General features: G+C 44.4%; 14 protein-coding genes and 1 long non-coding RNA gene across 46 annotated transcripts; 9 read left to right on the forward strand and 6 right to left on the reverse strand.

The window, feature by feature from the left end:
* The first annotated feature begins 222 nt into the window (after window positions 1-222).
* Window positions 223-21,361, forward strand: MRI1 (methylthioribose-1-phosphate isomerase 1). The gene is made up of 6 exons (XM_033925569.1): window positions 223-365; window positions 10,772-11,007; window positions 15,227-15,396; window positions 15,728-15,904; window positions 16,589-16,813; window positions 20,072-21,361. Exons 1-6 carry the CDS (start codon window positions 234-236, stop codon window positions 20,227-20,229), a joined length of 1,098 nt encoding a protein of 365 aa, XP_033781460.1. The 5' UTR covers window positions 223-233; the 3' UTR covers window positions 20,230-21,361.
* Window positions 21,362-27,032: 5,671 nt separating this feature from the next.
* On the reverse strand, window positions 27,033-30,466 carry C16H19orf53 (chromosome 16 C19orf53 homolog). Its single transcript, XM_033924683.1, has 3 exons — window positions 30,320-30,466; window positions 29,168-29,223; window positions 27,033-28,887 (listed from the first exon to the last, which is right to left on the reverse strand). The coding sequence occupies exons 1-3, from the start codon at window positions 30,396-30,398 to the stop codon at window positions 28,750-28,752; spliced, it is 273 nt and encodes a 90-aa protein (XP_033780574.1). The 5' UTR covers window positions 30,399-30,466; the 3' UTR covers window positions 27,033-28,749.
* Window positions 30,467-30,496: 30 nt separating this feature from the next.
* ZSWIM4 (zinc finger SWIM-type containing 4) lies at window positions 30,497-70,080 on the forward strand. 6 transcript variants are annotated; one of them, XM_033924678.1, is made up of 14 exons: window positions 30,608-31,147; window positions 46,376-46,577; window positions 54,787-55,143; window positions 55,427-55,575; window positions 55,748-55,898; window positions 56,088-56,267; window positions 56,717-57,031; window positions 60,209-60,346; window positions 60,585-60,845; window positions 64,843-64,978; window positions 65,235-65,392; window positions 66,662-66,825; window positions 67,513-67,594; window positions 68,340-69,187. In XM_033924678.1, the coding sequence occupies exons 2-14, from the start codon at window positions 46,463-46,465 to the stop codon at window positions 69,185-69,187; spliced, it is 3,054 nt and encodes a 1,017-aa protein (XP_033780569.1). In that variant the 5' UTR covers window positions 30,608-31,147; window positions 46,376-46,462. The 6 variants fall into 6 exon arrangements, with proteins under 6 accessions (XP_033780568.1, XP_033780569.1, XP_033780571.1 ...); XM_033924679.1 differs by having other exon boundaries at window positions 30,727-30,859; XM_033924676.1 differs by lacking the exon at window positions 30,608-31,147 and adding an exon at window positions 35,839-35,961 and having other exon boundaries at window positions 68,340-70,080.
* Window positions 70,081-162,876: 92,796 nt separating this feature from the next.
* LOC117350403 lies at window positions 162,877-194,030 on the reverse strand. Its single transcript, XR_004537267.1, has 4 exons — window positions 193,894-194,030; window positions 191,575-192,243; window positions 168,343-168,409; window positions 162,877-163,598 (listed from the first exon to the last, which is right to left on the reverse strand). It is a non-coding gene; the product is annotated as an uncharacterized LOC117350403 (long non-coding RNA).
* A 494-nt stretch (window positions 194,031-194,524) lies between these two features.
* CC2D1A (coiled-coil and C2 domain containing 1A) lies at window positions 194,525-214,479 on the forward strand. 2 transcript variants are annotated; one of them, XM_033923961.1, is made up of 29 exons: window positions 194,525-194,701; window positions 196,564-196,708; window positions 197,472-197,581; window positions 197,685-197,750; window positions 200,681-200,818; window positions 200,895-201,174; window positions 201,677-201,801; window positions 201,880-201,952; window positions 202,136-202,204; window positions 202,293-202,429; window positions 202,563-202,635; window positions 202,742-202,848; window positions 202,950-203,055; window positions 203,212-203,384; window positions 203,470-203,592; window positions 204,203-204,261; window positions 204,346-204,462; window positions 205,403-205,476; window positions 205,942-206,000; window positions 206,293-206,344; window positions 206,623-206,722; window positions 207,255-207,345; window positions 208,331-208,462; window positions 209,349-209,404; window positions 211,380-211,443; window positions 211,633-211,759; window positions 213,660-213,736; window positions 213,829-213,876; window positions 213,961-214,479. In XM_033923961.1, exons 1-29 carry the CDS (start codon window positions 194,648-194,650, stop codon window positions 213,979-213,981), a joined length of 2,856 nt encoding a protein of 951 aa, XP_033779852.1. In that variant the 5' UTR covers window positions 194,525-194,647; the 3' UTR covers window positions 213,982-214,479. The 2 variants fall into 2 exon arrangements, with proteins under 2 accessions (XP_033779852.1, XP_033779854.1); XM_033923963.1 differs by lacking the exons at window positions 211,380-211,443; window positions 211,633-211,759; window positions 213,660-213,736; window positions 213,829-213,876; window positions 213,961-214,479 and adding an exon at window positions 210,002-211,369.
* A 1,868-nt stretch (window positions 214,480-216,347) lies between these two features.
* DCAF15 (DDB1 and CUL4 associated factor 15) lies at window positions 216,348-224,167 on the forward strand. The gene is made up of 13 exons (XM_033923969.1): window positions 216,348-216,728; window positions 220,400-220,497; window positions 220,585-220,726; window positions 220,963-221,069; window positions 221,274-221,404; window positions 221,485-221,655; window positions 221,746-222,219; window positions 222,479-222,570; window positions 222,779-222,907; window positions 223,055-223,140; window positions 223,244-223,348; window positions 223,456-223,571; window positions 223,657-224,167. The coding sequence occupies exons 1-13, from the start codon at window positions 216,636-216,638 to the stop codon at window positions 223,710-223,712; spliced, it is 1,800 nt and encodes a 599-aa protein (XP_033779860.1). The 5' UTR covers window positions 216,348-216,635; the 3' UTR covers window positions 223,713-224,167.
* Window positions 224,168-224,211: 44 nt separating this feature from the next.
* On the reverse strand, window positions 224,212-379,486 carry RFX1 (regulatory factor X1). 10 transcript variants are annotated; one of them, XM_033923951.1, is made up of 23 exons: window positions 379,039-379,486; window positions 374,465-374,565; window positions 357,517-357,655; window positions 320,802-321,050; window positions 289,989-290,098; window positions 288,712-288,807; window positions 288,279-288,359; window positions 288,016-288,111; window positions 275,492-275,854; window positions 275,256-275,350; window positions 267,776-268,091; window positions 267,408-267,589; window positions 267,177-267,296; window positions 264,773-264,888; window positions 263,360-263,478; window positions 255,558-255,670; window positions 253,539-253,690; window positions 253,271-253,368; window positions 246,505-246,654; window positions 245,484-245,692; window positions 245,241-245,394; window positions 232,701-232,746; window positions 224,212-225,728 (listed from the first exon to the last, which is right to left on the reverse strand). In XM_033923951.1, the coding sequence occupies exons 4-23, from the start codon at window positions 321,013-321,015 to the stop codon at window positions 225,571-225,573; spliced, it is 2,988 nt and encodes a 995-aa protein (XP_033779842.1). In that variant the 5' UTR covers window positions 321,016-321,050; window positions 357,517-357,655; window positions 374,465-374,565; window positions 379,039-379,486; the 3' UTR covers window positions 224,212-225,570. The 10 variants fall into 10 exon arrangements, with proteins under 10 accessions (XP_033779842.1, XP_033779844.1, XP_033779850.1 ...); XM_033923953.1 differs by lacking the exon at window positions 379,039-379,486 and adding an exon at window positions 378,920-378,938; XM_033923959.1 differs by lacking the exon at window positions 374,465-374,565 and having other exon boundaries at window positions 268,001-268,091.
* Window positions 379,487-379,660: 174 nt separating this feature from the next.
* IL27RA (interleukin 27 receptor subunit alpha) lies at window positions 379,661-392,089 on the forward strand. 5 transcript variants are annotated; one of them, XM_033923964.1, is made up of 15 exons: window positions 379,664-379,790; window positions 380,700-380,906; window positions 382,074-382,206; window positions 382,298-382,467; window positions 383,457-383,608; window positions 383,695-383,848; window positions 383,948-384,018; window positions 384,897-385,101; window positions 385,495-385,677; window positions 385,914-386,015; window positions 386,618-386,776; window positions 388,949-389,071; window positions 389,289-389,373; window positions 390,075-390,171; window positions 390,499-392,089. In XM_033923964.1, exons 2-15 carry the CDS (start codon window positions 380,840-380,842, stop codon window positions 390,811-390,813), a joined length of 2,016 nt encoding a protein of 671 aa, XP_033779855.1. In that variant the 5' UTR covers window positions 379,664-379,790; window positions 380,700-380,839; the 3' UTR covers window positions 390,814-392,089. The 5 variants fall into 5 exon arrangements, with proteins under 5 accessions (XP_033779858.1, XP_033779855.1, XP_033779857.1 ...); XM_033923966.1 differs by having other exon boundaries at window positions 380,705-380,906; XM_033923965.1 differs by lacking the exon at window positions 379,664-379,790 and adding an exon at window positions 380,210-380,487.
* Window positions 392,090-393,186: 1,097 nt separating this feature from the next.
* PALM3 (paralemmin 3) lies at window positions 393,187-474,637 on the reverse strand. 4 transcript variants are annotated; one of them, XM_033923942.1, is made up of 10 exons: window positions 474,579-474,637; window positions 467,236-467,339; window positions 417,858-417,934; window positions 416,483-416,534; window positions 405,858-405,938; window positions 405,436-405,563; window positions 405,032-405,089; window positions 401,978-402,002; window positions 397,421-397,492; window positions 393,187-397,079 (listed from the first exon to the last, which is right to left on the reverse strand). In XM_033923942.1, the coding sequence occupies exons 2-10, from the start codon at window positions 467,335-467,337 to the stop codon at window positions 393,565-393,567; spliced, it is 4,110 nt and encodes a 1,369-aa protein (XP_033779833.1). In that variant the 5' UTR covers window positions 467,338-467,339; window positions 474,579-474,637; the 3' UTR covers window positions 393,187-393,564. The 4 variants fall into 4 exon arrangements, with proteins under 4 accessions (XP_033779833.1, XP_033779835.1, XP_033779834.1 ...); XM_033923944.1 differs by lacking the exons at window positions 467,236-467,339; window positions 474,579-474,637 and adding an exon at window positions 432,185-432,469; XM_033923943.1 differs by lacking the exons at window positions 417,858-417,934; window positions 474,579-474,637 and having other exon boundaries at window positions 467,236-467,312.
* On the forward strand, window positions 433,853-479,691 carry MISP3 (MISP family member 3). Of its 4 annotated transcripts, none has more exons than XM_033923947.1 (10): window positions 433,886-433,966; window positions 443,136-443,200; window positions 443,281-445,574; window positions 448,750-448,832; window positions 473,310-473,411; window positions 474,007-474,078; window positions 474,596-474,692; window positions 477,912-478,099; window positions 478,723-478,828; window positions 479,126-479,691. In XM_033923947.1, the coding sequence occupies exons 3-10, from the start codon at window positions 443,327-443,329 to the stop codon at window positions 479,290-479,292; spliced, it is 3,063 nt and encodes a 1,020-aa protein (XP_033779838.1). In that variant the 5' UTR covers window positions 433,886-433,966; window positions 443,136-443,200; window positions 443,281-443,326; the 3' UTR covers window positions 479,293-479,691. The 4 variants fall into 4 exon arrangements, with proteins under 4 accessions (XP_033779840.1, XP_033779838.1, XP_033779837.1 ...); XM_033923946.1 differs by lacking the exon at window positions 433,886-433,966 and adding an exon at window positions 434,428-434,761; XM_033923949.1 differs by lacking the exon at window positions 443,136-443,200 and having other exon boundaries at window positions 433,853-433,966.
* A 4,027-nt stretch (window positions 479,692-483,718) lies between these two features.
* GTF2F1 (general transcription factor IIF subunit 1) lies at window positions 483,719-499,011 on the forward strand. 5 transcript variants are annotated; one of them, XM_033924831.1, is made up of 14 exons: window positions 483,719-483,957; window positions 488,417-488,537; window positions 492,899-492,945; window positions 493,547-493,619; window positions 493,866-494,059; window positions 494,209-494,379; window positions 494,507-494,703; window positions 494,783-494,936; window positions 495,482-495,540; window positions 496,624-496,752; window positions 496,991-497,064; window positions 497,487-497,625; window positions 497,789-497,915; window positions 498,688-499,011. In XM_033924831.1, exons 2-14 carry the CDS (start codon window positions 488,475-488,477, stop codon window positions 498,890-498,892), a joined length of 1,632 nt encoding a protein of 543 aa, XP_033780722.1. In that variant the 5' UTR covers window positions 483,719-483,957; window positions 488,417-488,474; the 3' UTR covers window positions 498,893-499,011. The 5 variants fall into 5 exon arrangements, with proteins under 5 accessions (XP_033780722.1, XP_033780721.1, XP_033780723.1 ...); XM_033924830.1 differs by having other exon boundaries at window positions 483,721-483,957; window positions 495,479-495,540; XM_033924833.1 differs by lacking the exon at window positions 488,417-488,537 and having other exon boundaries at window positions 483,763-483,806; window positions 483,901-483,957; window positions 495,479-495,540.
* A 35,689-nt stretch (window positions 499,012-534,700) lies between these two features.
* LOC117349871 (artemin-like) lies at window positions 534,701-539,832 on the forward strand. Its single transcript, XM_033923522.1, has 2 exons — window positions 534,701-534,807; window positions 538,863-539,832. Exons 1-2 carry the CDS (start codon window positions 534,765-534,767, stop codon window positions 539,294-539,296), a joined length of 477 nt encoding a protein of 158 aa, XP_033779413.1. The 5' UTR covers window positions 534,701-534,764; the 3' UTR covers window positions 539,297-539,832.
* Window positions 539,833-546,017: 6,185 nt separating this feature from the next.
* Window positions 546,018-563,221, reverse strand: LOC117350000 (afadin- and alpha-actinin-binding protein-like). Of its 3 annotated transcripts, none has more exons than XR_004537222.1 (10): window positions 563,123-563,221; window positions 561,471-561,591; window positions 560,921-560,990; window positions 560,580-560,739; window positions 558,981-559,095; window positions 558,293-558,429; window positions 558,035-558,208; window positions 549,900-550,073; window positions 548,969-549,049; window positions 546,018-546,915 (listed from the first exon to the last, which is right to left on the reverse strand). XR_004537222.1 is itself a non-coding variant. In XM_033923854.1 (10 exons), the coding sequence occupies exons 2-10, from the start codon at window positions 561,535-561,537 to the stop codon at window positions 546,744-546,746; spliced, it is 1,194 nt and encodes a 397-aa protein (XP_033779745.1). In that variant the 5' UTR covers window positions 561,538-561,591; window positions 563,123-563,221; the 3' UTR covers window positions 546,018-546,743. The 3 variants fall into 3 exon arrangements, 2 of the variants coding, with proteins under 2 accessions (XP_033779745.1, XP_033779743.1); XM_033923854.1 differs by having other exon boundaries at window positions 548,969-549,093; XM_033923852.1 differs by lacking the exons at window positions 546,018-546,915; window positions 548,969-549,049; window positions 549,900-550,073 and adding exons at window positions 556,168-556,785; window positions 557,070-557,238; window positions 557,316-557,415.
* A 4-nt stretch (window positions 563,222-563,225) lies between these two features.
* CCDC130 (coiled-coil domain containing 130) lies at window positions 563,226-571,040 on the forward strand. Its single transcript, XM_033923855.1, has 9 exons — window positions 563,226-563,370; window positions 567,616-567,669; window positions 567,959-568,041; window positions 568,261-568,316; window positions 568,516-568,576; window positions 569,168-569,310; window positions 569,424-569,596; window positions 569,790-569,928; window positions 570,249-571,040. Exons 1-9 carry the CDS (start codon window positions 563,368-563,370, stop codon window positions 570,593-570,595), a joined length of 1,059 nt encoding a protein of 352 aa, XP_033779746.1. The 5' UTR covers window positions 563,226-563,367; the 3' UTR covers window positions 570,596-571,040.
* A 440-nt stretch (window positions 571,041-571,480) lies between these two features.
* Window positions 571,481-576,060, reverse strand: LOC117350002 (surfeit locus protein 4-like). Its single transcript, XM_033923856.1, has 6 exons — window positions 576,010-576,060; window positions 574,106-574,292; window positions 573,830-573,906; window positions 572,994-573,037; window positions 572,310-572,496; window positions 571,481-571,863 (listed from the first exon to the last, which is right to left on the reverse strand). The coding sequence occupies exons 1-6, from the start codon at window positions 576,058-576,060 to the stop codon at window positions 571,597-571,599; spliced, it is 813 nt and encodes a 270-aa protein (XP_033779747.1). The 3' UTR covers window positions 571,481-571,596.
* Between the last annotated feature and the right edge of the window lie 656 nt (window positions 576,061-576,716).

A 576,716-nucleotide genomic window follows, 5' to 3' on the forward strand; every position in this document is an offset into this window, starting at 1 on the left:
ATTATTAAACATTGCAGAAAAACAGAGGGGTAGCTAGAACCGAAATTCTTGCTAAACTAACGGCATCGATCATGGGAGGGGGGTGGGATGGAGACATCAGAAGCAAGAAGGAGCCCTTTAACCAATGCCCTATTGAAACAACGCATGCGCACTGCAAGCTCCTCCCTCTCACGGACTACCCGATGTCTCTGCTGGAGGCTCTTCCGGTCACGTGCAAAGGGAGCGAGTGGAGAATGAGTTTGGAGTCGGTGCGCTACAGCCGGGGCTCCCTGGCGGTGCTGAATCAGCTGCTTCTGCCTCACGAGAGTCGCTATGAGCCGGTAGCCAGCGTGAAGGAGGCCTGGGAAGTTATTCGCTCTATGAAGGTGAGAAGAGCCTAGACCCCCAGCTCTCCCTTGCTGCCCCCCAACCACACAATCAGCTCCTCACTACCCCCAGATCATCTTCTGCCCCCCAACCACACAATCAGCTCCTTCTCACTACCCCCAGATCATCATCTGCCCCCCCCACCACACAATCAGCTCCTCACTACCCCCAGATCATCTTCTGCCCCCCAACCACACAATCAGCTCCTTCTCACTACCCCCAGATCATCATCTGCCCCCCCCACCACACAATCAGCTCCTCACTACCCCCAGATCATCTTCTGCCCCCCAACCACACAATCAGCTCCTTCTCACTACCCCCAGATCATCATCTGCCCCCCCCCATCACACAATCAGCTCCTCACTACCCCCAGATCATCTGCCCCTCAACCACACAATCAGCTCCTACTCACTTCCCTCAGATCATCTGCCCCCCCAACCACACAATCAGCTCCTTCTCACTACCCCCAGATCATCATCTGCCCCCCCAACCACACAATCAGCTCCTCACTACCCCCAGATCATCTTCTGCCCCTCAACCACACAATCAGCTCCTACTCACTTCCCTCAGATCATCTGACCCCCCAACCACACAATCAGCTCCTTCTCACTACCCCCAGATCATCATCTCCCCCAATCACACAATCAGCTCTTACTCACTAACCCCCAGATCATCATCTGCCCCCCAACCACACAATCAGCTCCTCACTACCCCCAGATCATCATCTGCCCCCCAACCACACAATCAGCTCCTACTCACTTCCCTCAGATCATCTGCCCCCCCAACCACACAATCAGCTCCTTCTCACTACCCCCAGATCATCATCTAACCACACAATCAGCTCCTTCTCACTACCCCCAGATCATCATCTGCCTAGCTCCTTCTCACTACCCCCAGATCGTCATCTGCCCCCAACCACACAGTCAGCTCCTACTCACTACCCCCAGATCATCATCTGCCCCCCAACCACACAATCAGCTCCTTCTCACTACCCCCAGATCATCATCTGCCCCCCAACCAATCAGCTCCTTCTCACTACCCCCAGATCATCATCTGCCCCCCAACCAATCAGCTCCTTCTCACTACCCCCAGATCATCATCTGCCCCCCAACCAATCAGCTCCTTCTCACTACCCCCAGATCATCATCTGCCCCCAACCACACAATCAGCTCCTTCTCACTACCCCCAGATCATCATCTGCCCCCAACCACACAATCAGCTCCTTCTCACTATCCCCAGATCATCATCTCCCCCCAACCACACACTCAGCTCGTTCTCACTACCCCAGATTATGTCTTCCCCCAACCACACAATCAGCTTCTTCTCACTACCCCCAGATCATCTCTTTCCCCAACCACACAATCAGCTTCTTCTCACTACCCCCAGATCATCATCTCTCCCCAGCCAATCAGCTCCTTTTCACTACCCTCAGATCATCTCCCCTCCCACCCATACACCCAGTTCCCCTCTCACTGCCCTCGATCATCTCCTTCAACCACACAACTGGCTCCCTCTCACTGCCCCTCCCTCAATCCTGTCCACCCACACACCCAGTTCCCTCTCATTGCCCCCAGATTATCTCCTCCACCACCCACACAATCGGGTTCGTCTCTCTGCCCCCCCTTTTATTTCTAGTGCTGAAAGGTGTATGCAGCGCTGTACATTTTAATATGCAATAGACCAGGGGTGCCTAAAAGATTGATCACAAAGGCAACGCAGATGACGATTAAGGAGCCCATCCCGGGCTCTGCGATAGACTCACGTTGCCTTTGCGTTCTCTCTGTTCCCCGGTGCAACAGGCCAGCAGCAACTATGGAAGTGCCGGGCAAGCCAGTCTCCCCCTCCCCCCACCCACCCTGACATCAATTCTGACATCAGAGAGGAAGTTCCGGGCCAGCCAATCGCTGCCTGGCTGGTCTGGAACTCCCTCTCTGACGTCGGGGGGAAGGCTGCAGCTTCGGGAAACAGGGAGAACTCTGCAGCAACGGCGGCGGTGGCTTGGGGGCCTATTTCCAGAGGACAGCCTCGGTGGTGGCTTGGGGAGAAAAAAAAGGGAAATAGAGAGGCAAAACGGGGAGAGAGAAAGACAGACAGGGAGACACATACACAGGGAGGCAGAACGGGGAGGGGGTAAGGAGAGAGGAAGGAAAAGGAGGAGGGAATGGAGTATGGCAGGGGGCAGGTAGGGAGAGAGGAAGAAAAAGTTGGACTCATGGAAGGACAGAGATGTTGGTGGGGAATGGAATGAAGTCTGGAGGAGGCGAAGCATGTAGGAGGCAGATAGGAGGGAAGAAATATTGGATGCACAGTCAGAAGAAGAAAGTGCAACCAGAGACTCATGAAATTACCAGACAACATAGGTAGGAAAAATGATTTTATTTTAAATTTAGTGATCAAAATGTGTCCATTTTGAGAATTTATATCCTTTTACTAAACCCTTTTACTAAACCGCAGTAGCGGATTTTAACACAGGGAGCCTAAGAGCTTCGAGAGCAGTGCGGGGTATTCAGCGTAGCTCCCTGTGCTAAAAACTGCTATTGTGGTTTAGTAAAAAGGGAGGGGGTATATTTGTCTATTTTTGTATAGTTGTTACTGAGGTGACATTGCATATTTTAAAGTCATCTGCCTTGACCACTGAAATAAACCCTGAATATAAATTATAATTAACATTTTCTCTGTGTTCAGTGTGCTTTGTGTTTTTTAAAATTTTATTGTTGGTAGATCATTTTGACTTGGTCATTTTAAAAGTAGCTCGCAAGCCAAAAAAGTGTGGGCATCCCTGCAATAGACAGTCCCTGTTTAGAAGAGCTTACAATCTAATTTAGACAGGATATTTCAGGGTTGGTGAGATTATGGTAGAGGAAATGATACAGTGGGTATAGGTATCTAACAGCAGTGAGTATTTGGAAATGAAAGGGGAGCCAATGAAGTGACTTGAGGAGAGGGATAATTATGAGAATAGCAGCTCTCATGGAATATGAGTCGTGCAGCAGAATTTTTAACGGATTGAAGAGGTGAGAGATGGGTGCATGGGAGGCCCGAGAGAAGTACGTTGCAGTAGTCTAAGCGCGAGGTGATGAGAGCTTCCCCTTCATAACTGGGTCCCTCTCACTGCCCCACAGCCAGCTCACACCCTCTTCCGCCTGCACCCTGCAAGTCAGCTCTCTTTCATTGGTCCAGTTTCTCCCCTCTGCCACCCCACCCATCCTCCCATAGCAATCAGCCCTCGTCTTCGCCACAAACCCTTTTACTTTTCTGTTGTGCCTTTTACTCTGGCAGGTAGAAGTCTTTAGCAAAATAGAAGACATGAAACCTGCTAGTAAAATCTATTGCACTCAGTTACAAGATTAAATAAAAAAAATTATTGCAGCAGTAAAAAGAGGCCTAAGTTAGGAAATTATGCTATTGAAGCGGATGTAGGTACAGAAATCCAAATTGTTTCAGAAGTGCTAAGGATCTGTTTCAGAACTGTGATTTACACTTTAGTTTCTGAAGCTTGTTTGTTGTGCCATACTTAACGTCTTCTCAATGTGTCCTCACCGCTAACTCCACCTTCACTTTCTCCCCAGACCATGGCTGAGTACTTCCACAACAAAGTTAAGAAGATTAACCTTGAGTTCTCAACCTAATCGCCTCTGCCTCTCTCACCTGCCCCACTGACTTTCCATCAACCCATACTGACTTTACTACCTTCTCTGAAATCACAGAGAAGACGACTGCACATTTTCTCTCCTCCTCCAAACTCACCACCTTTTCTTCCGAGCCCATGCACTCCCATCTACTATATCATCCCTGCTATCTACCATATTCTCAAACTATCCCTTTTGATTGCAACTGTACCCGAGGTCTTCAAATAGTTACGCCACTTCTCAAAAATTCTTCACTGGATCCTACCTGCCCCCCATCTCCCTTCTTATCCAAGCTACCTCATATGAGTGGAGTTCCATCCCTATTATCATTTTGATCGCTCTTCTTTGAACCTTTTCTAGTTCCGCTATAACTTTTTTTGAGAAACGGCAGCCAGAACTGAATGCAATACTCAAGGTGAAGTTACATCATGGAGCCATACAGAGGCATTAAAACATTCTTTATTGTCCCTCCAGACCAGCACAGAAACTGATGGGTAATAGCTCACCATGACCAGCAGGTGGAGACTAACACAAACTTTTGGCTGTAGTTCAAGTGGGCTGTGCAGTCCCACGTTCAATCTGTCTGCACTCAGTCTCCAGCAGGTAAAGGTGGTAAGCCTGTGCAGTCTTTACCTAGGTTAGTGTAGGGCTGTTGGATTTTGTTTGATTTGGCCTTCTTGTGGTGCCGAATTGAGCTTGGGAGACCCTTTTGGGTGTCTGGGTGACTTCAAGGGTGCCACACTGGACTGGTCAAGTCCCCCCCCCCCCCCAGTTTCCCCCACCTCCCCAAATTTTTTTCTTAACAGGTGCCTCAACTATAAGTCTTGCCACCAACTATCGGCAAAGCATATGGCTTAGAGAGCCAGTGGGGTCTGTTCAAATATAACAAAGTTATACTATATTGAAAAAAAAAAAAAATCTTGAGGCAGTGCCGGTCTGAAGGGAAGCCTTCAATTAAGGTAAATTGATTTTAATTGCTAACTGGCACTTTGTTTTTTCCCTAGGAGTGGTTTTTGCAATGAGCACTTTTAAGCTGATAAAGTGCTCCAGGTGCACAGTCGATGTGGCCGGCGTGTGCACAAAACACTGGCAGCTGCAAAGAGGAATCCTTATTGGCAAACTAAACTCTGTCAAAACAAAGTTTTTTGTGGCGACCTCTAGTAAAATTCCCTTTGAACCTTCCATTAGCATAAATTTAACTCTGTACATAATTCATCCAACGATTAAAATTTTGGGAGTTATTCTAGACCAGCATCTCACAATGCAAGCTTAGATAGATGCTGTAGTATGGAAATTGTGAACAATTAGATCTTTTTTCAAATCTACTGCTTTTAGACTACTAGTTCAATTATTATTACTGAGTCTTCTCAATTACTGTAATATCATCTATTTGACAGTCACTAAGAAAGAATTAGCAAGACTTATAATAATACAGAATACAGCGGTCAGAATGATTTACTCTCTTCCCTCTCCCCCTGAGCATGACATTTCTCCTTCCCTCCTTTCTGCCCTCCCCATTCATCTCTCTCTCACCATGAATCCAACACTTTCTGCCTCCTGCACGCTTCTTCTCCTCCAAACCTCATTCCCTTCCCCAACCAACATCTCTCTCTGTCCCTCCACGAGTTCTTCCTCTCTCCTCTACCCCTATTGGCAACAAGTCTCCCTCTCTCACTGTCTATCTGTCTTGAGCGATCTAGGCATCTCTCCTACCCCCTCTACTGACACATCCAACATTTCGCCCTCTCTCATCCCCCGGATCCTGTGCAGCATTTTTCACCACTGCCCACCAACCCCATGTCTCCTTTTCCTTCTATCACCCCTCTCCAGCACAATGTCACATCTCTTCCTCCATCACTATATCCAACATTCATCTCCCTTGCATCCCCTTCAATCTGTCTCTCTGTTCCCTCTCCACCACCATATCCAACATTTCTCCTTCTCATCCTTCGCTTCTCCTCTCTATGACCAATTTTCCTTTCTTCCTTTCCCCATGTGCCACCGTCTTTTCCTCTCACTCACACATTCATACCCTACAATTCTCCCTTTCTATTCCCTCCCTATGTCCCAAGTTAGTGCCCCCTTCCTTCCTTCTGTGTTCCATGTTCATGCCACCTCCCTTCCTTCTGTGTTGAGTTTGTGCCTCCCCTCCCCTGCACTTAAGTAGCTGCACATAAGTAGCCACCTGTCCGTAGAAGCTGCCACCGCCGAGGATCCCCTCTCCCCCCAGAAGCTGACCCAGTTCTTGTTTGAGCCGCACTCGCTCCTGTCTTCAGCGGCACTCCTTGCAGGGACGGCACAAGCATCGATTCATATGCTGCATGTGGCTGATCCACATCGGAAAGAAGATTTCCAGGTCAGCTACTTACGTGCAGCATGGAAATCATTGCCTGCATCATCCCTGCAAGGAGTGCTGCTAAAGACTAAAGGAGCGAGTGCAGCTTGAATAAGAACTGAGTTGGCTTCAGTAGGGGACAGGCAGGGAGAGAGGGATCCCCAGCTATTGCAGGGGGCGGGCAGGAAGACAAGATGCCCGCCTGCGGCTTCTACAGCCTGGCAGGAATATCTTCCTCGGCGGCCAGGCCGCGTACCCCCAACAAGCGGCCAATGTACCCCTAAGGATATGCATACCGCGTGTTAAGAAACACTGGTTTATGTCAATCGTTGGGGGGGGGAACCAAGGCTCGCCCAAATCATACTTGACAGCTATTCATACCTCCCCTTCAGAAAAAAGCTCAAAACTCTACTTTTTAACGGACCAAATCCCTAACGCTCCCCTCTTCCGCCGTAACGTTACCCCCTCTCCACCTTAGAAAACTGATGGAACCCCTCCTTTGCAACAGACCTATCCCTTAGCCCCCCCTTCCCCCATCTAAACCCTCCTCTCCCCTCTCCCCCCTTACTTTCCCACCCCCCCTCCAAGTTGGTTGCCCCCCCCCCTGTTTCCATCTAATATGCTCTTATCTAATTTCCTCTCTTAAACTCTATTGTATCCTACTGCAGCACTCTGTATGTATCCCGTATTGTATCCTACTGCAGCACACTGTATGTATCCCGTATTTAGCCCTTCCCCCTCCTAAATCGTTTATGTAAACGAGTTCGTCCCCACGATTGCCTTGTTATGTTCTTCTTTTTTCGAATCGCACTGTATGTAATTCATCTACCTGTTGTGAACCGCCTTGAACTCCCTGGGTATGGCGGTATACAAAATAAAATATTATTATTATTATTATTATTATTAGTGGTGCAGGAGGTTTCTCTGCTCATGGCTTGGACGGAGATTCATCTTCTCAGCGTCTCGCATAGCGGGAATGGAGAATGTCCAGGCGGATTTCCTCAGTTATCACATGCTGGATCCCAGCGAGTGGGGTCTAGGTCCGTGGCCTTCTAGTTGATAGTGCAGGCTTGGGGGATAGCCGGTCATGGGTCTGATAGCCATGAGTGCCAGCGCCAAGGTTCTTCAGTTGGCGCAGAGATTATCAGGCCAAGGGGCAGGATGCTCTGTTGCAGCCTTGGCTGATGGAGGTCCTCCTGTATGTTTTTTCCCCCATGGCTAATAGTGGGCAGAGTTCTCTGCATTGCTCGTCACATCAGCCACATGATCTTGGTGGCTCCAGTCGCCCGTAGTATGCAGATCTGGTTTGTCTTCTCATGGCAGATCCTCTTCCGCTGCCCCTGATGCAGGGTCCCATTCCAGTGTTTGATCTGGGTCCCTTTTGTCTTACGGCTTGGCTCTTGAAAGGGAACACCTAAGTAAAAAAGGTTATTCATATAAGGTGATCTCCACCCTCTTGGGTTCCCGGAGAATTTTAACTCTTGCGAGTATGGGCAAGTTTGGTATCTGTTTGAGGAGTGGTTCCCCTTTGTGCTTTTTTGCCTCACATCTTGGAGTTCTTGCAGGATGGTCTGGACAGGGGCCTTGCCTGGTCCTCTGGGTTCAGCTTGCATGTTGCATGGTCGGTGTTTGGTCTCTTCTCAGGATATGGTTCAGTTTTTGAGGGTGGCAAAATTGCTCCATCCCCAATGCGGCCTTTGGTTCCTGCCTGGGATCTCAATCTGGTCCTTTCCATGCTTGTGCGCCGTCCTTTTGAGCCTCTTGGCTCGTGCACATTTTTAATTTTTTTATTATTTATATACCACTTATATCCTAAGTGGATTACATTCAGGTACTTTATCATATTTCCCTATCTGTCTTGGTGGGCTCAAACTCTATCTAATGTACCTGGGGCAACAAAGTGATTAAGTGACTTGCCCAGGGTCATAAGGAGCAGCAAGGGATTTGAACCCACAGCCTCAGGGTGCTGAGACTGTAACTCTAACCCCTGCACCACACACTCCCACATTGAAGGATCTTACTCTTAAGGCAGTCTTCCTGGTGGCCATTACTTCTGCGAGATGCATTTCTGAACTGCAGGCCTTTTCGTGTAGGCCTCCTTTCCTGGAGTTCCCATTATTATACTGTTGCCCAATTCTCCAGCTTTCCTAATCTCGGAAAACATTTCTTCATCTGTCTGCTCATTTTGTCTCGGGGGACAGCCTTTATATTCCTTCCCTTCACACATGCAATTTCTATCCATAAGGATTCCACACTGTTATCTGTGTCATACAGAATGTTTATTTGATTTGATTCATAAGAACATAAGTTGCCTCCGCTGAGGCAGACCAGAGGTCCATCTCGCCCAGCGGTCCGTTCCCGCGGCGGCCCATCAGGCCTATTGCCTGAGCAGTAGTCCCTGACTATTTCTATAACCTACCTCTACTCCTATCTGTACCCCTCAATCCCTTTGTCCTCTAGGAACCTATCTAAACCTTCTTTGAAGCCCTGTAACGTGCTCCTGCCTACCACAGCCTCCGGAAGTGCGTTCCATGTATCTACCACCCTCTGGGTGAAAAAGAACTTCCTAGCGTTTGTTCTAAACCTGTCCCCTTTCAATTTCTCCGAGTGCCCCCTTTTACTTGTGGTTCCCCATAATTTGAAAAATCTGTCCCTGTCTACTTTTTCTATGCCCTTCAGGATCTTGAAGGTTTCTATCATGTCTCCTCTAAGTCTCCGCTTCTCCAGGGAGAACAGCCCCAACTTTTTTAGTCTGTCAGTATTTGAGAGATTTTCCATACCCTTTATCAGCTTAGTTGCTCTTCTCTGGACTCCTTCAAGTACTGCCATGTCCTTCTTGAGGTACGGCGACCAGTACTGGACACAGTATTCCAGATGCGGGCGCACCATTGCACGATACAGTGGCAGGATGACTTCCTTCATCCTGGTCGTGATACCCTTCTTAATGATATCCAACATTTTGTTTGCTTTCCTTGAGGCTGTGGCGCACTGTGCCGACGCCTTCAATGTTGTGTCTACCATCACTCCCAGGTCTCTTTCAAGGTTACTTACCCCTAGCAGTGATTCCCCCCATTTTGTAAGTGAATATCGGGTTCTTTTTCCCTACATGCATGACCTTGCATTTCCCTATGTTGAAGCTCATTTGCCACTTTTTGGCCCACTCTTCCAGTGTCATCAGATCCTTTTGGAGATCTTCGCAGTCTGCCGTGGTTTTAACCCTGCTGTATAGTTTGGTGTCATCCGCAAATTTAATGACCTCACATTTTGTTCCCGCCTCCAGGTCTTAATGAATATATTGAACAGGAGCGGTCCCAGCACCGACCCCTGCGGAACTCCGCTCGTGACTCATTGCCAGTCTGAGGCCCTTTACTCCAACCCTCTGTTTCCTGTCTGCCAGCCAGTTTTTGATCCATCGATGGACCTCCCCTTGCACCCCGTGGTTCCATAGCTTCTTAAGCAGTCTTTCGTGTGGTACCTTGTCGAAGGTTTTTTGGAAGTCAAGGTAAATGATCTCTTTCATCATTATTGTACTTCTTTGAGGGGGTAAATAGCCAGGTGGATAAAGGGGAACCTTTATCCACCTGGCTGTTTAGCCCCTCAAAGAAGTACAATAAGTTTGTGAGGCATGACCTACCCTTGCAGAAGCCATGCTGACTCGACTTTAGCTGTCCATTGTTCACAGATGCTGTCCTTAATCAGCGCTTCCATCATCTTTCCCGGGACCGAGGTCAAGCTCACCGGCCTGTAGTTTCCTGGGTCACCCCTTGAACCTTTCTTGAAGATGGGCGTGACATTTGCTATTTTCCAGTCCTCCGGGATCTCTCCAGTTTTTAATGATAGGTTGCATATTTGTCGAAGTGGCTCTTTAACATATAGCGCAAGCCCCTCCAATTTGATCTATGCTATCCTTGTGATATAATTTGTACCCAGGTAATACAGTGACCCATTGATTGTCCTCCTTCTACCAGGTCTCTGAATTGCCTATCTACCTCATCATTCAGTGCTATATACTTCAACTCTGCTATTTTATTTTTTAGGCTTCTAGCATTTGTATACAGACACTTGAAATTGTGTTTTTTCCTTGTAACCACATGCTGTTGAGAAGACAGGGAAAATTTGAGTCTTTTACTCTGCCTTCCTCTCAAACCCTCTAGGGTTTCTTTCATCATTATTGGAACCTCTCTACCGGGATTTCTTTTGCTAGACCTGTAAATTCAATGTATACTTATTTTTTGGGGTTTGGTTTTACACAAGCCTTATGAAAAGGAACATTTAGGTAGGTCAAAGCTACATGTTACTACATACCATGGGTTCAGCCGTAGCTTCCACCTTTCTTTTTATAGTGCCTGGAGGGAAGTGTGAGGGACTGTAACTGCGGAGATCATCAGAAGTTTGTCAGGATGACAAGCCCTCTCTGACATTGTGACCTGGGACCTTACAGGTGCGAGGGGCCCCGGCCATTGCCATTGTGGGTTGCCTAAGCCTGGCTGTGGAGTTAGAGAGCAATGAAGTGAAGGAGAAGGACCAGCTGGTGATGTTTATTCTGGAGTCCCTCGAGTTCCTTGTCACCTCCCGACCAACAGCCGTCAACATGGCCAAAGCAGCAGAACAGCTTTCAGCGTTTGTGCACCAGGAAGCAGTGCGGGCCAATGCCACCTCTGAGAGCATCCGGAAGAGGTAAGAAAGGAAATAATTATGTTTTGTAGCTCTAACAGAGCCACCAGTGCTGCTTTAGAACTGCATACAGTAATCAAGGTGCAATCATAGACATAATTATATTCCCCGTTTTTCTCTCTTACTTTCATATCATTCCTAACTTTCTCTTTGCCCTCTTTTACTATTCTCCACTGAGCAGAGATCACAACACATTGTCCATAGTGAGGCCAAATCCTTTTCCTGGCTAATTCTGAAACCAGTACTGTATAAGAATAGTTAGCATTGTATTTCCCCTGTGTATCACTTTGAACTTGTGTGCATTCAATTTCATCTGCCATTTAATTTTAATTTAGAAATGAACATTCCACATTTTATGCTCACTAGACTGTCCAAAGCAGATTGCAAAGCTCCTCACAATCTACTCATAATGTAAAAACTCTGAATAAATTTGATCACCTCGCTCACTGTTACATCCATGTCTAGATTAATGAAAATGTTAAAAAGCACTGATCTTGGTACAGATCCCTGAGGCAGTCGGCCATTTACTTTTCTTCATGGACAAGCAGGATGAATTAACTCTCCTAGAGCTCAAAAGGGGCATTTGCAGCCATACCCTAGCACAGAACCTGCCTGTTTCCACTCCAGGCTGCTCTATCTCAGCAGCCAGATAGACGGATTCACCTGCTTTCTTCTTCTTCTCCCCTTGAGATTCTACGAATTAACACTACAAAGATGCTTGTAATATTTCCATGGGACAAACTGAAGGCTGTCCTTGGAGAACAAAGGGCAAACTTCTCACACAGGTGATCTTCCCTCTGCTGAGCTTTCCCCAGAAGTTTTCAGCACTGCTGCCATCTATGGTATGCCTACTTCCCCCATAGAAATGGGCTCTTCCTTGAGCCCCAACCCCTCCTCTATAGTCAATAAATTTTATTGAATTTTTATAATTGGTGCAACAAAATGTTAATTAAATTGGAACTAGAGAGTTGCGCGGGGACAGAAATCCCACCCATCCCCGCCAGGATACCTCTCCGTCCCCATCAGGATTCTCTCCTTCCCCACCCATCCCCGCAAGGAATTACCTCCATCCCCGCCCGTCCCCATAAAAAGCAGCAATTACTTCTGACAGGATCATCAATTCCACAGTTTCTTTTCTGTTTGTGTTGCTGTTTTCCTTGTGGAATCTCTTTGGTCGAACCCTTTTTTTGTTTTCTGTTCAGGTAATTAACTTATAAACCCCCTCTTTTACTAAGACTGACGTGTCCATTATATTATATGGACGAACCCTGCTTCCAAACCCTTCCATCCCTATGGGAGTCCCGTGGACCAGAGGGGGGTCCCCGTGGGAGTCCTGTGGGTTAGTGGGGATTCCCACGGGATCCCCGCGATCCCCGTACCCGTGCAGACCTCTAATTGGAACATCCATTCTTGGCAACAGGCCTGCCTTTCATTTTTCAGAACTCCAACATGCCATCCAGTCCTGGTGATTTGCTGCCCTTTAGTTTGTCAATTTGCCCTATTACATTCTCTGAGTTTCTCTATGCCATCACTTTCAAACATGTTTTGGGCACAGTAAACACTGAAGCAAAGATTTTATTTGTGTTTCTTTAGCACTCTCCAGACCAGTAGAGGTTAATCTTTACAAATGGGTATATATCCAATAATGACCAGCAGGTGCAGACTGAAAACAAAACTGTGGGACAGTATATAATATACACCCTTCTCTATTTACCTCAGTCTTCTTTCAGTCTCCAGCAGGTGTTGAGTGATCTGTACCCATCTCCCTTGGTAGGATCTGGTGAGGCATCTGGTGGCGGATCCTCTTCCTCTGCCTCTCTTGGACGATCTTCCTACGCAGGGTCCCATTCCCATGTTCGACCCGTCTCCCTTCTGTCTTACGGCTTGCCTCTTGAAAGGGGTCGCCTTAGTAAGAAGGGGTATTCAAATAAGGTGATCTCTACGCTCTTAGGGTCCCGGAGGCTTCTACCTCTCGGGCTTATGTGCGGGTTTGGCATCTCTTTGAGGGGTGGTGCCGGGCGCGGGGAGTGGTCTCTTTTCGCGCTTTCCTGCCTACCATTCTAGAGTTCTTGCAGGATGGCCTGGATAGAGGCCTGGCTTGGTCTTCTTTCCGGATTCAGCTTGCGGCCCTGTCGGCTTTTCGAGGGTTAGTGACAGGTCAGCGCTTATCAGCCATTCTTGATATGATTCGCTTTTTGCGGGCGGCCAAGTTGCTCAGGCCTCCCGTACGGCCCTCTGTTCCATCTTGGGATCTCAATCTGGTTCTCTCTGTTTTGGAGCGCCCGCCTTTCGAGCCGTTGGGCGGCTGCTCTTTGAAGGACCTTACTCTGAAGGCGGTCTTTTTGGTGGCCATTACTTCCACTCGGCGTATTTCTGAGCTACAGGCTTTCTCTTGTAGGGCTCCCTTCTTGGAGTTTTCTAGGGAGCGGGTTGTCTTGAGGCCTGTTCCTTCCTTTCTGCCGAAAGTAGTTTCTCCTTTTCATGTCAATCAATCTGTAGTCCTCCCGGTCTTGTGTAGTCGGGAGGGCTCTTCTGAGCAACGGCAGATGCACAAGTTGGACGTCAGTCGGGTCCTTCGCTCTTATGTGCAACGGACCCAGGAAGTCCGGAAATCCGATCATCTCTTTGTCCTTCTGGCAGGTTCTCGTCGGGGAGCTGGCGCTTCTAAGGCTACTATTGCGCGCTGGATCAAGGAGACGATTGCTTCCGCTTCGAACTTCACGGTATAGCGGTATATAAGAAATAAATTATTATCTTCTGAGGCAGAAGCCCATTCCGGAGTTTCTCAAGGCTCATTCCACTCGAGGTCAGGCAGCTTCTTGGGCTGAGTCGTCGCTCGTGCCTCCAGTGAATATTTGTAAGGCTGCGGTTTGGTCTTCCTTGCTTCCTTTGTTAGACATTATCGGGTAGATGTTCAGGCGCGTCGGGACGCGGTGTTCGGTGAGCATGTTCTGGTATCGGCCCTGCGGGGGTCCCACCCATGAGAGGGACTGCTTTGGTACGTCCCATTTGTAAAGATTAACCTCTACTGGTCTGGAGAGTGCTAAAGAAGGAGAAATTAGGTTCTTACCTGCTAATTTACTTTCTTTTAGCTTCTCCAGACCAGTAGAGGTCCCCACCCTGTTTGTTGTTGTTGTTGTGTTGTTGGGGCTGTTTCGCGGGCAATTTTTGTTTTTTGCTGCGGGTTCTAGTATTTTTCTAGGGCCGGGGAGAATTAAAGAACAGCGGCTGTGGCTCGGCTGGCTTAGCTGGCGAGCTGTGGGGACATTTTCCTTCTGGTATTTCTCCTCTGCATTTTCCAACAGCATTTGGGTATGTTAGTTGTTACTCCTGTTCGGAGTATTGTTTTCTTTCGGGTTTCCAGTTCTTGGTTCTGCTTGGCTATTCGGCAGACTGAGGTAAATAGAGAAGGGTGTATATTATATACTGTCCCACAGTTTTGTTTTCAGTCTCCACCTGCTGGTCATGATTGGATATATACCCATTTGTAAAGATTAACCTCTACTGGTCTATAGAAGCTAAAAGAAAGTAAATTAGCAGGTAAGAACCTAATTTCTCCTTTTTTCTGCTGTGGCCTTGTCCTCTCTGAGTACTTCTTTGCCCTTTACATACAGGTTGCTGTGGGTTTCTGCCCCCTTGGGAAGCTTCTTTATAGATTTGTTTTTGACCTGCAAAAGAAGTGATTGCTTGCCATCTCTGGTACCTCCTGATTATTGATCATTTCATTAAACAAATCCTAATTCCCCTAATATGTGCTTCTGCTGATGGCTCAGTAGCTGCGCACAAGGCTGGGATTTGATTCCCAAGTTCCAATTGGGTGCATGTATAACAGCTTCCAGATAGAGCTGCAGTCTGTGGTTGAGAACTGTTTCTACAATTAGTATATTAGACTGCAAGGAATTAAAATTGCAGATGTTTCTAAATGAAAATGCAACCAAGGGAGCAGAAAAAAAGTACAAAGTCAAGCGTGAACGTTTCCAGTCAAGTGCAGATTGACTATGCAGAGGTCAGAGCCTGGCACCGGGTCCTTTCCGACAGATTGCATGTTGACAAGAAATAACACGTGAGTGACATTTAGGAACTCATGATGGCCAGAGCAGATAAGGTAGATAAGGTGTAACTAGTCTTTCTACCTGTTGGCTTTTCCTTGCTGCACAGGGGATGGGACTGGTTGGAGAAAGATATCATTGCTTCATTGGTAATATCTTTGTTCACTTCTTAGCGTGATCGAGTGGGCAGAGGATCTTCTGAGAAAGGATGTGGAGGACAATAAGAAGATTGGAGACTGTGGAGCTCAGCATCTCCTCCAGAAGGTTCCAGGGCACCCAATCACCATCCTGACTCATTGTAACACTGGTTCACTGGCAACTGCTGGCTATGGCACAGCACTGGGTGAGGAGCGAGCTGTGAAACAGTATTGGGTTGGGTTGGGAGGGGCAGGGTAGAAGAGAAATCATGGTGAAGGGTCCAGGCAGTAAAGGACTATGGCCTTCTGGGTGATTAGTAAATATCTGTGACCCTTTGGTATCACTTTTGTACAGGTGTGGACAGAATGGCTATTTGTGCTAAGTCACACAATCTAGTGGTCAAAGATTACTGAGGAGCGGGAGTTATGTTTAAGTCACAGGTCAAGTCCTTGTACAATATCACACGTGCGATACATTGTGTGAAGATCTGTAGGAAGGAGCTGCTTTTTACCTTGTCCTTAATATTGATTGTCCAGGTGTGATTCGTTCTCTGCACTCGATGGGCCGTTTGGCACATGTTTACTGCACAGAAACCAGACCCTATAACCAAGGCGCAAGACTCACTGCATATGAACTGGTATATGAGAAGATTCCTGCCACACTCATCGCTGACAGCATGGCCTCCATAGCTATGAAGGAGAAGGGTGTGTCAGGTGTGTCACCAGCAGCATGGTCACCGTACAGGACAACTTAGTATATCTCGGGACATAAGAATTACCACAGTGGGTCTATCTAGCCCAGTATCCTGTTTCCACAGTGGCCAATCCAGGTCACAAGTACCCGACAGAAACCCAAATAGTAGCAACATCCCTGGGTCTACTTTTACAGTTAGTGGACTTAACTGGTGCTTAATAAGGATTAGGGTATTTGATATACCACCTCTTTTTGGTACAACCAAAGTCGTTTATACATATAGAGATACTTCCTCTATCCCTTGTCAGTGGAATTTGACTTCTCTGGTTCTCAGTCCACTGCACTAACCATTAGATCACTCATTGTTAATGATCAGAAAGATAAATGATGGTCTGTCCACAGCTGCCCAGCTGTTCCAAATTCTACAGCTAATTATTGCCTGCTCTTATTTTGGGATCTGAAAGTTAGAGGTATTTGTTTTAAAGCATAAGTCTGGATGGGAAAAGCCTAGTGAAAATTGTGTCTTGGTTCTGAGAATTCTGCTGTAGTGGTTCTCAGATCCAGCAGCTGGTTAAACACTGTTAAAGTCAAGAGGTGTTAACTGGTGTGAAATTACACCAGATCAAGCTCCTGAACCTTTGTGGGTCTCTGTTTGCTAATCTGTAACCTGCTCTTGAGTCCTTCCCTTTTTCATTGGCTTTTAGCTGTTGTCGTAGGAGCAGATAGAGTTGTGGCAAATGGAGACACGGCAAACAAGGTTGGCACCTATCAGCTGGCCATCGCTGCCAAGCACCATGGCATTCCGTTCTACGTGGCAGCCCCCAGCACATCGTGTGACCTGAGGCTAGCAGATGGGGGACACATTGTGATTGAGGAGAGACCCAGTCAAGAGCTGACCGATGTGAACGGAAAACGGATCACCGCCCAGGGTAAGGGAGGATGTTGGTTAGTATGCTTTGTGCTCTACATGTGCCTACTTCGTGAGTCATGATAAGAGATTAAAAATGTCCTCTAGGAGGTGCAGTGCTTGCAAGTGATTAACTGCACTTAGCTTGTGCTACTTCCATTTCTTGACCGGAGGACTGGCACTTGTATTCCCAGCTGGTGCAGTTCTTATAACCCCTGATCCCGGTTCAGAATTCTGTCCCCCTGCAGTCAATCACCCCTCCAGAGCATAGAGCCAATGCCTCTCAGTCCTCTTCCACAAAGCACAGAGCAATCCCCCTGTTTTCTCTTTTCCTCCACATTCCCCCCCCACCAGCTTGGGCAAACCTTCTCAAGCCTTCTCTTCCAGACCTCTCTTAGCTTTGTCTCTTCTGGGCTGAAGAGTCCCAGCCTGTTTACTCTCTTCATAAAGGAGTTCTTTTGTCTTCTTTCATTTTTGTCGCCCTTCTCTAAACCTTTTTTAATTCCAATATACCTTTGAAGATGGGCGATATGGATCATTTTACATTTGCTAATTCAAGACGTTTATCCCATATTTTACTTTATTTGCTTTTCCATCTGCAAAACATTCATACAAAAGATATTTCTCAACGACTATTGTCATTCCAGGCTGCTATCTGAGACAAAAGACTTTTGCTGCTTGATAGTTAGCTTTGTTTCTGATCAAATTTTAGGAAATTTTATTTATTTAAAAATTTATATGCCACATAACTATGCGGTTTACAAAATTACATGCATACATATTAAACGAATGCTAAACATGAACGAACACAGGAAGACATTAACAGACGGTATCATTTTCAAAATCTTTAGATTCATCCTGCAGGAAATTGTTGAAAACTTACCTAATTGTACAATTTTTGGAAGTCTGATGCTTTGTATTTCACTGTGATTAGTCTTCTTTTATTCTGTTAACGGCAAAGAACTGTAAGAGTTTCCCGTATATAAACACATTTTTGTGTTATTGCCTCAAATGAGGGAATTTTTCAGGTTTTTTTTTGAAAATATAGATATACCATATTCCGACTCACTTGAAAAATGTAGTAATTTATAGGGCAAAATCCATGTTGGCTCTGCCACAGATGTTTAGATGGCCTATAATGTTTTATCCCAGGAGAGCAGGCAGATATTCTTAACTGATGGGTGACGGCACCGATGGAGCCCCGGTACGGACAATTTTAGAGTGATTGCACTCTAAGAACTTAGAAAGTTCCAGTAGGCCGCACCGCGCATGCGCGAGTGCCTTCCCGCCCAACGGAGGCGCGCGGTCCCTAGTTTCTTAGTTTCCGCGGAGCTAAGAAGATGTGTTTTTTTTCAACGGCTGTTAAAAATCTTTCTTGCCTTCCCGCTCGCACGTTTTTTTGTGTGGAAGTTTTCTCTTCCTCGTTTTCTTTTAGTTTAGTCTTGTTTTTTAAAAAAAAAATAAAAATAATAATTTCTTTTTTGTTCGTTTCTTCGCCTCGCCCCGGCGGGGCCTGTTGGCACAATCGAAGCCTCCACCTTCGATTTAGCAGAGGCCGTGTTCACCTTCATGCCCCCGCAGCCGGGATTCAAGAAGTGTCAGCGGTGTGCGCGGCCCATCTCTTTACCGACCCCCACAACTGGTGCCTTCAGTGCCAGGGTCTGGATCATAACGCTTCCTCTTGCACCCGTTGTGCTTCTCTTAAAAAGCGCACCTTGAAGAACCGGCAAATACAACAACGACTTCTCTTCGGTGCCGTGATGGAACCATCGACATCCACTCCGACATCGGCTGCCCCCTCTAAATCGGCACCGACTCTCTCGACACCGCCTGAGCTTCCTCTGGTGTCGCATCCCCCAGGTAAGCCGGCTAAGAAGCCTTCCTCTTCCCTGGAGCGTCGTCCGGCCGATCCTGCAGTGAGCCCAGTCCTGCCGGTCTCGAGGCGCCCCCGTAAGCGCTCCGCTCCCATTGAGGTGAGTGCCACATCATCGGCCTCCTTATAGAACAAAGAAAAGGCAAGAGGGATGTCCTCCCAACCAAATAGTATTTATTCTTTAAAACATGTATCGTCTCAACAAGGATCCAAGTTTCAGCATGCAGGTATGCCTTCCTCAGGGGACACTGAGCTCTACTGCAATTGAAATAAAATTTGATGTATCTGTTGAAAGATGCTGCCCTTTTTTTCCAGTACCAGTCAGGTTCATTGACATATAGTTCCCTGGACCACCATGTTAGCCTCGGGGTTCTCAACACAGTCCTCGGGACACACCTAGGCAGTCAGGGTTTCAGGACATCCACAGTGAGTATGCAGGAGAGAACTGGATACGTTCTTCCTGTATTCAGATCTCTTGTGTATATTCATGGTAGATTATCCTGAAATGCAAATAAAGGAGTCGTGAGACAACAGATGTTGCGTACTCAGCGAAGGGCTATCCAAAATATTCTTTATTGGTAAACAATACGATGTAAACAGGTGGACTCAACACTGACAGTGTTTTGGCAATCCTGCCTTTGTCAAGAGTTTCAAAATACTGTCCATTGCCCATTTAGTGCTTTTTACCAAAGGGTATTTTAGTGGCAACTTGAACACTATGAAAATCCTCTTGTGGCGATGGATAACCTCCAAGTCACTGCGTTAGAATTGCCACTAAAATACCTTTTGGTAAAAAGCACTATGTGGTCAATGGACAGTATTTTGAGACTCTTTTGACAAAGGCAGGATTGCCAAAACACTCTCAGTGTCGAGTCCACTTGTTTACATCGTGTTGTCTACCAATAAAGAATATTTTGGATAGCCCATTGCTGAGTACGCGACATCTTTTGTTTCACAACTCCTTCATTTGCATTGCCGTCCTGGGTGAGACCTGGCTGACTAGGTGTGTCTGACTCTATTAAGAGCTGCTGCTCTATTTCCCCCTCCCCCCCTGTTCTTTAAATGTTATGGAGGTTTTTCTGCTATGATAGTGTTACCTGACTGCTTGTTTGCTCTTCTGTCATCTAGTGCTTAAACTTCCTCCGCTTTAACCTTCTTGCTTCAAAAATACTTGAATAAAAAGATTTTGTTTTGGGTGTTTGTCTCTTTGGCTTGCCTTAGCTTAACTTATACTTTTTCAGGTGTTTTAGAGCCATGACATTAATAACAACATTATGTTTGCTGATTGCTATAAACTCTATATTTATATCAAGCAAGCGAATGTTATTAAAATATCATGAGTTGTATTACCAGGGTGTTTGCCCACCCATGGCATTAATCTTGCACTTTTTTTAAATTTCTTCTCAGGTATTGGAGTATGGAACCCTGCTTTTGACGTTACCCCCTGTGACCTCATCACAGGGGGAATTATCACTGAACATGGAGTCTTTTCCCCTCAAGAGCTGCAGGCAGCACTCACCAAGGTGATGAAAGAAGAGGGAAAGAGGCAGAAGCATGAGGCTTAAAAGTTTCTCTCAGACTCATTTCAGCTGCTGCCAGAGATAGAATGGCATCTCTTCCTGGTTTCAGAGCCAGGACTAGTCTTTGTGTATTGTATATATGGTGCAACGGATGGAAAGTGACACAGGTCAGCTAAATCAGTATTATAATAATGTAGTTGTACTCTTCATTTATAAAGGTCCAACAAGGATCAATTACTCAACATGTTTAGCCAACACCTACCTTGGCTAAACTACTTAAAATGAGTAAGATGCTGAAAGCCAGACAACCCAAAAGCCCACTTTGGCCTCGGTCCTCCAAAGGAAGAATACACTCCCCTTAATCTTTGATTTTACCTCAGTTGCTTGCTGATATGGGGATGAGCATGTCCGATTGTGTAGCCAGCTACTAGCACTGGGAATGATGCAAGATCATAGTGCTACCTCTTCTTTTTTTTTTTTTTTTTTTTAAGAGCGGACAAGACCTGCTTCTCTGGCTAATGAACTAGTGGACTTTTGTTTGCTTCTTTTTCAACATCTTAAACTCGTTTTTTATGTAAGACCTCTGAGGCAGGTGTTAGACAACTGACCCATATTGGAACTTTCTGAATGAAGAATATGATGCTGTTTTTAATGTTTTCTGATCGCGAGGGCCCTGAATGTTTTTGGAGATGGCCTTGCTTGGTTATGGTAGCTTTGCAGATGTTATGAAACATGATAAGAGAATCTAGATCTGGGAGTCAGTTTAAGTTTAAAGAGTGATGGGGCTTAGAATGGCCACTGCTTGCAGTGAAAACTGAACAAACTCAGATTAATTATGGAAGGTAGCTGAGCAAGGTCTTCCGAAATGAGTTGCATTTGTTACAGTAGGGCTAATGTTCTTATGTATTCTCTGGCCAGTTCTCTTGAAGCTACCTCTCAGCTTACAGCCATACAATATGACCATTGACAAGGTACCTAACCTAAGGCTGATGTTTAGGCATACTGGGGCCCAAGACTGAAATAAAGGAAGAGCCCCTTGCTGTCATCCCACAAGAACTTTAAATAATAATAATAACAACTTTATTTTTATATTCCGCCATCCCACAAACAGTTCTAAGCGGTTTACAAGGGAAGAGACTGTATACGGACAGCGACATTACAGAGAACTTTCAAAATTACATTGGCATGCTAAGTTTAGTCAGATTTATCTGGAAGTACATCAGGTTGAAGTGGGGTCAAAGAGATAAGTTTTGATTGACTTCCTAAATGTTTGGTATGAAAGTGCGTTTGAGATGAAGTTGGTTAGACATTTGTTCCATTTGCCTGCTTGGAATGATAGTGTTCTATCGAGCCCTTTAGGGATGGAAAAGTATTAGTTGTGCCTGGGAATTCGAATTGGTGAGACAGATAGGATGGGGATGAACCTGTCATGGTTTTGAAGCAAAGGCAAGCAAACTTAAAAATAACCCTAGCATCCACAGGCAGCCAGTGTAGGTTTTTGTAATATGGGCTTACATGGTCTGATTTCTTGAGACCATAAATGAGAAGTTTGATGGTTTTCTTGAGAGATCCCAAGTATATAACATTGCAGTAGTCTAAGGTACTTAAGATCAGGGATTGAACCAGCAGTCAAAAGGAAAAGAAATCAAAGTATTGTTTAATGACACGAAGTTGCCATAGAGTGAGAAAGCATTTTTTGACTTGAGCATTAGTGTGATCTTCAAATGTCAGGCTTCAGTCCAGGGTGACGCCAAGGATTTTGGTTGTGGGATTAATTGGGTAGTCTGATCTAGAGAGTTGCGCGGGGACAGAAATCCCACCCGTCCCCGTGAGAACTCCCACCCGTCCATGCGAGGAATCCCCTCCGTCCCTATAAACTTCAGAAATAGATATTTCATTTAATTATGCTACTGAATTAAAGGCTCTGGTAGAAACCCATTTAAAAATAAGCAAAAAGACTTTATTTTTGGAAATATTAATTGGAAAGAATACATACTTTGTAAACGGGTTTCTACCAGAACCTCTAATGTTTACAAATTTTTATCAACACAACTAATATACTACTTTATCCTGAAGGAAAAAAAAAAAAAAGAAATGGAAATGAATGGAATGGAATTTTTTTCCTATCTTTGTTGCCTGGTTTCTGCTTTCCTCATGTTTGCATTCAATTCCTTCCATCCACTATCTCTCTTCTCTCTGCGTCTTCCATTTGCTCTGTTACTGTGCCTCTCCCTTTCTCTCCCCTTCCAAATTGGTCTGGCACCCATCTTTTTCCCTCCGCTCCCCCCATAGTCTGGCACCTCTGTCTTCTTCCCTGCCAGCGTCTTCTCCCCACTCCCTCTTCCCCATTTCCTTTCAGTGTCCTTCTCCCCCCCCCCCCCATCTTCCCCATGTCCTGTCAGGCAGCATCCTTCTCCCCCCTCTGCCTTCCCCATGTCCTTTCAGCAGCCTTCTCCCCCCTCTGTCTTCCCCATGTCCTTTCAGCATCCTTCTCCCCCCTCTGTTTTCCCCATGTCCTTACAGCGTCCTTCTCCACCCCTGTCTTCCCCAGTGCTTTCAGCGGCCTTCTCCCCCCTCAGTTTTACCCATTTCCCTTAAGCGTCTTTTCTTCTCCACTCCACCTTTCCTCCCTCCCTGCCCCTTACCTTTGTGGCGCTTCCCCACCCGACTGACAACAGAACAGGCCCGGTCGTTCAAATCTCCCTGTCCTGTAGCCGCGAATCTAAATTACCTTCTTACAGCAGCTGGAGTATTGAAGCTGCTGTAAGAGGTAATTTAGATTCGCGGCTACAGGGCAGGGAGGTGTCAGCCGGTCCTGTTGTCGGTCGATCGGGGGACCTTACCGGCTGTGCACACTCCCTGGGGTGGACCGCCCCCCTCCTCTTTCGTACGCCATTGCCTTCTTCCTACCTGCCCTGCTGCACACAGCCGACCGGAAGTCTTCCCGATGTCAGCGCTGACGTCGGAGGAGGGGAGGGCTTTGCTTAAGCCCTCCCTCCGATGTCAGCGCTGACATCGGGAAGACTTCCGTTCGGCTGTGTGCTGCGGCAGGGCAGGTACGGAGACTAGCCTCGCGGCTCGAGTGCACTGCGATCCAACCCCGCGACCCTCAGAGGCGTCCCCACAGGATCCCCGTGACCCAAGGGGGGAACCCGCAGGTCCCGCGGGATTCCCGTCATCCCCATTCAGCTCTCTAGTCTGATCCATTTAGTCTCAAGGAGGTGTTCACAATCTTGTTATTGGGACTTGCCAAGAAAATCTTGTTTTTTTCGGGATTCAGTTTTAGTTTGGAGGGCATAGTCCAATGTTATACTTTGGTAAGGATGGATGAGATGAATTGTTCTGTCTCTTGGGTCAATGAGGTTATGGGAATAAAAATTGTTATATCATCCGCGTATATGTATGATTTCAGTTTTAAATCAGATAACATATTTCCCAGTGAAGCCATGTAGATATTGAAAAGTGAGGGGGAGAGTGAGGAGCCCTGTGGCACTCCGCAGGGATTGGACCAAGCTTGAGAGTTAGCTCCTTTGCTGTAGAACAGGTGTCTCAAAGTCCCTCCTTGAGGGCCGCAATCCAGTCGGGTTTTCAGGATTTCCCCAATGACTATGCATGAGATCTTTGTTCATGCACTGCTTTCAATGCATATTCATTGGGGAAATCCTGAAAACCCGACTGGATTGCGGCCCTCAAGGAGGGACTTTGAGATCCCTGCTGTACATAGACCTTCACCAAATACAGAACAAGCGACCGCAAATTAGAACTAGACATATGAAGGGAAAAACTGAACTAGGAACCCCAAGAAGTTAAACTCAACAAGCACTGCAACACTGGAGAAACTTGTGTTTTGTTTGATTATGTATGTATTGTTGTTATCTGCATAAATGGTTGATATGCGGGCTACAACTGTTTTAAATAAATAAATAAAACCAGAATTTCCTTTGTACTGAATACAATAAAACAAACACTGTACATATTTTCTAAAACTAAAATGTTATTTACCTTTTGTTGGCTGTAATTGATTTCAGTTTCTCTTTTCTGCTTTCCTGTTCGATTCTAATTCTTCTAAAGGCTGTTGTCTTTTTGCCTCTCTCCTCACTTGTTCCTTTCCCTCATTACATCTGCCTCTAACTTACTGATCTTTCTTTTAGCTCTGTTCTGCTCTTTTTACTTTTCATTTTATTCTCTCATACCCTAATTTTTCCATTTCACTCATTCCCTGGTCTTACTTCTTATCAAAAACACTCGGATATTGTGAAAACTATTGATGATAAACAAAACATTATCACAATGATGGAAAACAAAGATGGTATACCAATAATCTTAAAGCATAAGCACAGCAGAGACCAGTCTAGGCGGAGGAAAAAGCCTCAGACTGGGGCCCCCCCACCTCCACAAAGGTGGAAAATTGGTGTTAGAGCGATCACTTCACTGGCTGAAAACCTCCTGTGAAAGATTTGGATTTTTGAGATACGGCTGGCGTCCGAACTAAAGTGCGATTGGATACGTTACACCCTGAGGCAGCTTAATAGTGAAACGCTGGCCACCGTTGGTGTACCGATCTCAGAAAAAGATAAGTTGATTTTTCATGTCTTACACAATAAGTTTTTCAAAGCAATTATTAACAAGAGCACATTGCTTGGACCATCTTTCACATGAGGTTTTCAGCCAGTGAAGTGATCGCTCTAACACCAATTTTCCACCTTTGCGGAGGTGGGCGGGCCCCTGTCTGAGGCTTTTTCCTCCGTCTAGACTGGTCTCTGCTGTGCTTATGCTTTAATATTATTGGCATACCATCTTACTTCTTATTATCACATCTTTAGCCTATGTACTCTCTAATCTCTCATATCTTGCCACCATCCCTTGGCATCTCCCACTGGTTCTACTACTTCCAGCTGCCCCCTTGTCTGTTCTTCCCTCCGCTCTTATAGCCTAGCATCTGCTTTCCTTTGCCTCCCTTTCCATGGCCCACAATCTCTCCTTTCTTTCTCTCCCTCCCCATTTTTTTTGTTGTAATAAATTTTAGTGAATTTATATTAAAGTATAACAAAACATTGATGAAATCAGAATGACCAAAATATCCAATGAGAATTATAAGTACAGTTTTATATTTGTGTGCATTCTTTCCCCCATGCATGACTTTGCACTTGTTCACATTGTCATCTGCCAGCCCATCCTAAACCGAATTGCCATATAAGGGACACATTGTGCAAGTCTGCCAATACGAGCCTTAGTTCTTTAATTTATACCATGCATATTCTAATTTGGGATCCTATGTGTTCATCCCATGCTTTTCTAAATTCTATCACCGTTTTCCTCTCCACCAACTCCCGCGGGAGTACAGTCCAGGCATCAACACTCTCTCAATGAAATTGAATTTCCTAACTTTACTGCTAAGTCTATCACCCCAAACCTCAATTGATGGCTGCTAGTTTTACCATTTCCCCTTCTCTGGCAAAGTTGCAAATCAATGAAATGAGAGCAGGGCATGCTGGGAGTTTGAAGGGCATAAACAGGTGCATGGCAATTACTATAATGTATAAGATGAAAAACACAGATCTAGTCTGTTAAACATTTAAAATGCAGAGCAATGTCGTTTGTGCTTTCAAGGACGTAACTGAGTAATTTACTGTAGGTAAAGCCATTTCATTTTTTTTTCTCTTCTGCTATATACTGTTTATTTATTTATTGGGATTTATTAGGCAGGTATAATTCAACATAAAACTAGTTAATGTAAACCAATCCATGATTATTTTAGTGATAAATGCATGACAATTAACTCGTCTTAAGATAGATGACCTGACTTTGACTACCTGGAACCAGGGTACTCTGGGCTGGCTTGAAAGACCTCAGTTCAGGTTTGTTTCAGTGCAATAAAAAGTCCATTAACCCAGTCTCTGGCCTCAAAGAGCCACCTGGCAAGAGCAACAGAGCCCAGTCGGAGATTGCTGCCTTGTTGCTCAATCCTGGGCTTCGACGTGCCTCATTATCCTGGCATGCTCTCGTCTGCTATAAGTCAGCTTTTTTTGTTGTTATTGTTAATAAATTTATTGCACTTTGCCTACGGTTTCTTCTCCCAGCACGCCCCGCTTCCTGCCTCTCATTTTCCCAGCATGCTCTTCTCTACTGTAATCAGTCTCCCAGAATGCCCTGCTCGCCTCCTTTTCCTAGGCAGCCATCAGACAATTCTAGAAGCAGGAGTTGGGGGAGAGATGGGAAGAGGTGAATCATCCATGGAAGATCCTGGCAGTGTAGAAGAGTCACTCAGGTGAAAGATAGCTACACAGGAGGCACACCAAGAAAAAGGACAGAGCTTTGCACACACCTTTCCAGGTACCTTGAGGAGGAAGGGGGGGAGACAGAATTTTGAATTGGCTCAGTCCCTAGCAGTATTTAAATCTAGGCTAAAAGCTCACTTTTTCAAGGCTGCTTTTAATTCCTAACCCCCTACTTGTCCTGTTTTTGTCAGTTTGATTAGGTTGTAAGCTCTATGGAGCAGGGACTGTCTCTTGAATGTTTTAATGTACAGTACTGCAGAAATGATGAGAAGTACTTGTAGTAGTAACTATCCAGCAGACAGAATAAATAACTACTGGCCCCTAGAAAACTACATTGTTTAGGGTCTTCCAGCTGCAGCTATACATACATTGAACTGGCTAAAGTTTAGCAAGTATTTTTGTGTCGGAAAATCCTACGGTGGGCTGATCATGCCTTATTTCCTCTGCTTCATTGTAATTTCTCTTCTAGGTAAAATATGAGTGACTGTATAGGGCCATTGTATTTGATAGCCTGATCAGGTAATAAGGCTTTAGTTTGCTTCTCCTACAGAATGTGGTTACCACCATGACCTGGTATATTCCTACTGCATGTGTGTCTCAACAAAAATTATCCTCTTTCTATGCAAAACAAACCACAATATCAGGGGGAAGATGGGTTCTAGCGTTCATTCAATTTTTATGCTTTACAGAGGCACCGGTTGCAAAGATTCAGTGAGAAGTGTACTTGCAAGTTGTTGAACCACTGTTTCACACTTATTATATTCTGACATTTCCAGTATCCCCTAAATTCATAATAACAGTTCCTGCTTCATTTTCTGTCCTCTTCTTCATCCAGCCGATAAGACCCTGATGATATATTCCTGTAATGAGGTGTTTAAAGATGTACTTGCCTCCTGATCTTCATTAAGTCGCATTTCAGTTTTAGCCAGCCTATGGGTCACATTCAGCTATTTCACTCTGCAAGTTGGCTGCCCTATATACGGTTCTGATCAGACCACCTTTAGATCTATCTTAATCTCTTTCCAACTGATGTAATTCCACCATAGGCTCTGGTAACGTAAGCAGTGTGGATGATCTCCCCGTGTTTTGCTTTTAGCATCGCTTTTGTGGCCACAATCTGGTTAAGTGCACAGGGCATCAGCTGCTTGCTGATAAGCAAATGAATCCAGGCTTAAAAGTGCTGCCACCACAGACATTCTTTGTGACCGTCCCCTGGCTTAGGTAAGCCTTCTAGGGAGAGGGATAGACCTCAATACACCTCTGGTGCAGTTTTGGAAACTTTACAATCTACAGTGAATGAGCGAGTGGTGTGAATGGAGGACATTTTAACATTGCAAACAGAAAAACAAGGACAAAAACAAATCTCAAAATTTGGTGTCCACGCAGTGTGTAATTCAGCTGTTGAATCAGTTGCAGGAGACAAGGTAACAAACCCAATGGGATTCAAAAGAGATCAAGACACATTCCTAAAGGAAAAGTCCATAAATCATTAACAGTTACCCTGGCAACAGAAAGTAGATTACTAATTGTGATCTGCCAGGTCCCTAGGAACCAGTCTGACCTGTTGAGACAGGATGCCAAGCTCAGTGGACCTTGATCTATCTTAGAGGGCTTTCTTTACCTTATGTTAATGTGCTGGTTTTATCTTTAGTAAATCACATAGGACTGCAGGTCATATATAAACTTATGTTATACAGAAAATGAGCACAAGAAATCGTATGTCCTTCCGGTAAATTAACTGGATTACAGTTCCCTCTCCCCCCACCCCCATCACAAAGATAGGGCAACTGGGTATTCTGGATAGAATACAGAAGTTAAACTTCAAGCTAGCAATTTTCACAGTTACTGCTTTTAAACTACATTGCATACCTGACTCTTATCCTGCAATGTTTAGGTTTCAATGAATCAGTCTATATGGTGGCATTAACTTCCCTATTTCATACACTGACTGCACTATGTAAAAACAGAAGCAAGATTAATTTCCTATTTCCAGCACCTGTGTCACTGCACCCTAAAGAGGGATGCGGTACACATGAAACAATGGCAGCACCACCACAATACGGAAAGCAAACACCATCTAACGAATGGGATATAATGCTCAGAGCCTGAGGTTAAAGGGAAGTGCAGATCCATGTGCGGAAGTCTGAAAGATTCCACACAGGAGGCTGAGCCATTATGGTACACAGCCCTCATGTTCTCTTCTCAATGCACAAGGATGAGTTTTTCTGTGTTCGGGAGATAATCCGGTATTACTCAGCAGATAGGACCATCCTGGTTACTCTTTCCTTCAGTTTCTGGGCTCCACTGCTGCACCTTTCTTACCAGTCTTTGGTGCTTTCACAATATTCAACTTTTTGGGCATCTTGACACTTGCTTTCATTGTCACATCATGTTCAATCTTGTTCCGGATGGCAACTTCCAGGTTCTGAGAAGGAACCACAGCACGCGAGAGACATAATAGAAAACACAAAGGAAAATCAGCCTGAGCTTACATAAAATACTGTCATATGCGGGTTTCTGCATTTACTTATTTTGGGGTTCACAGGACAGAGTACGATTGATTTGGGGGAAATACAAAATTCCTTTCCTTGCTCAATTTCTGCACTGTACCCCTGGCCTGCGTGTAAGTTTTTCAAGTAACCCCAACTGTTTCCAAACAGCCACCCTCCCCCATCCCATGATTGGCTGTGCTGGGTACTACTCACCTTTTTCAGCTTCTGCTGATGAATCACATGAGATTTTTTGGGTGCAATTACTCGACCTGGAAAATAATATACATATATACTTTGTTTTTCAATTGCTCATCTCATTCTGCCTTGGCTCTCTTTACTGGCGTATACTGATACTACTACTTAACATTTCTATAGTGCTGCCAATCTAATTAAAACAGACAAACAGGACAAAAAAAGAGAAGGACAGTCAGTTTGAGGCAGTGATTTCTTCTAGATCCAGCTACCTTTGGAGCAGAGGCAGGTTGCAGCACATTTTTAGCAGAGGTCAGTGAGGAATTAGGGGGGCGGGGGAATCTTTAAAACTTGGTTTTTTTCAGGTTTGTGCCCCTTCCCTTAAGCTTCCTCACCTCTAAAATCGCCAAGTTATTTTAGTTAAAGCCTTTTGGAGCTGTTTTTGTGCCATCAGGCTGCAACAGCAGTTTTAAGGAAACCTCCCCCCCCCCCCATTTTTCCTCATAGGCTATAAAAGCTTTACCCACTGTGAACTGTCCTGAAAATGCTGCAGCTTGCCTCAGCTCCGAAGAAAGCTGGATCTGGGAGAATAAATCACTGTCTCAAATGGACATCTGTTCAGAATAACACACCTATTGCACTAGATTAGGGGTTAGGGAATGATGAAACAGACATGGGTACTTTACAATTGAATGGGAGTTAAGCGTTAAAAGCAGCTTGAAAAAAATGGGCTTTTAGCCTAGATCTGAATACTTTTATGGTAGGGATGCCAGAAGCTATGACAATAATTTGCTCTTTATATCCAGAGACAGCATTCTGACAAAAGTCTAGAAAAGGGGAAAGAACTGTCCGAGAATGGGGGGTGATATCCAGAGAGAGGGAGTGCGCAGGAGCTCCCCTCTAGCCCAAGGGACATGTTGGGAGGGGGGGGGGGGGAGAGAAACCAGCAGAGCAAATCCGAGGTTCCCATGAAGCGCGGGAAGAGGAGAAAAGTGAAATTACTATTTTGGACAGTGTCAAATTTAGGGGAAAGTCCACCCTCCATTGCTAGAGATCCCAAACAGATGAATCGATTTCATGGGTGCCCTTTGCCATCTGATCCGGAAGCCGACAAGCTCGTGGCCGCCGCCTTTGTATCCCAGGCAACAGGGCTAAGCTTTCCAGACGTCCTACCTCCTTTCTTCGGTCCTTTCTTCCGCGACAGTGGCGGCGCTTTTGGCGGCGCCTTAAACTTCTTCTTCCCCTGCGCCATCTTGGGAGCGGAGCATGCCGGGAGGGGGCGGAAGCGCGTGAAGGGATCGGAAATGACGGCATTAATTGCAGGGGGACATTTTTCTGCCTAAATGTCGTGGTTTAGTGGGTAAAAGGCTGAACTTTCAAGATATGTCTATACAGTATTTATGTTGGTATACAGATCGCTTTCTGGGGAAAAATACTGTGGGGGTGACGTGTTTTTTCTATAGATGAAGCTGCTTGACCAATTGTGTGAAAGTTGGGGAATGATGTCACCAAGAGCACCTGGGCTGTCATTGATGTAACAATGCCTCCAAGGAAACCTAAGGCAATCAAAGGCTACAAAAATGAAACACCAGCCTAGACAAGAAAATCCCAAGAAGAGGAATACAAGACTTGTGAGCTGCTACATCCAGCAGCAAGAGGCTCGACTACAAGAGAGAGCTGCTACATCTAAAGCTTCAGAGACAGTACAGCAGCGTGAGGCCAATTTTATTTCTTTTCCTGCCTAATAGAAGATTAGAACAAATACCCAAGCAACAGCTGGGAAATCAGCTAGTAGTATAAAACTGTTGAAGCCGCCACCTGCAGCCCCTCCTCTGTGCTAGATTCACAGGATCCTTGGTCACTTTACTGCTATGTGATGCTAATGCTTTCAGATATATGATTACCCTATGAGCTGCCACACTTCTTCTGCCTTGAAACTGATGGTGTGGGTTAAACGGGGGCAAGATCTGTGACTGAAAATTCAAAAGTGCTGCTTTAAGGGTGAGAATTGGCCTAAGCTTAGGATCCAGAGTGATAATGTATGCTGTGTCTCTAATAATCTGTCCCAGTCCCCTACTTGTCATGTTTCTCTGCTAAGTAGATTGTAAACTCTTAAATGTTCTAATGTACAGTGCTGCATACATCTAGCACTACTTTAGATATGATAAGTAGTAGTGGTTATAGGAGAATGTCAGGTGCCTTCCTTTCCCTATTCCGATTAGTTGGTTTCTTTCTAAGGCCTATTCTAATGGGGGTGTCTTGTGCTGCCCTTCTTCAGAAGTCCAATGGGAGGGAGAGGGAAGCTCAAGTGTAGCATGGATAACTGAACATGGCACTCCAGTAACAAGCAGGAAAAGCAGGCACCATATGGCTCATGTCATTCTTTTCCACCTTTAAGAATATAACACTATTTTATCTGACCTAGGACGTAATGGGTTTGGTATGTAAGGAGTGGTAGCCAATCTTTTCATTGGTTTGGAAAGAATAATAAAATGAAACAGCGTGATAATAGATCTAATCATTATATGCAGATTTTGAAGGATGGATTTTACAGTATATAGAGCTTTAGGACCTAATTTTTAGCCCCTGCATTTTGAAGGGAATAATTACTGATTGTAGACTATTGACACATCCAGCCAGTCTGATTGTCACAATAAATTAGGGCTGAATTTTGATTTAGTTTTTAATTGCGATTAATTATGTGTCCCCCCCCTTGTATCTCTATGTGATTCAACCCAAAAAAACACACAGAAGTAGAGGTGGACCAGTATTGAATATAAAGCACTGACAGATAAAAGACCTGACATGAGGTCCTGTTTTAGTGGATAATCTGCCTGCTTCAGGCATCACAAATACTCTGTCGAATATGTTATGTCAAAAGATGTCAGAGCAGAGTCTGCATCCAATTGTACCCAGAACCAGGGCTGTAAGCTGACAGTTTGGTTTTCTTGTCTTTCTCTTTAGTAGCATACCTTTAATTGCATGATTAGTTGTGCTTTAAAATTATAATTGAAATAAAGAACAAAAGGTAATTTCAAGAAAAGATTAAAGAATCCAGGAAAGTCTGCAGAATATCTATAACCCGCCTCACAATTTTCAGTCTGTTTCAGAAAAGCAAGCAAGCCTAGAATAAATTCACGCGAGGAGGAATTGCCTCTGCTGCATCATTTATATGCAGATTTGTACATATTCATTATGAATATTCTGAAAATTAGACTGGCAGGAGCTGTCTCAACCTCTGGGTTCATCACTTAATGATTCTGTGCTGTGGAAGTTGGAATTGCTCCTCTAGAAATGCATTGGGGCATTTTATGGAGAGGATTTATTTCTCAGGAGCTCCTGCTCTCATCTGCCCATCTTAAACTATCTTTTCACTGTTCCTCTCCCCCCCCCCCCCCCAACAACAATAACAAAAATTGGTCCTGTTCCATGAATTTTACCCCCTGGACAGACAGACATTCCTAACTCCTCTAGATTTTCTTTCCAACATCCATATCCTTAATTAGGATTTTTTTAAAATTGTAAAGAAATTCACCCAAGGTGTAACCTAGACAATAAATAATTACAACAGTCAACATTCAAATAACATAGAAATAATATGGCAGATAAAGGCCAAATGGCCCATCCAGTCTGCCCACCCATAGAACCCACTATCATCTCCTCTCTCTAAGAGATCCCACGTGCCTACCCCAGGCTTTCTTGAATTCAGACACAGTCTCTGTCTCCACCACCTCTTCTGGGAGACTGTTCCACGCATCTACCACCCTTTCTGTAAAAAAGTATTTCCTTAGATTACTCCGGAGCCTGTCACCTCTTAACTTCATCCTTTGCCCTCTCATTCCAGAGCTTCCTTTCAAATAACAGTACGCATTAGGAGGGGGCTCTGATAACTTGTTGCTTCCAGGTTTGGGTTTTATGAATTGACTGTTGTCTAGCCTTTTCTTGAGTCGGAATGGGATTTTGTGAGGCCTATGGTAGATGTAGGGAGTAGATTATGTTTATATTCTGCCTTTTCCCAGGGTAAAAGGATAGATTTACCTAATTATTGGGGGAGGGGTATGAAATCATAATCCACATAAATGCAGTACTGCAAAAAGAGATTTTATTATAAATATTTGTTAGAAAGTGAATAACCACACACACACACAAAAATCAACTGGGCATCTTAAGATACTCCTAGAAAGGCTAATTTTCCCAGCTCCAGCTCCCGTTTTTAGTTTGGCCTCTACAAGTTCGTCTTTCTCTTTTATTATAAATCACCTTGACCCATTCATCAGAGAAGGTGGTATAGTAAGTTTTATCAGACATTTAGAACAGTCCTGGATTTCTGATCACCCCATCCTGGTGCATTATGGTTCCTGCAGAACTGATTTCAAAAGGCAGGATCAGGAGCTACAAATCCCACACTGCTTTGGGATGTAAGTTCAAAACCAGAACTGGTCAAAAGATAACGAGGCAATGCACCTCTGTACTCAGTCACCATAATAACAATATGGTGTGGTATAATTCCTCATAGGTCCACTTTTGTACTTGAGAAAAATTGTGTTTTCTATCTCAATAATCAGTTGTGTTTCCACTGTTACAACATCCATTAAATAAAGACTGTAACTTAACTTATTAAATATGAATCTGTATGTTTTTATAATGGAGGAGTAGCCTAACATAGTAAACGACAGCAGATAAAGACCTGAACCATCCATCCAGACTTCCCGATATTTACTAGAGCAGCAGTCGGGAAGGAGGGGGGGGGGCACTGTTTCAAATTCCACTGCAGTTCTTAGTAGCCTTGGGCAAATCAATTAACTCTCTATTGGCTGTACATAAACTGAAAGTTCTCCAGGGACAGAAAGATAACCTACTACACCTGAATGTACACTAACTTGTAGGCAGTATGCAAAAAAAAAAAAATATATATATATAATATATATATATATCATTCCCCTAATGACCAATGTCCTGCTTACCCTGATTAAGCTCTTTCTCTTACTGGTAGAGCTAAAGGAAATAGAGAACATGGGAGAGGTTAAAGATTAGTAAATACAAATCAGAGGTGATGAGCATTCATATGATTCAATATGAGATTCAGAGAGTCAAACAAAGTTTCTTTTTCGGTGGGTGGAGGAGAAAATAACACCTGGGAGTGAAAATAAGAAACTGGAAGGACCTGTTTAGGGCAAACCTTGTCCCGCTATCAACCTTGCAACAAAAGGATCTTTGCAAAACAGAGAGATGAAATTTCCAGGATAAGGAGAACAAACGTGTTAATATGTATGTTTCATGAAGTTTATGCTGTCTGGTGCAGTCTCAACTAAGGGCCTCATTTTTTCTTGATTCTGAGACCAAGAAAAGGACTTGTCCTACACAATTCCCCAATCCTTGTGCAATTGTTGCAAGAGATTGTGGGCTTGTCCAAGCAATATTAGCAGTGCTCCACTTCCTCCCTCTGTGAGAGCCCAATCACTAAAGAAGAGGTCAGTGGCAAAGCAGGCGTGTGGCACTTTCAATATAGCAGGACAACAGACTCCAGACAAAAGCTAGGGAAGGATGTAGCATGAAGGGCTGTGCTATTATCCTACCTCTCCCCATTAGGGTGAATGAGAGGATCCAATGAGGCGGTAAAAGAGCAAGGAAGGCAAATGTGGGCAGGCAGTGATGAGATTCAGAATATAACTTTCTGGACAATCTGTGTGGACTGAAGGTGGCAGATAAGGGAAAAGGGGAATCAGAGAGGTATGAGGAATTAATTATTTCTCTCCTAATCCCCTTCCCAAGACAGGATCCCTCTTTCTCAGATTAAGGACAGGATATAATTTATAAAGTAGTAGTAACAATGGTAAAATTAAATTACAGTCTACAAAAAGGAAAACAAGAAAGGTGATTTCCACCGCATTTTACATTTGTTGTATACAAGTCAGGCCACATTTCTTGCCTTTTTCCCCCAACTCTCCATGATCCTCCTCCCCTCTTTCCTTTGCCCTCACTTTCATCTGATTCATCCTTCTTCCTATCCAGTAATCCTCTGCTAGTCTGTTTCCATCTGAGATCATATTCACTATCTCCCTTTCCACCATCAATCACTCAGATCAAGAAAGTTTGGTACAAATAAGCAGGATCCTTAAAGGTGTGAGAAGGAGTAGAGGGCATGGATGGGCAGACTAGATAAGCCATAGGATCATTACCTGCCATTTGAACCAGTGGATATATAGTGCTGGATGTGGCAACCAATAATCCTCCAGAGCTAGGAAGTTAGCTTAGCCAAAACCTCTAATAAATATTTGCACGAGTAACTATCACAGTGGTAACGGTGTACAATTGTCAATAAAGTTATGTCATTCAGCAGCTCCTCTTCATTGAAAGCAACTTCACAGATACTATGAATGACCAGCTTTGCCCCACCTTTATTGCCTAATATGGGAGCACCCGCGAGGGTTGCGCGAGCACTCCTCTCAACCGATTGGGTGCTTCTGACCTTTAGTTGACGTTCACATTCTTGTCTGGAACAGACACCGTGCTGGATTGATAGTGGCTCTTATCCAATGAAGAGAGTCGCGTGGGCGGCGGCTCCACCAATGACAGCATGGTGTGGGTGGGCCAGGCGGCAAGCCGAATAAAGCGTTGCGCCGATCATTGTTGCGGAGATTTAAAGGGACCGCGACGGCAGCGGCGGAAGAAGAGAGGAACCGGCGTCAGACATGGAACCCGCACCGCCCCCGTCCAAACGCCGTTGCACCGGACCCGGACTCAGCCTGAGCCGTCCGCAGACGCTGCTGGACCTGAGCGCACGGAGAGTAGCCGAAAGCTGGGCCTATGAGCAGGTGAGACACAGAGAGACTCCCCTGAGCACCACCGAGACCCCCCCAACTCAGGGACACTCTAAACTCAGAGACACCCTGGAGACATTTAGACCCCCCCCAATCTAAGGGACACTCTAAACTCAGAGACACCCTGGAGACATTAACCCCCCCCCCAATCTAAGGGACACTCTAAACTCAGAGACACCCTGGAGACATTAAGACCCCCCCAACTCAGGGACACTCTAAACTCAGAGACACCCTGGAGACATTTAGACCCCCCCCAACTCAGGGACACTCTAAACTCAGAGACACCCTGGAGACATTAAGACCCCCCCAACTCAGGGACACTCTAAACTCAGAGACACCCTGGAGACATTAAGACCCCCCCCAACTCAGGGACACTCTAAACTCAGAGACACCCTGGAGACATTAAGACCCCCCCAACTCAGGGACACTCTAAACTCAGAGACACCCTGGAGACATTAAGACCCCCCCAACTCAGGGACACTCTAAACTCAGAGACACCCTGGAGACATTAAGACCCCCCCCAACTCAGGGACACTCTAAACTCAGAGACACCCTGGAGACATTAAGACTCCCCCCAACTCAGGGACACTCTAAACTCAGAGACACCCTGGAGACATTAAGACTCCCCCCAACTCAGGGACACTCTAAACTCAGAGACACCCTGGAGACATTAAGACCCCCCCCCAACTCAGGGACACTCTAAACTCAGAGACACCCTGGAGACATTAAGACCCCCCCCAACTCAGGGACACTCTAAACTCAGAGACACCCTGGAGACATTAAGACCCCCCCAACTCAGGGACACTCTAAACTCAGAGACACCCTGGAGACATTAAGACCCCCCCCCAACTCAGGGACACTCTAAACTCAGAGACACCCTGGAGACATTAAGACCCCCCCGATCTAAGGGACACTCTAAACTCAGAGACACCCTGGAGACATTAAGACCCCCCCCAACTCAGGGACACTCTAAACTCAGAGACACCCTGGAGACATTAAGACCCCCCCAATCTAAGGGACACTCTAAACTCAGAGACACCCTGGAGACACTAAGACTCCCCCCAACTCAGGGACACTCTAAACTCAGAGACACCCTGGAGACATTAAGACTCCCCCCAACTCAGGGACACTCTAAACTCAGAGACACCCTGGAGACATTAAACCCCCCCCCCAATCTAAGGGACACTCTAAACTCAGAGACACCCTGGAGACATTAAGACCCCCCCCGATCTAAGGGACACTCTAAACTCAGAGACACCCTGGAGACATTAAGACCCCCCCCCAACTCAGGGACACTCTAAACTCAGAGACACCCTGGAGACATTAAGACCCCCCCCAACTCAGGGACACTCTAAACTCAGAGACACCCTGGAGACATTAAGACCCCCCCAACTCAGGGACACTCTAAACTCAGAGACACCCTGGAGACATTAAGACCCCCCCCAACTCAGGGACACTCTAAACTCAGAGACACCCTGGAGACATTAAGACCCCCCCCAACTCAGGGACACTCTAAACTCAGAGACACCCTGGAGACATTAAGACCCCCCCCCAACTCAGGGACACTCTAAACTCAGAGACACCCTGGAGACATTAAGACCCCCCCCCAACTCAGGGACACTCTAAACTCAGAGACACCCTGGAGACATTAAGACCCCCCCCAACTCAGGGACACTCTAAACTCAGAGACACCCTGGAGACATTAAGACCCCCCCAATCTAAGGGACACTCTAAACTCAGAGACACCCTGGAGACATTAAGACTCCCCCCAACTCAGGGACACTCTAAACTCAGAGACACCCTGGAGACATTAAGACCCCCCCAACTCAGGGACACTCTAAACTCAGAGACACCCTGGAGACATTAAGACCCCCCCAATCTAAGGGACACTCTAAACTCAGAGACACCCTGGAGACATTAAGACCCCCCCCCCGATCTAAGGGACACTCTAAACTCAGAGACACCCTGGAGACATTAAGACCCCCCCCCCAACTCAGGGACACTCTAAACTCAGAGACACCCTGGAGACATTAAGACCCCCCCGATCTAAGGGACACTCTAAACTCAGAGACACCCTGGAGACATTAAGACCCCCCCGATCTAAGGGACACTCTAAACTCAGAGACACCCTGGAGACATTAAGACCCCCCCCAACTCAGGGACACTCTAAACTCAGAGACACCCTGGAGACATTAAGACCCCCCCAATCTAAGGGACACTCTAAACTCAGAGACACCCTGGAGACATTAAAACCCCCCCCCCAATCTAAGGGACACTCTAAACTCAGAGACACCCTGGAGACATTAAGACCCCCCCCCCCCCGATCTAAGGGACACTCTAAACTCAGAGACACCCTGGAGACATTAAGACCCCCCCCCAACTCAGGGACACTCTAAACTCAGAGACACCCTGGAGACATTAAGACCCCCCCGATCTAAGGGACACTCTAAACTCAGAGACACCCTGGAGACATTAAGACCCCCCCGATCTAAGGGACACTCTAAACTCAGAGACACCCTGGAGACATTAAGACCCCCCCCCAACTCAGGGACACTCTAAACTCAGAGACACCCTGGAGACATTAAGACCCCCCCCGATCTAAGGGACACTCTAAACTCAGAGACACCCTGGAGACATTAAGACCCCCTCCCCAACTCAGGGACACTCTAAACTCAGAGACACCCTGGAGACATTAAGACCCCCCCGATCTAAGGGACACTCTAAACTCAGAGACACCCTGGAGACATTAAGACCCCCCCAATCTAAGGGACACTCTAAACTCAGAGACACCCTGGAGACATTAAGACCCCCCCAATCTAAGGGACACTCTAAACTCAGAGACACCCTGGAGACATTAAGACCCCCCCAATCTAAGGGACACTCTAAATTCAGAGACACCCTGGAGACATTTAGACCCCCCCGATCTAAGGGACACTCTAAACTCAGAGATACCCTAAGACATTAAGACCCCCCCTAACTCAGGGACACTCTAAACTCAGACACCCTGGAGACATTAAGACCCCCCCAACTCAGGGACACTCTAAACTCAGAGACACCCTGGAGACATTAAGACCCCCCCCAACTCAGGGACACTCTAAACTCAGAGACACCCAGGAGACATTTAGACCCCCCCAATCTAAGGGACACTCTAAACTCAGAGACACCCTGGAGATATTAAGACCCCCCCCAACTCAGGGACACTCTAAACTCAGAGACACCCTGGAGACATTAAGACCCCCCCAACTCAGGGACACTCTAAACTCAGAGACACCCTGAAGACATTTAGACCCCCCCCCCCCCAATCTAAGGGACACTCTAAACTCAGAGACACCCTGGAGACATTAAGACCCCCCCACAACTCAGGGACACTCTAAACTCAGAGACACCCTGAAGACATTTAGACCCCCCCCAACTCAGGGACACTCTAAACTCAGAGACACCCTGAAGACATTTAGACCCCCCCCAATCTAAGGGACACTAAACTCAGAGACACCCTGGAGACATTAAGACCCCCCAATCTAAGGGACACCCTAAACTCAGAGACACCCTGAAGACATTTAGACCCCCCCCAACTCAGGGATACTCTAAACTCAGAGACATCCTGGAGACATTTAGACCCCCCCCCAACTCAGGGACACTCTAAACTCAGAGACACCCTGAAGACATTTAGACCCCCCCCAATCTAAGGGACACTCTAAACTCAGAGACACCCTGGAGACATTTAGACCCCCCCCCAACTCAGGGACACTCTAAACTCAGAGACATCCTGGAGACATTTAGACCCCCCCCAATCTAAGGGACACTCTAAACTCAGAGACACCCTGGAGACATTAAGACCCCCCCCCCAACTCAGGGACACTCTAAACTCAGAGACACCCTGAAGACATTTAGACCCCCCCCCCTAACTCAGGGACACTCTAAACTCAGAGACACCCTGAAGACATTTAGACCACCCCCCCCTAACTCAGGGACACTCTAAACTCAGAGACACCCTGAAGACATTTAGACCCCCCCCCCAACTCAGGGACCCTCTAAACTCAGAGACACCCTGAAGACATTTAGACCCCCCCCCAATCTAAGGGACACTCTAAACTCAGAGACACCCTGGAGACATTTAGACCCCCCCCCCAATCTAAGGGACACTCTAAACTCAGAGACACCCTCGAGACATTTAGACCCCCATCAATCTAAGGGACACTCTAAACTCAGAGACACCTTGGAGACATTTAGACCCCCCCCCAATCTAAGGGACACTCTAAACTCAGAGACACCCTGGAGACATTTAGACCCCCCCATCTAAGGGACACTCTAAACTCAGAGACACCCTGGAGACATTTAGACCCCCCCAACTCAGGGACACTCTAAACTCAGAGACACCCTGGAGACATTAACCCCCCCCCCAATCTAAGGGACACTCTAAACTCAGAGACACCCTGGAGACATTAAGACCCCCCCCAACTCAGGGACACTCTAAACTCAGAGACACCCTGGAGACATTAACCCCCCCCCAATCTAAGGGACACTCTAAACTCAGAGACACCCTGGAGACATTAAGACCCCCCCAACTCAGGGACACTCTAAACTCAGAGACACCCTGGAGACATTAAGACCCCCCCCAACTCAGGGACACTCTAAACTCAGAGACACCCTGGAGACATTAAGACCCCCCCCAACTCAGGGACACTCTAAACTCAGAGACACCCTGGAGACATTAAGACCCCCCCCCAACTCAGGGACACTCTAAACTCAGAGACACCCTGGACACATTAAGACCCCCCCCAACTCAGGGACACTCTAAACTCAGAGACACCCTGGAGACATTAAGACCCCCCCCCCCAACTCAGGGACACTCTAAACTCAGAGACACCCTGGAGACATTAAGACCCCCCCCAACTCAGGGACACTCTAAACTCAGAGACACCCTGGAGACATTAAGACCCCCCCCAACTCAGGGACACTCTAAACTCAGAGACACCCTGGACACATTAAGACCCCCCCCAACTCAGGGACACTCTAAACTCAGAGACACCCTGGAGACATTAAGACCCCCCCAATCTAAGGGACACTCTAAACTCAGAGACACCCTGGAGACATTAAGACCCCCCCCAACTCAGGGACACTCTAAACTCAGAGACAACCTGAAGACATTTAGACCCCCCCAATCTAAGGGACACTCTAAACTCAGAGACACCCTGGAGACATTAAGACCCCCCCCCAACTCAGGGACACTCTAAACTCAGAGACATCCTGAAGACATTTAGACCCCCCCAACTCAGGGACACTCTAAACTCAGAGACACCCTGGAGACATTTAGACCCCCCCCAATCTAAGGGACACTCTAAACTCAGAGACACCCTGGAGACATTAAGACCCCCCCCAACTCAGGGACACTCTAAACTCAGAGACACCCTGGAGACATTAAGACCCCCCCCAACTCAGGGACACTCTAAACTCAGAGACACCCTGGAGACATTAAGACCCCCCCAACTCAGGGACACTCTAAACTCAGAGACACCCTGGAGACATTAAGACCCCCCCCAACTCAGGGACACTCTAAACTCAGAGACACCCTGGAGACATTAAGACCCCCCCAATCTAAGGGACACTCTAAACTCAGAGACACCCTGGAGACATTAAGACCCCCCCCAACTCAGGGACACTCTAAACTCAGAGACAACCTGAAGACATTTAGACCCCCCCAATCTAAGGGACACTCTAAACTCAGAGACACCCTGGAGACATTAAGACCCCCCCCCCCCAACTCAGGAACACTCTAAACTCAGAGACATCCTGAAGACATTTAGACCCCCCCAACTCAGGGACACTCTAAACTCAGAGACACCCTGGAGACATTTAGACCCCCCCCCAATCTAAGGGACACTCTAAACTCAGAGACACCCTGGAGACATTAAGACCCCCCCCCCCAACTCAGGGACACTCTAAACTCAGAGACATCCTGGAGACATTAAGACCCCCCCAACTGAGGGACACTCTAAACTCAGAGACACCCTGAAGACATTTAGACCCCCCCCCCAACTCAGGGACACTCTAAACTCAGAGACATCCTGGAGACATTAAGACCCCCCCAACTGAGGGACACTTTAAACTCAGAGACACCCTGGAGACATTTAGACCCCCCCCCAATCTAAGGGACACTTTAAACTCAGAGACACCCTGGAGACATTTAGACCCCCACAATGTAAGGGACACTTTAAACTCAGAGACACCCTGGAGACATTTAGACCCCCCCCATTCTAAGGGACACTCTAAACTCAGAGACACCCTGGAGACATTTAGACCCCCCCAATCTAAGGGACACTCTAAACTCAGAGACATCCTGGAGACATTAAGACCCCCCCAATCTAAGGAACACTCTAAACTCTGAGACACCCTCGAGACATTAAGACCCCCCCAATCTAAGGGACACTCTAAACTCAGAGACACCCTGGAGACATTTAGACCCCCCCAATCTAAGGGACACTCTAAACTCTGAGACACCCTCGAGACATTAAGACCCCCCCTAATCTAAGGGACACTCTAAACTCAGAGACACCCTCGAGACATTAAGACCCCCCCCCAATCTCAGGGACACTCTAAACTCAGAGACACCCTCGAGACATTAAGAGCCCCCCAATCTAAGGGACACTCTAAATTCAGAGACACCCTCGAGTCATTAAGACCCCCCCAATGTAAGGGACACTCTAAACTCAGAGACACCCCAGACACCCTCAAGACATTAAGACCCCCCCAATCTAAGGAACACTCTAAACTCAGAGACACCCCAGAGGCCAACAACATGGACACACTATGACATCCCAACTCAGAAAGACAGCTTAGAGATACCCTCGAGACATTAAGACCCCAACAATCTAAAGGACTCTTTATTCTCAGAGACCCCCAGGAGACTGCCAACTTGGAGACACTGAGACATCCAACTCAGACACACAGAGACACTCTCGAGACATTAAAACCCCCCAATCTAAATTCAGAAATACCCCGGAGGCCCACAAAATGGACACACTGAGACATCCCAACTCAGAAAGACACCCCAGAGACACTCTCGAGAAATTAAGACCCCCCCAATCTGAGGGACACTCTATACTCAGACACTCCAGAGGCCATCAACATGGACACACTATGACATCCCAACTGAGAAAGACACCCCAGAGATACTCTCGAGACATTAAGATCCCCACAATCTAAGGGACTCTCTAATCTCAGAGACACCCTGAGACATCCCAATTCAGACAGACACTCAGAGACACCTCCCCATATCAGGAAGACTGGACCCCCCCCAATCTAAGAGACATTCCAAACTCAAGAGACATCCAGGAGACTACCAACTTGGAGACACTGAAACATCCCAACTGAGAAAGACACCCCAGAGACTCACCTTCCCATCTCAGGGAGACTGAACACCCCAGAGACACTAAGACCCCCCCCAAGAGACACTCTAAACTCAGAGACACACCAGAGACCGTCAACTTAGAGACACTGTGACATCCCAACTCAGAATGATACCCACAGAGACACCCAATCTCTGAAACACTGAGACGTCGCAACTGATAAACACTGACACCCCCCATCTCTGAGGTAGAGACCCCCAATTAAGAGATGCTCAGACCTCCCAACTCAGAAACACTGAGACACTCCAGACACCCCACACGCTCAGAGACATTGAGGCCCCTTAGAGAAGCAGCCATGATATTAAGGAACTTGACGAAGATGATTTAAATCTAGGAGTGAAGAAAAAAAAGCACAATTGAGCATAAATCACTGAGAGAAAAGATCACTAAGGAATATCAAAGGAGCTAAAATTTATATTGGAAACAAGCATTAACACCATGGAATAAGATAGAAGTCATTAATCATCTGGCAATGCCTGCAATCTCATACTGCTGTGGAGCTTTAGATTGGTCCCATGAAAATCCTGAAGAACAAGAAAACTCCTCCATGCCCACAAAGTCATGTATAAGAACCAGAATATGCCAAGGCTGTATATTTTCCAGCTGGAGGAAGAATGGGTTTCACCTGTTGAGCTACTCTCATAGGCCTCCAACTTGCTTAACAGCGCCATCAGATGTTGAAATAATGAAAGCAAATGTCCAGAATTCATCTCCATCATAAAACTTGGATAAGAGAAAGGAATTGGATCTTGTATACCATCTTTTTTGTAGTTCTACAACCATACTGAAAGTGGTTAACATACAGGTACTTCAAGCATTTTCCCTGTCTGTCTAATGTACTTGGCGCAATGGAGGATTAAGTGACTTGCCCAGTCGCAAGGAGCAGCACGGGGTTTGAACCCACAACCTCAGGGTGCTGAGGCTGTAGCTCTAACCACTACGCCACCCTCTCCTCCATGAATAGAAGGAATGAGAGAGCATCCAATAAGAAGACTGACATTCTGATGAAAGGCACAATAAGGTGGCAGGTCTCATCCATTGGCAACTTTGCAAACATTACAAAATGGCTGTACCAGAAAAGCCCAAAGAGGTTGTGATTTATCTGGGACAACCCCATTCTGGATGCAAGGAAACTGGATAGTGGAGAAACATAGGAACTGCATTGATAATAGAGGTGGCAGTGCCAAGTGATTTTCTGTGTTACCGTGTGGAGAGAGAGAAGATCCTGATTGAAAGGCACAATTGGATAGTTTGACAGTGTTACATCTTAGGGACTGCAGAGGGAAACACTTTTTTATTTTTTTCCCTCCAGAAAGACTTCATCCCACTCACCAAGCACCTCCACCTCACCCATGCACTGATACACAATACTTCTCCCACCTCCCTCTACTGAGGCACTTTAGATTTCCCTTCTAAGACACCTTTGTCCCCCATCAACACAAGACAAATCCCCTCGTAAAACCTCCCAGACAGACCCAAGACACCCCACTCCCCCACTGAAAACCTCTGCCTCACCCTTCACAGAGACACACTAGTTGCATTCATTATTTTGTATTCTGCCTTTCCCAATCAAGCTACCAAGTTGTTTACGCCAAGCTAAAACAATTACAATACAGACTCAATAATCTTGTGGTCTATAGAAAACAGTTCAATCAATATAAAATAGAAATAACTACGCCTTAGCACTGCTTCCAAAGAGCATTTTTATGATTATTTTTTAAAATCTAAGGGTCTTGTGGTCCACAAAGAAAGAAGGAGCAACAGAAGACCTGCAGCTAAACCTGTGGCAAGGAGCATAATTGTCAACCAGGAATAAAGTAGGAAAAGCGAGATGATGGATGCACAGAAACCTGCTGGTTAGACATCAAAGATAAGACCTCTCCTGAAATGCCTCCCCCTAAAAACACTTCTAAGATACCTTTAGACTGACTCTGTGAGAAGCCTAATTGCTCCCACCCAGTGTCATGTCTTGCCCTAAAGATTTCTATAAGAAGAAAGGCAATAGAGCAAATTCAGAAGTAACATAAGCCAAAAATACAACAGTCGCTATTTCAGGAGGATCCGACATTAGAGGAGTGTATTGGCCAATATTGAAAGCCCTGGCGGTTGGTTGTCCTTTCACAACATATCGGCATGTGTCTGAATTCAAAAGGGCCTGGGATAGGCACGTGGGATCTCTTGGAGAGAGAAAGAGATCATGGTTACTGCGGATGGGCAGACTAGATGGGCCATTTGGCCTTTATCTGCCATCAGGTTTCTGTTTGTCATACATATTGGCACTTTCAGGAATGCTGCTCAATGCAGTTTACACAAAAACACAGGAGCTAAAGGGGCAGATGGAGAGGGAGGTCTTGGTGTAGAGGTGGATGGGTTCACATAGGGACTGATGAGCAATGCTATAACCTGGATGTGAGTCCCTGCAACATGTTTTTATGGTTAAATTGTCTAAAAATTGCTCCCATTTATCACTGAGTGCACTTAGCTTTAACTCTATTTAGAGGTGGCAGCCTGGAGAAATGTATACTGTAGATTTCTTTTAAATCTGTACCTGTTTTCCATGAAGAGAAAGCATTTGTACAATCATATACCACAGGAAGCTAGAAAGTCAAATGTGATGAAAAGTGCCAGACTTGGCTTCATCACTGCCACTTCAGGACCATTTCTGTACTGTGATAACTCATCGTGAAATGTGCCTTTCGGTTCATTAACTGAGGAAGAACTGGTCCTGCGCTGTGGCAGGGTCAGTTCACTCTGCAATGAGATAAGTTTATATTTAATGCTTGCTACTATGGAGAGGTTCTCCGAGTGCACAGAACAGGAGGTAAAATCAGACTGGACCCCAGCAGTGAAGCATGAGCTGTCTCTTCACAGACCAGGCACATAGGGAGGGGGTGTTTGTTAGTACTTAACCCCTGGCCCCCGTCAGGGTGAAGCCGAGTTTATTTGTAATACAGAAGATTGAATGTATCGCATTTCCTCTCTCCCCCCCCTCCTACTTGTAGGTAGAAGAACGCTTTTCTCGTGTCCCTGAGCCGGTGCAGAAGCAGATCGTGTTCTGGTCGTTCCCTCGGAGCGAGCGTGAGATATGTATGTACTCCTCTCTGGGGTACCAGGCCCCTGAGGGAGAGCGAGACTCCCGTGTGCCTTTCAACAGAGGGCTGCAGCTGCTGCAGGTGGGAGCAGTCGACAAAGTGCTACAAGTGGGTGAGTAGTGAAGGTTTATTAGTCCCCCAAGTTTGATTGAAGAGGAGAAACACTGGGAGATCAGACAGTTCTTCTCCCCCTGACATTAGGAACAGCCACAGAACACTTATTTCCTGATTGCTTCCTATCAGATGGATAATAGCTAGTTGGAGGGACATGGCTAGCAGGGCTTGGAGTGGGGGCTCTGGCGAGTGAGGCTGGGATGTCCACGGCTAAAGTCCAGATCAACCAAAACAGTCTTTATTGATCACAGCAAATGTAGGTGCCAAAGCAATTGATGAGCGAATGCAGGCTCGACACTGACAGCCTTTGTCAGGAATCTGTTTTGCAATAAAACATCAACCGCTGAAAATGTTGAACAAAGAAAAACAGCTGAAGATAAAAGTACACCCTTTGGATCACCAGTGGGGCTTGGGATGGTAATTATTTAGCCAAGGACAGGGAACAGAGCTGGGCTTTGAGCAGGCAGGACAGGACGGCTGTTTCTGAATCCCTGCCTTATGAGGCAGTGTGCCGGAAGTCAGGGTGTTAGCAGATAAGGTATTTTTATCTTTGTAATGCTGGGTGGTTTCTGAGTCACTGGTAAGATTGGTTCTGATTGCTTGGAATGCGCTTTTTGGACTTGCCTGGGCAGATTCTTGCCTTTCTGCCGTGTTTCGTACTAACAAAGTGACAGGTGGCTCCACTCCTCCCATCCATAAAGCGGGAAGAGAGATGTTGGTCCCTGCGTGCTAGCTTCGGGCTTCTTTCTGAGCGCCTCCCTCAGACTCTGTTCTGTTTCTTTTTTGCAAATCAGTAGAAGTACAAAGTGCAGAGTCTAAAGAAGGCACAATTGTTTGGCAAAGTGATGTCTACAGTTTGGGTTTTGATGGTGGTTAATAAGAACATAAGAGTTGCCGCTGCTGGGTCAGACCAGTGGTCCATCGCGCCCACGGCGGCCCCTAGGTCAAAGACCAGCGCCCTAACTGAGACTAGCCCTACCAGCGAACGTTCCGGTTCAGCAGGAACTTGTCTAACTTTGTCTTGAATCCCTGGAGGGTGTTTTCCCCTATGAAGCACTTTTTTTTAATGAACATGCATTGTTGAATTCTAGGTTGGATTAGGGGAACATCATTGACTTGAGACAGGGCTGCAGTTCTTAAAGAATACTGCAAGAACATAAATTAGCATACCACAGTTGGTCACGAGTGTTATATCGATGGACTCAAGAGCATTTGGGGGGGGGTTGGCACCACTGTTCTAGAATGAGATGTTCAGAAAGTTAAGATTTTGGTTTTTAAGCGGGATCTATATGGATATTGTGCCTTAGGGATTCTGCAAATGTAACATATAATTGTAATTGCTTTATGGTACGAGTGTTGCCAAGCTCTTCTTCTTTCCCATTGTAACTCCTTTCTTTTGTAACTCCTGTAAACCGTGTCGAGCTCTACTTCTGTGGAGATGATGCGGTATACAAACTTAAGGTTTAGTTTAGTTTAGTTTAGTTGTCTTTGGCCCAGGTTAGGCTTTCCTTTAATTATGATTGTTTTGTACTAAATAGGAAAAGCGCTATATTAAGCTTCATCAATAATTAAGACATATTATTTAAAAGGATGTCTCGCGCCTGACAAAACAGTGGCATCCCAGGGACATGACGGCCTTTTTCATAGATGAAAAGCCTCCTACAACTCCTCATTTAACAAGTTTTACTTCATTGGGGTGTTTTTGTTTTTTTTTACTATGTTAAATGTTGAAAAAGCATTTTAGAGCTAATGTTATTAGCACTTAAAAGCAAAATGAAAACAGAAAACACTCACCTTGAAACGCAACAGGGGCTGATGTTTCATCTCACAGCTTCTTCAGGAGCAAAACCAACTGGGCTGTTTCTGTAAAATACATGCATTGTGTTTTAATATCAAACAAATGCACTCATATACTCCTATACCTATGTACTCGTATAATGACAGAAACCACATTGTCAGCCCACTTGCAAAGAGAATAACAGGACGTCGTCATATGTGTTACCTTAAATAAACAAACCCAACAATCTTCATTAACTTATAAGCTATTTCAGGTGAAAAATTACAAAAATGCTGCCCATTCTCTACTTAATGTTGCAAACTTTTCACACTGTTCTCCCCCGCTAAGCTTCTTTCTCTGTATATCAGATCTGTGTTCGTTCATGTGGATATTACATGCTCTAAAGTAATAATGTTCAACCGAGGACATAAATCACTAAATCAGATTTACAGCTCGTAAAATAATGCCATGCATATATGTCTGTTGTAAAGTCATCTCATACATTTTTGAGAGAATCACATATATAATACCCAGTGATTTTATCAGTCTGTCAAGAAAATGCTTCCCTAAGCTCAGTACTGTATGTGCAAACAGGCCTTCCACTGCTTTCTCAATGTTGCATCCACAGGTCTGTATCTTCTCTATGGCAATTGTACTTTTCTTGTTATATTTTTCTGTTTAATGGGCTTTTTTTTTTTCCAAACACCATCTGAATAACTTCTTTCCTTCAGCTTGCTGGTTGTTTGAAATCTCTCTTAAAAATTTCAAATATGCTAGGATTCAAAGTCCGCTTTTAGGCTTTTCCCATCACTTTCTCTACCTGTTTGGCCACTTTAAGGATGGCGGGGTGTAATCACCCTTTTACTGTACCATTCCATTGGTTGGTTTTTTTTTTTTTAATTATTTATCACTATTTACGGTACTTACTATACTGCCATTTCTTTGGCCAAAGGAGTTTACAATCTTAAAAACAAACAACTCCATAAATTCATAAGCTCCATAAAATTAGATTCAAGTAAAATAGAGAACAATCATACAGAGTCTAGAAGATTGTACTATATATCTCCTACAGGACTCCGCTGGGACATCTCAAATCATATCGTATCACTGCTATTAATTATTTCTATAGCGCTAACAGATGCACACAGCAAAAGATTGTTTTTTTTTTTTAAAAAATAGGTCTTCAACGTTCTTTTGAAAGCTGAGAAAACTATGATGTTCCGAACATGTGGAAGGAGATCATTCCATAACTTAGGGGCAATAAAGTAAAAGGCAGAATGTCTAGTAGACTCATAATGAGCTTTTGCATCTAAAGAACACAGTGATCTTGAGGGTGGATCTGAAAAGTACGATGTCTCGAGAACCCTTATGAGCCAAACAGTGGCGTACCTAGCATATGTGACACACGGGGCCCATCATTTTTTTGACACCCCTCTCATCTATATGAAAAATATGATTTTTAGTAACAATCCACATATCGCACAACAACAGTGTACCTAGGAAAAGGCAGCATCTTAAACACTGCAGTGAGCACTAGAACACCAACACATACATTGTAAAACTAAACAAGCCAGATCCCGCACAGTCAATTGGTCCTGTACAGTCGATGCTATCAGAAAGCCATGTTCCTTTCATACACACAGACAGATACACCCTCGCCCAATATGGAATAATCACAAACTAAAAATAGAAATATGTAGACAAAAGTTAAACTGAACTGCCAAGAAACCAGACTTTGCATACAATGGAACACCACAGCGTCACAAAAACAGTAATACATGTCCTCTAATACTGTGCAAAATATAAAGACAGTAGATGTAAATTTGAAAAAACTGATACATAACAATCACTACTTTACAAATTAACAAATAAAAATAAAACAAATAATGAGAAATAAGAAAATACCATTTTATTGGACTAATCCCCGTAAGCTCGGTCCCCATCCCCGCAAACCACCTGATTCCATCAACACAAGCCTTGAATTGTTTTATATTGAACTTATTATATTAAAGTATAAAGAGAAACAATATTCTGTACAATTGTCAATTTATAAATCAGCGTCTTCTCCCCACTGTATCTTCCCCATTTCCCTTCAGCGTCCTCAGCCCACTCTCTTTCCACTTTCCTTCAGCGCACGCACATAAAAACAAGCAAGTAATTTTATATCATTTTCATTCTATTCATTCATAGAAATTAAAGTCTAAATAATGCCAGTCACATAACAAAACATGATTTTACAAAAATAATTCCCTGCACAGTCAAGCCTGCAAGGATTACTAGATGTCTTTCAGCAGCTCCCCTCCCTCCCTCCCCCTTACCTTTGTGGCCAAGTCAAAATGATCTACCAACAATAAAATTTTAAAAACACAAAGCACGCTGTACGCAGAGAAAATGTTAATTATCATTTATATTCCGCGGGTTTTCAAAGAGGTCAAGGCAGATGACTTTATGCAATGTCACCTAAATAACAACTATACAAAAATAGACAAATATATCCCCTCCCTTTTTACTAAACTGTGATAGCGGTTTTTAGCGCAGGGAGCTGCACTGAATGCCCCACACTGCTCTTGATAATCATAGGCTCCCTGCGCTAAAAACCGCTATTGCGGTTTAGTAAAAGGAGGCCATAGTGCAAAATATAGACAGCATATATAAATTCTCAAAATGGACACATTTTGATCACTAAATTGAAAATAAAATCATTTTTCCTACCTTTGGTAATTTCATCAGTCTCTGGTTGCACTTTATTCTTCTGACTGTGCATCCAATATTTCTTCCCTTCTTTCAGCCTCCTGTACGCTTCCTCTCCTCCAGACCTTATTCCCTCCCCAAACTTCTTCTTTCTTTCACCCTGCCCCTTTCTTTCTTTCTCTCTCCATGCCACCTTTCTTTCTCTCTCTATGTCCCCTTTCTTTCTCTGTCTGTCTCTCTCTCTTTCTCCATGCCCCATTTCTTTCTTTCACCCTGCCCCCTTCTTTCTTTCTCTCTCCATGTCCCCTTTCTTTCTCTATGTCTTTCTCTCTCTCTCTCTCTCTCCATGCCCCATTTCTTTCTTTCACCCTGCCCCCTTCTTTCTTTCTCTCTCCATGTCCCCTTTCTTTCTCTCTCTCTCTCCATGCCCCATTTCTTTCTTTCATCCTGCCTTCTTTCTTTCTCTCTCCATGCCCCCTTTCTTTCTCTATGTCTGTCTCTCTCTGTGCCCCATTTCTTTCTTTCACCCTGCTCCCTTCTTTCTTTCTCTCTCTCTCCATGCCCCCTTTCTTTCTCTGTCTGTCTGTCTCTGTGCCCCATTTCTTTCTTTCTTTCACCCAGCTCCCTTCTTTCTTTCTCTCTCCATGCCCCCTTTCTTTCTCTATGTCTGTCTCCAATCCCCAGGAGTGATTCCTGGGGATTGGAGGAGAGCGGATGTGGTCCCTATTCATAAAAGTGGTCACAGGGATGAAGCAGGAAACAGGCTGGTGAGCCTCACTTCAGTTATTGGAAAAATAATGGAAGTGTTGCTGAAAGAAAAGATAGTTAATTTCCTTGAATCTAATGGGTTACAGGATCCAAGGCAATATGGCATTACAAAAGGTAAATCGTGCTAAACGAACCTGATTGAATTTTTTGATTGGGTGACCAGAGAGCTGGATCGAGGACATATGCTAGATGTAATTTACTTGGATTTCAGCAAAGCCTTTGATACAGTTCCTCATAGAAGGCTGTTGAACAAACTTGAAGAGCTGAAGTTAGGACCCAAAGTGGTGAACTGGGTCAGAAATTGGCTGTCGGACAGACGCCAGAGGGTGGTGGTTAATGGAAGTCGCTCGAAGGAAGGAAAGGTGAGTAGTGGAGTCCCTCAGGGTTCGGTGCTGGGGCCAATCCTATTCAATATGTTTGTGAGTGACATTGCTGAAGGGTTAGAAGGAAAAGTGTGCCTTTTTGCAGATGATACCAAGATTTGTAACAGAGTAGACACCGAAGAGGGAGTGGAAAATATGAAAAAGGATCTGCAAAAGTTAGAGGATTGGTCTAATGCCTGGCAACTAAAATTCAATGCAAAGAAATGCAGAGTAATGCATTTGGGGATTAATAATAGGAAGGAACTGTATATGCTGGGAGGAGAGAAGCTGATATGCACGGATGGGGAGAGGGACCTTGGGGTGATAGTGTCCGAAGATCTAAAGGCGAAAAAACAGTGTGACAAGGCAGTGGCTGCTGCCAGAAGGATGCTGGGCTGTATAAAGAGAGGCGTAGTCTGTAGAAGGAAGAAGGTGTTGATACCCCTGTACAGGTCATTGGTAAGGCCCCTCTTGGAGTATTGTGTTCAGTTTTGGAGACCGTATCTGGCGAAGGACGTAAGAAGACTTGAGGCGGTCCAGAGGAGGGCAACGAAAATGATAGGAGGCTTGTGCCAGAAGACGTATGAGGAGAGACTGGAAGCCCTGAATATGTATACTCTAGAGCAGGGCTGCCCAAGTCCGGTCCTCAAGATCTACTGTCAGGCCAGGTTTTCAGGATATCCACAATGAATATGCATGAGAGAGATTTGCTTGCACTGCCTTCTTGGTATTCAAATCTCTCTCATGCATATTCATAGTGGATATCCTGAAAACCTGGCCTGCCAGTAGATCTCGAGGACCGGACTTGGGCAGCCCTGCCCTAGAGGAAAGGAGAGACAGGGGAGATATGATTCAGACATTCAAATACTTGAAGGGTATTAGCGTAGAACAAAATCTTTTCCAGAGAAAGGAAACTTGTAAAACCAGAGGACATAATTTGAGGTTGAGGGGTGGTAGATTCAGGGGCAATGTTAGGAAATTCTACTTTATGGAGAGGGTGGTGGATGCCTGGAATGCGCTCCCGAGAGAGGTGGTGGAGAGGAAAACGGTGACTGAGTTCAAAGAAGCGTGGGATGAACACAAAGGATTTAGAATCAGAAAATAATATTAAATATTTGAACTAAGGCCAGTACTGGGCAGACTTGCACGGTCTGTGTCTGTATATGGCCGTTTGGTGGAGGATGGGCTGGGGAGGGCTTCAATGGCTGGGAGGGTATAGATGGGCTGGAGTAAGTCTTAACAGAGATTTTGGCAGTTGGAACCCAAACACAGTACACGGTAAAGCTTTGGATTCTTGCCCAGAAATAGCTAAGAAGAAAAAATTTAAAAATTTAAATTGAATCAGGTTGGGCAGACTGGATGGACCATTCGGGTCTTTATCTGCCGTCATCTACTATGTATGTTACTATGTCTCTCTCTTTCTCTCTCTCTCTCCGTGTCCCATTTCTTTCTTTCACCCTGCCCCCTTCTTTCTTTCTCTCTCCATGCCTCCTTTCTTTCTCTATGTCTTTCTCTCTCTCTGTGCCCCATTTCTTTCTTTCTCTCTCCATGCCCCCTTTCTTTCTCTATGTCTTTGTCTGTCTTTCTCTCTCTCTCTCTCTGTGCCCCATTTTTTCTTTTTCTTTGTTTCACCCTGCCCCCTTTCTTTCTGGCTCCCTGTCCCCCCTTTCTTTCTTTCTTTCTCCCTCCCCTCCCCCATGCCACCACCATTGGGAATAGGCTGCCATTGCTGCCATCGGGAACAGGCCGGCGCCGAGATCGCCCTGCTTCTCTACCCCGCGGGGTCTCTCTCATATCTCCCCTCTCCCTCCTTTCTTCCAAAGTATACATATTGAGATCCTTGTCCCCAAATGTTTTATATCGAAGACTATAGTAGCCGCCCTCTGGCCCAACTCTGTCCTATTTATTTCTTTTTGAAGGTGCAATCTCCACTTACAATACTGTGTCCAGTCCCAAATGTGCTTTGTTTCAGATGTATAGTCTAATTTCTGTTTGACTTACTATTAATCATTTCTCTAGCACTGAAAAGCTGTACAGTCGACACACAATAGACTCTTACAGTCTAATTGGATAGACAGAGGACATATAGGGGTTGGGGAGAGAATGATAGGATGGTGAGTGGGAGTTAGGAGTTGAAGGCAGCATCAGAAAAGTAGGCTTTTAGCTTGGATTTGAATACTTAGGAAAATGTATGAGCTCCTGTTTTGTATTTTCTGCAGAATATGCTTGTAAGGCCTTTGATTTACAGTAAGTCTTTAGCAGGATTGGGTTGCACAGATGCCTTGGTGCTTTCATGTGTTACCTGGGCAGAAGGCCTCCCTGGTGATGGATTTTGGAACACTGCACACGCTGCTTGAAGTTTGGAAGTATTGGGTGTCTGTGCAGGTCCTCTTCCTGGGGCTTTTAATTACTTGGAAATCCAAGCAACATACTATCACCTTCCCCAGTACAGATAGATATGAAACTGCCCCAAAGTGACTAGTTCCAGTCCGGAGGCTGAGTTGGACTGTCACTGACATAGGGTGGAGTGCATTCCTCTCTTATGATGCTTCACTACAGAGGAGTTTCACATTGATTTCTCTCCCTGTGCCTTGCCATTTCTTCTCCAGGATTTCACCTGAGTGGGACTGTCACAGAGCCGCCAGGTCCCGGTGAGCAGGAGAAGAGTTACCAGGTGTCGATCAGCTTTGATCGCTGTAAGATCACCTCAGTCAGCTGTGCTTGTGACAACAGAGACCTCTTCTACTGCGGACACGTGGTGGCACTCTCACTGCACCGTATTCGCAATCCTCGACTGGTGGAGCTGCGGCTTCCCATTTCAGAGACTCTCTCACAGATGAACCGTGACCAGTTGCAGAAGTTTGTCCAGTACCTGATAAGTGCCCATCACACAGAAGTGCTACCAACGGCCCAGCGACTAGCTGACCAGATTCTTATGCTGGGCTCCGAGATCAACAGAGTGCATGGTGAGTTACCACTCCAGTCCCAATCTAGTCACATTGGAGTCTCTGGAGACTTGAGGTGGTTCACCTTGCTGATTCAATCCCCTGCTGCCTTTTTCCCTCGGTTTCTTTCTTAATCATTTCCAGGGCTCCAGTCACTGTACTGCCTGGGCCTAGCCATGTGGCCTGAGCTGCTCCCAGGGAGAGGTGGAGAAGGCTCAATTTCTTCCCACTAGCACCTTCTCAGTGAGTGATTTGGAGGCTTTGATTGCTGTAATAAGCGACTGGGCTGTGTCTCCTGCTTCAGGTGCTCCTGACCCTACAGCAGGCGCTGGCATTGAGGATGACAACTGCTGGCATCTGGATGGAGAACAGATCCAGGAGCAAGTGAAACAGCTCCTCTCCAACGGAGGCTACTATGGAGCCAGTAAACAACTACAGTCTATGTTTAACAAGGTAATGGCCTGGCTCGGCTTGGGTGGGACCTGAATAACAGGGCAATGCTTGACATAACCTGATCAAGGCCCCCCCTCCCTTTTTGCTTACTGTGTTCACTCTCCATACTAGTCGCATGATGGTGCACTTTTAATCCTGCCCAGCCCTCATGTATCTGCTTGTCCAACTACAGGTGCGTGAGATGCTACGTATGAGAGATTCAAATGGTGCCCGGATGCTGATTCTCATGACAGAGCAGTTCCTGGAGGACCCGCGACTTGCACTCTGGAGACAGCAGGGAGCAGGAATGACGGACAAGTGTCGCCAGTTGTGGGATGAGCTGGGTAGGTATATCTTTGGGCTCTGGAGGCTGCAGGTTGGTCAAGGGGTTGGGCTCTAAGCTGGCGACATCTAGCTTGTGACTTGTTTAGGTTGTGAAGTGGTGGAACTTGATTGGCTCTGGGTTGTGTTGATGTAGCATTTGTTTATTTGTTGTTGTTTGGTTTTTTTTTGTTCTGTTGCTGCCCTGCCAGGTGCCCTCTGGGTTTGTGTTGTGTTGAACCCACATTGTAAACCAGAGGAGCGGAATACCTGGTTGGAATTGCTGAGGAAGTGGAACAATATGGACGTCTGTCCCCTAGAGGAGGGTAACTATTCCTTCGATACTCCAGGAGCCACGCCAGGGCCACAGCCTCCCTCCAGCCAGAGTCAAGGTGGGTGAACTCTACTTCTGTAGAGAGGAAGCTTCAGTCTAATAGTTCCCAGAAGGTTACTGCAGGGAAAAGATAGTCTCTTTACCATTCTCTGACCATCCCATAGATTTTACATTGACTTTGGTTCCTCTCCAGTGTTTCTCCCTGTCAGGTTTTCCCCAATGAATATGCATCAACTTGATTCTTTCATGCATATTCATTGTGGAGATCCTGATTGGCAAGGGGGTACTCCAGGACTGAGTTGAGAAAAGCTGCAAAAAGTGACTGAAGTGGATCCATCTATGAGTGTGCCACGTAGAGCTCAGTCTGACAGGCAAAACACAGGGCTTTTGTTGAGAGAAGACCAGTTTGAAAAATGATCCGGGATGCAGTCTGTCTGCCCTGGGGGCTCTTCTTCCCTCTTTCCTGGGTGCAGTGCATGACTTGAAGTCTGGGTTTTGTTTTGATAGCTGCCTTCCGACGAACAGTCTTTGGACGTGCCATAAAGGCAGGAGAGCTGCACTGGGGAGACCCGCACCTGCAGAAGATACTTAGCAGTGACTTCTACAGTGGCAGCAAGAGGGACGTTGGTGACAAGCTCTTCTTTGACCTTCAGGGCCGCCCACTCTGGCTTGGGGACAGCTTCCCCACTGCCTGTGCCCGGGTAGATGCGCTGCGTTCTCATGGCTATCCCCGAGAGGCGCTGAGGCTGGCTGTGGCAGTGGTGAACACCATGAGGGTACAGTATGTTCACCAGCTGGAAGCCTATAAGCAGCAGAAAAAAGGTGAGTGGTAGTTTGGTAGGTGAGAGTTTGAAGGGCAAAGCATTGCGAGGGGATGGCAGGGGGCACGGGGTAGCCTGAGAAGGGAGTAAGAAGCCAGGAAAGTGAGACCAGTGGTGACTGTCAGCTGTATCAAGCCAGGCCACTGCCTGGAACTTTAGTGACCTACAGCAGATCCACTTTATACAGATTTGCTGTGGCTCAAGGTTCTGGAAGCAGGAGAAAAGTACCCACCTAAAGGAAGTCTTAGGCTTTTCAGAACCAGAGGGCTGCCCTGTCCTCATGAGAATATGTTGATATCTAGCCCGTGGAATTACTGTGTAGGAATGGGGCAGGTGCTGGAGCTAATCCAGTAAGGAATGGGGGGGGGGGGAAAGTCTGGCATTCTCTTCCATCTCATACGCATGCTGCAAGTTCCACTTAAATGCAAAACATGGTGGTTCCAAATGGATTTTTCTACCTCCTAGACCTTCAATGCAAGGCTGGGTGTCAATAGCGGTCCCCAGAGACCTCTTTGGCGGTCCTCGTGTGTTTTGGGGTTTTGTTTTTGTTTTTCTGCATCTCTACCCCGACTCAGAACAGAAAGGGAAAACTAGATGGGTGAGGAGTACATGCTTGAAAGACAACGTTACAGTTTCAGTTAGTTTATTTGATATACTGCATTTCTTCTTTTTTTTTTTCCAAATTCTTTATTCATTTTTCATCTTACATCAAGTACACAATATTACATCAGTTAAAACTTGTATACTTCACTTGAATTTCCTTCTAATATCATCATAAATACACCCATCCTTCCCACAAATATTTTAATCAAAAATATCATATAAATATTATATTCTTATCTATTGCTTAAACCTTTAATAGAATTTTATACCCTCCCCCCCCCATGTATAAAAGTACTTTCAGTGGAAAATGGTGTCTCATCATTGCAATAGTTTGTCAATGGTCCCCAAATCTTTTTAAAATTATTATCATTTTTGTAAGGCAATTGTTTTGTAAGGCAATTTAGTCCCTTTTTGTAAGGCAATTGTTCTTTCCATTTTGTAAATGTGGCATAACGAATTCCACCAGAAGGTATAGTTAAGTCTACTGTAAGTTTTCCAATTACTGGTGATATGTTGTATGGCAACTCCTGTCATAATTTGATATACTGTATTTCTTAACAATTGATGTCAAATCAAAGCGGTTAACAAAGCAGTAGACAAAGAATGCCTTTAGAAATGCTCACAACTTTTTTGAGGGTACACACCAATGAAGCTTGAAGGTGGACTGTGGAGATTGACGTCGTTGACATACACTGGTCAGCAGTGTCGTGGCTCTCCTTCAGCTCGTTAGAACATAGTATAACATTGTAATTATAAACCGCATAACCGTAAGTTCAACGCGGTTAACAAAATATTAATAATAAAATAACATAGAAATCATTTAGTTTAATTTGCCAGATACTTTGAAAAAAAGATAAGTTTTCAATTGCGTTCTAAAGTATTTATAAGAACAAGTACTACGCAACAATGGTCGAAATTCCCTATCATAGAAAGCAGCCTGGAATGCTAATATATTTTCCAAAGATTTCTTACTCTTACATCCTTGAACCGATGGAAAAATAAACAAAGTATGTGATCCTCTTCTATGAGGAATCTATAGATTGGAGCAATGCCATACACAACTTTGTAACAAAGAACATAAGAAATGCCTCCACTGGGTCAGACCCGAGATCCATCGTACCCAGTAGTCCGCTCATGCGGCGGCCCAACAGGTCCAGGACCTGCGCAGTAGCCCCCTATCTATACCCCTCTATCCCTTTTTCCAGCAGGAAATTGTCCAATCCTTTCTTGAACTCCAGTACCGTACTCTGTCCTATTACGTCCTCTGGAAGTGCATTCCAGGTGTCCACCACAAGCTGGGTAAAGAAAAACTTCCTAGCATTTGTTTTGAATCTGTCCCCTTCCAATTTTTCCGAATGCCCTCTTGTTGTTATATGTTTTGAAAGTTTGAAGAATCTATCCCTCTCTACTTTCTCTATGCCCTTCATGATCTTGTAGGTCTCTATCATGTCTCCTCTGAGTCTCCGCTTTTCCAGGGAGAAGAGCCACAGTCTCTCCAATCTTTCAGTGTATGAAAGGTTTTCCATGCCCTTAATCATTTGTGTCGCTCTCCTCTGGACCCTCTCAAGTATTGCCATATCCTTCTTAAGGTACGGTGACCAATACTGAAACACAGTACTCCAGGTGCGGACGCACCATTGCCCGATACAACGGCAGGATGACTTCTTTTGTTCTGGTCGTAATACCCTTCTTAATAATACCCAACATTCTGTTTGCCTTCTTCGCGGCTGCTGCGCATTGTGCCGTTAACTTCATTGTTGTGTCCACCAGTACACCCAAATCTCTTTCAAGGTTACTTCCCTCTAATACTAATTCCCCCCATTTGGTAGCTGAACATCGGGTTCTTTCTCCCTATATGCATGACCTTGCATTTCCCTACATTGAAGTTCATCTGCCATTTATTCACCCACTCCTCCAGTTTGTTTAGGTCCCTTTGTAGGTCCTCACACTCTTCCGTAGTTCTAACCCTTCTACAGAGTTTAGTATCATCTGCAAATTTTATAACTTCACATTCGTCCCCATTTCCAGGTCATTAATAAATACATTGAACAGCAGCGGTCCGAGTACAGACCCCTGCGGAACTCCGCTCGTGACCCAAAGTTAATGAAGACCACTGTCCTAGACAGTCATGGGGATGTGTCTTTCCTGTCCTTCAACCCTTTGCTTTACTCTCACTCCTCTTGCCTGTCTCGTTTTACCTATGACCTTTTTGCCCATTTTTAGATATTTTGTAGTAAACCACCTTGCTATGCCTTTCCCTTTAAAGGCAGTATACCAAAAATGTGCAAATAAATAAACAAGTTCTGGGAGCCTGGTGGAGGGATGGGATGGCAGGTGGTCAGCAAAGGCTCCCCCACTGTCCCCTGAGTAAAACTAAAGGGCACTGGGGAGGGGGTGAAGAAGAAGGTACCCAAGGTTGAGGAGGAGGTTGGGAAGAGGCAGCTGGTGGGATAGGGATGTTTTGTCAGCGGTTACTGGGAGGGTGTACCTATGTCAGGTTGCTAGTCCTCTGCCATTTGGATAGCCTTACAGCAGTGACGAGAGATATATAATAGGTTTTGTGTTTCACCTCCAGAGTTGCTACAGAAAGCCACAACAACCATCAGCAATTTGGAAGGCTGGGTGGGCCACCCCTTGGACCCCATTGGTTGTCTCTGTCGCACTTTTCTGGAGGCGTGTCGGGCAGATGAGGAAGGACTGTTGCCAACTGCAGGTAAGTTGGGTAAAGGGATTCTCTGTAGATACCCAGGGTGGGGATTGACCTGGAGGCTGAAACTCCCAGGAGACGGTCCTTGGCAGGACTGGTGGGATAATGACTGAGTCTCACTGAGCTAATTGTCTGTTTGGTAGTCCTTATTCTCGGTGCACTTGCTGTAGATTTTGTTTTACTGGCCTGGTCCATGTTCCAGATTTTAAGCTGGTGGATGAATTGCTTTGATCTTTCTCTTCAGATTACACTACTGAAGCAAGGAAGGCTGGATACCAGCATGCCCCGGTGTCTGGCAGCTATGGCTCGGTGGAGTTCTATTGCATGCTAGCCCTAGAGGTGGCGCTGTTGGGTTTAGGGCAGCAGCGGGCCATGCCAGAAGGACTGTATGCCCAGGATAAAATGGTGCGCAATGAAGAGCAGATTATCGGGCTCCTGACAGAGGTGCAACTAGATGAGAAGATGGCTCAGGTCCTGCGGAAGCAGGTGCAGCTACTACTAGAAGGTAGGTTTTATATATCTGCTCTGTCAGAAGAGAGAGATGAGTATTGTCTCATAGTCTGTCTTTTTGTTGAATTAGGAACATAACATGGAGCCATTGCTGAAAGGGGTTATTATTATGGTTGAACTTTTGGTTTTGCTCTAGTTGACTGGTACTATCTCCTTGGAAAAGATGCTAGGTATTGGGCTGTGATGAGTTGGTTGGTTGGAGCAGAAAGCTGTGGTTGCAGCAGAGGTGATCCATTTACAAAAAAGGATATAGTACGTAGGTAGATGCGTGGAATAGTCTTCAAGAAAGCGTGGGACAGGCATGTGGGATCTCTTAAGGAAAGGAGGAGGTAGTGGATGCTGCGGTTGGGCCATGAGGCCTTTATCGGCCGTATGACCTCACAATGCAAGTGTTAAGAGCCTTAGCCTATAGGAAGAGGAAGAGATAGTGGATGGGCAGTTTGGCCTTTATTTTCCATCATGTTTCTAATATTGGTTTTGCAGTTCTGGATGAATTTACACGGTCTTAGAACTAACTTTTATACTAATATTCACATTTTGGTGTCTTCGTGGGGAAGATTTGGTTCAATCTCTGTTGCTATTTAAATGAGTTTGACTGGGATTGCAAAGTGATTTGTCAATCTTTTATTTTTTGTGTAATCCTGCAACAAATTTTTAGGTGTTGGCTTGTATATTGTTTCCTTGGGACTAGAAATTGCAGTGTTCAGTTCATGCCAGAGAAACAGACCTAATGTGACAGAGCAAAATCCCTTGTAAACTTTGATTTGTAAAGGAAGCTACGAGCATTTGATATCACTAAGACTGCAGCTTGCCTGTTGATGAAATGTCCACGATGCCACCCTGTGACTCCAGTTCATTAGCAAAGGCAGTTTAAGGTCTTGTAGGGGGAGGAGGGCAGAAACCTGGGCTTTCCAAGGTGATGGCTCAAGTGCTTCATTTAAAGAGATGAAGAAGACAGGGATTCATTTATGTGCCTTCTTCAGAGTGGAATAGTTTTCCCACAGACATAAGGCTGGGACACCAGTTTTTGTCCCTTTAGAAGAAATTAAACACTTGCTGGTTCATATTCAAAATGACTTAACTGACTGGTTCAGGGCTATTTAACTGATTATTGCTGCTGAACATTAGCAGTTGTGCCTAAGTGCAGATAAATCACGGTCCATCTGTTTATAGTTGCTTAAGTTCAGAATATCAATTAAACCGGCTCTGCATGAACTAGACACAGCCCAGCATGAATACCTGGAATTAAATTTGCCTCTGTCTCTGTCCCTGCGGGAAACCATCCCCATGTCATTCTTTAAGGCCAAAATTCCTCCTGCTGCAGGCTAAATGTTGAGCCCTTGGTTAAGGTTTGAAGAAAGTGTGGATGCAGAGGTGCTCTGATTCTTTGTATTTGGGGGCAGTTTTATGCGTTTACTGTACGTATAACTCTGCTTAAAAAGAACAGGTATTCCCAGCCAGTCGAGGTCCATTCCTGTTGCTCACTCCTCACAATAAGCAGAAACCTCCCCAAGTCTACTAAGTCTACCTCCTGCCCCTCTACTAATATCTCCCCAATGACCCTATCAAGTAACCAACCCTGAACTACATCTTCCCTACTTTTAATCCTCAATTCTCCTGCCTTCCTCAATTTCTTCCCTCTGCCTCTACTATTTAAAGTCCCCTAAATTGTAACTTCCTGGAAATGTCCAGCTATCTTCTACTGTAATCCGCTTAGAACTGCAAGGAACAGGCGGAATAGAAGTCACTAATGTAATATAATGTAACTTCAGTCTGACCTCGAATTCTAGAGACCAGTTACTTGGCTTAATTTTGTACCTACTGGAAAACTTCTTTCTCTGGTTTCTTATGAATATGAAATTCATAAGGTTTCATGAGATGTCCCCATCAGAAAGGAGAAATTCTTTTCTAATTACTGCTACTTATCATTTCTGTAGCGGTGCTAGGCGTACGCAATGTTGTAGAGTACTTCCCCCAAATTTGTGAATTTTGAGAAACAATGAAGACGGTTTTTCAGCTGATCGAAGGCAGGAGAGGGCAGCTGGGGCTCCGGCGGGTGCTTAAATTGTACTTGCAAAGCTGGGCATAATTTCCAACCACCTCTTCTTGGTACTAAAGTCATGGTTACACCAATCAGGAGCTGCTTTGATACGCCAGAATGCATGTCAAAGCAGCTTCTGATTGGTGTAACCATGACTTTAGTACCAGGAAGAGGTGGTTGGAAAATACCGCAAATTACTGAGTCTGCGATTTGCGAACCACAAATTTGCAGGGATTTACTCTACATTAAGACCCTGCTCAGACCTTATTTTGTAGACCTTTATCAGACATCTCTTTCCTAGTCTAAAGAGCTGTAACCTACTGATCTCTGGATTTAGGTGACTTGCATTTAAGTCCAGTAGATAGGTTCAAGTCTAAGGGCCTTCCTTTACTAATGAGTGCACATAAAATAATGCCAAAGTAGTTGTGGCCGATTTGGACCTGAGGCCTTTTTCCTTGTAGGAAAGCCATTGTATCTGTATCACTTTGGCCACCCTTCCTTGAACCTTTTGAACCTGATTCTCAAAAACGAGCATCCCGATGGCAGGCAGCGGTAGACATCCAACCATCATCGGGCACCTAATCGGGATGCATGTTTAAAAAATCCTCCCCCGAGGCAGGACACCCACATTGTGGACCTCCAGAGCACGTCTTCGAAGACGTGATGTTTAAGCATGCCTAAGGTAGGGCATGGGTGTGGCTTCACCCGAACTGCATACACATCTCCATAGATAGGAGACAGATGCCTGAAATGTAGGCCTGCATTTCAGGCGTCTGTCCAGGAGTATAGGCATGATTCTACATAGGACACCGGTGCATGATTGATACGAATTGGTGGCTGCTTCTTAGGCATCTGCCAATACCGGGATCCTATACAGAATCGGACCCTTCTAGCTCATCTATATCGCATTTGAGATGCAGTGACCAGAACTTCCCATGGTACTCAAGGTGCTTCAGACACCCAGTGTCCCAAGATTCTCCTGCAGGTTTTGCACAATCCTTATGTAAATAACTTTTTGTCATCTGATTGACTTCTTGTGTGTTGCTCCCTTTTGCAAATTTATGAATATTTTTTAACAAGCTGAACTCGGTTTATGCCCCTTTAGTTTCATGTTCTTAATTTGTGCCTTATTTTCAACCCATTTAATGAGTCTGAGTTTATAGCTGAAAATATATCTTCATTTAGGAGTTTAGAAGTTATTCAGCCAGTGATGGTCATTTTTGTGTTCTAACTGGATATTCAATATCTGGGTTTCTTCCAGTTAATGTGATTTCCAGCACTTAACCGCCCAAGCAAAACAAATAAAGATAGATCTGAGTTTTATGTGGTACAATTTGGTCCAGTTAACTTAGGTGGTTAAATGCACTCTCCGTGAGCTATGGCTTTTCTGCTTAGTGCTGAAATTCAGGAGATGGACCCATAGAAGCAATTTAATAGAACAGGAGCCTCTCCTGCCCAGTTAAATTGCTTTGAATATTGATACATTTAGGATCACCGTTTGTGAGCCCAATGCTGAAAATCAGTGCTAAGCTCCCAACTTTTGGTTTTCCCTTGCCCTAACCCTAGCAAATTTTCAAAGAAGTCAGTTTAGAAGCCTAACTGTCAAAGTTAGGAGGATAAATTGTTTGAATATTGGGCCACATGAAATGGATCTTTGAGTAAACTGTTTCCTGTCTTTTAATCAGTTGTCAAGCAATGACAGACAGGACATTGCCTCCTGTCCCCTGACTTTTAATATCCTCAGGAAAATGCAAATATATTATATGTTCCAGCTCACGGTTTAAAAAAATATTTAAACTCTGTTAGACAAGTCAGCACTGCTTCCATTTCTGTACCTAGTAATTCTGTTAAGAGCTTCTCCGACCAGTGGCTGTGGCTGTCTAGATCTTCACTGGCTCCTTTCCAGTCTCCAAGCACTATCTGCACTGGGTTTTGTTTTTTATTTTTACAGGGGGGCCCTTCAGTGGTCTGGGTGAGGTAGTATTTAGGGAGAGTGTTCCCATGCACACCTTCGCCTGTTTCCTGTTTACTGCTCTGCTGCCGTACAACACCGAGCTGGCATACCGAACGGGCCTGAGAGCTATGAGGTGCGTGGATGGGAGAGGTTGGGGCTGTAGTGGAAAGAGCAGGGCCATTTGATGAGAGAGAGAGAGGATGGTGGGTGCATGTTGGACGGAAGATGGAAGGAGGGGTTGATGTGGCAGATGCATTTTGGGGAGGAGACTTGATGCTGATGGGCGCAAAGAATGCGTGATACTTACTTGGCCTCTGTGTAGGATGAATGGGGCTACACATCGGCCAATTTCACATATCCCTCACCGGTTCTTGTTTCCTATGTCTTAGGTTACCAGTGTTGGAGACGGTGCTGTCAGCTACAGATCTCCTACAACAGAACTTGTTGGACTCTATGATGGCTCATCGCTTCCCCCGCTGGTTCATCCTGGGGCATCTGGAGACGAGGCAGTGTGAGTTGGCCTCTGCCATGCTCATCACAGCCAAAGGTAAAGCACATGGCCTGAAGCCAGACACTATAGGGGAGGTGGATGTCCTACTCATTCAGTAACTCATTCATTGGGGAGGGGGGAGGTTATTCACCACCAAGGTGGTGTGCTGCGGGTACAGTTTTAACATAACTTCCAATTTTCATTATAGCTTCATAAATGTGAAATGACCAAATTTAGGCAAAATGAATCTACAAATAGGTATCAGAAATGCAATCATTGAACAGTACAAATGATACCATAATGAATGGCACGGAAGAACATTCACATAACATAGATATAATACAGTAGGATGTCGGCACCTAATAAGCACACATCAGAATATTCAGATAACGTACAAACATATGATGCTAATGCTGTTCCTACATCACCACAGAACACCTTAATAGGTAGCCAAGGGGGAAAATGCAGATAGATAGATAGAGATACGAGGGGTGGAGTGAGAACAGGAGCTGGCTTGTGGCTATCTTATCATGTAGTTTCTTCCAGACTGTAGAGGGTTGACCTTGAAAGTCAAACATAGAGGGTCTTTTTATCAAAGATTAGCGTTTTCTGCAACAGGAGTCAGAGGAACAAAATGGGTCTTGTGGAAGACAACATGCACTAATGTTTAGTCAAAGAAAAGTGATATTTTTATACATCTCCATTGCATTTATATTAGTGCAGATCAGCATTCTCATATCGTATAATATCACTATTATGGGACTTGGAAGAAAAGTGTGATGATGCTCCCAATTTGTTTTCCCTATCGGTTTGCAACTGGTAGAAGCACTTTTCACTATTATTATTAATAATCAACCAGTAATTTAATACACAATATGCTGCATAATTGTTAGTAAAAGTTAGAGCTTTAGATTTAGTCCAGTAAGGCACTGGCAGCCTGTGTGGATTTTGCAGGAAACACCTAAATATGCCCAAGGTAGGTTTATAGAAACACTCATTTGTGACGGAGACACAGGCAGCACAAAATCGGGTCACTGAGAAGTAGGAGCTTCAGGAAGAGCCTGCAAGGCAGCAAAGCCGTAAATGCTGGAAGACGCCTACAGATAGGAATCTAATATCAGCCAAGGGTGTGACAGGCCTTTGAACTCTATCAATCATAGTAAGGGCATCTGGAAAAATCATATCTTATATCCCTGCAGGGAGCACTGGGGCTGGGGGAAGTGGGAAGAATAGGCTGTGAAGAGTTAAGACTCCTCCAAAGAGCCTAGGAGAAGCCCACTCTCCCTGCAGGAGCCCTGAACTCATTTTTTTTTCTCTTTCTTGCAGGAGACCCTGAGTGGTTGCACGCTGTGCTGGCATCGATTCAGCAGAACATCCACTCGCCAGCGCTGCTGTTTAAGCTCGCGCAGGATGCTTGTAAGATAGCTACGCCTGCCAACGCCCCACCAGACAGCACCCTACTGAATCTCTCCCTGGAGCTGGGCCTGCAGGTAAGACCTGGAGCAAGAGCAGAAAATCTGATATACTGTATAAGGTCATGAGGTTTGATTTCTCCCCCCCCCCCCTTGCAGCAGCTAAATTACATTTGCATAACTCAAAAAGTACATAAGTCTAGAGGGGGGCTGGAGGTGTCCTTGATGTGCTGATAAGTTTGTGCATTCAGTGCTGGAACGCTGCATTCACCATGTACCATTAGGCACATAATTATAGCCTGTCCTGAGTCATTTGAATAAGTTACCCGTTTGTTACCCCACTCCCTCCACGTCTGGCTGCACATAAAATCCAGGGAGGTGATAAGTTGTCTGGCTAAAACTAACTCTGGTCATGCCCAACACCCGTTTTAAAACAAAGTGGTTATCTTCATGCGGTCAGATTTATTCCCCTTTACCTAGGTTAAGGCTACTGAGTTTTGTCCAGCAAGATTCACCTGGATATTCAGTGGCATTTACTTCAGATTAAAATTGGACTGGCTGGAAATATAGAAAAGTTAAGGCAGCTGAACAAATCTGCCCATCCATGCCATCTGCTTTCCCTGTCCATGAAATTTTCTTCCCCACTTTGAAGACAGTGGGATGTGGGTGGCACAAGGACGTTCACATTTTGGTGGTATAGTGTGGCTTGAGGTGGGAAATACTGTTTAATGCACAGACTATGTGGGGTGTCTTTTTCTCTTACAGGTAGTGCGAATGACACTGACCACCATGACCTGGCGGCGACGGGAGATGGTCCGGTGGCTTGTCAGCTGTGCCACAGAGATCGGTAAGAGCTGAAAGGGCTCCTGTAGGGACATCCACCGTCCTCATCCATCCGTGGCTTCCTGCAGTCTTGTGCTGAAGCTCTTCCTGGTATCGTAAATACCCCCACAGTCAAACTGGAATTAGACCATATACAGACCTGTTCATAAGAGGCAACGTGGGCCAGTGTGTTTGTGTGATGGTCCTACAAGTGTCTTGTCTTCTTTCACAGAACTGAGGACAGTGGTGGAGATTTTCAGTTACATTTAATAAAATTCTTAACCTCCAGAACTGCTGAATAGAAAAGAGAAGGAACTGATGATTTTAGATATTGGCATGATGACACTTTCACATCTCTACTCTCGTTGAGCATTAGTGAAAAACGAATGCAGATATAATGGGTCATACTAAGAGATTTAAGTTAATCTGAGGCCCTTTAATATCTTTTATGGATGCGTTGTAATTGTTTTTGGGTTTTTTCCCCTTTGATCCTGTTGGTATATTGCACACACACCCAGGGGGAGGGAGGGTGGGAGAGATATTTATTCTCTTGCAAAATATTGGTTGTGGGGGGGGGGTTATCACGCTATGGGGATTTTGATTGATTATAAATGCATATATGAATAATGCTGTTTGTGTAGATACTGTACTGCATTTTGAATTGAGCATTAGTGAAAGAAAACGGCATAGAAAGGGTTCATGCCTCTTTAAGACTCACGCTGCCTTAACCTGGATGCCTTTGGTTCATCTTTCTTGCTGTTTCTTTGCAGGAGTCCAGGCTTTGATGAACATTATGCAGAACTGGTACTCGCTCTTTACCCCCATTGAAGCTACGACGATAGTGGCTGCTACAGGTACCACTCATGCCACCTTACTGCGGCTGAATCTAGACTTTGCACAACGAGAGGAGCTCTGCAGCTGTGCCCGAACTGTTGCCCTACAATGCGCAATGAAGGACCCTCAGAACTGTGCTCTGCCTGCCCTGACGTTATGTGAGAAGAATCACGCTACCTTCGAGGCTGCTTACCAGATTGTGCTTGACTCGGCAAATGCTGGCATGGGCTACTCCCACCTCTTCACAGTGGCACGATACATGGAGCACCGTGGACTACTTCTGCGTGCCTACAAACTAGCCACACTAGCACTCGCCCACCTCAATATAGCCTTCAACCAGGACACACATCCAGCTGTGAATGATGTGCTATGGGCCTGTTCCCTTAGCCAGTCACTGGGCAAGAGTGAGCTGGCCGCACTAGTGCCACTGGTGATCCAAAGTGTGCAGTGTGCGCCGGTGCTCTCGGACATCCTGCGACGCTGGACCCTGCCTTCTTTACCCAGCCGCCGGAGCGCTGGCAAGATTCTGAGCACGGACAAAGCCCCACTCTGCCAGCTGTTAGATGCCGCTATCGCTGCCTACATCAGTACCACCCACTCACGGCTCACTCACATCAGCCCACGGCACTACACAGATTTCATTGATTTCCTGTGCAAAGCCCATGAGACTTTCCTACTGGCTCCCAGTGGCCACTTGCAGTTCAGCCAGTTCTTGGAGAACTTGAAGCAGACTTATAAGGGCAAAAAGAAGTTACTGCTGTTGGTCCGAGAGCGCTTTGGTTGAGCTCCCCTCCTTTTATCAGTAACCTTTATTCTATGGGTTTTATTAATTATCTACTATTTATTTATTTAAATGACCTGAAGAAGGGTGCAGCGAACTTAGATTTTATTTTACTTATTTTTAAACTGCAGTGTGAAATCTTCAGTGTTAACTCGCCACAGGATACTTCAACAATTTGAAGGAGCACAAAGGAGGCAAAAAAGCAGGGAACCCTGGTCTCTGGGGAATTCCAGCAGGAGGAATCGCCCACCCTCCTCGGCAGCTGCGATCAAGAGGTCATCTCTGCCCAAGTGCAGTCCTCTGCCCTGTTGCCCTCAAGCAATAAAATGTCTTTTCCTCGGAGGGCGAGGGGTCGGCAGAATCTTTGATTAATGTTCATAACATGACGTTTATTATCCTAAGCATAGCAGTGTGTATGTATGAAGAAAGATGTGAATTCTCCCATGTCCTCCATTCCTTTTCTCTCTGTCTTCGCCCCACGAGCAAACTCCCCCAGCCACCCCCCCTCCACTTTCCCACCTGGGATTCTGGAGAGAGTCCAGTTTCAACAGTACACCTCACTCCCTTGGGCCCTCCAGCTTATACCTCATGCTTCAGCAAGCCGGAGGACCCTGGGCCCCAACACCCTGCCTCTCAGCCTGTACTCAGGAACATTGCTCGGCTTTTGACTCTTCCCATCGTCTTGATCGATGGAGGATCTGACATTAGAGCATCTAATGAAATAGGAAGAAAATGTCATTTGATACTTGGAAGTGTTTGGGTTTGTGTGCTGTTTGGAAAATCTGCTGGCCGGTTTTATTTTCTGCTTTTGGTTTCTGATTCCAATAGAATGCGTTTTGGTTTTCTATTTAATTTTTGTGTTTTTGTAAAGTATAAGATAAAGATGCTTTCTGGAACTTTTCTGGTGTGTTGTATTGCACTGAACAGTCTTATTCTTCATTCAGGTGTTGGTGACAGCAGACAGGTGTCCCTCCCCAGCGCAAGACAGCATGCATGTGTGATAATCTATATTAGATACCACTGACTTCAAAGCAGGTGGCGATGGGGCCTTAACAAGATGCTTCCACATAGGCCAAAATCCTTTCAGTTGATGAAAAATGGGATGTGTTGGATGTTGTCTCACTTCTGAAACTGTTGTTGGAGAGTCTCTTTTATCCATCCTAGGCACTGGGAAATGGGAGGGGGCTCCCCATGAAATGACAAGGAATTTTCAGTTTTTGTATGGGTTAGATTTCCCTATGAAAAGCCAGTGGTTGGCTGGGGTGTGGTTTTTATCTAAACTTTTCGGCTACAGGGCAGTTTCTTTTACATTGAAGCAGTTATAGGTGCCACTTAAGTATTAAATGAATTATAAAAATACTTGCATTCCACCAATTCCCCTAATCAGGTTCAAAGCAGATCACAAAGTTCAATTATACAACAGACCAAGGAAAACTAAATTCTACAGTAAGAACTTCTTAAACAGTTATGATTTCAGCTGTCCGATTCCTTCTTATTTAAAATTCACAATCTTATTTTAAGAACATAAGACATAAGAAATGCTGCTGCTGGATCAGACCAGTGGTCCATCATGCCCAGCAGTCCGCTCACGCGGTGGCCCTTTTGGTGAAAGACCAGCGCCCTAACTGAGACTAGTTCTCTGTACCTTGGAGAGGGTGAACAACCTGTCCTTATCTACTAAGTGTATCCCCTTCAGTATCTTGAATGTTTCGATCATGTCCCCTCTCAATTTCCTCTGTTCGAGGGAGAAGAGGCCCAGTTTCTCTAATCTTTCGCTGTGCGGCAGCTCCTCCAACCCCTCCAACCCCTTAGTCACTCTTCACTAGACCCTCTCGAGTAGTATCATGTCCTTCTTTATGTACGGCGACCAGTGCTGTACGCAGTACTCCAGGTGAGGGTGCATCAAGGCCCGGTACAGTGGCATGATCTGTTCGTGATCCTCTTCTTTATCATTCCTAGCATTCTGTTTGCCCTTTTCGCCACCACCACACATTGCGTGGATGGCTTCATCGACTTGTCGATCAGAACTTCCAAGTCCCTTTCCTGGGAGGTCTCTCCAAGTACCGCCCCGGACATCCTGTATTCGTGCATGAGATTTTTGTTATCGACATGCATCACTTTACATTTATCCACATTGAACCTCATCTGCCCATTCCTTGAGCCTGATTATGTCACATTGTAGATCTTCGCAATCCCCCTACGTCTTCACTACTCTGAATAACTTCGTATCGTCTGCAAATTTAATCACCTCGCTCGTCGTACCAATGTCATCGTTTATAAAGATGTTGAAGAGCACGGGGCAAGCATCGAGCCCTGCGGCACCCCACTGGTGACACTTTTCCAGTCTGAGTACTGCCCATTAACCCCCACTCTGTTTCCTATGATCCAGCCAGTTTTTAATCCACGTGAGTATTTCACCCTTGATTCCATGGCTCGCAATTTTCCGAAGTAGTCGTTCATGTGGAACCTTGTCGAATGTCTTCTGAAAGTCCAGATATACAATATCGACCGGGTCGCCCTTGTCTATCTGCTTGTTTACTCCCTCGAAGAAGTGCAACAAGTTTGTCAAACAAGGTCTGCCTTTGCTGATTGGTCCTCATCAGACCGTGTACATCAAGGCGATCAAAGATTGCGGACCTTTATCAGCGCCTCTACCACCTTTGTCTGTACCGAGGTCAGACTCACCGGTCTGTAGTTTCCTGGGTCTCCCCTTGAACCTTTTTTTGAAGATCGGCATAACATTCGCCACCTTCCAGTCCTCCGGAATCTTTCCTGTTTTGATCTACAGATTGGCTATTAGTTGAAGCAGTTCAGCTATGGTCCCTTTTAGTTCAGCTAGGGTCCTTGATGACCCTTGGATGGATGCCATCCGGTCCCGGGGATTTATCGCTCTTAAGCCTATCGATCTGCCTGTATACCTCTTCTAGACTGACTGTATGGAAATGAAATAAGAGCACAATTTTTTTATATTTAACCCCAGCAAAGAAAATAAACCTTCAGATGTCAAAGGCCATTACAGACATGAAATGAAATATTCAGGAGTGGTTCCATCAAACATCTTCTATACCAGTGGTCTCAAACCCAAACCCTTGGCAGGGCCACTTGGAGGGCCTGATAAAAAATAGTTAATGTCTTATTAAAGAAATGACAATTTTGCATGAGGTAAAAACTTTTTATAATTTATAAATCTTTCCTTTTAGCTAAGTCTTAATAATAATATTGTAATTTATAGCTAAAAAAACATATGATCAAGAAACTGTTTTTGATTTTACTTTTGTGATTATGATAAACATACCGAGGGCCTCAAAATAATACCTGGCGGGCTGCGAGTTTGAGACCACTGTCCTATACATATAACTTAAAAATAATATGTGCCTTAATTTGCAACCAGTGTAATTTTACTAGGCCAGGCATAGCTTGATCTGATCTTTTGGATTTAAAGAATGTGTAACAATCAGATAAATATACCGACAGCTTTGACCCATGAACAAAAGATTTACAAGAAATAGACATCTTTCTAATGTCACCAGTCAGGGTATGGAAATAGAGGAAAGATATTCCCAGCTAGTAATCGTACAATAATCTCCCAGCATGAGCCAAATCAGGAACAGTTCCACTGGAAGAATGACGAGGATGCCATCTAAGAGAGCTCTCTGTAATGAACAGTGTGTGGGGGTGATTCAATGCACTTTGAGCCCTTTTAGTTAAATGTGAGTTGTTTTTAACTTTTAGTACTCTCTTTCCTGATATGCCCCCCCTCCCTTTCACTAAGCTGCATGGCAATAGCCCTGAAGTCCTTAACATCCCTATGGGCTTCCGGACAGTTAGCACAGCGGCTCGAGCTAAGCAGCTTTGTAAAAAGGCCCATAATGAGAAGAGCTGTAAGTAGGTAAATGTAAAGCCTCATCCTTCTCTTTAAGCTGTGCTCTTTCCTTCTTACACAATTAATAGTTCATCTTGTACAATCCTTTTGAAAAGCAAACGGCACCCTTTATTTAGCTGTTTATTAAAATGTATTTACTGCCTGTTTGAAGCTATTCACCTAAGGTGGCAGACAGCAAGGACAGTATATTACTTAGTGTTGACACAATACAGAATAAAACACCATAACAGCAGAGGTGGAACATACTGTACACACAGATAGGATATCGTAACTGCAGTTAAAAAATAAAGGGACTAATTTAAAGAAATTTGCACATGAAGTCAGAAAGGTACATGACGAAAAAGACAACCGTCGTTGATTTCTCAACCCACTTGGAGGTGAAAAGAATATCGGAAAGTGATTTGTTTTTTGATCTCTAATAATGCAGAGAAATCTAAATCTAAAAATGATTGCCTACCTCGTACAACCTCTAAAGAACCGTAAAAATATGACCATTAAGTGGCAGACGACAATCCATTAGAATTTAACACGAATACTGCCTCAATATTCACCGACTCCTGATCTTAAAAAAACAAATCCAGTGTGGATGCAAATTAAAATCCATAAGCATGATAGTTGCAGTACAGGTCTGAAGGGGAGGACCGGGGGTGGGCAGTGCATTGTATTTTTGATAATCTGAGATGTAACGTGAGAATCAGTTAAGCTCTATTTGGATGTTTTGAACAGCTCAATAAAAATTATTAGAATATAATTAGTAGTAGAAATATCCTAGGACAAGTAGGCAGCATATTCTCACATGAGTGATGGCATTCCCGGAGCCCCGGCACGGACAGTGAAAAAGGGGTGCAAATCAAAGCAGCAGCTGCCACATGAGAAAACCAAGACAGACATTTAGGGCTAAATGCACTAAAGATACCGACTTGATCACTGTTGGCCGATTCTCCAGCAGCAACTGATGTGCTACCAAATTTGCAAGCAAATGATTTGCACAGACAATTGGCTCAGATGCCTCAGGCCCCTCCCCTTGGCTCATTCAAGCCAATCAGGGCCTTAAGCTTCTCCCCCTTGTGTCTGGGATACAGAGGAAAGAGCCTAAGGAAATCCGTGATTGGCTCAGATGCTTAAGACTCCTCCCAAGGGGAGGGGCCTGAGGTATCTGAGCCAATCATGGCCTTAGGCCCCTCCCTGTGCATCACATGATGCACTGGGAGGGGAAGGCCCAGCATTGTAGACTTGGCAGCCTCAGAGAAGGAGGGACTGAGTACCCCTCCTGCTCCCAACTTAAAAGGTAAGGGGGGCAAAGGGGGGGACCTCTGATGGCAGGAGGGAGTAGGCATCCTTCCTACCTTTTTGGGGAGGGAGGGGGGTGATTGGCACAGGGGACCTTTATGGTAGGAGGGAGTGGGCATCCCTCCTGCCATTTGTTTTGGGGGAGGGGGAACGGGGGTCGGAGACTTTTTTCATTTTATTTTAATGGGACAGATATTTTGTGTGTGTAACATGCAAAATATCTGTGCCATTGGGGAAAAAAAAACCCTGGCAGACCTCTGGTAACTGTGTCTAACCCAGTTGGTTTTTACAATCACTAAAACCCCATTTGGAATAGCCAAGCGATGTTAGTGCATCAATCGCTTGGCTATTTTGCAGGGGGGGGGGATCAAAAAATGAGCTATTGGGGGAAAACCATGCTGTGGGCCATTTTGGCAATTGGTAACAGCGATTGTCGCTAAAGCTGTGAAAACAGGTTTAGCGACGATCGCTGACTTTTGTTCATCTAGCCCTTAAACTCTGTCTGTTTATTGCTCGCCATTATCCAGAGCGAGCTACATGTTAACATACAAAATAAAACAACATTTATCGTACAAATCGCATCAAGAAAACACTATGACTAACATCATTATAGCAAATAAAAGAGACCAGACGCCATTGAAAACCTCCGTGATCAGTCATCACTCCTTCCCCCTCAGCCAAACTCAGACCATATTATTTGGCCATAAAAGTAATTCATCCATATCCCAAATGTGAGAAAATGCCAAATCAGATTTAAATATCGCCAAAATCTCTGTGTGATTAATGGAGAGCTGCTCTATATTTACGTTCAAACAGTTTTTTTATTGAAAAGACATAACACAGCAACAACAAAATGTTCAATAAAACAGATCAGCTAGAATTACAGCAAGCTCTGCCATACTACAAGAGATATACATTCCCAACCAACAGTCCACAGTAATACAAGAACAGCCAAGCAAACCATACATAGGGAAATCCCAACAGGGATAGAATTCCCAGGGCCTTGGGCTAGATTTCACTAATACCACGGATTGGATCTGATCCGTGGCTGGGGGGCTGATTCACGAATTGCCCTCATGCAAATGAGGGCGATCGGAATCACACCCCCAACCGACCGCATGGATCACTCTCCAGTGATTCTGACACATGCGCAGACCATCTGTAGATAGGAAGAGAGGCAGAGAGCAGGGCAGTCGGAAAGGGCCTGAGCGACTGGTCCTCAGCAGTCACTTATTTTTTGATTGGCCAGCTCAGTCGGTGTCCCTATTTTTTTTTTTTTGTGAACCGCTGCCTGGCTATATTTGCATGCCATTCCCCCTCATTTGCATGTGCAGATTGGATCTGGAGTAAGGTTAGTGAATCGGGTCAGGGTCGCTAAGGGGTTGGGATTTGATCGGTGGGCTTAGTGAATCTAGCTCCTTGTGTCTTAGGATCCTGGCTGCTCTATATTTTATTTATTAATTGACTGGGATTCATTAACTGTCTTTATGAAGAGATTCACCCAAGACGGTGTACAGGAAGGTTGAGAGAACTGTGACTAAACAGTTGAGAGCCTATTTAAACAATTCTGCTTTTCTGCATTATTCTCAAGTCAGGATTTCATGAGAATTATAGTACTGAAACCATTTTAAAGTTTGGCAACATTACAGGCAGAAGGCAGATTATTGCTAAGTAAAGGACAGAGCACAGTTGTGCCCCAATTTGACCTGTCAAGTGCATTTGCTATGGTGGATAATTATTTGTTTACTATCTATCTTGAGAGAATTTGGAATAATGTGCTCATCTGGTTTACTGAGTTGGGTTTTTTTTTATTTTTAGAACATATAAAGTTTTAATAATTCCTTTTCTGATATGTGGAAAAAGAGGTGGGATCCTACAATTTTCTCCATTGTCCCAAATGCTGTTTAATATTCTTGTGTCTGTATTTGGGACGTTATTAGAAAATGCAGGTCACAGAATTTTTAGCTATGCAGATGATGTTTCTATTCTTTTGCAGATTTATAAATCAGCAGAGGAAACTACAATCCAAAAAAGAGATGGGATTCAAGTATGAATCCATCGTTTTCAAACTTAAATTTCTTCTGTTAGCCAGTTTTTGATCCAGGTGAGTATTTCACCATCTATTCCATGACTCACAATCTTCCAAAGTAGTCATTCATGTGGAACCTTGTCGATCGCCTTCTGAAAATCCAGATAAACAATGTTGACTAGGTCGTCCTTGTCTATCCGCCTGTTTACTCCCTTGAAGTGCAGCAAGTTCATCAGACAAGATCTGCCTTTGCTGAAGCCGTGTTGGCTGGTCCTCATCAGACCATGTCCGTCAAGGTGATCAATGATGCAGCCTCTGTTATAGTGTGGCAGATTTGTTCTATAGGATCTGAGTTTTGTATTAGGTTAGAGTGCCTGGTCATGAAAAATGTTTTTGTGGTTTACTGAGATGATGCGGAAACTTGAATCCTTAGTCAATCTTTTGCCTTCAAGCTGGTAGAGACGTGGAATGGACTTCCTGACTCCATTAGACTGATAGGCTAGCTACAACAATTTCGTTTACACAAAACTTAAATGGCTTAACTATAGTATCAAAGAACTGACGATAATCCAGGTGTTTTTTTTTTTGCTCTATGCTCTTTCTTATGTACTCTAGTCTTAATTACATGTAACTTTCACAATAATAACACAAACACAGAGGACTGTTTTACGGTGCTTGTTAAAGTTAGCTGGCTAGATTTAAGCAAAGTCACAGATATGCTTAGGTTGGCTTCCTGAATTTCATTTCTTGACCTAGCCTCACCCTGTGGAAGAGGTATCTAAATTTAGTCTCCAAGTCTGTGTTTTTAAGAGCGATAGTTCAGCAAAGCCTTAGGGATCTTGTGTGTGGTCCAGTGGGGAGGAAAACATCCCTATTCTTTCTTTTTCTCCTCACTAGAGGGCATAGTTGATTTAATAAATGACAGTGGCTCTTTGCATCTGGGTTTGATTTGGGGGAACGTCTGTCTGCCTGAGCAGCTCCATGAGTGCATGTCAGGTACCTATGTGGGTAGAAAGCAGAGCTGGTTTCATAGTGCTAGTTTCGTTCATGCTGTGACCTTTTTTAGACTCAAAAACTCATCTCAAATCAATATAACATTTCCAATTGATAATATTTAAAACACACCTTCCTCCTTCACATCTCTATTTAAAAAAAATGTACAGCCTGCAATTAGTCTACAATTTGAGATGGTTTACCTAATGTACATATTAAATCATGACATTAAAACATTATCTACCCCACCTTCACACTAAAATGGCAGGTCTTTACTTTCTTCCTGAACACGCAGTAGTCCACTTCCTTACAGATGGCTCCTGCTTCTAAGCTCCAACATGTGGGCTCCTGCTACGAATACCCTGGCCTTTGAATGTTTTACAAATGTATCGCTCACAGTGGAAGTAATGTCACCCCCCCATTTGGGAAGAATGCAATATCTTTTCTAGCTTGGTCAGCAACACAGACTGATATACAGCGCCAGCGTTAGGTTAAACACAACTTCAACCAAATTTGCTTCTGTTGTGATAACCAACGATGAGCTGCCACTCATGGTAACTTGTATCTTCTGCATGGGCATGTTAAAATCCTGGCTGCTGTATTTTGTACAATTTGCATCCTATCCAGTTGATTCCTGCAAAGGCTGCAGTACAGTGAATTACAGTAATTCAGTTTAGACACAGAGTAAAGCATAGGCAGATGCCAGATGGCAAGTGGGGGAGTAGGAGGGGCACACTTTAGCAAGATCTATGAAATACAACTCCAGCATGAAGTGATTGCTTTAGCTGCTTCCATACTGATGCAAAAAGACCTGGAGTAAAAGGAGATGGATTCGAGGAAGAGACTTATGAGAATCTTCAAAATTGATGAGCATGGCCTATCCCTAGATCTGAAGGGAAAGCCAGGGATTAACGGGGGTTGATGGGAACTGGAGAGACCAGATGGAGCTGTCATACTCTATGGCACTGTTTAGAGCTGGTCCTAAGGGAAGGTGGCTGTTGGTGTTGGGGATCTGGTGAGAGCAGCCAGAAATGCACTGTGCTTTATGCTTATAAGAGAAGGTTTTCAGGGATGGCTGGACTTGGGGTGGGGTAGGATCATGTTCTCAGGGATCACTGGGCACAGGATGGTGCTGGGCTGTGCATTACATATGCTTGAAGGATTGTCTTTGGATCAGGGTGGAGATTAACAGCTTGTATGCAGAGCTAATGCTTGAAGGGTCAGGTTTTACAGGGCAGTCTAACTTTGGGCAGGGATAGTTTGGCTCTAATAGTGGGTGAGGCGTTCAGGATTGGATTGTAAAGGCTGGCCAAGGTGTACTTACAGCTTGTTTTCATGGAGTCAGATCTTCAGGGATGGCTGGGGAAGGGAGTATTTGTAGGTTTATTTGGTGTATCAGGTGTGCAAGGACGATATTTTATCATTTCATTGGATCAATGCCTGGGGTACCGCAGAGTTCCCCCCTTTCCCCTACCTTGTTTAATATTTATCTTGTTTCTCTGGGAAATTTTTTTCAAAGTTTAAAGCTTAAATTCTATATTTATGCAGACGATATTACTATTACATTACATTACATGACATTAGGGATTTCTATTCCGCCATTACCTTGTGGTTCAAGTAGTCATCCCACTTATTTGTCTGTCATCTGAATTTACAAACTTTCTTACAACTATTATAAACCAGATTGAGCTTTGGATGACGGTGTTCAAATTGAAATTGAATAAGGAAAATACTAAATTATTTCTGGCAACTCCTAATGATAAGCTCAGAGAAACAATGATCTGTGTGAATGGGTTGGATTACAATATAGAACAATCCATTAAATATTAGGGGTAACGCTGGATAAACACCTTACATTGGAGAAACACACCGATTTACTTATTAAGAAATGTTTTTCAGTGCTCTGGAGGTTTCGTACCATCAAGAAATATTTTGATGAAGTCTCTTTTCGGTTGTTAGTGCAATCTTCCATTTTAAGTATACTGGACTAGTGCAATATTGTATATATATAGGGTCTTATTTGAAAATTCTTAAGAGATTAAGAGTAGTCCAGAACACTGCTGTTTGCCTCATTTTTGGCTTCAAAAAATGGGAGCATATCACTCCCTCCTATCACAAACTGCACTAGCTACCGGTGGAGTCTAGAGCAGTGTTCTTCAACCTTTTGACCGGCGGAACTAAAATAATTATTTTGTGAACCAGCACCGGTCCGCGGACTGGCAGTTGAAGATCACTGGGCTAAGTCGTGCCCATCTCCACCCAATCTCCGCCCCCATAATAGTACTAAGTTTTTCCATTTATTTTTCATATATATACACACACACACACACACACAATACAATCGTATTAACAACACATAATGGTTAACCACAAAATTAAAATACACAAAGCACACTGTATGCTTCTCAACATTCATTCCTACCAGAAAACAGATGCAGGAGCAAAATCTAAAAGTACTAATATTTAGAAACAAACCCTAAGATGCAAGACTCTGCAAGCAGTACAACCCCAGAGGAAAAGAAACAAATGCATTTCTTCCTGAACAGACAAATCAATCACTAAATTAAAAAATAAAATCATTCCCCCTACCGTTGTTGTTTCCCTCCCTCCATGCCCCTGGTGTTATCTTCGGGCCAGCTCCCTCTTCCTGAGTGCTGCAGTGTAGAAAGCTGTGGGCAGCAGCTCCTCGCACGTCCCGTGCCTCATCTGGAAGCCTTCCCTCTAATGTTGCGATGTCAGAGAGAAGGCTTCTGGATCAGGCGCAGGATGCACTTAGGAGCCTCTTCCCATGGCTTTGTGCACTGCAGCACTCAGGAAGAGGGAGCCGGCCCGAACACAACACCACGTTGATCGCACCGTGGACTGGTGGCTGAAGAACATTGTCTTGGGCCTGATGCACGTGCCCGCCCTATGGACCGGTAGGAAATTTCTGCGGACTGGCACCGGTCCACAGACCGATGGTTGAAGAACGCTGGTCTAGAGTATTGTTTAAATTTTCTTGCATTTGTTACAAAGTAGCACTTGGTCTGGCACCAGATTATCTCCTTTCTCATTTTTCTTGGAGTCATTTTAATAAAAATACAGAGAGTGCAGTTATTTACTTATCCTTCTATAAAATTTTGCCGCTATAAGAGGTTCCTTGAGAAAACGTTCTCTTTTCAGGCCGCTAAAATGAATACATGGCTCGGAAAAATGATGTTAGAAGCTTCTTCTTATTTAGATTTTAGGAAATTACTAAAGACTCAATTATTTAATAGGCTGACACCATAATGGTTTTACCTTTTCTCCTATTTCAACCATGTTTGCATTCTATTTTTATGTTTCTTACCTGCATGGTTTGCTTTTTCATCTTGATCAATTTTACTGAAATGTATATACTGCCTTTTATTGTATTTTATCGTGATTTTTATTGAAAACGTATGTATGTATGTATTGTTTTTCTCATGCTGTGAGCCGCTTAGAACCTCCCCGGTATGGCAGCATATAAATAAATAATTATTATTATTGGAAGGTTAGGGGATGGCTGGGTTTGAGGTGGCCTGGCTTGAGCTGGGCTTTATTTGGGCTTCAGTTGGTGAGATGGGAGTAGCTGGGCTTCTGCAGGATCAGATTTTTTTTTTTAGCAGACTCATTTTCCGGTCTAGATATTTTTAGCTGATGTTTCAGATCAAAATGCTCGAGACAGACCAGAACTTCCTGAAACTTTGCCACTGTGCGCCCTACCTCACTCTGTCTCTACATCCTTTCTACGCTCTGTACTGCCAGCTTGTAGAGAGGGCTGCTGTGGGGGGAGGGGATTCCCACCCCTTCCTGTGTCTTATAGACGTGCAGGAAAACGCTGTGGCTGCTTTTGACATGCAGGCAAGCCAAAGAAGCTGCTGCTCTGTAGCACACAGGGCCTGCATCCATTTACATCTGTCTATCCCAGTGGTATTTGCTTGTGCTGTCTCTGTATTTCATAATTTGGGGGGGGGGGGGGAGGAGTAATATTCTGCTGATACAATTAGGTGGTGTGCAGGGGAAAAATGTTCATTCTGGTCAGACACTCGGTATATTCAGTTTCTAATAAAATGTATGTCCCTAAGGTTAAGGAAGCAAGACCCTTTCCGTTTGCACAGAGCTGAAGTTTTTGTTGTCAGGTCTAGGAAGTGAGTAAATTCAAAGTAGCGGCTTGCAGCAATGGCACAGAGCAGACGGTGCGCTCTTGAAACTGTTTTGAGGTCGATGGTTGGTTAGACTGGAACCAGACTTATCCATCCAAGCTCTTACAGCAAATGTACTGTAATTCCTGCCAGGGAACTTGAATATATAGATACACCCTTTTAGTCCGTTGCCCGTGTTTGCTTTTGAACCAAGAAACCATTCTGCCTGGGCCGGAAAGCAGCACAGGACTCTTGTCACCACTTACACTGAATGGCTGCTGGCAATTTATGATTCTTCAGCTTTGGCATCAAGAGGGTGCCACTGAAAACCGGCAGGGCAGAGCAAGGGCATACAGTGGGGATTTACTCAGCCATTCTCAAGCCTTTCATTAAGACTGTCCTAAATCAGACCGCATTGCTCTACAGTACACACCATCGAGTCAGTGCTGTCATCTGTCCCTCTAGCAGCACTGAATTTAGGTATTTTTTTTAATGCCCTGGTGGCAATTCTTTTTTCTGTTGTTTATTTCAAAACAAGACTTTCCTTTTAGTGAGAAATTAGGAAGGGCCATAGGGACTCTGGTGCACTCCTGTCCTGGGTCTAAATGTCAGCTTCTACCTTTCAGCTGCGTTTAGACCATGGAGCGAAAACAACACCTGGTGGTTGTATTTAAAAAGTCAAGGACAATTTTGTAAGGCAAACGGGGGTAAATCTATAAATTAGATTTATTCTTGCTCGGGTGAAAAATAAGGAAGTGCCCCCTCGTTCCCTTTGAAAATGCTATCCATCAACACAATGTGGGAACAGGGAGACCTATCTGCATATTCTGGTCAGCTGTGTATGATTTGCATGTTCCTCCTTTCTCCTGGCAATTTATTACAACCCCCCCCCCCCCAAACATTGCATCACAACCCTCACCTGCATAAAGTCAGAGAGTTTTAACACAAGAAAACATGTTTAACCATTGCTTCCAACCTATTCCATCAAATGTTCCATGCTGAATATCAAAGGACAAGTTTTGGCGGGCTTGTGCCCTTTCCCTTCCCCCCTTTCACAGTTACAGCCCTGCGACAGAGAGCAAAAGGGACACAACATGTAGCTGCTTCTTCTAACAATACAGTGCAAGTACTAAGGGAAGACCCTTGCCAATGTTAGTCCTGGACCTTTTCCTTTTGATACAAGGCTGAGATTAGTGCTTCCTTTACAGAAGTTTCCAAGTTTATTCTATGTTTGATATACCGACCATCAACAAGTATCTGGTCAGTTTAGGTCTCAGTAAGGAGCATCCGACTCCTGTTCCTGCTGAACTGAGCCAGTTTTTACACAGTGACTGCCTTTCAGTTCAGTAGGCACGGGAGGCAGAGCCCAAGCAGGGGCTCCTGCTCCCCTTTCTGGCTGAGGCGACTACAGCTGGATGTACTTCCTGTCACTGCTGCTGGCTTCCACCAGGCTGCGCTCTAGTCTTTGGAAGAGCAGGGAAAGAGACCCACCGGTGCGGAACTTAGCCACTGTGAACACGATAAATCTCACTGTTCACGTGTGAACTAAGTCCTGCAGCCCAGAGTCAAGTGAAAGACAGGAAAGGGTCATTGCATCCTAAGCTGAAATATGTCCCAAATTCAGACATGTTGGTCTCTGTATTTCAGTTGCATCCAGGGAAAGGTCACAGGCTTCTTGTCCCTCCTGTGTCAGTATTTCCACTGAGGCTCCACTGCAGCTCTAGGAGAATAGCTCTCGGCCCCTGCAATGTGCTGCTTGCTGGTAATTGGAAATCCCTGGCAATGTGATTTTCAGTGGTGAAAGAAATCGCATCACCAGGAACCCCAGCCACCTGCAGCAGAAGGGAGTCAGGAACCCAGTGAGGGCATGAAGAGCCTCCGCTGTCCTCCACATTTCAATAAGTAGCAAGGGATGGGTGGGGGTAGTGTATCTGCAACACAGGAGAGAAAAGAAAGGTGTTAGAAAAATAGAATAGGATCTTCTGTCCTGTTGCATTGTCTATGCTACAACTGGACAGAAGGCTCTAGGGCTTTCATTTCCAATAGCTGAAAAGGGGTCCTGGATCATGACAGAAAGATCACACTTTGTAAGTATTTCACAGTGGCAGGAATGACATCTCTTTTGTGGCAAGTGGGGTGAAGAATGATGCTGGCCTTTAGCCTTTAATCCTTATGAGCTTGTTTGCGGGTTGACCCCCTCCTGAAAGAGCTAATCCTGCCTTAGAGGCACAAGATGCGCCAATTCTGCCCTAGCCCCGCCTCCTGCTGCTTGCTCTGGTCGGGCAGAAGGGCATCTGTGCGTGCGGTCATCGCATTGCCCTCCTGACTGATGGTGATTTTGAGGCTTTTCAAAACCCGGACAAAGTGCTGGGTTTTTTAAAAGCTGTCCAAACCCCTCAAAAGGACATGTCCGGGGAAATCCGGACAGCCGGTACCTCTAAGGAAGCAGCAGGCATGCTCCATCTGTGAGCACCACTATTTACTTTAAGCCCTATTCTTTAAATAAAATTAATTCTACACTAGGTCCCAAAAGAGAGAAAAGGGACTGCCTTTAAGCAAAAATCTGCTTTTCTAGCTTTCTGCCCTCAGCAGCCTCGGAGCCTTGGGTTCAGCAGAGCTAGGGTGCTAGACAATGCTGGACCTTGGTTGCTCAGTTTGGTGTAAAGGAATGGAGTTGTGCTCTTGATGCAACCTAAAAGAGAAATGAAATGTTGCTGAGTGCTCAGTCCGTCAGATGGAGCTTGAACACAAAAAGCTGTCTGCTAGTAGTCAATATCCCTCTGAAAGGCATAGTGTTACTTCATCATTCCTTTCTCCTGGTTTCAGGTGTGGTCCCGGCAGAAGGCTGGTAACTACCTTAAAGCATCTAAAGTGGGGTGGGGTGATTTTCAGGGTCCCTCTCCTTGGAGTAGATCACTAACAGGAAAAAATAAGCCAGGCCTGCCTGATATTGCAGAAGGTCTCCCCCGCTTTCTGCTAAGATGGGGTTTAGCCTGCCCCAGTGTAAAAGGAAGCAGAGAAGACCAAAGGCCCGTTGGCTGGATATCATCAAGAATGACAGAGGAATGAAAATCTAGCAACTGCAAGAAGCCATGGAAAACAGGGAAGTGTGGTGAGGCCTGGCCTACAGAACATCCAAGAGTTGGACACCACTGAAGGACAAAGGGGACTGTTTTTGTTTTGGCCAGCTACTTGTAACAAGACAAGATACTGGGCTAGATAGAGCATTGGTCTGACCCAGTAAGGCTATTCTTATGTTCTTATTACCTCCTCACCTCCACCAATGCAGAGGGATTAGCAACAATTAATAATTATCCCCCCTACTCCTAAAAGCAGTTAAGCTCCTTGCCATCAGAAAGGACAGCCTCCTCCCCTGCCCCTGCCCCTGCCCCAAGGTCCTTGCGGTGTTTATAGGGGGAGAGCAGAGGAGTCAGTTTGTACCAAGCAGCCCCATCCACTAAGGATAATGTAGAGTGCCAGCCCTGAAGCTTGAAAGCTGTGTTCTAGAGCAGAAAGCAGGGGAGAAGGACAGCAGATCCTGGCCCATGCCACCCCTTCATCAGCTTCCTGCAGAGAGAGAGAGAGGCAGAAAGAGTAGGAAAAAAGGAGGTGTTGATCTGCCCCCACCTGACGTACCGAGTTCAGTTTTTGAGGCCCACTCTCTCCAAGGTCTTGAGGCACTCCAGAGGAAATTGACAAAAATGCAAAAGAAGAGACTGGGAGACCTGAATATGCATAGAGGAGGAGCGAGAGAAAATGGCTGTAGAATATACAAACAAACCTCTTCCAGAGATATGGAGGTGACAGAACTAGGGGACATGAATGGAGGTTGCAGGGTGTTAGACTAACGGGTAATGTCAGGAAACACTTTTTCACAGAGTGGGTAGTAGATGCCTGGAACGCCTTTGCAGTACAAAAACAATGAAGGAAGTCGGTTATAGCTTTACTTCTCCACCTACCTCCTCCTGACTGCTGTAATTTTAAATGAACAGGAAGTTGCAGCAGAATGAAGACCTGCTCGTTGACACTACACGATGGCTGCCTGAAGATTTTAAATTACAGTGACTGGGGGGAGTTGGGAGCTGGAGAGGTTGTGTTGCAGGATCCTGCTGGGGTGAGGGCAGAGCTCCCCCCCATTTCAGAGAATAGTTAAGCTCTGGAACGCAATGCCAGAGGTTGTGGTAAGAGCAGATAGCGTGGTCATTATAACTAGTGCAGTAAGGGCTTCAGTCACTGTATGGGTCCATGCCCCAAAGCTGCTACTGCGAGGTCTGGCTCATGATATCTGCACTTCTCCCTCACTGTAACAGTTTTGGTCCAGTCCAGGATGCAAAAGCCCAGTCAGAATGTTTTGACTCCATTTCTTAAGTGATGAAGACCATGAGAAAGGGATTGAATCCATCCTGTGAAGAAGTGACCAGGACAGGAAATACAACAAGGTTAAAGAAGATTCCCAGACTAACCCCACTTCTATCAAAGGGACAGAGCACCACCTTGAACTTATTCTCCAGTACATGTTACTACTGCAAGATCCGAAATGAGACCAACTGTGCACAGCTCAAGGGGAGTTCCTTCTATCTCAACCCCCTCGGTACATAGCATCATCACACACACAGTAATACCGCAAGGCTGCCACTCCCATCACAACCCCAACCCTACAAAGCAACATCACGACCATGGCAGAACCAGTAGTGTCCCAATACAATAGAAAAGATAGGAGCTGATTGCCACTCATTGCCTCCACTAACTATAACGAAGATTCTGACTTATCAAATTACTGCAGAGTCATCCACAGGCCTCAGCTTTTGCTCCTTCCTACTGTGTAAAGAACAAAAGTCTAGTATATATATATATAAAGTCTGCAGAGCGAGTAAAGACATTTTCCCAACTTGGTGCACATCCTCAGAAGACAGAGCCATCCCTCAGCTGCTTCCTTTTACTCTAAATGGGTGTAGGTACTTGACATTTACCATTGGGGATAGTTGTTTTTTTAATTAAATTTATTTATTTAATTAATTCATTTTCTATCCCGTTTTCCCCAAGGAGCTCAGAACGTGTTACAGGTTAAACATACATAAAATATATTCTGACTAGATTCCACTTCACGAAAAGCAGACTGCAAGCGTAAGATCCATGTCACCTTCTGACTGAGAACAGGTCTGAGCGATGGGTCCTCAAGAGCAGCGAGCCATCCTGTAACCAATGACATACAAACTGCTGGCAGATAAAGACCATACAGCTTATCCAGTCTGTCCATCCACAGCAACTAATAACCGCTACTATCCCTTCCTGTTTCTCAGAGATCCTCTGTGCTTGCTGTATACTTTCTTGAATTTAGGTACAGTCCTCGTTCCATACATCTACTGCCCTTTTCATAATGTATTTTCTTAGATAACTCCTATCCTCTCTCCCACCTAAATTCCAACACATATTGAGATCTTTTAGTCTGTTCTCATATGCTTTATCTTACAGGAAGACATCTAATCGGTTCATTTTGTCTGTGAGGTTATTCATGATATTAGTCAACAAGGACTAATCAGTTTTCAACATGGAATAGTTTCTAATTGATGCAAGATGTGTCTCATGCAAGGCAAACAGGATGCTGCCACTAGAGTGCACAAGCCTCCCACTGATCCAGCCACTCCAAGTGCACGAACATCAGAAACACTCTGCGTCTCCTCATCACAACCCATCACCTATCTTTTGGGGGGGGGGGGGTGCAGACATAGAAAATCGGTTATAACCACTCCCAGTAACTGTGACTGGATGTTCATTGGACATCTCACCTACCCAGGTCTAATCTGAACCTAACCAGTTGAATGTGACTGGGTGCTTACTGGTCCATTTTTGTCAAGATCCCTGTGCAAGGTCTATGATTCACAGTTTCACAGATTCTTAAGGTATAAGCTACTCCAGAAGACCATGAATCTAGATGGGGCTGGTATAAGGAGAAACATTTGGAAAGAATCCTGATAGACACTAATGTTTAGGATTTTAGTTAACCACGTTTCTGAGGTGTAAAACTTTTAGATGTTTGAAGCTTCTATTTCGCCGTGATTCTCAGTCCTCTTATCTTGTAAACCGCATAGAACTTCAAAGCAATAAATGGCACAGCCCCCTAAACAACCACCTGTACCAAAACCTCACCACTAGGCAAAGAAGAACTACCCCCCACTCAAAGGCACCCAGCGCAAGAAGATATTTGACAGTCTGCTGGCGACGCATGCAGCGAAACTGGACCACACCATCTCCAACCTGCTGATAACAACAAACGACTACAAATATTTTCGCAAAGAAATCAAAACCCACCTATTCAAAAAATTTATACAGATGGCTTAACCCTAACCTGGACCCCCCTCAGCGCAACTCCCCCTTCCTCCCTCCTTCACCAGTTCCCTTCTCTTCAAAGCCTCAAGCATGTCAACTGCCTTCCCAACTCTATATATACTGGATCTGCACTATTTCCTATTTGTGCAGCATCTTGAAATATACAGCTCCATTATTCTTGTAACTTCATCTGGAAATATCCAGAATTCTCTCTGTAATTATCTTGGAAATGTCCAGTTGTCTCTTTTGTAATCCGCCCAGAGTTGCAAGGTTGAGGCGGAATTGAAATCAGTAATGTAATGTAACTTCAAGGTTTTGCGGTATATAATACGTTTTAATGTTATGTACATCTGAAGATGTTGGAAGCATGGAGAGCTGAGACCAACTTAAAAGATTTTGGATATTTAATTGCATTCAGGTAGGACAGAACCGAGCAAGCTTCACAGCAAACAATTCTAATGCACATTAAGTGCCTGTACATGCTCTGAGAAGGTACTATGCAACTGAATCCCTCTACAGGGCTGTGGTGCAGCAGTAGAAATATGCAAATCCATGTTCCAATGCTGGCCTGACCCAAAATTCAGCATAATTTCCCAGTAAGTCACAATGACAAACCTTAAGAGCATCTTACAAACCGACAAAAGGCTATGAATGGCCTTCCAGAGGCCACGCCACCCTTCTGTGGACAAAGAAACATATGGATTAATATCACCCCTCTGTGCACACACCTGAGCCTAGGTGTGGTAAGCAAACTGAAGACGGAAGTGCTCTCTGTCATAACATGGTTTCGATAAAGGATTTCCATTCTCCATGGCCCTAATTAACCTACTGTCTCAGCATTAATCATTTTGGTACACATAATGTACGTCATTATGCCTTTCTTGAGAATATCCATCACCTATGTCCACTGAACTCAGCAAGGCTTATTCAGCAGTCTAGACTGTAAAATTCCTGAGCTGCAGAAAGAGCTGACTAGCTGGAGGTATTTGCAGGCCCTGGCTCGGGAGAAATTCTGCTCTGTAGTTATATGATAGCCAATCTGTTAATAAAGATTTAGAGCCTTGATCTAATTGTTTACAGCTGTAGGAACTGATTTGTTCTCTGCTTTGAAAAGTAGGTTCTAAGTAAATGATTATATGCCATGTCTGTTACAAGTTTTGCCCCTCACCAACCACACCTTTTCAGACACCAGCTGACTGTAGACTGCATGTCTGGTCAGCACCAAGACCCTTCAAGGATCTGCAGGAAGGCCACCAAGACACCTCTCTCCTGTCCTGTTTCTCTCATCCACAACTGACCCAACATGGCTCTGAGCTTAGCCTGAGCCATGGGGCCTACCCATGAAGGCATGTGGGGAGAAAGAAATTAAACCTCTCATTGCACCTAGAGCTTGCAAGCACAAGATGCCCACCTTACTTTCTATATGCCCTATACCTGCTTCCATCTGGTGACAGATGCTTCCAAAGCCTTCCTTAACAAGTTCCAGCAGAGCCTAGTGCTCTTCTGGATATACTCTGCAATCTGTAAATTAGCATAAAGCAATTGCTTGATATTGCTTGATACAGGTGAGAGTGAGGTAGGGAGGCATGGGCATCCGACTCCCTCATTACCTCAGATGGTTATTAGTTAGGGAGGGACAGGCTCACCCCAGCGCCTGTCCTATAGTTTCGTTTCTCCTGGATTATCTCTGTCCTCAGTCCATATTGTACATACAGTTGGCGCAGTGGCTTACATGAGCTGCTCAAGTACTTTCTCAGTAACGTGGCTGGGGGCTCCAGGATCTTGCAGCAAACATAATGAAAATGGAAGGGAATTGAGAGGTAATCTCTTCTCTCTCATGTGCCTTCATGTAGATGGAGACATAAGAACAGCTTTACTGAATCAGACCAAAGGTCCATCAAGCCCAGCAGCCTGTTCTCACAGTGCCCAATCCAGGTCACTAGTACCTGGCCAAAACCCAAGGAGTAGCAACATTCCATGCTACCGATCCAGGGCAAGCAGTGGCTTCTCCCATGTCTTTCTCAATAATCAACTATGGACTTATCCTCCAGGAAATTGTCCAAACCTTTCTTAAAACCAGCTACGCTATCCGCTCTTACCACAACCTCTGGCAATGCGGTCCAGAGCTTATCCTCTGAGTGAAAAAATATTTCCTTTTATTGGTTTTAAAAGTATTTGCCTGTAACTTAATTGAGTCTCCCCTAGTTTTGTAATTTTTGACGGAGTGAAAAATTGATCCATTTGTACTCAATTCTAATCCACTCAGGATTTTGTAGACTTCGATCATATCTACCCTCAGCTGTCTCTTTTCCAAGTTCAAAAGTCCTAACCTTTTTAGTCTTTCCTCATATGAGAGGAGTTCCATCCCTTTCATCATCTTGGTCGCTCTTCTTTGAAAAAAGATGGAGTCAGTCCAGAAGAAGGCTACTAAAATGGTGCATGGTCTTCATCATGAGGCATATGGGGACAGACTGAAAGATCTCAGTCTGTATACTTTGGAGGAAAGGCGGGAGAGGGGAGATATGATAGAGACGTTTAAATACCTATGTGGCGTAAATGTGCATGAGTTGAGTCTCTTTCATTTGAAAGGAAACTCTGCAATGAGAGGGCATAGGATGAAGTTAAAAGGTGATAAGCTCCAGAGTATTCTAAGGAAATACTTTTTTACAGAAAGGGTGGTACATGCGTGGAGCAGTCTCCTGGAAGAGGTAGTGGAGACAGAGACTTTGTCTGAATTCAAGAGGGCCTGGGATATTCAAGATGGACTCTCTCAGAGAGAGAAAGATAATAGTTATTGTGGATGGGCAGATTGGATGGTCCATTTGGCCTTTATCTGTCATCCTGTTTCTATGTTTCTATATGATCTGAAATGTGGCAGCTAAAATTTAATGCTAAGAAATGCAAGGTCATGCATTTCGGCTGCAAAAACCCAAGTGAATGGTACAGTTTAGGGAGTGAAGAACTTATGTGCATGACAGAAGAGCGGGACTTGGGTGTGATTGTATGTGATGATCTATGTTTCTTTTCTAGTGCCACTATATCTTTCTTGAGATAAGGAGATCAGAACTGAACGCAATACTCCAGATGAGGTTGCACCATGGAGCGATAAACATGGGTATTATAACATTCTTAGTCTTGTTAACCATCCTTTTTAAATAATTCTTAGAATCTTGTTTGCTTTTTTGGCCACGGTGGCACATTGGGTGGAAGGTTTCATCGTATTGTCTACGAAGACACACTTCAAAGCACTGTCAGTGTCAAATATATTCTATTGCTCCAACCCCAGTACTTCTGACCCCCATGCTGACCCAGACTAGCTCCTCTGTGCAAGAACCAGTCACTGACTATTGTCCCTGAAGATCTCACCTCCCCCCCCCCCCCCCAATTCTTTGCACACCTTTGGTGTTGTAGCAATCTTCATGAACCAAATTTCTATGAAAGACTATAAACCATGGAGGGACTGTACATGTTTTTCCTATCAGGTCAAGAAATGTGGAGAAGCCTCCATGACAGAATCAAGGCCAAATGTTCACACCAGTCTATTTTAGTTCCTCCTGGAACCCAGCTAACATCATCACCTCTCAGCAACACTTTTCAAAGTGATGTACTTCTGTTATAAATATACAAGTCCTATATCCACCCTGGTCCCACTGATGTGCTGGCAGCCAGGCTTCTCTGGAGGTTGCAAAGTCTTTCAGGTAACCAACATGGAGTCACCGTGAAACTCACAGGCAGAATTTCTCCACAGTATCTCAGTCAAAGATAAGATCTGAGCTATTTCCTGCCCTTACGTTCAATGTGCTGACACAGATTCACCACACTTGGTGGTGGCACATCCTACAGAAGGATTTGGGTTTGATTTTCATCTCAGGTTCACCAAATTTGTGGAAGATACACTCAAAGCCCCTGGGGGCACAGGATTCATAGCCCATGTGCAATGGTGACACCCAGTGGCTGGATTTATGGCCTATAGTTGCAGGATTCCAGGAGTCTTGATATATGATGCCCATCAGTGGCTGAATTCTCTCCCACTCCCCCACTGACAGATGAGGCAGCTCCCCCAACACGTCCCTTAGACAGACTTGCATCACTTGGGGGCTTTGTGGGCTCCCAAATTGCATGTGCTCAGGGCTTCCAGTGATACACTCTCATAATATGGCATCCTGCTTACCATCTCACCCTATCCTAAAACCACCCCAGGTGCGAGTTCCCCAGCCAAGGAGTTCCATTATTATTAAAGTTAGGAGAACATACAAAGGCAGAAGAAACCTCAGCAAAGGAATCTGTGGATCCGGCCTCAGTTGCAACTGAATGAGAAACCCAAAATGAGCAGAAGTCCAGATTAAATCAGATCTCTTCTGACCCAAAGGAAAGGGAAGATTTCTAGCTGCACCTAACATGGACCAGTGACACCCAGACAGTGCGAGTCAGCACAGTGCCTGGGGATTAAAGGTGGAGTTGTGAAGATGAAAACAGAGAGGCTTTCCCTAGAGATGAGCATGAGAAGCAATGTTCCCACCTCACTTTCAGAGCTCTTCTCCAGAGAATGACATGGGCACACATTTGTCCTCATCCCCGCAGAATCTCAATATCCCTGTCCAGTCCCCATGAGTTCTGTCCCTGTCCCATTCCTGCAAGCTCTGCCTTAATTGCACAAGCTTTGATCACTTCTTGTGCAGACGATGACAGAGCTTGCAGGAATGGGGCATAGGATAAGGATAGAGAGATCCCGCAGGGATGGGGAAAATTTGTCCCCGTGTCATTCTCAACACTCCCAGCAAAAATACCAGTGAGGAAGTCACCAAGGGCTTTATGACGGTGTGTGGCACATGGTCTTGTACTGCCCCTCAGCCATGGTCACACTGGGATGTCTTATAAGTGTTGCACAACCAGTGGCCTTTGAGTCTCCCTTATCGAACTGGTTAAAGTGACAAGAACTGAGGCAACCAGCAGACTAGGCCACTCTGGGAAGCTTCTCCTTTCAAAAAGAAGATTGGGAGTTACTTTTGCTGCCCTTTCCAAACTAGTTCCAAGCCAAAGGCCTTCATCTTCCCTGAAAAAGAGCCATCGGCCCCCACTTTGAGGACTTTGAGGAATGATTGTACATTTCTAGTTCACTATATGCCACCCACATTGAGCTAGTACCCTGCCACACCCCGAACATCCACCCCCACATCATAGGGCACTGGGAAGAAAGTCTTAGAAGCTCTTTGAATCTCTTAATCCTTTCCTGGATAGATCAGGAGGGAGGAGAGAGGTGGGGAGGGGGCCATATTCTGGGGCTCTGGCAGTCTCTCCCTCCTTTTCTGGATAGACCAGGAGAGAGGGGAGCCGTAGGGAGCCATGTTCTGAAACTTTGGAAGTGTCTCCCTCCTTTTCTGAATGGATCAGGAAGGGAAAGAGAAGTAGGGAGCCACGCTATGGGGCTCTGAAAGCCTCTCCTTCCTTTTCTGGATAGACCAGGAGAGAGAAGCAAAGTGTGTGTGTAGGGGGGGAGGGGGGCACGTTCTGGAACTCTGGAAATTTTTCCCTTTTTTAATGGATAGATTAGAGGGATTGGAGAGGTGCAAAGCACTGCAGTCTGAGGCTCCGGGAGTCTCTCCCTCCCTCCCTGGATGACAGCGAGGAGGGAGGTGGAAGACTGTCACAGGGCTGTGGCTCTGGCTTGTGCACCAAAGACTAAAGGTTGTGTCAGAGCCCCCAGCTGACAGCTGAGAACTAAACTTTAGGAGAGTGAGACCTGAAGATTTGCCCTTTCCCAGGTGCCCCCTCCTCCAATTTCTGCTCTAAATAACGTCAGTTAAATGCTCACTACATCCGTCTATCTGTGCCCAGTACTTACCCGCAGCTCGGGACATCTGGAAGCCTCGCAAATGTTTTCTGCTACATATCCAGGGAGTACAAGAGCCGAGAACTTTAGCTGGCAGACTGGATGCCTTGTAGTGAAGGGAAATCCTTTTAAAGACAATCCTCTCCCACCCTGTAATTACAGACTGAGCTCGGTGGGGCGGAGCCGGGCAGCGCCCGTACTACTGTGTATAGCAGGGCAATGCTGAACTCTGCCCCTCTCTCCATCCCCAGTCCCGTTCCTCTCCTCCTCCCCTCTCTCTCTTCTCCTTCCCTCCTCTTTCCATCCCTACACTAACCCCCTCCTCCATCCCCTTCCTCTCCTTCTCTAACCCCCTCCCTCTCCAGTCTTTCTCTCCTCTTTTTTCATCCCTGCACTACCCCGTCCTTCTCCATCCCCAGTCCCCTTCCTCTCTTCCTCCCCTTCTCTAACCCCCTCCCTCTCCAGTCTCTTTCTTCTCATTCCCTCCTTCTTTTCCATCTCCATCCCTACACTATACCCTTCTTCTCTATCCCCAGTCCCTTTCCTCTCCTCCTCCCCTTCTCTAACCTCTCTCTCTCTCTTCTTTTCCCCTCCTCTTTCCATCCCTAATGTGAACAAATGCAAAGTGATGCACATTGAGAAGAATAACCTGAATCACAGTTACCAGATGCTAGGGACCACCTTGGGGGTTAGCGCCCAAGAAAAGAATCTGGGTATCATTGTAGACAATATGATGAAACCTTCTGTCCAATGTGCGGAGGCGGCCAAAAAAGCAAACAGGATGCTGGGAATTATTTAAAAAGGCATGGTTAACAATAATGCCCCATATCGCTCCATGGTGCGACCTCATTTGGAGTATTGCGTTCAATTCTGGCTCCTTATCTCAAGAAAGATATAGTGGCGCTAGAAAAGATTCAAAGAAGAGTGACCAAGATGGTAAAGGGGATGGAACTCCTCTCGTATGAGGAAAGACTAAAAAGGTTAGGGCTCTTCAGCTTAGAAAGGAGATGGCTGAGGGGAGATATGATTGAAGTCTACAAAATCCTGAGCAGAATAGAACAGGTACAAGTGGATTGATTTTTTCACTTCGTCAAAAACTACAAAGACTAGGGAACACTCGATAAAGTTACTTGGAAATACTTTTAAAATCAATAGGAGGAAATATTTTTTCACTCAGAGAATAGTTAAGCTCTGGAATGCGATGCTAGAGGATGTGGTAACAGCAAATAGCATTGCTGGTTTTAGAAAGGTTTGGACAAGTTCCTGGAAGAAAAGTCCATAGTCTGTTATTGAGAAAGACATGGGGGAAGCCACTGCTTGCCCTATATTGGTAGCATGGAATCTTGATACCCCTTGGATTTTGGCCAGGTACTAGTGACCTGGATTGGCCACTGTGAGAACAGGCTACTGGGCTTGATGGACCATTGGTCTGACCCAGTAAGACTATTCTTATGTTCTTATGTACACTAACCCCCTCCTTCTCCATCCCCAGTCCCTTTCCTCTCCATTTTCTCTAACCCCCCTCCCTCTCCAGTTTCTCTTTTCTCCTTCCCTCCTCCTTTTACATCTCCATCCCTGCACTACTCCCTCCTCCATCCCCTCCCTCTACAGTCTCTCTTCTCCTTCCCTACTCCTTTTCCATCTTCATCCCTGCACTACCCCCTCCTTCTCCTTCTCCATCCCCAGTCCCTTTCTTCCCCTTCTCCCCTTTCCTTCTACAGTCTCTCTCTTCTCCTTCCCTCCTCTTTCCATCTTTGCACTAACCCCCTCCTTCTCCATCCCTGTCCCTTTCCTTCTCCCCCTCTAACCCCTCCCCCTTTTCCATCTCCATTCCTGCCCGAATCCCCTGCACTACCCCTCCTTCTCCATTTCCAGTCTCTTTCCTCTCTTTCCCCTTCCCTCTTCCTTACCTCCTCCTTTTCCATCTCCATCCATTTCCTCATCCCCTGCATTAACTCCCTCCTCCATCCTCACTCTCCTCACCTCCTCCCCTTCTCCACCCCCTCATCTTCAGTTCATCTCCATCCTCAAATCCAACCCTTCTCTCCAATCCCAGTTCCTCTCCTTTTCTCCCTATCATCCCAGACCACTCTCCTTCTCAGTCCCCAGCTCCTCTATAGTCCCAGCTCCTCTTTTCTACTCTTAATCCTCCCCTTTTCCATTCTCAACCCTTCTCCCTTCCTCTGATCTCTTTCCATCCTCACCTTCCACCCTCAAGCCCTCTGTGATTTAAGAGTGGCCTAATGATTAGAGCAGCAGACCAAGGGCAAGGGAAATCAGGGTTCAATTCCTACCATAGCTCCTTGTGATTTTGGGCAAGTCACTTATCCCTCAATTGCCTCAGCTTAAACCTTAAGCATTCTGGGGACAGGAAAATACCTACTGTAGCTGAATGTAACTGCCTTGAGCTACTAGTGAAAAGGCCCGAGCTAAATCCAAAATAAATGGATACCATCATACCTCTCCATAACTATTATCCTTCTCTTCCACTAGCTATTCTCCCATCCATAACTCCTCTACCTCTCCATAACCACTTGCCTCTGCTAATATCCTTTCCCTCTATTTCTCCTCGTTCCACTTTCCATTTCTTCTTTGCACCTTCCTATAACTACTGTACTCTCTTCCAGTCACTGAACTATTTGTCAACGACTGCTCTCCATTCAGTTTTCCATCCCTGGTTCTTCTCCCCTTACACCCTAACATTTCCTGTTTCTCAGCCTGCTCTTATTCAGAGTTATGAATGAAGGAGTAGAGAGGGCCTGAACTGCTATCATGAATTCCTGACAGGCAAAGGCAATATTCTTTTTCTTATTGGTATGTATTTATCCATTTACAGATACTATACAGAATTATTTATGGTTGTAAATCTGAGCTGCATTAAGACAGAGGAGTGAGAGCACATTGCATGGAAGGGAAACCATACAATGCTCAAGGTCACAATGGAGGGTTTGCAGAAACTGGACTGACAGCTAGGTCTGCAGGTGGGATTAGGTGTCAGGTCTGTGGATCTGGGTCTGCAGGTGTCAGATCTCTGACAGAGTGTCTGCTGAAGGAATTAACTATCTTCCTGTCTTTCTGGGTACAGTACTTACATAAACTCTTGCACCCTATGAAGTCTTTACACAAGAGTAAGAGTAAGGGGAGACAAACAGCAACCAAGCTTTGAGTTTTCAAAGCATCAGAAGCATGTTCCTCCCTGGCATGGCTTGAAGCATGGGATGGGTTGTGGATATTAGGATTTGTACGGCAGCGTTGGGTTCCTCTTCCGCCTTAGACACTCCTCTGCAATTCAGTCTTTACTGGGACAGTATACAGACAACAGACCAAAACAGTAGCTGAAGACAACAGTGCCTCCAGGCTGGGCAGACAACACGCCCAAACATCACATACTTCTTAACAAGTAAAACAGAACAGTGGTTCCCCAGCAACCCAGCAATACAAACTCAGCAAAATCCACTCTGAGAAAGGAAGCAACCCTGCTGAAAGTGTGAGGGCTCCTTTACACCGATGAGGTCAGTGCAGAGATGGTGATGCCCATATCGATACAGAGGCACAGCTAAGAGTGCATCTGGGATCATTCACTTTTCCACCCAGCAGCAGCAGCCCTGCCACTTGAAGACATCCTCCGTCACACTATCGGTGGCCACACTCCCAGTCACTGGCATAGGCACCCCATGCATGCTTAGTTCTTGCATATGCTCAGTTCATACGTGAGAACTGAGCAAGCGTAGAATGCTGGCGTCAGCCACAGTGGATTCCCATGGGGAATGGCAGCTGGCAGGGTTTGGTGATCCCATCAGCCAAGGTATTATTTTTTAATATTTGGAGGGGGTTAGAGAGGAAATATATGCACCCATCCATTCTATCCATGAGCCCACCCAGAACTTGCCTTCTGGCTATGCCACTACTTCAGTAGAGACTGGTATGTACTGGAAAGATCATACAGTAGTCCTATCTGGAAAATTCATATCAATTCAGTCAGAATACAGAGTAGAACAGTTCTGGCTAATAGAAATCCACCCCGATAACAAAGATATTTCCCAGGCTGGTTGGGTGGTCTCGGAGTCTGACTGCTGCCAACTCTAGAGCCTCTGCTTTATTCGTCTTGCCCCTATCGTAATGTTGGTGTGAGTGGTGAAGTGGTGAGTGGTGAAGTTCAACATCTTCATAAGGGACTTGGCTGAGGGGCTTCAGGGTAAATTAACGTTATTCGCCGATGACGCCAAATTATGCAATATAGTAGACAAGAACACAACGGGACCTGACAACAAATCTAAGACCGATAGTATGGCACACGACCTCCTCCTACTGGAGAATTGGTCCAGGACCTGGCAACTAAACTTCAATGCCAAAAAATGCAAGGTCATGCACCTTGGCAACAAAAATCCATGTAAGACTTACACTCTTAATGGTGAGATCCTAGAGACAACTGTAGCGGAACGAGACTTAGGGGTAATCATCAGTGAGGACATGAAGACTGCAACTCAGGTGGAGAAAGCTTCATCTAAAGCCAGACAAATCATGGGTTGCATACGAAGGAGTTTCGTTAGCCGTAAGCCCGAAGTCATAATGCCATTATATAGGTCCATGGTGAGACCCCATCTGGAATACTGTGTGCAATTCTGGAGACCACATTACCGCAAAGATGTGCTGAGACTTGAATCGGTCCAGCGAATGGCCACACGGATGGTCACGGGGCTCAGGGATCTCCCGTATGAGGAACGGCTGAATAAATTGCAGCTCTACTCCCTAGAGGAACGCAGGGAGAGGGGGGACATGATCGAGACATTCAAGTACCTCACGCGCCGTATCGAGGTGGGGGAGGATATCTTCTTCTTCAAGGAACCCACGTCAACACGAGGGCATCCATGGAAAATCAGGGGAGGGACATTGCATGGCGACACCAGGAAATACTTCTTCACCAAGAGGGTGGTGGATCGATGGAATGGTCTTCCGATGCAGGTGATTGAGGCCAGCAGTGTGCCTGATTTTAAAGCTAAATGGGATCGAAAGGTGGGATCTCTTCGCAAAGGGAGGTAGGGGAGGGTCATTGGTGTGGGCAGACTTGATGGGCCTTGGCCCTTATCTGCCGTCACTTTCTATGTTTCTATAAGTGTAGACTCAGTGTGGCTGATACTGTCCTGTCAACATTTCTAGTTCCTTTCTTGTATTTAAACTGTAGATTCTGAATCGGCCACTGTAGTTAAAGGTAATATAGTAAACTCAAATAAAATAAATAATCCCGAGAGATCAATAGTCGGACACTTAAAAGAGTACATATACATGATACACCAAGCATCGATGGAGAGGCTTTGTGTTCCCTCCTTGGACACTGACCAGGGACGGTCATTTTGCACTTGTTGGACACCTTTTTGGGACACTTTAACGCCTAGAGCACGTAGTCATATACTGAATGTTTAAACTTATATGTAGGAACTGCACTGGATTGAATGTATGTTTTGTTTCAGTAGGGTTTGGGGATTGGGGTTGGGAGGGTGGGATGGGGGGAGGGAGACAGTTTTGGTTTATGGTAAAGTTGTGATGGAAATTGGTAATCACACTGTACTGTTGTACACTATTGCATTTCTGTGAGTTTGTATTTCTAATTGAAAAAGCAATAAAATATATATGAAAAAAAAAAAGAGTACATATATCAGCATTATTATTTGGATGGAAGACAGCACAGAATATACACAAAAGTAGTCACTGCAAATGGCTATTTATTTATTAGGATTTATTTACTGCTTTTTTGAAGAAATTCACTCAAGGCCGTGTACAAGTCAAACATATATAATACAAAGCAATACAAATATTCAAATTACAATCAAAGTATGGCATAATATGCTACATTACAATGTCGACAATACATACTAAAACATTTTAATAGACAACATAAGTTGGGTGTAGCAAAGATGGAGCATACAGATGGATAAGATGTTAAACACACCAAGGCCCAGATGCACTAAAGCAGGGGTCTCAAAGTCCCTCTTTGAGGGCCACAATCCAGTCGGGTTTTCAGGATTTCCCCCAATGAATATGCATGAGATCTATGTGCATGCACTGCTTTCAATGCATATTAATTGGGAAATCCTGAAAACCCGACTGGATTGCGGTCCTCAAGGAGGGACTTTGAGATCCCTGCACTAAAACCAGCGATCATCACTAAACCTGTTTTGACAGCTTTAGCGACGATTGCTTTTGCCAACCCGATGCAGAAAATAGCTCACTGAATGGTTTTCTACACGATCGCTCATTCTCTGATCCGACCATGCAAATAAGCTCGTTAATACTGAAATGCCTTATAAACTAGTAGAGCGACTAAAGCTCTAACATGGCTTTCCGATGCACAAAAAAAAGTGATCGCTTTTAGCAATCCAAAAAAAGGGTCTGATCAAGACCAGTCGCTTACCTGTCTGACCATAGTTTAGTCCTTTTTTTAATGTTACACATGCACAATATCTGCTCCATTAAAAAAAAAAACAAACCTCCCCACCCACCGATGACGGCACTCCCTGATGTCCCCTCCAACGAACTGGCACCAGGAATTGACCTCCCCCCCCGTGGCAGCAAAAACAACAGGAGGAATGCCCACTCCCTCCTGCCATGGTGACCACCTCCCCCCGCAGCAGTAAAATGGCAGGAGGGATGCCCACTCCCGCACCAGGTGCTCCCACACCCTACCCTCCCCCTTCCACCCTCCCCGTATCTTTTTTCAAAGATGGAAGCAGGAGAGAAGCACGGTCCCTCCACCTTCATGGCCCACCGATCCAAAATGGCGGGCTTTCCCTCCTTGGGGCATCATGTGAAGCAAGGGGAGCGGCCTCGGGCTCCTCCCTCTGTAGCCCGTGTAATACATAGGTAAGGAGCCTATGGCGGGCATGTGTTAGAGTTGCTCTCACAGTGGTGAATCAGTCGGGGATTATGAGAAACCTCTTTGTGAATCATTTGCATGAATAGTTTAATCCACCCCAAAATAGTAGAACATCTAAAGTAAAATATGATTGGGAGCTGTTGAGGCTCCTCTTGTTCAACACTGGATTGACCAACAACACAACACTGAAGACTTTATATAATGATGTTCAGCCACCATACTGTAACTACATTAAACACTTAACTACACAGTATACTGTAGGTATAATGAGTGGAACACCCTCCTTCGTAATTCCACCCTGCCCCTATCTAGATAGAAGTACAGCAAACAACAGAGGGGTTGACAAAACAGCATCGGTAGTGTTCTTTGACTCAATACATGCTGTGTTTTGGCTGCTTCAGAAGGCTAAAGCTTAAATCAAGCAATGTAAGAAAAATGGTGTCCCATATGAAACTTCTCTCTAATCCAAGGGAGATGATCACATTTGAAACTACATATCACCCGTAATTATGTCAACAATCACCACCAAGTGTATGCGCAGTATGGGCTGGAGGTTGCATGGGTGATGTCACAGACTGCACAGTATGGGCTGTGGCATATATCTGTGATATCTTAACGCTTTCTGAGGCTAACTGCTATCCTATAATTACCCAGTTTGACCTTGAAATGGTTGCATAAGTTTTCCCATATAATGGCTCTGCTGGCACTATTCCTCATTGGGAGAGAAGGTTCCTGTAATTTTCCCTAAATAGCACAAAGTTAGACGTGTGCAGGACACACATAACTACAAACAGACAGTCGGCACCCAGTGTTTGCATGTGATTTGTTTCCATGGCAGCAGCGGGATTGTAGGAGGAGGTTGTCAGAGTAGAAGTGGGAGGATGGACAGGCAGCCCAAGGCAAGGGCAGTATTTCCTCTAGACATAGATGAGGGGATACCCGGGAACTCCTTCCCTGAAAGCAACTGACGATCCCAGCACTCCCCCTTCAGTCTCTCTGACTTAAACTTTCCATAGTGCAGGTCACAACAGGTACAGGAAACACTCAAACGTACACCCACACATGGACTCAAACAAATGCATGATGATCTACCACCAGAGCAACCAGAAACAGAGTCGATGGGAAGCAGCGATGCCCCAGCACGTCACTGTGGTTTATTCAACTCCACATTACCAGGGCTGAGCTACAGGAGGTTCCCAGTATAGGATCTTGGCACGTCCTTACCATCTAAAGAATGCTGCCCATCAGGACATAGGCACCAACATTTCAAAACCTACAAATGATCCCTCTCTTCTCAATATGGGGGATGCTCAGCACCTACAGAGCTGGGTCCTATGTGCTGGGGCACAGATTTCTTGCTTTCATGTCAAGCACATTTTAAGAACCTTCACCAAATTTCATGGAGAGAGATCTGAGATCTGCGCATCTTATAAAAAGGATTTATTATAAAGAGGGAACCCAAGGAGACTAAGAGCTGTGATTGCTACTGCTACGGTAGATTAGAGGAGACAGAAACCTCTGACACAGTCTGTCTGTTTCTGTTACAGACTGGCATCTCTTGTTCAGTTTCCCTCAAATGCATTCTGTGCGCTTTTTCCTCACTGATTGAATCCAGCTTATAAGGAAGTGGTTAGAAAAATTTTCTGAGGCAGTTTAAAGAAAAAAAAAAAAAAAAAGCAAGCTTCTGCTGAGCTCCAAAAAGCCATTCCTACAAACTCTGGCTGCAGCCCAGGGCAAGTCCTGCTTTCATGGAATGGAAAGGTACTTAACTCCGCCAAGGTCAGACACACAGTCTGTTCAGAAGCACTCCTTTCTTTCAGTTACCAAACTCTCACTCTCTGATGCTTGTCTCTCCCTCTCTCCACCAGTTACCATTCCAGTTCTGAATGTTCCCAGGCATTAAACATCTGGATCCATCTCTAATGCTCTCTTCCTGTTGGCTCATAGAAGATGAGAGTTGGAGGTAAAAATAAAAATACTGCCTTGGAAAAGTTACTGTGGACAGACCACATTTTCCCGAGAGCCTGTACTGTTGCAGAGACATGTGCTAGCACTTAGTATTGCCTTACTTTCCATTTACTAGTTTTTAAAAAAAATATATTTATATACCGGTATATATAAAAGCACACATTCTGTCACACAGATCTATACAAACACTTAAATACCAATCACACACATTCAAAGATACCAGAAAGGCTGGGAAGGGGCAGTGGCACAGAGAAACAGAGAAACTTAATGGCAGATAAAGGCCAAATGGCCCATCCAGTCTGCCCATCCACAGCATTCAATATCTCCTCCTCTCCCCTAAGAGATCCCTCACTTTCTTGAATTCAGACACAGTCTTTGTTTCCACTCCTTCTGCCGAAAGACTATTCGACACATCTACCACCCTTTTTGTAAAAAAGTATTTCCTAGATTACCCCTGAGTCTATCACCTCTTAACTTCATTCCATGCCCTCTCACTCTGGAGTTTCTCTTCAATTGAAAGAGACTTGTCTCATACATATTTATGCTATGTAGATATTTAAACATCTCTATCATATCTCTAAACTCAGGATCTACACTGGATATCAACAAGATGTCCAAGATCCTTGACTCCACCCTATCATACGAATCTCAAGTATCCCTCAGAAATGACGGAGGTGATCATTGGAGTGCCACAGGGCCCGACCCTATTCAACATCTTTATAAGAGACTTGGCAGAAGGGCTTCGAGGTAAAATAGCATTATTCGCTGATGACGCCAAACTAAGTAATATAGTGGGCAAATGCACAACGGACAAAGATTCAATGCCCAACAACATGATGCACGACCTACTCCTACTGGAGCGCTGGTCTAGGACCTGGCAACTTAGCTTCAATGCCAAAAAATGCAAAGTCATGCACCTAGGCAACCATAATCCATATAAGACTTATACCCTTAATGGTGAGATTCTAACAAGAACGGTAGCAGAACGAGACTTGGGGGTGATCGTCAGTGAGGACATGAAGGCTGCCAGTCAGGTGGAGCAGGCCTTATCCAAGGCAAGACAGATCCTAGGTTGCATACGCAGGGGTTTCGTCAGCCGTAAGCCGGAAGTCATTATGCCATTGTATAGATCCATGGTGAGGCCCCACCTGGAATACTGTGTGCAATTCTGGAGGCCACATTATCGCAAAGATGTGCTGAGATTGGAGTCGGTTCAGAGAATGGCCACCCGGATGGTCTTGGGACTCAAAGATCTCCCATACGAAGAACGGTTAGACAAACTGAAGCTATACTCGCTCGAGGAGCGCAGAGAGAGGGGGGATATGATCGAGACGTTCAAGTATCTCACGGGCCGCATCGAAGCGGAAGAAGATATCTTCTTTTTCAAGGGACCCACGGCAACAAGAGGGCATCCGTGGAAAATCAGAGGCGGGAAACTACGAGGTGACACCAGGAAATTCTTTTTCACTGAAAGGGTGGTTGATCGTTGGAATAGTCTTCCACTGCAGGTGATTGAGGCCAGCAGCGTGCCTGATTTTAAGGCCAAATAGGATCGACACGTGGGTTCTATTCGCTAAGTAAAGGTAGGGGAGGGTCATTAGGGTGGGCAGACTAGATGGGCCGTGGCCCTTATCTGCCGTCTATTTCTATGTTTCAACTTAAGAAAGAAAACCTTCTACAATATGAGAAGACTAATATCAGACCCTTTTTTCTAGAGTGCCACTTTGCCATACTAATACAAATGCTTATACTGTTCCAGCTGGATTACTGCAAGTCTCTCTATGTGGGTCTAAACCAGCGGTCTCAAACACGCGGCCCCCCAGGGACTATTTTGCGGCCTGCGATCTGTCCTCGCCTAAAGCAGGGGTCCCCAATCTGCTTCCCTTCCCACTGCCCTCCCCCAAGCCACCGCAATTGGGGAATAGGCCGGCGCCCGAGGACTTAGCTCTCCCTGCATATCTTCCCCAGCTCGGAGCCGACCAATTCTCGCCACCCGTCAATTCTAACGTCAGGGAGGAAGTTCCGGACCAGCCAATTGCTGCCTGGCTGGCCCGGAAGTTCCTCCCCAACGTTAGAATTGACGTCGGGTGGCGTGAATTGGTCGGCCCCGCACTTGGGAAGATAAGCAGGGAGAGTTAAGACCTCGGCGCTGGTCTGTTTCCCAATTGTGGTGGCGGCAGCCTGTTCCCCAATTGCGGCGGTGGCGGCCTGTTACCTGATTGCAGTGGTGGCGGCCTGTTCCCCAATGGTGGTGGCTTGGGGGAGGGCAGGGAAAAGTAAAGAAAGAAAGGGGGGGGACAGGTAGACAGAAAGAAAGAAGGGAAACGGGACACAGACAGAAAGGGGCATGGAGAGAGGAAGACAGAAAGAAAGGGCGGGTATGGAGAAAGAAAAAAAGAAAGAAAGGGGGCACGGAGAGAGAGAGAAAGACAGACATATAGAAAGAATGGGGGCATGGATAGAGAGAGAAAGAAATAAAAAGTTGGGGGAGGGAAGGAGACAGATGCCAGACCAGGGGAAAGGAAGGAAGGAGGGAGGGAGAGAGAGAGAGAAAGGAAAGAAAGAGATGTCAGACCATGGAAATAGGGACAGAAGAAGAGAGAGATAGAAGGGAAGGGAAGACATGGAAACGTAGATTTTGAAAAGAAAGCAGAAAAATTGAATATTAAGTTAATGCCAAAGATGGATGCAAGGCAGAAAGTGAAGATGGAGAGAAAAATAGTCAAAGGACAAGAAGGCCCTGGAAACATAGTTAAAAGCACAGAAAAATAAAGTCACCAGCCAACAAAGGTAGGGAAAATGATTTTATTTTCAATATAGTGATTGAAATGTGTCAGTTTTGAGAAAGGAAAGATATTAAACTTTAAATGTGAGGGCTGCAGAAAAAATAGGGTACTTGGAGGACCGCAGAAAAAAATAGTTAATGACAATTTTGCATAAGGTAGAACTCTTTATAGTTTATAAATCTTTCCTTTAACTGTTAAAGGAAAGATTTATAAACTACTAGTGTTAAAGCCCGTTACATTAACGGGTGCTAGAAAGCAGCCCCCTTTCCCTCTCCCCCTCAAGTTCCTCCCTGACTGTATCTCTGTGGCCCCCTTCTGTCTCCCCCCCCCAAGCAAAGCTGTCTGCCTCCCAACACACCCCTCCCCCCAAAGCAGCCTCCTTTCCCTCTCCGCCTCCAGTTCCTCCCTGACTGTCTCTCCGTGGTTCCCCTTCTGTCTTCCCCCCCAAGCAAAGCTGTCTGCCTCTCAGCACACCCTTTCCCCAAAGCAGCCCCCTTTCCCTCTCCCCCTCCAGTTCCTCCCTGGCTGCCTCTCCATGGCCCCCCTTCTGTCTTCCCGCCCCCCCAAGCAAAGATGTCTGCCTCCCAGCACACCCCTCCCCCAAAGCAGCCCCCTTTCCCTCTCCCCCTCCAGTTCCTCCCTGACTGTGTCTCCGTGGTCCCCCTTCTGTCTTCCCCCCCAAGTAAAGCTGTCTGCCTCCCAGCACACCCCTCCCCTAAAGCAGCCCCCTTTCCCTCTCCCCTTCCAGTTCCTCCCTGACTCTCTCTCCGTGGCCCCTGTCTTCCCGCCCCTCCCCAAGCAAAGCTGTCTGCCTCCCAGCACGCCACTCCCCCAAAGCAGCCCCCTTTCCCTACCATCCAACCCTCCCTTCCCGCGGTGTGACCGGCTCCCTTAGTCCCTTGCCGCCTCCTTCTTGTGGTCCCGACAAACGTCCTGACTCCAGCAGCGGCCGCAGCACTCTAAACACGCTGCTTCGTGGCCTTCTACTGGCCTGATTTGCTCTGCCGTGTTGGGCAGAGCAAATCAGGGCAGTAGCAGGCCGCGAAGCAGCGTGTTTAGAGTCCTGCGGCTGCTGCTGGAGTCAGGACGTTTGTCGGGACCGCGGGAAGAGAAGAGGAGCGGCGGCAAGGGACTAAGGGAGCCGAAGGGAGGGTCGGATGGGAGGCTGAACGGGGGTTCGGGTGTGCCGGGGAAAGGGGCAAAGACGACGACGACGACGACCTTTACAATTGGGGCCTTGACTCCCTTAGTTCTGACCAGTTAGTTTTAAGTTCTAAGCCGCGGCAGCAGCTTCTCTCACGATCCCTGCCTGCGTCGGAAGCCTTCTCCGATGCAGGTGCGGCTTGTGAGAGGAGCCGCCGCCGTGGCTTAGAACTTAAAACTAACTTTGGTCAGAACATTACCTTGGGTTCCGCGATCGGGTCTTGTTTGGTCTGCCACTGCCTGGAGGAGCTGAAGAGCGGCCGACATCCGCCTCGGGGGGGAGGAGGGGGAGAGAGAGCTTCGCGCACATGCGCACTCCTACCTGCGGTGCCCTACAGCGCACGGAATACAGAACATGCAGATGGAGTACGCATGCGCGGCTAGCATTTTATTATATTAGATAAAGAGTTTTACCTCATGCAAAGTTGTCATTTCTTTAATAAGAAATTAACTATTTTTTCTGCGGCCCTCCAAGTACCTACAAATCCAAAATGTGGCCTCACTAAGGGTTTGAGTTTGAGAACACTGGTCTAAACTCTACTCTCCTGAACAAATTGCAGATGATACAAATCACGGCAATCAGACTAATTAATATTCAAACGAAAAAAAATTGACTCTGTCTCACCTTACTATAAGAACTACACTGGCTACCCGTCAAAACTCTTATCACCTTCAAACTATCATAATTTTTCTTTTTTAAAAACTCTTTATAATTTTAACAATTGACAATCTATAAAAGTCAACAAAGCAAAAACAGCCTGTATATCAAAAGGATATCAATACAAAATATCTCATATTACAGGAAATAAAGAAAAATAGTATAGATTGTAATTAGTTCACCGTATATATAAAGAAGGTTCACCATATATATAAAGAAGGAGCTGAAATTAAGCTGAGATTAGCATGAACAAATACATTTTAAAGGAAAACTAAAGATGAGGTGATACAGGTCCCAAACTTTTCTTTCTTTTCGAGCTAACATACTGAATCATAACTCAGGAAGCTTCTATTGGTTGTACTTTGGCGGAAATAAATTTATATAATTGCTGCGGTTCATAAAAAACATATCTGTTTCCATTAAACACCACCAGACACTTGCAGCGATATCTCAAAACAAAGGTTGCTCCCAAATGAATGACCTTCGGTCTCATAATCAAAAATTGTTTCCTTCTCTTTTGGGTAGGGTGAGACATATCTGGATATATTCTTATACCATTAGACAAAAAGGGAACATCGCTATATTTGAAAACCAACTTAAGCATCCATTCCCTATCTGAATCTATAGCAAATTGTACCAATAATGTAGCTGAAGTCTGGACCTCCATATCCGACTTCTCCAGGAAATTAGATAAGTCCAAACTATCAGCAGATAAATTCTGCTGGTTAGGACTTTGAGCTTTAATTCATCTAGGTAAGTAGTATATTTTGGAGATAGGTGGATATGAGGTCTCTGGTACCTTAAGAACTTCATTCAAGTATCTTTTAAACATAACTAAAGCAGTTGTCAGAAATATTTTTGGGAAATTAATAATCCGGCGATTACATCTCCTAATGGAATTTTCCACCATTTCTTGTTTAAAGTGCAAACTTCCACTGTCTTTAACCCAAGTCAATGTCTGGGCCTCCAGAGTCTTTATCCTAGTAACCGCATCATCTGCTTTATTTCCCAAACTCAGTACTTTAGTCTTAAGTTATAAATTTTCTGAAAACACCATGGTACACTTTAAGGAAAATTGCTCAATTTGATTTCCCAAGGAAATTTGTAAGTTGGATATCGCCTCTCATAATGATTCCATATTATAGACCTTGGGTCTAATCAAAGGGGCAATCTCAGTTCTGGGCCCTGCAGTGGAAACCAAAGTACTTTTTGCTGCAGTAGAAATCGTTGCATTTTTCTGGGCTTCTTCCAGTCTCCCCGTCGGCTGTAGTGTTATTAAAGAGAACTCCTCCTGCTTTCGTTCATGCACAGCCATTCTGTCCTATTGGGCCGGCAGAAGAACGTCCCAAGTTGGTCCAGCCAACAACAGCTTCTCCGATACCACAGGACGAGTCAGCGGGCTCCACTCGTCCGGGGATAGGGTGGCTCCCTCAAAAGAGAAGTTGCGTGCCTCAGCTTGTGCGCCCTCTCCAGCCGAGGTTTCATCCTCCGGATGTGTTGTTTGGGAGCTTCGCTCAACGAAGAGATCCATCAGCCTGATCTGATCAACAGCTGATTTGTCCAGGAAAACCTGAACCTTTGATTTTCTCATCATCATTAGGCAGAAAAAAAGAAAATTTTTCAAAAAGACCACAACAGCATCTCCCAGCTGAGCTCATGCCGCCATCTTGGATAAGCTCCTCCTTTATCATGTATAATTTTTCAAATCCTATATGCAAAAAACGCTGAACCACTCATAAACTTAATTGTCAATTCATGGTCAGCATCAACCATAAAAATGGAATTGCTTCAACTACTATATTCCTTCCATCTCCCAAAGGAGTTAAATACATACACACATTCGACTTGCTCTTCACTTATCTTGACACCAAGACCTGGAACAACCTCCCAATTGACATCAGGATGGAAACATTATACAACAGATTATTAAAAAAATTAAAAACTCTCTTCTTTGAAAGCATACACACTATACTCAAAATATCTAGTGTCACTAAATCCCATACTCAGTTCAAGTGTTATACCAGTGCAGCCATAGAACCTCTATTCTCCTTTCCCCATTATTCCGTTCATAACTCTATCCTCCTCAAACTACTATAATGTAGCATATACATTGTTATTCTTTATATTGTAAGTCACCTTTACTCAAAAATACTGGATTAGATTAGATCTCCCTTCTCTTGCCTTTCCTCCATAGTATACATATTGAGATTTTTAAGTTTGACCTCATATGCTGTCCTCTGAACCGACTCTATCCTGTTTATATCTTTTTGAAGGTTTGGTCTCCAGAATTATAAACAATATTCTAAATGAGGTCTCACCAGAGCATCAATACCTCCTTTTCCTTAATGGCCATACCTCTTCCTATGCACCCAAGATGGGAAGGAGCAGATGAGTAGGAGGCAGTGGTACAGGAGAGCATGGGAAGAGGACGAAGAGACAGAAAAGCTACACAAGAGATGCACAATGTATTTTTCTTGGTTAAAGCAACTGTATTTATGAAGAAGAGTATTTCTGTCCTGAGGCAATAATCCCTTCTCTGTCATGTTCTACACTGATTGATAACCCTGGGGAGACAGACAAAGCTCTATAAATCCTTCCGTCTATATTTTGGCATAGAAATATCTTGCACTATCATATATCTTATTATGAAATTAGAATTCAGACTGACAAGAGTCATCGAAATTCACACATCCTCATACTTCCCACTGTACATAACACAAGGCACTTTTCTCTGCCATTATTGGGTAAATATGATATAGACATGCAATGGTGTCTCACTCCTCACCGTTCCCAGCCTATCTCACCTCCCTGTCCTTACAACTACTCAATCTGGTCTCTTTAAGCATCATATTTAGCTGCAAGGAGACATTTGTTTTATTCCATCCTATTGGTTTCTGGTTTTATGATTTTTCCCTGCACAGTGCTGGCTATGTGGGAAATGAGACAACCACGCTCTCTTTATATACATCTCCAATCTCCTGGATTCAGGGTCTCCATCAAGCTTGAGCTGTGCTTTATGACTGTACTTATAATGTTACCAGACAGACAATTTGGGATTTCTAGCCCAGGTGCTCCCTCTCCAAATGCTACATAAGTGTCCCCGATTTTAACTATCTTTCCTTCCCTCTGTTGCTGTGGTGGATTCCTTTCGCTAATTTTGCCATGTGAAGCTTCTTCTCACTATCTGTTTCTGCTCTGTTGGTGTCGTGGTTGTGGTGGTGGTGGTGCTATCCTGAAAGTGCTGCCTCTGCCATTAGAATGACCCTCTCCCCTCCCACCTTTTGCAATCTCTCCATTCTTCCCTCCTTTCAAGATGGCTTTGGCTATTTTAAACTCTGCTGGCCTTTGTGCATCTCATTCTTACCCCCTTTCCTCACCCTGCATGTTCTGTACCCCAGGTGTTCTAAAGGCCCTTGTGACCACCCCCGACATGAGGGAAGGGCTTGATGGCAGATGGCATCATGGGTATGGACAAGGTAACTGCTTGTAACTATTACATTCATCCTTCTCCATGGTATCCTTTCAAACCTTAAAAATCTTATTAGTTTCAAAATATCATGCATAAAGTACCACATCTTAAATGCAAGCTCAGCAACACCTCTCACCAACTTCTTCATCAATTCTCTATCCAACTCATAGAAACATAGAAACTGACGGCAGAAAAGGGCCACGGCCCATCCAGTCTGCCCACAACAATGACCCACCCCTACCTTCCTCTATGAAGAGATCCCATGTGCCAATCCCATTTTTTCTTAAAATCTGGCACGCTGCTGGCCTCAATTATCTGCAGTGGAAGATCATTCCAGCGATCAATCACTCTTTCAGTGAATAAATATTTTCTGGTGTCACCATGAAATTTCCCACCCTTGAGTTTCAGCGGATGCCCTCTCGTTGCCGTGGGCCCCCTGAGAAAAAAGATATCTTCTTCCACCTCGATACGGCCCGTGACATATTTGAACGTCTCAATCATGTCTCCCCTCTCTCTGCGTTCCTTGAGTGAGTAGAGCTACAACTTGTCCAGCCGTTCCTCATACGGGAGATTCTTGAGTCCTGAGACCATCCGAGTGGCCATTCGCTGGACCGACTCAACTCTCAGCACATCTTTGCGGTAATGTGGCCTCCAGAATTGTACACAGTATTCCAGATGGAGTTGTACAACGGCATTATGACCTCGGGCTTACGGCTGACGAAACCTCTGCGGATACAACCTATGATTTGTCTAGCCTTGGATGAAGTTTTCTCCACTTGATTGGCAGTCTTCATGTCTTCACTAATGATTACCCCCAAGTCATGTTCTGCTACAGTCCTTGCTAGGGTCTCTCCATTTAGGGAGTAAGTCTGACATGGATTTTTGCTGCCAAGGTGCATGACCTTGCATTTTTTGGCATTGAAACTTAGTTGCCAAGTCCTGGACCATTGTTCCAGTAGGAGTAGGTTGTGCGTCATACTGTCGGGCATTGAGCTTATGTTAGGTACTGTGCTTTGGTCTGTTGTGCTCTTGCCTACTATGTTGCATAATTTGGTGTCATCGGCAAATAACGTAATTTTGCCTCGAAGCCCCTTAGCCAAGTCTCTTATAAAGATGTTGAATAGGATCGGGCCCAGTACTGAGCCCTGCGGCACTCTGCTGATCACCTCCGCTGCTTCGGAGGGGGTGCCGTTTACCACCACCCTCTGAATTCTGCCTCTGAGCCAGTCCTTAACCCATGTAGTTAACGTGTCACCTAATCCCATCGAACTCATTTTGCTCAGCAACCTGCAGTGTGGGACGCTATCAAATGCTTTACTGAAGTCCAGGTACACGATGTCTAGGAACTCCCCTATATCCAGCTTTCTTGTAACCCAGTCAAAGAAGCTGATCAGATTGGATTGGCAGGACCTTCCCTTTGTAAATCCGTGTTGATGGGGATCTCGTAGATTCTCCTTGTTCAGGATCGTATCCAATTGGCGCTTGATTAGAGTCTCCATAAGTTTGCTCACTATCGATGTGAGACTCACCGGTCTGTAGTTTGCAGCCTTCGTCCTGCATCCTTTTTTGTGGAGTGTAATGACGTTAGCCGTTTTCCAGTCCAACGGGACTCCTTATCCTTCCATCCCCTGGCCTAAAGGAGTAAAATACTATAGAAACACATATTCAGCACACTTATTACCTTCCTTGGCGCAAAAACCTGGAACAACCTCCCAGCAAATATCAAAACCAAACCCAATTATTTCACTCTTCTCTTCGGGGCAACACAGTGTACACGGACTGAATCTCCACTATGTTCAATGCAAATTGTAGCGCTAATCCCCCTTCTACTTCATCCTAGTACACCTTCCTCCTCCCATCTCTTCTTCTCTCCTCCCTCTTCCTTTCTGCCTCTCTCAAATTGTATATTGTCTTGAACCTATTTATGCATAGAGGGACTCACAAAGCGTAGATTACCGGTAGATTAGAAAATAAAAATGTGTTTGCATAAAAATACCTGACTCAGCCATGTTTCACCTTATGCCCGCATCAGGAGTAAATACAAAGGCATAAAATATTTGATATAACTATGTCTATCACTTATAAAATGCCAGTGTGCATTGGAGATCAAATAAAAATGCCAGTGTGCATTGGGTGGGGGGGGGGGGGGAATTAGAACTTTTAGATTTGTTTAAGGATCCGAACATTTTTAGAATAATTTTTGAGGTGTGGTATATAAATGTTAAAAGAAAACTTTATATGAGTTACTTTTTGTTTGTTTAAAATGTATGCTTGTGATACATTAAAGTTAGTATAGAGCAGGGCCGAGCGGGGGTTCGTGGGGGGCGATCGTGGGCTTGGGCTCCCTCCTGCCTGATCTGATCTGGGGGGGGGGGGGGGATTGCGGCAGGAGAGATTGGCTATCTCTCCTGCCATGATAGCGATCCCAAGTGCCGCGGTTGGCGTCACTTCAGGATCGTTATCGTGGCAGGGGAGATGAGCCATCTCTCATGCTGCGATGGTTGCGGTGGAGGGTGGGCAGGCTGCCGGGGCCTCTGAGCTGATCGCAATAGCCGTGATCAGCTCAGTGGCCCCTTTTTCAGCACTTATACCTGTTTTGACTTAGTATACGTTTTGACTTAGAAGTGCTAACTAGGCAACCTGTCAAATGTTTTGGTTATACTTACTATACAACTATGTCTAGGTCAGCCCACCTCCCGCCCTTTCCCCTACTCTAAAAACGCCTCTTTTCGCTCTATGCGTTTAGAGGCAGGAGAAAGGCCTAAGCTGGTTTTAGATAAAACCAGCTTTGGTTTTTGGTACTTGGACGATCAGGCTTTTTGATCGTCCAAGTACCCATTTAGGCTACTTTGTAGATGTTTTGGGTTTTTTATTAAGAGCCCCATAGGTTTTAAAACCAAATAAAAGACAAATAAACATAATCAAATCCTCAGAAAATCAGCAATCAGGAAAAATCAATGCCTAAAAAAAGGCATTTACAAACAATTGTGTTTTAAGTAGTTTCCAAAATCTACCTCTGTTACCACATTTCCATATTTGCCCTACAAGTGAGTTCCACAATTTTACCCCTGCACAACAAAAAGTCATTGTGCTGGTTTCAACATATTTTGGATTGACATTCGCCTTTAAGAGATGTGTGTTCATAAAATTTGGCTGTAAGTATTTGTTTATAGTCTTAAAGGTGCAACCAAAATATTCATTTTTACAACTGACATATATTATTCCATAACTAATATATCTATTTAAATTGAATATTTTTAGGAGTTTTACCCTTGATGTAGGCATAAGCTGAAACATGGCCAGGTCATGTGGTTTTATGTAATTGTATTTTTTATTTTAACTAATAAACAGTAGATATTCATTTTCTTACAAATGCTTAGGATGTTAGTAAGCTGACAGTGGCCCAGAGCAATAAATGCTTTGATGCTGCTCTGACGCTCATAGAATTGCATTTAGCACTCTGGGCCGCAGTAGAAACATCTACCGTGGCTCAGTAAAAGGCCTAAGGGAGCAGGAGACAAAGCAGAGATGCTAATGATAACATTATAAGATAGATTCCTGAAGATAAGAAGATAATTACTGCCACAAACCCTGCTTTTATTGTAACATTGTATTTTGCTCATTTCGCACTAATGCTAATGGTAAATGTGAGTAATCCAATTTTTTTTTTTTAATATATTCTACTCTAGAGGATAAACCAAAGACAGTTGGCCAAAAACTGGAAGAACAAGTTAAAATAGCAAAAGAATTTGGAAAGTTTCAAGTACAAAATAATGCAATCAGAGACCAGAGGCAGAAAGATAAAAAAAATAATAAATGTGGCCTGTCTTAACTGCTCCCTCTGAACGGCACAAGGAAGCTCTCTTTGGCACATTGCAAGAATGACCAGTGAACCTGAGAGACTGAGTTCATACGTACGTACGTACGCCATATGCCCTGGCTTAGGAATGAGGTATTTTACTGTCGTGGTAGGTCTAAAAGAAACCCTTCTGAGACCCTGTCCCTGAGAACCAACATTTTGAAATATTCTCAGCCAACCCATGCAAAATCTGTAAAGTACACTTACATTCTCTCGAATGTGCACCTTTGTACGTTGGTGGAGATACACAGCAAGGACTAAAGATTGATTTACTGCTCACAAGCAGTAGAAAAGGGCTAAGAGGTGTGTACCGTGCACGCCATGTGTTCATTCATTCATCCATCGTGCTTTCTCGGTCATCAAAACTCCGTAAGAGATAAGAGAAGAAATAGCCTTAAAACAATTGAAAATGTTCTAAAACCTTTGGTAAAAAATTAGTTCATACCAGAAGCAGTCATAGGATGTCTGAAATGTGCACCTTGGATTGCAAGACAAGCAAAACATTTGATTCAATTTTAACTTGATATACAAGCAAAGTCTTGCAATGCGAGTACACGCAGTATACACGCGTCACGTCATCACAACTGAGCCAATGGTTCTCTCTCTGTACTGACGAGGTCTTGCAATACAAGTATGTACTGTACAGTATTTTGTGGAACGAATCTTCTGAGTTTCCATTATTTCCTTTGATATACTAGTGCTTCTGGAACAAATTATGCTCGCAAACCAAGGTATGTGATATTCAGTGAAAACAAATTCTTATGTTGACCAGAATTCTTGAAAATAAAAACACGCAATTATTTAGAGAACAGCATTTTGTACTTATTTATCTATTTAATTTGTTTTCTATCCCAGTGTCCCCAAAGAACTCAGAATGGGTTACAGGTTAAACATACATCATTTTAGTACAAGTTTTTATCCTAACTTGACACACATGGACAGTTCACAGGTCAGATTTGCCATAGCTACAATACAAGTTTTCCTTAAAAACACCCATTGGCTCCCTATTCCTCACCGTATCACCTTCAAAATTACCCTACTTACCTTTCAAACATTCATATCTAGACAGACAGCCTTCATGGATAAATTACTTATTCCACACGCCCCCTCTAGAAACCTAAGAACTTCTTCTCAAAACGTACTCTTTGTCCTCTCCCTCAAGACCCTCCTTATGCATCGTACGACTCCACTAATCTGGGACTCCCTGCCCTCCCATCTCAGGGAAGAATCAAATATTGATAAATTCAAAGGAGCTTTAAAAAAGCTTCATTGACTGACTTGGTCTTCTCCTCAGATTCCCTTTTGTGCTATCCTTCACTGCGATCTTTTCTGATTATATTGTACTTCACCCCCAGCCCTCTTGTTTCTGTCCATGTTTTGGCTTTTGTTAATCATTTTAAATTTGTATTCCCTCCTTTTTAACTGTGTTGTACATCGCCCAGAATGTTGATAGGCGATTAATCAAATTTGTAATAAACTTTGAAACCATATGGCTCCAGAAAAAGGAGGACAGATTGAGACATCCGGGTTTTCATTCCATTGCTTTCAATGGAAGTAAAACCCGGATGTCTCAATCTCTGGAGCCATATGGTAATCCTAATGATTGGAGAGTTCCTCCCCCTGAGGTCGAGGGCGAACCACTGAATTTCTGGGTTAGACGCTTTCCATTCCAAACTCAAACCCACCTTCTAAGCACCAATATCTGTCTAATCATTCTCTCTGTAATTCTCTAAAACCATAAGAAGTTGTGCAACTTTCTCTCTTTTGCAGCAGACCGAGTGCCACTACACTGGCACAATCTGAGTGACAGTCCACATGGACTTCCAATCTGCTACAGCCCAGAAATAGAACCATATGGTCCCTGAGCCTTCGCTCAGGGCCTATAAATACTTGTTTCAGACAGAGAGCCCCAGAAGTGGCTAGCCTGGCACCAGGCCTTGCTCTCAGATGCACCGATGCCCTTTCTAGCTAATTAGGGCTCAGCAGACAGTAGGGTCTTCTGAGCTGGCTCTGTACCCAGTACACCCACACACCCAGACGGGACACATTCCAGTTGCAGAGAGACTTATTGTTTTGACTATTATGGGATGCACTAAAGTAGTGAAGAAGTGTGCGTTTTTTGCTAGACGGAGGAAGAAAAATATTTCAGGGTGTTTGGGGTGAGGTCTGCTTGGCTGTCATCACAGAAGAGCTTCATAAGAACATAAGAAATGCCTGCACCGGATCAGACCTGGGTCCATCTAGTCCGGTGATCCGCACAAGTGGAGGCTCAGCCAGGCATACCCCGGCGAATATCTTAGTCACTCGTATCTCTCAATGTGTCCTGCAAGAAGATGTGCATCCAATTTTTCCTTAAATCCTAGAATGGTGGTTTCCTCCACCACTTCTTCCGGGAGAGAGTTCCAGGCGTTCACCACTCGCTGTGCGAAGTAGAACTTTCTGACATTTGTCCTGGCCGTGTCCCCTCTCAGCTTCAGTCCATGACCTCTTGTCCGAGTCACATTTGACAGTATGAATAACGTTGTTACTTGCTCACCATCCTTTCCCCCTGCTGGACAGGTTAAGGGGGTGACTTTGTGCATGTATGAGTCTGTTTGTGTCTGTGCAGTGCAGACATGTAACATGTCTCTGTGCCCTCTCAATATATAGGTTGGCAGGATCTGTGCAAGGCTATTAGGATCTCTCAATTAACTATCAGTCCCCCCAGAATTTCCTTTTCCCCAATGAACCCGTACTAGCATAGCACTGGACATTCCACCTGTAGATGTAGTCCGCAAGGGCTAGATGATCGGGGCTCCACTAGTATTCTCTGAGCAGCGCATCCTTCATAGAATACTTTCTGAAGCTGTATTTCCCGCCTAACGTTGGGAGCAAGAATTTACTGCCAATTGATTGTTATCACCTAGTTGCTAACATGGAATCTGTGCCCAGATTTGGACCACCGCAGGAAGCATTTCAATTGCCCCCAGATGCCACAACCTTCTAACTAAATTATCTATCTTGGAATGACCCTGAAACAATGTCCCCTGAAGTAACCTGCTCTCCTGGAAATGTCCAGATAACCTCTTATGTAATCCGCCTTGAACTGCAAGGTAATGGCGGAATAAAAAATCACTAATGTAATGTAATGGAAATGGGCTAGCAGTGAAAACATGCCACATTCCCCATGGCTCCTTGGAAAGGATGATCACTTGTTTTGATAGACTCAATGGATAGAAAGGTGGAAGAATGACAACTCTTCGCTACAGGCTTCATATTATTAGTGTTGCGATGTTGGACAGGGTTTGATGGTCTGTTTATAAGTTTACTTATATTATTTGTTTTTACTTTGTACTTTTCTCAGAGCTATACTGGATGGGTGTTCAGATAAAAATAAGTCACCGCAAGATTCGGGAAAGGGGTCTCGTTTGGCCTCAGTGCATGGAACCTGTCTCCAGTTAGCTCCTCTCTCTGTGGCTGAATGAAGGCGCTCTCTCCATGTCGCTTTCACTGAGAGTGCCCAATTCTGTCACACGCTGGATAGAAGAGAGCTGTCTCCATGCAGCTCTAGACAAGGGCTCTCACTTGGGAAAGGATTTCAAACATTTACTTATTGTTTGGTTTGAAGAACACTCCTTTGCCTTTCCCTCTCTGAGGTAGGCAGCCTCAGAAATGATATCTGGGAGTAAATTGAAAGCAACAATACCAAAATCCATTGACAAAGAACCAAGGTAGAGCCATATCTGTTCAGGTTATTAAGTAAATCCAGACGTATATTTTCATGCAATAGGTAAGGGGGTGAAATACAATAATTGATAGGATAGTAAGACACGAGGGAGGGAATGATTTCATCTATTCAGTTAAAAGTTGTTGGAAGATTATAAATCGAATGAATCTTTAAATAAGAACATAAGAATAGCCTTACTGGGTCATACCAATGGTCCATCAAGCCCAGTAGCCAATCCAGGTCATTAATACCTGGCCAAAACCCAAGGAGTAGCAATATTCCATGCTACCGATTCAGGGTAAGCAGTGGCTTCCCCATGTCTTTCTTAATAAGAGACTATGGACTTTTCCTCCAGGAACTTGTCCACACCTGTCTTAAAACCAGCTACGCTATTCGCTCTTACCACATCCTCTGGCAACGCGTTCCAGAGCTTAACTATTCTCTGAGTGAAAAAATATTTCCTCCTATTGGTTTTAAAAGTATTTCCCTGTAACTTCATTGAGTGTCCCCTAGTCTTTGTCATTTTTGCCGGAGTGAAAAATCGATCCACTTATACCCATTCTACTCCACTCAGGATTTTGTAGACTTCATCATATCTCCCCTTAGCCGTCTCTTTTCCAAGCTGATGAACCCTAACCTTTTTAGTCTTTCCTCATATGAGAGGAGTTCCATCCCCTTTACTATCTTGGTCGCTCTTCTTTGAACCTTTTCTAGTTCCACTATATCCTTCTTGAGATAAGGAGACCAGAATTGAACACAATACTCCAGGTGAGGTCGCACCATGGAGCGATATAGAGGCATTATAACATTCTTAACGTTTTTAGGTTCAATTTTAATCGATCCAGAGAAGATTCCTCTTGAAGATGTGATGGCAGAGCGTTCCATAAGGGGGCATTTACAGAGAAAATCAATTTACGAGTAGTATTGTAAACAATATGTCGTAATGAGGATATGACTAGCTTATTTTAGATCTGCTATTGGGTTTAGGACATGCATAAATGTCTAAATCCCAATTTTATAAAGCCAGGATCTAAAATATGCATATGAAGACAGGGCCTGCCAAGGAGGGGTCTTGTTCTAGGTTATATGTTTATTCCTCATTTCAGAAAGGGAATGCATGACTCTGTTTAAAAAGAATGACATTGAGATTTACAGCTGCTATCTGGGATGTCCAGGCTGTTTCAGCTCAAGGCAAGAACCAGGTGAGACACTGGCTCAGGCAGCCAAAAGCTTACCTCACCGGCTCAGCCTTCACAATGGTTTTCTCTTACCGCTGGGCTTTCTTTGCACTTCTCACGGCAGCACCACAAGTTTAAAACTGAGAACAGTTACTTTGTGTTCTTGCATTGAAACCTGGGGTAGTACCGGCAGTCGAGTGTGAGAGTAGAGCAACTGGCTCTTGACACTGTAAAAGAGCAGCCATCAAGGTAGAGAAGGTGTTGTTGCCAATGGGGAAGACACCAGAGCACCATGTCTAGGTTTGAGAAAAGTGCTCTCATTGAGCACCACTGCACTGAAGGGATATGGGGACATTGCCTCTTAATTCCCCAATGGTCGATGCCCCCTCTCCCACCAAGAAAGCAAAACTGGCAAGAGATACCCCGGCTCTGTGACAGCCTCAGGAAAAATAGACATGTATGCTTCCAAAATGCTACTATTTCAGACTCCAAATGTGTATGTGCCGATATATATCATTCATGGTTTTTGCACCCACATTCAGCCCTTGATACTTTAGACATTTACAAGACTAAAATGGATGCTATTCTCATAATAACCAGCACATGAATGTCCACTTCACCAGGTATTTCATAACATCAGCAGGCCCTGTCCTAACTTGGACGTTTCAGTTCAAATTTGTCCTTGCTAAAATCCACCTTATTTTCAAAGGACAAACCTCTTTCCTCAGGCTGAAGGCCTCCCTTTAGGTATCCAGAGGTGCCTGCAAACAGCTAAATGTGGCAAGAACATGCGTGAAATATATTCTGTAAGTTCCGCAGATACGTGAGAGCCCTGTTCATGTTCCACCCATGCTCCACTCCCTTGCAAATATATGCTACATAAGTTGAGCGGTATTTGCAAAATAATGCAAAGCAGACACCCTGATGGCACTTACACAGCACTGTACACATATGTGCTAGCTTTCTAAATATGCAGGCACCTAGGTTCCTCAGCAAAAGACGACAAGATCAGTATTCCAGCGACAGCTTCAAGGGGAAAGTAGAGGTGGTGTTGATGAAGGGGAAATAGTGAGAGTGGCCAAGCGGTATAATTTATAGTTTATAATATGATAGGAAACACAGATCTTTCTTAAGTCGTTTCTCAATAGTTGCAATGTATCTTATACTTGATCAGAAGGTTTGGGGCCTCCTTCCAGGTTGATATTGGCATGCAGTCATTCTTCTGGTTCTCTCTCTTGTGAAATCATTTTGGTATGTGTCAAAAGCCTTTTCATACATTGTGTGTGATAGCTGAAATTCTCTTTTATAATGCAAAGATAATTAAAGGGTGGGAACAGTCACTTGGCTAGCAATGGAGAAGACATTATAACAACTGAAGATGTGTGAAGGGTTTTCTCCAGGGCATAAAAGAACCCAGGAGATTGATACACAATCTACAATTGTTAAAGGAGGAGTGACAGTAGATTAATGGACTACTACTGTAGCTCCTCCTTATGACTCTGGGCACATCACTTAACCCTTGATTTAGAGCCCACTAGAGACCAAGAAAGCTTTGATTGTACCAGAGAAAGTCAGTACTTTACCCACCCCCTAATCAAAGGCATGCAAAGCAAAAAAATATATGATGGACTACTAGCCACCAGAGCAGCGAGACTAGACCGCCACCTCTCAAATCTGCTGACCATGACGCCCAACTACAAAACATTCAGGAAAAGAACTGAAAACTATACTATTCAAGAAATTTGCCAAATAATCTAACCAAACCATATCGACCCTTCCCAGATCCCGGCACATATTATATCTATCAACCTTGCAATCTCCCTGGGAATGCCCATGCCAATTCTTGTTGCAAACCGCCTAGAACTGAAAGGTATTGGTGGGATAGAAGGCACTAATGTAACTAATGCCTTATCCTTACTCCTAAAGGAGAGACAAGTTCCAAATCACAGTGATCCTTATAGGTCATTCCAGAGCTCACTTTCTATGAAGGGCAGTGGTGATGTCCTGGCTTATTGGCCTGTGCTGTTAGCTGTCGCTGGTAGACTTTCTGCATAGCTGTAAACCACAAAGACACACACCTGTATTCTCTGGCATTGTACGATGGGGGAAATCTACATCTAAATTTAATTTTGTTCCAGTTTTAAGCTTATTGCTCAATGTATTTCTTTGACAACACATGTAAAATTGGCATAAATTATTTGAACCTGAAACTTCTCAGAAAACATATACAGTATATCAACTTATATGTCTCTAGAAAATACAGTGTGGAAGAAGATATGGGTGATGTCATGATGAGTGAAGAAACACTTGGGTAAGGTGCTACTGGCAGAGTTTGGCATAGGAGCAAAGTTTTCAAAATGATTGGGGGGTGATAAATCCAATTAAAAAATTACCCCTTTCTATCAAAGAAATGGAGTTTTCTCATTTTTGGGGGTGCTCAAGCACCTGCAGAGTTGGCTTCTAAGGAGTTTGGTGATATCACATCAAGGAGAGAGACACTGTTGGGAACGGCACTGCTGATAGAATTTGGTGATGTCATGTTGAGTGAAGAAACATTAGCTCCCAATACAAGCAAGAATACAATTCAAATTTTACTGTCTACTATTTAAAGCAATGAATGGAGACAGCCCAGCCTACTTGAACAACCGCCTTATCCAAACTGCCACAACCAGGCTAAGGAGAGCCCAGACACCATTCACGCACCCCCCAATCAGAGACGGCAAATGCAAAAAAATGTACGATAGCCTACTGGCCACGCAGGTAGCGAAACTTGACCACCAACTATCCAATCTACTGATCACGACACCAGACTACAAAATTTTCAGAAAAGAAATAAAAACCCTGCTATTCAAGAAATCCATCAAGACAAACTAACTCCACAGGAAGCATTTCAATCCCCCAAAATAACCCGCTCAACTATGTAACTCTTCTGGAATTATCCAGATAACATCTTTTGTAATCTGCCTTGAACCGCAAGGCAGATTGTTAAAATAAAAGTCACTTGGTGATATTATGTTGATGGAGATACACTATTGGGTAGGAGGTGTTAGTAGGGTTTGGTGATGTCATGCTGAAGAGAGATACATTGTTGCCTATGGCTCAGCTTACAGAATTGAGGGGAGATGTCCTGTTGATTAAGGGGCTGCTGGCAGAGTTTGATGATTTGTTGAGGGAACATCTATTGTTAGGTAAGTTGCTAGTGCCAGACATGTCTTGGAGGGTGCACTGCTGATAGTGTTAAGATCTTAAAAAATGTGTTTTTGATCACTGATCTAGAGAACGTATAACTGTCAACATTACACTGTAAGACGCATGGCAGGTAGTGTTAACATTACAAGATGCACTATTGACTTTAAAGAATGCATCGCTGCTAATTGCAGTATTTTGTTAGTTTTTAAATACATCTCTCTGACAGTGTTAGCTTTGGAAGCTCTACGATGGACTATGGTATGTTCAGAAGACATGGTGTTGTTAATGTTCACTCTGGATGATACACTCTTGACTTTGGAAGAGTCTGGAAATACTGGCTTTAGAAAACATGCAGTCAGTACTGCATTCAGAAGATGCAGCATTGTCTAGTCTTGCTTTGGAGGCTGCAATGCTGCTAGTGTTACAGCGTTACTTATGGAAGATGTCTCATTAGTAGTCTTAACTTTGTGGACAATGCAACATTCAGAAGACATACCCCCTTCTTCTACGAAACTGCACTAGCAGTTTTTAGTGCAGTGAGCTGCGCTGAATGGCCCGTGTTGGGAGCAGTGCGGTTCTGCGCAGTTTAATAGAAGAGGGGGTTAGTGTTGCTGAAGCTGGTTTTAGTAACATTTCATAAACTGTAATTGGCTTTAAAAAATGCTTCATGAAACGTAATTGTATTGATCATATTAACTCTGAAGATTATACTGTATGCAATTATATTTCTGTGTTTGTTTCATGCTAGCCTAACAACTTATATAGATTCTGCATGGACTGATACAGTATTAATACATTTGTTGGATCTCTTTTAAGGGTCAAGGAAGCAAAGATAAATGCTTCCCTTTATACTGTATTTGTATTCTAATCGCTGACATTTTCTACAGGGTTCATGAGAACAGAACATGGGGCAGAGGTAGAAGCCCAAAGAAATAGGAAGAATCTCTTAGACCCCCCCAAAAAATGTTAAAAAGCACATATCACTGTCTTAAAGTAATGGAACAATTGAAGTGTTTAGCCTCTACCTCCCTTCACCAAAACCAATCAAAATGGATAAAGGATTGGGACTTGTATACTGCCTTTTTTTGTAGTTACACAACCACGTTCAAAGCGATTTACATACAGGTACTTCAAACATTGTCCCTATCTGTCCCGGTGAGCTCACAATCTGGGTGCAGTGGAGGATTAAGTGACTTGCCCAGGGTCACAAGAAGCAGCATAGGGTTTGAACCCACAACCTCAGGGTGCTGAGGCTGTAGCTCTAACCACTGCACCACAATCTCCTCCGATGAAGCATCTCTTTAGAGATCGGTAGGTCAAAACCAACTAAGCCTAAAGAAAAGACATATTCTCCATGGACAAGCACTATCAGTGGTGACGTCATCCGATGAGCCCAAAGCACGGATTTTCTCTCTCAGAGGGAAGCTCTTGGAGCCTCCCCCAGGGCATGTGCTAGCCCCCTCTACATATCCCCTTGCAGAAGCCCCTTACCTCAGATTACTTTATCCGCCCAGCCCCAATGCTCGGATACAAACTGCTCTCCAAGAAAAAACTTTAAAGAACCAGTATAAAAAAACATAAACTAGCTTCCAATCTCTATTTGTAAAGGTAGACAGGTGGTGGTGCCAGGGCTGCCAGTCTCCTGTAATTCTCCCCCCAGGGTGGCTGTGTGGTTTCAGCTTAAACTGTATCATATAGCAGGGCGAAAAGAGAGACACCCACAAGCAGGGTGTGTTTACTTGAAGATTCTGCCTTCCACCCACCATGTGTGACAGGGAGGAATGAGGGTCCCATGGTGCCTGCTGAGACAGAAAGAAAATGGGAGATGGAAGGACCCTTTCCTTCTATCTGATTCTTGACAATACGGAGGACATTGTTTTTTTTTTTCCTGTTATTGAGAAATAAAGCATTTAAAAACATCTGACATATACAATTGTATACAAAGCATTACATTAATACATTATATATCTAATATAATATATCTCAACCCTCCCATCCCTCCCTTCTAACCCCAGTGGGAGGATGTGTGCAGGAGATTCAATGGGACTATCATTTGGGGAATTTATCCAAGTTTCGTATGTACTCCAAATAGTGTTATAATTCTGTATCTGGTTTCTCCTAAGAGCAGTTAACTTAGACATCTGCTGTATATATTGAACTTTAACCAATAATACTCTTAGCACTGGTAATTCTGACTATTTCCAAGCGGATGCAAGGACAAGTTGTCCTGCTGTCATTATCAAACTTATCCATTTCTGATGTTTCAAAGGCCCTTTATTCAACAGACAACACTCCATATTTTTAGGGATCGGGATACCTAATACTGCCTCAATAAAGGAAGTTCTTTTATCCCAATAATTCTGTGCTTTGATACAATGCCACCAAATATGTTCAAAGGTGCCTGCTTCTTCATATCCTCTCCAGCATTTATCCAATCCATTCCCATACATAGCTCGCAATCGTACTGGTGTATAATATCAACAAAAAAGCATCTGATATCCATTCTCTATCATATTACTAGCTATAGTGCCATATAAAAGAGAATGCAATATTTTAGTCCATTCTTTATCAGAATATGTTTTACCAATAATCTTTTCCCATCGGAGGGGGGGTGACAATGCTCCAATTGTGCATTATATAATCTAGTGATGCTTCCTCTCCCACTTTCTTTTATCATAGCCTTCCCTAAGTCTGATTGTTGAGCAGTAATTCATTCTTTAAGAACCACTTTTCTAATAAAGCTATCAATTTGTCTATAATAAAACAATTCTCCTGATTCAAGACCATATTCTTCTCTCAATTGCTCGAAGGGGACAATTTTGCCATCTTCCAACAATTGGCCTAATGTTTTTAGACCTTTCTTCCCCCAATGTTGGAAGGCCACATCAACTTTCCCTGGTATAAAATTGGGTATTTGAATACATTTTTTAATACATAACTAAAATAAATAAACTAGTAAGTTGAATACCGTCAGCAATACTTGCCCCCTCTTCTACGAAACTGCAATAGCAGTTTCTAGTGTGGGGAGCCGCGCTGAATGGCCAGCGCTGCTCCCGACGCTCATAGAAATTTAGCGCGGCTCTCCATGCTAGAAACTGCTATTGTAGTTTTGTAGAAGAGGGGGTTGGAGTCTTAGTTATAATCACTTATCATCCCTATCATCTTTGGCTGCATACATGGCTGGCATTTTTTTGCTACTTCAGCTCTTTGCTCACATGTTTAAAGACAATAGACTGTTTTCAGCCCAATTCTTTATATGTGAGTTTGCAAACCATTGGACCAAAACACGGACTGTGTAAGGTCCGGTTGGATTTTTATCACAGTATTTTTTATCATTGTACTTTTTAAATTGAATTTTCATGGTTTTATATGCCCAAGTGTTGAATAAATTATCTCCAGAACATCTGTATCCAGTTTTTGTTTTCATCGGTGGATCATTGGGTCTCCCCATTTTTCTTTGTTGTGGAGACTTGACAAGCAGCATTTGGGCCTGCAGAGAGAGGCCCACCATGTTGGGCAGGCATGAGCCCCCTTCAACTTTGGGTTTTGAATCGGTTAAGAGGAGCCCCAATTCAACTTTGGGGTTTCTTTCTTCCATAGTGACACTGAGTTACAGGTTAAGGGCTCATATGTGAACCAGATTTAAGTTCTTTCTTTTCAGTCTGTTTTGAAGATTCCTTTCAGGATGGATCTTACACTCGCTTCTTTGGGAAAGGTTTTTTCTCCTTTTGTGGTTTGTTGGTGTTCCCTCCTCTCCAGTCAGCCTCGCGGTGAGCTCAGCAGTTGTGCTGCAGCATCCAGGGCAGAGAAATGGAAACTCTGCGTAATCCCAAGACTCTAGGCAGAGAGAAACTGCCCGAGAATGTATGAAAATATAGAGGAAGATGGAAAAGGGCCTTATATAACCAACGTATCTTGGTAACTGCTGATAGCAGCACATGCTGTCCCCTCTCTACACCACCAAGAGATGTTATCAGTTAATAAGGACCTGCCTGGTTGCTCAACAGAAGTGACTGAAAAAGGATCCAATTCATGTATGTTGCAGCTACAGGCAGAGAATTCACACAACCACTTTCCTGTTAATGGGAAGTTTTCAGTTTCTTTATAAAACTTTCCCTTGCCTGTCTGTGTATGTCCAAGCATGCATGTCAGTGCTCCTGGGTGGATTTGCGAGTGCTTGCATATTTATCTATTTACTTACATAAGTTTTATTCCGTACTATTATAGTAAATGATGGCAGATAAAGACCCATGTGGTCCATCCAGTCTGCCCAAGTCTATTTTTTTTTCTTTGATATTTTGACTGTTGTCCTGTATTTAGCATGTTTAATTTTACTTATTAAGGTCAGTAGAAGAAGTTATGTGCTGTGATACACGTGGAAACCAAACTGTGTAGGGTGAAGACAGGAGAATTTATTAATGTAGGCTGCGAGTTCAGTGCAGACTAGAGTTTTGAGTAGTTTGGTTAATAGGGAATGCCAGCAATTGGTCTGAAGTTTGATAATGCGAATAAATCTGCTCCTTGGGTTTTAGGAATTGGTGTGTGAGTGATAGGGCCCATTCATTTAGGTAGTTGGTCAGCAACTAGAAGGTTTTTGAATAGTATGACTAGCCATGGCGTTATTGATTTGGGGATAAACGTGAAGGACATATGTCCAATGCATAGCTTTATTTGGATAATCTTTTCAGTTGCGAGTATGTTTCATCTAGGGTGAGGGGTTCAAATTGGTTCCAAATTGTTAATGGGTTCTGGTTGGATTTCATGAGTTGCAATGATTTTTTCTTTATTTATATCACTTTGTACTCCCTTGATCTTAGGAAAAAATCTACTCTTGCCTGTGCATTTGGTTTTGCGTTTGTGTCTGCAGTGCCTGGCGTGGGGGTGTAATGGAAGTGCTTATTAGTTGGAATAGTTTCTTGATGACAAATGTTTTGTTGTTGATTTTCTGGGCAAAGAAAGATTTCTTAGCTTCATTTATATGGTGTTTGTACGGTGCAGGTTTTTACAGCTGATTTCCATAGTATTTTGTGGTCTAGACTCTAGAGAACAACTTTTCTGCTATTGTCTTTCTAAGTGACAGCATGCTTGTTTTTATGTCTTTAGGTTCCCATTTTACCAGGATGAGGGTTTGAAAGTTCTGACATTGCAGAGATGTTTGTGTGTGTGTGTGTGGGGGGGGGTGGATAGTGTTTACTGATTGTAAGATTGTATTATTCCAGTTTTTTACTTTTTCAGTGGCATCGGTTAGTGGCCATCTCAGTTAATCAGATACTCTGGTCCAGAATTGGTTGGGGTCTATTTTCCCTCTGCTTAGTATTTTTGTTTTGTTGGTTTTGGTTTTGCTCTTCATGTATAGGAAGAGATTAAATGATAATAGAGAGTGATCAGATCAGGAGTCTGCTGGCTATTCGGTGTCCATGACCAGGTAGGCTAGGTTAGTTGCTATGAAGTCAAGGGTATGACCTTTCTCATGGGTTAGACTAACAGGAATTTTTTTTTTTAAATCAAGGACTGTAGGACAATCAGAAGATTCCAGAGGAATATTTATGCCGCCTAAAATGATGATTCTAGTCAATTGGCAAGATGCTTCATATTATTTCTTATAATGATTTTGGAAGACAGTATATTAGTAGGAGGCCTATAGAGCTAGGGTAGTTGTTTCATCTAGTGCTTTGCATACCAAGTATCCTAATTCAGGAGCCATGTCAGTTATGGATATTTGGAAAAAAATTGATATTCCAGAGCAAGTCCACCTCCTCTTCCTCTAATCTGAGTGAATAAAGGATGCTATACCTGGGATAGCTGAGGGCTATTACTCTCTTTAAGCTATGTTTTGGATAAGAATGATAGATTTACATGTTTAAAGGAGATTAGTTCATTGAGCAATAATTGTTTGCTGGAAATACAGACTGGTTCAAGATCAAAAGGGTACAAGACAAGAATGCAACCTCTCTCCTTTTCTTTTCAACCTTATGGAGAAATAATCATGAGGAAGCTGGACTTAGATGATTCGAGTGTTGGGGTGAAAATAGGCGAAAGAACCATCAGCAATGTGAGATACGAAGATTATACTACCCTTCTGGCAGAGAGTAAGAAGGACCTCAAAAAGTTGATCCTGAAGCTGAAAGAAGAAAGTGGAAAGATGGGACTTACCTGAACATCAAGAAGACCAAAATCATGACTACTGCCATCAAGAAAGTCCACATAAAGATTGACAATGAAGAAACATAAGTGGTTGACAGCTTTGTTTTCCTTGGGGCCCTCATTGATCACAGTGGCAGTTCAACAGCAGAGAACAAGCGTCAATTAATGCTGGGGTGTGCAGCCATGGTGAGCAGCCATGGTGAGCAGCCATGGTGAGCATGGACCAAATATGAGAGTGCAAGGACATCTCAAACAAAGACTGATCACTACCATTGTATTCCCAATTGTGACATATGACTGCAAGATATGGATACTCACAAAAGCAGAGAGAAGAAAAATCGACACCTTTGAGCTTTGGTGCTGGAAAAGACTACTATGAATCCCATGAACAGCTAGGATCCTCTCTGCTGGAGAAAACTACTATGAATCCCATGGATGCAATTGGGAACACAATGGTAGTGATCAGTCTTTGTTTGATGGTGACTGAGACATCCTTGCATTCCCATATTTAGTCCATGCTCACCATGGCTGCAAGCCCCAGCACTAATCAGCGCTTGATCTCTGCTGTCGAACTGCCACTGTGATCAATGAGGACCCAAGGTAAACAAAGATATTCTTGATCATATACACCCAGAGTTGTCCCTGGAAGGCAAGATTACCAGACAGAAACTGACATATTTTGGACATATGATGAGGGTAAATTCACTAGAAAAGGAGGTGCTACTCGGAATAGTAAGTGGTAATAGGAAGCAGAGGAGACCAAAGGCCCATTGGCTCGATACCATCAAGAATGACAAGGGAATGAACATCAAGCAATTGAAAGAAGCTGTGGAAAACAGGGAAGCATGGCAAAGACTGGCCTACAGAGTATCCAAGGGTTGAACATGACTGAATGGATATAAGAACATAAGAATAGCCTTACTGGGTTAGACCAATGGTCCATCAAGCCCAATAGCTCATTCTCACAGTGGCCAATCCAGGTCACTAGTACCTGGCCAAAACCCAAAGCGTAGCAACATTCCATGCTACCGATCCACAGCAAGCAGTGGCTTGCCCCATGTTTTTCTCAATAACAGACTTTTCCTCCAGGAACTTGTCCAAATCCTTCTTAAAACCAGCTACGTTATCTGCTCTTACCATAACCTCTGGCAGCATGTTCCAGAGCTTAACTATACTCTGAGTGAAAAAAATATTTCCTCCTATTGGTTTTAAAAGTATTTCCCTTTAACTTCATCGAGTGTCACCTAGTCTTTGTAATTTTTGACGGAGTGAAAACTCGATCCACTGATCTGGTGTTGATATATAAATATGGGATGAGGGTGGTTGATCAGTATAGTCTTCTGTCAATTAATAACATTGATTACCCAGTCAATACAGTAATTAGGATTTTAGGTATGCATTTTTATAGGAATTTATCATTGGAATCTCATGTTAATTTACTGATATAAAAGTATTTTGTGTTGTTCTGGAAGTGGAGGAGAATCAGAAAGTATTTTGATCAATATAATTTTTGATTGTTAGTTCAATCTTTGTTTCTGTCTTGAATAGCTTATTGTAACATCATTTATTTAAATCGCCCAAAATCAGTGTCATGTAAACTGCAAACTTTACAAAATACTGCAATTCGGATGATTTTGGGGTTAAAAAAAAGGAGATAAGAGTTATACTATATTTGACAAAGCTTCATTGGCTTCCAATAAAAGCCAGAATATGGTATAAATGTTTTTGTATGCTGTTTAAAATATACCAAGGAGAAGCACCATCTGATGTCTTTTTTGTCATGCTATTCTGAGGAAGGTCTGCATAGCTTAAGACAAAATTTTCCATTTCGATTTCCAGTATATTAGATTGTTTACTTTCACAGTTGCCTATCAAGCTGCTAAATTGTGGAAAAATTTACCAGATCATGTCACTTCAGTGAATAATTCTAAAAGTTTTAAAAGGGCTTTCTTGGTTTAGTGAATACATGTTAAAGGAGTAGTGAATTTTATGTGGATTTTAATTTTGTAAATCTGGACACTGTCTCATAAGAACATAAGAATTGCCGCTGCTGGGTCATCGTGCCCAGCTGTCTGCTTCCGCAGCGGCCCTTAGGTCAGTGCCCTAACTGAGACTAGCTTTACCTGTGTACGTTCTGGTTCAGCAGGAACTTGTCTAACTTTGTCTTGAATCCATGGAGGGTGTTTTCCCCTATAACAGCCTCCGGAAGAGCACTCCAATTTTCCACCACTCTCTGGGTGAAGAACTTCCTTACGTTTGTACGGAATCTATCCCCTTTTAACTTTAGAGAGTGCCCTGGAGAGAGACCTGGAGAGAGACCTGGGAGTGATGGTAGATGCAACACTGAAGGCATCGGCGCAATGCGCCACAGCCTCTAGGAAAGCAAACAGAATGCTGGGTATCATTAAGAAGGGTATTACAACCAGGACGAAGGAAGTTATCATGCCGCTGTATCGTGCAATGGTACGGCCGCATCTGGAGTACTGTGTCCAGTACTGGTCGCCATACCTCAAGAAGGACATGGCGGTACTTGAGGGAGTACAAAGAAGAGCAACCAAACTGATAAAGGGAATGGAAAATCTCCCATATACCGACAGATTGAAGCAGTTGGGACTTTTCTCCCTGGAGAAGCGAAGACTTAGAGGAGACATGATAGAAACCTTCAAGATCCTGAAGGGCATAGAAAAAGTAGACAGGGACAGATTTTTCAAATTAAGGGGCACCACAAGCACAAGGGGGCATTGGGGGAAATTGAAAGGGGACAGGTTTAGAACAAACGCTAGGAAGTACTTTTTCACTCAGAGGGTGGTAGATACATGGAACGCGCTCCCAGAGGCTGTTGTAGACAAGAAAACACTAAATGGTTTCAAAGAAGGTTTGGATAGATTCCTAGAAGAAAAAGGGATTGGGGGGTATAGATAGGTATAGACCATTGCTCAGTCAATGGGCCTGATGGGCCGCCGCGGGAGCGGACCGCTGAGCAGGATGGACCTATGGTCTGCCTCAGCGGAGGCAACTTCTTATGTTCTTATGTTCTCTACCTTGGAGAGAGTGAACAACCTGTCTTTATCTACTAAGTCTATTCCCTTCATTATCTTGAATGTTTCGATCATGTCCCCTCTCAGTCTCCTCTTTTCAAGGGAGAAGAGGCCCAGTTTCTCTAATTTCTCACTGTATGGCAACTCCTCCAACCCCTTAACCATCTTAGTCACTTTTCTCTGGACTCTTTCGAGTAGTACCGTGTCCTTCTTCAAGTACGGTGACCAGTGCTGGACGCAGTACTCCAGGTGAGGGCGCACCATGGCCCAGTACAGCGGCATGATAACCTTCTCCGATCTGTTCATGATCCCCTTCTTAATCATTCCTAGCATTCTGTTCGCCCTTTTCGCCACTGCCACACATTGCGCGGACGGCTTCATCGACTTGTCGATCAGAACTCCCAAGTCCTTTTCCTGGGAGGTCTCTTCAAGTACCGTCCTGGACATCCTGTATTTGTGCATAAGATTTTTGTTACCGACATGCATCACTTTACACTTATCCACGTTGAACCTCATCTGCCATGTCGATGCCCATTTCTCGAGCCTGATTATGTCACATTGAAGATCTTTAAAATCCCCGTGTCTTCACTACTCTGAATAACTTCGTATCGTCTGCAAATTTAATCACCTCACTCGTCATACCAATGTCCAGATCATTTATAAAGATGTTGAAGAGCATGGGTCCAAGCACTGAGCCCTGCGGCACCTAACTGGTGATGCTCTTCCAGTCCAAGTATTGTCCATTTACCCCCACTCTCTGTTTCCTATTTTCCAGCCAGTTTTTAATCCACATGAGTATTTCACTCTCGATTCCATGGCTCGCAATTTTCCAAAGTAGTCGTTCATGTGGAACCTTGTTAAACACCTTCTGAAAATCCAGATATACTATGTTGACCGGGTCGCCCTTGTCTGTCTACCTGTTTACTCCCTCGAAGAAGTGCAGCAAATTTGTCAAACAAGATCTGCCTTTGCTGAAGTGCTGGCTGGTCCTCATTAAACCGTGTCCGTCAAGGTGATCAATGATGTGGTCCTTTATCAGCGCCTCTACCATCTTTCCCGGTACTGAGGTCAGACTCACCAGTCTGCAGTTTCCCGGATCTCCCCTCAAACCTTTTTTGAAGATCAGCGTAACATTCGCCACGTTCCAGTCTTCTGGAATCTTTTGCGATTTGATCAACAGATTGGCTATTAGTTGAAGCAGTTCAGCTATAGTCCCTTTCAGTTCCTTGATGACCCTTGGATGGATGCCATCCGATCCCGGGGATTTATCGCTCTTAAGCCTATCGATCTGCCTGCATACCTCTTCTAGACTACCTGTCAGTTTCCAGTCTTCGTTTCCAGCATATAGCCTTCTTATCATTTGTAAACCGCAATGAACTTTGTTAAGGTATTTGCGGTATATAAATAAATGTTGTATTGTATTGTCTAGTAGTGAATGGTAGTAGGTTTGAGTGTTTCCTGGTGCTTGTGGATTTGTTGTTCTTTCTGCTGTTGGTTCTGTTGCCATAGATGATGGATATGTGGATGTAGAGGGAGTTAGGGTAATCAACAGGTCTCTGTCTTGTTGGTATGATGTTTGTTCTTGCTTTGGGGTTTCTATAAGTTGTGTGTTGCACTGGAATGTGGTCTTGTTTTTGGTGATCCTCTCCTGGATTTGCTAGATCTAGGAGTGCTAGACATAGTAAATAAAGCCAGGTCATGGTTGCAGTTTAAGTGTATGTGGTATATATAATACTTGTGAATGTATCCTTGGTTTGAGGGTTCAGTAATTGCTGAAGTTTCAGTGTTATAGGCAGGGCTTGGTTACTAGTGTACCACATTGCCCATATATATGGAGGTAGTGAGGGTTGAGGAACTTCTTGTCTGTTAGCTTGTGCAATGTAGAATACTATCCCCTCCTTTTACAAAACTGTAGTGCATTTTTTAATGCCAGCTGCGGCAGTAATAGCTCCGACGCTCATAGGAACCGAACTATGGATTTGTAAAAAGGGGGTGGGGGGTATGATAAGGCATTATGAAAAGAGCTAGTTTCTAAGTTACACTCTAACAATTGTATCATGCTTCAGGGAAGTATTTGTATAGTTAAGGACTTCTGTTAGTGTCATTTTTTAAAAGTAAAAATTAAAGAAAAAAAAATTATAACCCACCTTTTGCAAATTTAAGCTCAAGGCAAATTAAATTTTGGGACATCAGTTATTTCCCTTCCCAAGTGAACTCACAATCTAAGCTGTACTTGAGGCAATGGAGGATGAAGTGACCTGGCCAAAGTCACAAAGGGCTGGATTCATTAAGGCCATGGATCGGATCTGATCCGTGAGCGATCCGATCTGATCCATGGCCGGGGGGCCTGATTCACAAAGTGCCCTCATGCAAATGAGGGCGTTTGGAATCATGCCCCCAACCGACCGCCTGGATCGCTCTCCAGCAATACAGACGCATGTGGAGACCATCTATAGATGGTCTGCGCATGCGCTGGCCCTCTATCCCCGCAGAACTTTTTTTTTTAACTTTTTCACGAGCCCGTGGTTTTAACCCGTGGGTTAAAACCATGGGCTTGCACTGCGGGGAAGGCGATCGGTGCAAAGTGTTGGAAAGTTGGGGGTAAAGAGCAGCAGAGTTGGGACAGAAGCAGGTCGGCGATCGGAGCAGACAGTGCTGGAAAGTCGGGGGGGGAGAGAGCAGGAGAGTCGGGGCAGAAGCAGGGCAGCAATCGGGGCAGAGCTGGAAAGTAGGGGCAGAAGCAGTGCGGCGATTGGGGCAAACAGAGCTGGAAAGTCGAGGCAGAAGCAGGGTGGCAATCTGGGCAGACAGTACTGGAAAGTCGGGGGGGGGGGGAGAGAGCCGGAGAGTCAGGGCAGAAGCAGGGAGGCAATCGGGGCAGAGCTGGAAAGTCGGGGCAGAAGCAGGGTGGATATCGGGGCAGACAGAGCTGGAAAGTCAGGGAGAGAGCAGGAGATGCAGTCGGAAATATATGAGCGACTGATCCTCAGCAGTCACTTGTTTTGGGATCGGCCGGCCCAGTCGGTGTGCCTCATTTTTTTTAGTGAATTGCTGCCTGCCTATATTTGCATGCCGTTCTCTCTCATTTGCATGCGCGGATCGGAGGATGATTGGGACAGAAATTAGTGAATCAGGCCGATGGAAAATCGGGTCGCAAAGGGGTCGCTAAGTGATTGTGACTTGATCGGTGGGCTTAGTGAATCTAGCCCAAAGAGTGTCCTAGGAAGCAGTAGGATCTAAAGGCTGGCTTGCAGCCTGCTTCTCTTACCATTAAGCCTGTTTCTCTGGGTGTAAATGTTTGTTTGTGTTTTTGTACACAGCTTTATTTATATGTGTGAACACACAGCAGGGTTGTACATATCTCTGTGGTTTGATTTAGTGAGCAGACAGACTCAGCCTTCAAAGCTGCCAAAGAGACAGTTCAAAGCAGCTGAAAGGGAAGAGGATGACTCATTTCTGTCTGATGCAAAACATAGAAATCTTGCATTAACAATGCACTCCCCTCTGTGGCTCTGGAAAAAGGAGGGCTGAGTAGAAAGAAAAGAGAGTAGAGAGCCTTGCTACCTGTGGCTCTGGAACAAGGAGGATTGAGAGCACAAACGAGAGAGCAGAGCGAACTCTGCTTTCTGCGGCTCTGGAAAAAAGAAGGTCTGAGAGCACAAAGCAGAGACAAGAGAAAACAAAGGGAGCATCATTGTCTGCAGCTCTGGAAAAAGGAAGACTAACAGCACAGCTCAGAGAGAGGGGAGAACAGAGGGAGCCCTTCTGTCTCTGGAAAAAGGAGGGCTGAGAGAAGAGAAGCAGAGGAATTATCCTGTTTTCCACAGCTTTGATATTGCTATTTATTTATTCAAAATATTTATTAGCCACCTAAAACCTAGGCGGCTTACAACAAAAAACATACAAACATATTTAAGATACACAATGGCATCCCAAAAATTAACCAATAGCCAGGCTGAACAACATCATGGGGATATTCTGATAAGAGTAAGGAGACAGATGGAGAGAGAGAGGTCCACTTCAATCATTAAATTACTGATACTCATTTGTTCCTAAAAAAATATTCAGAGATGGAGTAGGAAAGAGCTTGGAATGCGATATTAGGAAGAAAAACTGATTAACTGACATACAGGGCCTCAAAGGGGTCAGATTTTCATCTTAAACATATTAATTAAGAATCGCCCTACTGGGACAGACCAAAGGTCCATCAAGCCCTGTATCCTGTTTCCAACAGTGGCCAACCCAGGTCCCAAGCACCTAGCTAGATCCCAAGTAGCAAAACAGATTTGATGCTGCTTATCCTAGGAATAAGCAGTGGAATTCCCCCAGCCATCTCAAGAATGGCCTATGGACATCTCTTTTAGGAAATAAGAACATAACATAAGAATAGCCTTACTGGGTCAGACCAATGGTCCATCAAGCTCAGTAGCCCATTCTCATGGTGGCCAATCCAAGTCACTAGTACCTGGCCAAAACCCAAAGAGTAGCAACATTAAATTCTACCGTTCCAGGGCAAGCAGTGGTTTGCCCCATGTCTTTCTCAATAACAGACTATGGACTTTTCCTCCAGGAACTTGTCCAAACCTTTCTTAAAACCAGCTACGCTATCCACTCTCACCACAACCTTGGCAATGCGTTCCAGAGCTTAACTATTCTTTGAGTGAAAAAATATTTTCTCCTATTGGTTTTAAAAGTATTTCCCTGTAACTTCATTGAGTGTCCTCTAGTCTTTGTAATTTTAGACGGAGTGAAAAATCGATCCACTTATACCCGTTCTACTCCACTCAGGATTTTGTAGAATTCAATCATATATCTCCCCTCAGTCATCTCTTTTCCAAGCTGAAGAGCGCTAACTTTCCTCATATGAGTTCCATCCCCTTTAACATCTTGGTCGCTCTTCTTTGAACCTTTTCTACTGCCGCTATATCTTTCTTAAGATAAGGAGACCAGAATTGAACGCAATACTCCAGGTGATGTCGCACCGTTGAGCGATACAGAAGCATTATAACAGGGCTTGCGTGGGGTGCCGCAGGACTAGGTGTATAAACGATCTGGACATAGGTATGATGAGCGAGGTGATTAAATTTGCAGATGATATGTAGTTATTCAGAGTAGTAAAGATGCAGGGGGATTGCGAAGATCTGCAAAGTGGCATAATCAGGTTTGAGGAATGGGCATCGACATGGCAGATGAGGTTCAATGTGGATAAGTGTAAAGTGATGCATGTAGGTAACAAAAATCTCATGCATGAATACAGGATGTCCGGGGTGGTACTTGGAAAGGGACTTGGGAGTTATGATCGACAAGTCGATGAAGCCATCCACGCAATGTGCGGCGGTGGCAACAAAGGCAAACAGAATGCTAGGAAGGATAAAGAAGGGGATTACGAACAGATCAGAGAAGTTTATCATGCTGCTGTACCGCGCCATGGTGCGCCCTCACCTGGAGAACTGCGTCTAGCACTGGTCGCCGTACATGAAGAAGGACATGGTACTACTCGAAATAGTCCAGAGAAGAGCAACTAAGATGGTTATGGGGTTGGAGGAGCTGCCGTACAGCGAAAGATTAGAGAAACTGGGCCGTTTCTCCCTCGAACAGAGGAGATTGAGAGGGGACATGATCGAAACATTCAAGGTACTGAAGGGAATAGACTTAGTAGATAAGGACAGGTTGTTCACCCTCTCCAAGGTAGGGAGAACGAGAGGGCACTCTCTAAAGTTGAAAGGGGATAGATTCCATACAAACGTTAAGGAAGTTCTTCTTCACCCAGAGAGTGGTAGAAAACTGGAACGCTCTTCCGGAATCTGTCATAGGGGAAAACACCCTCCAAGGATTCAAGACAAAGTTAGACAAGTTCCTGCTGAACAAGAACGGGTGCTGGTAGGGCTTGTCTCAGTTAGGGTGCTGGTCTTTGACATGCCCTTTTGGCTGAAGCCAGTTCACGTCAACTAAATAAGAACTCTTTAAATATTAGGTCGAATGTGTCTAATGTTTTCTGACGTAGTTTTACTGATTTGCATTTGTTATATTTGTCATATAAAAATGTGGAGTTAACTATCTTATCTACCCTTATCACTAAAAATTGTTGAATCAAAACACAAGACACATTTCTTCAAAATTTGTTTGCATAAAATTATGTAGAGTTATATTTTATTATATTTGAATTGTGTTTTAGTTGGCTATTCCTCCTGAGGAAGCAACAGGCAAAAGCCAGATCTGAGTAGTGGGGAGCCTTTGTTTCACTAATGTTCAAAATAATCATCACATTCACAAGGGAATAACATGTTGTGTGAGAATTGAAGGAACGAGATTGACCACCTGGATTCTGATAAAGATAAGTTCTGATTAATTTTACTATTATTATACATTTGGAATGAGGATGGTATTATGATTCCTTTCTAACTCTTTCATATTTATGCAAGTGGGTTAAGAGTCTGAGCACATTATAATTTCATAAGAAATGTGTCCCGTGTTTTCATTGAACAGTGTGTCATATATATTAATTATTATTTTTTTTTTTTTTATTAGTTTAGTTTAAATGCATTCTGTTATTGTACATGATTCGCACTGAGCTTATCTTGTGTGGCGCAGTGGTTGAAGCTACAGCTTCAGCACCCTGGGGTTGTGGGTTCAAACCCTGCATTGCTCCTTGTAACCCTTGGCAAGTCACTTAATCCTCCATAGCCCCAGGTATGTTAGATAGATTGTGAGCCCACCGGTACAGATAGGGAAAATGCTTGAGTACCTGATTGCAAAACCGCTCACATAACCTTGATTGGCGGTATATAAAATCCTAATAAAACTTGAAAAAGGTAGAATATGGGCTTTAGATGAATTTGGCATACTGCTTCAGACCCTGTAACCTCCTAGTTCACAATACTCTCCTTGCCTTTTCCTCGGTAGAGTCGCTACTTAAGATGACGTGGCCTTAGGAACTGCCCTTCTGGAACCATGCCTGTCTCCCTAGTAGCTGTCAAGAAAGAGAGCTCCCTTACTCTCTTATAATGAGAAAGACAGACAGAGGGAAGCGGAGAAAGAAAATGAGAAAACAGGGAAAGCAGTGAGAGGGGACAGAATAATAACATGGCAGCAAAGAGAACATGTGTTTATTTTTTACTGCTGGTTAGCTGGGATTTTTGTTGCTGGGCTACGCTCTGTTTGTTAATATTGGGAGAGCGTCAGTGTGTGCGAGTGACTCATATCAGGATGACTCAGAAGGACCAGAAGGACTCCAGCTCTGGCTTGGTGCCAGCAGTCACCAGCCTCTTCCCATCACCCAGAGAGGTTCAGTAGCAAACTCCAACACAGCATACCCCTCACCTTTAGGCCCTTTCCAGCCCAGCCTCTTGACGTGATGGAAGAAAACGCAATAGCTCGCGCCCACCTCCAAAAAAGTGATTTAAATTACAAGCATACACACAACCTACATCTTGCAAAGAAGCAGTGAAAAATTCTGGGTACTTCTTTTGTGACACTCAGAATATTACTGTTTTAAGAAAATCTCAAGACTGAATTTATACAGTTCAAAAACTAACTTAAAAAAACACATTTCAGCAGGAAGCAGATACAGGCTGTATGTAATTGTTCTGAATGAGGAAAGAAGCAGCTCACTACCAACACCACCTTCCCTCTCTAAGCTCTTTTACACTATCCAGCCTCCCTCCCCTCCCCAATTATGCCTCAAAAAATACCAAAGTCTTACCACCACACCACGCTGGGTGCTGGGTAAGCATACCAGCTCTGTCTGTGGCTATACCATTTGCCCTTTCTTCTCAAACAGTCATTATGCTTAGCCTTTTGCCTCACTCTTTTCCAACTGGCTCTCATCAGGGAAACCAGGCTGGGCCTACAGAGCTTTTCCTCATATTCTCCAACGACTCAAGGATGAGATGAGAAAGAGGAAAGGCTGCAACCAGTGTTTGCAATTTTTACTTACTGCAGCCAGCGCATGCAGTGTTCTCTTGCTTCAGCCAGCACATGCAGTGTTCTCTTGCTTCAGCCAGTCATGCAGTGTTCTCTTGCTGCAGCCAGCGCTTGCAGTGTTCTCTTGCTGCAGCCAGTGCTTGCAGTGTTCTCTTGCTTCAGCCGGCACATGCATTGTTCTCTTGCTACAGCCAGCACTCAGAGTTCTCTTTTTGCAGCCAGCACAGTGTTTTCTTGTTACAGCCAGCGCTGCAGTGTTCTACTGCTACAGTCAGCGCATGCAGTGTTCTCTTGCTACAGCCAACATTGCAGTGTTCTCTTGCTACAGCCAGCACTGCAGTGTTCTCTTGCTGCAGCCAGCGCATGCATTGTTCTCTTGCTTCAGCCAGCGCTCAGTGTTCTTTTATTGCAGCCAGTGCTTGCAGTGTTCTCTTGCTTCAGCTAGCGCTCAGTGTTCTTTTGCTGCAGCCAGCACTCAAAGTGTTCTCTTAATGCAGCCAGTGCTCGCAGTGTTCTCTTGCTTCAGCCAGCGCTCGCAGTGTTCTCTTGCTTCAGCCAGCACTCAGTGATCTCTTGCTACAGCCAGCACTGCAGTGTTCTCCTGCTGCAGCCAGCACTCAGTGTTCTCTTGCTACAGCCAGCGCTGCAGTGTTCTCCTGCTGCATCCAGTGCTCACAGTGTTCTCTTGCTGCAGCCAACGCATGCAGTGTTCTCTTGCTTCAGCCAGCGTTTGCAGTGTTCTCTTGCTACAGCCAGCGCTTTGTTCTTTTGTTGCAGCCAGTGCTTGCAGTGTTCTCTTGCTGCAGCCAGCATTCAGTGTTCTCTTGCTTCAGCCAGCGCTCAGAGTGTTCTCTTGCTACAGCCAGCGCTTAGTGTTCTTTTGTTGCAGCCAGTGCTTGCAGTGTTGTCTTGCTGCAGCCAGCACTCAAAGTGTTCTCTTGCTACAGCCAGTGCTTGCAATGTTCTATTGCTGCAACCAGCGCATGCAGTGTTCTCTTGCTTCAGCCAGCACTGCAGTGTTCTCTTGCTGCAGCCAGCGCATACATTGTTCTCTTGCTGCAACCAGCGCATGCAGTGTTCTCTTGCTTCAGCCAGCACTGCAGTGTTCTCTTGCTACAGCCAGCACTCAGTGTTCTTTTGTTGCAGCCAGTGTTTGCAGTGTTCTCTTGCTGCAGCCAGCGCTCACAGTGTTCTCTTGCTGCAGCCAGTACTCGCAATGTTCTCCTGCTGCAGTCAGTGCATGTAGTGTTCTCTTGCTTCAGCCAGCGCTCAGAGTGTTCTCTTGCTGCAGCCAGCGCTCACAATGTTCTCTTGCTACAGCCAGCACTGCAGTGTTCTCCTGCTGCAGCCAGTACTCAGTGTTCTCCTGCTGCAGCCAGCACTGCAGTATTTTCCTGCTGTAGCCAGTACTCACAGTGTTCTCTTGCTGCAGTCAGCACATGCATTATTCTCTTGCTTCAGCCAGCACTCAGAGTGTTCTCTTGCTACAGCCAGCGCTCAGTGTTCTTTTGTTGCAGCCAGTGATTGCAGTGTTCTCTTGCTGTAGCCAGTGAGTTTACAGGCTGAGCAGGGATTACGAGTCATTGAAGAAACAGAAGAGGTGATGGGGAGTGGGATTTGGTCTCCTTTTATTGATACTCTACAAGGATCTGGGCAGCAGCAGATGGGCAATGTTGGAGGTGGAGGATTGCATTTAATGCAACAAAGGTATCAACATCAAATTTATACTGCACAGAAGAATGGCCTGGCAATCTACTTCTGTATTCTGCCAAGAAAACTTAATGATGATGATGATAAGACATAAAGAGTCGAAGTATAGTGCTGGAATATGGTCCTCTAGTTTGGAAGGCACTCCGCTACTAGGGAAGAGCCGATCATCATCCAGAGTACGCCCAGTGTTTGTGAAGTTGATGGATCAAAGCCACCAGGACGTTGTGATGCTGATGTTGCTGGAAGGGAGATCAGATGCTGTAAAGATATTCTCAACATAGGAACATGGAATGAACGAAGCATGAATCAAGAACATTGGAAATTGTTAAAGATCAAATGGAAAAAAGCAAAATTGATTTACATAGTAACATAACATAGTAAAAGACGGCAGATAAAGACTTGAACGATCCCTCCAGTCTGCCCATTAGTTATTCTCATTAAAATAATATCAAAATTAAATTGACTACATCTGCATAGGACAGAGATGGAAAGCAACCATGAGCTTTTGACATGTAAGATCAAAGTAAAGCTTGGCAAGAATAAGATCATTAGAGACTTCCCAAAATATGACATTGAAAATATTCCATCAGTCTATTGGATAAATCTAGACAACATATTTGCTTATCTTATTACAGGAGATAGAGAGCCTGAAGAGTTATGGAAATGACATCAAAACCGTAATTAGTTATGAAGTTTAAAAAATCACTCCAGAAGAGAAGGAAAGCCAAGAAATCACCTTGGATCTCAGAAGAAAACAGAAAAGTAGCAGAACAAAGAAGACAAGCAAAACTTTCCGGTGAAAGAGAAAAAGTATCACAAATGAACCGAGTATTTCAATGTCAAGTTCGGCACGACAAAGAACGATAGCTAAAGGATATTTTTCAGAAAACTGAATCGGAACATGTATGTGAAAAACTGGATTAGCATATCAGGACCTTAAGAGATTGTGGCAGAAATTCCAGCCTCGATTGGGGATGCTTAATGGAATGACATTGAATGATCCAGAAATAATTAAAAAGAGATGGAACATTTATACAAAAAAAGCAATGAGGATAACACTGGGGAAATTGAACTGGAAACTGACACCAAAGAAAAAAACAGATATTTTAAAAGAAGAAGTAATAGCAGCAATTAAAGCTTTATCGAAAAACAAGTCACCTGGTATCGACGGTATTCCAATGGAATTGATCAACGGCTCAGAAGGTGCTATCATGGCCTTCACTCGACTGTGTCAACAGATTTGTAAAGAAAAAACATGGCCAACCAATTGGAGATCACTGAAAAAAGGTGACGCCAAGGACTATAACAACTACAGAACAATTGCATTAATTCCACATGCCAACAAAATATTGCTAAAAATAATACCATAAAGGCTGCAATCATACGTTGAGCAAGAACTACCCGGAGTTCAGGCTGGTTTCAGAAAAGGTTGAGAAACAAGAGACATTATTGCCAATGTTAGATGGATATTGGAGAAGAGCAAAGAATACCAAAAGCCCTATACTTTTGCTTCATCAACTACAGCAAAGCTTTTGACTGTGTGGATCAGGGGTTTTCAAAGTCCCTCCTTGAGGGCCGCAATCCAGTCGGGTTTTCAGGATTTCCCTAATGAATATGCACTGAAAGCAGTGCATGCACATAGATCTCATGCATATTCACTGGGGAAATCCTGAAAACCCAACTGGATTGCGGCCCTCAAGGAGGGACTTTGAAGACCCCTGGTGTGGATCGTGATAAACTATGGAGAACTCTAGCACAAATGGGAATACCCAACACACATAACTCAGCTGATAAAGAGCCTCCATGAAAATCTAGAATATGCTGTGAGAACTGAATATGGCAACACTGATTGGCTTCCAATAAAACATGATGTCAGGCAAGGTTGCATCTTGTCACCTTACCTGTTCAACCTTTACAGCAAAGCCATCTTCAGAAAAGCAAATTAGGAACAAGAGAGCATTGGTTTCAAAGTTGGTGGCCGAAATAAAAACAACATTCATCATCAGCAGCAAAGAAGACATGCTTTATCTACTGACAAAAGTCCTAACATGGGATTAGAACTGAGCATAAATAAGATGAAGATCATGAACACGGAAAATTATGAAGATTTTGAGCTTGAAGGCAATATAAGTTGTAAAGGATTTCAATCTCCTGGGATCTTTCGCAAACAAAGAAGCAACTAGCAGGGAAGAAATACTCCACATACTAGACTTGATCGCTTTTCAATGAAGGCTCTTGACAAAATATTCAAAAGCAAGGAAATAACACTCCAAATGAAGATCAGACTTGTCCACACACTCATTTTCTCAATGGTCAATTATGGATGCGAAGGCAGGACACTACGGAAACAAGACAGAAAGAACATAAGAGTTGCCTCCGCTGAGGCAGACCATAGGTCCATCTTGCTCAGCGGTCCGCACCCGCGGCGGCCCATCAGGCCTATTGCCTGAAACAGTGGTCCCTGACTAATTTTATAACTTACCTCTACCTCCATTCTTATCTGTACCCTTCTATCCCTTTGTCCTCCAAGTACCTATCCAAAGCTTCTTTGAAGCCCTGTAGCATGCTCCTGCTTACTACATCCTCTGGCAGCGCATTCCATGTATCCACCACCCTCTGTGTGAAGAAGAACTTCCTGGCGTTTGATTTAAACCTCTCCCCTTTCAATTTCTCTGAGTGCCCCCTTATACGTGTGGTTCCCCTTAATTTGAAAAGTCTGTCCCTGTCTATTTTTTTCTATACCCTTCATGATCTTGAAGGTTTCTATCATGTCTCCTCTAAGTCTCTGCTTTTCCAGGGAGAAAAGCCCCAACTTTTTCAGTCTGTCAGTATATGAGAGGTCCTCCATGCCCTTTATTAGTTTAGTTGCTCTTCTCTGGACTTTCTCAAGCACTGCCATGTCCTTCTTGAGGTGCGGCGACCAGTACTGAACACAGTACTCCAGGTGCGGTCGCACCATTGCACGATACAGTGGCAGGATAACTTCCTTCGTCCTGGTCGTGATACCCTTTTTAAAGATACCCAACATTTTGTTTGCTTTCCTTGAGGCTGAGGCGCACTGCGCCGACGCCTTTAATGTTGTGTCCACCATCACTCCCAGGTCTCTTTCAAGGTTGCTTACCCCTAGCGGCGAACCCCCCATTTTGTAAGTGAACATCGGGTTCTTTTTCCCTATATGCATGACCTTGCATTTCCCTATGTTGAAGCTCATTTGCCACTTTTCGGCCCATTTTTCCAGTGTTATCAGATCTTTTTGGAGATCTTCGCAGTCCTCCATGTTATTGACCTTGCTATATAGCTTGGTGTCGTCTGCAAATTTAATAACCTCACATTTTGTTCCTGTCTCCAGGTCGTTAATAAATATATTGAACAGGAGCGGTCCCAGTACCAACCCCTGCGGAACTCCGCTCGTGACCCATTGCCAGTCTGAGTAATGGCCCTTTACTCCAACCCTCTGCTTCCTGTCCGCCAGCCAGTTTTTGATCCATCGGTGGACCTCCCCTTGTATCCCGTGGTTCCATAGCTTCCTTAGCAGTCTTTTGTGTGGCACCTTGTCAAAGGCTTTTTGGAAGTCAAGGTAAATGATGTCTATGGATTCCCCTTTATCCACCTGGCTTGTTACCCCCTCAAAGAAGTATAATAAGTTTGTGAGGCATGACCTGCCCTTGCAGAAGCCATGCTGGCTCGACTTTAGCTGCCCATTTGAGTTTTGGTGCTGGAAAAGGATTTTATGCATGCCTTGGACCATCAGAAGAACTAACAAATCGATTCTGGAAGAGACCAAACCAGCTATGTCACTCAAAACCCAAATGATGAAGTCATAACTGTAACTCATTAATGTGCTGAGATTCAAGCATGAGTCAATGGCACCTAACAACACAAGGATCATTATGGCAGGCAATCTTCAAAGTTTGCTTATCATGGACTGTCACAGATATTCTGTTCTACTCTGTGAGGAAGCACACTGAAGTTTGATTCCCAAGTCAGGTTTCAGCTCTTGACTGAGGTGGATGAGGGGGCCGTGGAGTTGGCATTCACACTCTTTCTCAGCCATTGCACAGTGGTGATACAGTGAGGGGTGGAGGAGTAGCCTAATGATTAATGCAGCAGACTGTGATTTTGGGGAACTGGGTTCAATTTTACGGGAGGAGAAAGTGTTTGGGAAATTTAAAAGCGAATTAAAAACTTTTTTGTTTAAAGACGCATTTGCAAATTAATTAAATTTTATTACACAGTGTTACTCTAGTTAATTATTTTTTACCCATTTTTTAATCTCCTTATGTGTTCTCCCTGTAAGTTCTTTCTTTACTATAAAAAATGTATTTCTTTCCCTCTTACCCTTTGTTTACGTTATAATTGAAATTGTATGTAATGTTGTTGTTTCCTTACATGTATATTTTATTGTACATCGCTTAGAAATCTGATTAAGCGATTTAACAAGCAACCTAATAAACTTGAAACTTGAATTCCCACTGCAGTTTCTTGTAACCCTGAGCAAGTCACCTAACTCTCCATTGCCCCAGGTACAAAAACTTAGATTGTAATGTATACTGCGCTGCATACATCCAGTAGCGCTATAGAAGTGGCAATAGTAGTAGATACAGTGGCCAGACTTTAGAGTGCACATATTAGGGCTGAGGATGTGGGCCATGCTGCAGTGGCTGGGCTAGATGGAGGTGTTGGGTGGTTGTAGATAAAGGTTCATATGCCACAGGATCCTCTCCCCAGGCAGGCCAGTTCTGTTGGAGAGAGAAGTTCAAATAAGAACATAAGACTAGCCTTACTGGGTCAGACCAATGGTCCATCAAGCCCAGTAGCCCGTTCTCACGGTGGCCAATCCAGGTCACTACCCAAGGCCAATCCTGGCCAAAACCCAAGGTGTAGCAATATTCCATGCTACCAATACAGTTTTTAAAGGTAACCACGTATGAAAGATCATACGTGGTTGTATTTAACTAGGCCAGATGGAGGGATTTAGTCACATCATTTCTGATTATTGGACAAATGCCACCAGTGAAACCAGCATATACAGATACCTGAGCTGTGGCGGAAGATTCTGCCTTTGAAAACTTTGTCAAAAAATGTATTAATTTACCGTTTGATAAAAAGTAGTCACTCTAACAGGGCAACCACACTATTTTAACCAGCATATACGGACATGGACCAGTAGGGTGTGAAATGAAGTTACAAGCTGATCTTTCAGGGTTTGTCAAGGGCAGGATAGTGACTTCAAGGTCATTTTTCAGCAAAATGAAAGCAAAGTCCGCCCCCACACACACATACTCACATACATTTACAAAGGAGTGCTCATTTCTCCTGTCTTGCTACAGTCACTTATTCTGATTGACAGCACATGTCTGCCGATGCCCAAAACAAGCAAACATGAGCTGAAACTTATGTAGACAGGCAAGGCGAATCAACCTCAGCTAGGGTATTACACCAACTTCTCCGTGCGGCACTGAAAGGAGGGTGGAGTAGAGTCTGTCGAATGCCACAGCTGTGCTTTTGTTCTTTTCTTTTTTGTTTTATTTCTATTAATTATCTTTAAAGTGGACTAATACGGCCACTATCCTAATTTATCCACAGCTGTGCTTGGCAGCACTGGAATGAAAGGGTTAACCAGCACTAATGCATCTGTGGAGTGTTTGAACTGGCAGGGCCACCTGGTGCTGGCATAGCCTGCCTTTGGAAGGGGTGCAGAGAGGGGGATGTCTTGCTTGCCAGTGAGTCAGACCCGAGCAATGTGGGACTGACTCACCAGCTGGGTGGGGTCCTACTGCCAGGATTCCCGCTCCAGTTACACAAAAGTGCTTTGATACAGGGTGCAGCAGTGAAGTCTCTACTCCTCCCTACACACCACACATCTTACTGCCTTTCTTTTCAATGGTCCTCGTCCCACTGCACCTCTGCACTCTGACTCTTATGTGGAGCTCTCTGTGAAAACACAACATGAGGGCATTAAATGCTGCCCACAAATCCAGGGGGGGGGAGATGGTAGCTAGGACTCAGTACCACGTGTTTCCACTTATAGTGCTCGGAGAGGGCCAAGCAATGATTGTCTTTCTAAGAAACTGAGGCACTGGGACAAAATACCTGGTCTGATACTAGAACCACAGAAGAGTGAAACCACAAAGCTGACTGTTTATGCCACCAAAGAAATATATGGCAGAGGATAAACCACTGAGAGTGCAGAGAGAACGGTAATAAACCTAGCAGAGGGAAGACAGCACTGAGGAGGTGCAGATGTGGGATGCAGAGAGCACTGGAGGGACACAGATCTGGGGATGCAGAAAGAATAGTAATAAACCCAAAAGAGGGAAGGGGAGAGCACTAGAGAGATGCTGATTTGGGGGACCAGACAGAACAGTAAAAGAAGGGAAGAAAACACTGAGGAGATATAGATCTATCTGCAAGGAAACAGTGATCATAACATGATAAAATTTGAGCTGATATCTGATGTGATGTCCTAAAGAAATCTACTGTAGCAGGGAAAAATTCTTGAGTACCTGAATAAATTAATGTAAACCGTTCTGAGCTCCCCTGGGAGAACGGTATAGAAAATTGAATAAATAAATAAAAATTTAATTTTCAAAAGGGACCATAATAAAATGAGGAAATTGGTTAAAAAAAGCTTAAAGGATCAGTGGCAAAGGTTAGGACTGTAAACCAGGCATGGACGTTATTGAAAAAATTACATCGTGGAAGCCCAGATCAGATGTATTCCTGGGACAGACGATTTTAGCAACAGGTTACAGATCACTAACAGCAGATCAGCAATTTCATGTTTGAATACTTTCAGTACCCTGGGATGTATACCATCCAGTCCAGGTGATTTATCACTCTTTAACTTATCAGTTTGGCTTAGTACATCTTCCAGATTCACCGAGATTTCTTTCAATTCCTCTGCATCATTACCCTTGAAAATCATTTCTGGTTCAAGAATATCTCTTTCATCTTCTTCCATAAAGACCAAAGCAAATAATTAACTCAGTCTCTCCGTTATGGCCTTATCCTCCCTGACTGCCCTTTTTGCTCCTTTATCATCCATCAGTCCTACAGATTCCTTCACGAGTTTCTGATTCTGAGGTACCAAAAAAAACCTGTTACTATTAGTTGTTGCTTCTTTGGGTACTGAAGAAACTCAAACATGAAATTGCTGATCTTCTGTAAGTGATCTGTAACCCATTGCTAAAATTGTCCATAGTACCTAAAGATTGGAGGGTGGTCAATTTTTAAAAGGGTTCCAGGGATGAGCTGGGAAATTACAGACCGGTAAGCCTGACTTCACTGCCAGGCAAAATGGTAGAAACTATTATAAAAAATAAAATTATGAACATATAGACAAATATGGTTTAATGCAGCGGTCTCAAACACGTGGCCCGCGGGCCGCATGTGGCTCTCCAGGTTTTATTTGCGGCCCGCAGTCTGGACGCGATCAACAGCATTTCTCTTCCCCTTTCCCTTCCTTTTGGAGCAGTAGCATGTCTGGCTGGCTCGCTCCGTTCAAAGCCGCGGGTTGGCGGCTCCTCGCGCTATCCACTCCTGCATCGGAAGCCTCTCTGACGTCACAACATCAAAGAGGCTTCAGACGCAGGTGCGGATCTTGCAAGGAGCCGCTACCCACGGCTTTGAATGGAACGAGCCGGCCAGACACGCTGCTGCTCCACAAAGAAGAGAACGGAAGGGGAGGGGAAAGAGAAGTGCTTCTGCTACATCGGAAAGGGGGACCTTAGGGAAATGCTGCTGCTGCTGTACAGGGAAAGGGAGAGGGAGGGAAAGGGGAAGAGAAATGCCTCTCCTGCACAGGAAAGAGGGAAGGGAAATGCTGCTTCTGTTGCTGCTGCACCCAATTGGGGAAAGAGAGGGAAAGAAGGAGAAGGAAGAGGAGAGGAACAAGAGAAGAAGCCAAGTTCATGGGAGGGAGGGAGGGAAGGAAAGGAGATATCAGACCTTGGAGGGGGAGGGAGAGATGCCAGGGCATGGGGGAAGGGAAGGAGACAGATGTCAAACCAGGGGAAAGGAAGGAGGGAGGGAGAGAAAGGAAGGAAAGAGATGCCAGACCATGGAAATAGGATGGAAGAAGAGAGAGATAGGAAGGGAAGGTAAGACATGGAAACGTAGATTTTGAAAAGAAAGCAGAAAAATTGAACATTAAGTTAATGCCAAAGATGGATGCAAGGCAGAAAGTGAAGACGGAGAGAAAAACAGTCAAAGGACAAGAAAGCTCTGGAAACATAGTTGAAAGCACAGAAAAATAAAGTCACCAGACAACAAAAGTAGGGGAAATGATTTTATTTTCAATATAATGATTGAAATGTGCCAGTTTTGAGAAAGAAAAGATATTAAACTTTAAATGTGAGGGCTGCAGAAAAAATAGAGTACTTGGAGGGCTGCAGAAAAAATAGTTAATGTCTTATTAAAGAAATGACAATTTTGCATGAGGTAAAACTCTTTATAGTTTATATATCTTTCCTTTTAACTGTTAAAGGAAAGTTTTATAAACTATAAAGAGTTTTACCACATGCAAAAATGTCATTTCTTTAATAAGACATTAACTATTATGTCTGCAGCCCTCCAAGTACCTACAAATCCAAAATGTGGCCCCGTAAAGGGTTTGAGTTTGAGACCACTGGTTTAATGGGACAAAGCATAGTTTTAGCTAAGGAAGGTCGTGCCTCACCAATTTGCTGCATTTCTTTGAATGGGTAAATACACATGTGGCTAAAGGAGAGCCAGCTGACATAGTGTATCTAGACCAGTGGTTCCCAACCCTGTCCTGCAGGACCACCAGCCAGCCAGGTTTTCAGGAAAGCCCTAATGAATATGCATGGAGCAGATTTGCATGCCTTTCACCTCCATTATATACAAATCTCTCTCATGCATATTCATTAGGGTTATCCCAAAAACCCATCTGGCTGGTGGTTCTCCAGGACAGGGTTGGGAAACACTGATCTAGACCAGTGTTCTTCAACCACCGGTCCATGGACCGGTGCCGGTCCACAGAGCCAGCACGTGCATCAGGCCCAAAACAGTGTTCTTCAACCGCCGGACCATGGTGCGATCGATGCGGCGTTATCTTTGAGCCAGCTCCCTCTTCCTAACTGATTCAGTGGACAAAGCCACTGGCAGCAGCTCCTACGGGCATCCTGCGCCTGAACCGGAAGCCTTCTCTCTGATATTGCAACGTCAGATGGAAGGCTTCCAGATGAGGCACAGGACATGCAAGGTGCAATTAGTACTATTATGGGGGTGGGGTCTGGGGTGGAGATTGGGTAAAGATGGGCTGGGTTTGGCCCACGACTTAGCCCAGTGTTCTTCAACCGCCGGTCCACGGACCGATGCCAGTCGACAGAATAATTATTTTATTTCTGCCGGTCCATAGGTGTAAAAAGGTTGAAAAACACTGATCTAGACTATGTTCTTATTCAGAAAAGGAGGAAGATATAGGCCTAAGGGTGCAGAGAAACTGGTAATAAACTCAGAATAGGGAGGATAAGAGATCTGGTGAGGTATAGAAATACAGGCCTGCTCCAGAAAGGACACAGATGGACATTGTTACGTACTTCCTGCACACACAGGATGAATGAGACAGCGAGACTCACCAGACCTTCCTCATTTCACTTCTCCTTATTATCAGCTGCCTTCGGCTGGAGTGCTGCTTCTCAGCACTGGGAAACACACCTTTTCTAACTTCCAAAGTAGAAATATTCATAGACAATGATGGCAGATTAAAACCATGCAACCTATCAGTTTGCCCATCCACACCAACTACTAATCTCTAATCTCTATAATCCCTTCCTCTCCCTCAGAGACCCTCTGTACACAGAAACATAGAAAACTAGTGTTTAAGCCCGTTCTTTCTTTCTTCAGTGGCAGCGTTGTAAACAGGCTGTTTGAGGCCAGCCCCGACAGGGCCTTTCCTCTACCGCATCCAAAGTGATGTGGCAGAAGAAAGGCCCTGCCAGTACTTGCCGTGAACAGCCTTTATACAGTGTTGCCACTGCTGCTTTGGGTAAGGAATGGGGGGGGGGGGTGGCACTGCCCTGAGACGCTTCCATGCTCGGCAGTCCCACCTCGCTGAGACGCTTCCCTGCTTGGCGGTCCCTGCTGCCACTGCGTTGAGATGCTTCCCTTGCTCGGCGGTTCCTCCCTGCTTGGCTGTTCTGTTCTACTGCGCATGTGGAGGCACGGAGTTTCAAGTGTGCATGTGTGGCTAGGGTTTTATTAACACCGCGCACGCGCTGAAAACCGCCACCCGTGCATGCGCCACTACTACCATGTCTCTGCCTACTCTGCCACAGAGCTACGGACCACGGAGGTAGGAGTGCGCATGCGTGCTTAGGGTTTTATTATTATTATTGATGACACAAAGACCCTACAGCCTATCCAGTCACCTATCTGCTCCAACTACTAATCTCTACAATCCCTTCCTCTCCTTCAGAGATTCTCTGTACATAGAAACATAGAAAATGACATCAAGACCATACGACCTATCTGTACCCACTACTACAGTTTATTGTAGACTTGATATACCACCTAGCCAGATAGGATTCAGGTGGTTTACAATTTAAACTAATAATACAAAACATAAAAAAAAATAACTCTACATCATTGACACGAAAAGTATAACTCACACATCAATACCTTACTACTTGATTAATAAAAACATTAATTAAAATAATACAGCCCCAAATGTACAAGTGTGCTAATGGACTTTGAAATCCCCCCTAGAGTGAAGAACAAACGCCTGCTCAAAAAATATGTTTTCTTTTTTTTTTTGTTGTTGATTTTCCAAACTGCAATAGTGCAACATACAGATATATAACATACAATTCATCAACAAAAGCACATTCAACTTACAAATATACATAACCAAATCATTTTCTCCCACCCACCCAATGATTATTCAATACAACACAGAAACATAGATTTTCCCAACAACCTTAACCTATACAAATTAATAATGCTCTTCCATCCTCCCCAAATGTAAATACTCAAGAGTATCGGCATTCATTTTTTCATATCTATAGCTGGATCACAAATTTGCCCAATACAATTGTACTTTAAAATCCACTCTCCCCATATAATCCATGGCAAATTATTCCATAATACCAGAGCAATCCAAGCAAATGCATTAGCTCTCGTAACAGCCCTCTGAGCAGAAGAAACTTTGCAATAATCTTGTGTTGAGCATAAGGCTCTGGGAGGAACATATAGAGCAGCCAATTTACACAAATAGCAAGGTTAATGATCATAAAACACCTTCTCTGCCAACACTAGGATTTTAAATCTAGACCTAGAAAAATGGCAACCAATCATAGCTTAAAAAATTGGTGTAATCTTTTTCTTTCCATTTTAATTTACCTTTTTGATTATTATGTTAACAATGGTTGAGACTGGTATTGGAATATTTCTTTGAATTGACTATTTATTATGTCAAACTATAAAATTAAATAAAGAATTTAAAAAAAAAAAAAATTGGTGTGATATTGCAACATTTTTTTCTAGGTTGCATGTTCAGAATGCTGAAGTTAGACCCATATTGGGCCTGGAGAAGTTTGACCACATCACTCCTTTTTATCGAGAATCGCACTGGTTGCCTGTTGAGGCACGTACTATTTTTAAGTTGGGTTGTGTTGATTAGAAAGTCTCTATGGGTCAAGCACCGTCTTACTTAACCGACTCCTTTCTTGTTCAAACTCAAAAGCATTCCTGGAGATCTCGTTAGGGGCTGTAAATTCAAAAAGTACCATGAACATGTACTTTCTTATCAGGAAGCAACTTGGGACAAGGATTTTAAGCCAATTGAAAACTTGTTTGTTCTCTGGGTTCATACCCGTCACTGTCTCCTATTTCTATATTCAGCTGTAGGTTATTATTTCATCTTTTGTAACCATGTAGAACTTTACGGTTATGCGGTCTAGAAACTGAGTTTTATGTTTATGTTATATTTTTTCACTTCCTCCAACAATCTTAAAGCCATATTTTGTGCTTTCTGCAAACATTTTAGTGTAGAACAAAGTAACCCAACATAGACCATGTTACCATAGTCTAATCAGTAAGTCACTAATGCATAAAGATTTAAATTCTTCTTCCTCAAACAGTTGATCTTAAATGTCAAAGAACAACAACAAAAAAACCACATTTCTTCAAAAGGGATGACACTTGATCTAAAAATGTTAATTTATCATATCATATGAGTTTTGACCCATATTTGCATAGCTGATTGGAGGCTGCTACAAAGCACGGAAAAGACCATGGTGACCATTATGAGCATCGATAGGTAAAATACTTTGATGCTAAACCAGTTTGCACTGGTTTATCATCAATTGTTAAAGGCAGGGTAAGTTTAGAACATTTGGGGTCCTAGTGCTGACTCTCTGCCCCTGAAATCCCCACAAAATAGCTGGTTTTCATTAGGCCCTAACCAGATATTTTCAATCGACAAAGGGCTGCTGAAAATGACTGGTTAGCTCCGAACTTTCAATGTAACCATCAGGGAGCCATTCCCCAGTAAATGTTTCAGAGACACAGCACACTGCTACTAGAGAGTATGTGCAAGAAACCTTGTCTGCAACATGGAGGAAAAGTCCGTAGTCTGTTATTGAGAAAGACATAGGGGAAGCCACTGCTTGCCCTGGATCGGTAGCATGGAATATTGCTACACCTTGGGTTATGGCCAGGTACTAGGGACCTGGATTGGCCACTGTGAGAATGGGCTACTGGGCTCGATGGACCATTGGTTTTATGTTCTTATCACTGGGGGCCTCCCAAGCTCAGTCAACAAAAATTAAAGTAAAGAAAAACCCCCAAGGTAAAAAATGAATAAAAGTGATAAGAGATCTCTGCACAGAGCATCTTCCCCCATCCACCATGAAAACATGGATAAAAAGAGAACAATCCCAAAGCTGCACACAACAAACTCTGTACCCCTTCTCTAATAAATGGATGGGGCAGATCTCTACATGCTCCCTCCCCCACTAGATACTGAAAGCACCTCTGTCCTTCCAATGAAAGGAAAAGAGTGGGATGGAGAAAGACCTCTGTTCTCTCCCTCATTCTCTCACTTTCTACTCATGTAGGACTCAGCGCTATAACTACATTGCTGATGCTCATGCATTTTGAGTTGTGTTAATTCTAGGATTTTTTTTCCTGTAAGTGTGACCACCATGTGTCCAGTATAAGAGGGAAGTGGGGAACCGCCCAGGCCTGGAAACAGGATGAGGTGAAACATTTCCTGAGAACACATTTCTTATCCGTCCATTGCTATAGCAGGGTTGTCTGTCCATCTGTCAGCCACCCACCTCTGGAAAATTCCACACAGGCTGTGCAGGAAATGCTGCTTACAGGGTGGCTGAAAGCTCACCACCTCAGTCTCTGCCAGGACAAGGCAAAGCGCCACTCCGTCTAAAAGAACAAAACATGGTTTGAAAGGAACAGGACTGGCCCAACCATTCAGCAAGACTAGGCCATTGCCTAGAGCAGCTGCTTCTTGGGAAGGACAAAGAGCAGATGTAGTGAAAGCAAAAGAATAGATCTTTACAGCCATACAAATTCAAAGAAGCAACAGCACATGCTTTCAGTACATTTTCTTATTGTCCAGCTAGACCAGTCCACACAGTGGGTTATATCTCACGACCAGCAGATGAAGCTATAGAAACACAGACAAATTTAAATTACATCACCAGTATAATAGCAGGTATAGCCTTGAGATACTTAGATACAACAGAAGAGCGGGACTTGAGGGTGATTGCATGCGATGATCTTAAGGTGGCCAAACAGGTTGAAAAGGTGACGGCGAAAGCTAGAAGGATACTATGGTGCATAGGGAGAAGTATGGCTAGTAGGAAAAAGGAGGTATTGATGCCTCTGTATAAGACTCTGGTGAGACCTCATTTAGAATATTGTGTACAATTCTGGAGGCCGCACCTTCAAAAAGATATAAAAAGGATGGAGTTGGTCCAGAGGAAGGCTACTAAAATGGTGTGTGGTCTTCGTGATAAGGCGTATGGGGACAGACTTAAAGACCTCAATCTGTATAATTTGGAAGAAAGGCGGGAGAGGGGAGATATGATAGAGATGTTTAAATACCTACGTAATGTAAATGCGCATGACTCGAGTCTCTTTAATTTGAAAGGAAACTGCAATGAGAGGGCATAGGATGAAGTTAAGAGGTGAGAGGCTCCGGAGTAATCTAAGGAAATACTTTTTTACAGAAAGGGTGGTAGATGCGTGGATTACATAAGAGGTTATCTGGACATTTCCAGAAGAGTTACATAGTTCAGCGGGTTACTTCGGGGGATTGAAATGCTTCATGTGGAGTTAGTTTGTCTTGATGGATTTCTTAAATAGCAGGGTTTTTATTTCTTTTCTGAAAGATCTGTAGTCTGGTGTTGTGATCAGTAGATTGGATAGTTGGTGGTCACGTTTTGCTGCCTGCGTGGCCAGTAGGCCATCGTACAATTTTTTTTTGCGTTTGACATCTCTGATTGGGGGGTTCGTGAATGGTGTCTGGGTTCTCCTTTGCCTGGTTGTGGTAGTTCGGATAAGGCGGTTGTTCAGGTAGGTTGGGCTGTCTCCATTCATGGCTTTAAATAATAGACAGTAAAATTTGAATTGGATTCTTGCTTGTATTGGGAGCCAGTGTGAGTTGAGGTATGCGGCGGTGATGTGGTCATAAGAACATAAGAATTGCCGCTGCTGGGTCAGTCCCGGGGTCCATCGTGCCCAGCATCCGCTCATGCGGCGGCCCTTGGTCAAAGACCAGCGCCCTAACTGAGACTAGCCCTACCTGCGTACGTTCTGGTTCAGCAAGAACTTATCTAACTTTGTCTTGAATCCCTGGAGGGTGTTTTCCCCTACGTTCCAGTTTTCTACCACTCTCTGGGTGAAGAAGAACTTCCTTATGTTTCAAGTTTAATAACATTTTGATATACCACCTTATCATTTATTTCAAGGTGGTTATACATTTTAAAATAGGGCAGAAACAGATAATATAATTTAACATAACTTTAACAAAATAAACATACACGATTAGATAAAAACAATGACATACACGACTGGACCAACAGGTACGAGTGGAAAAGAAGGGGCGAACTACAATGATGAAAGAAAAGTAGGATATTAAAGGCCAATCAGACCTTAGACTTAGTAGGGATGGGCGGACCCGCTATGCCTAAGGCCTGATTGGTCCAGGCTTCTAGAGCCTGGGCCAATCAGGCCTTAGGCTTCGGCGGGATGGGCCGGGAAGGGGCGGGCCCGCCTCATTTCGACGAGGCGTGCCTGTTTGCTCGACGTGCAAGACCCATCTGTAAGAACAGGTTTGGTGGAGTGGGGGTTGTTAGCGCCGGGGGGGGGGGGTGCGTCTTCGGGCAGGAGGGATTGGGCACCCTCCTGCCAGCGACCGATATTGTCGGGGGGGGGGGGGGATCGGTAATGTCAGGGGGGGGCCGGTCGGTAGTGTCGGGGGGGGGCGGTCGGTAGTGTCGGGGAAGGGGGTGCGTCTTCGGGCAGGAGGGTTGGGCACCCTCCTGCCAGTGATCGGTCAGGGGGCCACGGCCCGCTATACTTACAATGTAGACCAGCATTTTGCTGGCCTACATTTTTAAGCTTCTCATCTACTAGGGAGACGCGTAGGGCCGCCTAGGTTCAGCCTAAGGCCCGCCTAAGGCCCTTAGACGAGCTTAGGCATCTTGCGGGTCTCCCTAGGCTCCCGGAGGCGCCTTCAGGCCTGCCTGGGGAGCATTTTTTTTTTAAAAACGTGCATCCCGATTGGCTGATTAGACAGCTGTAGGACGTCTACAGCTGCCTAAAATCGGGACGCACTTTTAGAGAATCAGGGCCACAATGTCTACCAGGTCGCCCTTGTCTATCTGTCTGTTTACTCCCTCAAAGAAGTGCAGCAAGTTCGTCAAACATGATCTGCCTTTGCTAAAACCGTGCTGACTGGTCCTTATCAGCCCATGTCCGTCAAGGTGATCAATGATGTGGTCCTTTATCAGCGACTCTACCATCTTTCCCAGTACCGAAGTCAGACTCACCATTTTGTTGTTTCCCGGATCTCCCCTCGAACCTTACTTGAAGATCGGCGTAACATTCGCCACCTTCCAGTCTTCCGGAATCTTTTCCGATTCGATCGACAGATTGGCTATTAGTTGAAGCAGTTCAGCTATAGTCCCTTTCAGTTCCTTGATGACCCTCGGATGGATGCCATCCGGTTACGAGGATTTATCATTCTTAAGCCTATCAATCTGCCTACACACCTCCTCTAGACTGACCGTCAATCCTGTTAGCTTTTCGTCTTCATTTCCAACATATAGCCTGATGGGTTCCAGTATGCTGTGTATATTATCTTTGGTAAATACAGACGCAAAAAATTTGTTCAGTTTGTCGGGGATTGCTTTGTCCTCCTTTAGCACTCCCTTTATTCCATGGTCATCCAACGGTCCCATCGCTTCCTTCGCAGATAGTTTCCCCTTAATATATCGAAAGAACGGCTTGAAGTTCTTCGCTTCCTTGGCTATTTGTTCCTCGTAGTTCTTTTTGGCCCCTTTTACTGCCTAATGGCACCTGCGTTGATGTTGTTTGTGCCTGTTCCAGTTTTCGTCCATTTTTGACCTTTTCCATTCCTTGAACGAAGTTTTCTTGTCTCTGATCGCTTCTTTCACCTCTACAGTGAGCCACGCCGGTTCTTTGTTCTTAAGGGAATAGATCAGTCTCAGGGTTGTGTTTTGTACTGTTTGTAGTTGTTTTATCATGACTGCAGAGCAGGGGAGATAGAGGATGTTGCAGTAGTGAACAGAAGTGTTCCAATCGGCCTGTGGGCCCACTTGACTAGGGCCTAGTCCACTTCCTGGATGGAGGTCCAGGCTGTTTCTCTGGAGGACATTAATTGAGCACTGACATTAATTGAGTCCTCTCTTTATTCCTTTGTGAAGCATTATAAATTAGATCTGTAGCCAAGAGGTGATAGCGCCTTTGGCATGGCGGTTGTAGAAGGAGCGTTGATCTTCCTTCCTCCTGGATGTATGAGCTTTGATATATCCCCACTGTTGTGGACTGGTCTAGCTAGAGGATAAGAAAATGAAATCTATTCTTACTTCTCAATCTCCTTTCCTTGAATCCCGCTAGACCAGTTCACCTTCCTGATCAGAAAACTAGGGGATGAGAGTACCAATTTTTTGCTTGAGGGCATGGTAATCCCAGTCTGCTTCTCTCAGAGCTCCTGTACATTAAGTGTACCTAATTCTGCCTAATTCTCAATTTTATTGTTAAACCACATCGAACCATTTATTTTGGTATTTGTGGGATATAAACTTCTCTACTGTATTGCATTGATATTGGAGGACTTCACCTTCTTTTTCTACTCACTTTGATGCTGTGCTGTTCATTCCCTCTTCTTTTGTACTACTGATTCTGTTTTTGGACAGAGGATGGATAGAACAATTCAATGTGTCCAAAGATCTCCATCTCCATGAGAAGAAGTGCTATTTATAATCTAATCTAGTATTTGTGAGTCGCGCATACCTAAACCATCTCTAGGCGACTTGAGGAAAGGAAGGGGAAAAGGGTTAGGGTGGAAGGAGCGGAGGGGACAGGAAACATAAACTTAGGCAAAATTAAATAAGGTCAGGTGCTTAAGAAGATCTTAGAAGAATTAACTGTCAAAGAGTGAAGTTTTCAGTTTCTTTCAGAATAGGGTATGCTTGGTTTCCGTTCTTTTAGTCTCTGTGAGATCGTTCCAAATTTTGACTCCGAGGAAGGTGAGCATGGACTGGAAGGTTCTTCTTTACTTGAGATTTCAGCTAAATGATGGGTATCTTCTCAACTGAATTCTATCAAAACTGGTAGCCTATCTTAGTGTATATAAGCCCTGTGCCTCTAACTGAAAACATGTCTTCTGGAAGCTGAAGGTGTGCATCAGAAGAGACATTCACTCACTCCCCACTGTGCTGCTTGGGACACTACAGAACATCCAGTGGAGAATATCAGCCAGACTGCTTTGTCATACAATAAACTCCCTGTGCTGTCCATATTTGTAAATTTTAACTATAATTTATGTATTTTATTGTACTGTACACCGCCTAGAAGCCTAATTAGACGGTATAACAAATTTTAAATAAACTTGGAAACTTGAGGGCCTGTATATTATAGGAAGCAATTCTGAAATCCCGTACTGGGCCAGCAAGTATATTTTAACAATGGAAATATCCCACAGAGTTTCTCTTTTTAAAATTCAGGGATGACTAAGTTACAGATGCTTAGTAGCCAGGAATTTTGTGCCTGCTCTTCAAAAGGGACTGTCTGTGACTGAAGTTATCTGTAGGGTTCTTATACTGATACCTGTTGTCCAGTGCTGCCTTCCTGCCACCCTTAGACTTGTTCTTTTCCATCCCAGTAATAAGACCCCTTGCCAAGAAACAGTGTGGCTACTTTTACCCATGGGAGTGGGGGAGAGGAGCAATTGGTCACTGTTTAATCAAATCATCTCAGTCAAATTCTTTGAAAGTTACCTTCTCCATAGACTCATGTCAGTTGAGATGACCCAAGAAGAATCAAACAGAGCATCTGTGCCTTTATTACAGTAAGCATGGCTTGCTCTCCGGTTATGCAACCCATTTGGCACAAGGAGATGCCACCTTGCTGCCTTCTCCTCACCCTTTATACTATGGGAACAGGAGAAAGAATGGGAAGTCAGTTACAGGAAGGGAGAAAACGGGATACTGTGCTGGGGCTGCCCCCATGAAAAGAGGGGGGAAGGATACCAATTTCAGATTTTGTACAGGCTGCAGGGAAACCTAGAGCAATCTCTGGAGTAAATGCACTGACTTACGGATTGCCTATGTCCATTCCTGCTCCTTTTCTCACACTCATCTAGAAAGTTTGTTTGCGCAGGCTGCACTATGATGGACACACCTGTAGAAAACACCGGTTATGAATGAAGATTTGGAAAGTCATCGGTATGAAAATTTTTATGGGTTGGCAAATCTGTTTCAAAATCCTGCACCATCAGCACAAAAGTCTAGTTCTAACTAAAAGCACTTGACAAAGCTCCACTCCGTGTGCACCCAGCGCCTGGCATGATAATTAGCAGCGGCTGGAGGAAGAAAGCCATGGTTCCTGCTCCTTTAACAGGGCGTCTGTGGCTGCTGAAGATGAGTCACTTCAGAATAATGCCAGAGACGAGGAGCCTCTGGCCTTTCAGATCTGTCACGCCATCAGCAGTTCTCAGATCTTCCATTTCTGGAAAGCGGACAAGATTCACCCACAACTCTCCCCTCCCCTGTGATTCACACACAACTGCTGCCTGGGCTCTAAAGCACTATACACAGACAGGCACTACCTCTTCTGAATAGATCAGAGATCACTGTGCCATGAGGAGGGGAGAGAAAATCCCGCCACAGGACACCCATGTGGAAAGTCTAAACGGGTGTCCACTCTATAAAAGCACCAGAGACACACATAGGCCTTTTATAAAACAGACTCCCAAAGCAAGCCAAATCACGCCCAAATATCCACATGTGAATTTACACCTGTGTGGTTTTGATCGTCCTTGTATATAGCACAGGCATCTATAATGTTATGCACACATGTGGTTTTGATCTTCCCTGTAAATAGCACAGGAGTCTATAGTGCTATACATACGCTTGGATTTTATCTTCCCTGTATATAACAGAGGAATCTATAGTGCTATATGCACATTAATACCCTGTTTTCAGAAACTAGAAGCTCTGGCTGAGGTGAAACCGCCTCATCTGTACAGACACCCTGAATGAAGCAAGACGCCACCTTGTGGGGGTGGGGAAGCCTACAGTCCTGACTCAAAAAGCACCTCTCCCCTGAAGTTCCTGGAAGAAGACAGCACACCTCTCCCCCGTTCCTGTGATACACCTCCTTTGAATAAGACGGCACAAAGAAGGCGATGGACTGATGCAGCAGTGGGAATGAGATGCTCCTGTTTTGGCCTTGATTTACATTAGGAGAGAACTGTGTCATTCCGAGTGGAGAAACATAGCTTGTGCCGGCTCTTTATCTGGGAATCCTCCTCACTTAAGAAGGATAAAAATCCATAAATCTCTTTTACTACAATAAAGGGCCAGTCCCTGAGAGGAGGAGGGTGTGGGAATTGTAGCATTTCTTTCCAGGATTACATAGAGTGGGAGGAGCGCCCTATGTAGATCTGCCATGGGACCTCTGTGTCCTTAAAAGCCTTCTTTATTCCAGTATTCCCCAGGGCTGCCCATTCAAATCAGAGAATATGGAAAAAGCAGTAAAAACAGATGGACAGAGAGAAAGAGAGAGAGAGACTGCTACTGAAGACGACACATGCCAGTACCCAGAAGCATTACAGAGAAAATGCGATAGTGGAAGGTCTAGTCAACCAAAAATTACTTCTCATTCTAATGGCACAGACCATATTCTCTTTAGCTATCTGCAGTGCTGCTTAAAAATGTGCATTCAGAGATCAGCTGTACTCACTCACACACAGAAGAATCATACACAAAAAGCAGAAAGCAGAACCTTTTGTCTGGGAAGTACAAACAAAACATACAAAGAGAAAGAGGCAAAACCATCACAAACACAAGTAAACATGCTGAACTGAATATACGAACAGCTGTACATATAAATATACACTCAGACAAAAGGAACAGGCAGACACATCAAACTGTAAATATTACAAGAGAGGGAAGCTAGAAGTTATGCTATGCATAAAAAGAAAAGATCTCCATTTGGAACTGCTGTAAAACAAAAAGGTCAAAGGACCAGAAAGCTGAATTTAGAGCATCAAAAAGAAAGTCCCCAGATTGTAAAGAGTCCCTGCCCAGCTTGGTTGAATCAGGGCCCTAATTCAATCATTCCTTTTTCATTGATAATTCGAGGTGAGTTACATTCAGACAGGTGCCTGTTCCTGGAGGACATACAATTTAAGTCTGTACCTGAAGCAAAGGAGGGTTAAGTGACTTGCCAAAGGTCACAAAGAGCAGCAGTGGAAACTGAACTCTGGCTTCCTGTTACCACATTTTGGAGAGAAATATTAACAGGGAAATGTTCACAAAGGCAAATATTCAGAGATAGATCTTGTCTCCCAGATTTTGGAGGAAAATGTTCACAAATGGATCCTGTCTTCTGCATTTAGGGAGGACATGTTATTGTTCACAGACAGATTCTGCCTTCCAGGTTTCAGAAGAAATATTCACAGAGGAATTCTGCCTTCTGCATTTTGGAGAGAAATATTCACAGATGGATTCAACATTTTGGAAAAAAAAGTATATCCAGATGGATCCTGTGTCCAACATTTCATAGGGAAATGCTCACAGAAAGATTCTGCCTTCCACATTTTGGAGGGAAATATTCGCAGATGGATTAGTTGTGGAATTTGTTGCTGAAAAACAAGTTGAAACTAGTTAACATTTAAGTTTAGAAAGAGTTAAATTTATGTTCCCAGAGAAGTCTTATGTTTAAATATATTTATTAAAGTTTTTCAATAAAGTGCCAGAAAATGCAAACAGTGTTCTCACATATGTGCACAAACAATCCCCCCAAGTCCCATATTGAGATGATGGTCCAAGAGCACACAAAGTAACATATGATCAAGATCACAAATTCAGTAATCTACTGCAACATGAGGAGTAGGATCCATTCAGAAACGTTCCCAAGTCTGACAAAAACGACAGCCAGGTCCCATTTCAAGATCCCCAACTTGTCTCCGTTCCAAGGAGGCGTGCACCATCATCGGCGATCTCCATTGACTGTAAGAGAGCAGGTCACTGTCAAGATGGCTTTCTTGCCCAGGAGCAGCACCCGTGTCACAAAGCTGTCATACCTTTTGGCTTCGGTGATGCAATATTATAGTATCCAAAAAGCACTCTTGGCGCAGGAGTCTATCGCCGGCCCCATATAGTATATTGACTTAGGCAACACCAAGACTGTAAAATGCGGGGACAGGTCCAAAGCATATGTCCCGGAGAAGTCTTAAATCATTATTAGCCAGCTAGACTTGTGGCAGACTCCTCCCATCAGATAAAGGAGCAGAGGGGGTATAGATGTCTATGTGGGAATAAAGAGGTGTCTGCCAGGGTAGGGATCAGGGGAGCACACTCCATTCCTCCCCTTTCCGTTTGCTACACACTAGACAAAATTCAGACTAAGAGGAGGAAACATACAACCTACCTCCAGCAGTGTTGCTGTTCTGCCTCCCCATTTGGCCAGTCAGTTCACCTGGATAAGTTGAATGAAGGACAGAGGTTAAGTCCTAGGCTACCTTCTGCTTACTGGGACAAGGCTTACTTTTTTTTCTATGCCTTCTCTTTTTATCTTGAATTAATACAAGCCTTAAACGTGTGACTACTAACACCAAAATGTGACATAAATATGTTTGATAAATAAGTCAGACCAAGTTTTAAAAATAAATAAACGCAAGCTAGATTTAAAGTAATGCTTCCACTACTTCAAGAGGAGGTTCTTCCTTGGAAGGAGGAATGATGCTAGCTGGCAGGGAGAGCAGGGGAATTAGACAGCTATCATCTCTCTTGCACGCGAGAGAGAGAGAGAGAGAGAGGAAGGAAGGTACCAGGCGCCACCTGCTGGGCAATCACAATACTGTATTCTTGCAGCTCATTAAAACATTGATAGCTCAGGGCTTCCCAAACCTGTCTTGTTGACCCTACAGGAGGTTGATTTTCAGGAGATTCAAGTGATTAAGGATGTGACACATTTGCACATACTAAATTCATGCTATATATACAATCATCTCAGGCATATTCAGTTGAAAATTTGACAGTCTGTGAGGTCACCAGGAGAGGCTGAGGAAGTTGCTAATATGTATGTCAGACTTTACTCTCAAGGACCTTCTGCTCTTGGTCCAGGCCTTAGTACATTTTCTTTATTTTTCCATTGGGGAGGCTGCTCTGTGCATCAAGATTATTCAAATTTTTGATTAATCGCCTATCATGGTTTCTAGGCGATGCCCTTCCTGGGAAGAAATATTTCCTTTGTTTATATTACTCCACATTCAGCTTCACTTAAACTTTTAACGTAGAAGTTCATCTTCACTGAAAAAGATTTGCATTTTGTGTCTGATTTATATGTTTGGAGCCAGGCTCAGTATTAGACAGATTTGATCCAGGGCTGAAACTGGAGACAGACATCATGAAACTCGGAGCAATTACTTTGCTTGCTCCCATCACCTCTCTTTACACCCAAGCATCTCGAGGGCATTTCCAGGGAGAGCTGCACAGTGAATGTTCCCCTACCAGAGGTGCTGAAATCTTTATAATATCCTTCTGACTCCCAAAGAAAAGCAAGAATGCCAGTGAAAGCACATGTATGTCCCTGGAAAGATAGTGAAAGAAAGATTTCGACTGATGAGACAAATCAGAGCTCTGTTCTTCACATCCAGTGTCCAGGGGCTCTAGTCCTATCCTACCACGGGCAGCTCTTTAGCAGCAGTCAGGAGCCCTGATGATTCCAGTCTGGGGACATACAATTATCTTCAAGGTGGCTGCTTGAAACACTACACACAATGCAGAAATCAAAATGCAAACTGCAAGCTGTGACATGGCCTCACTGAGACCACCAGGCTCTCTACTACTACTATTTATCATTTCTAAAGTGCTGAAAGGTATACGCAGTGCTGTATATGTGCACTTAACATGAAATAGATGGTTCCTGCTCAGAAGAGCTTACAATCTAATTTAGACAGACAAACAGGACATATAGGGGGTTGGAGAGTTTCTCACAGAGAGAATGGTAAAGTGGGCTTAGGTATCATATGGTGAGTGGGTGTTTAGGAGTTAAAAGAAGCCTTGAAAAAGTGAGCTTTTAGCTTGGATTTTAATACTGCTAGCGATGGAGCTTGATGTAATGACTCGGGCAGCCTGTTCCAGGCATACGGTGCAACAGGATAAAAGGGACGGAGTCTGGAGTTGACAATGGGGGAGAAGGGTACGGATAGAAGGGACTTACCTGATGAATGGCGTTCACGGGAAGGAGCATAGGGGGAGATAAGTGAGGAGAGATATTAAGGGGCTGCCGAGTGAATGCACTTATAGGTCCGTAAAGGGAGTTTGAACTGTATTCAGAAATGGATGGGAAGCCAAGAAGTGATTTGAGGAGAGGGGTAATGTGAGTATGGCGGTTTTTGCAGCATATAAATCGTGAAGTAGAATTTTGGATGGATTGAAGGGGAGAGAGATGGTTGAGCGGAAGACCTGAGAGAAGCATGTTGGAAGTAATCTAAGCAGGAGGTGTTGAGAGTGTGGTAAAGGGTTTTGGTAGTATGCATGGAGAAGAGAGGTTGGATTTTGTTAATATTATAGAGGCAGAAGCTACAGGCTTGTTGGATCTGAGCGGAGAAGGAGAAAGAGGAGTCAAAGATGACCCGAGGTCATGAGCAGATAAGACAGGGAGGAGGGGGGAAGTGGGTTTAGGTGGAAAGTTCATAAGCTTGGTCTTAGCCATATTCAGTTTTGGGTGGCAGTGAGACATCCTCTATCCACTCTTTTAAGAACATAAGAATAGCCTTAGTGGTCAGACCAATGGTCCATCAAGCCCAGTAGCCCGTTCTCACGGTGGCCAATCCAGGTCACTAATACCTGGCCAAAACCCAAGGTGCAGCAATATTCCATGCAGTGGCTTCCCCATGTCTTTCTCAATAACAGACTATGGACTTTTCATCCAGGAAATGTCACAAAAGCAGGCTGAGACACGGGGCTGGATTCCTGTAGAGATATCTGGTGTGGAGAGGTCTCTGCAACAAAGCCACAGCTAGTGAACAGAATGCACCTCTAAGTTTCATGCAGACCAACTGACTATATGATCATTACTGCTCTGCTTCTAACACAGGGCCAATAAGGATCTTTGGACTATTAAGCAAGCTGAAGTAATGTCCTGACTATACCCCTGCAGCACATTACACTTTGGTTTGCCTCACCAGCAGCAGAATTGATTAGAATTTATCCAGACTACAGAAGCATGAGTTCTGTGGGTTCTGAATCTAGGGACCATGCCTGCCTCCCCTGTGATGGAAGAACTCCGACAATTATCATTTGAGCTTAGAGTACAATTTAAATTCAGTCTTTAGGAACAAGAAATCACATCAGAAAAACAAAGGACACAAAACACCAATATGGAAAAAGAAGTACCTTAAACAAGGACCTGATGTGGCCACATTTCAGCAACCACCTGCGTCAGGGGTCAGTGAGATAAAATAAATAATACAAAGTGTAGGTCAACAATGTCACCATTTTCTGGCCATTTCAGATTAAATATGATATGAAATGATGTGGGAAATGTCATTAACATTACCATTTCAAACAAATGCACCTGCCTAGATGTCTGTAACTGGTAACTGAATGAAACAATTCCATAGCTATGTTTCAATGTCTGAAGGCTTCTAGACTACAGTTGCTGGAACTGCCTTTTTGTTTTAATTTGAGGAGTTTTTTCCCCTGGTTTTCAGAAAGTTATCTTCCCCAGAAAGACTGACATTCTTGACCCCCTATATCCAATGATCCATTGAGGTGTCCTCTTCACTTACAGTACTACCAGACATAGTCTGCAGTTGGGTCTCATCTCTACAAAATTAGGGATGCTACATTGCCTCCATTGCCTCAGGTACAAACTTACACTGTAGGTCCTCTAGGGACAAGGACATACCTAGTGAACCTTGAGCTACTACTGAAATAAATATGATTTTATACTTGCTGATGTACAAAAGCAGGAATACTGTACCCTTCTCCCCTACTGACAACTTCAGAGTCTGTTCCTCTTGTCTTGCTGCACCATATGCCTGGAATAGACTTTCTGAGTTGATGTGTCAAGCTCCGTCTCTGGACTAAAAAGCCCACCTTCTAACTCTTAAAACTTATTCACCTATTCAGTATCCATGTCTGTGTTAATCATTCCCGCAATAAATAACTTTCTAGTACCTCATTTGTCCTGTTTGACTGTCTTGAAGTGGAGCAGTTGCGATTGTGACTTTGATTCCCACTGCAGCTCCTTGTGACTCTGGGCAAGTCACTTAACACTTCATTGCCCCAGGTTCAAATTAAGTCCCTGACTACAAAAAATATGTAAACCACTTGGATTGTAACCAGACAGAGAAAGCAGCACATCAAGTCTCAATCCCCCTTTACCCTGCTCTGTTGGCAGGACCATCTCATCCTTTTGTATGTATGGCCAGTATCTGAAAGTATTACTACCACTACTATTGATTATTTATAGAGCGCTACCAGATGTAAGCAGCACTGTACAGAGTAATGAAAAAGAAAGTCCCTGTGCGAATGAGCTCACAATCTAATCAATCAAGACAGACAAACAGGATGCCAGCATAGGGGAATGGTTAAACTACTGGCTAAATGACACAGAGACAAATTTTTCCTCATCCCATCCCAGTGAGTTCTTTTCCTGTCCCTGCCCCATTCCTGCAAGCTCTGTCACCATCTGCACAAGCCTCAAATACTTTAAAATCATAAGTGTTCGAGACTTGTGCGGTTAAGGCAGAGCTTGCAGGAATGGGGCGGGGATGGGCAAAACTCTGTCCCCGTGTAATTCTCTATTCCTGGCTAGGGTGATGAGCAGAGGGAGAGGGTAATGTGTTGAAGGCGGTCACAAAAAGGTGGGCTTTCAGTCTATTTTTGAACAAGGGAAGGGAAGGAGCGTTGACACACGGACTCATATAGTCTATTCCAGGCAGTGAGGTGAAAGGAACAAAGTCTGGAATTGGCAGTGGAGGAGAAAAGTTCACTTATTCGAGGAATGGAGTTCTTGGGGGAATGCAGAATGATCAATCAGTACTGCAGAGCTCTGTGTGATCAGAAGCAATTCCAACGAGTACCTGAAAGGGGAGCCCTGACATCACCAAGAGGTGCATTGAAGGGTGTTGTGCAAAAAACCCTGATAAACAAACAGATTTTCTTACTGATATATTTTTTCATAGTGCTGCTGTTCATTATCTACTTACTTTTGCTGAAAAACATGTCAAGCCCCTCATATTAGTCATTGCAACATTTTATTGTGTCTTTGGTTTTCTGCAAAATCAAAATCCAGTTAAGTTCTCAAGAAAAATTCTCACAGAAAAAGGTTAATTTCCTAATATATTATTGACTTTGCATGCACAATATTTTCATATCTTTAACTACTGCTATGCAACTTTAGTGGTACATTAAGTTTAATAAACAATAAATGATAATAATACACTCATTTTGGTGTCTCAAATGTTAGACCTGTTTCTGGGTATATTTGCTCTACCGAGTCAAAAAAATGACACCAGTTTTCTCCTATCAGCTCTAGTTTTTGAGATACAGAACATGTGCCATATACCACTCTTCAGGAAATTTTAATGTAGTGTTTAAATTAATATCTTTTAAGCATGAAGGAAACATATTCAAAATGAAAAGTGAACAACATGGAAATCAACTTATTTCATACCAAAAGCATAAGTTTATGATACAAACTTTCCACACACAAGAAGCTCCTTTTGTAAGACGTCCGAGAGTGGGATCTGCCAGGACAATCCCGCATAAGATTCCAACAATAGTCCCATCTGGCTTCCATTGGTTTTCTGTCTTGGTGAAATCTTTCACCTTGCTCTTTGCTTAAGTCACCAAGGTTCAAGTGACGGTGCAGATAATGGACTTTAACACTCATGTTACAGCCAAGCCTGTTGAAATGAAAGAGCAAATCCTCTACGAATTGTGTGTAGTTGCCAAGAACAAATGAAGACCAGGCACATGATTCGATTTCCTTCATTGATGCTATGAAATGTCTGATCTGTGGAGCTTTGAAAATTCCTGCCTTCATTTTTTCCATGGTACGTCCAGGTAACATATGCGCTATGGGGCTCATAATCGAAAGAGAAAAACATCCAAAAACCGGCCTAAGTCAGCACTTGGACAAACATTTCTCAAAAATGTCCAAGCGCCGAAAATAAAAACGGGTTTTGAACGTATTTCTAAATGACCTAGGCCTTCATAGTGCCACTCAACATCCAAAGCTAAATGGGGCGGTTCAGAAGGCATGTCGAGGGCGGGAGTTGGGCGGGACGTGGGCTGGCTTAGACTTAATCGTACAGCCCAGGATCGACGGATCATGTAAAACATGGTCTAAGTCACAAAAACCCACCTAAACTCACTAGATAAGCACTTCAAACACATAACACAGATCCCCACACACTACCCCAGTGATCACCAACCCCCCCCCCCAACCCCATAAAAATTTTATTTACAACTTTAAATTTCAGCCTCCAGACCATCATCACCTGGCCACCTGGCATAGGAAAGCCTAGTTGTCCAGCCCAGAGGCGGCTTAAGTCATCTTGGGGGTGGGTTAGGGACCCACAGAGAAGAGGACCCATGCCCATAAGCCCCTGTAATCACTGCATTGATACTTAAACATGTGCATTCCCCTGTCCACCCCCCAAACCCTTTTTTACTGGCATATAAGTGGCTCCTGAAACCATAAGGGCTATTGGGGTGGTAGATAAGTGGGTCTAAAGGATTCTGGAGGTGGTTTGGGGGGCTCACCATGACCTATAAGGGAGCTGTAGTGAGGAGAAGCCATGGCACCCTTTTTGTGAAGTTCACAGCAGTGCCCTGTAAGGTACCCCACTATTTAGGTGGCATGTCTGGGTGTGCAGTCCATCACTTTGCAGACCCCTCCCACATCCAACAGGGCTTGTTCTAGGCGTTTTGGACTTGGACGGAAAGTTGGATGGAAATGTGGTATAAAGATGGACAATTTAGCGGCTTGGACGATCAGATCGGTAGGACATATAATTAGACGATTTTCGAAAGTTAAAAAAAGTTGGACGTCTCTTTCAAAAATGTGTCTTAGGCTCTTTTTAACTTTGGACAACTTGCGAGATGGACGTAAACGGACTTAGACATCCCTTCGATTATGCCCCTCCACGTATTCAATGCACGAACCATCAGGCCTAGCTTTAGTGTAGTGGTGCAGTATGATTCTCTCTCGTGCTACCAAAGGTTCATTGATTACATTTTGTCCTCCAACTACCATATATTCCCTCGGAGGCCAATCTTTTTTTGCACAACGTTCATGTTTGGCTCTACTATCTACTATTAATAAATTTAACCATATCTAAGAAACTAGAGCTGACGCAGTGTATCCAATGCAATTTTCTGAATCAATGCCCAAAATAACCCCAGAACAGGTTAAAAAAATGTTGTTGTTGTTTTTGTTGGCCTGTGTAATTCATTTTAAAGAGCTAATTTAGGTCAGTTGATCATTCATTTGTCAAGTGTAGGTTAGTTTTGCTCATATCCCAAAGTAATGAACCTCACGCCTAGTCAAGGTATTTGGAGTATGGTCTCATTTGTTTTACATGACTGCTAATATTCGCTTCTTCCTTCTATTATTATTATTATGATTTTTTTTATATACCGCCTATCAAGGTCATCTAAGCGGTTTTTACAATCAGGTACTCAAGCATTTTCCCTCTCTGTCCCGGTGGGCTCACAATCTATCTAATGTACCTGGGGCTATGGAGGATTAAGTGACTTGCCCAGGGTCACAAGGAGCAGCGCGGGGTTTGATGTTTCATGTCTAGGCAACTTAGGAAGAGGTATGTTGAAAATTCTTCTTTATCAAGTCACATTGCCCTGGTCTCTGAGTGCATTACTTGGTACGTCTGTTCTCGGTGTTGGAATGGGAATGTCACAGGTGATCATCATTCTTTTTATGTCATGACCTCACACACTTTCGGTAAAGTGATATTCTAGGATTTACTACTACTACTACCTATCATTTTTATAGTGCTACTAGACATATGTAGCCCTGTACATCAAAACACAGAAGAGACAGTCCCTGCTCAAGAGTGCTTACAATCTAGTTAAGACAGACAAACTGGACAAGAAGGTGCTCAGGTGGGGGAATTACAGAGGGAATGATAAGAATACTGCCAGAGTCAGACAGTTTGTTCCAGGCATACGGAGCAGCAAAGTAGAAGGGACGGAGTCTGCAGTTGGCCATAGAAGAGAAGGGATCATCCCTGTCGACTACGTTATTCAATTTATTCCTCCCTCCTTCTTCTATTCCTATCTCTTCTCTCCTTCCTCCACTTCTCTGCCTTTATTTTGAATTGTACATCGCCTTGAACCTATTTAGACATAGAGCGACTCACAAACTGTAGATTAGATTAGATTTATTTATGATGCCTATTGATAAGTTATTTGCTGGTCTCAGAGCAAAATATAGATTATATGCGGATGATTTGAGTTTCCCAATGATTGTGAGCAAGGTTTTCGTTTACTGACTTTTTATTTGAATGCTATTGTGAATTGAGTAACGATGAATTGTCTATGTTTGAATGTTTCAATATCAAAGATTTTGTGGTTGAACTTGTCAGCATCTAGGATATTGGGATCCCCCTAGGTTAAGACTCTTCAGCTTGGAAAAGAGATGGCTGAGGGGAGATATGATTTAAGTCTACAAAATCATGAGTGGAGTAGAACAGGTACCAGTTTCATCCTTACTACAGGGGAGGATCATGTAAACCAGTATATCACAAACTGTGTTTGAGATTTCAGGTGTGCCACGAGATGCCGAGGAGGAGAGGCGCCGGCACTGGCGAGATGCACGTCCTGTAGTCAGTCAGCCAGAACCAGTGCCTCTCCTTCTCTCCGCAGCTCTTCCCTTCCAGTACCCCCACTGGCGGCTCAGGGCCCTGTCTGAAGGGCCTCTGTGCATTTCTGGATGCCCTCGAGCTGTGGCCACCATGTTTAGTGTGCCATGGCTTCGCATCCCCCCAACTCCCACTGTGATAAAGTGTCAGATAGGACTTGTGTCTGAACACTGCAGGCAGACGATGTGAGCAGCCTCAGCAGGCTCCCTGCAGGGTGGATGACCAATAAAATCTTGAGGCTAAGGAGGAATGAAACATTCAGATTCCCCAAACCACCCAACAGAGCAAGAGAGAGAATCCTCTTTTATCCAAAGAAACACAGAGCAAGTCCCCCCGCCCAATCCTAACCCACTCACTAAGAAAGAACCTTTTAATTACCTGCAAACACACAGACACAGAGGATGAACCCCATCCCTTCTACAATACTGAAATCTCCCTTTACTACTACTGCTATTTATCATTTCTATAGTGCTAAAAGGCGTATGCAGTGCTGTACATTTAACATTCAATAGATGATCCCTGCTCTGAAGAGCTTACAATCTAATTTGGACAGACAGAGAGGACATCTCAGGGTTGGGGAGTTTCTAACAGAAAGAATGATATGATGGGTAAAGTTAAGAGTCGAAAGCAGCTTCAAAAAAGTGGTCTTTTAGCTTGCATTTGAAGACGGCTGTATTGCTAAATCCTTCCTTTACCCACAGGCACACAGAGGAGTCCCACCATCACCACTACATACACAAAGGAAAAATCATTACCAACAATCACACAGAGGATAAATCCCAACCCTTTATCTAGAGCAGTGGTTCTCAACCAGCCAGTCGGGTTTTCAAGATATCTCTAATGAATATGCATAAGACATATTTGCATGCCTGTGTCCTCCATTATATGCCAATCTCTCTCATGCATATTCATTAGGGATATCTTGAAAACCCAACTGGCCTAGATTAAAGTAAGAAATCTCTCTCCTACTGAAAAACATACAGAAAAAGAAACTCCCTCCCCACAGACACAGAGAGAAGAAACACTATTAAGACTGAAATAAGAACTCCCCACCACTACCACACCCTCAGCACCTACCCAGAGGAGAAACCCCCTCTCTCCACACAGACACACAGAAAAGGAATTCCCCCTCAGCAGTGGTGAAATATGAAATCTCCAACACACAAGAATCCCCCACTACAGACACTGGTGTCCATAGGAGGAATAACCCTGCACCCCCAGAGAGCGAAATTAGGACTATCGCTCCTCCCACCCCCAACTGTGAGAGAGGAAGGACACCCTCCATTACCTGACATGACCTGAGGAAAGTGGGGAACACAGAAGGATGAAGCCCCTCCCCCTTTAGATGCTCAGTTTTCTTCCTGCTGGTGCTGCTTCTTTCTCGGCAAGTGAAAGGTTAAAGTCTGGTGCCTAGCAGACTGTCTAAAATCCGCCCTTACACATCTAAGAACAGTCAGACAAAAAAAGTCTCAGTCTTGAAGGGCTGCAGGCCAGTAAGAAAAGCACGCAACCTTCAACGCCGCCAATCCGGAGCAAGCATCTGCCCTGAAATGACCCCCTCTCCCCTCCCCCAAACCCAACTGCCCACATCTGTATATGTGCTCATATTCATAGCGAGCGTGAGGAAGGCAGGAGACATGAAGAATGAGAAGGGGGCATGTGCCAAGTAGCCTCACCGTCAGTGTTAGCTGAGGGCTGGCCACGTCTCGCTCTGAAAGGTGCATTCTTTAGAAAGTGCAGGGGATGTGCCCAGTGGCTCTGCTGTAAGTACCTGCAGGTCTTGCTTTTGTTCAAGAGCCCCGAGTCTGCCAGAAGAGAGGTCGCACTCCCGTAGCCTTACCCTTGGGATGTGCGCTGAGAGTATACAATCTTCAACATGTACCACAAAAAAGAGGAGGCTGGGAAGGGAGGGGGGCGACTCATAGTTAACTGAATGTGATCAGTTCAGTGAATGTCAAGGCGGGAAAAGTGTAGTTACTTACCTGTAACTTAGGTTCTCCGTGGACAGCAGGATAGTGTTTTTTCTCTACTGCAGATTAGGATACGCTTAAAAAAAGCCACAAAAACACATTTCATTTCAACCAACAGGCACACTGCAACCTGGGCAGTACTGAAGGCAAGGTCAAACAACCCAGAGAAGTTGGGTGGAAATCACAGGCCTCTCCGCCAGCCCAAGTGGCAAAACTGTGAGTACTGTATTTAGAAAGCACAAAGCTACTATATTTTCTTGTGTACAGGAAAGATTTTAAATCTTGACAGCTTTGTGAGATTCATTCAACACCACTCATACAGCACAGTTACTTACCGTAACAGGTGTTATCTAGGGACAGCAGGCAGATATTCTTAACTGATGGGTGACGGCCCCGACGGAGCCCCGGTACGGACAATTTTAGAGTGACTGCACTCTAAGAACTTAGAAAGTTCTAGTTAGGCCGTACCACGCATGTGTGAGTGCCTTCCCGCCCAACGAAGGCACGTGGTCCCCAGTTAAGATAAGCCAGCTAAGAAGCCAACCCGGGGAGGAGGGTGGGACGTAAGAATTTCTGCCTGCTGTCCCTTGATAACACCTGTTACGGTAAGTAACTGTGCTTTATCCCAGGACAAGCAGGCAGCATATTCTTAACTGATGGGTGACCTCCAAGCTAACAAAAAGAGGGATGGAGGGAAGGTTGGCCATTTGGAAAATAAATGTTGTAAAACAGACTGGCCGAAGTGTCCATCCCGTCTGGAGAATGAATCCAGAAAATAATGAGAAGTGAAAGTATAAACTGAGGACCAAGTAGCAGCCTTGCAGATTTCCTCAATAGGTGTAGATCTGAGGAAAGCCACAGACGCTGCCATAGCTCTAACCTTATGAGCTGTGACAGAATCTTCCAGGGGCAGTCCGGTCTGAGCATAACAGTACGAGATGCAAGCAGCAAGCCAATTGGATAACGTACGTTTAGAAACAGGATGACCCAACCGATTGGGATCAAAAGACAAAAAAAGTTGGGAAGAGGATCTGTGAGGCTTAGTGCGGTCTAAATAGTAAGCCAAAGCACGCTTACAGTCCAAAGTATGTAAAGCCTGTTCTCTAGGGTGAGAATGAGGTTTCGGAAAGAAAACAGGTAAAACAATGGATTGGTTGAGGTGAAAATCAGAGCCAACCTTAGGGAGAAACTTTGGATGCGTACGAAGAACCACCTTGTCATGGTGACAAACCGTGAAAGGCGGGTCAGCCACTAGTGCATGCAACTCACTAACCCTTCTGGCAGAGGTGAGAGCAATAAGGAAATCACTTTCCAAGTGAGAAATTTGAAATGAGCTGTGGCCAAGGGTTCAAATGGAGGCTTCATGAGAGAAGAGAGAACTACATTAAGGTCCCAGATAACGGGAGGGGGCTTAAGAGGACAAGCAGGCAGCACATTCTTAACTGATGGGTGACCTCCAAGCTAACAAAAAGAGGGATGGAGGGAAGGTTGGCCATTAGGAAAATAAATGTTGTAAAACAGACTGGCCGAAGTGTCCATCCCATCTGGAGAATGAATCCAGACAATAATGAGAAGTAAAAGTATAAACTGAGGACCAAGTAGCAGCCTTGCAGATTTCCTCAATAGGTGTAGATCTGAGGAAAGCCACAGACGCTGCCATAGCTCTAACCTTATGGGCCATGATAGAACCTTCCAGTGTCAGTCCGGTCTGAGCGTAACAGAACGAGATGCAGTAATTTGGTTTGTTCAGTTTTCACAATAGTGGAGGGGATATTTGTGAAAGGGAGGGGAGACAGGGGTTTTGTTGATCCTTGCTCTGTACTATTTGTGTTTATAAAATGACAATTGTACAGAATAGTCTCTTTTTATACTTTAATAAAATAAGTTCAGTATAAAATCATAACCTTTCAAGGCTTGTGCAGATGGGATCTGACAGTTTACAGGACAGGGACTGAGCTTGTGGGGATGGGGCAGAGACGGGGCGGGAACGGTGATACATTTTTTCCCTGTGTCATTCTCTAATACAGAGCTCATTCCTGCTCATTTCCATTCCATTGAAATCTGAAAGGTGCAGTCTGCTAACTCTGGACTGAGAGGAGGTACATGAAACCCCAGCTTTCTGATGCCATGGATAGGGTGCCACAGAACTGCAGAAAGCCCCAGGTATGCAAGCAGATGACACACATAACAGCAGACCTGACTAAAGAGAAATGCAGTGTTTCTGCTGGTGGCAGTGTCACAGAAGTGCCAGATAAGCAGGGGGAGAGCTGGACTCATTTCCCAGGAGTAGGAAAGCAGCAAGGCAGACATGGATGCTTGTGCAGCTGGGATGTCTGAGAATTTGCTTATTGTAAGTGTAGAAGGGCCTGTAACATATTTTCCACAAAAAAGCAGTAAGGTCTATGTGGAAGGACCGAGTGATCCCAGTACCCCCCACCCCTTTTCCCTTGGGCTACAGAACTGGCAGTGTTCACATACTCTGGCATCCTTCCAGATCTTGTCCCCTCCTGCGAGGTCAGAAACCCCAGCTCACTAAACCAAGGGGCTGTGGTTACCCTTCAGGCTGTATACTATAATTTACTGGCTTCTAAGACTAATCAGGGCTCTCCACTTTCTTTATAAGAAAACCTAGTGATGGGTTACAATTAAATAGGATAAAATCTGTTTGCAGCCTTTAACCTTCAATTACTCCTGCTCTAACTTTTTATTTATGGCTCTGCAATGTTTACATAAAGGGACACACCCTACAAAATCTGCAATTAAGTGAACCCATGTGGCAGATTTCAAGGGACTGTTAGTTTCAGGAAAAAAAATGTCATAAAGACTGATGGGAAACAAGTCCAGAAAGCTTTGCATGTATAGACCGATAGAAGTGTTTCTCATTGTGGTAATCCTGGAAACTTGACTGGCTAGGTGCACCTCCAGGACAGGTCCTGAAGCAATGCACACACAGGCAACCCTGCATTCGCAATGAAAGAGAAGTCTGAGAGTTCTCGCCCCTAGACTAGAGGAAGAGCCCAACCACTGCCTAACATTGCCAAACCCGACTACTGCAGACCTGTCGATAACTGAGTTACCATCAGGTCTGCAGGCTTTTTGACAGGCCTTCCTGTCTTTTTTATTCATTTTTTTCCATGGCACAGATATTTTGCGTGTGTTACACATGCAAAATATCTGCCCCATAAAAATAAATGGCCTGTCAAAAAAATGAAAAAGTTTTTTTTTTAAAGTTGCGATGCCCCCCCCCCCCCGCGCCAATGCCCTACAAAAGGCAGGAGGGTTGCCAACTCCCTCCTGCCATGTTACCCACCTCCCTCCCTGTTTCAAAATCCAAAGTCATGCCGCCAGGCCGGGCCAGGCCCACCCACTCATAAACAAACTGCAGGAGGGATGCCAACTCCCTCCTGCCACCCCGCCCCCTGGACACCCCCTTCCCATTCCAAGCCCCCTTGCCACCCCCCCTCCCCGTACCTTTAACGGAGCAGTAGGGATGCTCAACCCCTCCTGCTCCAATGACTCCAGCGACGACTTTGAGGCCTTAGGCCCTGCCTCGGCGTGTCATGCAATGCACAGGGCGGGGCCTAAGGCCCTGATTGGCTCAGGCTCCTACCTTGGCGGCTGAGCCAATTGGGGACTTCCTGAGGGCTGAGCCTAAGGAAGTCCCTGATGGGTCAAAGCAATCCATCCCTTTCCTTTACCTTTTGTTGTTGGATTCCGAAATTGGGGGGTATTGGACTAAAACCTCTATAGAGAAAGCACTGACTACTGAAATACATATCTTCTGACAAGTGGGTCATTCTGAAATGTCCACCTCTGAGAGGGAAGCCGGGGATTGGAACCTGACTGATAGTGCCAGGACCATCATCAGCCCAGCCATGAGACAAATCAAGGTTTTGGTGAACATTCAACGCTGTCGGTGAGTTTGGGCAGCAATAGTAAACCACCGACCGTTGACTGTACCCTGTAACCAGGACAGAGCTTGTGTATGATGACTTGGAACACCGGCAGAAGGAATGTATGGCTCAGGTGCAGGCATCGATGCTGGGGATCTGGCTTCTCTGTGGTAGATGACCAGAACAGGGTGGGAGAATTGACAATTCATTCATTCCAGGATGCAATGGGATAACATGTGAAACAGCAGCAAAATTATGATATTAGGGTTCCAGGAAAGCAAATGTGGGTGTGTGTGGATGGAGGGAGGGAGGAATAACCTCGACAGAGTAGCAGTTATAACCATATACACTTTGCAGGGCAGAGTGGATGGGTCCTTTAGGTTTTGTTGGTAAAAATCACACATAAAGCCAAACGAAACTCAGTTGGTAGATGGCCGATCCACTGAGAGCTTGTCTCAGTTAAAACCCAGAAAGCTAAGGTCACAATTAACATTCATTGCTGTCGGTGTGTTGTGTATTTCAAAGAAACTCACTGAACAATGAGTGCAACTGTGGCTGGAAGGCACACAGCACTCCCGCCTCAACAGCACCTCCTGCTGACTGACTCTCTTCTGTCTACTGAGTTATGACAGGCTGGCCTTCATACAAAATGAACAGGAGCCCAGAGAATGGCACATGCAATCCTAACTCTCGAGATGGGCCTCTTTGGCTGTGACTGCCATCATCTGCTATGCTGCAGAGCTTTCACTATCAACATCTTTGTAACACATGCATTTTCAAAACCTGAAGATTCCTCACACTTTGGGTTAAACAAGTGCCTGATTGTACTGTATCTATCTATTAGAGACCCACTAACTGAATGCAACACAAAGGTATAACTTCTTCCTCACCTGCTTTGCATTGTAAGGAACACAGAACAAAGAGAAAAGCCTGAAGGTGTTAAAGGCAGGATAAGGCACCGCTGTGTCTGACAACAAATAAGGCTGCTCACATTCAGGCAACCATTTCTGATCTATTGATAACTTCCTCGTCAAGAAGATTAAAGATCTCTCTAGGCTCCAGGAAACTGGGGAGGGGGAATAACAAGGAGTGGGCTAAAGAGGAAGGGGGGAGGTCAGAGTCAGATAAGGTGATAACCCATTGCTAAAAAAACACAAGTTGGAGCTAGACCCTGCTTCATCTTAAAGATCTCCAAACTTCCACTGTGCATCAGTCCTCCGTCTGCCCTGCTCTGTGGAGCTTCACTGCTGAATATGAAGGGCATGGAAATTGTGCAACAGTTTGAGGTCTGGAAGGATTACCTGGGTCTGGCAGCTTTGGTACAAGAAATGCATGACGGTGATTGGCGAGAAGTTGCCCCACTCCCCGCAACAACAACTCCTGAGAAAAGGGACACCAGTAAGACTGCGAGTACAGGACTGGGCTCCAACTGCAGCTTCTGCAAGCATAACGGAGAATCCAAGTCTATTTACAGTGCTCATGCTCTGAAGGATGAGGCGGGGAATGTGAGCTGCCCCATCCTCCAACAATATGTGTGCCCGCAATGTGGAGTCACAGGGGAAAATGCACACACAAAGCGCTTCTGCCCCTTAACCAAAAAGGGCTACTCCTCCGTGTACAAGTTCACTATCAGAAACGCAGCTGGGAAGAGATCTCAGGGGCTCTCAAAAGCCTCCCTGAAAGAATGAGAGCAGCCTTTATCCAAGCTGATGGTATCACCGAGGAGACACTCATTTCCGCTGTAATGCACTGAGAAAAATGCCACAATTCCTGGAATGAGAAACTTTTGACTTGAAATAGGTATGTGGCCCCCATCAAATCTGCAGTAAAATGTGCCATGCTCCTTCCTGCCTGCAGTTTTGTGCAATGAGTGGATACTGGGCTGACTGGGACTCTTTAAGAAAATGAATGAGCTTTGGTTCCTGTTCTGTTGTGTTACTGCTTTGCACTTATTCAAGCCACACTGTGCACTTTGAATTTTGTGTGTTTCTTGCTGTTGTTCGTTTTTAGAAATCACTTGGTTATCCTTTTATTTTTACTATATAAAGTTGTTGTTTGTTTTCAAGGATTAGAGTATCTGGTTACTTTTTTTTGCTAATTGCAATGTAACCTGAGGTGTCTAATAAGAAAAGGGGTCAGTAACATCACCATTCAGGCCCTTCATCTTATACTAATCTGCACGAATCGGAACAATCCATTTCTGGTTCGGGCAGGTCCGACTGATTCACAAATCAGTCACATTCAAAAATGGGGGCGATCAGGGGAACGCCCCCATTTGCAAGCAGGGATCTCAAATGTGCGATCCCTGCTCATGCACAGTCCCTGACAGTAGTGACAGGAGAAGTAGCCTCCTGTCACTGCTATCAGGGCTTGTAATTTTTTTTTTAATCAGGCAGATATTTTGCACAGAACTGCTTCCTCCCTCCCCAAATCCCTACAAAATGCCCCCCCTCCCATGCGGCCCCGCCGATGCCCCACAAAAGGCAGGAGGGATGCCAACTCCCTCCTGCCATGTGAAACCCCATCCCGGCCCACCCGCTCCCCCCCCCCTACCTTTAAGAATCGTTGGGAGCAGGAGGGGTGCTCATTCCCTCCTGCTCCAGGCCTCCTCCAAGGCCGGCAGGATGACTGGGCAAGGTCCACCCCCTCCCCATATCTTAATATTGTTGGGAGCAGGAGGGGTGCTCAGTCTCTCCAGCTCCACGCATCCTCCACCCACGAGTGAAGCCTTAGGCCACGCCCTGATGCATCATCTGATATGCGGGGAGGGGCCTAAGGCCCTGATTGGCTGAGGTGCCCCGGACCTGGAGGTGCAATCTCAACATGGTCTGCGCATGCATCTAAGACCCGTCTGAGCCATGACTTTTTTTTTTTTTTTTTAACTTTTACTTTTTGTAGCCTAGCAAGCCCATGGTTTTAACCCGCTTTAAACCCATGGGTTAAAACCACGGGCTCGCAGTGTGGGGAAGAGCAGGAGAGATCCGGGGCAGCAGAGAGCAGGGTGTGCAGACAGCAGGGCTTCAGTGGAGCTGGAGAGTCGGAAAGGATGCTTGCGACTGGTCCCCAGCAGTTGCTTCTTGGGTTGATCGGCCAGCCCAGTCAGATCGTGAAATTTGTTTTGTGAATCACGTCCCTGCATACTTTCTCATTTGCATGCACGGATCGGATTTGGATCGGCAGAGAGGTAAGTGAATTGGGCCAGAGTAAAATCGGGTCGCAAACCAATTGGTACACGATCGGTTTGTTTAGTGAATCTAGCCCAAAGTTATTAATGGCCAGTTGTAAGATGCAGCTAGTAGTCAAGTGTGATTCAGCACATTTGAGCTGTAAGAGAGGAGGGGGCGATCTGTGCTGACCCCAACTCAAAATTTGACATAAAATGTAAGAGGATGGGGAATCTCTGGTGATCCTGAAATATGGGAGAGGAAGTGGGGGAAAGACTGGGGCAGGGGGTAGAGGCATAGCCTTGTAGTGAGAGCACTGGACTAATAACTAGGGAAGAAGCCCCTGAGATCTCCACGGATAGGGAAATCCCTTGAATGAACTCACTTTGAGCTACTACTGAAAAGGGAAGAAGTCAAATCCAAAAGAACCACACCTTGCTTTCTCCATTTGGTTTTTAAGCTCTTCCTACAGAGAAATTAGGCTTATAAAGTAAGTTGGGTTCTGACTGATGTTCGCCCTAGGCATTATGGGGCAAATTCTATAAACAGGGGCAAAAGATAGGCACTAAGCACTTGACTTTACAAAATACTAGCATTGTGCCAAGTCGTGCCTAACTTTGGACGCTGGACATATATGGCTGATGGAAACAGGAGCTGCCCATAATTAGGTAGCGATCACTATTACATAACTTGGTTGCCTAACTTCTGGGAACGCCCATAGCCCTCCTATGCCCACATCCCCTTTCCAGTTGCATGTGGGAAAAGTCGGGCACCCAGTTATGGTCTAGCGTACAGGAGAGATCCATGTCCAACTTCAGTTGAGCACCAGTTACCACCAATTAAATGGTCAACTGGTGCCAATTTCCCTGTTGTGTGCAGATCTGGGATGTCCAACGTTCCACAACCTATACAGAATCCAAGGCTAAGTCACTGATTGCAAGAGTTAACCAGGAATTAATCTAGGAATTTCTAAATATCTCTAAAAGCCACAAGTGAAAGTGACCCCTGTTCTTCCATATTCTGTATCAATAAAAAGCATTAAAAAAAAGAAAGAAAGGTTAACAAATAACCCCCCCTTTATGAAAGCAGGCCAGCTAGAGCATCGGGAGCAGCACAGAGCATTAGCGTGCCGACCTGCGCTAAAAACCGAACAGCCAAAAGAGAAAAACAATCAGACGATACCTTTTTATTGGACTAACTTGATACATTTTTTGAGTAACTTCTGGGAACTAAAATCGTACAAATTAATCATAAAATCACTGCAATAACAATCTAAAGGGGAAAAGGTGTTTTAGGGCCAAGTGGGGTAGGAAAGAATGTTGGTAATAAGAATATCAGAAAACCAGATTGGATGAATAAACAAAAAACAATTGCGAATGAACATTGAACAGCTTAAGTACACATAAAATGGTATAAACATTCATTCAAAGACTACTGTCATTGCAGCTTGTAGACTTCACATGAGATGGTATAAACGGTGCGTTTGCAATATAAACAGCAACATGCCTGCGGTGCATATCTCATAATGCTCATGAGATAAAAGCAAGTTCGATACAAGCAAAAATAAAAAATAGAAATCTAAAGGTTCCGATGGCCCAAAGACCCTAGATGAAGCAAAAAACAGTTTCATCATTACAGAAAGTGCCAGCCTGCTGGCCTTGCTGGACGTGTGCAGTCATTAAAAACTATTCCCCAAAGCGGAAAGAGTGCCGGCGATGCATGGCCTGTGCACACTGGCCGCTAAGGTACAAATAAGAAGCAACATGAAACTGCAGGAGGAAAGACACGACTAAAAAGAGAATATAAGGCTCATAACAGAAACAAAACAAATGCTAATCTTCAAAAAGCAACACGGAGTCTGAAAGCATACAAGGCGGTGCAGAAAAACATTAGAAATACTGTGTTAACCCGCTAATTGGATGAAAAGAAAGGGAGAACTTACCAACAATTAACAGGCGTAAAAATCACCTGTGTATGGCGCTGCACTATGAAACACAAAGTACGCCATGGGAAATGGCGTAATGAGTTTGAACCTGACGATCAATGTTCTGATAGGAGTTAAAGTTTTCAAGTGATGTACATAAGCCATGTGATATTATGAACAAAATTATATCAAAAAGATATGGTATGATAATTACGCATGTATTACCGATGTAATTCATTTACAGGTTAATTAAAAAAAGGAAAACAGAGATAAATTATGAAGTTAATATTAACAACAGTAAAATGCAGTTATGTACACAGGTGATTAAAAGAACAAGGCCCAGCTCTGCATTGTCCTTGGTCAGGCAGTGGCATAGCCAGAGAATGACACAGGGACATCCCGTCCATCCGTGGGATCCATCTACATCAGCATCACTGCCCCATTCCTGCAAGCTCTGTCCTTAACTTAAAGTGTTTGAGGCTTGTGCAGATGAGGACAGAGCTCGAGGGGACGGGATGGAGAGAGATCCTGTGGGGTTGAGGACAAATTTATCCCTGTGTGACAAATTTGCCTTAGTCTGGCATTTCAGCCCCTCCCCCCCAAACAACCAACAACTGTACAAATCATGTATCAATTATTCCTTGGATAAGCAGCATAAAATCTGTTTTGCTTTGTTGGGATCTTGCCAAATGGCCACTGTTGGAAACTAGATACTGGGCGTCTGTCCTGGGTGCAATTTCTCCAAATGTCCCAGAATAGCAACATTTATGTTTCTATGTAAAACCAGGATTGATCAACCCTGTCAGGCGAATCTGGATCCAGGTGGCAATCTTACTTCTGACAGACCCCTTTTGCCGTCCCAGGCAAGAAGCGACCAACCTAGCAATTGGGATCATCACTTCCTAATCAGCACACCTTTCCCCTCCCTCCCTCCTTTTTTTTTAGCTTGCATTAAAGGCCAGTGTTGAGCTTTATTGGTTTTTTTTTTAATGTTTGCTGAAGCAGTTTCTTCTTTAGAAAACTGCCTAGGATGTGATCTCTAAACACAGTAACACATGGTGGGAGATTTCTGGCTGTTTTGAGCACCATTGAAGAATAACCAGACAGACTAGTCAGACGGGATTCTGAGTGTTTCACAATGTTTCTCTTTCCCTGCACAGACAGAAGTACATTTTCAAAGGCATGCTTTACATAATGTCTTCCCCCCCTTCCTGAACCCCATCCCTCTCTTTCATACACACCCCACCCTGCTAATCCTTCTACCTCCTCCTGAAATGCCTTCTCTATCAAACCTCCTAGGACTCACACCCCCCTCCCTGGGAATCCTTCTATCCCTCTTCAGCCCTTCCCAGGATTCCCTTCTCTTTCACACACACTTCCCCCCAGACCTCTCCCCCAGTTCTGTTTCTCTCTCCCCTCCCCTCTACTGATCCCCTATTATTACCTAGGCCCTTACTCAGGTCCAGATGCTCTAAGGTCCACGTTAAAATCCTGTGGGTCACACCAGTGCCAGTAAATATTTCGATTTCAAAACAGCAAGTGATGCTCAAAGAACCTTGCATGCAAATGAGGTTCGTGAAGGTCCACGGAAATCCCATCCGATTAGGCACTTCAGAATAGTTCACATTAAGAGGCATAAATGTGTGCATGTGCCAGGAGATGCTATACCATAGGCATACAAAAGCATGAATCATAGGTGCATCATAGGTGCATGTGATAAGTGTTCATCAGTTCCACGGGAGGGAGAGACGGAGAGTGGAGACCTACCTACTAGCAAGTCATTTAAATGTGAAAATACATACAAGATATGGATTCCTTTTTCTATACTGCTTCGGAGGGACATGGTGCTGGTACCCCATACTTTTCGCTTTTTTAACAGACGTGCCTTTGATGCATGAGAACATATGCAGTGCCTCTGCTGGGTCAGACCAGGGGTCCATCATGCCCAGCAGTCCGCTCACGCGGCGGCCCACCTATACGACACGCGCATATATGGCACCCTCTACCAAATATGATAAATACTCGTATATCATCATTTATCATTCTTACTGCAGCCAATGTCCGCTTTTGACGCATTTAACAAGCGAACCTGATAGGAGTTGGGTAGGGGGTGGGATATTGGGACCGGGGGATTCTTGCTGAATAGTTCCTGAACAAATGTTGTATCTTCTACTGTATTCATTGTCCTGTTTTTTTTTTCTGACTTGTTCAATAAAATTGTTTCAATCTAACACGCGAACTGGCACCTCCAGACATGCCAGTAATTTTGGAGCGTTAAAGGGCTGCGCTTCATTTCGAGCATCACCAGGCAATGTCCGGGCATTGCCCATAGTGCTCATTTTAATATTAATGACCTAATTGTACTACATTTACATAGTATTATCAGAGGATAATCAGGCAGAGCCATTATGTGAATCAGGAGCTAAAATACGTTGAAGCTAAACCAGTTAGAACTGGTTTATGTTGATTGTTTATAACTCTAAACGAAGTGGCCGTAGCTCAAGGCATCCGTCATCACGTCGACATCCGTGCCTGTGCAAAGGCCCTCCAGACAGGCTCAGAGGAAAGGCACTGGCTGATTGCCCACAGGATGTAATACACTGGTTTAGAACAAGGGGGCGTTAGTCAGCTCCCCAATCTGCTCACCCCCAGCTGATCTTACTCTCCTACCCAGGGACATGCAAAATCTTCACTATTACGCACCTCCCCATTGATTTTATTTATTTATTTCATTCGTTTTCTATCTCGTTCTCCCCAATGAGCTCAGGTCCCTAGTTCCCCCTCAGGATTTTATTAATGAAACTATACAGTTATGATCGCCCTACAACAATTCTCTAAAAAAAACCACATACTCAGAGTAAGACATTGTACTTTTAAATATTAGACTTTGTTATCACTACAATGGTGTAGCAAAATCTTTTTTTTCTATGGTAGCTGTATTGTTACACAAAAAATCAAAAAGGGAGACTCGTTGATCCACAGTAAAAATAATCCAAAGATAAAAACAACAGACTGTGGATGTCCTGAAAGATTATTGTATTTGCTCTTCACAATAAAAATACCATATTTTTCGCTCCATAAGACGCACCTGACCATAAGACACACCCACCTCTAGAGGAGGAAAAACCAAGAAAAAAAAATTCTGAACCAAATGGTGTGCCCTGTACCCTGTTCCCCCTCTGGTGGTTTAGTGGTAGGACATCTAGTGGTGGGCACGTCTAATAGTAGGCAGCCCCAAGCCAGCCAGCCCCAAACCATCCAGCCATCCCCAAGCCAGCCAGTCAACTCCAGGCCATCCAGCCAGCCCCAGGCCAGCCAGCGCAGGGCCGAGCGGGAGAGTATAAAGCTTGTTCCTGATGTCCGCGCTGCTGATCTGTTTCACTGCTGGCCGGGAAATAAGACAAGGGTGCTGGACCACCAGGTACAAAATGAGGAACGGCGACGGCAATGACGGACGGATGGGATTTAAAAAAAAAAAAGGTGGTGCAGTGGCAGCAGGCAGGTGGGTTTAGAAATGGTACAGGGGGGAGGGTAACAAAATTTGCACCTTCGCTTCATAAGACGCACCGAGATTTCCACCCACTTTTGGGTGGAAAAAAGTGCATCCTATGAAGTGAAAAATACAGTACAAATAAAAGTCTGAATAAGTAATACACGCATGAGTGCCCTGACGGACCCTACACGGTCCATGTTTTGGCAAGACCGCCTTCCTCAGGGGGTCCTAAAGAGGATAAGATATAATGAAATGAAATAAGAAAGATAAATGAGAAGTAAAAATGACGTAAAGGTGACTGTGGTGCCAACCGTATGCATGCAAATTTAATGACTGTCCTTGACCACAAAATAAGAATTAGAGAAGTGCCAAGTGTGACCATGCCATCTAAGGTGGCAAAGAACAACAGACATTAGAAGGAAGAGAATGTAAACGAATGGAGAATACCGAGACTAGAGTGGGAAAATTCCATAGTGCATGATGTGCACGTACAGATATGGGAACAACACTGATGAATGTCATGATGTGACAGTAAAAATGTGCTAAGGAAACCATAGACATACCGGATGATTTAGGGTACAAAGATAAAAACAATGTACGTGTCTTTGAGCAATGGATGAAAGGAAACTAAAACATAAATACATGGAGTACGAAATAAACTATAATAACGGAAAAGTAAGAAATATGCTCTCACTAAAACCACTTAGGCCAATAAATAGCAAAATGAAAGCAACAAGAGGGAATTCCTGCCTAACAATAATTAAAAAAGAGCAATCATAACCACAATAACTTAAAAAGAACATTACATAAAAAACATATCATGAAAACTCAAATTAACCAAAAAATTAACCAAAAACTTGATAAAACATGATAATGACAAATATTAATCAAGCTAATAATACCAAACTTCTGATTAAGCCTAATGAGAGCAGATCCAGCATAATCATTCTAAACAGGAAAAAAACTTTGTTGTTCATGTATTTGTTTTACTAATTAAGAATGTCCATATTAGGTCAGAATAATGGTTCATTTAGCTGTGTATCTTCCTTCCAACAGTGGCCATTCCAGGTCAGAAACCCAAATAGTAGCAACACTGCATGCTACTGATCCAGGACAAGCTGTGGCTTCCCCATACCATAAGAACAGCCTTAGTGGGTCAGACCAATGGTCCATCAAGCCCAGTAGCCCGTTCTCACAGTGGCCAATCCAGGTCGCTAGCACCTGGCCAAAACCCAAGAGGTAGCAACATTCCATGCTACCGATCCAGGGCAAGCAGTGGCTTCCCTCATATCTTTCTCAATAACAGGAAATTGTCCAAACCTTTCTTAAAACCAGCTACACTTCTCCCTCTGTATTCGCAATGATAGGGGATTAACAGACCCATGAATTTAGAAAAACCGCAAATAACTGGGAAGCGGATACAAGGAAGAGGGAAGAAAGACAAGAGAATAGAAATAGGAGCTATAGGGTTGAGACAAAAGCCATCATTATCAAGCACTGCAGAAAGAAGTTGGCGTGAGGCTTGGAACGCATTGAGAGCACGAGGGAAGCCATTACAGCGCTAGAATGAGGCTTGGAAAACAACCTAAAAGAGAGGTAGCGACCGTTGTTCTAGGAGCTGTGACCTTTCTGTTTTGGTGCACGAAAGAGGGCAGCCTTCGCTCCTCTTTTCCCCGGTAGTTGTGGGAGCCGAATGATGAATCGGAGAGCCAGGGCAGGGGGACCTCTGTAGTTACCTGTCAACGGCAGTGAGGAGAAAAAGAAGAGCCTAATTCAGAAGGGAAACCGCTCACTTGCCAACGCTGATTTGGCAGGCGCAGACTCGCAGGTACCTGTGAGGACAGCGCAAGGGAGAGAGGTAGAAAAGTTGGGCCAGAGCCTGGTTAGCTCAACCCTACTTGAAAAGCTTATACAAGCTAAAAACCGCGAATATGGAGGGAGAAGTGTACACTATCCGTTCTTACCACAATCTCTGGCAATGCAATCCAGAGCTTAACTATTCTCTGAGTGAAAAAAATTTCCTCCTATAGGTTTTAAAAGTATTTCCCTGTAACTTCATTGAGTGTCCCCTAGGCTTTGTAATTTCTGACAGAGTGAAAAATCGATAAGAACATAAGAAGTTGCCTCCGCTGGGGCAGACCAGAGGTCCATCTCGCCCAGTGGTCCGCTCTTGCGGCGGCCCATCAGGCCCACTGCCTGAACAGTGGTCTCTGACTAATTTTACCATTTACCTCTAATCCTATCCCTATAACCCTACCTCTACTCTTATCTGAACCCCTCAATCCCTTTGTCCTCCAGGTACCTGTCCAGACCTTCTTTGAAGCCCTGTAGCGTGCTTCTGCTTATCACATCTACTTGTACCCGTTCTGCTCCACTTAGGATTTTGTAGACTTCAATCATATCTGCCCTCAGCCATCTGTCTCAGTAGACTATGAATTTTCCCTCCGGAACTTGTCCAACCCTTCCTGTTCTTTCAATCAATAATTGAACCAGGAGAGCTGTGGTGTAAAGGGCTACATTCTCCTTGCCTTGCACTCAGGGTGGAGTGGACTTGCTTTTTGAACCATCCAGGTCAGGTCACATTCTGTAATGTGATTCAAAATATCAATCAAGCCCTAGGCTGCGAAGGAGAAAATGTTCCAATTAACCACTGCTTTCCTCTTCCTCCTGCTGGCCCCGTCAGCAGAGTGAGTGTGTGCGCATGTGTGTTATTGGTTGGAAGAATTCAGATTGTTATCTACTAGGATTTCTCAGTCCACTTCATCTTACTGTATCCTGACAAAGGCTGAAAAAGTGGCCTGTGTCTCTGGAGTCCTGATCAGGATGAAGATTCTGCATCCTGCTGGGTTACCGTGGAAGAATACATGCCTGAGACAACCTGTTCACAAGATTATAGAGTGAGGGACAAGGGGCTAGATTCACTAACCTTCCAATCCGTGTCTGATCTGTGCGAGATTGGAGGCAGGCCAACCGATTCACCAACCATCTTCATGCAAATGGGGATGATCGGTGGCACGCCCCCATCCAACGACACGGATCGCTGGATAGCGATCCCGATGCATGCGCAAACTATCTACTTTATCTGTAGATGTGTCTATGGTTTTAACCCATGGGTTTAAAGCAGGTTAAAACCACGGGCTCGCACTGCAGGGAAGGGCAGCAGAGAACAGGAGAGTTGGGGAAGGCAGAAAGCAGGTCACGGCAGAGAGCAGGAGATCCGGGGAGGCAGAGAGCAGGTTTATTTCAGGGCTGTAGGGCTGGCAGGACATGAGCGACTGGTCCCCAGCAGCTGCTTCTTGTAGATCGGCCAGCCCAGTCGGTGTTCAAGACTTTTGTTTAGTGAATCGCTGCCTGCCTACTTTGCATGCCGTTTCCCCCCATTTGCATGCACAGATTGGAATTGAATCGGCACAGAGGTTAGTGAATCAGGTCGGAGGAAAATCGGGTCGCAAACCGATCGATACACGATTGGTTTGCTTAGTGAATCTAGCCCAAAGAGTCCAAATCAAAAAAGGAATACTAACATGCATATTTTAGTTTATATTTATTGCAAACCTCTTTGTTACCTTCTGAGAAAATTAAGCTAACCATAATTCATATCCAGAGGACAAAGCACATGAGTGGCTATGATAAGGCACATTAGGCCTTCTACACTAAGAAGCAGTTTTGAAGCTGTCTGCTTTTCTGTTTTCATGTGCACTGTCAACCCAAAAAATGCAAAGTCATGCACCTGGGCAGCCAAAATCCATGCAAGACTTACACCCTAAATGGCGAGATCCTAACAAGAACTGAAGCAGAACGTGACCTAGGGGTGATCGTCAGTGAGGACCTGAAGGCTGCCAATCAAGTGGAGCAAGCTTCCTCCAAAGCAAGGCAAATCATAGGTTGCATACGCAGGAGTTTCGTCAGCCGTAAGCCTGAAGTCATTATGCCATTGTATAGATCCATGGTGAAACCACACCTGGAGTACTGTGTGCAATTTTGGAGGCCGCATTACCGAAAAGATGTGCTGAGACTGGAGTCGGTCCAGAGAATGGCCACCCGGATGATCGCAGGTCTCAAGGATCTCCCGTACGAGGAAAGGCTGGATAAGTTACAGCTCTACTCACTCGAGGAACGCAGAGAGAGGGGAGACATGATCGAGACGTTCAAGTATCTCACGGGTCGCATCGAAGTGGAAGAGGATATCTTCCTTCTCAAGGGTCCCAAGGCAACCAGGGGGCACCCGTGGAAAATCAGGGGAGGGAAACTGCACAGTGACACCAGGAAATTCTTTTTCACTGAAAGAGTGGTTGACCGCTGGAATAATCTTCCACTTCAGGTCACTGAGGCCAGCAGCGTGCCTGATTTTAAGGCCAAATGGGATAGACACGTGGGATCTATTCACTGAGTAAGGTGGGGAAGGGTCATTGCGGTGGGCAGACTAGATGGGCCGTGGCCTTTATCTGCCGTCTATTTCTATGTTTGCACTAAGGCCCCGTTTTACTAAGCCAAGGTAGAGGTTTCTTTTGCAGCCTGAGACACCAAATGCTCTGATGCTCAAAGGAATTCTATGAGCATCGGAACATTTAGCGCTTTGGGCCACGGTAGAAAAGAAAAGCTGTTACCTCCAATGTTAACGCTGCAATTTAATCCACCCTATGCCTAATAAGTCTGTATGTTATGTCTTCACTGTAAACGCTGTAATCTAAACCCCCTTATCTATACTGTAAATGCTGTAAAGTCTGTATTTCTCACTAAAGTTTGTCCGACCCATACTATGAGTGTACTCGTGTACCCTGTTCTGGGCTCTTTTGGGAGGACGGGCTAAATAAATAAATAAGGAGACAGCAGTATTCTCTGAATACCCATACCTATGGTCATTTGTGTCTGATTTTTGTGTGGGTAGATTTTCTAAGGAAAGTAACACATGTACACTTGAAACTATAATCCGCAGACATTATTTTCCATTGCCGCATAAATTATGCTCCCAAAAACAGGTCTAAGCCAGATAATTCACCTGCATAAATAGTTTTAAAAACTGTTGTTGCTACATTATGGTATATAAGCACAATAAAAAAAAAACAAAAACAAACCTTAGGAAAAAGATTTGTTTTTCTGTTCTACTCACCCCTTTCTTCCTAGAACTATTCACAGAAACATGCATCTTTCATTAGGAAAATGTTCACTAAGTTGCCCAATGGCAAGGCATCAGGCACTTGAGTTCATGTCACTCCTGCTATTACACTGGCATACAAAATGTATGTACACTCTTTACGTCCCTGGGGAAAGCTTCTTCTAATTAAAAGTCCACACCTCAGGGGATCCGTCCATGTCCCATAGTCAAGCAGTCAGATTTCCTTGAAAAACTTAATCTTAACTTCCAGTCTGAAATATTTTTTTTAACTTCAGACTGAAGAGCTCAATAATTAGGCCATTAAAAATGTCAGCTCCATTTTCCATTCTTGTAGGTCTGCAAACCCATTCCATCTCCAGGCTCCCCTCTCACTCTGTGCTCTGCTGCCATTCTCTTAATTTTCTTCTCCCCACCAAGGCTGCCATCATCAGACAAGGCACCCTGGGAAAACAGGTATCTTGAAAATCAGGTGAGGCCACTGATGCAAGAGAGGCACACGGTACAGCAGAACGGCGATTTTACTTCAGCTGGAAGCCAAAGGAAAAACAGACAACATCCTTGGGAAATGGGACACTTTGCTCCAGATTCTTGTTTAATTTGGCAGCGCATAGAGAGTATCTTCAGGCAGAAAGACCCGAGGCCAGTATTCTACTCAAGAAGCAGCTACAGGGAGTGAGAAAAAGATAAATAAATTTTAAAAAGTGTCTTAACATGAAACTCCAGCTTACCCTAAAGTATCCCATAGTGGAGACAGCACTGTAGCTCAGGGATTCTGTTTAACATTTTGGATTCTGATATAATCCAGTTCTGGTTTTTTCTCCAATCCATTTTTTATTTTTGAGAAATCAGAAGAGTTCACAAATCTAGTGAAATAAAACCTGAACTATCTAAGGCCTATCATAACTGTCGGTGACTGTTCCAGTAAACACAAATGTACAGTACTCACAAATTGTTCTAGGCATACCTTATAATTCCCGGTAATTGTTATATGTAATTGCAAAACTTGTATTATTCCTTAAATTTGTTGTTTTCTCATTCTGTAAACCGCTTTGAACCCAATGGCTAATGCGGTATATACATAAAGATTTATTCTATGTTATAAGACTTGAGCCCAAAACCCACCTATTGGTCAAACTCTCAGTGCACATGCACTGGTTTCCGGAGGGCAGTGTTACCATATGGCTCCAGAAAAAGGAGGATGGATTGAGACATCCGGGTTTTACTTCCACTGCTTTAAATGGAATAAAACACAGATGTCTCAATCCATCCTCCCTTCTCTGGAGTCATATGGTATCTCTACCTGCAATTTAGACTAGGTGTCCAATGGTAGTGATGGGTGGGGACAGTACGGTGCTGGCACTGCTATTGAATAAGAGCAGAAAGAGTAGTTCTTTAAAGCCACGCTATGTCCCAGCCCTTCAAAAAGAAGGTTTCCATGACAGATGTGGACTACATAGGTTCAGACTGAAAGGAGTGCTGAACAATTGTTTACAGTGGCTTTAAAAACCTTCTCTCTCTGTTTGCTGCAAATCAGGCTTGGCTCTGGAAGAGAATGGATATAGGTACATTAGATAGATTGTGAGCCCGCCGGGACAGAGAGGGAAAACTGCTTGAGTACCTGAATAAATGCATGTAAACCGTTCTGAGCTCCCCTGGGAGAACGGTACAGAAAATTGAATGAATAGGTGGTGGCGGCAGTGGAAAGGGGAGGACTGGAAAGAGACAGTGGGGGGTAGAGTTACTATATGGCTCCAGAAAAAGATGGTTATGTCTTCACTTGAAAAAGACGTCTAGGTCTTACTTTCAATGGACCTAAAGCCCAGATGTCTCAATCTGTCCTTTCCCTGGAGTCATTTACTAGGTTACCACAGGGGAGGTAGGGAAAGACAGAGATGCTGGACCCCTGCCCAAATTTAAATCCAAACTCCCAACGTTCCTATTCAATCCAAATCTAGTATCCCCTCTCCCTATTCAATGTTTATCTTCATGTTCCCCATATCCTCTTGGTTTCATGTCAGTTAGTTATGCTTATGAAATCCTTTTTTAACCGTTTAGATATATTTGCTTGATGGTATATCAAGAAACTAATAAACTTGAAAGTAGCAAGGAAAGAAATAAAAGGAAAAGTTCAGAATGAGAGGGAAAGAGATGCTGGACACGCGGAGAGTTAGTGGGGAAGAAAGGAGGGAGCTTGGACACCTGAGGAGAAGTGGGGGTGGGAGGGCGAGGGCGAGGGCGAGAGCTGTGCCGAAACTTCTCTCATTTTATACCAATAACAAACACCCTCTGCGTGTGGTACTATTTCTTCCCTACCGTCTCCAGTGGCCGCTCTTTTGCTCTCGTGCGTTCGCAGCTTCGTTCCGTCGTCCACTTCCCGCGCAATTCTCAAACACCTGTGTCCCGCACGTGGCGCAGAGGGCGGAGCTCTGAGGCAGCGCGCTCCCTCTTAGTTCTCGTCCGCAAGGGACCGACGGCCGAGGGAAGAGGCGGACCCGAGTTTCGCACAGGGGCTGACGGGATTCGTAGTTCTTGTCAGGACGGGGCCGGCGGCCGAGGGAAGAGGCGGACCCGAGTTTCGCGCAGGGGCTGACGGGATTCGTAGTTCTTGTAAGGACGGGGCCGGCGGCCGAGGCTGACCCGAGTTTCGCGCAAGGACTGACGGGATTCGTAGTTCTTGTCAAGACGGGGCAAGCGGCAGAGGCGGACTCGAGTTTCGCCCAGGGGCTGACGGGATTCGTAGTTCTTGTCAGGACAGGGCCGGCGGCCCGAATTTCGCGCAGGGGCTGACGGGATTCGTAGTTCTTGTCAGGACAGGGCCGGCGGCCGAACCCGAGTTTCGCGCAGGGGCTGACGGGATTCGTAGTTGTTGTCAGGACGGGGCCGGCGGTCGAGGCGGACCCGAGTTTCGCGCAGGGGCTGACGGGATTCGTAGTTGTTGTCAGGACTGAGTGAAGAGGCGGACCCGAGTTTCGCAGTCCCGTCTAAGCCAGTCGCAGCGCTCGTGATCTGATGCGTCTTGTCCTCCGGAAGCGGAGCTGCTGGTTTGGGATCCGTCCTTGATGGAGCCATGAACAGAAAGAAGAGGGAGCCGCGGCCCCCAGGGCAGGGGGCGGCTCGGCAGGTCAGGGGGGGGAGCATGGGGCGCTGGAAATAGATCTGTTGCAGGTGGGTGAAGGCAGCTGGAGACCAGGTGGAAGGATTGGGGGAGAGGACGCCAGGAATGCATTTAGATCTAGTCCTGGGGAAGAGAAACATGATGGTAGGGAACTAGCTCCTCCTGCCTCTAAGAGATCCCAGTGCCTGTCTCATTAGTTCTTCAATTCAGACAGTGGGGTACGGAGATGGGAGCGCTGGAACTTCTCTGCTCCGCCATGCTCACACCAGCCCTTCTTTGTTAGCGTCAGCAACTTCCGCTTGTTCCTAGTGCCAGCCTAGTGCCCCTCTCAATCACTTCCAGAGCACGGAGCCAGGAAGTGACATCAAAGGGAAATCCAATGCTGGCGCAAGTAAAGAGTAAGAAGGGGGAGAGCGCAACTGTGGCATGGTGGGGCAGGAAAAAGTGGAGATGAGGAGAGTGCGGGGGTGCCACTGGTCTCCGCCACCTCTACTGGGAGATTATTCCATGCATCTTACCACCCTTTCTGTAAAAATGTTTTTCCTTACATTACCCCTGAGCCTGTCACCTCTTAACTTCATCCGTTGCCCTCTCATTCTAGATCTTTATTTTAAATGGGAGACTCGCATCATGCGCATTTATGCTACTTAAGTACTTAAACATCTCTGTCATATCTTCCCTCTCCCGCCTTTCCTCCAAAGCATACACATTGAGATCTTTAAGTCTGCCTCCATACACCTTAAGACAGGGATGTCCAATGTCGGTCCTCGAGGGCTGCAATCCAGTTGGGTTTTCAGGATTTCCCCAATGAATATGCATGAGATCTATGTGCATGCACTGCTTTCAATGCATATTCATTGGGGAAATCCTGAAAACCCGACTGGATTGCGGCCCTCGAGGACCAACATTGGACACCCCTGCCTTAACACAAACCATTTTAGTAGTCTTCCTCTGGACCGACTCCATCCTTTTTATATCTTTTTGAAGATGCGGCCTCCAGAATTGTACACAATCATTCAAAATGAGGTCTCACCAGAGTCTTATACTCCTTTTTTCTACTGGCCATATCTCTCTATGCACCCTAGCATCCTTCTAGCTTTCACCATCACCTTTTCAACCTGTTTGGCCACCTTTAGATCATCACATAATATCACACCTCTTACGCACACAGAAGTACTTTGTCCCCTGTGAACAGAGTAGATAAATAGGCAGGGCAGCCTGGATGGAAACAGATTCCTTAACTATTGGCATTAGCTACTCCTTTTTCCTCCGTATTACGACAACTGGGTATGCTGGACCTTCTCATTCTCCACACAGTTTTAAATAGTCTCTTGGTTCTGACTGCTGATAAAAGCACTGTTCTTGTGCTTTTCTCTTTACTATAATCCTGTGGGGAGATTGTTATGTTTCACTGAGACACTTCCTGTATCTGCTGTTTGATCTGGTCTCTTGCATTTGGGAGTGTCTCTGGAAAGAACAGGAAGGACAAGTCTCAGAGACCCAGGAGACTTCACAGGCTTCTTCTGTTCACTGTCTCAGAATTTCTGTACTTGCAAGCCCGAGCACAGGCAATTCAAAAAGCACTTCAAAAGCTCTCTCTCTATTGTGTCAATCATACCAAATTAGCAATGTGAATAAAACAGCTTAGAAATGAGTTCCTCACAAATAGCCATTCAGTCATCCACTTGTGTGCATGCAAGAGCTTGTAGCTGTACTCCTTGTGTAAAGCTAAAGAAAGTTTGAAGTGTAAAAGCTGAAGGATGCTGATTGCTCTCAGCTTCACAGCGTGGCCCCAACATGGTTAATGTTTCTTGGCTATTCTGGAATCCTAATGGATGGGTTCTGAATTGTCTCCTGTTGTCCCATAGATGGGTCTGCTCCTGGATTTCTCTCCAGAAGGAATGATGAAGGGCAGTAATGATGAGGATGTGGAGAGTGATGGAGACCTGGAAGCAGAGCTTTTGTTGCTGACTGGAGGAAAATCAGCTGGGGAAGAGAAACCCAGAGAGAAAGGTAACTCTTCTTGAATCAGCAGGAATCTTAATTCACAACTAGGAGAGGATTTTTTTTCTCCATTTATCACTACCCCACTTTAATGTAGTCCAATCATAGTCCTATAGGGGCAGTGAATGCTACCTCCAGATCATTCCTAAGCCAAGCTGGGAACAGAGTCTTGATCCTGCCATGGAAAGATGGGTCTGAGCATTGGCAGGCAGGATTCTGAAAACTCTCATGTTTATCCCACCAAGTGACCTAGCAGAACTTGTTAGCTTGTCTTCCCTCCCCTTCTGCCCTAGAGGCTCACTAGGAGTTACCCCCTCTTATCTATTACTTTCCTTTCTATCTTGGACTTCTTATTTATTTAACATCCAAATGAGAACAATCTTGAATCATGCCCACCACCCTCCGTTCCCAACCCACCTGTCATCTAACAGAGAGACAGTTTAGTAACCCATACATGGAAGCCAAGAAACCAAATTACAAATTGTTCAAGACCTGACTTTGACTTCTCAGAGCCAGAAAATTCAGATAGGGAATCCACAGTCAAAGGAAAGCTTTATGATGTCTCCGGGAAACAGCTCTCGCTTCCCACTGCATCAGTATCTTGGGCTTGTCTTGAACCAATATTGGATAAGCACGATCCAGAAATTCAGATTAAATGAGCGGTAGTAAACAGGAAAGAAGAGTATAGATCTTTGGCCCTCAGGTTCCTTGTACTGGTCAGGCTACATTTAAATAAGAAGATGTACAAGTTCCTGTGCTTTTCTACTTGCAGCTCCACTGCCCATGGAGCACATTGAGAGAATGGCTGCTCTGTGCATGAAGGATCTAGATGAGGACACGTTGGAAGATGATGAGGATCTAGAAGCAGACGAGGACCTTCTGGTGATTTGGGGTCTCTAGGTGGACAGGAGTATTAGAAATGTGCATGCTTTGTACTGCTGACGTTTCCTGCTCAGTATCTGCTCGCTTTCTCTTTCATTTTTAGGCGGAGTTGGGTGAAGTATTAGGAGAGCGTGACCCTCCAGCACTTTCGCATCCCACATCAGCTCAGGTACATCTTTTGGATTCAGGCTCGGTATGGGCCGTTTAGGCTGGGGAAAAAGATCACATTCTGGGGCCTGGTGAAGCTGAAAGGTCTTACAGGTGGTGACACTGGCTGCTAATTGGAATTTGTGCTTAGCAATGTAGACAGAATAAGTGGGCAAGCTGAATGGGTTAGTTGGGCTTTTTCTGCAGTCATTTACTATGCTGCTGTTCAAAGTAGTGGGCAGTATGTAAAGTCAAAAAATCAAATCAAATTTTATATGTTTCAAATTACATTCATATAAATAGTCACCTGATTGGGAGTATACGCACATACAAGTCTATTACAGATGCACCAGATTAGTATAGAAAGTCTGCCTTTTTTAAGCAGGCCATTCTGTATGTGTAAAGCTGTACTTCTAAAGAATGACATGGTGACAAAATTCATCACCATTCCCGTCCTTGTGGATAACCACGGGAAACCATCCCCGTGTCATTCTTTAAGGAGAGAGTGTGGTGCAGTGGTTAAAGCTATAGCTTCAGCACACTGGGGTTGTGGGTTCAATCCCACGCTGCTCCTTGTGACCCTGGGCAAGTCACTTAATCCTCCCATTGTCCCAGGTACATTAGATAGATTGTGAGTCCACCAGGACAGATAGGGAAAATGATTGAAGTACCTGAATAAATTCATGTAAACTGTTCTGAGCTCTCCTGGGAGAATAGTATATATAAAAATAAATAAATAGTATGAATGGGCCCAGCCACTGACCCTCAAGCCTTAAACTGAAGAATGCTGGTGTAGAAGGACTGAGGTTGAGACAGACGCTAAAGAATGACACGGGATGGTTTCCAGCCACTGACCCTCAAGCCTTGCATTGAAGAACGCTAGTGTAGAAGGACTGAGGTTGAGAGAGACGCTAAAGAATGACACGGGATGGTTTCCAGCCACTGACCCTCAAGCCTTGCATTGAAGAATGCTAGTGTAGAAGGACTGAGGTTGAGAGAGATGCTAAAGAATGACATGTGATGGTTTCCAGCCACTGACCCTCAAGCCTTGCACTGAAGAATGCTGGTGTAGAAGGACTGAGGTTGAGAGAGACGCTAAAGAATGACACGGGATGGTTTCCAGCCACTGAACCTCAAGCCTTGCATTGAAGAATGCTGGTGTAGAAGGACTGAGGTTGAGAGAGACGCTAAAGAATGACACGGGATGGTTTCCAGCCAGTGACCCTGAAGTTTTGCATTGAAGAATGCTGGTGTAGAAGGACTGAGGTTGAGAGAGATGCTAAAGAATGACATGGGATGGTTTCCAGCCACTGACCCTCAAGCCTCACATTGAAAAATGCTGGTGTAGAAGGACTGAGGTTGAGAGAGATGCTAAAGAATGACATGTGATGGTTTCCAGCCACTGACCCTCAAGCCTTGCACTGAAGAATGCTGGTGTAGAAGGACTGAGGTTGAGAGAGACGCTAAAGAATGACACGGGATGGTTTCCAGCCACTGAACCTCAAGCCTTGCATTGAAGAATGCTAGTGTAGAAGGACTGAGGTTGAGAGAGATGCTAAAGAATGACATGTGATGGTTTCCAGCCACTGACCCTCAAGCCTTGCACTGAAGAATGCTGGTGTAGAAGGACTGAGGTTGAGAGAGACGCTAAAGAATGGCACTGAAGAATGCTAGTGTACAAGGACTGAGGTTGAGAGAGACGCTAAAGAATGGCACTGAAGAATGCTAGTGTACAAGGACTGAGGTTGAGAGAGACGCTAAAGAATGACACGGGATGGTTTCCAGCCACTGAACCTCAAGCCTTGCATTGAAGAATGCTGGTGTAGAAGGACCGAGGTTGAGAGAGACGCTAAAGAATGACACGGGATGGTTTCCAGCCACTGAACCTCAAGCCTTGCATTGAAGAATGCTAGTGTAGAAGGACTGAGGTTGAGAGAGACGCTAAAGAATGACACGGGATGGTTTCCAGCCACTGAACCTCAAGCCTTGCACTGAAGAATGCTGGTGTAGAAGGACTGAGGTTAGAGAGATGCTAAAGAATGACATGTGATGGTTTCCAGCCACTGACCCTCAAGCCTTGCACTGAAGAATGCTGGTGTAGAAGGACTGAGGTTGAGAGAGACGCTAAAGAATGGCACTGAAGAATGCTAGTGTACAAGGACTGAAGTTGAGAGAGACGCTAAAGAATGGCACTGAAGAATGCTAGTGTACAAGGACTGAGGTTGAGAGAGACGCTAAAGAATGACACGGGATGGTTTCCAGCCACTGAACCTCAAGCCTTGCATTGAAGAATGCTGGTGTAGAAGGACCGAGGTTGAGAGAGACGCTAAAGAATGACACGGGATGGTTTCCAGCCACTGAACCTCAAGCCTTGCATTGAAGAATGCTGGTGTAGAAGGACCGAGGTTGAGAGAGACCCTAAAGAAAGAGACGGGATGGTTTCCCATGGTCATTTGCAGGGCTGGGACCGGTGATGAATTTTATTACCGTGTCATTCTTTACTTCTAGTGTTCTTCAAATGTAGATCGTCTTTTATGTAGTGAACTGCACTGTTACTACCAGAGGAAACAGGTGTCTTGATTTAATGTATAAAGCTTGCTGTCAATATAAGAGTTAGCAGGCGGTTGGTTGTGGTTTTTTTTATCGGAGAGTATAATGAAGATATTTTAGCTCTGGTATTGTTTTGTTTGTTTATTTTTCTGTTTTTCTTAATTGTATTGTTTTAAGGTATGTAATAGTTTTTATTATTTTAATTTGCTTTGCACTTAGATTCTTGAGCTAGTGTCTAAGTAGTATGTTGGAAGTGACCTGTGGCAGTGAGGGGGAGGAGTAATGTTTCCAGCGATTCGATATGAAGGAGCGTGAATGCATGGGAATCCGTTTGCAGTGCCTGATATAGTAAATTGCCACTTAGTATTACAGAAGATTATCTTACCCCATCCTCATTCCTAGCTTCCTGTGACCCCCACTGGCTCTAAGGGACTGGAGTCCACTGTAACTGAAAGGCTGGAAATGTACCATGCAGCCATTGCCAACGCCAAGAAGGTTGGGGAAAGCTCCAAAGTCCGGCGTTATGAGCGAGGCCTGAAGGTAAGTGTTTACATAGAGCGGGCGTTCATATCATTTCATGGTAAGAGAAGTGACCTGTTTATCGGTCTTTCCTCAGACGTTGCAGGACATGCTTTCCTCTCTAAGGAGTGGCAGAAGTGTTAACCAGGAGGATCTTCCACCCCCTGTTGCCTTGGGGAAGAGCAGCGATTCCAAGGAGCCTGTGGTCACTGCACAGTCACCAGCAAAGCTAAAGGAAGCCTTCCCAAGTCGTCAGGCTGCTGACACAGAGCTACCGACTGCACTGCCCTCAAGAACTCCACCACCTGTACTGCCAAAGCCGAGGCTACCACCTGAGGCAGCTTCTACTGCCTCCCAGTCTTCCTTCTCAAAAGCAGGTGAGTCCGAGGCTGGAACAAGCGCAGGGAGAAGGCATGGGGATAGGCAGCAGTGTCGCAGCCTGCCTCTGCATTTCATGTCCTCTTGCCACAGACATCTGTCCTTCCCCTTGCTTCTGCTACATGGAGGAATCTTGCCATTATTTGGGTTTTTGTCAGGTACTTGTGAACCTGGATTAAGCACACTTTCCTTCCACACAGCACTTTCTCGTCCTCCACTCTGCCGCCTCCCTATTCCTCTGCTGATGTTCCCTCCAGAGATATTTTGCAGTCTCCCTTCCATCTCCTTGTCTGCACATGTTTTAATGATTTGGCTTGTGAGTAGGTGGTGAGCCGTTGTAGAGGGTTTTCTTCTTAGAGGATACAGGCAAAATGCATAAGCTGTGGAGTTATTTTAGTGGCTGTTTGCAAGAAGTCTTGCCCCCCTTTTTTTCCCAGGTTGCAATAATGACAGAACGAGAAGGGAAAATGAACATTAACAGAAATGTCCCTTTGTGTTTAGGTTCTGAGGATGGAGAGACCAAAGTGACCCTCCTGAGGAGGCAGCGAGAGTACAAGTTGGCAGCGCTTCAAGCTAAGCAGCAGGGGAATAAAGAACAAGCCACCTCATACTACCGCATCGCCAAGGTGCCGTGTTCTCTGAATGCCTCTCGTTTACAGGCCCGCTGGTTCATTTGTCATTCTTATGCTCTGATCTCTTTCCAGGTACTGGATTCTGTCTTGGCAGCGCTGGAGAAAGGGGAGCCAGTGGACATGAATAACTTGCCCCCTCCACTTAGTAAGAGATGGGGAAGGAGAGGGGCTGTAGAGTCTGATGGAGAAACACAAAGTGGATCTTTGCTTGTGTTTGCATTCCTCTGAGGCTTCTAATACGCAGCTGTTCTTACTCTGCACCCTCATCTGCATCTCTTTCCCACTGCCTATTACTGGATCACTCTGACTAGGTTGTTCTGTTTTGCAGACAAACTTCCAGAGGGAACAAAATCTTTGGCTCCTCCATCAGTAGCAGTCGGAAGCACTGCTGCCCCAGGTGGGAACCCAAGGACAGAGCAAAGGGGTCTGCAGCAGAGAGGCTGGTGTAGGTGGGATGGTGACAGTCCTTCTTTCTGTGTCCACAGCCCCTGAGATTCCCCCTCCTCCTAGAGATGTGTTAGAGGCCCTACAGCAGAGAATGGTCAGATATGAAGCAGCAGCAGCCCAGGCTAAAGAAAAAGGGGATGAGAGGAAGGGAAGAATGCATGAGCGCATTGTGAAGGTGAGAGCTGCAGGTGACTGCTGCCATTTGAAGTACTGAAGTCGAAGCTTCGTACGTGGTGACATTGCGGTGGATGCCGTGTACCCTGCCTTTTCAGTTGCTGGACACAATATCCAATCTGATTGTCTTTCAGCAATACCAAGAAGCCATTCGAGCTCAGAAAGCAGGCAAAAGCGTGGATTTCTCTGAACTTCCAGTGCCCCCAGGTAATGCCAGAGGCGTAAGTGAGGTGGTGTCAGTGTGCTCATCCGCCATCTGGTGTAGCATGTGATGCGTCTGTCTTGATTGGTGGCTGGTTCTCTTGCTTGGCAGGTTTCCCTCCGATCCAAGGCACGGAGCAATCGGCTGATCAGCAAAGCATCATGGGGGTGCTGGAGAGTGCCATGAAACTGGCCAATCAGGATGCTGATGAGGGTGAGGTGAGAACTGCTGCTCTGCACGTGTGGCCTGTCTAATGCGGTCCTATCCTGCACATCCATGTTCTCCCTATAATCGAACTTTTTCTTCTGCTTGGTTTTAGTCACACCTGCATCCTGCTCCTGGGAAAGCAGCACCAAAATCCCCCAACTTACAGACCCCCAGAACCTCCCTTGCAGTCACAGCTCCTCCAAAGATGGGCAGCAAAGGTACCAGTTATTCTCCCCCAAAAGGGCATGCCGTCAGTCTTGAGGGTGTTTCTTCAGTCCAGAGGTTTGAATGGACAAGAGTGTGAGCAGTAGATGTGTTCCCACCTGATCACCCTTGCTTTCCATCCGAATGTCATGTCCTTGTTTTAACTGTAGCCCAGCAGCAGCTAAGTTTCCTGGAGGGCCGAAAGAAGCAGCTGATGCAGGCTGCTCTCCGAGCCAAGCAGAAGAATGACATCGAGGGAGCCAAGATCTTTCTGCGCCAGGCCAAGGGCCTAGATCCCATGATTGAGGCCTCTCAGAATGCTCTCCCTGTGGATATCACCAAAGTAAGCAAGCCCTTTAGTGCAGTAGTGGCAGCATGGGCCAGTCACTGCTAGATCTACAACTAGTATCTGTGCTCCACTCTCTCAGGTGCCACAGGCCCCTGTTAATGAGGAGGACTTCACCTTCGTGCAGCATCGAGGCCAGAGTGTTCATCCCAAGACCATGGCTCAGTACATGGAACTGATGGAACTGCTACGGCAGCAACACGAGGTAATGTCTGAGCAACAGTGAGCAGGGCAGCTCCTTCCGTCTTGATGGGGAACAGGTAATAGACCCTGGAGGGACACTGTATATGCAGAGAAACAGCATGAGATTGTGCAGCTCTGGAGAGAAGCAGGAGAGGAATGGTCACTAGGACAAAGGAGGTGAGAGGACTTCTGCTTAAATTTAGAGTACCGTATGCAGTTCTGGAGATTGCACCTTCAGAATGAGACAAATAGGAGAGAGTCCAGAGGGCAACTATTGATTAGTCCATGGTCTTTATTATAAAGCATATGAGGAAAGGATGAAAGATGGGCAGAGGGGAAATACGATAGAGACATTTAAGTACCTCTGTGGTATAAATGCAGAGGAGGTGGGCTTCATTCAACTGAATGAAAGGTCTGGAATGAGGGTGAAAGAGGATCAGTGGTGGAGAGGTCTGCATCTGAACTACAGAAAGCATGATGGGACAAGCACACAAGACCTCTGAGGGAGAGGAAGGGATGGTAGAGATTGGCTAGGCCGAAGGGTCTTTATCTGCCCTCTAGTTTTGTTTCTGTAAGAGTGAGTCACAATGCATGGACTTTCAGAATCCTTTTTCTCTTTTATACTCGTACAGATGTGCATGTCTTATTCCAAGCAATTTACTCACCTTGGCAACATCACAGAGACTTCAAAGTAAGTGCGTCTGATGGGCCAGAATCCCTCAACCTATGGAAAAGTGTGGGGATTGAGCTACCACCTGCTTCTTTCTTTGCCCAGGTTTGAGAAGATGGCTGAGGAATGCAAGAAGAACATGGAGGTGGTAAAGCAGGCGCATGCAAAAGGCTTCCCCTTGCCTAAGTACCACTATGAGGAGCGGACAATAAGCACAGTCAAGTGCGTATATCGGTCACAGTAGTAGGGCTGCTCCTCCAGCCTGCCTACCCTCTCACTCCTCCTCCTCCTCTCTACTGTGTGTTCTCTCATGTTGTAATTAAACTCTGAAATTCACTGCCAGAGAATGTAGTGAAAGCTTAGAAGGGTGTAAAAATAATTTGGATAATTTTCTAAAAGAAAATTCCATAAACCATTATTAAGATGAAATTGGGAAAATCCACTGCTTATTTCTAGGATAAATCTGTTTTACTCTTTTGGGATCTTGCCAGGTACTTTTAACCTGATCTGGTCACTGTTCGAAACAGGATATTGGACTTGATGGACTTCCAGTCTGTCCCAATATGGAAACTCTTATGTTCTTTTATTTATTTATACATTTTCAACAAATATACAATATAATAATAGCTGTATTAATAATATGAATTGCAAATGTATTCATAATAACCTTGAAAGTTAGTCATGTCAATGAGTACAATATGTGTCTAAGATGTTCCAGTTTCTAATAAAGGTTGATATATGATTGTGCTTTAATGCGATAATCTCTTCATATTTCCTATATGCACATAAGTTATTCCGCCATTCATGATAGTTGACCTAATGATTATTCTTCCAATGGAGGATCACAATATGCAGAGCCAGAGCTATCATCAAATCAAATAACCTGGAACTAGTGGATGTAATGTAACAATGTCATATGATAATGGAACAGATATAGAAAATACATTACATACAGTATGCCATACTTGAGACCAATATTGTGACAAATTAGTACAAAAGAAAATCATATGAGTTATTACAAGACCAACAGGTGTCAGGTTTTGCAGAAGTCTAGTAAGCATTATGCAAAATGAAATAAGAGGATTTTAACAAGGCTGCAGACAAAGAAGGATGAATTGAAACTCTTGGGTTCTAATGCAACAATTGCTCTCTCTCTTTTAAGGATTTTTCCTGACCTCACTAACAGCGACATGATTTTGTTTGTGGAGAAGGGGATTAACCTCCCAGCACCCTCAGGTAATGTTTGCCTTCTGAGGCTTCTCTTTGTAGGGGTTTGTGCTGTTAAGAAGTCATGAGTTGGCGGTGTGAGGCGAGAGAGTAAACGTCAGGAAATGATAGACAGAATAGAGGCCAGCCAGATGAACTAGGGGAGGGGGGGTTGACAATAGTTGGGAGGCACATTCCCGGATAAAAATATTTTCTTCATGGGTGGTATTTGTACGGCCACACTGATGGTGATGACTTCAGGGATTAGCTTTGCGGAGCTCAGAAACTCCTGCTTGTGGCATTGACTTTTTTCATTTGTGGAAGAGGTATATTATTGGAAGAAAGCTGCAGCAGGTTCAAAACAAAGCGAAAGAGAGTCGCCTGAACCTGTGACGCCACGTCATGAGATAATACGGACTCAGTCTGGAAATTCCTGGTGTATGAAGGGGAACGAAAGCGACCCCTCTGAAGCCTTATTTATTTATTTATTTCTAGGAATGACCCCTGATGACCTTGACGCATTTGTGCGGTTTGAGTTCCCATACCCAAACACGGTGAGTTAAGCCGTCACGTATGTGTCGTTGTGTATGTAAATAATGTGTTTGCATGAGAAATGAGTTATTGGCGGTAAGGAGATAATTTTGTAAGTGAACTGTATATGTCAATTATAAGATGGTGCAGCAGTGGGACTTGCGTGTGTGGCTGACTTTTATAACACGCTTGCACATGCGTGCCCAGAGTTAATGGCACTTTTTAGCAGGGTCTGCGTGCTAGGCTCTTTGATTTGCCTCCCTGGGGCCTAGTGTAAGGAGGTGGAGTAATGTGGTGTGCTAATATTTCTTCCAGGAAGAAGCACAAAGAGATAAGACAAATGTGGTGAAGAGCACAAACTGCCCAGGTAAAAGCGGATGAGGGGACGTGGATGTCTGAGGCTCTGACTTTACTCCAAAGTGGCCTCATTTAACACGTTGAACAGTTCCATAATGTTTGGGAATCTTTCCAGGGAACATTTACATCTCCTTTCCCCTGGACTCTGCTCTTAGTTCATTTAAATAATGAAATATCTGGAAAATGAGCTGTAGCTTTTGTCTCCCGCTGGACCCAGTGAAGTTCATCTAAAGAGGCCGCATAATGTTGGCATTCTTCTGATATCTCCTTTACACCCTTCTCCAACAGTGTTCAAAGAACAATTTAAGCTCTTCATTAACCGAGGACACCGGGGTTTGAAGAGGGCAATTCAGGCAAAAGGCATTAAGTTTGAAATCGTCCACAAGGGGTAAGGAGGTGTCCAGAGAGCTGGGTAAATGGGTCTGATGGAAAGGAGGGAGAAGGGAAGTCCAGAGAGCTGGGTAAATGGGTCTGATGGAAACAATGCAACCCTCCTCCCCCCCATAATGTCTTCAAGTTCACTTTAGTAATGGATGTTCTAGGAGTGGGGTAGAGTGGTGCTTTGACTGGGTGTTTAGTTTTCAAATGTATTCAGGGTATTGTGCCCCTCCTCCCTCCCCCCAGTTTTTCGCACAGAATTCAGGACTCCTAATTTTCATATGCAGACAGTAAAAATGAGGAGTTTATTCAAAGTAGGAGACGTGGGGTTCAAGGCTGGGGAAGGATGCGGGTTGGGGTCCTGGGAGAGGAGCTATTGGATACGAGCTGGGATTCTTGAAAGGATGGTGGGAGGGAGGTGTAAAGTCAGAGATTTGGATTTCGACAGGAGTCTGAGATCACAAAGCAGGGCTACTATAATGCCAGAGACCGTGGCTTTTATGCCTAATGCAGATGCTGAACTGTGTTTTGTCTGTCCTCAGAGGGCTGTTTAAGCAGGACCGGGTAGTGGGCACTGCTCAACTAAAGCTGGAGGCCCTGGAAACCAACTGTGAAATCCGTGATATCATTGAGGTGAGAAACATTTCACAAAGTAGGCAAGATGGTAAAACCCCAACACTACTTTAATAAAAAGCAAAAGGAGAGGAAATTAACCTGAAAAAGGCATTTTTGCAGAAGCTTGTTATAAGAACATAAGAAGTTGCCTCCGCTGAGGCAGACCAGAGGTCCATCTCGCCCAGCGGTCCGCTCCTGCGGTGGCTCATCAGGCCCATTGCCTGAGCAGTGGTCCCTGACTAGCTCTATAACCTATCTCCACTCCTATCCCTATACTTACCTCTTCTCCTATCCCTATAGCCTACCTCTACACCTATCTATACCCCTCAATCCCTTTGTCTTCTAGGAACCTATCCAAACCTTCTTTGAAGCCCTGTAACATGCTCCTGTCTACTACAGCCTCTGGAAGCGCGTTCCATGTATCCACCACCCTCTGGGTGAAAAAGAAGTTCCTAGCGTTTGTTCTAAACTGTCCCCTTTCAATTTCTCCGAGTGCCCCCTTGTACTTGTGGTTCCCCATAATTTGAAAAATCTGTCCCTGTCTACTTTTTCTATGCCCTTCAGGATCTTGAAGGTTTCTATCATGTCTCCTCTAAGTCTCCGCTTCCCCAGGGAGAAAAGCCCTAGCTGTTTCAATCTGTCAGTATATGAGAGATTTTCCATACCTTTTATCAGCTTAGTTGCTCTTCTCTGGACTCCCTCAAGTATTGGAAAGCATTTCATGTAATTATCATATTCAATGGAAATGGGGTTATTCCAGGCTAAGATCTGTACCAGCTCAGGGGCGGAAGTCTGCATAGATTCAGTCCTGCTGTGGACATACATATTTGGGAGAGGGGTGCAAGTGAGATGGGTCTGAGCGTTCTTACTTGAGATTTTGTAGGGAAGAAAGAATGGGTCGCGTTCCCATTGCTGAATGGCAGCTGATCCTAGGATAGCCTGAAGAAACCCCCTTCTGGGATCCTGAGGAGGTGAGATTGAATTTCTGCTTTTCTCTCATTAGGTGATGGATGGCCGTCGACCGACTGGGGGAAAGATTGAAGTGATGATTCGAATCCGGGAGCCCCTCAGCTCCCAGCAACTAGACATGACAACTGAAAAATGGCTGGTTATCGATCCCCTGCACATGCCGGCAGTAAGAGAGAACCCTAGCCTCGCTCATCTCCCTCTGATTTCAAAAGATTGCAAGCACCCTTCCGCGTAGCTACTGCTACAATGATCAATATTTTAGGTGACTTTTGTGCCCCGAGACCCTGTGTCTTCTCAGTGGCATGGCAGCCCAGCTCCTTTCCCTTGTAAATTCACTTTATCCAAACACCCTTGTCCCAGTCCTGACCATGAAGGAGGCTTGGATGCCACGTCTTCCAGTGTCCACTGGAAGTTGTAAGGTCTTAGCAGGGCTAATGCTTTGTGTCTTTCCTCAGACACAGCCCACGGAGAGCTAGCACCCTGTCCCACAGAGGTGTTTTATTCTATTTATAGGTATTTGTGTACAGCAAAGAATAAGTCAAACCTAAATACAGTGTTGGAATGCCAGGATGTGACTGGCCAGTTCTTTCCTTTTATTAATGGAGTTCTGCTTTTAATTTCATTTATAACATTGGTTTTCTTGTACAATCTTAATTTGTTTCACAAAAAGAGCAGTATATTAAATCTAATAAATGGTAAGCAAGAAAAATATTGTATGTCACCATATGCTGCTTAAATGTTTTCCCAGATTCCCAGTGACACTACACATCACAGTCAAACTTGTCCGAGACCTTTTGTAAAATGAAATCTAATTTATCTTGTTTCCAAGTTTGAATTTTATTAGCTCTAGATCTTGACTCATCACTGAATTTTTCTTATCTGGTTTTTAAACTGTAGTGTCCAGGCCAAAGTGGGTTGGTGCCAGTGTAGGTGGGGACGTGAGCCTGAGCGGGCAGGAGAAGAACTAAGGTGTTTTCTCACACCTGGTCTTTAAATGTCCTGCTAAGAAAGATGACATGAAAGGGATGATTACTGTTCCTTCTCCTTTCCAGGTTGCTCTTCCAAAACCTCAGCAGAGACCCATCCCGATGAAGGAGGTAGGAAACAGGTATGTATGAAGAGTCGGCTCCATAGTGCTGGCAGTAAATGTTCACTAGCCACCCCCACCCCCAGGAAGCTGCTGCACGCACTTTTGTGCCCACTGGAAGCCAGAAGCTGATTTCACTTCAGAAACGTTTCTTTTACTTCCTTTCTGTACTGTGTTTAAGAGTTGTGATGGTTTGTCCCAGTGATGGTATAGCCAGTAAAGTTGACCAGTTGAAGGTATTTCAGATTTGTGTCATCTGGGCTCAGGGCAGCTCCTTCTTGGTGTGTAGCACACTGTTCTGCAGAAGGCGCATGGTCTATCTTTGTTTCACTATTGGTGCAGGTGGCTTGTTCTTGAAGCGGGAGGCTGGTGGTTTACTTTTGACACAAAAGCCTCATGGTCTTCTTGTAGGTATCTGAATGGCGGTGTGGGAGGCTAGTGGTCTGTCTTTGCTTGACTCACTGATGTTGGGAGAAACTTTGTTGATGTGAAGAGCTTTTAGTCTTCTTGTAGATATCTGAATGGTGGTGGGGGAGTCTTGTGCTCTTTTGGGGGGTTGGAACATTTTCCTGCTGTACACTTTTTATCATTTGCCTTCTCTTTCTCATTTCCTTTCAGATCCTCATTCTGCTTGGTGATTTAACTAAATCTCAGCTGACTGTTTGCACACCTCCTGTCTTCTCAGGCTTTGAAATCTGTTCTGTCCAATTCTTTCCAGCCACAGAAGAACCATAGCAGAACGTTCTCTGAAAGGAAATAGAAGCTGGTGTTTGATTTTTTTGGTATTCATATGCGGTGTATTGGTTTGAATACTGGCCAGGTTTCTACCTCCTATATCCACCTCTTACCCAAGGGAAGGGGACAAGGAGTACAAGGGCGATTGCCTCATCTGGGTCCAGGCAGCTGCATGCTGGTCATTTAAGATCACATGGGATAATTAGTGCTAGCTGGTTGCTTTATCTTTCATCTATGTTTCTTGTACTGGAGTTCACAGGAAAATGATCAGTTATTTTGTATACCCAGTTGAAAATTGTTATAATAAACTGCTTGCAGCGTAGGTGTTGTGGCTGCCTTTTTGTAGAACAGCATTGACGTTCATGTATTGTCTAGCCACTGCATGGGACCCCGGCCATCGTCTTTAGCCGCTCTGGTAGGCCGATTCTCAGAATTCCCATGGTTCAGTCAACAGTGCAGAAAAATAGCTCTTCAATGCTCAAAAGCAATGATATTCAAACTATATTCACGCTGTAAAAGCAAAAGCAAGGGGGAGAATTGTGCTTGGCTTATGTGCGGAAGAATTTCACAGTAAGCGCAACTCTTGTGTGCATGCACCAAGGCAAACCCATCTGTGAAGTCCCAAATATAAGCTTTTCAGTTCTTTTTATTTTACATGGAAGGCTTACATTTAAGTACAGAAAACAGACGCTAGTGTGTGCTTTCACTTTGGGGTTTGCCGGGACTCGCAAACGTTTCTCAGCACTGGCTCTTACAAGCTTGCACAGGCTTTCTTCTCCTTCCAAAAGAAATCCTCCCTCAAACCTTCTACCACTATTTTGAGCTGGTGTTATTTTTCCAGCAGTAAGAGCAGGGTTTGTTTGTGCGCTGTTTTCTAATAAGTTGGACTACATTTAAATACAATTTGCACCCATCCCTGCTGTGTACTAAAGCCCACTGAGCATACCATACAGATTTATGTGTGTGCCATTCCGTGCTAATTGGCCTTACCGCCAGAGGTAAGTTTTGAGAATTGACTTGTTGGTCTGTTATGTTTCAAGCCTGCTAACACTGTGCATTGGTGAGAGCTACTCTCTAGAAGTTTATAGGTTGATTACAAATGGGTATGGCAGGCTGAACAACTGTGAGCCATTGCCCTCGCCAGCCCCCGACACAGTAGCTGTCTTTGAGGGAAGAGAGAATGAGAGTGGTATCTGGGGCTCCTCTCTTGCTCTTTGGGGGTCTCTGATTTATCATTAATAGCTGACTTTTCTCATTGCAGACCTGGGTTTACACTACAGAGCTTGAATGTCTTGGCATTTGAAAAAGAGAGGCTGGAAAGGAAGGTGAGGTTCCAGACTTTTGGAGCGAGGACTGGGGGAATCGGAGGCTGTGACGGAAAGGGATTAAGGCAGTTGGGAGGACAGAGGGATGAGGCTGGGTTGGAGGATGTTCTCCTTTACACTTCTTGGCCCAGTGATGAGTTTCTGCAAGCTCCACATTTCTTTATAACTCTGCTACATCCTTTTGCTCAGATCCAGGGCTACAGACAGGCTCAGAGACAGCCACCCAATGAGCTGATGAACCAGTACAGAGATGCTGTCCAGCGTAGTCAGTGGCTGCGAATACAGCTGGAAAGAGGAGGCCAAGCTGTGAGGAAAGGTAAAGATTATTATGTGTTGCATACTGTTTCTCAGGGAAAACCTCTGGAAGGCTGCAAAAACCTCAAAGAAACGGAACAGTTTAAGGGGCGAGGAACTTTTGTGCACGAAAGAGGAGCGGACTTGACTGTGATAGTATGTGATGATTTTAAGGTGGCCAAACAGGTCAAAAAGGTGAAAGCTAGAAGGGTGCATAAGGGGAGGAATGAGCAGGAGGAACAAGACTCGGGAAAGACCTCATTTAGAATATTGTATACAATTCTGGAGGCAGCACCTTCAAAAAGATCAAGTTTCAGGTTTTTATTTATATTTGATGGATCGCTTTATTATATTACTAAGCGATTTACAGCTTCATAAAATGGGTTACAATAAGTAAACAACTAACAAAAGTCTTAGAACTAACAATTTTAAGACGTACATGAAACGTAAGGATAAAGGGGTAAAGTTACATCTTCATAGCTTAAGAAAAGAGAGAAAATAAGGGATGAAACAATGGGAAGGGATAATAAATCTGAGCCCTAATATTTGTATCTAAAGAAGAAGGCTAAAGATTGAAAGCGTCTTTAAAAAGACAACTTTTTAGAAGTTTCTTAAATTGACTGAGGTCTTTTTCTTCTCTGATATAATGAGGAAGAGCATTCCACAATTGGGGAGCCATTACTGAAAATATATCGTGTCTTCTAGTACCAATGATTTTTAGCGAAGGGACTGTAAGGAGCTTTTGAGTCGTCGATCAAAGAGAGCGAAAAGGAATAAGCAATCGGTTGATAAATTGTGGTTCTTTGAAAATTAAGGTTTTGTAAGTTAAAAGTAATATTTTAAAAGTAATGCGGTGGCTAATTGGGAGCCAGTGGATTTAATCAGCAGGGGGATGACATGATCGTATTTTTTACCGTTGTGAATGAGTTTGACCGCTGTGTTTTGTATGATTTGAAGGCGTCTTTTCTCTTTTTGTGTAATATTGATTAGTAAAGAGTTGCAATAGTCATGTTTGGCAATAACCAGAGAGTGAATTAGTATATTGATCGATTTGGGCTCAAGAAATTTTGAAATCGAACATATCAAGCGTAGTTTATAAAAGCACAGTTTGACTGTATTACTTATATGATCATGGAATGAAAGTTTGTCATCAATGACAACGCCTAAAATTTTTAAAGAAGTCACTGACTCTAAGTAGATATTATCAAGGGAAAATAGAGTGTTCAAATGTATATCTTTTTTCCATGATATAAAAAGGATGGAGTCTGTCCAGAGGAAGGCTACTAAAACGGTGCGTGGTCTTCGTCATAAGGTGTATGGGGACAGACTTAAAGATCTCAATATGTATACTTTAGACTAAGGAACGGCAGGAGAGGGGAAGATATGATAAAGACATTTAAATACCTACGTGGCATAAATGCGAATCAGTCGAGTCTCTCTCATTTGAAAGGAAGCTCTGGAATGAGAGGGCATAGGATGAAGTTAAGAGATGAGAGTAATCAAAGGAAATACTTTTTTTTAGCAGATAAGGTGGTAGGTGTGTTGAATAGTCTCCCAGTAGAGGTGGTGGAGAGAGAGATTGTGTCTGAATTCAAGAAAGTGCAGGTTAGGCACGTGGGATCTCTTAGGGAGAGGAGGAGATAGTGCATGTGCCAGTTGGCCTTTATCTGCCATCATGTTTCTATAACCATAGAACCATCTAGTCTGCCCATCCACAATAACCATTAAACTTCTAAGACCACACAATGTAAGCGTTAAGAACCTTAGCTTATAACAGTAATGCTGAATGACCTCACAATGCAGGTGTAAAGAGCCTTAGCTTATAACAAGAGGAGATAGTAGACGTTGCAGATGGGCCGTTTGACCTTTATCTGCCTTCTTGTTTCTCTGTTTCTATCATCTCCCCCCTCCCACTCCTACAGAATACTCAGCCCAGCTAGAAAGATACCTGCAATTATACACGGAGGCTGCGCGGCGCCTGGGACAAGAAGGAAATAGGGTAAAGTCATCCTCCCGTTATTGTATCTGGTGAACTGATAGATTTATAGTGGGTGACTAATTATTATTTGCTTTGTGCTTTTTGGTTGGCAGGAAGCAGCGAAGGAAGCATTGTATAAACGTAATCTTGTGGAGAGTGAGGTAATGACCCCCCTCCCCACCCATCCCTTCTTATGCTCTTTCAATGCTTACTGCTCTCTAAAGCTCCCCTCTCCTGTTCCCCAGCTTCAGAAGATGCGGAAATGAGGACTTCGTCGTCTGAAGACTGGTTCAAAGCTCATGCCCAGAGCTCGAATGTGAGCGCAGGAGTCCTTGTCCTATTTGAGCTATGACTGCCCTTCCTTTCATTCATAAAGACATTTAATGGAAGTATTCCCCTAAGAAGTCACTGGGGGAGGGGGTGCTTGGTAGAGCTTTATGAGAGTACTCAGATCCAGTGTCCCCTCCCTTCCTATACCCCTGGCCCAACAGCTCCAAAAGTAGCTAACTACAGAAATACACAGCTTGTGCCTATATTAAATAGCACACGTGCAGTGATCACTGTCATGCAAATGCTGTACTGTGAGCCTCTCATTACACACTCCATTATGATGCATAGTTCCAATGCTGATGGGTGCAGTGTTTCCCTCCTACAGCCATGGCAACAGATCTGTAGAAGGTGAAAGCGCTGGACCTTTCTCATTTCTATGTAACCTGGCTCCTCTTCATTCTGTGCAAGGCCTCATAAATGCCTTTTGTCTTCTATTCCTGGGGACTGGTGCCTGTTTATTTTCTGAATACAGGTAGAATGATTTCTTTACTCTTATAAAATTGTATTTAAGAATCAAAATCTAGGTTTTGTGTTATTATTTGTTTGCTAGGGATCAGCCTCGCTCTAATGGATCTGGGGGAGTGCTCATTCTTACCCCATCATGCAATCGCAGAACGGAGCCTGCGGAGTAGTAGCTGACTTGTGCTGTGTTATTCTATATATCTGTGATGCAATAGGTTAAGAGAAGACTGGTCTTAGCATCCCTCCAGACCAGCCCCGATGTGTGGGTTTACGCGCTGCTAGCAGGATCGCTTGAAATCAATAGTTCTAGCTGTACAGTACTCCCTCGACATTCACGGGGCTTGCGTTCCAGGAGCACCCGCAAATTATGAAAAACCACAATAATTGGATGCGGTTTAGGAGCGGGGATCAGAGGTGGGAGAGGGCTACAGGGGCGGCTGCGGTGAGTGCCGATGCGGGCGGTGGCGCTTGTAGCTTCAACCCGGGCTGGGATTGCTGGTCCAGCAAAGCAGATCGGGGGGGTCGTAGGATGTGCGCGGCGGTGTCCCAGGTCACGAAGAGGCGGATGGAGGGAAAAACCCATGAACGCCTGGGGCCACGAACACTGAACCGCGAGTTCACAGGGGAGTACTGTATTCTGTGCAGCCTACAGTCAGTCACTATTTCCCAACTCAGGTTTCTGCAGATGGTACATGTGCTCACCTGGGTCGTTTAAATCTGGTTGCAACATCCCCTCAGAGCTCCAGCCTATGTCTGGCCATTGTCCAGTTAAAAAAAAAAAAGGAAATGTGATCTTTAGTTTGGGATTCTTTATTTCCAAAAAAAAAGCATATAAATCAGAGGCATAGGTCTATGGCGCCCCAAATACTTCCCTCAAAAGTACTGCATTCAGGTTCTCTTCCCCTCCCCTCTCAAATCATCCCCAGCCTTGAATGGCAGGGTGTTGTGCCTCAGCTTCCCTCCCGTTTTTGGAGGGGAACTTTTGAGTGCCTGCTTGAGAGGCAATTGCACCAGATGAGCTTGTTTTAAACAGTTCCCCGTATAATGCTGTCTGAAGAATTAAGGAAGACTTGGCTGCAGCTGGATTGTTCACTGTAGGGATTATTCTTGCGAGACTTAAGGAGAGCTTTGGGATTATAACAGCCATGGAGAAAGAATATGGCAGTCTGCCATGAGGTAGCCACTGCGCTGGAATTGTATCTGCAAACATTTGGTTTGTATATGATGAGAGGTGGCCTCTGGAAGCTTCAGAGACTGCCTGTGGATGCAAGCAAAGCAGAGACTGTAAAGTCAGCATGAGGGAGAGCTCTGAGGTAGTGGCAGCCTGTGGAGCAGAGTAGGAAGGAAGCAGAACCCATGGTGGGGATGGGCTTTGGCTTACCTGGGACTGAGAGTTTGGAGGATGTGGAAGTGGGATTGAAGGTTGGGAGCTTGCCTGGAGTGGGGGGGGGGGGGTTGTTGTCCCTAGGTGAAGATGCAGCAGGGAGACTGTCTGGAGAGTGTTGGTATTGCCTGGTTGCAATTTGGAAGAATGATATGGCTGGGTCCATAACTATGATTTGGATTAATTTCTAGATATTACAAGTCATTTTCTATTTGCCTGAAACTGAATCCCCGGCCAAAGGCAAAAGCTCTTTGAGCAGAGGCCCAGACCGAACACCTACCTTCGCGGTATCCACAGCAGTCGTGGCCTCTGGGCATGTGTGGAGATTGGCCGCTGCCACGTGCATCTGCGCGATGGCGTCATCTGCACATGCGCGGAGGCCTTCCAAGACCCGAGAAGCCAACTTCTTTCCTGCCATTGACTCCCCCTGGGCAGCTTCATCCACCCAGAGCTCATCTCGGAGGGGCGGGGCGGGGCGCGTACCGCCAGCCGGTTTCCAGGGAAACGGAGCGCCGTAGTCGCGAGTAGGGGCACGTGTCACCAGCCAGAGCCAATCGCCAAGCGCGGAGACGGAGGCTCTCCCTCGACTGGCCGCAGCGGAGACAGCAGGGCTGCGGCCAATCGGCGGCGGCGAGCGGACGAGCGTGCCAATCAGGAGGAGAGGTGGGCGCGAGCAGCAGCCCGGGCCAATCGGCGGACTGCGGCGGGGCTCGGCGACTCCGGAAGCGAAGATCGGCGGGGAAAATGGCGCCTAGCTCGAAATCGGAGCGGGGCGGTGGAAGCGCCAAGAAATGGCGAAGGAAGGAGCACGTCGTCAGGCAGCTGGAGCGCGTGAAGGTACCGCTTTGCTTAGGCCTCTTGTGGCAGCAGAAGGCTTGGGCTACCGACTGTGGTGAATTGGGAGACCGAGCAGCTCATGCTTAACTTCGTGGCCCTAAGGCTTAACGCATTTTAAAGAGCCAAATCTGAGTGTCACTTGCTTTCCTTTTGCATCTGTGACCACTCCTGGCATGAAGAATCTTTAATGTTCACCCATTGCCAAGTATTTTTGTAGGGTGGTGAGATGGGATCAGTGTAACATTATTAAACGCTAGTATTTTAGCAGGGATTCCTGTCTTGGAACTGATGCGGTGTGTGTTGATTCTAGCTAAAGATGAGTAATGCATATTTGGAGAGGGATTATCTGTTTTCATGATTATTTATAGTACAGTATTATGATTGTCTTTGGAGTACGGTGCTAAGGATCAAATCTTTAGAATAGAAGCAGTGTTATCCTAGAAATAAGCAGTGGACATTCACAAGTCCATTTTAATAATGGCTTATGGACTTTTAGGAAATTATCCAAACCCTTTTTAAGCCCTGCTAAGCTAACTGCTTTTACTACATTCCCTGGCAATGAATTCCAGAGTCTAATTATAAACATGATGGCAGATAAAGGACAAATGGCCCATCCAGTCTGCCCATCCGCAGTATTGGCTCTTTCGCTCTCTCCAAGAGATATTGAGTGAAGAAATATTTTTTCCAGTTTGTTTTAAGTTGTGCCTTTCAAGCTTAATATGGGCTTACTACCCTGCACAATAGTCAATGCCTTCTAGGTGGCTTACATTCTAAAAGGGAAGGGGTATTGTGTACACATTACACAAACATGAGAATGAGGGATGGGAGATGAACTACAATTTCTGACAGGAGAGGATGGCAGAACATAAGGAAAAGGAGCATACTGTATCCTGGAGGTCTGTCCTTACTTGAAGTTTAGGTAGGCAATACTTTATGGGTAGGCAGCTCTGAATAAGGATTTTAGTTCTGATTTGAATTTTTCAAGGGATGTTGGATTCCCAAGTAGGATTGGCAATGTGTTCCAGAGACAAGGTCCTTGGACAGAAAAAAATAACACAGTGGATGTGTTTGTGTATCAGTTCTTGGTAGGAGGGGATGACAAGCTGACTTTGGTTACTAGACCAAAGAGATCAACAAGGTATGTAGGAGTGTGAGTTAGTGCATGAGATAGGTTGGTTTGGCATTCAGTGTCTTGCACATCACTAATACTATCTTGCAAGTGATCCGATGACTGATAGAAGAGCGGAAGATTTTACTGAGATCTCTATAGTAAGGGGATTGCTGTTGGGTAGATTTTCCAACCTGTATAAGTGTTATTGAGAAAAGAAGTAGATTCATTGCATGTCCTCTAGTCCGAGTATTTTTGGAAAGAGTAAACATGCACTTCCACTTCACTCAGTATTTTATAGATTTCTATCATTTTTCCACTCATCTGCCTCTTCTCCAAGATGAAGAGTCCTAGCTGCTTTAGCCTTTTCTCATAGGCCCATCCTCTTTATTATTTTCATAGCCTTTCTCTGTATCTTTTTTGAGATACAGTGACCAAAATTGCACACAGTGTTTGAGGTGCAGTTACACCATGGAGTGTGATATAAAGGCATTGTAACATTCTCATTTTTTTTCCATTCCTTTTCTAATGATTCCTAATGTTCTATTTGCTTTCTTTGCTGCCATTGCAATATATCAACAATGATACCTAGATCCTTTTGCTGATTGGTGACTCCTAATGTGGAACTTAGCATCATATTGCTATAGTTTAGGTTTCTCTTTCATTGACTAAATAGTTAAGCTTTGGAACTCTTCCCAGAGGATGTGGTAATAGCGGTTAGCATAACTGGGTTTAAAAAAAGGTTTGGACAAGTTCCTGGAGGAAAAATCCATAGTCTCTATTGAGATAGATATGAGATTTCTGCCAGATACTTGTGATTTGGATTGGCCACAGTTGAAAACAGGGCTAGGACCCTCGACTGACTCACACTGCACTCCGAGAATTACAGTAGACAATTCAGACTTTCCATTAGAACTACAATCCTGAATTTTAGGAGTAAAAATTGATAACATTGATAAAATTGATACATGAAAAGCCACATACAATCAATAATAAAACAATCTTTCCTTGTGATGAGAAAGCTAAAATCCATCAAAAAATACTTTGAAATGGAGCCTTTCCGAATCTTAGTGCAAATGCTTGAGTACCTGATTATAAAACTGCTTAGATAATCTTGATAGGTGGTATAAAAAAAACACCTAACAATAATCCCTAATTCTATCTCAACTGGGCTACTGTAATGTATTGCTACAGTAGTTCTCTGCTCTGAAAAATTACCATCGTGTCTTCAATTAGTTCAAAAGCAGCGGTAAGACTCGTATACGGATTATGGAACACCTACAGTCCTACTCTTATGAAACTACTTTGGTTGCGCATAACCACAAGGATCATGTTTAAATTAGGCATCACTGCCTTTAAAATCCTAAGTGGGAATGCGATAGACTACCTAACAGAGTGGGCCACCCTACTCCAGGGTCTGATAGCGCTAGAGAAATAATGAATAGTAGTAGAAGTGCCTCCAATAGATATTCCACCAGAAATCTTTTCCATGTAAAATTCCCAGCATGCAACAATATAAAATCTACCAGGCAAATTACCTTATCCATCCAATATCAATTAGTAAAATGCTGGAACCAACTGCCACCTACACTACAATCTTGTGGCCACTATCTCAGGTTAAGAATTTTAAAAGCACCTCTGAAGTAACTGAAATGGTAATTATAAAAAGCCCATTTCTAAACTATCTAATGCAACGCCTGGGACAAAAAAAAGCAGCGCAAGGATGACCTAACTGCACTGATCTGCTTGCACTAGCAACTCTATTGAATGTCCATTGTAACTTCTGGGCAACTGACCCAACCTGAAAAGGTAAAGGCGGAATAGAAAACCTGATTAACATAACATTTAGGTGACCATCACTTTTTAAAGACTGAGCGTAGGACTATGTGCTATAGCTTTGGGATACCTTGGTATGGCATGCTGTGTCCCTTCAGTCACTATGTCATGCTTTGTTGTGCATGTGTGTGTGTGGTTTAGTAAGTACAGGTGTTTGTCCTGGATTTCTGTCATGCACATGCTTCCAAGCAGCCAGGCACATGTAAGGGGGCCTAGATATTTAGGATGGAAGTGCAGAAGTGCTAGCTGAACAGGTTTTAATGGGAATGCTTAGCTGTGAAGATCAGTGTGTCTCGGACCACCACCTGCCAAAATCTCCCTTCTGCTGCCTTTAACCGCTTCCTTCTGTGGGCAAAATGTGCAGGGCTCGAGAATTGCATGAGACTTTTGGGTTTCAGAGGTGGCAGCAGGGAATTCTTTAGGGTGTGTGTGTAGAAAAGTGTTTATATTACTGTGGGACTTACCAAAAAGTTAGTCCCATTGTGGTTCTTGCTGGGATTTACCTTCTCATTGTTACTAGACACCAGTGGGAGAGAAGTAGTAGTCTGGGACCTGTGTTTTGATGTTGAACAGGAGTCTGGGCAGCGCTTAAAGGAGTATAATGGTGGCAAGAGCCCTTGCTAGGGTGCAAAGTGCCTTGGGATCTTGCAGATAGGAATGGAACTGTTTTTCTTTAAAAAGACAAATGACAGATTTAGGGGCTTTTTTCCTTTCTCATCTCTTCCAGATAAGCGGGCAGCTTTCCCCCCGGCTTTTCCGCAAGCTGCCGCCTCGAGTCTGCGTTTCTTTGAAAAACATTGTTGATGAAGACTTCCTTCGAGCAGGGTGAGTAGAGCAACTTTGATGCTGTCTTGCTCGCATCTCCTCCTTTTGTGTTCTGTATCCATATGACCCCTCTTGTTTCTATCCTAGACACATATTTCTGGGGTTCCTGAAGTGTGGGCGCTACGTCCTTTCCTACACCAGCAAAGTTTTGGATGATGACTTTTCCTTCTCCTTTTACATCTATCACCTCTACTGGTGGGAATTCAACGTTCACAGCAAGCTGAAACTGGTACATACCTTTTATCTTTCAGCTATGAAAGATATATAGACCCAATATATGTCAACAGAAACCAAGCTCTGTCCACAAAGCTCCTGATTCCAGAATAGTCATCGACAATGATGCTGCTTTCTTGAGTTAGGGAAGAAGCTTGGAGTTTGTGAGGGGTGCATAATGTGAAAAGTCTGCTGGAGGGGGGCATGCAAAATGAGAACCAGGAGTAATGGGTGCTTTTGTTCCTCTTGCAGGTTCGAGAAGTCCGTCTCTTTCAGGATGAGGAAATTTACAGTGATCTTTACCTGACAGTGTGTGAGTGGCCCAGCGATTCCTCCAAGATCATCATTTTTGGCTTTAAGTAGGTCCTCTACTGTGTAGTGCAGTGCTTCCCAAACATTTATCCTATATGACCCAATTTTCACACTTAAATTCAGACAATAAAAGCAGTGGTGGTGTCCCTAGTGGCAGCAGTGTGTACTTGGACCCCAGTTTGGGAAGCACTGATATTGTACGCCTTATGTTTTGGGGGAGGAGCTTCCTTAGCTCTTCTTTCTCCTTTCAGCACCTCAGCTAATGGAATGTTAATGAATATGATGAGCGATGAGAACCACCGGGACATTTATGTTAGTACTGTGGCCATGCCTCCCAGCATATACTGTGCTGCCTGCAGAGATGCAGCACTGGCCCACCCAGGTAAGAACGAGCATGAATGAGCAAGCGGTGGCACTGTGCTGGCTACAAGATGTTTGTTGTTCCTTTCTGTCTGATTTCAGGTGACTTGCAGACTCACTGCCTGGAGCATGGCTTCATGCTCCACACCAAGTACCAGGTGGTGTATCCCTTCCCTACCTTCCAACCGGCCTTTCAGCTCAAGAAGGACCAGGTGGTGCTGTTGAACACCAGCTACTCTTTGGTAGCGTGTGCTGTCTCTGTACACACGGCAGGTAAACGTGGTGGGAAGGGGATGCTAGGAAGGAATGAGCTTGCAAAGTACCCGAAGCTCAGTAATATGTTGCCCCTCTGCTGTGTTTTAGGGACTGGAGAATACTGCCAGATTCTATACAGTAAAGAGGAGTGGGAGAAGCCTGAGCAAGAGACATGTACAGGAGCCACAGAGCTTGGGGAGCCTCTAGAGGAGGGCAGCTGTCCCTGCCACAGCTCCTCCAATGAGAGCAACAGGAAGGCCCCGGAGCTGTCCCCTTCCATAGCAAAGGCCAAAGAATTTGTAGCTGACCTTTTCCGGAGGGCCAAGGAAGCAGCTGGCTCTTCCCTGCTCAGAAAAGATGAGATTTCATACACCATGTCAGACAATGCCTTCCAAAGGCAAGAGGTAGAACCCTGTGCAGGAAGCACTCCACAGGGGCATCTATCACAATCCTTTGCACAGGATCTTGGAGAAAGGACTGTGCAAGAGGGCAGCCTTCCACTGGAGAGACAGCCCACGGAGCCAGGCTACGTGAATTACACAAAACTGCGCTATGTGTTGGAGCCAGGGGAGCAGGAAGAGGGTGAGAACAACAGTGGTGGGTGCAGCCTTTCTCCTATGCACTTAACATGGAGTACTGGCTAGGCTTGTAACAAAATCAAAGTTTGAAGCTGCTGAGGTGCCTTTTGTCTTGCTGGAGGAAAAGCAGCACACGAGAGCAATGCTGAAGCCTTGTAGTAGAGTCAGGAAGCTCCAGGCAGAGGAACTGAGATGAGAGTTGCAGGGGGTGGGGAGACTAGTCTCCAACTTCACAGCTCTAACTTGTGTATTTTTAATTTCAGAGTATGAGGATGATAAAATTTCTCTGCCATTTGTGGTTACTGACCTGAGAGGAAGGAATCTGAAACCCATGAAAGAGCAAGCCTGCCTCCAGGTGACTGGCTAGTCCCAGAATCAGGGGTCATGGTGTAAGGCTGGAGGGGCACATGGGGAAGAATTTTTCACAGGGTGATGGAGCCAACAAGCTCTTTGGTAGTAAAGAAGTGATGGACAAACCCTAGGATAAGCAGTTGGGGGAGGAGTTAATGATGATAACGTTGGCTGTGTTTGCAGGTTAATAATGTCTCCTTCCTCTCCCTCAGGGTCCTTATCTTACAGTGGAACAGCTGACTCTGGACTTTGAATACGTTATTAATGAGGTGATCCGTAATGATGCATCCTGGTACAAACAGTTCTGTTCTTTTAGTGATTACGATATTGTGATATTAGAGGTAAGTGAGTCAGCAGAAGGATTTTGGTCGCAGGTAGAAGGGGGGAGGCATTGGCATGAAGGAAATCTTCAGAGGCAGGGGAGGATGATATATGACTTGGTGGTACCTCGATCCTGCCACTCAATCAAACCTGAAAATGTTTTGTAGGTATGTCCTGAAACCAACCAAGTAATAATTAACATTGGTTTACTGCTCTTGGCATTTCCTGCTGCTGCTGAGGAGGGCCAGCTGAGGTGAGTGCCTGCAGCTGAAGAGGACTTCTGTCTCATTGAGCATCTTGCTAGTAACATTTTCACATTTAAGATTTTGTTTCTCCCTCCCCCACCTCTTTTTCAGGCCCAAGACATATCATACAAGTTTAAAAGTAGCCTGGGACTTGAACACTGGCATTTTTGTCACAGTTGGTGTAGGGGATCTTACAGAGGTGCGAGGGCAGACAAGGTGAGCTGGGTGGGGAGATTCACAAGGTCAATAAGAAGTAGATGATTTTGTATAGCAGTTTCTCTTGAGCCATGGCCCATGCTTCATTTCATCTCATCCTTCTGTAGCGGCAGTGTCTGGAGCTCCTATCGAAAAAGCTGTGTGGATACGGTGATGAAATGGCTGGTGCCGGAAAGCAGTGGCCGATATGTGAACAGGATGAACAATGAGACTCTTCACAAAGGTAGCTGCAGTGGGGAGCCCTGTTGGCGGCTGCTGGGAAGGCTGCTGACAACCTGTCCCTAATTGATGCTTTTCTCTCTTTCCAGGTTGCTCCTTGAAGGTTTTAGCAGACAATGTCCGGTATATGTGGATTGTATTATAACGCAGGCCTTCTCTCAGATGTTAACACTACCTCTTAGTGCGGATTGGGTCCTTTTTATTAAACAAGAGACTGCTCTGATGAGAGGGTTATCCAAATAGGCTGAAGAGGAAGAATATGGGAAAAAGGCGTGATTTTTCTCAACTCTGCTTCTTGTTCCAATGGATCTGGAAAGAGCTGCTGTGAGGATGGAGGACCAGTCTGCACGTTTTCCTTCCTGGATTACTTTCTGACGTGAAGGAGCAGGAATACTTTAGTTGGAGAATGGAGAAAAAGAGGTTGTAAAGTTTATGGCTCAGCTTTGTAACTGGGAACTTTTCTGAGCACTGCAAGCTACCTCGAGGGTGCTGAACGGATGCCAGTCTGCTCAATTTGTAGTCGCAGTGCTAAGTTTTGCTTTGTGTTAGAATTGGTTTTCTTCATATTGTCTATAAATAAAATGATCTTAAACTTCACAAGTTCCTCTTCCTCTACCATGCAATAAGGCAGAAGCCTGGCTAAATAAAGAACACAGCAGCCTTTATTTAAGAAATACTACAAAAGGTAGAAAAGGAGACAACACATTTTCACATCCAGCACCGACATCCGATCCACTCCAAAAGGCCACGCGGAGAGGCATGGGTCAAAACTACAAGCGACAGCGAGGCACAGTTTGAAATCATGTGGAAAACTCAAACAGATAAGGCCATGATGGTTGGGGAGAAAATCTCCAAATAGTTAAGTGGTTTCTATCAGCACAAATCTCACAACAGTCATATGGATTGCTAATAGCTATGAAAGCACAGTCCTGAAAATGTAATATCTACTGCTGCATGACAGCTCCCGGGGAGAGGAGCAGCCCCCTCTGCAGTACACCTCCCTGATAACTTGGGCTGTTTGTGTCTGAACCCAAAGTAAGGTAATAACAGTCCCTGCAGCTGCTCTCTCCAGCCACTGCTAAGTGGCGTCTGGTCAGAGGAATCACTGGGCACCAAGTTCTCCTTAGTGCTGGATGTAGTAGGACTAGCACAGCCTAGAGCCTTCTTAGTGGACAATTCATGAAGACAACCACTGGTTGAGCTGTTGGCACCAGTAAGCAGGGGATTTTCTCGAGAATACATGTGGGGTGCACTGGCCTGCCACTTGCAGCAGTAGGAATGCAGGACTCTCCAAAACTCATTTTGGGGAAGAGTCATGGCAGTGCTAAGCTCTGCTGAGTGACTGTGACAGAAGCACAGCACATAAGGCACCTAAGAGCTTGGAGAGGCCATCATTACTAAGCTGTCCTGAAAGCAATGCACTCCATAGCTGCTTGATATGTTTCCCAGCCTGGAAAAGATCTTGCAGAGGGCCCAAAGAAAAGAGCAGTGGAAAGGTTCAAAACAAACTCCCAGTGAACTGTTCCAGTGCATTTATGCTGTGTGTAATGCTCTCTCTGGTTGCCATAGCAAGTGGCTACACAGCTGGAGCTCCCTCTCTTCCTCTTATCATTGCTGCTACCTTCCCCCTCTTCCATGTCCCTTCCCACAAGAGACTGGACATGCCTCAGGCATGAGACAATCATAGCTTTCTCTAGTCAGCTTGTGCACACTCCACTTGCACAAATAATTTTACAGAAGTATATATATATATACACACATACAGGTAATGACAAATATATATACACTCACACACAGTTTGGGTTATGTGTATATACATATAGCACATTTCATCGACGACATTATAAACACATATCTACATGTGCTCCCAGAGAAGCCTTTGGTGTATATGGTGCACTGCCGGGCAAGTGCTCCTCCTCCTCGCCTTGGTTCCAGTGTTGTTACTAGGAAATCTCTCTAGGAACAAGCATTGGTGCTTAGGTCTCAATAGCAGATGGGGTCGGTTAGGTGGAGGGAGGCGCATGCACAAAGATCGCCCCAGTCCGAGCCAGCTTAGTGGGAGGTTCCAGGGGGTCTGCCGTCAGAGTTGTAGATTCAGCATGCAGGGAAAGCTCCTGTGGCATTTCTTCATCACTTTCCTCTTCCTCCTCCTCTTCTTCATCTAATGCACACAGAATGAGAATGGATGGAAAGGAAGATTATGCTGCAGTTTAAATTGTACAGGCTCAACCTTTCCTGACATTTTAATTCTTCAGTAGATTAAAATCTACAATGTAAGGTGTCATCACTGGTAATTATGTTTTCCTGATAATCTTGACCTTTTCCAGTCAGTAAAGAGGAAGTGAAGGAGCTGAGATGCTGAATAGACAGAATGGGCTATCCAGCCACCTTTTGTTGGTGGACTGACTGGTCTTTGGTTAGCAGGTATGTTATTTATTTGGATTTAGCTTGCACCTTTCAGTAGTAGCCCAAGGTATCTTAGGTGTAGGTATGCTAAGTACTTGACTGTTAGTGAGATTTGAATCTGATCTGCTTAGCTTTCATGAATATGAATTGGGCAGACACACTACATTGATTTGAGATTGCAAAGTGCAGCCATTTAGATAATTTACTGCCGCTGAACTTGACTCAAGCCTGTGTTTCAGCTCAAATACCTGCATCAGGAGTCTGAGATAGTCAGCTTCTTTTGCAACCATCCTTTAGACATCGCTAGTGTTTTTCTTTTCCTTACTTCCCAACCCACTTCTCTAACTCTTTGAATTCTTGCCCAGAAATAGCTAAGATTTTTTAAATTGAATCATGTTGGGCAGACTGGATGGACCATTCGGGTCTTTATCTGCCATCATCTACTATGTTAAGCTATTTCTTCACGTCTGCTTTCACAGTTTTTGCCTTTTGTGGACAGGTGTCTCCTCTTGGTTGGTTACTATTTATTCGTGAAGAGAGGTTCTCTCTCTCCTCGGTTGGACACACCCTCTCTTCATTGGAGGGGAGGGGTGCCTTTAGTAGGCATTTGCTCTTTGTTTTCATTAAGGGCACACCCGTCTCTTTAACTGGATGTTCTCACTTTACATTTGATTGACATTGACTTGGGAGTATATTTGCCTTTGGATGGCTTTGGTTTTCATTGCTAGGTGCCTTTGGTATCACTTGGTATTGGCAAGTATCTCCCCTTGGATGGAAGATATCACCTCTAAGGACTGAGTTGACCTGAGCAAAACTTTCTCTTCATAAGCAAAGAACTGAGTTGAAGTGAGCAAAAATAAACCTTTTAGAAATCTAAACAAACCAGATTAGAACATATCAATTGTGATGTTGTTAACAGAAAACCATGCCTCTTTCACACAAGCAGAACACAGACCTTCACCCAGTATAGAATAAGTAACCACAAAATAAAAAAAGAAAGAAAAATTAAACGGAACCATTAAGAAGCCAGACTCTTCATACAATGTAACACCACAGAAAGAGAAAGCAATGTATGTCCACTTATACTGTGCAAAATATAAAGATAACAGATGTAAATTTCCAAAAACAGACATATTCCAAATTAACAAATGCAAATAAAACAAAAAATGGAAAATGATACCATTTTATTGGACTAAATATATTTTTCAATTAGCTTTCAGAAGCCACAACCTCCTTACTCATGACAGTATACTGCTATTATGGTTTCCTGTCCTGACCTGAGGAAAAAGGTTTTGGTTTTAAAATTAATCAAAAAGGTTTTTTTTCTCTTCCTTTTAGCTTTCCTCAATTTTCTACCTCAGTCCAAATTAATTTTCCTTAGTGTCCCTCCAGACCGGCACAGAAACGGATGGGTTTACGCTCCTCTGCCAGAAGGTGGAGACTGACATACTAACTTTTGGCTTCAGTACAAGTGGGCTGTACAGTCCCTATTACAATCAGTCTTTTCTCAGTCTCCAGCAGGTGGAGTGTTAAGTTTGTGCAGTCTGCTGAGATTTGTGTGGGCTGTTGGATCTGATTTAGTGGATCTTTCTTGTCCCTTTTGCTGTCCAGATAGAGCTTGAGGGACCCTCACGGTGTCCTACCCACCTTGGGGGTGCCACACTCTGAAAGGTTGAGTCCCTCCCCCATTTCTCCCACCTCACCAGGTTTTCTTTTTTTTTTTTTTAATTCTTTATTCATTTTATATTTTACATCAAGTGCACAGAAGATAACATTTTAACTTAAATACATCACTTGAAATTCCACAGTTTTCACCTTAAATAAAATTTATCTCTTCCCCACCCATCATTCAAATGTCAAATACATATTTCATATAATAAATAATTTCCTTCCCTTCAAAACAAGTAATTTAACCCCTCCCTTCCCTATCCTTTCATTTATATTAATCAGGGAAAAATGATGTCTATTCCTTACAATGATTTATTAATGGCCCCCACACATCCTGAAACTTATTAAAATATCCTTTCTGAATAGCTAATGCTCTTTCCATTTTATAAATATGACACTGAATTCCACCAAAAATTATAATTCAATCTTTTCCAATTTTTCCAACTCCTGTCAGAATAAGTAAAAGTTTATTATTTTTGGAAGATATTTGGCTCTTAGCTCTCATAGACATGCCAAATAAAACTCACCAGGTTTTCTGAATTTAGATTACTCTCAACTGTATGCCTTGCTGGCCATCTGTTCGCTACAGACTGCAGTTTAGAGTGCCTGTGGGATCAACTCTCTTGAGACAGCTGGTGAGCTGTGAGAAGTTTAAGGAAAAAAAAATACACAAGAAATAAAAGGAGCATAAAATGGTCCTGACACCGCTGGTTTTGTACAGTGTTATGTGTGGGTTTTTGGCCCATTCAGTATGAGTGCTTCAAAAAAGCAGCACAGTTGCGTTTTATGTGGGCGCCAAGCGATGGATGCAGCTGGCGGGTGCATGAAATGTTCCAGCTGCATCAAGGGGGACCGGGGTGTTGGCGTGTCAGGCTCCCCTTCGTGCATGCACTGCTCGGAGGGAGGCGGTGGTGACGCCCAGTCCTCACCTGCCAGCAGTCTGGCAGATTTGGTGTTGCAGACCGCCGGGGCTAGCAGTATTGTTTCTGTAGTGGTGGGGTTGAGTTTGGTTTCGGTGCCGCATATTATTTCAGGTGACAGTTTAGCGATGGTCCTTTCTTCAGTTTTGGCGGGAAGCGTGTCCATTTTGCCCATGGCCTCAGGCAACCTCCTGTCTTAAACAGACAGGAACAGGTCTTAAATATGTCTTCTAAGATAGGCATGTGGGATCTCTCAGAAAGAGAAAGAGATAATGGTTACTGTGGATGGGCAGACTAGATGGGCCATTTGGCCTTTATCTGCCGTTCTGTTTCTGATCCTGCTATGATTTCTGGATTGCCACGGGGGTTGTTTTGTCCTGATTTTATGTTAGCCATGTGCAAGACTTATTTACAGGCGACTGGGGGGTCCTGCTTCGGTTCCAGGGGTCTCTGGGGATTTTTCCACCCTTTCATGACTGCCCCCAATCAGTCTCCTGCTGCCTCTATCCAGCCTCCTTAGCCATCGTCCAAGCAGATGTGTGTGTCTTGGGACAGGGATTCTTTTCTGGCTGATCCGTTTTTACTGGATGAGGACTTAGATCATGGGGAGGACTTTCAAGATCCATTTGGGGGTCTGATGTTTTGGATAGAGATTTTTCAGAGTTGCCGGAGCTCATTCTTCAGGTGTCTTCAGTTTTACACTTTGAAGCTAAGGACCCCGCTCGTATAGTGGACCCTCTTCTTAGAGCGATCTGGTCAGCATCCTGCACTTTCCCTATGCATCAGGATATTTGGGATGTAGTGCATGCTCAGTGGAAAGTTCCGGATACGCCTTTTCGCTTGACGCGTTCCATGGCCAGACTCTACCCCATTCCTGATGGGGATAGAGATACATTTAAGTCCTCCTGTGGTTGATGCGGTGGTCTCGGCTATTGCACACAGATATACCGTACCGGTGGAATGCGGCTCAGCCCTGAGAGACCCTCAGGACTGTAAAATGGAGGCTCTACTTAAACAAAGTTTTGAGGTGGCTGCCCTGGTTGTCCAGGTGGCAATTTGTTTGGTAGCCTGGGCTTGTATCCCGTGGTCTGAGTTCTTGACCGCCAGACAGCTGACTGATCCTTAGGGGATCAGGAAGTTGCTAAGAATAAGCTAGGAGCTTCTTATCTATGGCCAAGTTAGTGTAGCGACCTGTCCGTCCCCTGTGGCCTTTTGATTGGTCAGAAGATGTGGCATATAGGGCTAAGTTCATTAAGCATTCCTTTCGAGGCTCCTTTCTCTTCAGGGAGGAGTTGGATAAGCTGGTTCAGGCCTTGAGTAACTCTAAGGTGCCTTGGTGAGCGTGTCCTTATGGCGGTCCTTTTGGTGTCCCACCCATGATGGGTACTGCTTTGGTACGTCCCATCTATTTCTGTGCCGGTCTGGAGGGTCGCTAAAGGAGAAATTAGGTCCTCACCTGCTAATTTTCTTTCTTTTAGTCCCTCCAGACTGGCACAGACCCCGCCCCGGTGTTTTTCACTAAGAGTATAGGTTTTTTCTGCAGGAGTTGTTGGTTTGGTTGTTAGGGGAGTTTATTTTTTTTTCCCCCAATTCTTTATTCAACTTACACCAAGTGTACAATATTACATCAATTAATTCATATACATCACTTGAAAATTCTTTCCTATTATTATAAGAGTAGTGGCATTTAGTTCGACTGGTTTAGCTAGCGAACTGTGGGGCGTTTCTGAAAGGTTCTTGTTCTAATCGGTATCCAACAGTGTTTTCCTTGTTTTCTCCATGTGAGTGTGGAGTTGGGATGTTATTTTTTTCAGCCTAGTTATTTTCTACTTGGCTATTTGTTAAGACTGACTGTAATAGGGGACTGTACACTTCCCCCTCTGTATTTGCAGTGATAGGGGGAACAGCATGGCTGCGAATACAGAAAAACCACGAATAACTTTTTGTATGCTATTCGCGGGTTTTCTGTAAAAAACCCTAGAAAAGGCACAAAACCGCAAATAGCCTGACCTGTTCCTGTGCGGCTGTAAAGGAAAGTGTGAGTCTGAATCCTGAGAACCGCTTCAGAACAGAGCGCAGGGCTACCACTGCATGAGGAAGAGAGCAGTAACCTGCTGTGGTTTGGCAGGGGACTTCCGGATCAGACTGGCGATGGCAAATGCTAGGTACAGAGTCAGCACTGCAATAGATCTACCCATGGCTGCCGGCTCTGCCCCGGAACAAGAAGTGACACTAGAGGGGGCGGGGCCAGCAGTCCTGCAGACTGTATTTTGTTTTTGCTGCTGCTGCTGCTGATTTGGAGCGGTGGCAGTGAGAAAGCAGAAAGAGCAGCTTCTCCAGTGGGTAGAATGCATGGTGACCCAAAAAACCTCAAATTGCTCTAGCCAAGCTGGAGGCCTCTAAAATTAACGGTGGTCTTAACTTTCCAGATTTCTACCACTACTATATTGCTTCATTAACTAAATATGGAGCTTACTGGGTCAATGACTCCTTCTCTCAAGACCCTCCTAATTGGTATGAAATGGAATGTTTTCTATGCAAACCTTTACACATCTCTTGCCTATTAACGATATCAATACCCAGACATTTGAGAAAATACTCTCTTTTGAATTCAACGCAGCATGCTCTCCATCATTTAGATAAAATAGCTGATATCTCAATTAGTGTTAGCCCACTCATGTCCCTTTGGAATAATCCCAATATCCAAAACCAAGGCAAATCCCTTTCATGGAAACGGTGGCAACGGACAGGTATATGGTTTGTTCATCAATTATATACTCTTAATAAACTAATCCCTTTTGATATACTTTGCTCCACATACCTACTAACATCCTCTGCTTATTCACAATGGATCATACTCAGTGAAATACTGTCTTCTGTACAGATACAATATGACTTCATATCTTCTAAAAATACTATTTACCATTGGTCTTTACGGTCTCTATCAAAAGAGAAAGCTATATCTTTTTTTTTATAATATTCTAAGAGACCAATCCTTCACTTTCTCATATCATGCTATGAAACACTGGGATAATATAATAACCATTCCACTTTCTGACATTGACTGGGAACTCTTTTGGTCTTCAACAAACCGCCCACTTTTATCTTCTAGAGTTTCACAATCAATGCTCTTTGTAATGTGGAATGCAGTATGGACCCCATTTCGTATGTGGAAAGCCAAATTAAAACAAGATTCTATCTGCTGGAACTGTTTGAAAGAGGAAGGAACTCTTGATCATATGTTCTTCCATTGTACTCTGGTCCGTTCTTTTTGGTCCAAAATCTGGAATACCATACAATCTATCACCAACTGCTCAGAAGAGATTTCTATGGACATTATAATCCTTCGATCTCAACACCCCTGTTTCGCGCAATCAAATTGTCCTCCTAAACTCATTGATACCATGTTTGTGACTGCTCTCATGCATATTCTGAAAAATTGGAAATCATCTTCGTTATTAGATTATACTTTTTGGTGGAACTCTCTATGTATGTACCACAGATTTGAATCATATGCACATGAAAATAAAATTTCACTCCGTAAATCCATGAATTGGAAAAACAAAAAATCACCCTGGTCATTTTTAGATTCATATGTACATTCTACTATGTAGACACTCCTGTCTTCTCCTCTCTTTAAAATTTTTTTTTTTTTTTTTTTTCTTTCTCTTCTTTTTTCCTCTCTCTTTCAATTTTTACTTTGTACTATTTATTGTCATACATCACCACAAACAAATCCAATACTCTGAGCTTTTCTTAATAATATGGGCCTTTATAAATAACTGTATATTAATGCAAAATGTTATACTACTTTTATGTATTTGAATTGCTCCTTGTATTTTTTAAAATACTGAATAAAAACTTATTGAACTGTAGAATGCATGGTGACCCAGAACAGCTGCACGGCCTCTTATTGGAAGGTGTGCAGTCACACAGCTTAGAGGGAACATTGGTGTCTGCCAGTCTTTAGTGAGATGACTTACTTCTGGTGGTGGGTACAGTCTTTATAGCGTAGAGCATGATTTGGCTTGGAGTGCACATCTTGGAACTACTGGCTGGCATTTTTCACCTCAGTACTTATATATTTAATAGTCCTGTAAAACTAAAATCTAATCACCAAATGGGAATAACATTCTTACCTTTGTCTGGGTCTAGAGGATTCAAGGAACTCGCCAGGTTAGCAAACTGGAAGACAAAAGGGAGATTAATCTAATCTTATGTGAACAGCCTGCATGTAATTCATAAATGACATTTGTAACGTTAGCAGAAAAATGCAGCCACACTGTTCCTAACATCAACCAATGATTCCAGGGATGATGATTTACGGTTCCAAAGCCCAGGAACCTCTGGAAAGCTTTCCTGGGCCTACAAAGAGAATTCCCGTACCAGCATTCTTCATACACTTTTTTTCCAGTTGATAACAAAGCTGCATTTTCTTCAACAGACAAAGGGAAGCATTTATCCAGAACGTCTGCTACACATATAAGCAACTTTGCTTTCTGGACAAAAACAGGGTAATACAGCCACACCGTGGTACCTTTAAAACTGAGGGGGAACAAGCTGGGTAAGAAGGATTCTGGGTGGTTGAGGGTGAATATCATTATGCAAAAAGGTCCTATATAGTACTCTTCTTCAGGTGCTGAGACCGTAATATTTGCAGGGTACAGATAGATGACCAGGATGCACACTTGCAAGTCTCCAGTAGAAGCGACACATGTGAGTTGCCAACAGATACTGCCTTTGCCCTTAGTTGATAGTGACAAAATGTGATATAGTCCATTAAGCAGTTACATAAGTGTTGGCTTGAGGACACAGATTCTCAGTTAATGAAAAAACAGACTTAAGACCTACCAACACCTCTGTGCTCCTTGATGAACAATACAATAGGACACTCCCACAATTTAGGATGGAGAAATTAGGTTCTTACCTGCTAATTTACTTTTTTTTAGCTTCTCCAGACCAGTAGAGGTTAATCTTTACGAATGGGTATATATCCAATCATGACCAGCAGGTGGAGACTGAAAACAAAACTATGGGACCATATACAATATACTCCCATCTCTATTTACATCAGTCTGCCGAATAGCCAAGCAGAACTAAGAACTGGAAACAGAAAAGCACAGTTACTTACCGTAACAGGTGTTATCCAGGGACAGCAGGCAGATATTCTTAACGCATGGGTGACGTCACCGACGGAGCCCCAGTACGGACCTTTTTAACTAGAAAGTTCTAGTTGGCCGCACCGCACATGCGCGAGTGCCTTCCCACCCGACGGAGGAGAGCGTGGTCCCCAGTTAAGATAAGCCAGCTAAGAAGCCAACCCGGGGAGGAGGGTGGGACGTAAGAATATCTGCCTGCTGTCCCTGGATAACACCTGTTACGGTAAGTAACTGTGCTTTATCCCAGGACAAGCAGGCAGCATATTCTTAACGCATGGGTGACCTCCAAGCTAAAAGAGAGGGAGGAGGGATGGTTGGCCATTAGGAAAATAAATTTTGTAACACAGATTGGCCGAAGTGTCCATCCCGTCTGGAGAAGGCATCCAGACAGTAGTGAGTAGTGAACGTGTGAACTGAGGACCAAGTGGCAGCCTTGCAGATTTCCTCGATGGGTGTGGAACGGAGGAAAGCCACAGAAGCAGCCATAGTTCTGACCCTGTGGGCCGTGACAGCACCTTCCAGTGAGAGACCGGCCCGAGCATAACAGAACGCAATACAGGCAGCAAGCCAGTTGGAAAGCGTCCGTTTAGAGACAGGACGACCTAGACGGTTAGGATCGAAGGTCAGGAAAAGCTGAGGGGATGAGCGGTGAGCCCTGGTACGGTCAAGGTAGTATGCAAGGGCACGCTTACAATCCAGCGTGTGCAACGCCTGTTCCCCAGGATGAGAATGGGGTTTAGGGGAAAAGACAGGCAACACAATGGACTGGTTGAGGTGAAAAGCCGAGACCACCTTGGGAAGGAATTTAGAATGGGTACGCAGAACCACCTTGTCATGGTGAAAAACAGTGAACGGTGGATCGGCGACCAGTGCATGCATCTCACTAACCCTCCTGGCAGAGGTGATGGCAATGAGGAAAAGCACCTTCCATGTTAGAAGTTTGAGCGAAGTTGTGGCAAGAGGCTCAAAAGGGGGTTTCATGAAGGCTGATAAAACCACATTCAGGTCCCAGACGGCAGGAGGAGGCTTCAGAGGTGGTTTGACATTGAAGAGGCCTCTCATGAACCGAGAAACCAGTGGATGAGCCGTGAGAGGTTTTCCGAGGATAGGCTCATGAAACGCAGAGATGGCACTGAGATGGACTCTGATTGAGGTAGACTTGAGGCCCGCATTGGACAGAGAGAGCAAATAGTCCAGTACAGTTTCCACCGCTAAAGAGGTGGGATCGTGATGATGACGGAGGCACCAAGAGGAGAACCTGGTCCACTTCTGATAGTAACATTGGAGGGTGGCCGGTTTCCTGGAGGCATCCAAAATGCGACAGACAGGCTGAGACAGATTCTCTGGAGAGGTCAGCCCGAGAGAAACCAAGCTGTCAGGTGGAGCGAAGACAGATTGGGATGCAGTAGAGACTGACGTTGCTGCGTAAGTAGAGTAGGAAACACAGGAAGAGGAATGGGCTCCCTGGAGCTGAGCTGAAGCAGGAGGGAGAACCAGTGTTGGCGAGGCCACTAAAATCATGGTGGCCCTGTCCCTGCAGAGTTTGGATAACGTCCGCAACATCAGAGGTAGTGGAGGAAAGGCATAGAGGAACCGATCCGTCCAGTCGAGCAGGAATGCATCTGGGGTCAGACGATGAGGCGAGAAGAGTCTGGAACAGAACTGGGGCAGCTGATGGTTGTGAGGCGCTGCAAAGAGGTCCACCTGCGGAGTGCCCCAGCGAGCAAAGATGGAGTGGAGTGTTGAAGGATCCAGAGTCCACTCGTGAGGTTGAAGGATGCGGCTGAGAATGTCGGCCAGGGAGTTCTGTTCGCCCTGGATATAGACAGCCTTGAGGAAGAGATTGCGGGCCGTGGCCCAGGTCCAGATGCTGAGAGCCTCCTGACAAAGGAGGCGAGATCCGGTGCCGCCTTGCTTGTTTATGTAGTACATGGCGACTTGATTGTCTGTGCACAGGAGAAGAACCTGAGGGCAGAGAAGGTACTGGAAGGCCTTGAGAGCATAGAACATGGCTCTGAGTTCCAGGAAATTGATGTGATGTTGACGCTCCTGAGGGGTCCAGAGTCCCTGGGTGCGTAGATCTCCCAGGTGAGCTCCCCACGCATAGGGGGAGGCATCCGTGGTTATGATCATGGAGTGAGGGGGTAGATGAAAGAGTAGACCCCTGGAAAGATTTGAGGAGTTCAACCACCATTGAAAAGATTGCTGAAGAGACGATGTCACAGAGATGGGATGAGAAAGAAGATCCGTGGTCTGTGACCATTGGTTGGCAAGAGTCCATTGAGGTGTCCTGAGGTGGAGTCGCGCCAGAGGAAGCACATGGACCGTCGAGGCCATGTGGCCCAGGAGGACCATCATCTGTCGGGCAGGAATGGAGTGATGAAGGAGCACCTGACGACAGAGGTGGAGCAGTGTCCGTTGACGGTCGGAGGGGAGAAACGCCCTCATTAGTGTGGTGTCGAGAACTGCTCCAATGAACTGAAGTCGCTGTGTGGGAAGCAGATGCGACTTGGGGTAGTTGATCTCGAACCCCAGGAGATGGAGGAAAGAGATGGTGTGATGAGTGGCTTGTAGCACAAGTGGAGACGTAGGTGCTTTCACCAACCAATCGTCCAAGTAGGGGAACACCTGGAGGTTGTGAGACCTGAGGAAGGCCGCCACCACAATAAGGCACTTGGTGAACACCTGGGCGATGAAGCGAGGCCAAAAGGTAGCACTTTGTACTGATAGTGACGGTGCTGTATCTGAAACCGTAGGTAGCGACGTGAAGTCGGATTGATTGGGATGTGGTGTAGGCCTCTTTGAAGTCCAGGGAACATAGCCAGTCGTGTTGAGAGAGAAGAGGGTAAAGCGTGGCAAGGGAGAGCATTCTGAACTTCTCCTTGACCAGACACTTGTTGAGGTCCCTGAGATCGAGGATGGGACGAAGGTCTCCTGTCTTCTTGGGAACCAGGAAGTAGCGGGAGTAGAATCCCTGACCCCTTTGGTCCGGAGGCACCTCTTCGATGGCATTGAGAAGAAGGAGGGATTGGACCTCCCTCAGGAGGAGGGGGGTTTGGGAGGAGTGAGAAGCAGACTCTACGGGAGGATTGTCTGGTGGAAGAGTCTGGAAGTTGAGAGAGTAGCTGTGGCGAATGATGTTGAGGACCCATTGGTCTGATGTGATGACCTCCCAACGGCTGAGGAAGATTTGGAGGCGACCTCCGATAGGCTGAGGAAGAGGCAATGATGATGGGAGACTGGCTATGCCCTGGAGGAAAAAGTCAAAAGGGCTGAGATGGTTTTGACGGAGGGAGAGGCTTGGCAGGTTGGTGAGACTGTGAGCGAGCCTGAGATTGATGCTGTTGACGAGGTCGGCGAGGCTGCTGTTGAGGCGGGTTGAGAGGTCTGGCCGAGAACCTGCGCTGGTAGGAAGACTGCTGTCTGTAGGTGCGAGCAGGTGGAGTCTTCTTTTTAGGTTTAATCAGAGTGTCCCACCTGGTCTCATGTGCTGAGAGTTTCTGGGTTGTTGAGTCCAGGGACTCTCCGAAGAGTTCATCACCCAGACAAGGTGCGTTAGCCAGGTGGTCCTGGTGGTTAATGTCCAGGTCAGAGACTCTCAGCCATGCTAAACGTCGCATGGCCACCGCCATGGCAGATGCGTGAGAGGTCAGCTCAAATGAGTCGTAGATGGAGCGAACCATGAATTTCCTGAGTTGGAGGAGGCTGGAAATATGTTGCTGGAAAAGGGACCTTACGTTCAAGAAGGTATTTCTGTAAGGAGGAGAACTGTTGCACCAGATGCTTCATGTAGAAGGAGAAGTGGAAGGTGTAGTTGTTGGCTCTATTGGCTAACATGGCATTTTGGAAAAGGCGCTTACCAAATTTATCCATGGTTTTTCCCTCTCTGCCAGGAGGGGTGGAGGCATATACACTGGAACCCTGAGATTTTTTCAAAGTAGATTCCACCAGGAGGGACTCGTGGGGCAATTGAGGTTTATCAAACCCTGGGATTGGAATAACCCGGTACAAGCTATCCAATTTACGAGGGGCTCCAGGAACCGTGAGGGGAGCTTCCCAGTTTTTATAGAAAGTTTCCCGTAAGATGTCGTGGACGGGCAACTTCAGAAATTCTTTGGGAGGTTGCTCAAAGTCTAGGGCATCGAGGAAAGCCTGAGACTTTTTAGAGTCGGACTCTAAGGGAATGGAAAGAGCTGCTGACATCTCCCTAAGGAATTTGGAGAAAGAGGATTGCTCTGGTTTGGAGACGGTGTCGGTCATGGAGGGTTCTTCATCGGTTGACGAAGCGTCCTCCTCGGTACCGTGAGGGGAGTCTTCCCACAAATCTGGGTCCCTAACGTCGGGGTGCGTACGTTTGGACATCGGTGTGGAGGGCTCGGCATGGCGAGTCTTTGAAAGAGATTTGCCTTAGCGCACCGAGGCGGTACCGGGTGAGGAAGACCGATGTCGTTCCTGGGACCGGACAGGGTCGGCAGCATCACGGGTATGTACTTTAGGTGTTTCTGCCAAGAGCACCGGCATGGAAGTATTAATCGGTACCGAGGGGGTCGACACCGATGGGACAGTGTGAGGCTCGGACCGGTCCCGTACCGGAAGGTGCGGTGCCAGCAACGCCGGAAACAGTTGTTGGAGCTGTTGTTGCAGCTGCTCCTGTAACTGTGTTTGGAGTATGGCCGCGATGCGGTCGTCCAGGGGAGGCACCGGTACCGCTTTTTTCTTCTTCGGTACCATAGGTGCCGCTCTACGCTCCGGCGATGAGGAGGCCGATGATGAGGCACTCACCGAGATCGGAGCGGAGCGTTTGCGGGGCCGGTGCGGTGCCGTGAGGGCCGGTGTCGCAACCGTGGCAGGAGGGCGCTCAAGGGAAGTGGGAGGCTTCTTAGCCGGCTTACCTGGGCCCAACGACCCCGAGGAAGGGTCCGGTGATGTTGATGTCGTCGGTGCCGACTTTTGTGATGCCGTCGACGTCGCAGCCGGTTCCATGGCAGATCCGGTACCAAACAAAATATTTTGCTGGATCTGCCGATTTTTCAAAGTATGCTTTTTAAGCGTAGCACAGCGGGTGCAGGTGTCAGCCCGATGCTCTGGACCCAAGCACTGGAGGCACCAATTGTGTGGGTCAGTGAGGGAGATCGGGCGTGCACACCGCTGGCACTTCTTAAAACCCGGTTGAGGGGGCATGAATGGAAACACGGCCTCCGCAAAATCGAACCCGGAGGCCTGTATGGTGGCAACAGGCCCCGCCGGGGCCGGCCTGAAAAAATAAGGAAAATTCGATGAGTTTTTTTTTTTGTTTTTTTTTTAAACAAAAATAAAGGGAATCCGATAAGAAAAAAGGAAAAAAAGTGAAAAAATACGCGAGCGGGAAGGCAAAAATTAGTTTTTCAACGGCCGTTGAAAACACATGCGTCTTCTTCGCTCCGCGGAAACGAAGAAACTGGGGACCACGCTCTCCTCCGTCGGGCGGGAAGCACTCGCGCATGCACGGTGCGGCCAACTAGAACTTTCTAGTTAAAAAGGTCCGTACCGGGGCTCCGTCGGTGACGTCACCCATGCGTTAAGAATATGCTGCCTGCTTGTCCTGGGATAATAAACAATACTCCGAACAGAAGTAACAACTAACATACCCAAATGCTGTTGGAAAATGCAGAGGAGAAATACCAGAAGGAAAATGTCCCCACATCTCGCCAGCTAAGCCAGCCGAGCTGTTCTTTAATTCTCCACTGCCCTAGAAAAATACTAGATTGAATTCCAAAAGGCTAAGATATGGGGACAATAATACAAAAGATGATCCAAAGTCCCTACATCCAGATTACAATGCCAGCATCTATTAGACAAGGAACTATTTAATTTTTGTAATCTAACTGGGGTCCAAAAAGCTCTATGTAACAGAAAAAAACAAGTTTGCCTCATAGACGCTGACATTGTACATCTTATTCTCCAAGACCAAATTTGTGGCCATTGAGATGCTGAAATCTGATGCTTAATCTCAATGCTCCAAATATCCCTAAGACCATTTTTAGTTTTTTTTTTAACCAAATCACTAATAGTTTTATACCATTGTGCGGCCTGGTGACCCAGAAAGTCCGCCTGAAAACATAAAAATTCCATACTGTACTGAGTATTAAGAGCTTTCCATTCCAATCATGTAGCGTTATCTTATGATACTGTGATATTTGGAATGTCCATGAAAAAAAGAGTCAGATATCAACGAGTAACAATAAACTTTTATTGATCATGACAGGAGTTGCCATCCAACATATTACTAATAACTGGAAAGATCACAGTAGACTTAATTTTAATTTCTGGTGGAATTCGTTGTGTCACTTATATAGAATGGAAAGATTACTGGTGCTAGAGTATAAAGTATAAAAGTTTTATAAAAGTATGGGAGCCATTAACAACTTTTTGTCATGATTAAATGCCATTTTTCAATTAATTATACACCACTTAGTGTTGAAAGAGGGGAAGGGTTTAATGGGAGGGTTTATGATCTTATCTTAAATAATAAAATGCTGAGTGCGCATGCGCGCTTATTACCTCAGAACAGCCTCCCTGCTCTCCACCTAGCGCTGCTTTCAAAGGGCCCGACTCCACAAGCCGGGACCGCAGCCAGCCGCCGATCGCCTCCACAACACCTCTTTCCCTCCGTCGATGGCGCCGAAGCCCCGGGTCGAGGAGAGCCCCGTGCGCATGGCAGTTCGCGTCCGATCCTTGCTGCACACCCTCCCACCGCAACACAAACCTCCGGCTTGCAGCAGTCCACAGCCGCCGATTGCCTCCACAAGCCCGCGAGGGGAGGAGGGAGAGGGCTGGGGTTGTCCCGCTGGCAGCATGGTCCTGATCCCCTTGCGCCCACTCTTCGCCCCACCCGCTGAGAGGGAGAGCGGCGCTGGCACTGGGGAGGGGGGGGGACACACACACGAGGGCTCTGCCACCAGCTCAGCTCGGCCGCTCCGTCTCTGCCGGGGCTAACAGTAGCAGCCCCCTAAGCTCCTCACCAGCCTGTCCCGCCCCCTCGAAAAGGGTTAGAGTTAGGGTTAAAGTGAAATTCTGGCCTGGGCAGCTGTAAAAGGCAGACATGTAATGAAGCACTCTTACGCTTCATGGGGGATCCGATCTGGGAAGGGAGGAAGAGAATTGGCTTGGGGGTAATAATGATGATGAGGTAAGGAAAGGGGGAGAGGAATAAGATGGAGAAAAAGGAAAAAGCAATGAAGTAGGGGAAAGGAAAGACCAGGATAAAGGGTCAGATAAGGAGAAATGAGGAAGGGATGAGAAATTAGATGGTGAGGCTGAAGGAAAAGGCAGAAATGGAACTAGGAGACAGCAATGGAAAAACTAGAAGGAGGGGGAAAAATTGAATAGGATAGTGGAAGGAAGATGGTCTGGTATGAATATTAAAAGAATGGAGACAGGCAACAGGAAATGCATTTTTAGAAGGAGAAAAGAATGTAATCGCAGAAAGCGTGGGAGGAGAAGAAAGAATGGAAACTAAGAGTTGAACCCGGAAACAGAGACAAGAATGAAATAAAAAATAAAAAGATCAATTAAAGGGCTGCTTCTGGATAAAATGAGCAGTGATGGGGTGGTGGAGGACACGGGAGGAAAAAGGAAGAGAGAAAGGGTGATGGTGGACAGCCAAGGAAAAAAAAAGAAAGAGAGAAATATAGAAAGCGGCTAAGGAGAGAGAAAAAGAAATAAAACCACACACTCACACACATATATTCTAGCACCCATTAATGTAACGGGCTATAAGACTAGTAATGAATAAAGGGCTTAGAGGGAGGGTGGGGGGAGGGTTGCATTTATATTTATAAGATACAATGATAAGAGTCAGTTCAAAGAATGGCCACCAAAATGGTCTCGGGACTCAAAGACCTCCCGTATGAAGAAAGGCTGAATAAATTGCAGCTATATTCACTTGAAGAACGTAGAGAGAGAGGAGACATGATAGAGACGTTTAAATATATCACCGGCCGTATTGAGGTGGAAGATGATATCTTCTTTTTTAAAGGCCCCTCTGCCACAAGAGGCCATCCGCTGAAAATCAGGGGTGGGAAATTTCATGGCGACACCAGGAAGTTCTTCTTCACCGAAAGGGTGGTCGATCGTTGGAATGAACTTCCACCTCAGGTGATTCAGGCCAGCAGCGTGAAGGATTTTAAAAGGAAATGGGATACACATGTGGGATCTCTAGGGGGGTAAATTCAAGGGGGTAGGGTTGTTGGAGTGGGCAGACTTGATGGGCTATGGCCCTTTTCTGCCGTCATCTTCTATGTTTCTAAGATGTTCAAGTGCTCTAATTAATAGTTTTATTATGAATTCTGTACACTTGATGAAAGTTTAAAAATGAATAAAGAATTAAAAAAAAAAAAATACTAGAACCCGCAGCAAAAAACAAAACTGCCCGTGCAACAGCACCAACACACCAAAAACAGACAGGGTGGGTGCCTCTACTGGTCTAGAGAAGCTAAAAGACAGTAAATTAGCAGGTAAGAACCTAATTTCTCCTTCTTTAGCACTCTCCAGACCAGTAGAGGTTAATCTTTACGAATGGGACGTACCAAAGCAGTCCCTCACACAGGCGGGACCCCCGAAGGGCTGGCAACAAAACACACACACCGAACACCGTGTCCCGACGCGCCAAAACATCTACCCGAAAGTGTCTGACAAAGGAATACAAGGACAAGGAAGACCAAACCGCAGCCTTACAAATGTCCACGGGAGGCACGAGCGATGACTTAGCCCAAGAAGCCGCCTGACCCCGAGTGAAATGAGCTTTGAGAAACTCTGGAACGGGCTTCTGCCTCAGAAGAGAAGCGTGCAATAGTAGCCTTAGAAGCGCCAGCCCCCCTACGAGGACCAGTCAGAAGGACAAAGAGATGATCTTATTTCCTGATCTCCTGGGTCTGCTGCACATAAGAGCGAAGGACCCGACCAACATCTAACTTGCGCAGCTGTCTTTGCTCAGAAGAGCCCTCCCGACTACCCAACACCGGGAGGACCACAGATTGATTGACATGAAAAGGAGAAACTACTTTCGGCAGAAAAAGAAGGAACAGGCTTCAAGACAACCTGCTCCCTAGAAAACTCCAAGAAGGGAGCCCTACAAGAGAAAACCTGTAGCTCAGAAACACGCCTAGCGGAAGAAATGTCCACCAAAAAGTCAGAGTAAGGTCCTTCAAAGAGCAGCCGCCCAACAGTTCGAAGGGTGGGTGCACCAGAATAGAGAGAACCAGACTGAGATTCCAAGAGGGAACAGAGGGCCACACGGGAGGCCTGAGCAACTTGGCCACCCGCAAAAAGCGAATCACATCAGGAATGGCTGTCAAACGCTGACCTGTCACAAACCCCCGAAAGGCTGACAAGGCCACAAACTGAACCCGGAGAGAGGATCAAGCCAGACCTCTAGCCAGGCCATCTTGCAAGAACTCTAGGATGTTAGGCAAAGAAACGCAAAAAGAGACCACTCCCCGCACCACCTCTCAAAGAGGCGCCAAACCCACACAGAAGCCTGAGAGGTAGAAAGTCTCAAGGACCCCAAGAGTGTAGAGATCACCTTATCTGAATACCCCTTCTTACCAAGGCGACTCCTTTCAAAAGCCAAGCCATAAGACAGAAGGGAGACGGGTTGAACATGGGAATGGGACCCTGCATCAGAAGGTCGTCCAAGAGAGGTAGAGTGTCACCAGATCCGCGTACCACGGATGTCAAGGCCAATCCGGAGCCACCAGAACCACCAGACCCAGATGGCGAACAAAGCGGAGAAGAACTGTGCCCACTAATGGCCATGGAGGGAAATGCACACAGCCCCTCTGTTGGCCATGGTTGAACCAGAGCATCCAGTCCCTCGGCCGGTCCATCCCTGTGACGACTGAAGAAGCGGAACACCTCAGCATTGCCACTCGTGGCCATCAGGTCCATCAGGGGCTGACCCCAAGCCTGCACTATCAACTGAAAAGCCACGGAGCTGAGACACAACTCTCTGGGATCTAAGATGTGACGACTGAGGAAGTCCGCCTGAACATTCTCCACCCCGGATATGTGAGAGGCCGCAAGAGGTCCAGAAGGTGCAACTCCACCCAAAGCATGAGCCGAGCCGCCTTCTGCGCCACCCGAGCGCTCTTGGTGCCCCAACAATTGACATAAGCCACCACCGTGGCATTGTCAGACGGACTTTGACCGACTTGCCCATCAAGCGGAAGGCTAACAGAGCCAGACGGACGGCTCTGGTCTCCAACTCGTTGATCGACCAGGACGCCTCCTCCATGGACAGAGACACTGAGCCCCCACCCAACCGAGGAGACTGGCATCTGTGAGAAGCACCGTCCACTGCGATAGATCCAGACTCACCCTCTGGAATAGATGAGAGGTCTGGAGCCACCAATGAAGACTGCAGCGCGCCAAGCCTCGCAGAGGGACAGGGACATCCAAACTGTGCCTCTGGGGTGACCACCCCCGGAGCAGAGCATACTGAAGAGATCACATGTGGGCCCGCGCCCACCTCACCACATCCAGGAACGCTGCCATCGACCCCAAGACTTGGAGGAAATCCTGTGCCCGAGGACACCAAAAGAAGGCAAATCTGAGATTGCAATTTGCTTACCCGGGCCTCTAGAAGGAAGACCTTCCCCAATAGCCTTGCTTGATTTAGGGGGCAAGGCTTACTGCTGAGGCTCCTCTAAAAAAATGTGGGGAGGTGGAGGAAGTGGGGGGAGGGACCCCGCTCGTGACCCGCCGGGTTTGACACCCCCGAGGTCGGACGAACCCCCAAACAGAGTCCGCCCAAGCTCCGTCCGGCTAAAAACAGGGACAATAAACCCCCTAAACAAATTCCAACAGCCCTACCAAGGGAGATGGGTACAGATCACTCAACACCTGCTGGAGACTGAAAGAAGACTGAGGGAAATAGAGAGGAGGGGCTAGGATATACTGTCCCAAAGTTTTGTTTTCAGTCTCCACCTGCTGGTCATGATTAGATATATACCCATTCGTAAAGTTAACCTCTACTGGTCTGGAGAGTGCTAAAGAAAGTGGATTTACAAGAAAGAAGATTAGCAAAGATAAGAGCCTAATCTTTCGTTCTTGTACAATTATTCTGGGACAGTGATATGTAACAGAATCATTAAAAGAATCCTGCTTGACTGCCACATCTATCCTGTAAAACTTGGTGAATGTATCAACAAGTGGACATGGAGAAGCTGCAAACAAGCTATTTGGTCCCTTTACCTCTGACTGCAGTAGGGATTTCCTGCTCATGTGCTCCATGTGGACAGCATGCTGCCAGAACCCATGAGAGTTATTTTAATGTTTCACTGAGTTATTCTATTTTGAATCTTTTACTTGTGACATGTCCAATCTAGCCAAGCAGATAAGACAGACTGGGGAAGCGTGTAGAGTGCACAGAAAGGAACTTCCAGTGGTGTCTGGGCTTTAGAAGAATGAATCTCTGTCCCTGGAACTGGCTGTATTATTCTGGCTACTAACCCTTGTACAGGCATGTTCAGCTATACCTACCTCTCCCATGACTGCAATAGGTGTCTCCCCTTTAGCCTGAGCCACACGGTGCTCTATCAGATAGTACATGTATTCATCGTAGAGAAGACGGATGAGATGGAAGGATCCAAAGCTTGCAGCGCTGCGCAGAGTCAGATCTCGAATCACCATGGAGCTAACAGAGAAACCCAAGGAGTCTACATTGCTTAGAAAATCAAAGACATGTTGAACAAAGCAAAAGAACAGGGATGTGAAGTGAAATACCTGTAAAAAGACCATTTCAGCAGAAAAAGTTTGGCTGCTTTGGGAAAGCTGGGATTTCCCTGGTAGGGCTTCAGAATCTGGTTCACTACTCCATCCAGCCAAGCTGCCCACTGTTCCAGAGAGTTCTGCTGCTGTAGTGTCATCTTAAAATCCTGCTCCAGGCGCTGGACTACCCTGTCCTCACAGCGGCACACCCAGGAGGCCTGTTCCTGAGAGAAGAAAGCAGCACAGCTAAGAACGATTACCTTTACCACACACTTAGCACTACAGCTGGGGCTATGCTCTAACACTCAATTAAATAATTTCCACAATAATGTTCTAAACCATCTGTCTGATGTTCAAGGCCCAGTTCAAAGCCCATCTTTTCGAGAGTGCTTTCAACTACTCTCACCTCACCATCTTCAACCCTATGTCATGTCTGTCTATCCAAGTTAGCGCTCTTCCGAGCAGGGACAGTCTATTAAATGTCAAAATGTACAGCCCTATGTATGCCTTTCAGCGCTATGTAAGTGATAAATAGTAGTAGTAGTAATTATCATGTTATAATGTGAATAGTCTTCATATATTTATGATATTTAAAAGATTTACCATTTATTTTCAAGCTTCTTGAATTGGAGAAAAAGCCTCAGGGCACGGCTCAGGACTACTCCAGTCCTTGCAAACCTTTCTGTGCCTCTTCATAGACATAAAATCCCCCCAAAAGAACAGCCTAATAGTCACTGAAGGCTTTTCCTCCAATTCAAGAAGCTTGAAAATAAATAGATCATCTACATATCATAAATAGAGGAAGATTATTCACATTATAACATGATAATTAATATATTTACATTGATAGTAGACTGAGAACATTACATTATCTAGGGTTCCACATGTTTCGGATTTATAGCTATGCTCTATCACCCTTGAGAGTGGTTTTAGGGAATCTCAGCTGAGGTTGTTACTAAACAATTCCAGAAAAGCAGCACTCATCTCTTGACTGCTCCATTAGACATAAGTAGGAAGCAAGAGATGTTCCCTGTACCTGTACATTGGCAAAGTCCACACGGTTCAGGTCACTCAGCATCTGGCTGATCTGTGCCGTATTCTGGAGGACAGCACGGGCTGCTTGTGCTAGGTGGTTCAGGGAGGTATACCGTCGCAGGGTCTGAGCAAATGCACTTGCTGCTGCAACCTGCAAGACACACACCATGCACAAGGCTGGTGACTTCAGACAGACAAAGAGACACGACACATCTAGGCAGCAAACAGCAGGGAGGAATGGCCAGCTGTTATCTGTGTAAGTCTGAGTCAGAGTTGTCTTGAGCTGCTTTGGAGAGACCTTTTCTCTGGCTATGGTAATAAAGGGAATGGTATTTATTTCATACCCGGGGCAATGGAGGATTAAGTGACTTGCTCAGTAGCGCTCAGCTCTACCACGAGGTCATTCCTATTCCCAGAATTCCAAGATTCCAGTCTTCCATAGGCGAGAACTGCTTTCAGTGCTGTGGGATCTTGCATCCTTTTCTTCCTTTGAAGAGTCACTCCACTCTCCTTACTAGGCCGTAGACCCACTGCAGCCATTACATTCATCTGTGACTGGAGGAATATCTGTCCAAAATGCAAGGCTTCCATCCTGTAGGACCTGCAGCAGTGTGTTCCAGGAGACAGCTTAGACCAACAGGCACCACACAAAACATGGGCTGGTCCCAAGCCCCTATAGCTACAACTATGGCTTGTGGATCCAGAAATGATAGTTGAAATAAATAGTATGTCGGCCCAGTTCAGTTCAATTTTTGAAAGAAATAAATGAGGTAAGGAGAAATTAGGTTCTTACCTGCTAATTTACTTTCTTTTAGCTTCTACAGACCGGTAGAAGTTAAATCTTACAAGTGGGTATATATCCAAATCATGACCAGCAGGTGGAGACTGAAACAAAACTGTGGAATAGTACATAAGAGATACCTTCCCCTATTCCTATCAGTTTGCCAAATAACCAAGCAGAACTAAGAACGGGAAACTGAAATAAACAATACTCTGAACAGGAGTAATAATTAACATACCCAAATGCTGTTGGGAAATTCAGTGGAGAGATCCCAGAAAGAAAATGTCCCCACAGCTCGCCAGCCGAGCCACAGCCGCTGTTCTTTAATTCTCCCCGGCCCTAGAAAAATACTAGAACTCGCAGAAAAACCAAACTCTGCCCGCGCAACAGCTACAAGAACACGACAACAGACAGGGTGAGGACCTCTACCAGTCTGGAGAAGCTAAAAGAAAGTAAATTAGCAGGTAAGAACCTAGTTTCTCCCTCTTTAGCACTCTCCAGACCGGTAGAGGTTAATCTTACAAGTGGGATGTACCAAAGCAGTCCCCATCATGGGTGGGACCCCGAAGGGCTGACACCAGAATACGCTCACCGAATACCGCGTCCCGACGTGCCTGAACATCTACCTGGTAGTGTCTGACAAATGAATGCAAGGAAGACCAAACCGCAGTCTTATAAATGTCCACTGGAGGCACGAGTGAAGACTCAGCCCAAGAAGCTGTCTGACCCCGAGTAGAATGAGCCTTGAGAAATTCTGGAACAGGCTTTTTCTGAAGTAGATACGCGGAATCAATAGTCTCCTTGATCCAGCGAGCAATAGTAGCCTTAGGAGCGCCATCTCCCGTATGAGGACTCGCTAGAAGAACAAAGAGATGATCTGATTTCCTGATCTCCTGGGTCCTCTGCATATAAGAGCGAAGAACCGGACCGACATCTAACTTGTGCAACTGCTTCTGCTCAGAAGAGCCCTCTCAACTACCCAACACCGGGAGGACCACTGACTGTTTGACATGAAAAGGATAAACTACCTTTGGCAGAAAGGCCTCAAGACAACCCGCTCCCTAGAAAACTCCAAGAAAGGAGCCCTACAAGAGAAAGCCTGCAGCTCTGAAACACGTCTAGCAGAAGTAAAGGCCACCAAGAAGACCGCTTCAAGAGTTAGATCCTTAAAAGAGCAGGCGCTCAACGGTTCAAAGAGAGGGCACACTAGCACTGAAAGAACCAGATTCAGATCCCAAGATGGAACAGAGGGTCATATGGGAGGCTTGAGCAATTTGGCCGCCCACAAGAAGCGAATCACATCAGGAATGGCAGTCAAACGCTGACCTTTCAACAACCCACGAAAGGCTGACGGCCGCAAGCTGAAGTCGGAGAGAAGACCAAGCCAGTCCCCTATCCAGGCCATCCTGCAAGAACTCTGTTAGGCAGGGAAGCGCAAAAAGAGACCACTCCACGCACAGCACACCACTCCTCAACTATACAAGCCTGAGAGGTAGAAAGCCTCTGCGACCCCAAGAGATCACTTTATCTGAATACCCCTTCTTACCTAGGCGACACCTTTCAAGAGCCAAGCCATAAGATAGAAGGGACCAAGATAGAACATGGGAATGGGAACCTGCGTCAGAAGGTCATCCAACAGAGGCAGAGGAAGAGGATCCGCCACCAGATGCCTCACCAGATCCATGTACCACGGACGCCAATGCCAATCCGGAGCCACTAGATCCACGAGACCCGGATGGCGAATGATGTGAAGAACTCTGCCCATTAATGGCCACGGAGGGAACACATACAACAGCCCCTCCGTTGGCCATGGTTGAACCAGAGCATCCAGGCCCTCAGCTAGCCAGTCCCTGCGACGACTGAAGAAACGGGGCAGTTTGGCATTGACACTCAGGACCATCAGATCCATCAGGGGCTGACCCCAAGACTGCACTATCAACTGAAAGGCCACCGGGCTTAGACACTACCTGAACATTCTTCACTTCAGGCTATGTGAGAGACCGAGATGTCCTGAAGGTGTGACTCTGCCCAGACCATGAGCAGAGTCGCCTCCTGCGCTACCTGAGTGCTCTTGGTGACTCCCTGACGAGTGACGTAAGCCACCGTCGTGGCATTATCCGACAGAACTCTGATTAACTTGCCCGACAAGAAGGAGCGGAAGGCTAACAGCGCCAGACGGACGGCTCTGGTCTCTAACACATTGATTGACCAGGATGCTTCCTCTGTGGACCAAGTGCCCTGAGCTGAGTGACCTAGACACTCAGCCCCCTAACCGAGACTGGCATCCGTGAGAAGTACCATCCACTGTGGTTAGAAACATAGAAACATAGAAATTGACGGCAGAAAAGGGCCGCGGCCCATCAAGTCTGCCCATACCAATGACCCACTCCCTGACTTTTACTCCCCTAGAGATCCCACGTGGATATCCCATTTTCTCTTAAAATCTGACACGTTGTTGGCCTCAATTACTTGCTGAGGTAGCTCGTTCCAATGATCGACCACCCTTTCGGTGAAGAAGTATTTCCTGGCATCACCATGAAATTTCCCTCCCTTGACTTTCAGCGAGTGCCCTCTGGTGACCGAGGGCCCTGTAAGACAGAAGATATCATCCTTCACCTCTATACGTCCCGTAATATACTTAAAGGTCTCAATCATGTCTCCCCTCTCTCTTCGTTCCTCCAGACTCGTCCCTTGAACAAGAGGAGAGGTCTGGAGCCAATGAAAACTGTAGCACGCTAAACCTCACAGATGAACAGGGAGATCCAAACAGCCTCTGGGGCGACCATCTCCGGAGCAGAGCAAACTGAAGAGGTAGCATGTGGGCCCGCGCCCACCTCACTACGTCTAGGGAAGCCACCATCAACCCCAAGACTTGGAGGAAATCCTGTGCCCGAGGACACCAGGACGCCATAAGGAGGCAAAACTGAGATTGCAATTTGCTTACCCTGGCCTCTGGAAGGAAGACCTTCCCCAAGGAGGTGTCGAACAGAACCCCAAGGTACTCCAGATGCTGAGATGGGACCAACAGACTCTTGGAAAGGTTGACCACCCAGCCCAGCAACTGAAGAAACTTCACCACCTGAGCCGTAACCCAGGTGCTCTCCTGCAACGACTTCACCTGAATCAACCAGTCGTCCCAGTAGGGATGCACCAGAATGCCCTCTGCCGCGATGACCACCATAACCTTGGTGAACGTCCGGGGAGCCATGGCCAGACCAAAGGGAAGCGCACAGAACTGATAGTGCTGACCTAAGATCGCAAAGTGAAGGAAGCGTTGATGGGAGGCCCAAATGGGCACATGCAAGAAGGCCTCAACCACAATGCAGCAATCCTCACTCAACAGGATCCGATATAGGATGACAAAAGGGCTCATAAAGCCATTGACATCAATTCAAAAAATGCAAGAAGGCCTCTGTCAGATCAAGAGAAGTCAGGAACTCCCCCGGCTGAACCGCTAGAATGACAGACCGCAGTGTTTCCATGCGAAAAGAGGGAATTCTGAGAGCCCTGTTGACCTCTTTTAAATCTAGGATGGGCCGAAAGGTTTCCTCCTTCTTGGGCACCACAAAGTAAATGGAGTACCTGCAGGTGCCGTATTCCTGAGGGGGCACTGGCACAACTGCTTTGAGATCTAGCAAGCGTTGAAGGGTCCTCTCCAAAAAAAAAAAAAAAAAAGACCCCCTGAAAGCTTAGTTTTGGATATGGCATCCACCGACCAAACGCGAAGCCACAAGGTACGTCGCGCGGCCACTCCAAAAGCCATAGACTTAGCCGACGTTCGCACCAAGTCATAGAGAGCATCCAAGAGGAATGAGGCAGCCATCTCAATCTTTGCCACCTCCTGATCCACTAAGGAGCAGTCATCAGACTCATGATCCAGGAAATGCTCGGCCCACCGAAATACGGCACGAGCCACCAGCCCCCACCCCCTCAAATAGCTGCCTGGACCCCCAAGGCAGAGACATCAAAATTCTGCTTAAGAATGGTCTCCAACTTATACTCCGCAGAGTCCCCTAAGGCAGAACCGCCCTCAACAGGCACGGTATGCCGCTTAGAAATCGCTGAGACCACCACGTCCATCACTGGGGAATTTAAAGTAGCCCTATCCCCCACTGGGAGCCATGATGCGTGCTAACTGAAACTGCGCCTCCGGCGTAGTTCCACCGCTCCAGTACAATATCCCGAAAATCCTGATGCATAGGAATCCTGATGGATAGGAAAAGAACAGTACGGATCCCTTTAAGAAGAGGTTCCCCCACACACGGGTCTCCGGTGGCACTCCTTTAAAACGCAGAACTGATGAGACCTGCTGAATCAGCTCATCTGAAAAAACTGCTCCATGGACGCCTCGTCGCCAGAAGGCGGGAAACCCAACACTCCGCTGCAAGCGGCCATCCCCTCGGGAGGATCCTGGAATTCCTAAAAAGGGTCCAGGTCATCATCCAGGCCAACACGCTCCTCTGACCTCCCAATCTGCAACCCAAGCCACCTGTGGGCGCTTGGATGAGGGAGGAAGAAGCGGGAGGCAAAGCCACAGGGGGTGCGGAGGGAAACCCCCCCCTGAGCGCACATGGGACCCCCAACCGCCTGAAAATAGGCTCTGCAGAAAGAAAAGATTAAATCGGGGGAAAAAACCCCCAGGGGTCTCAAGGGACTCGCTGCCACAGCAGGGGACCTAACTGAAACCTGCCCCTGTTTTTCCAATACATGGGGAAGGTCACCTGAGTTTGCAGACAAAATGGAGGGGCCTGTCTGTTAAAATGGCGAAGTTCCCGCCAAAAATTACTCCTCCAGGGCCTGTAGCAGCTGGGAAGCCTGAACTGACCCAGCCGCTAAAGCAGGCAAGCCAGCATCAGCTGTTAACAAAAATCAGCTGAGTGGGAATCCCTCCAGGCTTCCCCACTGCTCCCTGCCGACTCGCAAGGCACTAAGGCCGGGGAGCTCTGGACGCCCGCAGCCACTACCAACAGAACTCCATGACCACACCAGCCCAAACAGCTGATTTCAGGCTGGCTGCGAGTGCCTTGCGTCTGGACTAAATTGTGCACCTCTTCCCCTGGGAAGTGCTCAATTGCTCCATATGCGACCTAGCTAGAATAAAAGTGCCGGTTAGTCAAAAAATACAGTAATTTACAGCATAGTTAAAGGGAAAGCAACCCTTCAGACCGGCACTACCTCAGGATTTTTTTTTTCCAGAACAGACTCCACAGGCTCTCAAAGCAATATGCCTTTCTTGAATTAGGGGCAAGTCTTACTGCTGAGGCTCCTCTAAACAAATGTGGGGAGGTGGAGGAAAGGTGGGAGGGACCCAGCATGAGACCCGTTGGGTTTGACACCCTCGAGGTTGGACGGACCCACAAACAGGGCCCACCCAAGCTCAATCCGGCCAGAAATAGGGACTAGAAACCCTAAACAAATTCTAACAGCCCTACCAAGGGAGATGGGTACAGCTCACTCACACCTGCTGGAGACTGAAGAAGACTGATAGGAATAGGGGAAGGTATCTCTTATGTACTATTCCACAGTTTTGTTTCAGTCTCCACCTGCTGGTCATGATGAGATATATACCCACTTGTAAAATTTAACCTCTACCGGTCTGGAGAGTGCTAAAGAAACTGTATTTTTTTCTTTGTTTGGTTTGGAGGAGGGGAGGAGCATAAAGGGGGGGATCCGCGAACAATTTGAGAAGGTGAGGGACAATGTCCTCTCAGCAGCTATTACTAGAAAACACATTGACTGTAGAACCACAACTGTGCAGCTACTTGTGGTACCATCTTGATTTCTCAGAGCTCTAAGAACTACTCCTAATTAGCATGTTGGAAGTGATACAGAGTAATAGAGAAAAGGGCACTACAGGGAGTGGCACAGTAGAAAGAGCAGAGAATGGGTAGACCTAAGTACTGATGGAATGATGGGTGGGATAGATAGACTTAGAGAAGTTGTGAGGAGACAGCACAAAGCAGTGTAACGACACTTGGGTTCTTACTTTAACACGAACCATCTCTTCTGGGATATTCATCATGGCACTGCTGAGCCAGCTCTCCAAACTCTTTGCAAAATTGCGGACGGCTTGAGTCAAGGCACCTGAAAGAATCAGGATGAGACCTTACTGCCTGCATGCTTTTGAACCTGTTTTGTAAGCTGATATGCCTGTTGCTGTCCATTCACTTCAGCTGAATGAAATTCTCCTGTCAGTTTGGATTCTTTGGACTTTCCCTGTCCCTACTCCCCTTATCCTCTCCTAGTGCACTCACTTGGTATGGGCCGCAGCACATCAGGGATAAGGATCTCCACCAGCCCCTGGTACAGGCTGTTATCACAGTCTTTTGTCCACTTCAGCACTGGTTCATACTTTGAGAGAATCACCAAGGAGTCCTTAGGAAGTCGTTTCTCTGCCTCGTCATGTCTGCATACAGAGAGTTGGGAATAATCGGTGAGATAAAGGGTCTGTCTCTCTCTCTCTCTCTGACATCCCCCTCACCCCCTCAGGGAAAACAGACATAGTTTGAAGTAAGGTATCTTTGAAGAATACTATAAAAACAGGGAAGAGGCTGCAGTAAAAGCAAAAGTAAGCCAGGTGCCTATAAGGGAACAACAGACAGAGATCCCGTGGACACACTGATACCAGGATACATATTATATTGTATCACAATGAGAAGGGGTTGATGCACCTTAAAACAAGGGACTGAATTAAACAGCAGAAATATTCTGCAGGAAACAGATTGCAATTGATAGACAGAAAAGTGTTGGGGGACATACTACCATCCAGAATGAATAGATGATGACATGCTAGCAAAACTTAGGAGAGACAACACTCTAATAATAAATATAAGGAGTGATTTCAATTACCACCAAAAATGGAAAAATAAAGGTGGTTATATATATCCAAGTACTTATTTTCTATCTGGGCCAATTGAGGATTAAGTGACTTGCCCAGGGTCACAAGGAGCAGCGCTAGGATTAATCCCAGAACCTCAGGATGAACCACAAAAATATTTTGTTCTGACTGACTATACACAAATAAGTACCTGTGCTATTACTTCAATATGTAAAAACGTACTCAAAACCAAGGGACAGAGATCTCAGTATGCAGAGCTTACCTTTTGAAGTCTTTTCGCAGGATTAGTGCAAACAAAGGTCTTACATTGCTCCCTTATAATGCCCAAAATTCTTGCAAAGTGGAGAAAAAGACCAGACTACTACTTCCTCTGGGCCAAAAACCCGCATTTGACAATGAACTCTAGTGTCTCATATGACTAATACAAGATTAAAAACCCAAACAGGAGTAAAACAGCACACACCTAGACAATCCTGAACATATAGTAGAATGTGTAGATCGGGTCAAACTGAATAATCAGAAATACAAAAGCAGTGAAGAAAACCCCTCGGTGCTACTAGACAGCACAGCACAGAGTACTGTATTTTTAATCATTGTTTGTATAAAGTTATTAACGTATGTAAATCGCCTAGAACTTTGCGGTAGGGCGGTATATAAATAAATAATAATAATTATTATTATTATTAGAAGTAAGAGAAATGAAGCACCAAACTAGTCAAACAACAGTTAACCAAGTAGTCAGTTAGCATCAACACTACTAAGTTCAGTTATGGTATTACTGACTTTCATGTATCCAGACTGCCAACTTTTTAGAATTTTTAGAATTTGATTAGAAGGGAAAGGGGGGGGAACATATTTCTGAATAATACACAATATATTAATACTTGATTGTATAATATGAAATATGGAAAGAATTTGAATTTGCATTTAAAATTTATTCATGTATATTTGATTAGAAGGGAGGGGAGGGGATAATATTTTATTAACTAAGAAGTATATAAATTTAGATTTCTGAAATATTAATATGAATATTATATTAATTTTTCTAAATGAAATGTTAACTTAAATATTAATATATGAGCTTATCAAGTATGTATATTTAAAATTATTATTAAATTTATGTCATTCACTTGATGTAACATATGAAAATGAATAAAGATTTACAAAGCAAAAAAAAAAAAAAGCAGACTGCCAACTTCATACAATCTGAAAACTTGGCTGTATCAAACCATCCCAACAGGGCGTCTATTTTGCTCACTGCTGCCTCAAGGGAAAACTCCTTGTTCTGCTTCACAAGATGGCTTCCAAAATGGCTCAAAAATTATATCATACTTTTTCACTTGGCTTTTCCCTAACGTTTTCTATCACATATACTTATGATGTCTCAATTTAATTAGCCATTAATTGGGGTGTTGGAATCATGATTAGTACTCACATTACTGCAGAAGAGGCACTTTCACTAGGCTGGTTTAAGTTGTACCTCCAGAAGGTTTTCCACAGAGTCTCCACCAGCGTAAATTGCAAGTTTATCATCACATCCACAATGGCCTGCCAAAGAGAACAGCATTTTCACTCTCAAGAAATGGCATCTATTTTTCAAGTGAGGGCCACTTTAGCAAGATAAGTTCAGTGTGAGAACGAAGACCGACATCATACCCTGGCAAGGGGTTCTCTCTCTTCTCCAAACTCCACTACCCTTGATACAATTCCTATTCCAAGAAAGGAGTATTTACTTATTAAACTCTTCTTGGCTCAACAGCGCAACAGTGAAATAAATATTTATAAGATCAATGTTTTACAAAATGTAGGAATTGTATAAAGGGGGAGAAAAAGCCTCTGACTCATGCCTGTTGCTACTTTCTACAAGCATTCAGGCTACAGTTGGAGCTACCTCATCGGCACAAAAAAAACCCTGCTCCATTCATTCCTACTATTGTTAAATATTTTTTATGCATCTTTTTTTATAGGCTTTAAATATAAATAACTCAAATCTTAAGAATCATTCAACAATCATATACACTTCTCCCTCCGTATTCGCTGTGATAGGGGATTAACAGACCCGCGAATACAGAACTATTAAAAACCATCGTGAATATGGTGAAACCGCGAATAACATTGTGGAAGACCTGGCCTGTTTCTGAAGGCAAAACACGGTGAAGAAAGTGCTGGGAATCACCGATTTCTCTAAGCAAGCTGATGTAATTTGGGGGGAGGAACCAGCAAGCTAAAAACCTTGAATAATCAAAACCGCGATTACTGAAACCGTGAAAACGGAGGGAGACGTGTATATTGATTTACTCAGCCATGTGTGCCGAGAGCCAAACTTTTCAATTCCTAAAAAACAGCTGTGTTCGGGAGCGACCATAAAGCACAGTTACTTACCATAACAGGTGTTATCCAGGGACAGCAGGCAGCTATTCTCACATATGGGTGATGTCATCGACGGAGCCCCGATGCAGAAGCCTCACAAGCAGACTTGCTTGTAGAAGCTAGAAGTTTCGAGTCAGCCGCACCGCGCATGTGCAAGTGCCTTCCCGCCCAGCACAGGGCGCGTCTCCTCAGTTCAGATAGCTAGCAGAGAAGCCAACCAGGGGAGGTGGGTGAGTTGTGAGAATAGCTGCCTGCTGTCCCTGGATAACACCTATTACGGTAAGTAACTGTGCTTTATCCCAGGACAAGCATAAGAACATAAGAAGTTGCCTCCGCTGAGTCAGACCAGAGGTCCATCGCGCCCAGCAGTCCGCTCCCTCGGCGGCCCATCAGGTCCATGACCTGTAAGGTGATCCTTTGTCTAAAACCCTTCAGTCCCCTTTATCCTTTAATCTATACTCTTTCATAATCCTATCTCTACCTCTACCTATATCCCTCAATCTCCGCATCCTTCAGGAATTTATCCAATCCTTCTTTGAAAACCCGTAATGTACTTTGACCTATCACATCCTCCGGAAGCGCATTCCAGGTGCCCACCACCCTCTGAGTGAAAAAGAATTTCATAGCATTGGTTCTAAACCTGTCCCCTTTTAATTTCTCCGAGTGTCCCCTTGTTCTTGTGGTTCCCAATAGACTGAAGAATCTGTCCCTCTCCACCTTCTCTATGCCCTTCATGATCTTGTCTCCTCTGAGTCTCCGCTTCTCCAGTGAAAAGAGCCCCAGCCTTTCTAACCTGTCTGTGTATGAAAGGTTTTCCATACCTTTTATCATTTTTTGTCTCTCTTCTCTGAACCCTCTCAAGTATCGCCATGTCCTTCTTAAGGTACGGTGACCAATATTGGACACAGTACTCCAGATGCGGGAGCACCATCGCACGATACAGCAGCATGATGACTTCCTTCGTTCTTGTTGTAATACCCTTCTTAATAATACCCAACATTCTATTTGCTTTCTTTGAGGCCGCTGCGCATTGTGCCGTTGACTTCATTGTTGTATCCACCAGCACACCCAAGTCTTTTTCAAGGTTACTTTTCCCTAGTAATAATCCCCCCATTTTGTAGCTGAACATCGGGTTCTTTTTACCTATATGCATGACCTTGTATTTCTCTACATTAAAGTTCATCTGCCATTTATTTGCCCATTCCTCCAGTTTGTTCAGGTCCCTTTGTAGGTCTTCACATTCCTCCGCAGTTCTAACCCTGCTACAGAATTTAGTGTCATCCACAAATTTTATAACTTCACACTTTGTCCCTGTTTCTAGGTCATTAATAAATACATTGAACAGCAGCGGTCCGAGTACTGACCCCTGCGGAACACCGCTCATGACCCTCCTCCAGTCTGAGTATTGTCCCTTTCCTCCAACCCTTTGCTTTCTGCCTGCCAACCAGTGTTTAACCCATATGTGTACGTCCCCTTCTACCACGTGATTCCACAGCTTCCTAAGCAGCCGCTCATGGGGTACCTTGTCAAAGGCTTTTTGGAAGTCGAGATAAATGATGTCTATGGGTTCCTCTTTGTCCATCTGGCTGTTTATCCCTTCAAAGAAGTGCAGTAAGTTCGTTTGGCACAATCTTCCCTTGCAGAAGCCATGTTGGCTCGCTTTCATTTTTTCTATGTGTTCACAGATGCTGTCTTTTATCAGCGCTTCTACCATTTTGCCCGGAAGTCAAGCTTACTGGCCTGTAGTTTCCCGGGTCACCTCTTGATCCCTTTTTAAAGATAGGTGTAACATTTGCTCTTTTCCAGTCCTCCAGGATCTCCCCAGTTTTCAAGGATAGGTTGCAAACTCGTTGGAGTATTTCCGCTATTTCGTTTCTTAGCTCTTTTAATACCCTTGAGTGGATTCCATCCGGGCCTGGTGATCTGTCGCTTTTCAATCTATCTATCTGTTGGAGGACATCCTCATGGCTTACCTCTATTGTCAACAGTTTCTCATCTTGGTTTCCATTTAAGATCTCTTCGGGTTCTGGTATATTGGATGTGTCCTCGCTTGTGAAAACAGACAAGAAGAACTCGTTTAACCTATAAGCTACCTCTTTTTCCTCCTTTACCACTCCCTTTCTGTCTCCATCATCCAACGGTCCTACTTCCTCCCTCGCCGGCTGCTTGCCTTTAACGTATCTGAAGAACGATTTGAAATTTTTTGCTTCCCTGGCCAGTCTCTCTTCTTATTCTCTTTTTGCTTTCCTAACCATTCGGTGACATTCTTTTTGGTGTTTCCTGTGTTCCTTCCAGTTTTCCACGGTTTGGTCCTTCTTCTATTTTCGGAACGATTTTTTTTTGTCTCCTATCGCCCTCTTGACTTCATTGGTTATCCATACCGGGTCTATTGTTCGATTTTTTTTTTTTTGCACCCTTTTCTAAACCTGGAGATGTACAGATTTTGTGCTTCTTGCACCGTGTGCTTGAATAGGGACCAGGCTTTCTCCACGGTCTCTGCTTTTCTTGAGCTATTTCTGAGTTTCTTTCTCACCATTACTCTCATAGCATCGTAGTTCTCTTTCTTGAAGTTGAGCGTTGTCGCTGTGGTTCTCTTCACCTTTGATGTTCCCACTTCTAATTTGTACTAGATCATGTTGTGATCGCTGTTTCCTAGTGGACCTACTACTTCCATTTCCTTTACAGATCCCCCTAGCCCGTTGAGGATTAGGTTGAGAGTGGCATTTCCTCTCGTTGGTTCCTTGACGAGCTGTTTCATGAAGCAGTCCCTCACAGCCTCTAGGAATTCTGTTTCCCTCGCACAGTTGGAGTTTCCAATATTCCAGTCTATCCTGGGGTAGTTAAAGTCCCCCATTACCATCACGTTTCCGTTTTTTCATTCCCGCCTCAATTCTGCTTCCAGTTCTTTGTCTCTTGCTTCTGTTTGTCCAGGTGGACGATAGTACAGTCCCAATTTCATGTCAAATCCATTTCTTCCTGGTAATTTAACCCATAATGATTACAGTAAGGGAATTTTTCAAGTACCTTTCCTATTTCTAATCTTAATGTATATTTTCTGTAAACCGCTTAGAACCTAACGGATGTAGCGGTATATAAGAAATAAATTACAATTACATTACAAACCTTCCGCCTTTGTTGCCGTATCCACTTTGGTCGAGTGAATGGTGTCCTTTATATATAGTGCTATTCCTCCACCCTTCTTGTAAGTCCTGTCTCTCCTATAGAGTTTGTACCCTGGCAATACTACGTCCCATTTGTTTTCCTCATTCCATGTTTCCATGATTCCAATGATGTCTAGGTCCTCTTTTTTGGCTGTGACTTCCAGTTCTCCCATTTTGGTCTTTAGGCTCCTCGCATTTGCGTACAAGCAATTAAAGTCCTGTTTTTTTCTGTTTCCTGCTATCTTTCCTTGTGATTTGCTTCTCTTGCCATACCCCTCATGGGCTACCAGCAACTGATATCTGTTCCTTTCATCCTCTTTCTTTAGCTCGTCTTTTTCGTCCGCAACCTGTTTCCTCATTTTCTCCTGTTCTTCTAGCTCCTGCTGTTTGCTCTTTTTTTTTGTTCTCCAGATTTTCTTGTTCCCTAGACTCCTGTAGTTCGTCTTTTGTCTCTTCCCAACATTCTTCCCTCTCAGTATCTTCTTTGGATACTCTCGTCCGAACCGTCGACCTCAGGTCGACTGTCGGCTTTCCCCTTCTTCTTAGTTTAAAACCTACTCTATTCCTCTCTTGATGTTGTTCGCTAGCAGTCTCATTCCTGTCGTGTTCAGGTGTAGTCCATCCCTCCTGAGGAGCTTATTCTTCCCCCCAAAAGTTGTCCAGTTTCTCACAAAGTAGAAGCTTTCATCTGCGCACCATCTCCTCAGCCATGCATTTATTGCTTGTAGTTCGGTCTGCTTCTTCACATCTGCCCTCGGTACTAGCAGGATCTCTGGGAATGCTATCTTCTGTGTCCTCAGCTTCAGTTTTCTTCCCAGGATCTTGAACTGCTCAGTTAGCGTAGTCCTGCTGTAATTTCCCCTGTTGACATCATTTGTTCCGACGTAGATTATCACTACCATCTCTTCCGTCTCAGCTCCTTTCAGGATCCTCTCGATTCTGTCGATTCTCTCGATTCTGGGAGACAGGTCTAGCCGGTCTTCTCTCCCTCCTGCTACGTGACTGTCCACTTCTCTCAGGATTGAGTCTCCCGCTATGATTGCAGATTTCCCCTTTCTTAGTTTCCTCATTGGTCTCAAGTCTGTATCCTCGGTGTGGTTCAGTACTTCTCCTTCGGGGTACCAGTGAGTCTTTGTCTCCTCTGCTCGCTCGATTCTTCCTTGATGTCTGTTGGTTCCTGTCTTCCATCTGTTGGTTCCTGATCCCGTTCTTCCACCCTCCTGTAGGCCTCCTCGATGAATCTCTCGAGCTCCCTTACTTGCTCCTCGATGTTGCTCTCTCTTATGGGGTCTTCAGCTGTCTTGAACGGGTATTCCGAGATGTAGAGTCCCTCTAGCTCCTGAACCCTGTACTGTAGTCGACAAACTTCCTTCTTCAAGCTTTCCAGTTCCTGACACCGACCGCATACATACGCATGCCTTCCTGAGGGCAGGTAGTCGTACATATGACACTTTGTGCAGTACACTGGGAAGCTCCTCTGGGTTCCTGCTGCTTCCATTTCTCTTTCTCTTTAGTCCACTAGGTGCTCTCTCCTCTTGCTTTTGTGTGTGTGTGTGTGTGTGCTCTCTCCTGTGCCTGGCTCTTTCTTGCCTACTTCGTCTGCCGCTTTTGGAATATGGGTAAGTGCTGTCCTCTCTTGGGCCTACCTCTTTCTTGTCCCTGGAGCCTGCTGCCTCTTTATCCTTCCCTGTCTTGCGTATGTCCTTTGTGTGTGTTCTCTTTTATGTGTGCTCTTGTGTGTGCGCTCTCCTCGCGCTTGTGTCCGCTTCTTCCTTACCTTCCTGTTGTTCTCTGGTGTTCAGGAATCCTTGGCTGTCTTTGCTCAGACCTTCTCAAGGCCCTTCGCAAAGGCACTCTCGCTAAGGCTCGCCTTCGCCGTGCGCCGTTGGCTCCCCCCTTTTAAGGGAGAGTCCAGGCGATGCTGCCGATGATGCGGTGGGGGTGAGTGGAGTCTCCTCTTGCCGCTACCCCTAGCTCTCTGCTCCCTTGCTGGCTCTCTCCTTCTGCCTCTCTTGCTTCAGCTTCTTCCCGGCTCCTCTCCTGCCTGCCTGCCTGCTTTCAGCTCTTCAATCGAGCTCCGAGCCTCGCACTGTGGTTCTCCTCCTCTTAAGGGGGAGTCCGGGCGATGCTGCCGATGACGCGGTGGGAGTGGGCGGAGCCTCCTCTCGCCGCTACCCCTAGCTCTCTGCTCCCTTGCTGGCTCTCTCCATCTGCCTCTCTTGCTTCAGCTTCTACCCGGCTCCTCTCCTACCTGCCTGCCTGCTTTCAGCTCTTCAATCGAGCTCCGAGCCTTTTTAGAAGGCAAAGGAGTTTCATTTGTGCCATAGTGATTTTCGGTATAACTCAAGTCTATCATTATTATTAAACCATCGGTTGTCACTTAATTTCCTTTAAATATTTAATATGTGATCTTTCCTGGAAGAATTTCTTTTTCTTTGTCTCCTTTCTCTTTTATTGAGGACTATGTTAAAAAGTTTGGGTCTTTTTTCCCTTTTTGTTAATATATTGATCCAATAATGAAAATGGATTTATTTCTGTATTATTTTTTTTTTTTTTTGAATTATTATAATTACTAAAAGAAAGATTGGATGTACTAATATCGTATATTTCCTGATAAGCACAATTGTTGTTTATTTGAAAATTTTAAATAAAGAATTAAAAAAAAAAATAAAAGAAGACTGAAAACCCACCTTTCTGTTATAGCCTTCAATCCATAACCCTACTCCCCACTGCTCAGCACCCTAGACAGTAGATTAACCATTCCCCCTAACTGTATCCTCCACCCTGGCATCCTGTTTGTCTGTTTAGATTGTAAGCTCTTTCGAGCAGGGAATGTCTCATTCGTGACTCTGTACAGTGCTGCGTACATCTGGTAGCACTCTATAAATAATTAATAGTAATAGTAGTAGTAAGAAAGGGGGAAAGAGAATCAAGCAATTTAGTTCAGTGGGGCTGTTTAGGACAGGGAAGTAAGCTCTTCAAATCCTTGTCATGTGATCACTTAAGCACAATGTCCAGGGAAGGCAAACCAAGCCATTAAGTTCAACTGGGCTGTTTAAGAGAGGGGAGTAAATCTGAAGAGATTAATTGTAGGAAGCTCTGTCTTGACCGAATGTGGTGTGGATGAGATTTGACTAACTCTCAACTGTCACAGATGTGGGTGGATACCTGCACAGCTAATCCCAAATCGGCTCCCTGGTGACATCACCAGCTGTGTGGCAGTAGAATTAGTCAGCATCTGCCTTGCTTCCCCTCTCGCTCCTTCTGTAGACACTCTCTGCATACACCACCTCCAGAAAGCTGTTCTCTTTTCTTCCTGCATCACGTGGCATTCAGTGAATTTGGGTCTCATGGTGTCTGAACTCTCATACGAATAGCACAGGAATGTGAACATTGCACAGCTTAACCTCACTGAGAGGCAACTAGTACATATATAAAACAGAACAGCTCTTCCAGAGTTAGCAATGGCAGGAAGCCTCTGAAGAAGGAGACAATCATAACTGATGAGAGCTGCTACTGGCTCCTGGATCTTATAGTGAAGAGCTAACCTCACAAGTAGAAAACAGAGTTCTAACTCCTTTTTCCAATGTTTTGCTTTGACAAGCAAGTGACTTGTTCTATTCTCAGGCAAACGTTATCTCAGACCAAGGTCTCCATTCCCAGGAATGATACTCCGTCTAGAAGCCATGGTCCACTTCCTGCATACCTCACAATGCTCTCGATACAGCATCTGAAACACCTTCACTTCCTCAGCACACAGCCCATCAGGCAAAGCCTTCCCCTGCAAGTCAATTTCCACAAATTCTGGCAGGCTTCGAGAGGCATCTGCAAGGAGCATAGTGATGGACAGCATTATCATTCAGAGACAACCAAATCTAAAATCCTCAAATCACTATACTGTCCCGCTGAAACCAAGCTAGGGCATCAAAACAGATCCTCAGAGCACGGCACTGTCTCCCCACCCCCCCAATGATAGATTGGTAAAGTACTGCCAGGCAGGAACAGTGAAAGTAATAAAGGCACTGCATTGTCCCTAATGCCAAGCTCCATTCAAAGGACTTTTCCAAGTGGTTTGGTTAATCAGCTAGCTGTAACTTTTCTTCCAAAGTGCACCTACTTTTTAAGCACGCCAAGTGGAGCTACTGCCACAGACATGTCAGATAGTTTATTTAGTAATAGAGTGTGATTTACCTTATCAGATGCTGCATTTGGCCTCCTGTACTTAAGAACATAAGAGTTGCCATAGTGGGACAGACCGAAGGTCCATCAAGCCCAGTATCCTGTTTCCAACAGTGGCCAACCCAGGTCCCAAGGACCTGACAGAAACCCAAAGAGTAGCAACATTCCACAGCTGAAATTGTGATGTCATAATGCCTCATTCCACCAATAAGAGCCAAGCTCCTCAGTGATGTCACAATGGCTTCATTGTCCTACACTTGGCTTTCATAAGTACTTAAAAATTGCCGTACTGGGTCAGACCAATGGTCCATTAAGCCCAGTATCCTGTTTCCAACAGTGGCCAACCCAGGTCCCAAGAACCTAGCTAGATCCCAAGTAGTAAAACAGATTTTGTGCTGCTTATCCTAGGAATAAGCAGTGGATTTTCCCCAGCCATCTCAAGAATGGCCTCTGGACTTTTCTTTTAGGTACTAGATCTATCAAGCATGTTTATGTGCTATGTATGTTTCTAAACCCATGTTGGGAAGGTGATAGTAGATTCCAGTTGTAATGTAGTCTTCTAAATGGTTGAGACTACAAATTTAATCAACTTCATCATAAAAGGTATGCTTGCTACCGATCTGTAGCTTGTGGCTTCAGATAGATCCAAGTCTGCTCCTCTTGGGATAACGTAAGTAGAATTTGCCCAAATCCGTCTGAAAACCATCTACCCAGGTCAGCACTTCTTGCAGCATATTCTGATACAGGTGAGATGGGCATAGATCCAGTTGGCATGTTGGGGCTGGGAAAAAAACTGATCTATTCAAGTGCTAAACAGGTATTTTGAAATGAATACATTACCTGTTTAAAGTTATGCTTGGATTTTCATTGTTGAAACACCTGCATGAGATATTTAAACTTATGCAGTGGCTCTTGGCCCAGGACAGGACAACGTTCTTACCCAGAAACTGCTGGTATTGTTGCACTTGGGCACTGATATCCGAGAGCCCCACTGCCTGCTGCTGGCCAGCTCCCACACCATTTGTCATACTTTCCATCTTCTGAATGGGCTTCAGCCTGAGAGCAAAGAAGAGCACAAAAGGGAGAGCTTTTCGGGTTATTCAGTAAAGGGGAATTAGGTTTTTCAGAGGCCTAGGAAACTCCCTGGGTATTCAAGGCCGTCCTCCAAACCTACTCTGGTTTTCTCTTATCTAAAACTATTCCCAAGCCCATGCTTACGCTGCCTGGATCCCTTCACAAACTATTTGTTTTTCATGCCTTCTCAGGCCTAGTAATAGATAACTGTTTGTTTCTTTATATGTGCATCGTCTGTGTTTGGTTACTCGAGCCAATGCTCTCATGTGCAAAGGTCTAATGCACAGGTGTCGAAGTCGGTCCTCGAGGGCCGCAATCCAGTCGGGTTTTCAGAATTTCCCCAATGAATATGCATTGAAAGCAGTGCATGCACATAGATCTCATGCATATTCATTGGGGAAATCTTGAAAACCCGACTGGATTGCGGCCCTCGAGGATCGACTTTGACACCCCTGGTCTAATGGATACCACAAAGCTCCCCAACTTCCTATTTATGTCTCCCTCTAGTGCCCACCTTGCCTTAGCGGAAGCTGTAACCTAATTACTATTTCTTCTTTGCTTATAACTGTGCTTTAGATACATGAGTTTGTAGCTTCAAGCTGTTTTATTAGGCAGTATAAACAAACAACATACTGGAAGCAAACATTATAATTTCAATGAAACATAATAATGAGCTAGTTCAAAGACTAACAAAATAAAACTTTCTTCATGTCTCCTTCCCATATATCCTTACAATTTACTATTACTAAGTCATTAGGTTCTTACCTGCTAATTTTCTTTCTTTTAGTCCCTCCAGACTGGCACAGAACAGATGGGTTTATGTTCCTCTGTCAGCAGGTGGAGACTGAGACACCTTGACTTTTAGCATTAATACAAGTGGGCTGTGCAGTCCCATCTACAATCAGTCTGACGAATAGCCAAGCAGAACTAACTTAAGAACAAGAAAACATACCAACTCCACTCTCACATGGAGAACAAGAACCTTTAAAACGTCCCCACAGATCGCCAGCTAAACCAGATGACCCAAACGCTGCTACTCTTATTATACTCCCCAACAACCAAGACAAAACTATACCACCGAAAAAAACACCAAATAAAATGTCAGGGCAGGGTCTATGCCAGTCTGGAGGGACTAAAAGAAAGAAAATTAGCAAGTAAGAACCTAATTTCTCCTTCTTTAGCGTCCCTCCAGACTGGCACAGAACAGATGGAATGTACCAAAACAGTACCCATCATGGGTGGGACCCCCTGAAGGGCTGCCACAAGAATGCGCTCACCAAACACCGCATCCTGCACCTGCCAGCCGCATCCACTGCTTGGTGCCCACATAAAACGTACTTGTGCTGCTTTTTTAAGTGCTCATAATGAATGCGCCAAAAACCCACGCACAAGAACGCCATTCAAAAATGGCGGCCTCAGGACCACTGTATACTCCTTTTATTTCTTATGACTTTTTTCTTTTTTTTTAAACCTCACAACTCACCAACTGTCTCAAGAGAGCGGACCCCACTGACACTCTAAACTATAGTCTGTGCCTAACAGGTGGCCAGGTATACAGTTGAGGCTTCTCTAAATTCAGAAAACCTGGGGAAGGGGGGGGAAATGGGGGGAGGGACTCAACCCTTCCTAGAGCAGTACCCCCCGAGGTCGGTAGGACACCCTAAAGGCTCCCCCAAGTTCTGTCTGGACAGCAAAAGGGACAAGATTCACTAAATCAGATGCAACAGGTCCAAACAAACCTCAGCACAAACTGCACAAACTTACCACTCCACCTGCTGGAGACTGAGAAAAGACTGATTGTAAGAGGGACTGCACAGCCCACTTGTACTGATGCTGGCAGAAGAGCATAAACCATCCGTTTTCGTGCCGGTCTGGAGGGATGCTCAAGAACAGACTGATTGTAGATGGGACTGCACAGCCCACTTGTATTACTGCCAAATGTCAATGTGTTCTCAGTCTCCACCTGCTGGCAGAGGAGCGTAATCCCATCCATTCTGTGCTGGTCTGGAGGGACGATAATGAAACAGGAGTTTTTAAAATATTATTTATTTAAAATATGATTCATTTATCATTAATTTATACTTTTGGTACTCTTTAGTGGTTTTCATTTTAATTTATTCATGGATATTGTGAATTTTATGTATTTTGTTCTATAGCAGCTTGGGCACAGTGCTAATAAATTTTCTTGGACTTTCAAATGAACTCTAGTTTGTTTCAGTCTGCTCGTCCATTTTTTCTTTCTGGGATCAGGCAGGTTGGCTGGCTCCTACCTCTGCTTCTGAGAGAAGGGCTGCTGCCTCATAGCCAAGTGCTGCTGGTCTTCCATCAGGCGTAACAGAGAGGAGTTGCCCTTGATGCGTAAGCCATAATAATGGTACTTGGAATTCCCTCTGTGAGAAATTTAAAAGACAGAAGATAAGCAAAGATTCACATCTGCTAATTGCTGTCTTCTCATCCCACAAATGCTCTGTAACGGTGACGTGTGTTGGAGTGCACATTACCTAGTGCCAAGTCGACGAGTGCGAAGTCCCATGAACACAGAGCGGATCAACTTGCCAAAGGAAGCAGCATTGACGGGCTCCAGTTTCTGTTCTTGACAGTGCATCAGGTAATGGCAGTATAAAGTACTGCGGGGCAGGCTGACTCCCTCTGCAGTCTCGTAATTATCCAGCAGCCACTGAACCTACGGAAAAGACCTGACATTTCCTCTCCTTTGCAACACACATGCATGGAAATCTGAACATAGCATCACCAGCTAGAGTTGCTGTTATGCTGTCCTGCCTTCACCGATTTCAAGTACTCCATCCACTATCACACCTTCCCACCCACCCACTGTCCCGCTTGATGCCAAAGTGCATTAGTGACTTACGGTTGCAGGAGAGGCACGTGTGGTGTGAGAGTAAGACTGGCTTGAACTGCCAAGCATGTATCCACCCTGAATCACATAGGTCCCTGCTCCTGTTGCTCCACCTCCTGCTGCTGCCGCCGCTGTTCCTCCTCCTCCACTGCTGCTAGTGATAATCTGCCCTCCAGAGACATACATGGGTACAGAGCCACTGCTGGCCACAGTCTGGGAGGTGGCAGGTGTGCTAACCTGGGCTGGGGTTGCCTGGGATTCATAGTAAGTCGTTCCTGCATTCTGAGTGTACAGAGGTGTCTCTGTGTATGGATAGGTGTTAGAACGGCTGAAAGAGAAGGAAAGAAATGGCACTTCGGAAATATTCTCTTTCTTCATTTATTTAATTAATTCGTTTTCTATCCCAATGTCCCCATAGAGCTCAGAATTGGTTTCAGGTTTAATACACATCATGTCAGTACAAGTCTTTATCCTAACTTAATATATACTAGGTCTAATATTAATATACATAATATACAGTTTACTGGTTACAATTTGCCATAGTTATTCTTACGGTGCAAAGTTTTCAGTACAAGTTTTATCCTAATTTGACACACATATAGGTACAGTGTGTGATACAAATTATCCTAAGTGACTCATACTGATTCTGGTACTAATATACAGGGTGGCCTCAAAAACACTCCTTGACTTGAAATGGTTATTGGAATATTCTTTCACCTTTGAGGCTAGTTTCATATGGTGTCTTACATTCACTCGATGTGCGCCCCACTAGACCTTTCTACAGCCTTAAACACTATTACAGGCACAGGATGTTTCTGGATTGCATTGGGTCATATTTGAGGGGTCATGAACAGATGTTTCCTTCTATGCTAAAATCTACAGGTGTTCCCCAGGGCTCTTTACTCTTTTATTTAGTTTTGTTTCTACACCCTTCAGAACAACTTATTCACGCAATGGGGGTGTGCTATTTATTTATTGGACTTTATTAACCACCGTTTAATGAAGAGATTCACCCAGTTTACAATGTACAGTGTTCCCCCGCGACACGAATCGTGGACTCACTCATTTGCGGTCTGCTCCGACTGCCTCTTCCTGCAGTAAAGTCAGGCTACACCAATCAGGAGCTGCATGTTGACTTTACTACAGGAAGAGGAGATCGGAGCAGACCACGAGTGATTTTCTTCACCCGCCAGCACTCCAGCTGCCAAAATTTGCAGGGGCTCCATTCTGAATAGTAATCAGGTATCTATCCCAGCAGACTCAGGGGCAATAGAGGTTTAATGACTTGTCCAGAGTCACAGGGAGCAGGCTGGGTGCTGGGGGAGCAGCTCTAGCCAATGGGCCACTCCTCCCCTCTACTATACAATGCATAGGAATGACATCCAACTATTTTGTGAGTTTTTGACCATTCCTAAACTCAGTGTTCTCTCAAATGTTTTTCAGCTCTGGCACACTAAACCGAGCAAATGATTTTTGCAGTACATAATTGAAATGCTAAAAACCAACAAAAAATTAACCCTCCACCCCCCTTTTACAAAACCGTAGCATGTTTTTTTAGCACCGGCTGTGGAGGTAGCAGCTCCGACACTCATAGGAGCTGTTTTTTTTGTTTTTTTAAATTCTTTATTCCTTTTTAATTCTTACAACAAGTGTACTTAAAAAATAATACAACAATTTTCACAAAATCACTTGTGATTACAAACACATGTTCTTATAAATATAACAAATAAATATCCCCCCCTATCATCAATATTTCCATGACCATATTATACCTGTTTCCCACCCTAACCCAAATATAGACTAATCATGTGCTCAAGATATCTGATCATTAGAGTAAGTAGTCAATGGTCCCCATATTTTATAACTGGAAAGACTATAGAGGATTGAATTATTGTTTCTGGTGGAGTTCGGTTTGTCAAGTGTATGAAATGGAAAAAACATTGGCAATCAAGAGAGGTTATTATAAGAAATTTAAAGAGGTGTGGAGACCATTAATTGAGTATTATAATAAATAAATAATTATATTTATCCCCATTAAATATATGTAGGGGGGAGGAGGGATGGGTGGGTTTTATGACATTATGAGGGGTAATATATGGAAAGGGAGGGAGGGGAGATAGTTTATGGTATAAAATGAATGTAGAGTTTCAAGTGAAGAATGTATAGTATGACTTGAATTATTGTACACTTGTTTGCATAATGTAAAAACGAATAAAGATATTTAAAAAAAAAAAAAAAAAAATTATGAGATTTTTCTTGTTGCAATGCTATCATTTTTTCCATCTTATATATGTGGCAAACTGAATTCCACCAGAATGTAGAATATAATTTAGTATAATCTTTCCAATTTTGAGTAATTTGTTGCATGGCGACCCCTATCAATATTAATAATAGTTTGTAATTATTAGCAGAAATCGAACTCTGAACTCTCATTGCTGTACCAAACAATATCGTGTCATAAGACAATCCAACATGATTTTCTAATAATTTATTAATTTGGGGCCAAATTAGTTTCCAAAAGGCATTTATACATGGACAGAAAAAGATTAAATGATCTAAAGTCCCCACTTCTAATCTACAATGCCAGCATCTATTGGATCGAGTGTTATTCAACTTTTGTAAACGTGTAGAGGTCCAATAAACTCTATGAAACAAAAATAACCAAGTTTGACTCATAGATCTCCAAGACCAAAACCGTGGCTACTGAGAGGCAGAAATTGTCTGTCCAATCTCAGTACTCCAAATGTCCCTAAGACCAGTTTTCTTTTTTTTATTCATAAATCCATATAATATTTTATACCATTTTGCGGCTTGGTGACACAAAAAATCCGCCTGAAAGCAGAGGAACTGCAAACTATATTGAGTATTAAGACCTTTCCATTCAGGGAACCCTACCTGAATAGCTTGCTTCAATTGCAACCATTTAAAAAATTGTGTTTTATTTAAGCCAAACTTATTTTGCAATTGTGAAAAACTAAGCAATGATCCATCTATAATAACATCATTCAAAGTTCTAATACCTGTAATTATCCATTGCTTCCAGACGATTTTAAATCCACCAATTTTAATCTTGGAGTTCACCCAAATGGATTGATTCAAAGATTTAGAAATTGGATCAGGTGATAAGTTACTAATATATCTTAATGTCTTCCAAGTATCAAGTAAAATTCTATTATCTTTGTATTTCCTAAGTAGTTTTATACCAGTGGTCTCAAACTCAAACCTTTTGCAGGGCCACATTTTGGATTTGGAAGTACTTGGAGGGCCTCAGAAAAAATAGTTAATGTCTTATTAAAGAAATGACGATTTGCATGAGGTAAAACTCTTTATAGTTTATAAATCTTTCCTTTTGGCTAAGTCTTAATAATAATATTGACATTTATTGCTAAAGAGACATATGATCAAGAAACTGTTTTATTTTACTTTTGTGATTATGATAAACATACCGAGGGCCTCAAAATAGGACCTGGTGGGCCGCATGTGGCCCCCGGTCCGCGAGTTTGAGACCACTGTTTTATACTAACTACATGTTCTAAATGTAATGGGAACAGGAGCCGCCATTCTAAATATAACCAATCAGGTACATATTCCATGAGATCTGGGAGGATCCAATACATACCCTGTCTTAGAATATAGGCTTGATGGTACCTATAGAAATTTGGAAAATTTACCCCACCCTCCACAATTATTTTTTTGTAGTGATGCTAAAGCAATTCTGGGTCTTTTACCAAACCAAACAAATTTTGTAAGAATATTGTTTAACTTTTTATAAAATGACCCCTGAAAAAATATTGGTATCATACTCATTTGATAACAAACCACAGGCAATATCATCATTTTAATTGTTTGAATTCTTCAAGACAGATAGGAGCTGTTACCACCACGGCTGGCGCTAAAAAACGTGCTACGGTTTTGTAAAAAAAGGGGGAGGGGTAAATTTGAGAGTTATTTACTTAAAGTTCTTTAAGCTATGTCTGGATAATTGTAACAATGGTAAAACTAAAATAGATAGAATAGAATTGCTAATCAATGCGATGGATGTGCTTGGTTTGAGTGCAAATTAAGTCAAAACAAGCCTTGATTGCTTTGTTGCTGCATAAAAAAATAAAACCATTGGTTTTCAAGGACACTCATAACCTTGACAGACTCTTGCGAATGTGATGCACATGCCATCTATTCTAGTGTATGCTAGACACTGCCTAAACTGAATGACTGTCTATAGGCTGTTGAGTCTTGGCCATCTATAAATAGGCTGAAGTTTAGTGAGCCTTTCTTGCAGACGTTAAGCGGTAACTTTTTGTGCATACACTGTTTCTTGCTCTGATCATTTATTCCTCCATTTCCTTCTCTGTTCTGCATGTCCATTGACTTTGGACGCTGACTGTAATATTTTGCAAGATTACACATCTTAAATCATCTGGATTGCCCTTCACTTTGTTCTTTTTTCCCGCCCCTGATTTTTCTTCACTTTCTTAAAAAAAAAAAAAATTATTTATCATTTCAAAACATTCATTCACAAGAATACACCTGCTTAAGTAACTTGGATAAGGAAAAAAGTACTTTCCATCAATATACTTTCAACATCTTATACCATCCATCCAATAATTAAAATTTTAGGAATCGTATTAGATAAACATCTTACTCTGAAAACCCAGATATATGCTGTTGTACGTAAAAGTTATTTTACTTTATGGAGACTACGAACAATTAGACCCTATTTTGAATTTTCAGCCTTTAAATTATTGGTCCAGTCATTACTGTTGAGTCTCTTTGACTATTGCAATATTGCTTATTTATCAATTACTAAGAAGGAATTATTGAGATTATCTTTGATACAGAACACAGCAGTTAGATTGATTTACGGATTGAAGAAATATGATCATGTTACGTTATTTTATTGCGAATTGCATTGGTTGCCTGTGGAAGCTCGGGTACTGTTCAAGTTGGGCTGTTTTTGTTACAAGGTTTTATATGGTGCAACCTCTACTTATCTGGCTAATAGTTTTTCCATAGCTACGCACAAATGCAGTAGAAAAACTCATGCTCTGTTCAATTTCCCTTCTGTAAAAGGTTGTAAAAGCAAGAAATTCCTAAATCACTTTTTAGCATCTCATGAAAAAGAATTTCGATCATTGTTGCTCACAGCTGTTTCTTACAGACATTTTAGAAAACAGCTAAAAACCCATCTTTTTTTCCAAAAACCTGACTAACTGACTTATTCAAATATACGATTATGTTTAATGTTTAAAATCTTTTGTAAACCGCGTAGAACTGTTTGGTAATGCAATCTATAAGTATTATGTTATGTTAAACTTCACAGTTAAAAACAGATAACATCTTCATTAGACCACAAAAAGTGGGGAGTTCTGCTAATAAGGATAAAGGAGATCTTATAAGAAAGGAATAAAAGACAGAATAAGGAAAAGACCTAACAAAAATTTCCCACAAAGTATTTTCAAGCTTTTTATTTTTTCAAATTAAGGAAGGCTCTCAGTTGAAAGAATATGTACTTCACTCCAAGTAAACAACTTTTTAGTATTGCTAAAAACTTACATACTACTCGCCCTTTGTCTCCCCCATGACTCCTTCCCCTGATGCTTTGGGAGGTTAATTTTGGAACACGACATTTCTGTCATATTCCTCTGCTGTTACCCATCAATTCAAGAATGAGCTTCTCTGGGTCCCTAACACAAGTGGGCACATACCTGTATCAAAATCTCTTTTGTGAAATTCAAACTCCCCCTCAAATCGGACGTCAGGAACCTTGGAATACAGCTAGATTCAATAATTACTCTGATCCCCCCAATACAAGCAACCTTCAAGAGCTGCTTCTATCATTTGAAACAACTACGCAGCCTCTCTCCTTACACTGAGAAGGCAAGATTGTCTCCATTGTGCATCCTATGATAACATCAAGACCGGATTATTATAATACGCTCTACATTGGTCTTGATTACAAAGGGTTGCACCAGCTCCAGTTGATTCAGAATGCTGCAGCAAGACTAACAGAAGGCTGTAAGTGACGTGACCGCATCACACCGTTTTTACACAAACTTCACTGGCTACCAGTACAATACAGAACTAAATTTAGAACTCTCTGTGTGATCTTCAAGGCCCTCAAAGAAAATGGCTCAGAGTACCTGAAGGATCTTCCTCTACACACTTCCAAGGTCTCTAAGGTCCTCCCTAAACCAACTCTCTACGAAGGACACCATATGATGTGATAAGAACATAAGAAAAGCTTTACTGGTACAGACCAAAGGTTCATCAAGCCCAGTAGCTCGTTCTCACGGTGGCCAATGCAGGTCCCTAGTACCTGGCCAAAACCCAAATAGTATCAAGATCCAGGGCAAGCAGTGGCTTCCTCAATAACAGACTATGGACTTTTCCTCCAGGAACTTGTCCAAACCTTTCTTAAAACCAGCTACGCTATCTGCTCTTACCACAACCTCTGGTAATGCGTTCCAGAGCTTAACTAATCTGAGTGAAAAAATATTTCCTCTTATTGGTTTTAAAAGTACTTCCCTGTAACTTCATTGAGTGTCCCCTAGTCTTTGTAATTTTTGACAGAGTGAAAAATCGATCCACTGGTACCCGTTCTGCTCCACTCAGGATTTTGTAGACTTCTCAGGAGTAGCCCCTGAAAGGCTTCGCTCTACTTTGGGAAGCAGGTGAAAGCTTGGCTCTTCAGCCAGGTCTTTAATGGAAGAAGTAACTAAGGGGCTAGTCACACACACAAGGAGGGACCCTTGGCTGCACACACTACCTATAGCTCCTCCCCCATCTGAGAGAACTTTCTAGCACCAGTCTGACCTTGTGGACAACTTTCTTCAAATTAGGACCTTATTTTTGAATCTCTGTTACTCTCTCTCTTCTGTCTATACCCTATGATGTCTATTAAAATGAAATCTGGGGGCCATTGACAAGATATTGTAATGAATAGATACCATTTTTCCATTATAAATACAATAAAAAGGAAGGGATGGGGGAGAGATTTTATTAATATTTAGACCAATAATAAAGAATATTATATAGGAGTTTTGTGAATGCATAGATTATGGTTGGGTTGGGAGGGATTGGGTTAAAATTATAATGTTTTAATGCTGAATATGATAAAGTTACAAGTGTTGTATTCAATTTTAACTGTTATTTATTGTAACACTTGTTACATGATGCAAAATGAATAAAGATTTGTAAAATTAAAAAAAAATGTTTTGGATGTTTTTCATGCATTGTGTCGACATTGTAATGTAACATACTGTCATATTTTATATTGTGATCAGAATTTTTTTTTACTGCTGTAATTGTCTATTGCGTCTGTTGGACTTATTTTTGCTGTACACTGTTTTGAGTGAAGTCCTTCAAAAAGGCAGTAAATAAATCCTAAGAAATAGAGTTGAGTCTTTAATAATTTCTTGAAGTTCCCCATGTCCAGGTAGATTGTTCCACAGTCGTCATCCTTCCCCCCCCCCCCCTTCCCGGCTGTACTTACATGGTGCTTGCTGTGTAACTGGCATCTCCGCCTTCCACATATTGCACTTGGCTGGGATATACATGCTGCACCGGCACCTGCTGAAGCTGCTGAACCTGATTGAAACAGAATGGAAACAGCTCAACCCCTCTCACCGTCTCTGCACTCGGAGCCCCCCTTGTTGTTTTCCCCCCCCCCACACACAAATGTTGAAGAAAACATGATCTTGCTGTATGGCTGACCTCGCTGTGACCTACTTTCAGAGCTGTTGCTGCTGTTCCGAACACTAGCACCTGAGGGACTCTCTGCACCTTCACTCTCTCTTCGGGGCTCTGAGGGTGGGCTGGGATAAACGGCTGCTGTTGTGGCGGTGGCAGGAGCTGCTGAGGGAGAACTCGCACCAGCTCCACCCAGTGCTCAGAGCCGACCCCTGAGGGCAGTGACTGCACGTACTGCAGCCCTGCTCCAGTGCTCTCAAACCTCTCTGCTTCCATCCTGTCTTCTAACTTGGGAGGATGATCAGTCTCTGACTCTCTCTGCTGCTCCTGCTCCTCCTGTGGCTGTGGCTGCGGCTGCGGCTGACATTTCCTAGCAGGAACGGACAACTGACTGCCTGGGCTCTAAACAATAAACACAAGTACTGAAGACATTGGGCTTCCATCGGATAACTGGCAGGATAATTCGACATCTATTTCTTTACTTAAAATGTTTCTCCATTGTGCACTACGGTGGATCACAAGTAGCTGAAATAAAACCATCAAGTTTCTTTTCTAGCTTATCTTTCATTCTCTGGGAAATGCCATAAAACTGCACTGTGGTTTAGCTGCTACCACTGTCATGGGGGGGGGGGGGGGTCCTTTTAAATGCTATTAGTATATAAGCAAGCCATCCCAAAAAGCAAAAGAAGTGTGCAAGCCAAACCACAGGACCTATGCATACATTGTAATCCATTTAATTTCATATCAGTACTTGTATTCTGCCTTTTCAATCCCTGATAATTTTGTTCCATACCTTTTCACTAATTTCTGAATCTTAAATAGAATACAAGGAACAGGCACAAATATGATCTCTATACCATCTTCTAAAAGATGAGAAAGCACAGAAAAAAAATTATTACCTGCTAATTTTCTTTCCTTGAGTCTCACTGGACCAGACTGTGGGGTTATGTTTATCTACCAGCAGATGGAGGCCTGGAAACAGATTGTGCATTGTGCAGCCTAAGCTCCTCAGCATTTTGTATCAAGCAATAAATGTTTTTCCATTGATTCTCATCTCTCTCATTGCTAGATAACATTCCCCTTTTTATTAAATGCATAGCTGTGAACAGCAAAACTGGAAGCTATAAAAATCATTTTACTTTTAATTTCTAACAGCTAAGTAGCAAGAGCAAAGTAAAATGTTAAACAAGGAATCTGATATCTGAAAAGGGATGGGACCTGGATTGGTCTAGTGAGACTCAAGGAAAGAAAATTAGCAAGTAAGACTTAATTTTTCCTTCCATTTCATCCTCATCAGACCAGTACCGAAAATATAAGGATTTGACAAAGCAGTCAGACTGGATGGGATTCTGCAACCCTGCTCAAATTACTTCCATACCAAATGAAATCTCTGCTCTCACCATCCTAGCCAATTTATAGTGGTTTATAAATTTGTGCAGTAATGACCAGGTTGCTACTCTGCATATGTCAACTGGAGTTATTGCATGCAGATTTTTTATATTGTGCCAAATCAAACAGGGCAGACCCTACAGGCTCTCTCTGAGGAGACTGAGAAGAGACTGGCTTTGGGGAGACTGCACAGCTCACATACTAGCTCGGAAGTCGTCTATTCTCAGTCTCCACCTGCTGGCAGACGTACGTGAACCCATTTGTCTGTGCTGGTCTGGAGGGATGCTATAAAAACCTCTGCTTTCACAATCACAGTCAATCTATAGTAATTTACAAGCATGTACAGCGATGACCAGGTTGCAGATGTCAACTAGTGCTGCCCGATTCAGGGAAAAATGTTTTGATTCGATTCAGCCTACTGAATTGATTTTTTCATTGGATTTGCTTTTCCTGCCCAATCAGGCGTTTTTTTCAAACATCCTGGCGGGTTTATTTTGTAGCCTTTTCACACACACACCCTTTGCCCTCTCCAACCCCACTGTATTTTCTAGGTACAAGGTTAGAGTAGATCAAATTGGAGGGGGGGTTGTGCTATATGATAAAGAGGGAATTGAAACAAATAAAATAAACATTCTGCATGACATAGATAGCAGTGTGGAATCCATATGGATAGAAATTCCATGTGTGAAGGGAAGGAATATAAAGGTTGGGTTATACTATCGTCCCCCGACACAACATGAGCAGACAGATGAAATGTTTTCAGAGATTAGGAAAGCTGGAGAATTGGGCAACAGTATAATAATGGGCGATTTCAATTACCCTTCCTCACATAGAAAAACTTTCAAAAGGGCTAGAGCAGGAACAATTCACTAATCAAAAATAATCTATACTCTCTTCCAAAGGAGTCAAATCACTGCTTAATACATAAACAAAAGTGGAGAAAAAGACCTCAGTGAATACAGTGCAATGTTCAATTCAAGCAGATGCCGAGTAGTCAAGTTAAAAATACTCCACAGGACTTAGCTAAACATAATTATTTATATGAAAAAACAGTGATTCAAACACTCTTCAGGAATAATGCTCCTTCAGATTTCTTAAGAATAGCCTTATTGGGTCAGACCAATTCTCACAGTGGCCAATCCAGGTCACTAATACCTGGCCAAAACCCAAAGAGTCGCAACATTCCATGCTACCGATCCAGCACTGGAGCAAATACTAGAGCGCTGCAAACAGGGGGAAGCAATAATTCACATTGCATAATATGCATATATTATTATTATCAAGCCGCTGTGAGAATCAATATCTAATGAATCAAACACAGTTCAAGGAATCGGTGTCAGGTCAAAAGCGCGCCGCGACAAAGGCGCGCCCAGACAATTGAGCGCAGCACGGAGGCACGCGCCGCTCTAAATTACTGTTTTTAGGGCTCCGACGGGGGGGGCGTGGGCCACCACTTTACTTAATAGACATCGCGCGGCAGTGTGGGGGGTTGTAACCCCCCACATTTTACTGAAAACTTAACTTTTTCCCTGTTTTTAGGGAAAAAGTTCAGTTTACAGTAAAATGTGGAGGGTTACAACCCCCCAAACCCTCCATAACACCGGCACGATGTCTATTAAGTAAACTGGGGGGGTTCCCCAACAAAACCCCCCGTCGGAGCCCCTAAAAACTGTAATTTTGTGCGGCGCGCACCTCCGCGCTGCGCTCAATTGTCGGCGCGCGCTTTTGTCTTTCGCACCGTTGTCTATGAACCGGGGGCAGCAAATTAAGACTCTGGGCAGATGGGACACACTAGCAACCCATAAAATTAATCCCTTTCAGAAAATACACCATATTAGGAAAGTGGCCAAAGAGGATTTTTATAAACGACCCTGTAAACATGAAAGGGCTGCTAAAACACACACCCTTCTGAAGTGCACAGTTAATGCCACAGTAGGTGAAAAATGTTTGCTCCAAACACTACAACTCAAGTACTCATCAAACACTGGTACATGCCACACCAAAGTGAATTGTTTTCTCACTTGCAGTAAAGTTGTTATCATTTCCTCTAAATAGCCTTCCTTCTTCAAGCGCAACCACGCAATAGCCAAGCTGGGTCCTCCCCTGTGGCTCACTGACCTGGAGCTGAGCTAGATCTGCAAACTAAGGCCTCCTGGGCCAGTCTGAGGCTACTAAGATGATTGTGCCAGGACTATGGCCATTTTTCACAAGTGCATAGAGCTTAACAAACAGTATAAAATTAAGACTGCTTATACTGTTTGCTAAGCTCCATGCACTTACAGTAGCGATGGAGAGCATTTCGACCGTTGATGCTTCTGAGGAGTTGAAGATGGTGAGGAGATGGAAGTCTACATACATAGTAACATAGTAGATGACGGCAGATAAAGACCCGAATGGTCCATCCAGTCTGCACAACCTGATTCAATTTAAAAATTTTTTTTTTTTCCTTCTTAGCTATTTCTGGGCGAGAATCCAAAGCTTTACCCGGTACTGTGCTTGGGTTCCAACTGCCGAAATCTCTGTTAAGACTTACTCCAGCCCATCTACACCCTCCCAGCCATTGAAGCCCTCCCCTGCCCATCCTCCTCCAAACGGCCATACACAGACACAGACCGTACAAGTCTGCCCAGTAACTGGCCTAGTTCAATCTTTAATATTATTTTCTGATTCTAAATCTTCTGTGTTCATCCCACGCTTCTTTGAACTCAGTCACAGTTTTACTCTCCACCACCTCTCTTGGGAGCGCATTCCAGGCATCCACCACCCTCTCCGTAAAGTAGAATTTCCTAACATTGCCCCTGAATCTACCACCCCTCAACCTCAAATTATGTCCTCTGGTTTTACCATTTAACTTTCTCTGGAAAAGATTTTGTTCTACGTTAATACCCTTTAAGTATTTGAACGTCTGAATCATATCTCCCCTGTCTCTCCTTTCCTCTAGGGTATACATATTCAGGGCTTCCAGTCTCTCCTCATACGTCTTCTGGCGCAAGCCTCCTATCATTTTCGTCGCCCTCCTCTGGACCGCCTCAAGTCTTCTTACGTCTTTCGCCAGATACGGTCTCCAAAACTGAACACAATACTCCAAGTGGGGCCTCACCAATGACCTGTACAGGGGCATCAACACCTTCTTCCTTCTACTGACTACGCCTCTCTTTATACAGCCCAGAATCCTTCTGGCAGCAGCCACTGCCTTGTCACACTGTTTTTTCGCCTTTAGATCTTCGGACACTATCACCCCAAGGTCCCTCTCCCCGTCCGTGCATATCAGCTTCTCTCCTCCCAGCATATACGGTTCCTTCCTATTATTAATCCCCAAATGCATTACTCTGCATTTCTTTGCATTGAATTTTAGTTGCCAGGCATTAGACCATTCCTCTAACTTTTGCAGATCCTTTTTCATATTTTCCACTCCCTCTTTGGTGTCTACTCTGTTACAAATCTTGGTATCATCTGCAAAAAGGCACACTTTTCCTTCTAACCCTTCAGCAATGTCACTTACATACATATTGAACAGGATTGGCCCCAGCACCGAACCCTGAGGGACTCCACTAGTCACCTTTCCTTCCTTCGAGCGACTTCCATTAACCACCACCCTCTGGCGTCTGTCTAGAAAGTGAGTGCCGACGCTTCTTAGATTTTTTTCTAGAGGTCCGACATGCAGAAGAAGAGTTGGAGCTCCCTCTAGAAAGAACTGGCAGTTGAGTAGACGTCAATGGAGGAGGTGCTTGGGCTGGTAATGGGTCTGTAGATATAGTAGAGGTAGACTCAAAAAGCTACTCAAATTGAATTTGACAAGCCTTTAGTCTTCTTTTGCGTGTGACCACAAAGGTTACAAGAAACATCCCGATGCTCAGGGCTAAAACACTGCACACACCAGTTGTGAGGGTCTGAACGTGAAACGGTCCTGTTACATCAAGAACACTTCTTGAATTCACTGGGCATCGGGGACATCGATGGGAAGACCACCGATGCTAAATCAAAGGACTCAATTGTAGGGGAGGTTGAGTAGAATTGTACCCAAAAAGGAGTTAACGCTCCCAGTTGCATCAGAGGCAGAAAGCTGCCTGAAAGCCCGAAACCCCACACACACAAAAAAAAATTAAGAGAAAATTATATTAAATGTAATACAAGGGATAAATATGAAGAAAAAAAAACAGTACGAGAAGGCACCTAAAGTGAGAAAATATACCGCACACAGGAGCGTTTCTTTGCTCTGTGGAAAACGAAGAACTGAAGGTGCTGCGAGCTGGTGTTGGGCGGGAAGGTATGTACAGTGCTTAAGTTTTAAAGTGACAGTACACTTTGGTACACATCCATGCTGGGCTGTGTGGACATCACCCATATGTAAGAATATCTGTCTGCATGTCCTCTGAGAATATTTCTATCCTGAAATGAGACCATGCTCAATTCATTCCTTCAAGGTCCAGAATTAGTTTGGAATATCCCTTCCTTCTTGGAAACTACAAAACAGATGAAGTATCTTCCTGTTCCATTTCATGTTTGGGAATTGGAATCACCACTCCAAATTTTAGCATGTGTTGCAAAGTAGTTTTAGTGCATCTACCTTGACAGGAGCGCAACATGGAGAGATTACAAATGAATATATAAGAGGGGGAAAAAGTCCAACTTGTAACTTTTTTGAATGACATCTAGAACCCACTGATCAGATGTGATTTGTGTCCATTCCTTTAAAAAAAAGTTGAAAGTCAGCCTGTTACATGATTCTCAGAGAAAAGGAACCAGAGCCCATCCTTATGAGGCCCAAGAAGGCCCTGAACAGTAAGGACCTTGGGCAGCCCATCCGAGGGCTGCCGAAGATTGTGCAAGCGTGATCGGGCTTGTCTCTGCCCACCTCAGCGTCCGGCTTCCCTTCAGCCCATTCGGGGCCGCCGAAAGTTTTTTCTCCTCAGCAACTTTCCAAGGCAGAGGAAGGAGGAAGCTTCCTCCATCTTGTCCCTCCTTTCTCCGCCTGACGCCGCTCGAGCAGGAGGGATCTGCCCTGCCTCTGCTCACTTTCAAGTCCTGCTCTCCTCCAGCCCATCCAAGGGCTGCCGAAGGACTTAACTAACACGAACCGTCTTCTCTTCAAACCATTGAGGGCAGTCGTAGACTCCAGATTGTCAGTTTTCACCATACCTAAGTTTCTCCCTGGTTTTAAGTCTTTCCTTATTTAATTCCTATGCGGAAATTGTTTGTTGCTAATTTATCCATTGCTAAGTATCTTGCTCATCTTCTGTGCCCCTGCCTCCCTCCAGCCCATTCTTGGGCTGCGGAAGACTTCCTGACCGTGCAGTTGCTCCTTGTTTAATTCTCCTGTCTATGTCCCCCCTCTTTAAGTTACTATGTGGAAACTGTCTAGTTGCTAAATTGTACTCAGCTGCTAAATTGTATTCATTGCTAGGCTCTACCTCTGATTAGCACTCACAAAAAAAAAAACCCCAATGCTTAACTCTCGTTCCTATCTTACCTCTCAACTAGATACCATGCTGTCCACCTGATTTTATCCTTCTCTTAGAGAACAACAAATCCTAGCCCTCCCTGAGCTGTCGCTAAACCTCTCCTCTGCTGAGTGTACTCACTCACGAACCAAATTTAGTCCTGCCTCCCAGCCCAAAGGCTTCCCTTAGCCTCACCATGAAGCCACCCCTCTGGCTCCTTCTTCTCCTACTATGCTCTTCTTTCAACACTTCCTTCTGCCTGAAACCTCCCTCTCCAATCCCACTCGACTTCCCAAATGCCAGTAATATCTACCCTGGCCTCAGAATCCCCACACTGATGCGCATCAGAAGTCACCCTTTCAAAAAAAAACCCCGAAAAGCCAACCTTGCGGCCTTAAAACCTCTGCCCCCTGCTAATCTCCCCAACCATGCTTCTGATTCTCTCACCCCAGTCCCGACACTTTATTGCAATGTCAGATCCACATGCAACAAGTCCAAATTCTGAAAGACCTTCTTGATGATTTTGACACTGGATTCTTGTGCATCACAGAATCATGGATTGCTAAAGACGACCTATTTACTCAAAACGAACTCTGTTCCCACGGTTACCAAGGCCTCTTCTCACCCAGACCCAACCAAAAAGGTGGCGGCCTGGCACTACTCTACAAATCTTTCTTTGACGTCCAGCTCCTTGAAAAGGGAAGCCACCCCTCACTAGAATATATGCTAGCCTCAGTCAATGATGAACTCCGCCCTCACCCACTGGGTATCTTGCTACTATACCGCCCTCCTACCCCTTGGATCAAGTCCTCTGATCTAGTCCTCGAAACCATAACAAACGCCTTCCTTAAATTTCAAAGATTACTAATCATTGGGGATATTAATCTCCACCTTGACGACTTCACCAGCAAGGATGCGATTGAATTTAACAACTTCCTCTCCTCTCTAGGTTTTTCCCCCCTGCTCCCTCTCCAACCCATGAAAAAGGGCACACACTAGATTTCATCAGTTTCCTCGATCTTACCTCTTACAAAACTTCAGCCGATGACGCTCGTTGGGAACACGTCCCTTGGTCTGACCACTTCTTAGGGGCTTTCTCTCTCTCCATTTTCATGTCGCATCTTGGGGTCCCATCCTGTTCCCCCAACTCCATAACCTTCCGCAAAAAAATTACGAGCGATCTGTTCTGGTCCAATTTCCTTAAACATCTCTCCTCCGTTCCCAAGCCCGCAGATTCAGAAACCAATTGGCACATCTGGATCGCCCTCTCTGAATCCACCTACCACTCTCTTGCTCCATTATCCACTAAAACCATCTCCTACCCCCGTAAGGCCCCCTGGTACCTTCCATTTTACAGAGAACTGAAGCAGAAATGTCGAGCTTTGGCGCGCAAATGGAAAAAATCAAACTCCCCTACAGACAGACAGACCTGGAGGGTCAATATTAAGCTCTACAATACAATATTAAAAAAAGCTAGGAAGAACTACTATGGAGACAAGATCTCCGGTTCCAACAACCAGAATAGTGCATTGTTTAACATCTGGCGCTCCTTAACCTCCAAAAACGACTCCACCCCGCCCCCCTCTTTCCCGTCAGCTGATGTTCTAGCAAAATTCTTCTATGAAAAGGTTACTTCTCTAAGATGCTCCTTCCCGCCTACAGTCTCCTACAACTCCCTGGTGCTCACCGATTCCATCCCTACACTACCTATCTCCAACCCCATCCCAGCTGACAGATCTTGGACTACCTTTGAGCTCATCTCCGAATCGCAGGTCCTTAAACTCTTCCTCAAACTAAAAACTTATACCTGTTCCTTGGACCCATTCCCCTCCTACCTATTTGAGAAAATTCCCACACAGGCCATCGCATCTCTCACCAAACTTATAAACTCTACCCTTCTATCGGGCCTATTCTCTTCTGAAATGGGACACATTGCTCTGACCCCACTACTGAAAAAATCTGATCTAGACCCCTCCACCCCATCCAGCTATCATCCAATAGCAAATATCCCTCTCCTAACCAAGATGCTAGAGTCTATCGTATCTTCCCGACTCTCGTCCTACTTAGAAAGATTCTCTATTCTCTTTCCTTACCAATATGGATTCAGACCCAATTTCAGCACCGAATCCCTATTGGCCTCACTCATCTCTAAGGTTCAACAACTTCATTCCCGTAATAAGTTCGCTGTTCTTCTACAATTTGACCTTTCTGCTGCTTTTGACGTAGTCCATCATGATATTCTAGTTTTCCAACTCTCCGAGATAGGCATCAACTCCACAGTTCTAGACTGGTTCTCAAAATTCTTACGTTCCCATTCTTACACCATTAACATGAACAGCACCTCATCCTCCCCCTGGAAACCGACATGTGGAGTCCCGCAAGGTTCACCTCTATCTCCTATTCTTTTCAATATCTATATGTCCTCTCTGAAACTCCTCCAACTATCCCCCCTTGAAACACTTTACACTTATACTGATGACATCCTTGTCCTCCTCGAGACCGACTCAAACCTCACTAACCTCTCCGAGAACATATCCTCATGTATATCGAACCTCCAAAACTGGGCCCTCACTGTACAAATGAAACTAAACGAGTCCAAAACAAAACTACTTTGGCTCGGTCCAATATTAGACCATTTACCCACCTCCATCCCACTGTCCTCCGGCCCCACACTACAGCTTGAGTTTTCAAGCAAAGTTCTGGGCATCATCGTGGACTCCTCACTATCCTTCAATGACCACCTCCACTCCCTGATAAAAAATGCTTCTTTAGCCTTCATATGCTGAGGAAAGTGAGATCCTGTTTCCACCAAAAAGACTTCAACGTCCTTGTACAATCCATCATACTCTCCAGATTAGACTATTGCAACTCTATCTACTTAAGCCTAACTAAGAAAAGCCTCCTCAGACTCCAGCAGATTCAGAATGCTGCGGCTAAGTTTATTTTCGCAAAAAGTAAATTTGATCACATCTCACCACTTCTGTCCAAGCTTCACTGGCTTCCAATAATCTCCAGGGTCCACTTCAAATGTGCCTGCCTAACCTTCAAGATCCTTCACGGCATTCTTCCTCCCGTTATTCCATTATCTTGGAATTCCTCTAATCCCAATTCCACCAGATCCTCCCAAAAATTAAAACTTTCCTTCCCGTCTATAAAAGGTATATCCCATGCTGGAAAACTAGGGACATCCCTCCCCTTTAGAATTACCGAGCTCTGGAACAACCTTACATTCCCTCTCCGAAATTCGAGCTCCCTCCAATTCTTCCGAAAACATCTGAAAACTTAGCTTTTCTCAAAAATATAACACCTCCCCCCTCTCTGATACCCTAAAATCCTCTATTCCTCCTTACTCTTAATCCACAACCATCCTTTGGAGTTCCATTCTATCTTAATCCTGTAAACCGTACTGAGCTCCACGATCGTGGAGAAGATGCGGTATACAAACCTAAGGTTTAGTTTAGTTTAGTTCTTTTCCTTTACCCACAAAAGGAAGGCCAGTGATACTGGAAACAAGAACAACTAGGTTTAAATTTCTTTGCAGCTCAAAATTAAGATCTACCTATAGATTGTCTAGCTGAGCAGATCTTTAGGTTTGTCATTGGCAACTATTGAAGCTTTATCTCCCCTTTTTTGAGACCTTCCCTGAAAAGCAGCTTGCCCAGTGTGTGTTTTGGAGGCTCCATATGCTAAGCAACAGCACAGCCAGAGCAAGCATCTAGCACATACTGCAACCCCCAACCCCCTAGTCATAGAGGACATCAGCTTTATAGATCAAACTCACTTCAAGACAAGCCACTTGCACTGGAGAGTCATCATCTTCCTTTCAAGATGTCCCAGAGCCTTGTTCAACTCAACCTAGGGCAGCCCTGGATACCTAAGTGCCCTGTTTTGGGCATGAGTAGAGGAATAGTCTAATGGTTAGTGCAGTAGCCAAGTCACAAAACTTAAATTGTGAGCCTATTATATAAAGGCAGAGAAACTACCTACTATACCTTTATATAATAGGTAAATCACTTGGGTTGTATCACAGAAAGGTGGTATATTAACCTATAAATGTTGACTTGCATATCAAATGCTCGTTTTCTTCCGATGTTTCCCATCATACTTTTAGCGTACGCTCTGGTAGATTTAGTTAGTTAGTTCGTTTTCTATCCCGTCCTCCCCAAAGAGCCATCATTACAGTGCAAGGTTTTTCAATACAAGTTTTTGTCCTAACTTGCCATCTTGCTACCAGTCGGTGTACCTTAGGGCTCTGTCCTGGGACCACTTCTTTTTTTCATCTACACTTCTTCCCTTGCTGCTCTAATCTCCTCAGAAGGTGGCGGGGCACTGGTGAAGGAAAGTTGTGTGGTGGTTTGTTGTGATCGACCCGAAAGAAAAAAGTTGGAAGGATACTTGATACCTAGGACTGGCTTCGGAGCTGCCTGGAAGAAGGACGCAAGAAATAGCTAAGATTGATATTGTCCCCTGAAGAAGGCGACGCCGTCACCAAAACTGGGTCCTAGTTGGGATTTTCTTTGTTTTTACTCCAATAAAAGACTTGCATCCCTTTGGTGGCTGTGACATCTCCAGTGCCTCTTTTTGCTGCTTTTACCATCCATTAAAAACACAGAAAAATACTGAACATTCCAGGGTTGCATGATAACCTAAAGGAGCAAATCACTTGAAACTACTTTTTGTCTCTGTCTCCATCCACTGGTCAATGGATACAACCCACTTGTTCTGGACTTATCTGCCATGGATAAAAAGGAATGCCTGAGATAAGCATAGAGGATCCTGTGGGAGTGAGGAGTAAAGCCTGGGATAAACACTGAGGATCATTAGATATAAGTAAAGCCTGGAAGGAGACACAGGCACCATTTGGACTCTCTTGTGGAACTTGCCAATTATGCTACTTTGGTATAAAGACAACATAACAGTAATCATATACCGCTTCAACCTCACAGCTCAGCGCGGTTTACAAGAAAGAGAATTCAAGGAGAAAAAATGGAAATATAACAGTTGAGATACTATGAATTCTTTGTAAAGAGATGAGTTTTTAATAATTTCCTGAAGTTAATGTAAGATTAAGAACTGGAGATCAACTTACCAAAGATCTTATCCCAAAGGGCAGTTTGGTAAGCCAAACTTCAGCTGAAAAATCTTTTAAATTGGCAACCCCTAACCGTAGGAAAAGCAAAAAATCTAATTTCATGAACAAATGGACTCCATAGCTACTCTGCTTTTTTTTTTTAATACTTTACTAAGATGTCTAGTAACTGCTGGTACCACAGCTAAGCAGTGGCATACCTGTCAGGGCAAGAACCCGGGGTGGAGCATCCCTTCCTCAAGCAATCCCCCCTCCTCCAGGCAGTGGGAAGGTGCGTGGATCAGTCGCGAGCTTGCGGGTTTGTCTGCATATGGTCGCTGGCTCTATTGGAAGCTGACGTCAAAGGGGGGCGGGATAGCTGGCAGAGCCGACGGCCTTGCTGAGGTGCGACCGCTTCAGCACCCCTAAGCTCCCTGCACTCAGGGCAGACCCCCCTCTCCTGCTCTTGGTATGCCACTGCAGCTAAGACCGCAAAGTCCTTCCGGGCTGTATGCTACAGGACCTGGAAGGAGCTTTCCTAATGCTGCTAGTTTATTACTTTCCACTTGTATCCACTGGTGGTTTTCTGGAAGCTAACATGATGCTTAAAGAGAGTTAAGTACATGGAAAGAAGGACTCCATAGGCCAGGGGAGCTGCAACCTACCTCCTGTGTCACATGCACCTGCTGCAGGCCTTGCACTGTCAGTTGTTGTACTGGGCTAGTTTTAGGGGCCTGGGCTGTAGACTGTACGACAGACCTCTGAAGAGAAAAGCAGTCCAATGTCAGCCAGCAATAAAATACATAGAGCAACATTTATTAAGTCTAAGCAATTAATGCGCCTGAAATGGTGAGTTATCAAACTGTCTCCATTGCCCCACCCAAATCTACCATTCCTTCACAGACAAAGAAGCCCAGTTTCTGCGCACCTCTTGAGACACAGACACCTGCTGGACTCCATGCACTTGCAGCTGCTGGACTTGTCCTGCTTTTGGAGTTGTGCTGTTGGTCTGAACAAACAAAAAGAGGGTTCTTCAATGAGTCTGCAAAACTAGCCAAGCACTTGATTTCTCTTAGGACAACCTTCTATATCACTTGAATGTAATGCTGAGATTTTTATCTTGTGAATGAAAATTCTCAGGAATCTGGCTAAAACTGCAGATATTAGTGGAAAGGAACAGATTGTCAGTGTCTCTTCCACATAATTCAGAGCACAATGGCCCTTCTTTCAAAATGGAGGTCCCTCATCTCCTCAGTCACTCTTGCACCCTAAAATCAGTGAAGCCCCCAGAGCTGCAGCATGTACTTTGCTAAGAATGTATGCATGGCACTTACTAAGCATGTGAGGTTGGTTGCACCCACCTCAGGAGGAGACTGAACTTGCTGTGGTAGGGCATGCACTGTCAGAGCCAGCTGTGTTCCCTTCCCGGCCTGTGATGCACTCTGCACGACCAGACGCTGCAAAGGCACAGAACATACCATGCTCAGCTTATTAACCAAGACCAGGTCACAGACAAGGTCCGTTCTCACTTACACATAGGGATCGAGAAAATTTGCTGCAGTTTCTGGGCAAGAAAACTTAACCCCTTAAGAAACCTGGTAATTTTGTTGATCCCACTGCATGATGGCGCTGTGCTGATCTAGTCAGGTGTGCTTCCACACACCGAAACTCCCTCAGCTCATGCTATGAAACCATATGGAGACAGAGAAGGGACTGGGTTTTGTGGCCTCTGCTCTGGTGCAGTATACAACATTAAACATACATGCAACAGGCATGCAGAACTGGTTCACAGAGTGACCTAATGAGGAAAAGAGCAGTTAAGTGAGGTGATGGGACACAAACATACTTGATGAGGTACTTGCACTCCTGGAAGCTGCAGAGGGGACACTACAGTTCCTTTAGGCTGGACACTTGCCTGGACCAACAGCCTCTGTGCACCGAAACACCAAAAGCTGGGGGGTTACAGAAGCAGAAGTACCAGCTGCCCCATGTGAGTGCAAAGGTGCAAGGGCAAAGACCTGGCAGTTCCCTCTTGCTCAGTCAGAACTGATTTCCACTGGACTGTGGCACTATAATCTCCACTTAACCTTCCTCATTCTTTTGTTTACTGCCAGTCTGCTTGGCCAGAACCGCATGCCAAGTCTGCTCAGACCTCACCCTCTCATGCCAAGGACCTGCATACGCACCCTCCTCCCTGGCCAGCTCAAAGAGCAGAAGCCACTCATCTCCAGCATGGCAATAAGCATGTCCCTCTGGGATTTTACATTTATTCTTTACAGGTATTCTGATGGTCTTGTTTGGTTAACTTTATCCAGAACATCTGATCTAAAGTAACTGCACAAAGTTCTCTGCCAAATGAAACTGGGTCCCAGGCACTGATATTTTTGGCCAGAGAGTTAGAGGAGGAGGAGAGAGGTTTGTCCAGCTGACTTCACATGTTGGCCAAAGAAACCGTATCTTACCATTAGAGAACAGCTGCTGACAAAGGATCAATAACAAATATTTATCAGCTTCTAATGAACAAGTATAGTGCAGATGCTTTGAAAATGTCACACACAGCTCTGCCAAAGCATCACTTGCTATTCTAGTAGCCTTCTTCAGCAGTCAAATGAAAGTAACCGAGAGCAGAGTCTGGTACCTGTTGTGCGGCCTGGACTTGCTGTACAACCTGTGTCGGCACGCCCACCTGTGCAGATGTGGAGCCTGGGCTGGACTCAGAGACGGAATCACCAGGTCTCAAGGGCCCATCTAGACAGAAAATGAGAAGGAGGAAACTGAACAGGGATTTCAGTGCCTCACTGACAGTTCATCTGCTTATCTCTCGCAGCAGCTACTAGTTTACTCCCTGACCATTGCAAGACAGTTTGTAACAGAATAAAACATAACAGCATCATAGGCATTAGGTAAACACAGGCAAAATGTAATAAAAAATATCTGGTGTTTTGAACTTTTGTGGTCACACATGGGATTTCTCATGAGGCCTCCTGTCCCCTTGTAAAGGAATCAGTGAAGGGATTATGTGACTGAATTATTCTGCTGTCCACAGAGAACCTCTTCACAGTAATGTAACAAGTAATTTAGGCACATAAACGGTGACTACCAAACAGGACTGCAGAGAATAGCTAGATTACACATTTGATCTCTAATTGCCAAGAGACACCTTAGAGGAGAATGGTTCAAAGCTTTAAATAAACAATTTCAGACCACTACCTAGCCACAAGCCCTGGCCTTCTCTGTGGATTGTTCTAGTGTTAGTGAAAGTGCATATAGATGGAAAAATTAGAACTTACCTAATAATTTCCTTTCCTTGAGTCTTTCCAGACTAGTCCAGATGAACGGGTTTCTTCTTGGACAACTAGATCGATGAGGAACTAATAAAACCCACACTTCCAGAGGGAAGATCGAATCACTAGAATTCTGGTCCCACTATGAGAACATCACTATTCAGAATGCAGAAACAGATCAATTCATGTCCTCATGGACTAAGGACAGCACTAACATTCTAAACAAAATCGCCCCCTTAAAAACCCGCAGAATTAGAAACACAAATCTAGAGGGATGGTTTGATTCTGAGCTACTACTGCTAAAGAGAGACCTAAGAAAGTCAGAAAGATTATGGTCTAAATCTGGTACTCAGGAGCACAGGGTTGTGTGGAGATCAAAAGTAAAAATCTACAAAAACCTCACCAAGGAAAACGAAAAAATTTCTACACCCAAAAAATAGGAAACGTGACACACAACGGTAGAAACCTTTTCAACCTGGTCAACGGCCTCTACAACCTCGAGACACTCACTGACACCCGGGAGGAATCCACTTTAACAGCCAGCACCCTAGCAGACTTCTTCAATTCCAAAATACAAAAATTAAGATCATCTATAATCCCCACGAGTACTTTCCTATCCTCAATGACACAAACACATCCAACTGTGATCTAGGGTCCAGAACCGACCTAAGTTGGAACCATTTCACAGCCATAGACTGGCAATCCTTTAACAAATACTACAACTAATACAATAACTCCTACTGCAGACTGGATACGTGCCCCCCAAATGTCATGAAAACTGCCCCAATCCACTTCAAAGCCAACATGCTGACATGGGTCAACGCTCTACTATCCGCCGGAAACTTCCCAGCAGAGCAAGGCCACATCTTGATAACTCCAATTATAAAAAACTCAAAAGAACCTCCCAACATCCCATCTAATTACAGGCCTATCGCCAGCATCCCGCTAGTCACCAAAATAACCGAAGGGGCAGTAAATGCTGAACTCACCACATACCTGGACAAATTTGACATCTTACACGACAACCAATCAGGCTTTCGCTCTGGCCACAGCACCGAAACCATCATAGCCTCTCTATCGACTATCTGCACTCACTCTTCAGCCAGGGTTCCAGCGCCCTAATCTTGCAACTTGACCTAAGCAGTGCTTTCGACCTAGTCGACCACACCACTCTCCTAAACTCCCTTGCGCACATCGGCATCTCCGGACAGGTTCTTAGCTGGTTCAACGGGTTTCTAAAAAACAGATCTTATAGAGTGATCAAGAACGACTCTTTCTCCCACAGTTGGGACAATTCTTGTGGTGTTCCCCAGGGCTCACCACTTTCCCCCATCCTATTCAACATATATCTCGTCTCCCTGGGAAACCTCCTGCACAGCTTCAAGCTCAAATTCTTCATTTATGCAGACGATATCACAATAATCATCCCACTAACCAGTTTCACCCTAGAGCTGCTTAACTCTATATCACACTTACTCAGGCAGATAGAACTCTGGATAATATCCTATAGATTAAAACTAAACCCTGACAAAACTAAATTCTTCCTGGCCTCCCCCAACGATAAAATCAAAGATACCTCAATTCAAGTGAATGGATCGGACTTCCCCCTAGAACAAACCCTAAAAATACTAGGAGTCACCCTAGACAAACACCTTTCCCTTGAGAAGCACACCGATCTTACCGTCAGGAAATGCTTCTCGGCGCTCTGGAAACTCCGCACCATAAAAAAATACTTTGATGACAACTCATTCCGACTGTTAGTACAATCCTCCATTCTCAGCATCCTCGATTATTGCAACATCATTTACCTAGGCTCCATGAAGAAAACCACCAGGAGACTAAAACTGATTCAGAACACGGCCGTCCGCCTTATATATGGCCTAAACAAATGGGAACATATCACCCCTTACTACCATAAACTGCACTGGCTACCATTTGAATCCAGAGTACTATTCAAGTTCGCATGCCTCAGCTACAAAACGGTGTTTGGTCTATCCCCAAGCTACCTCATCCCCCACTTTAAATTAGATCACAATAATAAGAACTCTCGCAGAATTCATCTATTCGCCTTCCCCTCCCTAAAACTATGTCAACTTAAACGATTCGTCGACAAAACCTTCTCCTTCCAGGCGGCCAAACTAAACTCATGGCTTGCCCAAATTATACTTGATGCCCCCACTTACCTGGACTTCAGAAAAAAACTCAAAACTCACTTATTCCATAGACAGAATCCCTAACTCTCCCACTCGCTCCTTCTACTCCCTTCAATACACATGAACCTCCACCTTCCCCCCCTAATGTACCCTCCAAACCAACTAACTTCACTGACCGGTTTTTTTCCCTCCTATTGTACACTCTTGTATTTTCCTATTGTACTCCAATGGATATTATGTCAACTTCATTGACCTGTACACCCCAAAAAATGTTAATTCTTGTCAACTTAAATGACATGTTCATTCCAAAAAATGTTAATTCCCAATGGTATCTTCTTTTGTAACATTATTAATTGCTGTGAACCGCCTAGAACTCTCTGGGTATGGCGGTATACAAAATAAAGTTGTTATTATTATTATTATTATTATGTCCCAACAAACTTTCATGCTAGACAAGCTAGAGGACCTTAACAATCGGGGCCGACGCTCCAATCTTAGGATTCATGGTGTCCTGAACTGGCTGAATATAATAACTGCGAACAAGTAATACAAAAGATTATCTAGCATGTTGTTATCTGAAGAGGCTACCCCGGTTCCTCTGGATTCTAAACTAAACTAAACCTTAAGTTTGTACACCGCATCATCTCCATAAAGATAGAGCTCAGCACGGTTTACAGGTAATTCAATAAATGAGGGAAGGACATAATAAAAAATTAGAGGTTATGAAGAAGATAGCTAGCTTTACATTTTAAATAGATAGCTTTACATTTTGTAGACAAGCCAGGTTTTCAGATGCTTTCGGAATAATTGGAATGAGCCTAGGTTGCACAGTGGGGCAGGGAGGTTATTCCAAAGCTCAGTGAATTTGAAGAAAAGTGAAAGATAGTTTGAGTTTGTGGGCAGATCTGGTAGTGGATTCTTTTACCCTGGAGTGGGCCCAGAGAGCACTGCTGGCGCCCCAGGGTAATAAACCCAGGGATATTATTGCCTGTTTTCAAAATTTTAAAATGAAGGAAGTAGTTATGAAAGCTGTGAGAGCAAAAATATAATCACTTGGGACTCCTACGAGATAGAAGTCTATCACGATCTCGCTTCAGTCACTCTACGTAGACGGGAAGGAGGAGTAAGGGTGGATGGAGAATACCGACAAAAGTTAAGAAAAAAAGAAAGGCAACAAGAAAGTACCACAAACTCACCCGTTGCCATTATTCTCACCACTGTGGTGGGCTTTTAAATGTTCATATAATAAAGTTATTTGAACCTAGCTCTTGTTATCAAACAGTTTTGATTATTTTTACCTGTTATCTGTACCCCACTGATCTCTTTGTATTTCCATATGTTCTGTACATTGTCTTCAAAACAGTGGTAAATAAATCTTAACAAATGGTAACTGACCAAGCCAAAAAAGCCCACCCCATGAAAAGACCCCAAAGTTATCCCTCTTTGTCTCTCAACATTTGTCCACTACGTGAAATTAGAACGTTAAATTCAGGAGGCCGATTCTTAAAACCTAACGCCAGTGCTAGATGCAATTAGTGATGGACCAGCTCCTGTGTTAAATGTGTGCAGAATGCTCAAAGGCTATATTGCAGGCAACGGGTGCGCCAAAAGATTAGCACAAACTGTATTTAAATGTAGTCTAAATGAAAGTTATTAGCTATTTCCTCTCAATGTTCAGATAAACAGTGCACAAAAATAATCCTACCCTAACGCTGGAAACCTAATGCCAGCTCTGAGATTGTACAGTTAGAAGAGAGGATTTCTCATGGTTTCCCTTTTCAAATCTGCTGATTTTGATTTGATTTAAAGAGGAAGGAAAAAGCCCTGCTAACCTCTGAGAAGTGGTGAGGAGGAACAAATATGTGCGAGTCCAAGCAAAACTGGTGCCTGTCTTCTGCGCTTAAATTCTTTGAGCACAAGTGCCAGGCACATCCCTCCCCTTGTACAGCATGCAAATCATTCCCAAGTTATTTTCCAGCTCTATTTCCTATTGCACCAGAGCTCGGAATATCAGCCCTGAAGTTAGCCTGTTAAGCCTTTTCAAAATCTACCCCCCAACCAGGGTATTTCTCATATTCTGTTTTAAAGACTCCTGAGTCTGTCCTTATGTCTCCTGCTACTTCTGCAGTACAAGTGAACGATTATTTGACAGCAAGGCTAGGATAACCTGAGAGCTCATAACGTGCCGGGCATAACCATTGAGCTGACAAAGCCAAATCCATCCACTAAGGTTCAGCGGAGCGAATCACACTTCTATATCTGTAGAACAGCTTAAATACTACAGGTCAACAGTAAACAAAATTTAAGGCAAAAGGTTAGAATTGTTTGTAATGACAAGTGCCATTTTCAAACCTTCAACAAACTAAAACAAATAAAATCTACACAGACAAAATGTGTTTATATCACATTTGAGTTTTTGCTGAAATTGGCTGCTAACAAACACATTATTTAAAGATAAACAACAACAGTACTCACGATGATAGGAAGCAGTATAAAGACAATCATAAAACATGCTGTTGAAGGCAAGGTTAGCGCTGCCACTGAGCGGGTAACTGAACCTGCACCTTTTATACCTGGGACCTTGCAGAGCTAATCCTCAGGCACCGGCTCAGGACTGGAAAAGCAGTGCCAACTAGAAAGATACAAAGACTAGTTGCAGAGTATCAATGTGGCTATAAATACATCAGTCCATAGACTGTTCTTGAGAAAGACCCGGGGGAAGCCACTGCTTGCCCTGGACTGGTAGCATGGCATGCTGTGAGATTGAGGTGTAACAGGTGACCGTTCTGTTGGGAGAGAAGAGACGGATGATTTCCTTGCATTGAGAGTATCGGATATCAGATTTGCCTGGGCTAATGAGGAGCAATAAGAATCATCTGAGCGCTGACTTTGGAAATCAGAAGGAGTACAGCAGAATGAGATTGGCTGCGGAAGCCAAAAGGTCTATTGTAGGGGTGCCCCATTGTTGAAAAATGTGTTTTACCACTTCTGGATTTAAAATCCACTTGTGAGCATCGAGTTTGCGGCTGAGGGAGTCTGCAATGTTATTCATCTTTCCTGACATGTATGCCTGTGGAAAGAGAGCTTCTTTGCAGAGGGGAAGGGACTCCGAGCCCCTTGTTTCTTCAAATACAACATTGCTACTTGGTTGTCTGTTTGAATAAGTAGATTCTAATCAAAGGGCTGAATGCTCAAAGTTCCAAAAGATTTATGTGAAAGTGTAGTTCTGATTCTGACCACTGACCTTAAATCAGGAGGTGGTTGAGATGCACTCCCTAACCACTGCTTGAGGCATCTGTTGTAATGGTGAGGAGAGGAGGTGGAGACTGGAATGGACATCCTCGTTGAAAGGATGGAGAGTGAATCTACCAGGAGAGGGGTGATTTGATTCTGGCTGGTAGAGGAATTATGGTTGCTAATTATGAGTTCGCTGAGTCCAATTCATCTTGAGATGCCACTGCAGCCTTGCATGGGGTACTAAAGCAAGGGACGCGGCCATGTGACCTAAGAGGTGCAGAAGAGTGGGAGGTTGTCACATCTACTTTGCTAGAGTGATTATTGTATGGTGACCATGTTGAGACGTGCCCCAATAAATGTGAGACAATGAACTGGTTGGGGTTTTGACTTGTCGAAATTGATTATGAAACCCTGCGCTTGCAGAAAATGCACTGTGGTTTGAATGGTAAGAAGCAACTGCTCCCTGGAGTGTGCTACTATGAACCAGTCGTCTAGCTAAGGAAATACCATGTGGTGTTGTCTCCTCAGGTCAGCTGCTACCACCACCAAACACTTTGTGAAAACACAGGGTGCTGATGATAGACCAAAAGGTAGAACTTTGTACTGGTAATGGTTGTTGAGGAACATAAATTGAAGAAATTTCCAGTGGGAGGGATGAATGGAGATGCGAGTATATGCATTTTTGAGGTCTAAAATAGCTAACCAATCGTCTTTTCTGAGAAGCGGGAGTATTGCTGGAAGTGAAATCATCCAGAATTTCTCTGTCTTGAGTATGCATTTAAGGGATGATGGTTGAGTATAAGTCGAAGACCTTGCGTCTTCTTGGGAATGAGGAAAAATCTGGAATAGAATCCCTGGTAATTTTGCTGTTTGGTAACTTCTTCAATAGCGGTGTTCTATAGCAACAGGGAGATCTTTTCTGCCAGCTGAGGAATGTGATGATACGGAATGCTGGATGGTGGGGGAAGATGAGCGTGGGGATGGTGAAGAAGGACGTTAAGGGAGTATCCTTGAGAAATGAGAGTTAGAACCCAATTGTCTGTAGTGATTTTCTTCCAGGCTGAGAAAAAATGGGTTAGCCGCTCCCCCACAGGTAAAGGGTCAAAACTTAGGGGCAGGTTTAAGAGGAGGGAATTGAGGAAATGAAGGCTGCTTGCAGTCTTTGGAATGTTGTTTCTGAGCATATGAGGAAGGTTGGGATCTCAGAGCAGAAGCCCTAGCATAAGGAGCAAAATGCCTTTGGGGATAATATTGTTGAAAAAATTGTTGATGATACGTTCTATGATAAAATGAAACAGTGGAAGATCTGCGAAAAGGCTGGGACTGATCCTTAAGATGAGCTGAGAGCTCACATATGGCTATGGAATCTTCCGTGAGCTGTGAGACCATAGCTTTCACTTTCTCACCAAAAAGAGTATCTCCTAGACATGGGGCATCTACCAATTTGTCATGAAAATCTACTCTAAGGGCTGAGGCTTTGAGCCAGGCTGTGCAGCAAGCTGCAATGGCAACTGCTACAGTTCTAGAACTCATGTCATAGGCATCATAGTTCGTTTTGATTAAATGGTAAGTGATCTCTTGTAATGCCATGTGGAAAGGCAGTGTCCAAGTGTTGCAAAATGTAAAATTTGTAACTGATGGGCCATGATTTTTGATGTGAGCATGGAACCTTGATAAACTTTGCATCTGACTGAGTCCAGGAAATGATAATCTTTCCCTGGAGGTGAATTGTATTGAGACTTTGAGGATTTAGACTTATGAATAGCTGACTCAGATACGATGGAGTAATTTGCTAGTTGTAAATCATGTCCAGGTGCCTTTTCAACCCTGTATTTGAGCTCTAGTCACCTGGAAGCAGTGTGGAGACTGATTGGGGCTTCTGCCTGTTAGCAAGCTGTAGATCTTGGAGTATCTGATGCACTGAAACATAGAAACATGACGGCAGATAAAGGCCAAATGACCTATCTAGTCTGCCCATCCATATTAACCATTATCTCTTTCTCTCTCTCTGAGAGATCCCACGTGCCTATCCCAGGCCCTCTTGAATTCAGACAGTCTCTGTCTCCACCACCTCTTCCAGGAGACTGTTCCACACATCTACCACCCTTTCTGTAAAAAAGTATTTCCTCAGATTACACCGGAGCCTATCACCGCTTAACTTCATTCTATGCCCTCTCAGTTTTCTTTCAAATGAAAGAGACTCGACTCATGCACATTTATATTACATAGGTATTTAAACGTCTCTATCATATCTCCCCTCTCCCGCCTTTCCTCTAAATTATACAGATTGAGGTCTTTAAGTCTGTCCCCATACACCTTATCACGAAGACCACACACCATTTTAGTAGCCTTCCTTTGGACCAACTCTATCCTTTTTATATCTTTTTGAAGGTGCGGCCTCCAGAATTGTACACAATATTCTAAATGAGGTCTCACCAGTCTTATACAGAGGCATCAATACCTTCTTTTTCCTACTGGCCATACCTCTCCCTATGCAACTTAGCATCCTTCTAGCTTTCGCCATCACCTTTTCAACCTATTTGGCCACCTTAAGATCATCACATACAATCACACCCAAGTCCTGCTCTTCCGTCGTGCACATAAGTTCTTCACCCCCTAAACTGTACGGTTCCCTCTGGTTTTTGCAGCCCAATTGCATGATCTTGCATTTCTTAGCATTAAATTTTAGCTGCCAAATTTCAGACCATTCTTCAAGCTTTGTCAGGTCTTTCTTCATGTTATTCACACCATCTGGTGTGTCTATTCTATTGCAGATTTTGGGATCATCCGCAAAGAGGCAAATTTTACCCAACAACCCATCAGCAAAACCATTTATAAAAATGTTAAAAAGAACAGGCCCAAAAACAGAACCTTGAGACACACCACTAGTAACATCCCTTTCCTCAGAGCGATCTCCATTGATCAGTACCCTCTGTGGCCTTCCATTCAACCAGTTCCTGACCCAGCCCGTATGGGCTGAAGGAGTCTGGCAAGATTGAAGGATTGCTTGAAAATCCTTTTAATCCGCTGGTGTAATAGTCTGGTTGAGACTTAGAAGGGTAGAAATCTTCTGAAGGAACTTGGGATAAGAATATTCCTCAGTTTGGTCTGACTGCAGTGATGGCTCCACTTGGGAAGGAGGGTCTCTATCCAAAGGAGCAGAGTCAAGGGACTCATACCATTCATGGGTAGGAGATCTCTGCTGTTGAGGTGAAGGGCAGAGCGATGTACAAGGAGACCAAGCAATAGCCAGTGGATATGAGAAAGGTTCTGGGCATAAAATGTCAGGCAAAGGACACTGCTCAATGCAGTTAGGGCACTGCTGAATTTCCACTGAGGTGGAAGGACAGGGAAGGGGTTGGTGCAGTAGTGCAGCATTATCCCTCATAAAATGTTGTACAAGAGAGAGAAAAAATTAACTACTGTATGCATTGAACTTTGTGTCTGTGGAGAAACTTCTGGCAGTAACTGTGGCATAGAAAACTTCTTAGAAAGAATAACGTCCTCAGAAATCTGGGCTGGAGAAACTGGCCTTTTTGTCCTAAATTGTGACTTAGATGAATTCAAAAAGTTACTTGTAGAGTCCTGTTTAATGGCAGGAGAGGACTGCAAGGCCTCCCAGACTTTTCCTTTGATCGTGCAACAGTCGTAGGCTGTTTCTGGGAGCTGTGTACTGCCTTCATGGAAGCCGGTGGAGGAGATGTTTTACATGCCTCCATCACTGGCTTTTTCTAAGCGCTGACCACAGGTGTTGTTTTTGCTGTCTCTAATGGCTGTGGCAGAGTTGAGCTTTCTTCCCCCAAGCTTGGACCCTGAGTGGGAGGAGCAAAATGTGATGATTGTGGCCTCAGGGATTTCCTGGAGCCATTGGTGTGAAGCACCACTGTGAAGGAGCCACCTTCCATCCCTGTCTTTGCAGTCCTAGTGACTGCTGAATTAAAATGGCAAGGAGTTTGCCATTAAGAAAAATATATTTGCGGCCTGTTTCCTCTTTTTGTTGTTTTTTTTTTTAAAGTCTAATGAGATAGAGGTTTGGTGAATCTCTCTGAATTGTGCTTTTTTTCCATAAAATAACAAATAAATAAATAATCTCTCTCTAGTGAGACGGGTTTTCTTTTGGGTTTTGTTTTTTTAATTCTTTATTCATTTTTATAACTTACAATAAGTGTATAAGCAAATAAAAACATTTTTAACTTAAATATAACATTACATTACATTACAGATTTCTATTACGCCATTACCTTTCGGTTCAAAGCGGATTACAAAAAGAGTTATGGAAGAAGGGTTACAACGTTAGAGCAGAGAAGGTTTCCAAGAGAGGGAAAAGTAGGATCTGGGGTTAGGGAGGGGATGGTAAGAGGGGGGTTAAGCTTTATCATGGTATTAAGCTTTATTAAGGGATTTCTTGAAGAGTATAGTTTTTATTTCCTTTCTGAACATCGTGTAGTCTGGGGTTGTTGTCAACAGGTTGGAGACTTGGTTGTCTATATTCGCTGCCTGAGTGGCCAGTAGTCCGTTGTATAGTTTTTTCCGTTTTACTTCTTTGATTAGGGGGTAAATGAATGGGGGGGGTGTTTTTCTATGCCTGGTAGAGGTGGTTTGGATGAGGCGGTCGTTTAGGTAGGTTGGGCTGTCTCCATTTATAGTTTTAAATAGTATACAGTAGAATTTAAATTGTATTCTTGCCTGGATTGGAAACCAATGAGAATTGATGAATGCCTCAGTAATGTGATCATGTTTTTTCAATGAATAGACGAGTCTCAGAGCTGTATTCTGAATTGTCTGTAGTTGTTTAATCATTATTGCAGGGCAGGGGAGGTAGAGGATGTTGCAACAGTCTAGGATACTTAGGATTAGAGATTGTACTAGGAGCTGAAATTGTGTTTTTTCGAAGAATTTTCGGACTTGTCTAAGGTTTCTCATAACTGTGAAAGATTTCTGTATTGTTTTGTTAATTTGTGGTTGCATGGTGCAGCCTCTGTCAATAGTCATACCTAGAAGTTTTAGGGTGGTTTGCAAAGGGTAGTTGATAGAGTTGATTTCTAAGTTGATTATGGTTGGGATTTTGTTATTTTCTAGGAGGATGAATTTAGTTTTGTCTGGGTTGAGTTTCAGTTTGTGGTCTTCCATCCAAGTCGTAACTGTAACTAGAGTTCTGTGTAGTGTGTCTGACATTAAGAGCATTGGTTGGTCGAAAGGAATGAGGATGGTGATGTCATCAGCATAGCTATAAGAGGATAGGCCTTGTTTGTTCAGGTAAACGCCAAGAGAGGCCGTATATAGGTTGAAGAGAGTAGGGGACAGTGGGGACCCTTGTGGAACGCCGCAGGGGTTGGACCAAGGTTTGGATTTTTGTCTGATTTTACTTTGTATGTTCTGGATTTTAAGAAACCTTCAAACCATGAGTATACTTTATCTGAGATGCCTATTGAGTCCAAGATTTGCAGTAGGATGTTATGGTCTACCAGGTCAAATGCCGCCTTCAGGTCCAACTGTATGAGAAGCACTTAATAATCTGCAAAAAATCAATTTAGAATTTATCTCCCCTCCCCCTTAATCAATAATAATCTTTGAACAGATAAAAACATATTATAGTCCCCATCCTTACATTTATACAAAGACCAAAATCTACCTACCCTCCCCCCCACACCTTAGACATGCATATTTAAGGGGAAAAATAGTATTCATTTGTTACAATACTTTGTTATAGGCTCCCAAACATCCTGAAATTTTCTTAAATACCCCTGCTGTGTGGCTATATATATGACACAAAGAATTACACCAGAAACTATAATTCAATCTATTCCAATTCTTCGTAATCTGTTGTATGGCAACTCCTGTCATAAGTAAAAGCTTATTATTGCTAGAAGATATTTGATTCTTAGCCCTTATTGACATGCCAAATAATACAGTATCATACGATAATGCCACCGGATTTTCCAATAAACAATTTATTTGACCCCATATTGATTTCCAAAAAGCCAAAAAAGACGCTCCCTGGGCCATTTGGGTCACATATTATGGAGTTGGAGTTCTGTTGTTACCTTTATGAATGATGTCAACCTATTCTTTATAGAAACTGGGTTTTAGTTTTAGGTTGGGATAAAGACTTGGGTATTATGGGAAAAGGATATAAATTGTTGATACAAAAACCTAGAGTAGTGGCTTTGAAATGTATTATTTGTAACTGGACCCAATCTTCTGACCCTTCTTTTTGGGAATGGAGAAACAGGTTTCATAATCTTTGTACCATGGAACTTCAAGGGGTTCGAGGTATCCCAAGGCGTCAGAAATTATTTCTTCAGGTATGGGAAGCTTATGTTCAGGTGTTGGCGGTCAGATGTAGAAGTCAAATTTTAAACATTCTGGGTGATTTGCCTCCTCAATTGTATAGCCTTTTTTGGGGGGGGTTGGGTCCAAATTATTCAGATGGTTTCTGGTTTAGTAGTTGGGAGGGAAGGGTTTGTGTATCATTTTCTGCTTGCTTTATATTTTTACTGACTGTGTGGATCAGGAAGGGAGGTGGTTATTAAGAACATAAGAAGTTGCCTCCGCTGGGGCAGACCAGAGATCCATCCTGCCCAGCGGTCCGCTCCCGCGGCGGCCCATCAGGCCCACTGCCTGAACAGTGTTCTCTGAATAATTTTATAATTTACCTCTAATCCTGTCCCTATAACCTTACCTCTACTCCTATCTGTACCCCTCAATCCCTTTGTCCTCTAGGTACCTGTCCAGACCTTCTTTGAAGCCCTGTAGCGTACTTCTGCCTATCACATCCTCCGGCAGCGCGTTCCATGTATCCACCACCCTCTGGGTGAAAAAGAACTTCCTGGCGTTTGTTCTAAACCTTTCCCCTTTCAATTTCTCCGAGTGCCCCCTTGTACTTGTGGTTCCCCTTAGTTTGAAAAATCTGTCCCTGTCCACTTTTTCTATGCCCTTCATGATCTTGAAGGTTTCTATCATGTCCCCTGAGTCGTCGCTTTTCCAGGGAAAAAAGCCCCAGCTTTTTCAGTCTGTCAGTATATGAGAGGTCCCCCATACCCTTTATTAGCTTAGTTGCTCTTCTCTGGACTCTCTCAAGTACCGCCATGTCTTTCTTGAGGTACGGCGACCAGTACTGGACACAGTACTCCAGGTGCGGGCACACCATTGCACGATACAGTGGCAGGATGACTTCCTTCGTCCTGGTTGTGATACCTTTCTTAATGATACCCAACATTTTGTTCGCTTTCCTTGAGGCTGTGGCGCACTGCGCCGACGCCTTCAATGTTGTGTCCACCATCACTCCCAGGTCTCTTTCAAGGTTGCTCACCCTAGCAGTGATCCCCCCATCTTGTAAGTGAACATCAGGTTCTTTTTCCCAATATGCATGACCTTGCATTTCCCTATGTTGAAGCTCATTTGCCACTTTTTGGCCCACTCTTCCAGCGTTGTCAGATCTTTTTGGAGGTCTTCGCAGTCCTCCATGGTTATGACCCTCCTGTATAGTTTAGTGTCATCCGCAAATTTAATAACCTCACATTTTGTTCCCACCTCCAGGTCGTTAATAAATATATTGAACAGGAGCGGTCCCAGCACCGACCCCTGTGGAACTCCACTCGTGACCCTTTGCCAATCTGAGTAATGTCCCTTTACTCCAACCCTCTGTTTCCTGTCCGCCAGCCAGTTTTTGATCCATCGGTGGACCTCCCCTTGCACCCCGTGGTTCCATAGCTTCCTTAGCAATCTTTTGTGTGGTACCTTGTCGAAGGCTTTTTGGAAGTCAAGGTAAATGATGTCTATGGATTCCCCTCTATCCACCTGGCTGTTCATCCCCTCAAAGAAGTATAATAAGTTTGTGAGGCATGACCTGCCTTTGCAGAAGCCATGTTGGCTCGACTTTAGCTGCCCATTTTTTTCCGATGTGTTCCCAAATGCTGTCTTTAATCAGCGCTTCCATCATCTTTCCCAGGACCGAGGTCAAGCTCACCGGCCTGTAGTTTCCTGGGTCTCCCCTTGAGCCTTTCTTGAAAATGGGCGTGACATTTGCTATTTTCCAGTCCTCTGGGATCTCTCCAGTTTTTAGGGATAGGTTGCATATTTGTCGAAGTGGCTCAGCTATTTCGTTCCTTAGTTCCTTGAGTACCCTTGGGTGAATGCCGTCCGGAACTGGCGATTTGTCGCACTTTAGCCTGTCTATCTGCCTGAGGACATCCATCTTGCTTACCTCTAGTTGGACCAGATTTTCATCCTGATCTCCTTTTCCGATCTCCTCGGGTTCCGGAATGTTGGTTGTGTCCTCCATTGTGAAAACTGACGTGAAGAACTCATTTAACCTGTCAGCTATCTCCTTTTCCTCTTTTACCACTCCCTTTCTGTCTCCATCATCCAAGGGTCCTACTTCCTCCCTAGCTGGTTGCTTCCCCTTGACATACCTGAAGAATGATTTGAAGTTTGTTGCTTCCCCTGCCAGTCTTTCTTCATATTCTCTTTTTGCTTTCCTAACCACTAGTGGGGTAGTTTTTCTCGGGAGACCTATTATTATGGCTATAGGGGGGATCTTCAGAAGGGTTTGGGGGGTTCAGGTATTGAGTACTTGGGGTTGTGTGGGTTGAAGGATGGTGACCCATGCTCTCCTCCTTTAGTTTGTATAGGGGGGTAGTTGAGTCAGGAGACATTTTGTAACTGGATGACTTGAACTTTATTTTTGTATTGCTGACTTTGTTTATTGGTTGTTTAATCATCAATATGAATAACTTGAAAAACTGAAAGTAGACAAAATGATGGGACCGAACGGAATCCATCCCAGGATACTGAAGGAGCTCAGAGAGGTTTTTGCGGGTCCTATTAAAGACTTGTTCAACAAATCTCTGGAGACGGGAGTGGTTCCTGGGGATTGGAGAAGAGCGGATGTGGTCCCTACTCACAAAAGTGGTCACAGAGATGAAGCAGGAAACTACAGGCCGCTAAGCCTCACTTCGGTTATTGGAAAAATAATGGAAGTGTTGCTGAAAGAAAGGATAGTGAACTTCCTAGAATCTAATGGGTTACAGGATCCGAGGCAACATGGCTTTACTAAAGGTAAATCGTACCAAACAAACCGGATTGAATTTTTTGATTGGGTGACCAGAGAACTGGATCGAGGTCATATGCTAGATGTCATTTACTTAGATTTCAGCAAAGCCTTTGACACGGTTCCTCATAGAAGGCTCTTGAACAAACTGGATTAGAAACTGGTTGTTGGACAGATGCCAGAGGGTGGTGGTCAATGGAAGTCGCTCGGCAGAAGGAAAGGTGAGTAGTGGAGTCCCTCAGAGTTCAGTGCTGGGGCCGATCCTGTTCAATATGTTTGTGAGTGACATTGCTGAAGGGTTAGAAGGTAAGGGTTGCTTTTCTGCAGATGATACCAAGATTTGTAACAGAGTAGACACCGAGGAGGGAGTGCAAAACATGAAAAAAGATCTGCAAAAGTTAGAGGAATGGTTTAATATCTGGCAACTAAAATTCAATTCAAAAAATGCAGAATAATGCATTTGGGGATTAATAATCGGAAGGAATCATATATGCTGGGAGATGAGAGGCTGATATGCACAGAGCGGGAGAGGGACCTTGGAGTGATAGTGTCCGAAGATCTAAAGTCGAAAAAAACAGTGTGACAATGCGGTGGCTGCTGCCAGAAGGATGCTGGGCTGTATAAAGAAAGGCATAACCAGTAAAAGAAAGGAGAAATTAGGTTCTTACCTGCTAATTTTCTTTCTGTTAGTTTATAGACTGGTTTATAAGAATATAAGAATTGCCACTGCTGGGTCAGACCAATGGTCCATCGCGCCCAGCAGTCTGCTCCCGCGGTGGCCCCCAGGTCAAAGACCAGAGCTCTAACTGAAATCAACCCTACCTAAGTACGTTCCAGTTCAGCAGGAACTTGTCCAACCTTGCCTTGAATCCCTGGAGGGTGTTTTCCCCGATAACAACCTCCGGAAGAGTGTTCCAGTTTTCCACCACTCTCTGGGTAAAGAAGAACTTCCTTACATTTGTATGGAATCTATCCCCTTTTAACTTTAGAGAGTGCCCTCTCGTTCTTCCTACCTTGGAGAGGGTGAACAACCCTACTAAGTCTATTCCCTTCAGTATCTTGAATGTTTCGATCATGTCCTCTCTCAGTCTCCTCTTTTTTTTTTTTTTTTAATTCTTTATTCATTTTTTTATGTTACAACAAGTGTAGCAATTAAACTCATATGAACTTAAAGATACACACTTGATTAACTCTCATATAAGCATAAAGTTTAACATTTCATTACAAATTAATATTCTATAATATTTTAAATATTATGTAAGAAATCTAAAATTTATATCATTCTAATTGAATATAATAATCCCCCACCCCTCCCTCCCTATTCAATAATACATAAAATCATCCTTACTGTGAAAACTATTCAAATACTCATGTATTATATAATAACAACAAGTAAAACCCACCCCTTTTCCCCCCTAATCAAATATCTTATCATGGGAAAAGTTAATCATTCATTACAAAAATCTGTTAATGGTCCCCAGACTTTCTGAAATTTACTAATATAACCTTTTTGCGTTGCTATTGTGAGTTCCATTTTGTATATATTTTCGAGGGAGAAGAGGCCCAGTTTCTCTAATCTCTCACTGTACAGCAACTTCTCCAGCCTCTTAACCATTTTAGTTGCTCTTCTCTGGACCTTTTGAGTAGTCCTTACGAATGGGTTATATGCCTCACTACTACCAGCAGGTGAAGACTGAGCACAACTTGTATATCAGGCTAGAATCTGCCCAGCAATTCAGTCTGCCAAATAGCCAAGCAGAACCTAGGAAAGACTCCAACTAAAAACAGTATAACACACTCCGAACAGGAGTGGAAAAAACTACAAATACTTATAAACTACTGTTGGAACATGTGTAGAACTTAATCCTGGTATAGAAAACATCCCCACAGCTCACCAACTAAGCCAGATGAGCCATAGCTAATGTGACCATACGTCCCGTTTTGAACGGGACTGTCCCCTTTTTAGATCCCCTGTCCGTTGTCCCCACGCACAGCTTCGGGACGCCGAAATGTGCCGTTTTCAGGGACAGCGTCCCAAAGCTGTCCGTGGGGACAACGGGACAGGCAATCGCTTCCCCTCCCTCCAGCATCGAAGCCTGCCCCCCCCCCGGACCGGCCCCCCACTGCTGCTGCCTACCACCGCTTTAAACCTCCTCCATAGTCTGCCACCGCTGCCAACCGCTGCAACTAAAGCAAAGTAAGGTACAGGTGCCGGCCCACAAACCTTCTTCCAGACGTCAATTCTGATGTTGGAGAGGAAGTTCCGGGCCAGCCAATCCGGTGCTCTCAGAACAAAGAAAACGGAGGCAATTTTGCCCTTGTTGTATAGATAATAGTGACATCTTGTTTGAGATGGACATAGTTCTGAAGACTACATCATTAAGGTAGCACCAGTGGAAATCCATCACACCCTATTAGCAAATGCACACTTCTGTAAGTGGCTGCAGTGTTAGGGAGTGTCTTACCCCTAGTCACTGGCCATCAGCTGAACAGAGATAAAAGGACACTGTATCAGGATCTAAACCACCTTCTCATGTGAAGAACTGGAGATTGCTTGTGTCTAATGGCCCAAGACATTATATAAGTCAGGCACCAGATTACTATCAGAGGATAGCAACTGAGCTTTCTGCAGATGAAATTTCATGCCCCTTCAAGCACTGTAAACATTTTACATAAGTCACTTTGCCTCACTATTTTTCTCCATAAAGCTAATTAGAAAAGCCCAATTTTTCTGTAAACAGACCTCTTACAGCTGCTTGTTTCATTCATGCCTCAAGGACAGGAACACACAAAGATTACAATGCCCTCTAGTTCAGCTTGGGTTTGGAGGTGAGGTTATCTTACATATATTAATAACTGTAGTCAGACAGAATATAAGGAAGCAGAAAGTGAACTTACTTATCTTTAATGAAGGCTTTCAGTGGAGAACAGGATAAATCAGACATACGAGGACAATTCAAAAAAGTATCAGACCTTTATTCATTAAAAAAATACTCATATCTTATACTAATCTCCTTCAAAGTAGTCCCCTGGGCCGCCACACACTTCTTCCAATAGTTCTTCCACTGTTGGAAGCAGCGCTGGAACACCTCTTTTGAAATTGCTCACAACTGGTCTGTAACATCCTGCATGATGTCTTTTCTTGACTGAAATCTGGTCCCTTTCAGGGGCATTTTCAGCTTGGGGAAAAGCCAGAAGTCACATGAAACCATGTCAGGAGAGAAGGGAGCCTGAGGAATCACAGGTGTGCTGTGTTTGGCCAGGAAACTCTGTATCAAATTTGAAAAATGGGCAGGTGCATTAACGTGATGGAGCTGCCAATTGTCTGCTGCCCACAGGTCTGGCCGTTTGCGTCTCAAAGCATTACGAACCTCTTGGTAGTACCCCTTGGTGATGGTTGTGCCATGTGGTGCGTACTCGTGATGAACCACGCCACTGGAGTCAAAGAAGACGGTTAGCATGACTTTGACATTGCTGCGGACCTGCTTTGCTTTTTTTGGCCTTAGGGATGTTGAATGCTTCCATTGTGATGACATCAACTTGGTTTCTGGGTCGAACCCATAAACCCAGGACTCATCATCAATGATCCCTGTGCTGAGGAAGTTGGGATCACTGTTCACAGTCTCCAGCATGTCCTGTGCATCTCCAAATAGAGTTGCTTCTGCTCGATCGTTAGCAGCTTTGCCACAAACTTCGCTGAAATTCTCCTGAAGCCCAAATCCTCAGTCAAAATTGAATGAACATAAGAACATAATAATAATAATAACAGTTTATATACCGCAGGACCGTGAAACATAGAAGTTGATGGCAGAAAGGGGCCATGGCCCATCAAGTCTGCCCACTCTAATGACCCACCCCCCATGGCATTACCTCCCCTAGAGTTCCCACATGTATATCCCATTTCCTTTTAAAGTCTGGCACGCTGCTGGCCTCAATCACCTGAAGTGGAAGTTCATTCCAATGATCAACCACCCTTTCAGTGAAGAAATACTTCCTGGTATCGCCATGAAATTTCCCACCCCTGATTTTCAGCGGATGCCTTCTTGTGGCCGAGGGACCTTTAAGAAAGAAGATATCCTCTTCTACCTTGATACGGCCCGTGATACTGGACTGGAGGACGTTGGACTGGAGGACGGCTAACGTCATTCCACTCCACAAGAAAGGCTCAAAGATGGAGACAGCAAACTACAGACCAGTGAGTCTAACATCGATAGTGAGCAAACTAATGGAAACTCTAATCAAACACCAATTAGATAAGATCCTGGATGAGGAGAATATACGGGATCCCTGACAACATGGATTTACTAAGGGGAGATCCTGCCAATCCAACCTGATCAGCTTCTTTGACTGGGTAACGGGGAAGCTGGATATAGGGGAGTCCCTGGACATCGTGTACCTGGACTTTAGCAAAGCATTCGATAGCGTACCACACCACAGGTTACTGAGCAAGATGAGTTCTATAGGATTAGGTAACACATTGACGAAATGGGTTGGGAGCTGGCTTGGAGGTAGGCTCCAAAGGGTGGTGGTGAACGGCACCCCCTCCGAAATGACGGAGGTGATTAGTGGAGTACCACAGGGCTCAGTCTTGGGCCCAATCCTATTCAACATCTTTATAAGAGACTTGGCAGAAGGGCTTCGAGGTAAAATAACATTATTCGCCGATGACGCCAAACTGAGTAATGTAGTGGGCAAATGCACAACAGACGAAGATTCAGTGCCCGACAACATGATGCACGACCTACTCCTACTGGAGCAATGGTCTAGGACATGGCAACTCAACTTCAATGCCAAAAAATGCAAAGTTATGCACCTGGGCAGCCAGAATCCATGCAAGTCTTATACCCTTAATGGCGAGATCCTAGCAAAAACGGTAGCAGAACGAGACTTGGGGGTAATCGTCAGTGAGGACATGAAGTCTGCCAATCAAGTGGAGCAGGCTTCGTCCAAGGCAAGACAAATCATGGGCTGCATACGAAGGGGTTTCGTCAGTCGTAAGGCGGAAGTCATTATGCCATTGTATAGATCCATGGTGAGGCCCCACCTGGAATACTGTGTGCAATTCTGGAGGCCGCATTATCGCAAGGATGTGCTGAGACTGGAGTCGGTGCAAAGAATGGCCACCCGGATGGTCTCGGGACTCAAGGATCTACCATACGAAAAACGGCTTGACAAATTACAGCTATACTCACTCGAGGAGTGCAGAGAGAGGGGGGACATGATCGAGACGTTCAAGTATCTTACGGGCCGCATCGAGGCGGAGGAAGATATCTTCTTTTTCAAGGGTCCCACGACAACAAGAGGACATCCGTTGAAAATCAGGGGCGGGAAACTACGAGGTGACACCAGGAAATTCTTTTTCACTGAAAGAGTGGTTGATCGCTGGAATACAGGTGATTGAGGCCAGCAGCGTGCCTGATTTTAAGGCCAAATGGGATCGGCACATGGAATCTATTCACAGGGCAAAGGTAGGGGAGGGACATTAAGGTGGGCAGACTAGATGGGCCGTGGGCCCTTATCTGCCGTCTATTTCTATGTTTCTATGTTTCTAAGATATATTTAAACGTTTCAATCATGTCTCCTCTCTCTCTACGTTCCTCGAGTGAGTATAGCTGTAATCTTTTCAGCCGTTCCTCATACGGGAGATCTTTGAGCCCTGAGATCATCCTGGTGGCCATTCGTTGAACCGACTCAATTCTCAGTACATCTTTTCGGTAATGTGGTGTCCAGAATTGTGCCCAATATTCCAGATGAGGTCTCACCATGGATCTGTACAACGGCATTATGACTTCGGGCTTCCGGCTGACGAAACTTCTACATAAACAACCCATCATTTGTCTTGCCTTCGATGAAGCCTTCTCCACTTGATTGGCTGTTTTCATGTCTTCGCTAATGATAACCCCCAAGTCACGTTCTGCCCTAGTTCTAGCTATGGTCTCACCATTTAGTGTGTAAGTTCTGCACGGATTTTTGCTGCCAAGTCGAGGACCAATGTTCCAATCGAAGTAGGTCTTGCGTCATACTGTCGGGCATGGTGCTTTTACTTACTATGTTGCACAGTTTGGCGTCATCGGCGAATAATGTAATTTTACCTTAAAGCCCCTGAGTTAGGTCTCCTACGAATATGTTGAAAAGGATCGGGCCCAAGACCGAGCCCTACGGCACTCCACTGGTCACTTCCGACATTTTGGAAAGGGTGCCATTTACCATCACTCTCTGAAGTCTACCGTTTAGCCAATCATTGACCCATGCAGTTAATGTTTCTCCCAAACCCATCGATTTCATCTTGCTCAATAACCGGCAATGTGGGACACTATCAAAAGCTTTACTGAAGTCCAAGTACACGACGTTTAGGGACTCCCCCACATCCAGCTTTCTTGTTACCCAGTCGAAGAAGCTAATTAGGTTGGATTGGCAGGATCTACCCTTGGTAAATCCATGTTGGCGGGGATCCCGTAGATTTTCCTCATCCAGGATCATATCTAGTTTGTGCTAAATTAGTGTTTCCATGAGTTTACTCACTATGGATGTGACTCACCGGTCTGTAGTTCGCAGCCTCTGCACTGCATCCCTTTTTGTGGAGAGGGATGATGTTAGCTGTTTTCCAGTCCAGGGGGACTCTTCCCTTACTCATGGAAAGATTGAAGAGCACGGATAACGGCTCTGCCAGGATACCAGACAGCTCTCTAAGCACCCTGGGGTGTAGATTGTCCGGTCCCATGGCTTTGTGCACTTTGAGTCTTGATAGTTCGCAGTAGATACTGCTGGGTGTAAACTCAAAATTCTTGAACGGGTCTTTCGAGCTTTGCTTTGCTTGCAGCTGTGGACTGGACCCCGGTGCCTCACAGGTAAAGACTGAGCAGAAGTATTCATTTAGTAGTTCTGCTTTATCAGAATCCGATTCTGCATAATTCCCGTCTGCTTTCCTAAGGCGTACTATCCCATCTGTGTTTCTTTTTCTATCACTGATGTACCTGAAGAAGGATTTTTCTCCTTTCTTAATGTCATTCGCTAGATTCTCTTCTATTCGAAGTTTGGCCTCTCTGACTGCCGTTTTGACAGCTTTAGACCTGGCCAGATAGTCTTCTTTTTTTGCATCTCCTTTACCTGATTGTTTGTAGGAAATAAATGCTTTTTTCTTCTTTTTAACGAGGTCAAGTTTCAAATTTATTAAAGTTTTGATTTGAACGCAATATCAAGTAATTTCAATGCGTATAACAATAATAATTTGGGGGGACAAATAAAAACCATTTAAAACAATAAACGTACAATCTTATCCACAATTATTTAACGATACATAAGGAATACAAGGATAAACTACATTTCTTTAAAATTAAAAAAAACCAAAAAGAAAAACATTTAGGGAAGAACAACATCAGGAGGGGTATTAAAAGATTTTTGGTGAAACTTGGTCTAAAAGTAATTGGTTTGGTTGTTTGTTTGTTTTTTAAATAAAAAGACTTAATTTAGAGGAGAATAGAAAAAATCAAGAAAGATTGTCTGATCTAAACTTCATATGCATCTTTATATAGATGGCTTTTTAGATTGCTTTTAAATTTTTCTAAGGAAGTTTCAGCGCGCAGAAAAGTAGGAAGTTTGTTCCAAAGCTGGGGTCCCAAGACAGAAAAAGTTGTGGTTCTTCTAGTGCCAATTACTTTCAATGATGGAATGGTCAGCAAATACTGATCTGCTGATCTAAGAGATCTAGCTGGGGAATATGGTATTAAATATCGATATAAGAATATAGGAGTATTGGTTTTCTGAATTTTGAATATCTGAGATTTCTGTAGTGAACCACTGGGGTTTATTGTTTCTCCGTCATTTGCTTACCATTTTTATATAATGGTTTGTTACTTCGTGTAGGATAGATTTCACATAGTCTCTACATCAGTGTTTTTCAACCTTTTTACACCCGTGGACCAGCAGAAATAAAAGAATTATTTTGTGGACCGGCAAACAACTAGGACTAAAATTTTAAAACCCCGTTTCCGCCCCATCTCCGCGAGCTCAGTCCCCACAAATCATCTGATCCCATCCGTACAAGCCTCAGTTATGATTTTATATTGAATGTATTTTATTAAAGTATAAAAAGAAACAATATTCTGTACAATTGTCATTTTATAAATACAAATAATACAGAGCAAGGATCAACAAAACCCCCTGTCTCCCCTCCCCTTCACATATATCCCCCTCTACTATCAAGAAAACTGAACAAGCCAAATTATTACAGAATGCTACACAGAAATATCATGCTAACAGAATACTGCAGTCACACATGACAGGAATAGTGTTAGGGGAATGCAACTAGGGCAACTGCCCCCTGATCAGAGAGCACCCTAAACCAGCTGGAAGCTAAAGAAGCACTGCCTGGGCTTTGCAGTCCCCAGTTATGTCTAACACCAGCTCTAGCAGGACATATATATTTCAAATCTAATATATTCTAATCACAAAATAGAAATACAATTATTTTTTTCTACCTTTTGTTGTCTCTGGTTTCTGCTTTCATCTTCTTTTCATTCTCTTCCCTCCAGCATCTGCCCTCTCTGTCTCTTCAATCCAGCATCTGCCCCTTCCATCCACTGTCTGCCCTCTCCCCCTTCCATATGGTATCTATCTTCTTTCTATGCCGCTCTCCCCTTTCCATCCAGCCTGTGCCCCCTCTCTCCTTTTTACATGATTCATTCCAGCTTCACTTCTCTCTTCATTTTTCTCTCTCCTACACCAAATCTAGCATTGTTGTCCCTCTCTGCTTATTTCTCTGCTGACCCCTTCCCATCATCAATCTCTCTACTTTCTCATGCCTGTCTCTCCCCTTCCCCTAATCTCCCTGCCAGCTGTTTCCTTCCTTTTTTCCTTCTCCCTTCCCTCCTCCTCCTGTCCAGCAGTAACTCTTCCCTTCCTCCTCTCCCAGCAGCATCTCTCCTTCTCCCTCTCCAGTAGCAGCTGTCCCTCTTTTCTCTTGTCCAGCAGCTTCCCAGATTCCTTTCCCTCCTCCCCTCCCAGCAGCATCTCTCCTTCTCCCTCTCCAGTAGCAGCTGTCCCTTTTTTTTCTTGCCCACCAGCTTCCCAGCTTCCTTTCCCTCCTCCCCTCCCAGCAGCATCTCTCCTTCTCCCTCTCCAGTAGCAGCTGTCCCTTTTTTTCCTTGCCCAGAAGCTTCCCAGATTCCTTTCCCTCCTCCCCTCCCAGCAGCTCTTCTTACTTCCCAGCGCAGCGATTCAGGAAGGCAGCCTCGGGTCCTTTTTTGGGTGGCACCGCCTCTGAGGAAAGAGGAAGTTGCATCATCAGAGGCAGCCGCGACTCAGCAAAAGCCCCAAGGCTGCCTTCGTGAATCGCTGCGGTGGGAAGTAAAGGAGAGCTGCAGAGAGGAGAAAGCCACTGTCGGAGGCTCCCCATGATCTCTCCTGCCCAGCGCGGACCAGCTAAAAATATCTCGTCGATCTTGCCGGTCCTACATGGACCGGCAGGAAATTGAACTTCATCATTCTCGCTGGCCCTGTGTGGACCGGCAGAAATTTCCTGCGGACCGGCGGTTGAAGAACAGTGCTCTATATTATCGGTTTCAGCTTGGTCTTGCAGTGCCCGACGGACGAAATCTCCTATGCATTTGAAGTCAATGCCCCGAAAGTTGAGGACCTTTGTTATTGTGCTTGATCTAGTGAAACCTTTCTTGAGATTGAACCATACCATGTTGTGGTCGCTGGAAGCCAGCTTATCACCAACCAAAACTTCCGATATGCTTTCTCCGTTGGTGAGTACCAGGTCCAGTAATGCCTGGTCCCTGGTGGGCTCCAATACCAACTGTTTGAGTTATGCTCCTTTTATGGCGGTTAGTAACCTTCTGCTGCCGCTGGTTGCTGCGGAAATTGTTTTCCAATCTGCATCAGGCATATTGAAGTCCCCTAACAGTACTGTGTCCACATGCAAAGTGATGTTCTCTATATCTTCGATTAATTCTATATCCTTGTCTTCTTGCTGTCTTGGAGGTCTGTATACCACACCAAGATACAGGCATTTTTCGTTTTCTCTTGCCAGGTTCACCCAGAGGGATTCCCCGGTGTACTTGACATCTGTGATTCTGGTAGTTTTGATGTCTTCTTTAGTGTATAGTGCTACCCCTCCTCCTAACTTGCTCTCCCTGTCTCGACGAAGTAGGTATAACCATATCCCATATCCCACCCATGTGAGTCCGTGAACCAAGTTTCGGAAATCGCCACTACGTTTAGGTCGGTGTTCATTATTTCTGTCTCTAAATCCAGAATTTTATTGCCCAAACTGTGTGCATTAACATACATAGCCCTCCATACCTTATGTTTGCTAAGTTCCTGTGTAGAGTTTCCTGCCTGAGGAAACACTGGTATAGATGAAAGATCTGGTGCCACTATATGGACTCTTTTAGTTGAATGTCTCCAAATGGGGTAGTTTTGACCACAGCATGACTCTCCCTGAATCTGCTCCTCCTCACTTGACTCTGGTTTTTCTCTGCTTTTAAGATTGTCCAGTGAAGAGGAGTGCATGCCTTCTATCTTGGAGGCCTTGAAGTGCTGAGCTATAGATGACATCTACGCAGATATTAAACAAAATGGCCCCCACTAAACTAAGAAAAATAAGAAACAAGAATCTGGATGGCTGGTACGATACCGAGTTAGGAAATATGAAACGGGAGTTACAGAAACTCAAAAGACAATGGTTGAAATCAGGGGACAGTGTGGGGAGGTCAAATTGGAGACTAAAATTAAACGAATACAAAAAACTAATAACAAAGAAGCGCTCTAACTTCTACGCCCAAAAAATCGGATCGCCGAACACCAAAAGTAGAAATCTCTTTGAATTAGTCAACAATCTCTATGACATACATGCCCTATCTCGTTCTACCCTTGATTCCCCACCATCTGCAGATGAACTGGTGGAATTTTTCAACATCAAAATCATCAATTTGAGATCAAATCTAGCGGGCTCCTCAACCAACCATTTGAACTATCCGGTTGCCCAACACAAAGATGACCCTAGGGTAGATATGGCCTGGAATAACTTCACTACACCATCCTGGCAACAATTCTCCATATATTACGCAAAATACGCCGTCTTCTACTGCAGATTAGACTGCTGCCCCCCAAACATTATGAAAGTCGCGCCACTCTCTTTCAAAGCCAAGTTATACAACTGGCTCTCCTCTCTCTTACTAACTAGTACTTTCCCTGAGGATCTAGGCCATATTTTGATCACCCCAATCGTAAAAAACCCTAGAGAATCTATCAAACAGACATCTAATTACAGACCAATTGCGAGCACTCCCTTTTTCGTCAAGTTAATGGAAGGACTGGTCAACCAGGAACTAGTAATGTATCTGGACAAATTTAGCAAACTGCACGACAATCAGTTTGATTTCCGCTCTGGATTCAGCACTGAAACTGTCATGGCATCACTACTGGACTTCCTCCACACCTTATTCAGTCAGGGTATCAGTGCTCTTATTCTGCAACTAGACCTAAGTAGTGCCTTCGATCTAGTTGATCATGCTATTGACTGTTTGGAGTCAACTGGTCTTTCAGGTAATGTGTTAAAATGGTTTCGGGGGTTTTTGAGCAAACGGTCATATCAAGTCTACAGTGCCAATAAAAAATCCTTTGGTTGGGTTAACTCTTGCGGAGTCCCGCAGGGCTCTCCCCTTTCCCCCACTTTGTTTAACATCTACCTTTCCTCAGTGGGGAACTTACTACAAAACCTAAAGGTTAAATTCTACATCTATGTGGACGATATCACCATTGTTATTCCCCTTACTACTCTGACCTCCAAGACTAAGATTCATCTATCATCCATTCTAAAGGAAATCGAACTATGGATGACCGAATTCAAATTGAAGCTCAACACCGACAAAACTAAATTTTTCTTTGCAAGCCCCAATGACAAAATCAGAGACTCATCGATCTCCTTGAATGGTCAGGACTTCCCTATGGACCACTTCATTAAAATCCTGGGAGTCACCCTGGACTGCCACCTCACTCTATTTTTTTTTTTTTTTTTAATTCTTTATTCATTTTCAATAGTTTCAATAATTAAGACATCACTTAATACTCTTTCAAGAAACAAATCAATCTATATCCACCACCTCACTCTAAATGCTCACACAGATTTATTAGTTAAAAAATGCTTTTCGGTACTATGGAAACTCAGAACCATCAGAAAATACTTTGATGCTCCATCCTTCCGCTTACTGGTTCAATCTTCCATCCTGAGCCTGCTCGATTATTGCAACATTATTTACTTGGGATCCTTCAAAAAAACCATCCTAAGACTCAGAGTCATTCAAAACTCGGCAGTTCGGCTGATCTTTAGGCTGAAGAAATGGGAACACATAAGCCCCTACTATCAAAAACTCCATTGGCTGCCCCTAGAGGGGTGAATCCTGTTTAAGTTTTCCTGTCTGTGTTACAAATCAATATTTGGCCTAGCTCCCACTTACCTGGTTTCTCACTTCAATCTGGCAAGTTATCTTAGGCCCACACAAAGAATACATCTGTTCTCCTATCTGACAATAAAAACCTGCCACTACAAAAGATTCTTGGATAGAACTCTTGCCTTCCAGGCAGGCAAATGGAACGATTGGCTTAGTAACGTTTTCGCGCTCTCATCATCCTACTTCAATTTTAGAAAACTGGTAAAAACAAGCTTGTTCAATCGATTTGTTAACTAAGAATCTACTCAGCTCTGCTTACTCAACCAGTAACCCTAATGAACTATATAGCTTTCATATTCCTTCATTATGTACGATTGTATTGCTGTCTTTGATTGTAACTTCTTCGCTGACTTTGACTGTAACCTCTTCGCTGATTGTCCAGCACTTCTTGCTGTAAACCGCCTCGAACTTCTACGGCTTTGGCGGTATATAAGAATAAAATTATTATTATTATTATCTGAACACAATAAGAACAATCCGTGACATCATTGTCCAGCCCAAGACATCAATAGTAGATGAATGTTCTCTCTCATGGACATTTTCAACCCCTAAGCATCTTGAAGTGAAAAGCCTGTCAACCAAGCTGAATTCAATATTTTACATTAAAAATGTTTTGTTTTTTGTTTTTTTAAGTTGTGTACATGAGGAGACCCAGAATAAGGGAAGGAAGGAAGGAAGAATAGAAAAAAAATTGATACTAAGGGAGCTCAGAGAGGTTCTGGCGAGTCCTATTAAAGACTTGTTCAACAAATCTCTGGAGACGGGAGTGATTCCTGGGGATTGGAGGAGAGCGGATGTGGTCCCTATTCATAAAAGTGGTCACAGGGATGAAGCCGGAAACTACAGGCCGGTGAGCCTCACTTCAGTTGTTGGAAAAATAATGGAAGTTTTGCTGAAAGAAAGGATAGTGTACTTCCTTGAATCTAATGGGTTACAGGATCCGAGGCAACATGGCTTTACAAAAGGTAAATCGTGCCAAACGAACCTGATTGAATTTTTTGATTGGGTGACCAGAGAGCTGGATCAAGGACATATGCTAGATGTAATTTACTTGGATTTCAGCAAAGCCTTTGATACAGTTCCTCATAGGAGGCTGTTGAACAAACTTGAAGGGCTGAAGTTAGGCCCAAAGTGGTGAACTGGGTCAGAAACTGGCTGTCGGACAGACGCCAAAGGGTGGTGGTTAATGGAAGTCGCTCGAAGGAAGGAAAGGTGAGTAGTGGAGTCCTTCAGGGATCAGTGCTGGGGCCAATCCTGTTCAATATGTTTGTGAGTGACATTGCTGAAGGGATAGAAGGAAAAGTGTGCCTTTTTGCAGATGATACCAAGATTTGTAACAGAGTAGACACCGAAGAGGGAGTGGAAAATATGAAAAAGGATCTGCAAAAGTTAGAGGAATGGTCTAATGCCTGGCAACTAAAATTCAATGCAAAGAAATGCAGAGTAATGCATTTGGGAATTAATAATAGGAAGGAACCGTATATGCTGGGAGGAGAGAAGCTGATATGCACGGACGGGGAGAGGGACCTTGGGGTGATAGCGTCCAAAGATCTAAAGGTGAAAAAGCAGTGTGACAAGGCAGTGGCTGCTGCCAGAAGGATGCTGGGCTGTATAAAGAAAGGTGTAGTCAGTAGAAGGAAGAAGATGTTGACGCCCCTGTACAGGTCATTGGTAAGGCCCCACTTGGAGTATTGTGTTCAATTTTGGAGACCGTATCTGGCGAAGGACGTAAGAAGACTTGAGGCGGTCCAGAGGAGGGCGACGAAAATGATAGGAGGCTTGCGCTAGAAGACATATGAGGAGAGGCTGGAAGCCCTGAATATGTATACCCTAGAGGAAAGGAGAGACAGAGGAGATATGATTCAGACGTTCAAATACTTGAAGGGTATTAACGTAGAACAAAATCTTTTTCAGAGAAAGGAAAATGGTAAAACCAGAGGACATAATTTGAGGTTGAGGGGTGGTAGATTCAAAGGCAATGTTAGGAAATTCTACTTTACAGAGAGGGTTGTGGATGCCTGGAATGTGCTCCCGAGAGAGGTGGTGGGGAGTAAAACTGTGACTGATTTCAAAGAAGCGTGGGATGAACACAAAGGATCTAGAATCAGAAAATAAGATTAAATATTGAACTAAGGCCAGTACTGGGCAGACTTGCATGGTCTGTGTCTGTGTATGGCCGTTTGGTGGAGGATGGGCTGGGGAGGGCTTCAATGGCTGGGAGGGTGTAGATGGGCTAGAGTAAGTCTTAACAGAGATTTCGGCAGTTGGAACCCAAGCACAGTACCGGGTAAAGCTTTGGATTCTTGCCCAGAAATAGCTAAGAAGAAAAAATTTAAAAATTTAAATTGAATCAGGTTGGGCAGACTGGATGGACCATTCGGGTCTTTATCTGTCGTCATCTACTATGTTACTATGTCACATTAGCTATAAATGAGAAAGAACAGTACAGAAGTAGAACCATGACCTCGACAAAAAGAGAATGAGGTATAGAAATTTTTAATAAAGTTAAAAATGATGATAAAGATGTGTGAGATAGTAGGTAAGAGGGAACAATTTTGTTATGAATTTAACTGTTACCTTTCCTCATTCTTGTGTGGTTTTATGATTGATCCTTTCCTATATATTATGTACAGTACAGTTGCGATTATCTGACCTTCGCTAAGCTGACCATCCAGCAAATAAATAAATAAATAAATCCAACAGACCCCCAAGTGATATCATCATGTCGCCATTAAGAAGCACACTGCTTCTCTTTCCATTTTTCAGTTTAACACAGAGGGAAATTTTGCACCCAAGACTATTTTTTTCAGACCCAGGATCCAGCTTTTACCATTGTTTTCTGTATTATCCTACTTTTCACTTATCCAACAATGGGTCAGTCCCATTAACATCACATAATCAAGTCTTTACTGTAGTTTCTTTCCTAACTGTACTTTTAATTGTACATTGCTTTGATTTAAATTGTAAAAAAGGCAATTTAATGAAACTAGACTATCCATAAACATAACGTTCTAAGACGGTTAGCCCATTTTTGTCTCCCAGAGGATATCACCCACTTGCATGGCTGATGCTTCCTGAAAATGAATATGAAAATAGATCTGTTAAGTCAATATGAAGTAACTACCCTCAGATGTTAAGGGGGAGCCTTTCGGTATCAGCACCCTTACCCGCTCTGAATACTTGCAGAATGTGGCACTTTCACAGTGTGCACACTCATCAAACATGGCACCTTCTCTAGATCATACAGAAAGAAAGGCAGCAATTGCTCACCGGATACTGTTACCACAATGTACTGCTGTGGTGCTACAGCTGCTGGGAGCGACTGAGGCTGGGGGGACTGGATCTCGGCCACATACTGTTTCTGAGAGGACTGTGCTGCTGGTTGCTGTGAAGCACTCTGCAGGTCTGCTCCATACTGCTGTGCTGCTGCCTGCGGCTGCGCTGGAGCTGCTTGGAGCTCTGTGACGTAAGTCTGCGTTGCCATGTCAGCAGTGGGAGAGATAGATGGTGATCTGTTTCCTTTAGTAGCAAAAAAGAGGAATACAGAAGAAGCACTAATTAATTTAGTTTCAGCATACCTAACATTCATGGGAAAGGCAGGACAGTGTATCTGTTATTATATATAGGAACTCTTATTGCACAAATAGAACAAAGCTGAAATGTGAGAGAATCACCTTTGGTGTATCAAATAAGCAAAATAATGTACCTGAATAAATCATGATTTACCTAGGTCTGAAAACTGGATGAACGTACGAGTACATTCCATGACAAATAAATTTTTATCCCATTTAGAGGAAGCATTCCTGGGACAGGTTTTCATATCTTCGTATGCTAATTTGCTATAATAATTCTACCTACAAAAAACACAGACACATTTCGGAAAGGGACGTACCCAGGGGCATCATGGTATGGACTTTGCACTAAAGTACATGGATCCCTGGTAAGTAAGAAAACATTTATTCATACCTGTTAATTTCCTTTCCATTAATCCTGCTAGACCAGTCCAGTCACATGAATTTATGCTGCCCTGTCTCCATCTGCTGGCAGGGAAGCATTAACACATGTGTATGGCTAGATCTAAAAGGATGATACGGAAACAAATGTTATCTATTCAGGAAAAGAAAATGGAATGGGGAAGAACTAGCTGACATAACACAACAGGATTTAATTTTCAAATCCTGGTGTGACTGTTACCACACATACTCTGCACCTTCCTGCAACAGTGAAATGAAAATGCTGCAGGAAGAAAATGCTTGAGTACCTGATTGTAAACCGCTTAGATAACCTTGATAGGTGGTATATAAATGCCTAAATAAAAATTTAAAGTCACAGAAGAAAGCATAGAATGAGGGCAATTTTAAAAGCCATTTTAGTAGGGCATACACTAAACACACATTTTATATTCCTATTTTCATGCATAATTATGATAAAGCCACTATATGTAACTTTACCCAGACTGAGTGGAGGCATTCCTGAGGGTAGGGTTGTGGATTAGAATTATGTGCATATTGATTTAAAATACATGCATATGTTAAGAACATAAGCATTGCCTCAGCTGGGTCAGACCAAGGGTCCATCGTGCCCAGCAGTCCACTCCTGCGGCAGCCCCCCAGGTCCATGACCTGTAAGTGCTCCTTTACCCAAGACGTTTATTCCCTATTCATTTAATATCCCATATTGTAGCTCTCTATCTATACCCTGCAATCCCCTTTTCCTTCAGGAAGTCATCCAATCCTTTTTTGAAACCCAATATTGTACTCTGTCCTTTCATCTCCCCTGGAAGCGCATTCCAGGTGTCCACCACCCTCTGAGTGAAGAATTTCCTAGCATGTCTCCTTTCAATTTTTCTGAATGTCCTCTTGTTTTTGATGACCCCGCTAAACTGAAGAATCTGTCTCTCTCCACCTTCTCTATGCCTTTCATGATTTTATAAGTCTCTATCATGTCCCCTCTAAGTCTCTGATTTTCCAGGGTAAAGAGCCCCAGCTTCTCCAGCCGTTCAGCATATGAGAGGTTTTCCATGCCCTTTATCATCCTCGTTGCTCTTCTCTGGACCCTCTTGAGTATCGTCATATCCTTCTTAAGGTACAGCGACCAGTACTGGACGCAGTACTCCAAATGCGGTCGCACCATCACTCGATACAGCGGCAGGATAACTTCCTTCGTTCTGGTAGTGATACCTTTTTTGATAATGCCCAACATTCTGTTTGCTTTCTTTGAGGCCACTGCACATTGTGCCGCCGGCTTCATTGTTTTATCCACCAATGCCCCCAAATCTTTTTCTAGGTTGCCTTCCCCCAGTACTCTCCCTCCCATCGTGTAGCTGTACATTGGGTTCCCCTTCCCTATGTGCAAGACTTTACAATTCTCTACATTGAAGCTCATCTGCCATTTATTTGCCCACTCACTCAGTTTGTTCAGGTCTTTTTGTAGTTCTTTGAATTCCTCAACAGTTCTGACCCTACTGGAGTTTTGTGTCGTCCGCAAATTTTATGACTTTGCACTTCGTCCCTGTTTCCAGGTCATTAATGAATATATTGAACAGCAGCGGTCCCAGCACTGACCCCTGTGGGACACCACTCGTGACCCCTTTCCAGTCAGAGTAGTGTCTCTTTACTCCTACCCTCTGCTTCCTGTCCGCCAACCAATTCTTGATCCATCTATGCACGTCCCCTTCCACCCCGTGGCTCCACAGTTTCTTTACTAGGCACTCATGGGGTACCTTGTCGAAGGCTTTTTGGAAATCCAGATATACGATGTCTATGGGGTTACCTTTGTCCAATTGTTCGCTTATCTCCTCAAAGAAATGCAGTAGGTTTCTTTTGGCATGATCTTCCTTTATAGAAACCATGCTGGCTTGTTCTTATCAGATTATTTTTTTCTATATGCTCATTGATACTTTCCTTGATCAATGATTCGGCCATCTTCCCCGGAACTGAGGTTAAGCTCACCGGCCTGTAGTTCCCCGGGTCGCCTCTCGATTCTTTTTTGAAGATAGGTGTAACATTCGCTATCCTCCAGTCCTCCGGGATTTCCCCTATTCTTAAGGATAGGTTACAAATCTGCCGCAGCAACTCCGCTGTTTTGTCTCTGAGCTCTTTCAGTATTCTCGGGTGGATTCCGTCTGGGCCCGGAGATTTGTCAGTTTTTAATCTATCTATCTGCTTGAATATGTCTTCAAGGCTTACCTCCATGCATGATAATTTTCCCTCTTGAAGAATTTTTCCGGTTCCGGCACATTGGATGTGTCTTCTCTTGTAAAGACCGACGAGAAGAATGTGTTTAGTCTGTCAGCCACATCTTTTTCTTCCTTCACCACTCCCTTCCTGTCTCCCTCATCCAGAGGTTCCAACTCCTCCCTCGCCGGCTGCTTTCCTTTCACATATCGGAAAAATGGTTTAAAATTTCATGCTTCCCTGGCTAGTCTCTCTTCGTATTCTTTCTTTGCTATTTTGACCACTCGGTGACATTCTCTTTGTTGCCTCCTGTGATCTTTCCAATTTTCTTCGGTTTTGTCCTTTTTCCACTTCCGAAATGTTTTTTTCTTGTCTCCTATCACTTTCTTTACTTCATTGGTTATCCATGCCAGGTCTTTTGTTTGATTCTTCTTGCCTCCTTTTCTAAATCTGGGTAGATACAGGTTTTGCACCTCATTTACCGTGTCTTTGAATAAGGACCATGCTTGCTCCACAGTCTGTGCTTTCTTGGAGCTGTTTCTGAGTTTCTTTCTCACGATTTGTCTCATGGCATCATAGTTCCTTTCTTGAAGTTAAACATTGTTGCATTGGTTCTCTTTCCCTTTGGAATCCTACTTCCACTTTGAACTGGATCATGTTGTGGTCGCTGTTTCCCAACAGTCCCACTACTTCCACTCCCTTTGCAGGTCCTTTCAGCCTGTTGAGGATTAGATCCAGAATCGCTGACCACCTATAAAGCCAAAAAGGATCAAAGCAGTTTACAACTTAATCATATTTAAGAAAGGAACTCCATTAGGAAATAGGAAAGGAAAGAAGAGAAAGGAAAGAAATTAGCATATGCATATAAATTAACTTCAAAAATTCAAGCATGGCAAAGAACAGGTATAACAGTAAGTATATACATTCCTTGGAATAATTTTCACTTTTGCAGGCAGAAATATGTACATACTATTTATAACCAATGGAACACTGTGCTACCTAAGCACAAATTAAATTGCAGCGATAGGGTGATTCAGATTGGAAGTGCATGGGAAAGGGTAACTTATTCTATACATTGGTAGGAATGCTCCACTTGAATTATTGGCAGTTTTTGACATGATGAACCACTCACTCACTAGTAGACCTACATATCTGTGGCATAATAACATTGTTATGGCTTCAATCATGTCTCAGTAATAATCTTAGTTCACTGTTCTTCCACATCTTCTTCACATAAGCCTCTTACTTCAGGGGTTCTTCCAGGTACTATTGTCTACAATATTTTCCTTTCCCCACTTGCTTTATAGAGCCAGTCATTTGGCTTTTCTTTCTTACTCATTAGTTTAAGGCCAACGATATACAGGTTCTTGTATCTTTAGAGACTCCTTCCCCTCATAGCCCTTCAAATCTTGATAAGGGACATCAGATGAAGCTTAATCCCTGTAAATCAGATGCAGTCCCTCTTCAATCCCATTTCTCTTTCATAGCATTCATGGTATTAATATCCCCCTTAATAGATTCTATGAGAAGGGAACTTCTTCATTTTGAAGCAGATCCTCTCAATGCTGGAATACTCAATCTTCCTTCTGGACCTTATTATTACCAGTCTCGACTACTGTAATTCCTATGCCACAGCTTGCAAGTTCCTCATATCAGAAGATTATTACTGGTGCCATCAAGTTATACTGTGTTTGGTAAGCAAAAAACAAAAACAAAACATGACCACATAGAAACATAGAAGATGAAGAAGATGACGGCAGAAAAAGGGCTACAGCCACATGTCCCCTCTTTTCATATCTAAGCATAGCTTCCTTTAGGGTACTGAATCTCCTTCAAATACCTGACTATTGTCCATCAGGTTCTACATTCAGGTTTCTCTCTATTTCTTCCCAGTTGTCTTATCCTATATGTCTCTCAGAAAAACACCCAGCTCCTCTTGTACCTTCTAATCATCACATCTGGCTACATTATATCAGACATTCATACTTCAGTGCCATCACCCCAACCCTCTGGAACAGCTGTCTGAACCTTGCTTTCATAAATTTAAATGCACCCTTGAAACGTGTTTCTTTCCTCAGCCCTAGCACGATGCTTTACATTTTTCCTTTTTCTCCTGTTCCTCTACTTGCCAACTAAACTGGAATTATTTTGCTTCTCATCATGTTCTAATGTTTAATTTCTTGATTTTGTTCTGTTTGTATTGTTCTACCTGACTTATAATAATAATAACAATAATAACTTTATTTTGTATACCGCCATACCCAGAGAGTTCTAGGCGGTTCACAGTAATTAATTAAGATTACAACGATTAGATCCTTGGAATTAACATTTTAGGAATGTCGTGGTCATTGAAGTTGAAAGGAATATACAAGAATGTACAAGGAATATACAAGAATGTACAAGGAATATACAAGAATTTACAAGGAATATAAAAGAATTTACAAGAATATACAGGAATATACAAGAATGTACAATAGGAAGTAATATTTTATTTTCAGGAATATACAGGTCATTGAAGTTAAAAGGTTTGGAGGATACGATAAGAGAGAAGGAGGGGGTTCACGTGTATTGATGGGAGTTGAAGAGGTGTGAGGGTGAGTTAAGGGTTCTGTCCTTGAAATAAGTGAGTTTTGAGTTTTTTTCTGAAGTCAAGGTAGGTGGGGGCATCGAGTACAATTTGGGCTAGCCATGAGTTTAGTTTAGCTGCCTGGAAGGAGAAGGTTTTGTCTCACACTGTGCCAATATTGTATTATCCTTATTTGTAGCTCCAACTCCAACTATCATATTGCTAACTTATGTATGTAAACTTGTAACCTGTTCTGGGCTCTTTTGGGAGGACAGGCTAAAAAATTGAATGAATGAATAAATAAATATTAGTTTGATTTATGGTATATCAAAATAAAATTGGACTTAACTCGAACGATATATTAAAGAAAGCAATAAACCAATCGAAATAAAAATTCAGCAGGAAACAAATAACAACTTGGAATTCTTATGGATAGAATTCTGGGAGTGACGGGAAAGAGAAGAGTGCTAGGGCTATGCTATGCTGAAATGTTAACAGAAATAAGGGAAGCCGACATACTTGGCAACACAATAGGGGTGATTTTGATTACCCAATACTGACTATGTTGTGCCAGGAAGGTGAAATTCCTAGATAGAATAAATGACTGGAACCAAAGAGTGTAAATTTTTTTATTGTAAACTGCTTTGTGGAGAGCAGTATATCAAGTTCATACACCATCATCATCATCAAATCTCTCTGAAACTGGAAGATGCAATAAGCCAAATTAACAAATAAAAGAGCAGTAAAGACCAGATGATAGACATTCCAGAATACTGAAAGATCTCAAAAATGAAACGGATCTACTATTTAGTCGTTTGTAACTAATCCTTAAAATTATCTAAAGATTGGAAAGTGTCTAATGTACTGCCAATTTTTAAAAAGAGTTCCAGGGATGATCCAGGAAATTACATATTAGTGCCAGGCAAAATGATAGAAATTATCATCCTCTATAATAAAACCCTAAGCGCGCATGCACACTTACAACGCCGTGATCCCTGACTCCGTGATTTGTGACTCCGTGGCTGTGTTCGATTTGCATCGTGTGCATCATGCATTGGCTTGCGTTGCGTGCGGCGGTTTAAGCGGCGGCGAGAGCAACAGCAGGAGGGTGTCCTTTGGCCTGGATGAAGTGGACAGGGTGCAGGTGCTGCAAGGCGTCCGGCTGCTACTGCTGCACAGGGAAGTGGAGGGGGAAAGGGAAAGGGGGCTGCTTTGGGGAGAGGGGTGTGCTGGGGGGCAGGCAGCAATCTTGGTTTGCTCGGGTGGGGGACGGGACAGAAGGGGGCCATGGAGAGACAGGCAGGCATGGCGCAACAGAGAGAGATAGGCAGGCAGGGGGCAGGGAGAGAGACAGACAGAAAGAAAGACAGACAGACAAGAGGCCAGGGAGAGACACAGACAGAAAGAATGACAAACAGCCAGGGGGCCAGAGAGACAGACAGACAGCGGCCAAAGAGAGAGAAACAAAGAAAAAAAGACAGACAGACAGGGGGCCAGGGAGAGACACAGACAGAAAGAATGACAAACAGCCAAGGGGCCAGAGAGACAGATAGACAGCCAGCAGCCAAAGAGAGAGAGAGACAGAAAGAAAGACAGACAGACAAGAGACCAGGGGGAGAGACAGACAGAAAGAATGACAGACAGGGGGCCAGAGAGACAGATAGACAGCCAGCGGCCAAACAGAGAGAGAGACAGAAAGAAAGACAGACAGACAAGAGACAGAAAGACAGACAGACAAGAGACCAGGGGGAGAGACAGACAGAAAGAATGACAGACAGGGGGCCAGAGAGACAGACAGCCAGCGGCCAAAGAGAGAGAGAGACAGAAAGAAAGACAGACAGACAAGAGGCCAGGGAGAGACAAAGAAAAAAAGACAGACAGAAAGGGGGCCAGAGAGAGACACAGACAGAAAGAATGACAGACAGGGGGCCAGAGAGACAGATAGACAGCCAGTGGCCAAAGAGAGAGAGAGAGAGACAGAAAGAAAGACAGACAGAAAGCAGCCAAGGAGAGAGAGAGAGAGAAAGAAAGACAGACAGACACATCTATTCTAGCACCCGTTAATATAACGGGCTTAAAGACTAGTCCTATATAATAAAACCGTTCTTGAAATTTCGTGATCCCTGCCGCTGTGATTTCTGATCCTTGGCCGCGTTCCATTTTAGAACACGGAGGCATGGATCACTCTAGCCACTCCCCTCCTCCCATCCTCACTCACCAACCGCTGGAGGAAGCACAGGCAAGCTCTCTCCCTGCCCGCATCCTCACCGCCCCAATTGGTGCTGGCGGCGGCTGCCGGGAGGAGGGCTTCATGGAGCACCGCCGCACGCCAACACCTTCACAGTCTCCTGAGCCACGTCCTCGCCACCCCGATTGCCGGCGTTCAGTATTCATGCTTTCGCGACGCAGGCAGGGATCGGAAAGGGTAAGGGAGCCGAGTCAGCAGGGGTTGGGCTGGGAGGGAAGAGAAGCGGTCTGCCTCGGGTTTTTCAAGGCCTGGCTTCTTCGGGCAGCAGCAGCGTTTACAATTCGCTGCTGTTGCCGGCTTCAGGTCTTCCTCTCTGGCGGGTCCTGCCTACTTTCTGTTTCAGGAAGACGACCCGACAGAGAAGAAGACCTGAAGCCGGCAACAGCAATGAATTGTGAATGCTGCTTCTGCTGCCCGATGAAGTTCAAGGAGGAAAGGGAGCAGAGGGGGAGAGAATGGCTTGGAAGGAAGAAGAGATGGCAGGGCATGGAGGGAAGGAGGAATGTATGCCAGACCAAGGGAAAAGGAAGGGGGAAAGGAAGGAGGAGATGCCATATGGAACAGAGAGATAGAGGGAGGACAATGGATGGAAAGAGAAGAGAGGGCAGTGAATGGAAGGGGCAAGACAGAGGGTGAACAGTAGATAGAAGGGGTAGAGAGAGGGACAGGGGGAGCAGACATTGGAAGGAAGTGGGGAGGAGAAAGAAAAAAGGGTAAATGCAGGATTGAGGGAAGAGGATAGAGTTAGAAATAAAGATAGACAGACAGGGGGCCAGGGAGACACAGACAGAAAGAATGACAGACAGCATCCAAGGAGAGAGAGAGACAAATAAAAAAAACCCAGACAGACATGTACTCTAGCACCCGTTAATGTAACGGGCTTAAACACTAGTAAAGAATAAAATTACTAAACACATAGACAAACATGGTTTAATGGGACAAAGTCAACATGGATTCAGCCAAGGGAAGTCTTATCTCACCAATCTGCAATTCTTTTTGAAGGCATAAATCAACATGCACAAAGATGAGTCAACTGATGTACTGTATCCAGATTTTCAGAAAAACTCCTAAGGATATTACAAAGCATGGGACAAGAGGCAATGTTATGTTGTGGACTGGGAACTGGTTAAAAGATAGAAGAGAGTTGGGTGGAGGAAGGGGAACGGTGGAGTACTATGGGGATCCGTGCTTTTATAACATATTTATTAAATGATATGGAAAAGGGAATAAGTGAGGAAATCAAATTTGCAAATGACACAAAACTAGTCAAAACTGGGAAAACACAGTAGCAAAGTAACACACTTAAGAGAATGTTTGTAATTACGGTATCAAATGGACAAGATTGATATGAATGCATTTACAGGATTTAAAGAGCATTTCAGCCAACTTTTGAGGGCTGCATGTTGGAGACCATTGCCCTTTTTGATGACAGTTAATAGGATTCCCCAGTTAGTTCATAGTACTGAACTTTTGGATTATCAATTCCGGGTCTTCTGCATGGGGATATATGATGCAGTCACAGCAAGCCATCTGGAAGACTGAGAGTCAGAGACAATGCTCCCTGAAATGTTGAGATGAGGAGGGGACCCTTGTGCATATGCTTTGATCTTGCCCCATAATTCAAGCCTTTTGAAGGGCTATCATCTGTTTCTTGAGGGGCTTATTGGGGCAGAATCTTGTGGCTGACCCGAGAGGGTTATTGTTAGATCAAATTGAGGCTTTGGAGATTTGAGAGAAGGAAGTTAAACTTTTGGCAAGGAAGCCTATTTTATTGGTAAAAATGTATTATACAACACTGCACATACGAGGAGGTCCCCTCAGTTTTGGAAACAATGATGCACCAATATGTAATGTGGGAATATGATGGGATAAAACATAATTCCAAATCTGTTTTACTACTTGGGATTTTGCTAGGTACTTGGGACCTGGGTTGGCCACTGTTGGAAACAGGATCCTGGGCTTGATGGACCTTCGGTCTGTCCCAGTATGGCAATTCTTATGTTCTTAAGAAATTAGGAGATTGGAAAACTGGGCATCCAAATGGCAGATGAAATTTAATGTGGACAAGTGCAAAGTGATCGCATTGAGAAGAATCATCTAAATTATAGCTATGTGATACTAGGTTAGAACATAACAATAGCCTTACTGGATCAGACCAATGGTCCATCAAGCCCAGTAGCCCATTCTCACGGTGACCAATCCAGGTCACTAGCACCTGGCCAAAACCCAAGGAGTAGCAACATTCCATGCTACCAATCCACGGCAAGCAATGGCTTCCCCCATGTCTTTCTCAATAACAGACTATGGACTTTTCCACCAGGAAACTGCCCAAACCTTTCTTAAAACCAGCTACACTATCCACTCTTACCACAACCTCGAGTGTCCCCTAGTCTTTGTACTTTTTGATGGAGTGAAAAATCGATCCACTTGTACCCGTTCTACTCCACTCAGGATTTTGTAGACTTCCATCATATCTCCCCTCAGCCGTCTCTTTTTCAAGCTGAAGAGCCCTAACCTTTTTAGTCTTTCCTCATATGAGAGGAGTTCAATCCCCTTTGAAGGTTCCACTTTAGGAGTCACTACCCAAGAAAAAAGATTGTGCCATCACAGATAATACATCAAAATCTTCTGTTCAGTGTGTGGCAACAGCCAAAAAAGCAAACGAGATGTTAGGAATTATTAGGAAAGGAAGAGGAAGTAAAACAAATAACGTTTAATGCTTCTGTATCGCTCTATGGTACAACCTTTGAGTATTCTGTGTAATACTGGTCACCACATCTCAAAAAAGGTATAACGGAATTAGAAAATTTACAAAGAAGGGCAACCAAAATGATTAAGGGGATGGAACTCTTCTCATATAAAGAAAGTCTAAAGAGATTAGGACATCTAGAGAACAGATAGTAGAGGGTGATATGATAAGAGGTCTATAAAATGATTAAGGGGATGGAACTCTTCTCATATAAAGAAAGTCTAAAGAGATTAGGACATCTAGAGAACAGATGGTAGAGGGTGATATGATAAGAGGTCTATAAAATAAGGAGCGAACTGGAACAGGTAACTATGAATCAATTGTTTATTGTTTGAAAAACCAGGAGACATGTCATGGGGTTATATGGAAATACTTTTAAACAAATAAGAGAATTATTTTTTCACTCAGCCCATAGTTAAGCTCTGGAATTTGTTGCTGAAGTAAGCAGTTTGGGTTTTAAAAAAAGTTTAGATAAGTTCCTGGAGGCAAAGCCCACAAAATGTTATTAAGGTAGACTCCAAGGGAAGCCACTGCTTATCCCTGGGGTTAATAGGATAGGATCTTACTACTTCTTGGGATTCTGCCAGATTCTTGTGATCTGGATTGGCTACTATTGGAACCAGAGTATTGATCCAGATGGACGTTTGACGATGCTTGTATTCTTATGCATGTGTTCAGTTATACAACACCCAAATACTACAAGACTTACATAATGAAAAATGGTGGCAAGCTGAGCAAAAATATTGTAGTGGATTACAATAAGCAGAAAGAGAGGCCAGTAAACCAACTTCAGGCGAGACCTTTCATTATACATGTATATGAGACTTTACTTCCTCAGGTCAGTGAGAAAACATCACATCAAAACATAACATAACATAAAAATGCACTTTCAGTTCAAAGTGGTTCACAGATTATAAACTCATTTATCAAATTTATCACAGTTCAAGTAAAAGGTGTAGTTCTGGGAGGAATATGGGTGGATTGAGGGGCATTCCCAGAAGTTAGGTAAATGTCAAATAATGTCATGTCCGTGCCTAAGTTGGTCACAGGCGCATTACAGTAGCTTTCTTAGTAACCTCTTTTTCATCTGGGCATTGACTATTTAGTTTGTAGATCAGTCCACAAGTTTATACAAAGTTCATTAAAAATGTGTTGTGGGTTTTTGGCTTTTTTTTTACAATACTGTGACATTCTATATTACTCAAGTTTCAGTTTTCAAAGCCATTCAACAGGGTAAGTTGGCCTGGCTGAAAAACAAGTACATGAAGGCTTCTACCATGAGAACGCTTCAAAAAGAGGCCTTTCCAGAGGAGTAAACTACATCTCTGTTTTCCAAAGGACAAAAACCCACTCAAACCGAAGTGCAAAATGCACAAACCCTGGGCACACATGCCTGAAAGATTATCTAAAAGTTTGTCTTCATGAAAATTGCTTCACATATCTCTTCTTTAAACACAGGCGAGGGAGTAGAAAACAAATGGCCATCTGAAACCTCCCTCTGTAAGAAGAGTTTAATGGTGTTCTGCATTAGTTGCTCCTGTCAACTTCATTCTGCATTCGGCAATCTGAAGGGAACAAGCAGATCACCTCTCTCTTGCTACGTTCTCTTTCGATAAAGCCCCTTTACAATTAATTCCATTAAAGGCTCTCAGCAGAAGGCCACAATGCTTCTCCTCTCTCCTCCTTCCTTATCACCCCTGATAGCAATCAATTTCCAGAAGAAGCATCATAGATAAGCAGAACACAGTCCTTAATGGATTGCAGCCTAATGCCAGTTGAAATCTTTTGCCCATTTCAGTTAATCTCCTTGTCCTTGGTGCTTTGGGGGAACACGTGGCAGCACTGAGTCACTTTAACAGGACGCGCCTACTGTTCTTAGAACAAACAGCTCTTCAAACCAGGCCCTCACTTTCCTGTCGTTCTGTGTGAAGGGCTGATTACAGAACTAGACCCTGCAAAGAATCACAGGGAATAAATAGGTTGCTGATCCACTATTCCTCTAGTCATCCCCCATACTTATTCTCTCTCTCCCACTGCTGCTCTCTGGAATTATTGCCCAAACATGAGTTTCTCTGTGCATCTCATGACAGGAAGGATAAAGGGTCATGGATTTGATATACACTTCTCCCTCCGTATTCGTTGTTTTTGCTTCAAGGTACTTTATGTCTTAGCCCCTAAATATATAACAGACCTTTTCTCTTTCACAACCAACTGACATAGGAGAAGCTCACACCCTAACTTTGTCTCTCCACCAGTTAAAGGTTGTAAATTTAAAAGTCATCACCAACATCTTTTCTCACATCAAGCAGCTAAGCTAAAGATCTGGAACAACTGCTCGTGCTTTCTACTTATAGGGAATTCAGGAAACGCCTAAAAACACATCTGTTCCTGAAGTACTTATGTAACTGACCTATACAATCTTAGTCCTCAACAAATGATCTTTAGAACTCGTATTCACTAACTCTGAACTATGTTTATTCCACTCAATCTGTAATACCTTTTAATCATTGTAAACCGCATAGAACTTCATGGTCCTGAGGTATATAAACTGTTGTTATTATTATTCGTGGTTTCAGCAATTGCGGTTTCGATTATTCATGATTTTTAGCCTGCTGGCTCCTCTCCCCAAATTACATCAGCTTGCATAGAAAAATTGCTGATTCCAAGCATTTACAGAGAAAATCGCCGATTCTCAGCACTTTCTTTGCCATGTTTTGCCTCTCCTTCAGAAACAGGCTAGGTCTCCCACCATTTTATTCGTGGTTTCACCATATTCACGATGATTTTTAATAGAAAATAGCGAATAACATCTGAAAAAGTTATTCGCAGCTTTTTGCATTTGCGGTTCTGTTAATCCCCTATCATAGCGAATATGGAGGGAGACGTGAGCCTGCAGAAGTACAACAGACTCAAACACGGAATCCAATTTGGCTGCTACGTCCACCCTATAAAACCTCGTGAAAGTTTGGAAAGACAACTGTGTGGTCACTCTACAAATTTCCTCAGGGGAAACTGCTCTTGACTCCACCCAGGAAGAAGTTACACCCTTAATGGAGTGAGCCTTTTCCTCTACTGGAGGTTGCTTTCCATTGCCAATATATGCTGAAGAAATGGCCATACAAATCCATCTCAAAATGATCGCTCTTGAAGCTGGCCGGCCCTAGCAGCTAGTACCTGCTAGCACAAAAAGATGATCTGATAACCGGAACTTATTTGTCACTTCCAGATAACAAAGCAGAACTCTGCGAACATCCAGGAATTTCAAAGTCTTGTCATTCTTCCTTCACCCTGTGAAGGCTGACAACTGCATCTCCTACTAGAGACTACTTTTGGCAAGATAGAGGGGACTATCCTCATCTCTGAGACCCCGAGAAATGGTTCTCTATAAGATAAGGTCTGTAGCTCAGACACCTGATGCACTGAAGCAATCACCACTAAAAACACTGTCTTAACTGTCAGGTCTATTAATGACACCGTTTCCAAATGTTAGTATGGAGCTCTAGTAAGAGCCCGCACAAAGAGATTAAGACTCTACTTTGGACAGTCAAATATATTTTATTGAGCTCAACAAGAATACAACAGTAGTAAACAAATGCAAGAAAACCAAGCTCAAGTTATATCCCTCCACCCCCGGTCCTCCTTCTAAGTACAACCCCATAATAATCCAGAATAGGATACAAAGTACAAAAATATACAAATAGAGTAAAATAAGAGAAAAACAAAGGAAATACAATATATCAGCAATTAAGTAAACAGCTACGAGCCACGGGAGTCATAGTAGTCCAAAAGGGTTTCCAAGTATGTTGAAAAAGGTGCCCTGAGAGGGAAGAAAAATCTCGGACATCCCAACGTTCCCACATCAGGAGAGTAATCATCCGGCATCTCCAGATTGAGTAATCCGGCGCCTCTCCATCAAGCCATTTAAGTAAGATACATTTTAAGGCAATAAGAACTGTCCACTTGAGAAAGGCAGCCGGCCCCGGTTTCCGGGGGGGAAAATGGGGTACTTTGCCAAATAATAACATAGGGGAACGTATAATGGTAATGGACCAAATGCGCTCCACAAAGAGAAAAACAACATCCCAAAAAGAGCAAATAGTGCGCAGGTCCAGAACATATGTCCCAGGCCCGCCTCAGGGGCTTGACAGCGAAGACAGGCAGCGGACTCACGAAATCCGGAGAGATAAGCTCTCTTAGGAGAAATATATAAATCAAGGACTAACTTGTAATGTTGCTCCCAAAAGGTAGTATATTTACAATAAGCAGGTAATCTGCGTACAGCATGTAAATTCACATCATCAGATAAGTCCACAGCAAGGTCACGAGCTCAAGCATCTCGTAATTTAATATGATCAAGCAAGGGGGATTTATCCTTCAGATGACGATGGTGAAATTTAAGGGGAACAGGAAGCTGAGAACCAATTGTAAAGGCCATGGATAACAACTCCTGAAGAAACCTCACGGTTATTAGCGGTATATAAGAATTAAATTAAAAAATTAAAATTAAATTAAAAAGTCGTTAAGGAGTCAGAGGGTAGAGAATTAAGGTAATGGTGAATTTGCATATAAGCAAAATAATCAGCGGGCGGAAGGTCATAGTCCTCCCTCACCTGAGCAAAGCGCCGGACCTTCCCCCCCAATCATCCACCAACTGAAACACATAATGAATTCCCCTTGCTTCCCACTGGGCAAAACTAGCTCCATCTATCCCAGGGAGAAAGGAGCCTTTAAAGCAGATAGGCAGAAAAGGAGTGACAGTAGAACTAATAGAATGAAATTTACAGACCCATTGCCAAACCTTCCGGAGTGGACGGTGCAGCACCTTTCGAGAGAGAGAGGCACAGATAAGGTAGAAGGAGCAGAATGAAGGTAAGCACTAAAATGAGTAGTCTGAAAACAAGAAAATTCCAGAGAAGTATTAGTAAAAGCTGAGGAACCCCTAAAAAAATAATTAATGTGGCGCATCCCACAACCAATAGTTAAAAAGCGGAGGTCCAACAAACCCAGGCCACCCTTATACCATTGAGCCGCCGCACACTTGTACGGCAAACGAGCCCTCTTACCAGCCCACAGAAACTTCTGAATCAAGCGCTCCACGTGTTGTTCATCACGAAAGGTAAGATATAGAGGGAGCACTTGAAAAACTTATAACCAACATGGGGTCAATAAGCATGTTATATAAGTGTACCTGTTCTAAAAGCGAGAATGGAAGACTACTCCAAAGCTGCAATTTATTCTGAAGGGCTCTACATTCATAGAGTATAAGCGTGATAAATCAAGCGGAATTAACACTCCTAAATACTTCAATGAAGAATCTGCCCAACGCAAAGGAAACGCACCCACTCATATTGTATGGACCTCATGAAAGGAAGGTAAGGCAAGCGACTTCTCCAAATTAAGGAATAATCCAGAATAAAATCCAAATTCAGAGATAAGTTCTAACGCCACCGGCAAGGAATCCACAGGTCAAGTAAGAATCAAAAATATATCGTTAGTAAAGGCCAAAGTCTTCAGTTTCTTCCCCTCAACATTAAGGCCTCGCACCTCTCCAAACTCCTGGAGAGTGCAAAGCAGATGTTCCAAAGAAAGAAGGAAGAGCAAAGGTGAGAGAGGGCACCCCTGTCGAGTGCCCCGAACAATAGAAAAGGAGTCCGCACGCATTCCATTAACTAGCAGAGAGGCCTGCAGATTAGAGTACAAGGAACGAATTGCATTCAGATAAAAGCCTCCCAGCCCAACATAGGCAAGAGTGGGAAATAAAAAGGACCAATGAACACTATCAAAAGCCTTAGAGGCCTCTAAGCTAACAAACAAGGCTGGTATTGACAATGAGCTAAGGCAAAAAGAACCTTGCAAACATTACAGTCTGATTGTCGGCCACGGACAAAGCCTACCTGGTCTTCATAAATAAGCGTAGAGAGATGGGGAGCAAGGCGATCCGCTAAGATGCGAGAAAAAAAGCTTGAGGTCAACATTAATCAAAGAAATAGGGCAATAAGAGCTAGAGTCATCTGCTGCCTTACCCAGTTTAAGCAATAAAGTAATAAGTGCCTCATTAGCGTAATGAGGGAAGGAGCCCTGAGTAATAGCCGCATTAAAATAAGTCAACAAAGGACCATAAAGAGTAGGGGAAAGAATGCAATAAAACTCACTGGAAAAGCCATCTGGGCCCAGTGCCTTTCCAAAGCGAAGAGCCTTAATCGCAGATTCCAGTTCCGCTGCTTAAAAAGGGCTATTAAGAGAGGACACTACATCTTCAGGGAGGCGCAGAAGCCAAGAGGATTGAAGACAATCTGTCAACAGTTCCGGAGAAGCATCATCAGGAGCTCCATACAACTGTTGAAAGAAATCAACTAAGACTCCCGAAACTGCTGACGTACTGGTTGCCCTACCCCCACCTGAGGTCCAAAGAGTCGAAATTGGTTTTCTGCTAGTCTCAGTTGTCGCTAAACGCGCCATAAGGTGCCCAAGCTTATTACCAAAGCGGTGGAACCGATGTTTGTGGTAGGCTGCCCATTTCTGAGAACGTAAGTGAATAAGAGAATTGAGAGACTCTTGCGTAGACAAGTAGCATTCTCGGGTTTCCTTCGAGGCAGTCGAACGAAATGTTCGCTTAGCTGTACGCAAGGCCTGTTCCAGAGTGACAATGCCTCTATGAAGACGCTTGTTCCGTGCACACAAAAAGGAGATGATATGACCTCGAAGCACCGTCTTAGCAGCCTCCTAAACAAAACCAGATCATCCATATGAGTGGAATTGTGGGTAGAATAATCATTAAATCCACAACAAATTGAAGACAGAAAGTGAGGTAATAGGGAGAACTCCTCAATGATCAAAAGCAGCTCCCGCCCCGGAAACATGAGGACGCCAAAAATAAGTGCTCCATGTTGGAACCCTTGAAAAAGCCTGTTTTGGCAAAACGGGTCCCGTCGGGCATACAATTGTTGGGGCAAGCAATAAAGAATAAAGGATAAGTAATTTATGTACCACGAGTTGATGGTCAGTTCTTGAATCTGAAGAAAAATATTTTTGTATTTACGGATCAAGAAATATTAAGACTGATAATTTAACCCTAACAAGTGAGGTCTTTGTGCATAGGGTAGAATAATCATCCCATTGGGTTCGCAAGAAGGTTTGAAATTCCTCATCCTGGGCAAGATAAATCGGGAAGCGCCAAGAAGGTGAATGAAGATAATCAACATCCAAGTGAACATCCACCCATATGGACATATGGTCCGAGATGCACAAAGGGCCAATCTTTGCCGAAACTACGGAAGAAAACAGCATTGAAGAAAGAAAAATATGATCAATCCGAGACCAAGTATTGTGAGCCCTAGAAAGAGTGTAGTCATGAACATCAGGGTAAAGAAGTCGCCAAGGGTCCACCAAAGATAGAGTATCACAAAAATCAGAAAGGAGCCGCCCCTGAGCCCCCAAGGAAGTAGAGGGAGTATTCGACTTATCCTGATCAGGATCGAAAACCAAATTAAAATCTCCCAAGAGAAGAAGAGGATCAGTAGAGTAATGAGAACAAAGCTGAGTTAGCTTCTGTAAAAAAGAAGATTCCGACGAGTTGGGGCCATATACCACCAAAAGAAGGTAATGCTTATCACTCAGCGCCAGACGCAAAAGAAGGTATCTACCATCAGCTGCTTTATCAAGGACCTGAACACCTAACTGCAAGGATTTGCGGACTAGTACGGCGATACCACCATGACAACCCGGGGATGATGCAAAGTAGACTTCCCCCACCCAAGAACGACACAGTTTAAGATGTTTCGCATCCGTCAAGCGAGTCTCTTGTAAACAAGCAATATCCGAGCAATACCGTTGTAGAACTGATAGAATCTTCGACCGCTTAACCGGTGAGGTAATGCCCCCCACGTTCCAAGAGGTAAGTCTAAAAGGAGAGCTCAGATTGGAAAATCAGGGAATAGAAAGACAAAAGAACGTAGTAAAGAGATAGAAAAATAACTCCAGGAGCCCAGCCTCCCCTGGGGGCAATAAAGCCAGATAGAAGAGAATTCCTGACAAGCAGATCCAATACAATGCAAGTGCCCAAAAGTCCAAACAAGAGAACAGGAGGACTGCCCACCCAACCACCCAACCTCCCAACCACCCAACCTCCCAACCCACCCTGTGCCCCAGAACAAACCCCCCCTCCTCCCAACAGAAATCCATACCTCGAAAACCCGCTCCGCACCACCAAAAAGGTGCGAGGCGAAGGAGTCACAATATCGTGAACAGGGTCCCCCACCCCCCCACCCACACATTATAATAAACAAGCTCCCAACACTGAAAACACCTCACACCAGAAGCACACAAACATAACCTCTCCAATCCAACCCAACAAAACAGAGGGGAGCTCCCAAACACCTTCCGAAGAAACCACCAGAAAGGCTAAGGGAAGCCAACCCAGATGGAACGGTATCATACCCACACCATATCCTAAGTAAGCAAGGCCCTGGATGCAGCAGAGGAAAGAAGTACTACAGAACCAGAAATGTGGAGGAACCAAGTCATAAAACTAGAAGGAGTCAGAAACTAAATAAACCCCTTACACACCCCACCCAACTGACATACCAAGAAAACTAAAGAGAAAGAGACCCCAGAAAACCCAGAAAAGAACGCAAACACACAAGACACACTCATACACCTACCTTCCCTGCACACAAACCACCCCACCCAGAAAGAGAAACACCCCAAAGCCCTCCAGTTGGAAAACTCACACACAAGACACACACCTCACCGCTCCTTACCCAACAGAACCAGTACAAGATCTCTCAACACACTTTAGAAACCATAGAAGGCTTCCCCACCTTATACGAAGTAATGCAAGGTGAAAGGGCTCATTACCAGGGGGCCGCAGTCACTATCAGACGAAGGAAAGGAACAGGAAAAAAAAAAAAACCAACTAAGAAGGAGCAAGTTATGAAACGTCTCCACAAATATACTCACACCAAGCAAGAAAATTAGCAAGAATACACTCACACCGAATCCCAAAAGTACACATTCCCTGCTACTCATACAACTCAGACCAAGCCGAGTAACCGAAGAAAGCCAGCAAGCAAAAATAAATATAAAACAATCAGGTAGAAGCGGAGGTACTAGGTTCCTCCGGCAGTGTCTCCAAATATGCCTGAGCAGAGGCTACTGTATTAAAAGTTTTCCACCCAGCGCTTGTCCAGATTTTTAGAAGCGCTGGATACAGAAGCATAAACCGCCTCTTGCGATTGTAGAGGGCAGAGCAAAGGGGAGAAAAAAGTTGGCATCTCCTGCAAGGCCGGAGAAAAATCTTGGAACAAGCGTACAGGATCTCCATTGAAGCAGAGCGTGTTCCTCTTCAATTTGTACTGCCGCATTAATCCCACCTTGTGTGCATAGTTGTGGATCTTCAGGATGATCACCCAGGCCTGGGTACGATCATCACTCCGGCAGCCCAGCTCTTTCCAGCTGGATCGGCCCCATACTGTCGGGCAAGGGAAGTTCCATACGGAGCCAGGACTCCACAGTAGACAGCACGCTGGAATCAGATACCGATTCTAGAAAGCCCACCAGTCTCAGGTTGTCTCTTCGAGACCGGTTTTCAAGATTGTCGATCTTCTCTGTCTGCCGACGTACCTGGTCCCTAAGGGCAGTTAACTCTGCCACCGAGGTGGCTTGTGCGTCCTCCGTCAATGCAACTTGGGTTTCAAGCTCCCCGGTGCGCCACGTGGTATCAGTTAGCAGATTTTCAAAAGCCGAAAGCTGCCCTGACAATTGCTCAAATCTAGCTTCCAGAGCCCTTACCACGGATGCCGAGAGCGCTGCAATATGTTCCTCCGAAAGCTGAAGCGCAGGGCCCGACACAGACGTCACTATCTTGGAGTCAGGCCACAGAGATCGGGTAGATTTTTCTTTATCTGTACGTGTGGATCTCCCACTCATAATCGGGCTAAGTGGTTGGACAAACCTGTCCATGCACCAAGAGGCCAAAATACAGCAAGGGGCAAAAAACAAAGAAAAGGATGAGCGGTAGAAGACCCGGGGCCCCCAGAGCTTAAGCAGGACACGTCCTACCCTGCTCAGCACATCATGTGACTCCAAGACTCCACTTTGGAAACGGTTTACATACTGGAGGATGCACCCCTAAGGCTCCCTTCAAGAATCTGGACACATCTAGGTGAGAAGCCAATGTCCTTCTATTAGTTTGGAATCTAAAGCAAGAAAGACCTGCTATCTGTATTTTGAGGGAACAAACCACTAGTCCTTTCTCGAGTCCTTCTTGAAGGAAAGCTAGAACTAGAAATACTGGTGCTGTGACAGGGTCCTCACTTTTCTGGGCACATCAGCCCTAAAAGCACCTCCAGGCCTTCACATAAGCAGTTAAGGTTCATTGCTTCTTGAACTAAGAAAGTGGCACTCACCACTTCCGAATAGCCTTTTTGCATTAATGCTGCGCACTCAACAGCCATGCCATTAGAACATAAGAATTGCCGCTGCTGGGTCAGACCAGTGGTCCATCGTGCCCAGCAGTCCGCTCCTGTGGCGGCCCTTAGGTAAAGGACCAGAGACCTAACTGAGTCTAGCCTTACCTGCGTACATTCTGGTCTAGCAAGAACTTGTCTAACTTTGAATCCCTGGAGGGTGTTTTCCCCTACGACAGCCTCTGGAAGAGCATTCCAGTTTTCCAGCACTCTCTGGGTGAAAAAGAACTTCCTTACGTTTGTACAGAATCTATCCCCTTTTAACTTTATAGAGTGCCCTCTCGTTCTCCCTACCTTGGAGAGGGTGAACAACCTGTCTTTATCTACTAAGTCTATTCCCTTCATTTTCTTAAATGTTTCAATCATGTCCCCTCTCAGTCTCCTCTTTTCATGGGAGAAGAGGACCAGTTTCTCTAATCTCTCGCTGTACGACAACTCCTCCAGCCCCTTAACCATTTTAGTTGCTCTTCTCTGGACCCTTTCGAGTAGTACCATATCCTTCTTCAAGTACGGCGACCAGTGCTGAACGCCGTATTCCAGGTGGGGTCGCAGCATGGCCCAGTACAGCAGCATGATAACCTTCTCCGATCTGTTCATGATCCCCTTCTTAATCATTCCAAGCATTCTGTTCGCCTTTTTCGCTGCCGCCGCCGCCGCACATTGCACAAACAGCTTCATTGACTTGTCGACCAGAACTCCCAAGTCTCTTTCCTGGGGGGTCTCTCTGAGTACTGCATCTGACATCCTGTATTCGTGTACAAGATTTTTGTTACCGACATGCATCACCTTACACTTATCCACGTTAAACCTCATTTGCCATGTCGCAGCCCATTTCTCGAGTGTGTTTATGTCCTGTTACAGGTCATCACAATCCTCCTGCATCTTTACTACTCTGAATAACTTCGCTCGTCGTTCCAAATTTCCTGGTCATTTATAAATATGTTAAAGAGCATGGGCCCAAGCACCGAACCCTGCAGCACTCCACTGATGACACTTTTCCAGTCCAAATATTGTCCATTTACCCCCACTCTCTGTTTTCTATCCGCCAACCACTTTTTGATCCATGTATTTCACCCTCAATCCCATGGCTCACAATTTTTTGAAGTAGTCGTTCATGCGGGACCTTGTCAAACACCTTCTGAAAATCCAGATATAAAATGTCGACCGGGTCACCTTTGTCTATCTGCCTGTTAACTCCCTCGAAGAAGTGCAGCAAGTTTGTCAAGCAAGATCTTTCTTTGCTGAAGCCATGCTGGCTGGTCCTCATCACATTGTGTCCATAAAAGAGCTTCAGATCCTCCAGGGCGACAGGGTCCTCAGAGAGTAATCTTGAACTACAGCCCTGGTCCCATTTTAGATGAACTAGATCTATGTACCACAGACACCTTGGCCAATCCAGAGCAACGAGGACTACCAGGCCTTGTTGCACCATTATTCTTTGCAAGACTTTGCAAATCAAGGTCCATGGTGAGAAAACATACAGCAGCCCTGTCTATGGCCATATCTGCATCAGGGCTTCCAGGGCTATGCTTCCTGGCTTATATCTTCGACTGAAAAACAGAGCAATCTTTTTGTTGTCCCACTCAGGAGTAGCTGGAAAACTTACAACATTTCACCAAGTGACATCTACTCCCTACCTTACAAAAATGCAAATCTCTTTCTCAAGGCTTTAACAGGAAGCAGACACTAGCAGAAAGGCTGCACTGAACAGCTCCATATATTCCGTTTTGAAACCATGCCAGTTGTCAACAAAATGCTCCATAGCATCAAAATCCATTCCTTGCTTTCTGCACAAGCTACCAAGATCCTTAGCCTTGCTCTCATTGTCTCTGGCTACCTCTTCCATACAGGTTTCCTGGTGAAATGTCTTTTTCTGCTAGTCTATTTGAATCCAGCTGTATGGCTTACTGTCCTCTAGCTAGCATCACTATGACCATGCCACCCCTCTTCTCAGGTACTACACTGGGTCCCTGTTTGCTGCCACATTCAGTCGACTGCTTATTGCCTACTCTACACCACTTTCCCTCCCCACCATTAACTCTTCTCATCAGTTTACTTCATTCAGCACTTTCTGCCTTGCAGCTTTGTTTTTCAGTACATCTTGATCCCTCTCTGGCCATATTCAAGTTGCATATAAAACTCATATTTTTAAATCGAAATACGTACATTGGCCAATAGCTGTTTGAAAACTTTTTACTCAGTGCATCCTGGGAGTTAACAACAATTTAATGGAACCTTACAATTTTACAACTCTACGTGTATGTGTTGTTTTCCTTTGGTAAAGGCATTTGCAGAAAAGCAGATGCCCCATTCTGTACATAAGTTTTCATGATGCTGCCTGTGCTTTCCTTTTGAAAACTGATGCAAAACCCATCCTTCCAAAGGCCAGTTTCCCTTGGCTCTTGCATCCCAGGAAGATGGGCAGAACCAACTCACATGGGACTCAATGTTCCACCCTCGAGACGATTAGCGTATCTTCTCTCTCCCTGTCACCCTTCTTGTGCCTAGTTCTAAAAATGACCAGTGTGAAGGGCTAATCCCGCAACTGGGTGCCTGCATTTCCACACCATCATCCCTTACATGTGAAAGAAACACCAGGCTAGTGTTACCATATGGCTCCAGAAAAAGGAGGACAGATTGAGATATCTGGGTTTTACTTCCATTGAAAGCAATGGAAATGAAACACAGATGTCTCAATCCGTCCTCCTTTTTCTGGAGCCATATGGTAACCAGGGCACCTAAGCACTGTTCTATAATAGCACTCATACGTAGCACAGCATATAAATGTAAGGGGGCATCTACTTGAGTGGGGCATTTCTGTGCCCACAGTTATACCAGCTCTATGGTGTGTTATGCTATGTGCCATTATGGAATACCCTCTTATGTGCTGTTATCAGGCTGCCTAAATGGAGGTGGCCTGTTGTAGAAGTGGCCCCTGTGATTAATAGAAATGTAAGTTCCATGGGGAAGCAACAGTCTCTTTTATGTACATGTATAGCACCATTAAGTTGTAGTAACAGCCTTCCAGGGCTGTTTTGAGCACTAAATAGACTAGCATCACCCTAGGGCAAGGGTAAGCAATTCTGGTCAGGCAGACTTGTTGGATTCTCTTTTGTTTGTTGATGTTGAGATATTGAACATCCACACTTTGATTGCTAAGACTGTGTTGCCCTAGGACAGGGGTAGGCAATTCTGGTCCTCGAGAGCTGGAGCCAGGTCAGGTTTTCCGGATATCCACAATAAATATGCATGAGATAGATTTGCATCTCAAGGAGGCAGTACATGCAAATCCATCTCATACATATTAATGATGGAGATCCTGAAAACCTGACCTGGCTCCAGCTCTCAAGGACCAGAATTGCCTACCCCTGTCCTAGGGCAACACAGTCTTAGCAATCAAAGTGTGGATGTTCAATATCTCAACATCAACAAACAAAAGAGAATCCAACAAGTCTGCAGTGAATCTTGGAACAGCCAAAATGAAAGGAAACTGCAGAGTCGACATAGTCCATGTTTCGATAGAAACATCTTCCTCAAGGGTTAATAAACGCCAAAGTGGATACACCAGTTTCTCAATAATATTAAATATTAAACTAAGGCCAGTACTGGGCAGACTTGCACGGTCTGTGTCTGTGTATGGCTGTTTGGTGGGGGATGGGCTGGGGAGGGCTTCAATGGCTGGGAGGGAGTAGATGGGCTGGAGTAGGTTTTAACAGAGATTTCGGCAGTTGGAACCCAAGCACAGAACCGGGTAGAGCTTTGGATTCTTGGCCAGAAATAGCTAAGAAAAAAAATAAAAAAATTTAAATTGAATCAGGTTGGGCAGACTGGATGGATCATTCGGGTCTTTATCTGCTGTCATCTACTATGTTACTATGGTTCGTCTCTACACTTTTTGTGTATCCACTTTGGCTTTTATTAAATTTTGAACAAAAACCTCAGGACACCTAAGGAAGATGTTTCTATCGAAACACGGACCTTGTCAGGTCTTGTCTCTGTAAAGCAAATGTGGATTTGAATTGTTGATTGCCACTACACGATATTTTATTTAATTGAATAAAGTGCCTGCATCAAATACATCGACTCTGCAGTTTCCTTTTGTTTTGGCAATATCTCAACATCCTCACCCCCAAAGCATTCCACAGCTTTCCTTCCCTGCCTTACCATGTGGCACCAGCATATAAGTCAACTTGCCAACAGAATACTTATCACGCCCAGAGCAGGGCCTTAAGCATCTGTATGTACTCGAGGCCTGACAGGTTCTTCTCCCTCCTAATTTTCTGTTACAGAAAGGAAAAGACCCAGCAGGCTTTGAGCGTGTGAGAAGCTCAAGGTCTCGTACCAGGCAAGCAAGCTCACATAATAGTGCTTGCCCAGATAAAATAAGGAAACCAGCAAACACCTTGTAGAGATGGGAAAAGGGAAGGAGAAAAATGATGGAAACCATGGGGAAGGGAGGAAAGGAGATGTTAGATGTCAGGGGTTGAGGTAGGCTGGAGGGTTAAACCTTAAGGAACTCTGGAGTTGGAGTGGGACTCAAGTCTGAAGGGTCACTTATGATGTCAGATACCCTTAGGCCAGCACTGATACAATGAGTAGCTGCCATGCACTCAACATCTCCAAGCTTGGTAACCCAAATTCTAGGCAATACAAGGCTCAATTTTCAATCAGAATCAAGGTGCGAGATAGTTGACTAGCTAACTTAAACATATTTTCTGCCAAAACTAGCCATTTAGGCTTTCTTCTGAAAACCTTCCCCAAACTAGAGCGAGCAATGCTTTAGGCCGTTTCCAACATAAGCATCCAGGAAGGGGCAGATGAAACTAAACAAAATTTTAGGAACTAATGAAAACAGACATCATAAGAGATCTGCCAATGAGAATCAGCACTTTGTAGTCACTGACAAGGCTGAAATTTACTACATACGAGGACTTGTAGTCTTAGGAATCTACGAGGGGCATTCAATAATTTATCTACCTCAGTAGGAAAGAAAAGTTTTCAAACAAAATTTGTTTCATTTTTCAATATAGTCCTGATAGCTCCATCCACTTTTCCTGCAATGACTTTAATGTCTTTGAAAATAATTCTTCTGTTTGACCTTCAAACCAGGATGTCACAACTTCCTTGACATCTTCATCACTTGAAAACCTGTCCACGGAGAGATTTCTTCAAAACTCAGAACGGGAAATAATCTGAGGGAGCCAGGTCAGGACTGTAGGGTGGCTGGTTCAGCTGCTGAAGTCCACATTCTCAGATGGCAGCCTTTTCCTTTCTCCGATTGACTCCCACAAAGTGATCATTGGGTTGGCTTAACACTTCCCGGTTATGGATGTCTTTTGTGGCATGAACTCCAGAAGCAAAAGTCCTTCATCATCCCAGAACACAGTTGCCATGACTTTGCTTGCAGATTTTTCTGTCTTTAAATTTTTTGGTTTGGGAGGATGACTTGTGCTTCCACTGAATTGACTCCATTTTGGACTCAGGATCTCTGTGATAGATCCAAGTCTCATCTCCAGTCATCAAACGATTAAAAAAATTCACTTGATCTTCACGGAGCATTTCCAAGTTCTCCTGACAACACTGGAGCCTTGTGGTCTTCTGACGTGGCATCAGCATTCTTGGAACCCATCTTGCACATGTCCAACTTTTCATGAATTATTTTCTAAACTGTACCTGCTGAGATGCCCATTTTTTCAGCTATCTGGGAAACTTTAATTTATCTGACAAAATTAAATCCTCGACTTTCTTGCCCATTTCTGTGCAAGTTGCTTCCACAGGCCGTCCAGTGTGAGGGTCATCTTCAATGACACTCTCTATCTATCCCACTTAAACTGCTTGGTCCAAATTTTTGTGGGCTGATGGAGCAGACTCGTATGTTCATGGATCTCCTTTGGCTTTTTATCACTTAACGATGCTCTAAATCTATTGCTACACCTTGGGTTTTGGGTTGATGGACCCTGTAAGGCTGTTCTTATGACTGTCCTGACAGTCTGTCTCTTAGAATGTTGTTACTCACACCGAGTCCCAAATGTGCACGAGTAACCTTGAGACCTGTCACAACATGCACAGACTTTTATACTCAGGTAGAGAAATGATTGAAGGCCCCTCCTATAAGGAAACCAGCAGCTGCTCCTTGTGCCTCGAGAGAGAATGCTCAAGAGTACCTGAATACTATTCAGCATATATTGGAAAGCGCTTGAGGTGAATCTCTCCATGAAAATCATACAGACTGGCCAGCAGTCACGTGGCTCTGAAATGCACGCGCCCCAGGCGCCAAGAACGAAGAGGCGGGGCCAGAACACGTCACCGGCAGATGACGTCATCGCTCCCTGCAACCCCTCGGCGGTTGACGGCCTCCCTCATTTGCATACGGGGTCGGCCCCAGAGCTCGGCCCCGCCCCGGCCTCCGGTTCCCACGGCGACCTCCGGCCTCGGTTCCCGCCGCCCGGCCTCTCCGCTCCCGCTCGCCCGCCATTTTGAAAGCCTTCCGCCGTGACAACCGGCCCGAGAGTGGCGGGAGTCGAAGGCGCGCGCCCGACCGGAGCGCGGCGCTCGGTGAAAGCGGCGTTACCTGCTGTCGGCGTCGGCGGAGCCGCCGCCCCCACCCTGGGGGGGCTCCCGCCGCTCCCCGCCCCCGCCCGGCTCGCGGGCAGGCGGCTCGGTCGCTCGGTTGTTGTTGTTGACTCTCGTTGCCGGGTTCTTGTCGCCAGGACTACCGTGGCTATGGCGCTCCGTCTTCACCTGGGCAACTGTTGCTACCCACCCACCTCGTCAGCCCGGCTGCCCAGCTCGTGATTGGCCGCTTTGAGAAATGCCCCGCCTTTCTAGCCTTCCACTGTTGGGCAGTTACGCTGTCATTATGCTTGGCGAGGTTTTAGTTGGCTATCGGTTCTGCCCGTCTGCTTGGGGACGGCCTTCCATGTTCCGCCCCCCAAGGCGGCGATGATTGGGGAGATGCTATGTCTGTCGCGTCTCAATCCTGCTCATTGGCTCCTTGGCAGCGTCGTTCAACCTGCGGACTTTGGTACGGCCTGTTGCCCTTGGAGTTACCTTTAGGGGGAGCCCGGCTCGCATTGTTCACGTGCAGGTGAGCCCCGGTGATCTCTCCCTGGGGCAGAATGCCCCATACTGTGCAAGAGATGCTCCTAAGTAGCCTCCCTGTTTCGAGTCAAACTTAAGAACCTAAAGTTTTCAGTTCACTACGGCCTATAGAAGCTTAAATGTCTGCCATTCATTTGCCAGATTTCCAAGCTTGGTGCTCCTGAATTTAGAAGTTCAGTGACATTTGAATTGTGTCACAACCTTGTGTCCAGTACTACTACCACACCAAGATCCTGTCTGTTTGTTTAGATTGTGAGCTCCTTAAGAATAGCCTTACTGGGTCAGCTCAAAGGTCCATCAACCCCAGCAGCCCGTTCTCATCACGGTGGCCAATCCAGGTCACTAATACCTGGCCAAAACCCAAGGAGTAACAATATTCCATGCTTCAGACTGTCTGTGACTGTACAGTGCTGCTTACATCTGGTAGTGCTATTGAAATAATAGTAGTAGGACCTTGCAGCAGGAACAAGGTCTTAGGCCAAATTATTCATTCCCTAGTCTCAAGAACTTTACCTTAGAACTCTACTGAGGAAGGTTGCCAGATAGTGAAATATTTTCTAGCCAGAAAAACAACAATAACTTAGCATTAATAGTTTAGAAATCTATCATACTTTGTGTGTCTATATGATTTGATGCAGCAGAGGGAAGGTCATGGTGAGCAGGCAAAGAGCAGCCTGTTCACCACTGCTTAGGAGGTCCAAAAGTTGAAGAATTCACAGGAGAGAGGGATTGGGAGGGGGGGGGATATCAATCAGCAGGTCACCGCAGATCTGCCTGCCGCAGACACACACAATATCATTTACGAGTTTCAGGGTTTTTTCCAAGATATCAAGGCAGATTACTTTAAGCAATGTCACCTCAGTAACTATAGAAAAATAGACAAATATAGTGCAAAATATAGACAGCTACTGCCACCATGCCCCCTAAAACACTGAACTCCAGAGAAATGAGGGCAAATAGAAAAACTGCACGCCAAAAGGAGAACATGTCCGGGCAAACCCTGACAGCTGGTAACCCTATCCATAGAACAGTCTTTTAGTCCCTTCAGTTTTCATTCCCAGTTTGCATCATATTTAAATTTATATTCCACTAAATATTGCTACAGTTCTAAGCAGATTACAATAATAAGTGAAAGAGAAAGACCACTAGGAATTATATTAGTCTAAAATCTTAATAAAATATAATCAATGAGACAAATTTGCTAAAGAAAAAGGTTTTTACAGATTTACAAAAAATAAAATAATTAGAAATAGTGCCTTTTAAAATCTCTCCCATTTCATAGAGCATGCTTCCTCTTTCTTCTTGCTGAACTATTAAACACAAAACGTAAGGTGACATTTGAAGACATCTTTTCTCACTGGCCTTCTCAGATCCAATGGGTAACAACTGTCCTAGTTGCGTCCTATATTTTACTCCTTTACTATTGCTTTGCCCATCTGATTATTGTAGTTCCTTTATTAAACTTGATTGAATTAGGATTATTATAAACAGCTCTGATAGACAGTATGAAAAGCAGTGCTAGTACAGGAGTATTGGATATCCTAACTGAGTTTTCAGTACGCATACTGATGGTACTTTTATTTTTTATTTTTTTTGGGAGGGGGGGTGTTACAGTGACCAAATGCTGGGGAGATAGAGAAAGAAAGGCAGGAGGGAATGAATTCAGGGAAAAGGGGATAATGGAGAATGTGAGAAAGATGAAGAGACCAGATACTGGAGATACAGGGTCCTTTAAGGAAAAAGAGATCCTCTTCCACCTCGATAGGTCGTTCCTCATACGGGAGATCCTTGAGACCTGAGACCATCCTGGTGGCCATTCGCTGAACCGACTCAGCAGAGAGCCCGATCCAGCAGGGGATAGCGATGAGCACAAGGAGACGCCGGGACCGCACCAAAAGCGGCGAGGTACTTGAGAGCACGGCTCCGCCCCTCTCTCAATCCAGCAGGGGATAACGGTAAGCACAAGGAGATGCCGGGGCCGCACAAAAGCCAGCGGAGAACAGCAGAAGCAGCGGCGGGGACCTAGGAGCACAGCTCCGCCCCTCCCCCAATCCAGCAGGGTTCTATACCATACTAGATATGTTAGGTACAATGAGCTTCGCATCTTGCACCACCTTAAGAACCACACTTTTAAGTTATACACAAGCAATCCTTCTGATACTCTTGCTCCTAACAGACTGGAAAACAACTGCACACAACATATATCCAATACCCATCATAGCATACTCCAGAGGAATTACCCAGCCAAACTGGCATCTCGTATTAAACAGAAACACATACTATCAGCCCTTCACATATCAACCCTTCCAAAAATTAACAACTAGAAAACCAACAAATCCATACAATACCACAATACTACCCCACCAAAGATCACTCATATACCTGAAAACTATGAGCAACTCACCAATAGAATACATCCCTCTCAAATGCGCCTACATGAACATCAGAGCCATTGGCCCTAAAACAGAACGCATAAAAAACTGGATAGAAGAAGATTGCCTTTCCCCTCACAGAGACCTGGCTCACCTCTGATACAGACCCCAGAATAACTGAAGTCTGTCCTAAAAGCCACAAAATGACACTGGTATGCAGAGAAAATAAGAGAGGAGGAGGAATTGCCATCATAGCCAGAGACACATTAAACATACACCTACTAGACAAAATAACAGACCAATACATAGATTTACTTGCCTGTCAACTCTCAAGCACATCACTTAAAGGAACACTCACATGCATACTATGTTACATAACTAAGGTGACCATAGGTCCCGTTTTGAATGGGACAGTCCCTTTTTCACATCCCCTGTCCCAATGTCCCCACTCACAGCTTCGGGACGCCCGAAATGTCCCGTTTTCAGAGAGGGCGTCCAAAGCTGTGAGTGGGGACAACGGGACAGGGGATCGCAGCCTGGATTCAGGCCCCGCTGACCCTCCTATCTCTCCCTCCCGACCCTCCAAGCGAGTTGACAACCTCCCTCTAGTAGCATCGGCAGCCGCAGCAAGCTAAACAGGCTGCTTCGCAGCTTTCTCCTGCCGGCGAAGTGTCACTGATGATGTCATCGGTGACGCGGCAGAGGGATTCGCGGGCAGGAGAAAGCCGCGAAGCAGCCTGTTTAGCTTACTGTGGCTGCCGATGCTACTGGAGGGAGGTTGTCAACTCACTGGGAGGGTCGGGAGGGAGAGATAGGAGGGTCAGCGGGGGTTCGATTGGGAGGGGGGAGAAGCGGTCTGCCTCGGTGCTCCATTACCTTCTTTGGGCAGCAGCAGCGTTTACAATTCGCTGCTGTTGCCGGCTTCAGGCCTTGCTCTCTGCCGGATCCTGCCTACTTCCTGTTTTCATGAAGATAGGACCCGACAGAGAGGAAGGCCTGAAGCTGGCAACAGCAGTGAATTGTGAATGCTGCTGCTGCCCGATGAAGTTCAGGACACTAGGCCTTGGGTGACAAGGAGGAAAGGGAGCAGAGGGGGAGAGAATTGGGGAGTGTTGAAGGAAGATGAGGGAGGGAATGAAAGGAAATGCCAGGGCTTGGAGGGAAGGAGGAGATGTCAGAGCATGGAGGGGGGAGGGAGAGATGGAAGAAAAGGAAAGGAGAGAGATGCCAGGAATCAGGGAAGGGATGATGCCAGACCATAGGAGAAGGAAAGAAAGGAGAAGAGAGAGATGCCAGAGCATAGGGAAGGGGGTGGTGACAGAGAGAGAAAAACAGAGAGGTGACAGAGCTGAAATCAATCATGTACAAAGGAGAGAAGGGGCACGGGATAGTTTATGAAAGGAGCATAGAAAGAGGGAAGATGCCATATGGAAGAGAGAGAGGGCGGACACTGGATGGAAAGAGCACAGAGGGCAGTGATGGAAGGAGCGAGATAGAGAGTGAACAGTAGATGGAAGGGATAGAGAGAGGGAAACAGACACTGAATGGAAGTGTGAGGGACAGGGGGAGCAGACACTGGAAGGAAGTAGGGAGGAGAAAGAAAAAAGGGCACATGCAGGATTGAGGGAAGAGGATAGAGTTAGTTACTGGAAGGGGTGAGGGAAAGAGGTGGCAAGCTATAGGTAGACACAGTGAAAGAGGGAAATTGAGGACTGAATAGTAAAAAATAATTTAGAGAGAGGCAGAAAATAAATTGAGAAGGAAGACCAGGGAAGAACAGGAGGAAGGGAGCACAGAGAGAGATGCCAGAGCAGGGGGGAAGGAGAGGAGACAGATACCAACCCTGGGAGGAGGAAAAGAGGAAGGAGACAGATACTAGATCCGAGGGGAAAAAAGGAGGAGAGAGATATGCTAAAATCTGCTGGGAGGGAGGAAGGAAAGAAGGAGAGAAAGAGGCAGAGAAAGGGGGGGGGGTTGTAAGCACATTAGAAAGACTACAGAGAAAAAGGCTTTGACGAAAGTGGAAAGACAGGAGGCAGATGCAGGACTTTGGGAGGTTCAAACAGAGGGGGAGAGAGAGGGAGACCTGGAACAAAGGTAGAAAGGAGAACTGACACTGAATCTGGAGAGGGAAAAGAGAGAGAGACCTGGACCCAAAGGGGATAGGGCTGGATTCTGAAAGAAATGTTGAATGCAAAAGAAAGAAAGATTGGATGCACAGTCAGAAGGAAGTGCAACCAGAGACTCATGAAATCACCAGACAACAAAGGTAGGAAAAATGATTTTATTATCAATTTAGTGATCAAAATGTGTCTGTTTTGAGAATTTATATCTGCTGTCTATATTTTGCACTATATTTGTCTATTTTTCTATAGTTACTGAGGTGACATTGCTTAAAGTAATCTGCCTTGACATCTTTGAAAAAACCCTGAAACTCGTAAATGATAATTAATATTTTCTCTGCGTACAGTGTGCATTGTGGTTTTTTTTATATTTTATGTTTACCATTATGAATTAATAAGATATTGTGTGTACAAGAAAATGAATGGAAGAAATTGGGGGCGGGACTGAATATTAATAGATGTCCCGTTTTGATGAAAAAAATAAATGGTCACATTATACATTACCCCAAGTAACTGGAACACAGCCAAGCCAATATTTGAAGAATTTATCTATCGAAACTCCCTAGCAACTACCTACAACCTCCTTCTAGGAGACCTCAACCTTCACCTTGAAAACCATTCCTGCAAAAATGCTGAAACAGTACTAGCATACCTAGAAGCCCTAACATATAAAATCTTAGATCCTCAAACTACACATGAAAAAGGACACCATCTGGACATCGTAGCATACATGTCCCAACGGACCTCACACCCAGAAATTCAAACCTTAAACGGAAAATGGAACCGTTCCCTTTGGTCTGATCACTACACCTACTCCTTTGAAATCAATTGGTCTTGTAACAATTACACTCCGACTACTCAACAGACTACCTTCCTCTCACGCAAACATATAGATCCCTCAGTATTCTGGACAAAAACAAACACCATAATCCAACACTACACATCTAAAGACTTCATCTCAAAATGGAACCTGCTAAGTAGGACCACACTAGACGAACTAGCCCCAGAAAAACCTAAAACCAAAATCCACAGAAAATCAAACAAATGGTTCGACAATGAACTACTCCAACTCAAAAGACAATGTAGACAACTGGAAAGAAAATGGAGAAAAAGCGACCAAGTATCCACAAAAACAGCATGGATAGCAACAAACCAAAAGTACAAACAAAAACTGAAAGAAAAAAAGAAGGGCATACTACTCGAAACAAATTGGAGATGGACCCCAAGACTCAAAAAAGCTATTCCAGCTACTAAAAGTCCTCACAAACACACCACCATACATAAAGAACAATAATTTGCCCCCACCTACAGCCACCCTCTTAGCTACTTCAAAAACAAAATCGCAAATATCAGAGCCTCTTTCAACGGAACACCCTCACACATAGACATCATTTCCACCAACAGAAAAAGACTCAGTCGCAGCAGATAGAACCTGGTCCCATTTCTCACCTATAGAATGGGCAGAGTTCAACAATCTTTATAATAAATACAGCCATGCAGCCTGTGACCTCAACCATTGCCCCGCATACCTACTGAAAAATTCAAGCATATTATTCCGCTCCCTACTTCTACAATAGGTATACTCATCACTACTAGAGGGTTATTTCCCACAAGAACTCAGTGAAATCATAATAACTCCGATATTAAAGGACCTTAAAGGAGCAAAAGACCAACCATCCAATTACAGATCCATTGCCTCAATCCCATTGTACATCAAACTGATGGAAGGTCTCGTAGCAAAAAATTTAGCCTCTTACCTAGAGAATCACAACATACTCCACCCCACACAATTGGGATTCAGAGCTAAATACAGCACAGAGACACTACTAGGAATACTAATGGACACTGCAAGACAACACCTCTGTACAGGCAAGAAAATCCTGCTGATACAACTAGACCTTTCTGCAGCCTTATATTTGGTAGACCACGACATGCTTCTACAAACTCTCGATTCAATAGGAATCTCAGGCAAAGTACTTGCATGGTTCAAAGGATTCCTACAATCAAGAACTTACAGAGTTAAAACAATGCAAGAAAAATCAGAACCATGGTCCAATCCCTGCGGAGTTTCCCAAGGATCACCCCTATCACCTACATTATTCAATATATACATAGCCTCCCTCAGCTACAACCTAGATAATCATGGCATAATTTCATACAGCTACGCAGATGACATCACTATTCTCCTACCCTTCGACCAACCAGAACCCGTCATGACAAGCACAATACACAAAACTCTCAATTCAGTTGCAATTTGGATGACAGAGCACAAATTAAAACTTAACCCTGACAAAACAAATTTCATTCTACTAGAAAACAACAAAACTCCAACATTAAATAATCTTGTAATAAACTCGATCTCATACCCAATACAACCTACACTAAAATTGCTAGGAGTCACAATTGACAGAGGCTGCACCATGCAACCCCAAATTAACAAAATAATAAAGGCATCGTTCATGACCATGAGAAATCTAAGAAAAATCAGAACATTCTTCGAAAAGAAGCAATTTCTACTATTGGTACAATCTCTTATCCTTGGGATGATAGACTACTGCAACATACTATACCTACCTTGTCCTGCGACCATGATGAAGCAATTGCAGACAATACAGAATACAGCCCTGAGACTTGTCTATTTCTTAAAAAAATATGACCATGACTCGCACTGGCTTCCAATAGAAGCGAGAGTGCACTTCAAATTCTACTGCTTACTTTACAAGGCTCTCAACGGAGAAAGCCCAACCTACTGGAATAACCGACTAAATCAATCCTCCTCAACCAGACACAGAAGATCCCACTCACTATTCACTCACCCATCATCCAAAGATGTCAAACGAAAAAAAACTTTATGATAACCTAATAGCCTCCAAAGCAGCTAAACTGGTCAGACAAATCACCACTCTTATCTTTGACTACAGACTACAAAGCCTTCAGGAGAGATATTAAAACCATACTCTTCAAAAAACACATAAAACCTATCCAGCACAACCAATCCCAACCCAATATCCAACACTCTATTTACCCTTAGATCTCTCTAATTTTATCTATCAAACGTTATCTAAAACCCATAATTTCAACCTATTCTTATCTCCTAAAGACCTCCACTTCCCTTTGGTAACTCTTTACCCAACATATATTACCTTAAAAATTCTATGTCATCGCTTATTCTATTCCTTCAAATTTTGAATGTAATTTTTGTTTAGTTTGGATATAATCCGCCTTGAACCGCAAGGTAATGGCGGAATAGAAATCACTAATGTAATGTAATGTAATTAGAGCACCAGAGTGAGGCTTGAAGTTTCTGAGACTATTGAGGCACCAGAGTGAGATTACAAGTCAAGGAATGAGGCTATGGGAGTACCAGAATGAAACTTAGAAGACAAGGACAGATGCTTTTAGAGCACCAGAATGAAGCTTGAAGTATGCTGAGTACCAGAGTGAGACTTGAGGTATACAAGATAAGACACTGGAGCAGCAGTGTAAGGCTGAAATATACTGAGATGTCATTAGAGCCTGGAAACCAAGGAAAGAGGCTATTGGAGCACAAGCATGAAGCTTGGAATGCCCAGCAATACAGAAGAAGCAGCCGACTACTACTATTCATTTCTGTTGCCTACATTATATGCAAATCTCCCTCATGCATATTCATTAGGGATATCCTGAAAACCTGACTGGCCAAGGACCTTCAGGACAGGGTTAAGTATCACTGTATTAAAACATTCAAGAGACTGACCCTTTTCAATAGAGTTTACAATCTAATCAACATACAAACTGGACAAGTAGGGGGGATTTAGGGAGTTTCTTATACATTGGTAATATTCAAGATAGTGGGGGTTAGAAGTTAAAAGCAGCCTCGAAAAGATGGGCTTTTAGTCTGGATTTGAATACTGCCAGTGATGGAGCTTGACGTATTGACTTAGGCAGCCCATTCCAGGTGTATGGTGCATAAAGGGAGAAGGAATGTAGTTTGGAGTTCACAGTAGATTTGAAACACACACACTGCAATACAAGAGTAGCCAAAAATATGCAATTTTCTTCCACCAACCTTTCAATCAGTTGCATGTCCTTTTAAATCAAAAAATATGTTTATTCTTGTATAAATATTACACTGTACATTTGTGCCTGTAACTACATATAACTGAATATTTTATCAATGTTTTGTTAAATAAAGTTTTCTTCACCTTGTACATGCCGTCCTGCAGTTTTTCTTGATTTTGGTGTTCACCTTTCACTGCAGATTCGTTGGATTTTTTTTTAATTTTTACCATAGGATGTTACAGTTTTCCAGCCTTTCCAGGAGTTTGTTTTAGGATGTGTAACCTGGGAGCAAGATACAAATGATAGTTTCAGAGGAGTTCACAGGATAAGTGAGGCAGAGGTCAAACAATGCAGGGTGGGTTACCCCCTATCTTGCTCTCTTTCACTGGATTTAAAATGCACATCCTACTCTCATTGTTGGAATAAAACTGCTTCAGGGGCAAGTATACGTATATAGACAAGTATCCACCTAAGGGTAAAAAAATATATATATATATATATATATATATATATAAACATAAGGGTGTAAGAATCATATTCCATTGTCAAAAAAAGTTAAGAGTCGTACAGAACCCCGATTTAAGAATCAGAAAAAAATTAAATTAACCCTGTATTTGGCATTGTTGTTCAGAAGCAACATGTGTTTCTATGCCTGTTTACTTGGCGCTGTTGCTCTCGTTCAACTTCACTATCTGCCAATTAAAGGATTAAATGAAAATCCACTTAAAGTTATCTTCTTCTACCGAAGAGGAAGATTAACATATAAATAATAAGGTGGAGAAAAAGACCTCACTATAGGCAAGGAACTCATCAAGCAGCATAAAAAACTCCACCATCCAACAGCAGGTAAAGAGAAAGTTCAGTCTAGTTACCCAGAACAGCTGTTCACTTGTGTTTGAGTTAGTGATTTTGAGATGTGGTATAGTGATCTCATCCCCTGAAGAGAAATCAGCAAAACGGGGTCTTATTGGGATTTACAACTATTTGTGGAAAGGATAATAAAGTTTGAAAGAAGAGAGTCTTCAGCCTTTTGTTTGGAGAATTTGCAGTTGTAAAAGCTACTCTTTATAAAGTTAAGTACTGTCTGAGCTTTTGTTTATTTTGAAGAAAGCTATTTAAAAAAGAAAAATGTCACCAGATTGGGGCTTCTCAGTCCAATCCTCAGGACACTTCCAGCCAGTCCGGTTTTCAGGATACCCACAATGCATATGCAAGAGGCAGATTTGCAAACAGTGGATATCCTAAAAATCGTGCCTCAGAAAGCTTACAGTCCATTGCTAGTGTTATCCGAGTTCCCCTATGTCTGCTTCAGTGCAAATTTAATATTCTGACATTTGGTTTATAACCAGAAATTCACATTGTGTATGAGAAACAGTCTTTGTTTAGTTGCCTGACCTCAGGGTCTCCAACTTCTTTCTTGTAACCAGATTAGGATGCTAGAGAGCAGCTGCTCAGCCAGAACCCCTGAATGTCATGGAGTTCTGCTCTTGAACTTTTCACATTTATTTACATAATGCCATTTTCATGCTGATTTTTATCAGATAGTTAGCTCACCTTTCTGACCAGGAAGGTGGCAGAAAAGTCTCAGGAGACCAGTCACATGCAAATCCTGCTCTCCGTGCCAGATCCCACACTTAGTAGAAGGAAGGGGCTGTCCCGACACTGGACCAGTAGTGTTTAAATCTGTGAAAACTGTACCTGCCTGCATGTCCTGGGATAAAAGCAGGCCTGGCCTGGATGATTTTTACATTATGCTTACACTCAAAACTTCTATGGGAATCCCTTCTCCAATTTGGATGGGAAATTTCTTAAATAGAAAATTTTCAAGTTGCCCTGGATCATAAGAAAAATAACACACAATATGTAATTTTACTAAACATTTTAAATGAAAACAGAGAAAGAAATTTCCATCTGCTTGAACAACTCTTAGAGTGGACTCAGAAAAAGCTTCTGCCATTCCTGAGTCTCTCTGCATACATCAGAAAAACACTAAAAGCTGTATGATTTTTGACCAAGATTTGTGTCCACTTCAAAGACACAAAGAAGACCGAAGAATGGCAGCACAAATGTCTACTTGCAAGCTTCCAGGGTATGAGTTTGGCAGTTCTGATATTCAGCAGCATTGTCCAGGTAAGTGTACTTACAATACTGTCATAGCCCATGGAAGGGTTTCCCAAAGAAACTGTAAAAGCTAGATGGTACCAAGTGTTAAATATGTGTTATGTTTTATTAAAACTTGTTATACTGATTGTTCTTACGACAGGTCCAAGCAGTTTAAAATAAAAATATAATATACAAAAGAAGGGGTCTGGGTAGCATTTGCATTGTGTATTTTTGCTGTTTTGACTTGTTTGATTGAATTTCCAATAAAAACATTTTCACATAATATACAAAAGAAAAGAACTCCATTAAAAATAGGACAGACCTAATCAAAGATACAAACTCACTCAGACATGCATTACCATCCCCTCTCTCTCTCACACATGTGGCTGTTTTCAGACCGCAGGCACCAGTAGACGTACAGATATGATCCCTAAAGAGATCTTTTCACCTACTGCCGTTCATAAGCACACCCACTGGGTTTCTATCTAGTGCAGCAAATCACAGTAATAGCAAATCCCACATAAGAGTCCAACAACAGCAATCAACCAACATCTCTGGCACTTTTTAGTGTTGGTATGATCTGATAGAGAAATGATTGATTCTCTCTCTTGGTCCAAGATGTTTCTGATGTGACAGGAAATGCTGCTGCGATTCTCATAAACAGATAACTTGCGACTTTGAACAGACCATTCTGCTTTGATGTTTCCATCTCAGACTCTGCCCATCTCATTTCCAGGTCATTTTGGGCTCTGGATACCATCCCATAGATTCACACAGAGTTTGCAATCCTCTGCTCACAGAGTCCCCTACAGTCGAGTCCAAAAGCAAACAAACATTACTGGAACAAAGCAGAAAATCAAATAAGCAACATGAAAAACAGGCAAGAACAGGGCAGCAATAGGAACCAACCTGCTACGTACTCACATATGTACAACAGTTCCCTGCAGGTCCATCTGCTGGTTGGAAGAAACAGGCCTGAAAGGAAAACCATCTGTAGCAGAAGATGCAGGCAATACAGAAAGAATGAGAGTAGACAGAGGGCAGGCTGTACTGACTCCTCCGTGAATTTACAGAATGAAAATTATCTCTTCTATTCTGTTACATCCATTCCGTAGTCAGTACGATAGATTACATACCAAAGCAATGGTAACATCTAGGGTGGACAAGAGCCTGCCTGCAACACCAAGGCCCCAAAGGCGGCGTCAGACCGTGCTGCCACATCCACTCTGTAGAACCTTGTGAAAGTATGAAAGGAAGACCAAATAACTGCTCTACAAATCTCAACAAGATGACGCGCTCGAGATTCTGACCATGAAGCTGCAACACCCTGGTCAAGTGAGCTTTGAGAGAAACTGGCAGCTGCTTACCACAAGTGACATAAGTCGATGACATGGCCATGCAGATCCATCGGGCAATAGAGGCCTTGGATGCTGGCCTATCCTGCCTGGACTGCCTAGTAAGGACAAATAAATGGTCAGAAAGACGAAAGTCGTTGGTCCTCTCCAAGTAGTTGAGTAAGACTCTCCACAAGATCTTCTCCTTCTGCTCTGAACCCGTGAAGGCAGGCATACTAACTTCCTGGTTGACATGGAAATCAGAAACCACTTTCAGAAGAAAGGAAGAACTGTACGGAGGGAAACCCAATCTCCATGATCTGGAGAAAGAAAAAAAAGAGCCTGTAGCTCAAGAATACACCTGGCAGAAACAAGTCCCATGATGAACACTGTCTTGACTGTTAGGTCCAGAAGGGATGCATCCTTAAGCAGCTCTGAAGAAGCTTCTGCAAGCCCCCACACCACAACATTGAGATTCCACGTAGGAAAAGGCTGTCACAGGGGTGTTCACAAGCAAAGTGTCCCCCTGAGAAATCTGGTCACATCTGAATGAACTGGAACCATTGTGTGCTCTGAAACAGGAAAGGCCTGTCACCACCTAACCAGGACCGCCGGAATGGGAGTATGCAACAGCTCCACCTGGTCTTTGACACATCACTGCTGGAAAGCCAGGAAAGCCAAACTGACTATTGCTAGCTGCTTAAAGAGAGTAGTACCTCTGCTACTGTGTATACTAGAACAATAGAACCATCTTGGAACTCTCACAGCTATTGGAGAGGAAGTAAAGAAGAAAAGTTGTTTTTTTTTCTCTTCTTTGGCACAGTAGTGCAGTGAACTTCAAGTGTTTCTGGCTAGGGTCCTAACTGGCTGGGGAGGGACCACAGCCAACAGTCATTGTGGGAGGAGGTCCCTTTGCCCCCAAGTTTGGCTAATACAGAGAAAACAAAGAGAGGCAAGTCAGGCAAAGCACTGCAATAAAAAAAAAAACAAGAACTGAAAGTTTTGATGATGTACCTGCTCTGGGAAAGTTTGCTGCCCAGCTGGATATAACATGGACTGAAGCAGGGCTGTGGAGTTGGAGTCGGAGTCGGAGGAAATTTTGGGTACCTGGAGTCGGAGTCAGAAGTACAAAAAACTGAGGAGCCAGAGTCGGAACATTTATCTACCGACTCCATTTTTTAACTTGGCATACCAATCACGAACGATTCTTTCAGCTATAGCACCCACTATATACACAGCACAAATGTTGCGAGCAGCTTCTGCGGCCTTAGAACCTTGATTAAAAGCAAAAAGAAGGTGGTGTCGAAAATGCTCATTTCTCTCAACTTGACATTCCATTTTAACGATCTGAAAATTAACCAGTGCTGTGGAGTCGGAGTCGGAGGAAATTTCGGGTACCTGGAGTCGGAGTCTGAGTCTGAAGTACAAAAAACTGAGGAGTCGGAGTGGGAACATTTATCTACCGACTCCACAGCCCTGGACTGAAGACCTGCCTAAAGGGTAGGCTCTGGCCAAGGGAGCCAGCACTGGAAACCATTTTGTTTTGGTTCACTTTTGAAGCTCATAGTAGTGATCTCATAACACTGATAAAGCACTGAATATTTATGTGAGATATTGAGCATTTGATCCTGTCTGAAGAAAAGACTTACATTATGAGTTTTTGGTTGAAATTGAATTATCTATTTTCTATTGTTTATTTTGTGATCACCAATAAAATTGTTTTAACATAAAGAAGCCTAAGTTCCTCATATCCAGAGTTGTCATTTAAGCACCACTCGACACAACACCACACGTTTTGCTTTTATACCATCCATTTCCACCTTCTGTGTTTATCCCTCGCCTTTATGATTTCTATTACTGTGTCTCCACCGCCTCCCTCAGGACAGCATTCCAAGAATTGACCATCCTCTGTGAAAAAGAACTGTTCACAATACTCTAAACGGGGTCTCACCAGAGACTTAAGACCATTGGCTCATTGCAAGAGGTCGTAACTAATTTGTCTCTGACTTTTTGGGTTGCCTAGGCAGACTTCTGCGGAAGTACTATATGTATACTTGTAATGTGACATGTTAAGTTACAGTGTCCTCGCTATTCTGACATAAGCACCCAGTCAATATTTTGCGGCCATGGTGTGCAGGGCTATCATATGTACGTTATGAAGCTGATCAACAGCTTAAAGATAGAGTGCTGAGTGACAGATACCACCTTTCAGATATTTCAGGATGCAAATCGGAACTTGCGATCATGCCAGCTTTTTGTCAACAATTGACCCTTTGGACCTGTCCAGTTCTAATAAGTACCTTTTGGTCTCCTGCAAATGCAGATTCAATGAATATAAATCCAAATAGGGGGACGTAACCAGACTGGCGAGGACTTCTCAGGTTGCCTAAGTAGATTGTGTCAGAAGCACTATATGTATGTTGCTTATGAGACACGTTAACTCTGCAGTGTCCTCGCCATTTTAACATATGAACCTAATAAGCATTTTACGGACACATTGTGCAGGGCCATCAGATGTGCTTTATGGAGCAGCCCAGGAACTTAGAGTCAGCTTGCTGCATGGTAGATACCACTTTTCAGAAAATTTGAGGAGGATATATCAGAACCTGCGATCCTACCAACTTCTTATCAACAATAGACTCTTTGGACTTGACTCTAGTCCAGGTCTAACAAAGTACCTTTTGGTCTCCTTTAATTGCAATTTCATTGAGTATAAAACCAAATCGGTGTGAGAGGTCTCTGAGTTGAAATATATTGCCATGAATCTAAGTTTCTGTACATCTAGGAAGACATATATGGTCGATGGGCATGTGACATGGTTAATTGCATATCAGGAGATAATAGCATTCCTTAATTTGATTGCTTGACCTTTGAAAATTTTAATTTAAAGTTCTTATGGCAAACAGAAATGCAACTTCCTTGTTGGGCTACCCAGAGTAAAGTAACATCTTACTGCTCATTATCCATATGTGCCCAAAATCATGCTTACATCGGTTGATCCTAAGGTCTCTAATCAAAAGTCTTCTTGTGAATATTAAGATGGGGAATATGATGTTAAGTTTGACCTCTGAAGATCCTGATTTCTTGAGACAGATGGGATTATTCCTAGTAGTTCATTGGATACATCTGCTTACATTACATCATAATGTGAAATATCTGCTTTGGCCTTGCCTGCACTTAGTGTGCCTTAGTGATGTGTGTCTTGCTCTGAGAATGTCTGGAGTATTCACTGAGTGTTTGGTCGCCAGCTGATGGAATGTGACTAAGATGATGGAAGCAGAGAGGAGAGCAAGGAAGAGGCGTCTTTTGGACATGGTCTTTGCAAATGATCTTCTGAGTTAGTATGAATCCTCCTCTGCCTATAACTATGGGACGTAGCTGAATTGGCAGTGAGGTGTTGATCGCAGGGATCAGACTTTGCAGGAACTTTGGTTGAATAGTATTTCACTCAGATGCATTCATTCCGAGATGTATTGGCCCTTGGTGCTGCTTGGGTGACTCACTTTGCATGAAGAATTCAAATGTAGGTTTTTTGGGGGGGGGTTTTTATTCAAATTAATTTCATTTTGTTTTTCATTGTAATTCATTGGCAATGAAAGAATGTATTTCTTTATGTTGGATTAGTTAATAGTTTTTACATGATTAGAAAGAAATGGATATTAGATATGAAAATTTATTACCGTATTTGCCGGCGTATAAGACGACTTTTTAGTACCTTAAAATCCTCCCCAAAGTCGGGGGTCGTCTTATACGCCGGGTACAGTTTACATGCCCTTACTTGCGGGGCTGGATGTACTCAGTCGCGCGGCTCTTCTTCTCCCTACCTTCTCTGCTTGCAGCACAGAGCCGAACGGAAATCTTCCCGACGTCAGCGCTGACGTCGGAGGGGAGGGAGGGCTTAAACAAAGCCCTCCCTCCCTCCGACGTCAGCGCTGACGTCGGGAAGACTTCCGTTCGGCTCTGTGCTGCAGGCATGGCAGGTAAGGAGAAGGAGAGTAGCCTCGCGGTACCAAGAGAGAGGGGCGGCCGCCCCGCCCCGGTTGCAGCACAGCCGGCCAGGTCCCCTTACTTTTGTGGCACTTCCCCGACCGACCGATAACAGCCCGGGTCCGACAATCCTCCCTGCCCTGTAGCCGCGAATCTAAATTACCTTCTTACAGCAGCTGTAAGAAGGTAATTTAGATTCGCGGTTAAGGGCAGGGAAGTTTGTCGGACCCGGGCTGTTGTCGGTCGGTCGGGGAAGTGCCACAAAAGTAAGGGGACCTGGCTGGCTGTGCTGCACCCGGGGCGGTAGAGAAGGAGGGGGGGGAGAAGGACGCTGAAATGCCATGGTGAAGACAGGAGGGGGGGGGGAAGGACTCTGAAAGCACTTTGAAAGCACTTTGAAAGCACTTGAAGACAGAGGAGGGAGAAGAACGCTGAAAGCACATGGGGGAATACAAAGGGGTGGAGAAGGAAGAAGGGGTCGTCTTATACGGCGAGTATAACACAAAACTCTATTTTTTAACTAAAAGTTGGGGGGTCGTCTTATACGCCCAGTCGTCCTATACGCCGGCAAATACGGTAATTAACTTATTATTTTTTTTTTTTATTATTCACTCAAGAAATATACTCCATTATTTACTCTTGAGGTTTTTTTATATGTGGTTGGTTAATGGATTATACATGATTAGAAAGAATTTGATATTATTTGATAATTTATAAATTTACATTTAGTTTTCTTATTATTCACTCAAATAATATATTTTATTATTGATGTCAATGTTATTTATTGATTGATTGCTTAAGTAATGTAGTTCATTATTATCTTTAGTATTTGAAAAATTAGGCTTGTTTTGATTGGGGGTTTTGGTTACTAAGGTCTTTGATATGTATTTAAGGATCTTGATTATATTAATAATAAGATATTTATATAACATGATTAATATATTATAATTTTGATTTATAATTGTGGTCTGTTGGGGATTTATCTTGATTCATCTGAACTTATATGTGTGGTTCCAAGTTATTTATGTCATTATTTAGGGAGGGGAAGGATGGGATGGGTATTAGTAAAGGGTATAATGATAATTGGGGGAGGTGCATTACTCAAGATGAATTGATATGGAAAATGGCGTATAATCATACTTTAATTTTTTATCTATTTTTTGAAATTGAGAAGAGATTTTTAATAATTATGTATAATGGAGATTAAAAATTTTTCACTTAACGTTAATGGCCTCAATCGTCCAGTAAAAAGGAAAAAAATGCTTACATTCTTGAAGAAGCAGAAGGCTGATATATATTATATCCAAGAGACGCATCTATCGGATGTAGAATCAAAGAAACTTGAAGAGGATTGGGTAAAGCATTGTTTTTTTGCCCTGCAGTTAGGAAAAAAGCGGGAGTTGCCATTTTAATAAGAAGTAATTGTTCAGCTTCTTTTCAATTGATAGATTTTGATCCCTTAGGAAGATGGATTAAGGTAGAAATGAGAATGGGAAATAATGCCTTGACTTTGTTTAATGTCTACGCCCCTAATTCGAACCAAAATGATTATTTCAAAAACTTACAACAATTAATACTCCCACTGGCTGCTTCTAATTTAGTTGTAGCTGGAGATTTTAATGCTGTAATGGATCCTTTTTTGGATAAAAAACCAAGCAAGAATATAAAATCTTTAGGGTTAGAGAATTTGGTGCAATCTTGTGATTTAAAAGATATATGGCGAATACTTCATTTTAATGATCAGGAATTTTCTTTTTTTTCACAAGTTCATAAGTCTTTTTCAAGAATTGATTATGTTTTGGTTTCAAATTCATTGGTACAGCAGGTGACACAAGCTTCCATTGATCCAATTATTTTGTTGGATCATGGAGGGGTCTGGATCAAATGTAGGATGGATAAACAGGATTCAAATAGATCAGTTTGGAGATTTGATAATACATTGGTTGCGGATTCAGCTTTTCTTGAAGAGTTTAAGGTAAAGGTATCTGAGTTTTTCCAAATTAATACTACAGAGGATATTAATACTGAAATATTATGGGATGCTTTTAAAGCTACTATGAGAGGTCATATTATTTCCTATTCAGCACATAGTAGAAAACTACTTGCTAAACAATTTACTGATTTGGAAAAAGAAATTAAATATTTGGAATCTAAATTAGTTGATAAATGGCAGCAAGACACTTTACAAGCTCTTTTAAAGGTAAAAGGGAAATATAATGAGATTTCTTCAAGATTGGCAAGGAAAGATTTATTTTCCCAGCAAACCTTTTATTATGGAAGTTCCAATAAGGCGGGAAGACTACTTGCAAATTATCTTAAAGCAAAAAAAAGAAGAGTAAAAATAATAGCAATAAAAGATGAAAAAGGAAACATACACTCAGATTAGTAACATTTTAAGTCAATTTTTTAATTTTTATAAAGATTTGTATTCTTCCGAGTCTTATGATAATAAAGTTCAAAATGGTGTGGATTTTTTAAATTTATTAGAGGGTCCAAAACTTCCTGATCATATAAAAAGAAGTTTAGATGAGCCTATATCATTAAAAGAATTAGAAACAGCACTGAAGTCTCTTAGAGTTGGATCCGCTCCAGGTGGGGATGGTTTTACAGTGGAATTTTATAAAACATTTCAAAATTCTTTACTGCCCCATTTATTAAATTTATATCAATTTCAACTAAATAAGGATTGTATTACAGGTACTATGGCAGAATCTTTGACTATTGTTTTGCCAAAGCCAAATAAAGATCCCACTTTGGTCTCAAACTGCAGGCCGATATCTTTAATTAATGTGGATGGAAAATTATTAGCTAAAACTTTGGCCTTGAGATTAGCTAAGGCTCTCCCTTTCATAATTGATGTACACCAAACTGGATTCATTGCGAATAGACATTCTTCTAGTAACACTAGATTGGCGTTTCACACATTAAATTTAACTAAAAATATGAATGAACCGGCTTTTGCCATATCTTTAGATGCATTTGATAGAGTGGAATGGAAGTTCATGTATCAGGCATTGGAGTGGTTTGGTTTGGTTTGGTTTGGTTTGGGTTCGGGATTTATTCAAATGAGTCAAACTTTGTATAGCTCCCCTATGGCAAGATTATATATTAATAATAATTTATCGGATTGTTTTCAATTGCATAGGGGAGTTAGACAGGGTTGTCCACTATTTCCTTTGCTTCTTTTTTTTTTGCTTTTTTTTTTCCAAAAATGTTTATTAAAATTTTTTTTTTTTAAGCATTAGCCCTTTCAGGACCAAGGGACATATTTGTCCCATAACTTTAAAATCCTATAAATTTTGATTGGGATAGTCTACAGTTCTAAATTTGATATGTACGGATTCCATATGATACTGCCTTTATGTAAACAAACTGGTTCCGACATTCATTCATTAGCGTCGTTGCCAGATTGACGAGAAGATTCACTTGCCACACTGTCCATAAGCCAGAAGTTTGATTTTTTTTAAAAAAAATAATGATATTTCACAAAAAAAATCAATTTTTTGGCATCTGCAAGCCCTTTTTACCATAAAAATGTCGTCAAAACCACAAAAATTGGCCTACGATCCTTATGGTCCTGAAAGGGTTAAGTACAAAGTGAAACACCATCATACACAAATCACACAAAAACAGACGTCATGACCCCTCATCTAGACACATATCTTCTAGCTATATACAAAGATCAGCACGTAAAAAAAAGAAAGGAAAAAGCATAACCAGAAGCAATACTCTTCCTATGGTGAAACAACCCAAGCCTCAAAATTCTCCCCCCCACACCCCAACCCCCCTCCCTCCTAATCCGATTCTAGGCTCATGTGGAGTGAGGAAAACCTCCAAGTGACATAACCAGACCATACTTTCCGATAGGGCTCCATGCGCATCCGGCGCATAGCAGTCAATTTACACATCAATTGAATAGTATCCAAACTATTAAGTAAGTGTTCTCTCTCCGGGACCTTAGCGGAGCGCCAACAACCCGCCAAAGCCACCCTTGCTAAGGTCATCACAAAAATAGCCAAACGATGTTCCTGGGGGGAAAACCCCGGAAAAGGCATATTAAGTAGACAACATTCCATCAAGATCGGAATATGCTTCCCCACAATTTGGACCAATATCTGCCCCACCATATTCCAATAGTCCTTAACCTTAGGGCAGGACCACCAAATATGCCGAAAAGAACCCACCTGTCCACACCCCCTCGAACAGAGATCCGAAAGAGCAACCCCAACTATTTCCTTTGCTTTTTGATATAGTTTTAGAACCCTTATTGTTAGCTATTCAACAGGCAAAGGGGATACAGGGTATACCTCGTAATGATTGGGAGTACAAGTTTTCTGCTTATGCAGATGATATTTTACTATATTTGAGAAATCCTGGTTCCTCCATTCCTTGTCTGTTAGAATTGATAAAAAGGCTTGGAAAATTTTCAGGTTACAAAATAAATTGGAATAAATCTGAAATTCTTCCACTCAATGTACATTGTTTAAAAAGTATGTTTGATTCATTTTCTTTTGTTTGGAAGGAAGATGGATTGAAATATTTAGGAATTTGGATTAAAAATACAGTAGATGATACAGTAAAAGAAAATGAAAAACTTTTGTTAAAAAAGGTTACAGAATTATGTGAACATTGGAATCCATTACATTTATCTTGGTGGGGGAGAGTCCAAACTGTTAAAATGATGATATTGCCTGTGGTTTGCTATCAAATGGGTATGATACCAGTATTATTTCAGGGGTCTTTTTATAAAAAATTGAATTCGATTATTATCAAATTTATTTGGCTTGGTAAAACTCCTAGAATTGCTTTAGTATCTTTGCAAAGGCCAATTAAGGAGGGTGGGATAAATTTTCCAAATTTTTATATCAGGCCTATATTTTACGTCAAGGTATGTATTGGGTCCTCCCGGAGCTCATTGAGTATACTCCTGATTGGTTATATTTGGAATGGCGACTCATGTTTCCTTTACATCTTTCTCATGTTCTCAGTATCAAGATGCCCAGATTATACAAAGAAAATAGAATTTTAATGGATACTTGGAAAACATTAAGATTTGTTAGTAACTTAACAGCTAGTCCTATTAATAATTCAACTAATCAATCCATATGGCTAAACTCCAAGATTCAAATTGGCGGTTTCAAGGTCGTCTGGAAGCATTGGATAATTGCAGGAATTAGAATTTTAAATGATGTCATCTCTAATGGTAAACTACTTGACACAATTGCAACATAAATTTGGGTTTCATAAATCACAATGTTTTCGTTGGCTGCAATTGAAGCAGGCCATTCAGGCAGGGTTCCCTGAATGGAAAACTCTTAATACTCAGTTCAGTATGGAATTTTTATGTTTTCAGGCGGACTTTCTGGGTCACCAGGCTGCACAATGGTATAAAACTATTAGTGATTTGGTTAAAAAAAACCAACTAAAAATGGTCTTAGGGATATTTGGAGCATTGAGATTAAGCATCAGATTTCAGCATCTCAATGGCCACAAATTTGGTCTTGGAGAATAAGATGTACAATGTCAGCGTCTATGAGACAAACTTGGGTTTTTTTGTTACATAGAGCTTTCTGGACCCCAGTTAGATTACAAAAATTAAATAGTTCTTTGTCTAATAGATGCTGGCATTGTAATCTGGATGTAGGGACTTTGGATCATCTTTTGTTTTACTGTCCCCATATCTTAGCCTTTTGGAACTCAATCTGGGATCAAATAAATTGTTTACTGGAAAACCATGTAGCGTTATCTTATGATACTGTGATATTTGGAATGTCTATGAGAAAAAAAAGAGTCAGATATCATCGTGTAATAAACTTTTAATGATTTTGACTGGAGTTGTCATCCGACATATTACTAATAACTGGAAAGATCATAGTAGGCTTAATTTTAATTTTTGGTGGAATTCAGTATGTCACATATATAGAATGGAAAGATCATTAGCGGTACAGAATGGAAATTATAAAAATTTTATTAAAATATGGGAGCCATTAACATCTTTTTGTCATGATTAAATGCCATTTTTCTATTAATTATACACCATTTAGTATTGGGTGGGGAGAGGGTTTCAAGTATATGATCTTATAATGAATGGTGGGGAGAGGGTTACATTTGTATTTATAGGTTATAATGATAAGATGTTCAAGTGCTCAGATTAATTGTGTTTATTATGAATTTTTGTACACTTGATGAAAGTTTAAAAATGAATAAAGAATTAAAAAAAAAAAAAAAGACCATTGACCATTTTAATCCTTTGGACAGACTCCATCCTGTTTTTATCTTTTTGAAGGTGTGGTCTCAAGAACTGTACACAGTACTCCGAGGTCTCATCAAAGTGTTAAAGAATAGATTTGCTATGAAGGATAGTGCAGGTACTTGGAAAGTCCGTGCATGCACCAGAGTAGCTAGCTATGGTTATGTAAAACAGGAGAAGGCCTTATGCAAAATACCTGGCTTAGAGTAGTCTTATCATACGGATAAAAACTGGTTTGGGGCAGAATTTGTTTTCCTCAGAGATGTGCAAGGATGCGAGAGATCAAATATTGCCCTCTTCTCGGTATCTCTTGACCAACTTTTGCAAATTCCACATGTCTAATTAATCTAGTATATGAGTGTGCTATGCCTAAACAGGTTCAAGGTCACTTAAATATAAGGCATTACAGAATGTATAGCTGTTTGAGGTGGGCAGAGTTAAGAAGGGAGGATAGAGGTTGTATGACTGTACCGGTATAACACTGGAGTATGGGATTTAGTGACTGGGTATTTCAAGTTAGTTGCCTATTGCAGTGGTTCCCAACTCTGTCCTGGAGGATCCCCAGGCCAGTTGGGTTTTCAGGATAGCCCTAAAGAATATGCATGAGAAAGATCTGCATATAATGGAGGTGCCAGGCATGCAAATCTGCTCCATGCATATTCATTAGGGCTATCCTGAAAACGCAAATGGCCTGGGGGTCCTCCAGGACAGGGTTGGGAACCACTGATCTATGGTGTGTATGCTTTCAAAGAGGAGTTTTTAATTTTTTTCAGTCTGTTGTAGAATGTATATGATACATGATAGTTTGAAGGTGATACAAGTTCTGACAGGTAAGGTAGCCATTGTAATTTTTTTTTACAGTACAGTGAGATGGAGTCAAATTTTTCTAGTTTGAATATTAGCTGTGTTTTGAATCATCTTTAATTTGTTCACAAGAGTTTAGACCCAAATAAGGGGAGTTGCAATAGTCCAGCTAGGACAGTATAAGCATTTGCATTAGTACAGCAAAATGGCGCTCTTGAAAGAGGGTGATGTCTTCGTCTTCATATTATAACAGGTTTGAATTGCATCAAATGTATCCACTTCTAATTTTAAGTTTCCTAATGAGCATCCCTCATTAGCGAGAGATAACCAAATGTTAAGTTACCAATCAGCACTAAATATGTATCATCCTGTAAGATGCAGCACAAAGCTATGTACAGTACTTAAGACATAATCTGATTGCTGACTCCCAGTCTCTCAGTAGAGATAATAAAACTAATTTTTTTCTGTAATGTTCTTTGACTCTGTATAGCCACTGCTTTTAGGTTTCCAGCTGCTCTTTAAACTGTTATCTGGAATTTTGCAAGGATCACTGACAATAATTGCTGTCTTATCTCTTGCTGGATTTTCTGATCTTGGGCAATAGGCTGACCTCAGAAGTTATGACTTAGCTCTTCACAGAAATGTGTGTCCTTTTGAGATGATCTTGGGGGGTCTTTCTGCAGCCTTCTGAACGATACCAGCTAGATCAGTCATTTCTATTCCGAAATGTTAAGATTGTCATGTATCTGCCAAGGTACCACTTCTGCATCGTCTGCAACTCGTAACTTGGTGCAGGCTGACATTGTGGCATTTGCTCACACAAAAATCTCTTATCTCAGGGCACAGATTAATTAAACATAGATACCTAAAGTTCAGCAAACTGAATTATGTCTAGAACAAGATTGGAGAAAGTATTATCACTCAAAAGTTCTGTAAAAGTGTACAATGAAGAAGGAGCAGTCAGAGAGGCTGAAATCTCTCCCTCTGTGCTCCTGTCTAATCACCAACCATGGTCACTCCCTCCACAGGAGCATTCCTGTTATCACCCCTACTAGAGAATGACACAAGGACAAATTTTTCCCTGTCCCATCCCGAGTTTTGTTGCTGTCCTTGTCCCTGCCCCATTCCTGTAAGTTCTACCTTAACCGCAAAGCCTTGAACACTTATGATTTTGAGGCTTGTGCAGATGAGGACAGAGCTTGCAGAAATGGGGCAGGAAACATCGGTTACACCCTAGCCACCTTCTTAGGCAAACTAGATGCTCCATTTTGGCTTTACCTGCTGCCATCTACTATGTTCCTATGTACGTTTGAAGGGGGGAGAGGTATTTTGGTACTGTTCAGTGAAGGTAGTCCGACACATTTGGTTAAAAAAACAAAGAGGAAAAAGGAATATATTCGAATATATGTTTTAAGATCTTGATTGTGTAAATTTAGAAACAGAAAGAACTTCCAGAGAAACAATGATTTTTAATGAATATAAAATGTTAGGTGTAACATTGGGCAAAAGTGAACAAGAAAGGGACCTGGGGGTACTGATAGACAGGACCCTGAAGCTGTTGGCTCAATGCACGGCGGCGGCAAAGAAAGCAAACAGGATGTTGGGCATGATAAAGAAGGGAATCACGAGTAGATCGGCGGAAGTAATTTTGCCGCTTTACAGAGCAATGGTCAGACCACACTTGGAATACTGTATCCAACACTGGTCTCCATACCTAAAGAAGGATATAACCCTGCTAGAGAGGGTACAGAGGCAAGCCACGAAACTAGTAAAAGGAATGGAAAATTTGAGCTACAAAGAACGCCTCGGAAAACTGGGACTGTTCACCCTCGAAAAGAGGAGACTGCGAGGGGATATGATAGAGACTTTTAAAATACTAAAAGGATTCGACAAAATAGAGCAAGAAACATCGTTATTCACATTGTCAAATGTGACACGAACAAGAGGTCATGGACTCAAACTGAGGGGCGGCAGGTCCGGGACAAATGTCAGGAAGTTCTGTTTCGCACAGCAAGTGGTGGACGCTTGGAATGCTCTCCCGGAGGAGGTTGTGACGGAGACTACCATTCTGGGATTCAAGTGCAAGTTGGATGCACATCTTCTTGCAAATCACATTGAGGGATACGGGTAATCAAGGTCTCCATCAGGGAGCACCTAACTTGGCCTCCGCGTGTGGAGGTCGCTGGACTAGATGGACCTAAGATCTGATCCGGTGAATGGCATTTCTTATGTTCTTAAACAGGAAATTATAGCAGGTACATTTCTGCACTATATTTCCAAAAATGGAAGATTAGGTTTATACCTTCAATAATCTTCTGTTAGTCCCTGGACATTAACACACATCCATTTCTGTTCGTTCCTAGGTGTTCAATCCCAACCCACAATCCGGGAGTTGCAGAAATCCAACATTTTTCTGAGCACCTGCTGTACCCCCTTAGCCCACAAACATATCCATTTAAGTCCCAAAACCAAGTAATATACCTCAACAAATCTATGATAAGAGGGTATGGGGGAAGATCCCCCAATACCACAAACGAGTCTTGAACTGCTCTGCATAACATGAACAGGTACAAAGGCAACTCAAAAAACATTGAGGAAAAATGTAGAACTCACCTGCTGTGTGCAACGAGCACCCCAAGAAAAACCTTTGGTAATGCGCATATTCACAGAAATCTCCCCACAGGATCTGGCAACTGGCTGGAAAATCTTCAAGCCTGTAAGGAGAATAACCAAGGTACTTGTATGCACAAGTTTGCAGGGACGCGTGCAGCGGCTTTTGCATGCGGATGGGATAGAAAAAAGGAAGACCACATTAGAGCGATCCATGACTGAAGCCTGAAAAGTGGAAGGTAGAGAATCCAATTTGAGCTCTTTCAGAACATCAGCATTGAGATGATGGACAGAATCATGCTTAAAAAGTCTGTGTACAGAAAAGTCATCACCCAAATCTGGACACTCAGGGTGGCCGAGCTAACTAGTGCTGGCAAGGATATCAACCAGATCCAAAATGGAAGCAGTGCTAGGAGACAGCAGAGGCATAACATCTGAATAATAATAAATTTATTTTTATATACCGCCATACCCGAGAGTTCTAAGCCGTTCACAACAATTGGATAAGATACAAACAGTACAAGTTATTTAAAAAGACAGCAATTGAAGGCATCTAGTGGAAGAAATACATACAATGTAAAGTGCATCTATAATAATAAAACCCTAGAGCGCGCATGCGCTGTTGAAAGTCCGTGAGTCCTGGTGGCGTGAGATGTGCTTCTGTGCCAGTCCTCACGGCGCCTGCGCTATCTGGAGGCGCGTGTGCCAGCGACTCCTCCCTCCCGCTACCGGTCCTCTTCAAAGCCAGCCGCTGTAGCGAACCTTGCAGGCAGCTCTCCAAAGGATTGGTGAAGAAAACTATAAGAAGGCGAAGGCGGGACAGAGGCTGCGATCGACAGTGACTGCTGCTACTCCTCCAGCCGCCTAGCTCCTCTCTGCCGGCCCCAGCCGGCAGTCCCTCCGCCCCATCCTCTCTGCTCCAGTGGCCCGCGAAGGAGAAGGAGCGGATGATGCAAGGGGGTTGAAAAAGCGAAAGGTGGGACAGGAAGGGGAAAGGGAGAGGGAGGAAGTCTAAAATGAAACAAAAAACAACTTTATACAGGAAGAGGAGTCTCTAGCACCCGTTAATGTAATGGGCTTAAAGACTAGTGCAGTATAAAAGAATGCGGACAATTTTAAAAGCAAGATAAAAATATAAAAAAGTATTAAGACCCTGGCCTATTAAATAATTTAGTTTTTATCTGTTTTCTAAAATCCAGGTAAGAGGCTTCTAACACACACCGGGCAAGCCAAATATTTAATTTAGCTGCCTGAAAGGCAAAGATTCTTTCACAAAACCTTTTATACTGGCAAAATTTTACCGAGGGATAGGCAAACAAATGTAATCTTTGAGAACTCTTGTTTGCATAACTCAGATTAAAATGAGAGTTTAGGTAACTCGGAAGCATACCGAATGTTATTTTATAACAGAAACAAGAAAACTTGAACAGAAGTCTGGATTCAAATGGCAGCCAATGGAGCTTTTGATAGGAGGGGGTGATATGTTCCCATTTCTTTAACCTTTTCCTATCGTAATAAATTTTACGTTACGCTGGTTCCAATTGTAATTATTTTAGCAAAGTTTTGTATTATTCACCGTTATCATTTACAGCTATTATAAACATAATGTAAATAAGTCATAAGTCTGTAAATTCAAATATTGTGTTCCTGGCTCTTTATTAGTCCATACAGACTGTTTATCCACGATGGCACCGACATTTTTGGAATGTCCCGTCATCCGGGACACACGATAGGAAAAGGTTAGGCCATAAATAAGGCGGACAGCTGTGTTCTGGACCACCCTTAATTTTCTAATAATTTTCTTGGGAGCGCCTACATAAATAATATTGCAATAGTCGAGAATACTCAGGATAGAAGATTGGACTAGTAGACAAAAGGACCTAGTGCAATCTAGCTCTGCTGCTGGACGAGAAGGTTCCCGAACAGGAATTTCCGCCATCTGAGCTCGTCCTGATGCGCCCGCCGGCTGCTTCGTACAAGTGGGGTCCGAATAAATTCCAGTGAAAAGTCACACCCCACAACCATGGCAGGGGTCTGTTAAAGCACACGTGTCCCACCAAAATAGTCTTACTGGCTCACTTTGTTATTCAAAAACAATGTTATATCAATCAATCAAGTAACTGAAGTTATTTAGTGAACACTCAGACCCACAGCTGAGGTCTCAGTGAAAAAATCACCACCACCAAAATAGTCCCCAGACTCTGAACACAGGCATTTTGTGCAAGACCCCAAAAGGACCAATGGACGATATTTTTTCCCAAAGTCACGGACCCAGGTCGGATCCCCAACCCTACAGTACACAGAGGAGGCGAATTCCAAAGCTCCCAACCCCTCCATGCTATGGCATGCGGTACATGATCGCTGACCCGGTGCCAATCCGGCACAATTGATGCACACATCCAGCAGATTAAGGGCTGGGGAGTCCATCCCAAATTATTTTTAGACAAATCGAGGGGTATTGAGGCAGAAATAAAACTTTGAAAAAAGATCAATAAAAATCCAAGATGGCCACCACCAGTGAATCTGCACCAACAAAGGCAAAAATAAACAAAATCTGAAAATAAAAAATAGCGATTTGGGATCTGGGGAGGTGGGGGGACCTGAACTCTACCCTCAAACTGTGAAAAATGTTTTTTTAAATGTTCAGCAAGCCATCTCCGAAGTTCCCATAGGAAATAATGGAGGGTTACCAACAGTTCTGCAGTGCCATGCCCGTCAATAGTTTTAAAAGCAGCTAAGCGGAGGAAAAGGATTTTCTGCCTTAGAAACTTCTCCAAATGATCAGAGTTGAAGATCTTCAGACTGTCAGTCAGCCAGACACAGACTATGACCTCCGCCCCTACGGATCCTTGCCACGTGGTCGGGGGCAGAAAAGGTAACATGCACCTTAAAACCCGAGTGGGTTTCTGAAATGCATACAGCCTGCACTTAAAACCCGTGACACGGTCACTGGGCAAGCAACTCCCAGGGGAACGGGCCCTGAGTTTAGGAAGGGTGGCATACAGCAGGCAGGCTCCAACAGAGTTTCTCTGTGAAGAAGCAATCTGACACCGCGGGACTGCGTCCTTTCCTCTGACAGGGGACCACCTGGAAGGGGTCTCGAGGCACTGAAGCCACTGAGAAAGCGAACTTTAAGCGAAAAGACAAGAAATGGTGCAGAGCAACTGCAAAAGACTTTTGCACGGATTACTTGCAGAAATTGTAGCTGGATATGTTTGCTAGCTCTCAGGCTAAGGGGATGGAGCATGTGCTCAGAAAAGTGTTGGATTTCTGCAACTCCCAGATTACAGGTTGGGATTGAACACCTAGCATATGGAATCCGAAAGGGATGTTTTCTGCATAATTCTGTGAAGAACTTGACCAATGTCTCTCTGTTTCATGTTTTACCATGCTGTTAGCTATGTTTTTGCCATTTATCTTAAGTTTACCATGCTATCTGTTACTATAGTACTTCTGAGAATGCAGCACCGTGATTGGAGCTTCAACCTAGGTACCCTGAGGTTGTGCATGCAGGCTTACGCTGCTCCTTTTGTGACCATGGGCAGGTTATCTGCTCCCCCATTGCCCCAGGCACATTAGATAAACTGTGAACCCACTGGGATAGGGAATTATGCCGAGTACCTGAATAAATTCATGTACTGTAACTCATTCTGAGCTCCTATTTGGTTCTTCAACTGTTGTAATGTTTTGGTTTTTTTTCAATGTGAATTGACTGGGCCCTACTACTTCCTGATGGGCAATCTCATCTACACTTACCTCTGCCTCCTCTTTTCTGAAAACTTCTGCTCCAATTTGAGAACCAGAACCTTTCTCCAGATACAAACTATTAATAAGGATCAGATACCTCCTGAATTAAAACTATGCTAACCATTTGTTTAAAGCAAAATGGCATCTGCACTTATGACAATAATTGCTAATTAGTGGCGATATCCTTTAGGTGCGTTGACCATTGTAAATTTATTGCAAATTTATTAAGGATGGTTGTTGAAACTGGTCAAGTTTTGACAGAATTATGCAGAAAACAAGCTTTGTATAGATTTTTGTTTAATATTTGAGAGTATGAGGTTCCTTTTTGTGTTTTGACAGCATTGCTCTGATCATGAGGCTTGAAAGGCAATGGGAAGAGGGGTGGCAAAACCCTTAGGGCTCCTTATAGTCTTGCACCAGCCCTGGGTGCCTCAGATTTTCTACTTGATTGGGCATTACACCATCACTCTTGCTAACAGCCTTGCTGGCTTTGGTGCTTGTGGAACCCTGTGGGTAGGAAATGGGAAGGAAGCTGCGCTGGACATGAGGGTATAGAGTACAGTGGAGGGAGATGGATCAGGATAAGGAGCATTTCTGACCCCCCCCCCCCCCAGTCCCATTCTATGGCTGGCAGTGGAAGCAGCAGACAGAAGAGAGGGAGCAAGTCATTTGTAATCAGTTCCTGTGCAAGATGGAAAGGTTATCTCTCACCATCACAATCCCTGACTTTCTCTCCATGTCTTGCTGCTGTGACTGAGGTGTCTCTATTGTCATGTAAAAGAGAGGCAGGTGTAGAAGGGAAGTATAAATGGAAGAGAAGAGTCTGTCACCTGTCTTCATGTCCCTCTGAGCCTTACAATGCAGAACTTTGTGCTGATGGTCGTCCTCTGGTTGTTGGCTTCAGACATGGCGGTGGAGGCCGAGGGCCCGAGTTCCCCTTATGGGGTGAAGCTGTGTGGCAGAGAGTTTATTCGGGCTGTTATCTTCACTTGCGGTGGGTCCAGGTGGAGGCGAGCTGGGAGCGGCCAGGCAGGTCAGTGGCGAAGCTCCTGGGTTTGCAGCGGGACCTGGGGGGGTTTCATTCACTCAGCAACGCTTCTGTTTCTCTCCAGCAGGCCAGGCCGAGGAGCAGCGCAGAGGCCGGGACGTCCTCCTGGGACTGTCGAGCACTTGCTGCAAGAGGGGCTGCAGCAAAAGCCAAATCAGCTCCCTGTGTTAGGGGGGGTCACTCTCCGTCTGTCTGTCTCTCTGTCTGTCTGTCTGAGCCAATAAAGCAAGTGTTAACCCTCCTCCTCCTCGTCCCTGGCTTCATTCATTCCGTAGAGCAGCGCTTCTCCCCCTCCCCCTCCCTCAGGCCCAGGAGACAAGAGGACGCTCGACGGCGCGCGACCAACGACCACCTCGGCCTTCTCCTCACCGCGGGAAGAGCCTCGCGCCCGAGCAGGCGGAAGTGAGGTCACGGGGGGGGGGACCGGAAGTAGCGTGAGAGCAGGAAACCTGGACCCGGCTCCTACTTCTAGAGCTGCCCCCACCCCCGTCACATAAGAGAAGAGCTAAAGCCAGGACTGGAGCCCCCTGTCAGGTGAATCTGGACAAAAGAAAACACTACAAGAGCCTCACCCCCCCCCCCCAGGGCTTAACACAGACTTTACCCTTCACCCCCCCCCCCAGGGCTTAACACAGACTTTACCCTTCACCCCCCCCCCCAGGGCTTAACACAGACTTTACCCTTCCCCCCCCCCCCCAGGGCTTAACACAGACTTTACCCTTCACCCCCCAGGGCTTAACACAGACTTTACCCTTCACCCCCCCCCCCCAGGGCTTAACACAGACTTTACCCTTCACCCCCCCCCCCCCCCAGGGCTTAACACAGACTTTACCCTTCACCCCCCCCCCCCCAGGGCTTAACACAGACTTTACCCTTCACCCCCCAGGGCTTAACACAGACTTTACCCTTCACCCCCCCCCCCCCAGGGCTTAACACAGACTTTACCCTTCACCCCCCCCCCCCAGGGCTTAACACAGACTTTACCCTTCACCCCCCCCCCCCCTCCAATCAAACTCGCCAGGCTTCACTCCTCTGTCTTCTGAGCCTACAAGTTCCTTTTTTCTCCAATTCAGTTTTTATTTTTGCTTTCACACCTTTCCCAACTGGTTTCTCTATATATCTGGTATACTTCCTAGTTTGCTGTCTTTGAGGAAGACAGACAGTGGGCTGAGATGGGTGCTGGTATACACTAGCAATTCACTTTTCAAGACTTGCTTATATGTGAAAATAGGTATTTATGTGATGAAAAGGGTGTTATGAAAACTATGCAGCTCCCTGCATTTGTCTTGTACAATGGTGCTGATAAGTTTTTCCAGCCTTTTTGTGAGGGAATTCCTGGTATCTGGTAGAGGTTGTAATGTTGTGCATTTTACTTGCAAAGCTGTGTTTTAACGAAGAAGGGCTGGTGTGGATGCACCATCACTTTTCTGTGTTTCTTTGCAGAATAGCAGAGGCAGGTTTCTAAGGGAAGGTCCACTCATGCTTTGTTCTTTGAGAACTTTGCCCTCAAGATTGCACTTCGATGTGAATGATACCAGAACTCCCCATTTGAACCTGTCTCTTTGCACTGTTGGCCCAGAGCTATGAGGTATGGTGGTCACTTTGCCTACCACCTCCTGCTGCTGCTCCCCACCATCATCTTAGACAGTGGTAAGTGCTGCACTGGGATGGTAATTAGTTGGGGGGAACATGGCACACAGACTCTCTATAGGAAAAGAAGCATTCTGATGAGAGTTCACATCATTGGACCTATAGTTTGAGTAAGGTTTTTTGCCCTCCCTACTAATAGTGTCCCTTTTCCCTTTAATTGCTAAACCACCTTGGCAACTATAAACAATAAACTGCAGTGATCTACAATTTCTGCTAGACCATGAGAAACTAGGAGGCTCAGAGTAGAGAATGACACGGGGACAAATTTGTCCCTGTCCCTGCAGTAACTCAAGTTCCCCATCATTGTCGCCTTCCCTGTACCTGCCTCATTCCTATAAGCCTTAACCACACAAGTCTTGAACATTTATGATTTTAAATTGTTTTGAGACTTGTGCAGATGAGGACGGAGCTTGCAGGAATGGGGCTGGGGCAGGAAAAGAACTTGCCGGGATGGGACATTTGTCCCCGTGTCATTCTCTAATTCAGGGTAAGGAACTAGAGAACTCCAGTTTATATCCTGCTGCACCTCTTTATGAGACCTGTTTCTATGCTTTATCCTGTTTCATCTGTACTTACCCTGGATTCTCAGACTCTGCTGTGTTTCACTGCACATTTTCAGCTATGTTTATCCTCACAGAATCAAATAGATTAATCTCACAAAATCACATGTTTAGCATCAAATTCTGTAGTGTTTATCCTCTGAATCACTTGTGTTTAGCTCCATAGGATTGTCTGTACTTAATATCACGGGTCCAGCTGTGCTTATCTTCACTGAATTGGTTGAGCTAGACCTCTCAAATTTAGCCTTACTGAACTTCACATAGGATGCTAGAATTAGCTAGGTTTATTTATTTGCAAAAACTGATTTATATTTTTTTTTCCCGGCTGAATCGGCTAGCCTTCAATTTGGAGTCAGCTGAGATTACTCCACACAGAATCCTCATACCTTCCACCACTTCTATTTCTAGAAAGGGCTATTGCCTGCTTTAGAACTAACTGTAGGGGGCAGCAGAGCCCACCATGAAGTGGGAGGGGATGGATTCTTTCTGCAAGGCTCACTAGCACTGGGATCTAACCCGCTCATCCAGAATGACACACCGATCTACTAGAAAACATATTAGCAAGGTAAGAGCCTAATCTCTTTATATAACTTGTGCTCTGCTTCAGGTACTCTCATTGTTGCCTCAGGATTGCAGTGTTTTTTCAAGGGAAGATGTGGAGACATGAATTGTACTTGGAACTCAGGGAGGGAGCTTGTAATGGATGGCACTTACACTCTTAATTTTCGTAGTGTGAAATAGTGAGTATGGATCAGCCAGATCCTCCCCCTTCATCTGCTCTTTCTCTGATTTAATGCAGCCCTTTAACCCGTCCATGCCTCTGTTTTGCAGCACCTCTGCTGGGCAGGGGGGCGTAGTCCCTTTTCTACAAGGGCAGCAGTGGGTGCTGGTCCCGAGAAGAAACCTGACTTGCTCTGATCGGTATGAGGTGTGGGTGGAAGGCCCTGCCAGTGACAGCAGCGTGACATTAGGGCATGGGATGTTTTCCATGGAGAAGATAGGTATAAGAGGGAGGCTCATTCTTATACTTCATCTCCCACCCATTTTTCTGGTTCTCTGGATCTGATGAAGCTGATGTTCCTGATGCAGACTTTATTATTTCAACAAGATAATCCACAACTTCAAGCAATGAAGAAGACCCAACGTGGTCCATGCTTTGACCAAATATTTTTCTTCAGAGCTCCTATGAATTTGAATGTATGTGAAAGTGTGAAGTAAATATACTTTAATTTTGGGTGAGTGGATTTAAAAGTGATTCTTCTTGGTGAACTTCTAATATGGTGCAGATGTGATTCATAACTTATGTGCAAGTGTGGTGCTTGTGACCAAAATAGGTGTTGGTGAGTGATGAAAGGACATCAGTGTAAGTACCAGTGAATGAGAAACGGTATCTTTGAGTGATGATGCGACATCAATCAATATTAGGAAATAAAGTGCACTAGTTGAGAGCTTCAAATGGCAAGTGATATGTGACAGATGAATTCAATTAGAACTGTGATATATAAAAATCTATTAAAAATTTTATATAAAAATACATATAAAAGGAGCCATATTTATACTATACCCAAAAAAAGGGGGTACAATATATGAAAGGATTTAGTAAGTAAAAGAGGTACTGGTATCGTAATCGTAGCGAACTCGTATATAATATGTGGTTCAGAAATGCTTGCACATATCTTATGAATCGCATCTGCACCATATTAGAAATTCATCAAGAAGAATCACTTTTAAATCCATTCACCCAAAATTAAAGTATATTTACTTTTGCATTTACACATACATTTAAATTCATAGGAGCCCTGAAGAAGACTATTTGGTCAAAATACAGACCGTGTTGGGTCCTCTTCATTGCTTGAAGTTGTGGATTATCTTGTTGAAATAATAAAGTCTCTCTGCCTCAAGAACATCAGCTTCCACAGCATCTTTTGTTTTGGACTTTTGTCTTTCTGTGGATTCATTGGTTGTCTGTGATAGCATCTCTGTGTTTCAGAAAAAACAGACCCACCTGTGCTGGTTGTGGAAATCTCTGAGGTTTCCTCAGAAGTGATAGTGACCTGGAAGACTGGTCATGAATCTGAGGACCATCTGCATTCACACTTTCAGCTCCGCTACAGGGAATGTGGGACCCAGAATTGGACCTGGGTGAGAGACTTACACACACCCACACACGGAGCTGAGGCTTCTCCCCCTAACCTGCTCACTTCAGTCTAACCTGGTTTGTCTGGTAGGTAAATGAGGAGGACATTGAACCAGGCTCTTATGAGTTTTCACACCTAGAGGCATTCACAGAGTATGAGGTGCAGATACGGCATGTCTTGCAAAAAAGAAATGAACTAAAAAGTGACTGGAGCCAGCCCGTTGTGTTCTGGAGCCCTGCAGCTGGTGAGGGTTTTGGGGTTTTTTTTTGCATGAAAAGATGGAGTGAATGGGAAAGTATCTGCTGCTGCTCCTGCTACTTCTGCTGTCTCTTCTTTCTTACAGCTCCTGTTGGCCTGGTGGACTTCTGGTGGTACCTGGACAAAGGATTTTCTAGCCTAACAGTTCTTTGGAAGGTAAGGAGAAATTGTGGTGCTTTTGGTCAACTCTAGGGCTCCAGCGAGATGAGATGAGTTGAGTGGGGTTGACAAGGGTCTAGTACACACTGGTTATAATCCACTTAAGCCAGTGAGGGAGAGTAGATGACCTGTTTCACCCTTTTCAGAAAGGAGATGAGCGTTTGGTTAGCAAGGGTATAAATGACTTCTGGGAAGAGTTATAAAACAAGAAATGTGAGCAGAAAAACATTTTCTATAATGGAGCTTTGGTTGGTGTCATCCAGCGGAGCCTGGAGTGACAAAAAAAAAAAAAGAAAATGGCCTATGAGGTTTCTGGAGTTTCCAGATCTTTTCAGCACAATCGTCCATGGTATGCAGGGTGTCCTCATACAGAACTACTCCAGTTCTTTAGGATGATGGAAGCAAGTATTGTGAGGACATCATCCTGTCCTTGGAGAACAGCTGCTATAGGTAAGCAGCTGCATGTTGTGAAAGATCAGCAGGAGAGGAATCCCAAGCTACAGCTCGCCTGGACCAAAAAATGGGGAAAAACAGAGGAAATCATACAGCCAACGAGCAATAGCTTGATTTTTGCTGACCAAAGGCCCTTGTTTTTATGACAGGCAACTTGGAAAAGAGGGATACAGGGTCCTGGGGTTGTTGGATTGGATTGTACATCTCAAGACAGACTGTTCAAATGATAATTCTTTCCGGGGGAAGGGTAAAGGAAACTGAAGGACGTGTAATATCTCTGCCCAAATAGTTACTGCATCAGCTTTGATGGATGATAGTGCCCCATCTGCCCACAAAAAAAGGAAAGGGGAAGCCTGGTGTGCATCAGGGGGACTGATAAGGGATTGGGACGAAAACATGTTTTTGTCTCCCTGTTTCTGCAGGAACTGGAACCCAAAGCAGCCAAGAGCCATAACGTAACCTACGTTGTGTCCTATCAGGAAAGAGGAGCGCATGGGAGCAGTATAAGTAGCATCATGGTATCCTGCTGTAACATCATCCTCCCCATCAGTGTGCAGTATATCTGTGTGTCGGCAGCCAATAGCATGGGCAGGTCCCAAATGGCCAACCTCAGCCTAGAGCATTCCGGTAATGTCTGCCTCTCGCTCATACATGCATGCATTCCCCTGCAGCCTAACCTCTACTAAGGCTTCCTAGCACCCTGACTGCTGCTAATGCTCCCTATACCAGAACCATGCTGGACCAGCTCAGAACTCTGAAGTAATGTTACAAATACGTCATGATATATAAAATGAAAAGGGCTCCCCAGCTATCCAAGAGTAAACTTAGTCTATTGTAAGGAGGAGGAGGAGGAGAAATGCTAAAAGAATATAAGAGCTACCATACTGGAACAGACCAAACTCCCATTTTCAAAGGTGGCCAGCCCAGGTCCCACAAGAGTAAAACAGATTTTAAGCTGCTTATCCCAGGAATAAGCAGAGGAGTACTCTGTCTGACTGGTCTTTTTCTGGGTTATGATAGATTTCCCACCACCTGAAGGGATTAAAGCTAAGGGGAGTCATGTTGATCTCCATGTTTTCTGGAAGCCCTGCAGGAGGATTCCGCAGGAGTATGTTGTGCAGTGGAGTGAAGCGGCCAACAGGAGTGCAGCCACGATACGCTGGAAACGCGTGGTCCCGACCAATCACGATGTCATACTGACTGGTGAGCAGAATTCTCTAAGACAAAGTAAATCTCCTTTGATCCTGACAATCCTCCCTTAAAAAACAAATGCTTTAACATTGCATTCTTGAGGGATATGTCCTTTTTATTTTCTTTCCTGTTATTGACTTAGTTTCCAAAAGGGCCCATCCTGACCTAGTGATTCCACCAAGAAGGCCTTCATGAAAAGTCATGGAACCAAATAGCCTGGGATCTTTCATGTTGCTTTCTTTTTACAGATGGCTTCCAGCCTCAGGTTCCTTATCTTGTTTCCGTATATGGGCTCTATCTTCACGGATACGCAGGACCAGCGTCTGCTGTGGGTTATGTTAAAGAAGGAGGTGAACAGCTTATTTTTACAGCAGTGTTCCAGTAAAGGGAGTCGGTGGGGGGGGGGGTATTTACGACAAGGGAATAGTGGTGGGTGAGTGCTGGCTAGCTAGTTTGGCTTTTAAGAGGGGATAGTATTGGGTGGCTTGTTCTCTAGATAATGGTTTTTTTTTTTTTTGGGGGGGGGGGTGTTCCCAGAAGCTCTCCTCAAATGTGAGACTCCTCTTATGTTTTGCTGCCATCCTGAAGCTTTACACTCCCACATGCACCGTGAGGATTATGTGTAAAGGTCTGCTTAAGAATCTCATATTTTCACATAGCAGATTAAAGGAATACAGGGACTCTGCTTTTATGACTGCAGGCCCAAAACTGTAGAACACCAGATTCAGTCTCAACTTACATTTAATAGACAATGAAAAACATTTTTTCAGCAAGCTTTTTCTTAAAGCCAACATTGATCTGTTTGATATTTTTTCTATTTTGTTTTAAAATATGAGATATTTGTATTAGTTTTTAACTCCATTGCATATGTATTTTTGAAAGCCACCTAGGTTATTGGAGAATTTTTAAAATAAGTAAATAAAGGTGTCGCTTGTTTCTGACTGATTCTCAGAGCCATCTGTGGGACCAAACATCACAGTTCAAAGTGTCTCTCCAAACCAAGTGTTGGTGCTCTGGGATGATATTCCATTACTTCAGCAGAGGGGTGTTATCACCCACTACACCATCTACACAAGGAGCAAAGAATCTCAGGTTCTGAGATCAGAGAATGGTGAATATCTAATCTCCCCCTCCTTGCTGGCTGTCGCCAATGAGGCCCTCTAATTGTACATCCTTGAAGCCTTCTTTAATGTGCTGCAGCTATGCTCTTGACAAATAGAGGCTTTTCGCAGAAAGAATGGTGGATGTGTGGCGCTTCCTTGCAGAAGCTACATCTAACAGACTTCAGGAAAGCATAGAACAAGCATAGATGATTTTTAGTTAGTAAAAGTGAAGAAAGAGAGAGTGAAGCATATATCTGCTTGAATCATTCAACAAGTGCTTAGCTTTTCACAATTGCAACATAAGTTTGGCTTAAACAAAACACAATATTTTAAATGGTTTCAATTGAAGCAGGCTATTCAGGTAGGGTTCCCTGAATGGAAAGGTCTTAATACTCAATATAGTTTGCAGGTCCTTTGCTTTCAGGCGGATTTTTTGGGTCACCAAGCCGCAAAATGGTATAAATTATTAAAACTGGCCTTAGGGATATTTGGAGTATTGAGATTGGACAGACAATTTCTGCATCTCAATGGCCACGATTTTGGTCTTGGAGATTAAGGTCTACAAGGTCAGCATCTATGAGTCAAACGTGGTTATTTTTGTTACATAGAGTTTATTGGACCCCTACACGTTTACAAAAGTTGGATAACACTCGATCCAATAGATGCTGGCATTGTAGATTAGAAGTGGGGACTTTAGATCATTTAATTTTCTTCTGTCCATGTGTAAATGCCTTTTGGAAACTAATTTGGCCCCAAATTAATAAATTATTAGAAAATCATGTAGGACTCTCTTATGACACTATATTATTTGGTACAGCAATGAGAGTTCAGAGTCAGATTTCTGCAAATAATAACAAGTTATTATTAATATTGACAGGGGTCGCCATGCAACAAATTATTCAAAATTGGAAAGATTATACTAAGTTAAATTATACATTTTGGTGGAATTCAGTGTGCCACATATATAAGATGGAAAAGATGATAGCGTTACAACAAGGGAATTTTCATAATTTAAAAAAAAATATGGGGACCATTGACTATTTACTCTAATGATCAGATATCTTAAGCACATGGGTAGTTTATATTTGGGTTGGGATGGGGAATATGTATCATATGGAAATGGGAATATTGATAAAGAGGGGGGTATTTATTTTGTCTTATAAGAATATTTGATTGTAAGTACAAGTGATTTGTGAAAATTGTTTTATTATTTATAATTCACTTGATGTAAGAATAAAAAATGAATAAAGATTTACAAAAAAAAATAAAAAATTCAACAAGTGTTGAGGCTGCCAGAATGAATGGCGAAATGGCAGATGTGGTGTTAAGGTATGGATTAATATCTGTTGTTAGCAGAAGCAAAAGCATCAATGGAGCTAGGTCAGTCTGGCAGGCTCTTTGCTTCTTGTGTCAAGTTTTTTTTTAAATAATTCTTTATTCATTTTCAAATTGAACAACAAGTGCACAAAATAATATATTATACAAATTATTCCACGATAGCACATTAATATCTACCACATAAAAATCTAGTGATACAATAACCCCCCCTACCACCCATCCTTCATCACATTTTCAATAGAAATATACACATATTATACATCATATTATAACATATTATGTAAAATTATTCCCAACTCCCTTCCCCCTTTAGTGTGCTAAAAAAGAAAAGGAAAAGAGAAGAATTGATGACTATTCACCACAATATTTTGCCAATGGCCCCCATATATTTATAAAATTAGTATAGGCTTCTTGTGTCAAGTTATCCATAAAGGCCACAAGGGCACGGACGGCTGAACAGTCAAGAGCTTCTCTGGTGTGAGGAGCGACAGGAGCTCAGCTTGCAAACTAACTGGGCAATTTGTGTATTGAACTGGATAAGGAGAGGGATTCTTCAGCAGTTATGGATGGAAATCAGCAGACTGAATGAATGAGTTGGATCTTTTTCTGACATTATACGAAGGTTCTTCAAAATGTTGCGGGAAATGGTTGGGGGTTGGAGAAATGGTAAGAGGGCATGTCGTAGAATGTCATGTGACTAGTCAGGCAAGCCGACTCACCTTGCAGGTAGTGATGTAATTTACTTTTGAGATATTTAATAAATAGTGTTTAAAAAAATAAAAGTGCTAAAACTTTTTGAAGATCCCTCGTATGTTAGTTACAGTATTACTGTTTTTCTACAGTCTCTGTGGGAAGAAACTCCAGCCTCCTAAATGTCCATCCATCCACCAGCTACCAGCTCTGGATGTCCGCATCCACGTCTGAAGGAGAGGGAAGGAAGAGCTACATGGAGTTCACTAGTCAGGGTGAGAAGACATTGATGATTTTTTCAGGGTTAAAATGAGAAGCACCAGCAGATCACCCACTGTTTACTCTGTCTCTTCACCACAGTTCCTTGAGATGTTCAGGAAGGGGATGTTGCTGTCTCTGGCCCCTGGCTCATGAAGTGGGGTGGTGTTAGGGTATATCGTGTCTGGTGGCCATCATATTCTCTTTCCACACCTGCTTTCTCTCCCTGCCTAGATGCTGTTCTACTGCCAGTGATATTGGTCCCTTTAACTCTCATCTTTGTCATTCTCTGCATCCTGGTGTTACTTTTCCACCAGCGGTAAGGAGTCCTTAGTATTGGCTGCAATATCCTATTTGTTGTAATTAAACAAGGAGTGAAGATCACTCCTCCTGTTCTAATAGTTAGAGCAGGAGGCTTGAGAACCAGGGAATCTAGAGTTCTAGTGTAGTTCCTTGTGACCTTCGACAAGTCACTTAACCCTCCATTGCCTCAGCTACAAACTTAGATTGTAAGCTGTCTAAGGACAGGGAAATACCTGTATGTAGCTCACCTTTAGCTACTACTGAGAAATATAAATAAAAGGCATAGTGTAATTAAACTGGAATTCATTGCTAGAGAATTTGGTAAATATAATTAACTTAGCAGGGTTTGAAAAATGTTTGGATAGTTTCCTTAAAAAAAGTCCATAAGCCATGACTAAGATGGACTTGGGAAAATACACTGCTTATTTATAGGATACACAGCATCAAATCTGTTTTACTCTTTTGGGTTCTTGCCAGGTACTTGTGACCTGGATTGGCCACTGTTAGAAACAGGATACTGGGCTTGATGGACCTTTGGTCTGTCTCAGTATGGCAACTCTTATTACTCTGACTGTCCCATATCGCCTGTGCTTAGACCTAGTGGCCCCTGGGAGCAGAAGGGGAGGGGGGAGCCTGGCAAAGAGCCAAAACAGCCTGATGTGTTCCAGCTTTCTGGGTTTAGAGATTTACTGCATTGCTTCACTTGTCCCTTTTCAGGATTTGGGACGTTGGCCGTTGGATTCTTCCCGAATGGTGTTGGCAGAATATCCCAGATCCAATGCATAGCAAGATAACCATCCAGTCCCAGTATAAGGTACTAATCTTCCTGAGCAGGGTGATGTAGAAATCAGCCCTCCTGCATGTTGATTCCTTCCCTGCCCTCATACTTCATGATCTGATAAGACAAGTATATCAACTCTCTTTCTGCTAATTCTTCTGGGTTTTTGTTTTTTTTTGTAATTTCTGAATGCTGTTCTCTCATACTTCCTTAGTAAACCACATTGTTTTCTTCCTCTTAACCTGCTTTACACAGAAAGCACACTTACAAAAGCATCTTAGCATGGGTCCTGACGATAATCTGAACTTGTTTGTCTTTTCTTTTAATGATACATGTAATACAGAGAGCTTTGTCCTTTTGCAGGATGTAGATGGATCCCAAACTGCCTTTCTGCAGCGCCTCTACCTGGGTGTGGACACCCCAGATCCACCCCTGATTTTTGTGGAGGATATCTCTGAACCTGCAACTTCTCTTTCTGGTGGTGTACATGGCAATCAGAGAGGTGAGGGGTGTGAAGGATCTCAGGCTGTCCTATGCCAGACCAAGCTCACTCCCAGTAGCACTGGACCTCAGGATGCTTCTAATGTGCCCGAGTCTTGGCCTTTGCCACCCCTTATCATTTCAGGATATGAGAAGCATTTTATGCCCTCAGCAGAGGACCTGGAGCAGTGCAGCTAAAGAACTGGACAGGCAGGCTGCTTAACTCCCCACTGCATCCTTTTTCACTCAGAGATATATTCAACTGCAGGGAAGGTACAGTTAGATTGTGCCTTATAGGACATTAACTGTTCTGCTGTTGTGGTTGCTTTGCTTAAGAGTAGATGGAGGTGAGATAACTTTGGAAGGACTCAACTGGCTAATACTGTAAAGAGAACTAAGCTCCTTTGGGCTAAAGCTGGAGTAGCATGGAGAGGGTACAGAGGGCACATCTGGCCTGGTATTAAAACTTATTAAGCACAAAAGCAGTCAGCTATTCCGGGATTGGGAGAAGAGGGGGTTGGGTTGTTGGTTTGGGGTTTTTTTTAACAGCATTCAATGACTTTCGGCCACTGCCCTTTTTTTTCATTTCCCTATGAAATATACAGCTCCCAGACAATGTAACAGTATAAAGATGCATATATTTTTTCATAAATGTTTACCATACATCGGTGTGTTTGTATCCTCACTACCATGGAAGGATTAAGACAGATTACTTCCTATTTTGGTCTCTTCCTCCTTGCTTGTCTTCCTCTACTCTGCTAGAATTCCCTCACCGTCTCTTCATGGCCTTTTACAGGTTGCTAAACAGTGTTTCTTCAAGTATTAAAGTCTTAGGTGAATGGTCAGCTTTAGCGCAACCCCCCTTACCCCGCAGTGCAATCATCCTGCATGTTCTTCCCACAAGTAGATGCACTTTGGAGCTGCTTTAAGCATTTCACTGTCTTTCCTTACCAGCATCGGCTCCTAGGCTGAGGCGCTACATCAAGCGTGAGATGGGTCCCATTCCCCATCTGTGGTGCAGACATCACAGACAGTGGCAGGCTGGTTTTCCTTAAATTAGTGAAAGAGTTAAAACCCTTTTATTTGAATTTGAACTGTGTGGGTTATGGTAGAGGATCTGTTCAGTTCAGGGGCCTGTTTCATGTGGGCTTGAGAGGGGCTGCGATGGATGCCTGTGATGTTACAACCAGTGCTCCTGCCTTAAGTGCTTCCAGCAGAATTTAACAAGTTACAATAGCAGAGGTAGTGGGCTACTCAGAGCCTACATTCTCAACATCTTCCTGCTGCAAACTCCTGGCAGCACAGCTGCTCTGGTTTCCAGCAGAAAACAATGAAAGGGGGAGGGAGAATACTTTCTGGTTGTGAAGGAGAAGAGAGGTGTCGTCCTGTCTGGTAAAGGTGGGGGACTCTTCATATCAGGTGAAGGTGGGAGAGAAGAATTATTCCTGGCTGTGTCGGGAGGGGAGGAGGAGAATTCTTCCTAGGGGAAGGGGAAACTCTGTTTGTGGAGGGGGGAGAAGAACTCTTCTTGTCTGTGGGGGATGGGGGGGTTAGCGCCCAAGAAAAAGATTGGTAGACAATATGATGAAACCTTCCACCCAATGTGCGGTGGCGACCAAAAAAGCAAACAAGATGCTAGGGATGGTTAACAAGACTAAGAATGTAATAATGCCCCTGTATCGCTCCATGGTGTGACCTCATCTGGAGTATTAACATAGAAACATAGAAGATGACGGCAGATAAGGGCTATAGCCCATCAGGTCTGCCCACTCTACTGACCCACCCCCAAGTCTACTATCCTAGGGATCCCACTCCTGGTGACAGGTTCCCTTGGCTTAACCCTCTAAGGGATCCCACATGGGCATCCCATTTGCTCTTAAATTCTTGCACGCTGTTTGCCTCGATCACCTGCACCGGGAGCTCGTTCCAAGGATCAAACACTCTCTCGGTGAAGAAATATTTCCTGGTGTCGCCATGAAATTTCCCGCCCCTGAGTTTGAGCGGATGCCCTCTTGTGGCTGAGGGTCCTATGAGAAAGAGAATCTCTTCTTCCATCTCGATAAGGCCGGTAATATACTTAAACGTCTCGATCATGTTTCTTCTCTCCCTACGTTCCTCGAGTGAGTACAGCCGCAAATATTATGTTCAGTTCTGGTCTCCTTACCTCAAGAAAGATATAGTAGCATTAGAAAAGGTTCAAAGAAGAGCAACCAAGATGGTAAAGGGGATGGAACTCCTCTCATATGAGGAAAGACTAAAAAGGTTAGGGCTCTTCAGCTTGGAAAAGAGATGGCTGAGAGGAGATATGATTGAAGTCTACAAAATCCTGAGTGGAGTAAAATGGGTACAAGTGGATCGATTTTTCACTCTGTCAGGGGACATTCGATGAAGCTATAGGGAAATACTTTTAAAACCAATAGGAAGAAATATTTTTTCACTTAGTAAATAGTTAAGCTCTGGAATGTGTTGCCAGAGGTTGTGGTAAGAGTGGATAGCATAGCTGGTTTTAAGAAAGGTTTGGACAATTTCCTGGAGGAAAAGTCTATAGTCTGTTATTGAGACACATGGGGAAAGCCACTGCTTGCCCTGGATCGGTAGCATGGAATGTTGCTACTCTTTGGGTTTTCACCACATACTAGTGACCTGGATTGGCTACTGGGCTAGATGAACCATTGGTCTGACCCAGTAAGGCTACTCTTTGTTCTTATGTCTGCTGAGAGAGGGGGAGAGCTGTCTATGCAGCTTCTCTTAGTAGATGAAAATTAGCAACAGGTTCCTCCTCAGCTAATGAAATTATTCATGTGGTAGAACTGACTTTCGCATCTGGCACCCTTACTGCAGGGATGTGGTCCTTATTGGATCCTTGCCCATGAAGAGCAGCATGGAAGATTGTGCAGTGCACACCAGCAGATGGATGTAAGGTGGGGGGAGGGGAGAGCCACAGTGCTGTCACATGATTGAGCAGCAGTGACATGTCTTCCGCTTGGGGACTGTTCCATCTCCATCTGTAATTCTCCTGTCCTGACCTGCCAGGGCTGTAGTTGTAGAGGTTGTGGTATAGGATTCAGTCCCTGTGCTTGACTGCTTGAGGGGAGCCAGGCTGGGCAGCTGGCTGTCCCTGAGCTGCTCTGCTTTTGGCACAACTGCTACTTGTAACAAGGGCTGCTGCTCTGGATCGAGCCCCACTGTGCTTTCTTCAGCAACAGGAAAAGCTGGGTCAAGGTCCTCTTTGGAATTTGCAGTCAATATTCTTTCTGGGAATGATGGGAGCTGAAGGGTTAATATCTGCTCTTTTTCTATGGGGATTTCCTGCTGGGTAGATAGTATCCTCCCTTTGTCTTTGGGCAGTGTATCCTCTGGGAGGAATGGAGCCTGGTTTATATGAGTTACTCTCTGCTCTTTGCCTTTGGGCAGTGTGTCCTCTGGGAGTGATGGAGCCTGGTTTAGATGGGTTACTCTCTGCTCTTTGCCTTTGGGCAGTGTGTCCTCTGGGAGTGATGGAGCCTGGTTTAGATGGGTTACTCTCTGCTCTTTGCCTTTGGGCAGTGTATCCTCTGGGAGTGATGGAGCCTGGTTTATATGAGTTACTCTCTGCTCTTTGCCTTTGGACAGTGTGTCCTCTGGGAGTGATGGGATCTGGTTTAGATGGGTTACTCTCTGCTCTTTGCCTTTGGGCAGTGTGTCCTCTGGGAGTGATGGAGCCTGGTTTAGATGGGTTACTCTCTGCTCTTTGCCTTTGGGCAGTGTGTCCTCTGGGAGTGATGGAGCCTGGTTTAGATGGGTTACTCTCTGCTCTTTGCCTTTGGGCAGTGTATCCTCTGGGAGTGATGGAGCCTGGTTTATATGAGTTACTCTCTGCTCTTTGCCTTTGGGCAGTGTGTCCTCTGAGAGTGATGGAGCCTGGTTTAGATGGGTTACTCTCTGCTCTTTGCCTTTGGGCAGTGTATCCTCTGGGAGTGATGGAGCCTGGTTTATATGAGTTACTCTCTGCTCTTTGCCTTTGGGCAGTGTGTCCTCTGAGAGTGATGGAGCCTGGTTTAGATGGGTTACTCTCTGCTCTTTGCCGTTGGGCAGTGTGTCCTCTGGGAGTGATGGAGCCTGGTTTAGATGGGTTACTCTCTGCTCTTGGCCTTTGGACAGTGTGTCCTCTGGGAGTGATGGGATCTGGTTTAGATAAGTAACTCCTTGCTCTTGGTATGTAGGCAGTATATCCTCTGGGAGTGATGGGACCTGGTTTAGATGGGTTACTCTCTTCTCTTGGCCTTTGGACAGTGTGTCCTCTGGGAGTGATGGGATCTGGTTTAGATGGGTTACTCTCTGCTCTTTGCCTTTGGGCATTGTGTCCTCTGGGAGTGATGGAGCCTGGTTTAGATGGGTTACTCTCTGCTCTTTGCCTTTGGGCAGTGTGTCCTCTGGGAGTGATGGAGCCTGGTTTAGATGGGTTACTCTCTGCTCTTTGCCTTTGGGCAGTGTGTCCTCTGGGAGTGATGGAGCCTGGTTTATATGAGTTACTCTCTGCTCTTTGCCTTTGGGCAGTGTGTCCTCTGGGAGTGATGGAGCCTGGTTTAGATGGGTTACTCTCTGCTCTTGGCCTTTGGACAGTGTGTCCTCTGGGAGTGATGGGATCTGGTTTAGATAAGTAACTCCTTGCTCTTGGTATGTGGGCAGTATATCCTCTGGGAGTGATGGGATCTGGTTTAGATGGGTTACTGTCTTCTCTTGGCCTTTGGACAGTGTGTCCTCTGGGAGTGATGGGATCTGGTTTAGATGGGTTACTCTCTGCTCTTTGCCTTTGGGCAGTGTGTCCTCTGGGAGTGATGGAGCCTGGTTTAGATGGGTTACTCTCTGCTCTTTGCCTTTGGGCAGTGTGTCCTCTGGGAGTGATGGAGCCTGGTTTAGATGGGTTACTCTCTGCTCTTTGCCTTTGGGCAGTGTGTCCTCTGGGAATGATGGAGCCTGGTTTATATGAGTTACTCTCTGCTCTTTGCCTTTGGGCAGTGTGTCCTCTGGGAATGATGGAGCCTGGTTTATATGAGTTACTCTCTGCTCTTTGCCTTTGGGCAGTGTGTCCTCTGGGAGTGATGGAGCCTGGTTTAGATGGGTTACTCTCTGCTCTTTGCCTTTAGGCAGTGTGTCCTCTGGAAGTGATGGAGCCTGGTTTAGATGGGTTACTCTCTGCTCTTTGCCTTTAGGCAGTGTGTCCTCTGGTAGTGATGGAGCCTGGTTTAGATAAGTAACTCCCTGCTCTTGGTGTGTGGGCAGTGTGTCCTCTGGGAGTGATGGGATCTGGTTTAGATGGGTTACTCTCTGCTCTTGGCCTTTGGACAGTGTGTCCTCTGGGAGTGATGGGACCTGGTTTAGATAAGTAACTCCCTGCTCTTGGTGTGTGGGCAGTATATCCTCTGGAAGTGATGGGATCTGATTTAGATGGGTTACTCTCTGCTCTTGGCCTTTGGGCAGTGTGTCCTCTGGGAGTGATGGTATCTGGTTTAGATGGGTTACTCTCTGCTCTTGGCCTTTGGGCTGTGTGTCCTCTGGGAGTGATGGGACCTGGTTTACTCTTTGCTGTTGGCTTTTGGGCGTGTCCTCTGGGAGTGATGGGAGCTGGAGGGTTAATATCATCTCTTTTGCTACAGGAATTTCCTGCTGGGCTGAGGATATCTGCTCTTGGTCTGTGGTTTGTTCAGGGATGGAAATGTTCTCCTTATAAATGGCTAATACCTTCTCCGGATGTTCGAACAGCTGCCCTTTGAGTGTTGCTTTTGGCCCTGAGAGCAATGGTTTCTCCTTTTGGGTCCCAGATATCTTCCCTTGGGATACAGATTGAGCCCCCTCTTGCTGTCTTGCTGCTTTAAGTTGCACCAAATGATAAAGTGAAGCTTGTGCAGCTAGATGAGTTTCTTTGGCAGAAGATGATTTTGAATTTAGGTTTCCAGTAATCTCAGCAGGCACGGGGGTTGCCGTGATACCTGGTATATGTCCATTTGAGGATTCCACCTGAATGTCTGCTCCATCCTCTATCACCAGAACATGCTCAGCATGTGTCACTCCATTCAGCCCTTTCCCTGGAGGCAGTATTGCAGCTAGGGTGCTGCCTGGTACCTTTGTGCGTCTAGGTGGAGGCTGCGGAGGGTAATCATGTTTTATTTCATCTTCTTGCAAGGGTAGCTGAAGGGTTTCTGAGTATGACTCTATTGGTTCATGATCTGAGTTAGAACCAGTTTGGGTGACAGCAGAACTATTTGGCAGGTCTGTTTCCTTTGTAGCTCCCACATGTTCATAATGTCCTATTGACTCTGTAGGGGGCAGGTTGCTGACAGTCTCAGAGCTGAATGCACAGTTCATGGTCACCTTTCCAATTGAAGAACTCTTGGGAGATTCAGTCTGTTGTATGCCTTTCTTAGTCAGGATCAGGGCACAGGTCCTTATGTCATCTGTGGTGCTTTGGTCCACCACAGAAGGACCTAGAAAATAAGAGCACATCTTAATACTCACCTTTCTCCATGAACTCCTATTCCAGGATCAGTACTGGATGCTGCAAGTGTTTAAGACACACTCTAGGGGATCAGTACTGGATGTGTGGGGGTACAGTGTTTTCTTATTCATGCACTCCATGATTAAAACTACGGGGAGGAGAGGGGAATGTTTTATATACACATTGCAGGGTGTAACATTGATTGTGGGGGTGTTTCTGATGTATACATACTGCAGGGTTAGTGTTGTATGAATAACTGGATGTTGTGCACACACTGGGGTTAGCATTGGATGTAAAAGCAGAAAGGGGGTCTTTTCCAGTTTCTCTCACCTGCTAGCTGTGGGCTTCCGTTCTCTTGTACATCTTCCCGCTCCATTATTTGGGGTGGGTCCTTCTTTGTGACTGCAAATAAAGCAAGAGAGAGACTGACCTGTTTGCTCTGCCCAAATTTAAGAAGAACTGCTGCCAATATCAGGACAGGGAGATCCTGGCACAGTCTCAGAACATTTTACAGAGCTGTTGCAACTCACTTGGCACAGCTGTGAATAGCAGAATTCGGTACTGTATTACCTCCACTTGGACTCCTGGAGTAGGGGTCCTCCCTTGCCTCTATAAGAAGCAATAGCTGCACTGGTAGTCTTTAGTGAGCAGACCAAGCCTGATATCCAAGTCTTTAAAAACCAAATACGGTGATAAAAGAGGTGTGGCAGACTTTTGCAATATCACTACGCAAGATTAGGTTCTTTACCTCTGCTAATCTTCTCTCTTGTAAATCCACAATTTATTCTTGGACAAATGGGTTGTGAATCTGTTCTCACCAGACAGGCTTATAGGGAGAAATAAATATTCAGAATCTTCAGCATCTCCCCTCTTATCTCAGCACTGCCTCCCGGAGAATCAGTTTAGCAAAAAAGCAGACAGCAATATCTGGAAGGAAAAGAACAAAAGGAGGGGAATGGGGAAACTCACTTAGTCTATTCTGCTCTGAACATGAACATTAAATGATTATGAACAATTGTAAACAGGCAAAAACAACAGTAGAACCCGAACAAAACAGTGCTAATAGGAGACACAGCTGGCATCTAAGAAAGGGAGCGCTAGGACTAAAAACCCCAAGGAAAATGCAAAATACATTCAGATGGTAATCTTTAAAGGGCTGGTCAGGAAGGACAGCAATTCAGCTTACCAGTACTTGTCAAGGCACATGATCGGTAAATCAGCAGGTTCGAGGGCTTGGCTACAGCTCGCCACATCATTCCAGTAAAACCTGGTGAAGGCATGCAAAGAGAACCAGGTAGCTGCCCTACAGATCTCCTCCAAAGAGATTGCCAATGACTCTGCCTAAGAAGAGGAAACACTTCTGGTTGAATGAGCCCACTGTAACAGAGGCAGATGAAAGGCCATTTAAATCCATTTGGAGATGGTCGCTATGGAGGACTCACCAGGATGAACAGATGGTCGGAGACCCGGAACTCATTTGTGACCTCTAGGTACCGCAACAGAGTTCTGTACACATCCAAAGACTGCAGAACCCCCTGCTCTCTCAAACTGAAGTTGGGAGTCTAACCTCTTGGTTAATGTGAAATGCTGAAACTACCTTAGGTAGGAAGGATGAAACCCATTGCAAGGAGACACCAGAGTCCTTAATCCGCAGCAATGGATCCTGGCAAGACAGAGCCTGAATTTCAGAAACCCTGCAGGCCGAAGTATTGGCTACCAGGAAAACCATCTTGATGGTCAGATCCATAAGGGAAGAGCGCTCCATCGGCTCATAAGACGGACAAGCCAGAGATCAGAAGGCCATATTAAGATTCAACGTCAGACAAAGCGTCCGAAGTGGAGGCTGTAGCCAGAGTGCACCTCTTAGAAAACAGACAACATCCAGATGAGAAGTTAAGAAGCCCCTCAGAGGCTTCAATCCGAGACAGGAGAGACCAGCCAGATGGACCCTAAGGGAAGCCACTGCCAGCCCTTTCCTCAACCCATCCTGAAGAAACTCCAGAATGCTGAGAATGGACAGAACCAAAGGATCCTCCCGTCTCTGCACGCATTAGGCAGGGCTTTGGTCTCTGAATCATGGCTGCACTTCATGGGGACCGCTTTTGACTTTTTCCAAGTGCTTCCAGGTGTGCTGGGCTATAGGACTGCCATCTGAGGTTGAGGGAACATGGGCCAATTAAATTTTGTCCCTCCTCTCATGCCGCAGCACACATGGAACACGGTCACTCACTGGACAACTATCCACCATTTTTAGGGTCATGAATCTGAAGAATCCTGCCCTGGGGAGTCCATCTGAGTAGTTATCTTTCAAAAAGATGCTTGGGAGGTTAACAAATAATCTTAAATTAAAATCAGGAAAAAAATCCAAGATGGCCCCAGTGCAATTTTCAAAACAAAACCGCCTGGGAAAAACACCTGAACCCCCACAACATGGCGATTTCAGGATTATAGGGGAGGGGAGAGTAGGGCTCACTCCTAAACTACCCAAAACCCACTTTTGGAGACCCACCCAAAAATCTCTGACACAGCTTATCAGTTCATTACTTACTGTGCCACATGATGCTGAAAGACTGCAGGAAAAGTAGCTGGAACAGCCCACAGGGAGATCCTCCGCCTCAACAAGTCTGTGTACTGACTGCTCCCTACCCCCCGGGCTGAAACCAATGGCCAAAGTCCACCATCGGACCAGTGCCAAAGTGAATATGCAGAGGGACGCAATCGGCTCTGATCCCAGTTGCACCTCCACAGAGCCATACAGCCTGCGCCCACCCACTAGCGGACGAACCTGGGATGAGCTAGCTCCCAAGGGACAAATTCCTGAGCCCCTGAACAAAGGAGCAGGCTGTCCAGGTGGGGCGTACTGTCAGGCAGTTGACCCCCTTCTGGAAGCAGACTTCTCAAAAGTCTGTGATCTCCCATAGCCCAAGACCTCCCACGCAGGGAACGCTGAAGCACTGTGGCAAACATCGCAAAAAAAGCAAAAAAAATAAATACGAGCAGAAGAGACATGTTTATAGGTTAAAACTGATTCTCTGGGAGGCAGTGCTGAGATAAAAGAAGAGGTGCTGAAGACTCTGAATATTTATGTCTCCTTATAAGCCTGCCTGGTGAGAATAGGTTCACAACCCGCTTGTCCAGAAATAGAGTGGGATTGTACAAGAATAGGGGTTTATTTTACATCTATAAAAAATGAATAAAATATACCTGTCATCAGTCATACATGAAGTTCCCCCTGATATATAAGATTTCTTGAAATATGGACCACAGTAGGGAGACAAGCACTTTCTTTTGACCAGATGTTTTGATTGATAAGTACTGGTGAAAAGTTTAAATGGTGGTTGGCTGAGGAAGGACCTAGTGAAGCTTAAGGCATGGTCTGAAATTTGGCAGCTAAGATGTAATGCTAAGAAATGCAAGGTCATGCATTTGGGATGCATAAACCTGAGGGCACGGTACAGTTTAGGGAGTTAAGAACTTTTGTGCACGAAAGAGCAGCAGGACTTGGGTGTGATTGTATGTGATGATCTTAAGATGGCCAAAAGGTTGAAAAGGTGATAGTGAAAGCTAAAAGGATGCTAGGATGCATAGGGAGAGGTAGGGCCAGTAGGAAAAAGGAGGTATTAATGTTCCTGTATAAGAATCTGGTGAGACCTCATTTAGTCTATTGTGTACAGTTCTGAGGACTGCACCTTCAACAAGATATAAACATGATGGAGTTGGTTCAGAGAAGGCTATTAAAATGTTTGGTGGTCTGTGTCATAAAGCATGCAGGGACAGACTTAAGATCTCAATATTTATATGCTGGAAGAAAGATGGGAGAGGGGATATGATAGAGACGTTTAAATACCTTTTTCAAATTAAGGAAAACTTCAGCATGAGAGTATAGGATGAAGTTAAGAGGTGATGGCTTCAGGAGTAAACTAAGGAAAGAGTGATAGATGCGTGGAATAGTCTCCCAGTAGAAAGGTGGTGGAGACAAAGACTATGGCCTCCTTTCATTAAACTGCGCTAGCAACTCTACGAGCGTCAGGAGCAGCACGGGGCATTCAGCACGGCTCTCGCAGTTTAATAAAGGGGGTATATGTCTGAATTTAAGAAAGTGTGGGACAGGCATGTGGGATCTCTTGGGGATAGGAGGAGAGAATGGATGCTGCAGATGGGCAGACTGATCTATGGGATTGAAAATTCTGAAAAATTGGAGGAAGTTATTTTTGAAAGTTTATTAAGGACATATTTTGATTTTTGCTGATGTTTTGTTGATCAAGTGAGGTTCTTGTGGGTATAAAATAAACCACTCTATTAGTTATTGTAAAAGACTGATGGACATCTCTTTTTTTCCTTATTTATGACACAGTTTATATATCACACTATGGGCTCCTTTTACAAAGGTGTGCTTAACAGGAGGCGGTAGCGGCTAGTGCGTGCGGCATTTTAGTGCGCGCTATTCCGCGCGTTAGGGCCCTAATGCACCTTTGTAAAAGGAGCCCTATCAGATTCAGGATGGTTTATAATAACATAAATTCCATAAAAATCCTAAATTAAACATAGCTTAAATTCCCCCACCCCTCCCTTTTTACAAAGCCATGTGGCAAATTCCCCGAAAACCTTTAAATCCCTAAAGGTTTTAGGGCAGTTACCGGAGCGGCAACTGCTAGCATGGCTTTGTAAAGTAGCAGTAAACTCTTGTGGATATCTGTGTATTTTTCTCCTTGTTTTTTTAAATGTAATTGTTTGTTATCAGCTTTGGGCCTTTGTTTTTGTTTTATTAACCCAGCAAAGCCTTGGCAGATGTGGGGGGGGGGGGTTTCTGGCAGTTAATCAGTTATTCAGGAGCCCCTCGGCACAATGTGACTTTTATGATGCTTCACAGCAAAGTTCTGCACGTACCTGGTAGAAAATCTGTCTTGCTGTCCTGAAAGAGATGAGAAATCCAGTCTATTAATCATCATCGCCAGAAAGAAAACTTTGAAAGCTACGAGGGATGGGGCATCTGCATAAGGGAACCGCTTTGCTGTGGATCCTAAACTGAAATGGAGAAGCTAAATATTGCCATTGTGTACATCCCTTCATCAGCCCTGGGTTGGGAATATGTCTGGTCTATGTCTTGGCTGTATAATGGAAGATTAGGTTTATACCTTCGATAATCTTTCGATTAGTCCCTGGAGAATTCAATCCCAAAGTGCTATCCGGGTGTTGCAGAAATCCACCCCCTTAGGCTGAGAGTCAACAAACAACCTTAGTTCAGTCCCAAAGCCAAATCCAGGACAAGGGGGTACAAGGGAAAATCCCCATCAACACAAGTAAATCATGAATTGGCTTGCTCTGCAAAATATTAACAAGTGAGAAAAGGGCATAAAGGCAACTCAGAATAAACATTGAGGAACAATGCAGTACATAAGAATTGCCGCTGCTGGGTCAGACCAGTGGTCCATCGTGCCCAGCAGTCTGCTCACACGGCGGCCCTTAGGTCAAAGACCAGTGTCCTGAGACTAGCCCTACCTGCGTACGTTCTGGTTCAGCAGGAACTTGTCTAACTTTGTCTTGAATCCCTGGAGGGTGTTTTCCCCTATGACAGAGTTTTCCACCACTCTGGGTGAAGAAGAACTTCCTTACGTTCATACGGAATCTATCCCCTTTTAACTTCAGAGAGTGCCCTGTCTTTATCTACTAAGTCTATTCCCTTCAGTATCTTGAATGTTTCGATCATGTCCCCTCTCAATCTCCTCTTTTCAAGGGAGAAGAGGCCCAGTTTCTCTAATCTCTCACTGTACGGCAACTCCTCCAGCCCCTTAACCATTTTAGTCGCTCTTCTCTGGTCCCTTTCGAGTAATACTATGTCCTTATTCGTGGCCAGTGCTGGATGCAGTATTCCAGGTGGGGGCGTACCATGGCCCGGAACAGCGGCATGATAACCTTCATATGATGCACGGGGAAGGGCCAAAGGCCCTGATTGGTTTAGACACCTAGGGCCCCCTCCCCCAGCGTGCTATGGCACGAGGTACGCAGTCGCTGATCCAGCGCCCATCCAGTGCAATCAATGTCCACATTCATTAGATTAGGGGCTGGGGAGTCTATCCCAATCACTTTGAATCAAATTGATGGGTTTTTGAGGCAGAAATCAAAGTTAGGAAAAAAAAATTGTTTTTAAAATCCAAGATGGCTGCCATCATGAATTCACACCAAAAACGGCAAAAATAAAATCCGAAAATAAAAAAATAGTGATTTGGGGAGGTGGGGGACCTGAACCCTACCCACAGAAACTGAAAAACGAAGTTTAAATCAATCCAAAAGCCACTCACTGTCTTTGTAGTGCCTTTGTCTGGCAGCGTTTTTAAAGCAGCTGAATGGAGAAAAAGGACTTTCTGCCTTAGAAACAGCTGCAAAAAGCACAGGAATTAAGATCTTCAGACTGCCAGCTGGCCAGACCAACTAAAACCTCTACCCCCATAGATCCTCTGCCACTTGGTCGGGGGCGGGAAAGGCAGCCTGCGCCTTGAAACCTAGGTGGGTTTCTGTTCTGTGCTAGAAATCTGTGACAGAGTCACTGGCCAGCAGACTTCCACAGGGCACTTGAAGAGGGTGGCACACAGCAGGCTGGGTCCACAGATCCACCAGAGTTTCTCTGTGAAGCTGCAGTCCGGCTTCGCAGGACTGTGTCCTTTTCTCTGACAGGGGACCACGGGGGTGGGTTCTCAAGGCACTGAAGCCACTAAAAAACTAACTTTAAATGAAAAATTAAGAAACAGAAGCAGAGCAACAGCAAAAGACATCTGCTCGGACTGCTTGCAGAAATTGAAACTAAGGTTGTTTGCTGACTCTCAGCCTAAGGGGGTGGAGCTTTTGTTCAGAAAAGATGTGGATTTCTGCAACACCCAGACTGCGGGTTGGGATTGAACACCTATCATATGAAATCTGGAAGGGACGTAACAGAATGTCTTGTATGTCTATAACTTATCCAGAATCCAATCTATAATTGGCTAACTCTCCTAATCCCTCAGGGAGAATGTTTGAACTTAGAAAAATGTAAAATTATTACAAAAATTATTTAAATAATGGACATCAGTATGAGCCCTTAGCATACAAACGAGGGATTATGGGCTTGGGGAGTAACTCATAGGTGACCAGCATAAGAACATAAGAACATAAGCAATGCCTCCGCTGGGTCAGACCTGAGGTCCATCGTGCCCAGCAGCCCACTCATGCGGTGGCCCAACAGGTCCAGGACCTGTGTAGTAATCCTCTATCTATACCCTTCTATCCCCTTTTTCAGCAGGAAATTGTCCAATCCTTTCTTAAACCCCGGTACCGTACTCTGTCCTATTACATCTTCTGGAAGCGCATTCCAGGTGTCCACCACACGTTGGGTAAAGAAGAACTTCCTAGCATTTGTTTTGAATCTGTCCCCTTTCAATTTTTCTGAATGCCCTCTTGTACTTTTATTATTTGAAAGTTTGAAGAATCTGTCCCTCTCTACTCTCTCTATGCCCTTGATGATCTTGTAAGTCTCTATCATATCCCCTCTAAGTCTCCTCTTCTCCAGGGAAAAGAGACCCAGTTTCTCCAATCTCTCAGGGTATGAAAGGTTTTCCATCCCTTTAATTAGACGTGTCGCTCTCCTCTGAACTCTCTCGAGTAACGCCATGTCCTTCTTAAGGTACGGCGACCAATATTGGACGCAGTACTCCAAATGTGGACGCACCATCGCCCGATACAACGGCAGGATGACTTCTTTCGTCCTGGTTGTAATACCCTTCTTGATTATACAACATTTAGTCCTATTTAATGTAATCAATCTAATCAAAATCCCATCTAAATCAAGATCAAACATTCACACCAGGGGAAAAAAAGGGAAAATAAAAAATATATATATGAAATAAATAAACTCCTAAGAATCATCACAATGTCAAAAATAGTTAAAGTGTAAAGTGCATTGATCATTACCTCTGTGGCATTTAGTGGAGATCCTTGGGTTTCCAGGCAGTTCATTTGTGTTTGGAGGCTGTGAAACAAGTTTAAAATATAGAAAGGAGTTATTAGCTATCAAAAGAAAACTATGGGACTGGGGCAAAGCCTCAGTTTTGCACCCACCCCACTACCCAACAATTAACCTTTGAAGGTGAAAAGTAGGCTGTGGTAGAGGAGAGGGATTTTGAATTTAGTTCACACTTTTTTCCAGCACTAGCTCAGATAGAGTTACTTTCAGGTGCAGCAGGTATTTCCCTGTCTGTGTTGCATGTTGGAATAGCAAATATGCCAAGTGCAATTTGGCCTGGCTGAACCCCACCCTGAAGATGTGGAGATGGAAGCCAGTCACTCGTATCACAAGTGTAAAAGATGCTGCTCACCTGGCCAAGGTGTCCTCCAGTTCCTGGATCTGGCACTGAATCTGCCTCAGCAGTGATGTAGATTCAGAAGATTCCTCAGAGGGTAGTGCTACCCCCTCCATCAGCCACCTGTCCCTGAGAGACTTCCTCTGCAAAGGAACAAAGGAGGGGTGAGGTGAGGAGCTGCAAAATCAGGCAGACAGTCCCATCACCAGGGTCATAAAACTGAACAATAGCACAAAAATGAGTTATGGACATTAATTCCTAGTTCACGCTATACATGTCAGCCCACCCCTTGTAATCCCAGTACACTGTCCCCCCATTACACATACACTCTCTCCCGCATGGTATGAATACAGCATTTCTCCACACTTCTCTCTGCTCACACACCCATGTGCCACACTTCTAGGTTTCAGAAATTTGCCACTTTGACTCAATGTTACCTTCATCTGTTGCAGCTTCAGCTTCTTCTCTTCCAGTTCCCTCTTCTTCCTCTCAATTTGCTCGAGCACTTTACGCTTTTCCTAGTGAGATTCAAACACAGATAGTATCGCAAAATAGAAGGCAGAGAAGAGATGGTGGCTCTCAACAAAGGCAGGACAAAACGGAACGGAGAAGTCTGAATTATCTGTGCACCTCACCTGCCCACACCCTCTGGACCCTCAACCTATCCCACAACCATCTCACTCCCTGTGCTCTGGGCTGGACCTCACCAGTGGAAACCTGCACCCTTGTCAAAGATACCTGAGCTCCTGCACTGGCTGTTGCCTGCACCACACGACTGCAGAGGATCAGAAATAAAGCAGAGCATTTAAATTAAAAAAAAAAACCTATTAACTGACCGCTTACACTGCTTGTTGCATCCAAGTTCTCTACTTTTTGGTGACAGCAGCCCATCTTTTTTGAATTTATTCTGAATCTAAGACATCTCAATCCTGTCAAACCTGACCCCTACATACCTATAGCATAATATCCCAGTCCTGTGGAATTACATACTATGATGTCACATTCCTATAAAAGCTGTCTTCAGCCTCCTTATGACACACATGCTTTACAATTTCAGATTCTTGTGAGACCTAACTCATTATAATCTCACACTTTACGATAGGAAGAGAACTGATGCCACAGGATATGTTTCAGGAGTCCTGAAAGACTGCTCTGAGGTGCATTAGTTTGATGTGCGAGAGTTGGTTGAACTGGTGTAGGTGGAGAGTGGCACAGATGCCGGGAGGATACAAATTTGGGAGGAAATATTTACCACTTCTCTCTTCTGGGAGAGGGTAGCAGGCAGGGCAGGGATCTCGCAGATTACTTCCAAGTGACGCAGATGAGCCACTGCAGCATAGAACATCTTGTGTTGTTTGAGGCTTAATTGGTCCTGGCTTTGACTCAACACTGAATCATAGCCCTAAGCTATATTAGTCCTAGCCCCAGGTATTCATAGTAATGAACCAACTGAGTATTTTAGGGAGGAGCAATAAAATGGTAATTGGGAGGGGGGGGAGTTTGCCAGGTGGTGTGATGAAGGCTTTTGGTACCTGATCCTACTATGGTTTCAGTTCAACTGCAAAGAAAAGGATGGGGCAGAGGAAGAACTGGTGGGTCAACCCTCTTTCCCAAACCTTGTGTGTGACATGGTGGTAGCTGACACATGTACAAACTTGCAGGAGTGAGTAAGCAGGTTTAAGGGACAGCAGCTTGTTAAAGAGGTCCATTCTTTGCTACAGAAACAGTGTGCCACCTGGACAAAACTTTCTGCACAGGCAAATGCTTCATAGATGGGCTAGAAGATGATGGTTACTTACAGTAATACAAAAAACCCACTGGTAATGAAAAACAGAACTGTAAGGTCTATTTACTTTTTTCATACATAGGGTAAAAGGCCTCAGAATATGGAGCTGTGTACGCAATTCGGGTTATACCATGAATGAATTCACTGGCTCCTGCTCACGTCATAGGCTAAAACCCCTTGAGTTGATTTTATTAATTATTTAATTTATCTTCTTTCTTTTCTTTTCTCTTTAAAAGCCTGTTGTATAGCAGTGATCTTTATTTATGGTCTACCGCGTCAATTAGTGTCATGAGAGATTCCTTCAAATAAGTAACTGTTTGGATTGCTTATACAGAATGGATTTAGATTGTAAACAATTTTTATTGACATGAAAAACCCGCAGAAGTGAGAACAACAACAAATGACTGCACAGAAGGAACAGAGGCAATATCTGCATAAGCAAGTACAACATGACAACAACATGGGTCAAGTATACCCACCCAAAAAAACCCCAACCACCCCATGTTATCCCAGGACAAGCAGGCATGATATTCTCACATGTGGGTGACGTCATCTACGGAGCCCCGGCGCGGACAGCTTTTCAAGCAAACTTGCTAGAAGTTTCAAGTTTGCACACTGCACCACGCATGTGCGTGCCTTCTGCCCACTAGAGGGCGCATCCCACCTCGTGGTCCTCAGTTCAAATTTTTCCGCGGAGCAAGAAAGCCCTGTGGATCTGAGCTCCAGTGTTTTTGCCTTCTAGCTGCCGCGTTTAGTTTGTTTATTGATCGGATTAATCGCGGTGCTGCTTTATTTTTCGTCCGTCTTACAAAAAAAAAAAAAAAAAAAATAATAATTGTTTTTCGTTGGGCTCCGGGGGCTCCCGGAAGCCTGAGCCGGGGAACGTCGGTCGTTCCCGGCCTTCTTCTTTTTCTCGTCGATGTCCCGTCCTGTTACGGGATTCAAGAAATGCAGCCGGTGTGAGAGACTACTCTCCATCACCGACCCTCACCGGTGGTGCATTGTCTGTCTTGGGCCCGAACATCCAACAGCCTCGTGTGATCGCTGTGCTACCTTCCAGAACAGGGCCCTCCGTCGCCGTAAGGCCAGAATGGCGGAATTGTTCGCCGTCGACGCGCCGCCCAAGGCCTCGACGTCGGCCCCGGCTTCGGCCCCGGCCTTGACCTCGGCCTCGGCGTCCTCGGGGGCCTCGGCGTCGCCTCGGCCCTCATCTTCGAAGCCGTCGTCATCGAAGCCAGCTTCGGGTAAGTCCTCTGTTCCATCCCCTTCAGCAAAGAAGCCATCCTCGAGTCAGGCCAAAGCGGGTGGGTCGACCCCGGCCCCGCATCGGACCTCGACTCCGCACACCCCGAGGGAATACTCGAGACCGAGGTCGCCCTCCAGGGAGTGTGCCCCGGACTCGGAACTCCCCACCTTCGTGGGGATTCCGGCCTTCCAGGATCTCCTTCGAGCCTTGATCTCATCGGAGCTGTCGGGAGCCCTGGAAGTGCTGCAGCGTGCTGCGGGCCCGGCGACGTCGACCTCGGCCGGGGCGCCCTCGGCCTCGGAGGCCCCGGTCTCGGCTCCCTCGACCTCGGGAGCCCCGGCCTCGGCGACCTCGGTCTCGGGTATTGCGGCCCCGTCCACCTCGGTCTCGGCCCCGCCCCGGACCTCGACCTCGGGGGAGCCTCCTGAGCGCAGTGTCCGCCCAAAAGAAAAGTTCCGCAGAGTGCGCCGACTTTCCTCCTCGGCTTCGGGATCTTCCCCGGACGCCTCGCCCTCGAGGCGACCTCGGACGAGGCGCCGATCGAGGAAGCCTAAGCGACCCCGGGGCTCGCCTCGGCGCGATCGTTCCTCGTCGTTCGGGGGCGAGGCGCTGCAGGTGTCGGAGTTGCGCCTCGATAATCCGAGGCTCCTCCGCTCACCTCGGGGAAAGTCTTCCCGCGCCGCCTCGCCGAGGAAACGGGAGAGGACCCCACGGACCCCGGGATCCTCCCCCAGGGACTCCCCTAGGAGGATGATTTCACCCTCCCCCTCGAGGGCCGTGGAGAGAGGATCCTGGGATTCAGGATCGGTTAGGAATCCTCAGTATTCCCATGAGGCCTCCCCCCGCTCCTCGGTGGGACGGTCGAGAACCCCGTCCCCCCAGGCTAGGCCGTCCTCCTTCTCATCTTTTGTCCAGGACATGGCCCAAGCCCTGGGGATTGACCTGATGGTAGGTTCCAAATATTCCAAGGAATTTCTAGAGGAACAGGACCTTCCCACTCCCCCTAGAGAGGTACCTAGACTCCCTCTCAACAGTGTCCTCCTGCAGACCTGGCTGAAGAACTTGTCGAGCCCTCTTACAGGCACGTCTGTCCCGTCAAAAATGGAATCAAAGTATAGGACGATTCCCCCGAAAGGGTTTGATAAGGCGCAGCTCTCCCACCAGTCCCTCCTGGTGGAATCTGCCCTTAAAAAATCACAGCCCTCACGGGTTTCTGCGGCGGTTCCACCCGGCAGGGAGGGGCGGACCCTGGACAAGTTTGGCCGTCGCCTCTATTCAAACACTCTGATGGCCACCAGAGTTCTAAATTACTCCTTCACCTTTTCCTCCTACTTGCGTGGGATGGTGAAGGACCTTCCTCAATATCGGAACTCGTTACCGGACTCCAAAAGAGCAGGATTCGATAAGTTTATGTCCAACCTGTCTCAATTGCGGTTGTACCTTTTCCATTCAGTGTACGACACCTTTGAGCTGGTTTCGAGGGTGTCGGCCCTCGCAGTGGCCATGCGCCGCTTGGCCTGGCTTCGCACCCTCGACATGGACCCAAACCTGCAGGAACGTCTTGCAGACCTGCCCTGTGTGGGGTCCGAGTTATTTGACGAGTCTTTGGAGGCGGCGACCAAACGGTTGTCGGAACAGGAACGCTCTTTAGCATCCCTGGTCCGCCCCAAACCTAGGCCCCCGCCACAGAAACCTTTCCGGCCTCCGCCGCGCCGGTACCCCCAGAAGTCGACCCCGTCCTTCTCAAGACCGCCTCCGAGACGTTCGTCTCAACGAGGCAGAGGGGGACAAACCCAAGCCCCGGCGCAGGGCCCTTCTAAGCCCGCGCCTTCCTTTTGACGGGCTGAGCGGACGGGGCGGGTCCCCCTCCGCACCTTCACCAGAACCCCTTCCTATCGGGGGGCGTCTTCGGTCCTTCCGGAAGGCATGGACCGCGATTACCTCAGACGCTTGGGTGCTCCGGATCGTCTCCGAAGGCTACTCGCTCAATTTTGTGTCCTCACCACCGGACAGTCCCCCAAGTTTAGCCTGGTGCAACCGGTCGCAACTACCGACCCTTCTGACCGAAGCCAAAGCTCTCCTGAAGCTTCGGGCGGTCGAGCCGGTCCCCAAGGACCAGTGGGGGACGGGATTTTACTCCCGTTACTTTTTGGTCCCAAAAAAGACCGGGGACATGCGCCCCATACTCGACCTCAGGAAGCTCAACAAATGCCTGGCCAGGGAGAAATTTCGAATGCTATCTCTCCCGGTCTTGTATCCTCTCTTGGAGGAAGGGGACTGGATGTGCTCCCTCGACTTGAAGGAAGCATATACCCATGTCCCGGTGCACCCCACCTGCCGAAAATTCTTACGATTCCAGGTGGGAGACCTACACCTCCAGTACAGAGTCCTGCCCTTCGGCCTGGCCGCGTCCCCACGAGTATTCACGAAGTGCATGGTAGTAGTGGCGGCAGCCCTGAGGTCTCGCGGGCTCCACGTGTTCCCTTACCTGGACGACTGGCTCATCAAAGCCCCGACCAGGGAGGAGGTTATCTCAGCGACCCGACAGTCTATTGCCTTCCTGCAAACCCTCGGATTCGAGATAAACTTTCCAAAGTCTCAGTTGAGGCCGGCTCAGTCTCTTCAATTCATAGGTGCGGTGCTGGACACGGTGCGCCTGCGCTCCTACCTTCCGACCCAACGGTTGGAAGTCTTGGTACGGATGAGCCGCCAGGTCTCTCAACTACCAAGGGTGTCGGCCAAGCGCATGATGATGCTGCTCGGCCATATGGCCTCGACGGTACACGTCACGCCATTTGCGAGGCTGCATCTGAGGATCCCTCAGTATACACTCGCATCACAATGGCGCCAGGAGTGCGATCCGGAGTCGCGCCTCATTTCGGTGACTCCGCTTTTGCGGAAATCGCTAAGTTGGTGGACAGACTCTTCAAATCTGTCCACGGGACTAATGTTTCGCACTCCCCCATTTCGCAAGGTTCTGACCACGGACTCCTCGGACTACGCGTGGGGAGCCCACCTCGACGGTCTTCGCACACAGGGCCTGTGGTCGGCGGAGGACCGTCGCTGTCACATCAACGTGCTAGAGCTTCGGGCCATCTTCCTAGCACTTCGAGCCTTCGTTCACGTAGTACAGGACCAGGTGGTCCTCGTCCGCACGGACAACCAAGTAGCAATGTACTATGTGAACAAACAGGGGGGAACGGGGTCGTGGCCCCTCTGCTCCGAGGCCCTTCGCCTCTGGGAGTGGGCGGCCTCCCGGAACATCTTCCTCCGGGCGGTCTACATCCAGGGGGAACTGAATTGTCTGGCGGACAAACTCAGTCGACTCCTGCAACCCCACGAGTGGACTCTACACTCAGCAGTTCTGCACGAGGTCTTCGCTCGCTGGGGAACGCCACAGGTAGATCTGTTCGCCTCTCCGGAGGCACACAAACTACCACTATATTGTTCTCGGATGTACTCGCGGGATCGTCTGGAGGCGGATGCCTTCCTTCTCGATTGGGACGGGAAGTTCCTCTATGCATTCCCTCCTTTCCCTCTGATCATGCGAACGTTGGTACACCTCAGATCGTCCACGGCCACGATGATTCTCATAGCTCCTCGGTGGCCGCGTCAGAACTGGTTCTCCCTACTGCTCCAACTCAGCGCCAGGGAACCCCTTCTTCTGCCTGTCGGTCCTTCTCTGCTATCTCAGAATCAAGGATCCATGTTACATCCCAATCTGCAGTCATTGCACCTGACAGCTTGGTTTCTTGTTCCCTGACCCCTCCGGACCTGTCTCAATCAGTGAGGGAAGTGCTGGAAGCCTCCCGCAAGATCTCGACGAGGCTTTGCTATTCGCAGAAATGGACCAGGTTTTCCACCTGGTGCTCTTCTTTCCTCCTGGACCCGGTATCGGCCCCGGTACCCTCGGTTCTGGACTACTTATTCCATTTGTCGCGCTCTGGCCTGAAAACCACTTCGGTGCGTGTCCATCTTAGTGCGATTTCCGCCTTCCACCAACACCTGGATGGACGCCCTCTGTCTCTCCATCCCTTGGTGACACGCTTCATGAAAGGATTACTCAGGGTTTGTCCCCCGCTCAAACCTCCCCCAGTCGTATGGAATTTGAATGTGGTTTTAGCTCAACTGATGAAACCACCCTTTGAGCCACTCAACAAGTCCCTCTTGAAATTTCTGACTTGGAAGGTGGTGTTTCTGATTGCCCTCACCTCCGCTAGGCGGATTGGGGAACTACAAGCCTTGGTTGCGGACCCACCCTTCACCGTATTCCATCATGACAAGGTGGTCCTCCGCACCCATCCTAAGTTTGTCCCGAAGGTTGTTTCTGATTTCCACCTCAATCAGTCCATTGTCCTTCCTGTGTTCTTCCCTAAGCCCCACTCCCATCCTGGCGAGACGGCGCTTCACACGCTTGACTGTAAGAGGGCGTTGGCATTTTACCTTCAACGCACCAAGTCCCATCGGAAGGTCCCGCAATTATTCTTGTCCTTCGATCCCAATCGATTAGGGCACCCAGTTTCCAAGCGCACTCTGTCTAACTGGTTGGCGGCGTGCATCTCCCTTTGCTATACTCAGGCTGGCCTTCCTCCCCCGGGTCGAGTCACGGGGCACAAGGTCCGAGCAATGGCAGCTTCGATAGCCTTCCTCCGTTCCACCCCGATGGAAGACATATGTAAGGCTGCCACTTGGTCTTCGGTTCATACATTCACCTCTCACTACTGTCTGGACACTCTGTCCAGGAGTGACGGCCGGTTTGGCCAGTCAGTTTTACAAAATCTGTTTTCTTAAAATTGCCATCCTCCCACCTGCCCTTTTTGGTTTGGCTTGGAGGTCACCCACATGTGAGAATATCATGCCTGCTTGTCCTGGGATAAAGCACAGTTACTTACCGTAACAGGTGTTATCCAGGGACAGCAGGCATATATTCTCACAACCCGCCCACCTCCCCGGGGATGGCTTCTAAGCTAGTTATGGAACTGAGGACCACGAGGTGGGATGCGCCCTCTAGTGGGCAGAAGGCACGCACATGCGTGGTGCAGTGTGCAAACTTGAAACTTCTAGCAAGTTTGCTTGAAAAGCTGTCCGCGCCGGGGCTCCGTAGATGACGTCACCCACATGTGAGAATATATGCCTGCTGTCCCTGGATAACACCTGTTACGGTAAGTAACTGTGCTTTCCCTCCACCCACAAGCCCTACCCACCATCTCCCCCCTTCTCCCCCCAGTTGGAGAGGAATGCCAGGGCAGAAAGTAGAAAGTCGCAAACCAAGTACCCCTCAGGGTCTGGACTCTGATGATCCCAGGGCACCGAAACAAACGATGCATCCCCCTCCAAAAGCAGACCTCCCCCCCAAAGACCCCAAGTCCTCTCCCCTCCCTTACCTCAGAGCAGAGAGATGCCGAGATCCAGAACTAGCCAGGAGAGTGCACCATCAAGCCAGGGTATTAAGAAGAAGGCCACGCCCCCTAGGAGACAAGGAACGAAAATAGGGGTCCCAAATCAGCAAAAAGCTCCTACAACATTTAAAGGAGCCCCCTACTTCACGCGCCTCCCAGAGAACCAACGCATGAAGATGAGCTCTCCATTGCCAAAAAGACGGAGGAGTCAATGAGGTCCAATGCTGCATAATGCATCGTCGAGCCAGGAGACACACCTTACGACACAGCCAATGAGCATCCCGAGGCAAATATCCAAAAGCTCCCGGTAAATCCAGTACCACCTGAGAACCGTGCCCGCCACAGATGTCTCCAAAAGGGAGCTCAAATAGTTGACCACCTCAGCCCAAAAAGCCCGAATACACCAACAATCCCACAAGGCATGTGAAAACGTGTTCGGGTCTCGACCACATTTGAGACACAGAGGCGAGGCAACGCCACCAAATTTGAATAGCTGAGCTTGGGTAATATACCCTCTATACAATATACGAGCATAATATTCCCGCAACACGGCTCCCCGGATTAAACGCGGCAAGACCACCAGATTCCGGGAGACATTCCAAGAAGCCAGATCCATATGGAGTTCCAAGGCCCAGCCGTCCCGAACCCTCTGACAGTCTCTAGGGGCCTCAAAGGGAAGCAGGGCCTTGTATAAGGTGGACACCGAAGTCTGAAAGGGCTCAACCTGGGCATAAAAGTCCCGAATACGAGCACCCAACGGATGCTGAAGGGCAAGCTGGGGAAGCGTGAGAATATAGTGCTTGGCTTGACAATAAGCGAAAGTGTCCCCCAGCACCGCCCCAACCAATCCCGAAGATCCGCTAAAGAGTGCAGTTTCCCCGCGACGGACAAGAGATGTTCCACCAAAAAAATGCCCAACGTTTTCCAACGACGAAAGCTCGAATTATCCATACCAGGCACAAAACATGGATTGCCTGTCAGGGGCAACAAAGAAGTCACCCGTGGATCCCCCCCCCCCAGGCGCCGAACTAAACCCTCCCACGCCCCATGCATAGAAGCCAAAAGTACAGTGCCCCTAACATCCCGAGGCAAAGCCCCACAGGGCAGATGAAGTAAGGCAAGAAGAGAATACGGGGCATACAAAGCTGTCTCGAGAGAAGTGGGGGTATATTGAGAGTCCCCGAACAACCAATCCTTAAGGTGCCGCAAAAGACAAGCTAAATTATACAAACCAAAATTTGGGATACCGAGACCCCCCTGCTGCCACCCCCCCCCCCCCCCCCACCAGAAGATCATAACGCAACCGAGGTTTCCTCCCATGCCAACAAAACCTAGACAAAACGCGATGTAAAGCCCTCAAGTCTTTCTTAAAGAGCAGCAACGGGAGAATCTGGAGCACATAGAGCCACTGGGGAAATATGACCATGCGAATCACCGCTATGCGACCCAACAAGGAAAGGGGCAGGTCTCTCCAGCGATCCAACTGCTGTGACGTGCGATCCAGAAGCGCCCGGATATTGAGGATAAAGGCGACCAGGAGATGCCGGGAGCCGGATCCCAAGATAACAAAAGGAATCTGTCGCCCAACGCAGCGGAAACGGAACCCCCCAGTGACCCTGCAAGGCCGGCAAAGTGGACAAAGCCTCCGACTTACCCAAATTCAGGCAAAGACCCACAAAATCCCCGTATTCCTGTATCGTTTCCAACAATGCCGCCAAAGAACTCTGTGGGTCCGTAAGATGGACAAAGAGATCATCCGCGAAAGCCGCCACCTTAAAACAAAGGGAACCGAGAGTCACCCCCTTCACCTCAGGAGTCAGATGGATTGCACGCAACAGGGGGTCTAATGTGAGTATAAACAAAAGCGGGGACAAAGGACAACTTTGTCTCGTGCAGCAGGAAATCTCAAACGACGAAGACCTACAACCATTCACCAGAAGAACTGCCGCCGGAGAAGCATATAAGGCCCTCAACGCCAAAACAAAACAGCCCACAAACCCATACTTGGCCAGGGTGGAAAATAAAAAGTCCCAAAGCACTCGGTCAAAGGCTTTTTCCGTGTCAAAACTGACCAAAAGCGAGGGCAGTTGGTTACGTGTACAGATTTCCAAAGAGGCAAGAATGCGTCTCATATTCTTCTGAACCGAACGTCCCCTCACAAACCCAACCTGGGCCTCATGAAGGAGCTCAGGGAGAACACAAGCCAACCGATTAGCCAAAATACAGAATGGATTTAATATTACAACTCTCAAAATAGTCATAAGTTTTGCCGATTCTGTGTACAAATAGTCTGTAAGGTATAAAGTATAGAGCACGGTAGACCATACGATGAGTTAATTGGTGGGTATTCATTGCATTACATAACAGGTTTTAAAAAGAGAAAAAAAATAAAGAAGATAAATGAAATAATTAATAAATAAAATCGACTCAAGGGGTTTTAGCCTGTGACGTGAGCAGGTACAACCCGAATTGGGTACTCAGCTCCATAGTCTGAGGCTTTTAACCCTATATATGAAACAAGTAAATAGACCTTACAGTTCTGTTTTTCATTACCAGTGGGTTTTTTGTATGATTTAGTATAAGATACTCATGGACCACATAGTTAATGTCTATATGTTATTAGATACTTACAGTAATAGCCTGGAGCCGGCGTCTGTACAGTGAACTCTCATCCATCATCAGCCTGGAAACCAAATACAAGACCAGGGATTATTCAAGAGGCTTTCAAAATGATAGGGGGGGCACTAAACTCAACATAAATCACCCCATCCTGTACAAAGATGAGGAATTACATCAATATCGGGTGTGGTCACGCACTACTGCCCCTATGGAGTGGCAACAATGACCTGACTGTACAAGAGACCAACCAATTCCTTCCACCAACTTATGCATATCTTCCTCTAAAATCTAGTGTGTGTCCCCTCTCCCTCCCTCCCTCCTTACTCTACCTCCCTCCTTCCATGATCCTGGTTGTCCCCTCTCCCTCACTACTTCTTCCTGATCCCATGTGTTCCCTCTTCCTCATTTCTTTCTCTAATATCTTAAGAATGGCCTTACTGGGTCAAACCAATGGTCCAACTAGCCCAGTATTAAAGGAGGCCAACCCAAGTCACGAGTACCTGGCAAAAACCCAAATAGCAGCAATCCATGCCACTGATCCAGGGCAAGCAGTGTGCCCACTCTCCCTTCCTCCTGATAAAGGGGATTGAATTCCTCTCATATGAGGAAAGTCATGTGAGTTTAGAAGGCTATGCGCAACAGTTCCTTTTTACTGAATTATTAAAGTAGATTGCAGTGGGTGAAAGGGTTCTTTTAATGATGTTATTATTAAAAATGTACAATTCTAATATGTATGATGAAATGCATTTAGAGTTGTAAACTGTTATAACACTATGTTTTTAGCAATATATCACGTATTTAAATCAAATCAATTCAGATTGGAAAAGAAACAGTTGAGGGGAGATATGATTGAAGTGTATAAAATCCTGAGTGGAGTAGAACAGGTACGAGTGAATCAATTTTTTACTCTTTTGAAAAGTAAAAGACCAGGAGACACTCAATTAAATTATATAGAAATACTTTTTAAAACAAATAGGAGGAAATATTTTTTAAGCACTAGAACTCATCACTAGAGGTTGTGGTAACAACAGTTAGTGTAGCTGAGTTTAAAAAAGGTTTGGACAAATTCCTGGAAGAAAGTTCAAAGTCTACTATTGAGACAGACATGGGGGAAGACGCTGCTTGTCCTGGGATCAGTAGCAGGGAATCTTGTTAGGTACTTGTGACCTGGATTGGCCACTGTTGGAAACAGGATCACTGGTCTGACCCAGTAAGGCTGTTCTTATCAGTTTAATTATAAAAAGCTTGGTAGATTAGGGGCGACAGACTTGATAGTTAACTGTTGGGGGGGGGGGGTTGTCTTCTCTACTTAATTTCCTTGCACTGTCCCTGACTATCATTAACTTCAAGCCCAGATTGGGACAGACCCCTCATACAAATCCTGTACCGTAGTTCTGTAAGCATATTGCCTCCACAGAAACTCCTCCAGCACTGGGGGCAGAGAAGAACTAGGAAGTTTATTGGCTATAAAAAAAAAAAAAGAAAGAAAATTAAAATTCTAGTGTCACCTCAGTAACAGCAACGCAAGCACCTTCCTCTGCTTAACCCCAAACCCAGCAAAGCAACTGTGAAGCAAACTTGCTACACCAAAGATGGACAACCATGATCCTCAAGGACCAAAACCTAATCAGGTTTTCAGGATTTTCCCAATGGCATGTATGAGAACTATTTGCACAAAGAGAAGCAAAAAAAAAATACCAGAGCAATCAAGAAGCTGAAGCACGCTGAAAAAAGTGAAGAACCAATATGGCAACGGTAGATGTAACACAGCTGTTGACCTTTTCTCTTTAAGACTTTGCTCTTGTTTAATCATCTAGCTACTCCTTTACTAATGTGTAGCGCGGGTTTTAGCGCCAGCAGCTGTGGTAACTGCTCCGACACTCATAGGAATTCTACGCGTTAGTAAAGGAGGGGGTAAGTCCTTTCTGAGTGAAAGCTGAAATTCTGCTCTGATGTAGGTAACATGACTACATCAGGGCCACTGCTGACCAATAAGTGTTGTTTTGCCACAGTGGTTCTTCACTTTTTTCAGTGTGCTTCTACTTCTCAACTATTCTGAGAACATCTAACCGGCTCCACAGGGAGAGCTTCTTTAAACCTGCCAGAGACTTTTCCACTCTATGGACTTTCCCGCCAAAATTCAAATTGGTAGACTGCTCTGCTCCCATTCAGGTCAGTGAACCCACTATTTACAAAGTCAAACTGCAGACTTCAGAGCATACCCTGAAGAAAGCCACAGCTTGGTGGCTGAAACGTCGGTTTCTACCTGACAAGATACAGCGAGACCTGGAAACCTGCAACAAACACAATTCCAGCTGCAGAAACCCTGGGAAAATATTCTGAGATCTGTTTGCATGCACTGCTTCCGTTGTTTCCAAATAGATCTCATGCACATTTATTGGGGAAATCCTGAAAACCCAACTGGGTTGTGGCTCTTGAGGATTGAGCTTGCCTACCCCTGTGCTTCACCACTGTGCCACAGTTCACACAGCAACAACCCTACTTTAGAAATCTTACACCAGCCCTAGAATGCCAGTACACCACATATTGAGGAAAGACAGCACAGAGGACAGAGAAAGATTCTTGAACAAACACTAGACTACCAGAATCTCTCACCTCTATCACACATGCAGAACACAGATAGACCCTCACCAATACATAATAAGGGATCACAGGCCATAAACATGCAGACAAAAACTGAACTAGAAACACTAAAGAAGCCAGACAGACAAGGCAATTAAACTTTGGAATTCAATACCAGAGAATGTGGTGAAAGCAGTTAGTTTATCCGGGTTTAAAAAAGATTTGGATGATTTCCTAAAAGAAAAGTCCATAAGCCATTATTAAGATAGATGTGGGAAAATCTAGCGACTAACTCTTTTGGGGTCTTGCCGGGTACTTATGGCCTGGGTTGGCCACTGTCTAAAACAGGATACTGGGTTTGATGGACCTTTGATCTGTCCCAGTATGGCAACTCTTATGTACCAGAAATGCAAAGAAAAAAATCAAAGACTTCCAAAGAATGAGCAGGAAAAATACTGTATAATCTTGTGGAAAAAAAGGCAAAATAGAAATGCATTTCATCTTGAATTGACCAAAAAGAGAAGAGAGAGAAAATCAAAGACTTCCCAGCAAAGAATAAGCAAGAAAAATTCTGTATAATCCTGAGGAAAGAGGAGAAACTGCAGCAAGATCTGTGAGACCCTGCCACCAGGCCAAATAGGATTTGATAAGGGATAATATGGACTAGCACCAGAACTCAGGAACTGTTCATGTTGTGATTATTATCAATTTTGTAGTGCTTCATAGGACTGAGGCACTAGTGAAATAGTGGAATACTTAGTAGACCTGAACCTGCAGGCCAAAGGAAGTAAGGAGGAGAGGGCAGGGGTTGTCAGAGGCACGGGGGGGGGGAGTGTTACGTTGCAGCAGGAGAGAATGGGCATTTCTCCCACTGCCAAGGGGGTATTGGGGAGTGTTGCATTGGGGAGGAGCCTAAGGCCCCACCCACCCTCATATCCTGCCACATAATGTGGGCCAGGAAAAGAGGGGAATGGGAGTGTAATGGTGCTGGGCAAAGAATGGAGAAAAGAGTAAGAGGGATGTTGTGCTGGAGTCACTGATAAAGGAGGGGGCATTCTGACAAGGTTGTTGCCTCCAAATAAGGCACTAGAGTCAGTACAGTACAGTCAAACCTTGGTTTGCGAGTAACCCGTTTTGCGAGTGTTTTGCAAGACGAGCAAAATATTCTCGCAAATCTTGTCTCGCAAACCGAGTGTTGACTTGATTTGCAAGCACCCCCCCCCCCCCCCCCGATAACCAGCATCGCTCCCCCCCACTCACACAGGCCCCCGGTGCAAACCAGCACCCCCACCCCCACCCCCGTGCGAACAACTTCAAACTTACCCTCCGTCTGGCACCGGCACCCAGCCCACAGGATGTGCCGGTGCCGCTTGAACATAAGCATTGCCACTGCCAGGTCAGACCAGGGGTCAGACATCGTGCCCGGCAGTCCGCTCCCGTGGCAGCCCCCCAGGCCCATGGCCTGTAAGTGCTTCTAACCTAAATCGTTCGTACCCTATTCGCCTAATGTCCTGTAAGTAACCCTCTATCTGGACCCTGCAATCCCATTCGCTTCCAGGAAGTCATCCAGTCCCTTTTTGAACCCCAGTATTGAACCCTGTCTTCTTACCTCTCCTGGAAGCGCATTCCAGGTGTCCACCACCCGCTGAAGAACTTCCTTGTATTCGTTTTGAATCTGTCTCCTCTCAGTTTTTCTGAATGACCTCTTGTTTTTGTTGCTCCCGCTAGTCTAAAGAATCTGTCCCTCTCCACCTTCTCTATGCCTTTCATGATTTTATAAGTCTCTATCATGTCCCCTCTCAGTCTCTGCTTTTCCAGGGTAAAGAGCCCCAGCTTGTCCAACCTTTTAGCATATGAAAGGTTCTCCATGCCCTTTATCATCCTAGTTGCTCTCCTCTGGACCCTCTCGAGTATCGCCATGTCCTTCTTAAGGTATGGCGACCAGTATTGGCACAGTACTCCAGATGTGGGCGCACCATTGCTCGATACAGCGACAGGATAACTTCCTTCGTTCTGGTAGTGATATCTTTTTTGATTATGTCCAACATTCTGTTCGCTTTCTTTGAGGCCACTGCACATTGTGCCTCCGGCTTCATTGCATGCTCAAGGCCCAGCAGAGGCAGGAACTTCTTCAAGCAGCACCGGCACATCCTGTGAGCTGCGTGCCGGTGCCAGACGGGGGGTAAGTTTGAAGTTGTTCGGGCGGGGGGAGCAATGCCGGTTCTCGGGGGGGGGGGGGAGGGGGGGGAGCAGCACTGCTGGTCTCAGGGGGAGGGGTGGGAACATATCAAGCGAGTTTCCCTTAGTTCCTATGGGGAAACTCACTTTGATATACGAGTATTTTGGTTTACGAGCGTGCTTCTGGAATGAATTATGCTCGTAAACCAAGGTTACACTGTACTAACATAACTCAGTTCCCCAAGTCAAGTACATTTTACCAATTGGCTTTCTCAACATAGAACAGAGTTTGGGACTGTGATCTGTGTTTATGTCATGATTAATTCTGTAATGGAAAATTTTTTTGATTGTTTTATTGTTTTACTACTAGAATTGTTATTGTTGAGATGTTTTGCTCTTACTCTTTCCTTTTCTTGATGAATATGAACTATGTATTGTAAACCGCTTAGATCCTTTTAGGCTCTTATGCGGTGTATAAAGTTCCTTATAAACATAAACATATGAATGTTATAACTTATTTTTCACCAAGGCACATTATACAGAAGCTCAATAAGCACAAAACCAATAGAACTGAAAGCAACCCCCCCCCCCCCAAGATCCCACCTCACCGTCACTGTGCAGTTTTCTTCCATTTCATAATAAAGCTCCCCATCCTGTGATACTTCAAGGCCATCAGCCTATACATAGAGTACCAGTCGTCCAGTTTACTCAGCACAAATTGCATATCTGGAGCCGCAGACTGTTTCCATCTGTTAGGAACAGTTTAGTGACGTAGATGTTCCCCTCCTCCCAAACATTGGTGCAGAAATACTAATCCAATTGAGGGCTCTAGTGCCCTGTGCAGAATGTTTATTTATTGTAAAGTTTTCTATACCGTTTAAAACTAAACAGTTTACATCATTTTAAAACAAAAACATGATAAAATACACACACAAACAATCTTCAGAAATCATGAATACAAAATAATACCATGATTGTGAATAGTTCATCAACTCTGCCAGAGAGAAAAATTATTGGCCAGAGAAAAGCATCTACAAATACCTGCGTCTTAAGTAATTTTCTAAACATGCCCCTTTCCTGACAATTTCATATCTGATCCACCAGGGAGTTCCATATCTTAACTCCTGCACAACAAAAAGTCTCAACAAGCCTTGGATTCAGAGTCGTCTTCAGTAAAGCTAAATTGTCCGAATGCAATGATCTTTTTGGAGTATAGCTAAGTATATTATTTTTAAACAATTCTGGAATGTTTCCATACAAGAATTGATGACAAATCATTACTGCTCGGAATACTAAGGTCCAGAACTCCTGAGCCATTCCACAATCCCACCATATATGCAAATAAGTACCTGGGAGCCCACACCCATGCCAACACTGCCCATTTCCCCCTCCAGAAAGTTTTGCTAGCAGAATAGGGGTGTAGTACCAGTGTAACAATGCTTTGTACCCATTTTCCACCATCATAGTAGCCAAGCCAAGCATAACAATATGCTTCCAGGTCATGTCCCATTCCTCCAGGGTTATATTCCGGGCCAAATCTGCTTCCCAAGCTGACATGTATTTCAGGGGGGACATCGGGCCTACTATTAAAGCAGGCCCAACAGGTTTTCAAATTCAGTTTTCCTCTCAAGGAGCTCTCTTAGAATCCCAGCCTACTGAATACAGTCCTTCGCTTGTAGATATGGGAACAAATCTCTAGATTACAAACTATATCTCTCTTGGAGGTCTCCAAAGGGTCACGCCCTCCGCCCCTCTATGACTATGAATTGCCCCACACATACCAACTCCCGAAGTTCCCACCGTTGAAAGACCCCAGTCCTATCCCCAGGGGCAAATTCAGGGTTAAACAAGAGTGAGGTATGCCAGGAACATCGCCTTCCCCGCAGGGCCAGATGCTCCACCAAGCACCAGACCCACAGGGCAGTCTCCACCGCTTTCAGACCCAACTCCTGTGTACTTCCTGCCTCCCGGAAGCCAGGGCAAATGGAGCAAGGGAATCGAGTCATCTCTACCCTGTTCAATATCCACCCAGGGTTTACAGGTTTCATCCTGCCATTCCAGAAGTGCCCTCAGCTGGGCTGCCTGGGACAGTACTGCCAGTCCACTGTGTTTACACAGGCACAATACTCTCCCATTAATCTGTGGATGCTTGCGAGCCCACACAAAAGCAAGACATCGCTGTTGCATAGCCCCAAGCAGCTTTCTATCCACTCAAATCAGATGTGTCTGGAAGAAGAATAGAAACTGGGACAGTTTCATCATCTTAACCACCTTGATCCTATCAAGCCAAGAAAAGCAAAATTTTTCCCAAGCATTCAGTTCCTCTCTAATTCTCCAAAGTGTCGGGACATAATTTGTATCATAAAGGCAAAGGGCAGGAGGGCCTATGTGAATTACCAAATAGCACATAGTTCCTGTCACCCAGAAGAAAGGAAAGAGGAGGTGCAAGGCCTTTTCTCAGTCAGGGGAAAGAGTGATATTTTGCAGCTACGAAAACCCCAAAGTCTACCATATTGCAATAACTCCTTCTCAGTTGCTGTTAGAGATCTTTCAGGGTCAGTTAAGGTGAACAGAATATCATCTGCAAATAAACTGATCTTATATTTCCCCCAGGAGTCCGGACACCTACATCAGGATTCTCCTGTATCCACTGGTCAGGGACTCCACAACCAAAGCAAAAAGGATCGGGGCCAGAAGGCACCCCTGCCTCGTCCCCCGGCTAGCTTGAATATATCAGAATATCTCCCATTAATTTTCACGCACCCTAAAGGAGAATTATAGTATTCTGAGCCAGTTCAGCATCCGAGGCCCTAAGCCAATACGTGCCAAGACTTGGAACATAAACGGCCAAGAGACCTGATCAAATGCCTTTTCTGCATCAACTGCTTGCTGCTTCAACTGTACTGCCCACTCTGTCAAATTTACCACCCATCTTATGTTATCACCCACCTGCCATCCCACTATAAAGCCAGATTGATCAGAATGCACCAGCCAGGGTACCCAATTCATCAGCCTATCCACAAGAACCCGAGCAAAGATCTTAGTATCCACCCCTAACAATGAAATTGGTCAATAGGAAGAACAGGCCATAGGGTCCTTATGAAACTACTGAAAAGACATCTGTTCTGTAAAATGACATATAGGATCAGAATTTGGCCGAGGGAGAAGGAGTGATGACTCTTGAGTGCTGGTCATGGAGGTATTAGATGGTCTGGTGTTTTACTTGGTTTAATGATGTCTGTTATTGAAGCATCTTGTATGATTTATGGAATTTTATATTTTGATGTATATGTGGGTTTGGCCAGTTTTGGCCTTAACTGATATTCGTCGTTGATGCGACATGTATGTTACATGTAGCTTGATTTGATATGTAATTTGTTACAGTGTGTCCTTGAAGTGTTTTGTGCGACAAATGTAGAAATTTTATTTTGTATGTTAATATGTAACTCGCCCTGGATAAGGGCAGATGAGACATAAACAAACAATATGTAATCCCTGCGCATAAAGTATGGGAGTTGGCTACCATCCATCAAGGAATTAAACAAGGATAGGGACAATAGGAGAAGCAAGTCTTGAAAGGATCTATAGAATTTAATCGTAAAGCCATCCAGTCCTGATGATTTTCCCAATTTCATCACCCGGAAAGCCTGATGCACCTCAATTAGGGCACTGGGTCTATCTAGTCTTAGAGCATCCGAGGCCGCAAATTTAGCTATAGAGAGTCAAGATAAGTCACTATGTCAGTTTCTGAAGCCTCATCCTCGGCAGAGTATAGAGTCTTGTAAAACTGTACAAAGCAATCCTGAATTTCGCGCTCAGTGCATACCACCCCACCCTCCAGAGTGTCGCTTAATACAAAACACATTGGTACGAGATCTCCCGAGTTTTAGTCTATGGGCCACTCTACAGGAAGCTTTATTGCAGTATTCAAAATATTTCTGCCAAAGAAGCTGGGCCTGAAACTGCACGCATTCAAACTCATAAGCCTGCAAGGCTCTACGGACCTCCTGAACACGATGCAAGACCCCACTATCCCACGGTTGATGCTTGTGAGTTCCCTCTAACTTTGCAATAATATGGCGGAGATGTAGGACCTCTTATACCCTCTGTCTCTTCTTATGGGTCGCCATTGAGATAAGATGATCCCACACTACTGCTTTTAGCCCTTCACAAACTACCTCCTGGGAAGCCTCACTGCCTACATTCAACTGGATATAATTGTCAATAACGGTCTGAATCCTATGTAGAATCACAGGATCATCCAGGAGGCCATCGTTCGGTGCATAAAGATTAGCAAAAGTAGGTATGATTCTGTAGAACCCCCACCACAAGAATATAATGTCCCTGAGGGTCCCAAACCACCTTCTTAACCTCTAACATAGAAATATAGAAATAGACGGCAGATAAGGGCCACGGCCCATCTAGTCTGCCCACCCTAATGACCCTCCCCTACCTTTACTTAGCGAATAGAACCCAGGTGTCGATCCCATTTGGCCTTAAAATCAGGCACGCTGCTGGCCTCAATCACCTGCAGTGGTAGACTGTTCCAACGATCAACCACCCTTTCAGTGAAAAAGAATTTCCTGGTGTCACCTCATAGTTTCCCGCCTCTGATTTTCCACGGATGCCCTCTTGTTGCCGTGGGTCCCTTGAAAAAGAAGATATCTTCTTCCGCTTCAATGCGGCCCGTGAGATACTTGAACGTCTCAATCATATCCCCCCTCTCTCTGCGCTCCTCGAGCGAGTATAGCTGCAGTTTGTCTAACCGTTCTTCGTATGGGAGATCTTTGAGTCCCGAGACCATCCGGGTGGCCATTCTTTGAACCGACTCCAATCTCAGCACATCTTTGCGATAATGTGGCCTCCAGAATTGCACACAGTATTCCAGGTGGGGCCTCACCATGGATCTATACAATGGCATAATGACTTACGGCTTACGGCTGACGAAACCCCTGCGTATGCAACCTAGGATCTGTCTTGCCTTGGGTGAGGCCTGCTCCACCTGACTGGCAGCCTTCATGTCCTCAATGACGATCACCCCCAAGTCTCGTTATGCTACCGTTCTTGTTAGGATCTCACCATTAAGGGTATAAGTCTTATATGGATTATGGTTGCCTAGGTGCATGACTTTGCATTTTTTGGCATTGAAGCTAAGTTGCCAGGTCCTAGACCAGCGCTCCAGTAGGAGTAGGTCGTGCATCATGTTGTCGGGCATTGAATCTTCGTCCGTTGTGCATTTGCCCACTACATTACTTAGTTTGGCGTCATCAGCGAATAATGTTATTTTACCTCGAAGCCCTTCTGCCAAGTCTCTTATAAAGATGTTGAATAGGGTCGGGCCCAAGACCGAGCCCTGTGGCACTCCACTGATCACCTCCGTCATTTCTGAGGGGGTGCCGTTCACCACTACCCTTTGAAGCCTACCACCAAGCCAGTACCTAACCCATTTCGTCAAAGTGTCACCTAATCCTATAGAACCCATCTTGCTCAGCAACCTGCGGTGTGGTACGCTATCGAATGCTTTGCTAAAGTCCAGGTACACGATGTCCAGGGACTCCCCAACATCCAGCTTCCCTGTCACCCAGTCAAAGAAGCTGATCAGGTTGGATTGGCTTGATCTCCCCTTAGTAAATCCATGTTGATGGGGGTCCCGTAGGTTTTCCTCATCCAGGATCTTATCCAATTGGTGTTTGATTAGAGTTTCCATTAGTTTGCTCACTATTGATGTTAGACTCACTGGTCTGTAGTTTGCTGTCTCCATCTTTGAGCCCTTCTTGTGGAGTGGAATGACGTTAGCTGTCCTCCAGTCTAGCGGGACGCAGCCTGTACTAAGGGAGAGGTTGAAGAGCGCCGACAGTAGCTCCGCCAAAACATCACTCAACTCCCTAAGCATCCTGGGGTGTAAGTTGTCAGGGTCCTGGCTAACAAAATGTCCACCCCTCTCTTTTTGGAAGCCCCAGTAGGGGGAATCTAGAGTCCTACAAGTCCTGTTCATGGGCTCTGGGAAGATGGGATTCCTATAGGAAGCATATCTCCGCTTGGAGACACACTAACTCTCTAAACAAGGCTGTACATTTGTGGAGGGAATTCAACACCCTAACATTATAAGAGACAACCTTGAAACCCACCAGTTATCAAAGTAGAAAAAGATCTCTACCCGTGAAAACTGTAATGGCTCCTCCCTCCCCTCCCCTCCTTACCCAACTCACCCGTCCACCCCTTCCCACACAACCCCCCAGTGGGATCAACCAGACCTCCCAACATACAAACAGGAAGTAATCATCTTCAGTAGCCAAAACCTTCTACAAGGATTCACATCCCAGGACCACCTGAATCTATCGGAAACGGCACATACAATGGTCCCATTAATCCTCAGGCACTCAAGGCCACCCTGAAGGGCGGCAAACATCAACAAACATATCCCAGTTCGCCCCCTTGAAAGCATGCTCTTTAGCTCACCCAGTTCCCCCAAAGACAACTGCAAAGGAGAGCCCACACCATCCCTCTATCTAACACACACACACCACTATATACTCTCACCAACAGATTGGGCATAGCCCACCACGTGAGGAGCCATAGTCCCACCAAATCCCCACTCACTCCCCAAAGACTATAGTCCAGGCTTGTAGAATAGTAAGCTGCAGTCTCATCCAACTTGTGATGCAGACAGCAAGGGAGTAATAAACTGGGTGCAGGCAATCTGAGTTCAACTTCTACACAGTGTTTCAAGATGAAGGGCCCACAGCCACCCTCTACACAGGTGATCCCCGTCTATAATCCAGGCGCTGCCATCTGAAGCCAGATAGGCATTGTTGAATAGATTGCAGGGGTGTGCCTCCGGCAGAATGGCAGGAACCTCAATCCCTTCTTTAGCGAGCAATTCTCAGGCTTCTCCAACAGTGGCAACTCACTTAGGAACTCCATTCAAGTGATCAGCAACCCAAATAGGAATGTCCAGTGGTACTGCAAATTGGCACGCATCAATGCCTGGGTCACCTCCCGAAACATTCTTCTTTTCTGCAACATACTAGATGCAAGGTCCCAATAAGAGTTCCACATGGTGCCTGTTCCATTGGAGTGAACCCAATTCCCAAGCCCTATGAAGGAGTTGCTTTTTAAGCGCAACACTTTGAAGGCAGACAACAATGTTGCTGGCCCATTCTGATGTCTTAGGTCCCATGGCTCTATGCACCCTCTAAATGCCCAGGTCTAAGTTATTGTCCTGTAACAACCATCTGGTTAAATTGATCATCACGTCCTTCTCATCTTTATATTCATTCATATCTGGGACTCCCCTAATATGTAAGTTGTTTTGGTGGGCCCAATTTTCGAGGTTCTCGATTTTGTCAATCAATTCATGTAATTCAGATCGCACATCCTCCAGGCCATACTGTGCCCCAATAGCCGACTCCTCACAGGCATCCATTCAAAGCTCCACGGTGTCAATGCAGGGCCCGATTTCTGCAAGATCCTGCTGCAACTCCCTGTTTGCTTCCGTGACTTGTGTGGCCACTGTAGAGATCACCGACTTAACCTCCATTACTATTTCCCAGAGAACGGCGTTAGAGGTTCCATTGCTCCTCCGCTGCTCTCCGAGGCTCTCGCAGGCAGCATCTGCAGCACGCCCATAACATGGGTAGATTCCCCGCCTTCATCCTGCAGCCCTGCTATGCGCATAGAATGTGCGTGGGTCTTTTTCGGCGCACAACTCTGTTGGTGATAACCCGCCGCTCTTTTTTTTGATGCAGATCTTAATGTACCAGCTGCTCCACTAGTTCATCAAGTGGAAAATCACTTTTCGAGGGCATTATGATGGCAAAAGATGGAGCCTCAAGATTAGGCAGCCATCTTTACTGATGATGTCACTTCCTCCTCCATGAATGCATACCTTTAGGTTCACTGATTTCCTTCTCAACATGTGATCTTTGGGGTTTTCAGTCTGAGAGCAGGAAGCACTACATGCAAATGTGGCCCCCTGGGCTGTAAAGCTGCTTCCTAGGTTTGTGCTCATAGGGATTTTCTGGATGTGGAGCTGCTATTGTATTTCAGTCTGTGAGTTCTAGGTATGAATGGTGTCTGTGACTTCTGGAAGGGGTACTATGACCAGATAAAAAATGCAAAATGTGTGATGAATCTGCTTAGGAGGTATGAGGGTGGGTTGCAGGGGAGGGGCACTGAACAAGATAAAGTAAGAGGAAACCTAATGGGGGTGGAGTAGGGGGCAAAGCAGGTCAGGTCAGGAGGAAGTAGAGAACAAAAAAGTATAAAATGGGGGAGTGGAGTAGGTACGGAGGGGGGAGGGGCATTAAGCATCCTACCACAAAAAAGTAAAACTGCATTGGGAGAAAGAAGTGAGGGGGAAATAGAAGACGAGAGGAGGAAGAAGACATGAAGGTAGGGAAGGACTGAGAAAGAAGTAGAGACGGTCTAAGACAGTGTCTCACAAACTTTCCAGCCAGCAGCACACTAAACCCAGTGCCCCGGCCAGAAGGCACCTGGAAGTGCAAGGAGGTTCATCTGGCCGCGACCCACTTTAGTGGGAGGAGAGTCATCTGCGCCGGCTAACTCTCCTTGCCAGTGTGTTGCAACACATCTGAAATCTCAGGAGGCACACAGATTGCGATACACTGGTCTAAGAGAAAAAAAAGTGTATGGTATATACAGGTTTCTTCTTATAATTGTATATACCAGGGGTCACTGAAAAGTTCTCAGCCCAACCAGCAAAGTTGGGGCAGTCTCCATCGAGGGCTATACACGTCCAGCGATTATTCACTTTTGCCGACAGAACGAAAAAAGTGGAAAATTGCTGGACTATGTGTACAGCCCTCAATAGAGACTGCCCTAATTTTGCTGGTTGGGCTGAGAATTTTTCAGCAGCCCCTTGTATTCTCTTATATAATTTAATTAAAACTACTGTACCTTGATTTTAATGACGGATTATCAGTTTATGCTTGATTTTTTATATGACCCTCATGTTTTCTATGGCATTGGTAAATTATTATTTTTTCTTTTTTATTATTACACAATTTTATTAGAATTACTTTCAGTTTCGTGACTATTTAACAATTTGTGCTTTTTCTTTGCAGTCACTCCAAACCTTAGACTGGTGTTCTTGACCCATTCCTTGGGGTATACTCAACTAGTCGGGTTTTCAGTTAGCCACAATTAGAGAATGACACGGGGACAAATTTGTCCCCGTAAGAACTCAATTTCCCCATCCTGTCCTCATGAGTTTTGTCACTGTCCCTGCCCCATTCCTGTAACCGCACAAGACTTGAACACTTATGATTTTAAAGTGTTTGAGGTTTGTGTAGATGAGGACAGAAATTGCAGGAATGAGGCGTGGATAGGAAAAGAACTTGCCGGGACAGGATGGGAATATTAATTCCTGTGGGAACGGGGAAAAATTTGTTCCCATGTCATTCTCGAGCCACAATAAATATGCAAGAGATCAGTTTGCAGCTGCTACCTCCATTGTTTGAAAATCACATGCAAATTTATAGTGGAAAACTTGACTGACTGGGTTAAGAACCTGTCCTAAATCAGGAGATTTAGACTTCTTTTTTTTTTGCCAGAAACTCAAATAAAATGATCTTAGCCATAATCATATTTTGGCAGCTCTTTGGGCTTCTAAAAATCAACCCCTAGGGGCTGATGGCCTGACCCAGGATGCTTGATGTGATGCCTGGTTTGGTGAAAATTCAGGGCATGGAACCAGAGTGTAACCCCTCTCCCCCGAAAATCCCATACTAAAGATGTAGACATCTTTTCTCACATCTTTCATGTTACCAGACCAGAAATGATTCTAGCTCATATGATCCTTCAGAACCAAGGCCCCTTCCTATAAAAGATTAAACACCCATCTTGCACCCTACACCTACAACTTGAGAAACTATCTGACCACATTATTTAAGTCGTTGTTACCAAATGGCCCCCTCTGAATAGACAGTACCAGTTCTTCAGACCACTGTGCCAAGGATCTTTGAAGTGGCTGATGCTAAGGACCACAGGCAGCGGCAAGTAACAACAGCCTTCACACAAGAAGTCTACACAATTCCTGGTGCAGAGGCGTAAGTGTAGTGTAAACATCATAAGAATTGCCGCTGCTGGGTCAGACCAGTGGTCCATCGTGTCCAGCAGTCCGCTCACGCAGTGGACCCTTAGGTCAAAGCCCAGTGTCCTAATTGAGTCTAGCCTTACCTGCGTACGTTCTGGTTCAGCAGGAACTTGTCTAACTTTGTCTTGAATCCCTGGAGGGTGTTTTCCCCTCTAACAGCCTCCGGAAGAGCGTTCCAGTTTTCCACCACTCTCTGGGTGAAGAACTTCCTTACGTTTGTACAGAATCTATCCCCTTTTTTTCTGTGATATTTGTGTGTGTGGGGAGAACAGCGCCTTGAACCTTCTCTATAGTACTAAACGTATATGCAAAATATAACCACTATAAGGGGACAGTAGCTAGGTAGCCTGTCTACCAAAAGGGGGTTCAATCTGTGCTTCGGAGAGGGGTTCTCATGGAGAAAAGAGCTTTACTCTGTTATAAGGAAGAATCTATCCTGCCACAGTTAAATTTGTTCAAGTAACTGACTTTCAAAGGTTACACAATTTGACAGGGTGGGTCTCATCACAATTTGACTTTTAGAACATAAGATCACTTTTAGTTTATAGGTCAGGGGATATTTTACTTCCAAAAGTTAAAAAATAACTGAGCGAGAAAACCTGTGTGAGAATGGGGGGAGGGCATCCCCCACCCACTGAACCCTCCACATAACCTCAGTGAAAAGAGACTTAAGACCAGCTGAAGCAGGCTGGACGCTGTGCCCTCCCCCCCTCCCAAGGATCTCCATCCTACTCTCAGCTACAAGTACCGTAACCAGGCTTTCAACAACTGATCAGCTGCAGCTGAGCAGGCTGTGTCTTGATGAATCCCAGAAGCAAGATTTGTCCAGTACTCACTGCTTTTGTGTTCGAAGAGAGCGTCTCTTTTCCTGAACTCCTCCAAATTTGCCAATAGGGGGGTCTAGTACCCAGGTGTCTGTTCCCTTTAAGCTCCTCTGGGCCTGCTGGTGTTTCTGGATCAGTTCTGTTCTTCCTGGCCAAGTACCTGAGGCATGGGGCAGGGCCAGCGCTCCTCAGAAAGCAGGTTTCACTGGTTTTACAGAAAACCAGGGAGTGAGGAAAACTTTTGAGCAGAATCTGAAGCCTTTTCCAGACAGGGAAAGTCTAGAGACGAACCTGGGAATGCTGAGTAAGAGCTCTGAAAACCAGCTGCTGGGAGGGGAAACTCTATCAGCTGCTCAAATCAATTATTTACTGGGATTCCAACACTGCCTTGATCAATTACCTTCCCTTCCGTGCATAAGAGGCAAATACTTCACCCGGTCAGTTTGGAGCATCCACCCATCACACCAGCTCTCCCAGTTTCAGGATTATGGAGTACCCACCCATTACAGCAGCTCTCCCAGTCTCAGGATGCTGAAGCATCCACCCATCACATAGATTCTCTGGGTCATCTGCTCAGTCTAGAAACTGTCCCAAGACTCATTCACTAATCACACAATCGGTCCTGGTCCCAGGACACTGGAGCATTCATGAATTACACACACTATCCCAGCCTTGGCTCTGTTAGCTGCCCATCATGCAAAAAGCCCCTAACCAAGCAGCTCATTCCTTGCAGGACACAGCACCCTGTGGCATCTCCTCTCCTTTGTCCATTGCTCGATTCTATGTCCAATCCTGGCTTCTGGGAACCGGATTCAGATCTTTTTGAAGCACTGATCCCTACTTTCAGGCTCAGGCCTCATGCTAAGTGTTTCTGTGGGGCTTTCACACACATCAGGTAAAAAATGTTCACATCACTGCATTATCTCTGTTCACTGAGCTGTGGGCAGCCTAAGATTCCCTCTCCCCTTTCTATATGTGGTGAGTTTATGACCCTTCCTCCCCCTAGTAAATGATGGGGTCAATGTGTGGTGGGCAGACTGCGACTCCCTCCCTCCAGTAAATGCAGTGGGCAACTTTTGACCCCCCTCCCTACCCAAGCTGTGCCTTTTAGTCACTTGAGTGGTCAGAAAATGATCCCAACTTCCATAATTTTACTCATCTTAAGGCAAGTATTTGTTTTATAGGAGAGGATTTTCTGTCTTTTCCCATTTTACTGGTAGGAGGTGCTGTAATGTACTTCAGCCTAACTTTCACTGAGGACAGACTGGTTCCAGTATCACAGGGAGACCTTGTGCCAGTCCTGCAGTGGTTGAGGGTTGAGATGGTGTTAGCCAAGGCAGTAGGAGCCAGTTTCAGGGCATTGTGAACAGTGATAAATCTCAGGAGCTTAGAGGGGCGAGAGGGCTAGGGACAGCTTAGTAGGTAAGTACCTCAAAGAACAGCATGCCTCTTTGTCCCTGCAGCAGTCCTTGAGTGTCCTCTGAGCCAGTACAAACAGCAGCCAGCAGGTCTTGGACTGTCAGATAAGCCAGTGGCACATAAACAGTTTGTTGTGTAATATGGTCATCACCTCCTTATCCCCAGCCCCCTCCCACACATCACATGGCACAGCTGGTACACCTGCCCAAGGTCAGCAGAAGGTGAGTCCTGCAAAACCAGTGCCAGGGGCTGTGGCTCACCTTCAGGTGAAGGAGCTGGGCAGGTAAATCTTGATCACTTTTCCTCTGTGATGGAGTGTATAGCTCTCACAGTCCCAGCCTCTCTCAGCAGAAGGTGCTAAAAGGAAAAATGCAGGTAGGAGCACTAGCCTTGGGAAGCTCACAGTCTCAGCAGAAGGCGCTGTAGAGAATGTACAGGAACCCTGAGTGTGGGGTAAACACAGCTCACGCAGTACCAACCTTTTCCAACAGGAGGTGCTGCAGGGAATGGTGCAGAAACGTATGCTATGGCAGGGGTAGGGAACTCCGGTCCTCGAGAGCCGTATTCCAGTTGGGTTTTCAGGATTTCCCCGATGAATATGCATGAGATCTATTTGCATGCACTGCTTTCAATGCATATTCATTGGGGAAATCCTGAAAACCCGACTGGAATATGGCTCTCGAGGACCGGAGTTCCCTACTCCTGGGCTATGGGGAAGCTCCCAGCAGGAGACACTGTATGGAATGGTGCAGGATTGCTGGCTGTAGGGGCAGTTCACAGCTCATGGAGCCCCAGCTTCTCTCAGCAGGAGTGCTGGCTGTGTGTGTTGTGTGCATGGTGGGAGGTGAATGTATCTGTGTCTCGGTGTTAATATTTAATTCTGACCTTGTATTGTATTTTTGTGGAATGTGTGCATGTGTGTGTGTTCCCTAGGGGAGGGATAGCAGGAACAGTCTGGGCAGTCCCCTCTCTGATTGGTCTCACCGTCCTTTGCTACTGGCAATGAGACTTACAATAGTTTAGAAAAGTCAAAGAATTTCTTGGCTCAGTGTAGAAAGAACTTGTCCCTTGCTCCAGGAACCAGGGACACACTCTAGGGGTACAGATAATTTGTCTACTCCCAGGATCAGAGACACTGCAGTCCTACTCCAAGGAGCCTGGAACCTGCAGGTCAGTTAATGAATGCAAGTACTGTCACTGCTGGTGGAAGAAAAAAATATTTGGATTAGTTCAAGGCGAGTTAAGTTCAGGTACAGTAGGAATTCAGTGTCATGAACCATTACAAGGAAGTAGTGTACTAGGAGAGAGGGAATGTCCTGATCTGAGGATCCTAAAGGAGGGTCTTTATCTACTACTACTTATTATTTCTATAGTGCTGCTAGACATACGCAGTGCTGTACATTAAAACATTCAAGAGACAGTCCCTGCTCTGTAGAGCTTACAATCTATACAGACAAACAGGACAAGTAAGGGGGTTTGGGAGTTTCTTAGGCATGGTTACTTTAAAGTGAGTGTGGAGTTAGGAGTTAAATGCAGCCTTGAAAAGGTGGGCTTTTAGTCTGGATTTGAACAATGCAAAGGACAGAGCTTGATGTATTGACTCGGGCAATTTGATCCAGGTGTGTGGTGCAGCAAGGGAAAAGGAACGTAATCTGGAGTTGGCAGGTGAAGAGAAGGATACAGATAAGAGACTTACCTGATAAATGGAGCTCGGGGGGGGGGGGGGGGGGGTAGTATAGGGAGAAAGTTTATAATGACCTGTTCCTGGCCAGATCCAATAGCCTCTACTGTATTCTCATCCTTACTGTTGACCACTACCACTTCGATACGCTGTCCTCATTGGGATTCCAGGGTTTTGTTCTTTCCTGGTTTTCTTCCTGTCTCCATTGTCAATTGGTGTACCTCAAGGCTTAGTCTTGGGCCCTCTCCTTTTCTCTATATATACCTGCTCCCTCGGTGCACTGATCTCCTCCCATGGCTTTCAATATCACCTGTATGCTTTTGACTCCCAGATCTACCATTCCACACCAGATGGGAATCTAGACCCGAATCTCAGCCTGCCTGTCCAACATTGTTGCCTGGATGTCTCACCGTCATCTAAAACTGAATATGGCTAAGACCAAGATGCTTATCTTTCTACCTAAACCCCCCTCCCCCCATTCTCTATTTCTGTGGACAACACTCTCCTCCTCCCTGTCTCAGTTTGCAACCTTAGGGTCATCTTTGACTCCTCTCTCTTCTTCTCCACTCAGATCCAACAAACTGCTAAAGCCTGTCGCTTCTTCCTCTATAATACGTATTACCATAATCCAACCTCTCCTTTCCGAGCACACTGCCAAAACCCTTATCCACACTTTCATCACCTCTCACTTAAGACTACTGCAACTTGCTTCTTTCAGGTCTCCCCTTCAATCCATTCAAAATTCTGCTACATGACTTCCATTCCACCAGAGCTGACATACTCACATTACCCCTCTCTTCAAGTCACTTCATGGTCGCCCCATCCATTTCTGTAATCTGTTCAAACTCCTTTTACTAACTTACAAGTGCGGCCCCTCAATATCTCTCCTCACTCATCTCCCCCTGTGCTCCCTCCCATGAACTCAGTTCATTGGGTAAGTCCCTCTTATCCATACCCTTCTCAACTGCCAACTCCAGACTCCGCCCCTTCTATCTTGCTGCGCCATATGCCTGAGTCAATACATCAAGCTCCATCTCTAGAAGTATTCAAATCCAAACTAAAAGCCCATTTCTTGACACTGCTTTCAACTCCTAACTCCCACCCAGCATAAGATAACTATGTCCATCCTATTATTCTCTCTGCAAGAAACTTTCCAACTCCTATATGTCTGTCTGTCCAAATTAGATTGTAAGCTCTTCTAGCAGGGACCGTCTATTACATTTTAAATGTACAGCGCTGTGTACGCCTTTCAGCTCTATACAAATGATAAATAGCAGTAATAGTAGATATAGAGGATCCGAGATCCTTTAAAAGAAGGATATTTATCAGTGTCTAGAGTAAGGAGACAGGGAACATCCTGATCAGAGGATGCTAAAGAAGCTAGTGTTTGGAGACAGGGAATGTCCTGATCTGGGATCCTTTACAAGGAGGATCTTTATCAGAATCTGGTGTCAGGAGACAAGAAATGTCTTGACCCTGGGGATGCTGAGGAACTTTTGCAGTTCCCTGCTGTTTGGTACTGCTTCAAGATTACTACACAGCTGTATAGATTGATTTAAGACGGGGGTTGCCAACCCAGGTAGGTGAATAGGTGAAATGTAATTGAGGGCAGCTCCTAGTCTAATTGGGTAAAGCAGAACAATCTCTATAAGAAAAGGAGAAGATGGGTGAAGAGTAATGGAGGGGAGGTGTCAGCAACCAATCGAAGCGGACAGATCCTTCACCAAAAAAAAAGCTCCTCTTTCTCCAAATCCATCTGCTTCTTCCCAGGATCTAGATAGTGAGAGCTGAGGCCAGGGTTGCCAGCTGGCTCCTGATTTGCTTGAAATTATTGATTCAGTCCTGGGTCTATATACTGCTGCATTTCCTAAGACAAGCAAGCCTACATGTCCCTAAATGCAATGGGGTAAAACCAGGACTGGCTCAATCCTGTGGGAGATGGGATCTAACCCTCTAATTAACTCTAGAAAGTTCTTCCTCTCACCTATAGAGGTTTACGGGCAAATAAAAGATCCCAGACTGTCTTGGGATAATCAGAAGCAGTGTCAGACTGTCCTAGGTGTTCAAGAAGTGCGTAGCTGCCATTGGCTTTGCTGTCCTTTCCACAGTGTCTACACCCACTTTGCTATTGCCAATGCTAGAACCAGAGTTGCCAACTGTCCTATTAATTATTACATTTCTCTCTTCTCTACTATCAAGCTTAATCGACTAAATGTAAGCCACTTAGATGCTTTGTGATGTGCGGTTTATCAAGACTAAATAAAACTTGAAACCAGTTCCAGGAGGGAGATTTGGGGACCAGTCCTGGTTTTCAACTTATATTCTGGATAACGTGGTGTGGTAGCTATAGTCATCTACTTTTAAAGGTAATAAACAGAAATAAAACAAAAACAAAAAAAAGAAAGAAAATATGATGATACCTTTTTATTGGACTAATTTAATATACTTTTAATTAGCTTTCAAAAGCAATACCTTCTTATTTGAAAGCTAAGTCAAAAGATGTTGGGGAGTGGAAGAGTGGCCCACTGGTTAGTGCAGCGGCCTGAGAATTAGGGGAACTGGGTTTGATTTCCACTACAGCTTCTTGTGACTCTGGGTAAGTCCATTAACCCTTCATTAGCCCAAGTACAAAATGAGTAACTGAAGATAATATGTAAACCATTTTGGTTGTAACCACAGCAAGGTTGTAACCACAGCAGTTGGAACCCAAGCACAGTACCGGGTAAAGCTTTGGATTCTTGCCCAGAAATAGCTAAGAAGAAAAAATAAAAAATAAAAAATTTAAATTGAATCAGGTTGGGCAGACTGGATGGACCATTCGGGTCTTTATCTGCCGTCATCTACTATGTTACTATGTAAGGCAGTATATTACATCCCAAAGCAGTGTGGGATTTATAGACCCCAAATCTATCCATTGAAATCTAATCTGAATTTCTGTGGCACACTTATCCAGCACATGTCCAAAAAACAAAAAAATCCTTGGTATACTGCCGAGTTAACATTAATTAAAAATCAATTGCGTGCTCTTGAAAGAAAATGGCATCGGACTGAAACATCTCTGAATTTATTAAAATATCAGGAACAAGAAAACCATTATAAGATTAAAATAAATGCTGCAAAGAAAGAGTACTATAAGAAACAAATTGGAAAGGCAAAAAACTCTGCCATGCTATTCTCAATATTAAAATCATTGACTATGTTTAAACCCCAAGGAAATACCGATTCCGTTATTACAATCACTGCCCAAGATCTTTCTAGCACATTACTTTAAAGAAAAATCATCAGTATCAGAAGTCAATTCAGATCAAAACCTGACCTAGACCCCACCGAACCTGATAATATCTTGCCATTTTCAAAATGTGCTCATTTCAACCTACCATCTATAAACGATATTCAACGGTTGTTTCAATCCATAAACCTAAAAAGCAATAACTCTGAAACTATTCTGCCATTTATCTTAAAACGTCTTTTCAATAAGTTAGGACCATTCATACATAAAATCATCACCAGCAGTCTGGAAACAGGATCTCTACCAAAATTCTGGAAACATGCGACAATCCACCCAATTCTCAAAAATCCAAAGGCAAATCATAATGACTTCGCAAACTTTCGACCAATAGCTAAAATTCCATTCCTAGCAAAATTGACCGAAAAGGTAGTATTCAATCAGGTATCCGAATTTATAGATAAAACGGGAGTATTGCATCCTAATCAAACAGGATTTCGGAAATACTACTCAACAGAACACTCGATGATAAGTATGACTACAGCTATCCTTTATTTTTTGGATCACCATGATCCGTTCTCCTTATATCCATAGACCTTTCTTCCACATTCAACACCATTGATCACCATTGGAATTAGTGATACTGTGCTTTAATGGTTTCAGTCTTATTTTTCAGATAGATCATCAAAAGTTATCTTTAATAATTCCACCTCAGACATGATATCTACCAACTATGGCATCCCACAGGGTTGATATTATGCCCCCTACTCTTTAACATCTTTTTAGCCCCTCTGCTGACTCTTTGTCAATCTATCGGGTTTACAGTGTTTGCCTACGTGGATGATCTTCAACTCTTACTTCCATTAGACTCATATTCCACAGAGGAATTCCAAAATGTCAATAAGAAATTAAGTACAATCTCTGACTGGCTTGATGAAAATAAACTAATAATGAATACAGATAAAACAAAACTAATACATTTCCCTTGGAAAGAAGGACTAAAACTCACTGCCCCAATCAAGATAAATAATATCCAATTGCAGGAATTCACTAAGATTAGAGTTTGGGGGTTATTCTGGATCAAAAATTGACATATCACAATCAGATTAGTGCAGTAGTGAGAGGTTGTTTTCAGAGGCTATGAATGATCAGATCAATTGCTCCATTCTTGGACTCATCATCACCGAATGTCCTTGTACATTCATTGATCATTTCAAAGTTAGAGTACTGTAACTCGCTCTATAAAGGAATCGCTCTTAAAGAAATCCGTCGACTACAACTAATTCAAAACACCGCAATTAAAATTATAACAAATAAGAAAAAATTTGACCACGTGACACCTCTGCTCAAAGAAGCTCATTGGCTTCCAATTGTCCACAGAATCTCCTATAAAATAGCACTATTAACATTCAAAATATTAACAACTAAAGCCCCATCATTCCTAGAAAGGTACATTATTCCATATATTCCTACTAGAAGTTTGAGATCGGAGGACAAAAACCTTCTAATAATTCCATCACTTAGTACAATAAATACAAGACAAAATACGATCTTTGCGGTTACAGCGCCTAAAATATGGAACTCCTCACCATCATTTATTAAGGAAGAAAAATCATTAAGTAAATTTAAAGGATTGTTAAAATGCTGGTTGTTCAAGGACGCCTTTGAGACCTAATCATCGGATTTTCTTTTGACCCCGTTCACCTCTGTCTTAGGTTCCAAGAAATTAAAAAACAAAAAAACTTTTTAATTTTCCTTTTTAATCTTGATTATGCAGTACTTCTAAAATTTTTACCCTCCTTTTGTACTTACCTTCCATGTTCTCTTTACTATGCCTATTGTAGTTCTCCCCACTTCCCTTATGTATCGGTCTGCAATGTTCGTATGTCTATTGTAGTTAATAACTAAGACCCTGTTTTTAATTGTAAATCACTTTGAATTCACGATATTGCGATACATCAAAATTTTAATAAAACTTGAAACTTGATTTACAATTTAAGAAGCCCCTAAAGATGCATGGCAAATGCTGAATACATTACATTAATGAGAAAGGATAGGATACAATGTTGCAAGTAGATAAAGAAGTGGGGAGAAGGTAATGCCCCATAGAAGAATCACAGGATTACAAATGGACAATGGGGAGCGTAAACATTGAGTCAGAAGAGGTAACAATCGCACCAAAGGGAGGCTGTCATTGAAAGCCAGATTCTCAAAACAAAAATCTGCCTTTAACATAGAAACATAGAAATTGACGGCAGAAAAGGGCCATAGCCCATCGAGTCTGCCCATACCAACTCCCTGATTCTTACTCCCCTATAGATCCCACATGAATATCCCATTTTCTTTTAAAATCTGACACGCTGTTGGCCTCAATCACCTGTTGAGGCAGCTCGTTCCAATGATCGACCACCCTTTCGGTGAAGAAGTACTTCCTAGCATCACCTTGAAATTTCCCTCCCCCGATTTTCAGCGAGTGTCCGCTGGTTACCGTGGGCCCTGTAAGACTGAAGATATCATCTTTCACCTCTATACGCCCCGTGATATATTTAAAGGTCTCAATCATGTCCCCCCTCACTCTTCGCTCCTCCAGTGAGTACATCCGCAGTTTTTTTTAACCTTTCTTCATACGTGAGATCCCTGAGCCCCAAGACCATCCTGGTAGCCATTCACTGAACAGACTCAATTCTCAACACATCTTTCCGGTAGTGTGGTCTCCAGAATTGAACACAATACTCGAGATGAGGTCTCACCATGGATCTGTACAGTGGCATTATGACTTCAGGTTTTCTGCTGACAAAACCCCTACGGATGCAGCCCATCATTTGTCTTGCTTTGGACGAAGCCTTCTCCACGATTGGCAGCCTTCATATCATTGCTAATGATCACTCCTAAATCACGTTCCACCGTGGTCCTGGACAAGGTTTCACCATTTAGTGTGTAAGTTCTGTGTGGATTTTTTTTTGCCTAGGTGCATTACTTTACATTTTTTAGCATTGAAGCCTAACTGCCAAGTTGATGACCACTGTTCCAGCTGCCGTAGGTCCTGCGTCATAAAGTCAGGCACACTGTTTTTGTCTTGCTTGCTAAATAGGTTCCTGCTGATTTAGCATGCACGTATTTTAGGACGGATTATTAGGGAGGTCTTTTCTGAGTTCTCTAGATACTGCCATGCAAATGTAGTACAACCGGGTCATTAATATTGAAATGATCACTCCGAGCGATTCTCTAACCTCATTGTGCTACATTTGCATCCAAAATTTACCAACAGGTCTGAACTGTTGTTACCTTACTTTCTAATCAGACAAGAAAGTAAGTCTTGACAGCCCAGGCCCTCCCCTGTACATAAAAAAAAAATCCACGGAAGTTCGGCAGTAGAGACGTCCACTCTCTCTTGCTGTGTTGCTGACACTAATAACACCGGCAGCGGGAGAGATGCCCACTCTCTCCCTGCCAAGCAACACCCCCCCCCAACACCCCCTTGTCAACTGGGCTAATCAGAGCCTCAGGCTCCCCCCTGGTGTATTCCAGGATGTGAAGGGGGAGAGGGCGGGGTTTCATTGGAGGCACCGGGGGGGGGGGGGGAGTTGTGTGATGGCGGGAGAGCATGGACATCTCTTCTGCTGCCGAGGGGGTGTTGGGGGCTGTTGCAGGAGAGCATGGGCATCTTTCATGCTGCCGAGGAGGTGTTGCTTGGTGGGGAGAGAGTGGGTATCTCTCCCACTGCTGGGGAGCTGTTGCTTGGTGGCAGGAGAGTGTGGGCATCTCTCCCACTGCAGAGGGGTGTTGCTTGGCGGCAGGAGAGTAGGCATCTCTCCTGCTGTCGGGTGGAGGGTTGCTTGACTTTGGTGGCTGGTTTTGTTGTTGGTTGTTTGGGGTTTTTTTTGCGTTTATTCTGCGCATGTGCCCATCGCTATCACTAGTGATGGGCACTACAAATTTAGCAAATATTCACTACTCTCTGCCAAACTAATTTGCATGAGTGTTTTTTAGAGAATGACTCATTTTTAAATCGCTACTATAATGGCTGCGACAGTGGCACCTCAGTTTTGTACGTGGATTTTTGAGAATCTAGCCCTGAGTAATAAGGAATTTATCAAACAAGAATGTTTTCAGCCTTTTCCTGAAGGTGAGGTAACTTGTATCTGTCCTTATTGACATGGGAAGGTTGTTCCAGGTTCTTGTGGCCGCTTAGGTGAATAGGGTATTGAATATCCGTTTGTACCGCTCCCCCATGACATCCTATTTGTCTGTCTTGTCTCTTTAGATTGTAAGCTCTTTGAAGCAGGAACTGTCTTCTTTGTATGTCTGGTTGTGCTATAGAAATCATGAATAGTAGTAGTAGTACTTCACTCCCTTGGATGATGGGAGGAGCAGTTGGTGCATGTTGCAGATTCTGGATGATGTGAAGGATGAATAGGAGAACAAGTGGATTATATGCTGCAGGTCCCATAGTGCACCATAACAGGCTTGTCAGAAAGCCAGAACTGACCTAAAATCTTCCACTTGGAACTGGGTAACTTTGCAGCTCTACAGATCACAGATCTTTGAAAATTGTGACTCCCCAAAAAGGCAAGGGAGGAGCATGAATCTGGCTCTAATATTATCATAAGAATTATGCACACTGGTTTCTTCTCCAGCTTTTCCTAGATGCCTGCCTCCTCATCCCTCTTCTTTAAGCCTGGACCCATGACAGAACAAACTGGTGAGCTGGTTATGCTGTTTCAGATTCCTCATCTGCGCTTGTGACTTCCTAACCTGAGCTCTCTATTTTTCTTCATGCAGCTTTGACTTTGGCAGATACTGACTTTCCTGTTGACCCTGTGACACTATGGCTTCAGAGGTCGCCGCCCTGCCGACTGCTACTGCTAATGGTGCTGAAGGGGAGATCAGAGCAGCTATGAGTGACATCACCGGGCTCAGCACCATGGACAGAGAGACAGAGGCTCCAAGATGGAAGGACCCAGCTGAACCTAGAGGTCTGACCTGCAGTCCCATCCCCATTATTATCTGTGAAGGAGAGGGGACAGGGGAGAAATCAGCTCCTGCCAAAGCAATCCCTGCCTCAGAGAAGAGCAACAGTGGCTGTGACAGCAGAGAAAAGGAAACCAGTGGTGCTGTGAAAGAGCCTGACCAGCAATTCAAAGGAACTCAAGTAGACCTGAGTCAGGAACAGGCAGAGACTGAGGAGGATTTCAATTGTGAATTCCTGCAAGGCAGGGATGGACTGAGCTGGGAGTCTATGGGGGCTAGCGAGAGTCTGAGTTGGGAGCCAGGGGTTGGTCTGAATCAGGAGCTTATAAGGGCCAAGATGGGTCTGAACCAGGAGCCCACAAAGCCTGGAGACACCTTGAATGAGGAGCCTGAGGTTGCCACAGAGAGTCTAAGCCATGAGCTCCAAGGTGCCAGAGACAGTCTAATCCAGGAGTCCAAAGGGAGCATAGACAGTCTAAGCAATGAGCTCCAGAGTGCCAGTGACAGTCTAAGCCAGGATCCCAAGGGTGCCACAGACAGTTTAATCCAGGAACCCAAGGGTACCAGAGATGGACTGAATCTGGAGTTTATGGAGGTTGGAGAAAATTTGATTTGGGAGCCTGTGGGAACCAGAGAAGTTCAGCACTGGGATTGTCTGATCCTAGAGCCCCTAAGATTAGATAAAGAGGATGCAGAAGACAGAGAACAGGAGAAGGAATTGAGAGACAGACAGTTAGCATCCACTGCCTTCACAGGCAGGCAACAGGCAGCAGCAGATGTAGAAGCCTCCATCCTCATGACTGATGTGAATAAAACAGAGGTTGAGCACACCTATTCAGCAATGATTGGGGCTAACCCAGCAAAGGGTGAGATCCTGCAGGACATTACCTGGCAAGACCAGCAGGTGGGAGCCAACACCTTCCCACATTCATCCTGGGCTCCCATAGCAACCTGCAATACAGAAGCTGCCACTCCCGGGGACAGGGATCAGAGGGAGCAGGTGAGGGAGGGTTACTCTGTTAGCTCAGCAGGTGGAGTAAAGAATAACACTGTCTGGGAGGGCCAGACACCAGAGAGAGCGAGCCTGCTGGAATCTGAGGAGCAGGCACCAGTTACAGACCTAAACCAGAGCTGCCAGGGGTCAGCAATTGCCCCAGCCTACAGCCAGTTCCAGTGCCAAGGGCCAAAGGAAAGGCCAGAGACCATGGCACTGGAGAACGGAGACCACAGCGACACACTGAGTGACAGTGAGATATCCACAGATTTCTCCTCTGGAAATACCTTTGAGCCGGCTCCCAGCTCTGAAACCCCTATTGAACGAGAGATCCGGCTGAATATGGAACGGGAGGAGCTCTTGCGCAAGGAACGGGGCATCACCTCATCTCTGGGTTCCCAGCAGTACGTGGAGGTAAGGATGAAACCCATCTTAAGCCAGTCCCTTCCCATAGTCCCCACACTGCCTAAGGAGAAGGACCGCCAGTTGGCCGGAGTCCAGATGCAACGAGACATTCTGCTGGAGAGCCAGCGGGAGGAAGATCTGATGCAGTTGGGCAAGGTGCAGGGTCTCTATGATCGCGGGATGCCACAGGAGCTGCAGGAGAAGAGGCTACTGTTTGAGCAAAAGCAGGATGGCCTGGAGTCCACTGCTTTGAAAAAACTGAGCAGAAGCTTCTCCACTGAGATCTCTCCTGCCAAAACTGCAGAGAGCAAGAAGGGGCCTTCCTATGCCGAAGCAAGCAGTGCTAACATGATCATCTTAGAACATGGCACATTCCAGCAGCCCACTATTTCCTCATCCCCCATAGCCACCAAGCGGCCACTGACCAGTAGCCAGGCTTCCCACCCCAGGGTGGGAGATGGGGAGTTCAATCCCTCTGTCTCTTCTCAAGGCTCAGTGGATTCCATCCAGAGCAACCCCTTCTTCAAACTGCACTCCAAAAGCCCCCTGTCACTGTTAGAACAGGAGATCCGTGAAGTGAGAGAACGGGAAAATGAACTCCGGAGACTGAGGCACAACCTGTATGGACTCCAGCACCTGGACACCTCTGAGCAGGACCAGCACACACCTGAGGGAGAGCAGCCCACAGCCAAAAGCAGCTTACCAGGTAAGAGATGTGCACTGAGCTCCTGAGACTGTGTGTAACTTCACTGAAGTTCCAGCCAGTGCAGCACTGCCTGGTCCAGTAGAAGAGGGCCAAGGGCTGGGTCTTACTTTAGCTATGAGAATTTATAAGCTCAGCTATCTGAAATGGGAGGAATTTAGAATGGGCCCAATGGATGGTATTTACATACTGTCATTTCCTGGGTGTCACAGGGGACTTCACTGTTCCAAGAATCCTGGGGTTCATCCTACACTCACAACTGTACTTCTTTTGATGCCTTAGACCCAGCCCATGGACCCTTCAGGTGGGGATTAGGAAAACGAGAGAGAAGGGAGAACAAAATCCCAAATGAGCTAAGTAGGATCTTCCTGATCTCTGCAGAGTATCCACAAACAAAAGTATAGAAAATGCGGAAGGAGAAAATGCAGAGTGAGATTCCAGCAGAATGCAGAGAGTGCAGAAGCTGAAAATACCAGAGGAGACTCCAGTAAAATGTAAAACATGCAATGCAGGGGTTGAAAAAACGAAAGGAGACTCCAGTATAATGCAGAGTGCACAAGCTGAAATATCTGAGGAAGCTCCAATAAAATGCAGAGAGTGCAATAGCTGAAAAGTTTGAAAGGGACCAGTAAAATGCAGAGAGGACAGTTCAGGGATTAAAAATACCAGAGTAGAGTAGAATTCAGAAATGTAAAGAGGTTGGGATTGACTCCCAAACTGACCTGCTACTGGAGTCCAGAAGAAGAGATCGGGCTAGCTGTCATAACGGTGACCCAGTGTTGAGCACATCCGCACATGCTTAGGATGGTTTCAAGCAGGTCCTGTGGTTATTTCATCAGTCAGATCCCTTGGGAGCAGTTTTCTGTCTTAAATTCTGATCACCTAATGCTAGGTCTACATGCATAGTTCTCAGTACAGGATACTGGGACAGTGGGGCACTCAAGATTTAGGCTTTGGAATAGTGGATTCTTTCTTCCAGACCCTGCTAAATCTCTAGCATTTACGCTGGCTGCAGATTCACTGCCTGAACAAGACCAGAAATCAGCACGGACTTTCCTATCTTGCTCACTTGTAGCTGCAGTACAGAGACTAGATCCGATTTCCCCTTCTTCCTCTTCCCCCCTCCTCCATTGGCCGTCCACATTATTAGCAGGGACAAATGTATAGGGCGGTTTCAGTGCTTCATGGGTAAAAATTGCCCATGTACATTAGTAACAGTGACTATTCAAAGAACTGTTCCTTAATGCCTCATCGCCTCTCAGTTCAGTTTCACCAGAGCCAGCCTGACCACTAAGTAGACTAGGTATCTGACTAGGGTGGCTGAATTTTGGGGCGGCACCAACAATGCAGTCTGCATGCTTAAGGAAGATATCACGGTCAACATGAGGCCATGAACATTCGCACATGTTGAAGACCTACCAGATTTTGACTCTTCTGAAATAGGAAGTTTGGAGGGGGTGAAACCCAGTGGGCTTTGAGCATGTGTGGAGGCACAATGCTAGCCACTATGTGTTCCATATGCATGCTGACTGCTTCGTCTGTGCCACCGAAGGGAAGGGGAGATATCGGAGAGAGTAAGGAAGGAGAGAGATGCTGGACATCATGGGGGTGAGTAGCAAAGGAGAGAGATGCAAGTATGCTGGTGAGAGGAAGTTGAGAAGGTAAAAGATGCTGAACACCAATGGTGGAGGGGGAGGGCAAGGAGATGCTGGACATGAATGGGGTAGGATCTTAAGCCTTGAGTCACCACAAAATGGGGACCACATGGCTGAGTATTTAACAAGGGCTCTTAGATACCCTGAGTTTCACTATTCCAGGAAAGATTCTAAGAACATAAGAACAGCCTTACTGGATCAGACCAATGGTCCTCCAAGCAGAGCAGCCCGTTCTCATGGTGGCCAATCCAGGTCACTAGTACCTGGCTAAAACCCAAGGTGTAGCAATATTCCATGCTACCAATACAGGGCAAGCTGTGGCTTCCCCCATGTCTTTCTCAATGACAGACTATGGATTTTTTCTCCAGGAACTTGTCCAAGCCTTTCTTAAAACCAGCTACGCTATCCACTCTTCCTACATCATCTGGCAACGCGTTCCAGAGCTTAACTATTCTCTGAGTGGAAAAAAATTTCCTCCTATTAGTTTTAAATTACTTACGTGTAACTTCATCGAGTGTCCCCTAGTCTTTGTAATTTTTGACGGAGTGAAAATTTGATCCACTTGTACCCGTTCTACACCACTCAGGATTTTGTAGACTTCAATCCTCTCTCCCCTCAGCTATCTCTTTTCCAAGCTGAAGAGCCCTAACAGTTTTAGTCTTTCCTCATATGAGAGGAGTTCCATCCCCTTAACCATCTTGGTCGCTCTTTTTTGAACCTTTTCTAGCACCACTATATCTTTCTTAAGATAAGGAGACCAGAACTGAACGTAATACTCCAGATGAGGTCGCACCATGGAGCGATACAGGGACAGACTTGTTAACCACCCCTTTTTTAAATAATTCCCAGGATCCTGTTTGCTTTTTTGGCCACCGCCACACATTGGGTGGAAGGTTTCATTGTATTGTCTACCCAGATCCTTTTCTTGGGCGCTAACCCCCAAGGTGGACCCTAGCATCTGGTAACTGGGATTCACGTTATTCTTCCCAATGTGCATCACTTTGCATTTGTCCACATTAAATTTCATCTGCCACTTGGACTTTACTAGGGTTGAGGGAGGTCTGTGGGGATGATTGTGGTGAATAGGGCCTGGATGGGTCAAGAGGACAATTTGAGAGATGGAGAGGTCCTGCATGGGTTTAAAAGAAGGTTTGGAGAGGGCCTGGGTAGGTTTAGAGAAAGATTTGGGATAAAATGTTCTTTAGGGTCTGGAGGAAAACCTGTGATGGAAAGCTTTAGGGGTGTGAGGGCAGATTTAGGATGAGACCATGCTGGAAGAGTATACAGTATGGTTTGGGAAGGGAAGGTACTGAGGGTGAATTAGATAGAAGGGTGCTGAGTTTGTCTAGGTGAAGTGGTTGGAAGGGCATGAGATGACAAAGTGAACCGGGACTATGAGAGACCACAAGGAAAGTGAGGGAGAGAGTATCAGAGTGTGAAAAGGCAGAGATCAGGAGGATAGGAATGGCTTTCTCAATCTGCAGATACTGCTCCTCTCACAGGTTTCTCTCTCATTTCTCTAGAGAGACAGTCCTTTGGGAAGCTGGATGTGACCTGGCCACCTCCCAGAGCCGCTGACAACATGAATGGGAAAACATCTGAGCAGGTAGAGAACACTGGAGAAATGATTGCAGAGAGGGCTAAATCAATTGAGCATTAAAGATGATATTCCCCACGGAGTTCCATAGAAAAATATGTATTTAGTGTAAAACAATTTTTTATTGAACAAGCAGAAGAATTACAAAACCACCAGAGGTACAAGAACTGTTCAAGAGATATATAATAACATCCCCCAATTCCCACCACCCCTCATAGCCAACCCTTCCCACCCGACATCAAAATCCACTGTCCCACTATCTCCGCTACGACAAAGAATGCAAGTTATACAGAGATAAAGGGCAACAGCCACACGAAACCAAGTCGATGGACAGAAGTACAGTAACACAAAATAAAGCATGTAGCATCATGTATTTAATGTGCAGTAGAGGGAAATGTGATGTGAAAGTGTGTGAAAGAGGGAGAAGGAAGACAGGTGGGCTACTTTTATGGAGATCGCTCTGTGTTACAGAATGAAGGTTTCCCATTAAGGAGCTGAGTCTTAGGATTCTCTGACCCCTCTCCCTGTCGTCCCCCACCCTCTGCAGGAGGAGAGAAGCACCAGGTCTCTGCGTCAGACAAGCACCTTGCTGCAGCGCTGGGAAGCAGGCATGGTCTCAAGTCACCCACCCCAGGATGAGGAGTAAGATGGCTCATAACCAATGCTCATGGACCCAAGTGGAAAATCTGGGAGGGGATGGAAAGGGAGGCAATGCCAGAGGACAAAAGCTGCAAAGCTTGTCTGGCTTCCCAGGAACTCAAAGATGTGCTGTTCTTGGACTTGCCCTCCACAGGACACCTAGAATTCAAGACTTAAGTCTGCTCCTTCCAGGAAATCTTGTCTTCTTACCTCCACCTCTTCCTGGATCAGGGAAGACCTATGTGAAAACATTTCTAACACCCCCCCCCACCTCACAAACCTATAACTACAAGATCATTCCAGCTTCTCCTCTAAAATCTGTATTTGCCAATGAAATAAAATTCTGTTCTGCCTGCCAGATTGCTGTAAATATATGTATATGTTGGGATTGGGATTGGGAGTGGGTTCTATCCTAGAGTGAGAATTGGAAAAGGGATTTGGGATTTTAGCTTTCACCTTTCCAGAAGTAGCTTGATGAGTTACATTCAGGCACAGGAAATATTTCCTTGTCCCTAGATGGTTCACAATCAATATTCAAAGCCATTTTCTGGAGAAATAGATCAATCAGGGCAACTTACTATCAGATAGTGCTGGGCTGAAAATCAGGGGAGAGGGTCTAGATATTTTGGGTTATCAGACTGGGAATCAGGGGGATGGAGACTGAGTGACTGCACTGGTTTCAGTACCATGGACAGAGAGACAGAGGTTCCAAGATGGACACAGGCCAATCTGTAGGTCTGATCTGGAGTCCCATCCCAATTATTAACTGTGAAGGAGATGGGGTGGGGGAGAAATCAGCTTCTGACAAGCAACCTCTGCTTCAGAGAACTACAATGGCAGTGGCAGATGAATCCTAGACTAGGAATCAGAAAGAAGAGAGCCTGAGATTATGTGTTATATCCTAGGCTGGAAATTGGAAAGGGGGACTGAGATTGTGGATTTTATCCTAGGCTGAGAACCAGGGGGAGGGAAGCTTTAGATTTTGGGTTGTATCCTAGGCTGGAAATTGGTGTACTATTTGCTACGAGAAGATTAGAGGGAGAGAACTAAGGTTTAGGAGGGGGGAACTAGTGTTCTGAGGGGACTTCATCTGAAGCTGAGAGCAGTAAATTTCTTTTCTAGACTGGGATTGGAGCAAAAGGAAAGGGGGCTGTCTCCTAAACTAAGGGTCTTTCCGCAGGCTGAGATTAGAGTGAAGGGGGTGGGAGTGGAGTCTTTCCCAGGCTGGAACTAAAGCTGTTAGGGGTGTGAAAAATATTTTCCTAAGCTATCTCTAGGGGTTTCTAGCTCTATGTCTACTCAGGGCCAGACTCTCAAAACTTACCATGCCTTTAATGATAGTCACTAAACCGGTTCCAGCCGGTTTAGCGTGCCAATATTTTACCAGTCGACTATCAGAATAGCTCACCGTGGTCTTTTCTGAGCTTCCTAGCAGATTCCGACTCTGAGCACTTACTGGCTTAGGCACTAACAAGAAAATAAGGCTGGACAGCTCAGATCCCACCACAAAAAATCCCCTCCTGCCCACAATTTTTTTTAAAGATGATCCCCAAATCCTCCCTCCCACTGATCCCCCCCAGGGCCATTCGATGGCCCCCTGTTCAGCAGGAGCAATGTTCATTCCCTCCTGCCGGCAGGCCACCAGGGTCCCCTGACAACCCCACCCCACCCCCGTACCTTTCAGTAGAAGGACAGCTGGAGGAATGACCATTCTCTCCGGCCAGCAGGCCCACCTCTTCAAAATGGCGGGCCTTCCCCTTCCTGGTGCATCCTGGGATGCACTAGGAGGGGCCTAAGATCCTGATTGGCTCTGGCGCCTAAGGCCCCTCCCCTTCCTGGTACATCCTTGAGTACCTGAGCCGATGAGGGCTAAATCCCTCATCTGAAGAAGGGATGTGTGTTGTATCTCTTGGTTTCTGTGTATATCTTTATGTTTATTAAATAACTTGCTGTCCTTGCAGGTCACAACAGTTTACAAATTTACAAAAATACAGAAACCCATAAGGAAAACAGGAAATATGCAAACGTAACTTTCACACAAAACTAGATACAGTTTAAACACAAACTACTAAAAAGAAATGCAGATAAACGCCACCTCAGTATCTTCAAACCCCCATTCCCCCAAAATTAAGATGGCCAAAAGGACGCACCACTCCTGATTTCCTCCCCATGTTCATGTGTGTCCCTGTGTCTTCATGCAAGAGGTATTGGCACCTATCAGGAATCCATGTCTACCTAGAGAGTGAGTACTGCTGCTGGGCCAGTGGTAAGGGAATGCGACCGCAAAGCGATTCCCAGGGCACCTCTACTTTGAGCATATGCCCAGTCTCTCTGGGTCCCCAGTGTGCTTCCAGAGGAAACACTTACATGGCTTTCCATGTAACTAAACTCAAGCCATGATATTTAAGGGCAATTATCTGAGCAAAATGGAACGTACAGACATATCTTCAAGGAAAAAGAGATATTCCAGCGGGTGTAAGTCTGGTTTTCAAATCCATGCAAGCCCTCCTCCACTGCTTGCAAAATAATGGCTGTCAGGGGCCACTGAGGATATAATGCTGACTGATAATGAGTGGGCATACCACTGACAGCACTCGGGGGGCATCGAGTGTATAGTGTTGACTGGCAATTAGGAGAGACGTGACATTCAGGGGACACTGACTAGCAGTATAACAGATAGGCAGTGAGGAGATACTGTGACCCTGGGCAAGATACTTAATCCTCCACTGCCCCAGGTACATTAGATAGAGTCCACCGGGACAGGCATGGAAAATGCTTGAAGTACCTGTATGTAAACTGCTTTGAGTGTGGTTGTAAACCTACAAAAAAAGGTGGTATACAAGCTCCAGTTCCTTTTCCTGTAACAATGAAAGCACTAAGTGGACACTGGGGTATATCAGTGATGAGTGCCCACACCCACCCCTCTCTATGGTTATTGCTGCTCTCTGCACAAACTCTCTTTCTCTCTCCCTACCCTGCAGGATCAGAGTGCACTACAGTCGACTCTGCTTAAGTGAAAGGCCTCCAGACCAGACCGCCACAGGCACTTAAGTGGAGTGTGCCCTTAATAGGAATACCACTTTTTAGTCAGGTGGTCGTTCAGCCAGTATCGGCAGCTACCTGGGGTGATCGCGGCAACAGCAAGCAGTGCTGAGAGGAAGGTGCTGGTGTAGGTCTCCCATCTACTTCTGCCTAGGATGGCTCGCGATGCTGTGACGTCCCGGGGAGGGGGTGAAGGGGGATATTAAATGCGGTGAAATAAATACAGATTGCATTTAACCGGAGTGAATGTAACGTGAAAGAATAGAGGTGGGACCTATGACATTAGTGTGAATAAGCGGATTGTGTGCTTATCAGAAGTGCAAATATCCAGAGTTTACGTCCATTGACTTTAATGTAAAAAAAAACCTTGGGACTGTGGTGGTAAGGTGCGGATAACCGGAGATTGTGCTTATCCGATGTGAACTTAGGTGGAGTCGACTGAGTCTGATAAGGGCCAGTTCTTTCTCTACTTTCCTTGATAAGAACTTGCTGGTTGAAGCAGCTAATTACACTTTGTACAAACTTTCCAGGGCCTAAGGCTACACTCACACCTCAGCAGCACTCTGCCCCATACTACAGGATTATTTTTTTTTATTGACCCCCTAATCATCAGGCGTGGGGGGAAAAAGGGTCCCTGAGGAAAGTTGATTTCCTGAGAAAGAGAGCTTTAGAGATGTAGGAGAGAAGTGTCACTCCCCACCCTTTGGTGATTTTCAGGGTTCTTCCCCAATTACCATGTGGGTAATGATAGGACCTACGATCACCAGTCAGGGGGGTGGGGAGCAGGTTATGTCCTTCTATGAGATCAAGAAAGAGAAACAGCAATAAAGCTGCAAACAAACAAGAACAATGGAGAAAGTGCAGTGAGAGCTCTGCAGAGGCTATCAGGTGACATGACTCAGCCTGAGATGGTGAGTGCTGCCCGCCCTAGACCAGGTTCATGTTCCTCCCATTTGCAGGGCCAGGAGCAACATGCTAGTGTGAGAGAAAAGAGCATACATGAATGTGTGGCCAGCCAGCTAGCAGCATATAACACAGCGGAAGAAAAGAGCCCAGAGCCCAGGAAGCATATGCCACTCTCACAAGTCCTGTACTATAGAGAACAGCACCAAAACTTAGCTCCCCAATGTTCAATGCAAATGATATGTGTGCAATGAAACTGAAAGTAAGGGGCAAAATGTAGCTGGCATGGGCGCAGAAGAGTTTTGTGGCAAGCATATTGTGCACATGCCCAGGCAAACCAGGAAATAAAGCACACATCAGCACCACTCTCCTGTGCCTTTAATACATATCAGCATTTTAAGCAACATTTATAAACATATTTGTTTGTTAAATGTTTAGGTAATTAAATTCTTATTCTAATCTAATCTAATCTAATCTTCCATTTGTGAGTCGCACAAATCTATACAAACTCAAGGTGACAGATCAAAGAGGAAGAGGGAAATTAGAGGGGGGCCTAGAAGTAGGGGGTGCAATATAGAAGCTGAAACAGTTAAATGTCAAAGAGGTGGGGCTTTAGGTTTTTCCTGAATGCGGTGTAGTTTGTCTTTCCTGATTGCTTCTGAGAGGTCATTCCAGGTTTTTACATCCAGATAGGTTATCATAGAGTGGAAAATTTGCTAGTAGTGGAGGTATTTTGTGAATGGCAGGTTTAGTTGGATTCTGTTAAGGAGTCTTCTTGATGTCGACCAAACAGCAGAGAATAGTTGGATGAGAGGGGCTGCTGAGTTTCCGTACAGAATCTGGTGTAGGATACATGAAGTTTTGAAAGTTAGTCGGGATGATATTGGAAGCCAGTGTAGTTGCCTGATGAAGGTTGTGATTGAATCATATTTCTTTAATTTATAGATTAGTCTAATGGCTGTGTTCTGGATGAGCTGCAGTTTGTGGATAAGAGTAGTGTTGATGCCAAGGTAGGCAGAGTTGCAATAGTCCAGCTGAGGTAAGACCATCATCTGAACGATCAGAGCAAAGTGATGTGGGTGGAAGTATGGTCTTGTGAGATGCAGTTGATGCATAGTACTGTAGATGGTCTTTTTCCATAGATTAGAGATTTGTGGTTCCATTGTAAGAGTGTCGTCTAAGATGCAGCTGAGTACCTTGGTGGATTTTTCCATTATGAGAGTGATGCCTGATGAAAGAGTGAGGTTGGGTATGACGTTCTGTTGTGCGGTGCAGAAACCAATGGCTTTGGTCTTGGTGGTGTTCAATTTCAGCTTGTTGTTCCGACTGTCATTTCTTCTTTTCTGAACCGCATGGAACTTTATGGTTATGCGGTATAGAAGCAAGCTTTTATGTTATGTTTAAATATAAGCTTTCAAATTTGTTTTCACTTGAAAGCAGCGGGCGTTGCTAGACACCCAATTTTGGGTGGGCAGAAGAACCCAAAAGATGAATCTCTAATATCAGTGGTAAAAATCTGACTGGCTGCTATCGCAGTCATAAATGTAACAATTTAAAAAATACGAGTCATTCTCGAAAACTGCACATGCAAATGAGGTTCACAAAGGTTTGCGGAGGGTCACCAAATTTACATGAGATGAGTCACTGGTGATAGTGATCAGCACATGCACAGAATAGACCACTCTAAGAGGCGAACATGTGCCGGGAAAAGCTACGACATAGGTACATATATCTATGAATGTGTTTACCTGTGGACAGAGTTAAAACTTCTGTGTGTCTGGCACACATGTGTTAAGTAAACTAGGGCATTCTCGCAAGCCTGAAAGCAGCATATTGTGTCTGTGCCTTATTAGAGCACAATATAACTACGTCATTGTGTCAATCATAGGCATGCCAGCATTACTGGATAGAAATATAGAAACATGATTGCAGATAAAGGCCAAATGGCCCATCTAGTCTGCCCATCAGCAGTAACCATTATCTCTTTCTCTCTCTCTCTCTCTCAGAGATCCCACGTGCCTATCCCAGGCCCTTTGAATTCAGACACAGTCTCTGTCTCCACCACCTCTTCCGGGAGACTGTTCCATGCATCTACCACCCTTTCAGTAAAAAAGTATTTCCTTAGATTACTCTGGAGCCTATCACCTCTTCACTTCATCCTGTGCCCTCTCATTGCAGTTTCCTTTCAAATGAAAGAGACTCGACTCATGCACATTTACATTACATAGGTATTTAAACGTCGATAGGTTGAGGGGTGGTAGATTCAGGGGCAATGTTAGAAAATTCTACTTTACGGAGAGGGTAGTGGATGCCTGGAATGCGCTCCCGAGAGAGGTGGTGGAGAGTAAAACTGTGACTGAGTTCAAAGAAGCGTGGGATGAACACAGAAGATTTAGAATCAGAAAATAATATTAAAGATTGAACTAGGCCAGTTACTGGGTAGACTTGCACGGTCTGTGTCTGTGTATGGCCGTTTGGTGGAGGATGGGCTGGGGAGGGATTCAATGGCTGGGAGGGTGTAGATGGGCTGGAGTAAGTCTTAACAGAGATTTAGGCAGTTGGAACCCAAGCATAGTACCGGGTAGAGCTTTGGATTCTTGCCCAGAAATAGCTAAGAAGAAAAATTACAAAAAATAAAATAAATTTAAATTGAATCAGGTTGGGCAGACTGGATGGACCATTCGGGGTCTTTATCTGCTGTCATCTACTATGTTACTATGTCTCTATCATATCTCCCCTCTCCCGCCTTTCCTCCAAAGTATACCGATTGTGATCTTTAAATCTGTCCCCATACGCCTTATGTTGAAGACCACATACCATTTTAGTAGCCTTCCTCTGGACCGATTCCATCCTTTTTATTTTTTTATTTTATATTTATTAGATTTCAAAATTTAACATAATCCAGAAATAGATCATATACAGAAATAAATAGTCTAGGTAAAGAAGCATTTAAAAGTAAATTCAAATACAATTAGGAAAACATCTTATTATACTTAGACCATAAATTAGTCCTCTATCTGTGAGGGAGGAAAACCTGAAATAAACGGAATCATCAAATCAAATTAATAATAATCAAAAACAAGGAAAATGATGAATCTTGAGGGTTGGCCTGGTCTATCTAATTGAGCTTCATTCTTGGGTGTACTAGTCAAAATCTTCCCTTTACTTACAATAAATCTGGATAGCTGTGAAGAATTAAAAAAAAATGTATCTATCTCCTTGAAAGTTAACCAAGCACTTACAGGAAAATTTTAAAACAAAAGATGCTCCCAGTTTTAGGACTTGGGGTCGTAATAACAAAAATTGCTTCCTTTTTTTCTGAGTTATTCTGGACACATCACGATACATTCTAATTCTATAGGTCATAAACAATTTGTCTTTAGCTTTGAAAAACATCTTTAATAACCATTCTCTATCAGTCTAATGCCAATTGCACAAACAGCGTAGCTGTTTTAACTAATTCAGAATCAGATTTTTCCAAAATTTCTGTTATATTTAGAGCTTCAGTTCCTGAATCAGATTGTTCTTCTCTCAATTTTTTTCTTTCCTAGAGGAAGATAGTAAATTCGATCTGAAGAGAAACCAGAGATCTTTGAAACAGGAGGATATGAAGACTCAGGCACCTTTAAAACCTCAGAAAGATATCTCTTGAATAACTCTGAAGCAGAAGCTGTAGGAAATTTAGGAAAAAAATCAATCAATCTGAGGTACTGTCTCCGTGTTGCGTTCTTTAATATCTCCAATTTATTATTTATATAACCATCTTCTCTCATTAGGAGCTGATTTTGTGCTCCTATACTTTCTAATTTTTTCTCTTGGTCCAGGACTTTAGTCTCTAATTTCCCCAATTTCTGTTGTAATTTAGACCTTGCTAATGATGATCCAGAAGTTTGTATAGCTAGTTTTTGAATTGAAGCCCCAAGGGACAATTCTAACATGGAAATCACGTCCCATATTGAGTCCAAGTCCAGAACTGGGGGTTTCTTCAAAGGAGAAATAGAAAAAGCAGATTCTACCTCTTTAAATAATAATAATAATAATTTTATTTCTTATATACCGCCAAAGCCGTATTAGTTCGAGGCGGTTTACAACAAAGAAGGGCTGGACAGTCAGCAAAGAGGTACAATCAGCGAATACAGATAAAAAATGTAAGAAGCAGGAGACCGGTACAATAAAAGGGCCATGAGAAGGTGGGCAGGAAAACAGGGGTAAGACATAAGAGATCTTGGGAGGTAAGGGTCAGGCAGGAGGTCTTAGTTTACAAATCGTTTAAATAGGTTAATTTTTAGTAATTTTCTAAAGTTTAGGTAGGATGAGGAGTGCGAGGAGTACATGAGGAGTACATGAAAGCAACATTGCTGTGGCCGATTCTTGAAGGTCACCGGTCATATCCAAGATGCCGGTTGATGGTATAAGCAGTGCTGAGGCGGTGGAAACTCTCCAGGTCTTCAGTCTCCTCGCTACCCTCCAGCATTGCTGCTTCGCTCTTCTCCGACGGAAGTCGGGGACGTGGCTGTTCCGGCGAGCTCCACTCCTCTGGAGAGAGGCTGACTGCCTCGAGGGAAGCTTGAAAGTGCTCCGTCTCATTCCCTCTTCCAGCCGAGGACTTCTTATCCGGTTCTGTCCCAGCGCCTCGCTCGACAAAAGCATGCATCGGGCCCATTACATGTGAAACCGGCCCAGGTTCCATGGGATAAACCTAGGTCTTAGACTCCTTTTCACTATCAAATCGAGAACAGGGGTGTGACGGCATTCTGCCGAAATCCTTCAGGACGCCATCTTGGTAAGGCTCCTCCCTCCTGATTTCTTATTCTGATGAATCCATCCTTTTTATATCTTTTTGAAGGTGCAGCCTCCAGCATTCTGCACAATATTCTAAATGAGGTCTCACCAAAGTCTTATACAGGAGCATCAATACCTCTTTTTTCCTACTGGCCATACCTCTCCCTATGTACCCTTGCATCCTTCTAGCTTTCGCCGTCACCTTTTCATCTTGTTTGGCCACCTTAAAATCATCACATACAATCACACCCAAGTTCCGCTCTTCCTTCGTGCCCATAAGTTCTTCACCCCCTAAATTGTACCGTTCCCTTGGGTTTTTGCAGCCCAAATACATGACCTTGCATTTCTTAGCATTAAATTTTAGCTGCCAAATTTCAGACCATTTTTCAAGCTTCGCCAGGTCTTTCTTCAAGTTATTCACACCATTTGGCTTGTCTACTTTATTGCAGATTTTGATATCTGCAGAGAGGCAAATCTTGCCCGACAACCCTTCAGCAATATCGTTTATAAAAATGTTAAAAAGAACAGGCCCAAGAACAGAACCTTGAGGCCCACCACTGGTAACATCCCTTTCCTCAGAGCGATCTCCATTGAGTACTACCCTCTGTCACCTTCCACTCAACCAGTTCTTGACCCAGCCCGTCACTTTGGGACCCATCCCGAGGGGAAGGGAAGGGAGCGGAGGTGCGCCTTTAATACACGTGTTTGAGAAATGTGCTTTTGAGATATTTTCTCCTCCCAAAGTACTATAATTCATGTGAATGGTGTATTTTTTTTGATGAACCACAGCTAGAAACACATGCCTGAGATGTGCTTTGCACAATACCGGCACCCTTGGACCAGTCTGTAATTTTTAGTCAGGGGTGGGGAAAGAGGGTAGGGGATATTTGGGGGAGGGGGGGCGCCTGGTGCGGGGATGGGCCTTTGGTGGCAGGAGGGACTGGGCATCCCTCCTGCCATTTCACTGCTGTGTGTGTGTGTGTGGAGGGGGGCAGTCGGCATGATGGGAAGAAGTGGGCAATCCTCCTGCTGTTTTGCTTTCACGGAAGGGTAGGTTTGGCATGGGAGGAGGAAGTGGGCATTCCTCCTGCCGTTTTTGCTGGCATGGGAGGGGGTGATGGTTTGTGGTGCCAGTTCATTGGGAAGAGCCGTCATTGGCTGGGGGGGCTTTCTTTTTTTTAATGGGACAGATGTGTGTGTGTAAAACATACACAGCATCTGTGCCCATTAAAAAAAAGTTTTCTGCCCCGAACAGTTGAGTGGCAGGAGGCTGTTTTCGGGGCTTCCCCTGCCAGCTCTGTGCATCTGTGAGAGTCGCTCTCACAGCGATCATCAGATGTCAGTAGGGGATTACAATGAACATCTGCATGAATCATTTGCATGCATACTTTTTGGTGCATCAATAGCTGTTTCTGAATCAGCCAAAAAATCGGATCAGTGCAGACCCACACAGTCATACCGATCCTCTTCGTGCCCAAGTGGGTTAATTTTGTGCATACCATGACAAAAATGTACCTCACTGCAGTGCCAAGATATGTGGGAGATTAACTTCTTTTTATCTGCAGGAGTCTACTTAATTGTTATTAATCCTCTTAACTTTTTCATTAAGTTTTGTGATTTATCTTGCTTGGGTTCACCATGGCTTATACCTGCAGCATGAACTTTTCTTCATGTGTCGACAGCCTGCTTAGAAGCACTTAAAAATTCCTTTCAATCAGGAATGTAGCACCACTTTCCTGGTATTTCTGACTGTATTTCTTGCCTTTAAGGATCTTTTCTCTCTCTGCTCGATTCACAGAACAATGGAGACCTCTATAATCAATATTGTTCTGGTATTCTTCTTCTTTTCTATAATGGGAATGGAATTGGAGATGTCCCAAGTGATCCTGTAGGGAGTTGCTGGTATTCAACACATTACACTGGGGTGTTGTTGACAAGTCATCACTACCTGTGATACTGACCCTCTAGGGAAATGGGACCCTTAGTCCAGCCAGTTCCCAACTCCCTACTCTGACCACTGCCCAGTCCAGGCAGGATGTAGCTTCAAAGGCCAGAATCAGTGTCAAGAAGTAGCGTCAGAGGATGGAGGAGGGAAGTGTTGCACATCCCTCTTCTGACACTGACACCAGCTCAACCTCTTCACGGCAGCTGCCCTATAAAGTTGCACCCTGTCAAGACAAGACAGAAGTGTCAAAAGATGGAATTTGTTGCTGAAAATGTGGTGAAATCAGTTAGCTTAGCAGGGTTTAAGAATAGCCTTACTGGTCCACCAAGCCCAGTAACCATTCTCATGGTGGCCAATCCAAGTCACTAGTACCTGGCAAAAACCCAAGGAGGAGCAACATTCCATGCTACCGATTCAGGGCATGCAGTGGCTTCCCCCATGTCTTTCTCAATAACAGACAATGACCTTTTCCTCCAGGAATTTGTCCAAACCTTTCTTAAAACCAGCTACGCTATCCGCTCTTACCACATCCTTTGGCAACGCGTTCCAGAGCTTAACTATTCGCTGAGTGAAAAAATATTTCCTCCTATTGGTTTTAAAAGTATTTCCCTGTAACTTCATTGAGTGTTCCTTAGTCTTTGTAATTTTTCACAGAGTGAAACTTGTACCCGTTCTACTCCACTTGGATTTTGTAGACTTCAGTCATATCTCCTCTCAGGCATCTCTTTTCCAAGCTAAAGAGCCCTAACCTTTTAAGTCTTTCCTCATACGAGAGGAGTTCCATCCCCTTTATCATCTTGGTGGCTCTTCTTTGAACCTTTTCTAGCGCCACTATATCTTTCTTAAGATAAGACCAGAACTGAAAGCAATACTCCAGGTGAGGTCCCACCATGAAGCAATACAGAGGCATTATAACATTCTTAGTCTTGTTAACCATACCTTTTAAAATAATTCCTAGCATCTTGTTTGCTTTTTGCCCCCCACCACATATTGGGTGGAAGGTTTAATCGTATTGTGTACAATAACACCCAGATCCTTTTCTTGGGCGCTAATCTCCAAGGTGGACCCTAGCATCCAGTAACTGTGATTCGGGTAATTCTTCCCAATGTACATCACTTTGCATTTGTCCACATTAAATTTATCTGCCACTTGGATATCCAGTCTTCCAATTTCCTAAGGTCTGCCTGTAATTTTTCACAATCTGCATGTGTTTTAACAACTTTGAATCGTTTAGTGTCATCTGCAAATTTAAATCACCTCACGCGTTGTTGCAATTTCCATATCATTTTTAAATAAATTAAATAGCACCAGTCCCAATACAGATCCCTGCAGTACTCCACTGTTTACTCTCCTCCATTGAGAAAAAATGACCATTTAACCTTACCCTCTGTTTTCTATCCGATAACCAATTCCTAATCCACTATCCCATGACTCTTTAATTTTCTCAGGAGACTCTCATGAGGAACTTTATCAAAAGCTTTCTGAAAATCTCGATACACTACATCAACCAGCTCACCTTTATCCACATATTTATTGACACCTTCACAAAAGTAAAGCAAGTTGGTGATGCAAGATCTCCCTCAGCTGAACTCATGCTGACTCTGTCTCATTAAATCATGTTTGTCTACATGTTCCACAATTTAATTTTTTAATAATTGTTTCCACCATTTTGCCCGGCACTGAAGTCAGGCTTACCGGTCTATAATTTCCCGGATCTTCCCTGGAACCCTTTTTAAAAATTGGCATAACATTCACTTCAGGTACTACAGATGGTTTTAGCGACAGCAGGTCAGCAATTTCATGTTTGAGTTCTTTTTGGACCCTGAGATGTATACCATCCGATCCAGGTGATTTATCACTTTTTAACTTGTTGATTTGGCTTAGTACATCTTCCAGAGGAGGAGGTATGGGCACTTGCCATCCTTTAGTGCTGCCACCCTGAACCAGAGGTTAAGCCAGCCCTGGTGTGAAGGCATTATGATGTATAGAAAATCTGCCCTACTAAACCAATATTAACTTCACAGTGACAACTCTGCCTGTGGAAAAACAGGCAATTCAAATACTGTACTGCAACATGCCCAAGAGCAGTGGTCCCCATCCTTTTTTGCACCATGGACTGGTTTAATGCAAAACAATTGGGGAGGGGAGGGATTCAAATGCATAATCAATAAAGTGCATATAATATATAATTTAATTATTACTTATATAATGGAAATGTAATTATTACATTTTATATTATGCACTTTATTGATATTATTATTACATTGTAATATATACAATATATTAATACAACTCACCATAATGCAGAATCAGTGGGAGCCCTGAGCTTGATTCTCTGCAACTAGACAATCTCATCTGGGCTTACCAAAACAAAAACCCAACTGCGACTGAGATAAGTGCGGGAAAGAGGCACGGACAGAAGTGGTCACTTTTTAAAATAAAATACCTTGCAAACTAATGTAAAAAAAAAAAAAAAATGTTATTCGTTCTGTGTGGCCTGGTTTGACACAGCCCACAGCCTGGTGGCTAGGGACCCCTGTCCTAGAGCACGGATATACCTCCTGTTGGGAAGCACAGCCAAACTGGACTGCTATTGATCACTGCACAAGAACTATACGCTAACAAAATATGTGACACATACAAAACACAGAGACCCTCACCACACACAGAACAAGCTGGAAACTACACACTAGCACAGTGGTCTCAAACTCAAACCCTTGGCAGGGCCACATTTTGGATTTGTAGGTACTTGGAGGGCCATAGCAAAAAAATAGTTAATGTCTTATTAAAGACATGACAACTTTGCATGAGGTAAGTACCTACAAATCCAAAATGTGGATTATCTGAAATTATCAGAAGCGATTAAGGAAATATTATAAATCTTTCCTTAATTGCTCCTGATCATTTCAGCTATACACAGCTGAAAGCAGTGCAACATGCGGAAAGTGAAAAACTATCAAAGTATCAACTATTTTTAGGCCCTCGGTATTATAACGAATGATTCTTTATGAAAGCTTATGCCTTAAGTGTCCGGTGGTTGCATCCGTAACCGCTTTCAGCTCTCACCTCCTCCAGCATCGGACACACGCACAAGCTGCACTGCCTCCAATGGTTACCTTACATTCTGGAACGTTGCCCGCCTCACTGCTGTAACCTCACGCAAGCGCTTTCCTGCATCTGTACGTGATTGTCCTCTCTACTCCACCTCACAATCGCGTACAGACGCAGGAAAGTGCTTGTGTGAGGTTACAGCAGTGAGGCGGGCAATGCTCCAGAACATGACTGCCGGACACTTATTAAGGCACAAGTTTTCTATAAAGAATCATTCTTTATAATACCGAGGGCCTCAAAATAGTACCTGGCGGGCCGCGAGTTTGAGACCATTGCACTAGCACAATCCCACCTGATTTCAGTCAGAAATGCCAAACACAGACAGACTCTCACCAGATAGAGAGGACCATATACCTCCTCCCTCACATGCTGCCACTGTGGGTCCCACCCAGAGTTTCTACCACACTCTGATAAGTCACTAACCAAAGGTGAGAGAGAGACTAACAGATTTCGTGACTCTTCAGCTTTACCCTCCACTATTCACAGACTTTTAATACCACTTGCAACTAGTTTTCATCTAAGCAGGGAGCAGTGAGAGAGAATTGCTACAAAATAGGATAGGGATCAGACCAAAGGTATTTCAAGTCTCTTTCTATCTGCAATAGCAGACTGTTTGGGTCATAGTGCTTGATCTATCTTTTGTGGAAGAGGAAGAAAAGAGGAAGCACAGAAAGTTTCCTCCTCCAAGGTTACTACTTCTACTAATCATTCTATAGTGCTGCCATGGTACACCCCCACCTGGAATACTGCATCCAGCACTGGTCGTCATACTTGAAGAAGGACACGATACTACTCGAAAGGGTCCAGAGAAGAGCAACTAAAATGGTTAAGGGGCTGGAGGAGTTGCCGTACAGTGAGAGATTAGAGAAACTGGGCCTCTTCTCCCTTGAAAAGAGGAGACTGAGAGGGAACATGATCGAGACATTCAAGATATTGAAAGGAGTAGACTTAATAGAGACAGATTGTTCACCCTCTCCAAGGTGGAGATAACGAGAGGGAACTCGCTAAAGTTAGAAGGGGATAGATTCCGTACAAACATAGAAAACTGGAACGCTCTTCCGGAGGCTTTTATAGGGGAAAACACCATCCAGGGATTCAAGACAAAGTTAGACAAGTTTCTGCTGAACCAGAACGTATGCAGGTAAGGCTAGTCTCGGGGCACTGGTCTTTGACCTAAGGGCCACCACGTGAGCGGACTGGTGGTCACGATGGACCACTGGTCTGACCCAGCAGCGGCAATTCTTATGTTTTTATGAACATACACAGTGCTGTACATCAAAACACAGAAGAGACAGTCCCTGTTCAAAAGAGCTTACAATCTAGTCAAGACAGATAAACTGGACAAGAAGGTGCTCAGATGGGGGAATGATAAGACAGATAAAAGATAGATAGTACTACTGCTTCTTGCTCCTTTGATAAGACAAAAGATTGAGGCATCCTGTACCTTTGTTTTAATCTCACTCAGAGCAGAGATCTGCAAGTGCCTCCACTTCTTTCCTGCACCCTCCCTTTGCCCCACCCAGGACAGAGGGGAAGGGTCAAACAGGGCCTGTATTAGCAGATGCAAATAAAGAAAATTGCCCTGTGTCCCAGAGAGCAGTTAGTCAGATATGGATTGCTGACCACTCCAGCACCGATTTCAATAGGCAGGGTCAGACATTGCAAATCCCACACTGTCAAAACCAGGAATGGTCAAAACGTCTTCAGCCTGGAACTGGGTAATTTGGCATCTTGGGGAGGGGGGGGGGCAAGCCTGCTATAGGTTAAGAAGACAGGGACTGCCAGTAGGCTTTGGTGCCCCTCCTAAATGTTTGCTCTGGGCCCCTAATGTCTAACCACAATCCTAGGTCTGCCCGTCAGTCATCGCCGCTGCTTTAGGAGGCCCTGAAGGTCTCTGAGATGCTTATTATCTACTTCATCATTCCGGGCCTGGTGTTCTCTGCCTGGAGCTGTCTCCCACAACAACTGCAGGAAATTTGGCTTGGTGATTACATGTCTTGAGGGCTTATATTGGAATTCCAGAGGGTTTAGCCTCTCATAAGTGAAGTTAGTGAAGATGAGGAGGATGTGATGCGCTCCTCGAGTGAGTACAAATTGCAGCTATACTCACTCGAGGAGCGCAGAGAGAGGGGGGACATGATCAAGACGTTCAAGTATCTCTCGGGCCGCATAGAGACGGAGGAAGATATCTTCCTCTTCAAGGGTCCCAAGACAACAAGAGGGCATCCGTGGAAAATTAGGGGAGGGAAACTACGAGCTGACACCAGGAAATTCTTTTTCACAGAAAGGGTGGTTGATCGCTGGAATAGTCTTCCACTACATGTGATCGAGGCCAGCAGCGTGCCTGATTTTAAGGCCAGATGGGATCGTCACGTGGGATCTATTCACAGGGCAAAGGAAGAGGAAGGATCTATTCACAGGGCAATGGTAGGGGAGGGACATTAGGGTGGGCAGACTGGATGGGCCTTGGCCCTTATCTGCCATCTATTTCTATGTTTCTATTGGACCAGAATGAAACCTGGATCTATAAACAGACTGAAATTTCATTTATAACTTGTTTATGTTCTTTTCTTTTCTGCTTGATATTGTATGTATATTTACTTCCTACTCTACCCATGACTTCATTCTTCTTGGATTTTCTAGGTTCCTTGTTAACAATGTTTTGAAGTTTCTCTGGGGTGTCTTCCTCCTCCTTTCTATTTATCTTTTTATATAAGTGATGTTTTTCTCTTAGGCACTTTAGTTTAGATTATGAACCCATTTGGGACAGTGAGGGTAGTTCAATGTGCATAATGTATTAGTTTTGTAAACCATTTAATACTCTTGTACGAGCGGTATATCAAATGCAATACATGACCCTGGACTGTCACGTCATGACATTGGCTCTAGCAGGGCTGGGTCAGATCTGCTGTCACACCATGAGAGCAGATTCCAGGATCATTGTACCAGGCACAAACTGACCCTTAGGCTGCTGTGTCTGAAGGGCTTTCCAAGCAGGGTAATGTTAGCAGTCCTGACCCTACCCTCTATTAGCTAGTCTCTGGGGTCCTCGCCCTCATTATCACGTCTTTATAGGGACGGCTGTGTGTGTCACAGGGTATGATCTATGTGTCTGAAATTTCTTTCAAGAGTCCAGCCCAGGATCAGGTGTGCCATCCTACATGGTACACAGTGCCTGCCCTTCTAAAGTATGTGATATCTTGCCCAGGCTGCTATAAAATACATTTCTTTATAACCTCAGACGTAAAACAGAGAGAGAGAAAGAGATGCACTCACAAGCACAGAGCGAGCTAAAGGAAAGTCTCATGTCACCAGCCTGAAGCCTTCATCCACAGCCCAGGCAGTGCTCTTCATATGGATTTATGCAAGTTAGATTCAGGTATGGCAGATATTTCCCTGACTCCAAAGAGACCTATCTACTAACTCCCAGTGAAATACCGTATTTGTGCAGGATTTGTTAACCTGGGGAAGCTCAGTGAATCCCATGGATGTTTTCTTTACATTGCTGCAGCTGGAGTTGCTGTGTATTCCCAAACACAGCATTGCAGAGGCAGAAGGTCACAAGTTGGAGCTATTGAGGTTGAAAAAACCTGCCCCCACCTCTGAACCCTTAAGAAAACAAATGCATCCCCCCCCCTCCCAGCTTGATGGGGTGCCCCACTGGAGCCATCTACTACCTTCGATAAAAAGTCACATCCTCCTCCCCCAATCCATATGAAAAATATTGGGTTCTCTTGCCCAATTCACTGGAGATCCCTGAGTCTCCCAGAGGCCACATCTTTAAAATGGTCCTTTCAAGCCTCTAGCAGCAAACCTGTGATATTGCACTAGGGGGGGGAGGGGGGGTCAAGCCACTACATTAAGGGAACGGATCCACATTTAACAGCTTAACCCCCAGCAGTAAGAATCTGAGGATAGCGGACAATTTTGTTAGCACAATGGCCCTGTGCAGGCCTAGTTTAATTTCCCAAATCCTCTCATCCTACTTACCACATCCTCCCTGTATAGATTCCATCTCTTCTCATAGACTCCACTCACAGGAGCCAACTTTTCAAAATGACTGGGGGTGCTCAACTTAGCATACATTCCCATATCTGTAAAAAGGAAAATAAAAGGCAGGGTCATGGGCACAACTGGCCAGGCCATATTTAGATGTAGAGCACAGCAGGAAGTACACACCCTGGAAAGACTGATGGCTAAAAGAGGTTGGGAAGCACTGAAGGTCCCACCAGTCTCTCTTCCTCCCCAACCTCACCTCATCCAAACCAATGTAATCCACCTCCCTTTTTTTCTCCCTATTATAGAACTTTTTCAGACTTGGCATCACATACAACCAGATCTCCCTCTGCTCTCTTTGAAGAGTAGTTAACCTCTGGAACTTGTTAACAAAGGATGTGGTAACAGTGGATAGTGTACATAGGTTTTAAAAAGGTTTGCTATTGGAAAAGTCCAGTTTGCTATTGAGACACGCATGGGGGAAGCCAATGCTTGCTCTGCGATCAGTAGCATGGAATATTGCTACTATTTGGATTTCAGCCTGGTACTTGTGACTTAGATTCGCCACTGTGGAAATGGGATATTGGGCTAGATGGACCATTGGTCTGATCCAGTATGGCTATTCTTATGTAACTTGTATATCCTGGTGACTATAGGGCTGGAGAATGGCAAAAAACCAGCTACCCCCTCCCCCTTGACCCAGCCCAACTAGCACAGAAACCTAGTCTTATGTCTGTAGTTTTGTCTTATATTCTCCGTCTTTCCTTCTTCTTGGTCTTCTTATTTGCTACGGTGGGCTCCGTCTCTGGCAGTGTTCAAGGCCTGTTTAAAAGCCCACCTCTTGAAGTGCTTTTGATTCCCAACTCCTCTCACCTTGGCTTCCGCATTACCTATCCTCTATGTCATGTTTGTCTGTCCAAGTTAAACTGTAAGCTCTTCCGAGAAGGGACCATCTATAAATGTCAAAATATACAGTGCTGCATACACCTTTCAGCGCTATATAGAAACATAATGGCAGATAAAAGCCAAATGGCCCATCTAGTCTGCCCATCAGCAATAACCATCATCTCTTTCTGATAAATCCCACTTGCCTATCCTAGGCCCTCTTGAATTCAGATACAGTCTCTGTTTCCACCACATCTTCCGGGAGACTGTTCCACACATCTACCACCCTTTCCGTAAAAAAGTATTTCATTAGATTACATCGGAGCCTATCACCTCTTAACTTCGTCCTTTGCCCTCTCAGTTTTCTTTCAAATGAAAGACTCGACTCATGCACATTTATATTACGTAGGTAGTTAAACGTCTCTATCATATCTCCCCTCTCCTACCTTTCCTCCAAAGTATACAGATTGAGATCTTTAAGTCTGTCCCCATACGCCTTATCACGAAGACCACACACCATTTTAGTAGCCTTCCTCTGGACAGACTCCATCATTTTTATATCTTTTTGAAGGTGTGGTCTCCAGAATTGTACGCAATATTCTAAATGAGGTCTCACCAGAGTCTTATACAGAGGCATCAATACCTACTTTTTCCTACTGGCCATACCTCTCCCTATGCAACCTAGCATCTTTCTAGCTTTTGCCGTCACCTTTTCAACCTGTTTGGCCACCTTAAGATCATCACATGCAATCACAACCAAGTCCCGCTCTTCTGTTGTGTACATAAGTTCGTCCCCCCTAAACCGTATCGTTCCCTTGGGTTTTTGCAGCCCAAATGCATCACCTTGCATTTCTTAGCATTAAATTTTAGCTGCCAAATTTAGACCATTCTTCAAGCTTTGCCAGGTCTTTCTTCAGGTTATTCACACCATCCAGAATGCCTACTCTATTGCAGATTTTTGTATCATCTGCAAAGAGATAAATCTTATCCGACAACCCTTCAGCAATATTGTTTATAAAATTTTAAAAAAGAACAGGCCCAAAAACAGAACCTTGAGGCACACCACATTCCTTTCCTCAGCGCGAGCTCAATTGATCACTATCCTCTATCACTTTGGGACCCATCAGTTTATTTATTAGACGTCTTTGTGGAACACTGTCAAAGGCTTTGCTAAAATCTAAATACACCACATCTAGCGCACATCCTCTATCTAATTCTCTGGTCATCCAGTCAAATAAATTGATCAGAACTGTCTGACAAGATCTGCCTCTAGTAAATCCATGTTGTTTCAGGTCCTCTAAGCCACTGGATTCCAGAAACATTACTATTCTCGGTTTTAAAAATGTTTCCTTTAATTTACTTACCACAGAAGTCAGACTTACCGGCCTGTAATTCCCTACTTCTTCCTTACTTCCACTTTTGTGGAGAGGGACCACATCTGCCCTTCTCCAGTCCTCCGGTACCACTCCCGACTCTAGAGACTCGTTGTAAAGGTCGGTCAGCGGAGCTACCAGAACTTCCTTAAGTTCCTTCAGCACCCTCAGATGTACACCATCCGGCCCCATCGTTTTGTCTACCTTTATTTTAGCTATATCCTCACAAACACAACCCTCTGAAAAAAATCAATCAGGATCTATTACTCCTCCATCCCTATTCACGTTTGTCTTCTGCGGTCCTGTTCCCGGTGCTTCAACCGTGAACACAGAACAGAAATATTTGTTGAGCAATTCAGCCTTTTCTTTATCAGCTTCTACATATTCCTCCCCTTCACCTTTAAGTCTCACAATGCCACTTTTGCACGTCTTCCTATCACTAATATATCTAAAAAAAGGTCTTGTCTCCCTGTTTTACCATGTCAGGTATTTTTTCTTCCATTTGCATCTTTGCTTTCCTGACTACACGATCAGCCTCTTTTAACTTTTCCAGATATTTTTGCCTGTCCTCCTCTTTCTGCGATCTTCTGTAGTTTATGAAAGCTAACCTCTTATTCCTTACCTTCTCAGCTACTACTTTTGAGAACCAAAGCGGCCTTCTTTTCCTCTTAGTTTTACTTACTTGCCTCACAAAAAGGTTTGTCGGCCTTATAATCGCTCCTTTCAGTTTTGCCCATCGCATTTTCACTCCTTCCAGACGTTCACGCCCAGACAACAATTCCTTGACATGAACCCCCATACGAATAAAGTTAGTTTTTTTAAAGTCTAGAACCTTTGCTTTTGAATGAGCCCTCTCTATACCCATCTTAATATTAAACCGTACCATGCAGTGATCACTGGATGCCAGATGATCACCCACTGTAACATCAGAAACACTTTCCCTGTTTGTAAGCACTAAGTCCCGCGTGGGTTCCATTACCAACTGCCGGAACAGTTCTCCTTGTATAGAATCCAGGATCTCCCTATTTCTAGAAGACCCCGCAATAGGGATACCCCAATCAACATCCAGCAAGTTAAAATCACCTATTAGCAAGACTTCCCCTTTTTTAGATATATTCTTAATGTCTACTATTAAATCTCTATCTACTTCTTCCGTCTGTGAAGGAGGCCTGTATATCACACCAATGTAAATATATTCACCATTCCCGCTTTCCAAATTGATCCACAGTGCCTCTTCTTTGCCCTGCAGATCCTGCAATTGTGTGGCTTTAAGTGGTGATAAGTAGTAATAGTAGTAGCTTCCTCTTGGCCTTTATTTTCTTTTTTATTCTTTTAATTTCTCTTTACTCCTTGTGTTTGACTCTCTCGACCTTCTCTCAACTCACTTTCTTCCAGTATCAACCCTCATGACAATTCTCACCCTCATGTCTCTTTCCTCCATCATGACCTCAGCTCCTCTTTTCACAATCCTACAAAGATATACTCCATCTCTTTCTTCTGTATCTTGTGTCCCCTCTGCCTGGTCTTCTTCCTTTCTCCGAAATCATGCCTCCTTCTCCCAGCTACCCTTCTCTCATCAAAGCCCATGCTCTTTCCCTGAGGGTCTAGGACGATTCAACGCAGCTGAATCAGCCACAATGATGCATCCTACACCCTAGCAAGGAACGGGACGATTCATGTATTTTTTTTTTTTTGGGGGGGGAAACAATGCTCACCCCCGAATCAAATCTTCAGCCCCACTGTCTCCCCAGCCAGGATTGGAGCCCGGAACCCTGCAGAAGATGAGCCTGGGTCCCCTATGGCTATGCCACTGTATAGTGATACAGATCTGGTCTGTGTTGCCCCTTCCACTCCCCAGGCATGATAAATGGGCTTGTGATAGCGATAAAACTGTGCTATGCATTAGCTGGGCCCAACTGACATGTTACCCATTCCAAAATGAGGACTTTGAGGCCATTCCTGGATTTCTGCCAACCTCATCCTGGTGCATTAGGGGACCTAGGGTTATCAGATGTCCAGAAAACCCCAGACATGTGCTCTTTTTAGAGGACTGTCTGTGCTCCTGAACACTTTTCAAAACCAGGCATTTGTCCGAGTTTTGGAAAGCCCCGACATGCTCCATCTACATCTGGAGGGCATTTGAGGATGCGTGGATGACGTCACACACATTCATTCATGCATGCTCCAGGCGTGGTCAGAGCTTGTGGGGGAAGGAGAGGAGGTTTGTCATGGCGGGGCTAAAGGCTGAACTGGAATGGGATGGGACGAAGCTGAAAGCAGAACAAGGTGGGGCCATACGGCCCAAAAAATGATAACCCTAATGGGACATGCATCACTGTTTTCAATGGACTCCAAATACTACATTGGCAAAAAGTCTCCCTCATGGAATGGGTAACGTGGAAGCTCAGTGCCTTCATTCTGCAATGCCACTGCCAGGACTGTCTTAACGCTTCCTCAGAGAGTGATCCAGTCTGGGAGTTGTAGTTCCAGCCACGCCCCCCACACGCACCAAACAAAAGCTGCAGCGGGAAGAAGTTTCCTAGCCTCGCCCCGGGACAGACAACCCCAATATGGCGGCGACCCCAATCCGCAGCCTTCTGCAAACGTGACGAAGAGACGTCGTTCTTACGTTACGTGAGGAGCGAGGCCAGTGGCTCACGTCATGCTTCTTCTTCCGGGTCAGGACTGGCAGGGACAGGGAGGCGCACAATGTGGCTGAGGGTACTAGTGAGTATAGGGAGGAACGAGGACGGTTTACCCCAGGGGTACAACCAATCCTTAACCCCTTCTACCCCTGGGGCGGGAGAAAATCTTTAGCCTAATATAATAACAACAGTAATATTTATAGTAGTAGGAAGAAGGTGTATGCAGTTCTGTACAAGATTTGTAAATACTGTGATAAGACGATGCAACAGAAAGTAAATACATTTGCCCAAGGTCACTAGGAGAGTCAGCAATGGTTTGTGTCATGGTTATTTGGGCCACTCTTTTCTCAGGGATGAGAGAGAGAGAGCACAGGCAACCACCAGTAAAGGCCATTGGAAGGGGTGAGCTAGCAGAGTGAGGTTTGTGAATCTGCAAGCATATGAGTGCTAGTGGGAAGGAGGCAGGGAAAACAACCCTTGTCCTTGGGTCACTTCAGTGACTTGGGGCTAGATTCAGTAACTTGCCCAATCGTGTGCGATCCATGGCAGGCTGACAAATTCTCAACACGTCCTCATGCAAATGGGGGCAATCGGAAACATGCCCCCCACTGACCACACAGATCGCTGGAGAGCGATCCTGACACATGCGCAGACCATCTTCTTTGCCTGTAGATGGTCTGCGCATGCTCACCGTGAAGGAAGAGCTGGAAACTTTTTTTAATACAGAGCTGTAAGCTTTTGCAAGCCCGTGGTTTTAACCCGCAGATTGAAAGTGGGGCTGCACCATGAGTTAAAATCACGGAGTCGGGGCAGAGAGCAGGGCGGCAAGAGCAGAAGAATCAGGGCAGAGAGCAGGGTTTTTGCATAAGTGACTGGTCCTCAGCAGTCGCTTGTTTTTGGATCGGCCAGACCAGTCGGTATTCCTGAAATTGTTTTGTGAATCGCGTCCTTCCTACTTTGCATGCCATTCTCTCTCATTTGCATGTATGGATCAGATCGGAGGATGATTGGCACAGAGGTTAGTGAATCGGGTTGGTACACGATCGCAAACACGATTGGTGGGCTTAGTGAATCTAGCCCTTGGTTATTTTTTTACCTCTCCCCCTCAGGGACAAGAGGGGCTCATAGAGCTTGAATCTAAATGAATTTGTGATATTCTTTTCAGAAGACTTTCCTGCAGAGGAGCCATTCAGTGACAGCATACAAGAGTTTCCACCAGACCTGCCTCTCTTATAGCCCACTCATCCCCATCGTGGTGGAGCAGACGGTAAGGGGGTGGAGGGAATTTGTTACTGTAGAATCTGTACAGCTGAGTGCTGTTAAAGCATTGCCCTAATAACCCGTGCAGAAGGTAAATCCAGTCCAGAGACTTTGTCCGAGCACTGAGGGAAGAGGTGGTCTTTATATGAGGGATCTTCAAAAGATTTACACACTATTTATTAAATATCTCAAAAGCAAATTACATCACTTTTCCACATAATCACCCTGTTTTGTGATACATTTTTCCCAGTGTCCTACTAACTTCTTAATGCCCTCTCACCACTTCTCCCACCCCAATTATTTTTCACAAAAATATGAAAGTGCGGAAACTTTTTGAAGAACCCTCATAGCTACTCTCTGCTAATGTCTCACTGCACAGGGCTGCAAATAGTTGTGGCTTTATCCTGGTGTCGGGCACAGGAGATAACTCCAGAACTTGAACAATCCACAGATCAGTGCATTGTGCTGTAAGTTCAGTACAGAGCTGGGGTCTGATTCTTCCCTTGTGTTGTAAGAACTGGTTCAGGGTCTGGGGTCTGACCATTCCCTTGTGGTATAGACAGTATGACTTGCATTCATATATACACATTTCTTTGTTTCAGGGTCGAGGAGAAAGAGCCTATGATATCTATTCAAGGTTGCTGAGGGAGCGTATTGTGTGTGTCATGGGTCCGGTAAGTTTTGCAGCTAATCATTTTGACAGAAGGTGGTTCAGTATGTAGTTTCCAAATCTGCAGCTTCCTGGGGTGGTGTGATGGTGTCGGAATCCCTTGGTTCAGGAAGCTTTTGACAGGAATATGCTTGTCTCAATACGAGGATACTTGAGACAACAGCTTGCATTTGTAGAGTACCTCTGTGTGAATGTTGTGTATGTGATGAACTATTTTCTCCTGTGATCCACTTTCTCCCTTCATCCCTACCTGTCTTGTGTTGATACCATTGCATGTGTAATTAGAGGATCTTGTGTAAACATGTGTGTAATTACAGAGATCTATCTCATGTAAATATGTTGCATGTGTGATTGCAGAGGATTTCACATCTATAATTACAGATGATCTTATGTTAATTGTGTTATGCTCCCATGTAAGTATTGTGAAAAGCTAGGCAGCATGTTACAGCTGCTGAAGGGGACTGATAAGCTGTGATTTGAATACTGTTAATTGTGTTCTCTTACCTCCTCACTGCCTGCAGATTGATGACACGGTCGCAAGTCTGGTCATTGCGCAACTGCTCTTCCTTCAGTCTGAAAGCAACAAGAAATCCATTCACATGTACATCAACAGCCCAGGTGGGCACCTGCTTGCTGCAAGCCTGCTTTGCCTAATGAATATGCAAAAGACAGATTTGCATGGGATGGGTCTCCAGCTATGTTCCAAGCTGAGCACATAAGCAATTGCTCATATTTTAGGAGCGTTGCTCATAAAAATACTTGCAAATTTGAAAAACTTGTTGCTCATCTGAAAAAAATTTGCATGAACCTGGCCAATCCTCCTCAAACTGCTATAATATAATGCAGCATATACATCTGCAATTCCTTATATTGTAAATTGCCTTGAACCATTTAGACATAGTGCAACTCAGAAATACTGAATTCGATTAGATTAGAATCCTTAAGAGAGAGACTTGGTCTCCAGTACATGCAAATTTATCTTCTGCATATTCATTGTAGCCATCCTGAAAACCCAACTGGCTAGGTGTGCTCCAGGACAGTCAAGAAGCAGTAGTTTCTTAGTCATCTCTCCCAGTCCTTGAGGGCCATCTATGGGTCAGATTTTCAGGATATCTCTAAAGAATGTGTATGAGGGAGATTTGGCCTGCTAACTACCTCCACTGTATGCAAATATCCCTCATGCATGTTCATTAGAGGTATCCTGAAAACCTAATCTGTTTGTAGCCCTGAAGAACTAGGAGTAAAGACCAAGGCACTCATTTCTAATGCCTCCTATTGGGAGAGATACTGCAGAAACTATGAGCTCATCCATAGCTGGCACTCTAGCACCATTCCCTAGAGTGCTGCTAGGAGAGAGTGGAATTCCAGGATCTGTGAGCTCCCTACACACAGAGATCCTACATGCCTGTCCCACATGAAACGAACAGGATCCGTTTCTAGGCCCCGAAATCGTTCTGCAAACATTCTATAATCTACAGGATCCGTTTCTCCACACTTTCTTGAATTCAAACTGTCTTTGTCTCTACCACTTCTACTGGGAGATTAATAATAACTTTATTCTTGTATACCGCCCACCCATAGAAGATCTGGGCAGTTCACACAGAACTGGACAATCAGTGAAATATACAAGTTAAGAACAATTATGTAATAAATTTTTCAAAAAATAACTTGCTCCACTTATTCGGCTATGCATCTACCACCCTTTCTGTAAAAAAGTATTTCCTTAGATTACCCCGGAGCCTATCACCTTTTAACTTCATCTCGTTTGCTCTCACTGGAATTTCCTTTCAGTTGAAAGAGACTCACTTCATGCATTTGTATGCCATGTAGGTATTTAACGTCTCTATCACATCTCCCCTCTCCCGCCTTTCCTCCAAAGTATACATATTGAGATCTTTGAGTCTGTCCCCAAATGCTTTACGATGTAGACCACTGACCATTTTAATAGCTTTCATTTGGTCCGACTCCATCCTGTTTATATATTTTTGAAGGTGCGGTCTCCAGAATTGTACACAATATTCTAAATGAGGTCTCACCAGAGTCTTATACAAGGGCATTGATACCTCCTTTTTCCTACTGGCCATTCCTCTCCCTATGCACTTGAGCATCCTTCTAGCTTTCACTGTCGCCTTTCCAACCTGTTTGGCCACCTTAAGATCATCACATGTCCAAGTCCTGCTTCTCTTTCATGCACAAAAGTTCTTCACTCCCTAAATTGTACTGTTCCTTTGGGTTTTTGCATCCAATCGCATGACCTTGCATTTCTTAGTGTTAAATCTTAGCTGCCAAATTTTGGATCATTCCTCAAGGTTCACTAAGTCCTTTCTCATGTTATTCACACCATCAGGGGTGTCTATTGCAGATTTTGATATTGTCCATATGGAGGCAAATCTTATCAGACAGTTCTTTAGTAATATCGCTTACAAAAATATTAAAAAGAACAGACCCAAGAACCAAACCTTGAGGCCCACCACTGGTAACATCCTTTTCCTCAGAGTGATCACCATTGACCACTAAGCTCTGTCGTTTTCCACTCAACCAGTTCCTGACCCAGTCTGTCATTTTAGGGCACTCAGTTTATTTATTAAACATCTTTGTGGACACTGTCAAAGGTGTTGCTAAAATCTAAATACACCGCATCTAGTGTTCTCCCTGTATTCAATTCTCTGGTCACCCACTCAAAGAAGTTGATCTGACAAGACCTGCCTCTAGTGAATCCATGTTGCCTCGGGTCCTATCATCCACTGGATTCCAGAAACATCTCTATTCTCTGTTTTAAAAGCATTTTCATTAATTTTCTTGCCAACTTGTAGTTCCCTTCTTTCTTACTTCCACTTTTGTGGAGAGGAATCACATCTGCCCTTCTCCAGTCCTCCTATACTACTCCCAATTCAAGAAAAGCATTGGAAGGTCAGCCAGCAGAGCCACCAGAACTTCCCTAAGTTCCTTCAGTACCCACGAATGTACATCATCTGGCCCCATCGATTTGTCCACCTTTGGTTTAGCTAGCTCCTCACAAATACAATCCTTTGAAAATTAATCAGGGTCCACCACACCTCCATCCCTATTTGTATTTGTCTTCTGTGGTCCTGTTCCTGCTGCATCAGCCATGAACACAGAACAGAAATATTTATTAAATAATTCAGACTTATCTTTATCAGCTTCTACATATTTCTCCCCTTCACCGTTGAGTCTCACTTTTAAACTTCTTCGTATCACTAATATATCTTTAAAAAAATATCTTGTCCCCCACCCCTGTTTTCCCATGTCTGCTATTCTCTACCATTTGCATCTTTGCTTTTCTGACTTCTCAACCAGCCTCTCTTAACTTTTCCAGATATTTTTGCCTATCTTTCCTCTTTCTGCAATCTTTTGTAGTTTATGAAAGCTTTCCTTACCTTCTCAGCTACTATTTTTGAGAACCAAAGTGGCCTTATTTTCCTTACAAAATGGCTTGGTGCTCGTAAAATAGTTCCTTTCAGTTTTGCCCACTGCCTTCCTACTTCTTACAAATGTTCCCATCCAGACAACAATTCCTTGACATAGTCCCCCATCTGAAGTTATTTTTTTTAAGTTTAGAACCTTCTCTTTCGAATGAGCCCTCTCTTCACCTGTCTTAATATTAAATCACTGGATACCAAATGATCACCCACTATAACATCAGAAACACTTTCCCCACTAAGTCCAAAAGGGCCTCACCCCTTGTGGATTCCATTATCAACTGTTGGAACATTTCTCCTTGTAGAAAATGTAAGATTTCTCTACTTCTAGGAGATCCTGCAATAGGTGAATTATTTTACAGTGAAGACATAAAAGTCTTGTCTTTTTTCTGTGCAGGTGGCTCAGTGACATCAGGGCTTGCAATTTATGACACGATGCAGTACATCTTGAACCCAATCTGCACATGGTGCGTGGGACAGGCAGCCAGCATGGGCTCCTTGCTGCTGGCGGCTGGCTCTGAAGGCATGAGGCATTCTTTGCCCAACTCTCGTATCATGATCCATCAGCCATCAGGTGGAGCGAGGGTGAGAGTTGACAGTATAACCCAAACAATCTACAATTGTTGGTGGGAAACATATAATATTTATTTATATACACTGTGTACAGTATGTATAACATGTTCCCCACTTATTCCAGCTCAGGAGCCTCTCCATCCCAGCCATACACTTTCATAGTAGCTGAGTCTCTTTCACAGAGTGTTCATAGCCCCTCTTCCTACTTCCTGGAGCTTTAAATCTAATCACAAATACAAGCACATGCTTCTCCCGCTCTCTGCACCCTGTGCTGCCCCCATAGCTTGGATTATCTGCACGGAGACACTTTTTTCCAATCAGCGACTCTGAAAATATTGAGCAGAGCTTCTAACAAAACTAATTTAATTACCATTTGCCAGTCCTCTTTAATACAGGCTTGAGGGTCCACAATCAGGCCAACTTTGTGTGGCAATCCCTGTCATCCATATTCATTCAAATATGTTGAAAATTTGGCTTACTTGTTGCCTTGAAGGGCTGGACTGCCTGCCACTTTAGCACTTTCTGAGCCAATTAACACTTTAACACCTGTGCTTTAGTTACTGTGGTAGGAAATTCACAAAATTGGCCTTGTGGGGTGGGCTTCCACTAGCGGCTGTTTGTGTGTCTCTCTGCAGGGTCAGGCCACAGACATCGCAATCCAGGCAGAGGAAATACTGAAACTTAAGAAGCAGATCAATGAAATCTACGCCAAACATACCAAGCAGCCCCTTTCTGTGATTGGTGAGTGTTTGGGGGGGGGGGGGGGGCTGCGGGTTGTCCAGGCTAATGTTCATGAGCCTCTTTCTGTGGGGATGGCGAGAGATGCAGAATACTCTCTGTGTTATGGGGTGAGCTGCAGCTGCCTAGTGCTTCTACTCACTGAACACTGCCTCTCGCAGCTTATTCTATGCTCCAGGGGAGAGGGATAATAAAAGGAGGCTGTGTGGCTCTTATCAGTGATTACAACTGTTCTAAAGAGACAGAGTCCCCTGCGGTTCACAGTATTTTCCTGGTTGACCTTCAGGCCTTTCTTTGCAGAGAATGTGATGGAGAGAGATCGCTATATGAGCCCGGTGGAAGCACAGGAGTTTGGCCTTCTGGATAAAGTTTTAGTACAACCCCCCCATGATGGTGAAGATGAACCAGAGCTGATCCAGAAGGAATCCACTTCAGTTCCACCTCCAATGCCAGAGAAACAGGACTAAATGCAGCAGAAGTTATGGAACTGGACTCTGCTGCACTTCAAAACACTGTCTTCCCCTCCAGTGACTGTTCTAGGGTTCCATTTTCTCTTGTTTGATTAAACTGCTTTACAAAACTAAAAAAAATGTTGCAACCTAATGGATGGCCACCTAATGACACAGAAAGATATAATACAAAAACTGTGGAGAATGAGAGAAAAGTTAATGTGGGCATAATGAACTCACGAGCAGAGAATGGAGTGCAGAGGCTTCAGGACTATTGGGGGGAAAGGAGAATTAATAAAGATTCATTTTGTAAAGAAAGCAAGGGGCCTCAGCCCTTCCATCTGAATAATTTTATTTGTATAAATCGTGAATAAAGCGTTTGGAAAAATTTTCCCTTATTGTTATCCTTTCAATGTTCCACACCTTCAAAAAGATATAAACAGTATGGAGCGGGCCAGAGGAAGGCTACTAAAATGGTTGGTGGTCTTCATTATAAGGTGTATGAGGCCAGACTTAAAGATCTCAATATGTAACATAAGAAGTACCTCTGCTGGGTCAGACCACAGGTCCATCATGCCCAGCAGTCTACTCGTGCGGCAGCCCAACAGATCCAGAACCTGTGTAGTAGTCATCTATACCCCTCTATCCCCTTTTCCTTCAGAAAATTGTCCAATTCCTTCTTAAACCCTAATACCATACTCTGTCCTATCACACCCTCTGGAAGCTCATTCCAGGTGTCCACCACCCATTGGATGAAGAAAAACTTCCTGGCATTGGTTCTGAATCTGTCCCCTCTTAATTTTTCAGAATGCCCTCTCGTTCTTGTAGTTTTCGAAAGTTTGAAGAACTTGTCCCTCTCTACTTTCTTTATGCCCTTCATGATCTTGTAAGTCTCTATCATATCCCCTCTAATTCTCCTCTTCCACAGGGAAAAGAGCCCCAGTTTCTCAGTATATGAAAAGTTTTCCATACCCTTTATTAAACGTGTCGCTCTCCTCTGAACCCTCTCGAGCATCACCATATCCTTCTTAAGATATGGCGACCAGTATTGGACGCAGTACTCCAGATGCGGACGCACCATCGCCCGATACAATGGCAGGATAACTTCTTTTGTTCTGGTTGTAATACCCTTCTTGATTATACCCAGCATTCTATTCGCTCTCTTAGCGGCCGCTGCGCACTGTGCCAACGGCTTCATTGTCTTGCCCACTATTACCCCCAAGTCCCGTTCTTGTGTATTCTCAGTCAATAACATCCCTCCCATCATATAGCTGTACCTTGGGTTTCTGCTTCCCACATGCAATACTTTACATTTCTCTACATTGAACTTCATCTGCCATCTTGTCACCCACTCCCTTAGCTTGTTCAGGTCCCTTTGTAATTCTTTGCAGTCCTCTTTAGTCCGAGCAGCACTAAATAGTTTGATGTCATCTGCAAATTTTATTATTTCGCAGGAAAGATGGGAGAGGGGAGATATGATAGAGACATTTAAATACCTACGTAGCAAGAGGCGAGTCTCTTTCATTTGAAAGGAAGCTCTGGAATGAGAGTGCATAGGCTGAAGTTAAAGAGATGATAGGTTCAGGAGTAATCTAAGGAAATACTTTTTCTTTATCGTCCCGCCAGACTGGCACAGATGGATGGGTTTATGCTCCTCTGCCAGCAGGTGGAGACTGAAAACACATTGACTTTTGGCAGTACCCGCGGGGTTCAATACAACTCATCTGATTTTCCTACCTGCCCTGCCACGAAGCTCGTCTTCCATTTCCTGCCTGCCCTGCCGCAGCACACATAGCCAATCGGAAGTCTTCCCCAATGTCAGCGCTGATGTCGGAGGGAGGGCTTATGGAAGACTTCCGGTCGGCTATCTTCACTACGGCAGCGGGGAGCCATGGAGGGGGAGGTGCAGGATTCTGGCCTGACCCACCCCGCCCCCAGAGGTCCTTCCCTTCTCCAGACCCAGTGCCCACACTTACCCCGTGCAACTTTGGCCAGCTCAGGTGGGGGCAGGGCAGAACGCAGCTGGCAGCCAGATAGCCATCCTGCTCATCGTTTGGGTGGCTGCACAAAGGCAACGAAAAGTGAAACACCGCAGCTCCCCAGAAACAGCAACTTGGCCGTCGGCTCTCCCTCTTCTGGAGCTCATCACGTAGGCAGTAAGCTCAACACAGGCACACATTGGTTCAGCTGCAGCACAATGGGCCAATCATAAATGCCTTAGAACTCTGAGGTTGTTTGTGATTGGCCCATTGTGCTACAGCTGAACCAATGTGTGCCTGTGATGAGCTTACTGCCTACATGATGATCTCCATGCCTATGTGACATGCTGCTGATTCGTTGGGAAAAAGACCAGCGCCGGACCAGAAATAAGGTAGGCCTCGAGTCGGGATAGGAAGGAATCCCAGTTCCATCCCCGTGGGAGTCCCGTCGGCCTTGGAGGGGTCCCCGTGGGAGTCCCGTGGACCTGGGAGGGGACCCCGTGGGAGTCCCGTGAACCTGGGAGGGGACCCCGTGGGAGTCCCGCGAACCTAGGGGGGATCCCCATGGGATTCCCATGATCCCCGTTCCCATGCAGACCTCTAGACTGATATTCAAGACTTGTCAAAGTGAATTTTGGAAAGTCTGCTGCTGAGTGAATGACATCTTTTCCTCACGACTTTCTTTCTTGGATCTGATTAGTGGCCTTCTTTATTGTCCCTTTTTCTGTCCGGACAGAGCTTGGGGGATCCTCCAGTGGCTGAGTCCTTCCCCCACCATTTCCCCCCACCTCACCAATTTTTTATTAGAGGTGCCTCAGTTGTACGCCTTGCTCAAAGGCAAAGACTAAAGCTTTGAGAGCCAGTGGGGTCTGCTCCTTTGACTGGTAAATCCACTGGTAAGCTGCTGTTTGCCCTGGATTGGTAGCATGGAATGTTGCTATTATTTGGCTTTCTGCCAGGTACTAGTGACCTGGATTGGCTACTGTGAGGATGGGCTACTGGGCTAGATGGACCATTTGTATGACCCAGTAAGGCTATTCTCATGTTCTTAACTTATCTGGGTTTAAAAAAGGTTTGGACAAGTTCTGGAGAGAAAAAGTCCATAGTCTCCTATTGAGACAGACATGGGGTAAGCCACCGCTTGCCCTGGGCTCTGTAGAATGGAATGTTGCTACTATTTGGATTTTTGTCAGGTAGTTGAGACCTGGATTGGCCATTGTGGAAACAGGATACTGAGTTATCTGGACTATTGGTCTAACGCAGTAGGCTATTCTTATTTCACTATAATGTCTTTCTCTTACTACTACTACTAATTTCTTTAGTGCTACTAGACATATGCAGCACTGTTCATCAAAACAAAGAAGAAACAGTCCCTGCTCAAAACAGCTTACAATCTTGTCAAGTCAGGCAAACTGCACAAGAAGGTGCATCAATACACTGGTTAGGTGTTCTCACTGTTATTTTGGGTGCTGACTTCTAATGTGGACCTTAGTGCTATAAGGGCCCCTTTTATCAAGTCACGTTAGGGTTGTTGTTTTTTTTTTAAATCACTGGCTGCTGCTTTAGAAGCTCAGATGCTCATAGAATTCTTGAGTGTCTGAGCTTGTACTGCAGCAGCAGGTGGTAGAAAGCCCTAACGTGGCTTGATAAAAGGGGGGACCTAAAAATTGGGATCTCTGTTTATAGCAGGGGTGTCAAAGTCCCTCCTCGAGGGCTGCAATCCAGTCGGGTTTTCAGGATTTCCCTGATGAATATACATGAAATCCATTTGCAAACAATGAAAACAATGCATGCAAATAGATCTCATGCATATTCATTGGGGATATCCTGAAAACCCGACTGGATTGCGGCCCTCGAGGAGGGACTTTGACACCCCTGATTTATAGAAACTCACCATCATTTTTTCTCCTTGTGCCTTCTTTCCCTGCAGTGACAGGCACTTCTTTCTTATTTCCTGCCCCCTCCAGTAACCAGCATTTATTTTCTTAATGGTACTGGAATGTTCTGATTTCATCCATGTTTTGTTACAGTAGATTATATTAAAAAAATTAAATAAAATGTATTTGCAACAAAAAATTGAGCTGCTTATCTTTAAATGAATAGGCTAGTTTCTTCATGGATTTTTTTGTGCAAAAAGCAGTTTATAATAAGGTAAAACAAAAACGGATAAAATCAGAACATCCCAGTTAGATGTAAATCCAGTCAATTTATTTAAAAAAAAAAAAAAATCGGACATCCTATTCTTCAATAGCAGTCATCATTCATAGGCAAGACCTCAGATTGAGCTTTGAAACGCATATACAAAGACTATTGGAGCACCAGAATGAAGCTTGGAACGCACAGAAAACTAAGGTTCGTCATGGGGAATATCAGACCGAGGTTTGGAACGCACCGAGAGAGGTTATTGGAAGACAAGGAGGAGGCTTGGAACAGACAGAGAACCCCAAACACCCGCTTGATTGGGTCATGTTGGCAGCTGCGCAGTGGGTGGCGGAAGTGCTTAGTGTGAGCGATTCGTACAGGAAGGACTGCCTGCTACTACTAGGCTCCCAGGTCTGCAGTTATTGCCCTTTTCCCTTCACCCTCGAGCTTCTGAAAGCCGATAACAGTCTGCAGTTCCTACCCTGCTCTTCTCCTTTTCTCTCAGGATCCTGAAAGCTGAGATTATATTCTGCTTTGCTGACTTATCATCATGAGTGCTCTGGTAAGATGCACCTTTCCCCTTATTTCTTCATAGGTCTCATTGCTTTTAACAAGTACAGTGTTTTTGTGTTGTGTGATGAGAGTTCCTGCATCCCTTCAAAGTTTGAAAATAATCCATTCCCTGCTCTATATATCTGACAAAAACATAAAGGGAAAAAAAACCCTTTTTATTGAACTAACTATGTAATTTTTGATTAGCTTTCATAAACTACATTAAGTTAGTCCAATAAAAAAGGTGGTTTTTTTTTTTTATTTCTACATATTACCTTGAAGGGTGGACTAACACAGCAACCACACCTTTCTGACTAAATCCAATAAAAACTATGTCTGGGGCCAAAGGAATTCTAATGCGGTTTTACTTTCATCCAGAGCACAAGCTATGGAGGAAGAGATCCTTAACGGTAGCATATTTTGTTTACAGTGTATCTGAACCTCTTTTATTCAATTAGACTGCAGTGCATTTTATGTAGATTGCTGTTAAGCAGTTCATATCTAGGATGCTAAGAACATAAGAATTGTCATACTGGGACAGACCGAACGCCCATCAAGCCCAGTATCCTGTTTCCAACAGTGGCCATCCCAGGTAACAAGTACCTGACAAAATCCCAAGGAGTAAAACAGATTTATGCTGCTTTCCCCAAGTCCATCTTAATAATGATTTATGGACTTTTGCTTTAGGAAATTATCTAAACCTTTTTAAACCCTGCAAAGCTAACAGCTTTCACCATATTTTCTGACAACAAATACCAGTATAATTACACATTGAGTGAAGACATATTTTCTCCAGTTTGTTTTAAGAACATAACATAAGAATTGCCGTTGCTGGGTCAGACCAGTGGTCCATTGTGACCAGCAGTCTGCCCACGCGGCGGCCCTTAGGTCAAAGACCAGTGCCTTAACTGAGACTAGCCTTACCTGCGTACGTTCTGGTTCAGCAGGAACTTGTCTAATTTTGTCTTGAATCCCTGGAGCATGTTTTCCCCTATAACAGCCTCTGGAAGAGCGTTCCAGTTTTCATTGCATATCCCCTAGTCTTAGTATTTTCCCCATTAAGAAAATTGACCATGTAACCCTACTCTTGTCATCTAAACAGTTTCCAATCTACAGTAGAAACACTGAGAAAAATCCTGAGCCATATAGCCACTACTAAAAGGAGGATGAATAACTGAAAGAGATATTCCCTGCTCCAACAATATTGGCTTCTGAAGCAAAAATATGTTACAACCAAGCTCCCAACAGAAGCTCAATAAGAAGAGAGAATGGCATAAGTCCCTGCAAATTATCAAGCTACAAAATTGTGCCAGCAGAATTCCCCAGTTATCTACATGGGTAAAACATAAGGGCTTTCTACACATGTGAAGAAGAATGCTACGTTTGGGAGACAGGCCAGACGATAAAAGACAACTACTAAAAAGCACACAGTGAAGACATTGTGAGAAATCACTTCTTAGGACCAGAATTCTGCCTCAAGATATTAAAAGGGAACATGTTTTCATCAAAAAAGACTCTCATATTAACCCCCCCTCCCCTTTTTATTACTAATACTGATACCCCTGTACAATTCTGGAGGCTGCACCTTCAAAAAGATATAAAAAGAATGGAGTCTGTCCAGAGGAAGGCTACTAAAATGGGACAGACTTAAAGATCTCAATCTGTATACTTTGGAGGAAAGGCGGGAGAGGGCAGTGAGCTACCTCTCCAAGATCTAACATTAAGATCCAAATCAGGTGGAGAAAAAGCCTTAAAAACTATTATCAAGCAGACGATTGCCATAAGAAAAATGTCGTCTATAAATCTCTTCCACAATGATATATGGCAAAAGAACCGAGATTGATATACCCAGAGTTCTTCAAAAGCTGCCATAAATAAATTGGCAATAGAGGGAGCAAACGAAGCACCCATTGCAACGCCCAATTTCTGTTCAAAAAACTTTCCATCAAACAGAAAATAATTCTTGGACATAGCCAGAGTTATAAGTTGTATCAAAAATTCAGTAGAATGAGATGCGGTCTCTCTCTTTCATTTAGTTTATCTTCCAGAACTGTCAACACTTGACCTTGAGGGATGCTAGTATAAAGTGATTTAACATCAAGTGTAACTAAAAAGGTAACCTCTTGTATTTGACCAAAGGAATCAAGTTCTTGCAAAAAATTGAGTCGTATCTTGAAGGTATGACGTGATGAACGGAACAAACGGAGCTAAAAATTTGTCCGCATAGTTACATACTCTTTCTAAAAGGGACCCTGTGGCGGAAACAATAGGACATCCAGGAGGTTCTTATGAACTTTCGGGAGAAAATATAAAACTGGGATCTGTGCACGGTAGTGGGTTTTTCCCTCTTTAGATCTTTTAACATTGTGCTGCAGGTGTGAGTTTTTTGCCAATGACAATAAGAACGCCAGCTGTAAATCATCAAAGATTGTTGCGTGATAATAGTTTTTGAGGCTTTTTCTCCACCTGATTTGGAACTTAATGTTAGATCTTGGAGAGGTAGCCCACTGTTGGTGAGTGACATTTTTGAATTTTTTGTTTAATTGTCACTATGATAATGTTCTAGAGACGTTTAAATACCTACGTAACGTAAATGCGCATGAGTCAAGTCTCTTTCATTTGAAAGGAAACTCTGTAATGAAATGAGAGGGCATAGAATGAAATTAAGAGGTGATAGGCTCCGGAGTAATCTAAGGAAATATTTTTTTACAGAAAGGGTGGTAGATTTGTGGAACAATCTCCCAGAAGAGGTGGTGGAGACAAGAGACTGTGTCTGAATTCAAAAGGGCCTGGGATAGGAAAGTGGGATCTCTCCGAGAGTGAAAGAGATAATGGTTACTGCAGATGGGCCATTTGGCCTTTATCTGCCATCATGTTTCTAAGAAGCAAAATCTATCCTCGTTGCCTCTCCAAATCAGTCTAGAGGTGTGTCCCCCTGCCAGCAGATGGAGACTGAGAACCACTGACTGGAAGCTGCCTCTGCTTAAAGTCTCTTGTGCGGTCCACAGCCAGCCAGGATTTTCAGTCTCCAGCAGATAAGCGAGTGAGCCTGTGCAGTCTGAATCTGTTCTCGTACGACTGAGAGGTTCTGGCAGGATGGGGAGAGGTGGGGAAGTGCATTTTTGGCAAACACTTCCCAGCAAGCCAAGGTTGTTTGGTTTTAGCCTCACAAATCAAAAAGATTGAAAATACATCTCTCTTTTTTTCTATATCGATCTATTTAGGCAAGGTTACACTGATAAAAACAAGAAAACTAAAGCACCAAAATAATCCATGGTTCACAGAACAGTTAAGTTATAAAGAAAGAAGTAAGAAGGGCAGAAAGAATATGGAGAAAAGAACAAAGTTTAGAACTCTACATTACCTAGAGGAAAAAAATGAAACAATACAAATTAGTAGTAACAGAAGGAAAAAAAGACTTACTATGATAACCTGATTACCCAATCTAAAAATTCCTCCAAATATCTCTATAGAATCTACAACTTGCTGATCTCAAAATAGCATTTCCTGCCAAAATCTAGCCTCCTGATAACTTGGAACCCCTGCTTCCCCCCCCCCCCCCCCCCGGACATCCACTTCACTACCGTGAGCCCCCACTACTTCCTGCAGCTGAGGTGGGAGCAGTTTAAACTGAGGGACCCAGTAGCACAGTCTGGAGCAGAGGCAAACAGCTTTTAAGATTCTAGAGAGCAGTGATCCAGCAAATTGAATGTTTACAATTCACCTGTTGGGAACCCATAATCACACCTACAATGATCTCATCTTGCAACATCCTGTTCTTAATGGTATAAAAAGGCTTTATATCTGAAAAGTCTTTCAGATATCAGTTAATTAACCCTTTAATTGGCAGATGGTAAAACATCTGCTTTACGTAACTTGATATTGAACGAGAGCAACAGTGCCAAGTCAACAGGCATTTGGAGAAGATCTCCCATAAGAGCCATAGAGCTTCTAAGCAGCAATGCCAAGTAAAGGGTTTATTTAGCATTGGAATGCTTTACTGGTGGATATTTGGATGTCTGAATTATGCATAAATTTAGAAAACAAATGTTTATTATAACTTTTTAATGTTTGTTTGTTCTATGATTTAGATGTATATGATTTCTTACATTTTATTTAGTTCCTGATTAATGAATCTGTCTTCTTTTTCTGTTAACCTGCCTTGAACCTATATTTAGGGATCAAGTAGGCTATAAATATTCATTATCAATTTTCAGGGTTTAGCCAAGAGTTTGTGGTGTTTGTGCACCAGGCATTTTTTTTAAACCAAAACTCAAACAAACAAAAAAGGGTTAGAGTCCATGGAACCAATGTGGGCCCCTCAAGAATGAAGAGGCCAAGGTTAGGCTTAGGATTTGAGAGACCTCTCGGAGCCATGGACATTTTAAAGAAAAGAGATACCATCTGGGGACGATGCCATGGTGAGACACATTCTCTACAGTGATGAGCTTTCTTTGTTGATCTCCCAGTGCTGAAGTGGATGATCTGCTTTTGAAAGGGATCAGGAGGCTGGCCAAAGCCTACCCCATGCATAATGTGATTGAGGAGATGAGTTTGACAGAATGGCAGATTCCAGATGCAGGACTCAAAGTGAGTTGGTCAATGTTCCTGTCCTCTCTAGGGACTGGGCACAGCCTCAACATTTCGTGCTTTCCAAAGGTGGATGTGTTGCCAGAGAATTTGGTGAAAACAGTTAGCTTAGCAGGGTTTTTTTTTTTTAATTATTTATAATTTTGAATACATTACAATATCCAATAATTTCAAAGGAAAAAAGGAAAAATCACACAAAACAATACATAATCAATCATACATACATAATTCCTTTTAAGCCCACATTAATGGGGAGAACATATTACTATTTCTAATCAAATAATATTCAAGAAAACTAAAGGACAATAAATCTCGGTTCGCATTAAGGAACCTTGAATCATTCCTTACTAAATGGGATATTATTTTAAATTAATTCTCCTCATATTCTCAGCTAGATGAAACAAACTCATTTCTGTTCTCTCGCAACTAAAAATTGTTGTAGTTGTATAGGATCCCAAAAGACATACTCAATATCTTGTAACTTAACCAAACATTTACAGGGAAATTTCAGGTAAAAAGATGCCTCTAGGGCCAAAACTCTATTCTTCAATTTCAGAAATTCTAGCTTAGCAGGGTTTTAAAAAGGTTTGAATAATTTCCTAAAAGAAACCTCCATAAGCCATTGTTAAGATGGACTTGGGAAAATCCACAGTTTATTCCTAGAATAAGCAGCATAAAATCTTTTACTCTTTGGGATTTTGCCAATATAACATTTAAAATTCTATATGGGATATTTTCCCCATTAATCACTCTTTCGTTTAATTCTCAACAGCCTCTGTCTTCCAGGGGAATTCATAAATTCAAACTAGCCTTTTCTTCTATTAAGGGAATTAAAGTTTTAGGCAAGATCTGTTGATCTTTTGCTTTCTCTTTTGAAAAAATTTGGAATAATCTTCCTGCTGAAGTTAGACTTCTTCCTTCTTTATTAACTTTTCGGCGCCGTGGTTAAAGCTACAGCCTCAGCACCCTGAGGGTGTGGGTATAAACCCACCCTGCTCCTTGTGACCTTGGGCAAGTCACTTAAATCCCCCCCATTGCCCCAGGTAGATTGTGGGCCCTCTGGGACAGGCAGGGAAAAATGCTTGAGTACCTGAATAAATTCCTGTAAACTGTTCTAAGCTCCCTTGGGAGAACGGTATAGAAAATTGGTTCATTGGAAAGGGTGAGGTAAATTGAACTACTACTGATCATCATTTCTATAGCACTGAAAAACGTACACAGCGCTGTACAGTCAACACGCAATAGACTGTCCCTTCTCAGAAGAGCTTACAATCTAATTGGACAGAAAGGACGTATAGGGGTGTTGGGGAGTTATCCCAGGACAAGCAGGCAGCATATTCTCGACATGTGGGTGACATCCACGGAACACCGACGCGGACAGCTTTTCAAGCAAACTTGATTGAAGATTCAAGTTTGCTGTGCTGCACCACGCATGTGTGTGCCTTCCTGCTCCACTAGAGGGCGCATCCCCTCCTCGTGGTCTCCAGTTCAATAGTTTACGTGGAGCCAGAAAGACACTGTTCTTGGTAGCTCCGTCCCAACGTGCCTTCTAGCACCGCGGCTTATTTTTCGTACGGAGTCGCTGTGCATTTTTTTGTTCTTGCTTGTTTGATTGTTTTTGCGGGTTTTTTTTTACGTCCAGGGGCTCCTGGGTCGTCGTGGCCGTGGTCTTTTCTTTTTGCTTATGTCCCGGCCTTTGTCCGGATTTAAGAAGTGCATCCGGTGTGATCGGCTGCTGTCGATCACCGATCCTCATCGGTGGTGCATTTTGTGCCTGGGGGCCGACCATCCTACCGGCTCCTGCCCCAGGTGCGCTACTTTTCAGGCTCGTGCTCTGTGCCGCTGGCCGGCCCGTATGGCGGACCTTTTTGCCGCGGAGCAGCCCTCGGTCTTGGCCTCAACTTCGGCCCAGGCCTTGCCCTCGGCCCTGTCTCGGATGTCCTTGACCTCGAAGACCTCGACCTCCTCGGCTCCGGGTAAGTCCCCTCTTCTTTCTTCAGGTTCGACGCCAGCGAAAAAGTCTTCCTTGGGGGCTCCGGCCATGCAAGGGGAGGGTACCCTGCCCTTGGCCCCGGCTAAGTCCTCCAAGCCTTTGGGGCGTGCATCCACCACACGGGAATACTCGATGTCGAGGTTGCCCTCGGTGGAGTGCACTATGGCGCCCGATATGCCTTCGATACTGTCGGTGCCTGTTTTCCAGGACATGCTCCGAGCCATGATATCCTTGGAGCTCTCCTCGGCGTTGGCCCACCTGCAACCGGCCTCGACCTCGCGTGCGCTGGACCAGCCTGAGCCTCGCGTCGAAGCCCCTCGGGGCAAGGTGCACCGTTCCCGGCGTCTCTCCTCTTCTGATTCCTCGCCCTGGGCCTCGAGACGTTCCTCGCCCTCGGGGCACCGGGAGGCGAAGCGCCGGTCGAAGCCTGCTTTGACCCCCATCCCGGCGGCTGGCCAAGCGTGCCCGGGATTCCCCCTGAGACGGGGTCGTTCCCCGGCGGTGCTTGCTGCGGGGCCTCTCCGGGTTTCGAAGTTGTCTCTCACCAATCCCCGGTTGCTTTTGACTCCTCGGTCCAGGGCTCCGGGCCAAGATCGGACTTTTCGGGGGGGATTCCGGGGACCCGTCCCCAAGCCGTCGGAGGGCCTCGGTGCCTCGCACTCCGGGGTCTTCCCCGAGGGACGCCTCGAGGCATCGTCGGTCCTCGACCCCAGCTCGCTCCTTGAGCGCGGTGTCCTGGGGTTCAGAGCGTGGGGGAGCTGAGAGGGAACCTCGCTATTTTCAGGAGGCTTCCCCCTCGTTTTCGGCTGCCCGGCGGTCCCATTCGGCCACCCCTCCTGAGGACCAGGGGGACGCTCACCCATCCTCTTTCACGAGGTTCGTGCAGGACATGGGGCGGGCCCTCCATTTGGACCTCCAAACGGGCTCCAAGTATACCAAAGAGTTTTTGGAGTAGCTTGATATGCCATCTCCACCTCATGAGTCTCTTCGGCTCCCCTTGTACCCGGTGCTCCGTCAGGCCTTTATCCGCAATTTGGAGACCCCTTACGCGATCACTGTGGTTCCGTCCAAAATGGAATCTAAATATTGGACGGTTCCCTGCCCGGGGTTTGAGCGAGCGCAGTTATCTCACCAGTCTTTGCTGGTTGAGTCCTCGCTCAAGAAGTCTCACCCGTCCCGCGTTTCGACGGCGGTCCCGCCGGGGCGGGAGGGGCGGACTCTGGACAAATTTAGGCAGCGATTTTACCAAAATTCGATGATGGCAAGTCGTGTACTGAACTATTTGTTCACGTTCACTTCCTACCTCAAGTTCCTGGTCCGGTCTTTGCCCGCCTTCCAAGACGACTTGCCCGCCTCCCGCCGGGTTGCGTTTGGGCAGTTGGTGGATTCTCTGTCCCAACTTCATCTCCATCTTTTACATATGGCGTATGACGCATTTGAGCTCTCGTCTCGTGTGTCCGCCTTTGCGATAGCCAAGTAAATTGCCCGAAGCTTCAACAGGTTGATGTGACAGCGACGGTCCTCCACCGACCACAGACCCTGGGTCCGTAGACCGTCAAGATGAGCCCCCCAAGCATACTTCGACGAGTCCGTGGTCAGGACCTTGTGATGCGGAGGGGCGAGAAAGAGCAAACCCCTGGAAAGATTGGAAGAGTTGGTCCACCAACGGAGCGAGTGCCTCAAAGAAGGACCACCCACATGTCGAGAATATGCTGCCTGCTTGTCCTGGGATAAAGCACAATTCCTTACCGTAACAGGTGTTATCCAGGGACAGCAGGCAGATATTCTCGCAACCCACCCGCCTCCCCGGGGTGGGCTTCTTTGCTGGCTATCTAAACTGGAGACCACGAGGAGGGGATGCGCCCTCTAGTGGAGCAGGAAGGCACACACATGCGTGGTGCAGCACAGCAAACTTTAATCTTCAATCAAGTTTGCTTGAAAAGCTGTCCGCATCGGGGCTCCGTGGATGACGTCACCCACATGTCGAGAATATCTGCCTGCTGTCCCTGGATAACACCTGTTACGGTAAGTAACTGTGCTTTTCTGGCATAGAAAATAATAGGATGGACATAGGTCATTTTATAATGAGTGGGAGTTGAAGGAAGCATTGAAAAAGTGGGCTTTTAGTTTGGATTTGAATACTGCCAGTTTGTTATCACTATATGGCTCATTTGAATACGCAGGTTTGCTGTAAACTTGACAGCTGGTAAGCCCTGTTCACGTTCTCTTGACTGAACTGTGCATTCGCAGCTCTAGATACTTCTTGCCTAAGTTGAAAAGCTGCACAGTTTCTTTTTGTATATAGGACCTTGGGCAGTCGCTCTTGGACTCTGTACTGGTGTTAAATGGAATCTGTTATTGTTTTCAGGGCTCGAGTGGTCAGTCTGTTACAGAATACATGGTGCGAGTTCCTAAGTGAGTTATGGGTTATTCTTTCTGTGAAAGCGGATGGGAGGGATAACTTGGGGGGGTAAGGGGGCAACAATAATAATAATAATAACTTTATTTTTGTATACCGCAATACCACAAACAGTTCAGAGTGGTTCACAATGCAAGAGACTGTACATACACAGCGAAGATACAATGCAAGGGAATGTACTATGCAGTTAAGAGCAGTTTACAATGCAGGGGATTGTATATATTCAGCATGGGTGTTTATATAGCGAAGATATAATGCAGATTTACAATGCAAGAGTCTGTATATATACAGCGGAGATATTTATACAGTGAAAATACAGTGCAAGAGACTTATAGAACAGATACGATGCGAGAGACTGTACAATGCGGTTGAAGTTGATTACTATGCAAAGATAGTTACATGTATAGCAAGAATACTGAGTGGAGAATGACAAGAAAAATGCAACTAGTATCAGTTACGAGAGGGTGCCGAGGGAAAGGGGTAGGTAGGGGGAAGGAGGTAATGGATTGAGGGGGAGGAAGGGGAGGTGGCATCCACTAACTTTATTCACCTGGATGCCGTTTTGGATTCTTCATTCTTCATTTTATGTTTTTGTAGAAGCACAACAAAGAAGTACAATGTGATGGCCTTCAATGCTGCTGACAAAATCAACTTTTCCACATGGGGCCAGGTGAGGTCTAGAAGTACTGCTCTAGCCTGCAGGGCAGTAGGGAGTATAAAGTCATCTGTGCATGAAGGTGAGGTCCTTCATTAAGATATGATATTTTGAGGGGAACCTGCAGACTGTCCCATGTATATGGTGAAGGGCGAGATCCACATAGGATTGGGTGGCAAAAGGCAAATGATATCAAAATGCTGGGTCTGTCAATATGACACTCAATTTCCTGAATCTAATGGTACCTCCTTCACTTTCTAGGCTAAAATGGAACGAGATATTAGCAACAAAAAGATGTACCAGGAGGAGGAGATGCCTGACTCGGGGGCTGGGAGTGAGTTTAATCGCAAGCAGAGAGAAGAAGCTCGGCGCAAGAAGTATGGTATTGTTCTGAAGGAGTTTCGCCTGGAAGACCAGCCCTGGCTGCTTCACGTAAATGGCAAGACAGGTCGCAAGTGAGTAGTTGGGATGCTGCTGCGAGAGAAATGTATGAGGTGGCACTAGGGACATGTGGTTGGGGAAGGCAGTTTTCAGGGGAGAGGGAAATGTTAGGCGTCACTGTGTCTGAAATTTCTTTCTCCTCTTCTTTGCTTGGTCTCATCAGGTTTAAAGGGGTGAAGAAAGGAGGTGTGACCGAAAACGCTTCCTATTACATCTTTACACAGTGTCCTGATGGCGCGTTCGAAGCCTTCCCTGTGAACAACTGGTATAATTTTACTCCTATGGCCAAACACAGAACACTGACAGCAGAAGAGGCTGAGGAAGAGTGGGAAAGGTAAGAGTGATTGCTGGTGTTTTTGTTGCATTCGGAGCATAGTGTGTATGTGGAGCCTGTCTGAAGCACAAATCAGCAGACTTCCAGGCACCTGCGCCATTGTTATTCACTCCGAATCCATTGACAGGAGAAACAAAGTGCTGAACCATTTCCTGATCATGCAGCAGAAACGTCTGAAGGATGTAGATGAGGAAGAGGAGGAGGAAAAGGAGAAAAAAGAGAAAAAGAAGAAGAAGAAAAGCAGTGATCTAAAAATCCATGATCTGGAGGACGACCTGGAGATGAGCTCCACAGAAAGTGAAGACAGCGGCGAGGAGAGTACCGGTAAGTGGGAGGGAGAAGGCATTCTCATGCTTTGGGTCAGCTTCCTGTTTCCTCGTTGTTGAGTCTGTGCTTTTTGCAGTGCAAGAGAAGAAGCCAAAGGCTAAGAAGAAAGCAGCTGGTGTGAAGAAGCAGAAGAAGAAGAAGAAGGGGTCATCGGATGATGAGGCCTTGGAGGACAGCGATGATGGAGACTTTGAGGGGCAGGAGGTCGACTATATGTCTGATCAGTCCAGGTCTGTTTCATCTGGTAATTCCTGTGTTTCGGAGAGGAGAAGGGGATGTCAAAGACTATAAAAGGCACCCTGGAAACATTCTACAACATTTGGGGCACTATAAAAGAGAGGTGCAAGGAGCAGACTGAAAGGTTTAGGGACATGGAGGTGAGGGAGAACATGCGAGATGAATGTAAGGAGCATACTGAGAGATTTAGGGTTGTTGGAGGGTGCCAGGTGGTGATGGGATTGGGATTGGGGGTGGGGGTGGGCAGGGTGTAAGGATCAGTCTCGAAGATCAGAGTTGTTGTTGGGGTAGGAGAGGAAAGTATGTAGGCAGGGTGTAAGGATCAGTCCGAGAAATTCAGGGCATGGAGGAGTACCAGTAGTGTTAGGGTGGGGAATATATGGGCAGGATGCTGGGTGGTGGATGGGAGAAAGAGTGTGTGGGCAGGGTACAAGGATCAGGGTTGTTGGAGAGTATTAGATGGTGTCTGGATTGGCGGGAGGAGATTGTGTGGGCAGAGTGCTCTGTTCACAGGGGTCTTGTTTTCCATTTTCAGCAGTTCAGCAGATGAATTACCAGGGAAAGAGGAGCAGAATAAGGAAGAAGTTGTGCCAAAAGGTAGAGTGTGTGTTAGATTTCAGTATTTCATTGTGGTTGACCGGGAACCTGCATTCTGCGGACCTCAGCAGCTTTCATGCAAGTTGCCTGGCTGGGTAATGTGCACGAGCGGCAAGTAGCCAGTGCCTGCTCTTTCTAATTGAACACTGGCTCCTAGTATTTTCTTAATCAGGTTTATCATGCTACAACTTCTACATTCCTTTCTAGCTATGAGATCTCCTCGCTCTTCTCAATAACCATTAATTATTCCATCATCTTTAAGATGTGTTTGAACCCTGCTTGCTTTATGGCTCCTCTTTGTGGAATCGTTCCCTCTTCTTGCATGAAATTTAAAGTCTAACTTAAAACAGAATTCCTCAAGACAGCTTTTAAATTCCTGTTTCATTAATCATCTGCATTCCTTCTTCCTGTAGGCTGTTGAACACTGCATGGAAGTGACGCAATGTCCTGTCTTTTTTCCTTCTGGTTGTGCTTTTTTTAATGTTTGCAAATTTTAATATTTATGTTGTGAGTTTTTATTGTACTTGTACTAATCTTCTGTGTTCTGCATTTTTATGTATTTCCCTGTTTTTTTACTTTACTTTTAAGCTTTGTAACCACGATGGTTTTAAGAACATAAGAACAGCCTTATTGGGTCAGACCAATGGTCCATCTAGTCCAGAATCCCATCTTTACAAAGGCCAATCCAGGTCACAAGTACCTGGCAAAACAGAAATAGTAGCAGCATTCCATGCCACTGATCCAGGGCAAGTAGTGGCTTCTTCCATGTCTGTCTCAACAGCAGACTATGGACTTTTCCTCCAGGAACTTGTCCAAACCTTTTTTAAAACCAGCTACATTAACCGCTCTTACCACATCCTCTGGCAATGCATTCCAGAGCTTAACTATGCTCTGAGTGAAAATATATTTCCTCCTATTGGTTTTAAAAGTATTGCTCTGTAACTTTGAGTGTCCCCTAGTCTTGATGCAGAAAACTGAATCTTGAATTGTTAAATTTTATTGGGACTCTCAGTTTCATTAGTCAATTTTGCCTGAGGCCTTCCATGGAAGCACTGTTCCACCTCATTTCCTTTGACTTTTCAGGCATTGATGAAGACAATGAAAGCAGCGAGGACAGTGATGAGGAAAAACCCCCTGAAGAGAAGGAGGACGAGGAAGAGGAGAAAAAAGGGCCCACAACCCAGGAGAAGAAGAAGAAAAAAGACGGGGAAGGTGGTTAATGGACGGGGTGCAAAGGCTTCTTTGGTCTAGGAGTAGGCTGAGTTGCAAGAGGTGGAGAGGGTATGGGTTGTCTGTCTGTAAATGGGGGTACTGAACAGTTTTGGTATTCAGGAGACTAGGGATGTACAGAGCCCATTATGCTCCCATCTTCCAGTGTTGAGTTATATTCAATTCCATTGGTTTGTGTATTGGTGAAATTTACCATATTTCCCCCCCCCCCCCCTATCAGATAGCAGTGATGAATCGGACACATCTGAAGAGAGCGACATTGACAGTGAGGCTTCTTCGGCACTCTTCATGATGGTAAAAGCATTCTTTCCTGCCTCATGATCTGTACGTAATGTCTGCTGTTGTGGTGAAACCATTCTTTCCTTTTGCATGGTCCGTATGGCAATGTCTGCTCTGTAGTAAAAGCAGTCTCTCCTGCCATGTGGTCAGTACGTAGTGTGGAATGCCTTCTGTTGTGGTGAAACTATTCTTTCCTGCTAGTGTGGCAATTCTGCCTGTGTTTCTCTTGCTGTGGGACAGAGGGGTACTTGTTGTTGTAGAGTTTTAGGGAGAACTGTGGAGATTTAGCTATTCGGTAACAGTCAGGGTCTCCTCTTGCTAGTTTCATTGTCCCTTTAAATCGTGGCACATCCCTGTATTGTACAGGGCCATGAGGTTAACAAGCTCCAGTCCCAAAGAAAACATGATCTTAAGGCTGCTTGAATTGCTCATTCTAGAAGAAAAAAACCCCTCCCAAGAAGGAGAAGAAAGGGTCAGCCAGCAGTTCAAGGGCAAACAGCCGCCCCAGCACTCCCACAGTGGAGGCAGGAAACACATCTTCAACTCTGCGTGCAGCAGCCAACAAGCTGGAGCAAGGTAGGAGGGTTGACTGCAAAGAACAGAGCAATACCTGAAATATATGGGGTGGGGTGGATTGATAATAATAATAATTTTATTTCTTGTATATCGCTATACCGTGAGGTTCAAAGCGATGTGCTCTAGAGTATGCTAATCGCCCCTCCTCTCTGTCTGAACATAGGCAAACGACAGGGGGTTTCTGCAGACACCCCAGCAGCCAAGAGGCTCCGCCTAGATGCTGGGCCTCAAAATACATCTGGCAAATCCACACCTCAACCACAGTCTGGCAAATCCACCCCCAGCAGCGGGTAAGTGAGGAAAGCAGGTGAAACAGACTCAAGTTCTATGAGAAAGCTCAGTGGGGCAAACAATTCTGACTAAATGTGCATAAAGGGCGCCTTAGAGGGTTGGTAGGTAGGTGATATCTAAGTAGGCATTTTGAGAGGTAGGAAGAGTTGCTGGGGACTTGGAAGGGTATTCCTTGAAAAGATGCCAGAAGTGAGCTTGTTTGGAGGAAGGGGCACTGGGAGTGGGTACCCTGATGAATGAAGAGAATTGTTTTGGGAAATGTTTTCTGAGGAGTGGGGGGGTCAGATTTGCCAGTTTTTAGTCATTAAGGAGGAAGTTCTATAAATGGTACCAATTGGCACTAAACTCAATTGGCATTTTTATTCTTTAAACGGTTCTCCAGGATAAGTGCTTCGAGTGTGAGGACTTAACACCAGCTGAAACCTGGTGCAAATCCTGGCACACAAGTCAGGTGCAAATCCCCGCTATTCTGTAGAGCCCCTGACCCGCTCTTAGCCAAACCCCCTTTTGAGTTGTGTGCAATCTATTTAGGCACTCATTGTTATAGAATAGCTCCAGTCACTAAGTCATTGGCACCCTTTAAAGAATCTGGGGGGTAAACGCTTATACAAAGAGGGACATGATGAAAGTTTGGGTGATGGCACTGGAGAGGGTGGCATAGAATCATTCCTTCAGCACAGTAGGCTTGGCTGTAGAAAGCTAATGCTGTGGACATCACTGAATTAATTTCTCTCTAAACACCCCCTTCCCCATTATTTTCTCATCTTTTAGTGATGTGCAGCTGACAGAGGAGGCAGTGCGGCGCTACTTAACACGCAAACCAATGACCACCAAGGATCTGCTGAAGAAGTTTCAGACCAAGAAGACGGGGCTGAGCAGTGAGCAGACAGTGAATGTACTGGCACAGATTCTAAAACGGCTGAACCCCGAGCGGAAGAAGATTAGTGAGAAGATGCACTTCTTTTTGAAGGAGTAAGAGGGAAACGGCAGCTGTCCATGCTTCGGCTTCTTCAGAGCTTCCATGTAATCTTGCAGAGTATGAATTTTCTAGGACAAGAAAGAATAAAAGTGACTAGAATGTCTTTAAGAAAAATTGCTCTGGCATTGTACTCCATAATTTATGCTAGAGGGAGAGAGTTACTGATAAGGGACAATGCATTGAGATCTTGGATACTTTAGTTAACCACAGCTTGGGGTAGGGGAAGGTTCCAGAGAGAAGCGTTGAGTTGGACCAGGCCAGGGCATGCTAAGGTAGCTTTAAGCTTTAGATAATGCCTGACCTGGAGGTACACCTAAGTTTAGTTTTCAGGCTACTCATAATTAATATGCATATAAGAAATTTGCATACTTTGGGTCCCTGAATATGCATGCGATTTGCAAATATATTATGGCAGTCCTGAAATCCTGACTGGCTAAGTTTGCCTGTACGAGAGTCAAAAGCTTCAACTCTGTCTCATATCTGGAATAGGAAGGTGGTGAATGAAGTGCAGATATTGCATTGTGTTTGAGACCATCCCTTGGCAGAAGTCTGGAATGCACCCTGACCCCGTTTCAGCTTTGAATAGGGAGGCTGCATCTGGAGAGCACAGCTGCCTTATATGGAATGCACTAGCTGTGGTCCTTGGCACGCTTCTGCAAGGTGCTGATGATGCTCTGGGTTTGGGAGTGGAGACTGCTAATCTCAGGCTGGGAAGATGTATCTGGAGAATGTTCTTGACGCACACTGACACTCAGGCTTGGATTGACCACCTTTCTGTGGCACAACCAAAGTGGTTTATATATTCTCTACAAATACAAGTATTTGTATGGCATTGAAAGTGCTCCATATTTAGGTCAGAAGGCAAGGATTGGGAGATGTTGACATTGCTCTTTGTTTTCGCTTGGGAAAATGTTTCTAGAACACAATACCTATAGTGCACTGAGAAGAATGTTCTTGGAATACACTGACATTGTTCTGTGGCATTGTTCGGTTGGGAGGTTGCATCTGGAAGGTGCTGCTCTTGCTGTGTTTAGAACAGGAGGACGTGACTGAAGACTTGGTAGGCAATGGAAGCTTTGGAAAAGGGATGCTGAGGATTCATTGGCAGAAACTGGACATGTCTCTTCTCAGGGATGCTTTGCATGCCATGCTAATTCCAGAAAAATGCTTTGCATTATCTGTTGAGCCCCTCTGAAATATGTCCACAAATCACTGTCACCCCAGGAACAGCCTGTCATGGGGAGTGAACAGCTGCCCGCCCAGACAGGTCTCTCCTTTTATGGTGAAGACAAGTGCAGGAATTTGCTAATAATTTCATTAAGAAGACAGGCGGGAGGGGCCCTGTCTGAAGACTCAGCTGGACCGTGGCCACACTGCTCAGCTGCGACTCAGATTGCAGGAATACATTCTGTGTCCTGGGTCCTCATGAGCCCATATGGATTCAATGACTGCAACACCCAGACAGCTCCAAGAAGCAGCTGGAGGGGTTTGTACCTTAAGGGAACTGAGTCGGAGCAACACAACTGGCTGAGAGGTGTGTGGTTACCCATTATACAATGGATGAAAAGAACGGAGAGGTGGGATTGGTTATCAATGGTCACCTGACTCTACTTGAACATTACAGCCCTAATCACTGATCTCACAGTGTACTCTAATGCCGCTAGAAGTATAGAGACCGTTGTGGGTGTGGTGAAAGACTTGCGTAAAAGCTAACTTTACTATTGTAAAGGTAAAATTAAAGGTGTTTTCAGTCACTAGCTATCTCTGGCACACAGTGTTTGATACAGACACTTCCGTATAACTCATCATATATGGACTCTGCTTCTCTTGTGGGTGGCACAGAAAGGGATCGGTGAATGTGTCTCAAGTGCTCTTGGTGCACAGGTTGATTCTGGGTTCGGATGGCAGGTGATTAATCTTATGATAATGTTGCTTTTGGTTCAGAAGGCAGAGCTTCATGTGAGGTTGTTTCCTGTAAATTTAGAGAAGAGTCCAGTCTCACTTGGCTGAATCTTTCCCAGGTTCTAGCATTGTGTTCTCCTGTTTTTCTTGGCTGGGATGTGGTACAAGTCTTTAAGCTGTGCAAATATCCCCCTGGCACCCTTCAGAACATGATAGCTAAGAGCTATTTAGGCATCGCTCTACTCCATGAACACAACTTACCCCTCACCCGCTAGGACCTTCACAACATCTTCAGCCTTGGCCAACCTAGGAATCTTTCACATGGAACCAAACAGCATTGACCATCTAAGCCACTGGGTCAGCCCCATTTTCTGGCTCATCTCTTATGCTGCTGAAGATAAAACACTAACCTGTTCTCTTAGCTCCCTCACATCCTCTGTTCTTTACTTGGGGCTACATTTTAGCTATGGTCACTTAGCCCTGAAGGAGTGACAAGCCATGAGGGCCTGATCTTTTTCTTAACCAAAAACAAAATCCTGCATTTTCTTCAGAGAAGGGTGGAAGGGACAAGAACATTCCTGTATATCCCGCCTTCTAGAGATTACTGCGAAACCTAACCATTTCTTTCTAATCTCTGTTTCCAGTCTTTTAACTCATTCTATCCTGCTGCTCTTGCTGTAAGGCATGCCTTCTGTCCCAGATGCCTTCTGAATATCCAGATATAAAGCTCACTGGACTCACACTTTCACATTAAAAAAAATAAATCTAACAACAGTAAGGCAAGACTTCCTTTTGCTAAATTCATATTGGCTTGGCTCCATTAAGTTCTGTAGATTCATGTATAAACAGCATTTTGTTTTTCAGACAAGTTTTTGCCATTTTGTCCAGTCCAGGTTCACTGGTCTTTGGTTTCCAGGATTAGTCATGGCATTCTTAAAAATTAAAAAAGGTGTTATACTGGCCTCAGGAACTGTAGCTAATTTTAATGATATAGTAGTAGATATGAAATTTTCATGTTTAAGGTGGGTTGGGTTTTTTTGGTTGTTTTTTTTTAGAATTTTGGCACATGGAAGCATATCACCAGGACCAGATGGTATATAGTCCAATCTGCTCCCCCTTTTAATATATTATTTAACCTTTTTTTGAAGGGGGGGGTGTTTATTGTACACAGTCATTATGTATTTTGGCATTTTTGTTGTATGCTACTTTTAATCTGTCTTGTGAAAGAGGTTTATAAATTCATTAAATTAAATTAAACTTTTTTCACCTTCACCATGATTTGCTTCTATCTCTCTGCTTCATTGCCATTGGAGGGTTTTCTAGTGTGGGTATCTCCTTGATTTCCTCGGTTAAGTTTTCTGCTATGGTCTGTAGGACATAAAGTGTTGGTTATGGGTTCATGAGTGCCCACAGAAGCTCCTGCCTCCTATTGAACAACAATGCAAAGGGAACAAAATGTGTGTAGTGGAATTTATATGTAGCACATAAAAATAGCTTTACTGGGTCAGGCCAATGGTCTATCATGTCCAGTAGCCCATTCTCACGGTGGCCAATCCAGGTCCCTAGTACCTGGCCAAAACCCAAGGAGTAGCAATATTCCATGCTACCAATCCAGGGCAAGCAGTGGCTTCCCCCATGTCTTTCTCAATAACAGACTATGGACCACTTTGCTCTGATCGTTCAGATGATGGTCCTACCTTAACTGGACTATTGCAACTCCGCCTACCTTGGCATCAACACTTCTCTCCTCTACAAACTACAACTCATCCAGAACACAGCAGTTAGACTAATCTACAAATTAAAGAAATTTGACTCAATCACAACCTTCATCAAATATTGGCTCCCAATATCATCCTGAATAATTTTCAAATCGTCTTGTATCCTACACCAGATCCTATATGGAAGCTCAGCAGCCCCTCTTATCCAATTATTCTCTAATGTTTGGTTGACATCAAAAAGAATCCTAAACAGAATCCAACTAAATCTACCATCTACAAAAACCTCAACTACAAGCAAATTTTCCACTCTATGCTAACTTATCTGGGTGTAAAAACCTGGAATGACCTACCAGAATTAATCAGGACAGATTCCCCCTGAGACGGGCCCCTCCGGGTTTCGAAGTTGTGTCTCTCCAATCCCCGGTTGCTTTTGACTCCTTGGTCCAGGGCTCCGGGCCGAGAAGATCGGACTTTTCGGGGGGATTCCGGGGACCCGTCCCCAAGCCGTCGGAGGTCCAGATAATACCTTATCATAAGATAGAGCTACATGATTCTCCAGTAAACAATTTACTTGATCCCCGATGGAATTCCAAAAGGCTAAGATATAGGGACAATAAAACAAAAGATGATCTAAAGTCCCTACATCAAGATTACAATGCCAGCATCTATTAGACATGGAACTATTCAACTTCTGTAATCTAACTGGGGTCTAAAATGCTCTATGCAAAAGAAAAAAACATGTTTGTCTCATAGATGCAGACATTGTACATCTCAGTCTCCAAGACCAAATTTGTGGCCATTGAGAAGCAGAAATCTGATGCTTAATCTCAATGCTCCAAATATCCCTAAGACCATTTTTAGGTTTCTTTTTAACCAAATCATTAATAGTTTTATACCACTGCACGGCCTGATGTCCCAGAAAGTCTACCTGAAAGCATGAAAATTCCAAACTATATTGAGTATTAAGATTTTTCCATTCAGGGAACCCTACCTGAATGGCCTGCTTCAATTGCAACCACCTAAAACTTTGCGACTTATGGAGCCCAAATTTATGTTGCAATTGTATAAAATCAAGCAGTTCACCATTTAAAATAACATCATTTAAAGTCCGTATGCCTGCAATTATCCAATGCTTCCAGATAATCTTAAAACCACCAATTTGAATCTTGGGGTTTAGCCAAATGATTTGATTTGTTGATTTACTGATAGGAATAGCAGTTAAGTTATTAACAAATCGCAAGGTTTTCCAAGTATCCATTAAAATTTTATTTTCCTTATATAATCTGGGCATCTTTATACTAAGAACATGACAAAGATGTAAAGGACACATGAGTCGCCATTCCAAATATAACCAATCAGGAGTGTACTCAATGAGCTTGACGTAAAATATAGGCCTGATGGTACCTATAAAAGTTTGGAAAATTTACCCCACCCTCCTTAATTGGCTTTTGTAGAGAAACTAAAGCAATTCGGGGAGTTTTAAATTTAATAAGTAACGAATTCAATTTTTTATAAAAAGATCCATGAAAAAACACAGGAATCATTCCCATTTGATAAGAAACCACAGGCAACATCATTTAATTTATTTCTTATATACCGCTATACCTTGAGGTTCAAAGCGGTGTACAATAAAGATACATTAAAGATACAATAAAATAAAATAAATAAAGATAGGTACTCATTTTAACCGTTTGAATTCTCCCCCACCAAGACAAATGTAAAGGATTCCACTGATCACATAATTCTGTTACCTTTTTTAGTAATAACTTTTCATTTTCCTTAACCGTATCATCTAACGTGGTTTTGATCCAAATTCCTAAGTATTTTAAGCCATCAATTTTCCATATGAACGAGAATGTATCAGACATACTTTTTGTACAGTGTACCGTACATTTAGTGGAAGAATTTCAGATTTGCTCCAATTTATTTTATACCCTGAGAATTTTCCAAAATTTTCTATCAATTCTAGCAGGCAAGGAATGGATGTGCCAGGGTTTCTCAAATACAATAATATATCATCTGCAAATGCAGAGAGTTTATATTACCACTCTTTACAAGGAATACCCTGTATCCCCTTTGCCTGTTTAATAGCTATCAATAAGGGTTCTAAAACAATGTCAAAAAGCAAAGGAGACAATGGACAACCCTGTCTAACTCCCCTATGCAAATGAAAACGATCAGATAAATTGTTATTGATATATAATCTTGCCATAGGGGAGCTATACAAAGTTTGAATCATTTGAATAAAACCTGAACCTATACCGAACCAATCCAATGCCTGGTACATGAATGTCCATTCTACTCTATCAAAAACCTTTTCCGCATCTAAAGATACAGCAAAAGCCGGTTCATTCATGTTTTTAGTTAAATTTAGTATGTGAAAGGCCAATCGTGTATTACTAGAAGAATGTCTGTTCACAAGGAACCCAGTTTGGTGTACATCAATTATGAAAGGGAGAGCTTTAGCCAATCTAACTGCCAATATTTTAGCTAATAATTTTCCATCTACATTAATTAAAGATATAGGCCTGTAATCTGATACCAAAGTAGGATCTTTATTTGGCTTAGGCAAAACAATAGTCAAAGATTCTGCCATAGTACCTGTAATACAATCTTTATTTAGTTGAAACTGATATAAATGTAATAATTGGGGCAATAAAAAATTTTGAAAAGCATTATAAAATTCTACTGTAAAACCATCCCCACCTGGAGCGGATCCAACTCTAAGAGACTTCAATGCTGTTTCTAATTCTTTTAATGATATAGGCTTTTCTAAACTTTGTTTTATATGATCAGGAAGTTTTGGACCCTCTATAAGATTTAAAAATTCTAAACCATTTTGAACTTTTTCAGCATAAAACTCAGAAGAATACAACTTCTTATAAAACTGTTTTCCTCTTCTTTGCTTTAAGATAATTAGCAAGTAATCTTCCCGCCTTATTTGAAGTTCCATAATACAAAGTTTGTTGTGTAAACAAATCCTTCCTTGCCAATCTTGAAGAAATTTCATTATATTTACCTTTTGCCTTTAACAGAGCCTGCAAGGTATCTTGCTGCCAATTAACTATTAATTTGGATTCCAACAATTGAATTTCTTTTTCCAAATCAATAAACTCTTTAGTCAATTGCTTTTTTTTTATATGCAGAATATGAAATATTACCTCTCATAGTAGCTTTAAAAGCGTCCCAAAATATTTCTGTACTAATATCTTCAGAAGTATTTAATTGGAAAAATTCTGAGATCTTTAATTTAAAATCTTCAAGAAACGCTGAATCCACAACCAATGTATTATCAAATCTCCATATTGATCTAGTACTATCTTTGTCACCAATCACAAATTTAATCCAAACCCCTCCATGATCAGATAGTATAATTGGATCAATGGAAGCTTGTGTAACTTGTTGTACCAACAAGTTTGAAACAAAAACATAATCAATCCTCGAAAAAGACTGATAAACTTGCGAGCAAAAAGAAAATTCCTGATCATTAAAATAAAGTATTCGCCATATATCTTTTAAGTCACAAGATTGTACCAGATTATCTACCGGTAGTCCTAATGATTTTATAATTTTGCTTATACCTTATATACCACACTTGTAAAGTTATGTGCAAACTATTAATATGCAAAACTCAAAATCCGCTGACCTTCTTGAAAAAATCCACAAATTCTGTATGAATAAGTGCTGTCAATTTGATATTACCAACCAAATCAAACTGTTAAAGCTATCTCCAAAGAAAATAGATCATTTAACCTAAGTAGACAGTGACTCTGGCAAATGAAACACACTGTACTGTGTACAGAAGAAATAAGCTATAAAGAACGTTCTGAAAAGATGACCAGGTTCCTTCACCATTGCAGTTTAAAATATCAAACTGTCAAATCCAGATATTAGTAAGAATCATAAAACCATAAAGGAAAAAATAAAGCAAAACCCAAATCTGAAAGAATTAAAGCAAAAGTTAAATAATTAAATAGTCATTGGCTGCTCTCTATGACTCAAATAATTTTCCAATTTCTCCGGTTCATCAAAACTAAAAGTTATATTATCGATAGTAATTTTCATAATAGCAGGATACAAAAGTCCATATATCGCTCCAATTTCTTTCAGCTTCGGTCTAATATCCAATAATTTTTTCCTCTTATATGCCGTTGCTTTGGCGAAATCAGGGACAATATGCACCCTTGCATCCTGACACTTTAAGTTAGAATTTTCCTTAGCAAAGCGCAAAATTTCCAGAACTTGTTGGTGGCGCAACATCTTAAAAATGAGAGGACGAGGACCCTTTAACTTGTCTGGTCTTCTCATCGGTATACGGTGTGCACGCTCAATTTCAATAGGAAACCGGGACTTAAGAGGAAGTACTTTCGACAGAAAATTTTCTAAGAATTGGATTGGATTCCCTTTCTCCACCCCTTCCGGTAATCCTAACAGTCTCAAGTTACTCCTCCTCATGCGATTATGACAATCTTCCACCTCTTTTGTAAGCATATTGATTTTATCTCTGTCTGCTTTAAAATGGCTTTTTTCCGTTTCAAAACTGTCCATTCGAACTTCCAATTTAGTTGTTTTTATTTCCAGTATTTCAGTTCGTTAGTTTCTTTGCATTGCTTAAAACAGTCTCCTTTATTATCAGAAGCTCTTTCATTACATCAATATCGTTAGCGCAGTCCTTAGGCAACGGACATTTAGATGGCGTTGCCGGTTCCGGCTTGGACCTTTTTACGCTGCCAGTGCTGGTATTTGAAATCGCGGCTTCAGATTTACTCAGCTTCCCGACGCCATCAGAACTATTATATCCCTCGGGTTTTTTTCCTTAAAAATATATTTTTTCTATATTTATTTTAAATACAAATGTCTGTAGATGTGGAGCCTCTGATCTACCCATCCATCCTCGTGCACAACCAAGTCACGCCCCCCCCCTCCTATTAGTTTTAAAAGTATTTCCCTCTAACTTCATCCATGGTGGTGAAGGTATAAAGTAAACCGCGTAAGAGATAAACAAACGCCAACGTCGAACAAATATACTTGTTCGACCATATTTGTTCGAATTTGGCGTTTGTTTGTTATCTCTTATGCGGTTTACTTTATACCTTCATCACCATGGACCCCTGAGGAAGGCGTGTTATCCGAAACACGGACCGTGTCGAGTCCCTTGGTTGGCTATAAGGTTGTATATGTCACTGCATTTTTATCAATAAACAACGCCTGCATCTTGTACACTACCTGTAGTTTATTTGTTGTTTTCTGCTTGCTGTTTTTTACTGAAGACCACGTTGGATTTTTCTCCCTTTTTTGTGCTAGGTTCAGAGAGCCAGACAGTGAGGCAGGAGTTGAAACATGGGAACTCTTCACAGCTCAGGTCAGACCTTTAGAGATCAGACAGACTGACCACTGTGCTTTCTAGAGATGCTTCCTTTATAGCGGTCAGGAATGGATTAGAGATCAGAATACTGGGGAGGGTTTTCAAAAAACTTTTCTTTATTGAAAACTATAGCATACAAACTCCCAGACAGCATCAAAACAGCCACAAGAACACAATCAAATTCTCAAAACATAGTAAATGAAATGACAGCAGAAAAGATCTGAATGGTCCATCCAGTCTGACCATTAGGACTAATATTCATTAAAAAAAAATAAAAAAATACATGATTAAATTTAACGTCTCTTTTTTTTCTTTGATATTTCTAGGCCATAGACCGGGGGTAGGGTACTCTGGTCCTCGAGAGCAGTATTCCAGTCAGGTTTTCAGGATTTCCCCAATGAATATGCATGAGATCTATTTACATGCACTGCTTTCAATGCATATTCATTGGGGAAATCCTGAAAACCCAACTGGAATATGGCTCTTGAGGACCGGAGTTCCCTACCCCTGCCATAGACTGTAAAGTCTACCTGGTACTAGCCTAGGTTCCACCTGCTGGAGTTGGCGTCCAATCTCACTCCGGCCTATCCAACCATATCATTGTTTGCAGGATACCTATTGTAAAGTCTGGCCAGTAATATCCTCATGTTCCAAGTTAGTGGAGTTCCCATTGATGCCCTCCCCAGCCCATCCTCCACCGAATCACCATATATGGGACACAGACTGTGCAAGTATGTAGTTTTTTAATTTATAACAAACAAGACATATCCAAGCCCTTCATTCCTCCCTCTCCCCCAACCAAGACAGAGAGCTTGAGAGGTGACACTGCCTTAATCTTGTCTTTTTCTCCAACTGCTCTCTCTCTCTCTAACTTCTCTACCTCACTGCTCCCCATCTCTGATCATCATCTGATAATCTTCACCATTATTCCCCCTCCGCCACCGCCAGTCACCTCCAAGAGGTTTTGAAATCTTCAAGCCCTCGATCCTTCTACGCTCTCATCCACCTCTCCTTGCCTCCACTATGTTATCTAAATCTGTCCACGAGGCTGTCTTGTTGTACAACTGTATCCTCTGCTCTGGACACCCTTGCTCCCCCCTGTTCCATGCTCTGTCAGGCATACCAAATCTCAACCTTGGCTCATTCCCAGTGTCCGTTACTCCCAGTGGGGAGTGTGTGGTGCTGTGGTTAAACTACAGTCTCAGCACACTGCGGTTGTGGGTTCAAACCCACGCTGCTCCTTGTGACCCTGGCCAAGTCGCTTAATCCCCATTGACCCAGGTACATTAGATAGAGTGTGAGCCCACCAGGACAGACAGGGAAAAATGCTTGAGTACCTGAATAAGAAAATAAGAACTACTGCTGCTGGGTCATACCAGTGGTCCATCGTGCCCAGCAGTCTGCTCACGCAGTGGCCCTTAGGTCAAAGACCAGTGTCCTAATTGAGTCTAGCCTTACCTGCGTACGTTCTGGTTCAGCAGGAACTTGTCTAACTTTGTCTTGAATCCCTGGAGAGTGTTTTCCCCTATAACAGCCTTCGGCAGAGCGTTCCAGATTTCTACCACTCTCTGGGTGAAGAAGAGCTTCCTTACATTTGTACGGAATCTATCCCCTTTTAACTTTAGAGAGTGCCCTCTCGTTCTTTTGGAACTCCTCAAACCCCAACTCCACAAGACCCTCCCAAAAACTGAAACTATCATTCCCCTCTACAAAAGGAATATCCCGCGCAGGAAAACTTGGAACATCCCTCCCCTTTAGAATCACAGAACTCTGAAACAACCTCACATCCCCGCTCAGAAATTCAAGCTCCCTCCAATCCTTCCGCAAACACTTGAAAACTTGGTTTTTTTCAAAAATCTAATCACCTTCCGCTCTCTGGTACCCTTGTCCCTCTCTATCTTCTTAGTTCCTCTCCTATAACCCTTCATTGTAGTTCTTTTCTATCTTAACTCTGTAAACCATGCCGAGCTCTACGCTCGCGGAGATGGCGCGGTATACAAACCCAAGGTTTAGTTTAGTTATTTTAGTTCTCCCTACCTTGGAGAGGGTGAACAACCTGTCTCTATCTACTAAGTCTATTCCCTTCATTATCTTGAATGTTTCAATTATGTCCCCTCTCAGTCTCCTCTTTTCAAGGGAGAAGAGACCCAGTTTCTCTAATTTCTCACTGTACGGCAACTCCTCCAGCCCCTTAACCATTTTAGTCGATCTTCTCTAGACCCTTTCGAGTAGTAACATGTCCTTCTTCAAGTATGGTGACCAGTGCTGGACGTAGTATTCCAGATGGGGGCATACCATGGCCCGATGCAGTGGCATGATAACCTTCTCCAAACTGTTCATGATCCCCTTCTAAATCATTCCTAGCATTCTGTTTGCCCTTTTTGCTGCCGCCGCGCATTACACGGACGGTTTCATCGACTTGTCGACCAGTACTCCCAAGTCTCTTTCCTGGGGAGTCTCTCCGAGTACTGCACCGGACATCCTGTATTCGTGTATAAGATTTTTGTTACTGACATGCATCACCTTACACTTATCCACGTTAAACCTCATTTGCCATGTCGCTGGGGAGAACGGTATAGAAAATTGAATAAATAAATACACTCCTGCATCCGCTGTGCTGAGCACCTTTGGCTCAAACGTCACACATGTGCTGACTTTCTTCATTTTAAATTTATGTTGACCTCCTTTAATTATGCACTTACACGGGTCAAGCAAGACTACTACATCCAACTCATTAACTCCCTTTTTTCCAACCCCCATCGTTTCTTTGCCACACTAAACTACCTCCTCAAAGCATCCCCACTTCTGATCCCTCCTTCTCTCTCTCTCCCAGATTATGGCTAATTACTTCCATGACAAGGTCTGCAAGATCGCCCTTGAATTTACTACAAAGTCACATCCTTCTCACCCACCATCCACTCTCCTGAACTTCAATCTCACACTTCCCCTTCATCCTTCACCCAAACAGCTCAGATAGCTTCTCCTGTCTGGACCAGCCCTCTTGTCCCTCTGTCAACTATTGCTGACTTTTCTGTCTTCAGCCAGGCCTACTACATGCCCCTCAGACCCTATTCCACCCATATGCCATATTCTCAATCTATCTCTTTCCACTGCAACTGTCCCTGCTGCCTTCAAACATGTGGTGGTTAAGCTGCTTCTCAAAAAAACCCTTGCTGGACCCCTCTTGTCCATCCAACTATCACCCTGTCTCCCTCCTCCTGTTCCTATCTAAGGTACTTGAGCGTGCTATTCTCTGTCACTGTCTGGACTTCCTTTCAACTCGACAGATTCTCGATCCTCTACAATCTGGTTTTTGCCCCAACACTCCAGAGACTGCCTTCACTAAGGTCTGCAGTGACTTGTTCATGGCCAGACCTAAAGGCCTTTACTCTATCCTTATCCTTCTTGAACAGTCTGCTGACTTTGATACTGTCAATCACAGCTTACTCCTTGATACACTGTCCGTGTCCTCTCCTGGGTTACCTCCTACCTTTCCCAATGCACCTTTAATGTATGTGTTGGTGGGTCCTTGTCTGCTGCTATCTCGCTAATGGTTGGTGTACCCCAGGGTTCTGTCTTAGGACCTCTTCTCTCTCTACACCTCTTCCCTTGGTGCCCTGATCTCCTCCCATGGCTTCCAGTATCACCTATATGCTGAAGTCTCCTAGATCTAAACTGTCTACACCTGAAATTTCTCCTAAAGTCCAAGAAAAAGTCTCTGCTTGTTTGGCTGACATTGTTGTCTGGATGTCCTGCCATCATCTGAAACTAAATATGTCCAAGACTGAGCTGCTCCTCCTTCCTTCATCTCTGTAAATAATACTGTCATCGTTCCAGTCTCCTCTGCTCGCAATGTTGGAGTCATCTTCGATTCTGACCTCTCATTTCTTACGTATATCCAACAAGCTGCTAAGACCTGTCGCTTCTATCTCTTCAATATCACCAAAATTTGCCCCTTCCTCTCAGCACATTACCTGGACCCTAGTGCAAGCTCTCGTAACCTCACGTTTAGATTACTGCAATCTACTCTTAACTGGTATCCCACAGTGTCGCCTCTCCCCCTTGCAATCTGTGCAAAACTCTGGTGCACGACTCATCTTCTACTAACTTCGCTACGTTCATGTCACCCCACTCCTTATGTCACTTCACTGGCTCCCTAACTGCCATCGCATACAGTTCAAGGTCTTATTGCTGATTGCTGACCTACAATGTGTTAATTCTGCTGCCCCTCAATTTCTCTCCTAGCTTCTCTTGCCTTATATACCTTCCAGAGAACTCCGTTCCTCAGATAAGCTGCTCCTAGCTTTACCCTTCTCCACCATTGCTAATTCCAGACTTTGTTCCTTTCATCTAGCTGCCTCCTATGCCTGGAATAAATTACCCAAATTTGTCTGTCAAGCCCCTTCCCCTTGTTTAAAAGCAGACTGAAAACCCACCTTTTTGATATAGTTGTTTGTTTTTTTTAATGGTCTTTTAATAGGCTTCGTGAACCCAAAGAAAATATTGAATACAGGAAGTCCTTAAATCACTTCATTACAACAAACTAAAAAGTTTTTCTTTCAGAAAAATGGGCTAACATTCCAGAACTTTAATAGAATGTTTTCAATTTCTGGGCAAGTTACACAGTAAAAAAAAAATTTTTGCAGACTGAACATACAAGTAATTTTTCTTTGAAATATCAAGGTGGTTTACTTTCTCATGCATGCACTCCAAATTTCACCTTGCTACACTAGAGAAATTCTATAAAAGTTAAGAGGTATAAATACTTAAAAATAAATCACAGCTTGTTCAGCTTCCAATGAATACTGAATTAATGTCCTTCAGACTAAAGAAAAAAAAAACTAACTGAAGTGATTTTTATGATAAAGTAATTTTTATTGGAACAAACAAGAAAACAGGTACCAAAACTCAGCTGTACAAGCAGTGCTCCAAATAGAACATTTTATACAAATCAATCCCTACCCCTTCTCCTTCCCCCCAACCCCCCCTCCCCCCCACACACAGGTCAGAGATCCCAAAAGCAGTCAGCAACACAGGTAAATCAGCAAGACACAGTCAACAGTTCAGAACCCGACTTCGTGCAGCAGGAGTCATGGTATTCCAAAAACGTTCCCAGATAGCCGTAAAACGCTCCCCCCGCACAGTGGAATGATCAGGCACATCTCGACGCTCCCAAGTCAGCAGTAGAATCATCTGAGAATGCCACATAAAAATTGTGGGAACCTCCATGTCCAGCCACTTGAGAAATATGCATTTGAGGGTGCATAAAATGGACCACCTAAGAAAGGCTTTCAGTCCTGGTGGCCTCAGATGGTAAGAAGGAGAAACGCCAAATAAAAGAAGAGATGAGGGTCGTATAGTCACAGTCCAAAGAGTCCCTATAAACGCAAAAATTTGCATCCAGGTTTGAACTGCCGGACAGGACCATAACATATGACCCAGCTCGGCGGTCTGATGACCACATTTATCACACACTGGTGATGGTCGAAATTTAGCACAGTAAATCTGGTGAAACCTTGTCCAGGACCACGGTAGAACGTGATTTAGGAGTGATCATTAGCAATGATATGAAGGCTGCCAATCATGTGGAGAAGGCTTCGTCCAAGGCAAGACAAATGATGGGCTGCATCCGTAGGGGTTTTGTCAGCAGAAAACCTGAAGTCATAATGCCACTGTACAGATCCATGGTGAGACCTCATCTCGAGTATTGTGTTCAATTCTGGAGACCACACTACCGGAAAGATGTGTAGAGAATTGAGTCGGTTCAGCGAATGGCTACCAGGATGGTCTTGGGGCTCAGGGATCTCACGTATGAAGAAAGGCTAAAAAAACTGCGGATGTACTCACTGGAGGAGCGAAGAGAAAGGGGGGACATGATTGAGACCTTTAAGTATATCACGGGGCGTATAGAGGTGAAAGATGATATCTTCAGTCTTACAGGGCTCTCGGTAACCAGAGGACACTCGCTGAAAATCAGGGGAGGGAAATTTCAAGGTGATGCTAGAAAGTGCTTCTTCATCGAAAGGGTGGTCGATCATTGGAACGAGCTGCCTCAGCAGGTGATTGAGGCCAACAGCGTGTCAGATTTTAAGAGAAAATGGGATATTCACGTGGGATCTATAGGGGAGTAAAAGTCAGGGAGTGGGTCATTGGTATGGGCAGACTTGATGGGCTATGGCTCTTTTCTGCCGTCAATTTCTATGTTTCTATATTTCTAAGCTCTATAAGGAGATACATAAATTCTAAATAACAACTTAAATTGCATTTCCCAAAAATACTAAACAACAACTTAAATTGCATTTCCCAAAAATAAACATATTTTCTCATGGCAGGCATCCAGGCTACTGCCCGAGATATAGTATCTTCCGGAAGCACTATATTCAAATCCTGAGACCACACAGTCTGAAGATGAATATAGTCCGGCAAGGGAGTCTCATCCTTCAGGTGTCTAAGATGAAACTTAAGTGGAACTGGCATTTGAGAACCAAGAGTGTAGGCCGAGCAGATTGCAAGTTGGTCCTATTCAAAGTGGCTACATAATGAGCAATCTGCATATAAGCAAATATGTTCACGGCAGTTAATCCATGCGACTGACTCAAAGTTTGAAATGACTGCATGGAACCATCATCTAGCAACAAATGGAATAAAAAAGTTAACCCCATTGCCGCCCAATAGTGAAACCTGGAGCCCCCCATACCCAGGGAGAATTTACGATTGCCACACAATGGCAAAAGGGGGGACTCATATGCACTAATACCAAGGAATTTACAGACCCATTTCCACACCTTTCGTAATGGGAGACCAAACACCCTAAGCCGAACATCCAAGGGATACGTGGAAGGAACAGAATGAAGAAAGGCACTAAAGTGCTCCTGCTGAAAGCACCCCAATTCTAAAGCGGTATTAGAGAAAACAGAAGTGCCCCGGAAATAATCATTGATGTGTCGCATACCACAGCCAATTGTATGATGTCGAAGGTTAAGTAAACCCAAACCCCTTTATATTGCGGTCGCACCACTTGAGAGTAGGGTAGACGAGCTCGGTGACCCCGCCATATAAAGCGCTGAACTAGACGGATATAATTATCTTCATCTCGACCAAGCAAATATAGGGGGAGCACCTGAAAGATGTAAAGCCAAGTGGGAAGTATGATCATGTTAAGAAGTGCCACCCGCCCTAAAAGAGACAGAGGGTAATCCTGCCACAGTCGAAGTTTAACCGCCAAAGTGTTCAATGAAGGAGTCACATTAGACGCATATAAAGTGGAAAGGTCAGCAGGAATAGTCACACCCAAATATTTAATGGCAGTATTAGCCCACTGCAACGGAAAAACTCCCTCCCAGGAGTCCCGAATAGCAGAATGTGAGGGAAGAGCCACCGATTTTTCTAAGTTAATAGGCAGCCCTGAGTAAAAACCATATTCTGCTATAAGATCCAATGCAGCCCCAAGTGAGGTAGCTGGGTTGGTAAGGACAAGCATTAAGTCATCTGCAAAAGCCAGGGTTTTAATTACCTGTCCCGCTATATGCAAACCGCTTACTTCCTCAAATTGTCGCAGGGTGCACAATAAAGGTTCCAAAGTAAGAATAAAAATTAAAGGCGACAAAGGGCACCCCTGACGAGTTCCACGGTGAATAGAAAAGGTGTTGGAAAGCGTACCATTAACCACCAAAGACGCTGTCGGGCCAGCATAGAGAGATGCAAACGCAGCCCTGAAAAATCCCGAAATCCCTATATAGTCCAAAGTATGAAAAAGATAAGGCCACGAAACATTATCAAATGCCTTAGCCGCATCCAAACTGACCAGCAAAGTAGGCTCCTGAATGGATTGAGCGTGAGCAAGAGCCAAAAGAATTTTTCGAACGTTCAACACCAACTGGTGGCCAGGGACGAAACCCACCTGATCACCATGGATCAAAGTGGGAATCAAGGGGAGGAGGCGATTCACCAAAATCCGAGCAAACAATTTAAGGTCTACATTAATAAGTGAAATGGGATGGTACGATCCTGCAAGGTCAGATGGCTTCCCAGGTTTCGGAAGCAGAACAATAGAGGCATCATTAGCAAATCTCGGGAATGCCCCAGACTCCACAGCTCCATTATAATAGTCTAACAAAGAGCCACAAAGATGTGGTTCCAGCATCCTGTAAAATTCCCCGGGGAAGCCATCAGGACCCAGCGCCGCACCTACCTTACTAGATCGAATAGCACGTTGTAACTCTACCGCCTGTAATGGTCTATTTAAGTGATCGATATCTACCGCCCACAAACGGGGCATGCCCGACGCAAGAAGGTAATCATCGATCAAATCCCCTGGGGGACTGGGAAGAGAACTGTACTGGATTGCAAAATGATCATAAAGAACCTGAGCTATATCATCCGTACGAGACACAACTGTGCCACCCGCAGAGCGCAAGGACAAAAATCGGCTTCCGTCCCACATGAGTGTCCACAATTCTAGCCAACAACTTGCCTGACTTGTTACCAAAACGCTGAAATTTGTATCGATGATAAGTGGACCAACGTTGGGATCAAGAATGCAAAAGAGCATTGAGCGCTGCCTGCGCGGCCAAGTATTGTCCCTGACTAGATACTGAAGGATGGGCAAAATGAGCCCTCTTAGTCAAACGCAGGGAACGCTCCAAATTAATGATCACCTTATTCAATCTGCGCATGCGGGTACAAGTATAAGCTAAGATAGGACCTCGAAGCACAGCCTTAGCTGTCTCCCCAAATAAAAGTGGATCTCCCTGATGTTTTCCATTAGTCGAGACATAATCCCCCCACCTTGCCAAGAGAAACCTTTGAAAGTCGTCATCATGTCTCAAGTAAAAAATCGCCAGTGGCTGGATTGAATAAAGCTCTCATCAAGCTGAATATCGATCCATACGGGAGCGTGATCAGAGATTTGTATCGAGCCCACTCGAGCCGCCGTTACCCACGAAAATAAGGAAGAAGAAACAAAAACATAATCCAACCTAGACCATGTGCCATGGGCCCAAGACAAATGAGTATAATCACGCACCTCTGGATGTAACAGTCTCCAGGGATCTACCAAGTCTAGGCTGTACAAAAATTTGTAAGTATGAGACCCCTGGGCCCCAAAGGAGTAGCAGGTCTGGAGGATTTGTCAATTTCAGGATCCATAACCAAATTAACGTCCCCAAGGAATAAGAGCGGGTCAGCAGGATACTTCATGCAAAGGGCAATCAATTTCTGAAAGAAAGGCAGTTCAGCTGAATTAGACCCATAGACTGTTAACAACAGATAATAGGACGTGCCCACCTGCAATCGAACCAGCAAGTATCTACCCAACTTGCCCTTCTCCAACACCTGAACACCTATGGGAGAAGATTTACACAAAAGCAAAGCCACACCCCCATGGCGTCCTGTGGGCGAGGCAAAATACACATCTCCCACCCAGGACCGTTTCAACTTCAGATGCTCCTCGTCCGTTAGCCTGGTCTCCTGGAGGCAAACTAGATCAGCCGAGGTGCGCTGTAACGCAGCTAAGATTTTCTGCCTTTTAATAGGCGAGGTAATGCCCCTAACATTCCAGGAGACCAGCCTAAATGACGAACCTGGCATGTCCCAAAGGAAAGGCATGCAAACAAGGCCCTATGCAATCAGACCCCAGGAGCCCAGCCTCTCCCAGGGCAGAGTAGATAGAAAAGAGCAAGACTAAACAAGGACTTGAAATGCATTCTGTGTCCAAAAGAAAATTACACACAATATATGGATGCAAATATCGAACCCCCATCAGGAACTCCGAACCTCCCCCCTCCCCAACCTCCCTACCAGTCCCTCCCAACCCCCTACTCCCCAATCTACCCCCAAAAATTCCCTGCACGGCCACTCCCACAAGCAGGACACACAACCAGTGGTGCCCCAGAAGAACCACAAAATGCAATGGCCCCCCCCCCACACACACACAGAGCAAGCAGAATAGTAAAAGACCAATAAAAGAGAGAAGCAAAAAGTCACACGTGCAAGAAGCAAAGCCTGTTTTCCATAACTCCATGTTCAAGCCAAAGAGTAAAGGAAGCTGATGGACCCTCCACCAGAACCTCACGGCTCCATGTTCAAAATCAGGTAAGATTAGACACCAAGGACTGAGCGACCTCTACAGAGTCAAAGGACGTCCAGATCCCATTATCTTGAACCTTAAGGATCGCTAGGTATAAGAAAAGAAACCTGATCTGTTTCGCTGCCAATGCTGCACATAAGGGTTGAAACTTCTTCCTTCTAACCTGAAGGGCCACAGAATAATCCTGGAAAATACGGATAGGCATATCATCATATTTAAGAGTATCCCTCTGGAGACGGTATTGCTTAAGGATTTCCACCTTATGAAGATAATTATGCAATTTGGCCACCACAAAACCTAGGTCGCTGCCGCTCCGTCTCCAGGCGTCCCACCTGATGAATCTGTTCTAGGCAAAGAGAGCCCATACCAGCAGGCAGAGGAAACTCAGCGGCAAGCCAGTCTTTGAATGTAGAACCCATTTGACGCTCCAACAGCGTTTCAGGGACCCCTATAAAACGTAAGTTGTCCCTCCGGGAGCGATTTTCGAGGTCTTCCATCTTTTCTTCACTCACAGCTAGACGCCGCTCCAGACTGGCAAGGCGATCGTTCAGAGTCTGGGCCAAGTCTTCCGCTGCCAATACTCTCACTTCCAGCTCCGTGGTTCGGGTAACTGTATCCCCCAACAAGGTCTCTAAATGCAGCATTTGGTTTGAAAGTTTCTCCATTTGCGGGGCCAGCACAGACGCTTCCGCCGTGGTAAGCTGCCTCAGTTGGACATCTGTGAACTCCGCCACTGAAGACGGCCCCGCCTCCGCCATGTTGTCCTCTACCGGTCGCACTTTATCCTTCGGTTTAGCAGTGGTTTGGCTGGATCGGCAGCCCCCTGATTTGGACAACAGGAGGTGAGAAGCCACGGAGCTGCGAATTGCTGGTGATGAGAAGTAAATAGTAGATGCATGCGCAGGGGCCCGGGAGCTGCAGATCACCCGTCCGTTCTCCTCACTGCATCACGTGGTCTTCCTGAAGTGATTTTTAAAACTAAGACAGAATAGGAGCTTTACTACAGAAAACTCCAAAGCTGTCAGGCTGTGCTTAACATCAGAACAATTACTACAAACAAGGAATTACAAGTAGGATGTACTACACAATAATGATTCAGCGCAGCTCCCAAAATCTTTATAAACACAGCCATTGGAAGGATGATCTTGTGCCAGAAAGGATTTTTACCCTTGTGTAGCATATCTATCATAGCTGTCTCTATAAGAACCTCCTGAACAATCACCATAGCCCCCTTGATTCCTGCTTCCATAGTATTCTCTGGATCCACCACTTCTAGATTCAAACCTGCTACTTCCATAACCTTTGTCTCCATCTTTTCCCCTGCCACCACGGATATAGCTTTTAATTATTAACCCTACTACTCTGCCCTCCAGCCCAGCCCGCTGATTAACCGTTCCCCTTAACTGGATCCATGACATCCTGTTTAGATTGTAAGCTCTTTGTGACTCTGTGCAGCGCTGCATGTGTCTGGTAGCGCTATAGAAATAATTAATAATAGTAGTAGTAGGTACCCCTAACCCATCGCCCCTCTCCATGACCTTATGCGCCCTCCCTTCAAGCCAGATACACATCTCATATCTGATTATGTATTTTCATGGTATTGCGTCTCATTGCAGTTGGTTTAAACATTTAAGTGAATATAATCCAATTTTTGACAAACAGACAGCAGATCAGGAATCTTAGGTGAACACCAAGGTCAAGCGAGCTGCCATAAATATAAAGGCTGCAAACTTATGCTCCTGTTCTGTACAGCCAGGGATAGCAGTATTGAGAAGACAACACTCCATAAACAAAGGGCAATGTTTGTGTTTTATGTTAACTAAAAACTGTTCCACCGATTGCCAATATACGTTAATGGCAGGGCAATTCTACCATATGTGTAGAAAATCGCCTATTTGCCCAAATTGTCTCCAACAAAGGCCTGAGTGGATGTCATACAGCTGATACAATTTATAACCAACATTGTCCATTTAAATAAACTTCTGTATATAAAAACCCAAGTTGAATCTAGCTGAAATGTCCCTGCAGCTTACTCCCATTTCAGTCTGTGAGGACCTGGAGGTGCCTCCCTCCTTAATAGGGCTTGATACAAACAAGAAATGCCCCCTTTGCCCATACCACTTTTCAGGGCTTTCTCCAATTTTGTTTCTCCTAAACCAAAGTCCCACAGGGCCCATCTGTGTAAAAACGTTCATAATTATATGTAAAAGAAAGAATCTTTGTGAGTGAGCCTGTATCCTTCCTGTAGGACTTCAAAAGGCACAACAGCAAAATCTTTCCATACTTGGCCTAAAGTGCGCAACCCAGCCCTGGCCCACTATGATCATATGGGTTCCTCGCCTCCAATGGGAGTCTGGAAAAAATATAGGCATTCATAAGAACATAAGAATAACCTTACTGGGTAAGACCAATGGTCCATCAAGCCCAGTAGCCCGTTCTCACGGTGGCCAATCCAGGTCACTAATACCTGGCCAAAACCCAAGGAGTAGCAATATTCCATACTGAATGCATACCACCTAGAAAGAACTGTTTTCAGAAATGGATTAGGGAGAAATTAGTTTCTTACCTGCTAATTTTCTTTCTTTTAGTCCCTCCAGAACGGATTGTCTTTTTTTTTTTTTAGCAAACCTCCAGACCACCACAGAATAGATGGGTTTACGCTCCTCTGCCAGCAGGTGGAGACCTAGACATTCCAACTCTACTCTCATATGAAGAAGACAAAGGAAATGCCCGAAGCAGACATATGAACACTGTTGGATACTGATTAGAACTATCAACCTTCAAAAAATGTCCCCACAGTTCGCCAGCTAAACCAGCTGAATCAAATGCCGCTGCTCTTATTAAACTCCCCAATAACCAAAACAAAATAATACTGTTGAAAAAAATGTACTCTTCGTGAAAAACACCAAACAAAATAACAGGGCGGTGTCTGTGCTAGTCTGGAACATAAGAATTGCCTCTGCTGGGTCAGACCAGTGTCCATCAAGCCCAGCAGTCCGCTCACACGGCAGCCCTCTGGTCAAAGACCAACACCCTAACTGAGACTAGCCCTACCAGCACACGTTCTTGTTCAACAGGAACTTGTCTAACTTTGTCTTGAATCCCTGGAGGGTGTTTTTCCCTTTGACAGATTCCGGAAGAGCGTTCCAGTTTTTTACCATTCTCTGGGTGAAGAAGAACTTCCTTACGTTTGTACGGAATCTATCCCCTTTCAACTTTAGAGTGCATTACCTGGAGGGACTAAAAGAAAGAAAATTAGAAGGTAAGATCCTAATTTCTCCTTCTTTTGCATCCCTCCAGACTGGCACAGAACGGATGGGACATACTAAAGAGGTACCCATGATGGGTGGGACCCTCCAAAGGCCGCCACATGAACATGCTCACCAAACACCGTGTCCAAACATGCCTGAACATCCACACGGTTAGTGGCAAACAAAGGAATGGAGAGAAGACCAAACTGCAGCTTTACAGACATCACTAGAGGCAGAGGCCCAAGAGGCTGCCTGACCCTGAGTCGAATGCGCTTTGAGAAAATCCAGAACAGGCTTCTTCTGAAGAAGGTACACTGAAGTGACAGCCTCCTTAATCCAATGCGCAATCGTAGCTTTGGAAGTGCCATTCCCCTTAAGAGGACCTGCTAAAAGTTTCAAGTTTTTATTAAAATTTGATATACTCGCTTATTTTGTTTTATTAAGCAAAATACAATAATAATAAAAGTCATTAAAACACACACAAAAAAAAGAAAAAAAGCATACTATTAAAAAGACAATCTGACTGACGGAACTCCTGGGTCTGCTGAACATAAGTGCGAAGGACCCTACAGACATCCAATTTGCGTAACTTTCTCTGCTCCAAAGAGCTCTCCTGACTACCTGAGACCAGAAGGACAACAGACTGGTTGACATGAAAAGATGAAACCACTTTCTGAGAAAGAAGGGAACTGGCCGCAGCATGACCCGCTCCCTAGAGAACTCCAGGAAGGAAGGTCTACATGAAAAGGCCTGCAGTTCGGAAACGTGTCTTGCAGAAGTAATGGCCAGGAACATTGCCTTAAGAGTAAGGTCCTTCAATGTGCAAGAGCTGAGAGGCTCAAAAGGAGGACGAACAAGCATGGAAAGAACCAGATTAAGATCCCAGGCTGGAACCGAAGGACAAACTGGAGGCTGGAGCAATTTCACCGCTCTCAATGGAAATCGATGAGGAAATAGAAGCTGAGATGAAGCGAGAATGCAAAAGTGGTAACACGGTTATTATGGGGGACTTCAACTACTCCGAGATAGACTGAAGTCTTGGAAGCTCAAGATACACTAGGGAGACTGAATTCCTGGAAGCTATACAAGATTGCTTCATGGAGCAACTTGTTAGGGAACCGACGAGAGGAAATGCCACTCTGGATCTAATCCTAAATGGACTAAGGGGACCTGCAAAGGAAGTGGAAGTAGTGGGACCGTTGGGAAACAGCGATCATAATATGATCAAGTTCAAGGTTGAGGTAGGAATGCCGAAAGGAAAGAGAACCATAACAACAACTTTTAATTTCAGGAAAGGAAACTACGAAGCAATGAGGGGAATGGTAAAGAAGAAACTTAGGAACACTTCCAAAAAATGGCAAACGGTAGAACATGCCTGGTCTTTTTTCAAGGACACGGTGAGCGAGGCACAAAATCTGTATATCCCCAGATTCAGAAAAGGGTGCAAAAAGAGTCGAACAAAAGACCCGGCATGGATAACTAAAATAGCGAAGGAAGCAATAAGTGAAATTAATTCAGAAAATGGAAAAAAGACAAAACTGAGGAAAACTGGAAAGAGCACAGGAGGTATCAAAAAGAATGTCACCGTGTGGTTCGAAAAGTCAAGAAAGAATATGAAGAGAAACTAGCCAGGGAAGCACGAAATTTCAAACCGTTCTTTAGATATGTTAAAGGGAAGCAGCTGGCTAGGGAGGAGGTGGGACCGCTAGACGACGGAGACAGGAAGGGAGTGGTGAAGGAGGAAAAAGAGGTCGCAGAAAGACTTAACATGTTCTTTTCCTCTGTATTTACAAGCGAGGACACAACTAACATACCGGAACCTGAGCAAATCTTCAATGGAAATCAAGCACAAAAGTTAACATCCATGAAAGTGAGCCTTGAAGATGTGCGCAGGCAGACAGAAAAACTAAAAACTGACAAATCCCCGGGTCAGGACGGAATCCATCCAAGGGGTCTGAAGAAACTAAAGGAGGAAATAATGGAACTACTACAGCAAATTTGCAATCTATCCCTGAAAACAGGCGAGATCCCGGAGGATTGGAAGATAGCCAACGTTACGCCCATCTTTAAAAAGGGATCAAGAGGTGATCTGGGAAACTACAGACCAGTGAGTCTGACCTTGGTTCCAGGCAAAATGGCGGAAGCACTGATAAAAGAAAACATCGATGAACATTTTGAAAAAAACAAACTTCTGATAACCAGCCAACATGGATTCTGCAAGGGGAGATCATGCCTGACTAACTTATTGCACTTCTTTGAGGGAATTAACAAATAGATGGACAGAGGAGACCCCATAGACATCATATACCTAGATTTCCAGAAAGCCTTTGACAAGGTGCCTCATGAACGTCTACTCTGGAAACTAAAGAACCATGGGGTGGACGGAGACGTGCATAGATGGATCAGAAACTGGTTAGAGGGTAGGAAACAGAGGGTAGGGGTGAAGGACCACTACTCGGACTGGAGGAAGATCACGAGTGGTATTCCACAGGGCTCGGTGCTCAGGCCGATGCTATTTAATATATTCATAAATGATCTAGAAACAGGGACGAAGTGTGAGATAATAAAATTTGCAGATGACACTAAACTATTTAATGGAGCTCGGACAAAGGAGGACTGCGAAGAATTGCAAAGGGACTTGGACAAACTAGGGGAATGGGCGACGAGATGGCAGATGAAGTTCAATGTTGAGAAGTGTAAAGTATTGCATGTAGGAAGCAGAAACCCGAGGTTCAATTACACGATGGGAGGGATGTTATTGAATGAGAGTACCCAAGAAAGGGACTTGGGGGTAATGGTGGACATGACAATGAAGCCGACGGCACAGTGCGCAGCGGCTGCTAAGAGAGCGAATAGAATGCTAAGTATAATCAAGAAGGGTATTACAACCAGGACGAAAGAAGTCATCCTGCCGTTGTATCGGGTGATGGTGCGTCCGCATCTGGAGTACTGCGTCCAATATTGGTCACCGTACCTTAAGAAGGACATGGTGTTACTCGAGAGAGTTCAGAGGAGAGCGACACGTCTGATTAAAGGGATGGAAAACCTTTCATACACTGAGAGATTGGAGAAACTGGGTCTCTTTTCCCTGGAGAAGAGGAAACTTAGAGGGGATATGATAGAGACTTACAAGATCATCAAGGGCATAGAGAGAGTAGAGAGGGACAGATTCTTCAAACTTTCAAATAATAAAAGAACAAGAGGGCATTCAGAAAAATTGAAAGGGGACAGATTCAAAATGAATGCTAGGAAGTTCTTCTTTTCCCAACGTGTGGTGGACACCTGGAATGCGCTTCCAGAGGATGTAATAGGGCAGAGTACGGTACCGGGGTTTAAGAAAGGATTGGACAATTTTCTGCTGAAAAAGGGTATAGATAGAGGATTACTACACAGGTCCTGGACCTGTTGGGCCGCCGTGTGAGCGGGCTGCTGGGCACGATGGACCCCAGGTCTGACCCAGCAGAGGCATTGCTTATGTTCTTAAGAATTGACTTGCATCCAGAGATCAGGCCAAACGCCAACCATGCAACATACCATGATAAAGACAAAGCCGCAATCCGAATCCTGAGGGAAGACCAGGCAAGGCTCTGGTGCAGGCCATCCTGCAACAACTCCAAAATGTGAGGCAAAGACGCGCGGAACACCACTCCTCAAAAAGACACCAAATGCGCACATAAGCCCGGAAGGTAGAAAGTCTCTGAGACCCCAAGAGGGTAGAGATCACCTTATCCAAATATAAGAATTGCCGCTGCTGGGTCAGACCAGTGGTCCATCGTGCCCAGTAGTCCGCTCACATGGCGGCCCTTAGGTCAAAGACCAGTGCTCTGAGACTAGCCTTACCTGCGCTTCCTTTCCAGAGCCAAGCCATAAGACAAAAGGGACCTGGATCAAACATGGGCACAGGACCCTGAGTCAGAAGGTTGGGCGATAGGGGCAGAGGAAGAGGATCTACCACCAGAAGACGAATCGGATCTGTGTACCACGGGCAACTGGACCAGTCCAGGGCCATCAGGATCACGTGGCCTGCGGGCTGGGCAATCTGAAGAAGCACTCTGCCCACCAGAGGCCAAGGAGGAAAGACATACAGCAGGCTGTTCATCGGCCAAGCTGCACCAGAGCATCCAGCCCCTCAGCCTGTTAATCCCTGTGCCAACTGAAGAACCTCGGCGCTTTGGCATTGACACCCATGGCCATAAGATCCATGACTGGCAGGCCCCAGGCTTGAACAATGAACTCGAAGGCTTCCAACACAAGGCACCACTCTCTGGGATCCAGCACATGACGACTGAGGAAGTCCACCTAGACGCTGTCCACTCCCGCTATGTCAGAGGCTAAGATGTCCTAAAAATGAGCCTCTGCCCATTCCATGAGTAGAGTTGCTTACTGCGCTACCAGATGACTCTTGGTTTCCCCTGATGACTTACATAAGCTACCACCGTGGCATTGTCTGAGAGAACCGGAACCGACTTGCCTTCCAGCAACGGCTGAAAAGCCAGCAATGCCAAACGAATGGCTCTGGTCTCCAGGACGCCTCCACTGGGATGCCTCCACCAGGACCAGCTGCCCTGAGCCAAGCAACCAAGACATTGAGCTCCCCAACCGCGGAGACTGGTGTCTATGAGAAGCTCTGTCAACTGGGGCTGATCGAGACTCACTCCCTGAACCAGATTGCAAGACTGTAGCCACCAGCGTAGGCTGCAATGAACTAACCCCCGGAGAGGTATGGGAGAGACCAGATCGTGAAACTAGGGTGATTATTTCCGAAGAAGCGCATACTGAAGAGGACGCATGTGAGCCCGAGCCCACTTGATTACTTCCAGGGAGGCAGCCATTGACCCAAAGACCTGCAGAAAATCCTGCGCCTGCGGGCATCGACAATCCATCAGGGAGCAAATCTGTGTCTGCAAATTGCACACCCGATCCTCAGGAAGGAAGGCTCTCCCCAATCTGGTGTCGAATAGAACACCCAGATGCTCCAAACGCTGAGATAGAGTGAACCAGCTTTTGGATAGGTTGACCACCCAGCCCAGCGACTCCAGAAACTCCACAATCCAAGTTGTAACCCAGGAGCTCTCCTGAAATGACTTTGCTCGAATCAACCAGTCGTCCAGATAGAAGTGAACCAGAATTCCCTCCTTGCGAAAGGCCGCTGCAACCCCCATCATAATCTTAGTGAAGGTCTGCGGTGCCATGGTTAGACCAAAAGGAAGCATACAAAAATGATAATGCTCTCCCAAAATCATAAAAGGAAGAAATTGCTGATAGGAGGCCCGAATCAGAACATGCAGTTGAGAGAAGTCAGAAATTCTCCAGGCTGGACAGCAAGAATTATGGATTTCAGGGTTTCCATATGGAGAGCTCTGTTGACATCTTTCAGATCCAAAATGGGCCGAAAGACCCCTCTTTCTTACATGAAGTAAATGGAGTATCTGCCTGTGCGAATCTCCTGAGGAGGCTCTGGGACTACTGCTTTGAGGTCCAGCAACCTGAGCAGTGTCTGCTAAAAAGCCGTTTTCTTCCAAGTTGCCTGATAAAAAGAGGAGAGAAAATGATCTTGTAAAGGATAGGAAGATTCTAGAGCATAGCTGTCCCGAATCACTTCTAGGACCCACTGATCTGTTGTGATCTTGGCCCACCCTGGTAAAACTCCGACTGGCACCGGGTGAAAGACTGGCAGTGAGTCATTGGGCCGGGCGGGTCAAAGAGGAGCCCCCGGTGGAGTTGCGCCACTTTCTGTGGGCTCCCCGAAAGGACTGTATGTACTGAAAGAAGCAACCTCTGGAAGGAAAAGGGGCCGCTCCCCAGCCAGGGCAGTGCCTACAAAAATTACACAAATGCCCGCGGGCGGTACCACCCCATGAAGCTTGGCGAGGATGGTCCTCTGGCAGCCGAGGTACCTTAGAGTCACTCAAGGCCTGAACCAGCTTATCCAACTCCTCCCCAAAGAGAAAAGAGCTCTGAAAGGGAAATTTACTGAGCTTAGACTTAGATACTGCATCTGCCGACCAACCCTAAAGCCACAGGGTACGGCGGGTTGCTACTCCGAGGGCCGTGGACTTGGCCCTGGCCTGCAACAGATCATACATGGCATCAGAGAGAGAAGAAGTGCTGAGCTCAATCTTAGCCACCTCCTAATCCATGAAGGACCAGTCAGCTGACTCACGGTCCAGGACCCGCTCAGACCACTGGAAACAAGCCTGGCTCTAAGACCGCCACAAATTGCCACCTGGACAGTCAAGGCAGCCACATCAAAACTCTGGTTAAGGACAGCAATCATCTTACAGTCCTAAGGGTCTCTCATGCCAAACTGCCCTCAACTGGCACTGTATGTCTTTGAGCGATAGTGGAGACCACTGCATCGACAACAGGAGAATTAAAGGTATCTCTATCCCCATCAGGAATGGGGTAGAGCCTGGCCATGGACTGTACCAAGCAAAACGGTGTGTCCGGAATCTTCCACTGAATGTATTTTTCATCCCGAATATCCTGATGCATAGGGAAAGAGTGGGATGATGACCGGATCCCTTGCAGCAGAGGATCCACAACTCGAAGGGGGGGAGGGGTCCTTAGCTTCCTCCTCGAAGCGTAAAACCGAAGATACCTGAAGAATAAGCTCTTGCCGCTGAAAAATGCACACAACCGATGCATCTTTGCCAACCGGCGCCTCCAACAATCCTCCATCCACGTCATCAGACCCATTTAGAGGATCCTGGAGGTCCACCCCAAGATCCAAGTCCTCAACCAGAGAAACCAGATCAGCCATAAAAAGATTCTCATCTCAAGCCACCCATGGCCGCTTGGACAATGGCTGAAGGAGCTGGACAGAGGCAGCTGGAGCAGGAGACTGAATGAAGGCGGTTGTGGAAGGTACCCCCTCCCCCAAAGATCTCCGGGACAGAAAAAGGACCCCCAGCCGCCTGAAAATAAGACTTGTACATGACTAACAAAATCATGGCAAAAAAAAAACCCCAGCAGCAATAATGAATTCACAGCAGTAGCAAAAGACACATTTAAGACCTGTTCCTGTCGTTCTAAAACAGGAGAAGGTAGCTTGAGGCCATGGGCAAAATGGATGCACTTCCTGCCAAAACTGAAGAAAAGCCCGCCAACAATCCTTCTCCTGAAAGAAGCAGCAACGAGGCCTGACTAGACCCCGCTACTAAAGCAGGACTACCTACAGCCATCGCTGGCAAGGGAATCCCCAGCACCCCCGGCAGTCAACAACACTGAGGAAACCACGGCAGGGGAAGCCCGGGCTTTCCACTGCCCACCCCCACGTGCACTGAGAGGTGCACATGCGAAGGTGAACCCTGCAAGCCGACACCTGCAGTCGAAGCTGGTTCCCCCTGAGGCAGCTGGAACACTTTGTGCACAGGCCGGCCTCATCCAATGCTCGGTGTCCACAAAAAAATGCACTTTTTCTGCTTTTTTAGACATGCTTATGACAAATGTGCCGAAGACAGATGCACAACAATGCCGTATAAAAATGGCTGCCTCAAGTCCTTTTTATGCTCCTTTTATTTCCTGTTCCTTTTATATTTTTTTCTTCTCACAGCTCTCCAGCTTTCTCAAGAGCGCAGACCCCACTGGCTGTCTAAACTGTAGTCTGTGCCTAACAGGTGGCCAGGCGTACAGTTGAGGCTCTGCTCCTCTAAAGCAAAGATATGAAGAGAGGTGGGGGAAATGGGGGAAGGGACTCAACCCTTTCAAGTGTGGCACCCCTGAGAGGGTCCCCCAAGCTTTGTCCGGACAGCAAAAGGGACAAGAAAGATTCACTAATCAGATCCAACAGGCCCTAACAAAGCTCAGCACAGACTGCACAAACTTACCACTCCATCTGCTGGAGACTAAGAAGAGGGACTGCAAAAGTCAATGTCTCAGTCTCCACCTGCAGGCAGAAGAACGTAAACCCATCTGTTCTGTGCTGGTCTAGAGGGACACTAAAGAATATCATTTAAAGGTAATAAACAGAAATAAAACTAAGTAAACCAAAAGAGGAAAATAACTCGGTACCTTTTTTATTTCTCCAACTTAGCTTTTGACAAAACCTGAAGACAGCAGCTCTGCTTTTGAAAGCTTGTGAGAAAAAGTATTTAAGTTAAAAAATAAAGGAGTATCTTTTTTCTTTCTTGGGCTTTCTTTTGGTTTACTTAGTTTTATTTCTATTTGATTTAACTGAATAATACAAAGTATCAATAAAACACATGACATGGCAGAAACAGCTGTTCATGACACACAGGTGGAGCAGTGGAACTGGTTAACAACTTACCTCTGTGTCCATAAAACACTTAAGCAAGTCAAATTGTACTACAAAGAAATGGAAAGAAACTGGGGGAGTGGGATCAGTGACAAGGTTGGCTGCATGGGTCATTTCTGGGCAAACTCTGGAAGCAACTTGCTTTGTTGAAAACCCTTTTTGGAACAGTGCCATGTTTGTGATAGCAGTCTGTTCTGGTGATAAAAAGAGGACACTCATATCTCTGGTAAAGGGGTTAAGGGGCTGGAGGAGTTGCCCGTACAGCAAAAGATTAGAGAAACTGGGCCTCTTCTTCCTCGAACAGAGGAGATTGAGAGGGGGCATGATTGAAACATTCAAGGTACTGAAAGGGATAGATTTAGTAGATAAGGACAGGTTGTTCACCCTCTCCAAGGTAGAGAGAATAAGAGGGCACTCTCTAAAGTTGAAAGGGGATAGATTCTGTACAAATGTAAGGAAGTTCTTCTTCACCCAGTAGAAAACTGGAATGCTCTTCCGGAGTCTGTAATAGGGGAAAACACCCTCCAGGGATTCAAGACTAAGTTAGACAAATTCCTACTGAACAAGGATGTACGCTGGTAGGGCTAGTCTCAGTTAGGGCTCTTGTCTTTGACCTAAGGGCCGCCGCAGGAGCGGACTGCTGGACACCATGGACCACTGGTCTGATCCAGCAGCAGCAATTCTTATGTTCTTAAATCAGATTAAAGAAGCCAGGTCCCTATCACACGTGTATGCTTCGTAAACAAGTGCTCACAACCCCAAGACCATGAATAATGCTTTTCTTACAAAAGACAGGAAAGCCCATTGCTGGTGATTGATGCATAGCAAACATTCCAGTCTGCCTGTCTTCCTCTAGCTCTGAATTCCACACATCTTTTTTAGCTTTCCTGACATGCCTCTTGAGTTAGCCTTGGTATGTGTTGCCAGAGATAGAGACTTTGAAGGGGGAGAGACAGATGCAGACATCCAGCCCTTAGATTCTGTAGCTAAAAATAGCAGACCACCACATCAGGGAGTAACAAGGGAGGGGAGGTGATGCAATGTTGGGAAAACCTTCCTTTCTCCTGACTGACTGCATGGCTAAGTCTCAGCTCTTGAGAGAACTAGGGATAGATGCAGCAGTAATTTCTTATTAAAAGAAAATTAGGGGAGAAGGGTGAAGCATGTTGGGGGCAATAGTGACCTTCATCCTAAGCTCCTCAGCAGTTTCACTGCTGGACATGCAGTGTTTATTGAAACCCCTCAACTCTCTTCAGCCACAGTAGAAAACTTAAGGGCAGAGCTCTGCCGAAATATTTTTTTAAACAAATTAGAGGAAATGTTTTTTCACTCATAGAATAGTTAAATTCTGGAACTTGAAATTTTTTTTCCTATCAAAGTTTTCTATGTTTAAAAAGCTAAAAATTAATTAGACACATCTACACTTCTATGCATTATCAGATGGCTGAATTATGGAATAAACTCCCTTTTTAATTAAGGTTGTGTGGTCACTATTGTTTGTTTTGAAAGAATTTAAAAGCTTTTCTTTTTCATAAATTTAATGTTTAGAAACATAGAAAATAATGGCAGAAAAGGGCCTCCGCCCATCAAGTCTGCCCACTCTAATGACCCACCCCCCCAAGAGATCCCACATGCCTATCCCATCTTCTCTTAAAATCCGGTACGCTGCTGGTCTCGATCACCTGATTAATCCCAACAGGATGTAATTTGTGGTCTTAAATGTCTAGTCTAATCTTTTGTAATCTGTCCTTGAACTGTTAAAGTATAGGTAGAATAGAAATTCCAGTATAACATATTATTACCATAACATGAAAGGCTGAGAGTAGGACTGCAGAAGCCTGGCAGGCTGTGTTTGTGAGGAGCTAGCCAGACTAAAGGTGGACAAAGCGAAGGGAAACAACAAAGAATCCAACAGAACTGCAGTGAAATATTGAGTTGAAGAACAAGAACAAAAACTGCAGTGATGGTGTATAGGACACCAAGTCTTTACTAAACAATCATAAAAATAATAAGATCATAAAAGAGTTTATATCTAAAAGGATTGATAAAACCATGGTTGAAGAAACACTCCTTTCTCAGGGGTCCTAGAGTGTGTCAATACAAGAAAACCAGATGGATAAAAACTGGAATCAGCAGTAAACAGCTGAGCAAACTGTGAAAGCTCCTATGCGGTGCAGGGCAAAAGTGAAAGTAAAGCAATGGATACCAATGGAATTTAGAGAAGTTCTGGAAGCTGTACTGAGTGACCTTTTCAATGCTTCTCTATAGTCAGCAGTTGTGCCAGAGGATTGGTCTCTCTCCTCAAAAGCAGAAGAGGAGACTGTGAACTATAGGCTAGTTTGTATAATCTCTGTAGCATGTAAATTCAGAGAAATACGTTTAAAAACAGAGAATAGTGAAGTTTTTCAAATTCAATGGCTTGCAGGAGCTGAAGCAGCATGGTCACACAAAGTAGAACTTGTCAATTTCTTTGATTGGGTGACCAGTGCTAGATGCAGTATACTCAAGATTTTAGCAAAGCCTTTGACCCAGTTCTGCACAAATGAATTATAAATAAACCGAGTGCCCTCAATATGGGTCCTGAAATCAAAGAATGAGATAGAAACTAGTTGAGTGGACGACAGTAAAGGGTAGTGCTAAATAGAGGAAAAGGATGTTATCACAGTGATGTGGTACAAGGTTCGGTTCATGGCCCAGTTCTTTTTAACATTTTTGTAAATGATAATTACTACTACTACTAATTTTTATAGCGCTACTGGACATATGTAGAAGAGACAGTCCCTGCTCAAAAGAGCTTACAATCTAGTCAAGACAGACAAACTGGACAAGGTGATGCTCAGGTGGGGGAATGATAAGACAGATATTGATGCTTAGAAGGTGGGTTGGAATATGAAATTGAAAGCAGCTTCAAGGAAATGGGCTTTGAGTTTGGATTTGAATATTGCCAGGCGGAGCTTGACTAAATCAGGCTGCTTGTTCTAGGCATATGGTGCAGCAAGGTAGAAGGGACAGAGTATGGAATTGGCTTTAGAGGAGAAGGGTACAGATAAAGAGAGACTTATGAGAGAGATACTGAGAAGCTGCAGAGCGAAAACATTTGTAGATCAGTAAGAAGAGTTTGAGCTGTATGAGGAAACGGATAGGGAACCAATGAAGTGATCTGAGGAGAGAGATAATCTGGGCATAGAGACACTGGTGGAATATGAGGTATGCAGCAGAGTTCTGAACAGATTAAAGGGGAACGAGAAGCAGGTTGCAGTAGTCTAGGCGAGAGGTGATGAGGGTCTTAGCAGTGCGCTCAGAAAGGAAGGGTTAGATTACAAAAGTTGGATAGCTTTAAGTCTAATAGATGCTGGCACTGTAATCTGGAAGCAAGGACTCTAGATCATTTAATATATTTTTGTCCCTGTATTATGGCCTTTTGGAATTCAATTTGGTCCCAAATTAATTGTTTATTTGAAAACTATGTAGCTCTATCATATGATACAATTTTATTTGGAACGTCCATGAGAATAAAAAGTCAAATTTCATCTAGCAATAATAAACTTTTATTAATATTGACAGGAGTTGCCATTCAACATATCACCAGAAATTGGAAAAATTACACCAGACTTAATTACACCTTCTGGTAAAAGAAATGGAAAAAAAAAGAAAGGAAGGGTCTGATTTTAATGATATTGTAGAGAAAGAAACAGCAGGTTCTGGATATGTGAAGAGGAGAGAGAGGAGTCAAAGGGATGTCTAGTAAGATTTGCTTCTTTGTGAATCATACCAAAATCTGCAATAGGGTACATATTCTTGATGATGTGGATAACATGAGGGACCTAGTGAAGCTTGAAGAATAGGTCAGACTTTTGTTGCTAAAATTTAATGCTAAAAAAAATGCAGTTGTATATTTGGGCTGCAATAACCCAAGGAGGAGTTTAGGGGTTTAAATGCTTTTGTTCATGAAAGAGCGAGATTTGGGTGTGATCATATGTAATAGTGGCCAAAGAGGTAGAAAAGTCAGAAGGATGCTTGGATGCATAGGGAGAGGAATGGTCAACAAGAGAAAAGAAGTAATAATGCTTCTGTATAAGACTCTGGTGAGACCTCATTTAGAATACCGTGTACATTCAGATCAATATTAACAGGATGGAGTTGGTCCATTAAAGTGGCAAGTGGTCTTCATCGTAAGCGTATGGGGACAGCCTTCAAGATCTCATTATGTATACTTTGAAAGTAGAAGAGAGACAAATTTAAATATCTCTGCGACATAAATGCACAAAAGGTTGTTCTCTTTCAGCTGAAGAAGGTTCTGGAATGAGAGGATATAGGATGAAGTGGAAAGACTCAGGGCTAATCTAAAGGAATCATTTCTTTGTGGAAAGGGTGATGGTGTGGAGGTGGTTCAGACAAAGACTGTGTCTGAATTCAAGAATTCATGGGACCTATAGAGGATCTCTAAGGGAGAAGAAGAGACAGGCTGATTTGATGGGTCATATGGTCTTTTATCTGCTGTCATTTTCTCTGTTTCAAAAACATGTTACAAGAGATTAAGTGAGCCCTCCCCAGAAGCTGCTAGGTAAGCACAGAATGAAAAGGCAGCCTCCAGCCACTGAATGCTCCTTTTACTAGCCAAATCACTTTGTTCCAAAATAGTCTAATTTCCATCACTCCATAATTTATACATGAAGGTTTCTCCTTTTTTTTTTTTTTTGTTCAAAGGCATTTCAACAGCAGACCTATTCCATCAGAGGATTCCTGGCTTACAGCTAGCTTAACCCTTTCTAAACCGTAAACTAGTAACACCAGTGAAAGGTAAAGGTTTCTTTCTGGCTGTTCTGTGTCAGGTCAGTGACTGAAGGATGTCACCTCTCAATGTCCCACCTTAGCCGCTTTCAGTGGCTGTTGCTTCTCCTTCGTGTACTCTGCTGAGATGGAAAAAGCAGACTCCTGAGTTTCTCTCCCAGCTCCTTCCCAGACTTTTCCAGCCACAGGGAACGGACATTCAAAACACCTATGCCATGAGCTCCAAGCCCAGAGCCAGCAGGCCTGCTACTGACCCTGTAGGGTAAGATCCTGGACAGAAGTTCTCCAGTACTCATGTACTAGCGGTATATCAAATGTAATAAATCCAATCCAGTGCTGGCGTGGAAGAGGTTAAGCCAACTCTTCATCCATCCCATGCAGGGGTATAAAATCAGGAAAGCTAGCTCCTTCCCTCCACTCATTGTGAAGATGGAACCACGGCGCCTTCTCCTCTTACTCCTGCTCAGACTGGTTCAGTCCCATCCCAGGACTGGAGAGATGCAGCCTGCAAGCATTGCCCATCTGCTGCACACCCCGCTAGGTAGGATAAATTTTCACTTGTGTCATTGATATGGCAGATGTATAATTATGTCCCAGAATGTGGGGGACAACTCCTGTAATATTAAGGTCAGACCTTCATCTATTCCATAAGAGTTGCCATCCTGGGACAAGGTCCATTAAGCCCAGTATCCCGTTTCCAACAGTGGCCAACTCAGGTCACAAATACCTAGCAAGATCCCAAAGAGTATATGGCTGTTCTCCAAAGATGATAATGCATCTGTACAGGTTTTTAGTGAGAGCTCATCTGGAGCCACACCTGCAAAAGGAAAGAGAAAGGCTGCTAAAATGGGATAGAATTGCTACTCTGAGTTTTTCCAGGTACTAGTGACCTGGATGGGCTACTTTGCTTGATGGACCATTGTTCTGACTCAGTAAGGCTAATCTTATGTTCTAAAAGCTATATAACACTTGGCATAAAGGAGCGAGAGAAACATTCAGATAGCAGAGAAACTGATAGCTGTGAGGCCCATGTTGTCCCAATCAGTGGAAAGATGTCTAGAAGAGTCCACCATGCTTTCAGACTGCAGGAAAATAAAATTAAAAAAGATTTCATCCAAGGGTGGTGCAGGGAAGTGGTGGAGGCAAAACCGTACCAAGTTCAGGAAGGCCCTGGTTAAGCACAAAGGTTCCTTTACCATGACGGGAAAATAGGGTTAATACTTTGTAACAAAGGTTCTCCGTAGATAGGATTAATCAGTCGCACAACCTGTGTGAACATGGCTGCTGCTGCCCTGCTTGTCCATGGAGAAAGCCAGGGATCAGCTGGAGTCTGACACTGCAATGGGAGAGAATTTGGAGAGACATGAGGTGATGTGGCCCTTTAACATTAAAGTTAAGGGTAATCACAATCATGTTCCTTTCTAAGAGATGGGCAGGGCCTTCATCCATGCTGAAAAGGAGGAAAGAGGGAGATTTTAAGAGTCACTGGCAACAGAAAAAGTGACAAGTTAGGCAAAAAAATTCATGTATTTATTTTCCCTTCTGGTTTCTAAGAGATAGCCTGGGTTCTTTTCTCCTTATTCAAACTTACAAAAAAGGCTGAGGTCCTTCCTGATAACAGGAGCTAGAACATCCATAATGAGCTTTACCTTTCATTCCCCCCGGGTGTTCACTGTTGATATGTATCATATCACTCCAGGATCTACAAACGGCTAAACAGTCTCAACTGGAGATTCCAGGCTGGTTAAGGAGAAATTAGATTTTTACCTGCTAATTTTCTTTCTGTTAGCCTGTAGATCAGTACAGTTTACTGATGGCTAATAGCTCATCATGATCAGCAGATGGACTGAGACCAAAACTTTGGTATGGTACATAATAGCTGTCCCTTCCCTATATACTTCAGTCTGCCAAATAGCCAAGCAGAACCAAGAAAAACTAACTATAAACAAGAACAATACTCCTAACAGGAGCAACAACTAATAAACATGAATGCTGTTGGAAAATACGTAGGAGAGAACCCCTGCAGCAAAGTGTCCCCACAGCCGCTATTCTTTGATCTCCCCGGCCCTAGAAAAATACTAGAACCTACAGAAAAAGCTAAATCTGCACACGAGCAAAACACGCAAACTCCACATAAAGAGGGTGGGGAACTGTACTGGTCTACAGGCTAACAGAAAGAAAATTTGCAGGTAAGAACCTAATTTCTCCTTCTGTGTTGTTTGATAGACCGGTACAGTTCTCCATTTATGGGATGTACCAATCGTGGGTGGGACCCCCAAAGGGCCAACACCAGAACATGCTCACCGAACACCGCATCTCGACGCGCCTGAACGTCCACATGGTAGTGTCTGAAAAAGGATTGCAGGGAAGGCCAAACCGCCGCCTTACAAATCTCCACTGGAGGCACCAGAGAAGACTCAGCCCAAGAAGCTGCCTGACTCCGAGTGGAATGAGCCTTGAGAAATTCCAGAACAGGCTTTTCCTAAAGAAGATATGTGGAAACAATAGTCTCCTTAATCCACTGCGCAATGGTAGCCTTGGAAGCGCCACCCCCCTTACGAGGACCCACTAAGAGGACAAAAAGATGATCCAATTTTCTGAACTCCTGGGTTTGCTGAACATAAGAGCGCAGGACCCAACAGACATCCAATTTGCGCAACTGTTTCTGCTTGGAAGACCCCTCCTGACTACCCAACACTGGGAAGACCACTGGTGACATGAAAGGGAGAGACCACTTTAGGGAGAAAAGAAGGAACAGGCCGCAACACCACCCGCTCCCTAGAAAACTCCAGGAAGGGAGACCTACAAGAGAAAGCCTGCAGCTCAGAAACACGTCTAGCAGAAGTAATAAGAGTAAGGTCCTTTAATGAGTAGGCACTCAAAGGCTCGGCATACCAGCACGGACAAGACAAGATTAAAATCCCAAGATGGAACTGACAGTCGAACAGGAGGCTTGAGCATCTTGGACGCCCGTAAGAAGTGAACATTAGGAATAGCAGTCAAATGCTGACCTCATAGCAACCCACGAAAGGCAGACAAGGCCGCAAGCTGAACCCGGAGAGAGGACCAAGCCAGGCCCCTATCCAGGCCATCTTGCAAGAACTCCAAGAAATTAGGCAAGGAAGCATGAAAAGAGTCCACTCCATGTGCAGCACACCACTCCTCAAAGAGACGCCAAACAAGTTTCAAGTTTATTAATTGGCTTGTTGAATCGCTTAATCGGATTTCTAAGCGATGTACAATAAAATATACATGTAAGGAAACAAAAACATTACATACATTTAATTAATTATAACGTAAACAAAAGGTAAGAGGGGGTGAAATACATTTTTTTATAGTAAAGAAAGAACATACAGGGAAAATACATAAGGAAAAAAAAAAAAAAAAGGAAGCAAAATAATTCACTAAAATAACACATAAGCCCGAGAAGTGGAAAGCCTCCGGGACCCCAAGAGAGTGCAGATCACTATCAGAATACCTCTTTCTTACCTAGGCGCGCCCTTTCAAGAGCCAAGTCGTAAGACAAAAAGGACAAAGATCAAACATAGGAATGGGGCCCTGAGTCAGGAGGTCGGTCTCGAGATGCAGTGGCAGAGGATCCGCCACTAGATGATGAACCAGATCTGCGTACCACGGACACCTGGGCCAGTCAGGGGCCAACAGAATCACGAGGCCAGGATGCCGAACAATGTGAAGAACTCTGCCCCCTAACGGCCACAGAGGAAACACGTACAGAAGACCCTCTGCTGGCCAAGGCTGAACCAGAGCATCCAGCCCCTCAGCCTGACCGTCTCTGCAATGACTGAAGAAGCAGGGTGCTTTGGCATTGACACTCATGGCCATCAGGTCCATGAGGGGCTGCCCACAAGACTGCACTATCAACTGAAAGGCCACAGAACTGAGACACCACTCTCCGGGATCTAGCACATGATGACTGAGGAAGTCTGCCTGAACATTCTCCATTTTTATGGACGGCTCTGTATGGGGCAGGAGCGTAGAATGATTGGTAAGGTGTAGAGAGGTCCAGGAGGCAGGGGTGTGTCAGAGCCGGTCCTAAAAGTTATTCGCTTTTTTTCCAATATTGGCGGGCCGGCTTTGCGCCTAAGCCCCGCGAATATTGAGGGGGAAGTGTATAGGGAATGACAGCTATTATGTACCATACTAATGTTTTGGTCTCAGTCTCCACCTGCTGGTCATGATGAGCTGTACCGGTCTATCAGGCGCTACAGAATAGAATAATAAAACTGTACCAGAATATCACAAGTCAGAAATTAAGTCAAATACATTAGTATCCTAATGCCATCCCCATTCCCATCCTCACAAGTAGCAGGGGTGAACAGTGAGACAAACCTTCATCCCACTTTAAACACCTGCTCTGAATGAAAATTTTAATGTGCATGAAAGTGGACGAGTTTGTATCTTGTGGGCCAGCAGTTATAAAAATGTGTGTTTAGGTAGTGTTTCTAAGCTTACATGTGAATATCTTCTCACCATTCAGCTAATCTCCATGTTCCAATTATTTTGCTCATGTGAAAACCATTTACTGACTGCCTGTTACGTAGTGAAAATAACTTTTTCCCCCTTCATCCATTTCAGATCAGCACATCCAGGGCGGGTCTCCTATATCACTGATGGGCTCAGGAGCTGAGGAAGGGGGCAGTGGCAATGCCATGGTCAGGAACCAAAGGAGAGTATTGTCTGTGATCAGGTCCCGCAACAAGGCAGAACGCGAGTGTCGACTGAAAAGCCTGCAACTACGGGTCAAAGACCTAGGGCTGGGTTACGACTCTGAGGAGATCATCCTATTCAAGTACTGCAGTGGTAGCTGTTCCAAGGCCCGCACTAACCACGACCTGACCCTCTCACTACTCCTGCAAAAGAGCGACATCCCTGCTCTCATTGAGGAAAAGATCTTCAGTGACCCTTGCTGCCGGCCCACCCATTACGAGGATGTGGCCTTTCTAGATGACAACAACCAGTGGCACAATGTAGAGAAGCTCTCTGCCTCCGCCTGCAGCTGTGAAAGCTGATGAGAAGGAGCAGGCTGGGGCAGATACATGCGGCTGCTGGAGCACCAGTGACCACAGCACAAGGAGCTTTTCCTGATGCATACTTTCTGCACACAGGAGAAAATGAGAGACTGGTCACTCCTACAGCCCAGGTGCAGGGATCAGTTAAGACACTTGGGCACGAACACCTCTCACACAATCCTACTTTCCCCTAGGCTGCCTGGGTTGTGTATGTGTAATGTATTATTGCTTAATTACTTTACTGGGGACAGAGAGCTCCAGTACTCTGGTGCCATGAACAGGTCTGTTAGTCAGAATAACCACAGGGGATATTCAGTGCATATATCTAGGTCTGTGAGCCCAGTTACATACATAAAATTCTTATCCTATCTGAAATTAGAAGAAATGAATATTATTTATAAAAATTTAAAAATTAATATATTATTTACTTATTAATCACTCAAATAATATATTTCATCACTAATGTCAATGGTATTTGAATAATTAGGTTTGTTATTTTTTCTAGAGGTCTGATTATTAAGGTCATTGGTATTTGTTTAAGGATCTTGATTATATTAATGATAAGATAAATATAAACATGATTAATTTATTACAAAATTGATTTATAATTGTGATCTGTTAGGGATTTTTCTTGATTTACCTGAACTTATATGTGTGGTTCCAAGTTATTAATGTCATAATTTATGGAGGGGAAGGGTGGGATGGGTAATAGTAAAGGGTATAATGATAATTGGGGGAGATGTATTATTAAAGATGTATTAATATGGAAAATGGTATATAATCATATTTTTATTCTTTACTTACACTTTGAAATTTGGAAGAGATATTTAATAATTAATATATATATAATGGAGATTAAAATTTTTTCACTCAATGTTAATGGCCTCAATCACCCAGCAAAAAGGAAAAAAATGCTTACATTCTTGAAAAAAACAGAAGGCTGATATATATTATATCCAAGAGACGCATTTATCAGATATAGAATCAAAGAAACTCGAAGGGGATTGGGTAAAGCATTGTTTTTTTGCCCCTGCAGTTAGGAAAAAAGCGGGAGTGGCCATTTTAATAAGTATTAATTGTTCAGCTTCGTTTCAAATGATAGATTTTGATCCCTTAGGAAGATGGATTAAGGTGGAAATGAGAATGGGAAATAATACCTTGACTTTGTTTAATGTTTAGGCCCCTAATTCGAACCAAAATGATTATTTTAAGAATTTACAACAATTATTGCTCCCACTGGCTGTTTCTAATTTAGTTGTAGCTGTAGTTGTTTATTATTAATATATGGGTGGGTGGGAAGGGATTCTTTTATATTTATATATTTTAAGGAGTATAAGTAAGATTGTCAAGTGATTTGTTAAAATTTTTCTGATTGACTATTATACACTTGTTGTAATATTTGAAAATGAATAAAGATTTACAAAAAAAAAAGTTGTAGCTGGAGATTTTAATGCTGTAATGGATCCTTTTTGGGATAAAAAACCAAGTAAAAATATAAAATCATTAGGGCTAGAGAATTTGGTACAATCTTGTGATTTAAAAGATATATGGCGAATACTTCATTTTAATGATCAGGAATTTTCTTTCTTTTCACAAGTTCATAAGTCTTTTTCAAGAATTGATTATATTTTGGTTTCAAATTCATTGGTACAGCATGTGACGCAAGCTTGATCCAATTATTTTATCTGATCATGGAGGGGTGTGGATTAAATTTAATTTTGGTGAAAAAGATAACAAGAAATCAATAAAGAGATTTAATAATACATTGGTTGCAGATTCAGTTTTCCTTGAAGAATTTAAGTTAAAGATATCTGAGTTTTTCCGAATAAATACTTCAGCAGATATTAGTACAGAAATATTATGGGACGCTTTTAAAGCTACTATAAGTGGTAGTATTATTTCATATTCTGCATATATTAAAAAACAACTTACTAAACAATTTTCTGATTTGGAAAAAGAAATTAAATATTTGGAATCTAAATTAATCGATAAATGGGAACAAGATACGTTGCAGACTCATTGAAGGCAAAGGGTAAATATAATGAGACATCTTCAAAAATGGTAAGGAAAGATTTGTTTTCTCAACAAACTTTGTATTATGGAAATTCCAATAAAGCGGGAAGTTTACTTGCAAATTATCTTAAAGCAAAGAAGACGAAAATAAAAATAATAGCAATAAAAGATGAAAAAGGAAATACACATACTCAGATTGAAAATATGTTAAGTCAATTTCTTAAATTTTATAAAAATCTGTATGCTTCCGAGTCTTATGCTGATAAAGTACAAAATGGTTTGGAATTTTTAAAACTTATTGAGGGTCGAAAACTTCCTGATTATATAAAAAAAAGTTTAGAAGAGCCTATATCATTAAAAGAATTAGAAATAGCGTTGAAATCTCTTAGAGTTAGATCTGCTCCAGGTGGGGATGGTTTTACAGTAGAGTTTTATAAATCATTTCAAAGTTCTTTATTACCTCATTTACTAAATTTATATCAATTTCAACTAAATAAGGGTTGTATAACAGGTACTATGGCAGAATCTTTGACTATTATTTTGCCAAAGCCAAATAAAGATCCCACTTTGGTCTCAAATTACAGGCCTATATCTTTAATTAATGTGGATGGAAAATTATTAGCTAAAACATTGGCATTGAGGTTGAATAAGGCTCTCCCTTTTATCATTGGTGTACACCAAACTGGATTCATTGCGAACAGACATTCATCTAATACAAGATTAGCTTTTCACACACTAAATTTAACAAAAAACATGAATGAACCGGCTTTTACTGTTTCTTTAGATGCGGAAAAAGCATTTGATAGAGTGGAATGGTCGTTCATGTATCAGACATTATAGTGGTTTGGGGTAGGTTCTGGATTTATTCAAATGATTCAAACTTTGTATAGCTCCCCTATGGCAAGATTATATATTAATAATAATTTATCAGAACGTTTTAATTTGCATAGGGAAGTTAGACAGGGTTGTCCATTATCTCCTTTGCTTTTTGATATTGTTTTAGAACCCTTACTATTAGCTGTTCAACAGGCAAAGGGGATATTACAGGGTATTCCCCGTTAAGGATTGGGAATATAAACTCTCTGCATATGCAGATGATATTTTACTTTATTTGAGAAATCCTTCCATAACCATTCCTTGCCTGTTAGAATTGATAGAAAATTTTGGAAAGTTCTCAGGATATAAAATAAATTGGAACAAGTCTGAAATTCTTCCACTTAATGTGCATTGTCAAAAAGTATGTTTGACGCATACTCTTTTGTATGGAAGGAGGATGGATTAAAATATTTAGGTATCTGGATTAAAAACACATTAGATGACACTGTGAAAGAGAATGAAAAACTTTTATTAAAAAAGGTAACGGAAATGTGTGAACATTGGAATCCTTTACATTTGTCTTGGTGAGGGAGAGTTCAAACTGTTAAAATGATGATATTGCCTGTAGTTTGTTAACAAATGGGTATGATACCAGTGTTTTTTCAGGAGGTTTTTTTTTTTATAAAAAATTAAATTCTATTCTTACCAAATTTATTTGGCAGGGTAAACCTCCCAGAATTGCTCTAGTATCTTTACAAAAATCAATTAAGGAGGATGGAGTAAATTTTCCAAACTTTTATAGGTACCAAGCCTATATTTTACGTCAAGGTATGAATTGGGTCCTCCCAAAGCTCATTGAAAACACTCCTGATTGGTTATATTTGGAATGGCGACTCATGTTTCCTTTACATCTTTGTCATGTTCTTAGTATCAAGTTGCCCAGATTATTTAAAGAAAATAGAATCTTAATGGACACATGGAAAACTTTACGATTTGTTAATAACTTAACAGCTATTCCTATTAGTAAATCAACAAATCAAACCATATGGCTAAACCCTAAGATTCAAATTGGCGGATTTAAGATCATCTGGAAGCATTGGATGATTGCAGGAATACGGATTTTAAATGATATTATTTCAAATGCTGAACTGCTTGATTTTACACAGTTGCAACATAAATTTGGCTTAAATAAATCACAAAGTTTTTGGTGGTTGTAATTGAAGCAGGCCATTCAGGTGGGGTTTCCTGAATGGAGAAGTCTTATTACCCAATACAGTTTGGAATTTTTATGCTTTCAGGCGAACTTTCTGGGACACCAGGCACAATGGTATAATTTGTAGCTCTTATCCCTCTCTCCCCTTATGTTCTTAGTTTTGTTACGTTTGTCAATAGTCTTGTCAGACCTGATTTTTGTTATTTATTGTATTGTTCCCCACATTTTGTAGTTTTATTATTATGTACATCGCTTAGAATTATGATTAAGCGATTAATCAAATCTCCTTTAAACTTGAAACTATAAAATTATTAGTGAATCTGTTAAAAAAAGCCTAAAAATGGTCTTAGGGATATTTGGATTATTGAGATTAAGCATCAAATTATAGCATCTCAATGGCCACAAATTTGGTCTTGGAGGATGAGATGTACAATGTCTGCATCTATGAGACAAACATGGTTTTTTCTTTTGCATAGAGTATTTTGGATCCCGGTTAGATTACCGGTACATAAGTTATTTAGTTCAAAGTCTAATAGATGCTGGCATTGTAACCTTGAAGTAGGGACTTTAGATCATCTTTTGTTTCATTGTCCCTATATTTTAGCCTTTTGGAATTCAATCTGGAACCAAGTAAATTGTTTACTGGAAAATCATGTGGCATTATCTTATGATACAATAATATTTGGAATGTCTATGAGGAAAAAGTCAAATATCTTCATATAACAATAAACTTTTATTGATCATGACTGGAGTCGCCATTCAACATATTACTAGGAATTGGAAAGATCATAGTAGACTAAGTTATAAGTTCTGGTGGAATTCATTATGTCACATATATAAAATGGAAAGATCAATAGCTATACAACATGGTAATTATAAGAATTTTATTAAAATTTGGGAGCCATTAACTGCTTATTGTAATGATTAAATGCCATTTTTCCATTGAAATATACACCATCTAGGGAGGGGGGAGGGTTTACATTTTATTGTTCATCTTAGGAAAGAATAATGGGAAGGGTGGGTGGGAAGAGGGATAATTATAAATATTATAAGATACATTAGAAAGAGTTGCAAGTGTTGTATTTTAATATTGTTGTTTTTGATGTCTGTACACTTGATGAAAGTTTTAAAATGAATAAAGATCTTTTTTAAAAAAAAGAAGAAGCTGCTGCCCCTTTTAAAGATTTCTGTTTATAATCCACCCCCTACCCCCTTCCCAATATAGTGTGGGCTCTGGACAACATCTCCTCTCTCAGAAACACTTTCTGCTATCAGATCAGAGGGCCAGAAAGGTGGGCTGAATCCTTCCAGATGCACAAAGACAGTTATGTTAACAGCAATATCAGCATTCTAGTGTTCAAGTGCACTGCACAAAGTAAATCACACTATGTCCAGTTCTCTGCCCCACTGACCTTACAGTCCAAGCAGCAGATCATACAGTGAGACTAGATTCTGCAGGCGTCAGGGTTTGCTTATAGTCCAGGAATGCCCAGCAATGTTCTCACAAAAAGAGACTCGAGCACAGTGAAGAAATTAAGAAAACAATCTCACAATTCCTGTACAGATGCTGTACTAGCCACAGGTGTCTTGAAACGCAGCCCTAGTTGTAGGTTTATCACAGTGCACTGCAGCCCAGATCTGTATGGAGTACTATGAGGTGTATCCTTCTTTACAGTCTGAAGGAGGCAGCGAGGGTGAAAGGGAATGCTGTATACCTGGCTGTACAGAATGACTCCTCCTCTTAGAACATAGACTTACTTGAAAGGGCCATTCAAAACTCTGATGTGTTCCATCTTGTAAAATCTCTCCCCTTCCCTCTTGACCAGTGGCAATGCTGTGTCATGCACAGGGAAAAGATGATATTTCTCTAGAAGATAGGAGGGGAAAGAAAGGTTCCAAGCACTGGGTTGGAATTAGCAGCCTAAGGAGGAATCTATTGCAGGATTACAATGGACAAACCAGGAAGACCTTGAGTTAGCGAAACAGAAAGCTATGTCTTCCATTATGCAAATGCAGCAGAGGTATATTAAGGAACATTATCTTGTGACTGTGCTTTGGAACATTTCTGCTCTAGTACAGGTACATGTACTGGGACCAGCAGACTGCCCTGATGCCAGTGCTTTGTATAATAGAAAAATATTTATAGAAGTCTAAATTATTTAATTTATTGGTGCTCTCTCTTGCCGTGCCTGCTTCTCATATTTTGTATCTAATTTATTTTCGTTTGTGTTGTATAGAATGAGGATTTTCTCTTGTTTCAGTGAGAATTAGAAATGTACATTTATTATCAAGAGCAATAAAGTAAAGTAACGTAGAATGCTCCAATCTCTGATGTGAACAGAGCAGCACACTGGGAGTAAGAAATGGTGCAATGCTTCACCCTTAGCTCTCTGTGGCTGATAATGCCCGGTGTGTCAACCAAGACAACAAAAGGGGAGGAAATACCAGAGATGAGATGGAAGAGGAGGCGGTAGTAGTCTTTCACTAGAAGTTTGAACAGACCTCTGTTCTTATCACAAGCATGCAAAGATCCCTGAAACTCAGGCTCCATTACTTTCTGGTTCCACAAAGCCCTAACCCATATCATGCAAGAATCCAGAGCAAGATAAAAATCTTTCCAAAAAAAGTCAGTGTCTGCAGCAGGAAGATCTGCCTTAGAAAAAAAACTGAAACCAGGAGTCTGGGCAACTCTTATACTGTTTATTCACCAAATACAAGAACTGTGCAAAGAGGTTTTACATTGGGCAGATCCGCATTCTATCATCTCACTTTATGAGTTTAAGAAATATGACCTTTTGTATCCAGTTCTTCAAAGCTCAATGTATCCCAATGTATCCACTCTGCACCCCATAGCCACCACTTCTCTCCATACTCATATGCCCCTGAAGCTTCAAAGGTTAGTGTGGTACACACCCCAGAGCCACCCCTTCTTTCCAACTCACGAGCCCCTGAGTCTATAAAGGTCACAATGTGTCCAGTCTGCCCACCCCGTTTCTCTATATTCAAGTGCACTCCATCCTAGAAAACTTTAGAAAACTAGTGAAGATCTATCTGTTTGATAAATTTGTCACTTGATATTCTTTGTTTTCCATTGTCTGTATTTCTCCAGTACTTGTATCTTCACTGATTGTTCAGTTCTCTTTTTTGTGAACCGCCTAGAACTATGTGTGGATGTATACAAGAATAAAGTTGTTATTATTATTATTATTATTATAAGGCCCAAGTGTCTTCACGCTGCAGGACATCCCAAAGCTAACCCCTTCCTGAAGCTTCAAAGACTGCAATGTGTCCAGACTACCCCTTCCCTTCATACTGTAAAATCTTGTATAAAATCAGTTAGGTGCGCCAAAAGCCAGTCCAGCTAGGTGGTCTCTCACCAGCCCAGGAAGGAGCTGGGAAAGGAATTCAGTTTTCCGACCACTTCAGTCCAGGCAGTAATCCCTGTGCTGAGTCTGTAGAATCTGGGAGATTACGACAGATGACAGAAATTCGGCGGTCTCTGGAGACCTTCTGCCCATTAAAGAATGAGTCCTCATCTCGCAAGATCTGGTGAGTGAATTTGTAGCGCGCTGTCCCTCTGCATGGAAAGAAAACTGGATCAGAATTGCAGACTCCAGGACATCATGGGAGCATAAACCTTAATAGTTTAGTTTCTTAAACTCCACTATAAAATCCTTCATAATAATACAACAGAGAGGTTTATGATTAACGGGTGCTAGAATAGATGTGCAGACTTAACAGTTAAAAAAATTTACTGAAAACTTACTGTGAGAGCTTTAATATCCATTGTACAGTTGATTTCTTTCTTTATGTCTGGCTCCCTGTCTGTCTGTCTGGCTTTTTTTTGTTGTCTGTCTCCTTGGCCGCTATCTGTCTGTCTTTCTTTATTTCGGTCTGTCTCCTTGGCTGCTGGATGTCTGTCTGTCTTTTTTTGCTGACTGTCTCCTTGGCCGCTGTATGTCTTTCTTTGCTGTCTGTCTCCTTGGCCGCTGTATGTCTGTCTGGGTTTTTTTGTTGACTGTCTCCTTGGCCGCTGTATGCCTTTTATTGCTGTCTGTCTCCTTGGCCACTGTATGTCTTTTTTTGCTGTCTGTCTTCTTGGCTACTGTATATCTGTCTTTTTTGCTGACTGTCTCCTTGGCCGTTGTATGTCTTTTTTTGCTGTCTGTCTCCTTGGCCACTGTATGTCTGTCTGTCTTTTTTTGCTGTCTCCTTAGCCACTGTATATCTGTCTTTTTTTGCTGACTGTCTCCTTGGCCGTTGTATGTCTTTTTTTGCTGTCTGTCTCCTTGGCCACTGTATATCTGTCTGTCTCTTTTTTTGCTGACTGTCTCCTTGGTCACTGTATGTCTTTTTTTGCTGTCTGTCTCCTTGGCCACTGTATATCTGTCTGTCTTTTTTTGCTGTCTGTCTCCTTGGCCACTGTATATCTGTCTGTCTTTTTTTGCTGTCTGTCTCCTTGGCCACTGTATGTCGGTCTATCTTTTTTTGCTGACTGACTCCTTGGCCGCTGTATGCCTTTTTTGCTGTCTCCTTGGCCACTGTATGTCTGTCTTTTTCTGTGTGTCTCTCTCTCCTTGTCCGCTGTCTGGTTTGTTTGTTTTTCTTTGAATCTCTCTCCCTGGCTCCTTGTCCTTCTGTGTGTGTCTTTCACTGCCACCTTTTCTGTTAGTCTGTCAATGTACCATCTGTTTGGCTCCCTGTCCTTCTGTCTTTTACTGCCACCTTTTCTGTGAGTCTGTCAGTCCCGTCTGTTTGGCCCCTTTCCGTGTGTGTGTAGATGTCAGGGGGATGTCGGTGGAGGTCCGGGATGTCTGGGGAATATTGGGGATCTTAGGCAGGATGTAAATTATTGCGCCCCTTCTCCCACCTACCTTTTTTTTCAAGCAGCAAACAACAATCGGCACAGAATAACGCTGCTGGGAGAAGTAAACCGCCACTCACAGCAAATCGAACGCGTGCGCGTGCCTCATGTATCGCAAGTGCCGCGCACACGCTTTACCAACTTCTCTGCCGATTTGTCTGTCGACCACGGAGCTACAGACGCACGGAGCCACGAAAACTGAAGTGCGCATGTGCGCTAAGGTAATTATTATTATTGATAGGAACCTCTCACAAAAAGCTGCAGCTGGATTCTCACCTAATGATTTAGTCTTCAAAAGGCACATTTTAGGGCAGGCTATCTACTAGATTCTTAGTATATTTGGCCCTTGTAAAAATAACCCAAAGATGTTAAGAACATAAGAATAGCCACACTGGGTCAGACCAATGGTTCATCTAGCCCAGTATCGTGTTATACAGTGGCCAGTCCAGGTCACAAGTATCTGACAAAAAAACCCCCAAATAGCAGCAACATTCCATGCTACTGATCCCAGGATAAGCAGTGGCTTCCTCTATGTACGTCTCAGTAGCAGACTAATGTTGTATGTTGAGCTTTTGAATTTCACTTCGGTCTTTTCTTCAAGTGTATTTAGTAAGGGCACTGAGCATGAGAACTGAGAACTAAAGGCAGGAAACACAGGTCCCAAGAGGGGAACCAACAGAGTCCTGTTACAGAATTTAGTGTCATTTATACAGACCAAAGTAATAACAGACCACTGTCACAGACACATTTATAATAAGGATATTACCTGAGGATGTAGAGGCAACGTCGCTCCAGTAAAAGGTCAGCCCAGTCCTCCTGGTTCTCCTCACTCACTAATCGCATCACACTGGAGGAGAGAAGACACAGGCCAGCAATGGTGCTGCCACAGAACTGGCAAGGGGAAGGAAGAATTTGGCTTACTCAGCTGTCTCTCTCTTTCCATGCATTTCCCCCCACTAAAGGGCAGATTCCTAGCAAGTCTTAGCACACAGTGATTGCAGGGTGAAAATCAATACTTCTTCTGAACTACTTGCTCTAAAGATTACCTGAGAAGTAAGAGCTACCTTTAAGCAAAGTGTCACCATTAATGTAAACATTACATTACATTTGGGATTTCTATTCCGCCATTACCTTGAGGTTCAAGGCGGCTTACAAAAGATTTATAAATGGGGGTTACAAAGGGAGAACAATTGATTTACTAGAGTAGTAAAGAGTAGGTCTTTTGACAATTCTCGGATTGTTGAGTTAGAGGTGGTTTACAGGTTTATGAAAGGGGGTTATAATGGAAGCAAAATTATCATAACTAGGGTAGTAAAGAGTAGATCCTTTGTCAGTGTTTGCCTTGTTAAGAGTACGTGAAGTTAGGGTTGTTTCAGGAATTTCTTGAAAAGTATTGTTTTTATTTCTTTTTTGAATGACTTGTAGTCTGGGGTGGTCATCAGAAGGTTGGAAATCTGGTTGTCTAGCCTTGGGGCTTGAGTGGCTAGGAGGCCGTAAACCTTATGGTTTATGCTTTAATTGTATTTAATAAAATTGTGTACAAGTAAATTGAGGCAATGTACATTAAAAATTATATATATATATATATATGTATATAATCAGAAAAAAACACTACCATGGTAAAGGAAAGCACACATTCAAGCAAGAGTAATACCAAAATATGTCACCCAGCTAAATGCAGCACTTTTGCTTCCTACCTTAACACTGTCAATGTGAGGTTTAATGTAGCCACTCTTCTCCAGATCCAGGACATGGACCAAGGAGAGCTGGGGTACCCCAGGAGGAAATGCTGCATTCCGAACACGCTGTAGAATCTGGGAGCTCTCTTTTGTCCAGCGCAGCTTCTCCGTTTCTCGAAATCCGTGAATTGCCTGAACAACAGCAAAGATAGAGGCATGACCCAGGTTACAAATAAGGGTTTCTGTTTATTTGGAACTTTCTATACTATCCATTAAAAGCAAGGTAGTTTTACATCTAAATCTAGAATCACCTAAAACAGCAATACAGCAGGAAGAAAAGAAAGAAAAAAAAAAGAAAAAGAGATAAAGAAGAGGTATAGTTATAGTTTATTACATTTAATAGTCTGCTTTCTTTTCAGGACACCAAACCAGATTGCAAGTTAAATAAAAACATTAAAATAGAAAGAAAAGGAAGCCTGAGAAGCCGCTAGCTGGGGACATGTGCAGGATAGGCTCCAGAAGCAGGTGTCAGAGATCAGGAAGACTACCGCTACTACTTATTAAAGAAATATGGCAGCAGAAAAAGGCCAAATGGACCATCTAGTCTGCCCATCTGCAGCATCCACCATCTCCTCTTCTTTCTATAGGCCACTGAATCGCAAACTGTGTGCCCCAAGATGCTGGTGAGGAGGAGAGGCGCTGGCTGACTGCTTACAGGACATGCCTCTCATAGCGAAAGGCACATCCTGTGGTCAGTCAGCACCTCTGCTCCTACTCACCTTTCCTTCTACAGCATCCCCTCACCAGAGGTAATAGGAGGATCAGGACCGCAGCTGGAGGACATCTGCGCATGCGTGATGTTGACATGATGACATCATGCACATACGTGATGTCATTTCATCAATATCCGCACATTTCTGGGTGCCCTCTGGCTGCAGCCGCAAGATTAGTGTGCCGCAATTTATTTATTTATTTTTTTAATTTATCAATCGCTTAAATCTAAGCAATGTACAAAACATTTACATCCACAATTTCAAGCACAAACAAACATTATAAAATGCAGTATACAAATAAATCTTCCCCACAAATTTCCTCAACACAGAATTCATTAAATCTAAAACAAATAATAACCACATAGTTAGAGAAACGCGTCCACAAATAATTTAAAAAGTTTGCAATACTCTGCTTTAAGCTAAGGCCCTTAACATTTACATTGTGAGGTCACAGAGCTTTACGGTTATAGAAACATAGAAACGTGAGTCGATAAGGGCGAAATGGCCCATCCAGTCTGCCCATCTGCAGCATCCACTATCTCCTTGTCTCTCTATAGGCCACTGTATTGCAAACTGTGTGCCCCAAGATGCTTCTCCTCCTCGCCGGCACCTCTGCTCATTCTGCAGCATTCCCCCCCCTGCCCCCGCAACACTGGTGGTAATAGGAGGCTCAGGGATGTAGTTGGAGGACATCTGCGCATGTAATGATGTCATGCATATGCGTGACATCATTGCATCAACTTCCACACATTTCCGGATGCCCTCCAGCTGTGGCCACAAGATTAGTGTGCCACACCTTAAAAAGTTTGCGACAAACTGCTTTAGGCTAAGGCTCTTAACACTTACATTGTGAGGTCACAGAGCTTTAGGGTTATAGAAACATAGAAATGTGACAGCAGATAAGGGCCAAATGGCCCATCCAGTCTGCCCATTTGCAGCATCCACTATCTCCTCCTCTCTCTAAGAGATCCCACGTGCCTGTCTCACACTTTCTTTAATTCAGACACAGTCTTTGTTTTCAGTACCCCTACCAGGAGGCCGTTCCAAACAATCACAACCCTTTTTGTGAAAAAGTATTTTCTGAGGTTACTTCTGAGTCTATCCCCTATTACCTTCATCCTATGTCTCCTCATTCCAGTTTCCTTTCAATTGGAAGAAACCCACCTCATGCGCATTTATGCCATGTAGGTAGTTAAACGTCTCTATCATATCTCCCCTCTCCCACCTTTCCTCCAAAGTCTGTTCCTCCAAAGTCTGTTATGACAGACCACCAACCATTTTAGTAGCCTTCCTCTCTGGACCAACCCCATCCTGCTTATATCTTTTTGAAGGTTTGGTCTCCAGAATAGTACACAATAGTCTAAATGAAGTCTCGTCACAGTCTTATACAAGGGCATCAATACCTGCTTTTTCCTACTGACCATACCCCTCTCTATGCACCTAGCATCCTTCTAGTTTTCACCGTCACCTTTTCAACCTGTTTGGCCACCTTAAGATCATCACATACTCTGCTTGGGTTTTTGCAGCCCAGATGCATGACCTTGCATTTCTTAGCATTAAATTATAGCTGCCAAATGTCAGACTATTCTTCAAGCTTCGCTAGGTCTTTCTTCATGTTGTTCACACCATCAGGGGTGTCTACTCTATTGCAGATTTTGGTAATAACATAAGAATAGCCTTACAGGGTCAAAACAATGGTCCATCAAGCTCAGTAGCCCATCTACATGGTGGCCAATCCAGGTCACCAGTACCTGGCAAAAACCCAAAGAGCAGTAACATTCCATGCTACCGACCCAGGGCAAGCAGTGGCTTCCCCCATGTCTTTCTCAATAACAGACTAAGGACTTTTCTTCCAGGAACTTGTCCAAACCTTTCTTAAAACGAGCTATGCTATCCATTCTTACCAAAATATCTGGTAATGCATTCCAGAGCTTAACTATTCTCCGAGTGAAATCTTAACTGACAGCCCTTTAGTAATATTGCTTATAAAAATGTTAAAAAGAACAGGCCCAAGAACAGAACCTTGAGGCACACCACTGGCAACATCCCTTTTCTCAGAGCGATCTCCATTAACCACTACCCTCCATTGCCTTCCACTCAACCAGTTCTTGACCCAGCCTGTCACTTTGGGATCCATCCTGAGGACAGTCAGTTTATTTATTAGATATCTGTATGGAACACTGTCAAAGGCTTTGCTAAAATCTAAATACAGTACTCCCCCAAAATTCACAGGGGTTCTGTTCTAGGAACCCCCATGAATTTTGAAAAACCATGAATACGGTTTTTTGCCTGTCAAAAGGCAAGGGAGGCAGGAGAGGGCAGCTGGAGCGCCAGCGGATGAAGAAAATCGCTTGCGTTCTGCTCCGACTGCTTTTCCCTTAGTAAAGCCAGGCTACACCAATCAAGAGCTGCTTTGACACTCAGCTCCTGGTTAGTGTAGCCCAACTTTACTACAGGAAGAGGCGGTTGGCGAGTCTGTGGTTCGTGAATTTGCGGGGGAAACACCATATCTAGTGCACTACCTCTGACCAATTCTCTGGTCATCCAGTCAAATTATCTGATGTGACCTTCCTCCAGTGAAAAATCACTCAGGAGACAAAATATATATTGAATTCTCCTATGAACCTCAATTCTACTAATTGGAATTCAAATACTAAATCAAAAATATAAAGAATAAGAATAAACAAAAAATGTTCCAAACTAAAATAGAATAAATGACTTAAAAGCGCTCAGTGCAAAACAGCAGAGTCTTATGAAGGTGTTCATGCCAACATCATGGCAGCCACCTGCCCACCAGGCATAAGAGATGTTATAGCGTTTTTGGTTTTTCATGATTATTTTGTACTATTGGGCGTGACTTTTTTCTCTCTTTTTCTGTCAGGAGGAGAATTTTTTGCCTCCCATCTCATCCTACTGTTCTTTCCCCCACATGTTGGACCCCTGAGGAAGGAGTGTTTCTCTGAAACACGGACCGTGTTGGCTCCATAGTCCAGGTCCATGGCAGCCATTTTGTAAAGATGACCATTTCGTATGATGTTTCTTCCTGTGCCTTTTCCACTGACAGAGGCCAAGTCCTTGAGGTGGCCATTAACACCTTCATAAGACTCTACTGCTGCAATAAATACATAATAATAATAGAATACAGGAAAAGTCATGACATTTCACTTCAAATAAATGTTTATCATTCCTTCAAAATTCCCTCCATTTCCGACCCCCCTGAGCGCTTTGAAGTCATTCATTTGTTTTTACTTATTCTTCAAGGAGTCCAGACACTTCAACGTACGCAGCGCTGTACATGACTGGGGGGGGGGGGGAGGGGAGTGTGTCAGGCATTGGGAAGCGGGCTTTTGACGCACTGAAGAGACTACACGTCCCAGCATGCAGCGGGGCGGGCCTGTCCTGTGGCGGTCGCCTCACTCACCCCGTCCCAGTGCCGACGCTCGTAGCGCAGGCGGCGCAGCTCGGGCTCCAGCTCGCCGCATAGCGCCTCCTCCTCGCGCCGGCTCAGGAAGCCCGGCCGCACTTCCACGTCCGCGGCCAGGCGCCGCGCGACGACCGGGCCCGCCGCCGCCAACCAACCGCCGCCGCGCGCGGCCCGGAAGGCGCCGAGCCCAGAGGAGAGGAACGGCGCGCGCCAGCGCCGCCACGCCTGCGCCATCTGTTGCCCGGGCAATGGCGCACGCGCGCCACACACCAGCACCTTTATTGGCGCCTCCGAGCCACTTTCCTGCCCTCTGCCATGGAGCAGCCCACAGTAACAGAACGCCTAGTGTTTTGCTTTCAAATAACCAAAGCTGACACTACTGGCTGAAGAGCTTCTGCAGAATGTGCAAATTCCACGAGTCTAACTCCATAAATTTGGCTTTGCCAGTACATTGACTAATTGCAAAAAAGCAGGTCTTATGCAAGCTTTAATTGTTACAAATCTAATGCCCAGCACATTACAAGTCTCGTCCAGCAGAGCTAAGCCCAAATCAGTATCCTAGACTCCAAGGCAGTGGCAGCCTCTTGTAAATAGCAGGGCAAACTCTCCCCCTTGGAATCAAGCTGCACTAGACCAGTGAGGTATGGGCTCCTGCACTCATAATTGCAAATAGCAATCACATGAGTTCATTTACCCTGTGAAGTTACAACATGCCATGGATAGGCAATGTTCACTGCAACTGAAGTAGTAAAGGATTTAAAGATACTGGAGGCATTAAATGACCCCCCCCCCCCCCACTGTCCAGGCATGACAGATGCTAAAAATCTTCATTATCCCAGGACAAGCAGGCAGCATATTCTCATGCAGGGGTCCCCAAAGTCCCTCCTTGAGGGCCAAATCCAGTCTGGTTTTCAGGATTTCCCCAATGAATGTGCATTGAAAGCAGTGCATGCACATAGATCTCATGCATATTCATTGCGGAAATCCTGAAAACCCAACTGGATTCGGCCCTCAAGGAGGGACTTTGGGGACCCCTGTTCTCATGTATGGGTGACATTACCGACAGAGCTCTGGTACAGACCACTTTAAAAGCCCCACCAGTCACAACACAGTGATGTCGGCTTGGATCCACCAGTGGCCATGTTACTGCTTCTTAGGGACACACAGGGAAGTCTTTTGTTAGGCTGTACCAAGTCCATTTTATAGTATATCTTAGTGAAAAGGGCCCCACAGTTTTATGCTTGAAGTATAATGTCTCCTTATGTACTAGTGGCAGTAGTAGCCTAGGAAATATGACAAATTTTCAACTTTTTATTGGGAGTTTTTTTTGGGGAGGTAGGAGTAGTAACTTGCATTTTAACTGGAGGAGGGCATAATGCTGAAGGTGGTAGACTAATTGCCCTTTAGGGGAACCTTTGATTTAACCCCCCCTAAAAAAACAACAACTCCACTCCCTTTTTAAAGTCCTTCCTAATATACAATTATATTCATTAAAAAAAAAAAAAAAAGAGTTTGAGATTGAACTAAATGGGCAAAATGTGTTACAAAATATAAATCAAGTTTGTAGAAATTAAAGATAAAATGTTCAGCCAGGCAGATAATATCCTTTCCCCAGTCCTGATTGCAGGGCAACATTCAAAACCAGTACCGAAAGAGGAGGACTCTAGAAGTAACACATGCCTGGAAAGGGCACAGCCCAGGCAGACACATATATCAAAAGGGAAGTCAGGAAGTGTAGAAGAGGGAACTAGGGCCGGACAGCAGCTGCCTGTCTGAGCTCTCACAGACCAGACACGTCTTAAATAGTTCCGTATGAGAACCACAGGTCAAATTTCAGTACACAAAATATTTTGAAAATCATTCTTCGTTAAATTTCTCTAAAATCACACAGTTCACCTTTCTTTCTTGCAAAATTAGGGAGCACTTTTCCTAAATGGTTCTTGAATGTCTAAGAAAGGAGACACATCAGTCCTCCCTCTCAGCAGAGCCGAGCTGGGCTTCAGGGGAAGACATTTCTAATGCATTGAACCTGGAGAAACCAAATAACATCCCCTACCTTGGCAGAATCTCATTTCAGAGAAGCAGTAAATCAGGATTTAGAGTCTTTATTGTATCTTCACAAAATGAATAAAAAAACACAGGTAAGAACTCTAGTACAGTAAAAGGGGCCCAAGAAATATGGTGCCCACCTGCATGAGCAACAATCTAAGGACCATCACTTCTGTCTTCCAGCACAAATCCAGTATCCTGACCAAGATCTCCACCGCTGCCCCCCCCCCCCCCGGCAGAATATAAGTCTATAAAATAAGAAGGAATGTAGATGTAGAGCACAAAAATAACTTCTGCTGCAGGAGGTGGAGCAGTGTTGTCGAAAGGGTCCAGCCTGCCCCCTCGCCCTGCTCTAGAGGATCAAACCTGTGCCCCTTCCCCTCTGCCCCCGTTCTCCAGGCTCACACAAGATTAATGACATTCACATTCAGGACAGATGTGTTAGAAGGAGCAGTCCAGGAACTGTCTCAGGAGGTTGCTACGCAGCTGTGGGAAGTCCTCTGCTTGGGTTTGGCAGGCACACTCTCTTTGGTTCAAGGCAGAGGTGGTTTGCAGTCTCTCACTATGGAGCAGTGGCTCATTCTCAGTCTCTCCAGAACCCTGCAACAAGCTCTGCTGTCTACAGTCACACAATGAGTTGCCTGTTATGGAAAAGGTCCTGGGAGGGAAAGGAAGAAGATTCAGTCTCCAACACCAGGAAAGAACAGACCCAATGATGCTTCACAAGCAACTCAGCTATCTTTATCCTTGCTGAAAAATGTCAATATGGCTTATAACACTGTTACTTTACAGGCTAGAGCATACAGTAGAAGGGGGTAGCTTAAACAGTAGATGAAATGACAGGTCATCAGCTCAAGGGGCATTAGTAGGCTGGTCAAGGAACTTGGAAGGGGGCATCTATGGCTTATGACCTCAGCCAGACTGGGCAGCAAAACCTCTCACCTGTTTTGTGGTGTAAGTTTCAACACACGGTATAATTCAGCAGTGCTAGGGGTGTCGCTCTCCAGCAGATGTTTGTTCCTAGGCATAGATGGTGGGGTGCTCGCCCTCAGATTGCTCCCACTCAGTATGGGCCACATGACAGCTTCAGGCAGGTTCTTGGGCTCCAAACCTGAGGCAGAAGAAGCCAAAGGTAATGAAGATGAAACGCAGATTCAGAAAGTCATGTGATGAGGTCCCATTACTCACTAAAGGTGGTACATGGGAAGGTCCATCGTGGCTCTAAGCTCGGTGTGTTCAGAAACTGATGCTTCAGGAACAGGGCTCGCTCCTCCTCAAACAGCTTTCGCTGGCCAAGACAAATAAGTATTGATTAGGGCCTCAGGGCAGGGTCACTGCATACCCAGAAACAGCTTACATAGTTTCTCACAGCCCAAGTCCCTCCCTGGAGCAGAGACAGCACAGTCCAAGGCTGCCAGGAAATCTTCCTAGTGTGTGCAGTGACTTCAGTTTGCATGCCAACTGCTCTGGCTGTACCCCCTGGAAGACAACGTATCAAATACCAAGACGGAACCCTTGCTGCAGCAGTGACCTCAGCTGTCACTAGCCAACTACCAAAGACAAGTCTGAGAATGAATTCACTCCTTATGAAGTGAATCTTTGTTTCTATGAAAATGTGGGACAGGTACGTGTGATCTTTTAGGGAGAGGAGGAGATAATGGATGCTGCGGATGGGCCATTTGGCTTTTATCTGCTGTCATGTTTCTATAACCATAAATCTCACAAAGCAAGTGGTAAGAACCTTAGTTTATAGCAATAATGCTCTATGACCTGACAATGCAGGTGTAAAGAGCCTTAGCCTATAGGTAGAGGAAGAAATTGTGCATGGGCCATTTGGCCTTTATCTGCCATCATGTTTTTTATGAATCCCACCCATCCAACAAAAAAACCCTCTCTCTCATCCAAACCTCATATCCTAGGCGAATCGCAGCCTCAGTGAAATTCCAGCGCTCCATCTGCAGTGTCCTTTTCTGCTGCTCCAACATCCCCCTGTCCTCCTGTAGCCGCCGTTGCTCCTCCAGGAAGTAGTAGCCCTTCAGCTGGGAGGGGGGCCTGCTGTTCTGTGCAGTCTGCAACTGCTCCTGGTGAAAGATGCAGGATTCACCCTCCACCCTAAAGACATGCTCTGGTTTCCAGCCCTCACCTGCAGCAGGGCCAGGGCTCACCTGCATGACTTGCTGCTGCATTACAATCAGACGTCGGCTCGCTGCGATTTCTTGCTTCAACATTACAATCTCTTTCTCATGGTCTGTCACCCTGATCACATGGTTGCCATTTTCTCCTCTTATGGGCTGAGTAGCTACTGCATTGAGTGGAGAGAGAAGCAATCTGAGCCCACATTTTTATAATTGTCCTGTTCTAGCCATCAAATTCCAAAATTCTCTACAGCATCTTGCCAAAAGGGATCGCCATCTATCTTTCCCCTACTCAACTTTCAATTGCCAGAGTCTGATTTTTCAAAGCTTTAGGAATGTCTACAAATAAAAATTTAACATATAATGACCAGACCATATATAACTTGCTCCCATTGAACATGATCAATCAACTTACATATTTCTGAGCCAGATAAGTAGGCAATTTGACCCTTAATGTGAATTGCAGTAATAGATCCCATTACAAAATTCAATGACTCCCAAAACTGTATACAATGCAAAGCATATGCCTCACTTAAATTTTATAAATGTAAATTCAGATCACCCAATATAATCAAATTGAGAAAAATTGTAGAACATAAAACATCAGTCTTGTGAAATGAGGGATCCCTTTCCTGAGCCCACCACTGCTACTTGAGTCTTGCACAAATGTTTTTCCTAGCCTTGTACAGCCCATAGGAAATCATTCCCCTTCACCCACCTTGGCTCTCCAGCCTCTGCAGGTGCTTCTTCAGACTGTGCCACTGCTCACAGATGCTGTGTGTCAGTTGTTCGCTTGTAATGTCATGTGTCTGGTTCAAGTCCTCTTTGGTCTCCTAAGAGGGAAAGGAGCGCTATTAACTCCCAGCCACCAGCTCTGTCGAGAAATCCTGTAGCCCTACCCTCGAACTAGACCCACTTCACTCATGGATGAAAGGAATTAGGCATCGATGTGTGATCAAAGGTCTAACCTGTGTTGTTCCACATACGAGAGATGGGGGAAACAGATACCCTAAATACTGCACCTTTCAGTGGAAAGGAGTTCTAGAACACAAGGTCACAAAAGGCTGAAAGGGGATAGAGCCTTAAGAATGTATTTCATTAGGGAAGGGGGATCAGAGAGGGTCAGATACCCTAAGCACTGCATCTTCCACTCTTTGTGATAGATGAACATATGCCAAGCTGATAGCACACTTCCCTTTATATGAGGAAAAGCAAGGAAATAGGAGGTTGGTAACCAAATTGCTGTCCTTTGTTACCTTAAAGAAAGTCAGGCATTCTTTCCCCTTTTTTTCTCTTAGTTTAATACTCTGCTTCCTTTACAGTGGGCTTTTCAGGAGGTTATTACATTTCTCGTTTCTGATTTTAAATGTTTCTTATAAGCTATTGGAATACTAGAAGTATAATCCACAGTTTTTCTCCAAAGTGCGATTCACTTGTATAAAATTTTTGTTTAAATTGCACAATAAAATATATAGAATTAAAAGGAATAAAGGCAATACCTTCTTCATTGGACTAACACACTGGGTTTTACTAACTTGCAGAAGAGCTTCTTATCAGGTACGTCCTCGAACGCTCATATGAATTGAACGAGCGTTGGTGCATTTATCTCGCCGGCTCATGATAAGCAGCTCTTCCGTGGTATAGGAAAAAGAAGCCCTTTGTTAGTCCAATAAAAAAAGTATATCCCGCTTAAAACCTAAGCGGTTCACAAAATACATACATAATTATAAAAACAATGGGGTCCTTTTACTAAGGCATGCTAGCCGATTTAGTCTATGTTAACACTTAGTGCACGCTAAATCGGCTAGAACACCTTAGTAAAAGAGGGGGAATGCTACAAAAATTTACATTTATCAGAAGAACTCTCCAACAGTAATAAAAAGAAAACCATCTTTCAAGAAAAGGCCTCTATAAATAAGGTTTATCGTTATTCCTTGTTTTGTTTTCTTTCTTTTCATTCTATACATCTCAAACAGTGGTCTAACCCGGCTACCACACCTGTTCACTCATAAAATTAAAACCTGTTTAGAACACGTTTGAAACGTTAGGTGAAACAACAATTTGAGCAGTTTTTGCTTGTGAAAATAAAGGCCACAGAAGGAAGATGAGCTCATGTTTGTATTTGTAATTTGTCTATTTAATGTTCACATTTCCCCCCCTACAAAATTTATTTTAACCTTTCATTTTTAGCATTGTAAACCGGCCATGGTCGATGGTCGGTACATTAAAATTAATTCAACTTGAAACTTGATGAGTTCCAGCACTATCAGAAACCAGCCGAGAGTAATAACGGTCTAGCTAACACAGCCACGCTTACATTCAAGCCATCTCCTCTCCGTTTGCCGAGCAGCTGTTGGATGTCCCTCTTCATCTGGTCCTGTACTCGCTTCAGCTCAAAGTTATCAGCTGTTAGCTCCTTATTCTGTTTTTTCAGGCGCTGCAAAGCTGCATGCAGTTTCTCCACATCTTCATCCTTCCTGTAATCAAAGTGGATACAGGGAGGCAGAACAAAAACCAAACAAACAAACAGAAAAACCACCTCAAGGCTTAAAGCAGCAACTCTCAATCCCGCCACCACAATGTCACCATGTTTCTCATGTATTATACTATGTCTCTTCCCCCTTGCTTCACGTGTACAAAAACCATGTCATGTCTTACTTTACTTCTGCCTTTCCAAATCTCCAGGCCACTCTCCTTGCCTCTGCAGGCCTCAGGGTACCAACAGCCTCTATAAAAAGGGAAGATACATTTAAGTCCAACAGGATTGAGAGAATTGGCATCTGCTTCTACTTTCCATTCAGCACTGTTGAGAGTGCTTCCCAGAGAAAGCAGCCAGATGCCCTGCAACCAAACTGCAATTTTACCCTGATGCAGTGGCTGATGTCCCTGCCCTTGTGTAGAATAAATATAAGTTTCTTGCAGCAGAGGACAGAGCAAATGCTCCTGGTGGTTCAGGGATAGTGTTTAGAACCAGGTGATCAGGACAAATCTTGCTTCTGACAGTTGCTGTGGCCTCAGCCATGTCACTGCCAGAATATGCTCTTGGGTGCTGGGAATTAATTCCATAAAAACATCAATAACCCATCTCAGCAATGGAGCATGCTCTGTGGCTTAAGACAAAGCAGATCTTATCCCAAGGCCCGGCTAACTCCAGCTGATGCATGGTCCCTTGTCCCCAATGTAAAGCTACACAAAATCCCTTCTGTACCTGCCCTTCGATCCTTCTTGTCTGTTAAGAGCTTCAGCCGGGGAACTTCCAGCTCTTTCCTCTTCATGGTGTGATGGGTGGATATCTGGGTTAATCAGTAATAGTCTTGTAGCTTTGCCACCTGCAGGGCCACCAGAGAAGGTGGAATTTGTGTTAATGCTGGCATCCCCAAACATTTTAATAAAAACCATCCTTGGATCCTCTTCATTTCAGCCTCTCTTCTTGGGCATTTTTACACTAAGTTTAGTTGTTTTTTTTTTTTTTTGCATCTATTAGGGAATCTTTGAGAATGCAGTGAGTCGGTGTTTCTGTGTTTTCATGGCATAGGTTTCACTGCATATCTTTTCCAGATATACTCATTTGTGCAGAGAGACACAAAAACAAGAATGGATGCTGTAAGGCAGGCAAGGGGAGGGGAAGTGTAGAGCACAGTAGGGGAGGTAGGGGTTTTCTGAAATTTTCTTCTAAACTCCTTTTGCCTCAAGGCATTTTAAAACCAGAATCAGCTGCACTGCTTATAATTCAGAGGCAAGCAATTGAACCAGGCTAGCAGTGAAGTGTCAAAGCGTGAAAGAGGTGTGCACACTGCCAGATCATAGAATGAACCTGTTAGAGAACAGTGCCCAGCTAAAAGGGATCAAATGGGTCTGAGCTTGCAAGTCCTGAAAGCCCAGCCTCTTAGAAGCCTAATTCAGGGGTCAATTTCAGAGTTCAAGGTGCAACAGACATACCCCTCCATAAAAGGGCAGAAAACCCAAGTGAGTTGAGGTCAGAGGAGGCAAGAACGTGGTGGCGTCCGTTAGGCAAGGAGCAATACATGAAGAAGGACACAGTACTACTCAAAAGGGTCCAGAGAAGAGCGACTAAAATGGTTAAGGGGCTGGATGAGTTGCCGTACAGTGAGAGATTGGAGAAACTGGGCCTCTTCTCCCTTGAAAAGAGGAGAGTGAGAGGGGACATGATCGAAACATTCAAAATACTGAAGGGAATAGACTTAGCAGATAAAGACAGATTGTTCACCCTCTTCAAAGTAGGGAGAATGAGAGGGCACTCTCTAAAGTTGAAAGAGGATAGATTCTGTACAAACGAAGGAAGTTCTTCTTCACCCAGAGAGTGGTAGAAATCTGGAACGCTCTGCCGGAGGCTGTTATAGGGGAAAACACTCTCCAGGGATTCAAGACAAAGTTGGACAAGTTGCTGCTAAACTGGAACGTATCCAGGTGAGGCTGGACTCATTTAGAGCACTGGTCTTTGACCGGGGGGCTGCTACGTGAGCAGAGTGCTGGGCATGATGGACCACTGGTCTGACCCAGCAGCGGCAATTCTTATGTTCAATCCTTAGGGTGGGCAAGTGAAATAGTAGCCATAGGGTCTACTTCTCAGCAAAGGTGATATATCAAGTTTAATAAAAACATTGTGCAGCACTACCAAGTGCATGCAAAATCTGCTCCTTGATGCTTCCAGGCCAGTAAAAAAAACCACCGAAGAAAAGGAAGGGGTGTATGTGAGTTGTTGTTAGAATTGTAAAGTTTTAAAATCAAATCTAACACGAATCACTACTTCATTTACCCACTTTTTCTAGTTTAGCTCAGTCTAGAAAGCATTACTGAGCCCCAGCAAAACACACCAATAACCCCACCATTGAAACCTACCGCATCGCAGGCTGATGACGCCGGTCGCTCGGTGATGAGGCGAGACGGCAAGGCGGAAGTAAGCGTGTGCGCTGAGCCACGATTGGTCGCCAGAGGCAAAGCGGAAGCGAGCGCCATTAGCATCCGTTCTGGAATTTGGCGTCGGGGTTCTGGAAGCGGAATTCCGTTGCACGCGGCGAGAACCGACCGTTGCACCTGGAAAGCTTGGCATTGCAAAGGTTTTCTAGACGAGCCAAAACGTCAACATGGTGAGGAAACATTGAGGCTTTGCTCCTGTCTGCAACCGAGCTCTAGGAGGGTCCTTGTAGTCAGGACTTCTGCTACATGTCGGTCAAGTGTGCATCGCCCCCCATGTCACGTTGGGGGAGTATAAGCTCAGGAGCCTTGAATTTGTGTGCATGCCACTCCATGAAGTTGAAGGTTTCACTGGTACAGTAACATCTCAACATGACAGTAGATAACAAAAAATGGAATTGCTGTAACTTCTTGAAAGTCCTCTTGGAACTCCATAATCCTTAGACATGGAGGGAAAAGTCCCCCCAAAACCTCACCACCCAATCACTTGAAAGACTGTATTAAACACTTATCTTTTGTATATAGTTCTTTGGCCTCGACGTGCCACGTTTCAAAATTTCTTCAGGAAGTCAAATGGTAACAGCGAAAGACTCTTAAGTCTTCCAGAATGGGTGTCAGTCTTTGGTCTAGTTTGCAATTCAGCTTTCAGTGAACTTCTGATATCTGCTCTGTTACAAATCTTGGTATCATCAGCAAAAAGGCAAACCTTTCCTTCTAACCCTTCAGCAATGTCACTCACAAACATATTGAACAGGATCGGCCCCAGCACCAAACCCTGAGGGACTCCACTACTCGCCTTTCCTTCCACCGAGCAACTTCCATTAACCACCACCCTCTGGCGTCTGTCCATCAACCAGTTTCTAATCCAGTTCAACATTTTGGGTCCTAACTTCAGCCTTTCAAGTTTGTTCAAGAGCCTCTTATGAGGAACCGTGTCAAAGTCTTTGCTGAAATCTAAGTAAATTACATCTAGCATATGTCCTCAATCCTGCTCTCTGGTCACCCAATCAAAAAATTCAATCGGATTTGTTTGACAAGATTTACCTTTAGTAAAGCCATGTTGCCTCAGATAACTTATTCGATTCTAGGAAGTTCACTATCCTTTCTTTCAGCAACACTTCCATTATTTTTCCAACAACTGACGTGAGGCTTACTGGCCTGTAGTTTCCCGCTTCATCCCTGTGACCACTTTTGTGAATAGGGAACACATCCGTTCTCCTCCAATCCCTGGGAACCACTTCTGTCTCCAGAGATTTGTTGAACAAGTCTTTAATAGGACTCGTCAGAACCTCTCTGAGCTCCCTTAGTATCCTGGGATGGATCCCGTCTGGTCCCATTGCTTTGTCTACCTTCAGTTTTTCAAATTGCTCATAAACACTCTCCTCCGTGAACGGCGCAGAATCTACTCCATTTTCTTGTGTAGCTTTGCCAGACAATCTCGGTCCTTCTCCAGGATTTTCTTCTGTGAACACAGAAGTATTTGTTTGGCACATTTGCTTTTTCCTCATCACTCTCCACATATCAGTTCCCAGCATCTTTTAGTTTAGCAATTCCATTTTTCATCTTCCTCCTTTCACTAATATATCTGAAAAAATTTTTGTCTCCCTTTTTTAATATTTTTAGCCATTTGTTCTTCCGCCAGACGTATCTCTCTCTTGGCTTCATTCAGTTTCACCCTGTAGTCCTTTCTGCACTTTTCTTCTTGGTTTTTAAAATATTTCATGAATGCCAACTCTTTTGCCTTTATTTTCTCCGCCACTAGTTTGGAGAACCACATATCGGTTTCCTTTTTCTCTTGTTTTATTTGTTTTCTTCACATAAAGATCCATAGCCATTTTTTATCGCTCCTCTCAGCTTAGACCGTTTTTCCACTTCTCTTATGTCCTGCCATCCTAACAGCTCTTTCTTCAGGTACTCTCCCATTTAATTAAAGTCTGTACGTTTGAAATCTAGGATTTTTGTGCAGCCACCCTTCACTTTAGCTATTATATCAAACCAAACTGTGTGATGATCGCTACTTCCCAGGTGAACACCCACTCATACATTAGAGATACTCTCCCCATTTGTGAAGACCAGATCCAATATCACTTTTTTCCTCGTGGGTTCCGTCACCATTTGTCTTAGCAGAGCCTCTTGAAAAGCATCCACAATCTCCCTACTTCTTTCTGATTCCACAGATGGAACTTTCCAGTCCACATCCGGCAGGTTGAAATCTCTCAATAGCAGCACCTCCTCTTTCTTTCTAAACTTTTGGATATCCACAATCAGATCTTTATCTTTTTTAATTTTTTTTTTAAATTCTTTATTTGTTTTTGAAATCAAATACAAGGTGCAAACAGTTGAACATCCAGTAAAATAACATATTGTACTCTATTCCAACAAATAATATAGAGCTGTTTAAACCCCCTCCCTCCCACCTCCCCTCCTGGATGTGTATAACAATCATTCATGAATCAAAGGGAAATAATGTTAGTAATTTGCATTCATATCTTACAATACTTTGTTAAAGAGCCCCAAATTTCCTTGAATTTGTTATGGTGTCCCCTCTGTAAAGAATTAACCTTTTCCTATCATAATAAATTTTACGTTGCGCTGGTTCCAATCGTAATTATTTTAACAAAGTTTTGTATTATTCACCATTATCATTTACGGCTATTATAAACATAATGTAAATAAGTCATAAGCCTGTAAATTCAAATAGTTTGTGTTCCTGGCTCTTTATTAGTCCATACAGACTGTTTATCCACTGTCTGTCATTTTTGGAATGTCCCGTCATCCGGGACACACGATAGGAAAAGGTTAATATTTTCAAACCTATATATCTAGCATAAGGAGTCCCACCGGAAACTATAATTTAAGTTATCCCAACTTTTCCAGTTTTTCATTATAAGCTGCATGGCTACTCCTGTCATGATGAGAAGCAATTTATTCTGGTTTGCATTAATTGGTCTCTTGGGGAATAATATCATTCCAAACAATATTACATCATATGTCTTGAATCCCTGGAGGGTGTTTTCCCCTATAACAGCCTCCGGAAGAGCGTTCCAGTTTTCTACCACTCTTTGGGTGAAGAAGAACTTCCTTACATTTGTATGGAATCTATCCCCTTTTAACTTTAGAGTGCCCACTCTACCTTGGAGAGGGTGAACAACCTGTCCTTATCTATTAAGTCTATTCCCTTCATTATCTTGAATGTTTCGATCATGTCCCCTCTCAGTCTCCCTCTTTTCAAGGGAAAATAGGCCCAGTTCTTCTAGACTGACCGTCAACCCTGTCAGTTTCCCATCTTCGTTTCCTGCGTACGTATCCCGGTATGTTTGTATCCTATCCATGGGATTCATTGAACCATGTCTCTGTGATAGCAACAATATCCAGGTCTGCATCTAACATTAGGGCTTGCAGATCATGAACTTTGTTGCTTAGATTGCGAGCATTTGTGGTCATCGCTTTCCAGGTAGTTTTCAGCGGTAATCATTTTTGTATAGTTTTTTGTTTTGTTTCACTTCCCATTGCAATGCTAAGAAGTGAGTTGCTAATATTGTTTGTGTTGCAATCTTTACTACCATCACATCTTGTCTTTTGCTGGGGTGGTCTCTATAATTGTCCTTCATACATATGCCACCCCCTACCTTCTAGTTTAAATGCCTAGAAACATATTGCCTAAATTTCTCTGCAAGGTACAGTCCATCCAGTCTGCCCAGCAAGATCAACTCATAGCATAAAGTATGATGTGATACTACATTTGCATATTTGATTTTGATTTGTCCTTACCATTTTCTAGGCTAAGCCCATAAAAGTCTGCCTGGCTCTAGCCTTGTTTTCCAACTACTGAAGCTGACTCTGTCCAGCCACGAGCAGGACACAGAATGTAGAAGTCTCTCAATTACTGGTGTTGCTGTCTAATCACTGCTAAGCTGGTTTGGTTCCATGCCTTCCCTACAGGAATAACCACAGCTAGTGTGTGGCATTTCATTGGCAGGAGGTAATGGCACAAGCTGGGTTTCAGTTCACAGCCTGTAGATGTTACACAGGATCCTTTGTTATAATAGAAAAAGCCCATCTGGTTCTGTGTCATAGATGTCCAGAGTTTGACTCTGCTAACAGGAAAATCCCCATGTCTGTGCAACTGTACTGCAGAATACTCAACCATTTTGAAAAAAATTAAGTCCTAGAAAAAGATTTACATTGGGTCCAGCATGCATTTTTGGAGTATGAGCTCTGGTTTGAAAATTGGGACTTGCATTTAAAGGAGTTCTGAGCTTGTACTGGATAAAGATAGTGCTCTGTACATTCTGGAGATCCACTGATGTGATACAGGGCATAAGAGGTGATCGCAACAATCCAATGAGCTGTTTCTCTCTTTAGTAATTTCAGTTGTCTCTGTCAGAATGTTATGTCATCTTTTCTTTTTTTGCTAGGGTGAGAGAAAAGGTGTCAACAAATATTATCCTCCGGATTTTGACCCAGCAAAGGTAAAGATGGCATTGTGGTGGTGGGGCATTAAAAAAAAACATTGCGAGTGCTCTCAGATGGTCCTCTGCCATGGACATGTAGTCATTTCACAATTGCAGATCATGATTTTTTCTTGATATAGTAGTGACACAGCAGAAAAAGAGTTCTGAAGTTTTGGACATGACATATCTCATACCTTTAGTTACCATCACCCTGTTTCTTTTTGTTCAGCCTCTCGCATGGTGTTTGTACAGAAGCTGATTCACAAACCTGTAGTCTTTTTTTACCTTTTCTTTCTTTTTTTCACAGCATGGCTCCATCAATGGCTACCAGAAGAGCCATCCCCTGCGGGAGAGAGCTCGCAAGCTCTCACAGGGAATTCTCATCATCAGGTGAGCCACACTTTCATTGCTTTCCTCAGGAATGCTGGAGTATGGTAATGGAGGGAGGTCCAGGGTAATGAGCTGATTCACTATAGGCTCAACCTCACATGTCTGCACAGTTTGTAATTTGAATCCTTGTTTGGGAAGGTGATCTTCTGGTTGTAGCTGGGAGGACAGAATTTAAGTACTGAAATGTTGCTGAATACATCTGCTCTCTGTTTTTCATAGGTTTGAGATGCCCTATAATATCTGGTGTGATGGCTGTAAGAATCACATTGGCATGGGTAGGTGGCATAGGCTTTCCCGTTTGACACTTTTGGGCTGTGCCTTGTGAGCAGATGTTGCACAAGACAAGCAGAATTCAGGTTCTGTGGGGGTAACAGTCAGAGCGAGAGCTCGTGTTAAGGGGCTGTGACTGACAAGGATGTCATGAGATGGAACCTGTGCTTGAAAGGGTCTGTCTCTCTCTCTCATGTTTTCCAGGTGTCAGATACAATGCAGAAAAAAAGAAGGTTGGGAATTACTATACAACCCCTATCTACAGGTGAAACAAAACTGGGGACGGGTTATGTTCAATTTACACGACCACATCAGAACAGTACATGCATCAGCTGAAATACAAGAATAAATCAAACAACCCTCCTCTTGTACACTAGGGAAGACAAAGCCATGGATTCTTAGTCAGCAATAAACATGTCACTCCTTATCAATTTGAAGCCTGATTCCTTTTGTTTCCATGAGGAGGTTCAGAAATCTGTACGATCAGCCAGTTGCATTTTCAGGATATCCATTATGGTTTATGAAGACATAAGTGAGAAATTTGCATACAGTGGAGGAGGCCTTTAGGATGTGTCCAGGAAGCATTGATTTAAGTGGCTGCCATAGATGAGGCTGACTGGGAAGAGTTGGGGGTCACTATGGGAAACCTCAGTGAATTTCAAGAGGGTTTTGTGCTGGGCAGTGAGGAACAAGCAAAGGAATCCTTCATTGCCTCAGTTGGAGTATGCAGTTTTGCAGAAACCACTGAAAGGTTTCATGTGTGGGGGAGGGGGGATTTCCCGTACTTTAAATCTGAATCTTCTGCCCTAGAAGCTGCAAAACCCAATCTTACTGCCTCCCTCTGTCTCTGGGACAGGTTTCGTATGAAGTGTCACCTGTGTGACAATCACATCGAGATACAGACGGATCCTGCTAGCTGTGACTATGTGATTGTCAGTGGAGCACAGCGGAAGGAAGAGCGCTGGGACATGAAGGACAACGAACAGATCCTGACCACAGGTTGGTGATTTTCTCACTAGGAAAGGCTCCAGAGCAGCGAACAATGCCTTAGGCAAGATCATCTGTATTGGGCACTCTTAAGATGGAAATAAATATTCTTGTGCTTTTCCTAGAACATGAAGAGAAAAAGAAGCTCGAGACAGATGCCATGTATCGCCTGGAGCACGGTAGCGAGGATCAGCAGAAACTGCAGCGAGCCATCCCCACACTCTCCAATATCCAGGAAGCCCAGAATGCTTGGAAGGATGATTTCACCCTGAACAGCATGCTGAGGCGGAAGTTCAGGGTACAGGATCCTATGTCTTTGACCTAAAATGTCTGTCTCTATCTAATCTAATATTTGTGAGCCTAAACAGGCTCTAGGCGACTTGAAAAGGGTAGATAGGGCAGAGGGGAAATAGGAGACCTAATCGTACTAAGCAGAAGGGCCACATCTAAGCTGTATTCCTAATGGCCCTTTATCCATTTCTTCACCATAGGAAGAGAAAAAAACACTGAAGGAGGAAGAGGAGAGAGATCAAGCCCTGCTGCGCAAAGCTTCGCTCAGCATCCCCTTAGTGAAGGAATGTGAGGAGGACCGCCGGCTCGCAACGCTACTCAAGTACCGCAGCCTGGACTGTACGTATGCTCTGGGTGCCAGTCAGCTTCTTGGGATATTTGGAATGAATGTGCAAGCATTACCTCCACTGCAGACAAGTTGATGTAATCTGTTCAAGCAAGCAAGAACTTGAATTATTATTAATAAATGGGGTGGGTGGGAGGGAAGGGATTATTTTATACTTTAAGGTTTATAAGTAAGATTGTCAAGTGAATTGTTTAAAAATTTTTCTGATTGCTTATTATACACTTGTTGTAAGATATGAAAATGAATAAAGATTTACAAATATGAAACCATGCAAGGAATTCTAATCCCTCTTCTGCCTCTTGTCTCCTTCTAGCATATGAAAATAAACAGAAGTTGAAACGTAGTGAGATCGCCAGTCGTTCCTGGTTCCTCTCCAGCCACACTCCAGTTATGAACAGCAAAGTGAGTGAAGCCATTAAAAAGATGGACCTCGGACGGAAGGCGACGCTCAGTGGAACTGATGGCACAGCCAGCCATATGGGGATTGTGCGACGGAAGTCAAGGGCTGCTTCTGTGCCAGACTCAGATAGCAGTAATGTGTCTCGGGGAGAAAGTATGGATTCAGGGCTGCAGAACAGCACCATACCTGAAGGTCCTGGCATTTCTACGGCTTTGGTGGCAGACTACATGTACTCCAGCTCGGACTCTGAAGCTGCTTGAGCTCTCCTGTGCCCACTGTGGTGGGAAAGGGGGGTAGGACGTGCTATAGGACTGGGCTTTTGGCATTGGTCACCTACTTTCTACTGATTTAGCAGCATGTCTTATTTAAAGGTGTAGATTTTGCACGAGAGGTGCAGTAGCAGTGCTCTGCCTTGGGAATTTCAGATGAATAGCTGGTCCTTGAGTTCAGCTCTCGGCATCCATTCATCGGCTCGCTCCTGACCCTCCATTACAAGCAAATCTGAAGGACAGGTAGCGAGAGGCACCAGACTTGGCCCCAGCTGCACTGGGCCTAATTAAAATCCATCCGTAACTGCCTGTGGCACTTATACAAGTTGCATCTTGTGAAATTAAGTAGCAGCAGGTGGGAATCTGAAGGTTAGATACAAGCTTATTTCTAACATACAAATATAATGTTAAATAAATAGAACATCAGTCCACACTAGCATTTTCAAGTGTTATTCAGATGCTTTCAGAGAAATGAATATATTTAAAATGGTTTTTACAAGGCTTAACTCGATGAGCCTGCCTAAGTGCTACACCACAGTCATTTAAAGGAAGATGCTCCTGTCCTGGCTCTGAGCACCACCCAACCCTGGAGAGCAAAGTGTAGTGTTTAATAAAACCAACCACCTGCGTCACCTTGAGACAAGACCCAAAACAAAATGCACGTGTACTATTAAAAGTATCAGGTCCTGCAGTTCTCCTTATATCACCAAGGGGAACTCGTCCTCAGCATCTACGCTGTAAATCCAAGAGTCCCAGTACGGGGGAACTCCTGGCCCAAAATATCCCAGCAGCACACAAAGGACCATAGAATTTGTTTTAATTTATAAAAGGTCTTCAACTTTGTTTTTAATAGAAAAAAGACTATCTCACTAAGGCAACCGTGAACAACGATAGTTTTATATCACATACAAATGGAAAAATACATAAAATGGACTAAGTTAATACAAAAATCTTTGTGAGAAGGTGGTGGCAGCGGCAGGTCTGGTCCGTCTCTACCACTTCTTTTTGTGCTCGTCCATAGACACTCCACCAGGCCCCAAAGCCACCACCAGGAGAAGCCCTCCTATGACCGACATGGTCTGGAAAAAGTCATACTTGAGAAAGTCGTGGAGGGGTCTGTACGTGGGGATGTTCCAGAAAGCATTCTGCACCAGGTTTATGATCAGAAGCCAGACCACCAGCGTCAATGCAGCGAGTTTGGTCTTAAAGCCGACTGCCACAAGAATGATCAACGCCATGCCAAAGATGTCCTGAAAAATCTACATGAGAGACAGCAAAAGATTTTCATTTCTCGGGCAGACAGAAAAGAAAACAGGTGAAGAAATCTGGGGGAAAACCTCCCTCTTCTCCCCCAAAGCACAGCTCCACATCCTTTCTAGGTCTCTTTTCCAGCAAGCATGCAATCCATGGGACATGGAGGAATACACGAGAAACATTAGCAGCAGAAGCTACAAAGCAAATGTTCCTGAACTCCGGGGGGAGGCACTTAGTAACATAGTAGATGACGGCAGATAAAGACCCAAATGGTACATCCAGTCTGCCCAACCTAATTCAATCTAAACATTTTTTTTTTTTCTTCTTAGCTATTTCTGGGCGAGAATCCAAAGCTCTGCCCGGTTTGTGATTAGGTTCCAACTACTGTAAACTACAGAAGTCTCCGTCAAAATTCACTCCAGTCCATCTACACCTTCCCACTATCACTTACAGTGAATGCACTGGCTTCCAAGTGCAGCAGAGTCATGAACATGAGGACCAGCAGGACTCGGCCTCCCAGCTGCATGTACTGCCGTGGAGAGTTATCTGTCATGGTTGGGACCCCAGCAAACATGGACTTCCCTTCTGACCGAGACTCTGCCAGTAAAAGCAACAATCCGCCTCCCAGAGCAAGGTTCCTGCAGTACAGATGGAGCAAAATGCAGCTCAAGTCACATTCTCTTACAATATATATAGAGAGAGGAGGGGGCTGTTGCGCTGCTTGACACTTGTGTGAGCACAGAAGTGATAATTGCTAGAAAGTCCCATCCCCAACGGCCTACAATATCCCCTTTACACAAAAAGGAGCAGATTAGTTTCCAGTTTATTAAAATTTGTTTTACTGCCTTATCAGACTTCAAAGCAGATGTACATAAGAAACAAAAGTAAAACATAGAGGCCGAGAACAATTAACTAATAAAACAGCAACAAGAAAATGGCAAAACTGACCTTAAACTAACTGGCACAAGAGGAAGGTGGAGAACTACAATAAATTGAAAGGAAAGAACGAAAGGATGGGGCAGCAGACTGATCCAAATTGAAAAAAAACCTTAAAAGAACGGTCATACTTAGAAAGTTTTACGGTATTCTGGTTATCCCCATCCCATCTCATGAAATGACTACAGAGAAAACTCACCTCATTAAGAACTTGAAGTCCCATAAGATACTGTATGCAATAGTCTGAATGAGAGAAAATAAACTTATTAGCTATATCAGCTACGATTCCACAACAACCGCTTTAGAGGCCGAATAAAACCAGGGGTTTTTCGGTCCAGCTGAAATGGATCGGCTACTGAAACTGGCCCTGCTTCCATCACAGCCTCCTCTCCCCCAGTGGCCTAGTTCCTCCTGCCCCCATCGGCTGTGCTGTAACAATAGCGTCCAAGACTGATACGGGAGGTCATGGTTGCCATTTTTTAATTGGGAATGGTATGAACAACAGCAACTTGCTCCTGCTCAGGCTACTCTTAATTCCAAAATGGCAGCTGCTGTGAGAAATTGTAGGCCACCATTTTTACAGTGTAGGAACTGGGAATATTTCTTCCCCCAAACACCACTAGATCACCAGGGCCTTTACAAGGTAGGTCCGGGGAGGAAGGCGGAGTGATGGGTGGACTGGGGAGAGGCTGGCTTGCAGCAATGGTGGTGGGACAGGGCTACAGTTTTGGCTTTCCACTGAAACCGCACAGGCTTTTTCAGCCAAAACCCAAATCCACATTTCAAAGCAGTTTTGGTGCCAAAACCAAAATTCAGCTGGCCTCTATTTAGTGCTATTATCACATCTAAAATATAGTATTAATTGGCAATTAATGTCAGCTATGAAGTCGGGTCTCTAGCCAAGGAGTATCAAGCAGAGCACCTCCTATCTGGCATCTCTCAGGAGCACTAGTTTGGGCATTCCACCGCCAAACTTCAAGGTGATAAGGCTGGGCGTTCTGACCTTACGGCTGTCGGGTCTGGTGTGTGACTCACCTGCATGAAGATAATGCCAAAGAGCCCAAAGCAAGCATAGGGAACAAACTTCCGGGCCAGTACCAGCACACACCCCACTGCAGAAGCCAAGAAAGGGACAGAAATTAGAATCCAAAAGAAGTGCAGGAGAGAGACTTGACTTTTAATCCAAGTAGGGGGAAGAGAAAGAAAACACTGATCTCTGCAGTCTTCTGCCCTCCTCCCCTCCTCCTCCCCCCCATAGAGACCCTCGCAGAGTTCTGCTAATACACTTCTCCGAGATTAGCAAGCTCTTACCTAACTGTCCCAACATGTTGATTAATACAAAGAGCGTAGCCAGAATGGTCCCACATCCCCAGGACACGTCAATGTAATCCCTCTGTTCATTCCACTGAAACCACATGCGTACTCCATCCTCCAGAAAGGTACAGATCAGACAGAGGTGTGCAAGGTGAGGTAGATATCGCTTCGTCACTCGCAGGAACTGGGAGAGGGGGACAGAAAAGTCTACATCAGCTACTTATTTCTTTCACCATTTCATTGACTATGGTGTACAAATCAAACAATAAAATAACCCTTGATCCCCTACTGATCAAGCTGCGATCCACCCAAATTATCAGTGGCAGAAATAAAGTACAATAGCTCTCAGCATATTATGCGTCTCTCGCTGAAATCTTTCACATCATTCAAACAATTTGGTTTGCTCTCTGGTTCTACCATTGATTCCCATTTAGTGGAATAAAACTAATTCAGTCTTGCGTGGCTGGGCCTCTTGCGAACAGTGTCAAATGAAAAGGCTGTTTGCAAGAGGCCCAGCCAAGCAACACTGAATTCATGAGGGCACAGTAGTTTTGCCACGGATGCAAAGTGTTACAACGCTATCTAGCGACACAGGCTTCAGTGTTATAGCCGAAACACCGAGCGAGTCTGAAAGGATATGTTATATGGACTGATACTTATTTCTGGATGTGTTGTATTGATTTGAAACTCAACACTGTCATAGGTTGATGGGCACAGTTCCCTCCCCACTTTTTCTCTTTTGTTTGCACCCACAACCCCAGGGTGATGAGGCTGTAGCTTTAACCACTGTGCCACACTCTCCCCCCTTTATTCCACCCAGTGATGTGCTCAATGATCAATTCTGCACCTATCATGCCCCAGGAGGAGACCTTTGATGACTTTTATAAACATACTTAGCAATTTTCTCACATAAAAGGAGAAGAACGTTTCGTAAACGTGGCTGCACAGCTCTTGTGAGAATTTCCAGGCAGACTACCCTTATGCCCTATCTCCACTGGGGGTCTTTGTACCTGCTCCCCTAAATCCCTCCCCAATACATCATCTCCCCTATATCCTCCCTCCTGCATAACAAGCATCTCTCCCTCCCCCACCCTACAAATGAGCCCCTCTCCCCCTCCCCAAACTAGGGCCTCCCGCCCACCCACCAGCCAGCCCTTCTCCCCTAGCCTCTCCCCCCCTCCCACACCCTACAAACCAGCCCCTCTCCCCAAACTAGGGCCTCCCGCCCACCCACCAACCAGCCCCTAACCCTCTCCCCCTTCACAAACCATGCCCTCCCCCTCAAGCCAGCCCTTCTCCCCCTCCCCACCCTACAAACCAGCCCCTCCCCAAACCAGGGCCTCCCCAGCCCCTAACCCCCTCCCCCTTCACAAACCAGGCCCTCCCCCTCAAGCCAGCCCTTCTCCCCCTCCCCACCCTACAAACCAGCCCCTCTCCCCCTCCCCAAATCAGCCCCTCTCCCCCTCCCCAAACCAGGGCCTCCCCCAGCCCCTAATCCCCTCCCCCTTCACAAACCAGGCCCTCCCCCTCAAGCCAACCCTTCTCCCCCTCCCCACCCTACAAACCAGCCCCTCTCCCCCTCCCCAAATCAGCCCCTCTCCCCCTCCCCAAACCAGGGCCTCCCCCAGCCCCTAATCCCCTCCCCCTTCACAAACCAGGCCCTCCCCCTCAAGCCAACCCTTCTCCCCCTCCCCACCCTACAAACCAGCCCCTCTCCCCCTCCCCAAACCAGCCCCTCTCCCCCTCCCCAAACCAGCCCCTCCCCCAGCCCCCAATCCCCTCCCCCTTCACAAACCAGGCCCTCCCCCTCAAGCCAGCCCTTCTCCCCCTCCCCAAACCAGGCCCTCCCCCTTCTCCCCCAGCCCCTCTCCCGCTTGAAACAGCTCCTCGTCCCCGGGTACCTGGTCGGCGACGTCCTCGGCGGCCCCCATCAAGTCGCTCTTGGGGGGCATGGCGGCCACTGCGGGCGCTCTACTCAGCACCGAGAGAGAGCCCCGTGCGCGCACGCACACACCCGCGTAAGCACGCAGCCCGGCGTCTCATGCGCAGTCGCACAGCGCGAGCTCCGCAGTTGCCACGTAACGACAGTGGCCGACCACTCAGCGACCTACAGCTCGATACGTCAAAACTCGGCGCGCGAGCACGTCTCAGCCACGCTCTCGCCGCTGGACTGGGCGGAGCCGCGGAGGCAGCAAAGACCGCCCAGGATTGATTAATCATTGGAGGAAGGGGCGGGGCCTGAGACTTTATCGAGACAAAATTTGGACAAATGATATAAATAGTTGGATGTCTGCAAATAGGCTAAGGCTGAATGTATCTAAAACGCACATTTTGGTCCTCTAACAATAGCTTTCCTCTGGAGTTTACCATGACCGAGGGAGATGGTGCATGTGCAGTTAAGGATGGCGCCATCCAGTGGAAACAGTAAAAAAAGAATAGGCTGTGAATAGGCTGCAAAGTGAGAGATAATTGAAATAATGAGCTAATGGCGCCATCCGGTGGAAACTGTAAAAAAAGACAGTGACTGTGAATAGGCTGCAAAGTGAGAGATAATTGAAATAATGAGCTAATGGCGCCATCCAGTGGAAACTGTAAAAAAAGACAGTGA

This window comes from Geotrypetes seraphini, chromosome 16, assembly GCF_902459505.1.
Source record: "Geotrypetes seraphini chromosome 16, aGeoSer1.1, whole genome shotgun sequence".
NCBI lineage: Eukaryota > Metazoa > Chordata > Amphibia > Gymnophiona > Dermophiidae > Geotrypetes > Geotrypetes seraphini.

Bases quoted from the DNA above. Each gene is read 5' to 3' on its own strand.
- IL27RA (XM_033923964.1), top strand. From the start codon at position 380,840: ATGAGGTATGGTGGTCACTTTGCCTACCACCTCCTGCTGCTGCTCCCC. The intron at 384,019-384,896 runs GTAAGGAGAAAT...CTGTTTCTGCAG, and splicing joins GCCTAACAGTTCTTTGGAAG to GAACTGGAACCCAAAGCAGC. The intron at 389,072-389,288 runs GTGAGAAGACAT...CTCCCTGCCTAG, and splicing joins CATGGAGTTCACTAGTCAGG to ATGCTGTTCTACTGCCAGTG.
- C16H19orf53 (XM_033924683.1), bottom strand. From the start codon at position 30,398: ATGGCGCAGGGGAAGAAGAAGTTTAAGGCGCCGCCAAAAGCGCCGCCA. The intron at 29,224-30,319 runs GTAGGACGTCTG...ATTATTTTCCAG, and splicing joins GAAAGGACCGAAGAAAGGAG to GTCGAGTAATTGCACCCAAA. The intron at 28,888-29,167 runs GTGAGTAGTACC...GTTCCTTCTCAG, and splicing joins ATCAGCAGAAGCTGAAAAAG to AACCTGGAAGTTGCCATCCG.
- LOC117349871 (XM_033923522.1), top strand. From the start codon at position 534,765: ATGCAGCCTGCAAGCATTGCCCATCTGCTGCACACCCCGCTAG. The intron at 534,808-538,862 runs GTAGGATAAATT...CATCCATTTCAG, and splicing joins TCTGCTGCACACCCCGCTAG to ATCAGCACATCCAGGGCGGG.
- PALM3 (XM_033923942.1), bottom strand. From the start codon at position 467,337: ATGGGAATGTATGCTAAGTTGAGCACCCCCAGTCATTTTGAAAAGTTG. The intron at 416,535-417,857 runs GTACAGGATTTG...TTTGGTTTCCAG, and splicing joins AATATGCTTACAGAACTACG to GCTGATGATGGATGAGAGTT. The intron at 405,564-405,857 runs GTAACATTGAGT...GTTCCTTTGCAG, and splicing joins TGAAGCTGCAACAGATGAAG to AGGAAGTCTCTCAGGGACAG.
- GTF2F1 (XM_033924830.1), top strand. From the start codon at position 488,475: ATGCATAATGTGATTGAGGAGATGAGTTTGACAGAATGGCAGATTCCA. The intron at 488,538-492,898 runs GTGAGTTGGTCA...TATTGTTTTCAG, and splicing joins TTCCAGATGCAGGACTCAAA to GGCTCGAGTGGTCAGTCTGT. The intron at 497,626-497,788 runs GTAGGAGGGTTG...GTCTGAACATAG, and splicing joins AGCCAACAAGCTGGAGCAAG to GCAAACGACAGGGGGTTTCT.
- MRI1 (XM_033925569.1), top strand. From the start codon at position 234: ATGAGTTTGGAGTCGGTGCGCTACAGCCGGGGCTCCCTGGCGGTGCTG. The intron at 366-10,771 runs GTGAGAAGAGCC...GGGACCTTACAG, and splicing joins AAGTTATTCGCTCTATGAAG to GTGCGAGGGGCCCCGGCCAT. The intron at 15,905-16,588 runs GTGTGTCACCAG...ATTGGCTTTTAG, and splicing joins GAAGGAGAAGGGTGTGTCAG to CTGTTGTCGTAGGAGCAGAT.
- CC2D1A (XM_033923961.1), top strand. From the start codon at position 194,648: ATGAACAGAAAGAAGAGGGAGCCGCGGCCCCCAGGGCAGGGGGCGGCT. The intron at 197,582-197,684 runs GTGATTTGGGGT...TTTCATTTTTAG, and splicing joins AAGCAGACGAGGACCTTCTG to GCGGAGTTGGGTGAAGTATT. The intron at 203,056-203,211 runs GTACCAGTTATT...TTTTAACTGTAG, and splicing joins TCCAAAGATGGGCAGCAAAG to CCCAGCAGCAGCTAAGTTTC.
- RFX1 (XM_033923950.1), bottom strand. From the start codon at position 321,015: ATGGCAACGCAGACTTACGTCACAGAGCTCCAAGCAGCTCCAGCGCAG. The intron at 275,351-275,491 runs GTAGGTCACAGC...TGTTTCAATCAG, and splicing joins CAGCAGCAACAGCTCTGAAA to GTTCAGCAGCTTCAGCAGGT. The intron at 245,693-246,504 runs GTACAGGGAACA...TTCTTCTCTCAG, and splicing joins TGGACTTTGCCAATGTACAG to GAACAGGCCTCCTGGGTGTG.
- ZSWIM4 (XM_033924676.1), top strand. From the start codon at position 35,839: ATGGAACCCGCACCGCCCCCGTCCAAACGCCGTTGCACCGGACCCGGA. The intron at 35,962-46,375 runs GTGAGACACAGA...TCCTACTTGTAG, and splicing joins AAAGCTGGGCCTATGAGCAG to GTAGAAGAACGCTTTTCTCG. The intron at 57,032-60,208 runs GTGAGTGGTAGT...TTTCACCTCCAG, and splicing joins CTATAAGCAGCAGAAAAAAG to AGTTGCTACAGAAAGCCACA.
- DCAF15 (XM_033923969.1), top strand. From the start codon at position 216,636: ATGGCGCCTAGCTCGAAATCGGAGCGGGGCGGTGGAAGCGCCAAGAAA. The intron at 221,070-221,273 runs GTAGGTCCTCTA...TTCTCCTTTCAG, and splicing joins ATCATCATTTTTGGCTTTAA to CACCTCAGCTAATGGAATGT. The intron at 223,349-223,455 runs GTGAGCTGGGTG...ATCCTTCTGTAG, and splicing joins GAGGTGCGAGGGCAGACAAG to CGGCAGTGTCTGGAGCTCCT.
- LOC117350002 (XM_033923856.1), bottom strand. From the start codon at position 576,060: ATGCCCCCCAAGAGCGACTTGATGGGGGCCGCCGAGGACGTCGCCGAC. The intron at 572,497-572,993 runs GTGAGTTTTCTC...TCTGTACTGCAG, and splicing joins GACTTCAAGTTCTTAATGAG to GAACCTTGCTCTGGGAGGCG. The intron at 571,864-572,309 runs GTAAGTGATAGT...TCTCTCATGTAG, and splicing joins TGGAAGCCAGTGCATTCACT to ATTTTTCAGGACATCTTTGG.
- LOC117350000 (XM_033923852.1), bottom strand. From the start codon at position 561,537: ATGAAGAGGAAAGAGCTGGAAGTTCCCCGGCTGAAGCTCTTAACAGAC. The intron at 560,991-561,470 runs GTACAGAAGGGA...CCCTTTTTATAG, and splicing joins CAAGAAGGATCGAAGGGCAG to AGGCTGTTGGTACCCTGAGG. The intron at 557,239-557,315 runs GTGAGTAATGGG...CTTCTGCCTCAG, and splicing joins CTTCCCATGTACCACCTTTA to GTTTGGAGCCCAAGAACCTG.
- CCDC130 (XM_033923855.1), top strand. The intron at 568,317-568,515 runs GTAGGTGGCATA...CATGTTTTCCAG, and splicing joins TAAGAATCACATTGGCATGG to GTGTCAGATACAATGCAGAA. The intron at 569,311-569,423 runs GTTGGTGATTTT...TGCTTTTCCTAG, and splicing joins CGAACAGATCCTGACCACAG to AACATGAAGAGAAAAAGAAG.
- MISP3 (XM_033923949.1), top strand. From the start codon at position 443,327: ATGGCTTCAGAGGTCGCCGCCCTGCCGACTGCTACTGCTAATGGTGCT. The intron at 445,575-448,749 runs GTAAGAGATGTG...TCATTTCTCTAG, and splicing joins AGCCAAAAGCAGCTTACCAG to AGAGACAGTCCTTTGGGAAG. The intron at 474,693-477,911 runs GTGGGCACCTGC...TTTTCTGTGCAG, and splicing joins CATGTACATCAACAGCCCAG to GTGGCTCAGTGACATCAGGG.